We start from the raw sequence: 487,587 nt of genomic DNA on the forward strand, positions 1-487,587 counted from the left end.
GCACCCAGTGGTCTCTGTGCTGGATCTTGTCCCACCTAGATACTGACCAGAAACAGAAGTGGCCAACTGAGAGCTGAGAGACAGAAAAAAGTGTCATGTTTGTAATATAAAAACAAAGAAAAACAAAATGAAAATCAAAACACAACCAAACAAGACAAAACAACACATGAAAAACCTAAACAGCATTCAAGGAATGCTTTGATCTTTTGTCTATCTTTTTTATTACGGCAATTAATGTATATACAAATAATAAATATATATGTATATATATGAGAGAGTAACAAAGTATACTAAAACCAATGTACCTGTCAGCTCCAAAAATTATTGCAAAAGCACCAATCTTTTTTATCAATATTCAAAATTCCTTTCTTCACTTCAAATTATTATACCAAAGATCCCATACCTAATGGCATTTTATTTTGTAAATCTCTAAGTAGGTTTCTTTAAAATATAAGAATTCCTATAAAAATAGCACAATACCAATTTTATCTTTAAAATGTATTCTGTCATTGATAATTCTAAGATACAGTCTCACGTCTTCCAAGGCCCTATATTTTATTTAAAAGTTTGTTTATTTGAATTAGAGTATAAATAAGCTACATACACTATAATTAGTTGATATGCGTCTTCATTTCCTGTATATAAAGTTGCTCCCACACAGATTCCCTCTTTTGGCAATTATTTGGTTGATGAAACTGACAGGCCCATTGTGTAGAGATGACCACAGTGTGAATTATACTGACGGCAATGCCGTGGTATTATCTACCATGTACTTCTGTCCCTTGTATTTCCTGTAAACTGATCAATTGATCTAAAGTCTTAATCAAATTCAGGTTTTTTCTTTTCTTCTTTTTTTTTTTTTTTACTAGACTACTTTAATAGTAGTTTTGTGTAACTCTCACAAGAGGCTCATCGTATCTAGATGTCTCTCTTTCTGTGATGCTAATAGCTATTGACAGTCATCCATTAGTTAATTAGGGGTTTCAGAATGGTGCTATTCTAACTGTATAATTTCTTTTTTCATTATTAGATAGACTACTTCTAAGAAGAGAAACTTTCCAGGGGAACATATTGCATGCACATTTCACCATCATTAACATTATTATAAGCATTAAAGCATTCCTGGTCCGGATTCCCCTCTGAAGCCTGGTCAGTTTGAGTTTTGATAATTTGCATTTTAGTGCACAGGATTCCCATTAATATCTGCCTAATTACTATCTATTTTGAACATCTTCCTCTCTGAAGTTTTTTGTTTTTTCCCATAAAGACATTTCCAATTGTTCCTTTTGGATTTGTTATTTTTCTTCTTTCTTACCACAACAGTAATGACTCTTTCCTCTATTCAACTTACACTCAGCTTTCTTAATAATAGTTAAGGATTACAACTCTATCAACGAAAAGGGAAGTAGAAAAAAGTGTCAGTTGAAATTATATGCAGAAGGGTGAATTATTAAGAGAACATCTGGCATTAGCATTGCTTTTCTTCACCACTGCCCTAGGAAAGAAAATTCAGCATTGTATTTACAAAGGTCTATTTCCCACCCTGGGGAGGAAATCTAGAACCTCTGTATTTTTTTTTTCTTGTTTCAATTATTTATTTTTAATTAACAAGTAAAAATAGCATGTATTTATCATGTACAGCATTGCTGTTTTGAAGTCTTTAGAATCCTTGTGCATGGACAGTATGACATCATGTATGTGATAGTTTAAGCTAAACTGCAGAAGTTATGGCTTTTTTTAATCAGAAATACATACTCCACAGATGGCAAGGAGGGGTTTCGGTTATCTTGAACTCTGGTCAACACCAGATGTTTTGCTAATTAGCATAATTAACATTAGAAATAAGTAGTCAACGGTGAGATTAAGGACTTTATAAATAGCATAATGGACTTTAGAAATAGACGCTCAGTGTAATCAATAGTACTCAAGATAAGTGAACTGGCTAAAATATTTTAGAGACAGTCTCAACATGGCATGGAAAGGACTACAGATCTAGCAGTGCTTTTTCTGTTCAATACCATATGGATTGGCATTAGAGGTATAATATAGTAAATGTCTTGAGTTCACCTTGAACTTTGAGGATTTCATTTGCTGACAATAACTAGGTCTTACTGACTTCTCCTCTAGAATATTGCTGTTTTTCCACAAAAGAATTTTTCATGCAAAGTGCCCTCAGAGTACCTAAAAGAATAGTGAGTTGAGATTTTTTTTCAAGCTATATGACTGTCTTTTTATTTGCTTGATAACAAATGTTTGTTTTCAAAATATCTTATGGAGCAGTCCTTGTATGATTGTACTGGTCACTTGCAGTAGGAATGACCAATTAATAATGCCCCAGCTCCTCGAAGCTCATGATCTGCCAAGAAGACAACACTAATGGGTGCATGAATAATTACATAATTTGTGTCCATGATATGGGAGGGACCCTTCTGAAAGGGGCAGAGCCAGTCCCCTCCTGGCCTGTGGTCCTCACTGGGAGCCACTTCCCTCTGCTCCCTTGTTCCATGGTTCACCCTCTTTATCCTCTAGTTTTGATGGTGGGCTAACACTCTTCAACTCAAGTTCTCCTGGCTTTTCTGCTAGACGCAGCCCCAGCCCCATCTCTCAGAGGGTGCATCTGGCACACAAGAAGAATAGCTTAGCCCAGGAGACATCTTTGGATGTTGTAGGGGGGTGGGGTGGGGTGGGGTGGTATCACCCAGGGAGAAGATGTGGGAGTAGAGGAAAAGAAGCTAGTTGCAGATCCCAGCTATCAGGGGCTGAGGGCTGGACATGGGCTGCCAATATGTAAGGAGCGAGTTGGGGGAAGTGTGCAGGGGTCACAGGGAAAAGCAGAGGGAGGCCCAGGAAGTGAGGGGAGAAAAAGTCTTCCAGAAGGAGAGAGCAGAATAGCCATGCTTCCCTCTCTGTTTTCTGTTCTTGTCCGGTTTCAGTTTTCTCAGCGGACTTTGTAAGACTATTTTTATGGAAGTTTTCTCTTTACCAAGGTGGGCTGCTGCCTTCTTTTAGAGCCAGGGAGGAAAGACACCTAGATTTGAAATGTTCATACACATTACGCTTTTTTCTAGTAATTGATTTCTCATTTTATCCCAATACCTGCATATTCTTTTCTCTTTCTCTGTCAGCCTCATTATATTAATCTCATTCCAGCACAGACATCGATTAGCGAGTGTTCTCTGAAGAGCTCCACATGCTGATGCTTGATGCCAATATCTGGAAATGGAGTAGGTGAGGACTGTGCAGAGAGACCAAAAAACACAGCAGGGATAAGAGGTACCAATTGTCAATAAGAAGGGGGCTTTGCACCACTGAACGTGGCTTATGCTGCTGCCTGGAAAAAGAAGAAAAAAATGTCCATTATTTGTAATGTGGAGCAAGGTTGTGCTTGATACCAACAGCCTGGAATCACTGGCTGAGATGATAGGAAACCCTTTTATTCCATGGGCTGTGTAAACAGGGCTTGGGGTGAGGATTGTTCTGGGTCTTTGAGAGAGAGGATGCTTCAGAGACCGACTCTTCCTCTTAGCTATTTACAAATAATTTCTACCAATTGGAGACGTTTTTGATTTACAAATTATGCTGTCAATTTTTTGTTAATTAATCTTAACCAAACTCTGGAAGGTATTATTGGTGTTTTTCTCCAGTTATTAACAATTAGGCTCAGGCTCATCTCAGCCAAATTTGGCCAGATGGATAATTGTGAAAGGATGCTCAAACAAGGGTTTCTACTTTCTAAGCTGATGTTCCCACCACTGCAACATGGTCTCTTCCTTATAATATCCTAGGTCTTTGCTTTCTTGCTAGGCAATATTGCCTAGTATTATGTGAGGCCAGCCAATATGATAGGTATATTTGATCACTGGCTCAGTAAATAGAGCCAATGCCCTCTTGTGAAAACTTCTTATAATTACATTTGCCTTTAAGATAACAATATGATTATCAAATATTTGACAGGATTATCAAGCCTTAGTGAAAATTATTTACAAATTAAAAACTTTAGGAGGGCTGTCCTGAGTGTCAAGAGAACAGAAGGAGGTATGGGGAGAAGAGTAGCAAGAATAGAGCCTGCTGCATGTGTTCTATACTGTGCTGGGGTTTTATGCACATAATTGTTTTTGCTTCTTTTTTTGTCAATTTCATTAACTGGATAAAATAGGTGATATTTGACCCAACTGATAAATATGAACTATAGAGCAGTTTGATATAGTTGAATAGCTTATGAGTAGCAAAGCTGGATTTCCTTGGTTAATTTTTGTCCTGAGTCTAGCTGTTAGAATTCCCATTCCGGTGATCTATCTGTCTCATATGCAAGGTTGCTTGCCCATTCTCTGGCTGCAGGAAAATATTAAGTAGCTCTTAATTCATCGACCTGAAACTATTCTTCAGACATCAAGGTCTAAGTGTGATGTTACAGATAAAATAAATAGATAAATAAAAGTATGGAAAAGATCAAGATACCGATTTCTGCTTGTTTTGCAGGGATCTGTACACTTCAGCTAACTGTGCAAATCCAGAATTTCCAGCCCTCACCAGTGTACACCCCAGAATCATTACACACATGGCATCAAACAGAGTGGTGCTCAGGGGCTCCATTCAGACCCTGACTGTCTCTTCTCCCCAGTAACTCCGGTGTGCACTCTTTTCCTAGTGGTCCCTTGCTTGATGAATTTAAATGATGATGGATCCATTGATTCATTAATTTCTACTAAACACATTAATTGAGTCCTCGAGCTGTGCCTGGGATTGCTCTAAATGCTTTAGAATACATCATTCTCAGCAAACTATCGCAAGGACAAAAAACCAAACATGGCATATTCTCACTCATAGGTGGGAATTGAACAATGAGAACACATGGACACAGGAAGGGGAACATCACACACCGAGGCCTGTTGTGGGGTGGGGTGAGGGGGGAGGGATAGCATTAGGAGATATACCTAATGCTAAATGACGAGTTAATGGGTGCAGCACACCAACACGGCACATGTATACATATGTAACAAACCTGTGCATTGTGCACATGTACCCTAAAACTTAAAGTATAATTAAAAAAAAAAAAAGAAAAAGAAAACATTGGTGACCACACCATTGGCACTTAAAAAAAAAAAGATCCCATCTTTAAGTGCTTTAAGTCATTGAGAGATTATAAGGTTATGAGTTTAAAGATTGGAATGCCAAAAAGAAAGTGATGAACACCAAAGTATAGACAAAGCGATCTGACATTTAGAGGATGAAGAAGTATATTACAGGTGGGGAAATAATAGTAAGTTTAACACTGATAACCATTAATTTTGCATATATTATATGCTTCTCTGTGGGTTACATTCTTCATGTAAATGGATTCATTGGATATGCCATTATAATTAATATAAGCAGCATTCAGCTGTTCATAGAGCACATATTTATTGCATGTGCTAGGCACTGGGTAATCTTGTCTATGTGTGAAAATACCATGAAGAAAGGAGAGCTTCAAAAACTTTCCCAAGCCTCCACAATAGCCAGAGTTAACTCGTATCTGTTTGACACCAAGTAGATCTCTTTCTCTACAATTGGAAGACACGCAGAAGTCTTTGTGAAAGGGACACCTCATCTGAGCATATAGGATGAATAGCAATTAAAGTTGAATTCAAGAAATAAACGTCCAACAGATGCAAGCAGTGAGCTTCGCTTCTGAAGGCTGACGACTAGGAGGGGGCCGTATATTTGAGATAAATATATGACTATATGCAAAGAATCGGGGAAGCCAGAGTAATACACTATGGGAGAACTTTTTTGTTTTTAAATCACAATCTAATTTAACTGAATGAATAAGGAAAGATTTCTCAGGGATGTTCTTGTTTATGCTTAAAAAGCAAGGAGACAGGGCTGTGCAGGTAGAGGGAACTGAAAGAATTAAGGATTGGAGATAGACAACTTGAGACTGATAAAATGATGTCTCATTGCTTGCAGCATTTATTATGTGAATATGATGAGAATCATTTAAGATTTTATTGGAAGAGAAAGCTCCACAGACCAAAAATGATTAAACATCCTTGAACTAAAAATCAGGTGTTGGCAAGTGTGAGCCTGCAGGTGAAATCCAGCCAACTGTCTGCTTTTGTGAATAAAGTTTTATTGGATTCCAGCCATACTCAATTGTTTATGGATGATTTATGTCCCCTTTCATGCTATAACAGCAGAATAGACTAGTTGCAACAGAAGCCCTAAGGTCCACAAAGCCAAAAATATTTGTTTTCTGGCCCTTTATAGAAAAATTTGGCGAATTCTAGATTGACATTTGATTTTGGAGTTCTGGAAATCTAGCGAAAAGTTTTGATTGCACCTTTATTGTGATAGTCCTCATTTTTGTTTGTTGGGTTTTTGGTTTTATTATTAGGAGGATTGAACATGTAGCAATCTGTGGCTCAGATAGGCAGATGGGGTGAAAACGTCTGGACAGAAAAATTCAACCATCACCGACTGACAGAACTACTATACATTGCTGGGCTCTGACATAGGCAAAGCTGAATAACACATGCTTTTCATGCACAAAGCAATGTCGTGGGAGAGATGATCGTAACACTGATTAATTGGGCTAGCAAAGAAGGACTGCAACACAAGCAAGCATAATACGTGTATGTCTTTAAAAACACGTGGAGTCACATTCAGTTGAGGAGAATCTGAGCCAGCTTCTTGGAGGAAGTAGCATTTGAAAGGAGATAGAAGGAGTGGTAGCGTTTCAGCAAGCACAGATTTGGGGGAAGGCGTTGCTTTGTGGACAGGATTGAACTGGAAGCACACGTTTCTGACTCTTAAGTATTGCTTTCATGTCCTCATGGAAATTTATCAATGCTATAGGAGCTTTCATGCCACTGCCAGTTTCTATTTATACCTTGCCTGATTTCTTTTTGGCCCGGAGCAAATTTCCCCATGTTAATTTTTTACATGTGCAGATATCTTATGACTAATTCTAATAATTAGAGCAGAAGAAAAGAATGATGATGGAACTGTTTTATTCAATCCATTCATCTTGGTTGCCCCATTCAGCAACTTACTGACTAAATTAAATCTCAGATTCATTGGAGATATGTTTGAAGCAGATAGAAAATTGAAAATGTATTTCCACTACATTAAGGAAATGGTCATTTTCAAAATGAATCTCTTTATGAGAAGTAATCAGAATTAGATAAGGATAGAGAGCAAATGTCTGCAATATTTAGATGGTTGCGATATTAAGGGTGATTAATTATCATCTTAAAATATCACAGGCAATGCTTGCCTCATCTGTTTGCCTGAATTGACCTCTTCCGTACCCATTATGTTTCTCCGCAGTTGAAATGAGTTTTTAAATGGGCCTTGCACAGGCTCGTGCGCGCACGTGTGTCTGTGATGAATGGGACGGTGCCGGTGGTGATGAGCCTGGCCTGTTGATTCCTTTCACAACGTAAAAGAAGGATCCGGGGTGCGACAGTCAGGCAGACCTGAATCAAAAATCTGGAAATTTACTTCTCTTTGACTTATTTTTTCTGAATTGTTATTGTAGTTATTTCATTTGGTGTTTATAAGAACTAAATGAGAAAATAAATACATTAGAAAGATAAAAAGAGTGCTGCATCCAACCATGCAGGAACTCAATAAATGTTTGTCTCTACTCCCCTTATTTATTCTAGTTGATTTTATTTTAGAAACAACACCAGAAAAGACTTGTGGCAAAGCGGGGACTGTTTTCTCAAATGTTGAAACTTTGGCATCCCAGGAAGGAACAGACTCCTTATGTTATCCTTTCTTTGAAGATGAGTAAAAGCAATTGGATGAAGCCATAGTAAGCAGAAAGACTGAGGGCCAATTACCAACAATGGTTAATGCTAGAGAGTAGGAGGATATGTTCATTAAACATTTCTCATATGGCAGGAGCCACTCTAAGTGCATAATCCTCACAGCAGCCTTAAGACACAGGTACTCTTTACAGACAAGGAGAAAGAGAAATTGCCTTGATGGGACACCAACACACAGGTACATCTGCCCAAAGAAATCAGGCCAGAAGAAAATAAGTACATCTGTGCACTCTAGGTTGTGTTATACTAATCTGTTGTTAATTCTAAATTAGATATGAGCCAGGATCACACAGGGGATATCTTTTTTATAATGCAGTAAATCATCAGCTAAACAACTGGCTTTATTATGTCTGGGAGGATGTATTTATATGTGTATATCTATATATCCCTGGAGATTTTGATGATCACTGGTTGTCTTTATCTGGGAACCACTAATAAACAAAATCGTTGAAGGAGATTATCAGACTGGACAAGATAAAACAACTTGGAGTGAAGATAGGTGGATGGTGGGCAGCTGACCATGGAAGGTGTTTTCAAACCTATTTAGAATTGTTCTATCTTTTCCTAGAAGAAATAGCTAAGGTCAATAGCTCTAATCTAAATAATGGCAAGTCATACATGAATTTAGGCCGTCTTATGAGCAAATGTACTTCTGTCTGAAACAATAACGTACTTTGGAGCATTCAAGTGAAGACAGAGAAAACACATTCCGGAATTATAGTAGAAAAATTCCTGCATGAGGCATGAAGTATAGAAGTCAAACAGGATGAATGTGGAGGTGACTTCTTGTTGAGCAATTTCATGATGTCCAGGCATTGACACAGAACATCATAGTCTGCATAGTTGTTTCCCAAGCAAGCTGGGTGACTGAAAAACAATTTGAGCACATAGATTATGCTGTGCTTATCCTCCTTTCTTTTCAAAACCAAATTATTCTAACCACAAATATAACATTGTAAGATATAATCATAGCCAAATTGGCCACGTGTTCTCATAATGATGTACCTTTTTAGGATGAAGATGCTGAATTCTCTGGCCCCTCTCAATGACAGAGTCAGTCTATCTGTGTAAGCTTGAGGACACTTTAGGGGCTGCCGTACAACCTGCCTGGGGTAAGCCACTAGCAATGGCCCCCCGACATAGACTAAAACCAATGCGTGGTGGGAACCTTAGCAGCGAATGAACATTTGGTGGAGAGGAGAGCAGCCTGAGGTTCTGAAGATAGGGTGCTATTTCAATAAGAACAGCTTTTGTTGTCTCAGCTCAACTAAGAAATAACCATATCCCTTTTGGACATCTTTGGATGCCAGTGATGCATAACCAATTCTAACTAGCATAGGCTAAAAGGAGAACGTGTTCTCTTCTATCTAGAAGGGAGAGGTTCAGCAGCTGAGTTCAGGAGTGACAGCAAACACCTCCAGGATTCACTTGTTAACTCATCCTCCTTTCCGGTTGTCTTAAGACCTCAGCTTCATTTCCTCCACCCACTTTTCTCCACTGGGATTTCCAGCAGCTCATCTCCAAGAGTTGTCACTAGAAAGGGATTGGCTCTTATCATTTCTAGTACCAACTTCAAATCTTATCAAATACCTCTGACTGGTAGTAGCTTCTCACACGGGGCATGAGAAAAGGATGCAATGGATATGTCCCAGAAGCAATAAGGAGGTACACTAAGAAAGAAATGAAAACCAGAATGCATGCTCAATATTGAGTTAAATGTTTTAGAGGTAAGATGATTCTTCTGAAACAGTGCAATGGTGTTAATAAGGTGATGAGGTGAGACATGAACAGAGGTGGAAAGTGGCTTGACTGAGATTCATTTGAGGATGTTTCTAGGCTTTGTTTTAACCAAGGAGGCTTGAAATTTCCAACCCTTATCACCATTGTTCCCTGTGATTTACCGTTATCTGTACTTGATCTTCTTTCACTACACATTGTTCACAGAGACAAGAGATAGGAAGAACTTGGCTGTGGAACCAGGCAGACTTAGTTTATCAGCCGGGATTCTTTTGCTTTCAAGTAACAGAAATTTAGCTGTTGCAAAAACACCACTACAAACAACAACAAAACATGAAAATTATATGTGTAGGACTGTTTCCAGTTGTAGCTGGACATCACCCAAAAACTCCTGTGAATCTCTTTCTCTACAATTTTAACTTCTTCTGGCCTGGCCATACTCTGTGGAACCCCTTATGGTAATAAAGATGGCTCTAATCTGTGTCATGATCACTAGATGTGTGCTGCTTACAAACTCAGATATAGAGAGTTTTTTGCATGGTGATCCCGACCCGTCTTTCTGAGTCACACCTGCAGAACCTCACATACCCACCTTGGAAGTGGTCAGTGCATCCCTGATGGTAGGGCACATTGTCTTGCCAGACAGGATCTTGTGCCTGCCACTCAACTGCAGGAAGCAGAGTCCCTTATATGAAGAGAAAGAGGCACCTCACATAAGATAGGCCTAATGGGATTTATCTCCTGGGAAATTTGAAATCAAAACAAAACTTGAAAGCCAAAACATGGTCATCCTCTAGCCTAAGAAAGAAACATGTTCAGGCAGATGTTTAGACAAAAACATAGAGGAGAATCTCTTCAGATCATGTGTCTACAGTCCTCCTGTCACTGTGTCCTTGGATTCCAGTTGACACTACCTTATATTTATGAGTTGCCTATCGTTTGCTTAAGCTAACTGGAATAGCTTTCTACTCCTTCCAACAAGGACTCACAAGTAATACCCTTGCACGTCAAATCTGGCCAATTATGTTAACCTCTCTAAGTCCCAAATTTCTTATAAGAAATACACAACTTAGAGAGTGGAAGTGATTTGATAAGAAAATATCTATTCAATTTGAGACACAGTGGCCATTCAAAAACACTTATAAAACCTGTATTATTGAACTCAGTTTAAAACCTGAAAATACAAGAATGAAAAGACATGATTCTTGGTCTATAGAAGATCATTATTACAATTGACACCCTTAGTCTGTGCTGAATAAATACATGAGTGCTCACATATGTGTCAGTATTTGTGGAATGAGTGTACTATATATATCTGGAGAATAAATGCTGTCTCTTTCCCGTAAAGTTTGTTTTGGTTTCAGACACACAATTGTCTCTCCATTAGTACTGGCTCTGTACCATCAGCAATCAGGTAAATTAATGGTTGACTACTTTGATTAGTAGGATTCCATTAGGGTTATTTCCCAAACTTGGTAGAAGTCTGGCTTTGTTATCTTTTAGCACCGACTGTAAATCTTTCTCTCATCTCCTACTCTTTTTTCCTGGGGGCCTAATGATTGCCCCACTCTAATAAAAATAGCATAGACTGGTTTCTCCCTGTTATGAACCGTATTGTTGCTTTTCTCCCATTCCTTCAGGAAGTACTTTGAGATCCATGCATCCTTAAGAACAAATAAGCAGCTCAATTGATTTTTAGAAAGCTGACAAAAAAAGATAATTGATTGATAATATTAGAAAACTTAATGACTATATGGTCTAACAGTTTAAACACTTTATGGTTTATAAATATAGCCTATACATATTGGGTCACTTAAAGAAGTATAGGGAACTTGTTATAACATGGGCTTTGATGTTAGAGAAATCTGAGTTAGAAATGTGACCTCAGGGAAATCATCTGAGCTCTCATCGCCTAAGGTTCCTCAGCAGAAATAAATACATACATGAATAGAATGTATATATATATACTGGCTCTGTGTGTGTGTGTGTGTGTGTGTGTGTGTGTGTGTATATATATACTGGCTCTGTATGTGTGTGTGTATATATATATATACTGGCTCTGTGTGTGTGTGTGTGTGTGTGTGTGTGTGTATATATATATATACACAGAGAGAGAGAGAGAGAGAGGGATAGATATAGATAGATAGATAGATAGATAGATAGATAGATAGATAGATAGATAGTACCAGCTCTATACCATCGGCAATCAGGTAAATAATAGTTGGCTACTTTGATTAGTAGGATTCCATTAGGGTTATTTCCCAAACTTGGTAAAAGTCTGGCTTTGTTATCTTTTAGTGCTGACTGTAAATCTTCCTCTCATCTCCTACTCTTTTTTCTCTCTCTCTGTGTATATATATATTTGCAAGACTCACAAGCAAAAGATGGAAAGTGTCTGCACACTGTTAAGTACTGGATGAGCTGTCATTGGTAGAGACACTCATGAAGTCAGCTCTTCCTTTACTGGAATTTAGGGGAAAATATACACAGGATATTGAGAGGTGGATCCAAGAGAGGGAGCCTCCTTGTTTAAAATAAAGTTAAATACATTTCTTTATGGCATGGATTCTTAGGCTTATTTTCCCTATGTGGTTTTAAGAGCTTTAGCATTATTCTGAATGAGAATTTCTCTTCATTATTTTCGCATCAGGCATCATGAGCCATTTCTATCTAGATGGTCTCTATGAACAAAACTTTCTTTTCTGCATAGAGAATGTTTGTCATTTTTTACAACCATAATGTTTGTTCCTCTTCCTTTCCAGCCAGGAAAGTGCCAGAGTTTGCAGGTTAGGTTTGATCTTCATTATCGACTCAACTATACCTTCCATCTTCATTCCCTTTTCAACTTCTTATCTCTTTTTCAGTTCCTTCTATATGAGATGAATGCACCTTAATTATACCCTAGTTATCACTGATTCCAGGGCATTTTCAAATATTTACTGCCTTTAATATATATCATGATTTCATGTTTTTAAAAATCACTCCAGTTCCAAACATTTCCCATTTATCTCTTCCCATTACCTTCATCTCAAATGCCTCCTTTTCATTCATTTCTTTTTTTTTTTTTTTTTTTCAGATGAAGTCTCTCTCTGTCCCCCAGGCTGCAGTGCAGTGGCACAGTGGTGCAATATTGGCTCACTGCAACCTCTACCTCCCAGATTCAAGGGATTCTCCTGCCTGTAGCTGGGATTACAGGCACGTGCCACCATGCCTGGCTAACTTTTGTATTTTTTTTAGTAGAGACGGGGTTTTGCTGTTAACCAGGCTGGTCTTGAACTCCTGACCTCAAGCAATCTGCCCCCCTTGGCCTCCCAAAGTGTTGGGATTACAGGCGTGAGACACTGCGCCCGGCCCATTCACTTCTTTTATGTACAGTCACATGTCCCATAATGACTCAGTCGATGACAAATTGCATATACCATGGTGGTCCTATACAATTATAATTTTGTATTTTTACTGTACCTTTTCTGTGCTTAGATGTGTTTCGATACACAAATGCTTACCACTGAGTTACAATTGCCAACAGTATTCAGTAGAGTCACATGATGTACAGATTTGCAGCTCAGGAGCAATAGACTATTCAGTATAACCTAGGTGTGTAGTAGGCTCTACCATCTTGGTTTGTGTAAGCACGCTCAGTGATGTTCTCACGATGACAAAATTGCCGGATGACACATTTCTCAGAATGTATCCCCACCATTAAGTAATGCGTGACTGTATACAAGACCCAATATCTTTTTATTTCTATTTTGGTTCTTTTCTTTTTTTTTTGCCTTTTATTTTTATTTTTTTTTTATTATTATACTTTAAGTTCTAGGGTACATGTGCACAAGGTGCAGGTTTGTTACATATGCATACATGTGCCATGTTGGTGTGCTGCACCCATTAACTCGTTATTTACGTTAGGTATATCTCCTAATGCTATCCCTCCTCCCTCCCCCCACCCCACAACAGGCCCTGGTGTGTGATGTCCCCCTTCCTGGAAACCATCATTCTCAGCAAACTATCGCAAGGACAAAAAACCAAACATCGCATGTTTGTTTCTTTTCTATTGAAGAAGTCAAGTAGTTTATTCTTTTTTCTTTGGGTTCTTGTAGAATACAAAATTTTGAAAACCATGTTCTATATCTGAGTTTTTGAATGATATTTCATTTCATCTTGGGCAAAAAAAAAATGGTTAGAATTGAATTTGATAAAAAGGACCATAGATCAAAAAAACTTAAATATATATGTTATAAGTGTATTTCTCTTAAGTGTAAAATTCTGGGAGCAGGCAATATTGGCCTGAATAGTAGTTGTGTTCCAGTGAATCCTCAGGGCCCAGCTCCTTCTGTCATTGCCTCACCAGGCATGGCCTCTGTATTAAGATGATGTAACAAATTGCCACAAACATAAAGTGGCTTAAAACAACATAAATATATTCTCTTACAACTCTGGAGGCCAGAAGTCGAAAATGGGTCAGCAAGGGCAGATTCCCTAATTCTTTCCTTTTCTAGCTTCCAGAGGCAGCCTGGATTCCTCATGGCCTCCTTCTCCATCTTCAAATCATCAGTGGAGCCTCTTCCAATTTTTCTCTTTCTGTTTCTGTCCTCATATTGCTTTTTCTCTGACTCTGAACCTCATCCTTCTCTCTTATAAGAACTCTTGCAATTATATTGGGCCCACCAAAATAATCCAGGATTATAGCCCTCAGTTTTAATTACACCTGTAAAGTACCTTTTTCTATGTAAAGTAACCTAACCTATTCACAGACTTCATGGACTAGGATGTGGACATCTTTGAGGTGTCATTATTCTACCCACCACAACTGTCACTTCATTTTTTTTTTTTTTTTTGAGATGGAGTTTCGCTCTTGTTGCCCAGGCTGCTGGAGTGCAATGGCGCAATCTCTGTTCACTGCAACTTCTGCCTCCTGGGTTCAAGTGATTCTCCTAACTCAGTCTCCCAAGTTGCTGGGATTACAGGCACGTGCCACCACACCCAACTGATTTTTGTATTTTTTTAGTAGAGATGGTGTTTCACCATGTTGGTCAGGCTGGTCTTGAACTCCTGAGCTCAAGTGATCCACCCAGCTTGGCCTCCCAAAGTGCTGGGATTATAGGCGTGAGTCACTGCACCTGGCAACACAGGCTTTATTTCAAACTTCCTGTCCTAGTCCAAGATAACTGCTCCAGCTTTCATCCCCCAGGAAGGCAAGAGTGGTGGTGAAGAATAGTCAAATGCTACATCACTTGGCCTGTGAATGAGATGTCCTGGAAGATGCCCCAAGAGCCTTGGGTTTACATCTCATTCACCATAAGATAGCCTCATGACTACACCCAACTGCAGTGGAGACTGGGAAATGCAGTCTGTATTCTCAGAAACATGAGCCCAGATCTGATGAAAGAGAAGGAGTATATGTGCTCAACTAGAACTCTTGGTTTCAGAGAGCAGTTTTTCTTTGATAACGTTCCTTTGTCTTCTACCATTTTATACTCACTCGTAGAGCTGTGTGTTACAGAACCCATCATGAGGGGCTTTTTTCTTGCCTCAACTTTCTGATGTTCTAAGGCTGAACTGTTGGAGTCTGGGAGAAGCTTTGATCTCCACTGTGTCTAGGACTCTTCTTTCCCTGACCCCTGTTTCTAGGACAGTTAGAGCAATAAGGCATCTCAGGGTATAATGTGTTATGTACAATGCCCTAGGTACCCTTTTTCTGAGCAGCACTAACGGACTCCTTTAATAAATGAAGAAAGTCAAGTGAGGTAGTATTCTGGCCATCTTTACATATAGCCCCTGCGTAGTGAATGGATGACTATCTTTCTTTTTTCTGCCATTACTGCATATATAGCAGTTTAAGCAGTCTGGCTATACAATAGACATTTAATAAATATTAAGTACAAAGAATATTTAATACATATTTGTTTTATAAAATGAATATTTAGGTTGATTCAGTATGTTGTAAGTTTTTATCTTTTGAGGCACATTGGAAATCATTTTATTTGAAAGAAGAGAAGTAAGGATATTAAATTTCTCATTTAGAAAGCATAAAAGCACATTTTGAGTATCTGTGGAAATGTTTAATCTTTTTAAAACATTGCATGTGGACATCTAAACATAAACTTCTTTGTTAGTAGGTCTTGAAACATTCAAAAGAATTCCTCATTCATTTTCGCTTTTGGTCACACAATAGTCTGATCACTGAGTCTAATTCCCTAAATGGGATTTTAAACAACTCCAGTTTCTTCTTTTGCCATTTGGTTAAACGACTTGGCCAGTGTCACAGATAGAGAAGGGCCTACCCAACAGGTGTTCTAACCCTGACTTTCTGTATATAATGCACTCTTTTCTACCAGACAGCATTTATCATCATAGCGAATAAATTCCCTCAAACAAAACTTACAAAACAGAGATGAACTACAAACAAATCTACCGTTGCTTTTTTTAGTACACTAGACCAGATAATTCTATAAACATGAAGGTAGAAATGTGCCACCTTATACTAAACCATGTATCAACTTTGAGGGAAACAACAAAGAAAAATAACATGGAGGTACAATGTTTTCTGTCTTCCATCGGTGTCCTATCCTATTTTACAATTGGGTGATTTTTGAAAAGAACAACAGATAATGAAGAGAGATAGAAAAGTCCAAAGGTCTGGGTCCTTTACCATGTAAAATGAGAATATCATTAAAAAATAAAAGAACATTTTGTATACAATTTGACAATTTATAGCTATAGCTTTAAAACCTCCATATATCCCATATCAGAGACTCTTGATAATGACGAAACATCAGAATAACCTTCACAAGGTTTTTAGTAAAATCTTATGTGTGACCCTGATCAATTGTTTTATAAGCTCATCAGAATTGATTGACTTTCATACTTCTGAAGGAAGTATGAAATACTGCTTCAGTTTTATAGAGTAAACAGACATCTGGTAATTAAATAATCCAAAATGTGTGTGTGTATGTCTAAATAACCCAGAACATGTGTCTGTGCATGTGTGTGCACGCGTGCGGGCAGTCACACATGCGTGTATCTCAGGTTATTATTTATAATAAATAACATAAAAATTAAGCTCTCTTAAAAGGAGTTATTGAATAAAATAATTTTCTATAGCATAATGTGTGGTCATTAAAATATAATCATGTGATTGGAACCTACTTATAAAATTGCAAGACATGATATTTAATGAATCATGAAAATATACAACTCAGTGTAGCATGACAATGAAATTCTTTTTCTTTCTTCTTTATCTAATCGTCTTTAAAACTGATACGTGGGGCTGGGCACGGTGGCTCAAGCCTGTAATCTCAGCACTTTGGGAGGCCAAGGGTGGCGGATCACAAGGTCAAGAGATCGAGACCATCCTGGCTAACACGGTGAAACCCCATCTCTACCAAGAATGCAAAAAAAATTAGCCGGGCATGGTGGTGGGCGCCTGTAGTCCCAACTACTCCGGAGGCTGAGGAAGGAGAATGGCGTGAACCCGGGAGGCGGAGCTTGCAGTGAGCAGAGATCGAGCCACTGCACTCCAGCCTGGGCGACAGAAGGAGACTCCATCTCAAAAAAAAAACAAAAACAAAAACAAAACTGATATATGGATTATTTGACTTCATATGACCTTATGAAGAGTGGGGTAACTTTTTCCATCTTGATTTCTACCTCTAGAGCCAGTGTTGCCTGCTTCCTGTTCCCCTTTCTGGCTTTTAAATGTTGGTGTTTTCAGAAAATTATCTGTGTTCTATGCACATCCTTCTATTTTCTCAAAGATCTCACCCATTTTATGATTTTAAGTGCATCTTTATGCTGATGACTGTAAATGTTTGTCATATCTTTTAAAAAGTGTAACTGTAATATTTGTAGGCCCTTCCTTGAACTTCGACAGACACTAAACATACTGCATTTCAAACACAACATTTATTCCTCTTATGCCACCCTCTCCACCTTCTAGATTCTTTATCTTGGAGGAATCAGCATTCACCAAGTTTTCATATCACCCAGACTACCCTACATCCTGAATGCTATCCTGTTGACTAACCTTCACTAGCCTCTTCTGAACACTGTAAATCTTTTTCTCAAATATTAATTAAATGGCCACAAATCTGTTTTGCACACAGTAACTAGGGGATCCTGTGTAGAATTTGAATTCATCTGATGTTTACAACTCTCCAACAGTGTCCAATACCTTTTGGATAAACAAAACACTAGTTGGCAAGGCATGAAAGATTCTTCCAACCTGGCCTTTCTCTGAAATTTAGAGCAAAGTTGCCTGAGATAATTGCCACAACACAGGACTATTTGTATTTTTCCACAAGTTTTGAGTTCTTCTGACATATATAAAGTGAGTTTTATCAGACATTATATGGTTTAGATTTGTGTCCCTGCCCACATCTCATGTCAAATTGGAGGAAGGGCCTGGTGGAAAGTGATAGGATCATGAGGGCAGATTTTCCCTTGCTGTTCTAGTGACAGTGAGTGACTTCTCATGAGATCTGGCGGTTTAAAAGTATATGGCACCTCCCCCTTCACTCTTTCTCTCTCCTGCTGGCATGTGAAGGAGGTGATTGTTTTCCCTTTGACGTCTGCTATGATTGTGAGTTTCCGGAGGCCTTCCAGTCAGGCTTCCTGTACAGCCTGCAAAACTGTGAGTCAACTCAACTAAACCTCTTTTCTTCATAAATTACCCAGTCTCAGGCAGTTCTTTATAGCAGTGTGAGAATGGAAAATACACGCATGCCGCTTCTTTTCCCTTTTCACCAATTTAACACTCCCATGCCCCTAATAAGTCAGTTCATGAGTTGCTAGGTACACAGAACATGCCTGTTAAATCCCTGATGCATGAATGTATTAGTCTGTTTTCATGCTGCTGATAAAGACATACCCGAGACTGAGAAGAAAAAGAGGTTTAATTGGACTTACAGTTCCACATGGCTGGGGAGGCCTCAGAATCATGGCAGGAGACAAAAGGTACTTCTTACATGTCAGCAGCAAGAGAAAAGTGAGGAAGACGCAAAAGCGGTAAGCTCTGATAAACCCATCAGATCTCTTGAGACTTATCCACTATCACAAGATGAGCACAAGATAGACTGGCCCCCATAACTCAATTACCTCCCCCTCGATCCCTCCCACAACACGTGGGAATTCTCCAAAGTCTTATTTGAGACAAAGCCAGTCCCTTCCGCTTATGAGCCTGCAAAATCAAAAGCAAGCTAGTTACTTCCTAGATACAATGAAGGAACAGGTATTGGGTAAATACAGCCATTCCAAATGGGAGAAATTGGACAAAACAAAGGTGTGAAATTGGCCAAAACAAACAGCCCATGCAAGTCCAAAATCCAGTGGGAGTATTCAAATTTTAAAGCTCCACAGTGATCTCCTTTGACTCCAGGTCTCACATACAGGTCACACTGATGCAAGAGGTGGGTTCCCATGGTCTTGGGCAGCTCCACCCCTGTGGCTTTGCAAGGTACAGCCTCCAACATGGCTGCTTTCATGGGCTGGTATTGAATATCTGTGGCTTTTCCAGGTACATGATGCAAGCTGTCAGTGGATCTACCATTCAGGGGTCTGGAGGACAGTGGCCCTCTTCTCACAGCTCCACTAGGCAGTGCCCCAGTAGGGACTCTGTGCGGGGGCTCTGATCCCACATTTCTCTTCTGTACTACTCTAGCAGAGGTTCTACATGAGGGCCCCACCCCTGCAGCGAACTTTCGCCTGGGCATCCAGGAGTTTCCTTACATCTTCTAAAATCCAGGCGGAGGTTCCCAAACCTGAATTCTTGACTTCTGTGCACCAGCAGGCTCAGCATCACATGGAAGCTGTGAAGGCACGGGGCTTGCACCCTCTGAAGCCACAGCCTGAGCTGTACCTTGGCCCTTTTCAGCCATGGCTGGAGTGGCTGGGACACAGAGCACCAAGCCCCTAGGCTGCACACAGCATGAGGACCCTGGGACTGGCCCACGAAACCACTTTTTCCTCCCGGGTCTCTGGGCCTGTGATGGGAGGGGCTGCTGTGAAAGTCTCTGACATGGTCTGGAGACATCGTCCCCACGGTCTTGGGGATAAACATTAGGCTTCTTGCCACTTAAGCAAATTTCTGCAGCTGGCTTGAATTTCTTCTCAAAAAATGGGTTTTTCTTTTCTACTGCATTGTCAGGCTGCACATTTTCTGAACTTTTATGTACTGTTTCCCTTTTAAAATGGAATGCTGTTAACACCAGTCCAGTCACATTTTGAGAGATTCGCTGCTTAGAAATTTCTTCTGCCAGATACCCTAAATCATCTCTGTCAAGTTCAAAGTCCCACAAATCTCTAGGGCAGAAGCAAAATGCCACCAGTCTCTTTGCTAAAACATAACAAGAGTCACCTTTGTTCCAATTCTCAACAAGTTCCTCATCTCCATCTGAGACGACCTCAGCCTGGACCTTATTGTTCATATCAATATCCATTTTTGCCAAAGCCATTCAACAAGGAGGTTCCAAACTTTCCCACATTTTCTTGTCTTTTTCTGAGCCCTCCAAACTGTTCCCAGCTCTGCCTGTTACCCAGTTCCAAAGTTGCTTCCACATTTTTGGATATCTTTTCAGCAATGCCCCACTCTGCTGGTACCTATTTACTGTAATAATGCGTTTTCACGCTGCTGATAAAGACATACCTGAGACTGGGAAGAAAAAGAGGTTTAACTGGACTTAAAATTCCACATGGCTGGGGAGGCCTCAGAATCATGGTGGGAGGCAAAAGGCACTTCTTACATGGCAGTGGCAAGAGAAAAATGAGGAAGAAGCAAAAGCGGAACCCCCTGATAAACCCATCAGATCTCATGAGACTTATTAGCTATCATGAGAATAGCATGGGAAAGACCAGCCCCCATGATTTAATTACCTCCCCTAGGTTCTTCCCACAACACGTGGGAATTTTGGGAGATACAATTCAAGTTGAGATTTGGGTGCGGACACAGCCAAACCATATCACATGAGTGAATGGACGCAGGTTAGGAATGGAGAAGGTGCTTTCCTAGATATGGAAACTGAGGGTAATAAGAGGAAGATGTTGTGCTTGGCATGGTATGAGAATCTACTACGTGCCAGACCTAAATGCTTTATGGGCATTGAATCATTTCCTTCTTGCTATGATTTGAATGTGGCCCCTTTGAAATTCAGGTGTTGCCAATGTGGTATTAACAGGTGGAACAATTAAGAGGTAATTTAGCCATGAGGGCTCCTGGCTTGTGAGTGGAATTAAGGCCCTTATAAAAGCAGCTCCCATAGCATTCAGAGAGTTCACCCTCCAACCTTCTGCCAGGTGAGGAAGCAGCCATCATCACTCCCCGTGGAGGACGCAGGAGTAAGGCACTGTCCTGGAAGAAGAGAGCAGCCCTCACCAGACGCCAAACCTGCCAGCGCCTTGGTCTTGGACTTCCAGCATCCAGAACTGTAAGAAGTATGTTTCTGCCCTGTATAAATTACACAGTTTGTAGTATTTTGTTATAGGAGCACAAATGGACTAAGACAATCCTCATAATAACCGTCTGTAGCAAGTTTCATTGTTGTCCGCGTTTGAAATGTAAGACAGCTGAGGAGCGGGGAAGTTATTTATCCAGTTGCAAAGACACTCTGCTGTAGAGGCGGGAATCGATGCCAGCCTTCTTAACGCTGGACAGTTGTGTCTTAAATAGACACAACAATATCAGATCAAGAAAAAATGAAATGAAACACAAAATCAGTAACCCACATAGAACTAAAATCATCAAGATTTTACGCCTTTTTTTCTCTTGCATTTCCGCTTGTCTTGCAAATGTATTACGTATTTTTGACAAATTGACAACAACAATGCCACTGGTTTGAATTGCCTTTATTTAAAGTAGCGATGTCACACTTTCTTTTATGTCAACTGCACAGTATTTCTCCTTTTTATCTGATCTATAGACCACTTAGGCTACTATAAGATCCCATGATTACCATCTCTACCCTTTTCCAATTTTGATGAAGGAGGGAAAAATAAAAAACAGTAACTCAGGCTGGGCGTGGTGGCTCATGCCTATAATCCTAGCACTTTGGGAGGCCAAAGCAGGTGAATCACAAGGTCAGGAGTTCAAGACCAGCCTGGCCAACATGGTGAAACCCCATCTCCCTTAAAAATACAAAAATTAGCCCCGTGTGGTGGTGCACACCTGTAATCCCAGCTACTCGGGAGGTTGAGGCAGGAGAATTGCTTGAACCCAGGAGGCGGAGGTTGCAGTAAGCCGAGATCGCATCACTGCACTCCAGCCTGGGAGACGGAGAGAGACTCTGTCTCAAAAAAAAAAAAAAAAGGTAACTCAATAATGACGCAGACATAGGAAAAAAATGAATGGGACAGAGAGCCTTTGTTAAAAAAAAAAACAAAACAGTAATGGTACAAGAAGAAGATGATCAACAAAATTAAACCTAACCATAATCTACCATATGTGTTAATGACTACCAAAATAGCAACAATAAAAATTCTCAAGAAACTCAAGACAGTGCAGATGACGTGCTTCAGAACAAAATTATGAGAATCCCAATTATCTTTGATTATGTATGCACAGTAGGAAGTATGCAATATTACAGACAAAGTGTTGCATGGCAACCATTTTTTTGTTAGAATACTAAATTATAATCTTGAGGAAATTCTAGTTATACAGTAATTTCAGTTTTAAAATATCTAATATTAGTCACTTTTAAAGACAAATTATATAAGGTTGCTAGAAAATTAATCATTAACACATTAGAATATTAGTTTCTGGAATTGTCTGTTGGCTTCCTGTAAAATACATAAACAATGTGTGCATTTTTGAATTTTTTATCAGTGCATAAGAGAATCTAGTATCATGACCCACCAGCGGACATTCACAACATCATTTAAGTCCTAGTGTTAAAATAATCGTTTTAGAAAAACACACACTATATCTCTATCATATTGTTTTTATTTGATCTGACTTCACTTGGGCGGGACCAGAGTTTAGCTGGAATACTATCAGACCCGTTTTGGGATTGAGGGTTGAGCCTCTACCTAATGCCCACATAGTTTCTTATCAATGATGTTCTAAAGTCTCTCATAGCCATGCCTGTTATTTCTTATGCATACTCTCTCCCAGAATAGACTGCAGGTGATTTAATTGAGCTCAGTTCTGTCTCTGTTTATCTGATGATGTGGGTGGAAGAAAGGAGGAACGTAGGCTTCTTCATATCTCATAAACTGGATCTAAATGCTTCAGAGTCCAGAAAACAAGTTACCAGCATGCTATATAAACTCTAACTCTGCAGCCAGACTGTGTTCAAGCCCAAGTTCTAGCCAGGTGTTTTCAGAGCCCCCGGGTAAACTGAGGTTCCAGCAGCAGAGCAGCTAGCAGCCCTGCTAACAGGAGATGAACAGCTAGCTAACAGGAGATGAACAGCTAGCTAACAGGAGATGAAGGCGAGCTGGACGTGGTAGTTACACAGTACCTCCCATGGGATACTTCTTTTACCTGCTGGGCAGCCAAATGCCTAGTTGTCCAACCTATGCACATGTGTTCTTCAGGTGAGAAACCTGCTGATACTGGCAGATGTTCTTGGGGCTCTTGTCTGATCCCTGTCCAGTGTCTGCCTGCCTTACCACAGCTCTGGTGCTGATTGCTCAACCTTGCGTTGTCCCTGGTGTCATGGGGAAAACCCAGCCTGGGGCAGCCCCTAGTTCTTCAGGTGGAAGGTGCACATTTAATCCACAATAGGAAACAAGTTCAAAGACTTTTACTTAAAGATCCTGGCCTAGGAGGGCATAATGAGTTGGGAGGGCGGTCCTTTCATGGAGCAAAATTATCTTGGTTTATTGTGTGAATTTGTAGTTGGTTTCTAAACAGTCATGTTGACATCTCACTTTATTCAACTATTTGTCTCATCAGTCATCATCTTCCCTCCCTCTGTCTCTTCCTCCCTTTCTTCTTTCTTCCTTTCCTTTCTCTCTGCCTTCCTGCCTTCCTTTTTTCTTCCCTTCTTCCCTTCTTTCCTCCCTTTCAGGAATATTTATTGAGCACCTACTTTGTCTCAATACTGTTGTTAGATATCCATCATCATTTAGTGACTCAGTGGTTGTTGAGAATTAATCAGAATACTGCTGGCTATCAATTACACACATAGAAAATATAATATAAATTCAGAAAAAGTTACAAAGTCATTTATCTCCCAGAACATTAATAAAGTAGAAAATACAGAACACTGGTTTGGGGGCAAAGAATGATGATTTTAAAATGCTTTCATTGAAAATGGTAGCAGATAAGAGAAGATGCTCCCGGGGAAATAGTTTGTATTTTGTTGAATTCCATTTTGAAAAGAATGAGTGGTGATATGAAAGTTCCTATGTTTTTACCTTGCTGTATGAGAAAAAAAAATAGTAGGCTAGTATGAAAAGGCAATATCATCACTCTGTTGGTTTTGCACAAAAAACTTTTATTAGCTTTGTTTGGTTTTGTTTTTCTGCCTACAAAGAATATTACATGTAATTTTTAGAAATTTAGGGAAAATCGGAAAAGCGCAAAGAAGGAAACAATTTATTTACACCTAGAGCACAGAAGTAAATACTGATAACGGCCCAGGCTCAATTCTTCTGTCTTGTATCTATGCATATTATGCACGGGAGGACTTTTTTATGTTATGACATTTTAAAGACTTCGTGTCATTTGCTATACTTTGAAATCAGCTGTTTCTATTTAATATTATAACTTAGAAAAAATATTATTTTTTAATGAAATTTTGGGTTGCTACACCCTTTGTTGTAGTGAGCTGGCTTTAGAGGGCTCTGGTCTTCGGTTCTGGCCATTTCTGTCTTGGTCCCAAATCCTCTATTAACCATTTGTATTGCTTTGGGAAAGTCCCTGCCTCTCTTTGGATATCTATCTCATCCACTGTATAAAATAAAAAGATTGGAATTAAATGATGTGACTTACAAGCGCTAGTGCTCTAGAATTTTCTAATTCTTCATCAGTGCAACGTCTCCCCCCAGTGCCATCGGAATCCTGGGAGCCTGTGGAGAGGAGCAGGACCCCGTCCATTCCAGTGATCCCTGAAGGCACTGAGGAGGAGAAACATCAGTCCCTCTGTGGCTTCTCTTTATTCATTACTTTTTCTTTCTGCTCAAAACATCCCCAGATCCTGCTCAGGCCCACAGAAAGGGAGTAAGCCACTGCACCTAGCAACATTTTTAATCTTAGCATATATTATCTGTAGTGCTTCTACAAAAATAAAGTCTTTTAAGACAAAACAAAAACAAAATCTCCATTTGGGACAATAACTGCCTTTTTTCAGGACTTTAAATGTTGCATAGAGAAGGGACATAGCAAAATTGCCCCAATGCAATGACATGTTTTCCATCAATGGCTCTTTGGCTTTGACGAAGTCATCAACCTCCTGAAGGGCAGCATCATCCTAGGAGCACAGAACTAGTCTGGAGTTCAGTGGATGTAGGTGCTGTGTGAGTTTGAGAAATTCGCTGAACATCCCTGAACTAAATCGTAATGTATCACATTGTAATAAAATATGTCTTAAGTACATCATCCTTATTATTTTACTTGGACCTGGAAGGCAGAGGTTGAAATGAGCCAAGATCATGCCACTGCACTCCAGCCTGGGTGACAGAGTGAGACTCCCTCTCAAAATAAATAAATGAATACATAAATACATAAATAGTACAGTGTCGCCAAGTGGGAAGTAATGTGAGAATTTTTTAGGAAGACAGACTGAGGACATTTCATAAATATTAAGCATGGCTTAATATTAGGAGCTAAGTTAGGTGTTAGAGGCACAACAAATACAAGATAAATATGATCCCTGTCTTCACGGAGCTTGCAGTCTAGGGGAGGGTGAGTACTAAGATGACCAACAATAAACAATTAAAAACAACTATAATTACAAATTGAATTTTTTCTATGAAAGAAATAACTAAGACTACGAGTTCAATGGATAGTCAGGAGATGTCTCTAAGGCGATAATATTTGACTCATAATCTCTGAGGAGTCAGCCACAAGAATAACGGGAGAAGCTTCCAAGTAGAAAGATCAGTAGGTGCAAATGTCCTGAGATGGAAAGGAGGTTAAGGAAGTGTTGGTGGTTGGAACTTCATGAGGGAGTGTATGGGGTGCCAAGGCACAAACAGCTAGGAGATAGGTCAAGGAGGGCCAAGATTCCAGGTTTGATTTGATTATAAATATGATAATAATGATATTGATAATGATAATTGTAAAGATAATTAAAATTAACATTTACTGAGTTTTACTCTGTGCCTTAAGCACTTTACATTCTTTAACTTATTTATTTGTCACAACTATCATATGGGACTACTACCATACTCTTTATTTTACAGACATGTAAACCGAGGCACAGAGGCAGGAAATAACTTGCCCTAAATTACATGGATAGCCATGTAAAGTTAGCAAAATGTTTTATACAAGAATAGCCTAATTTGATTTACTTTTAAGAGGATAATTTTGATTGCCATTTGTAAAAATATTAGAGGAGGGTGAACATATAATCCGTAATTTTTAAGAGCATATTACAATAGTCAAAGAGAACAGGATGGCTTATACTAGGATTTTGGTAGAAAAGATAAAAAGAAAAGGGCAGATTTTAAATATATTCTGAAACAAAATTAGCAAAATGTTGTAAAGGATCAAATGTGGGAGATAAAAGGAGAGAAATTAAAGACCATTTGAATATTTCCCACTTGACCAATTAGACGGAAAAAACAACGTGCATTTCTTGAGTTGAAGAGTTCTGGGCTAGAAACAAACAAGGGGCTAAGGCAATCAGAGTGCAGACTTAGACTTATCATTGTCCTGCTGTGGTTTGCAAAAAGGTGGCTCCTTTGTTAACAGAAAGTAGTTGAAGAGAGTGAGCCATCAAGAACATGATTCTAGATTATCTTCCATGTAAAAAACAGGGAGATGCTAAGACAGAGGAGGGATGAATAGATGTATAGCAGGGTATATTAGATACAATGTCTCAAAAGTACAGTAGTCTCAGCCTCTCCCTGCAAGTCTTTCTATTTTTTCTCTCTTTTAAACACATATGCCTACACACATACATATGCAGTAGAAATTATTTACGGTGTGTATCAGCATGTCTGGAAGGGGGCTGTGGGGTTTAGATCAGCTGGGTGAACACAGCGTAAGGCATCTAGGAACTGGCATCCACATTTGTGCAAAAGTCGTATGGAAAACCACAAAACTGGTCCAAGTTCAGTGAGGCCCTAATCAGCAATCTGGGATTTGGGCCAGGGCTCCAGTCCCTCACTTGAGAAACTGGAAACAAGACAGAGGCCAGAATCAAAGCAGCTTGCTCTCCTTTGGAATGTGGCATGTTGAGGTGGAATTCAGCTATGCAGGGACACATTGCTCAGAGGTCTTCCCTGGAGCACTGGAACCTGGATCCAGCTGGATGTCACCAAGGCTCTGGCCTGAACGCAGGAGCTCATCTTGAGTTTTACGAGTCTATTTATCAGAGAGGCCTTCCTTGAAGCGAATTGATGTGTGTCCTCAGAGCTCTCTCCCCACTTTTTTTCTTCCCTGAGAATGGCACTCGTCACATTTTGCTGCAACTACATAAAACCTGGTGAAAGTATAACATTCATCAAAATAGACTTTTCACTGCTATCTCTTCAGTTGATAGCACAGCGTCTGAAACATGCAAAACCTACAAAATGTGGGTCGCTGAGTGGATGTTACTTCTTATCCAAATTCACTGTAAATAAGTGTTGGTATCACATAAACATGAAGACTTCTCCGAGTATCCATTTGAAAATATTCATAATTCCATTAAAATTATATAGCCTGCAAAAAACATTTCCTAAATTATGATGAATGTCCCAAGTTATCTTTATCTGAGTTTCCCAGGATGGCCATAACAAAGCATCACAAACTAAGTGGCTTAGAGAAGAAGGAACATTTTCTCTCACAGTTCAGGAGTCTGCAAGTCTGAAATAAAGATGTTGGCAGGATCGGTTTCTTCTGGAGACTCTGAAGGAAAATCTACTCCATTCTTCATTTATATCCTCTGGTGGTTGCTGGCATTTTTATCATTCCTTCGCTTATAAATGCATCACTCCAGTCTCTGCTTTTATCTTCCCTCTGTGTCTGTGTCTCCTCTGGGTCCAACTATCCTTTTACAAGGGCATTCGTCAATGTATTAGGGTCCATCCTAATCCAGTATGACTGCATTTTAACTTGATTACATCAGCAAAGACCCCTTTTCCAAATGAGATCACAGGAACCAGAGATTAGTACTTCAACATATATGTTGGAAGAACACATTCAACCTACAACATAGTTCTTTCAAATGGCTCTGGGATGGCGTGGAGTGAGAGTTTTTGTGATGAAAGACTACTTTAAGAAGACGCTTATCTTTTTTTCTCCCTTTGCATGAGACTAGCCCCCATGCTGACCTTTTGCATAGTTGGTCTTTATTAAATATCCAGCTCCTTAGAATAGCTGAAGAATTTTATTTATGGGAGGTTCCACTTTGGGTGCCATAGTTTAGAAAGCACCATTCCCTGTTCCCTGCCCTGGAGGAATAGAATGTCCTCCTTTCATGAGGGCTTCTGTATTAGTCAGGGTTCGCTAGAGGACAGCACTAATAGGGTAGATGTATATAAGAAAAGGAGTTTATTAAGGAATATTGACTGACATGATTATAAGGTGAAGTCCCACAATAGACCGTCTGCAAGCTGAAGAATAAGAAAGCCAGTCCAAGTTCCAAAACCTCAAAAGTAGGGAGGCCGACAACGCAGCCTTCAGTCTGTGGCCAAAGGCCCTGGCAAACTACTGGTGAAGGTCCAAGAGTCTAAAAGCTGAAGAACTTGGAGTTCCATGTTCAAGGGCAGGAAGCATACATGCCCTTCCAGGTATCCTTCCTCGTTCCTCTGCCTGCTTTTATCCTAGCTGCACTGACAGCTGATCAGATGGTGCCCACCCAAATTGAGGGTGGGTCTGCCTCCCCCAGTCCACTGACTCAAATGTTAATCTCCTTTGGCAACACCCTCACAGACACACCAGGAACAATACTTTGCATCTTTCAATCCAGTCAAGTTGACACTCAATATTCACCATCACAGTTTTCCAGACCACTGGCTTCTGCAAGTCAGCAGAGGGAAATCCAGCTCTAATCAGCAGGAGAGGGGCTGCGGAAGGGCGCCACACAGTATTTAACCCCATTTCTCTCCTCCGTTATCATTAGGCCAGTGTCTGGTTAACTGGGAGTCTCAAGACAGCATTTTTTAATAGATGCATATTTTATCTCACCCCAACTAGCTCTTTGTTATGCAAATAAGCACTGTGTACTTTGTTTATGTTTCAGCTAAATCAAAGAATCTTTTGGCAGGAACTGCATTCTTCCAGCAGCCATATGCTGTTGATTAATCACACATAATAGGGAGTTATTGTATGGAGTAAAGCAATTTCATACCAATCACTACCCATTATTTAATATCTTTTTGACACATTGTCTCATTTTAGTATATCATACCTTTGAAAGGAGTGGGAACAGAACAGAGAGATAGAGAAAGCGAAGGGGACGGAAAGCGGTTATGAGGAAGGATGAGGGGACTGCAGGGCAGAGAGGGAGAAAGAAAAGCATCCAAAGTTAAAACGGTAGGAAGAAATAAGAAGTATATTACATGGGTTTGAAGGAATTTCATAACTGAACAAGTCGTTCAGCAAATAGCGCCACCCTGTGGATTAGAGTTCTATGACACCTGAAAAAATAAACATCACAGGGAAGGCAGGGCAAGGCACTGGATTACCAATGTTATTCTTAGAAGCATCCAAATTAAAGTGAATCCCCTACCTGAGGATGGAGAGTACAGGGAAAGTTTCCAGCACAGGAGACATTTAAAATACATTTTGCAAGGCAGGTAAGAATCTAGTTCTTTGCAGGCTAAAAAGAGCTCCTCTGTATCCCACATGGACTCTGCATGACACAGGGCACAGGACAGCCATGCATTGTTTAGTTTTGTTTTTTGTTTGTTTGTTTGTTTGTTTTAGAGATGGAGTCTCGCTCTGTCTCCAGGCTGGAGTGCAGCTGTGCAATCTCGGCTCACTGCAACCTCCGCCTCCCGGGTTCAAGTGATTCTCCTGCCTCAGACTCCCGAGTAGTTGGGATTACAGGAACACGTCACCATGCCCAGCTAATTTTTATATTTTTAGTAGAGATGGGGTTTCACCGTGTTGGCCAGGCTGGTCTTGAACTCCTGACCTCAGGTGATCCACCCTCCTTGGGATGGATCAGGCATGAGCCATTGCACCCAGCCGCATTGTTTAGTTTTTGCAGATAATTGTTTAAGGTAGGTATTATTGTTCCCAGATGAGACATGGAGAGTTTAAGTGACTTGTCCAAAGTCACATAGCCTGTAGGTCACAGATCGATGCAGAGCCATCCAAGCCTGGATGCTTTCCAAACTCAGCTTCCTCATCAATGTTCTTTCAAGGGTCCCCTATAGTAGGTTTTTCTTGGAGAAAGCCAGGTAAACAGGCTGGTGCGCCTTCAGCTTGAAGCTGCAGACCCTGGGCACACAGAGCCCTTGCTGAGTAAATGCATATGAAATGGGCTATGGGGATGTGTGGCTTCTAGCACACAGACTTGCCCTTCCGTAGTCTAAACTCAGTCTCATCTTCCCAGTGTCCACCCTTTCTTTACACCAGTGCCAGTTAGTTCTTTGAGAAAATAGTTCAAATCCTATCGATCGTCTTCTCAAAAACATCAAATGGCTTGGAATTAGTGGGTTGGGGCAGTGCTGGTGGAAAGGAACTCCTCAGTGTGCAGTGGAGCCCCTTTATAATGCAGCTTTCATAAACGTGTCTCTTTCACTTTTGCATTCTCACTCCAATCTCTTCACTCTAATTACTCTAAGAGTGCCCTGAGAGTTCCCATTTCTGAGCCGACACCTTCTTTCCCAAAATTATTATTTTTTCTGCTAGTTTCACTTGCTGTTGACATTTGTCTCTTCTTTTGAGCCTCACATCAGATGTCTCTGCCATTTAAAAGCCTTTTTTCTAATCTATCTGGAGTTAGCATGGTGTTCAGGTGTTAAGAAGAGGACAATAAATAGTAAAATGAAGAAGATGGGGAGAAGACTAAGAAGAAAAGACAATGGCTTCATTAATTAGTTTTATTTGGATGCTTTTGCTTGGTTTTATTTTTTTTTTCTCTTATAAGGAATTCTGAGATAGAGAATATAGAATTGGTGCAACAAAACCACGTCGTCCTGGATATTGAAGGATGGAGCCTTCTGTCTAATACACTCATTATGCTCAGTGTGTAGCTTTGGTCTACACAGGAATCCTTTGAACTATGTTAGATCACGTCACTTCTTTGCTGAAAAACCCTCCACAAGCAGATCTTCACTTGCTCAATCACAGGAATCCCCAGTGTTTAATACAGTAAAGTTGGGGTATGTGGGAGCTCTTCTTGGCAGGCAAAGATGTAGAGTCTCACTCGTCGGCAGCCCCTAGCATCCTGCAGTCCCCTGGCCTCCCTCACTCAGCCACTCCAGACACATCTGCCTCCTCAAAGAACCACAACTCTACTAGCAGATATTCTCTCAACTAGCCTAATATCTCATGTTCTTCTCATTTCTCATGGAAGTTCATTCTAATTCCTTATTAGCGTTTTGTTGTGCACCTAGGAAAAACATTAGATGCTTTATGAAAATGGTTTAGGAAGATCCAGAAAACAGCATGTCAATCTTTTGATTGCTCTAAATAATATCATTATTAGCACAGTTGAGGCCATGTTTTCTAATAAAAAATTTAAAGTATGTATCAATGAAAAGCTCAAAGAAGGCTCTGGAATTTTGGCAAGCATTCTGAGTTGCGCTCCTTTTTCTTTACCAACAATGTTTGAACTGAAAATACTTTTTAAATTGTGCAAGCAATTTATTGTTCATATTAATATCTGTTCACATTAATATCTGTTCAATTATTACTTTCATTTTAAATTCTTCATGTTAGAGAAGGATCATTGTTTCATTTATTTTCTCTCCCACTACTCCCCATCTTATAGGTTTAGCCATTCTGACATTAGCTTTTAGAATTCTACTGAACTTGGGAATTTTAAATTGTTCTCTGTAAATATTGGACCATCAGTGCCATGTTACCCTTGTTATGCACCACTAAATATTATTTTTCTTCAAATTATTCAAAGTTCTGGATAAGTGTTCACTTGTCTTGGTTGAGTAATATTACTGGCTTGTGATTTTTTTTTTTTTTTCTGTTCTTGTAATCCCATGGATGTTTTATTGGGTATAAATATTTAAGTGTTGCCAATTATAAAATCTTCATTCATGAAAGTTGATATTAAAGATGTATTGTGAAATATGTAAGAGTAATAACAAAATACTGTGTCTTTAAATTTAGTATATAAAATCCACTTACTTTCTAATCTGAAAGACTTTTCTTGTAAAATTAACAGTAATATGTTTTATATTTAAAAATAGCTAGACAAGAAGATTTGAAATGTTCCTATTACAAAGAAATGATAACTCTTCCAGGTTCCGGAGATCCTAAATACCCTGATTTCCTTATCCCACATCATATGCATGTATCAATATATCACACACACTCCACAAATATATACAATTATTACGTATAAAATAATAAAATTTTATTTTTAATAAAAATTAAAATTAAGATATAATAAATATATGAAAGTATCAGTAGAATCCTAAAAAAATACTACTTTCTCTCATAATCTTCTAATAGAAATTTTTTATTACATACTAACTAATGTCAAAATTAGATTTCTTTTCCTAGAAACCTCCTTATAATCTCACACAGCTGTGATGAACATTTTCCAGAACCATCATTCATCACAATAGCAAAGTTCAAAGTGTTTTTGTCTTTCTTGTTCAATTTAAGTGTAATTTTCTTTATCTTACAATGGAAAGGCCAGCCTTATGAGTAATTCTCTGTAAAGAATGTGTAATATCCTGTAGGCATATAAATTAAATGTAATATCCATTTAATGGAAATCTGCTAATTTTTATTGTTTCAAATTTCCTAAAAATTTAATCAAAACAATCTTAAGAATTCCTATTTAATTTTAACTATTAGTTTTTCTTTTCTTAAAATACTTTTGTGGCCGGGCGCGGTGGCTCACGCCTGTAATCCCAGCACTCTGGGAGGCCGAGACGGGCGGATCACGAAGTCAGGAGATCGCGACCATCCTGGCTAAGAGAGTGAAACCCCGTGTCTACTAAAAATACAAAAAAATTAGCTGGGCGTAGTGGCAGGCACCTGTAGTCCCAGCTACTCTGGAGGGTGAGGCAGGAGAATGGCATGAACCCGGGAGGCAGAGCTTGCAGTGAGCTGAGATTGCGCCCCTGCACTCCAGCCTGGGTGACAGAGCGAGACTCCATCTCAAAAAAAAAAAAAAAAAAAAAAACTTTTGTATCTATTTTTCTCAGTATCCAAACTTTTCTTATTATTACGTATGAATCAAAAATAAAATATAATTATATTAAAATAGTACATATTTGAATATAATCACATTAAAATTTAAATTAAATAGAATAAATCAAAACTTAACATTTAATAATATATTATAATAGACTTACAAAAGATTACTAACATTATAATACAAAGTACAAATTATATCAAATAAAATAAAAATTTATACTTTTAATATATTTTAAAGTTGTGAAGCAATCTAGAACTTACAAAAAACCTGCAAGTACAGTACAAATAATGTTCTTTGGCTTATCTTGATGCTTCATCACTTCAAATCAATTAATGTAATTGCTTACAAAGACTTTCTTCTACATACCCACAATCCAATCATTAAAATCAGGAAATTAACACTGACACATTGCACATTTAATTGACCCCTGTAATCTGCAGACCCTATGTAACTTTTGCCAATCTTGTCAAAAATGTCAAACTTATTAAATGGAATGGTGATTGTGAGGGGATGAGAAAAGTGAGAAACGGGCAGGTGTTCAATGGGTATAAAGTTAGAGGTAGACAAGATGAATAAATTCTAGAGATCTGCTGTGCATCATAGTGCCTATAGTTAACAATATGCTACTGTGAACATAAAATATTGTTAGCAGGGTAGATTTCATGTTAAGTGGCTTTATCTTGTCAATCAATCAATCAGTCAATCAAAGGCTCACTAGGATTCTGACCAATTTGCGTAATTCACATTTGAGGAAAATCAATAAGACCAACCATGTCACTCCCAGCTTTCCACCATCATTGACCAAGATTTCTTTCAATAGTTATTTCTTTGGCTAAGACTATAAATACCAATCTGAAATGAAAATATCTTGTTAATGAAACCACCTGATGGCCAGTCCTAAGTGTCAAGGCAGCAAGCAGGATGCAAAGGCAAAGACCCAGTGAAGAACAATTTTAGAAAATGAAAATGGAGTCCAGGTGCAGTGGCTCATGCCTGTAATCCCAGCATTTGGGAGGCCGAGGCAGGCGGATTACCTGTTGTCAGGAGTTCAAGACTGACCTGACCAATATGGTGAAACCCCGTCTCTCCTAAAAATACAAAAATTAACCAGGCACGGTGGCATGTGCCTGTGATCCCTGCTACTCAGGAGGCTAAGACAGGAGAATCGCTTGAACCCAGGAGCTGGAGGTTGTAGAGAGCTGAAATCGGGCCATTGCACTCCAGCCTGGGCAACAAGAGCGAAACTCTGTCTCAGACAAAAAAAAAAAAAAGAAAGAAAAGAAAGGAAGAAAAAAAAGAAAATAAATGCTTTGGCATGTTTCTGCACAAAGACATGAGATTCAAGGTGTTGAGTGAGTACAGATCCACATTCCTGGGTGTTTTCAGTCTGTACGTGGACAGTAGCCTACTTGCCATATGTAGTCATGGCTAATCCAGCACTAAAAATGACTATTGACGCATTGTGTGTGTTTCTTTCCTCCTTTAGGTAGGTTTATTTCTTCCTTTCCAGATGGGTTTGTAAGTGGAAGTAGGTTAAATTTAGAACCCTGCTCTCATCATCCCACTTCCACTCAACCCTTTTCTGTCGCCCTGTCTTGCCCTCCTTCTTTCATTGTGCTGTCTATTCATTCAAACCCTTTCCGTGCGATCTATGGGGATTCTGAATCACAAAATATAGGAAATACAATGATAATTCTCTTCTATTGTAATACTCCTACATAAAGCCATCTCTGTGCGTGGAGAAATTCATTTCTCGTCCACCAGTAATACTCGTCAGTAAAAGAATGCTGGAGAAATACCCTATTCTGTACCCCAGGCACTGTCACAGATACTGCCCCTCCACAGCCCCTCTCCTGAGCACCACCAAAACCGCAGTATGCAGTCCAGTGCCTGCTACTTCGTAGATTCCAAAAAATATACTTGGTGAATGGATAGTCTGCTGATTGCACACTTCAGTAATATTTATAACCAGTCTTTGAGTCATGATTACTGTCATTCTTTATAGATTTGAGATCAGAAACTCAACAAAGTATAGTAACAAAGACACCAAATTGGAACTCCTGTCTTAGGACTCCAAGTCCAGCACTGTCTCCATTACCCCTTGGTTGCCGCTCTATTGTAGGAAAGTCCTAGTATTTTTTTTAACTCAGTTTAAATAGAGCAAAATGTTTCTATTTTCAAATTTTCCTTCAAATTGGACACTTTAACTTGACAATAGAATGGTTCAAGCTCCCTCTCTCTGAGGGAGGGATCTATAATTTCTCATCAAGGACCTCAGAGATAGATGCCCAGGATGTACCATAAAAATGCACAGGGTGATGGGCAGTATGGATTATCTTGTTGCATCTATGAATGTGAGATTGAAATGTTTGACCTATTAGATTTTCTTCACATTGATGAAATTTTGGATGGCAGCTTCACTTAGAAACTAAATTAACCAAAAACCTCCATCCCGTTCAGGAATAATTTGAACTCTGGATGGACGAGTTGCTTTTCTGCCTAGTCAGACCCCTTTGCCATCAATAAGTGATGGGGGAAGAATCTGCAGCCTCAGCAGTTTTGGAGTCCACGTAAACTAAGCACCAAAGTCTTGTTTTGTTCCTGTGGCAGGGAAAAAATCAGTCATTAATTCGTTACTTTATTTACTAACTTCTTTATTGAACCATCTAATAAATATTAGTGTGATAGAACTCACAGTTTAGAAATGCAGGCACTTACTGCTTCCCAAAATCAACACACATTTCTCAAGAAAGTAGATAGAATGTGGCCTCTAAAAGACTATGTTTAAGGAAGTTTCCACTTCCAAAGAAAACACAATCCAAACTTTCTTTAAATTTGATTATATGGGTGCCATACTCAAAGCTCCAACCTTCTCTCGGTCAAATGTATAGGCATCAAAAGCAAAGTAGAAGCTCCTTAAAAAGTGCCTGCTCATAGGTTTTCCAGCATATGGGGAGATAACTCCACGGCTAAATGTGACTGGGTCACACACCTGAATAGGTACTTCTGTTCCTGCCCCATTGGGAAGCTTCAAGGCTAACCCTACTTTCTGCTTGGGAGGTACCCCCATACTCAAGACAAAGAGGAAAACAATGTGGAGTCCACAGGAAAAGACACATGATTGGATTAATTTGGAATGATATATACTGGGAATTACTCACTTTAATTTTATTTATTATCAAACTATTACATGCTGTAATGAACATGCCAGTTAGAGCTAAAGGCTTATAACACAACAGTTTCAAGACACAGTGCTTTTTCTCTATTTCCACTTCCATCTTGCTCCCAGAGGCAAACTTCTCTACTTTTAGTTTTATTTTGCTTATACTATATTTTTATTTTTATTTCTGCTTCAGTTTATCTCCTACCTCCCACTTTTAGGATCTTAGTTCATTTATACTGCCACTTGCACTTTCCAAATACAATATAAATATGTATCAATGGAGGCAGGGCATGGTGGCTCACACCTGTAATCCCAGCACTTTGGGAGGCCAAGGTGAGCGGATCACCTGAGGTCAGGAGTTCGAGACCAGCCTGGCCAACATGGCGAAACCCCGTCCCTACAAAAATACAAAAAATAGCTGGGTGTGGTGGCAGCACCTGTAATCCCAGCTACTTGAGAAGCTGAGGCAGTAGAATCGCTTGAACCCAGGAGGCGGAGGTTGCAGTGAGCCGAGATTGCACCACTGCACTCCAGCCTGGGCAACAGAGTGAGGAAAAAAATATATCAATGGCCTTATCTACTGTATGCTAATTTCAATATTCTGACTATAAAAATGCCCACTGCTGAGTCAGTGTACAGTTAATAAATTACTCTTGTTCAATTTTGCATTATCCTTGAGAATAATAACTTACTTTTTTGGTTGTATATTTATTTGATATCTGTGTCTTTCTATATCCTTTAAAAATCTTTAAAGTATCTCTCCAATACATTTTCTACACAGTCTAAACTGTCAAATTAAGTTACATTTTTACCTCCAAAGAAACATTTCTAAACCCATGTAAACTATCTAGATGATTGGTCTTGGGATCTGCTTTCCAGTTATGATCTAGGAATTTTTTTCCATATCATGCTGGGACTTAATTTCTTTTGCATCTGTACTGTTGCCTTTCAGTGCCTGTATCTCCATCCCACTGCCACATTCCTTTTTGTTTGTTTATACCATATTTTAAAATCTGCATACTTGATCATATGTTTGGCTTTCAAATTCTAAATTGAGTATATAGTTAGAAGTTTGTCTATGGAAAATGATTAACTAATATGACTGAGAAGAAAGGACAAAAGAGGCAGGAGAAAATATTGAAAGTATCATAGACTAATGAAAATAGTGTTTCACAGCAAAAATGGTGATTATTGCTACCTAGAATTCAATTAAAAGGAGAATTTCAAATTTCTACTAGATTTTGCAAAAACAGATGTCATTGGTACGTCTTAAAAGGAATATTTAACAGAGAGCTAGGATAAAATCTGACTGGGAATGTTCAAGGGGGAAGTGTGCTGTGGTGAGTGGAAATGGGAGTGGAGGATACTCTCTTTGGGAATCTTTGCATAGATGGAGTCGGAGAAAAGAAATAAAAATAGCTAACATGGGGCCAGTAGTTAGAATATATTACAGGCTTGCACATTTGCATGCTGAACTAATAAAGAAGGACAAGAAGAAGAAAAAGAATGATTCAAAAGCGAAGCGATAACTTCAGAAGCCATGCCATTGATCAGATAAGAGGAGATAAAAACCACAGAATAAACAGAGGGTTATCCATAGGTAGAAACAAGACTACATTTTCAGTTTTAAGGTGAGGGCAGTAGAGGTAGATGTGATTTCATATAGGTAGAGGCGAGAGCAAAAACTACTTTAAATAATATCTGACAGTGGGAATTACAAGGAACGGTTTTAAAGCCATCTTAGAAGGAAAGGTCACTTCTCAATCATGATATACTCAGAAAACAGAGGCAGATTCTTTCTAAACCTATTACATATCTTTTATAAAGATGTGTACTAGATGGTGTACTTTTATAAAGATGTGTAATAGCAGAAAAGCTCCTCTTAGCAGAAAGCTAGGAGGCCACTCCTTAAAAGCGTATAACACACAGCAGTTTCAAAAATTATATAAGTTGGGAGCTCAATCACGTAACCAAGAAGAAAAACTTGTGAATCCATCTTCAAATATCTATTAAACACCTACTCTCTCTATGTCCTAATAAATCCTTTCTGAAGTTTATAAAATACAAAAATAAAGTGTTTGCTGGTTTTTTGCTAGGATTGAAGAAAAAGCCTTCCAAAGTAAGCAATGTGAGAATAGCATTTGGGTAATGAGAAGACCACTCAAATAACAGAGGAAAAATCATTCCTGAAACCAGCAAACTGAAAGGCCGTGAGATGAAAATGAGTTTGGAGAATCATAAACTGAAGTCAGGACAGGAAATCAGTTCCTCTTGCATTTTATTTCCAGGTTATTTCATTGGGCCAGGTTCCTGCTGTACTTAACTCCACAGAGGCATTCTTCACATAATCAGAAAGTCCAAGGGGTGTGATATGGTTTCCAAACGTTTAAACAACCATGGCCTGCATTAATAATAGTGTAACTTCCAGACCAAGCACTAGAGCTCCAATGTTATTTTTTATCCTTTGCAAGTCCCATTTATATCATCATCTTATGGCATTAACTAAGAACCCCATGCACAAGGAACAAATTTCCCCTTTCCCCGAGAGGATAATATATGTAGAAAATGACCATGTCACACTTCTCCACACAGCTCTGCTGGACCTCAGCTAGATCCACACTTCTATAAAATTAATAGTCCTTTTTACATTTTCATGATTAGTATTGACCTATCTCTTTATTATTAACCTTTTTTTAAAAAAATATATTCATCTTTATTAATTTTATTCTGCATGCCCAGAGAAGGTATTTTGGATCACAGATGGGTTTCTTACTAAGTACCTTGCAAGAAATAATAAGCACACCATCACCCCTTGCCACCTGGGTCAAGGAGATGAGAAGAAAATGGTGACACCTTCTACAAGCCTGTCTGGACATTCCAAAGGCAGACATGAAGAATAGGTTCTCTCTCTCCTTATATGCAGGAGAGTGACAGCTGACCTCCTGCCTTTCAGCAAGGAAAGCAACAAACTTTTGCTCAACTGAGACATAATAGAAGGGATCCCAGGTTATCACCCTAATGTTTTGGAAGGTAAATCTGTCTCCAACAAGGACCAAGTAAACCCAGGGTTCAGTCTTTTAAATCCTAAAGATGTCTTCTTCGGTCTGCCCTTCACAATGTTTTGAAATGCAAGCAGCTGGAGAGATGGCAGTCTTGTCTTTCTGGGTCTGCAGGGCTTAATTTAGGGGCCTAGTTGGAACTGTAATTTTTTAGCCCTCTGGGATCAGATCAGTTAACTAGGAAAATGACTACAGAGCTTATTCTCATGGGATATGAGGAGTGAAATGCATCAAGGGGAAGTGAAAGCAACATTTTCTATCTTTAACCATAGTCATTTCCATATCTCAGGAGGTTAGGGCTTTTTATAGGAGTACTGAGATATCCAAAGGAGTTTATTTTCGAAGAGGCAACTCAATACCTTCCAAGGCAGTTAGTTTCATGTTTGAAATGCTCTTATGGAAAAATAATGGGAATAGCAGTCATTATAATCAGCATTAGTAATCACTTACTTATGGGAAAGAAATTATACTAAGTTTCATATAGATTTGATTCTCACCACAACCCTATGAGATTGAGACTCCTATTATACAATTTTAGAGAAATATAAACTGTGGTGAAAACTGATTATAAAACTTTCCTGAATATTCACAGCTAGTGTATACTTGTACCCTCTTTACACTGAAGAAATGAAGCTATTCCAAATGGCAACATTCTGTACTCTCTACTAAACTGGTTGTAACACACACCTTCATCCTGCACTGATAACTTTCTTACCATAACTTTCTCTCATCCCCATTTCTAGGACCTCAGTTCTTTAAGACATTTATTCTGTCAAGATTCCCAGATCCTCGATAAACCTTATCACTGTCCTCTAGATGCACTCTTGTTTTTCAAAGTCCTTTTTAAAATGAAGAGCTCTGAATTGGATCCAAGTGCTTTTGTGTTAAGATAAGGAGCTGAATTTTCTTCTTAAAGGTGATTGAGAGGCATTGTAGGGGAGTACAATAAAGCAGATTTGCATTGTTTAAGGTCACATTCACAAGACAATGGAGAATGACCAAGAAGGCATCCAACTAGTGGAAGAAAGGCATGAGTTTGATGGCCATTGAGTCAATGTGGTTTAGAGACGAACTTAAAAGAACATCTTAGCAATGGGAATCTCCTCTTGTATTAAATGAGTTCTGACTTACTTATTCTAATTACTGTAGAACAGTTTTCACCTTTCAATAAATAAAATTAAATTATTGGTACTGTTGATGTCTGGATTTTTCACTGCATTTCAGCAAAGAGGTTTATAATCTCAAACCACAAGAGGGGTTTGTTGAAGGAAATTCCCCAAGACTGTGGGTGATGCCATTTGGGTCTAGAATTTCTAGTATTTTTAAATAACATTCCCTCAACTTATTATTTTTCAGCCCAGATGGTTACCATATTTTATCTGGAAGGGGGAAAAATCTGAAGGCTATAAAAATATTACATTGGGAGAAAAGGGTTTTTCTGGTCTATATAAATTTTGGTCATATTCTTTTTTGAGATATGTTTTGGATACCACATTCTCAACACTGTAGATGTTTCCCAAGCACCTCAATATCCGAGAATATAAAAAAGGGATTCTCATGTTATTTCCTAATGAACATTCATACATACACATTCATGTAGACACATAACATGGAGTAATTTGTATATATAAATTACATGTAAGGAGTCGATGTCTGCTCAGTCTTGCTTCTACATATAAAGACACCAATATATGCCTGTAACATATTGTGGCCTTTATGGAGAATTGGGGGACATCAACCAGGCCTTTCATGTCATCTCCAAAGGAGGAGAGAATTTTAATAGTTACAAGGCAGAGACAAGCCTGGCCACACAGCTTTCAGGTTGAAGAATAAAGCTTAAAGGTTCTTGTTCCATCCAGTTTTGAAAGAATAATCTTTTTGATTTATTAAAATGTTTTATTTCTTTTTAGTTTGGAATCACTGTCTTTTGAAACTGTAAGACTAATGCAATAAGATATTCTTAAGCTAGCCATCACTTTTCAGGAAATTCTGTATACCAAGGTGGAGCGAAGATAGAGTAAGGATGGAGCCAGGTTGGGGCAACTTAAAAGTTTTTTCCACTGTAGGTAGAAGGAGGGCTTCTGCCTCCTATATGGTCCAGCCCCAGCAAAATAGACTATACTTCATGCAATGTCTTTCTTATGTGATAAACGGCATGTTTTGCCTAGCGTGTCCCTCAGGAAGTTTCAGTCACTTGGGATTTGAGGATTTGCCCATCTTCACTTTTCTCCCTTTGCCTATTTTTTTTCTCACACTTCTTATTCGATCAACCAACCTCTTCCCCTGCCTTAGACACAATGCACATACCTCTGATAGGACTCAGGTAATATAGAAGAGCCATTGCCTATAGAATCTGGAACCATGACATTGGTCTAAATTCTCCTTAGTGAAGCAACTAAATCAGGACAACATATTGGACAGTTAGGGCACACATTTGCAAGACCTTTCACAAACTTAAAATATGTGGGAGAAATAGCTAAATCACAGACTAGTAAAATGTTATTATCCTTTTTTTTCTAAAGAAAACACCCCTAGACATTTTCTGTAATACCCACAAACTTAATTACAAAAATGCCTATAAAAGTAGAATTACATTTTGCAGGACTTGACAGGTCTTGAATGAGATACTTAATAATCAAGAAAAAATGAAGTTGTATAAGTAGACTGTCAAGGAAAGCAAGCAATGTAATTCTGACATTCTGGAGAGTTTAAAAGAACAAAAGTTTATAATACAATTGTTTCTTGTTAAGATGTTTGCTTAAAAAAAATACTATGTGATTGCTAAAAAAATAAAATAAAATACATTTGAAGAAAAAATGGTTTGGAAATCCAACTCTGATGAGTATTAGGCTATGACATTGGATAATTCCTCTAAATATACCGATTTCCTTTTAGTAGAATATAGATAATTTTTACTTATATCAGTTACAGCAATGAAACATAATATTCATATATATGCATATAAATTATGTGAAAATATCAACCTGTTATAAATGATTATTAAACGTAAGTGAATTTAAAAGACCAAATTCCCATGTCTCTTTAATGTTAATACAATGATGTTATTTTCTATTTGACAGTAAGCCTCAATAACCTTTAAAGGCAGCTTTGACCATGGTAAAATAACTCCATTATTACCTACAAAATATGTTTGACATGTTGTGAAGTCACTCATAACTTATGACACTCATGTGACTCTATGAAATAAAAGAGGAAGCTTTCATTGTGATTTTGTTGAGGAGCAAAACAAATTTGGACCACGTTTTCATTTTGATATAAGTTTAAATTAATATATAATTTCCCACTTGAGAAATACTGTTATAAACTTATAGAAGGGATTGTGGGTAATATGAACATTATTGGAATACAAATGTTGGTATATTGCTTACTTTCCCTGCCTCATTTCTTTCCCCAGGCCTCAGTAAGAATGTAGCTATTTGGTATTCATAAGAAATTCATAGGGAAATAAGTTTTGAACCATTTAAAAAGATTCTATAAGAAACTACCTTTAAAGGTACTATTTTATTTTTTAAATTGATAGGTGAAATTGTATGTATTTATCGTGTACAACATGAAGTTTTGAAGTATATACACATTATACAATTAATAAATCTAGCAAATTAACATGTCTATTACCTCACATAGTTAACATTTTGTGATGAGAATTGTTACCATTCACTTCTTAGCATTTTTCAAGATTGCAATATATGGTTATTAACTATAGTCACCATGATATATAATAGACTTCTTGAACTTATTTCTCCTATTTAACTGATATTTTGTATCCTTTGACCAACATCTCTTTCAAGTACCCCAGCTCCTAGTAACCACTATTCTGCTTTCTGTTCAAGGAGATTAACGTTTTTACTTTTTTAGATTACATCTATGAATGACATCATGCAGTGTTTTGTCTTTCTGAGCCTAGCTTTTTTCACTTAACGTCCTCCAGATTCATCCAGGTTGTGGGATATTAAAAGATTTTCTTTCTTTCTATGGCTGAATAGTATTGCATTGTGTATACATACCACATTGTCTTTTCTTTGTCCATTTATCTGTTGAGAGACACTTAGGTTGTTTCTATCTCTTGACTATTGTGAATAATGCTGAAATACACAAGCGAATGCAGATATCGCTTTGATATACTGATTTTATTTCTTTTGAGTATCATCTAGTAGTGGAATTGCTGGATCATATGATAGTTCTGTTTTATTTTTGAGGAGCTCTCATGCTGTTTCTCATAATGTCTGTACTAATTTATATTCCCACCAACAACAATGGGCAAGGGTTCCCTTTTTTACACATCCTCGACAACACTTGCTATATTTTGTCTATTTGATAATAACCATTTTAACATGTGTGAGGTGAAATCTCACTTTGGTTTTAATTTGCATTTTCTGATGATTAGTGATGTTGAGCACTTTTTCATATACCTGTTGGCCATTTGTATGTTATTTTTAAGGAAATGTTTATGCAAGTCCTTTGCCAGTTTTTCAATCTGTTTGTTTTCTTGCTTTTCAGTTGCTTGAGTTTCTTATATATTTTGGATATTAATCTCTGATCAGATGTATAATTTGCAAATATTTTCTCTCAGTCTGTAGGTTGTCTCTTCACTTTGTTGACTGTTTTCTTTACTGTACAAAAGCTTTTAGTTTGATAAAATCTCATTTGTCTATTTTTCTTTTGTTGCCTGTGATTTTGGGGTTATAGCCAAAAAATTATTGCCCAGATCAATGTCATGAAGTTTTTTTCCCTATATTTTCTTCTAGTAGCATCATAGTTTTGGGTCTATGAAAGTATTAATCTATTACTATTAAGTATTTAATCAATTTTGAGTTGATTTTTGCATGTGGTGTGAGATAAAGGTCTAATTTTATTCTTCTGCATGGTAATATCTAGTTTTCCCAACACCATTTATTGAATAGACTGTCCTTTTCCCATTGTGTGTTCTTGGCATCTTTGTTGAAAATCAGTTGACTATAAATGTGTGAATTTACTTCTGCACTCCCTTTTCTGTTCCACTGGTCTATGTGTCTGTTTTAATGCTAGTACCATGCTGTTTTGGTTACCATAGATTTGTAAGATATTTTGAAGTCAGGAAATGTGATGCCTCCAGCTTTGTCCTTTTTGCTCCACATTGCTTTGGCTATTCAAAAAATTTTTTGGTAGTTCTGTGTGAATTTTAGGATTGTTTTTCCTACTCCTGTGAAGAATATCATTGGTCTTTTGGTAAGGATTACATTGATTTGCAGATTGCTTTGGGTAGTATGAATAACAATATTAATTTTATTAGTAATATATTAATATGGATTGTAATAATAATATTCATTAATATAGATATTAATATGGTTATTAATAATATCTATACACATGGGAGATTTCTCCATTTATTTGAATCTTATTCAATTTCTTAATCTTTTATAGATTTCAGTGTAGAGATATTTCATCTCCTTGGTTAAATTTATTCCAAAGTATTTTATTTATTGTCGTACTACAAATGGGACTGTTTTATTTCTTTTTTAGATAGTTTGCTCTTTGATATGGTTAGGCTTTGTGTCCCCACTCAAATCTCATCTTGAATTATAATCCCCATAATCCCCACATGTCAAGGCAGAGACCAGGTGGAGGTAACTGACTCATGGGGGTGGTTTCCCAATACTGTTCTCATGATAGCGAGTAACTTCTCACTACATCTGATGGTTTTATAAAGGGCTCTTCCCCCTTTTCCTGGCAGCACTTCTCCTATCTACTGCCTTGTGAAGAAGATGCCTTGCTTCCCCTTCACCTTCTGCCATGATTGTAAGTTTCCTGAGGCCTCCCCAGTCATGCTGAACTGTGAGTCAATTAAACCTCTTTCCTTTATAAATTACCCAGTCTCGGGTATTTCCTTACAGTAATGTGAGAACAAACTAATACACTCTTAGTGATTATATGACTAATATCACTGATATCAGAAATGATAGTGATTTTCATATGTTGATTTTGTACCCTACAACTTTACTGAAATTATTTTTAGTTCTAACGGGATTTTTTTTTTTTTTGGTGACATCTTTAGGGTTTCCTATGTATAAGATCATGTCATCTGAAAATGTTCAATGTAACTTTTTCCTTTCTAATTGTAATGCTTTTCTTTCTCTTGCCCAATTGCTCTGGCTAGAACTTCCAGTACTATGTTGGATTAAAGGGCAAAACTGAGCACCCTTTTCTTGTTTCAGTTTTTACAGGAAAAGCTTTCAACTTTTTTCTGTTGAGTATGATGTTAGCTATAGATTTGTTAAATATGACCTTTCTGTGTCCAGGTACATTTAAACCATGTAATATACTTCCTTAAACCTTGACATCTAGTTATAGCAAACCTTCCTCATTTATCCTCTTTCTTTTTAAATATAATTCAGTATTTTTTAACTTAGACATAAAAAAAGCCTTAAGAAAGTAATGGATCCGCTTTTTAGCTGTTGATTATAATTACACCACTGTAAATGCTATGCAATGCTCTGAATCCATCTGGGTCTGTGTGCATTTCTAGAACAGTGAGGCATCCATCAAAACAGCCTTTTCCTTTGTGTGTTTCTATGGGTTGAGAACATTTAATAAACCCAGTCTCTGTCAACAAGCAGCAACAATTTGAAATTATAGTTTACTCACATAAACAAAAAGCTAATGCAAGAGGACATTGAGGTTTCCAAATAGGTATTCTTAGAGTAGTTTATCTTTTATAAAATTGACTAAAAGTAATCTAATTCTGTCATTTTTTCTAAATTTATTAGATACCATTGAGTTATAAAGCTATTACCTGGCAAGGGAATTTTGTCTCAGACTAAAATATTGTCAAAGTAATACCAAGTTGAAATAGGATTTACATTGAAATTATCCATATGGAGGCTACAAGGTTGGTTTCTAAAGAAATGATTAACAACATACCCTATCGCTTTAGAAATAGACTTAAGAATATACCCTTGTTCCCAACATTTGCAGATGTAATATTCGACACCACCTTTATATGTATAAACTTTAATAAATGTCTGTGATTTATTTCACTCATTCACTTATTTATTAAGTCGTAATTGAAAGTCTTTTTACCAGTGCAATGCTGCTAAGAACATAAAAGTACGACGATACAATTCGGGCCCTCACGGGAGTTGTGGAACATTTGTAAAGACAAATTTTTTAAAGACTGGTATAAGAAAGGGAAATACTGCTATGGTAAATATAAAGTCTTCTTCCTTTCAGCCAACAATTTAAAATAAATTTTAGGTCAATATAAAGGGGACTTTCTCTGAAGGGTCAGGGAAATCTTCTTACGGAAGGTGGTACATGAACTATGCCTTAAAGATAACTGATGAAAGGGAGAGGGCAAAGTCCTTATTTGGATAAGAAATTCCACCTCCTCTACAAGTACTTTAATTTCAGGGAATTAGCACAATAAAGGTTTATATCTTGCCCACTTCACCTCATACACTCCACTTCACCCACAGGTGAGCTGGAGAGGGTGGGACTATGGTTTGGCTTTATGCAGTAACCCAGATGTGGGGCACCTTCCTGCCACTGACTTGCCCCTGGAGTTCTCAGCCTGTTCTTCTGGATCTTGCCTATTGATAAGTGGTTTTAGAGACTGGATCTGGAAGCCGCAGCACTCACGTCTGTTCACATAAAATGCTCCAAACTTCATCCTGTGGCATGTCTAGAAATAGAAGCCTAGGAATTGTAGTTTGGTATTAGGCCAAGGAAAAGTAGGGGTATGAGTTATTGATAAGTAGAGACAGTGCCTCCAGAGTGGATAAGGGGGATTCAAGGAGAGGGAACAGGACTTCTAAAATACAGAGAGGAGAGCAGTGCATGTTGAAAAGGAGTGAGGAAGGGGTGCAGGGAGCCCAGACTCAGAACACCAACCACATTTATGTTGGCTTTGTTGGTAAGCTTAGATTTTATTATGCAGCACTGAGAGCCTACTATCAAATTTTAAATGGAGGAATATGAGATGATATTTGCATTTATTGAAGGGAAATCTGATGATTACATGGAGGGTGGATTGGAAAAGAATAAAAGGAAGTGGCTTGTGATAGGCATAGAGAAATATAAATAAGGAATATGGAATTCTTGCCTCATTGGGTCTCAATGTATATGGAAGACTTGCACTTGTACAGAACTGTGAGTTTTCAAAGCATGACTTCACTGATCACTTTTTATCTTCATGGCAAGAATGTGAGATGAAAAGGGTGTATGTTCTTCTTTTCACTGAGGAATAGGTTCAGTTTAAGTGGAAGTGATAATATTTTGCCTTAAACAACTCATCTAAGAGAGGACAGAAAAGATATTAAACCCAAGCCTTCTTCCTTATAGCCACCAACTTAAAACACATTTTAGAAAAGAAATCTTTCAGGAATCTGACAGCCATTTCATGCTAAGCACAGTCATATCACGTCTGTGCCCCACTAACCTTTGAGGTTTTGGGGAGAAAGTCTGGGAGTCCATCTAAGGGCCCATAAAGCTAATTATTTCTGAGAAAATCAAAGCCTTCTCTAGAACAGCTCAGTGGCATTTTTGTGAGAATTTTCAAATTCTTAATTTTCCATCAGTGTTATCACTTATCAAACAGTGAAACCCAAATTGTCCTTGGGCATGTTGGTCACAAATAAAACATAAAATAAACATAACAGCCACAGTCAGATGCATGTTAATAAATTTTAGATTTTATTGGCCAGAGAAGTAAAATCGTAGATAGATTTAATCAAGTTAACAACATCAAAAAATGCATATCTGAGCCTACTAGAAAAGCATAAGAATATTTTGTTTTCTGTGTTCTTCAAGGCATCTGGACAACAGGATTGTGATAGTTCTATGTGCTTTTAAGTAAACCTCCCTAATTCTTGAGGAGGAGAAAAAGGTGAAATTCCTTGGAGCATATAGGGTACAAACATTGGGAATTTTTGCCAATAATTGTTCTTCTGAGACAAACACAGACAAAATGGTGAATATAAAAACACTGAAAGTGCTTTCTTTAAACAGAAGACTGAGACAAGAAGATAGATACCACCACTATTTATTAATGGACTAGAAAAATTGATTAATGCAATTTGAAAAGGAAAATAGATGAAGGATAGGTAAAGATAATTAGTAAAACTATCACATTTTGAGGGTGATATAATAATATCACTTTAAAACTCGAGAACAAACTAGAAAGCCATTTAAAACAATACAAATATTCAGTAAGATAGTAGAGTATAAAATTAGTTCTGAGAAATCTATAGCCTTCACATGTACACGCTGTAGTAGAAACAATAGAGATTAGAGAAAACACTTCACTTATAATAGTAAAAAAAAAAAAAGATTTAAACAACCCAATGGAAATAATAAATGTTTAAAGAGACCATGGGGGAAACTAGAAAACAGTACGCACGAACACAAAAGAAATCCCGAAGGTATGGGTAGACTTAGCTAAGAATAAATGCCTGAAAGAGTCCTGTGTTCTTTGTGGCAATCATGAGAGTATACACTCAAACTTTCCTTGCAGAAAGATTGTGCCAGTCACCTTCGGGAAGCAGTAAGCTAATATCCTCTAGCTCAGCAAGCTCGGGATCCACTACAGTGTTGGAGCTATCCCACACTCTTCCCAGGCAGTCCACAGATAATGACTGAAGAAGGTGGCAGTGACTGAATTATCTACTACCATGTCATAAATTATCCCCACATGCAGCAGGTCGAAAGAAGAATGAATTATTTTTCCTGTGTGTGTATGAAATTTGAGTGTGGCTTACCTCGGTCGTCTGATTCAGAGTCTCTTCAGGCTGCCGTCAACATGTTGCTCTCGCTGCTATCATCGGGTGGTTGATGAGTCTGGAGGTTCTGCTGCCAGAATGCCTCACCCACTTTGCTGTTGGAAGAAGCTCCAGATCCTGGCAACCTGGAGCTCCGTCGGGACTGCTTGAGTGTTTCACAACATGGCAGCTGGCTTTTCCCTCTGTAGGTCACCTCTGCTCCATAAGCTCCCATTAGGCAGGCTAAGACGCTCGCAGTTGCACCGCAGGCTGAGGCTCTTCTACTCAATTCTCTTTCCATCTCTACTATGGGCTGAAGCTCTCGCTGCCCCCGCTTGCCCAGTCTTTCACAGTCAGAAGTCTCCAAACATTGTCACACATTCTTACTTTATCTTGGATTCTGCTTCCTAGAGGACTAAACACACTCAATAATTTAATTTATAAAAGCCCCATGATCACAATAAAAATCATACATGTTTCCTTTGAAATTCATATATATGTGAAATAAAAAACAGTAATATGAATAAAAATTTGAAATTTATATACATTTATATTTACATACAAGGGTTGTTGGATTTATATAAATACAGAATATAATAATCAGGGAAAGTCTGTTTAAGAACTACAGCAGAAAACCATTCTGAACAGGTCATAAGGCATATTATATTATAATGCTTCAAAACAATTAAAACTAGAAATAATAAGATAAAAAAACAAAACATAAAATCTAGAAATATTTTGAAATCAATATGGAGTTTTAATATATGACAAATGTAACTTCTAAAGTTGAAGTGGGAATGTTAAAAGTTTAAATGTTTAAAATGTTAAAAGTTTTTTAACAATTGGGTTTGAACAACTGAAGAGTTACATTGATGAAACTTAGCAGGATACACCAGTAAAATTTCAAATAGATAAAAATTTCACCGTAAAATATGAAGTCATATAAGCATGAAAATAAAACAAGATTAATTCCCTTATAAACCTGAGGTAAAGAAGATCTTTCTTAAACTAATTCAAAATACAGAAGTTGTTAAATTGATACATTTAATTCTTTTGATATAAAAACAGTAAATACAAATGAAAAAAAAAATCACCGTAAATAATGTCAGATGAAAAGAGAAAAAACTGATACAAAATATTTTCAACTTCAGGATGACCTGAAGTTCAACAACTGAGTTTATCACCTTGATTTCTAAGAACTGGAAAACAATTTTAAAAATCCAAAGCAGGATAAAAACAAACATCTATATACACACTTACGCACAAATTACAAATTGCCAGTACACACACGAATCTATATTCACCTTTCTCTAGAAGAGAGAAAAGCAACTTAAAAATACACTGAGATACCCTTTCTCCATTATCAGATTTTTGGTGGCAACACTGAAGAAGCAAGAACTTTGCCACCTAGTTGGTTAGAATGCAAAACGGTGTAAGCCCATGGAGGGCAGGTTTACAATACCTGTCAAAAATTTATTTTTCATTTGTCCCCACAATCCCATTTCTGTTGCCTTATCCTACATAGTCACCTGTGTGTGTATGTGTACAGGTGTGTTCATTGTAGCATTGCTCATAATCACAAAATATTACCATCCACCCAAATGTCCCTCTACACTCAGTCAATTCTTACTGTGCCTCTGTTATAAACCAACTGTAAATACAATATAAAATCAAAAACAAGGCATTCCTGTATGTACTATTATAGAAAGCATTACAAGAGACTGTCCGGGCATGGTGGCTCAAGCCTGTAATCCCAGCACTTTGGGAGGCCAAGCTAGGTGGATCACCTGAGGCCAGGAGTTCGAGACCAGTCTGGCCAACATGGCGAAACTCCATCTCTACTAAAAATACAAAAAATGAGCTGGGCGTGGTGGTGGGCACATGTAATCCCAGCCACTTTGGAGGCTGAGGCAGGAGAGTCACTTGAACCCGGGAGGTGGAGGCTGCAGTGAGTCAAGGTTGCACCATTGCACTCTAGCCTGGGCAACAAGAGTGAAACTCTGTCTCGAAAGAAAAAAAAAAAAAGAAAGTATTACAAGATACGTCAAGTGAAAGCAGCAAGGTTTAGTACAGTATATATAAATTACTACCTTTGGGGTAAAAATGAAGGGTGATAAGAACATGTACTCATATTTGCTTATGTTTTTATGAAAGGACAATGCAAGAACACACACAGAGAAACAAATAAACATGGGGACTTTCACAGGAGAGGAAAGACACTGCATTGCTAGGGAGAAAAGCAGAAACAGACTATTGATTCTGCCTGTACCTTCCTTACATCGTTTTGGGTCCTTAATCATATAAATGCACTCTTCCTCTAAACAAGCAAGCTAAGTGCAAGAGGGAATTGTTCCTCTTCATCCTGCTTTCAGATCATATCCATATATCTACACACCCATTACACAGATACTTATCATGCTCTTAGCTCCCTACACAGTGCAAGATGCCATAGAATATATCTATGATGAAGACATGCACAGGTGTTATGAAATATCTCTGTTTTGTAAAACTAATGGCGTTTGCCAGTTCTGATACTTGACTTTGATTTACAGCATGCTGAATATTGATATGGGTCTTTAGGCCTTTGCTAGGAGTCTCATCAGACCAAAGGAAGGCAACAAGAGGAATATATGCACCAATCCTGCTTCTATGGTACATTACACTTAGCAACACAAAACTGGAACTTTTCTAAACATGAGAGAGGGAAACCATTCAACAGTGCACCATCAAAGGAGCTAAGGGCACGTGGGTGAAGGAGGGATGTGAAAAGGTGCACAGAGGATGTGATGTCAGAAGGGAGCGTGTCCTTAAAGGGATAGATGCCATTAAACCAGGAAGAAAGGTTACCGGGTGTGTTCTGGGCAGAGACCTGTGTACATAAACATACCCAGGCTTCAAAATTTACCTTAGTTAATGGAGCTCTACAAGATTTTACTGGTTTTAAGCCTGAAAAACATAAAGAGAGGTGATGCCCATTTCTAATGAAGACATTTGCCCAATGAGGTGAAGAAGTTTAGAATTACAGGAACTGGGAAATTGAATGAAAATATTAACCAGGGAAAGAATAGAATTGTATTGGAGTTTTAGAAAGAGATATTGGAAAAGAAAAAAAAAAATAACTCAGACTAAGGAAGGAAATTTAGTAAAAGTTTACCAGCACTCAAATATACGTAGCTTCAAAAATAGGAAACTGAGTGAGCTATTTCTGTGTTCTAAGACAGGAAAACCAGAATGTATAAATGCAGCATTGTCAGCTGGCATTCTTCCAGGAGGCCTTGCTGAGGCTTTGGTCAATCCACAGCGACTGAGTCCTTCATTGACCTTCCCCTGTGCTACCTCGTGGCCATCCTCTAAAAGTCACTTCATTGTCTTCCAACTGCATCTCCCCGGCCTTAATCAGGAGCAAGGCAGCAATTTTAAGAAAATAGAAAACGCTTTCATGTCTAACTTCATGCCTGTGTGAACTTCTTAGAATGCTTTTAGTGGAGAATTCCATTTGACTGAAAGAGAAAAGATGAGAGGCTATGAAATGCGGGGTTAGGATAAGTAAATTGAAGCTATTATATTTCCTATTCCCTTAGTATCATCTTAGCATTAATAGATCCTTGACCTTGAAAATTGGGGGTCTTGTTACTTTTTTTATGCTCATTACTATTGTTGATGCTTCTCCATCAGTCAAATTTATTTGGGAAGGAAACTTGAAAAAGCTTTCTAATCAGCTTTCACAGCAATGTTTTTATATATGTTAATTCATTTTTTCCGTGTCCTTTGTTGCTAAGATTTGTATTTTTGGTTTAAAGTGGAAAATCACCATGCATTGCAGAGCTACTTTTCCTCAATACCAACACTTACCAGCTGTGGTCTAGCATTTTTTTAAAAAACTATTTTCCAGTCTGGCTTATCTACATTTTCTGGAGCCAAATATTTACAGTTTCTCATTGGCATACATATCTTAAAATTTATTTTGTATCTTATCTGTTGACTACTGGATAATATTTTAAAACTTATTTTGTTGTTTTCTAACTGTAAATGTAATTTTAAAAACTAGAGATTCGGAAAATAGTGATTTAGAAATATAATGATGGAAGAAAGAAGGAAAGGAAAGAGGAGATGGAAAGAAGGAGGAAGGGAGAAAAGAAAAAAGAAAAAAAAAGTGCTAACTGAAGAACGATGGGATTCATTAATTTGGAAAGGAGGCTTTTATTTGTCATAAAGGGTTGCATCCTTCAGAGTGGCCATTCTGACAGTCTGGGAAGCACAGCCTCTGGCCAGAAGCCAGAAACAGACATTTTGAAGGAGGGGCAAAAAGAACAGGGATTTATGCTGAGCAGGGTGGCCAAATATACATCTTTAGTAAGCTATAGGAACAGTCATGAATATTTACAACAGGAGAAACATGCATGTGTGCAATTGAGCTTCATGCACTTTAATGAGACCCATGTTTTAAAAAGCCAGTGTTAGCATCAGCATAATCCAAGGATGGAGTTTTCGGTCCTCTGACTTCAACAGATGAAGCAGATGACACAAAAACCCTTAATGCACATTCTTCATAGACTGGCCAGAACCAATCCATGGTCCATGGCATTTTATCAGGTCAAAAAGGAGAAGAAGCATCAGGCCCTTGGTTGATAATTATATCAGTGGTAGAGTCTTTTGGAAGGGCTGGTTTCCATTAAGCCCTCAGGGAAGGAAGGCCAATCATGGTTAAACAGGGAGGAGCTATACAGAGGTGTGTCTGATCCCCCATCCTGTCCTGGCTGAGGACTCAGTTTTAAGGTTATGCTGCTGTCCACTTGGCCAAGACTGGTCTGTTCGGTCAGTTGAAGTGCTTAGAATTTTATTTTTAGGTTACAAAAGGAAGAAAATAAGGAAGAAAAAGAAATAATTAACCTTACTCTCACAGGGATGAAATTACTAGTAACATATTAGTGGACATGCTCACAACATTTGTGAGGCTGTTACCTTAGGTGCACATGGAAGCCCATATAACATATATTTAAATATCTAAGTCATACATCAAACAAACCTACTGACAATAAATGTATATATGCTTTTCTTTCTACCTTAAAAAATATATCTAAACAATGACCACAAGTTCAAGTTCAAATATTGAAATGCCAGGTCCTAGAAGTTTCTCACCTCAGCATAGCAGCATGGAGGGGGCCTTGACCTCCTCTGGTCTCAGCACTGACCTATTCCACAAGGGGCCCCATGGAAGCCTTTGCCCATTCCACTTAATCCAGCCAGCAAATTCAAGTCCTGATCAGAGCTTCCAAAATAGCTACGTCTAGGTCACTTTCTAGTGATGTGATTCACACTTGAAAAGACAAATTTGGGAAAGAGGCTAGAACCCCTGAAGCAGGAACTTCTGGAGTCCTGGGTAACTAAGGCATTATAAAGAAGGGAGGATAAGGGGGGCTCCAGGTAGGTACATCTCCTTGGCCTCACAGACACTTATGGGTACAGAGGTAAGGTTTGAAGAAAGCCCAGGATGGGGTTTCTTTTCCAAGAGTCTGATGCCTGCTAGTATTGCATGCTGGTATACTGTTTCAGGTTTTCTAAGCATACTTTATTACATACTTTTGAGCATATTACGTGTACAACCTGCATGTTGCTTTATTCAAAATCATTTCTGATAGCATTACCTATTACGGTAAGCATTTATATGGCTGCAAGGATGCAAAGACAACCCTGATGTGTAATAATTTAATTCCCCCAAATCATCTTGTAGAAGACTTCAATTATACACATAATTTTTTTCTGGTATACATAGTGCCAATAAAGTATATATAGGATGCAAACTTTTTCCCCCATTAAAAATATGTATTTAACAGATTTCTAGTCATTAACTTCAAGAATGTGTGGAAAGTAGAAAAGTTGAAATTGTGAAGATTTTGACAATTCTGTCAAGAAGCATGGCTACGAGGGAGCAGGAAAGTACTTGGTGTTATTAGGAGAGAAACTTGGGGTAGAAGTAGGCATTTGGGGTATATGTGTGTGTGTGAGAGAGAGAGAGAGAGATTGGTTATATGATAGTAATGAAAAGACACCACTCACCACTAAAGTTGAAACCCCTCTAGGTGTGGGGACCACGGAAGAGGCAATGTGAAGTCACGGAGAAGGTAAAATGTGATCTGATCCAAGAAAGAATAAAATGATAGGGAGGAGAAGCCCTTAATCACTCCACCATTCCAAAAGTGGATGAGGAAATGCAACAGGACCTGAGTTCTGACACATTTGGATATTTGGTCTCAGTTAGTCGAAGCAGAGTCCCAAGCACGGACCCAATTCTCAGTAAGACGTTACATGGTCATTGAACTGTAGTTTTATTTTCTCTGTGAATTGCAGCTGACGTCATCAGCTGAGACTGGGTTGGAGCAGCAGAGAGATGAGAGGTCTGAATATGAGTGAGAATTATTTTCAAATACATTGTAGAGAATAGGATAAAATGCTAGTTAAGGACTTTCTTCTGGGTTATCTGGACAAGATCAGGATTTTATTCCGTGTTGGCCAAGGTTTGGAGTAGCACGGAGGGCAGACAGGTGTGAATTTTTTTCGGTACAACTCAGTATTCTGAAAGTAGCCAGGGATCCTGGAGATAGATGGCATAATACAAGTTGATGTTGTCCCAGTTGGTGAAGAAAAGCAAAACAAAACAACACTGAAATAAGGAGTTTAGAGAATGGCCAAAGGAAGTTACAGTTATGGACCATAAATGCTAAGCTAAAAGCAAGTGAAGACAAAGCATTTTATAAATAGATAAAAAGGATTAGGAATGAGTAAAGAACTGAGGACTTTTAAACAAGCTTTTGTATTGATGCTCTGAAAGAAAAATCTCATCCTAGTCATGTTTCTTTCTCTCATTGCTGGTCTCTCAATATTTTTCAGTCTCATGAGATTCCCTATCTCCCTCCAGACTCTATTGTGTCTATATTATAAAATCCTCTATTTTATAAAATCCTCTTGTGATCACTGTCTAGGCTAAAATTGTGTTCTTTCTCAAAGATTCTGTGTCACCTGCCACCTTAAAAAGTGGATACTAGCCATTCTTCTATTGCCTATAAATCACTTACTCAAGAAAGATGACATGAGATTTTTGTTCTCATACAATAGCAAAGGCCAAGGTGTTTGCTTTACTTGTAATTTTCCACAGACAAAGGCACTATTTAAAGAATAATGTTGGTGCAATTAAAAACCTATACTAGAAATGAGCTGATCCATCTCTATTAACTCCCCATCCCATGAGAATCACATCATCTGGGTAATTATTAAACCATGAATGTGAATTTAGTTAATGTCCTCATCCTCCACATAGTATCTTATATGAAATCACTTCTTGGTCCTTGAAAGTGGTTTTTAAGCAAACTTTGAACCTTGCAGTGTGGGGATGGCTTAAATATCAGTAAATCTCAGGCATGTTTTTATGCATTATTGATTTTCTATTGTCATTTACTACTTCATTATGTTTGGGGAGTTTATTATTTATAATCCCAGCTAAGCAACTCAACAAAGTTGCCACAAATCAAGCCGATGCCTCTCCAACTAGCTGTCACAATTCTTTATGACCAGCCTGGGAATTTACATGATTATATCACCTTCCTAACTTAATTTCAAAGTACACTACAGATAAACTACCCAGTAATGTAAGAGGTGCTTAGCACTTCTCATTGAATATAAGCCTCCAGGCATTACAGTAATGCATTATGAAACTACAGGGTGCCAAGATTCTGTTCTCTAAGTGGTGAGTCCATAAAAGCCTCAGATTGTTTCAAGCTACGTATCTTAGAAGAGGGGACACATTTGTCTTATCTAGAAAAATGTCTTGGCATTGTTCTAAAGCACTCAATTTAGAGTCCAGAAAATTTAAAAGTTCTGGTGAAATTAAACATAAAGAATACATGACCCAGGAAGAAAATAATAAACATTCTAGGATTTATGAAGGTTTAACATTTTAAAAAGTGTATAATTATTATTTTGTATTTCAGAAAAGGCACCAAAACCATTAGATGCAAGTTTCAGAACATGACATTTCTAATCAGCATGAGAAAGGGAGTTTCTAGTTAAATAGAAATGCAAAATTAGTGACCTTTTTTTAAGCAAGTTTTTGGGTTGCTCCAAAAATGCTTATTCTTAGAATAGATCATGAACATTCACCCTTTAATACCTGTAAACTCAGTAGAGAAAGATGTCTAATTTTTGTGCTTGTTGCTGTTTTTGTTGTTATTTCATTTATTAATATTGAATAGAATGGATATGAGAATTGGAAGGAGATACTGAAAACTGAGAGGACTTGTGATTATAAAAATGTGACTAAATAGTAATTAAGAGACTTTTATGACTCTTTATTCTATATAACCTTAGTAACATAGAAGATTAAAAAATGTGTCCATCAGGATTCATCCACAGAAGCAGAACTACTTTATACATTTGTGCATGTGTGTTTGTGTGTGTGCATGAGAGAGAGAGAGGAGGGAAAGAGAGACACCCCACAGTCTGCCCTCTGTGCTGTTCTGAACCTTTGTAAAAATATAACAGATATTACATTTTTACCAATGTCCAGATAAACTGGAAGAGATTCCTTAGCTAGGTTTTCTCCTATTCTCAACTATACATATATATATATATTTTTCCACCATTCTTCACTCCGCTCATCTCTCTCTGTTCCATACCAATCTCAGCTGATGACTTACTCTCCAGTTCACAGGGAAAGTGAAACTATAGTTCAATGACTACATAACTTATCATTGAGAGTTTTGTCAGTGCTGAGGACTCTGTTTTAACTTCCTGAGATTGAATATCAAATGCATCAGGAATCTGCGATAGATATAAAGATAAATTTGTCAAAAGAATTTTGACTTACACAATTGTTGAGTTGCTTGGGCAGTCTCTGTAAGCTGACTTTCTGCAGATGATGCTAGAGCTTGGAGACAACTGGACATATTGTCAGGAAGGGAATGTAGATGTAAAGTGGGAGAGAGCTAAAGCAGGGTGGAATCTGCAGGCATGAGCTGGAAACCCGTGGAGATGGAGTGAAACCCGTGGAGATGGAGTGAAACCCATATCACTTACTTATGCCTCTACCCTGGGTTACACATGTACCCTGCAGGATTGAGACCCCTTCGTTGAACACCTAACACACATACTCTTGACCCAAGAGTTGGAGAAGCAGAAGGAGAAGACAAAAGAAGGTAGAGAAGTTGCTGCTTCATACCAATGAGGTAAATCAGTAGATCAACAACAAAACACACGGCTGAATAGGTTATTGTATACTTTCTGTCCCACAAATCTCCCAAGAATTTTCCTTGTAGACCACATTATGTGAAAACATGCAAGAAATAGGATTCTGAAAAATGTAAGTCAGCCTCACTGTGAAGTGGACATATCACAAAGTCACTGAAAACTCATATTCCATTTCAAATATGAAAAAGGTGTTGTGAAGGATAGTTACAATTATAAGAGTTACACCCTCTCTTAAAATGTGGATAGACCTACACTACTGCATGTATCAAGAGCAAGAAAATTGGAACTTCAAGCGTCTGAACACAAAAACTAGATTTAACCAGAACATTTTATTTGTCCTCTCTTACTTTAGACTAAAAATGCAGGCAGTTGATCTTCAGTTTCTGCTGTGTCCTATATGCAAGGATTAGCTAGTGTAATAGATCTGCTTCAGGTACTTAATCACATAGAAAATATTATCAATCTTGTCAGATAGACCTGCTATGCAAAGCCTCATGTCTTCTTGGGATTTTGAATCTCTGGCTTCATTCTCAGATGCTAAGAATCTACTTAAGTTCTGCATTACATCTTGATCTTGCATTTTCACATTCTCTTCCTTGTTTTTCTCCTTTATCTCTGTATCTCATGGTCTCTTATTTTTGATGCAATCTTAGATTTAAAAAGATACTCTCCCCTCACCAAATTAAAACCCATAGAGACTTCATCAGCTGTATCAGACCTTTGACCACTCAGCTAGAGGAGAAAGAGCAGACATTTGCCTTTCCTCCATATATTACAGTATTCTCTTAGGTTGGTAAAGCTTCTCCTGTTTTTAATTGTCTTTTATGTTTTTTTTTTTTTTACCATGGCTATTTCATAATTTATTTTTTATTCATTGATTTATTTAACAGACACACATTGAGTGTATACCATGCATACACATTGAGGATACTAAAATGAGATGTCCTCAAGAAAACACATTAGATGGGAGGTAGATGAGTAAATGAATGATATAAAACCGGTTACCAAGCTAAATACAGTGCTATTAAAACAGAAATCAGAGTCTGGGCGCGGTAGCTCATGCGTGTAATCCCAGCCCTTTGGGTGGCAGAGGCAGGCGGATCACCTGAGGTCAGGAGTTCTAAACCAACTGGCCAACATGGCAAAACCCTGTCTCTATTAAAAATATGACAATTAGCTGGGCATGGTGGTGCACACCTATAATCCCAACTACTTGGGAGGCTGAGGCAGGAGAATTGCTTGAACCCAGAAAGTGGAGGCGGAAGTTGCAGTGAGCTGAGATTGTACCTCCAGCCTGAGCAACAGAAAAAGACTGCATCTAAGAAAAAGAAAAAGGAAAACAGAAATCAGAGATGAGTTCAGAAAAAAATGATTGTTGGTAGTAGGGATAGAGTTAATGTATCAGAGAAGGCTTCCCAGCATTCGACAACTTAAGCTGAGATTGTCATGGAGGATAAGATTGGCTTCTTGGCAAAAGGAAATATATATGCAAATCTATAAAAATATAAGAAAGGGAGGGACATTCAAGAACATAAAGTTGCACTTAGGAGAAAAGTTAAAAGTAATAATAACACTTACAATCTTTGATAACTTTTATTATAGTCAAGCAATATTCTAAGTTCTTATATGTGTTAACTAATACTAGCCAGAAATATATGCATATGTTCTATTAGTAATTTTCATCATCCTCATATCACAGATGAGAATACTGGGTGACATTAAGTATGAGAAAAGCTTAAAGAGAAAACCCAGGATAGGAACTCTTACTTCTTGACTCTATAACTTGAGCTCTTAACCTTTGTTCTCAACATTGTGTGCCCATGAGTTTAGAGAGAAAGGCAAGCGTGGCTTATAGAAGCTATGAAATCAATAAGCCGTGAGTGTCAACTTTGATAACAAATGTCCAAGTAATTGCAAACTGCAGAAAAGTGTGATCATATTTTTATTTCTACATTTTCTCCTTAAGGCAGAGTGTATTTTAAATGGAAAGGAACTAAAGACAAGAACTCCGGATAGGAAAGTCTGAAAATTTAAGCAAACAGCAATGAATAAGATCCAGGAAAAAAGGGAAAAAAAGCCAGTTACTGTAGTAATGACAATGAAAGAAAAGATTAAGAACTGTTTATGAGAAAGAATGAACGAGGTCATTGGAAGTTAATAAATAAGCAGTAGATGAGATGACATGATTTCTGACTCTGGAGACCAAGTGGTATCACTACTCTATGATATAGGGAAGACAACAAATGTAGACTTTAAAAAAGCATTAATTCAGTTATGGCTGTATTGCCATTGGGTAGTCTGTATTGCAGGTAAAGCCAACTGGAGATATCTTGGATATCATGAAAAAATGACACATCCAAAGTTCAGGAGAAGAAGTTCGATGAAGAAGATGGTTCCAGATTAATCAAAGGTTACAGATAATGAACATATCCTAATGATTGCCAATTGTTGACCTGATTTTCCTTTATGACCTTGGCTTTTGTTCTACAAATGAAAACTTCTGCCTGATTCTGAAGCCGGTTTCTGCCCTGCCTAACCCCATCTCATGCAGAGTAAACCCATGACCCATAACTATAAGCATCAAGCTGTCAAATTAGCAAAAGTAATAAATCCTCCATAGGAATAAAATCTGCTACTTGATCTCTTGAGAAATTCACTGCGAATGGAGAAACACTTAGCTAATAAAGTTATAAACAAAATTATTCATTACTCTTATCATACATAATTCAATCTGATGTCCCAATTCCCCATGCATTATGCTCTGACAACTGGATTGGAATTACTGTTTGTGCAGTTATAAAAATATTTCTCTTCGCTGACTATGTATTTTTTTGTTCTGTAAGCTTCAGGTCATTTTTTTTTTCATCTGTAGTGTCTTAATGAGCAAATCTGTTCTCCTTTTTGATAGGTTTTGGGGTAATTCTGTGTGTTTTTGCCCATTATGAGTTGTCCAAGGAATGAACAGTGCTACTTTATTACCACTCTGAATTATACTTTTGCAAAGATAAAGTAAGATTTGGTTACCTAATTTATGGCTGTGCATTACCGTCCTAGGGAGATGCAAAAAAATATGTATTCCTTGTCTTGTTACCATGCCCTTTTTGGAGCTCCTTAGGTAATCTAATTATAAGGAGAGTTTGGGAAACTATTAGTTTAAAATATATCTTCATATAATGAGAAAAATTACATTTGAAAAAATGAAACAAAATCGTGGTTAGGTCCCTCTCTCCTCCATAAGGCCTGAAGGCACTTGCCCTTCCTCCCACAACACTGAGATTATTCTTCCCGTCGCTTGCACTGACACTACTTCCTCCAGCTTCTCTTTCAGTTGGAGGAATTCTTCATGGTTCTGACCCTTGATACTTCTTTTCTTTGTAATGCCTACTGCTGGTTGAATAGCTACATATGGTCTTGGGATGCCACCGATCTCCTCTAGGCTGACAGTTTGGGAGTTAAAAAATAAAGATGGTACCAAGCATTTATGTACCAGGGCAGAGGTCTTTACTCAATGAAATGGCAAACTCTCCTTCTTCTGAATTCTTCTACCCTTTTATTTCCCTGTAGAAATGGAAAAGTCCATTTTAAAATTCCACATTTCTTTAATCCTAGAACAATTGAAAATCTGTACTTGTTAATTTGTGTTCACAGGGCAGATCACAGGGCAGCATGATGCTTCAAGAATTCATATAAGGTTAACTTAAAGAAAGGCAAATGAAATTATAAGTAATTAATCTGGTGACATAATATTTGAATTCCTCATTCCTAGATCAGATACTGAGACTTCCAGGGTTGGGGCAAGGTTGATTGCCATAAGACTCTGAGGTTTTTTAAAAAAATAATGATAAGATCACTAAAGGACATCTCAAACCAATGATGCATCCACATTGTGGTGAAACCTCTGGATAAGGTCTATATAGTGGGCTTTCCAAAACATAGATCTGAAAATGTCATTCCAGTTAAACGTGAGCACTACAAGGGCAGGGAATTTGCACTAATGTATCCTGTGTACCATGAACAGCACCTGGCACAGAGTAGATCCTTAATAAACATTTGTTGAAAAGTGAATAAATCCCCTGGCTTAAAAATCCCCTTGCAATAGGATAAGCCAACACTGAATAACATTGCATGCAAGATACTTCCAAATTTTTCTCAACTAATTTGGCAGCGTTATCTCCCTGTACATCATTCCATAATCCCAACTAATTTCCAAAGACAATTCACATTTCTCCAAAGTTGCTTTTTTAAAAAAAAATTAAATCTAACACTTTGTGGGAAACCTATTGTGTTGAATTCACTATGTATTTTTTCAAGAAATGAGCTTTACACTCCTTTCTAACTGGGTATATAACCATGAAGATGACATCACCCCTTGCCTTTGAGGTGTTTATAGTCTGTAAGAGGATAGAGACATGTAAAATAGAAATGACTATAAGGAAACACACACACAAATGTGCATGCACACACACATACACGCATACATACACACATATGCACATGCACACACAGACACACCCACAGGAACACACATACATATGCACACACATACAGGACCACACATGCACACATAGGAACACACATACACATGCACACACAGACACACATGTATACACATGCACACACAGACACACATATATACACACACATATATATGTACAGAATACATGTACACACATACACATGCACACACACATACACACATGCACTTACACATACACACACCCGCATGCACACACACAACAGAAAAGGGACCATAAAGAAAGAGCAACAGAATAGGCTGTAATGTCTAAGAAATGCTTCCTTGAGGAAGTCACAAAACCAGAAAAATGCAGAATCTTTTTGTACACAGACACAGAAGTGGGACTAGCTACACAATTTGTGGGATCCAGCCAAATAAAATGCAGGTCCCCTTGTTCAAAAAGCAGAAAAAAAATTCTAATTAAGGTACTAAAATACAAAGCTCTTTTCTGTCTTCCACAGTTTCTTTCTCAACTTGGCTTGTCATAGTATTTTTATTTACTATTTAATGTCCTTCTAGCTAAAGAAAAATTAATATTTTTAATTATTAGCATAAATATATTATTTCATCTTCATATTGTACAAGTTTAACTCTACTATAAGAACATTTAATTCACAAAAATATCATCAAAATTACACAATTTGTATTCTGTCGTTGGTACACGTATGTGTATTTAGTTTTTACCACAACAGTGGAAATACTGTTTAAAGCTAACTCAATGGTTTTTATCTCACTTCTTGAAAAATGCTCATTCTACCAACACTCTCTACCTTCAACTTACTGATGAGTAACAAAGAAAATAAGAGTAAATATGTGTTATTCTATTTTTCCCTTTCCTCAACACCATCATTTCCAGTAAGTTCTGCTTGTAAAGGAAACCAGGGTCTCTCAGGGCTCCTTGCACCCCTGCTCAGTCACAGATGTGCTGCATTTCTACACACTTGGAGTCTTGCTGAATCCCCATGCATCCTGTCCATCAGAACACTGTGCCCATGAAGCATCAGGATGACCCCATATGCCTATGGGGCCTCACAGACATGCATGTTACACATACCTCCTCGGCTCACATGCATGCTCCATTGTTCCTTCGAGTTTCCCTTTCAAAACACAAGCTCAAAGATACAATTATTTAAAATTTCATAATGGGTGACAGTAGAGAATTAAACAAAGGTTGGCTTTCTTCTGAATGTAGGACCCATTGCTAATGCACCGTTGACACCAGCTCTGACAAGAGGCAAAAGAGTAGGGCACATTGGGGAAAGTTACTTCATCTATGATGGTTAGAGCACGCAGTGTAAGAAGAGTTCTGTGAGACGTGAGATGAAAAGTATCTTAAGACGTGCCACCAAGTCACTAATGGTATCTAGGACTCTCTTCAGCCCTAGATACACTTTTTTGTAGAATTTAAAAATTTCTATTGTTTTCCCTTTGAAAGATTTGTTCTAACTTCTATGGGAATATGCTATTCTGCTTTCCCACCTTAACTTCCTAGAAATGTTTGTTGAATCCCAGGCAATCTCAGTTGCTCATTATTTCTATTATGATCAAACCTAGTCAGCTCAGATTTCATGCTAAAGCACCAACAATTTGTCAGACCACCTACTGGACATGTCTCACAAGTATCTCAAATCATCTGTCTCTACCAGACCATCTCCTTCCCAGGGTGCCCTTTCTCAGGATCCAGTTCTTTACTCTTGAAATCTAAGAATCTTTTCTTTTTTTAAAAAAAAAATTTCACTCTATTGAATTGCTGGCACAGTAAAAATAATCTTTAAATGTCTACATCTGTCATCTCAATTTCTACCTCCCCAGTTTAAGTCTAGGTTGTATTGTCTTTTGTTTTTATCTGGAACCTTCTTTCTTCCTTCAATTCATGCTTTACACAGGGGTTAGAGGGTCATTATAAAGCCAAATCTGATCACATCACTCACCTCTTAATATTTCTTTAATGCCTTGCAAGCTCCTAAGATGAAATCCAAATTTCATAAGCTGGTCAAAAGACCAGCATTATCCAGGCTTGAAAAACATTTTCAGTCTCAGTTTTTCTCACCTTGATAGGTTGGGAACTAGGCTCTCCTGCTGAGTTCAGCAAGAGACTCAAATATTTGTATTTTAGCTTCCTCTTCTATAAAATCAAGATAACTTACATAATTTTTCATAGGGTTGTTAAGAGGAGCAAAAGAGCTAATATATGCCAAGCATATAAAATATTAAGCACTATTTCAGTATAAGTTATTGAATTAGTCAGCTATTTCTAGGTAATTATTTCTAGGTAATAAATAAATCTCAATGGCAAACAGCAATAAGCAATTATTCCCCACTCAAAAGTATGAAGGTGGGCAGGTGGTTTGATTTGGCTGTGGAACACCTGCTGTTGGATCCAGACCACAGATCCAGTCCATGCGCTCAGTCTGGAACCCAGACTGTAAATACAGCGTTTACCTAAGCATATTCTTCTCCTAACAAAGGTGGGAAGCTTCTAGGTAGATGAGTGTAAATACAGGATGCTCCTACATATTAGGCTCTGGATTGTCACCGGGTCGTTTCTATTCTTTACATTGAGCAAGGCAAGGCCAGGGCCATAGCATGGGAAGTATAACATAGTATTGAGATTGGGGTAGTGGTTGAGTCAGCAGTTCCTGAAAAACTATCTAATTTGCCACTGTAATTGTTGCACATTCCTATTTCCCAGGGCTTATACTCCAGCCATACTCTATTTATATAATTTATCTAACTTATTAAAATTCCCCATGATGTACTTTGCATAGGAAGCATCCAACATGCTTCCTGGAGAACTGTCTCTACTTTCCCCATTTAGCCAAGTGTCTTGTTGATGGATTTGGATAGATGATTAGATATAGATGCAGGTATTAAGAACAGTGCCTGCCTTGAACAGAGTAGGCTTCCGAGATATATTGGTAGAATAAATAAAAATGAATGATTTCTGGAAATATGCATTTGTGACATTTAAAGACAGATGAGTAACAGAGACTTGGTATAATGTGAAACCAGGCTGTACTGAAATAGTATCTGAGTAACAGACGAGAGACCCCAGTGCAGAAAGTAAGGTAATAGCAGGCACTGTGGAACACTTCAAAGCCACATCACCATGGTTGATATTTAAGATAAATCTCTAATAACATCAGAAGACTCTCCATGTTCTATTATTAAAGCCGATGCACACTGAGATGCAACACAGCCCATAGGGTGCTAACAAAGGAATAAGAGACATTGAAAACCAGGCCATATCAGGATAGATTTTTATTATGGAAAGTTGAACATAAAATACAAATCATAGCTCAAAGGGGCTCAATATAGTCAAGCCCCAAACTAGTGGTGGCAAAAGAATAATAGGAGGGCAAGAAAATAAGATTGAGATCAAAGCAGGTCACAAGAAAGTCAGGGTGTCAATGTGAGTACATCACATAATAGTAAGCGCAAGAACCGTAAGAGAACGCTAGAGGCCAAGTCCCTTCCATCCACAGGGATGTAATATAACTGAATAGCATGGCATCAAGAGAAGGCTTGAGAGCCATAGGAATTAAGTACAGACAGGAAACAATAGGGTAACACCTTCCTAACATTTCTGCCATTTATTGTGAGTCCATGATGTGCCAGGCAATGACAAAAGGACTTTGCATGTATTATCCCACAGTAGCCACATAACAGCCCCCATGAAGTGTGTGTTCTTTGCTCCCACCATGTTACAGATGAGATATACTGGCTCAGAGGGTTTCAGAAATGTTATGGTCCTATTCCTAGGAGTGGTGCAGCTGTGGGTAGATAAGGACATCGGAGTCCTGCTGGTACTGGTGGTAAAATGCCCCAGTAATGCATTCACTTGGCAATGTCTGTGGAAGGGTCCCATAACCTAGTGGGCCTGTGTGTGTCTACGGCCCATCCACAAGCTACCAGTAGGATAACTCTACTTATTTTAACTCATCCTTAGTGAATCTTATATCTATACTTTTATTTTCCACCCGCGCTTTGGGAGGGGTGTCCTGAACTGGCTAACTGAAAATGTTTGGAACCCACAGTTAAAAGATACTTAGGAAAAGTAATTTCTAATTTCTGACATGAGACATCTTTGCTGTTAAGTAAGTTATGTGCTCAACCCCATGAGTGGTAATCAAAGAACTTTTTCTCCCCCAACTGGATGTGATTTCAGTGGAATTTGAAAAAGATACACTGTTGATTTCCATAAGAAATTGTGTGAGTTTGCTGATATGCTCCCTTAAAAAGCTACCAAGAGAAAATAATCTGTTTATTATTCATGTGTATCTTTTCAATTCACTTGAGCCCATTTTACATTACCAGAATCTCAGACATCAGTTAATGACCTAGTAGTATATTCCTAATGTGATCTTTCAGGATAATTAGTCTCTATATTTTTCCTACAACAGTGTTCTAATATGAAAAGTTGATTTTGTTGGGTTTTAAAAATACAAAAGGTTAAAGACATAAACTGTAAATTATCTATAAAAGATAAAAGCCTGAGTGATGCTCTAATTAAAAATAGCCTATTGGGTCTGAATATCTTTTTTCACTTCAGAATCTTTTTTTTTCCTTCTTCAGACAACTCTGTTTTGCCAGTATTAAGTAGTAGTAGTAATGATAATAATAATATTGTTATAATAATAAAGAGAATATCAGCATGTAATTACAAAATACCTGATGCAGACTATCATTTGAAATTAACTGCCCCAGGGGCCTCAAGCAATTAAAGTGAGCTACAGTTGATATTGGAAATTCGACCTTTTTACGAGTGATTGACAACCTGATTCTATAGGGTGTAAAATTTATAGATTCCATTGCAAATTGCATTACCTCAATTCTCCAAGGGACAGGGAAGAAGAAAATAAGGCCTCTGTAGTTTCATGGTACAGTGAAGAATAAGAAATCCCACTTCATATATCCCCCAATCTGAAAGGAAGTAGGTCCTCAAATTCAATGCTCCCATTGCCGTATGCTGTGTCGGTGAGGTGGTTTGTTTATCTTTAGGATTTATCCAAACTTCTAGAGGACATGGGCAGGAAAAAGCTCCCCTTTAAATCTCCAAGTTTGGCAATTCTTGAGAACTTAGCCTAACTTTTCTTTCTTTCTCTCTCTCTCCCTTCCTTCCTTCCTTCCTTCCTTCTTTCCTTCCTTTTTTTTTTTCTGGAAACCTTCCATAATAAGCCAAGTTACACAGTATCCCTGTATTTTCTCAAAACCTTTTGTATTAATTATCTATTCCTCTATGCATCAGTCAGGGCTCAATCAGAGAAGCAGAATCAGTAGGATCTACAAACTGGACTTATTACAAATAATTGGCTCATGCAGTTGTAAGCTACATAGACTCTGGTTTATCTCCGTGCCTGATGTTGGAATATGGGGCCTAAGAGGCAGGAAATTAAGAGGGGAATATTAGGAGCAGGCTGTAACCCAAGAAACATGAGCTGGAATTTCACAAGGACAGACTGAAACCTTTGCCTGTTCTTCTTGTCTCTGACCCTGGTGAATGGGTTTCCTACAAAAACTAGGGCCCTTTGTCACAGAGCTGAACACACACATTTGACTCTGGAACCCTAAAAACTAAAGTAGAGACCAGGGAACATAAAGAAATTGTAGGATCAGAGGCTGCTTCATGTCAACGAGGTGAGTCAGCAGATCGGGAACAACGTGTGTCAGCTGCAAAAGTGCTAATGCCTTTCTTCTGCCCTCCAAATCCTGCAGACATCTTCCTTGTGCTCCATTCTTACAGAAACATACAAGGATGAGAATTCTGTAAAATGTAGGTCAGTCTAGCCAGATTGGCACATTACAAGACCATTCTATTGTGTCAAGAAAGTTCTCCAAAACACAGTGGCTTAAAATTATAAAATAATAGTAGTAACTAACATATATTATCATTTTTCTTGAATTTATGGGTTAGTGGGCAATTCTGGTTTGAGATAGCTTCTCTGGAGCTGGATTATCTATGATGTTCTTACATGCCTTGGGTCTATGCTGAGATGGTGGTCAGATGGGACATAAAAAAATAAACCTGCAAGAATTCTTGAACTTTATGATGAGCTTGCGGTTAATAGTGGTATTTTTGCAGTGAATCTGTAGAATAGAGAAAATGAGTAAATGTACTGATGCTCTTGGAACCAGGTTTCTAACTCTGGGGAAAAAAAAGATAAAAATAAGGGAGGGAAAAATGTGAGGAAGAATGTACTCGTTTAGATTTGATTTGAAACTCTAGGATATCTCTGTAGCAATAGGCCTACTGAGCACCCACATATTGATTTCTAATTATTATTTACCATGAAAATGAATGAGAACATTTTAGATAAATGGGTGATTTCAAATTTGTGGTAGGAAATAATATAACATAAGCCTAGGACGTCTTGTGCCAGAAAGTACAGAAGCTGTTGAAAACTGATAGAAACATGTCAAGTAGATCGAAACTACTTTGAAATTCAAACCCCAGTCTAATATTAAACAATTTAAAAATTAATAATGATAATCATAATGCAGTTATAATTAAAATGTTATACAATATTGAATTTTAAAACCTAGAAATTCATACACATACTTAAGCAATAGGATGAGGTGTTAGGAAAAGGGAATCTCATCTTTACAAAAGAATGACAGCTTGTAAATGAGGAAAGAGTCATAGAATTGGAAAATCATCCCACACTGATCATGTAACAGCACTCTGTGAGGATGTGTGCTCTTTTGTTTCAGAAACTGATTTATCTAAGTAATGCGAGTAGCCGAAATGTATTGGATTTTGAACCAGAAGACTGTTGTACAAGGGGGAGTTTTGCAAATTATTGGCCCTATAAATTTACACTGGTTAGATAATTTCTATGAGCTCAGTTACCATAGCTATATTCAATCACTGGTAATACTCATCTCATCATTGCTACCTGTTTTAAATGAGATGATGAATGTAAAGTTTTATATGATAATAGACAAATGTAACCTATTATTTATAAGGACCACAAGCATCAGAATAAAAGACTATAAATGAAGCATTAGTCCATGAATAAAGCTTCACAATAACCCGAGTACTCAGAAGAGATCAGTAGAGAGTATTCTCCAACGCCCTTTGATTTTCCTTTTTCTTCATTTCCTGATTCACTTTTATAGACAACCCTGAGTTGTATGGCATTATGAAATATACACCATTAGAAAAAATCAGTCTGAGAACACACATAGGCAGTTCTTTCTTTTTCTTTTTCACTATGGCAATTTCTACTTAGGCATAGAGAAATATATTACTGTGGAAGATTCTGCTGTTCTCAGGCTTTCTACACAGGCAAGGTGGCACTCTGGAAATCACTAGTCTCTTGCAGCCACCCAGAAGGTCCTGATTGCCAGCAATGATAAATGAACCCATATCAAAGCTTCCATGCTTGTTTCAAAGAGCCAAGCACTTCTATTTCTCTTTTCTTGGCCAATGTTTGTTTCTGGCAAGGAAATGCAGTGGCAGAGGTTTCTATTTTTTTTTTTCAATGAAGCTTATGCTTAGATTTAACTTTAATTATTATTTTTGTTTTTATCGATACATAATAGATGTATATATTTTGGAGAGGACATGTGATAATATAATACACTCATATAATCAAATCAGGGTAATAGAGATATTCATCACCTTAAATATTTATTTTTCTAAGCTAGGAACATTTGAGTTCTTCTCTTCTAGCTATTTTGAAATGTACAATAGATTTCTGTTCACTATAGTTGCCTTATCTTGCTATGTGCTTTCCCTTGCAATTTATTTATTTCTGACACTTGCTTGTCATTCAGAAACATATATTGTCACTTCAACATCAATATTAGAAATTTTTAGGATCAACAACTTTCCAGCAACTAGAGAGCATGCAATTAGGGCAAAAAGGTGTCTTGTTGTGCCTCAATATTTCAATAATAAAGGAGAGAATAAAATAATTGAGTCCAATCTGTTCCCCTCCAGTGATATAATATAAAATTGTATTTCAGGGGAACACATTATAACCATATACACTGAGTTGTTGAAAATTAATCTTCTTATTGCTGGGACTATTTACAATGAACAAAGAATTTTTAAACGCTGATATGCTATTTGAAAATTTATCTTGATTTTATAAAAATTGATCTATATTGGAGCTCTTATGAAAGATGAATCAAGGAGATATTCATGTCAAATTTGGTGACTTCGATTGGCTTGGAAGGTGACAGAGAGTTCTCTGCCTCAAAGGCATTTTCTACAAATACTCTTAAAAGGCTCATATTTTTAAAAACACTTATTTTATTGTACAATTTAATTCAGATTTCAGCGGGCATTCTTGTCTTCCCATTTCATGCTAAAGTAACCTACTTGTTGCTCAGGCTTAGCTATTGAAATATATCACTAGAGACAACTCCCATTAAGCTAGTCATTGCTGTTTGACTGATATGTCAACTCGGCTTCTATTTATAAACATCCTATTTATGAAGTCTGCTTTACCTATAATAAACCCCAACTTACTATATGTCAAATATTATACTTTAATAATTTTAATGTCTATAATGACTCTACAAAATACCTGCTATTATTACGTTTTGTATACATGAGAAAGCAGGGCTAGCCCCTGGCAAAGCTGGGGTTGAAACCCCAGCTGACTATCCTGTAGGAGTTGCATGGTACCCAACGCAGTGCTCCTTTAGAAAGGTCATCTGCTTTGAGACCAGCCTGGCCAGCATGGTGAAACCCCGTCTCTACTCAAAATACAAAAAAGTAGCCCAGTGTGGTAGCATGCGCCTGTAGTACCAGCTACTCCTGAAACAGGAGAATAGCTTGAACCCGGGAGGCGGAGGTTGCAGTGGACCAAGATCGCGCCACTGCACTCCAGCCTGGGCGACAGAGCCAGACTCTGCCTCCTCTGCCTCAAAAAAAAAAAAAAAGAAAGAAAGAAAGGCCGTCTGCAGAACAAAGAGAATGAAGTAGGAATGAAAATTCTGGCTGTGCATTTTAGGGGCTGCTGATCCAGGATAAGAAGTTACTTTATACAACTAACATGGTTGTCTGTGAAAAGAAAATGATAACAACTTCCTATCTTCTTTAGGGTATGATGTGAGAATCAAATGAGACAACCTATGTGAAAGTGCTTTAAAGAGTTCAAAACCATAGGCTTTAAAATTGCCCTTGTCATTAATATGACTTGTATAATTAGCATTATTACTCCTTATGCCTCTGACAAAATGATTTTACTGAGAATATATAACACTTTTTCATATTGTTATTATTGCACTGTTCATTTATTTCCCTATTATATAATGCATTGATTCATTTAGCATTATGTTTTTTTGAGCTGCCAGCCATGAGATTTTAGATTCTGAATAAATCATAGTCTTTGACTTTGGGTCTGGGAACTGAGAAGGTTGAAGGGGATGGCTATGTTACATAGAAGCAAATAGAGTGCAGCAAACGTGCCAAAAAACATATTCACATTTTGAAAAAAAAGTAGCTCTGTATTGACAAGACTATGACTTATGACTGATGGGACAAGAGACTGGAAAGATAAAACTTGAATTAGACTGTAAAAGGTATTGTATGTCATAATATGGATTTTCAACTTTTACTTGTGAGAAATGTATAATTAAGGAAATCTTTTAAGTAGGTATTGCTGGATACCAGCTTCTCCCTTAAACACATTATTGCACTTCTCTAAGCCTCAAGGTCTTCGTCTTCAAAACGGAAATGGTGATACCTCCTTTTCAGAGTTTCTCCAAGACCTAGAGCTAATGTATCTAATGCTTGTGACAGTACATCGTGCATATACATGCTCAATAAACCCTGGTCACTAATGCCCAGGTAACATAAGACTGTTAATTTCCTTTGAGAAACTCTAAAATAAATTATTTATATAAAGTCAGTCATGTTTGTACTTTTAAAACTTGTGTTCATACTTGAGCTTCTTGGATGGTAGATGAATGAGCTTTCCTTTTATCTTAGCTCCTCAGTACAACTATATATTTTGAAATTATATATAAGACTAACGTAATGAAACCCTATCTCTACTAAAAATCCAAAAAAATTAGCCAGGCATGGTGGTTCAGGCCTGTAGTCCCAGCTTCTTGGGAGGCTGAGGCACTAGAATCGCTTGAACCTGGAGGCGGAGGTTGCAGTGAGCTGAGATAGCGCCATTGAACTCCAGCATGGGTGACAGAGTGAGACCCTGCTAAATAAATAAATAAATAAATAAATAGATAAATAAATAAATAAAATTAGCATAAAGAAGTTCTAAAAGATGAAAAGCAAAAAAACTTAGACTCCAAAAAAGAGCATGGTACTAGCTTCTCTGGGTATTTGTTTTGTTGCATGTATTCCACATTTGAAGCTGAAAAAGTCAGTGACCCAGAAACATCAATAGGTGCAGACACACAAAAAAGGTCCAATAAAAGTCTGTTGTCTGCAGTCAAAGGATGAGGAAAGGGGCAGCTCAGCAAGACAACAAATTTTTTTCACAATAACAACACCACTCCATGCAAACACTACTGAAAATACTGTGGCCCCACCACACTTGTACCAGCAAATGCTGAGTGGAAAGCCTAGGCTTCCACCCTTGTGAATATATAATTCCTAAATCCCACATTGTCTGTCCTGGGTGATGTAACAGAAGGTCAAGTAGGGAGCTCAGGCTTACTTGTATCTCTTCTGGGTAATAGCCACCCTACCACAGTATCAGAGGAGACCATGTTCAGAGCCTGGATTTCCATCATTATCCAGAAGTAGCAAAGCTCCTTTCTCCCTACCTGTTGGGCTGATGTCAGAGGAGGCCTAGCAGAGTCAGGACTTGTTACACCATCCAGTGGTAGTGAGGCACTCATACCCATTGTGTGTCAGTGTAGGCCATTTCAGGAATAGCAAGGAGGCACTCCTCCCTCTCCAAGCCCTGATAGTATCAGTGAAGGATACTGGGGAGCTACAGTTTCAACCCCCATCCAGCATTAAAGGAGAGCTTCTCCTTGACTTTGGAGCCAATAAAGGCCAAGTGGAAAACTTGGACATCTCCCCCATCTGGCAGCACCACCACTTTCCTTATAGAAATGATGTCAGAAGAAGTCAGCTAGAATAAAAGATTTAAATTAAGATGCAGAATCTTCTTAGTAATAAAAATGGTGAGGTTTCAATAAAAAATTACTTGTCATATCAAGAACCAGAAAAATCTTAACTTGAGTGAAAAAAGAAAATCAACAGATGGCAACACCAACATGACAAACATTTGGAATTATGTAACAAGAATATTCTGAAATAATGAAAAGGATAAAGAAAATAATTAGTGAACTTGAAACAATCAAAATTATCCAATCTGAACATCAAAGAGAAAAAAAAGAAAAATATAAACAGAGTCTTAGAGCTTTGTGAGATGATAGCAAATGATCTTACATTCATGTATTCAGAGAACCAGCAGATTGGAAGCGGAGCTTAAAAGATGTTCAAATGAATAACAACTGATTTAATAAAGAATTGCATCATCATATTTGTGAAGCTAGACAAGCCTCAAACATGAAACACTCAAATAAATCCACATCAAGAGACATCATAGACAAACTTCCATAATCTAAACACACAGGGAATATTGTGGAATCAGTGAAACATAAATTACACTTTACCTATAGGGAAAAAAATAAATTATAGAAGATCCTCATCAGAAACAAGATAAGAATGGAAACCTAAATAAAGTGGCAAACATTTTATAAGTGTTGAAAAAAGAGAAATATCAAGTTAGAATCCTACATCTAGCAAAAGTATCCACAAAGAATAAAGGAGAAATTAAGATATGCTTAGGTAAAGGAAAACTAAGATGTCATCATCAGACTTAACTATAAAGGTTGACTAAAGGAAGTTTTCTAAACAGAAAGAAAAAAGATAAATCTTCAAACATCAGGAAGAAAGAAGAAATACAGGAAGCAAAAGCATAAGTAAATATAATAGACTTTTCTTTTCCTCTTAGGTTTTCTAAGTTACTTTGATGGTGTATGGAAAAATGGTAGTACTGTCTGAGGTAGTTATAAACATTATAGAGAAAATATTTTCAATGATTATATTATAAATAGGGGAGAATAGAGGGACGTTAATACAGATAGCTCTGTATTTTAATACCTCACTTGAAATGGTAAAATGTCAACATGAGCATGCTAATACATTGTGCATGTATAATTTAATAGCTAGAATAACCATTAAAAAACTACACACTAAAAAATAAAAACTTTGACATTCTGGTAGATTAAGCATAGCCACAATTCCTTGCAGTTTCTCTCATAAAGAGGTGGAATCCATTTTCCCAATCCTTATATCTGAACTGTCCTTATCTGTGGCATGTTTAATCAATAGAATAAGGTGGAAATCGCATTGTGTGAGCTCAATAGCCAAGGCCTCTAGAGCTTCTATTTTTGCCCTCTTGGAATGCTGCCAAGGGACCACCATGTGGAGAAACCCAGGATGAAAGACCACATGGAGAGAGAGGCCAGCCACCCAGCAGTCCTAGCTGAGCTGAGGCCCCAGCCAATCCACCATCTGATGGCAACTGCTGGAATAAACACAGTGAGGCCAGCAGATAAATCACCCAGTCAGCTCATGGAAGACTGAGAAATAATAAAATGTAGTTGCTTTTAAAAAATACCATACAAAGGGATGTACGCAAAAACACCATCAATAAATCAAAATAAAATTTATTTTTAAAAGTTCAAGTAACCCAAAGGATGACAAAGAAAGGAAAAAAGAAAGCCAGCTAGCCCTGAAAAAGTAACAACAAAAAAAATGAACTAAACCCTAAGATAAAAACATGTATAAAAATGTAAGCAATCTCAATAATTTTATATTAATGAGGTATTGAATGATAATGTTTTGACCATGCATAGTTAAATAAAAGGTAGTATTCACTTAAATATATTAGTAAATATATTTAATTAATATGTAAAAATAATTATATAAAATGACCAAGGGAGTTAAGTCCACAGATGTAAGACTCATTCAATATTTGAAAAGTAATGAAAAGATAACAAGATCATATCAACTGATACAGAAAAAGTATTTGACAACATTCAATATCCATTTCTGAATGTATTTCTCAGAAAAATGGGTTAGCAGTGAACCACCTTAGCCTGATAAAGTACATCTCCATAAAAACGAAAGATAACACGACATTTAATAGTGAAAGAAATAATGTTTTTCCCTAAGATCATGGACCAGGAAAAGACATTTTCTTTTTTCTCTCTTATTCAACATAATACTGAAAGTTCTAGCCAATATAAGACAAGAAAGGAAACTCAAAGGCATGGAGTTGAAAGCAATAAAATTGTTTCTATTTGCAGATGACATGATTGTGCACGTAAAAAATACCAAGCAGTATTGAAAATAACTCGTAGAATTAATAAGGGAATTCAATAATTTAACAGGATATGGGATCAACGTACCAAAACCAAGGTATTTATATACACTAGCAATGAATACCTGGAGATCAAAATTGAAAATACAATGCCATTTAAAATCACTAGAAAAATGAAATACTTAGATAGAAATCTAATAACACATATTTAGAGCTTGTATGTTAAAAACTACAAAATGCAGATAAATAAATAAATATAGATCTAAAGAAATGAAGACACATTGTTTTAATGGCTTGGAAGACATGACATAGTAAAGATTTCAATTTTTCTTCAATTGATATATAGGTTTAACACATTTCCTGTTGAAATGCAAGCAGGACTCTATAAATATGGACAACATTATCTAAAATTTATATGAATGGCAAAGAAATGAGAAGACATAACAATTCTGAAAAAGAACACAGTAGGAGGAAAAATTTACCAGGTTTCAGGATTTATTACATAGCTAGTATTCCAAACTGTTGGTACTGCTAGGAGGATAGACATATAGACCAACTGAACAGAAGACAGAATCCAGAAACAAACCCTTACAAATGTGTCCAGCTGAATTTTGAAAACATGCAAAATTAATTCAATTTAGGAAGAATAGTCTTTTTAACAAATGGTGCTGGACCGCTTGGAAGAAAAAATAGACTTGACTTAACCCTCACAACTTATGCAAACATTAATTCAAAATGGACCAGAGATGTCAACATAAACTATAAAACTATAAAAGTTTCAGAGGAAATAAAATTAAAATCTTCAAGATGGAATACTAGGTAAAAAGTTTTTAAGGTTGGCATGAAAACTTTGACCCATAACATAAAGAATTGCCAAACTAGACCTCATCAAAAGCAAAAACGTTTGCTCTGCAAATGCTCTGCTACTGTTGAGGACAAAAGCATAACTTACAGACAGGTAGAAAATATTTGCAAACCACATACCCTACTAGTATCTAGCATATTAAATATCTGACAACACTTAAAAAATGTAATTTGAAAATAGAAAAAAATGTGACATGAGACTTCACCAAAGAGTATAGATGGCCAATAAACATATGAAGGTGTTCAATCATTAGACATTAGAAAAATACACATTAAAAACATTAGCTATCACTACAAACCTATCAGAATGCCTAACAATTAAAAAAAAATAGCAGCAACACCAGTGATTACATGGACATGGAGAAACTAGGTCACAGATGCATGGATAATGGGGAGATGAAATGGTATAGCTACTCTGGAAAATGGTTTGCCTGTTTCTCGCAATAAATGAACATGAAATTATCATATAACACAGCAATTCCACTCCTGGATGTCTACCAAAGAAAAATGAAAACTTATGTTTACACAAAAACTTGAGCATGAATGTTCACAATAGATTTATTTGTAACAGACTTACACTTGAAATAACCCAGATGTCCGTTGATGGGTGAATGGTTAGTTGTGACACATACACCTCATTGAATATGATTTGTAAATAGTATTCATGAATAAAAATGAATTAACTATTAATACATTCAATAACTTGGATGAATATTCAGACATTTGATTGTAAAACATAAAAACACAATCTCAAAATGTTACACACTGTATGAATCAATTTATGTAACATTATTGAAATGATAAAATTATAGAGATGGAAGAATATTTGTATTTCCTAGGAGTCAAAGATATTGTGGGCTGTGAGTGATGTGGGTATTGCTATAAAACAACAACATGAGGAAATTTTGCGTAGAAGAAAAAAAAATGCTATCTAATTGTATCAATGTTGATATCTTGATTTTGACATTGCACTATAGCTTTGCAGCATTTTCCACTGGGTAAGACTGGATAAGCTGTACTTGGTATCTCTCCGTACTATTTTTCACAACTGCACATGAATTTATAATTATATCTACATTTTTTAAAGTTTAAGTATAAATGGTGCTTATATACTTCATTGTATTTTTAAAAACATTGCCTCAAGCTAGGGAAACAGGATAATTACTGTGGGAGAATTTTGATGGAGGATTTTTTGATTGGATGCCTCTGAATATACGACAAAAGAAAGAGGTTTAAATTCTAGTTTTTACCTTTGCTCATTATGTGTGAATAATCTGTGACCTACAATCTCTTCAATTGTGAAATGGGAATAAAAGGGCATAATGTTAGTATTATTATGGAACTTAAAAGGGATAGCGATATAAGTAAAATTAGCTGGGGCTTAAATGACAGATGAATTTTCTGAAATATAATTGGTAGTTCATGCAACTAAAATGTATTTTTTTAAATGATAGTAACAGATAACATTTATTTGAGTTACTTAGCATTTAATGAGTCCTTACTACAAGGCAGGCTCTGTGCTAGGGAATTTATGTAAATTATCTCACTTAAACTTCCCAATAACCCTAACAGGTAAAACTTTTTAAATTGAATAGTGGTGATAGTTGCTAAAATGTATTAAATAGAAATATGTGCTTTATAATTTTTAACATCAATTAAACATATTATGTGTTAATTGTGTGTCAGGCACTTAAAAGTGCTCTGGGGACTTTTATAGATACTGAGTCATTTAATCTTCAAACAAGATATTATTGTTATTTTCATTCTTTCTTATGAGGAATGTATGTTTAAATAGAGTGAACTAGCACAATCCAAGATCATGCAGCTAACAAATATCATTAACAGGGCTTACGGATTCGTTTTGTTCTGAGATTTTAGTTATTAGAGGATTACATCACACTAATTTTCTTCTACCTTGGGGTGGTATCCAGTAAGTGACTTCTAACATCCCGTGTGAAAGCTGATAAGGGTGTTTTGCAAGTACCCTAACATTTTACATGGACTGCTGGCAAAGGGTGGGTTAGGTGAGATGGAGAAACTTTGTAAGTCCCTGAGATCTGGAGTTCACCAAGAGGCCAATGAGAGTAACTAGCATAGATTTAAATAGCTGATGACAGGAAAAGGTATAGGGAGTGGAATAGTTAGTCCCAAGAGGTAAGCATTGAGTCACATCAGGAAAGCACTTGGTCTTTCAGGTATTGAGCTGGACAGATACAGTGAATGTGTGGTGTCTTAACTTTGCAGGAAGACAGTACATTAAGTAAATATCCATTTGAGATGACATGCAGGGGCCAGAAAGCCATCAGTTGTGTGCAAGGTCAGTGCTTAAAATCAGGTATTCAGTAATAGAGAGGAAAATAGAAAACGGGAAGGAAGTGAATGCCTCATTATGTCATTACTTTAAAAAAAAAAACAGCATTACTGTTCATTTTATTTCACATATTAATGAACCTTTATATAGTAAGCCAGATGCTAAGCACCGTGGCTGTGGTAATAAGCAATACAGACATATTTCTGTATGAAATATCTCCTCATGAAGATTTCACTCTAGTAAGGATAAAGACTATTAAACAGAACAGAAAGTCAGGTACAAATACCTGAGCATTCATTTTAATCAATTGAATTGCGTGTGTTTATTTTATCTTAGGCTCATAACCAGTACACAAATTCTGAACCTGTGGGCAAACCTCCTACAACTCCTTAGAACTCTCCTGCGAAGAAAAGGCAAAAAGGGATCTACGAAGCATTGCACATACAGGCCAATAGCAGTGAGCTCAACAGTGAAAGGTAGAAGACAGGTAAGAACAAGGCTCAGGAATTAGGATATTGTTGCCTTGTCTGCACAACACCTTCTGCTCTTAATTACATATTTCTCACTTTCACTCTCTTCTAGAATTGCAAGTTACTGCTAGAATTCATACTGGGATAAAGATAGCATGGAAAGTGGGGGTCGGGGCAGAGACGTTAACGTAATTTAGAGGATCTTGGTAGCCTAACAGTTTTACAAATGTTTGAAAATAAATTACTCTGACATAAAGGAGTAGTTGGCATTTATATCAAGTCTAGATTTGTATTTTCTAGTGAGTCCAGGTGGAAAACTATGTAAAATGTAAGACTTCATTGAGCAGCCAGATGCTGCATCTGAACTGAGATTTTGTGGGTCAATAAATAACCCAGATCCATAAAGTATGTGGTGGTAATGGGAAATACTATAATTTCTTTTAGCAGATCAGAAAACAGCTGTTTGCTTTTCCCTTTAAGAAAAGAAAAATATTTTGTGTTTTTTTCTTAAAAAGTCAAATATCAACATATTAGCACAGTTGGAAATACTCAGCATATTATTCTTATCAATCAAATGTCAGAACCACAGACCTTTGACTTTCTGGATCATTGGACTAATGAGGGTACAGAGTGAGTTTGTTTCTCTGAGGTGCATTCTGAATCTTTGCAGGGTCTATCTGCCTAGCAGGAATATGAGGTTAATATGAGTGCATTTGAGAGGAATGGCCATCAGAATCTCCCATGATTAGAAAGGTTTTAACTAATGGTTTCATTTTTCTTTTTATGTTCATGATGGAGAGTCAATTCTCTCCATAATTTTCTCTTCTGAAACCCCTGCTTTAATCTCCATAATTCTCTTCCATTACCATCCAGTTTATATGACACTGTCTGGCTATGGCTCTAATATTTGAGTCTAGGTAGGGATAAGAATATTGCAGATAGGAGGACAAATAAGCTCAACAATAGCTAAAATAATAGTGGCAGTAGTAGTAATTTTAACAAAATAGAGGCATCACTATCATCTATAAAGAGCTTTAGATCAAAACTCAGCATTTCTCTTTTTTGTGTAAATTTCAAGGATACAAGTGCAGTTTTTTCTCATGGATATGTTGGTTAGTGGTGAAGCCTGGCGTTTTAGTGTAACTATCACTTGAACAATGTACACGGTACTCACTAAGTAATTTCACATCCCTCACCTACTCCCACCCTCTCACTTCTTCCAACTCTCCAGTGTCTATTATTTCTCAGTTTTCTAGTCTTTGATTATACACTAGTTTCTGTGTGATCTGGAGTCAATCACGTCTCCTACATTTTAAAAATAATATCTGCTTTGTTGGGCAGTACTAATGAAAGCAAGAAGAGTCTCAAAGAGATTTGGTATGACTGGAAGGATGAGAAGGAATTTATTACTACAGACTGGTGAAACAACCCTCATTATGTGAAAGTTGAAATTCAGTGACATTGTTCCCTGTGGTTGTGTGGAAAATAGAAGTTACACCTAATTAGCTGGTAGATCTAGCTAAAAAGGTTTCTGTTTATCTTGATAGTGTGAATGGGTTCTGTCCATTCTTTTGTGTTTTCTGTTTAGTTTTTTATGTTTTTAGCCAGATATGACAAGACATGGATAAAGAGAAATAATTTTTTAAAAAGGAACCATTTTGTTTCAAAGCAAGAAATAGAAAAGAAATATAAAATGATTTGTTATGTTTAGAAAATAAGTCCCATTATTATACGTAGATTCTCTAGATTGCCAAAAACTCAGGATTAAGATAACCTAAAGCAAGTATTGATTAACTCTTTTAAAAATAAAAAGCCAGAGTAAATATTTTGAGCTTTCAGGCCATATTATCTTTGTTGCAAATACTCAACTCTGAAATTTTAATGTGAAAGCATCTATGGCAATGTGACATTGAATTAACATGGGTATATATTTGGCCCTCAGTATCCATGGGTTCCTCATCTTTGTGTTCAACCTATGATAGATTGAAAATATTTGAATACAAAGGGCACCAAAAAATGATAATACAACAATAAAAATACAAATAATAAAACAATATCATAATACAAATGAAAAAATATAACCATTATTTACATAGTATGTACATTGTATTATATATTATAAATAACCTAGAGATGATTTAAAATATACAGGAGGATATGGGCAGGTTATATGTAAATACTATGCCATTTTATAGAAGAGTCCTTAGATTCTGGTGTTTGTGGTGGGTCCTAGAACCAATCCCCATGGATACCAAGGAACAACTGTATTAATAGAATTTTATATCCAAAAACATATGACTGACTGAATTTGGCCTATGGGCTATAGTTTGCCACCCCCAATCTAAAGCCTATAGCTATAAGGTCCTTTATCAAACTTCAGATAGATCTGAAAGTGTGCCACATAGACCCTGTCTACTAGACAGACAGGTTTCTAAGGCTCTTGAAACCATTGTTCCACAGCATACTGAGTTTCAGGTAAGCCATAGAGAGGTCTATCACAAGGAAATCACTGGGCATGGATTTTGTCCAATAGAGTTAATCTCAACAAGATTAAAAGAAAGACTACAGTTTTTTGAATATTGTATTGGTGAAAGCATGATCAGCTTGGACTGAAGGGGACAGAAAAGGTTCACCATTAAACAAAACAAAATACCACAAAATATTCAGAACCTCGGAACTTCTATTGGCAGGATATAATGTGGTAAGTCTACTTAGCTACAGATGTGGGACGTATCTTATGTGAATGGAGGGGTAACACAGAGGGCTGAATCAAGGCCCCAGAGAATGGAGCCAAGATCGCAGAATGAATCCCAAGGAGCAGTACTGGATTTTAATGAAGTGGCTGGCAATATACGCCAACTGAGTTTCATAATTGGTTACGAACTAGTGACTGCTATGTGTTACTTTTTCTCACATTTTGAATAGTACTGTCTATTGCAATTCTCCTACCCTTCGATCACCATATTATATTAGTTGGGTTGGGGGCAGATACGTGTATCTTTAGTTGGTGAGTCTTTAAAATGAAAGGAATTATACTCAATGACTATACTTGAGGATCTGCACTACGGGAGCCTCATCCACATATGGGTGGTATCTGATTTAAATGACAAGGCTCTTACACTTTGGTGGCATAATGGGATGAGAGTTCAGGTAAATTGGAGGGGGGATAAGTGTATTTTTCATGTTGGGGGAAATAAATAATGTGTGACCAGAGGCCAGACTCTGGTAAAATGTAGATGGACACAAAGTTTTTGGTAGACTTCCCATTGATATGTAAGAATTAATTTCCCTCCAATTTATACTAACCTGGACTTAGCGACTTGCCTGATCAAGAGTGTTGAGCAAATAAGGATCTGAGACTTTCAAACCTAGGTGCTAAGAGAGCTTGCTGCTTCTACCAACAATCTTTCTGAGATTCCTGAAATACCATATAAAAAGTCTTACCAAGCTTAGATCACTTATGCAACAGGGACTCATGGAGGTGCTCTGGTTGATCAGATGAAGCCAGTCTTCTAGGAACACTGACAAGGCACCAGACATGTGAAGTAGATGTCTTGAATCCTCTGAACCAGACCATTTGTAAACTGGATACAACTGGATATCAAACTGCATGCAAACCATCATCTATGCAACATATGCAACAGATAGAATAAAATTGTTAACTTTTATTGTTTTAAGCTGCTGAGTTTTGTGGGACTTTGTATTTCAGCAAAACTGGCATGAAGGTTATTTATAGTCTATTTTCCCATTCATTAGGAAAATCTATATATTTTTGACACCTAGATATCCTTATGTTCCATTATAGGGTGATGCTCTGGACTACATTGGGCGAGTTACCTAATATATACTCTATGTTCCATATCATCTTTCTGAATCTTGAAAAGACTTCACTCCAAAACTCATTTGGACCCAGGAGTTTTAGATAAGGAATTTTGGACATGTATTATTTTCATCATGTTGAACTTTAATTTATCCTATGTCTGAAAATAGAAATGGGCTGCTTTGCAGGGCCTATAAAAATTTAAGAATAGAAAAAAAGGGTATATAGTACTCAGAAGTTTCCCTTATCTTCACCAAAGACTCTGTTCAACCAGCTGATTGGGAATCCACTCATTTATGGCTTCCGCCTCCTCAGGTAACTTTATAGCATAGTTTCATCTCATCTATCCAGAACAAGTGCCCTATTTCTTTCTTACACAAACTACGTATTTTTTTTTTCCTCACTGGTAAACCTCCTCAATTCCATCTTCGTATTTCACATGCCACTTAAGAACCCAGCTCCTAAAGGCATAAAGAGGGTTAATGATTTCGATTATTACCGATTGTAACCCAAAATGATTAATTTGGGGTGAGGAATCAAGAAAGCCTGACTTTCCCCTAAATAAAACATTGAAGCTCTCTACAGCTTTGAATCAAATCAGTATGATTTTCTTGGGTCAATTGTTGAAGTCATCTTGGGATTTCACTTCTGGCTCTACTTCAACTTTTCTTCGCATTATAATATCTCTTTGTTTTTCTCACAAATGCAGAAGTTTCTTTTTTATTATCTAATAAAAATAAATACAATAAAAGTGTTCATTAAAGTAAATACACTAATAAGAGAAATAAATACAAATACATTTTCTTATATATTATAATTGTTTGATTTGAATGGATATTGGAAAATACAAAAATTATGCAATTATATACATAATTTTAACCTTATACCAATTCATAGTAATGATTTTAAAAGTAAATATTAGAAAGGGGCATAATATTTTCAACACTTCTTAATGACTATTCATGGTTTATTCATAAAGGGGATTATTTTCATAAACTAAATTGAAACAAATTATCAATTTTCCCAAAGGTTTCTATTAATTTGTGTATGTCAGTTCTCTTTTAAAATAGCTATTGTATGAGAGTCCAAATTGCTAAAGGACCACTTATCTGACCCTCAGAGCCCAGTGGATGAATCTGCAATTTGAACACTTATGAAAATGACTTTCCCTGGCTTTCTAAAACGTGTCTCTCTCTTAGTTATTAAATTGGTCTTAAGATTCAGTGAGTTCCAACTGCCTCAAATTTTATCATGATTAAATTCATCCTGATTATATTTGCTGCCTCTATGTGACATCTACAAAATGTAGCTGATGAGATTTATGATGAAAACATCCACCATGGTTTACTGTCTTTTGGCAGACCATGCTTTCTTAGGGAACATTCAGATTAAGTGAAAGTTCTAGACAGTGGTCTCAAATATATTTTTCTGAATTGTCTACTCACTTTTACTGCACTTAACTTCTTTGACCACAGTGAACAAAATCAATTTTTCTTATAAATGACAACTCTTTGCTTACTTAAGACAGCTTCCACAAATACCCTCTGAGTCATTTCAGGACATTTTTCTCTCTTTTGAACATGTTCCAATATGGCTATCATTATAAGAGTAGGGCTTATCCCTAAGAATTACCATCCACTAAAGGAAGCTGCCTCACCCAAAATGTACACTCTTTCCCCAAGAGAGCCTCCTGCCATGACTACAGATGTAGGCATAGAGGCCACTCCCTGGCCTAAATGGAGAGCATCTCTACAGGGTGGTCTCAGCTCTAGCGTGCCACAGGGGATGGGCTGAGGTCCTGCTGCAAGTGCATCATGGTGCACCTTCTCTCTCTGTTTGTTTCTGCTCCCTTCACTTCTATACAGATACTAACCTAGGGAGCACACCCCAATAAACACTGCTTGCATATCTCCATCTTTGTCCTTGGGGAACACAACCTAACACACCCTTCATCCTGTTCTGTCATAGCAAGGTTCACAGTCCCTAGAAACTTGGGTTCTGACACAGATGGTGGACGTCACTCTCCTCCCATCACTGCACCTGCACTTAGTCACATGATGCAGTTACTCCTACAGCTGAAGACATGGGAATAAAAATACAGGTGACTATAAATGGAACTTTACATACCACCAAAGAGTGTGCGGTTACGTTGAGAGCACACACAAAAAATGCATGTTTCCATAATGTTCTAGAGATTCAGAGAGTCCCTTGAGGCCAGTGTCGTTGGTACTGATACTCATTATAATCCATTAAAAAATGAATGGACATCTTTGGTCCATCCATGTGCAAAAGAGGCCACTCTTCATGGTAGGAGGTTTTAGAAACACCTGAGGTATTTCAAACAAATTTAGCGGTACTTTAAACCAATCAAGCTCACACTCTGTCTCTCTCTCTTTCTCTCTATCTCTCTCTCTCTCTCACACACACACACGCACATGTACGCATGGCACACGGACACAGAGCCCTAAACCTTCACAAGTGTTGTTCCATTCTGCCTCTCCTCCTTTTCCTAACATTCTTTACCATACTAATTAGTACTTCGTTCTTCTGATCCAATTTTGTACATTTCTTTCCCTGGAACCTTTCCTGATACTCCAAGATGGGATTGGATTTTTTTGTCTTTGTGCTCCTGTAGAGCCCCAGATTTATATTTCACTGGGACTAATCATAGCACACAACAACAGCAACAATAACAAACACTAACCTAGCATTTATTATGTGTCAATTACTGCTCTGAGCATTTTACATGTGTCACCTCAAAGGTCCTTCCTCTGTCTATCAGCCTCATCTTACAGGTGTGAAAAGTGAGGCACAGAGTTTCAGTGAATTACTATAGAGATTTACAGAATATTTAGCTATAGCCAGGCATAGCTTGCCACCTAACATCAGGAATGTGATCAGAAAAAAATGTGCCGTTAGACAATTTTTAATTTTGTGAACATCACAGAGTGTACTTACATACACCTATCTGGTATAGCCTATTGCCTATAGGATACAAACCCATACTGCATGTTACCGTACTAAATACTATACTAAATATTTAGTACAGTACTAAATACTATACTAAATATTTAGTACAGTACTAAATACTATACTAAATATTTAGTACAGTACTAAATACTGTACTAAATACAACTGTAACACAATAGTAGATATTTAGTACAGTATTAAATACAACTGTAATACAATAGGAGATATTTGTGAATCTAAAGATATATAAACATAGGAAAGGTACAGTAAAAATACACTATATAAGATTAAAAAAAAGGATGAGTTCATGTCCTTTGTAGGGACATGGATGAAATTGGAAATCATCATTCTCAGTAAACTACCGCAAGGACAAAAAACCAAACACCTCATGTTCTCACTCATAGATGGGAATTGAACAATGAGAACACATGGACACAGGAAGGGGAATATCACACTCTGGGGACTGTTGTGGGGTGGGGGGAGGGGGGAGGGATAGCATTAGGAGATATACCTAATGCTAAATGACGAGTTAATGGGTGCAGCACACCAGCATGGCACATGTATACATATGTAACTAATCTACACATTGTGCACATGTACCCTAAAACTTAAAGTATAATAATAATAAAAAAATTTAAAAAAGAATGAGAAAAAAAGAGTATAGATTAAAAAAGCTAAAAAAAAAAAAAAAAAGATAAAAAAGGTATACCTGGATAGGGTACTTACCATGAATGCGGCTTACAGAACTGGAAGTTGCTCTGGGTGAGTCAGTGAATGGTGAAGTCCTAGGACACTGCTATAGATTACCACAGACTTTATAAACCCTGAACACTTAGGCTACACTACATTTATTCTTTAAATTATTTCCTCAATAGTAAATTAACCTTAGCTACTGTAACTGTTTTTACTTCATAAACTTTTTTTATCTTTTCAACTCGTTCATAATAACATTTCACTCAAAACACAAACACATTGTACAGCTGAACAAAAATATTTTATTTCTTTATATACTTACTATATAAGTTTTTTATTTTACAATATATGTATTTACTAAAAATATTTCTTAGAATCTTAAAATCTAAGACAAACACACTAGCCTAGGTCTATGCAGGGTCAAGATCATACATATCACTGTCTTCCACCTCCACACCTTGTTCCACTGGAAGTCTCTCAGGGTCAGTGACATGAATGGAGCTGCTATCTCCTAGGATAATAATACCTTCTCCTGAAGGACCTGCCTGAGGCTGTTTTACAGTTAACTTTTTTTAATAAGTAGGCGTACACTTTAACTAACAATAAAATTATGGTATAGTAAATACATAAATCAGTAACATAGTTGTTTATTATCATTACTAAGTATTATATATTATATATGATTTTACACACTGAATTTTCTATGACTGGCAGTGCAAGCTTATTTGCATCAGCATCACCACAAACATGTGAGTAATGCTTTGTGTTAGACATTAAGGTAACCACAATGTCACTAGGTGTTAGGAATCTTTCAACCCCATTGTAATCTTATGGGGCCACTGTCCTTTATGTGGTCTGTCATTGACTGGAAAGGTCATTACATGGTGCACAATTGTATTGACATGTGGGCTTCACCTGATTATCTAAATCCCCAGCAGGCAAGATATCTGCCTTAAAGAAGGCCAGTTCCTAGCACAGGGACTGGAATTATATTTGAAAAAAAAAGTTGAATGAGCGATTTAGACAATAGTGGGATTTAAACGCTGGCTCCAACTCTACCTGGCTGCTTGCCCAGGCAATGGGTGATAGATTCCCTGGAGGTTCACTATGGCACCCCTACTGATGAGAGGGCTCTGCCATCACCCTGGGAACTGCAGAGTGTGTTTTCGTGTTTCAGTGAATGGGATATTAAATTGACCTTCCCTCTACCATGGGCACACATCAGACAGTTACCAATGAGTTTTAGAAAAGTTGTCCCATAGAATTATGTCAGGGATACTACTAACAGGTAGCTATCATGTATAGGTTTATGATGCACAGACAAAACCTCTTTGAATCCTCAACACAGTATTTTGAGGTACACAGCATTCATATGATGCATATTTTGCAAATAAGGAAAGCAAAACTTAGAGTAGTAAGATACCCGGCCAAACTAACAACTCTAGGCAGTGATGGGTTTCTGTGAATTATTGGGGTCTTTTCTTCATATATTGTATGAGTTTCCTATGGCCTCTATAGCAAATCATCACAAACTTAATGATTAAAACAACGCAAGTTTATTATCTCACCATTCTTGTGGTCAGGAGTCTGAATTCTGTTCCACTGGGCTAAGGTCAAGGTAGTTGGCAAGTTTTATAGCCTCAATCGTTTCTTCTGTCTTTTGATGCCTCATTCATATCTTTAGTGTATGGATAAATCACTGAAATAAAAGATAGGTGCTTAGTTTTAACACATGGATTGTTTTATCATGAGATTACCCATAGATACACATTTCTCTTTTGTGTCTTCATAATGAATTTCATAGCCACAAAAGAGTACAACATATTGGAAATAAATGCATCCCCAGTATTCACAGAGGTTAATGGATTGTCCCAAGGTCACATTCAGTGACAGGAAATCAACTGCAATGTGATTGATTGGTATCCCAGTGCATTTTTATTTTTCACTTGTACTTTAAAATTCAAATGGAGTATCTTAGCCCTTTCTTGATTAATTACCAGAAAGGCACAGTACACAACCAAACAAAAAAGAACAAATGATAGATATAAAGTTCTTTTTAAGTCTACAGGTCCTCCAGTAAAATGAAATCTTCTTAAATGAAGGCAGTTTGTTTCAATTATTCCACATTCCCAGCACCTAGTACAGGTCCTGGCACATTGGAGGTATTCCATAAACATTTACTAAGAGAATAAACATTTTCTATTTGAGTTCACAGAGCCTGTTTCAAGAAAATGTTAGCATAGACATCTCAAAAGTCTTAAGAATTTACTCAAATGGAGGTGCAAATAAATCAGCAGTTGGATGTAGCTATCATAGAATAAAAGCTATTTTGTGTTCAAACAATAGAAAAAGCACGGGTCTCAAAATGAGATGATCGTTTCACTCTACACTGCATTGTTTGCAGCACAATAAGCCTCTGGTGTTAGAGAGTCAATAAGTATTATTGAGCATTTACTGCACGCAAGGGCATATGCTAAGTCCTGGAAATACATAGGTAAACAATAGAAAACAATCCAAGACCTCATGGTGCATTATGTTAGTGGGAGTTTAAACTTTTATGTCAGAAAATAAGTTGCATAAAATAAAACTGCTTATATAATTGACAAATATATTTTCACTGAAAAGATTCAAATACAACCAAATTATCAACACTATCTACTGATGTAACCCCTTTTAAAAGATAACCTCTCTTCATGGTTTGATATGCAAGTAATTAGTTATTTAAATAAAAGTGTACACATTGCTGTGGAGAAGAAATACCAGGTGATTTGAACATCCAAGCATAATATTTTACCTAAATCATGAGGTTGTATTTGAGGTCATGGGTGGAGTTAGCTGGAAGAAAAGACAGGGAAGACCATTATAAGTAGAGGATAGGATACTGAGACATTTTTAATACATTAAGAAAAAATAATGTCTGAGACATCGTTAAAAAAATTGTTAGATGGTAGCAGAAAGACAAAAGTAGATATTAGACTAAGGTGAGATTAAAAAGAAAATATTTCAGGTCCTGTAGGAATATCATGGCTATTATTTATTCTTCAAGGTACAAATACTCCTGGAGTTTAGTAAACTAGGGCATATTCATATAAGGGCATAAGGGTGTATGAAGGACATATAATAAATCATGTCATATAATGAAGAGGTAAAGACTCCGAGTATGTTCGATCTGAATAAAAAAAGACTAGAAAATTATAATCGATTTCATACTTTGCATTTCTCTAGCTACTTGAGGTTGAGCTTTCTTTCTTATATTTTTACACAATTTACATTTATTTCAGTGTTTTCTCTGTTCACATCCTTTCTCATTTTTATCTTGACTTCTTTGCCTTCTTCATATCAATGTAGCAAGTAATTATTATTAAAATATTATTTTTTTAAATTTTATGTGAGGCAAATATTTTCTACAATCCATAATTTGTGTTTTGACTTTATATTATTTTTAGCTGTGCATTCATAAATGTGGGGATGATGTCTTTGTAATCAAATATATCAGTTTTCTCCCTTATGACTTTTGGGTGCCCTGTCTTATATTGGAAGACATATGTATGTTTCTAAATTTTCTTCTATCTTTTCTCCTATATTCTACATCAAGGGTGTGAGTGTTAACTGGGAGCAAAAGGGTAAGAGAGACCAACCTTCTTTCACTGACCTCAGAGCTTCCATCCCACCCCAAGGAAAATGAAGTCCAACGTCTGTTCTAGTCCCTGAATGTTCAAGTAGAATCTTCTTCTCTGATGAAAATTTCGATCTTAGCCAGTCTTTTGTCCTTAATGTTGTGTTATTGCAAGAGTGTTTTTGGAAGAAAGCTAAAAAAAAGTGCTTACAAATTATCCATAAACACATATTTTATCTTTCGAATATAGCTAATGGTGCACTAAGAGGTATCAATATATGTTCAACTGCAACGAATATTGATGCCTTTTGTTTAAAGGGTGTGTCTATGTAATTTTTGATTTCTTAAATTTTTACCAGAGCCATTTGAACCATTTCTACCATTCATGACACATATTTAATAAATTGGTTTAAGAGGAAAATTATGGAAAAAAAACAGAAAAAAATGTTAATTACTCCTTTCATTTGTTAAGAATAATGTCAGTTCCTTCTAAGAATTTTATAACTTGATACTCCATTGCAGGACATAAATCTGATTCCTCAGAATGAGTTGTTTTTCCTTCCTCAAGCAGAATTTCTTAGGCCCACATCTGGAATTTTAATACAATACCTTACTGTTGCATTATTTTTGTGTTCGTATGAGATGTTAATTTAATGGAGCAGTATCATCATAAATATATAAAGACAAATAAACCACTGCTGTATTATTTATTTGATTATGGTAAGAACACATAATATGAATTCTACCCTACTAACAATTTAAAAAAATTTTAATTGTCATGTAATTATACATATTTATGGGGTATAATTTAACAATTTGATACTTGCATATGTTGTACAATGATCAAATCAGGGTAGTTAGTATATCCATTGCCTCAAGTATTTATCGCTTGTTTGTGGTGAGAGCACTCAAAAGCCTCTCCTCTGGCCATTTTGTAATGCACAATACCTTACTGTTAAGCATAGTCACTGTTCTGTGAAATACAGCCCCAGACCTTATTCCTGTCATCTTATTGCAACTTTGGACCTGTTGACCCACCTCCTCTTTTCCCCCTCCTTTTCCCAGTCTCTGGTGATGACTGTTATACTCTCTATAGACATGATATCAATTTTCTTTATTTTCTAGCTTCCACATATGGTATTTTTCTTTATGTGTTTGGCTTATTTCATGTAACTTTGTGACTTCCAGGTTCATCCATGTTGTTACAAATGACAGGATTTCATACTTTTTATGGCTAAATAGTATTCCATTGTATATGTATGCATCTATATAAACACATAATCCACATTTTATTTAGCCATTCATTATTGGGCACTTAGGTTGAGTCTGTATTTTGGCTTTTGCAAACAGTGCTGAAATAAACATGGGAAGGCACATATGTCTTTGACATAGTTCATTTACTTTAGATATACACCCATTAGTGGGAATTGCTGGATCTTTTTCTGTTTTCAATTTTTTAAGAAACATCTATATTGTCTGTACTAATTTTCAAATCCACCAACAGTATACCAATGTTCCTTTTTCTCCATCCTCACCAAGACTTGCTTTATTGGGTATTTTGGATAATAGCAGTTCTAGTATAAGTGAAGTATCTTATTGTGGTTTTGATTTCCATGTCCATGATAATCAGCAATTTTGAGCATGTTTTTCATATACCTGCTAGCTATTTGTGTGACTTCTTTTGAGAAATGTCTAATAAGCTATTTTGCCCATTTTTAAATCAGATTTCCTGGGGTTTTCTGTTGAGTTGTGTATATTTTTTGATATATTCTGGATATTAACTCCTTTGTTAGGTGTATAGTTTGCAAACATTTTCCCCTATTCTACAGGTTGCCTCTTTCTTCTGTTATCAACGTCCTTCGCTGTGAAAAAGTTCTTTAGTTGGATGTAATCCTATTTGTCTATTTTTTGTCTTGTTGCTTTTGCTTTTGAGGTCCTTATTTTTTTGAAAAAAAATCCTTGCCCAGCTCAATGTTGTGAAGTGTTTTGCCTGTTTTCTTCTAGTAGTTTCATAGTTTTGGGGTCTACACTTAAGTCTTTAATCCCTTTTGAGTTGATTTTTTAATATGGTGAGAGATGGATATCTAATCTCATACTTTTGAATGTGGATATTCAATTTTCCTGGCACCATTTATTGAAGAAACTGTCTTTCCTCAATGTGTATTCTTGGCACCTTTATCATTTACAATATAGTATCGTTACCTATAAGCATGTTGTATAGCAGATCTCTAGGGCTTTTAAATCTTGCTTACCTGGAATGTTATACCTGTTAAATAATAACTTCCGAACTCCTTGCAACTCCTGCCTCATGCTTCCCTTAGCCTCTGGCAACCACTATTCTACTTTTAGCTTCTATAAATTTGACTGGTTTTAATGCCTCATATATGTGGAATCATGCAGTATTTGTTCTTCTATAACTGGCTCATTTGATTTAGCATAATGTCCTCAAGTTTCATCCATAGTGTCAAAAATAGAAAGATTTTCTGGAAGACTTTTAAGTAAAGACTATCCAATGTATATTCTGTCATAAAGTAGAGGAAAAGGGCCAAAGATCACTGCTTTCTTTCCCTGGCATAGAAGGACAAGATATTTCTACATTATCTGTGGTCTTATGATTTGTCAGTTCAGTCAATAACCAGAAGAATAGAGAGACCAGTGAAAAATTACTACCTCTCTGAAACTCAGCTTACTCATCTGAAAAAAAGGAATGATAAGAAAACATCTCCAGGTACTTCTTAGATTTGACCTTGAGTCTCATCAGCTGCTATGAGATGTTAAAACAAGCAAACAAAAAAACTAAAAACGACGACAGGAGGAAAGTAGTGTTTCTGTTTGACATTTGGCAGTCTCCACAGCATCTTGAGCTGAGCTTCACCAGTAACTAAAAATGCTATTTTTTCATGTCTTATTTGGGATCAGGTAAATATTAGCTATGAAAATACTTTATAAATAAAATAAAAGTTCTATCCAGTAGTTGAACTTTTTTTATTGAAAGTAAAAACAAACAGCATTGGCTAAATGCAGTTAAGAAAAGAGAGAAACATGCATTGAAACAAGCAAAAGCAAGGGTGTGTAAAACAAAATAAAATTATTGGCAGGCTCCTGAAAATTTTAAAAAATATTTGACGAATTATATAACCTTGAGAAGGCCATTAGAAGCAAGAATTTCTGTAGTACACTATTGCTAACATGATACAGCAACAAGGCAAGTGATACAATTAAAATTCCACATTCTAAGGAGATAGAATCTGAATGGCCTAACTTGGATCAGGTGTCCTCCCTGGGTCTGTCAGATTTGGCAATTGTAGTGACATGGTGACTTGTCACTAGCACTGGTGGCCTGGATCTGCAAGGAGGCCCCAGTGTCCACAAGGTAAAGTGAAGTGGGACAGCAGCTCTACCTGATACACATAATAAAATTTATTGTTTCTTAGCAAAAACCATTCTGGAAATATATTTTATATATATATATAAAACATTATATATATACATATATTATATATAATTATATATATAACATATATATAATTATATATATAACATATATTATATATAATTATATATATATTATATATATATATATAAATTGAGTAGCTAAATACATGAGAAAAAAAGAGCACTCTTGGACATTTCTGCACTAGTCAGATTACTCTGTTGAAGCCCGAAGATGGCCTTACCCTCAGGTTTTGTATCTAAATATCTCATACAGACTAGGAAAAATCTATTAGATCATCATATATAGTACTTGAAAACAAATAGTATGATAAACATTCAGGTGATATGTAGTAAACAACAACAACACCACAATATCTTTATCCTCTTAGAAATTAAAATTCAATGGAAATTTAAAATCTTGGAAATTAAAATCTAATAAAAAGGCAATGGAAATCCAGTGCAAAAGTCAAAGGCCATGGAGTTGAGATTTTGGTTTATCTATGTCTATACGTGTGTGTGTGTGTGTGTGTGTGTGTGTAGAGAGAGAGAGAGAAAGAGAGACATAGATATATCAAATATACCTACACCTATATATATAATATAGGCAGATTATAATAAAGTTTTCCAAAAATTTTATTAAAATGTTAATCAGTGCACTGAAACATTAATGAGCTAATAATAACCACAAACACCTGATTTAAAAGACTAATTATTTGGAGGATCTAGAGAAGTTTCAGCTTACTTCATGGCAGACGGAATTTTAGTGGTGTACCTGACCAGCAGAACTACAAAAGGAATAAACCTGTGATCCTGGAATTAGAATCCTAGGACCTGTCCACTCTGTCCACTTTTTCACTCCAATGCAAACTCTGCAGCATCCAGAAAAATAAGAAGCTGCTAGTTTTAACATGAGAATTTTATTGTTTCAGAAAAGTTATAAGGCTTCTTCCACTTCTCTCTCCTTGCATTACATATTCTATACCTACATAGATAGCCAAGGATTGCCATTCATTATAATCATACATTGATAGTGCAGCAGGCAGTATTTGTTCCAATCCATGTTTCCTTGTCCTATCTTTGAATGAGCTCACCTGCAGTTCTAGTGGATAGTTATCAGCTAGGTGACCGTGTCTCTGTCTCTCTACTTTGCTTCAATGTTTGCTTTGGCCATACAGGCTTGGTCTGACCTGCAAGTCCAACTCAAAACTGTAAGAGAGCTAAAGCTGCCGGTGTCAATGTTTACCACCAGGAGGATGGGAGTCAATGGATAAATGACCTCAGACTCCCCAGGCTTGGCTAGAAAAGCTTGATTGTTTCTCAGAGAGTCCCTTGTGGTTTTGAGTTCCAGTTGTTTAGAATGGTAAGCCACTCACCAATATACTCTATTGTATTTTCTCTTCTCCTACTTCACTTTCCCACTCCCTATCTGGAATCATCTCTCAAATAACCTACCTGCTTCCAAGTTGTTGTATCATGGTCTCATCTAAGACAGACATACAGATTGTGATGAGAGAGAGAGAGAAATGGAGAGATGAGAATTGTCTGTAAAATGGGGAGAAGTGCCAAGTTCCTATAATATCGTTCTAGATAACATGCAATAGGTAGTGTTTAAGATGAGGTAAACACTATTTGCAAGCTTTCTGAGAAATGCAATTTTTATGTCCTTGGGCTCAGAATGCCATTTATAAGGACAAAATGTTACTCGCACTAGAATTTGGTATACTGAATTGCATAAGGAAAGATCTGAGTATTAGCAGATTAGAGACCCAGAACAGGACCTGTCCCAGAGTAATTATATGATTTATGAAATATGAACACTTAAATAAAAGAATGAGAAGTAAAATGAGATGAATTTTTTTTTTTACTTAAAACAAATGCACTTTTTGATGCTGAGTTTCTTGGATGGGTGGTGCATAATATCCCCATTAGGATTGATGAATGTAGCTGTTTCCATTGATGACAATTATGCGTCTATACATATACTTACTTCTCAGAGAAAAAAGTCTACTCATAGTAATACATTTTTTAAAAATACATTAAAAGTCAGAAAATGGCAAGAGGCAGATGTTCCGAACTCTTGGGACCAAGACTAGCAGGGATAAGAAATTCCTGGATCAACACTGCAATAAATGAAATTCTACATGATGCCACACTCTAGGGAGACATTAACGACCTCTCGCATCTGTTGGATATCAAAGCTATTGATCAGTAGAGACTTGCCTAGAGGGATTTCAACTATGAAAAATACTCTGCAATGAACAAGTGTTTGTAGAAGAGACTCTTAATGGGATTGGAATACAGTATAAATTTCCCATGCATATAGGACCTAGTGATGGCAAAATAATTTATTGATGTTCATTACTATAAACATGTGCACCTTCCCCAAGCTTTGCTAGAATTCTTATACATATCTAATCCAGCTACTTATGGAATTCTAGGATTTGCAAGCATGTAGAAATAGCTAAAATGAGGATAGATGGATGTATAATAATAATCTTAAGAAAATTATAACTTTGGAAACCTCTAATAGTAAATTGAAACAAAATAAAAATAAGCCTCATTGTCGTTGACATATGGACATTCTTTTTTTTTTTTTTTGTCTCAAGAAGGGACGATTTGGATTTCCTTTAAGATTTATACTGCTATTGTTTGATACATTTAATAGATGTCTTTCTATTAGTATAAATATATATTTCTTTCTACTTGACCAAGTAGAAAGGAATAGACTCAGGAAAATATAAGAAAATAATCGTTCCTTGAAAAGTAGAAACTGAACCAAAAATAAAGACAGATTGACACCAGTGATCATACACAGCATGCTGGTAAAAAGATCAGCTGATACTGTGCACCAAAATAATGATTTTAAATGATGGATGAGCCAAAAATCCCATGAGGTGAGATAATTGCTCAGATAGTGTCTTTTATCTTCGAGGACATGAAATCTCTAGATTGTTGTATTAATGAAAGGCATTATAACCAGACACAATTATGTCAGTAATAAATTGAAAGAGAAAATTTTAAGAGCTAAACATAATGGGCTTAGAGGCAGAGAGGGGAAGAAGAAAGAGAAGTATTTTCCCTTATATATTATATCTCAGTACACCATTAAATCTTTGCAAATCTTGGCTTTTTGAGGACTTCTTTACGAAAAAAACACAAGACTCTTCATTAAATAAAAACACTATTTCCTTACTTCTGTTTATTGATAATTAATAGGTCTGGTTTTATTTTTTTTTTATTATACTTTAAGTTTTAGGGTACATGTGCACAACGTGCAGGTTTGTTACATACGTATACATGTGCCATGTTGGTGTGCTGCACCCATTAACTCGTCATTTACATTAGGTATATCTCCTCATGCTATCCCTCCCCCCTCCCCCCACCCCACAACAAGCCCCAGTGTGTGATGTTCCCCTTCCTGTGTCCATGAGTTCTCATTGTTCAATTCCCACCTATGAGTGAGAACATGCGGTGTTTGATTTTTTGTCCTTGGGATAGTTTGCTGAGAATGATGGTTTCCAGCTTCATCTGTCCCTACAAAGGACAAGAACTCATCCTTTTTATGACTGCATAGTATTCCATGGTGTATATGTGCCACATTTTCTTAATCCAGTCTATCATTGATGGACATTTGGGTTGGTTCCAAGTCTTTGCTATTGTGAATAGTGCCGCAATAAACATATGTGTGCATGTGTCTTTATAGCAGCATGTTTTATAATCCTTTGGGTATATACCCAGTAATGGGATGGCTGGGTCAAATGGTATTTCTAGTTCTAGATCCTTGAGGAATCACCACACTGACTTCCACAATGGTTGAACTAGTTTACAGTCCCACCAACAGTGTAAAAGTGTTCCTATTTCTCCACATCCTCTCCAGCACCTGTTGTTTCCTGACTTTTCAATGATTGCCATTCTAACTGGTGTGAGATGGTATCTCATTGTGGTTTTGATTTGCATTTCTCTGATGGCCAGTGATGATGAGCATTTTTTCATGTGTCTTTTGGCTGCATAAATGTCTTCTTTTGAGAAGTGTCTGTTCATATCCTTCGCCCACTTTTTGATGGGGTTGTTTTTTTCTTGTAAATTTGTTTCTGTTCATTGTAGATTCTGGATATTAGCCCTTTGTCAGATGAGTAGATTGCAAAACGGTCTGGTTTTACATGAACAATTTTTACAGTGGGTTGTTTAGCTTAGAGAAAATAAAATTCAGGCAGCTAATTAGAACTATTTACATATTTAAAAGGACTGAACTTTAAAAAATAATTTGATACATTCTTTCTGGCTCCAGGCAGTAGATCATGCAAAGGTTGAGAATTCACTGAAAGATATAAAAATAAGATTAAAAAAAATTAACTCTCCCTGTCTATTTTTGATGTAAGGTAATACTAACCTGATAATATAAATTGGGGAATGCTTCTTTTATTTGTTTTCTGAAAGAATGTTTTTGTCATTGAATGTTAAATATAATTCACTTGTAAAATTGTCTGCTGTGCTAAGATTCTGGTTGCATATTTTATTTAAGTGAGTAATTGAATAATTTACCTAATGGCACCAATTACTTTAATTACCAAAGCATGATTTACACTTTTTTCCCTTTTTTTTTTTAGAATTTTGGTACACTACTTGATTAACTGTATGTCTAATTGTCTAGTTCATTTAAATTTTCAAATTTGTAGGCAGAAAGTTGTTTATTATATTTCTGTATCTTTCTAAATTTCTGTTTATCTGCATCAATACTAGATTTTATATTTCTCATTATGGTTATTGTGGTCTATTCATTTTTCCTTGATGTACCTTAACAGAGATTTTTCTATTCTTTTAATCATTTTGAAAACGTATATTTTGACTTTGTTGTTTTCTCTTTTACATCTTGGGTTTACATGTCATTAATTTAGGTTATTTGCTTCATTATTTTTCCTATTGTGTGCTTCAGTTTCAATTATTCCTTTCTTAATTAATATTTAAGTATTTTCTCATTTTCATTATAAGCATTTAGAGCCATAAATTTGCCTCAACTCTTCAAGTAAGCTGCATCTCACATGTTCTAATATGCAGCATTTTTTCCTACTTAATTATTTAAAAATTTATAAACGGTTATGAATTCACAAATAAGTTATTTGTGAAACATATAAATTATTTTAACAGCTTTTATAGGTATTTTGACAATAAATTGCAAACATTTAAAGTATACAATATAAGTTTTGACATATGTATACAGTCAGAAACCAGTCACCACAAGACAGTGAACATATCCGTCACACCAGAAACCTCCTTGCCTCCCTCTATGTGTCCTTCATTGCCAACCCCAACTCCAGGCAACCGGTGATCTTTCCATCACTATAGATTTGTTAGCATTGTATAGACATTTTTTAAATGGAATCATGCAAGTAGCTACCCTTTGTTGTCTGGTTACTTTTATTCAGAACAATTACTTTGAGATTTGACCTTAGATTGATAAGTAATATCTTATTGTTTGGGCATAACATGATTTGTTTATCCATTCATCTGTTGCCTAACATCTTTTTTTCCAGAATGTTTGCAATATTTTAAATTTCCACCTGCTCTGAATGAAAGTTCCTAAGGTGCGATGTACTTGTCAATACTTGATATGTTCAGTTGTTTTAATTTTACACATTCTAATCAGTGTGCAATGGTATTTGACTACAGATTTAATTTACATTTTCCTAATGACTAATGACGTTAAGCATATTTTAATGTGCTTATTTGTCTTCTAGATTTTTCACCAAGTGTCTATGTACATTTTTGCATATGTTTTCATCAGATTATTTTCTTATTATTGAACTTCAGTGTTCTTTTTAAGTCCTGGATCCCATCTATCATCAGATATACCCTTTGCAAATATTTTCTACCTGTCTGTGGCTTTTCTTTTCATTTTAATGATAGTTTCAAGAGCAGAAATTATTAACTTTCAAAAGGTAGTAGTGACACATATTGCTCGGAGGATGGTGGATGCTGGCTTGCGCCGTGTGGTTCCCAGCCACCTGTGTCCCCTCGTGTTTGGTTTCCTGTGTGACAACCAACTCTTGGAGATGGCCAAGAAGTTCGCCAAAGTGACAGGAACTACACAGCAGGATGCCAATGCCTTTTCCCTCTTGGACATCTACAGCTTCTGGCTCAAGTCCGTCAAAGCCCCAAAGCGAAAGTTACAGGCAAATGGACCAGTGACTAAGAAAGCTAAGAAGAAGACCTCATCCTGTGACAGCAGTGAGGACAGCAGTGAGAGGACGGGGACGCTCAAGGGCCCCCAGCTAAGAAGGCTGCTGTACCTGCCATGGGAGCCAGTCTGCCTCAACATCCTGGAAAGGCTGTGGCGAAAGCGTCAGAGCAGCAGCTGTGAATAATCTAGTGACAGTGAGGAGGAGGAGACACAAGGAAAAAGCCTGTCCAGATGGAGTCAAGCCCCAAGCCAAGGCAGCCAAAGCTCCTCCTAAGAAGGTCAAGAAGTCTGATTCTGATTCTGACTCAAGCTCTGAGGATGAGGCACACCACAGAACCAGAAGGCAAAGACTACATCTGTGGCAGCTAAACTTGGGCCAAAGCCATACCGGGTACTCCAGCTCCAGCAGCACCTAAAGTAGCCAATAGCAAAGCAGCCAGCAGCAGCAGCAGCAGCAGCAGGGGTGACTCAGAGAAGGGGAGGGCAGCAGCCATCCCCAAGAAGACTATACCCAAAAAGCAAGTCATGGCCAAGCTCCCAGTGAAAGCAGCTGCCAATCCTACCTAGTAGAGTTCCAGGAGTGAGGAATTCTCCAATGAGGAAGAAGGGGAGCAGAACCGTTCTAAAAAATACAAGCAAACAAACAAAAAACAAAACAAACAAACAAACAAAAAAACAGATCCCTACAGTTCAGTCCCCCGACCTCCTGCTCCTCAATCAAAGAAGTCTGTGGGAACCCAGACTCCCAAGAAAACTGCGAAGAAGAAACAGCCTGTGGAAAGCAGTGAAGACAGCACTGATGACTCTAACTCAAGTTCTGGGGAAGAGGAGAGACCCTGTCTACGGGAGTCATCTCTAAAGCAACAACCAAACAACCTCCACCAAAAAGAAAGCAGCAGAGATCTCTGCAGACACTTCTGACCCTGACAGCTCTGAGGATAATGGAGCTCCTTCCAAGCCAGCCTCAGAAAGAAGGTAAAGGCCGAGGGCAGCAGCAGTTCTTCCTCTGATGATTCCAGTGAGGATGAGGAAGAGAAGCCCAAGGGCAAGGGCTCTCCAAGTCCACACCCAAGGCCAATGGCAACTATGCACTGACTGCCCAGAATGGAAAAGCAGCTAAGAACAGTAAGGAGGAGGAAGAGAGTGAAAAGACAAGAAAAAGGCAGCGGTGGCAGTTTCCACATCAGGTTCAGAAAAGAAGCAGAAGCAGAATGAGGCTTCCAAGGAGGCAGAGACTCCTCAAGCCAAGAGCATAAAGCTTCAGACCCGTAACAGATTTCCATGAAGGAAGAAAGGAGAAAAAAAGTCATCATCCCCATCCCAAAGGGCCAGGGAGGAGGAGAGGGAGGTGGATTCAGGAGTGGCAGACAACTTGATGCCAAGGGAGGTGCAGATGGAGACTGAGAGAGCGAGCCAATCAGGTTTTGAAGTTCACCAAGGCAAATCCTTCTGGCACAAGAAAACCAAGAAGAAAGCAGGGAGGCTCAACCTCTGTCCAGGTCAATTTGGTTAAGTTTGGCAGAGAGTGACCTGGGGCCAGCTTTGGTGAAGCAGGAGTGATGATCAAACACCACTCACTTTCTCCAGTGGATCAGAGAGCCCTCAGCTCTATAGGTTGGGGGTCTTGATGAAGACGAAAGTTCAGAGTAGGTCCTAAGACATTACAATGGAATATCCCCTCTTGTCCTTTTCTATATTCCCAGTTTTGTACAGATTTTCTTTTGAGTGTAAAGTAGCAGGGACAAAATAAAGGGAATGTTATTTTTGAAGAAAAGTGATTTCTATTGTTGTCCCCTTCTTTCTTTTCTGTGAAAGTCCTCATACTGAGAAATTTGTATATTTTATATTAAATCATTCCCTATTGATTTTTGTTGTGATTTTCAAAGGTAGAGTCCCATGGATAAAAATCTTAGCTATGGGCCAAAATATAGTAAAGGGTCATATGTATGACGTGTTACAGTTAGAAGAAAAATTCTGCCTTTGTGAGTGCACATGTCCACACTGCATCCCTCTCTCCCTCAAAACCTTAGTGAGGGATATTAAAGAATGGTTAATCTATATGCAATGCCTATTAAACATGCACTATGTACTTCATCCTAATTCATTGGATCTGGGGCTGAAGATTGAGGCCAGCGTGGACCTAACTCACTTTTTGGAATAAAATTCACTGTTTTATTACAGGCAAAATTCTGATGTAGTGTGAATGCCTTGGGTCAGTCTGAATATATTTTTCTATAATTTAATCATTATTACATGATGTTTGCAATACGTGCTTTGCTTTTTAATTTGAAAGCAAACTTTTCTACTGCTGAAAGACATTTTTTGTCGACTTGACTATTGCTAATATTGAGTGCGGAGTTGACTGCATTCTCTCATTTTTACATTACAGAGAACAAAATCACATTAATTTGAAAAATACACATCACTTGGTATTTCTGTCTTGTCTCCAGAGGTGACACAGAATTGGTTTCATTAATTCCTACATGGTTGGGATCAAGAAAGTAAAAGAAAAAAAAACCTTTAAAACCTCAATTCTCTGTAGGAAGTAGGTTACATTAGGTGAATTTATAGGTAATCCATATATGTTCTAACAGGTTTAGAAAGAACCTTACAGAGCATATTACCTGATAAACTTGAGTGGAGTGGTTTTGGGAGAATAAACTAACAGGATTATTGTGTCTTGCACTTGGTACATGGGTGCAATTGACGTGCCCCCTTCAGAACCTGAACCGTTAGTAACAGTGGCAGTAACAACACAAAGCAGTGAGCAGAGATAGAGCTCTTAGGCCAAGCTGGACTGACCATATGGCTGTAGGAGGTGACTGACAAGCAGCAGTGCTTAGCCAGAGCAAGACTGGGAGGGAGGAGTCAACAAGCTTTCTGGAGGCTGAGGGGTTCCAGTGGTGGGAAAGTGTGCCCCAAGCTTTTATGGGTGAGTTACGGGTCTTAAGATTAGTCTCCTCTTGTATGGTTTCTGCGCCCACTAAATAACCTGATGATAACCTGGTTTTCCATGTGACTGCCTCTAGGAAGAAAATGTACTGTTCATGCTGACATAGGTATTTCAGTCTGCATGGTAGAAGTTCTACATCTTACTACAAAATAATAAACTGGCTGGTTTATAATGGATCTTAGGAGTTTTATTGTTGTGAGTCTAAACGCATTCTACCTCCTACCCAAACCAGAAAGACCTGGGTGGCAGGTAGAGGGCCGGGGGTCCAGACCTGTGAGTTCCCTGCAGAAGCTTCTTGGAAGCAGCTTACAGGCTTTTGGATACAGCTCGTCTCATCGTGCCTTTTCCAGGCTATCTTCCAGCCTGGGCATAGTCTAAATTGGGGGTTGGCCAAATGACCTATGGGTCAAATCCAGCTCATGGCCTGTTTTTATATTACCTAGGAGCTAAGAATGGTTTCTACATTTGTAAAGGTCTTTAAAAAGGAGACAATATGTGGCAGAGACCTTATCAATGGCCCACGAAGCCTAAAATATTTCGGATGTGGCCCTTTGCAGAAAAAGGGGCTCCTGGTGTAATTAGTGATCTGTAAAACACCAGCTGAGAATTACAATCATCTGGGGAACTTGAAAACACTGATAAGCAGGGGCCCGTTCTGAGATTTGTTGGTGCTCTCTGGTGGGTGCTGGGTGCTAAGATTTTTTAAAGTTCCCAGGTGATCCTAATGAACAGCTGGCGTTGAAAACCACCTATCTAAGATTATTTGAAAAGAAATTATTTGGTATTTCCCCCATTCATGCTTCCATTTTTCAGATGCGCTTGTTATAAATAATAGTATAAAATGAAACTTCGTCTCAGTGCCATTTCCTAAAACCTGTTTCTCCTTCCAGACAGTTCCTAGGTATGCACTATTATATGCATCCTCCCTTCCTTTTTGCTTGCACAAATGGGTTATATGTGCAGTGTTTTGCCACTTTTACAGGTCGTTTTACAGCAGAATACAGCAGCTCATTTTAAACGGCTCCACTGCGTGGTACTCCACTGTGTGGAAATAGCATAAGTTATTTAAACTAATACTTTACGGGCAGATGTGTAGGCTGTTTGAGTGTTTTGCTGTTACAAATAGTGTTACAGTGGATAGTTTTATATGAGAGACTGTCAGTGTGTATTTTTTGTAGGAAATATTTCTAAAAGTGATTCCTGGTTCAAAGGATATGTGCATTTAACATTTTGATCACTATTCCCCTCCAAAATTGTTGCACTAATGTATAATTCCAGCAATATTTTATGAAAGAGCCTCTTTGCTTGTCCTCTTGCCAACACTATTTACCAAATTGATCTTTGCTGCTTGGATACACAAAAATGCTCTCATTTCTATTTGTTTGTTTTTGTTTTAAATGAACCATAAAAAAATAAAGAAAAAGTAATCAACTTTTTTCTTCTGTGAACCATGCAGTTACAGTCATATCTAAGAAATATTTTACTAATACAAGGTTATAAGTATTTTCAACAATTTTTCTTCCAGGAGATTTATATTAATAATTTTGGATATTATATTTAGATATATGATTTATTTTTAATTAATTTCTGAGTATACTTTATAATGAATAGACTCAACTCCTTCATTTAAATAGAAACAACAACGTATGTGTGAGGGAGTTCAGCTTCCAGATTCACTGTGGTTAAACTACAGGACTGGGAGCTAGAATCAATGAATTCAGGCCTATCTTTACTACTTACCCTTTTTATTATTTTAGGACAGGGTCTTGCTCTGTCACCCAGGCTGGAGTGCAGTGGCGTAATCATAGCTCACTGAACTCTGAAGCTTCAACCTGCTAGGCTCAATCCATCCTCAAAATTCGTCCTCCTGAATAGTTGGGACTACAGGCACACACCATCACGGCTGGCTACTTTTTGTACTTTTTTGTAGAGACAGGGTTTCACCGTGTTGCCCAGGCTGGTCCAGCAATTCGCCTGCCTTGGCCTCCCAAAGTGCCGGGATTACAGATGTCCACCGCACCTGGCCTCTAATACTAAATGTAATAAGTGTGATCATCAGCAAGTCACCTGACACTTCTGAGCCTGTTACCTTATATCTAATGTAAGTGGGTGTGATTGAATGACTTCAAAGCTCCTTTTAAGTGCTGAGATTTTCTCTTAACAGTAGTTGATATTTTTACTCATTATTGGTCTCATCCAAAACAGACAGCCATAAGTTTCCCTGATGCTCCCTTTTTACTGTTTTACCTAGGTTAGCTTGGATCATCACTTTAATAGAATTGACCATTAAAATCTAGGCTGCCATATGGGATTATAAACTGGATGTTTTTCTTTTTTTTTTTTCTTTTTTTCTTTTTTGAGACAGAGTTTCACTCTTATTGTCCAGGCTGGAGTGCAATGGCGCAATCTCAGCTCACCACAACCTCTGCCTCCCAGGTTCAAGTGATTCTCTTACCTCAGCCTCCTGAGTAGCTGGGATTACAGGCATGAGCCACCATGCCTGGCTAATTTTGTATTTTTAGTAGAGACGGGGTTTCTCCATGTTGGTCAGGCTGGTCTCGAACTCCCGACCTCAGGTGATCCACCCGCCTCGGCCAACCAAAGTGCTGGGATTACAGGCGTGAGTCACTGCCCCTGGCCCCAGAATATTTTTCTTGATATGATGGTGAGATCTCTAGATTAAAAAATGCTTTATATTAAAAAATTTACATCCTGATAAAGTGCACCTTTCATTTATTTCCCAACTTAAATATTTCAAAGGAATTTGTGCTGTATCAGAAAAGGTTGCACAAAACAAAAGACTTGCAACAATTCAGTTGTTTAACCTTATGACAGGTTCAAAGAAGTGCTCACACAGCTGTGATGGGGTCCCACAGACAACATAGTCATGGCTGTACTACTACTCCTTTTCTTATCAATGAGGAAAATAGAGTAAGGGCTTGTAGAAAACAGCTTAAAGAAGATATTTGACTTTTCTGGATTGCAACATAAGGTCCTCATTTTGGTAGCTATATATATATTGTACATTTCCCCTAGTTTTAGGAAAGGAAGCTGCTTGTCTAAAATAGTGACAACTCGACCATATGTTGACAATTCCCATGGCCAGTGGAAAGTCACGGACTTCCTTTGTGTGATAGCAAGCTAGTGCTCATTAGATTCAAACTCAAGTGACAAATAGAAGCTGAAACTCAAAACACACACTTGGCTGTGAATCCAAGAACATGCATTTTCCACCGAGCCCTGCAATCATGGCAGCGAGAGCTTGGGGGTGTGCACAGTGGAAATACTAAGAGTTGAGAGCCCAGCAATCTGAACTGTGGTCCTAGGACCTACCATTGTGCATCCTAAGGCAATTCATGACAAGTGTTTGGCTCATAGTTTCTCCATTTGTAAGGAAAAAAAAGACTAAATAATATCTGAGAATATTAGAAATGATTTTGTAAAGCCAGTGGCAGAAAATTGATGCTTAAAAAAATTGCATCTATTGATTTATCAATGCTTTAGAGTAGCCAAAATTAATTTCAAAGGTGGAGCTTGACTCTGCCTTCAGATATGCTCTTGGCTCAAGTTTGTATGAGTGTCAGAACCTTCTGCTTCTTTTTTTTTTTTTTCCAAAGAAAATCTTGAATAGAGCTCTCTAATTCCCCAGTGCATGTAAACAATTCGCCTTACTCAAATGTTGTGGAGACAGATGAGTGCTATGTTAATCACGCTAAATAACCACTTACTATATTTTTACTAAGGGATACAACTTTTATCTCATGGCATCTCAGTTTCCACAGTTCAGATGAAACATAATGGTTATGCATGAATATTGCTGAGGGCTCCCACACACATATCTTATTCCAAATAGTCCAAAGTGTAAAACTTCCTGCCAAAACAAGTCAGATCAGCAGAGGATTAGAAAGTTGACTCATGTAGTTTTCCCCTTGTGTTGTATAATGCAAAACTATATTTGGTTTTTGTCACCTCCTTGACTCCAGGCACAGAGGTCCTAAAACTTTGGGGATTTCTGAGTGATAAGTATGTCTCTTGTTATTTGTACTGGATCCCTGTTTATTACACATGAGCTTATGCTAATGAGGTGACATAAAATGGGGCTTTATGGTCTTAGGGTGAGGCTGGTCAACAGAGAGATGAAGTGATTCTGGGTTGGAACATTCAGCCCCACCCACTAACCTCTTGGAAGATGAGTGGGGGGCTAGAGATTGAGATCTAAAACATTCTTAAAAAATTATATTTGGAGAGGCTCAGAATTGGCAAATACATCCATGTTCTGGGAGGGTGGTGCCCCCAGCTCCACAGGAGCAAAGCTCCTGAGCTCAGGCTCTCACCAAGCCTTGCCCAATGTACCTCCTCAACTGGCAGTGCATTTGTATCTTATACTAACCTGGTAACTGTAAGCAGAGTGCCATCCTGAATTATGTGAGCTGTGCTAACAAATCAGCCAAACTGAGGAGGGGGTTGCGAGAATTCCCAATTTATAGCTGGTCCGTGAGAAATATGGGTAGCTTCAGGGTTTGCGTTTGGCATCTAAAGTGGGGGCAGTCTTGTGGAACTGAGCCCTTAAAGCTGTGGAGCCTGATGCATACTCCAGGTAGCAGAATTGAATTAAATTGCTGGACACCCAGTAGGCATTTGGAGAATTGGTCATTGGTGTCAGAAAACAGCCCAACTTCCTATCCCCCTTTTCCATCAATATTGTTTATAAATGAACTGTACATTACGATCAAGTCATCATCTTTATGAAGGGGCCCAGGTCCTATGAGGGGCAGTCAAAAGAAGTGGGAATGTTTAGTATGAAGACTCAAAGACTAGGGTCTGAGTGGACGCTTGGCAACTACCTTCTAATAATGTAATGCTATTGTACAATATAGAGAATGATAATTTTTAAATGAGACTTACACAAAAATAGAAGATAAGACAGAATATGACAACTGAATAAGGAGTTTTCTATTGATTTAAAATGCCCAGAAATGGAATTATTTTCTCACTATAAATTTACTCATCTAAGTAATAACTCTTAAATGCTAAAAAGATTATACGCGTTGTCTTAATTCTTTTTTTTTTTTTTTTTTTTTTTGCTGTAAAGAAATGCTGTGTAATTATTACTATTTAAAAAACATTATTTGGCTCACCATTCTGGATGTCTGAATAGTGAAAGATTGGGCATCTGTTTCTGGTGAGGGCCTCAGGCTGCTTCCACTCCTGGCAGAAGACAAAGGGGACCAGGTGTGTGTAGATCATATAGCAGGAGAGGAGAAGAAAGGGAAAGAAAGAGAGAGAGAGATGAGGTGCCAGGATCTTTTTAATAACCTGCTATCTCTCTGGAATTAATAGAGTGAGAGCTTGTTCATCCCATGGTGTGGAGGAGAGGGGCATTAAGGGGCATTAATCTATTCATGGGGGATCCACCCACTGACCCAAATGCCTTCCATTGGGCCCCACATTTAACATTGGGAGCAGATTACACCATGAAGTTTGGAGAGGACCAATATCTAAAGCACAGCACATTACATTCAGAACTAAGTTCTCAATCAGCCTATAATCCTATAATTAGCATTAACAACAGTTGTTTTGCTTATTATTGGTTGTTTACGAAATACTTTCACATTATCCTTTCTTGCAGGATTCATAAAACTTGGTTGTTTTTGTGGCTTGTAGTGTAAAAATTCATTCCAGTGATTAAGTGAATTTTCCAAAGTAACAAAACTAGTCAGCAGTTAGTACAAATTCCCAAACCAACTTTTTGATGGAAAAATCTGGGTTATGTCAACTATATAAAATCTTTATCTGGTGGCTGAATTCACATGAGTTTTACAACTAATTCCACTATGATCACTTCTACAAAAGATGAAAATTACTAACTTCTCTACTACTAATAATAATTTTTAACAATATAACAATATGTACCATCTCTATCTATTATGACAGTCAACACTCATTCCATATTGCAAAGAGTTACTATGAGTGTGACTCAAAAGTAGTGCTTCAACTTCCCATGGACACTGAAAGCCTAAGGTGTTGAGCCCTATTGAGAACGTTCTAATCTCTGAAGAGTAGGACTGGAGAGCTTTGCTGTTTGTAGCCAACACTTTGTAGTTATGGAAACACGTGCTCCCTATAATTATCACAAATAACCTGCTATGGAAACATATATGATTCATTCTTTCTTGCTATATTGAAAAAACTCAAAGGAAGTGCTACATCCCCCAACTTGACCACCATGTTAAAGAGAGAAGGTTAAGAAGAAGAAAAATCAAACACCTTTCTGCAACTCCAAATGGAACCGTCCGTTTATTGGAGGCAAAGTCCAAGTTTAAAACATCTCAAATACAGATTACAGAAAAAAACAAGATATGGTCTATTTTAGATAGAAAACACATTTGTTGCCAAAGAATTATTAGAGAAAAGTGTATTTTGCCTTCAAGGATTATTTATTATACATGGTCACCCTGGTAGAGATTTGGGGAGAAAGGGAATCTTCACAAGTCTATAAAAATCTGCTTTGTTGGGTTTAGAATTTAGAGATAATTTTTACCCAAACCCTTGAGGATATGGACTACAGACATTTTATTTTGAGAACAATCCATGTATTGGCTGAATAAAATGCCTTCAAGTAATATCTTCCATGTTAAAAGAATATGATTGATTCAGAAAGGTGAAAAACCAAGTGGCAGGCCAACCTTTCAGTTTTCAACAGTTTCTGGCATTCTGTGAATGTTTTATAAAATGTTGTCAAGTCAATAAAAACAAATAGTAAATAAATTCAGTCATACAAGTTTTATCTTCATGGCACTCCAAGTGATTACACTAAGACATTAAGAGGCAAGAAGTACACTATTCCATAGTAAAGGGAATTTGCTTACAGAAAATAGAATGAGATGCAAAACATTCTATTAGTGATCACATGATTTCCTTAGATGTGATTTATCTGTTCATGTATTATGAAAGCCCAAGAGCAATATTTCATATTACTATGAATTATTTTTTAATTGAGCTATCATTGGCACACAACACAATAAACATATTTAAAGTGTGGAATTTGGTAGGCTTTGATATGCGATGATTTCCTGTGAAACCATTATCACCACCAAGATTATAAATGTAACTATCACCCCAAAAATGCTTCTTGTGCTCCACTGAAATCTCTCCCACAACTAGAGACCCCTGTCCAAAGTTTGATTTGCTTTCTGTCAGTATAGACAATTTTTAAATTTTCCAGAATTTTTAATAAATGGAATAATATAATATGATTTGTCTGGTTTATTTCACTTGACATTTTAAGATACAACCATGTTGAAGCAAGTATGAATAGTTCATTTATTTTAATTTCTGAGTAATATTTCATCATATAGACACATTACAGTTTGCTTATTTATTCTATTGTTGGATATTTGGGTCATTTTAGTTATTGCTGTACCAAATATAACTTCTTTGAATATGTATGTAAAATATCTTTACAATATACACATTAATTTCCACTGGGTAAATTCTTAGAAGTGAAATGGATGGATCATATATTAGTTATATGATGAAGTCTTTAAAAAACTGTCAAACTGTTCTTTAAGGTGGCTATGCAGTCATTCCATATCCTTGCCAATACCTCACATGGTTAGTTTTTGTTTTGTTTTGTATTATGTTATTTTGTTTTCAATTTTATACCTACTAATTGTTGTGTAGTGGTAAATCAATGCGACTTGTTTGCATTTTGCTAGTGACTGATGATGCGGATTCTCTTTCCATGTGCTTATTTGACATATGTACATCTTTTGTCACATATCAGTTCAAACTTTTCCCATTTTTATTGAGATGTTCTCTAATTACTGAGTTTTGAGATGAATTTATTATATATTCTTTATACACGTTCCTTATCAGATATATTTCCTACAAAAATGTTACCCTAATCTGTGGCTTGCTTTTCAATATCTTTAGAAGATCAGAAGTTCTTAATTTTGATAAAGTCCAAATTGTCATTTTTTTCTTGTATAAATTGTGCTTTTGCTGTTACACCAAAGAAATATTTGCATAACTCAAAGTCACACACATTTTCTCCTATGTTTTCTTCAAGAACTTTTATATTTTCAGATTTTACATTCATCACTATGAATCGGTATTTGTTAATTTTTGCATATGATGTGAAGCATAGATGAACAGTTTTTTATATGAATATTTAATTATTCTAGCACTATATTTTGAAAAGATTACCTTTTCTTATTGAATTGCTCTTGCACTTTTGAGGAAAATCAGTTGACCATACATGTATGGATCTATTTCTGGATTATCTATTTCGTCTTACTTGTTCATTTATCTTTTTAAAATTCCAATATCACAAAATCATCTTTATTTTAATTTTATGATGTCTTAAAATCAGATAGTGTAAGCCCTTCACCTATGTTCTTATTTTTAAAGTTTTGTGCCCATTATACACACTTTTTATATACATGTTAATTTTATAAATTATATCAACTATAGATCTATTTGGAAAGAACTGAGATCATAACAACAGTGAAGATGAACTTCTAGTCTATGAGCAAGGTATCTCTCTTAATATATTGAAGCCTTTTTTTTTAATGTATCTTCATGACATTTTGTAGTTTTCAGCACACATGTCTTGCCAATCTCTCATCAGGTTTATCACTGTTTACTATTTTCATGCTATTGTAAATGTTAGTGTTTTTAAGTTTAAATATTTCCAGTTGTTAATTGCTAGTATATAGAAATACAAATGATTTTTTTTAAATGTTGATTGTGGTAGGCAAAACATCTGAACAGACACCTCAACAAAGCTGTACAGATGATAATAAACATGAAGAAATGCTCAACATTATGTCATCAGGACATACAAATTAAAACAACACTGAGGTACCATTATCAGAATGGTACCTGTTAGAATGGCCAAAATCCAAAACATTGACAGGAGATGCTGGTGATTAGTGGATCAACAAGGACTTTCATTCCTTGCTGATAGAAATGCATAATCAAGCAGACGTTTGGAAGATGGCTTGAGGGTTTCTTACAAAATTAAACATATTCAACATATCATCCAGCAATCTTATTCCTTGTTATTTACCCAGATGAACTGAAAACATGTCCATACAAAGACCTGCACTTGGAGGTTTGTGACAGCTTTATTCATAATAGCCAAAACTTGGAAGCAGCCCATATATCCTTCAGTAGATGAATGGATAAATATACTGCAGTGCACCCAGACAATGGGATATTGTTTAGCACGGAAAAGAAATGAATTACCAAACCATCAAAAGACATGAAGCAACCTTAAGTGCATACTGCCAAGTGAAAGAAGCCAGTCTGAAAACACTACACACTCTGTGATTCTAATTATATGATGTTCTGGAAAAGGCAAGACTATAGTGACAGGAAAAGATCAGCGATTGCCGGGAGCTGGCAGTGGGGAAGGGATGAGTGATAATAAAACTATTCTGTAAGATACCATAATGTTGGATAGGTTGTTATACATTTGGTAAACACCATACATCTGTGCAATACAAAGAGTGAACCCTAATGTAAACTATGAACTTGATAACGTATCAATATCATTTTTTGTAAAAAATGCATTGCATCATTTAACACAAGATATTAATAGTCAGGAATATTGGGGGTCAGTAAATAAGGAGTATTATGGAAACTCTATACATTCCGTTCAGTTTTTCTGTAAACCTAAAACTGCAATAAGAGAAAATGCCTACTAATTAAAAAAAACTCATCAAACATTTATTAAATATTGATTACATATTATGAAGTCTTAACAAAGTAAGCTTTTTTAGTGAGGTAGTGTGTTTGTTTGTTTCTTGATATTCAAAAGGATTTTTGCATAAACTATAGTATAATATGTAAAAAAAACCCATAACTTTAATTTTTCCTCTTTAATCTGTATGCCTATTATTTATTTTTTCTTTCCTAATTGCACTAACTAGTGCTTCCAATAAAATGCTAAACAGACATGCCTAGGACAGATATCTTTGTCTTATTCTTGACCTCAGTGGAGACGACATTGTATATGTCACTTTTAAATAGTTTTTTTCATTGTTACTGTTCATCATGTTGAGGAAGTTCAATTCTAGTCATAGCTTGTTATGCTGTTTTGTCAGTAATGGATACTGAAATTCACCATATCCTTTCTGTGCCTATTCAAATGATCCTACATTTTTTATTCTTAAGTATTTTAATATCGTGAATTGTCTTGATTGATTTTTGAATGTTAAAGAATATCACAGTCTAGAGATAAATTCCACATGTTATGACTTTTCATACTTTGTATATATTGTTGAATTCTATTTGTTAGCATCTTAACCCTTTTCCCATTTGCCCCAACAATACTCGCTGGCAGTGCTTGCAGCTGCAGCATTTACCCCGAGATAACTTTGCCACAAAATAGCTCGCGTTTATTATCATTTTCACCTTGTTCTAGTACAGTGATTGGGAAACAAAAGACATCATTCTATTTATAGCATTCCGTTTTTAGTAGTAGTATTTCCATTTACAAAACATGGTAATTCTTGATCGCTCAAAATGTCAAATCCTAGAAAATGTAGCATTCCTACATATGATGTTAACATCATTCTCCAACAGTGGTTGGCTGAAGATTCATTTGATAAATCTGATTTTCTGAAATAGATGATTCTGATGTTAGTTCTGTTTAGAAATAACTCCAAGAACATTTTTTATTTTTTATTTTCAGATTGAAAATCTGTCAGATTTTCTTCAGCCTCAAAGAGCATGTTTATGTAAAATTAAAGGAGTGCTGGCAGCAAGCTGTGCTTTTTTTTTTCTAAATGGGAAAAGGGGCTTAATAAAATTCTTTGCATCTATTTCATGAGGGATATCAGATCTTCTAGTATATTTGTCTGGTAATTCATCTTCCATTTTAAGAAAATATTTGTATAGAATTGTTATAATTTCTTCACTAAATGGTAGAATTTACCAAAGAAATCATCTTAGTTTGGAATTTTCTCTATGAAAAAATGTAATTGAAATTAAATACATTTATTAGATGTAGGGCTATTCAGATTATCTATTTTTATCTTGATTTAGCTTTGATGGTTTCCATCTTTCAAGAAATTTGTTCATTTATTATACATTTTAAAGTTTATTAGTATAATGTTCATAATATTTTATAATTATCAGAGGTGTAGGATCTGTAGAGATGCTACCTCTTTCAGTTCTGATCTTGAGAATATATGACTTTTATTCTGATATGTTAGGCTAAAGTTTTGTGAATTTTATTATTGTCAAATAATGTAGTTTGTACGATCTGGATTATCTAAAATTTGTCGACATTCGCTTGTGGCTTTGGATATAGTCTATTCTGGCAAATGTTTCCTGCGCACTTGAAAAGAAAGTGCATCCTTCTGTCAATTTAAATATTGATTAGGATTATATTGGTTGGCATTGCTGTTCATGTTTTTAGTACAGCATGACTGCTTTTTTTGTCTAGTTGTAACTTCAATTATTGAGAGGCATTAAAATAATCAGCTATTCTTATGCATTATTTTAGTTTACCTTGCAAGTCTATGACTTATTGCTTAACATATTTTAAATCTGTTTATTAGGTACATAAATCATTTATGATTTTTATGGTTCCTTCATTATTGTATGCCTCCCTTTATTACTGAATCTGAAACATACACTGCCTGTTATTCATATAGCTACTCCAAATTTCTTTTGTTTAATGTTAGCGTAGTATAGCTTTTTACATAATTTTCTTTAAATTTACATGTCTTCATATATTAAATGAGTTTGTTGTAGTATAATGAAAATATATACCGTATATAGTTGATTTCTCTTTTTTATACAGTGTGACAGTCTCCACTTTTTATTGTGGTTTTGGAACATTTGTAATTAATTTGATTTTGCACAGTTGATGTACTATTGTTATGTAACAAAATATCCCAAACTTACCAGCTTAAAACAACAAACTTTTATGAGCTCGCACTTTTTCTGAGGTTCAGAAACCTGGGAGGAGTATAGCTGGGCACTTCCTGCTCAGAGTCTCCATGATGTTTCATTTAAGCTGTCAGCTGGGGCTGCAGTCATAGCAGATTTGACCGAGGCTGCCCACATTACTTCCAAGATCACGCGTATGTCTTTTGAAAAGATGCTTAGTTCCTATGTAAATGAGTCTCTCCTTACTGTTGTTCATGAGCTGGCTTTATCCACAGTGAGTGATGAGCGAGAAAGAGAGAGGATGGAGAGGAGACGTCTTTTATAAGTCAGTGTCAGAGTTACACACTGTCTCTTCTTCCTTATTCTACCTGTTAGTAGTGAGTAAATAAGTCTTACCCACAATTAAGAGGAGAGAATTACAGAAGGATATGAATATCAGAAATACAGAGATTATTGAGGAATATCTTAGAGGCTGGCTACCACAGTGGTGTTTAAATCTACTACTTTGCTATTTATCCCATCTTTTTTCATTTCTTTGTGGGTGTGTTTTCCTGTCTTCTAGTAGGTCTCCAAATGCATTAATATTCATTTTTGCAATATCCATAATGTTTCATCTTCTGTTAATCCCATCCAGTGTATTTTTCAACTGAGAAATTATATTTTTTATCTCCAGTTGATCTGATTGATGTATTTAATGTATTTTTCATGTTTTCATTTCACATGCTCAGTCTTTTCTCTACCTTGTTGAACATGTCAGATCCATTTGTAATAACTCTTTCAGTGTCTTTGTCCACTAATTCTATCATTTGTGCCATTTCTGGAGTGATTTCAATTCACTGATATGTCTTTTCATTCTGCCTCATATTTTCTAGCTTCTTTTTATGAATAATAGTTTTTATTAAATATCAGGTATGAATTTTATCCTTTTGCAGGCTGGCTATTTTTGTATACCAATACATGTCCTTGAACTTTTTTCTAGATCTCAGCTAACTTACTTGTAATTACTTGTATCCTTTTGATTTTTTCAAGCTTTGTTATGTAAGACAAGAGCATTAGTGAGTCTAGGACTTGTATTCTGCCACAATGGAGGTAAAACTCTACTATGGAACGGAAGCCATCCCCAGGCCCATTTAAGCCTAAGAATTGTACCCTTAATTCTTTGGGTGTTTATTTCACTGCCCTCTGATATTTTACTTACATACATAGGTCTGTCAGTCCTCAGCTGAAGACTCAAAGAAGACTGTCTACAGGTATCTAGAATTCTCTCTCTCTCTCTCTGTTTTGCTGTCTCCTCTCATCTGTGATACTCTAGGCCATTCCTTCAAACCATGGACCATCAGGGTCCTTCTGGGTCCCCCTTACCTGTTCTGTGGTCTGGAAACACTTCACACAGTTAGCTGAGGCAACGATAGGGTTTGCCTCATTTGTTTCCCATCCTAAAGGGATTACTGTCCTTATTGACTGATGCCCAATATTTTTAAAGATGCAATTGTATGTATTTGTGCACTTTAAAGTTGTTTGTTTTTCTTTTGGATGGGAGGGTAAATCTGTTTCCTGTTATGCTATCTTGGATAGAAGACAAAATGCGAGGTTATTTCTTGAAAGAGATCTAAATGGCATTATTTCATGACAGATAGAATCAGCCATATAGGGATAGGATAAAATATTATGATTAATGTGTAACCTGGGCACTGAGAGAAGAGCATAATACATTCAAGATACAAGTTTCTGGCAGGAACAATAGCGAATGGTGGTCTCAGATTCTTTTGATCCCCTCTCTAACCACTAACAAGCAAACCTTAGTGCCTGTGATGGTTAATACTGGCTGTCAACTTGATTGGATTGAAGGATACAAAGTATTGACCCTGGGTGTGTCTGTGAGGGTGTTGCCAAAAGAGATTAACATTTGAGTCAGTGGGCTGAGAAAGGCAGACCCACCCTTCATCTGGTGGGCACAATCTAATCAGCTGCCAGCACAACTAGAATATAAGCAGGCAGGAAAATGTGAAAAGAGAGACTGACCTAGCCTCCCAGCCTACATCTTTCTCTTGTGCTGGATGCTTCCTGCCCTTGACCACTGGACTCCAGGTCTTCAGTTTTGGAACTCGGACTGGCTTTCCTTGCTCCTCAGCCTGCAGAGGGCCTATTGTGGGACCTTGTGATAGTGTGAGTTAATATTTAATAAACATTTAATAAAATCATATATATATATATATATTCCATTAGTTCTGTTCCACTAGAGAACCCTGACTAATACAGTACCTTTATTCAAAGTTGATTTTTTTAATTTTAGATATTAGTATGTATGTGTATATATATACACAAATGAAATATATATATATAAATGGAATATATGTATATATATTCCATTAGTTCTTTTTCTCTAGATAACCCTGACTAATAAAGTGCCTTTATTCAGAGTTGATGTTTTTTCAATTTTACATAAAAATTGAAAAAAATTATTACTGGAAAATTTAGGATTTTTTATCTACATCTAACTAGCAATATAAGTAGAGATACCATCTGCACTTAAGCACAGCTTCAGTACAAGTCTCCCTACACCCTTAACACAGACTTGGTCACTTACACAAAAGTGTTGCCTTTAACTCCACTCATAAGAAATCTTGAAGCTACTCTACTGTGCTGGTGTCTCTGAGCACGTCGGTATAGCATCAGGCTTCATCAATATTCACTCAGAGCTGGGGAGACTGAATCAGGCGAATAAATGAGGGGAGATGAATGGACTGGCAAGGGCAGCAACTAACACTGCAGAAAGATATATTCACCTTCTGCTTGATGCAAAAAGGAAAGCCTACGTGGTATATTATGAACTAAATAGAGTTGAACAATTTATCCTAAGATTTCAGAAGAAAGATCTTCAGCATTGAGAATGGAGAACCCAGAAAGATTATGCTAAATATGTGAGAAATGTTAGAAGACATGTTTTCTTTCCTGAATTTACATAAAAGAAAAGTAGATGTAGGTCATTCAACATCAAAATTTTCAGCCACTGCTGGAGAATGGACCCCAGTAACAATGACTGCACATCAATAAATGGACCTTTTATTTTTATTATCAAATTATGCGACCTAAATTATACATTCCTACTCAGCTAGCATTACACTTCAAAAGACAGATTTTTATAGCTGTTAAGAAAGCATACAAAAGAAGCCAAATGTGAAATAGTTTTGCTTGCCTTTACTTTTTAAGCAGGACAAAAGAAATAACAGATTCAGTAATTGATTGGAATAATGGATTCTGGTATTTATTTAACTATTAAGGAAGGAAAAATGCTTACATGTAAAATAAGAAATGTTAAACTTCTTGATTTTTAGTTGGAAAGATTAGAGAGTCATCAACTTGTTATGTGTTATTACTTTCTAATATTTTACATTTCCGAAAACTATGGAGCAATTTTGAGCTTATGTTTCCTCTAAATAACATGAGATGAGATAGGGTCAAAAAATAGAATATGTTTTAAATTTATATTCAATGCTGTCCAAAGATTAAATTGGCTATTAAAATTAGTAGTGAGGCCCTCATTCATGGATATGTAAAAGTAGAGTCTGTGTAAAAATTCTTCACTTAATGCGTTATTCAAGATTCCCCAGATAAACAGAAACAATAGGATATATATGTAAATATGTGTGTATACATATATGTATGTGTGTATATATGTATATGTGTATATATATGTATAGGTATGTGTATATATGTGTAGGTATGTGTATATATATTTATATATATCCTATTGTATATAAAATACATACACATATAAGAGGAAATTTATTATGGTAATGGTTCACACAATTATGGAGACTGAGAAGTCACATGATGTGCCACTTGCAAGCTGGAAATCCAGAAAATCCTCTGGTTTAATTCTGCTAGATCCTGAAGGCCCAATAACCAGAAGAGTCAGTCCAAAGCTAAAGGCTTAGAACTAAGGTGGAGAAGGGGAGGAATTTTTCCTTTTTCCACTTTTTTATTTAATTTGAGCCTTCTATTGATTGGATAATGCCCGTTCACAGTGGTGAGGAGAAATCTCTCTCTCTCTTTTTAAATTTAGCCTACTAATTCAAATACTAATCCCTTCTGAAAACACCCTCTCAGACACCCCTAGAAATAATGTCGAATTCACTATCTGGGCCTTCTGTAACCCAATTTGATGGGTAAAATAAACCATCACTTTTATGCTTACTATACTATTAGTGAGAGAGAAGGAGGAGAAAGAAAGAGGAAGGAAGGATAAAGAGTAATAAAGTGAAGGGGAGAAAAAGTGAAAGAAGGAGGTGAAGAACCAATTTAGGAAATGGCGCATTTGGGGAAGTGCAAAAGACAATATGCCCTTTCAATTATAAATGTGCTAAGCTGACAAAGCTGCAGACATTGACAATAAGGCTAAAACGTGGCACACTCAGGGAAAAAATAAAGCCTCTGTATTTTTTAAGAATTTTGTAGTATGTACTTTTGAAATTGAAAAGCCAAAAGCCATAAACACTATCTATGCATTTGAAAACCCACCTCATACACTTTGAAATGGATAATAGATTATAAATATCATGTCCAATAGAAATATTTTAATTTAAATTGTAATATTTTATGATCAGCTGTTAATTAAAAATTGTTTCAAAATCAATAGAGAATGAGGAGGAATTACTGAATGCAGGAGAGAGAATGAGGAAAGCCTGTAGATAAATATTGGATATGTAGGAGAAAAAATATCAATATAGTATCCTTTTCTGATTTTATCTCTCTCTGCTTATACCACTTACATATTCTATGTAAAGGCAAAATAGTCCATATAATCAAAGTATGCAATTGTAGTCAAGGAGTTACTGTCTTACATGCCTAAGAAAATCAACTGGTGTACACAGAGGTCATCACACTGGAAATTAAATTTAATCTTTTAAAATTAAATCTCTATTTTTAGTGGCGTTGCAATGTTTGTATCTCAGGAAGAAAACATCCCATCCAGTCCACAAATAGCTATCACATTGAAACAAGCCAAAGAGTCATCGTGATCATAGCTATCAAAAGAAGTATTAAAAGGATAGTATGGAATTCAACCCAGCATGACCACAGAAGTGGGACGCTCAGTCAGCCACGCCTGTATTGTGTTCAACCACGTGAGCTAAGAGCTCTAACTACTACGGCCATAGTTTCAAATCACCTGTCATGATGAGGTGCCAGATTTCTTTACTTTCTGGTTGATTCAGAGACAGAAAGTATTTTCATTAAAGATCTTGGATAAATATGTCAAATCACTAATAATATCAAACACTGAAGACTTCAATAAGTGAGCCAGTGTGTGCGTGCATGTGTGTGTGTGTGTGTGTGTGTGTGTAAGTAAAATATTTATTAGGGTGAAAAAGCAGCATTCACTGTTTGAATTCTTATTGTTAAGGATGTTTCTATCTTCACAAACATAGAAATGGACACAAGAAATGGCTCTTATTATTTGGGGGTGTCATAGAGGAATGTTGAATTTTATCAAAAGCTTTTTCCATGTCTATTGAGATAATCATACGTTTTTTGTTTTAAATTTTGTTTATGTGGCGAATCCCAATTATTGATTTGTGTATATTGAATCAACCTTGCATCCCAGGAATGGAGTCTACTTGATCATGGTGAATTAACTTTATGATGTGCTGTTAGATTCACTTTGCTAGTATTTTGTTGAAGATGTTCATATCTAAGTTCACTAGGGATATTGGCCTGTAGTTTTCTTCTTTTTTTTTTTTTTTTTTTTTTTTTTTTGGCATATCTTTGCCAGGGTTCAGGATCAGGGTAATGTTGTCCTTTTAGAATGAGTTAGGGAGGCATCTCTCCTCCTCGATATTTTGGAATAGTTTCACTAGAATTGGTACCATGTTTTCTTTGTACATCTGGAAGAATTCAGCTATGAATCTATCTGGTCTAGAGTTTTTTTTTTTTTTTTTTTTTTTATTACAGATTCAAATTTGGAACTCAATATTAGTCTGTTCAGGGTTTCAATTTTTCCTTGTTGTTTTTGATTTGCTTATTTGGATCATCTCCTTTCCTCTGTTAATCTAGTTAGAAGTCAATTGATTTTGTTTATCCTTTCAAAAAACCAAGTTTTAGTTTATTTGTTTCTCTGTATTGATTTGGATGTCTCAAATTCATTCATTCTCCTCTAATTTTAGTTATTTATTTTCTTTTACTAGTTTTGGAGTTAGTTTGTTCTTGTTTTTCTAGTTATTTTAGGTTTGCTGAATACCTAGGAAATATCATTCTCAACATTAACCTGGGGTAAGAATTTATAACTAAATCCTCAAAAGCAACTGCAAAAAAAGTTAAAATTGACAAGTGGAGCCTAATTAAATTAAAGAGTTTTTGCACAGCAAAACAAACAAATGAAAGAAAACAAAACAAAAAAACATATTAATGGAGTAAACAAATAACCTATAGAATGGGAGAAAATATTTGCAAAGTATACATTTGACAAAGGTCTCATATCCACAACCCATAAAGAACATTAACAACTCAACAAGCAAAAAACAACCCCATTAACACGTGGGCAAAAGACATGAACAGACACTTCTCCAAAAAAGACATAAAAGTAGCCAACAAACATAGGAAAAAATGCTCAACATCACTAATCATCAAAGAAATGCAAATTGAAACTAAAATGAGTGACCATCTCACGCCAGTCAACGTGGCTATTACTAAAAAGTCAAAAAATAACAGATGCTAGTTAGGTTGTGGAGAAAATGTAATTAATATTTTTGGTGGGAATGTAAAATTAGTTCAGCCACTGTGGAAAGCAGTTTGGAGATTTCTCAAAGAACTTAAAACAGAACCACCACCCAACTCAGCAATCCCATTACTGAGTGTTGTGTACATACCTAAAGAAGAATAAATCCTTCTACATAAAAAACACGTAAACTTGTAGGTTCATCACAGCACTATTCACAATAGTAAAGACATGGAATCAACCTAGATGCCCATCAGTGGTAAATGGGATAAAGAAAATGTGATACATATGCACCATGGAATACTACATAGCCATAAAAAATAATAAAATTATGTCCTTTGCAGCAACATGGATGGAGCAGAAGGTCATTATCCTAAGCAAATTAATACTGGAATAGAAAATCAAAATATCACATGCTCTTACTTATCAGCAGGAGCTAGGCACTGGATACACATGGACATAGTTAGAAACAACATACAAAGGGATCTATGAGACTGAGGAGAGTAGGAAGAGGATAAAGTCTGAAAAACTACCTATTGGGTACTCTGCTCACTACTTAGGAGATGGTATCATTTGTACCCCCAACATCAGTGTCACACAATATACCCATATAAAAAACCTGCACATCAACCCCCTGAATCTAAAATAAAAATTGAAAAATAATTAAAAAGAAACAGCAACAACAGAGTGATTTTAAACACAATAAGACCCTGATCTTAAGATTTCACCTTGAACGCAAACATCCATTTGATCATGTTTCCTTTGAAATACTATGAGATTGGCATAAGTGGTAAAAGGGTGTGTTTTCGTGCATGTATGTGTGTGTGTGTATGTGAGTGTGTGTGTGTGTTGCTTGATTTGAATTCTGGGTCCCTGGCCGTTAAGGAGAATCAAAATTCCAGTCATACATTCATTTATGAATTTGTCCATTATTCCCCAAATATATTTTCACTGGCCATTCTATGGTCCACATTGAACTAGAATTGAAGATAAAATGGTAAATAAGAGAGAAATTCTACCGACAATGAAAAAAAAAATCATAATGTGGAAGGTTCTATGGGTGTAGTCAAAGAGAGGTACACCTAGTAAAGGCAATCATCCACACTCAGTCTTGGTTTAGGAGCGTGACTGAGTTAGATGAAGGGGCGTGAGCAGCACAGGAGGGGAGCATTGCGGAAAGAGTTTGCAACCTGGCCTAACACCTAACTGCAGAAGTGAGAGAGTGGCCATCCAGTTTACATATGCTGAAGCATTAAGTGTATGTGTGTGTGTCTTTTATTAGTTGGTGGCTGTGATAAGGGATGAGGTGGTGAAACTCATGTTGAACTTTTTCTCTGTGCTTCATGTTATGATATATACCCAAAACAAATGAAAAACAGTCTGACAGGAGACTGTGACAAAAAAATGATGTGTATCTAGGACAAGCCAGAAACATTTCTAGGCACATTCCCTAACATTGTTGTCCATGCTTAACACGTCTAGAACTTTATGCAATTTGCTTTATTTAAACTTTCTAGAGAAATAGATCAATAGCCAATCATATTTTACAGATAAAGGGAAAAAAGCTTCTAAAAATTTAAGTTAAGAAAAGCTTACAGTGTTACAAAGTAGAAGAAGATTCAAAATCAGATATGGGACAGATTGAAGCTGTATTTACAAGGCAATTGCAAATGTGATCACTCTGTTTAGATGCCTAATCTCCTACAATCTATTCTCAATACAATAGATATATGTAGTTTTTTAAAATGAGAATCACATTAGACATGTACACACACACACACACACACACACACCCCTATGGAAATACAACCCCTCCCCACTCCTTAAAGCATGCTACTGACTTTCCATGGCATGTGGAGCATACTCTCACTCCTAACATCAGCATTTTACCTTATCTGGCCTATTTCTTGAAGCTCTGAGTTCTTTATTCCATTACTTAATATATTCCAACTGCCTATTCTCTGTGGTTTAGCCTCCCAGGCATTATGTTTGTTCTAATCTTTGCACTCATATTCCCTCTGCCAAGAAAGCTCTTTGGTTCCATAGATGGCTTTATCCAACGTTCAAGTATTGCCTCAAGTATTACCTCCTAGAGTCAATTTCCCACAGTCTAATAAAAAACGAGCACACTCATCTCTTGGTATAAGCACCAGTATGCCATCACGATCTCTTACATTTTTCAGTTTATTTAGTGCGTAATAATACACAACACTATATGATGCTTTTCCTTGCTTATTTGTACTAGTTCTTTCATTATTATCTATAATCTCCTGGACAGTGTGGTACATTTAATTGTAATTCATTGCAATGAAAATTTTCGTGTTCTACTATATAGTGAATTTTATGTTTCATATATGCTAAAATCAATCTAGATTTCTTTTCATGAATGCATGTTTCCGTATTTCTATCACTCTATAGCTTTTTATGCAATTAAATCTTTCACATCCTTGGTTAATGTTCTGGTTTTCTTACTCTACCTGTCAAATATTTGATGATTTTCAATATAATTGTGAATTTTTATGTTTTTCCTTTGACTCTACCATTTTTTTTCTTATATTCTTTAGACCAAATCATCAGGTCAAAAAGTTTCAAATATTTCACGTCTGCTTAGTGGAAACTTCTAATCAGCATTGAAATTTTACTTCCTTTTTGTTGTTTTACATGTTGTTTTCTTTTAATTATATAAGCATTTTTATATCACCTTTCGTCTGTTATATTTTCTTGGTTTATCTTTTTTTTACTCTTTATTTCTTACCTTCTTTTGGTTATATTCATGATCTATTTATTTCTTCATTGGAAAGATTAATTTTCCACTTCAAAAAATTTATTTAGCCTAACAATTCATTATTTTTAGATAGTGAAATGATCACACCCTTACAGAAAAGTTGATGATATAGTACAAGATACGTATTTTTCTGACCCAGTTTTGAATAAGAAAGCAACCATATCTCCATTGCCCTGGCATACATTAGTGTATATTTAATATAAGCAATGACATTATTTTACATTGCCAAATATAACCTTAAAAATCAGGATACTGACATTTGCATATTGCTAAAAGAAGTTAAATGTTTGGATATTCTCCTTTAAGCCAAGTATCTAGTCCTTAAAATATATGCCCCACATTCCGTAATCATTTCTGATAATCTTTTCATTCATGGCCATGTTTCTGTCGGCATTACATATTTAGATGTCTCTTTACACACTACAGATGTAAAGGAAAAAAAAGTAAGGCTCGTTCATAGGGGAAAAAACAATTGACACCAACTGGCCCTAAGGAAGCCGAGAAATTGGACTTCCTAGACAAAGATCTAAAATCATTTATTTTACATGTATTTAAGGATCTAAAGAAAACCACATTTAAAGAAAAAAATAACATATGAGAATGTCTCACAAAATATATATCAATTAAGATATATAAATTATACAAAGGAAACAGAAATTCTAGTTTTGAAAAGTACAATAACTAAGACAAAAATTCATTAAAGGAGCTCAGAAGCAGGTTTGAACAGGCGGAAAGAAGACCAGCAATTTCCTAGGGGTATGGAAGAAGGAAGGAAGAGAAGGTGGAGCAAAGAGGGTTTTTAGGGCAGTGAAACTATTCAGTGTAATACTATAATGGTGGATACATATTATTAGACATTCATTCAAAGCCATAGAATGCACAACAACAGGAGCAAACTCTGATATAAACTATGGACTTTGGATAATAATGATGTGTCTGTGTAAGTTCACTCATCATAATGAATGTACCAGTCTGGTAAGGGATGTTCATAATGGGGTATTCTGTGCATGTGTGTGGGCAGAGGGCATATGGCAAATATTTGTGCCTTCCTCTCAGTTTTGCTGTGAACCTAAAACTGCTTTAAATAAGACATTCATATAGTCATACAAATACATGTATTTGTGTATATGTGTATACATACATATATTTTCATATATTTTATAATTCCCTGATATATGTGTGTGTGCATGTGTATGTATGTGAGTGTGTGTGTGTGTGTGTGTGTGTGTGTATATATATATATATATGGGAGTATGTGATATATGTGTATATATATATATCAGGGAATTATATGAAAATGATTAAAATAGCGTAATAGAAAATATTTATTTAAAACAAAATAAGGAAATAATGGATATCTCAGGGAAAAAAGATGTAAGACATGTGGAAAATAAATAGCAAAATGACACATATCAATTATACCTTATCAGTAATGAAATTAAGTGTAAATAATATTTAACTCTCCAAATAAAAGTCAGATAGCTTCAGAATCAGCTTTATAAAGTGATTCAACTATATATTGTGTACAAGAGACTGACTTGAGATTCAAAGACACAAATAGCTTGAAAGTAATACAATGAAAAAATATGTGCCATACAGGAGAGCTGAAGTAACTATACTAATACCATATAAATAAAACTGTAAGGTAAAAAATATTCCTAGAGTGAGAGGAAAACATTCCATAATGATAAAAAGCTTAATCTATCATACAGATAAAATATCAAATGTATATACACCTAACCACAGCCTCAAAATACTTTGTGCGAAAACAGAGACTTGGATAGATAATCTGTCTAGATTTGCAGACTTCAATATGCCACTTCCACTAATGACTATACCAACTAGATTAAAAAATAGCAACAAAAAGAAAGAATCTACTAACCAACTAGACCTAAAATATAGAACTCACCACACAACAAGAGCAAAATATACATTATTTTCAACGTACATAAAATATACTTCAGAAAAGAACAAATATTAGGCCATTAAACAAGTTTAAATAATTTTTTTAAAACTTTTATTTTAAGTTCAGAGGTACATATGCAGATTAGTTATATAGGTAAACTCATATCATGGGGGCCTGTTGTGCAGATTATTTCTAAGCCTAGTACCCAATAGTTGTTATTTCTGCTCCTCTTTCTCCTCCCACCCTCTGTCCTCAAGTAAGCCCCAGTCTGTTGTTCCCCTTTTTGTGTCCATGAGTTCTCATCATTCAGCTCCTACTTGTAAATGAGAACATGTGGTATTTGGTTTTCTGTTCCTCTTTTAGTTTGCTAAGAACAATGGCCTCCAGCTCCATCCATGTTCCTGTAAAAAACATGATCTTGTTCTTTTTTATGGCTGCATAGTATTCTATGGTGTAACTATATTTAGATGCATTGAAATAATACAAAGTATATTATCCAACCACAAAGGATTGAGATTAGAAATAAACGAATGAAAAAAGTCACAGATACACAGACACTAAATTTCATGTTCCTAAACAGCCAATAGATCAAAGAAGAAATGACGAACGAATTTAGAAAATAATTTGAGATGAGTAAAATGAAAACACAAATTGATAAAACTTATAGAATTCAGAGAAAACAAGACTCAGAGGAAAATTATTAACTATAAATTCTTATGGTAAAAAATAAGAAAGCTGTCGTATCAGTGAGCCAACACTCCATTTTAAGAAACTACAAAAACGAAAGCAGTTAAACTCAATGCAAGTAGAAAAAAAATAAATATTTGTGTGATTTTAGATAAAACAAAATATAAAATACAAAATAACAGTAGAAAAAATCAACAAAACCAAAATTGGTTCTTTGAGATCAACAAAATTGGCAAGCTTTAAGTTGAGCAATTAAAAAAAATGAAAAAAACACTTCACTTACTATAATCTGGAATAAAAGAGGAGACACTACTACCCAACTTACATAAATACAAAATATTATAAAGAAGAAATGTGAAGAATGTTATGTTAAAAAACTCAATAGCTCAGATATAATTGAAAAACTCAAGAAAAAAATCATATCATGAATCTAGGTAGAATTATAACAAACTTCCAATAAATGAAAGCTCAAGCATGGATGCTTTCAGTAAAGTAGTGAATTCCACCAAATGTTTAAAGAATCACCTTAACATAGAGCTAACTTCAAAATTCTTCTCAAAACAGAAAATAAAGAACACATCTTAATTCATTATATCAGGCCAGTATCACATTAAACCCAAAAGCAGACAAGACTTCACAAAAAAGTATAGACCAATATTCATTATGATATGTACACAAAAAATCCTCAACAAAATTCTAGCAAACTAAATATAGAAAAAAGGATCATATACCATGACCAAGTGAGATTTACTCCAGAAATGCAGAAATGCAAAAATGGTTCAATATGTCAAAATCAACCAATGTAATACACCATATAAATAGACTAAGAAAGCAAAACAAGACAAGAACATGTTCATCTCAATAAATATAGTAAATCCACTTTCCAAAGTCCAGCACCCTTTTAGTAAAAACATTCAGCAAACTAGGAATAGCATAAAAATATTCTCATGCTAATAAAAGCATCTATGAAAAGTCCACAGCTAACACCATACTTAGTGTCAAAAGAAGCAAAACTTTCGCTCTAAGATCAGGAACAAGACAAAGATGTAAGCGTAAAATAGTGCATCCACTTTGGAAAACAATTTGGTTGCTGAGTAAGTTAAACACAAGTTGCCATATGATCCAGCAATGCCACTCCTCGGTATACACCCAAGAGAACTGTAAGCGTTATGTTCACACAAACACTTATACTTGAATATTCACAGCGTTGTTATTTCTAATAGTCCCAAAATGGACACAAACCTAATATCTATCAACAGATAAATAGGTAAAAAAAAGGTGACATAAAATACAATGAAATATTATTCAACCATAAAAAGGAATGCAGTGGTGACGCATGCTACAACATGGATGAGCCTTCAAAACATTCTGGTAGATGAAGGAAGCCAGGCATAAAGACCATATATTATATGATTCAATTTATATGAAACACCCAGAATAAACAAGTCCATAGAGGAACACAGATCACATGTCAGGGTTTGTGGGCAGAAAGGGAATAGAGCCTCAAACCTGTATTTTTGGTGTATGGTGATGAAAATATTCTGGAATTAATGGTGATGATTATACCTATAAATATACCAAAAACTGCTAAATCATAAACTTCAGATTGGTTAACTTTATATTATGTGAATTATATCTCAATTTAAAAAACAAAAAATAAAATAAACACATAGTAGATGCTCAATATATTAAGCACTTTATGGAAAAGAGTATCTAGGATGAATATTCATCCAGTATCAGTATCACCGTATACATAATGTGTAGAGAAACAAAATATCAAAAAAAGAGAGAAAATGCATATGTGAAATAATGTGAAAATAACTAAATGTATAATAAGGAATAAATTAAATAAGATGTTATTAAATGTTGGCAAACATCTACAGTGGCCAACTAATATAATTACTGTTTAAAACTAACAATGGTTGTTAGGACTATTTCTGGTCCTCATCTCAGCCCTATCAGTACATCTCACTAAAGTATTCGAATCTGTCTGAGAAAACGTCCTCATAATCCCAAAGCAGGAAGTTCAGGTGGCATGAATTCAAATAATCTTGAAAACATTTAGTTCAGTTTATATGCTTTTGGGAAAAACAAAACAAAACAAAACACGCACATTGGAAGAACATTCTCATAGCAGTATTTCCCCCATTACACACCATGAATTATTTATGAACTGAGTACTTTACCATGAATGTAGATGTTTGTCAGGATTAAAAATAGCAGCTCTGTCAAAAGTTACTCCCTGCTGCCACCTAGCTTCAACCCCTGCAAATACTGATTGCTTTAGAACAAACACAGAAGAATCAGTAATTCACATAAGCAGGTAAGACTTGGGATTTTTTGAAGCACCATATTTTATTCTTGATTTTTTATGTCAGTGACCCCTTTTTGCTATGCCTTGAAAATTTCCATTTTAGGAGACATTCAAAACAGCAACTCAGCTGGTGCTCTAAAAATGGGATTTGACTCATCTGATATAAAATTCAGTTCATACAGATGCAGTTTCAGAAGTGGCCATAAAATCAGGTTTTCTTTGTCTCTCATTGGCTCCTTCCCACTCTGTCTTTGATATCAAGGAAGTCATTCTATTATATTTTATTATTCCAATTTTTTCAGCCTGCCACATTTTATAGTAATAATTATAATTCAACTAGAGATTTATATACTACACATCTCTCTCTCTGCAAGACATTTTCTATCCTCATTCGAATATGCATGTTGATAAAATTAACATGATTACCAGCAAATTAATTCTTCCGTCTGTCATGGTTCAGTTTACCCTTCACGGGTTATTAAAATAGTTTCCAACTTTATAAAAAGAATGCAAATAGTTTGATTTAAATATATCAGTGCCTATTGTTTTAAATCATTTTGATGAAATGAAAGGAAAAGATCTTGCTTCAATTTGAATCTGGTAAGTTTTATATATGTTAGCAGTTTCAACAAAGGGAAATAAAACAATTTTCCAGAATTTGATCTAAAATTTTCACCATGTCATCTAAATTATAGAGTAAGCACTGTATTGACACTGGTGACATGGGGCAAGTGCATTTCTCCTGTTCCTATGTTGTCCTGGAATTGTCAAGGAGCTGGCTTAGGTTAGCATAAAAGACACTGAACCTGGAATAGAAAATCCCAGTTACTGATTTCGAATGAGGCATTTGCTGTCTGCATCACTTAGAGAATTACAGCTAAGTATCCCGAATCTCAGGTCCAATGAAAGGAATGAAGATATGTTTCTGTTTGATATCACATGAAAGGAAAGGAAAGGAGAGGAGAGGAGAGGAGGGGAGGGGAGGGGAGGGAAGGAGAGGGGAGGGGAGAGGAGAGGAGAAGGGGAAGGGGAACCGGAAGGGGAAGAGGGCAAAGAGGGAGGGAAGGAAGGAGAGGGAAGGAAGGAAGGAAGGAAGGAAGGAAGGAAGGAAGGAAGGAAGGAAGGAAGGAAGGGCAAAGGAAAAAGAAACCATTGCAAACTCGGAGGCTCCTTTGCTGGCATGGCTCTCTTTGTGGACCACTGTGATAGATAAAACATTTAGGGCAGCAGCTGCAGTTGAGGTCTTTCTTCAAAGAAAGGCAAAGCTCTAAGGAGAAATTCATGGGGAGGAAATGGGCACTGCTGGATCCAACAGTCTAGCTATTAGACTATGAGCTATTCTGGAGCAGTCCAGGGCAAGATACTCCAAGAAGCAGCTCTGCAGGGGAACGGTTTGATACAAAAGCCTAATGGGGTCACTGGCAGAGCACTGTAAGTCAGCATGTGACCACATCATAAAGGGTGTCTGTCATATTAGGGGACCCATCCTCCCTTCCTCAGTGTTGGTGTCTGCCCTTTCCGCCCACAGGCCTAAGAGACAGTTTAGCACAGCAGTTAGTAGCTTGGTTTCTGGAGTTAGATGGCTTGGATTCAAACTCAAGCTCTGCCATTTACTAATGCTGGAATCTTGTGAGTCTTAACCTCTCTGTGTCTTCAGGTTTCTTATGTGTAAAATGGAGTTTTTATGAGTGTTAAAAGGAACACCTCATATAAAGTGAGTATTGGAGTAGATGGTCTTCATATGTTGACATATCAGTGTTATTGGTTTTGATTAGGAAAGTGCATAGAAGAAAGTCTTTTTTTTTTTTTTTTTTTTTGAAAAGGAGTCTTGCTCTGTCGCCAGGCCGGAGTGCAGTGGCACAGTCTCCTCAGTGCAACCTCCACCTCCCAGGTTCAAGCAATGCCCCTGCCTCAGCCTCCCGAGTAGCTGGGAGTACAGGTGCTGCCACCACGCCAGACTAATTTTTTTTGGCTGTTTTTTGTATTTTAGTAGAGATGGGGTTTCACCATGTTGTCCAGGATGGTCTCGATCTCCTGACCTTGTGATCCACCTGCCTCGGCCTCCCAAAGTACTAGGATTATAGGTGTGAGCCAGCGCGCTCAGCCAGAAGAAAGTCTAAGAGACCCCGTGTCCAAAGTTGTCAGCCCTCTGAATCCACTGAGCCGCTGTGTGACTGTGGGATCCTGGTTCACCCTCCTTTCATGTTTCTCTGTTTACTCATCTGTAAATGGTAATAAAATACCTTCCTCACAAGTTTCTCACTAGCATTAAATGAGATAACAGAGTAGGGACAGGCATGCAGTGAATATCCACTAAATATCAGATGCCGCTCCAGCGATTCCAGAGCAGCAAGGCAGGCCACTTTGAGGTCTGGTTGCAGACATTCTCAGTCTAGGTCTTCTCTTTCTAGTTGTGTCACTGCCAGTGAATTAGTCTCCTTGTTAGTACCCCAGGTTTTTCATCTGGGAGATGATAGAAACTACCTCACAGGGCTGTGTGGAATTAAATGAGTTAAACGTGAAGCTTTTGGATTATTGCCTGACGCAAAAATTTGAAAAGAATGGTAGCCCTTATTATCAGTGCTCTTATAATGATGAGGATGGTGAGGAGGAGGAGCATTTGAGTGAAAGCAACAACATAGAGGTGCTTCTGGTTCTTACATGGCAAGTGGTTTGGACACCCCACAGGGAAAGCTCCCCTACATCATCCCAGGACATCTATAAGCCCACAGCCATTCATGGAGGAGAGCGGGAGGGGAAGCTCTCACGCTTGTATTGTGAAGCCCACATGGGACAGAGACAAGAGACTCTTTTCACATTAGTAAAATCAATTACAACAAATTATGATTAAAACCTCTATCTAATCTCCCTAGTAGATTTTTGTGTACATTGAAATTAAAGGCATCACATCTTTCTTTTCTCCCCTCAGTGGGGAGCTATATAGAAAATGCCTAGAATATGGTAATAAAATATTTGACTCTGGGAAGGCATCATATTTACATCTCAACAACTACAGAGCAGCAGCTTTAGACATTCTCTCTTCTAATATTTACCTGTTGAGCATCTGGTATGTGCCTGGATCGGCTAGGCTCTGAAGAAACAATTGTGAGCAAGTTAGATACAGTCTCTTTCAGGAAGTTTAAAATTTGGTGGAAGTTATAAGAAAAAGAAAACATTAAAACCTCTACTTCTCTTAATTATTTTACAAGTGTTTTTTATTCTTTGAGGACACATATGCCCTAAGTACAGTCAGGACACCTGTAAATAAGAAGATGGGGCCACTTTCCCCAGAGCAGGTCTCAGAATCTATAATACTATTAAGAACTCTTCCTAAGCAAAAAGAATCCTATAAAAGCATAGAAATAGAATATACCCAACTAGTTTATATTTTTGATAGTCATTTATAGTAGAAATGCAAAATATCTGGTAGTCCACAGTTTGTCTGTGAATTCTGAATTCTATGAAAATAACGAACAACAGGAAGTTACCAGGAAATTGAACATTTTAAAGGTCATTCTAAGAGATGATAGCACAAAGAGAGCAAAATAAGCAAGACTATAAATGCTAAATTAATAAAGTCTGAAGAGGAACCATGTGAATTTATCCTTTACATTATCCAGGAGATAAGAGAAAATAGAAAGCCTTTCCCAGGAAATAATACTAATTGATGATAGCTTGAAAGTAGCTAATTTATTGAACTCATATTTTTAACTCATTTTTAAAGAGTAAATATTCTTAAAATACAAAACATATTTTTCTTAAAAAAATAGGCATTTAAATTAGAAAAAGGGTAATGTCAGGAAAAACTCATGTTAATGAAAAGCTCTAGTAAATATCTTTGAAACAGAGAACAAGCATGTAGGTAAAGTTTAGAAAAAATAGAGTTGGAGAGACCCTGTATTGGAGACTTCTTATTCTATGCATGTGGAAATCGAGAGTCAGAATGATGACTTAGTGACTCCAAGGTCCTATGGCAAGAGAGGTGCAAACCTGAGGTAGAGGCCAGACTGCTATGTTCCCCAACAGAATCCTTAGCTTTTGTGCTGGACCCGTAGGTGCCAATCTTCAGTCCTAAAGGAAACACCATTCTAGTTTTGCTGAAAATGAGACACAGTGGTCCTTAGGTATGGGGATGATGCAGCACGGAACACCAGTGAAAACTGGGTTTGGAACTGTCTAGATATCAGCTGCTTACTGTTGAACAGACTTACTGAACAGCCCAGTAGTATTGTTGGGCTTATCAACATATACCCAATGGCCTCATCTATGCAACAACCCAGCCTCTTCAATTCTTGTGACATGAGGTGTTCCCTGCTCCCTTGGCTATTGTAGTAGCTTGAGAAATGGGCGTTGGGCTTCAGCTGGATTAATCAGTGCTTCCACTTCTTAGTCACGGTGATTGTCTTGAGGGATAGACATGCAACCAAGCTTGGTTACTCTCAGTTATTCTCCAGAATCATAATAATTATACCTAGGTTATATGGTTTGGATGCTTGTCCCCCTCAAATGTTGTGTTGAAACATGATTCCCAGTGTTGGAGGTGGGGCCTGGTGGGTGGTGATTAGACCATGTGGACAAATTCTTCATGAATGATTTAGCACCCTTGGTGTTAAGGGCATTCTCACTGGCTTAGTTCCCATGAGCTCTGGTTGTTGAAAGAGTCTGGGACCTCCTCCTTCTCCCTCTCTTGTTCCTGCTCTAGCCATTTGGTGCTCCTGCTCCCCCTTCACCTTCTGCCATGAGTGAAAGCTTCCTGAGGCTTCACCAGAAGCAGACATGGGTACCAAGCTTCCTATACAACCTGCAGAACTGTGAGCTGAAAAACCTCTTTTTAAAGTAAACTACCCGGCCTCAGGTATTTCTTTATATAAATGCAAGAACAGACTAATACTCTAGGTATAAGAAGATTTATTTCTTTCTAGCTGTGAAATTTAAATGCTAGGAGTTGGAGGTGGCCAAATCCCCACCAAGTGAAGGAAACAGAAGTTAAAGCCAGTGAATGGTATGATGCAAAGATGAAAGATGGCGAAATTATTACGGTAATAGGGAGTCACTTAATAAAATTGTTTGTATCTATATTATTTCCCCTTCACATTTCCATGAGCTAATACATTTTTATTGTACCTAAGAAATTTTGAGATGTGTTTTTTAATCAACCTTAGACAATGTGTCCTGTTAAATATTTTTGCTAAACAAATAACTTCCATGGCTACAACATTAAGAATACATGGATAGTGCTAAAATTTTCTATACTATTTACCTAATAATTATACCATAATCAGTTGCTATTCATTCAGCGCCTCTATCATTCAAGTTATTTTCTGTTATCCACTTTATTTCTCACAAAAACATCTTCAAATGGGGCATAATTTTCTTTAGTATTTAGATTATGGAACTAAAGATTACAGAAAACAAGGGACCTGTTTATTGCACTCATGGCTCTTGAAAAGATCTGTACACAGAGTGGCCCCCTAATTTTCCACACTGTATGTACATGCAATAGTAATGTCTGTGCTGCCCCCTCCGAAATTCACGTTGAAATTTAGTCCCCAGCACAGCAGCAAAACCTTTAGGAGGTCATTAGAGTGCTCATGGATGGGATTAATGCCTTAAAGGGCTGATGGGAAGTAGTCAGCTAGGCTCCTGCTTTTCCCCTTCTGCCCTTTTGCTGAGTGAGAACATCGAGGCACTTGCCTCTGGAGGATGTAGCAACAAGGCACCATTTTCAACGTAGAGACTCAGCCCTCACCAGACACTGAACCTGCCTGCACCTTGATTATGAACTTCCCAGCCTCCGGATCAGTGAGAAATACATTTCTATTATTTATAAATTATCTAGTCCCAGATGTTTTATGATAGCAGCACAAACAAACTAAGACAGTAACTGGGACTGAGAAGTAGGGTGTTACTATAACAAATACCTGAAAATGCAGAATTGGCTTTGAAACTGGGTAATGAGTCAAGGGTGAATGAGTTTTGAGATACCTGCTAGAAAAGGATTGAAAAAGTACTCATTGGATAGGACACTATGCTTATTTCCTGGGTGATGATATAGCATATACACCAAACCCCTGTGACATTCAATTTATCTGTAGAACCAACCTGCACATGTAACCCTGAAACTAAAATAAGAGTTAAAAAAAAAAGAAAAAAAGAAAAAGCTTATATTGCCATGAATGGAGCATTAAAGGCAATTCTGGTGAAGGTTCAAAAGAAGAGAGCTGTAGAGAAGACTAAATCTTCTTAGAGATTATCTAAGTGTTTGTGATGAGAATGTTGGTAGAAGTATAGGCAGCAATGGCCATTCTGATGACATCTTAGACAGAAATAAAGAATGTCTTACTGGGAACTGGAGAAAAGGCCATCCTTGTTACAAAGTGGCAACAAACTTGGCTGAATTGTATCCATTCCCTGGGGCTTTGTGGAAGGCAGAATTTAACAGCAATAAACTAGGATATTTGGGAGAAGAAATATATAAGCAAAGGGTTGAGGGTGTGGCATGAGGTGGTTTAACTGGTTGTAGTAAAATGTGGGAAGAGAGAAGCTAAGTAAAGGGAACATTTATAATCAAAAGGGAAGCAGAACCTAAGGAGCTGGAAAGTTCTCAGCTTGCAAAAAATGAGAAATTATATTCAGGTGAAAACACCAATGAATGGGAATAAACCAAGTGCTGTTCATCAGGTCAATGGGAAAATGACCCTGATGGCTCTTCAGAGATGATCAGCATTGCCCCTCCCATTACAAGCCCAGAGTGCTAAGGCCTGGACAACAGAACGATGTCATAAAAGGGGCTTCAGGTGCCCTTGGAACCTGAGCACTCACTGCCGTCTCCTGCTTCAAGACTGCTCCCAGCATTAAGGTGCAGTGCTCATTTTTTTCCCTCTGTGTGGCTTGAGTGGTCCCTGGTGCAGCTTGGGACACACCTCCAAAAGAAACAAGCCATAAACCTTTGTGGTGTCTCTGCCTGGCCAACTCTCGGTATACAGAGTGAATTACCTATGGAGACATGCTTACCTCCAAGTAGATGTCAAAGGATGTCTCAGAGAGCCTCAGGGCCCAGGCAGAGGACTGGGGGAGGGGCATGGCCCACATAGAGCATCCTCACGAGGGCTCTGAGGGGATCATGGGGCTCTAGTGGGATCCTGGGGCAGGGCTACTCTCAAGATGCCAGAGCTATAGAGCTGCCAGTGTGCAACTACAGCCTGGGAAAGCCACAGGCATGTGACTCCAACCCTGGAGAGCTGTCATGTGAACTGCACCCAGCAAAGGGGTGGGAGTGGGGCTGCCAGGAGCTTTGAGAGCCAATCCCTACCCCAGTGTGTTCAGAAGGTGGTTCATGGAGGGAAAGAATATTTTTCTGAAGAGTTAAGATTTAGTGCTTGCCTTGCTAGGTTCTGGATTTGGATGGAACCTATTACCCCTTTCTTCCTTTCTGTTTCTCCCTTTTGGAATGGGAATGTCTATCCTATGCCTGACTCACTATTGTATTTTAGAAGAATATAACTTGTTTGATTTCTCAGGCTTACAGCTGAGATAAATTTGCCTCAGGATGAATCACACTTTAAGTCTCACCCATATCAGAATTAGATAATATTTAAATGAAAATTTGGACTTAGACTTTAAAGTTGATGCTAGAGGGAATTAAAACTTTGGAGGTTATGGAATGGATTGAGTGAGTTTTGTTTATGAGAAGGACATACATTTTGGGAGATTTGGGGCAGGATGCTATGGTTTGAAGATTTGCGTCCCTCCCTAAATTTATGTTGCAGCTTTATCCGCAATGCAACAGTACTAAGGGGCAGAGCCTTTAGTAGTAGGTGATAAGGCCATGAGAGCTCTGATGCTAGGGGATGGGATTAGAGCGCTTATAAAATGTTTGAAGGGGTGAGGTCATCCTTTTTAACCTCCATCTGTTTTGGCCGTGGGAGGATTATAGTAAAAAGTCACCAACTTCAAAAAAGAGCAGGCATCACTAGACACCAAACCTCCCTGCATCTTGATCTTGGACCTTCTATCCCCAGCACTGTGAGAAATAAATGTCTATTACTTACAGATTACCCAGTCTTAGGTATTTTGTTACTGTAGCACAAATAGACTAAGTTACTATATACATGCCAAGTAAGGAATTTAGTCTGTATGCTAAAAGTTAAGGAGATATATTAAATGCATTTTTGACAAAACATGGACACAATACAATTTGAGTTCAGTCTAGGGGATGAAGCAAATATCATATGTTAATTAGTATCATAACTTTCTCATTACATGATCATAACTTTAAGAGTGTCTCAAACAATACATAGTCCAAGACTTTCAGCTGGTAGATGAGAGATCCAGGACCCAGAAACACACAGTGTTTTTCAGGTTAAGTTTTTATAAATTGTTAACATAAAAGAATCTAATTTGGTCTCCTGGTTGAGTCATCCATTTACTCCATGGACACGTAAGTTCTATTTCTGGTGGCAAATCAGGACACTTCTTTGCATTACTTAATTGAAACTTCTTGGCCTAATAATCTTTGGTCAATTTATTTTCAATCTTAACATATATTTTTGTAGATCCCTTATGTCTTCTGTAAGACTTTTTGAATTAAGAAAGTTATATCACTTTCATTAATTTTCATTAGCAAATGTTTGATTAAGCTACAACTTTAGAGAAACTTGACTCTGCTGGAATCTGCCGTGGTGAGACTTAATGTTCTTTGACAAAGCAAATAGCTAACAGAACAGTTTTCACTATTTAAGAAAATCTTCAAAACAGGCACTGTTTCATTTTAATGTTTGTGAATGGCAGTTTGTCATGGAATTTTAATGGTTCGATTATAACAACCATTTCTAAAATGAATCACAGTTATTATCCTTTAAGGTATGGCATAAATTGTTGATTGCAATTGCTTACAGACTTTCCTAAAACAATAATATGTCTACATCATATCTGGAGCATGCTGTTGACTTAATAAACTGGGGAAGGGTTATCACAAAACTAAAACAAAAGATGGAATGACAGAGAAAGACTGCTGTAGGAATAAAGATTTACTATTTCCTCAAAGTAAAAATTAAACTGAAATTAAAGCAGCAAAAAAGGTAATTTTCACCTTCAAACTTAAAATCTTTATTGCATCTTCCTTTACTAGGGTCTGTGAGAATTTTATGTAGAAAGAATGCTTGAAACTGTTTCAGCTAATGGATTTTTTAATTTTTTTTTTTTTTTTTTGAGACGGAGTCTCACTCTGTCACCCAGACTGGAGTGCAGTGGCACAATCTCGGCTCACTGCAAGCTCCGCCTCCCGGGTTCAAGCCATTCTCCTGCCTCAGCCTCCGGAGTAGCTGGGACTACAGGCGCCCGCCACCACGCCCCGCTAATATTTTGTATTTTTAGTAGAGACGGGGTTTCATCGTGTTACCCAGGTTGGTCTCGATCTCCTGACCTCATGATCCACCCACCTCGGCCTCCCAAGGATTTTTAATGTTTTTAGCTGTGGACCTCTCATTAAGAAATTACCTGTAGTCTCAATAGGAAAAATAGATTAAAGATGGATTTTTTATACATTTGAATCAAGAGCAAAGGTTTCTGGACATTTTTACCTCAATCTGATCCCCCATTCCCTATCTCCTATTCAATTTGGTATGCCCAAGTCACCAATGAAGGGTATAAACTCTGCAGCACTATTCTACTCATCCAACTATTTGACTGAAAATATTAAAACCAGAAAATAGACATGAATTTGCCAATACTTCAAACCTTATTAGTACAAACTCTGGACTAGGAAGTCAGGTTTCTTGGAGGTAACAGGGAGAATATTCCATTGTGTTGGCTATTGTCCAAGAATCTTAGGATTTCTCCTACATTCACAATATTCTTCTGGAACTTGCAGCCCCTTGATTTCTTATTAAATGCTCGAAAGCCCAGTTATCCTTTGGCTAAAGAAATGAATTGTAGTTATGTGTAGAATCTGCCTGAAAAGGTGGCTATAATTCAAAAATAATTTGGAAAAATATGAATATCTATTTTTATTTTTACCAAAACCAAAGAAGTCAAGGGAACGGAACATCTAAAATAGAAATGGTAAAATTTGAAGAGTTGGAATATTACTTTGTGAGCCAATATTCTAAAGGTAAGTTAATAATCTTCACTTAATCAATTCAAATTATAACCCTGAGTATCTTTGCCAGAGACAGAGCCTTGTTTTTTGAAGTCAGACTTATCAAATTAATTTATCATCTGCTGAATTGATAAATCAGATTCCTGCTATATATAATACTGCCTTACACATAATCCCACAAATCTTAGTGGCCTACAATAGCAAATATTTGCAGGTCAGTTGCAGTAGGTTTCTTTCAGGCTGTTGGTTGGTATATTCACCTGTTTCCCAGGTAGGACAACACTATTGTACATACTGAACATTGCAGGCACCCACACAAACACAAACACACACTTAATGTATTAAGACAAATCCCCTAAAGAACGAATCATTGAATCAAATATTATGTACTCTAAAATAATGTCAATGGATTATCTTTGAATTGCTTCTCTAATGACTTGGGATTCACCTAGTATTTTCCTTTTAAATTCTAATATTCCTTACTGACTAATAAATTTGTAACATCAGTCCAACCAATCAATGGCCTTTGGTACATGAAGAGCAAGTAAGGATCCTATATTCCTATATATTCAATACAATTTTTTCACTATTATTATTGAGCCATTTCCACCAATAAGCAACTTTTTCTACTCATAGTTTCTAGTTCTCATATGTAGCATGCTGGCGTGGGGAGTCATTCATATGTGCCTATCTGCAGAGGTGTGGAGTTTTCTTTCAAGTTTTATGTTTGTTCTCTCTCTCTCTCTCTCTCTCTCCATATTTCTTTTTCTTTTTCTCTTTCCACTATCAAAAGCCCATCAAATAGTGAAAAGGAAACTTAAAAATCAAATTGTCAAAAATTGTATTTATCAGCCTTCAGTTTCCTTATTTGTTTGATTCTTTTAAGAACAAGAGAAGTGAGTATCCAAAGATTTTCCAGCCCATAGGCTTTTACAAATGCCATTGTCTTTAAAACAAAAAGATGGGGAAAATCTAACAGTGCAACAACAAATAAACTAATGTAACACTCCATTTTTGTTTAAGGGCCTTTACTCATTCCTCAACACAGGCTAGGATAATTTTAGAACACAGAGATAAAATGCAAAAACAGCAATCATATAGTTTTTGAAACTAACTCTGGGATTAAAGAAGAAGTATGTTAACAACTAAAAATGTTTTGTTGAGTTAATAGGAGCATCATGAACTGACTAAAGACAAAGGTGTTCCCAACCTCCTTGGACCCTCTCTGGTGCCCAGATGTCTGAGATCATCAGTCACCTCCTGATCCCAACCCGCTCTTTTCCCCCTGTCCTTAACAGAAAAAGAGCCTGAAATTTGTACCAACTTGAGATGCTAGTCCACCATATTCTCAGTTTGTTGCCTCTGCGACTAAACCTGCTTTTCCTCCCACCAACCCTCATGTCTCAAGTTTTGGCTTTTGAGAGGAGAGCAGCTGGATTGCTGTTGATCCATGTCATGTAATTGTTACCAAACCCCAGGGGTTTGGTCCAAATCCCATTGCTTACCACACAGAAAACCAGTCACCGAAACAATGAGCATCACCAGGAAAGAAAAAAAGAAAACACTTTATTTTATGAGTAACATCTGCCAGAGAGATTGGAGCCAAATCTCAAATCCGTTTCTCCTCTCTGACAAAAGTTAGGGGTTTACACAACGGAGAAGGAAGAAAGAGAGGCAGGGAAGTGGAGTTGGTTAACAAGCAGCAGGTGGTCAGATAAGGACTCTAGTATTTCACTGTAACCACAGGCAGAAAAATAGAAACTAGAGAGAGATAAGGTAAGGAAGGGGAATTGGTCAATAGGCAGCAGATGTGTCTTATTGCCCAGGTGTGGGGATCCCAGTAGCCTCATCTCCCTAATATCATCTGGGAGGCCTGAAAGTCGATTTTCTAAGAAAGGATGTAAGTTTAAAATTGGGCCAGTTTCATCCTGGTTTCTGATCTTCAGTTCTCCAAGCAAAGAATTATCTTATTTGGAAAGTTGATTTTGTACCCTAGGTAAGTCCCTTTAGTTTGGGCGCTCAGAGGCTTTCAATATGCTTTTCTCTGTGATGTGGTTATCTGATCCTGACCCAGAGACCTGTTGTTTTAAATTTTTTCATTTGTATACTTTAAAAATTTTTCATTTTTAATTTTTGGTGTACATGGTAGATATGTGCATTTATGGGGTACATGACATATTTTGAACGGGAATACAGTGCATAATAATCACATAATGAAAAACAGGGTATCCATCACCTCAAACACTTACCATTTCTTTGTCTTACGAACACTGCAATTATACTTTCAGTTATTTTTAAATGTACAATAAATTATTATTGACTGTAAGCACCCCATTGTACCAGACCTTATTCATTCTATGTATTTTTTTTAACCTATTAACCATCCCCATTCCCATACCAACTACCATTCCCAGACCTTGGTAATCATCATTCTTTTTTCTTATTATTATACTTTAAGTCCTGGGATATATGTGCAGAACATGCAGGTTTGTTACATAGGTATACACGTGCCATGGTGCTCTGCTGCACCCATCAACCTGTCATCTACATTAGATATTTCTGGTAATGCTATCCCTCCCCTAGTCCACCACCCCCCGACAGGCCCTAGTGTGTGATGTTCCCCTCCCTGTGTCCATGTGTTCTCATTGTTCAACTTCCACTGCTGAGTGAGAACATGTGGTGTTTGGTTTTCTTTGCCTGTGTCAGTTTGCTGAGAATGATGGTTTCCAGCTTCATCCATGTCCCAGCAAAGGACATGAACTTATCCTTTTTTTATGGCTGTATAGTATTCCATGGTATATATGTGCCACATTTTCTTTATCCAGCCTATCATTGATGGGCATTTGAGTTGGTTCCAAGTCTTTGCTGTCATTAATAGTGCTGCAATAAACATGCGTGTGCCTGTGTCTTTATAGTAGAATGGTTTATAATCCTTTGGGTATATACCCAGTAATGAGATTGCTGGGTCAAATGGTATTTCTGGTTCTAGATCCTTGAGGAATTGCCACACTGTTTCCACAATGATTGAACTAATTTACACTCCCACCAACAGTGTAAAAGTGTTCCTATTTCTCCACATCATCTCCAACATCTGTTGTTTTCTTTTTAAATGATCGCCATTCTAACTGGCATGAGATGATATCTCCTTGGGTTTTTATTTGCATTTCTCTAATTATCGGTGATGATGAGCTTTTTTTCATGTTTGTTAGCCACATAAATGTCTTCTTTAGAGAAGTGTCTGTTCATATCCTTCGCCCACTTTTTGATGGGGTTGTTTTTTCTTGTAAATTTGTTTAAGTCCCTTGTAGATTCTGGATATTAGCCCTTTGTCAAATGGATAGATTGCAAACATTTTCTCCCATTTTGTAGGTTGCTTGTTCACTCTGATGATAGTTTCTTTTGCTGTGCAGAAGCTCTTTAGTTTAATTAGATCCCTTTTGTCAATTTTGGCTTTTGTTGCCATTTCTTTTGGTGTTTTAGTCATGAAGTGTTTGCCCATGCCTATGTCCTGAATGGTACTGCCTAGGTTTTCTTCTAGGGTTTTTATAGTTTTAGGTCTTATGTTTAAGTTTTTAATCCATCTTGAGTTAAACTTTGTATAAGGTGTAAGGAAGGGGTCCAGTTTCAGTTTTCTGCATATGGCTAGTCAGTTTTCCCAACATCATTTTTTAAATAGGGAAGCCTTTCCCCATTGTTTGTTTTTGTCAGGTTTGTCAAAGATCAGATGGTTGCAGATGTATGGCATTATTTCTGAGGCCTCTGTTCTATTCCATTGGTCTGTAGATCTGTTTTGGTACCAATACCATGCTGTTTTGGTATCAGTACCATGCTGTTTTGGTTACTGTAGACTTGTAGTATAGTTTGAAGTCAGGTAGTGTGATTCCTCCAGCTTTGTTCTTTTTGCTTAGGATTGTCTTGGCTATACGGGCACTTTTTTGGTTCCATATGAAATTTAAAGTATTTTTTTCTAATTCTGTGAAGAAAGTCATAATGGTAGCTTGATGGGGATAGCATTGAATCTATAAATTACTTTGGGCAGTATGACCATTTTCATGATATTGATTCTTCTTATCCATGAGCATGGAATTTTTTTCCATTTGTTTGTGCCCTTTCTTATTTCCCTGAGCAATGGTTTGTAATTCTCCTTGAAGAGGTCCTTCACATCCCTTATAAGTTGTATTCCTAGGTATTTTATTCTCTTTGTAGCAATTGTGAATGGGAGTTCATCCATGATTTGGCTGTTTGTCTGTTATTGGTGTGCAGGAATGCTTGTGATTTTTGCACATTGATTTTGTATCCTGAGACTGAAGTTGCTTATCAGCTTAAGGAGATTTTGGGCTGAGACTATGGTATTTCTAAATATACAATCAAGTCATCTGCAAACAGAGACGATTTTGAGAGGTGAAGCTGGCTGGGCTTCTGGGTCGGGTGGGGACTTGGAGAACTTTTCTGTCTAGCTAAAGGATTGTAAATAAACCAATCAGCGCTCTGCGTCTAGCTAAAGGTTTGTAAACACACCAATCAGCACTCTGTGTCTAGCTAATTGGGTGGGGACCTGGAGAACTTTTCGAACTAAAGGGTTGTAAATGCACCAATCAGTGCTCTGTATCTAGCTAAAGATTTGTAAACGCACCAATCAGCACTCTGTAAAATGGACGAATCAGCACTCTGTAAAATGGACCAATCAGCAGGATGTGGGCGGGGCCAAATAAGGGAATAAACGCTGTTGGAAGAGCCAGCAGCAGCAACCGGCTTGGGTCCCCTTTCACACTGTGGAAGCTTTGTTCTTTCGCTCTTCGCAGTAAATCTTGCTGCTGCTCACTCTTTGGGTCTGCACTGGCTTTATGAGCTTAACACTCACCACGAAGGTCTGCAGCTTCACTCCTGAAGCCAGCAAGACCACAAATCCACCGGGAGGAATGAACAATTCCAGATGCACCACCTTTAAGAGCTGTAACACTCACTGTGAAGGTCTGCAGCTTTGCTCCTGAAGCCAGCGAGACCACAAACCCACTGGAAGGAATGAACAACTCCAGGCGCGCCGCCTTTAAGAGCTGTAACCCTCACTGCAAAGGTCTGCAGCTTCACTCCTGAAGTTGGTGAGACCACAAACCCACCAGAAGGAATAAACTCCGGACACATCTGAACATCTGAAGGAACAAACTCTGGACACACCATCTTTAAGAACTGTAACACTCACTGCGAGGGTCCGCAGTTTCATTCTTGAAGTCAGCAAGACCAAGAACCCACCGGAAGGAACCAATTCTGGACACAATTTTACTTCCTCTCTTCCTATTTGAATACCCTTTATTTCTTTCTTTTGCCTGATTGCCCTGGCCAGAACCTCCAATACTATGTTGAATAGAAGTGATGAGAGAGGGCATCCTTGTCTTGTGCCAGTTTTCAAAGGGAATGCTTCCAGCTTTTACCCATTCAATATGATACTGGCTGTGGATTTGTCATAAATAGCTCTTATTATTTTGAGATACGTTCCATCGATACCTAGTTTATTGAGAGTTTTTAGCATGAAGGAGTGTTGAATTTTATTGAAGGCCTTTTCTGTATCTATTGAGGTAATCATGTGGTTTTTGTCATTGGTTCTGTTTATGTGATGGATTACGTTTATTGATTTATATATGTTGAACCACCCTTGCATCCCAGGAATGAAGCCAACTTGATCGTAGTGTGTAAGTTTTTTGATGTGCTGCTGGATTAGGTTTGCCAGTATTTTATTGAGGATTTTTGCATTGATGTTCATTGGGGATACTGGCCTGAAATTTTCTTCTTATTGTTGTGTTTCTGCCAGGTTTTGGTATCAGGATGATGCTGGCTGCATAAAATGAGTTAGGGAGAAGTCCCTCTTTTTCCATTGTTTGGAATAATTTCAGAAGGAATCGTACCAGCTCCTCTTTGTACCTCTGGTAGAATTTGGCTGTGAAATCATCTGTTCCTGGGCTGTTTTTCTTTGGTAGGCTATTAATTACTGCCTCAATTTCATAACTTATGATTGGTCTATTCAGGGATTTGACTTCTTCCTGGGAGGGTGTATGTGTTCAGGAATTTATCCATTTCTTCTAGATTGTCTAGTTTATTTGCATAGAGGTTTTTCTAGTATTCTCTGATGTTTGTATTTCTGTGGGATCAGTGGTGGGATCATTTTTTATTGTCTATTTGAATCTTCTCTCTTTTTTATTTGTCTGGCTAGCAGTCTATTTTGTTAACCTTTTTAAAATACCAGCTCCTGGATTCATTAATTTTTTGAAGGGTTTTTTTTTTGTGTCTCTATCTCCTTCAGTTCTGCTCTGATCTTAGTTATTTCTTGTCTTCTGCTACCTTTTGAATTTGTTTGCTCTTGCTTCTCTAGTTCTTTTAATTGTGATGTTAGGGTGTTGATTTTAGATCTTTCCCACTTTCTCTTGTGGGTATTTAGTGCTATAAATTTTCCTCTAAACACTGCTTTAGCTGTGTCCCAGAGATTCTGATATGTTGTGTCTTTGTTCTCATTGGTTTCAAAGAACTTATTTATTTCTGCCTTAATTTCATCATTTACCCAGTAGTCATTCAGGAGCAGGTTGTTCAGTTTCCAAGCAAAAGCAAAAGAATGGAAATCATAACAGTTTCTCAGACCACTGTGCAATCAAATTAGAACTCTGGAATAAGGAGTCATTATTCTATACTCTATATCTATGAGTTCAATAGTTTTAATTTTTAGCTCCTACAAATGAGTGAGAACGTGTGAATTTTGTCTTTCTGTGCCTGGCTTGTTTCACTTAATTCCCTCTAGTTCCATCCATGTTGATGCTTTAAATAGCAGGATCTCATTTTTAATGGCTGAATAGTATTCCATTGTGTATATGTATCACAGTTTATTCATTCATTTGTAGATAGACATTAGGCTGCTTCCAAATCTCAGCTATTATGAATAGTGCTGCAATAAACATGCGGGTGCAGCTATGTCTTCTATATACTGATTTACTTTCTTCTGGGTATATACATAGAAGTGGGATTATTGGATTATATGATAGCTGTATTTTTAGTTTTTTAAGGAACCTACATACTGTTCTACATAGTAGCTGTACTAATTTACATTCCCAGCAACAGTGTATGAGTTTTTCCTTTTCTCCATATTCCCACCAGCATTTGTTATTGCCTGTCTTTTGAATAAAAGCCATTTTAACTAGGGTGAGATGATATTTCATCATAGCCTTGACTTGCATTTCTCTGATAATTAGTACCTTTCATATACCTGTTTGCCAGCTGTATGTCTTTTTTTGAGAAATGTCTATTCAGATCTTTTGCCCATTTTTGAATCAGATTATTACATTTTTTCCTCTAGAGTTGTTTGAGCTCTTTATATATTCTGGTTATTAATTATTTGTCAGATAGATTGTTTGCAAATACTTTCTCCCATTCTCTGGGTTGTCTCTTCACTTTGGCGATTATTTCCTTTGCTGTGCAGAAGCTTTTTAACTTGATGTGATCCCATTTGTCCATTTTTGCTTTGTTTGCCTGTGCTTGTGGGGTATTACTCAAGAAATTTTTGCTCAGATCAATGTCCAGGAGAGTTTCTCCAAAGTCTTCATTTGAGGTCTTAGATTTAAGTTTTTTATCCATTTTATTTCATTTTTATATATGGTAACAAATAGGAGTCTAGTTTTATTCTTTTGCATGTGGTTATCCAGATTTTCCAACACCATTGATTGAAGAGACTCTCCTTTCCCCAATGTATGTTCTTGGCACATTTGTTGAAAATGAGTTCACTGTAGATTTATGGATTTATTTCTGTGTTCTCTATTTTGTTCCATTGGTACATGTATCTGTTTTTATGCCAGTACCATGGTGTTTTGGTTACTACAGCTCTGTAGTATAATTTGAAGTCAGGTAATGTGATTCCTCCAGTATTGTTATTTTTGCTTAGGGTAGCTTTGGCTATTCTGGGTGCTTTGTGGTTCCATATAAATTTTAGGATTTTTTTCTACTTCTGTGAAGAATGCCATTAGTATTTTGATAGGGATTGCATTGAACCTGTAGATTGTTTTAGTTAGTATGGACATTGAGGAAAGATTAATTATTCAAATTCATGAAGATAAAATATCTTTCTGTTTTTGGGTCTTTTTCAACTTATTGCATCAATCTTTTATAGTATTCATTGTAGAAATCTTTCGCTATTGGTTAAGTTTATTCCCAGACATTTTATTTTATTTTTGGCTTTTGCAAATAGGATTATTTCTTGATTTCTTTTTCAGATTGTTCACTGTTGGCATATAAAAATGCTACTGCTTTTTGTATGTTGATTTTGTTTCCTGTAAATTTACTCAATTTTATTTATCAGTTCCAATAGTTTGTGTGTGTGTGTGTGTGTGTGTGTGTGTGTGTGTGTGTGGAGTCATTAGGTTTTTCTGAATAAGATCACATCATCTGCAAACAAGTATAATTTCAATTCTTCTCTTTAAATTTAGATGCTCTTTATTTCTTTCTCTTTTCTAATTATTCTAGCTAGGACTTCCAGTACTATGTTGAATAACAGTGGTGAAAGTAGACATCCTTGTCTTTTTTAAGATGTTAGAGAAAAGGCCTCCTGTTTTTCTCCATTTATTATGATACTAGCTGTGGGTCTGTTGTATACGGATTTTATTGTGTTGAGGTATGTTCCTTCTATACCCATTTTATGAGAGCTCTTTTTTGGTTATAAATTTTATCAAATTTTTCTGGATCAATTTAAATGATCATATCGTCTTTGTCCTTTGTTCTATTGTTATGATGCATCACATTGATTAATTTGCATACATTGAAACATCCATGCATCTCTGGGATAAGTCCAACGTGGTCTTGATGAATGATCTTTTTAATGTGTTGTTGAATTTGGTTCACTAGTGTTTTGTTGAGTTTTGAAACAATATTTAAGAATAGTATTGGCCTGTAGTTTTTTTTCTTTTTTTTTTTAATGTGTCTTTCTCTGGTTTCGGTATCAGGGTAATACTGGCCTCATAGAATGAGTTTGGAAGCACTCCTTCCTCCACTATTTTTGGAAATAGTTTGAGTAGGATTGGTATCAATTCCTCTTTAAATGTTTCACAGAATTCAGAAGTGAAGACATCAGGTACCAGGCTTTTCTTTGTTAGGGGCCTTTTTATTACAGCTTCAATCTTGTTACTTGTTATTGGTCTGCTCAGGTTGTGGATTTCTTCATGATTCTATCTTGGTAAGCTGTATCTGTTTCTTCTAGATTTTCCAATTTATTGGCATATAGTTGCTGGTAGTAGCCACTAATGATCTTTTGAATTTATGTGGTACCAGTTGTGATGTCTCCTTTTTCATCTCTGATTTTGTTTATTTGAGTCTTCTCTTTTTCTATGGCTAAAAGTTTGTCGATTTTGTTTATCTTTTCAAAAAACTCACTTTTTGTTTCATTGATCTTTTGTACTGTTTTCTTTATTTCTGCTCTGATCTTTATTATTTCCTTTCTTCTACTGATTTTTGGTTTGGTTTTCTCTTGCTTTTCTAGTTCTTTAAGACACATCGTTAGATTGTTTATTTGAATTTTTTCCTCTCTTTTGAGTAGGCACTTATAGCTATAAATTTTTCTCTCAGTTCTGCTTTTGTGGTATCCCACGGGTTTTTGTATGTTGTGTTTCCATTATCATTTGTTTCAATTTTTTTCTTATTTCTTTATTGTTCCACCAGTCATTCAGGAGCATATTCCTTAATTTTCATGGGTTTGTACAGTTTCCAAAGTTTATCTTGTTATTGATTTCTAGTTTTATTTCATTGTGGTCAGATAAATACTTGGTATGATGTTAATTTTTTTGAATGTTTTAAGACTTGTTTTATGACCTAACATATGGTCTATCCTTGACAATGATCCATGTACTGAGGAGAAAAATGCATACTTTGTAGCTGTTGGATGAAATGTTCTGTAAATATCTATTAGGTTCATGTAGTTTATACTACAGATTAAGTCCAGTATTTCTTTGTTGACTTTCTATCTGGGTGATCAGATCAATGCTGAAACTGGGATATTGAAATCTATTATACTGGGGTCTTTTTATTTGTATAAATTTAAGGGGTACAAAATCATAAATTAGCCCTTCCAAATCTCTTCTTTCCTTTTTTTTTTTCCACTGTTGAAGTTGTGTTTGTTTGTTTTTTAAAGGTATTTTTTAAAGGTTTTTTTTTTTTTTTTGGTATTCCATGAGGGAAATCTGGAGTGATTATTTTTACCCTAGAACTTCTACAGATTAATTTACATAATTATTTTCTCAGTATGTTACAGTAAAGATTTTGGGCAAAAAAGGATTAAGAATGATGAAATAAATAACTGGAGTCAAGATTTCTGTTGGCTAAAATTGGAAATTTGATGAGTGTTCCTCCTGGTCCTTTACATAAATCTGACCCTCAGTCACAACACTCTCTAGAAAGTTCATGAAAGCAACCATGGTACCAGCCTATATCTCTGGATTTTCCCAGATGTTCCTTTTTTTTTTTTGAGGCGGAATATCACTGTGTCACCCATGCTGGAGTGCAGTGGCGCGATCTCAGCTCACTGCAAACTCCGCCTCCCAGGTTCATGCCATTCTCCTGCCTCAGCCTCCCAAGTAGCTGGAACTGCAGGCGCCCACCACCATGCAAGGCTAATTTTTTGTATTTTCAGTAGAGACAGGGTTTCACCGTGTTAGCCAGGATGGTCTCAATCTCCTGACCTCGTGATCTTCCCGCCTCGGCCTCCCAAAGTGCTGGGATTACAGGCGTGAGCCACCGCGCCCGGCCCCAGATGTTCTTTTTTACTAGCCCATTTGACAAACTGTTCTCTGCACCTCTCTTCCTAGCCTATCATCTAGCTTTATATATCTCATCTTCATATTTGTCTGAGATCCTTTTTCCTGCAAGCACCCTCTATCCACATTGTCAGGTAAAAGTGGGAGAGCTAAGGTTCTTAAGCTGTCACCATCTGAGATGTTGGGTCTGTTGCCCTGGGAGCAGTAGTGACAGACGGCGACACCCCTCACTGTATCTAGGCCGTACAAAGCAGCTTTGTGAAGACAACCCAAGTTTGCGCCTACAGGTAACAGCCCTAAAATGTCAACTGTCAGAGACAAGAAAGGACTGGCCTCTTCCAGGCACCACCGACCCCATGATACCTATAGATGCTGTCCATGTCCAAAGAGTTTCATGGGGAAATTCGCCACATTTCTAGTTTTATAATGTAAACAGGGAAACTTAAGTGAGTAGAATGTTCTTGTAACTGATAATTTCAAGAGATTGAGTGGCCAAGCATTATCCTCTTTTTGCCACTAAATGCTGTTCAAACCAGTTTCTTGAGCTCATCTGTCAAAGTGCAGCGAATAAAATAATTTTTGACTTAGAAATGATTTGATTTGGCTGGGCACAGTGACTCACCCCTGTAATCCCAGCTCTTTAGGAGGCCGAGGCAGGCGGATCACAAGGTCAGAAGATTGAGACCATCCTGGCCAACACAGTGAAACTCCGTCTCTACTAAAATACAAAAATTAGGCGGGTGTGGTGGCGCATGCCTGTAATCCAAGCTCTGTAATCCCAGCTACTCAGGAGAATCCCTTGAACCAGGGATTCGGAGGTTGCAGTGAGGCGAGATCACACCACAGCACTCCAGCCTGGTGACAGAGCGAGACTCTGTCTAAAAAAAAAAAAAAAAAGAAATGATTTGAATCATCGTCATTCTCAGTAACATGCATCATCTGACAAAGAAAACTTGTCAAGGGGACGGTGGGACCTAAACCCAGCAGATCCTAGGGGAAATGCTCTGCAGATCTCACCTTCACAAGCCTGCATGTTGTGTTCTTGCCTCAGACTACAATATTCTGAAACCATTTATTGCAAACTGGCTTTTAACATCCCAGTCTCATCTTGTCAGTCATCCTTCAAAGAGGTCTTCTCTGACTACCCAAATTATAACAACTTTCTTTTTTTCTGATTTTAATATTCTACCCCTTTCATATGCTTGATTAGACTTCATGAGTCTTTTAATTATTTTATGTATTTTCTTTCCAGCTTGTTTATCACCTTTATCCTTTGAAGGAATGCAAGCCTAATAAGGACTGAAATTATGTCTGTATGTCTACCTTACTTGCTATTTTATCCCCAGGGTACAGATTTTTACACATGGTAAATTATAGGCAATATATCAGGTATCCTGACTGAATGCCACTAAACCACTTCTATTCTCTTTCCTGAAACTCCTGCATTTTGGCAACAAGTTCTGATACAACTTTCTTTTTACCTCATGCCTTTCCTGTCTGGGCTACTGTTTTCCAAATTCTCTACCTATGGTTCCTTTATGTGGCTTACAAACCCAGCGGTTCATGCCCAGTGTCCTTCTTTGCCTTCTCCTGGTCTGGGCATGAAGTCTTCTATTCTGAAAGCTGACATTCTACATGTTTAAAATGCAATTACTTTCTACTTACAGACTCTAGCATCATCCAGCTCTATTGGTTCTTTATAGCTTCCTCTGTTTCTATGGAGATGGATGGATTTAGCTACTACTGTGTACGGCCAAAGATTATAGAAACAGAAAAGATGGGATTAACTTGGACACTCTTTGTGTAATTAGCATCTAATGGATCTATCCTCAAAATAGATCAGTTACAACCCCATTAGTCTAGAATCATAGCTGCTCAGACTTCATGTTATAAGAGGTCGAATGATGATTCACAGCAGGGACTCTAAAAAGCACTTCTGGGGGAAAATGTTTACTGAATAAACAGTCTGATCACCAGAGAGAGAATGACTCATTTTTGTTTCCTGCCTTAATGTGTGAAAATGCTTTTCCTATAGAAATGGACTGCATTAAGAAGCTTGGAGGCATTTTGCCAGACTCATTTGTGCAGTGGATTAGGATGTAAATATCATTATTGAATTGTATGTCTTAGAGAAGAAAGAGAAGCATGTATGGTGTGTACAATTTCTCTTCACTTTCAAAACCATGCTACAAGATTTTTTTTTTTTTTAACTCTGGTAGGAAAGAGTCTATAAAAGTCTTCCCTTTCACAAAATAGAAAAATTAGGCTGAGAAGACAAGGGGTTAGAACAATGTCAAAGACCTAACAAGTCACACAGTGAGCCTAAATCCTGGGTGTTCTGATTCCTGATACTTCTCAAGGCAGAACACTTTCTCTCAATTACTTGGCAGCCTCTCACACTTACAAAATTTTAAGTCATATATCATGATAGAAGATGGAAGCTTCTTGACTAAAGATAAAAGGAAAATTACAAAACCATACAGCAGAAAGTAGAAATTATGATGGAGCTCATGGCCAGGAAGTAATTTCAAATCAGACTACCCTCTGTCCTCACTTAACAAAAAGCATTACCCCCATTTTTCAAGGTGTCTCTGCTGTTGTCCTAAATTGTGATCTAAGCTGAAGTCTCATGGATTAGCATATGTTGCTTATTCCATTAAATCACACTGCTTTCGGACGAACTTGAATGGCCCTAAAGGTGTGTGGTAGAAATATTTGCTATCCTGTCTCACAGTGTCGTGGTCCTCCTTTTTGATCCAGTAATTGTGGTATCAACCACCTGTATGTAAGTGTAGTCTCATGGCTCTTGGTGTCAGCTATACCATGCCTAACTTGCTCCGATCTGCAGTCTCTTTGTTCTCTTTGTGGCAACAGCATGCAACATCAGGAAAAATAAAGGGATTAATACCACAGGGGAGATATTGACAAATAGGGCACGGACTTCAATGGACAAGTGTCCACTTCCCTATGCCTCATGTAGATTACACTGAAGAATACTCTCTGGGGTTTCTCACAGGGTGCTAGTGAAAGTTAGAATTCATTGCCCTGTGCAGCAAGCAGCTCAATTATTCTCCCTTGCTATTTATTTTCCTGAAACCTTCAATGTTTCGCAGTCCACCCACTTTTTTCCCACAGGGTTACATTCTAAAATAAATTGTCTGTGTACATATGCTTGCTTACGGTCTGTTCAGGGAGAAAAGCTGCACAGGACTATTTCTTGTGTACTTAGTAGATGCATTAGCCATACTTCTCCAAAGAAACAGAACCAATAGAATCCATCTGTCAATTGATTTATTACAAAGAATAAACTCATGGAATTATGGAGACTAAAAAGTCTTAAGATCTGCAGCTGGCAAGTGGGAGACCCAGAATAGCTGATGGTACAGTTCCAGTTCACATCCGAAGCCCTAAGAAGCAGGAGAGCTGATTGTGCAAATTACAGTCCTAGTCTGAGTTCAAAGGCAGGAGATAAGAAAAGTCCCAGCTCAAAGACAGGCAGAGTTCCCTCTTATGTAGCCTTTTTGCTCAAGTTAGGTTTTTAATTAATGGGATGAGACCCACCCACATTGGGGAAAGCAATCTGCTTTTCTTTTTTCTTTTTTTTTTTTATTATACTTTAAGTTTTAGGGTACATGTGCACATTGTGCAGGTTAGTTACATATGTATACATGTGCCATGCTGGTGAGCAATCTGCTTTTCTACATCTACTTATTCAAACGTTAATCTAATTCAAAAACACTCTCACAGTCACATCCCAAATAGTGTTTAACCAAATGTCTGTTATCACATAGCCCAGTCAAGCTGACATATAAAATTAATCACAGTGGGGTAGAGTATTGCATTCATCAAAATTAATAAAAAAGCTGTATGTTCTAAAATTTATATATGTTATGTTATAAATCCTTTTGAAAATCCACATATCAGATAGATAGTCATTTTTAATTTTAACTTACAGAGACAAAAAACTAAGGAACAGCCGGGCACGGTGGCTCATGCCTGTAATCCCAGCATTTTGGGAGGCTGAGGTGGGCAGATCACCTGAGGTCGTGAATTCAAGACCAGCCTGACCAACATGGAGAAACCCCATCTCTACTAAAAATACAAAATTAGCCAGCCAAGTTTGGTGGCACATGCCTGTAATCCCAGCTACTCAGGAGGCTGAGGCAGGAGAATTGCTTGAACCTGGGAGGTGGAGGTTGCCGTGAGCCGAGATTGCACCACTGCACTCCAGCCTGGGCAGGAAGGGTGAAACTCCGCCTCAAAAACAAATAAACAAAAAAACTAAGGAATGATGGGTTAAATAAATTAGTCAAATTCACACATATACTTACTAACAGTAAAGGATCACTATAACACAAAAGTATACAATTTTTCTAAAATCAAATACTACCTTTCTAAGGAGGTCAAAGTCATGTCCCAGGCACACCAAAATAATGTGATTATTATTTTTTTATTCAAAATCTAAGCTTCTTAGTATGTTACCCAAATCCATTATGATGATTACAGTGTTATCTATTCATGCTTATTTATTTTCGACAACCCAATCCTTATTGGTTTGTTTTATGACAATTAAATGAGATAATTTGTAAAAAGTACCAATAAGTACTAGTTATTGCTGTCCTTTGACTTCCACTTTATTAAGAAATAGAGACATAGGTATGAATAAATATAAATACATGGACACAGAAATGGAAATCAAATAAGTGTATTCATAGCTTCATTTGAGAATGTCTGTTTTAATGTTCTTACATTACTTGTTTCAACAATGTTCTCATGGAAATTGTATTAGTCCGTTATCACACTGCTATGAAGAAATACCCGAGACTGCGTAATTTATAAAGAAAAGAGGACTACTTGACTCGCAGTTCCACATGGCTGGGGAGGACTCAGGAAAACTTACAATCATGGCAGAAGTCACCTCTTCACAGGATGACAGGAGAGAGAATGAGTGCAAGCACGGGAAATGCCAGATGCTTATAAAATCATCAGATCCCTTCAGTCATCAGAGACTCACTCATTTTCATAAGATTAGCATAGGGGAAACCATCCCCATGATTCATTTACCTCCACCTGGTCTCACCCTTGATATGTGGGGATATGGGGATTACAGTTCAAGGTGAGATTTGGATGGGGCCACAGAGCCAAACCATATCAGAAATCCTCACATATTTAACCATCACTTTAATAACATTTATTTCTAATTTCTAAAGTGACACAAAAATGAATAAAATAATGCATGTGTTATAAAAAATTTGTAAAGTACCATAATCTATATTTTTAAAAAAAACATATCTTCTCTACCACCTTGAGAATAACTATTAATATTTAATGATAATGTATTTGTGTGAATGTACATTTCTATCTTTATGTTTGTTTCTATATACCCATCCATATGTTCACCTATATCCACTACAGCAGTTTAGCTAACATATAAAAATATAGATGTGATGATTAATTTTAGGGGTCAACTTCATTGAATAAAACATAGCCAAATAGATGGCAAAGCATTATTTCTAGCTGTGTCTGTGAGGGTGTTTCTGGAAGGCACTGGCATTTGAATCAGTGAACTGAAAAAGGAAGATTCACTGTCATCCAGTATGGGTGGGCACAATCCAGTCAGCTGAAGGTCCACATATATATTTAAAAAAAAGCTTTTCTAGCTTCCTAGATTGCAGACAGTGTGTCATTTTCAGCCTCCCTTATCATATGAGCCGATTCCCCTAATGAAGCCCCTCTCATATATCTCTTTTATCTAACAATCAGTTATCTATCTATCCTATTGGTTCTGTCTCTTTGGAGAACCCTTGCCTAATAAATAGGAAAATGATGATATATGTATTTTCTTTCAGATGTTTCAGTTTGGAGTGAGGTGATGTCTTTTGAAGGCTGCTTCAGTTTCAGTGAAAGCAGATGATGTAGGGAAATAAAAACATTCATAACAAGTTTTGCAGGGTGGGATGGTGGCATTTCAAAGTGAGTTTGGTAACTGAGAAGAGACCTTGATTGACAGGATTTTCCAGATTAGTCCGTCACTCACAACAGATACCAATTATCAATATTAGGAAGATAGGAAAGTGATTATTAACATAGACAATGTGGAGATGATCCCAGGAGTTTCTCATCTCTTATAAGGCACCAGAGGAAGGTGTATGAAATCAGAGGAAAGCTGTCTGTCTCAGCTCTCTTTTACTATTGGTGTAGGCTTGCATATATGCTGTGATCTGAATGTTTGTGTGCCCTACAGATTCATATATTAAAATTATATCTCCCCGGGTGATAGCATTAGGAGGTTAGGTTATTGAAAAGTGATTAGGTGATGAAGGCAAATTCCCTTCTGACTGGAATTAGTTTTCTTATAAAATAAGCCAAGGAAGTCTAGCTAGCTCCTTTTACTGTGTGAGAACATGGCAAGAAAATGCCATTTATGAATCAGAAAATGGGCCTCTACCAGATATCAATTCTTTTAGCAATTTGTTTCTGGTCTTCCAAGCCCCCAGAACTGTGAGAAATCCATTTCTGTTGTTTCTAAAGCACCCAGTTTTTGGTATTTTTTCATAGCAGTTTGAACAGGTTAAGAATATATTTAGCTTAGTATATTTATTAAACTTTACTTTTATTCTCCATAAAATGAGAATCAGTAGTCACCCTATTAAGTCTTAGTGTATTATTATCTATTCAACAAATATGTTGAATAAATAAATGAATGAACAAATATAAAAATGCCTTACCAACCGTTTGCTTTATAAAAAAATATAAGCAGCAGAGGAGGCCAAGCAAGATGGTGGAATGGAGGGCTCCACCAATTGTCCCCCCATTCAAAGGCACCAATTTAACAATTATTTACACAGAAAACAAACAAACAAAAAAAGCACCTTCATAAGAACAAAAATTAAGTTAACACTCACAATACCAGGTTTTAACTTCATATCACTGAAAGCAGCACCGAAGAGGTATGAAAAAGAGTCTTGAATCACTGATGCCATGCCTCCTCCAACCCCCGGCAGCAGCAGTCTGGAGAGCGTTTCTGTGCATTGGAGAGGAGAACTCAGCAGTTGTAAGGCATTGAACTCAGTGCTGCCTTGTTAAAGCAGAAATAATAAGCAGACCAAACTCAGCTGACACCTGTCCCTGGAGAGAGCATTTAAACCAGCTCACGCCACAGGGGAATTGCTGGTCCCAGTGTGTCTGGAATTGGTGGGTTCTTGGTCTCACTGACTTCAAGAATGAAGCCGCAGACCCTCGCGGTGAGTGTTACAGTTCTTAAAGGCGGTGTGTCGGGAGTTTGTTCCTCCTGATGTTCAGATGTGTTCGGAGTTTCTTCCTTCTGGTGGGTTCGTGGTCTCGCTGGCTCAGGAGTGAAGCTGCAGACCTTCGCGGTGAGTGTTACAGCTCTTAAGGCGGCACGTCTGGAGTTGTTCTTTCCTCCCGGTGGGTTCGTGGTCTCGCTGGCTTCACAAGTGAAGCTGTAGACCTTCGCGGTGAGTGTTACAGCTCATAAAAGCAGTGTGGACCCAAAGAGTGAGCAGTAGCAAGATTTATTGCAAAGAGCGAAAGAACAAAGCCTCCACAGTGTGAAAGGGGACCCAAACGGGTTGCCACTGCTGGCTCTGGCAGCCTGCTTTTATTCTCTGGCCCCACCCACATCCTGCTGATTGGTAGAGCCGAGTGGTCTCTTTTGGCAGGGCACTGATTGATGCGTTTACAATCCCTGAGCTAGACACAAAGGTTCTCCACGTCCCCACCAGATTAGCTAGATACAGAGTGTGGACACAAAGGTTCTCCAAGGCCCCACCAGAGTAGCTAGATACAGAGTGTCGATTGGTGCATTCACAAACCCTGAGCTAGACACAGGGTGCTGATTGGGGTATTTACAAACCTTGAGCTAGATACAGAGTGCCGATTGGTGTATTTACAATCCCTGAGCTAGACAAAGGTTCTCCACGTCCCCACCAGACTCAGGAGCCCAGCTGGCTTCACCCAGTGGATCCCACACCAGGGCTGCAGGTAGAGCTGCCTGCCAGTCCCGGTGCCGTGCGCCCGCACTCCTCAGCCCTTGGGTGGTCGATGGGACTGGGTGCCGTGGAGCAGGGGGTGGTGCTCGTCTGGGAGGCTCAGGCCACACAGGAGCCCATGGAGGGGGTGGGAGGCTCAGGCATGGTGAGCTGCAGGTCCCGAGCCCTGCCCTGCGGGAAGGCAGCTAAGGCCCGGTGAGAAATCGAGTGCAGTGCCAGTGGGCTGGCACTGCTGGGGGACCCAGTATACCCTCCACAGCCGCTGGCCCGGGTGCTAAGCCCCTCATTGCCCGGGGCTGGCAGGGCCGGCCGGCTGCTCCCAGTGCGGGGCCTGCCAAGCCCACGCCCACCCGGAACTCCAGCTGGCCCGCAAGCACCATGCACAGCCTGGGTTCCCGCTCACGCCTCTCCATCCACACCTCCCTGCAAGCTGAGGGAGCGGGCTCTGGCCTTGGCCAGCCCAGAAAGGGGCTCTCACAGTGCAGCGGTGGGCTGAAGGGCTCAAGTGCTGCCAAAGTGGGAGCCCAGTCAGAGGAGGCGCCGAGCGCGAGTGAGGGCTGTGAGGACTGCCAGCACACTGTCACCTCTCAATCCCCCCTCTAAACAGGACACCCCAACTGCTGTTGGGAATTTGGCCGATGACCGCTCTAGCTACTTCCTGCTGGATAGGGGTGAAGAAGGGGCCCTGCAGTTGTAGTGTCCTTCAGAGGGGAACTCTCTAGGCCAGGGGAGGTGCCAGCAGGTTGGTCCAGGGGTCTTCGGTAGAAGTTGTTAGTTGAACTCATTTGGGGTTCCGTTTGTAAGACTATCTGTAGCTTGATGGCCTCGATTCCAGAGGAAACAAATTTGACAAGAAGGTTAAAAATACAGGGCCCCAAGGCGAGTAACAGCAAGATGGCTGCCACAGGACCTAGAAAGGGGAGAAGCCATGTTGCCCAACTCCAGAGATTGGTATAAGAATTTGAAAGGCGTTGTCTGATTTCAGAAGCCTTTTCCTGTAAACGCCGGGTGGCGTCTCGTACTATCCCTGACTGGTTAGTGTAAAAACAACATTCTTCCCCTAAGAAGGTGCAGAGTCCTTTCTTAGCAGTGAGGAGGTCTAGGCCTCGGCGGTTTTTGGAGAGTCACTGCTGCCAAACAGTCTATTTGGGATTGTAAAGTAAGGATAGATTTCATTATTTCTTGCAAACTGTTTGAGAGGCAGATATGGGTTGAAGATCCACATAAGTAGAATATGCCTTGGCTGGGTAGATAGACATTTACCCTGGCTTTTAAAGCAATAGGGTACACTGTTTTTTCACCAGCAGTCAGAACCTCTCACCAGCAGTCAGAACATGAGTTCCTCCAAGTCTCGCCACTGTGGGCTAAAGGGCTCTAGGGTCTTAAATAAACTTTAAAGGCAGTGTAGGCCACACAGACTGCAACCCCTGGGCAAATCCTAGTTCTGAACTGGGCCCAGAGCCAGAGGAGTGCAGGGGCACAAGACCTACTGAGACACCAGCTGGGGCAGCTAAGGGAGTGCTGGCGTCATTCCTCCCTTAAGCCTAGGCTGCAGAGCTCGGGGCTCTAAAAGGGACCCCTTCTTCTACTTGAGGAGAGGAGAGAGAACAGTAGTGAAGACTTTGTCTTGCATCTTGAATACCAGCTTAGGCATAGCAGGATAAGGTACCAAAGACATGAGGCTCCCTTTCTAGACGCTACCTCCTGTACCACATCTCTAAACACACACGGGTCAGAAGGGAACCTGCTGCCTTAAAGGAAAGGATCCAGTTCTGGCAGGCTTCATAACCTGTTAACTGTAGAGCCCTTGGGCCCAGAATAACAAGTAGTGATTCCCAGAGGGCTTGGGTGAAATGAAACTACATAGAGGGCTTGGGTGAAATATTGAGACTTGCTGGCTTCAGGTGAGACAGCACATCCCCACCTGTGGTGGCTATGGGGCGAGACTTCTGCTTGAGAAAAGCAGAGGGAAAAGTAAAGGGGATGTTTTCTTGCATGTTAGGTACCAGTTTAGTCAGAGGGTAGACCAAGTGAGCTGTTGGGGTCCCTGATTCCAAGCCTTGGCTCTTGGATGGAATTTCTGGACCTGCCTTGGGCCAGAAGGATGCCCATTTTCACCATTATTCAGTATAATATTAGAAGTCCTAGCTAGAGCAGTCAGGCATAAGAAAGAAATACAGGTAATGCAAATTGGAATGGAAAAGTTCAAATTATTTTGGTTGGCAACTGGTATAATCTTATATTTGGAAAAACCTAGAGATGCATAAAAATACTATTAGAACTAAAAGTATAGTGAGGCAACATGGAGGAATGGAAAAACAAAATGTACTGAGAGGCAGTTGGTCTAGGTTTACAGTGCAGCTGCTTATGTTTCCCTTAAGCAACTCGATCAGTTTTGCTCCACTTTCTCCATCTCTATGAGGGCTTCATCTTTTAATAAAGGACTGATGACTAAATGTTAAGAGCTCATTCCATGCCAGGGACATGTCTAAACATGTAGAGCTCAGTGGCATGTCTCTCCTACAGCCATTGTCCTCCTGTGTTATAAGAATGTCCTTCATTTTCTCCAGTAAAACATCCTTTTCCAAATTCAACCTCATTGTGTAGGAGGAATTGACATGGCCCTACACCACAGATCACTTCATTCTTGACTTGCTAAGTAAATTAGCACATTGTCCTCCACTGGCTGCAGGGATTGATTCAGGGTGAAAATTTACTTCCAAATCAAGCCAATGAGAATTAAGGCAATGCTTGCTGGGATTTCTGGGAATGAAAGATTCTTCCACTTCATCTAGACATTGTGTGAGAAGATCAGCAATTTATTAGCCCAATCTGAAAATGAAGAATGTGCTCGAAAGTAGTAAGGCTAAAATATGGATACTGGGAATCACATGTGCAGCTTGTATCTTTGTAATTTATATTTATGTAAACCAATATGTGCATGTAAATTTATTCAAATGAAGTATTTTCTGTTTAAACCCAAATCACTTTAAGATGGACTTTCTATCAACTGACAAACATGTGAAGACTTCTGTCTAATATCATATGATTATCTCTTAAAATAGCCCTCTGGCATTATATAGATACTGTCATTCTCATTCTCATTTTATGGATCTTAAAGTTGAGAAAGTGAGAATTTTAATAAATTCTGAAAATCGTACAATTAATAAGAAACAAAACCAATTTATACCTGATTGTAAGCTTAGTGTCTGGATTTTTAAGCATTCTGCAATACTGACTCTGCAGATTTAGACCCAATTCCATTTTACACATTGTGTTGTACGCCAACAACTGTGATGTAGTGCAAGGATGCTATAATAGTTCTTTATATGAACAGAAATGAGACCAAAGAGGAAGCAGTCATTAACCATTTGCTTTATGTTACCCTATAGGTATTGGAATACTGATAGATCTGTCTTTCTCACAGAGTAATTTTAAGGAAACAGTAGCATAAGCAAGATTAAGTTTAAAAGTCCACTAAATGCTATATAGTGAAGCAGAAAATCTTTCACCTCAGTCAGGAGACATGAATTTGAGCTCTTAATTTATTCTAAACATATCTACACGTTTCTGGTCCCTGTTTTTCTTATTCATAGGAAAGGAACTTCAACTAGTTTTTCTCCCAGATCTAACTTTGGAACTCTGTGGCTCTTTGGCACGTTTCTATCAGCTAGAGCTCTGCTCCCTGCACTTGTGAGTGTGTGGTGGTGAGAGGCCTGATGGTGATCACACTTGCAGCCTTTCTTATCCCTGTGCCTTCAAACTGACCTGTGGTTTGATCACTGGTGTGCAAAATGTTGCAGAATTTCACCCCCAAAACAGTTGCATTTCAGAGGGCAACCCTATAATAGCAGGTGAGAAATAGATGAAATGGTGAAATAGCATAGTTATCAAATGCTGTGACCAGAGAAAAAGCAGAACAGCTTAAAAAATCAGCCAATCAACCGTTGCTGCTAATTCCAAGTTTTCCATAAATGATTAAGAGGTAGGTTATTGCTCTGCCTGCCATCACAAATTCCTTAATTATATTATGTTCCTTGGCAGTGCCTGGCACAGGCTTGGGAGTTTTCAAAATTCTCATTTAAATAATTCATAACTATCAACAATTCAAGATGTATCAGTAAGAGGAAACAAACAAAAATCTCACACGAGCAAGTATTCACACGGTAGATGAAAGGCTAAAACATGGAATACCCATGAGAGATCTTCTTATATTATTTAAACTATGAGCTCAATAATCTACTTGGCTTAGGGAGGACATGTCTCTATGATACCTAATTCCATAAACATGTGGAGATTCGCTGTGACAGAGGAGAGTGAAAAAGATACATCTCCGTGTGTGTGTGTGTGTGTGTGTGTGTGTGTATACACATGTGTGTACTCATTCAGTTGTCAGAATGGCAATTTATTAAAATAATCCACCCACTATTGGTGATAATATAGTGAGACAACCTCTTTCTCCATCCTGAATATTACTGGTGAGTGTAGAAATGACTGTTGAATGAGTAAAATATTAAATTAGTGAACTCAGATTCGACAATTTAAACTCTAGAATTTATCCTATACAAAAAGAACTCATGTACAAATATATAATTTTAAGGTTTATCACAGCAAGTTTTATAAAAGATAAAATCACAAATAACTAAGTTATTAAAAAGGGGATTATGGAAATGAAACAAAAAACATATTAATACAACAAACTGCTATGTAATAATTAAAACAATGACTGGTAATGATTTACATCCACTGTCATGCAATTCTTACTCATAATATATTGTGTGTGATATGGCTTAAAAACGCTAACCCATGAACTCCTACTCTATATATGTTCACAGAAAATATTAGGTGAAATGAAATACGGTGTAATGAATGGCTACCTCAAGACAATTACTACTTACTTTACTGCCTACTATATTTTACATTTCCCAAATATTATTATCAACACTTCAAAGAACATATGTTAAACCACGATAGGTAATTTAAGTTGCACTTTCCTTTGTATGTTTCTAGTTCTTTCACTGATCCTGGAGGAGGAAGAGGAAAAAATGGTGCTGAAGAAAGTATTTGAATTTATTTTTAAGTTTATTTTCATTAACTCTTATCTTTTCTCTTTCGCCACTTAAAGCAACTCCTCATCCACTTCAGGCCCCAAATAGCCATCTCCCTGTACCAGGAATTTAGGGAAGAAAGAACTTTCAATTCAATCCCAATAATGTCCTCAGGAAGTTCACCGTTTTGTCGTGTAAAATAAGAAAAGTTCATACAATATTAATTGAAAGGTAGAACGTAAAAAATAGGCTTGTTCAAAGGAGAGAGGCATTGTTTCTAGCTGAGGTAAACCAGGGAAGTCTTGAGAGCTGAAGAGTCATTCAGTAGACCAGAAAGATAGAATAGAAATTAGATCTTAAATGATTAAAGGAGAATATTCAAGGCAAAATGATAAATAAAGGCCATTCTGCATGGGCGATGACTGAGTCATAGTGAATAAATAGGAATTGTGGGATGAATATCTGAATAAACATATTGGATCAGATTGAAAAGTTCTAGAGGTCATTTAAAAATATTTAGGGCCTTATTCTACCATCAATATGGGTTTTTTGAAGGCTTTTAATGGAGAAGGGTGTATTATTGTCAAATTCACAATTTATAAGTTTTCATAGTTTGGTGTAGTGATTTTAAATCAAACTTAATCTTTTTATCATTATTAGTTCCTCTATCCATCTACTCATGTCCTGAGCATTTGAGCTCCTTCCATATGCAAGGCAAGATGCTCTGAGGTCAAATAATACCACTAGGATATTTGTGGTGTCACCAGAGATGAAAGTATCACACAGAAGGTCAGACATCAGCCAGCTTCGTGGACAGACATCACAGTCTCCGAATAGCGTGGTGAAAGACATGAGCTTTGGGGTAAACCAGGCCAAAGGATGAGTCCCAGAAGGAGCAGGTCCCTCCATATCCTGAACTTTAGTTTCCTTTTTTATTGAACCAAGGTTCGTATACATGCCATAAACTCACAAGAAGGTTACAATGAGATACTGCAAAACCAGGTGCTTCACACATGTTAAATCTCTCTCCGCCTTCACTTTTCTCACCTTTTAGTTTATATCTAAGTAATGGAGAAAAAAAGCAATGTTGCTTTAGTGCTGCTAATTGGATACACACAATAGATGATTTTTTCTCTATATTTAATATGTTTCCAAACTCTAGAGTCAAGTATACAACTGTCTAACAGAATGTCTATCTCGCTATTTCTTAACATACTCAAACTAAGTATGTCCCAGACTGCCAAAGTGTACCACCAGTCTCTGTCCATAACTGTCCATACCCAGACACGTGAGTAAAAAACTTTAGTCTCATCTTCAAAATTCTTCTTCCTCTCAAATGTGATGCTCATTCCTAGGTCTTTAATTTGCACTTTTATTGTCTCTCTGGATGACAAGATTGTAATTTCAATTATCTCCAACTTCCTGCACAGTATCTGGCATAAAAGGTACATTCAAGTTTGTTCATTTGAATAAACTTTTGGTTTTCAAAGCTCAGTATAGGAAATACTTGTAGACTAATCACAAAGAAAATAAATTATGGTTTGTTGCTTGTCTCCAAAGAGAGAAAGTCAGACTGATGGAGATATATTCAGAGAAAGAGGCTAAAGAAACGATTTATTTCACTCAAGGGTGATGTTTACAACAAGTCATAAAATAGGTAATGTTCCTTTACATCTCCAATGAATGATTTGAAGAGAGCTAACTACATAGACAGTGTGGTTTTTCTCCCAATAGGGATTACATAGAGATTATAATGAATTATTTAATTCCAGTAATTCAACCTTAAAGCAGATCCAGTCACTTTTCCCTTAACAGTGTAATTAATGCTCCAGGAAGTATATTTCCCTGGATGTTACTAAAGATTTTACTGTACTAAAACTGGAGAATAGAAATGAGCAATTTGGAATGCTCTAGAATGTCAAAGGACTTTTTGGGTACATTTTAGATAGATCAGCCCTAAAAATGTCTCTCTCTGTTTCCATAGTGACTACAGAGGACAGAAATAAGGTTTTGTTGAACTGGTCTACATAGCTCGGCTCTAGTACCTATGGTTTTAGTCTTTCTTCAGGATTCTATACATTAAAAGAGGAGGCAGAACATTGGAGGACTATTAAGTTGGGCATTATCATGAGAGTTTATTGATCCTTTCTTCCAACTGTTACCAGATGAGATTCTGTGATATAACACACAGGGTGAAAATTACTGGAAATGCACACAAGGAAGCAGTTGAATTACAGGAGAGCAGGGCAAGAATCCCAAACCCAGACTTGAAACCATGGGGGTGTGAGAAAGGAGCTGAAGATGAGAAGATACTGTACATCAATGAGATTTTGTTCATACTGACCTTTCCCCAGAGCTGAGCTCTCAGTGCCCTTATTTTCCTGTACTCTCTTTTTTGGTGACCTCACTCTTTCTCATGTTTTTAAACACATGCTTATGTTCACAATTCTGATGTTTATATCTCCAGTTGAAACCTTTCACTGAATTTCAAAATCTCATGCCCAGGTTTCTGCCCAATTCCTCTGCTTAGACATATCTCACCAGCATATTAAACTTAATTTCAACACTGATCTCCTAAGAGAGTCTTGTCTTAAAGCGTCATCTTCCCTTAATAACTGCTCTTCCCGTCTTATTTAAAACAAGAAAATAGTACCATGTTTGGTCCATGTCGTCAAGCTATAAAACTGATAATCATCATTAACATCCTTCCTTTTGCAGCCCCATATCCAAACTTTACTTCCCTTTGTTGATTCTACCTCCAAAATGTCCTGAATCTTCCCACTTATCTCTACAACAACTGCCCCTCACTTACTCCAACTTGTCATTAGCTCTAACCTTGATCACTCCAATATCTCACTTTTTTCTATATTATCACTTTCATCCTCTTATAATCAATACTACGCACAGCAACATAAATAATATTGTAAAGAATCAATCCTTTTATACCAAGCCCAAGCTTAAGTTTGTTCAAGGGTTAAATAAACATGTTTTCACTTAAGCTAAATTCCAAAATCCCTATGTGACCCTTATGGCCCATATAGCCTGTCTTTTGCCTACTTTTCCAATTACACATTATTCAGCTCTCCCAGTATAATTCAGCAAAAGCGCCTTTATTTTTCACCAATCTCTTTCTCATTTTAATGGCTCTGGTGTTTTCTTTACCTAATATTCTCCTCTCCAATTATCTGTAAATCTGGCTCCTTTTCATACATTGCATCTCACCTTATACATCATCTACTGCAAGAAGTTGGCCATGACCACCATGAGTAGGCAGGCATTCAGCATTAGGAATTATCTCTCCCATGTGTTTCCTTCATCACGTTTATCACAAGGTACATGATTACTTCATTTTTCTTTATTGTCCCTCATCCCCAGTAAACTGCAAGCTCCATAACGGAAGATGTGTGGATATATATACAGTATACATTTACCGAGGTGAATAACTTGCAGAGACTCTGTCACATAGTAGGCACTGAGCACATATGTGAACAACAACTCATGGACATAATGAATGAATGAATGAATGAATGAATGAATGTCTTGCATTGATCTAGAAAGCTAGCTGCTCTTAAAAATATAAAGCCTTTATTCAATCAAATTTTACTGTATGCTTGTATTTAGGCCAGTGTGGGTGTTCCAGGTCATGAACTGCTGCTAGGATACTTTTCTTCACCAAGGACTAAGTCTCTTCTATCTCACGCCTTCCCCAATTTTAGATTCCCAGAATTGTCTCCATTCAACCTCTGGATGGAAACAGAGAGATCAATGTGAGAGATCACTATAGGGCAGACCTGGAAATGCATCCTGACTGCTCACCTTCCTCTGGACATGCCTGTCACATGACCCACCTCGTGACCCTACCTAACTGCATGTGGGGCTGGGAGATGTAGTCAAGCTCTGTATCTGGAAGGTAAAGAGAAGAGTTGGGTCAAAAATCTGACCATCTTCGACATAAAAATTTTAATTTCAGGGTGTGAAACCCTATGCTGCACCTTGATGTTTTTCTACAATTTCAAATCTATAGTTCATCAATCTCATGTGAACTCATGGTGTAAGCTAAAACTATTAGTCAATTATTTGGACATGTTTTCTACATATTTTCCAACATTGATCTTATTTTAAAATGTGTGTGCATAAGGGAGTGATTAAGTATCCAAAGTTGAGGTGGAAGAATGAATACTTTCTATTTATCCTTTAAGTTATATGCTTCAAGGCACGTAGTAAATGAGGAGAATTCCACAGCTCCCAACTTTGATTTGGGGAAGTCACTGGCTGCCTATTATGTAAGCCCCTAAGTGCAAAGTTCTCCCACATGCAAACATTTCTGATAATAACTTCAGATAATATCCTATGATAAAAAAAACCCTGACATCTGAGGAGGCAGTAGACAAGTGATTCTTTTTTTTTGTTCTTCTGGCAAGGACAACTCTGAGCACTATAATTATAATTGAGACTTCCCCTTAACAAAATCCACAAGCAATGAGAGTAATGAAAAGACACTAGGGAAGGAAAGATAATGAAAGAGCCCACACACAAAGCTCAGAGAATGTCCTTGGCAAAAGAATGTGAGTAGGAGATTAAGAAGTGCTTGAGAACAAAATAAAAAGGTAATACAATTAATTCTATGCTGGGGCAGCTGTTTTTGCTATTAAGAAAATTGAAGAAGATGTACTTAGCCCTTGGAATAGCACTTCAAATGTATGAGAGGAAAGACCCTGAGGGAGCTGAAGGCTCCATGCACTCAATTTTCAATACATGAGTGAGCACATGAATGAAGCAAGAGCCAGGGATGAGGCAGGCATGCTGTGCCAGCTAGTTCTTCAGGGTCCTTTAATGTTTCAGGATGCTCTGGAATATGGTCAACATAGTGGTGAGAACAGGGTGCAGACACTGTAAGTATGGGAGGATCAAAGGATCGATATCCTCAAAAAGGCCCCCTCAGTGAAGTCATATAGCAATGTTCTATTTTCACCTGGAGTGGTGTTAAGCCCAAGACTGAGATAAGGGTGATGGCACTAAAGCAGGACCTAGAATGTGGTTACCAGATGAAATAAAGGACACAATTTAAATGTGAATTTCAGATAAACAATATTTTTTACTGTCTCCAACATTTTATGAATCATCCTAGTACTAAAAATATCTATGTATGCATATATGTGTGTGGGGGTGTGTGTGTGTGTGTATATACACGCATATATATACACTTTACAAATATATATATAAAGTATACATATACTTTATATATATACATATATATACACTTTACAAATATATATATTTTACAAAATAAATACAAAGTATACATATATACTTTGTATTTATATGTATTTATTCTTGCTTACACAAATTTTCAATTTGGGGGGCAGCTGGTATTTATATTTGCTAAATCTGGAAACACTAAACTAGAAGATCTAAAGATTAGACCATGTCTTTGAAAAGACCTTTGAGTTTAAAACCAAAGCTCAGTATTGACATTTTTTCATAGGCTCTTACACCTGAGAAATAAGAGGCATCTCATGACTTACACTCAGGCACACAGTCACCTGAAGCATGTGTAGTTGTTTAGGTCAAGGTCTTTGCTCCATAATGCAGCATCCTCCCTTTTTGGAGCTCTGAACTGTGAGCATAGCTGGCACTGCAGGAGTTAGTAGGTGATATGATTTGGCTCTGTGTCCCCACCCAAATCTCCTCTCAAATTGTAATCCCCATGTATTGGAGGAGGGGCCTGGTGGGAGATGATTGGATCATGGGGGTGGATTTCTACCTTGCTCTTCTTGTGATAGGTGAATTTTCACAAGAGCTGATGGTTTTAAAGTCTGGCACTACCGCACCCCACCCTCCACTTCTCTCTCTCTCTCTGTCTCTCCTCTCTCTCTCTCCTGCTGCCATGTGAAGAAAGTTCTTGCTTCCCCTTTTGCTTTCTGCCATAATTGCAAGTTTCCTGAGCCGCATGGAACCATGAATCAATTAAACCTTTTTTCTTCATAAAATAGCCAGCTTCAGGTGCTTCTTTATAACAGTGTGAAGCCAGACCAATATAGAAAATTGGTACCAGGAGTTGAGACACTGCTATAAAGATATCCTGAAAATGTGGAAGTAACTTTGGAACTAAATGATTGCCAGAGGTTGAAACAGTTTGAAGGGCTCAGAAGAAGACAAGAAGATGTGGGAAAGTTTGGAACTTCCTATAGACTTGTTGAATGGTTTTGACTAAAATGCTGATAGTGATATGGACAATGAAGTCCAGGCTGAGGTGGTTTCAGATAGAGATGAGGAATTTATTGGGAACTGGAGAAAAGGTCACTCTTCCTATGCCTTAGCAAGGAGACTGGTGGCATTTTGCCCCTGCCCTAAAGATCTTTGGAACTTAAAACTTGAGAGAGATGATTTCGGGAAACTGGCAGGATAAATTTATAAGCAGCAAAGCATTCAAGACATGACCTGGATTTTTCTAAAAGCATACAGTCATGTGTATTCACAAAAAGATAGTCTGAAATTGGAATTTATGTTTAAAAGGCAAGCAAAGTGTAAAAGTTTGGAAAATGTACATCCTGACCATGTGGTAGAAAAGAAAAACCCATTTCCTCGGGAAAAATTCAAGCTGTCTGCTGCAGAAATTTGCATAAGTAAAGAGAAACTGAATGTTAATAGCCAAGACAATGGGGAAAATGTCTCCAGAGCATTTCAGAGATCTACATGGCAGCCCATCCCATCATAGGCCCAGAGGACTAGGAGGGAAAAATGGTTTCATGGACTGGGCCCAGGGCCCTGCTGCTCTCTGTAGCTTTGGGACATGGCACCCTGCGTCCCAGAGGCTCCAGCTGCAGCCATGGCTGAAAGGGCCAAGGTACAGCTTGGGCTACTGCTTTAGTGGAAGCTTCCACTGCCAAGGCTTGGGGCTTGCACCCTCTGAAGCAGTGCTCCTTTCAACACCCCTTGGTGTCAAGCTTGTAGGTGTGCAGAAGACAAGAGTTGAGCTTTGAGAGCATCCATCTAGATTTTAGAGGATGTATGGAAATGCCTGGATGTCCAGGCAGTAGTCTGCTACAGGGATCGAGCCCTTGTGGGTAACCTCTACTGTGGCAGTGCAGAAGGGAAATATGGGGTTGGATCCCCTACCACAGAGTCCCCACTGGGGCACTGCCTAGTGGAGCTGCAAGAAGAGAGCCACCATCCTCCAGACCCCAGTAAGGTAAATCCACTGACAGCTTGCACCATGCACCTGGAAAGGCTACAGACACTTAATGACAGCCCATGAAAGCAGCCAAAGGGGGCTGTACCCTGCAGAGCCATGGCAGTGGAGCTGCCCAAGGCCTTGGGAGCCCACCCTTTGCATCAGCTTGCCTTGGATGTGAGACATTGAGTCAAATAAGATTATTTCAGAGCTTTAAGATTTAATGACTCTCCCACTGGGTTTCAGACTTGCATGGGGTCTGTAGCCCCTTTGTTTTTGCCAATTTCTCCCATTTGGAACAGGAACATTTATGAACATTTACCCAATGCTGGCACTTCCATTGTATCTTGGGAGTAACTAACTCATTTTTTATTTTACAGGCTCATAGGCAGAAGAGACTTATCTTGGCTCAGATGAGATTTTGGACTTGGACTTTTGACTTAATACTGGAATGAGTTAAGACTTTGAGGGACTTTTGGGAAGGGATGATTGGTTTTGAAATGTGAAAAGTGCATGAGACCTGGGAGAGGCCAAGGGCAGAATGGTATGCTTTGGCTCTGCATCCCTACCCAAATCTCATCTTGAATTGAAATCCCCACAAGTCAGAAGAGGGGCCAGGTGAGAGATGTCTGGATCATGGGGGCAGATTTCTCACTAGCTGTTCTTGTGATAGTGACTGAGTTCTCACAAGATCTGATGGTTTTAAGGTGACACTTCTGCCCTCACTCTGTCTCTCTCTCCTGCTGAAGAAGGTCCTTGCTTCCCCTTCACCTTCTGTCAGGATTATAAGTATCCTGCCACCTCCACGGCCATGCAGAACTCTGAGTCAATTAAATCTTTTTTTTTTTTCCTCATAAATTACCCAGTCTCAAGTAGTTTTCTTAATAGCAGTGTAAAAACAGACTAATACACTGGGCATGGTTGCAGCCCTTTCCAACCAGTAAAAAAACCATAAAATCTCCTGAGAGGAGTAACCAAGGAGTAAAAATGCATAGAATCCTAAAAGAAGGAACCAATTTTATTTGGTATTGTACTGTTTGTTGTTTCTTAGAGGAAATAAAAGTTACCCCTTGAAATTGAAAGTATCTCTCTTATAAAACTATCTTGGTAGCTCTATAGTGTTCGTGACCCAGTGGAGCTCCAAGCACATCTGTGGAAGGTAATTCTTCACAGACACTGTGGGATTTCATTGCTGCTTTTGGGTTGTGCCTCAGCTCCTTCGGTAAATATAGCCCATTACATACTTTCTCCAAGAGCTGAATTATAGTAATTCAATTTTTAAACTCACAAAACATTTTGTCACAGAAATTAACCCAAAGGCTTTAAATTATATCATTTCTTGATAGATCACTTATATTTCTATTTTCTTGATTTCTTACTGGATTTTAAAAATAGTCCCCTTTGGTCTTTCACATGATCTTATTTAAGCCCCTTTCCCCTAGTGTGACTTTCTTTACAATAAAGTTATTGGGAAAAACTCATTAATTCATTGACAGAAGGTATTGAACTCCTGGGTGTTTGAACAGATATACAACAGTTGAGTTGAAGAGAAAAAATTGGAGGGAGAATAAGTGGTTCTTTGTTTGCAGAGATACAGTAGGACAACTGCATAGCTCATCTCTGTTGGTCATGAAACTAATCACGAAGAGGATAATGAGAACTAGAGTCTAAAGGGAGAGATTTGGAGACAGATGAAAGAGTAGGGCTTCTCATCCAATTAGCTGTGGTCAGACTAAAAGTGGTACAGAGACAAACTAACATTACAAACACCTTGACTTCATTTAGATATGGTTCCAACAATGTATCAATATACTGTACAAAAAGCAAAATCTATTCACATTTCTACATATTGATTTACATATTGTGGCAGCTGCTGTTAATGGCCAAGAAAAATCCCTTCAGCAAATATCACCCTATAACTTCTGATTGTGTCCTAGTATAACCACTTACAACTTTCTACTTGCATGCTTTCTTTTACCCTGGACCAGGCAGTCAGGCCATGCTAGGGAGTAAAACTCCTGAGACAGTCTTCAGCTGGTACTAACAAGTTAAGATAATTTTGAAGTATCTTTTATAAGGTCTCCCACAGGTTCCAACAGGACCAAGTGTCTGTTCCCTACAGCAAAAGTCTGCTCAAGAAAATAGTGCCTGCATGGGCTTTCTCCTCTACTTAGTATCACTGTTAGTTTGATGGAGGTTTCTTTGTAGGTGAGAAGACATTTTTATCTTGCTGGTTTTAGAATTCTCTGTTTATCTTTGAGTTTAGACACTTTGAATATAATGCACCATATAGAAAACCGTTTTGTATTAATCTCGTTGCTGGTGTCGGAGTATCCTTTATTTTAATATTTAAATTTCTTGCTAGACTTGGGAAGTTTTCATTTATTGTTTGATTATTATTTTTTTACTCTTTCATTATTTCTTTGGCCTCTGAGACCCCAATCAATTAAATAATTATTCACTCTATAGTGTCCCATATGTCATATATGCTTTGTTCATTTTTTAAAAATACTTTTTCTCTATATTATTATCTGGCTGGTTTATTTAAACAGACCTGTCTTGAAGTTCTGAGATTCTTTCTTCTGTTTAGTCTAGTGTATTGTTGAATCTTTGGGATGCATTTTGTATTTTATTCAATGAATTCTTTAGTTCTATAAATTCAGTTTGGTTCTTTTCTTATGATAGCTATCACTTTGGTGATTTTCTCATTCACATTTGGAATTATTTTTTCTGATTTATTTGTTGTATTTTTCGGAATTCTGTTGTATTTCTCTGAGCTTATTCAGAATCAAAAATTTGAATCATTTTTCTAGAATTTTGTAATTATTTTTATTAAGATCTGTTGCTGGAGAATTATTGTGTTCCTTTGGAGGTGTCATATTTCCTGGCTTTTCCATGTTTCCTGTTTCCTTAGCTGATATCTGCACGTCTGGTATAACAGTTACTTCTTCAAGTTTTTAGAATTTATTTTTGTAGGAGAGGACTTTTTCCTGAGGATGTATCTATTACGTTTTTTGGGCAGGGCAATTTGGCTTTGATTCTGAGTGTGTGCAAGAGTGTAGTCTCTGTGTGATTTATTTACCTATAGACATTTGTGTTATTTGCAATTTCCTTAGTGGCTTAGGATACAGTTATAAGTGGAAGTTGTGGTAAAGTTGAGTAGAGATTAACATACCAGGTAGACCAGACTTTGATCTCTAATGGTGGCAGTAGTGAGCTGAGCATGCCTATCTTTAGGGTGGTGTATGCTGGCACCTGTGTTAATAGGTACAGTCAGGATGATTCTTGACCCTCCAGGTGACTTACTTAGATGTTGGTAGTAGCATAGTAGCATCAGTGAGCTCGGTGGGTAGATGGGCTCTCAGGCTCTGAGAAGCTGGCAATCGCAGTGGCAAGATAACCTTCTGGTTCTTAAGTGGTATGCACTGGTGTTGGCAATGGCTGTGATGGACTGCATGGACCAGTCTCTAGTTCCACATGTGGCATAAGCAGGTAGGTGCCAGCTAAGATGGCAGTGGCTGTGTGGTTAGGCCCAACGTCAGGCCCCTTGGTAAAAGTTTAGAAGCCAACACTGGTTGACAGGACTGTGTGATCCCTTGGTTCCTGGACTGTGTGCTTTGGTCTGGGGGTTAGGGGTAAAGGCAGCCCAGAAGGCCTTGTCCTCAGGCCTCCTGATGATGTGTGCAACTGCCAGCAAGGACAAGGTAATCCCCAGGCTACCTGTGGAATTCATGGCCATGCTGCTGTTCTGCCACCGTAAAGAGCAGAGGTACTGGCCGGTAGAGGATGCACACACCACTCACGCCTCAGCTTTGGTGAGTGGCACACTTTAGGCCTGATGTAGTAGCTGGTGCCTTGGAAGTGTCTTAGCTCTGAAAGTTGTAGCACATGATCATTCATATCTCAGCCCTGAAGGTAATAGTCCATGCTTCTCTTGTGCCTCAACCTCAGAGTCAGTGGGCTCTAGGAGATTACACATCTGTTGGGGTGGGGCTTTAAAATGGTGCCTTGCTGCAGCTGCTTATGTCTCAGGGAGTGTGGGGGACCTGCAAATCCTGTCTCTTGGAGCAGTCCCCTCACGCAATTGTTTGGAAGTTCCCTATGTTAGGGAGCTATCCAATACTCGGGAAATACTCACACTTAATTTAATTAATTTTAGGGCCAATGAGGGTCAAAGAACTCTCCTGTTGCTAGAATTGCAGCTGTCCATGGGGAGAATGTGGACCACTGGGGTCTCTCACTCACTTTTTCCTTGTATTAGGGAGTCTCTCAAGGCTTCCAGCCAATCGCAGGTGAGCAGGCAGCCTCTCTTCCTTCTCCTTATTTGCTTTGGGTATTGCCTTCGACTTTATGTTAAATTTCAGGGTTCTCTCTTAGATGATCTATCTGAAGTGGAATTATCTACCCTCTATTTTGGTTCCTTTTAGTGGACAAGGTTTTCATCACCCAAATAGTCTTACTCACAACCTCCTTAGACGTGTTAATTAATTATAGCATAATCTACCTCTTTTCCTATTGTGGAAACTGTAATGTCATCTGCCTTGTTTGGTTAAGGCTGTCACGTGAGGAAATCATCATTCCCTATCAGCTGCTTTTTTTCAATTCAATCCCCAGACAGTAGGTAAATTTAATATACCCTACTGTATTACATGTTAGGGTTTTGGCTTCAGCTTCAGTAAGCACTTCTACACTGCTGAGATGGATGGAGTCACACTTTAGCCCCCTAGTGAATAACAACTATGAAATCCTATCTTCCAAGCCTCCTTGTCTACATTCTACTTACTTTCTTTGTGGTGTTTTAAGGAATAAGGCAAAAATTGCCTCTTTCCAAGCCAGAGAGGGTCTCAGGTCCATCTGACTGCAGTTGTCCTACAGAAAAAAAAAATAATAATAATTCAAGTTTGTTCAGAAGTAAGTGATTACCATTACAGACAGCCAATGGTAAAGCAATATTTATAAACACACACACACACACACACACACACATACATACACACATACATACACATATATACACATACATACACATATATACATACATACACATATATATACATATATATGTGTATGTATGTGTGTGTGTGTTTTACATCTGAAATATATTTCTGAGTATGAACCAACTAGGCATGTCAGCTACTTCACTATAATCTTTAGGACTAACGAAATTTCTTCTCCTTAGCCTTGGAAGGAAGTGAGAATGGGGAGGGTAAAGCAGTTCCTTGTCTTTCCTAGAGATTGATGTGGTAATGAGTTCTTTTTGTTTTAATCTCATCATTACAGCCAAAGTCACCAAAACATGAATGTCAAAACATTGTCTTTAAAGACAGTGAGTAAGGTTTGTTCATCACCCTATCACATAGGCAGCTATTAGAGAAAAGAAGAATGAGTAAATAATTGCTTAAATAACTGTGCTCAGTTCTAATTGCCATTGGACATCTGGACCATCTCCAGAGGAAATCAGGCAGCTACTGAATGGTCTAGAAACAGAGCCAGATGATAGACCTAAGGATATTTAGCTTGGGAAAGACAAGGCACAGGGGAGACACAAGAGCTATCATCAGATACTTTAAAGACTGTTGTGTATAAAAAGAATTAGCCTTATCTTGAGAACAAGAGTCAATATGAGACAGCTAATATGAGAGAAGGCAGATTATAACATTATTTATAACTTCAGCAAATAATTATTTTTAACTGTCACATAGGCATGCATGCATGAAGTTGTCAATATTAATAAGATGAGATATTTGCCATTGTAGACCCTTTAACATAAAGTTGAAGATAGACAAATAAGTCAAAAAAATTAATAATTAAAAAGTATAGAATCTTTGAAGTTTATTCCAGACTATTATTAAGTTGGTAAAAATGCAAACACATATATCTTTCACTTATTCCAAGCACACATTCTTGAGTATCTTGATATATTGAGTCCCTTTTATTGAGTAATGCCCAGTACTATTCCTATGATGATATAAAGATATAACTTTACAGTCCTTCCCTTTAAAGATGAACACAGCCAGGAAGGTAAGACATATGTGCCTTAAATGGGAAGTCTCATATGCAAGTGATATATTTATCAGAAATATATTTAGGATTACATATAAAATGTTTGTGGTCCTAAGTGTCCAAAAAAACGAGAGACTCACTATGGTCAAAAAATTCAGAGACGCTTCACGGAGGAGCTGGGAGTCAGGCTTGACTTCAGGGTAGAGTGAGGTTTATTAGATGGAGAGAAAAGAGAAGCTGCTGTAACTAGCAGAATCCCAACAGGACCATAATGCCATGAAACAATCTGTGGTTCGTGGCAATAATCAGACACAATGAATGCTGCCCCTGGAAGAACTGGCATGCCAGGCCATTAAACCCTATTGACTACTTAGCACAATTTCTGTGCCCGCTTTGTGAGGCCTCAAGCAACAGAGAATGGTGGTTAAGATTGTTATGAGTACAGAAGGGAGAGTAGGCACACAAGCCACCATCCACGGTAAAAAAAAATGTGTGTGTGAGTGTGTGTGTGTGCAGCTGTATACAATTTTGTAAATGCATATACACATATGTGTACATATGCATCATATAATAAAAATACAAATATATATGATAATGATAGATATATGATTTAGATATATTTATGTATGGAATAATATACTGATATAACACTCTCTTATTATAGTTCTAGCTATAGGTTATAAGAAGTTGTTCATCTAGATGTAATCAAGAGAACTGAAATTGCTAAAGAAAAGAATTTTGGAGAGGAATATTGACTATCACCTATAGCATTTTATACTGGGAAGGTGTTCTGTCACAACACATGCCAGATTATGTCTGCTTCTTGAGTAAATGGTAATTTTGTTATCTTTTTGCTTATTTCTATTTTCTATCATTCTACAATAAACATTGTTATTAATGAAATAAATAAGAAAATATGTATTTATAAGAAATACATTGCATAATGTTGTATAGTGTGTAAAAAATTTCAATACATTCTCATTTATTTAACTTGTACGACATTCACAGCATTTGTCCAAGGGGAAATTTGGTATTGGTTATCTCGCTGACCTGCCATGCACAGACCTAGTAGGCATCAGACTAAAAAGGCAACTACCCACAGCCTGTAAAAGAACTGGCCCACCTCTATTGTGCCATTTTCAATGAATAGAGAATCAGCTCTGCCAGCCAGACTGTCAGAGTGGAGTGGGGTGGATTTTCCTCTCTGGGTGACTCCACGGCTGCCCTTGCTGTGACGATCTGATAACCTTCTTTCTCTTCAAGTGCAGAGAGTAGCAGAAACATGTAGGATCAGATAGGAGAAAATGGATTTTGACAAGGCATTTTCAGGTTTTCAAAAGGCAGGTCTTCATTCTGGCCTGATGTTTCATCTGGATTTGTAATCTCCCCATTATGAGAAAATCAAAAGAGGTCATTTGGAGAGGTTTTATCTTCTTCTTCTGTAAAGTCCTTACGAAACATTTATGAGTTTTCTGATGATATCAAACCAAGCTTTCTTTGCCATTCTTCCTTCCAAAGCTATGCCCTTCAGAGGTTCCTGGTTTATTCCAGTTGATAGTGAATATGACCTACACTGTCTTTTGAGATTAACTCATTAATGATGAAGGTTTCCCCTTCTGCAAATCTCTCAATCTCTACTATTCCTAACTTTCTGAAATAACTAGTGCTGAATTTATCAAGTGCAGCTGCTTAATTTTAGAGGTTAATTCTCTACAGCAATTGTTTACTTTGCAATTAACCCTAAATATGAGATAGCGTGCAAACACTGAAATAAAAACTGGGGTTTTTATGAGATTAAAATTAGATTTTCTCTCTCTTACTAGTTGCACGTTCTTGAACATGATTCAACATTTCTTAGTCTCAGTTTCTTCATCTGCATACTCTAGGTAGAATTAAAGCTCACAGACTTCTGCTGTAGGAAAGAACATTTTTGCAAGTATTTTGTTAATATGTATGAGCTACTTAAATATGAAAAAAATATCAATATTAGTAACTTAATTTTTCAAATATTTATTATCTACCACATGCCCGAGCCCTTGCATCTGTAGTGTGATCATTCCATAGATGAATATGGTTACAAATACTTAAGATCTCTGAAAGAAAACACAAGAACAAACTATTAAATTCAAATAAGTCAGAAGTATAAACACCAGTAGAAAACTGTTGATAAATCAATATAATAAGAAAGAAAAATAATTTAAAAATTAATTGAACATCTACTATGCACAAAAATTTAAAATATTGTTTCAATTCTTTCTTATAATCATTCAGTTTGGCAGATAGCATTATTTTACTGTTACTAATGGAAAAAGGAAGTGATGTTAGGGAATATTAACCTGTCCAAGGTGTAGGAATAGAATTTTAGTAAGTTATATCCAACTCCAAACATATTTTTTCTATTTTTTCCTACCACACTATAGTCTTTATGTTGTTCATCTGTTTTGTGTAATATGACACCATAAAAAAATCTTTCTCTTTCTCTCTCAAACACACACACATAATACATATATTTTATATATTATAAATATATATACACACAATATCATATAACATTATATTCATAAAGGCTCTGTGTGTGTATACACACATACTTATATTAAGACACAATATAATTAATATAAATAAAATATACATAAAAGACATAAGTAAAGATTCACAAAATAAAACTGAAAACAAATTGTGCTCAATTAAATTTAAATTCAACTCCATAATAAATTAAATTTTTTTTTGAGACAGAGTCTAGCTCTGTCTCCCAGACTGATAAATTAAATAAATTCTTAACATACTACAATAGCTTCCTTCAAAATTAACTAACTTTTAATTTCAAAACACCGTGTATTTTGCTTAACAGTTTTCTGTTTTGTCTGTGTGTGTGTGTTAACTATTCACATTCATATTAAAATTTGAGATTCCCATGAGAAACAAAAAGCAGAAAGTTATATGCTTGCTGTTTTCATAAGAAGAGAAATGTATAAAATTGAAGCTAAGTTTTGAACAGTGTATTAAGTTTACCGTAAACAATCATGAAGACTTAATGTAAGAAGAACTATAAGAAAACAGTAATTTAATAGTGCTAAGTTTTGAAGTACTAATTAAATCTTAGCTAAACCCTGTTGTAAAGAAGCTTCTGTAGTAAATGTCTTTTCACAAACTTTTCATTACCCAGTCTCCAGATTCCAGAAGTCTATATCTTCTTCTTTCAAACCCGGACGGACTCTCATGACTGACTTGGCCAAAGCAGTATGAAAGATATCCAACTCTAGGTCAAAATATTCTGTGCGCTTCTCCCTAGGTATTTTTCTTTAGGCGGGGGCGGGGGGGTGCCAGAGAAGATGGGAGAGTGACTGACTCCTAAAACACTAGCCACCATGTTGTGAGAAATCTCCAGACGTCTTTAGAGGAGCTGACATGGAAAAGAAACAATACACAAGCCACATTCTCAGCTGGGCTTCTGGGCAATAACCAGCACCAACTTGCTCAGCCTTGCAAGGTCACCATCTTGAAAGTGGATCCTTTACCCTCCAGTTAAGTGCCCAGGCTGATGCTGTGTGGAGGAGCGACAAGTTTTCCCCATCACACCCCACCTACATTGCAGATGGATTTATAGGCAAACTAAGTAGTCATTCGTGCTTTAAGCCACTAAATTTTGAGATGGATTGTTACATAATAGTAGGTGACTTATTCACTTTCTAAGAGAAATGCTCTACAGAGACTCAAAGTCCGTAGACCAAAGTCTACAGCGACTATAGCATGATCAATTTTCATTTATTTACTAATTTTTGTATTAATGGTGCTTTCTAAACCAAGGTTTTCAAAACAGGGATTAAGTGTGTTCTTGTTTTATCCCCTGGTTACAGCACTGTACATTGGAATTTTTTTTCAGTACGTATGTTCAAAGACTGACATATGCTCACCCTTGCCAAATTATGTACTGGGAAACATGAGTTCAGAAAAAAAGATGATGAGTTCTTCAGGAACAAAGGTTCAATTCTCTACGAGATTTAGGAAAGATATGGAGAATCAAAACACTTATTTTATATAGGTAACCTATGAGAAGTCTTATAGGATAGGACTTTTAAATTTTGTTTAATACTTAAGCAAATATTTTGATCAACAAATTTTACTTTTATTACTCACTCTTACAAATGATATTATTACATAATTGCTTTACAACAAACTACACATATTTGAGTTTTACAATTTGGTAAGTTTTATCATATTCATGCACCTGTGTGACTACAATCACCATCAGTATAATGAACATATCTATCACCCCCAAAGCTTTCTCCTGTATAATCCTGTATAATCAATCCCTTTTGTAATTAAAATTCCTCTCTCCCACCTGTTACCAGCCCCTATCTAGGCAACCACTGCTCTGCTTCTTTCACTATTGTAAAAATGAAACCAACTGATGAAGTGAGTGTCTGGGCATGATGCACTGAGAAGGACATATACATTCTCTCTGTTGTATTATTGACAAAAATATTTAACTGAATATAATTATGAGAAAAAATTAGATAAAATTTAGAAGATGGGTAGTTCTACAAAATAGACATCCTGGACTTTCCAAAAATAGTAGTATATTGAAAGACCAAAAAAGATGAGAACACTATTTTAAAACTATTTTAAAGAAGATTAAAGTTATATGGTAACCAGCTACCAAACAGGATAGTTGTTTGAATTTTGAAATAAAAAATATAAATAACAAATTTGAACAGTTAGTAACATTTGAATATGAGTTATCTTCTAGGCAGTATTATTGCTTCAGTGTAAAATTTCTTAGTATATGAGTGATTATGTGGAGAATATCCTTGCATCCAAGAGATGAGCTCTGAAATATTCAGGAATGAATGTCATGACATCAGAAAGTTTTTTTTCAAATCAAGAGGCAAATACAGTAAAATGTTAAAATTGACCGATACAGATAAATTTTGGGGGGATATTTGTTGTATTATTAAATTGTCTATACATGGAGATATTTTAAAACAAAAAGTAATTAAAAAGCTGTTATTTATCAGTAGTCTTAGTTGAAAGCAACTGAGACCTAATCTAGCTAATTAAAACAGAAAATAATGTATTAGAAGTTATTGGGTAGTTCACAGAAGCTCTGAGAAGGCCAGATAGTTAGGTGTGGAACTTCACCACCAGAAACAATGCCAATGAGCTCATTTCATGAAGATAGCGTCACTGATTATCCTGGGAATAGACAGTGCTGCTGACACCACATCTGAGCAAGGACAGAGCTGCTCAATCCACCACCCCTGTGCCCACGGGAAGAAGCTGCTCTTTTTTTTGCCAGAAAGGATTATGCAGAGTTTCCAGGTTCTGAGACAATGTCCAACTTACATCCAAATGATTAGCTAAGCTTTATCATAGGTTCCCAGGAGCCCAAGAAAGCAGAAATATGACTTCTTGCACAGTTAGAGGTGGTTTTTGCCTTGTGCTAAAACTCACAAAGTAAGGCGGTCAATTAAGCAAGAAAGGGAGTTGGCATGCTGGAGGGATGTCAAATGACAAAGGCCCAAATGACAATAACCTTCACCAGTAACTTCAGCGTGACCCTCAGGTAACAGGAATCTGACTTATGGTATGATTTTTGGAAAGTAAACAATTAAACTGCTCTTTGAGGTTTCTACATGGTATAGGACAGCTAATCAGGACAAGAAGCAAAATAGGAATTGGGACCTGGGAGCTTTTCAATGAATAGCGATTGATCTGCTTATTGGCCTGGAGACTGCCTCAGCCATGGATGATGAAAATAGACCTCAAATACCAAATAAAACTACAATACGCTATTGTACTAGGATTAGTGTTGGGATTGAGAACACTCTCCTGATTCTGGTTGTATCTTCTCTTGATAGATGAGATGGACATTTTAGGACCAGGCTAATCTTCCAGGGTCTTTTATAGCTTCTTTGTGTTTACCATAGAATAAACTCCCTTACCTCCTCTCACTCAACAAGGAGCCATCAGCACCTCCTGGAGTATCTGTCAGTCTCATGAGGTCAGAGGCCATGTCTGTTTAAGGGTTCACCTTCACACAAAGCCTCATTGGCCTGGCAGCTACCATGGCTGAAGGAAGCGATTGCTCACCTGAAAGGGGTCAACATGGTGAAGCTTTTCCCACCCACTGCAGTGAGACTGGGCTTTTCCCTACAGGCTTTCCCCTTTCATGGTTTTGCAAATATCTCCTCTAATCCTGGTCTTTTAGGTATGTTTTCTATTATAATTGTAAGCTTTTTAATAAAGCAGGGTATTATGTCTTTTTCCTTTGCATCTCATGTTCCTCTACCATAGGAGGCACACAATAAACGTTTGTTGACAAAACACCACCAAGAAAAACAAAACCACACTGAAACAAAATGTTATCTTTAACATGATTTTTCCATTCTTATTTAGAGTATAAAATGAATACAAAATTTCCAGAGATTTCACCCAAAATTCTAGAGGTTGCATAATTCTAATAGATTGCTACTCTCATAAAGTCAGTTCAGCAAACTTTCTTGTTCAGCCCATTATGAACAAAGCTGTTGTTGTAAGTTGTATGTGCTTTATTTTATGTGTGAAAAACAATAAAGACTTATCTTTCAAGATTATAAACTTATTTGGAAAAATATACTTGTCAAATACCATATTTATACTCAGCTTTTAATTAATGTCAGAAACTGTTTTAATACATAGTACCACGCATTCATGTGACCCTCATAACAACCATATGAGTTGATACTTTTATATTAATACCTCAATTTACTGATGAGAAAAATGAAACACACAGACATACACAGCTAGTAATCTAAGAATTCTAGCATTAGAAGCCAGGCAGTCTGACATCAAACTGGAACAGGAAAAGAATATTAGAGAAAACTAAAGAAATCTGAGCAAAATATACATTTTAGTTGATAATAATGCATTGACATTGGTTCATTAGTTGTGCTAAATGTACCATGTGAGATGTTAGCAATTGGGGAAACTGGGTGTGGGGTATGTGAGAATTCTCCACGCTATCTTTACAACTTTTCTGCAAATCTAAACTCTGCTTAAGTAAAAAGTTTGCTCAAATAAAAAAAAAGGAGAAAGCAATGAAAATAATAAACTTTCCAATAAAATTTATACAGGAAACATTATTTGAACCTGCATTATATAAATGCATTGAAAAATCCTTAAAGTATACGTAGCTAAGAGTTTACCAGTGTTTAAGGAGGGGCTCCATATATTTCTATATAATCTAACCATTTTATAATAAGAATTTTTTTTGTATTTCACATTTACTTTGGGCAATGCTTATAAGATGATAAAGGAGTTTCGAAATGCGTCATATTTAAAATTTATAGAGAGGAGTAAGAGAAAAACATTCTGGACAGCAACAACATTATAAGCAACAGGTCAAATTTACAATGTGACTTACTCAATATCTGGAAAACATGTAGCTATGAATTCTCTTTTTTATGCCTATAATTTGGTCATGTTCTACTAATGAATTTCCACTCCCATCAACTTTTACCATAAATTCAAGCTGCCTCATATGAGGTCTATGTAATCGAAAATGCACCTGCTGTACTGAAATCCTGGGCAGGGTGGGGGACACGGCCATGGATATAATCAAGAAGCATCAGTCACCTTGGCCAATGGCAAGCAGCCTTGGATATGGAGTAAGTGTAAAAGCCCCTTCTGACAGATGTGTTTTTCAGATTCTTCATTTATATCTGGGAAGTCGCTGTAAAATTGGCATTTGAGCAATAACAAGACTTTGCAATTCTCTCTTTGGGATTGGAGATTCATGAATTATGCATGTCTATGCAGATTTTTCACCTGTGACAGCTGTAGTATGGGCAATTTCTCTAATATATTAAGAAAACCAGCCATGATACCAGTAACGGATGTAAATGAAATATTCCCATCAGTTAAGTCAGTTTATTTAACTATTTCACAACAGCATGTGTGGTGAGAGAATGCCGAGCATGGAAATCCGTTATTGATGAGAATCTTACAAATAGCAGCCCCTGATCATGAGATTCTCAGTTAAAAGATGGACAGGTTGTTGCTTGCTTACTGCTTCATTTATGTATTGTTTTCTGCTGAACCATACCACCTGAGCTGTGGCACATCCCATGTGAGAAACCAGCTGGTTAGCTCTGCAGAGCATTTCTCTGAGAGATCAGACAGATGTCAAAAAGGGATAAAAAAATTATCTGTAACCAGCACCCCCTCTGAATGCATTGGCAGGCAAGGGGTTATAACTTGATGTGTTTTGGATTTCAGGCATTTGGGTCTCCTAATTCCTCGTATTGAGGCTCCTCATTCTCTGTCATCACTTTTATCTGGCAAAGTCCTAAGTAAATTACATTTAGGGAAATTAGATATTGCTTTTGGTACCCTAGTGAACTATGCATGCTAAAGATTAAGAAAAAATTTTCACAGTAAGAGAACTCTGGACTGGGAAAATAGGAATCTCATTTCTTGCCATGACTGTGGAATTGACCAGCCACATGCCTCCCGAGGGAAGTCACTTGACTTTGCTGTGTCCCACTTGCCTTATCTAAATGTAAAGCAATAGGACTTAGTTATATTCCAATAATGAAATGCGCCAAGCCTTTCCTCTGACTATTTACCAAAGAAATGTTGACTTCCAAGACTGAAACAATTTGAAATGCACTCTGCTTAAATGTTTGCTGCTCTTCATTTCAAATAGCTATACTCTGCAGTCCACAGGGATGATAACAATGCCTCATCTTTATAGTCTGTTTCTCTTCCCTCAGGTTGTCCCCTTATTATTCCATGTGCTGTATCAGATCACACCACCAACAGACCTGAAGACATAGCCAGTGTCCTCATCATTTTTCACACAAAAAAAGAAATCCAAATACAGAAGGAACCACATCATGTGCTGCATTGCGGCTTCTTCTCCCTGCTCTCTCCTTCTCTCTACTTGGTATACGTCAGTGTGATTGCCCTTAGTGTCTTTTTGTCCTAAACCAAGAGGGCACCATCTGACTCTCCCATTGTGCAGTGGGCGTATCCTTAATGTCTGCTTGTCCTAACCCAAGCGTGCACCATTTGACCTTCCTGCTGTGCAGTGTGCATGTCCTTCATGCCTGATTGTCCTAACCCAAGAGGGCACCATCTGACCCTCCCACTGTGGACTGTGCTTATCCTTCATGTCTGCTTGTCCTAACCCAAGAGTGAACCATCTGACCCTCCCACTGTGCAGTGTGGTCTGTCTGTCCCACCCCTCTACCACATCTCTCATGGGTAGAGAAGCATCTTGCCTTTCTATCCCTTCTGTAATGGTTAGGCAAAGCAGCAACGGCAACAACAACAGTGACAAACAACAACGAAGGTCCTCTGTCTTGGTTCAGTAGGGATGACTGTGTAGAAATGGCCAGTTATTTATCTTGCTTATGCATATATTAAAAAACAAAGTGAATCCATGTGAGTTTTTTAAAAAAAAATTAGGCTGGGCGCAGTGGCTCATGCCTGTAATCCCAGCCCTTTGGGAGGCCAAGGTGGGTGGATCACCTGAGGTCAGGAGTTTGAGACCAGCCTGACCAATATGGTGAAACCTTGTCTCTACTAAAATTACAAAAATTAGCTGAGCATGGTGGCGTGCACCTGTAGTCCCAGCTACTTGGGAGGCTGAGGCAGGAGAATTACTTGAACCTGGGAGGCGGAGGTTGCACCGAGCCGAGATCGCACCACTGTACTCCAGCCTGGGTAACAGAGCGAGACTCTTCAAAATAAATAAATAAATAAATAAATAAATAAATAAATAAATAAATAAATAAAATGTGAAAAGTATCAGGATGTGCTTTTTAGTATGCAGGGTGAGAAATAAAATCTTACTTTTCTTTAAATAAACATGAAGGCAAAATGCAGAACATGATGATATTTGCCATGAATCTTTGAGGAGAAACCAGGGTAAGGTTAATGAGAATCTCCAACTAATTTATGCACTTCTTAAGAGCAGGAATCATGTTTTTATTTTAATTATCTCTCCACTGCCATAGGCAGTTCCTGAAACAAAGTTGAAAGTGCACATAGACAAAAACATGTTTGTTTAATGAGTGACACAGATTATCGGACCCCCCCATAAGACCCTGTGAGGGAGAAAGGGCAGATGCCCCTCTTTCATAGTTGAGAAAACGAAAGTACAGAGGGTAGAGTGACTTGCCCACTGTCATGCACTGACATTTGGCAGAGACGTGTTGCTTTGTTACCATCTAAGACCCCAGTTGGCGTCTCTCATGTATGGTGGATTGAGTTGACTATCTTACATTGCCTAGATAGAACTCCCTTTATAGATAATGAGCCTTTCTTTCAGTCTTGGAAAAACCACAACTGAGGGCCACCTGCTATGAGTGTCATAGACAAACTTCAGAAGCCACTTGTTGTGGTTATAAGGGAAATTGAAACATGTAACTAATGTGGGTGTGGCAAATGATTTCAAAGTGAGAATTAATAAACTGGATTGAGAAACTTGGCTATTGACCACGCAGAAGCTGCTATCTAGTGGAGTACTCACCAGCCATGCTGCTTGTGATAAAATGCAGTTTTTCTACATGCTCCTGTGACAGTATATTAAAGAGGCCTGAGATACCATTATTAACATGTAAAAGGATACCAGATATTTCCCTAAGAACCTGCACTGATATCCTAGCATGGACCCTTAATAGCCCTTTGATCTGCTCAAGTCATAGGACCTTTCCCAGGACAAGCTCCTCACCTGTGATTTAAGGAAAGTGAGAAATGGCATTTGATAAGAGGCTAGGTACATAGAAGATAAGTTTACAGTCCACTCTCAGATGAGATAAAATAAAACACATATATAGCATTTGTTTGATATTTGCCATGAATCTTTGTTTAATACCAGCTACCATTTGTTTAATACCTGGTACCCTTGTCAATGCTTAATGAATATGAACTCACCTAATTCGCTAAACTCATTAGAGAATGAAATAATTCCCATTGTAGTCATGTGGGATATGAGAAACAGAAAGTAATTTGTCCAAAGTTCCATGGCTGTAAGTGGCAAAGCCAGGATATAATCCCAAATCAAATAGAGATGACTCTAAAACAAAGAAATTTAAAAAAAAAACAGGCTTTGTACTGCATTTCTACTTTTCTGAAATTGGATGAAAGAAATAGACGAGGTCCTAGTAGTGTGCTGGATTCTGACTTATTCTGTGAGAGAGCTACCTTGGGTGCAACTAAATCTCTATGACCTGTGGTTTTGGTGATGAGAAGAAGGTGAGCCCATAGGCCTGACTTGTTTCCACTTGGCATCTCTCATGTATGGTGGATTGAGTTGACTCTTACATTCCCTGGATAGAACACACCCCACCCTTGATAGAACACTCCGGCACAGAGAGCAGTGTAGCATAGCAGCTAAGAGCAGAGGCTCCAGTTGGGTTCCACTACTCCCAACTCTTCTGTTTCTAGGAGTGTAACTTTGTGCAAACCAATTAACTTCACTCCAACTCAGCTTCCTCATATTCAAATGGCTGTGAAAATGTGCAACCCTTCCGGCCCATTGTGAAGATTAAATTACATACATATATATGTATGCATACATGTACATGTATATATATAATAAATTCTAAAATATACTCTAAAACATAATTTAAAACTATATTATGTGTGTGTGTGTGTGTGTGTGTGTGTGTGTGTGTGTGTGTGTGTTTGGGGCTTAGTAAATGATATATATATATAAGTACTAGCTATTATCATTATATTTTTGCTTAAATATAGCAGAATTCATTCTGAATATAAGTAAAAACTAATACATGGAAATAGGTTTAGATTTTTAATAAACATAATGAAAACTTAGAGTCCAATAACTTGGTTTTGTAATTATGCTTGCCAGTTTATTATATGTAAGACTATGGATAAGTTACTTAAACTTTCTGAGTCCTGATTTCCTTCATTGTAAAATATAGATAATTATATGTACCTTTAAGATTTTCTATAAGGAAATCCTTTTCTGGCACAGTCTAGATGATCAAGGAAATTGAGATCTTTCTCCTTCTGCAGAAACATAGGCAGGACACTCCTCCCCACTCTTCTGTAGATTGCTGGTTTGTAAAAGGCATATGATGATCAAATATATCCCTATGATATTGACAGGTAAGTTCAATTAAGGAACAAGCAGAGGATTTGAAAAATAGCTATCCCATAGAATCTGTTAGAGTACACTCCACTGGATATTAGTCACTGCCAGTTTCTCCAAATGACTATTACACTTGCAGAATATGGGCTCTTAATCATCAAAAACAATATATATCTGCTAATTTACACTCCACGTCTTAAAATGCTTAGACTCCACAACTACTGTGGCAGGCAGAAAAGGTTCATAACAATAAAAAGAATTCCTAAAGATGTGCAATTAGTATTCACATGATACTGAAATAAAACCCTCGATTGATGACTATAAAAACAAACAAAAACAAACAAACAAACAAACAAAAAATACATCAACGTCCTACAAGTTATGACACCCACCTGAGTAAATTCCATGAAATCATGCACCACCTTTTAGGTTCACTTGTAAGACTGTCAGTCTCCTTTCAAGCCTGAACCATGTTGCATAATTGCCATTCCTTCAGCTTTGGTCATTCCTGAGTTAACTGCCTTGAGATACATAAATTGTACTTCATTCTTCTTTCCTACATAATATCAGCCTCCCTTGTCATGGGCAAATTACTCTGGAGCCAGATGGATCTTTTTAAAATGTAAATCTCACCATGCCACATCATTACCTTGTTTATGACTTCTCTGCCTTTAGAATAAAGTTTGAAAAATACTCTATTAGGTGTGTTTGTCCTGCCAGGATCTAGCCCCTGAGTCCCATAATTTTAAATTACTAGGTTTGAGTTCCTCTACATCCCCTCACTCCCAAAACTTTCCACACCCCACACTTCTGTTCATCCTTCCAGTTAAAATTCAATATTCTTCGGTTCTTTGGTCAGGAAGGCCTTAATCTGATTATTCACATTTGATGTTAAGTCCCCTTATGTAACATTCACCCCACTTCAATTTTCCTTTTTTATTGTTTCTTCTTGAAACTTAGCCCACTGTCTTTATTTGTGTGAATGTCCATTAAGACCATAAACTGCATGAGGTTGAAAACGAATATTCTCGTTCACTGCAATAGTCTTTGCATGTAAGGTAGAGTCTAGTACTTAGCATGTTCAATCAAATATATGTTGAATTATATTAAAATATGAATATACCCCTTAGCTCATTAATCATGCTCTGTGATTATTATTATCATTATTTTTATTAGTAGTGGTTCTAATATTAAACTTTCTTTTTTAGCCGTATGACACGTATTAACACTGGATACTGAAAGAGGGACTTTCTTCCTTTTCATTTCATCTCATGTTTACCTAAGTTCCCTGTATCTGAAGTCCTTTCTAAAGTACTGTGACTTTCATCTTGATGGAATAATGCATTATTTCCCTGTACTCAAGGACGCGTGGATGCATTTTCTTCCCACTCTAGTCTAACTTGTTTTAACAACTCCTATTAAACACTTCTTATAAGGAAAATGCATCCCTATAAAAATTATTTTAAGGCTTTTTGTTGTTGTTTTTCAGGGTTTATTTCCATGTGGTATGCAAATAATGCAGCTGTGGTTCTGAAATACTTTCCATAAAGGAAAAAAAAAAGAAAATCTATTAAAATAGAATGGAGATAACACCAAATACCAATTTTATACTTTTTTTTTTTTACAAGTTACATTGAGTATCACTAAAATCATATGAAATGAACAAATTACATTGAGTATCACCAAAATCATATGAAATGAAACTTTCCCATATGGGTTAGTTTGTTTCCAGCTAAATGCTACAATTAAAAGTGGCTGCCTTGCCACTGGATGTTCATGTGGCCAAACCACAAAGCTACCTCTCAAGAAGGAATCATTGTTGGTGAGCAGAAGTGTCCTATCCACTGTCCTCTTCTCTATGACAGCCTCAGAACCAGAAGCCCTTTCCCCATGTCAAGGACATGCCCTGGTTTTTGCTCCCCCTTTTTCTTTTCTCATAAACTTGGGATTGGTAAAAGAAGATAAATCTCTTTCAGAAGATGACAATAAGAGTTCTTCTACCTTCTTATTTTCTTTCTTCTTCTGTAAAAGAAGTGTTGGAGAAGAATAATCCACATACATTTTTAGCTGGAAGGATCCCCATTACAAAAGACAGGTTAACAAGAAAAAATCAAACAAAAGTTCACTAACATGTACATTTCACATATACATGGAGGACACCCAGAGAATGAGTAGTCCTCAAAGAGGTAACTTTGAATTCAAGTTTATATGGCATCGTTAACAAAGAACAATATATTTTTAGAGAAGTGACAAGATAAAGGAAAAGAACTTTGAGTCTCTAGGGGCAACAAATTGAGAGAAGGCAGATAACTGGCAGATAAAGGCTGGTTAGTGAAGCTTGTTAACATAGATACCTCTGGTCCCATTGCCAGGTGTATGAGGGTTCAAAGTTGTCTTCAGTAGTTATCTTTGTTTCCCCTGACAGAGGAGGGGTGGATCTCTTTTGTCTTTGTAAATCTAAGTTCTGCTTTTAGGCAAATAGAGGGAGGGCAGAGAGCTTTCTTGTGTCTTCTTAATTGTCCTCAGCTCATCAACACTTCATATTTTGGGAAGGCATATTCTGGTCTCTCCAAGAAGATAAACATGATTTTCCTTAGATCTTTCCATGGCCCCTCCTTTCTCAACTTTCAGGTTCCAGCTTGATCAATGTCATTTCCTCTAAATGAAACTTCCTTGACCAACCTACTTTACTCTGATTTAGTGTCTTCATGGACTTATGTCTGGTTCCCTCACTATGTGAACTATGAATATATGAACTACGGGGACACTTAATCCAACTTTTTCAATGCCAAATTTTTATCTATGACAGTGGCAGGCACACAATGACAGTCAGAAACATATTTGTGGAAGACAAAGGAAGGAAGGAAGGAAGGAATAGGGGAGGGAAAGAAGGAACATTTAACTAGCAAAATTTTAACCTGGGGATGACTTAAACTAGGATAACATCTAAAGAGCTAAAAATATGCTGGGGAAGGGGTGAGGGAAGGTTCTCTTACGGCTAGTTTTTAATCTAGGCTCATAAAGGGATGACAAACGGAATCTTTTAAGTTCCCTATTTAGTCTTGTTCTCCAGAAGAGAAACATGAACTTCAGAGAAGGCTTAATCCCCGGGAATACAGTGTAGTTATTTGGCTGGAGTGATCATGTGCTGGCTTTGAAATGTGGGTTTGATTTACTTTCCAACACAGCGTGCAAAACTCGCTAATAGACAAGACCACCACCAACAAATGATACTCCCTTGCAAGAAAGAGACTAGAAAAAGGTCTAGGAGAAAGAAAAGGGAAGCCGTGGGCTTAGGGCTCTGTTAACCTTTAAAGGAAAGGCCTTAAAAGGTTATCATAGTTTCTGCATAATGGAGTTTTCAACAATTTAGGAACATAAAAAGAAATTCAGGGCAAAATCTTCAGGCTGCTAAGTGTTACAGATGCAGGTACAACTCAGGCAAATATACTTTTAATAAATAAATAAATGCTAAAATATGCTCTAAAAACATAAGTTAAACAACAGTAATCAAATTTATATATAGTCACATAGTAATTATCTCCCTAAAGCATTCTCACAGGAGCATTCCTTTCTTTGAAGCCATTGTCTTGCTTAAGAGTTACTATTCCTCCTGCTGGTGAAAAGATTTAATTCCTCAAGGATCCTGCCACACCAAATGTTTGATTGTATGAGAACAATTTCTAAAGAGCATAATCCTGCTTGACAACAACAAACTTTGTGGAAAGCAGACAAGCTCTGGGAATCCCCGGGGTGTTTCCTCAGTGCACAATGTATTTTAGTCAACTCAAACCAGGTGTATACACTCTTCCTTCCTGCTCACATACCAGGCATCTGTTATTCTGCTAGTTCCTATCAAGGATAATAGAAACAACTTCTTTCTCCTAACATCAGTGAGAGGTCAATGCTTTTTTTTTTTTTTTTGAAGTGCTAGATGTCTGGAGGCTAACATCCTCCAGTCCTTGCAGAGGGGATACATCAGTCAGGAGAGGTAGGCTGTTACAAAATAGCACAGGGCACCAACCTAATAGTCTAACGCAACTATATTAGTCTGTTTTCATGCTGCTAATAAAGACATACCTGAGACTGGGTAATTTATAAAAGAAAGAGGTTTAATTGACTCAGAGTTTCACGTGGCTGGGGAGGCCTCACAATCACTGCGGAAGGCAAACGAGGAGCAAAGTAACTAACGTCTTGCATGGCAGCAAGGAAGAGAGTGCGTGCAGGGGAACTCCCTTTTACAAAACAATCGGATCTCATGAAACTTATTCAGTTTCGTGAGAACAGCATGGGCAAGACCTGCCCCCATGATTCAATTAGCTCCCATGGGGTCCCTCCCATGACATGTGGGAATTATGGGAAGTACAATTCAAGGTGAGATTTGGATGGGGACACAGCCAAACCATATCAACAACAAAAGCTTATTTATTGTGCTAACAATGTCTGCAGCATGTTCTGTCAACTTGCAATCAAGCTTCCTGATTATCCTGGCTCTGTGAGAGTGGATGCTTCAAACTTGTGGCTTTTCAATCCCAACCATCCTTTCATAATTGCTGTATCACGAAAAAGAAACATGAAGAATTGAGCACCAGCTTTTCAATGTTTCAGCTTGGAAATGGCACCCATTACTTCCTGATATCATCAATTGCTGGGAACTGTTTACATGGAACCCCGTTAAGGAAAGGGGATGAGAAAGGTAGTCTTCCATGCATCTTGGAAATATTAGACACACCAAGATTGTCTACCACAGATTGCTAATAGGACTTTTAGTCCTTTTCTCAATCTTTCAGCAGATTTTTTGTCTTACAATTCAATACTTTCTTCTGCACTCCAACTCTGTATAACTGCACCCATCATATGGAGTGATGGTGGTTGGAAGTAGAAGGTGGAGACAAGAAAATTGAAAGAAGAAGGAAAGTTCAATAAGCTAAATCATAATGTCAGGAAAAGAACAATTTAGATATATCGTCCTGTGAAATTGGTAAGTAAGAGTATCTATCATATACACAAAAAGCATTCATAAAATTAGTTACAATGACTAGGGAGGATTAGATGCCAGAGCCTCTGCTATGCATTTTATGTAAGTTGACTCCACCTTCCATCACTCCCCTCCATGTAATCCCTAAAGTCATAGAGTTAGAGCACAGGAGGGTTTGATTGTAGCTCTGACTGGCTTCAAACCACATCCTCTTTCTACCACACACTATTAAGCAGTGACTATTTAATTAATGTTCGCTCGTCTGAACTGCAGAGAGATGAATAAATGCAAAGAAAGCCCTGGGTGAATTGAGGGAGAAAGTTCTGAAATCTGAGAGGATGTAGGTGGTTGCTTGCAAGCACTTCTTTAGGTGTTTCAATGTCAAAAATTCAATGAGAAATAATTATATTCATTTCCTAAAGACCATTGAATGCTTATGATAAAAAGATAAGGGGTTTAACAAATGTTAGTGGAGCTCCCTGAGACATTCAAAGAAGTTTAAAATGTAGTTCCCTCTTTCATTTTCATGGCCAGAAATGTTAAGTACTTTATTAGCATTTTACTTAATTAGTAACTCTGAAATAAAAGGGAAGATCAAGTATGAAACTATCTAAAAACAGAAACACTATCTCCAGCCTACTCACTCCAATATCTTCTGGGAAATAACCAAAGATTGCAGAGAGCTCATTGTTGATATTTTAGCACTAGCCATCTTTCACATTTAAAAGGTGATTTCACTACTATTTAATTTTAGATATTTGAAAAGTTATGCTGGCCTTGCAATGAACTTAAATCCATCCACATCACCTCAGGGGAAGATAAATTTCATTGCTTAAGTATTCATAATAAAATAATTATAAGGGAAAATGAGAGCTGTATCTCAATGTTATGCTCCACTACTTGATCTGCAAGAAGATACAGATAATAGCTACTGGGTTTTGATTCACTACTTTTGTTAGTCTCTGTTCAAGGTTTTGCATGTGTTTATGAACTTATTCCTCATCATATTAAACATCACAGCTGGATGAGGTATTATAAACACCTTCAGTTTACAAATATGGGACCTAAGACACATGCTAGAGGCTTGGTTAATATTTGTTAACATTTACTAAGTATTCATGAAGTGACAGATTCTATTAAATGCTTTCTGAATTTAATGGTAAAATCCTCACATCAGTCCTATGATATGGACACTGACACTAACCCTCTTTTACAGATGAGATCACTGAGGTTCATAGAAATTAAATAACTTGAGCAGGGTCATCATGCAAGCCATGGGTGACAAAGCAAGGATCTGGCTTTCACACATTGTCCTGGTAGACCTTAGATCAAAAAGTTAGCTTGCCTAGTTCCAAATTTATGAATGTTTTCTTCCTTTCTAGTGGCTCTGTAATTAAAACAGGGATGTAATTTTTTAGTTTATTTTATGGTTCCAAAATATGCTTCATTAATCCATAGTGAGTAAGTCTTCTTTAAAAAGCTCAACCACTCCTAGAATGTCTGTAAGTTTCTCCTGGAGTCCTAAAAAAGAGAAATTGTGATATCTAATCATTAAAATTAACTGCATCGAAACATGCTGGAAACTCAAGCTCCCAAGTTCTGCTTTCTTGGTCATAACCTGTGGTGGCTCTTATCCAAAATACAACTGAAGCTGTCTATGGCATTTGATGCCACTCACTTCTTTTTTCTCTTCTCGCATTATCTCTTCTGCTCTGGATAACTTGATATGATGGTTTGACTTTGGTAGAGTTTGGGGATTTGGTGACCCATTAATTTTATTTATTCTACATTTAATTTGACTCCTTCCTTGGCATGAAATCAGATCTTAACCTTACCATTCAAATATTCAGGCATAATGTGTATCTGTTGTTGAAAAAGTTCATGAATAGATGAAGGCATATATGTTCTGTGTCTTTGGGGGATTGCAATCTAAATCCCTCTCATATTCCTTGAGTATTACAAATCTATTGCTTCTTCCCTCTTTCGCGTTCTTAAACCTTCTACTTCTGAGGGAATGGAGACAATAACATTATTCATAGCTAATGTTAGTGCCAGAAACTGTTTCAAATATTTAAAATATACTAGCCCATCTAATTATCCCAATGGTAACATGAGTCAGGAGCTTCTGCTACACTATCAACCTAGAAAACTGGCACACAACATGCTTCAGCCAATTAAAGTGCTCAGTTGGAGAAAATTTCTGAGAGCACTGGAGGTTGGCATACTTCGGTCATTTCCCTCTTCCCTTGCTAACAAAACTTTGACTTTCCTGCCCACTGCCATATGGCCAGTCATTAGCAGTCCAAGCCTTTATTGTACTAAGGTAGTCGTGTGACCCAGATACGAAGGGCAGTATGCAGGGGTTACAGGAACCCTTCAGAGAGAGTTTGTTTTCTTTATAAAAGCATGGAATCTTACAAGGAGAAAATCTTTTTGCCTCTGATTCTTCTTTCCTGTTTTGTTGTCTGCACAACGGTTATAAAGAATAACAGAGACCTTTTTTTTTTTCATAATGCAAGAAGCACACAGGCAGCAAATGTAATGCCTGGACGTAGTAAAGAATAAAGAGGGAGCGCATCTATTCTCTGATTGCATTACTGAGCTGCTGAGCCAGCACTATGGCCACCTACCCTCAGAAAGCCTTTGACTTCAGATGGCTAATACCTTGACTACTTAAACATTATAAATTGATATTCTGTTACTTGCAGCAAAAAGTAATTTTAGCTGAAACGGAATTTCACACTCAAAGTGACTGGGGCACTGCAAGTTACAGACCCAAGGATAAGGATTTGACTAATTAGCAAATATAGTTATAGCAGGAGATAAGAATCCAACACTTGCAGGCATGTTAGACAGGATTCCCGCTTGACCCCCAAGGTTCCTGCCTCTTGGTGTACTCATACCCACTCTGTTATTCAGTCCATCACTAACCGAGGTACCGCTGTGAAGAGGTTTTGCAGACATAATGAAGTTCCCTAATCAAATGACCTAAAATTAGAAAGACTATCTAAATGGGTCTAACTTAGTTACGTGAACCTTTTAAAAGCAGAGAGTTTTCTCTGGATGGCTAAAGAAGAGAAAGTCAGAGAGATGTGTCTAGAAGTTAAAAAAATAAAAAAATTTTAAAAAGCATGTTTGGAACTACTATGGGAGCCACATCATTAGGCAGCTTTATTGATATGAGAGACAGTCCCTGGCCAACAGCCACCAGGAAAATGCAACCTCAGTCAATAGCTGCAACGAAATTAATGTTTCCAACAATTGGTGAGCTTGGAAAAGACCTTGAGTCTCAAATAAGAACCACATGCTCTGCCAGCATCTCAATTTCACCTCTGTGAGACCCTAAGCAGAGAACCCAGCCATGCCATCCTGTTCTCCGAATCCATGGAAACCGTGAGATATATTTTAAGCTGCTAGATTGCGATAATTTGTTATGAAGCAACAGAAAACTAATGCAGTGGGCTAAAAGTAGTTGACCCTGGTTATAGAGGAGGAAGCATTTAATTAAAATATCTGCGACTGCACATTGAGACTAACACCACATCCCATCTGAGGCTGTAATATTAGGGGAAAGGAAAAAAAAAGCATAATAATGGATATTTAAGTTTCTTATAGTTGTCAGCAATGCTGTACAACAGAGATATCAGATTAGGTATGTGGTGAGAGAGCTAGACACAGAGAGAAAAAAATATATAGCCTTCTAAGATGGGCCTTTTTCGCCAGTAGCCTGCAACCTTAGTTTACTAAGAATTTCATAACTTGGAACCATTTTGTATTATAGAAGTCAACTTTTGTAACTCAAACTAATGTAAGTAGTGCAACCAAAACAGTGGATTCAGCAGGAGAGAAGTTTGACAAGAGGTCCATGAATTTCTCAAACCCTTTCCATTCAGCAGTTTTAAATGAAGCAATTCATGTATGCCAGCAAAGTAATATTGAAGTTGATTCTGTGCCCAGGACAATTGACTCAAGAAGCCATAGGTCAGACACAAGGAAACTACAAGTTAGAGGAACACACGAGGTAGCTTTGATAATTAAAGGGCCTATTACAATGTCATTGGGAGGAAGACGGTATCTCCAGCGCTCACTTGAAGAAATGACCTCTGAGTTCGCTTAGTTCTCCACACCATACCCTTGGTGACAGAAACAGTCTGGATGGGTCACAATTCCCCAGGAATTGTTATACCACACCTAAGTTGCACCCCTACTTAATTTTAACATGTGTCTTATATATACTGCCAACTAGTTTCTCAGCTATTCTGCATGACAGAAATAGTTCAGAATTTTAAGCTGGACACGCCTGTGTTTGCCCCCAACTCTATCACTTATTAGATGAACTGTGGCCACCTGACTCACCATGTTTGTTAAATTATTCTAAATAAGTAGTTGATGCATAGGTTAATGATCAACCTCTACTTCTATACAGGACTAAAACATATATTGATGAAGTGGGGCTGTCATTTCAAATATACTGACTGCCAGCATTCCCCTCAATGCTTAAAACAGCAGTTCCATTCTCAGAAATGTTTCTGTTTCTTGTGCTCCATGTTAATGTGCAGGGAATGGCTGAAAGGACTATTTTTGAGTCCCACATATGTTATTCACTAGCTGCATGATTTTGGTAAAATTATTTCCCAAGGCTTGGTAAAGTACCTGACACAAAGTCAGAATACATAAGATGTTCAGCACCCTCCCCCACGTTCCTTCCAAGGTTTTAGTCCCTGTATCTCTAAGGGGATTCATTACTTAATGGGTACAGTGTATACTATTTGCATGATGGATATCCTAAGACTCCTGATTTCACCAGGATACAACCTATGCATGTAATAAAATTACACTTGTCTACCATACATTTACACAAATAAATAAGATATTTTTCCATTTGGAAGTCTATTATTTTACAATGTGAAGCATTTTTTTTCTGTAGGGTACAAGGAGACGATGGGGTTTTGCAGAAAAAGAAAAAATGTTCATTGTATGAAAATAAACAGTGGGAGAAAATCACGTCATGCCTAAGACTGACTTGATAATCCATATGGCTCAGCATTGTTGTTAGGCAGCTGGCTCCCTTTTGTTCATACTAAAATGGCCCACAAAAGCATTCCATAGATTGACCTCAAGATTCCCTGCTTACAAGGTTTTGTGATTAGTTTTCAATAATTATATTTGTTTGACCTCCCCAACTCCCATACCTTTGAAACATAGTGAATTATTGTTAGGTGATTAAACCTCATACATGTTATTTTTAAAATCACATTTTAATGAATTGATCCTTCTATGATTCTCAGAGACCTTTCAATTCAAGCGTCATTTGGTTCTAATCACTATCCTACCTATAAAGTATGTGAATTTGTCAGAATAGATTAATTCAGGAATGGCCACAACTAATGCCTGGACTTTGAGTAGTTTGGCATAGCACATGTGCCTTTCTTGCTGACGTCAAGGTCTGCTGTGCTCAAGCACTCTCTGAGGGAACTGTGCTGTAATATTGACAAAAGAATCTGACCTCCTTACATCCACGAATGTTGTCATCTTAAGGTGACGTGTTTTCAGCAGCAAAGACATGAGAGAGAGAATGACAGAGTTTGCGGGGACATTTTAGGGCTTGTTCTGAAATTAAAGAGCATCATTTCCAACCACATCCCATAGGACAAAAAGTCAGTTGCACGGTCCTGGGCTCACTGCAAGGGGTTTGGAAATATTGACTCCACCTATACGCACCTCCACAGGTGTGGATAAACAGACAGACAGATAGATAAATAGATGGATAGATGGTGGGTTAGATAGATAGATAGATAGATAGATAGATAGGTGATAGATCTTTTAAACTCTGGCAAAACTTGGGTTCTAAATCAGTTTCTGCCATTTATGAATTCTTTGGTAGAATGTTGTGTAATTATATTGAGCCTATTTCCTTAGCTATAAAATAGTACATTTGTTTTTAATCAACTTTTTGTTTTCACAACTAAGAATTACTATATGTCAGGCACCCTACTGGATATTTAGGAAACAAATATGAACAGAGTAGATACCCCCTTTTTCCATGAAAGTGACATGGTACCAAAAAAGGCAGCTGCTAATGAAATAATTAATAATCAGTAAGCCAGGCGCGGTGGCTCACGCCTGTAATCCCAGCACTTTGGGAGGCCGAGACGGGCGGATCACGAGGTCAGGAGATCGAGACCATCCTGGCTAACACGGTGAAACCCCGTCTCTACTAAAAATACAAAAATTAGCCGGGCATGGTGGCGCGCGCCTGTAGTCCCAGCTACACGGGAGGCTGAGGCAGGAGAATGGCGTGAACCCGGGAGGCGGAGCTTGCAGTGAGTCGAGATCGCGCCACTGCACTCCAGCCTGGGCGACAGAGCGAAACTCTGTCTCAAAAAAAAAAAAAAAATCAGTAATCTAAATGGAACACTATATTAGTTATGAATGTTAATAAGAGGGTGTGCAGGATGTTATTAGAAGATATTTTGCGGTATTTGTCATAAGAAGCTATGGAAGGTTTTTTTGTCATAACTATAATTGATGTGAGCTTTGAAACAGAAAATAAGTAGACTAAAAAATAATGATGTGGGGACATTTTCAAAGGGATTAAGTGGGATATATTGAGATTAGAAAAATAAATTTATGTTTTCCATACATCAATAGATGCAATGAAGAAGGTAAAAGTTATTATTTCTTATACTGTGTGTAAGAAAAGATATTACTCCACAATCCACCCCAAACACAAAAGCAAAACAAGCAAAACAACAACAAAGGAAAAACCTCTCTTCCCCAAAAGGAAATAAACACTTCTTTAATAAACGTACCCTGTTTTAGAGATGACTATTACTTAGTTCTCCTCCGTTCTTCGTTTTAGCAGTTACAGGTCATCTTACACTGGATTGCAGACTCAAGCCTAAAAAATCTGTGATGTCTGAGCTTTCTGCTATGTGTCCTTTTGAAACAATTCATCATTTGTGCCTGAGATATGGATCACACCTGAACTGTTCTTTGTACTAAAGGAATGGCACAGCGCCTGGTATACAGTCAGTGTGTAATGCATTAGCTAGTTTTTACCCTTGGTCTCCACAGCCCTAGGGGTGGAGACAGGTAGAGATAGAGCTGCCATCATCATGGCTACATTAACCCAGAGAAGACTTTAATTAGGTTGTCTTTAATATGTTTCTTAGAATCTAGAGATCATGTCTCCCTTGGTGAGAATTTTCTCTGCATGTTTCAGAACATTACGTCTCATTGAGCTTTATTGACATTATCACTGACTCCCAGTCACCAACTAAAATCTGCTGGATTTTGTCTTGAAGTTTCATAGTGCCCTATTTTTAAAAATCCTAAGTCCCATAAACAGATATGTGGTTATTAGAAATCATGCAAATTGATGATATATAATAACTTAAGCATAGATGAAACACATCTGATACTTAAAAGAATAGGCTTCTTCTCCTCAATATTCTATTCTTTTTCAAATTCCAGGCAATAATTATAAATTAAGATTGAGTGTGCCTTTTCATATTAGCTGAAATTTCTATTCCATAAAATAGACACCAATACAAGGTTCTGGGTGAGCAAACACCTGCAGTCTAGATTCGATTTTGCCATTTTTCATGAAAGAACATTGGATTCAAAGAGCAGTAGGTGCAAATGTTGGTTTTACTACTTACTTAATTGGTATTAGGTTTAAAGGACACAGCAATCTGGGCTCAGCAGAGGAATTCCGTGATGAATTAGTGATGTCTGTCAGGAGCATGGGGAGGAGATATGATGAAGGGGGTATGTGGCAGCCCAAGATTTACTTATTTGTCATTCCTGTAAAAAGCAATTACTGTGACTTCCCATATTCCATAATGTCCCTTGGGAGCAGTGGCCTCATAAGTCTAATGGGTATAATCACATCTACTGTAAAACCAGAGAAAATTACCGAGGCAAGTTTCAATCAATTTAGAGGTTAATTTTGCAAAGGTGGAGAACATGACTGGGAAAAAGGAACAAAAAATTGCAGGAACACCTGTGATCAGTGCTTTCTTCAAAGAGGGTTTGAGGACTTGAGTATTTAAAGGGGAAAGAATGGACAGTAGGGAAAAGAGGAAAGAACAAGTTGGGGTGGGTTGGTAAAAGAGACAAGTGGTTGTATTATTTTGAGGCTTTGATCCGCATTCACCGAATTCACATTTTACATGTGAATGGGGGAAGAAGAACAGTCAACTATGAATTAGCCTTGCACTCAGTGAATCTGTATTTTTCATACAAGGTGAAATAAACAGAGTAGAGGAAGCAGTCACATACGCAATTGTTTCAGATGAGTGGAGGGATGACTTCTAGTCCTGTCTTTGTCCTGTACCTTTTTTTAGATTGTGCTTCATGGTATTTTTTTTTTTCTTTTTGAGACGGAGTCTCGCTCTTGTCGCCCAGGCTGGAGTGGAGAGGCACAATCTCGGCTCAGTGCAAACTCTGCCTCCCGGGTTCAAGCTATTCTCCTGCCTCAGCCTCCTGAGTAGCTGGGATTACAGGAGCCTGCCACCATGCCTGGCTAATTTTTGTACTTTTAGTAGAGACAGGGTTTTGCCATGTTGGCCAGGCTGGTCTCGAACTCCTGAAGTCAGGTGATCTGACTGCCTGCCTCAGTCTCCCAAAGTGTTGGGATTATAGGTGTGAGCCACTGTACCCAGCCATCATTGTATTTTTTAAAAACATTTTTCTAGCTTTTATTTCAGGTCCAGGGGTACATGTGCAGGTTTATTTTAGGTTCAGGGGTACATGTGCAGGTTTGCTATATAGGTAAATTGTTGTGTTGTGGTGGTTTGGTGTATAGCTTATTTTATCAACCAGGTAATAAGCAAAGTATTCAGTAGGTATGTTTTTGATCCTCACCCTCCTCCCACACTCCACCCTTAAATAGGCCCTGGTGTCCCTTCGTTGTGTCATATGAACTCGATGTTTAGCTCCCACTTGCAAGTGAGAACATAAGGTATTTCATTTTCTGTTCCTGCATTAGTTCACTTAGGATGATGGCGTCCATCTCGAACCATGTTGCTGCAAAGGACATAATCTCATTCTTTTAATGGCTGTGTGGTAATCCGTGGTGTATATGTACATTTTCTTTATCCAGTCTACCATTGATGGGCATTTATGTTGATTCCATGTCCCTTTGCTATTGTGAATACTGCTGACATGAACATATGCACACATGTGTGTTTATTGTTTTGTACCTTTGAAGATAAGCTGTTTATTTACATTGGCAGGATAAAATTCAACAGAACTTTGTTTTAGGGTAAAGATAAGAGGGACCACAGGGATTTCCTTGTGAGCAAATGCTGAGGAAGTTCCTCTGGGTGGGTACATGACCTTCTATCTTTGCAGCTATCTACGAAGGAACAAAATGGGAGGCAGTTTTGCAGGACTCAGTTTCCAGGCTTAACTTTTCCCTTTGGCATAGTGAATTCCAGGCCCTAAGATTTTCTTTTCTTTTCACAATACCATACATCCATTCCAGGATAACAAGAACTTCAATTGAGTCAATGCCTGTAAAAATTCTTCAAAAAGCAAGGAATTGAAAAATAATAGGTTTGAGTAATGATGATTGCATTGTTGAGTCATTTAGAGATCATAGTTAAGGTAGCTTGAAACACCTTATAATTTTATTGCCTCATAACCTTCAGGAGAGTAACGCAAAATTAGAACTGATATTCTTGAGAATTAAATGAGTGCATTGATTTTGACATGAAGCACAATCTCACCCTGAGTGAGATATGTTTGCTTTGAAAAAGTAAGAGTGCTGCACGGTTTGAACCTTTGTGGATACTGGTGTTCAGCAACTCTAAAATCAGAAAGCTTGCACTTCGTTATTTGCTAGCTCTGTTATCTTGCACAACTGTATCTCTTAATGTCTTGGTTCCCTCATCAATAAAGTTGTAATATTAAGAGTACTTAACACATGGAGTTGTTGAAAAAATTAAATAAGTTATATATGAATTAGAATTACTCCTGACATAATGGTTCCTAGCTATTATTAATCAAATGGCACTCAAAGGCAGAGGATTCTGGAACCAGTAAGCCACACAAGCACTTTAGGAAAAGGAGACGTCTAAAATTTTATGGGGTGAGGACTGAGAAAACAAAGTGGCTGGGAACCCCAAGCCTGGCCGGGGGAGTTCACTTAGTACTGTGCAGTTGTCAGATGCAGTACTAATCTTTATGAGATAGAACTTGATCATGACCAGCACCCTCAAATCACTGATGAGCCAAATACTACAGTAGATTTTCCTAAGGAAGATAGCATACTTGCCATTTTAATTATAATCTCTGTATTTAGTAATAAAAGGCATTGGACCTAATTTTCAGTTCAGTGGAAACTGAACCTGGTAAGCCATATAGCTCTACATAAGCAGACATAAATTCTACGTGGACATATAAAGACCACACAAGAGTATTAGGTGCACAGTAAGCCTGCACTGCAGAATCGTATCTCCTTGACCCCATTCTAATCATGTTGTAACAGAAACTCAAGTTCAGTTGTTCACCACTTGCAGTCCATTAATAAGGGCAAGGCCTAGTATAAAGAAAGCAACTTTTTATTCCAAAGCCAGCTAAGGAGAAGAAGTGCAGGCTCCCCGCCTTAAGGGTGCCACTTTGCTAATGGAGCAGAAAGCAGGTGCTTTTAAAAAGCATGAACGGCACATGGTTGTGGGAAAACACGGGGGGGAGTCAATGTAACTCACTTTGCTGCCTTATCTACCAGGCAGCTGAGCTGGTGACCACTGATGCCTTTGTGGAAAGAACTGAGTTGTTAAAGTGACTGAAATTCTCCAGGTGGGGGAGAGTTTCGTAACAGGCATACTTTGGGTTGTAGATTGACTGTTGTCTCTCAAGGCAGTCTCCTGGTGGGAGAAAGTTCTGCTTTGGAGCTTCTAAGCACAAAGTTAGATGGACTTGCCCTGTGGGGAGTGTCTGGTGAAGGAGAGGTAAAAGGTTATAACTGCACTTCTAGAGAGCAAAGTAGGAAGTAGGAAAAAGGAGAAAAGAAGGAGAAAAATAATTAAAACATCTCTTTGAAAAATGGGGGTACTGGGTTAAAATGTCCCTTTGGATATTGCTAATTAGAAAAAATTAGCCGATAGGTAGTTAGAAAAAAAAAATATTTGCCTAATAACTATAATGGAAGTAGTCTGATTACCCCCATTTCTTTCTAAAAAGGGGACATTCCTGCATACTGGGGGAAGGGGCACATGGACAGTTTATATTTTCAAGTCAATTTTGGTGAGAACCTAAAACTGATTAAAAAAATAGAAAATATAAAAGAATATATATTCCTTCAAAAGGATGAAATCAAAAAAGAAACAGGGAGAAAGAGTACTCAAAGAGATTGTCTCCCTGAAAGTATGAGCTTTGAACCTTTTTTTAAAATGAGAGTGACTAGAGCTTCTTGTCTTGTTCCTGGTTTGACTTGTCTCTATTAGGATTGCTTTTCTACCTGGTAGAGTCAGATAAATAAATGCAAGGCAGAGGCATCTCAGTTAAAGTTGGGACGTGGTTCAAAACACTACTATTAGTGATTCTAGCATTTTGAGGCTACTTAATGATGAAGCTCAATGAAGAAGAAATAAGTCCACAATGCAGAAATAAAAAAGTGATTTGGAGAGTACAGCTGATTTCAAGAGACCAGAGGGAAGATTCTATTCTCATTGCTTTTAATCAAGGGTAGCCAGGGTGCAGAGCTGTCTTAATGTGTTCGGGCTGCCATAACAAAAAAAAAAAAACAACTGTAGACTGGGTGGCTTAAGCAACAAACATTTATTTCTCACAGCTCTGGAGGTGCGAAGCCTCAAGGTGACAGCAGATTAGGTTCCTGATGAGGGCCTGTTTCTTGGCTTGTAGTTGGCCACCTTCTTACTGTGTCATCACATGGAGGAAAGAGAGGAAACTCTGGTGTCTCCTCGTCTTCTTACAAGGGCATTAATTCCACCATGTGGGCTTCATCCTCGCAATCTCCTCTGAAACTAATTATGGTCATGTGTTGCTTAATAAGGGGGATACATTCTGAGCCATGTGTCCTTAAGGTGATTTTACCAGTTTGTGAACATCATAGAAAGTATTTCCACAAACCTAGCTGGTAGAGCGCACTACACACCTGGACTATGTGGTCTAGCCTATTATTCCTGAGCTACAAATTTGTACAGCACATTACTGTACCAAATACTGTAGGCAATTGTAACACAATGGTGTTTGTGTATCTAAACACAGAAAAGGTACAGAAAAAAATACTATATAAGAGCTAACCAATTTAATTTATATTTAAACATAGCTGGAAGAAAAGATTTGGAATATTCCTAATGAAAAGAAATGGTAAATGTTGGAGGCGATGGATATCCTAATTTCCTTGATTTGATGATTATACATTGCATGTGTATATCAAAATACCACATGCACCCCATAAATATGTATTATTATTTTGTATCAATAAAAACATAGATCCGTAGATAAATAATAGATGAAAAATGGTCCACCTATGCACCTATACACGGCACTTACCATGAAGGGAGCTTGCAGGACTGGAAGTTGCTCTGGGTTAGTGAATGAGTGGTGAGTGAGTGTGAAGGCCGAGGATATTGCTATACACCACTGCAGACTTCACAGACACTGCACACATAGGCAGCACCAAATGTATTAAAAACATTATTTTTCTAATAATAAATTAAACAGTATACTGTAACTCCTTACTTTATAAACTTTTCTTTTTTTTTTTTTTTTTTTGAGACAGAGTCTTGCTCTGTTGCCCAGGCTGGAGTGCAGTGGCACAATCTCGGCTCACTGCAAGCTCTGCCTCCCGGGTTCATGCCATTCTCCTGCCTCAGCCTCCCGAGTAGCTGGGACTACAGGTGGCCGTCACCACGCCCGGCTAATTTTTTGTATTTTTAGTAGAGACAGGGTTTCACCATGTTAGCCAGGATGGTCTCGATCTCCTGACCTCGTGATCTGCCCGCCTCAGCCTCCCAAAGTGCTGGGATTACAGGCCTGAGCCACCATGCCCGACCTTTATAAACTTTTCAATTGTTTTTATCTTTTTATCTTTTTTGTCAGAACAGTTTAAAACACAAACACATTGTACATCTGTGCAAAAAAAATTATTTCATTATATCCTTATTCTATATGTGTTTTTCTATTTTTAATTTTTGTATATTAAACATTTTTATTAAAACTAAGACAAACACACACTAGCCTCGGCCTGCGCAAATTCAGGATCATCATAGGAAGCCAGATATAGCCTTCTGACTCAGAAGACCACCATAGTCCTTATGAGAGGACAAATATTTCAAAGTAGAGGTATAACCCCAGGGGGATGATGACTAACTGTAGAGCAGCCAGGCAGACTCTAGAAGGGGAGAAAAGGTAGATTCCCTGGCCTAACATCCTCTTACTGATCTTATTCTTGATTTCTTTCCTGACTTACTCCTCTTTGTTCACCACACTGAAGTCTTCAGGGTCATTTAAAATACAAAATGATTTCTTCAATGTATTCCCACTGAACAGAGAATAAAATACCATTCATTTCCATGCTTTAGAATATAGAAGATAGACCAGGCACAGCGGCTCACGCCTGTAATCCCAGCACTTTGAGAGGCTGAGGTGGGCGGATCACCTGAGGTCAGGAGTTCGAGACCAGCCTGGTCAACATGGTGAAACCCCATCTCTACTAAAAAATACAAAAATTAGCTGGGCGTGGTGGTGGGTGCCTGTGATCCCAGCTACTCGGGAGGTTGAGGCAGGAGAATTGCTTGAACCCAGGAGGTGGAAGTTGCAGTGAGCTGAGATCATGCCACTGGACTCCTGCCTGGCAATAGAGTGAGACTCCATCTCCATAAAAAGGAAAACAAAAAAAAAGGAATCTAGAAGATAATTCACAAAATGGCACTCCCTGCCTCACTTTCCAGTATTGGCTCCCGTATACCATGCAATAACCTCCTTGGAATTCTTTCAGTTTGTGGAAGTATTTCTCACTTACACACTGGCATTGAACTTTCTCTCTATCTCAGGTCTTCACTTGGCTGGATCCCTTTCATTTTATTTTATCCTATTAAATGTCACTCACTCAAATGATCCTATCTAAATAAACAACTTATGCTGTTCTTTTTTATTTTATTTTTAGAAACAGTATCTCATTCTGTCACCCAGACTGAAGTACAGTGGTGCAATCATAGCTCACTATCCTCAAACTCCTGGGCTCAAGGGATCCTCCTGACTCAGCCTCCCAAGTGGCTGGGATTAAGGGCCTGAGCCACCATGCCCAGCCTGCTATTCTCTGTTATGCCCCACTATCTGTTTTCTTTCTATCATTTATGACAACCTATTCATTACTTTCTTCATATTTTATTGACTGTTACCCTTACTAGGCTGGAAACTTAAATGGAAACAAAGACCATGTTTTCAATCTTCTTGATACAGTTATCTAAAATAGAACCTTGCCTAAGTCATGACTGAATGTACCTAATGGGACTTAGTAAAATCTACTGAAGGAAAGGAGGAAGGAAGGAAAAAAGCAAGGAAGGAAGGAAGGAAGGAGGAGGGAGAGAGGGACCGAGGGAGGGAGGGAGGGAGGAAGGAAGGAAGGAAGGGGGAAGGGAGGAACAGAAGGAAGAATGGAGGGAGGAAGGAAGGGAAGGGAGGGAAAAGAGGAATGGAAAGAGGAAGAGGGAAGATGCACCCACTCACTATGTCAGGGAGAGCTGTGAATCCATTGAGATGTAGGAGTCATCATCACTAATGCCTACTCTCATTCTTCAACATCAAGTTCAAAAGGCATCCCTATGAAACCATCCTTGATGACCAGGAATAGGATTGGGTGCTACCTTCTTCCTACTCTCATCACATTCATTCTGTATCTTCAGAAAGAATAAGCAAACCAAGAGTTACAATCTTTTTTTTTTTTTTTTTTTTTTTTTTTTTTTTTTTGAGATAAGAGTCTCGCTCTGTCGCCCAGGCCAGACTGCGGACTGCAGTGGCGCAATCTCGGCTTACTGCAAGCTCCGCTTCCTGGGTTCACGCCATTCTCCTGCCTCAGCCTCCCGAGTAGCTGGGACTACAGGTGCCCGCCACCACGCCCGGCTAATTTTTTGTATTTTTAGTAGAGATGGGGTTTCACCTTGTTAGCCAGGATGGTCTCGATCTCCGGACCTCATGATCCACCCGCCTCGGCCTCCCAAAGTGCTGGGATTACAGGCGTGAGCCACCGCGCCCGGCCAAGAGTTACAATCTTATCTGATGCCACACCACCACAAATGCCTTGTTGACTGAGAGGAGGTCTGATTAATCTCTACATTCCTAGCACACTCTGTCGGGATGGAACATAATAATCAACCAATAAAATTAACTGTGATTGTTTCCGTTAACACTATTGGTCTTAGTGGTATTATCATAAATTCAGTACTTTAAAGTAAAGTAAATCAAATTAAGCCTTGATATTTTTAGCTTTGTGTCAGTTGGTAGTCTGGTCCATTCCTGAGCACATGAGCCTGGTTAGGCTGAATCTGCTGTTGTGCTCACCGCCCCTATACATCAGCAGCATCTGTGGAGTGGAAGTCTTCCCAGATAATGCATGTCAGTTTATAGCAACATACCTGGTGGTCTTGTTAGAGTGCAAATCCTAGTTCAGTGTAACCGTGGTGGGGCCCAATGTTCTCCATTTCTAACAAGCTCACAGGAGATGGTGATGGCTGTAATTCACACAACACTGAATAGCAAAGTTGTAGAGCACAAGTGAATCAAGAGAGTCAACGTAACAGCCCTTTATCAACATTAGGAGGAATTTTGTTTTCTGTTGGCAGAAACTCCTCAGTTAACTTGAAGCCATAATTCAGTGTCAAAACTAATTTCAGGTAAATGGAAAGTTAATGACAAGCCCATAAACCACTGGTTATGAATTGGCCAAGCATAACACGAGATTAGTGTTATGTAGCAGTGACTGAAGACTCTTGAGTCAAACTGTCTGTGTTCTTACTTATTATGCCACTGGCTTGCTTTGGGACCCTGGTAAGTTATATACCAGGTTTATATCTCTAAAACCTCAACTTTCCTTATCTATAACAGAATGTATTAGATTGAGTACATTCATATTACATATATGAAGGAAGGAAGGGAGGGAGGAAAGAAGGAAAGAAAGGGAAGGAGGGAGGGAGGGAAGGAAGGAATAATAGCTCTGTATTAGAATCTGGGCAAGAAATAAAAAGTGACACATATTACTTTTAGCACAATGCTGGCACAATATAAATATAGAATATATTTTAGCTATTGTTTATAATTGGCACTAGTTTTCACCTTCTGGGAAGCCATTTCCAATTTTCTCCAGGGAGAATTAACCACTATTAGCTCAGTGCTGCCATAAGAGGCACAGTTAACAATGACCTGCTCTGGTTTGTGTGAACAAGATGTCTACATGTCCTTATTACTGGTAGACTCCAACTTTCTGGAGGACAAGAGGGCCTTGTACATCTCAGGTGAGTCAGTGCATTCTGATTTTGATTACTTGTCTTTTTGGATAATTCAAAGTAGCACTTCCACCTCTTATCTTTGGTATTTGACATTTTGTAAAGTTCTCTATTCATTAAAATCTTTTATTCTTTGAAGTGTATCCCCATTGTTAAGGCCCAGCTAAGCTGACTTCTCTAGGGAAGTGATCTCTGATACTCCAGCAGAGTGCCCACTCTCTGTTGTCAGCACAGTGATACATGAGGTGAATCTCCTCATGGGAGAGTTGAAGTGATTCCCTTGACAGACTAATTTCTATGTCAATGTTTATATGTTGTTTTCTTTTTCCTTTATTCCAAGGTGAACTTGGTTTACATTTAAAAGATACTATCTTGAATAAAGGATGTGTTCATAGTCCAATAGTCCCTCTCTCTATTGAAAGAATCATGGCAAGACAACTGAATTCCATTTTAGACATCAGACTTAAGAAGCCATACAGACCCACAGACAAACATACAGACCCAAACAGGAAGAGTCCTGGAAGGATTCAAAATCATGTTATACAGTAAACAGCAGAATGAACAGGCATGTGAGAAATCAGGTTGGGTTTGCATAATAACGGAACATATCCCTGTGAAAGAAGAGGCAGACCTCTTGCAATGCCCCAAAGAAAACTGTAAGGTTAAACAAAGCTTGAGATGTCAAATTCCAGGCTGAAAAGCTACTAGATGAGGTCTTCGGGTTTGCTACTCAAGGATTCAATGAGAGTTGAACTAGATACCTTTTAATTCTGTCTCTAATTTTGAGAGTCTATGATGTTTTCTGAAAGCTACATGTAAGTGGAGACAATATTTTCAATTATCAAGAAAGAGCCCAGCACTTAGTGTCATATACTTAGTGAGTACATGTTGAATGGGTGGATTAGACTTCTGTTTTATTCTAGACTACAGGGAACTAGCACATCTTGGGGTATCCCAAACTTCTCTGTCCACTAATGAGTATCAAAATAAGGCTTTAGGAGACTTCAGGGTATTTAATTAGCTTAAAGAGCCAGAATCGTTTGAGCTAAATTTCGTATCTTAAATTTCTCATTCTAATTGTGAAGACACAGGCAATAAATGTAATCACCTTGTATTCACATTCATGTCATAACTATTTCTTACCCAGTGCCTGTAACTATCTCAATTATCTGAAATGGTTCAACACCACAGTCAAAAATAGGCTAGAGTTGGCAATAACAATAAAGCTAAAAAGGGTCCTGACTACTTTATGACTCTGTGGAACCATTATACTCCTCAGTATCCAAGTGAGGCTGATAACAAGAGGACATTAAAATGTTAGCATCCTCAAACAACAGTGTGGTTATTGCTTATTAATTATACCAAAGGAGCACAACTAATTAGTTTTAATAGGTAGCATTATGTATGCCAGCGACAGATCAGAGAAAGTCTGTGGGTCGTATAAAATTCTTTAGAGGAACAACTGACACCATCTATTTTTCTTTTCTTTTCTTTCTTTTTTTTTTTCTTTTTTTTTTTTTTTTTTAAGACAGAGTCTCACTGCGACACCCAGGCTGGAGTGCAGTGGTGCTGCAGTCTCAGCTCACTGCAACTTCTGCTCCCTGGGTTCAAGTGATTCTCCTCCCTCAGCCTCCAGAGCAGCTGGGATTACAGGTGCCCGCCACTATACCTGGCTAATTTTTGTATTTTTAGTAGAGATGGGGTTTCACCATATTGGCCAGGCTGGTCTTGGACTCCTGACCTTAAGTGATCTGTGCTGGGATTATAGGCGTGAGCCACCATGCCCAGCCGACACCATCTATTGACAGTTGTTCTGCACACCTAAGACACATGGAAATAAACATACAGGACTGGGAGAGCTTGATCCACAGCCTTCCGTTTTGAGTGTGGATTACAATTTGTGCAGCATAGTAATTGTTTTCATAGGGATTTTTCCCTTTCAAATAAAATTGGAAACATTTTCCCATCTTCTTTCCTTAGCTTGTCTCTTCTCCCAGTGAGAACACAGAGGATAAGACAGGAAGGTAGGAGAGAAATATCTAATTGATTGTCAAATGTATCTATTATGAAAATGAATTTATAAATTTAAAGGTGAGCATATTTTGGATTTAAAAATGATGATATATTCCTTTTTATAAGTACTTCTGAAATTTGTATTCCTATCTTCGTGTATTAGTGAACATCTTTCCCCCCCAAAATATGATCATTTTAATTTTTTAAATTTATTTTAAAACCTCTCATCTTGTAGATTAAAAATTGAATCTAACTGCTTCTTTAATTTATATAGCCTTCATTTCTAGTGCATTTGTATTTTGTCAAATGTCTCCCATGTATGCTTTTACAAATTACCTGGTCTTATCATTAGCAATTGTCTTATTAAGTTGTTTTTTCCCTTAATGTAGAAACTATTAATATATTCTGGGTATAGTCAATAAAATCCTACCCAAATGTCCCAGATTTGGGGCTGATCGAGCAAGAAGTTAAAAATCCTGATAAGGAAAATTCTGAAGGCTATAAAGTTAAATGTGGTCATGTATAAGCAAATGAGAAATCTCAGAACAAATGGGAATTAGCAAAACAACATTTTGTTTCCAAATTTTGGCTACCCTCTGAGAGCTGGAATATGACACAGTTAAAATCAGGACAGAGCAATTTCGTGAAACATAAAACAGTTACAAAAAATGAAGAAAAGCAGCTGCATCTTAGGAGGGAAGTCACTTATTTGCTAAGAAAACTTAAAGCCACACAATTTTTCTGCCCACACCCTCCCTGAAAATGTATTATATTAAATCTTAAAGTTTATTGCAGAACTCACTTTATTTGCCATATGATTATGTTTCGAGAGGAATCCAGGGAAAAAAACATGTGGACACTAGATATCTGAATGTGAGAAGATATCCGAAGTGGAACATACAAATAGCATATAAACATACATAGATATGGTATACACAGGTGTAGTATCTGTATCCCCATCTACGTATCTATCTATCATCTATATATATACACATCTATGTATCTATATATATCTATAGTCACTGATTGGGGGAAATCGCACATCAAATGAGAATTCTTAGCATGGTTACTTGTTGTATATGTATCCTTGAGCAAGTCACTTCCTTTTCTTGATCTCAGTCCCTTCATTTCTAAAGTGAGGAAATTAATAACAGGATCCAACTGAGTTGCTCTGATAAGTGAGCTGTATGCAAAAGTTCCTATAAACTCTGAAATCATCTATGAATGTTAATATTTTCTTGTTGAACAATTTTACAGAAAGATGGAAGAAAATTATGTTTTTGTTTAAATAAAACTCAGGTGATTACTTTAGGGCTCAGTTTTAGTAGTACTGGTATTAGTGTTGTTTTCATTTAGCTAAAATGTCTGAGTGCTTATCACATGCTGAGCAATGATCCACACACTATATAATCTCACTTAAACCACATCAGATCTTTTCAAATGAATGGTAATGGAATTTTAATTTGACAGAAAAGTGAAGTCAAGAGTAATCAATTAATTTTTCCAATGCAATGAGGATATGATGAATAGTGGCACCAAAGGATAAAACCATGCCCTTGGGTATCACAGTACACTGGTTTTCCAGCAGAGGATTAAGAAGGGTCAACTTGGAAAGTGAGTTTTCATTACGTAGAACTACCTCCTTCCCTTAATGTAGGCGTACTATATCTGCTATAGTGGCCTCCACCTGACATGACTGGTGGGGGTGGAGGAGTTGCCATGCAGGACACAGGATGTCTAAAATCCAGAATTCTCAGTCCCCACACAAACTTCATATAACTCATAAACTCTGCCCCAACCCTTGCTTTGTTGGCTTCGCAATTCTTCTTCAACCACATTCTGCAACCATAGCATCCAGCACAGCCTATCTATTTAACATGTTACCTGTACACATACAGTGCCCCACTACTAGATTTCTGGGAATGGAGAGGAAGAGGTTGGCCTTGTATATATATGCTATTGATGTGTTGCCCCCATACTGAGCCCTGCACATAACTTCTGGAATGTTCCACATGATGTTATCACTTTTTCCTTTTTTACCCTTATTAATATTAGCTCAGATTTCTATTTATTTTTAAAAAATCTATATTTTCCTCTTTTGCCCAGCACATCTCTTCCCTTTCCTTCTAATACAAAATATTAACCACATTAACTGGTCCTTGATATCAGAAATCCCCTGTTATTAGTAAGAACATGTTGAGTTTAACACATTTTTAAAATCCCTATATTAATTCTCTAACATATTGGGCCTAACATGTTTTGAAAACCAACCAAGCTCATTAATTTAACTGTTTTATTGTTGTTTACTTTTTTATGCATCACATAATGGGAGTAAAACCCAGTGTGAAATCCATTCTAATATATATGTGTGTATATATATATAATTTATATATATAATATATATTTATGTATTATATATTATATATTTTAGAATTACTATATATAGTAATTTTTTAACAATTTAGAATGACAATTACAGTATGTATATCTGAAGAAATGTGTACAGTGTCTTTTTATATATTCACTATGATTCAATATGATGAGGTGTTTGCTTTTTATTGAAATGCTCTTGCCAGTTAGTGGACAGTTTCAGATGTTAGAAGGTTCAATGTCTCACCGACCTAACAACTATTCCTCAGTTATGTTTTTCCTGTTTCCTTTCCTGTACTCTGGAACTTCAAAAACAACAAGAAAATAATTATTTGTAAAAATCACCTTACATGCCTACAGCACATTTCATTTCACAAATCACAAAATAGGCATTTTGATCATCACCTGAAACAGAGATACAGGTATTATCAGTAGCTCCCACATACAGAGACCCAGAGAGATTATGTGGCTTAGCCAAGGTCACATTTTAGAATAAAAACAAAGCTATTATTTGAATATATTTTTTGCAAACTTCTAGTTTAAAATTTTCTCTAATTCTCTATGGCAGCTCTTCCACCATTTGAAAATAATTAATATTCCAACTATCTTTGTTCCAAACTAAAATCCCTTGGCTGATGTTTGGAGGTAATCTGATGAATGTACCTATTGTCTCAAACAAATAGCTGGTCATTACTCTCCTTCATTTGCCTTCTCCCTTGGATGTGAAGTTTAGTTTGGGATGCCTTGCTAAGTTGAAATCTAAGAGAGTGGTGTTTGTCGTTTTGAGCATGGGGACTATTTATAAAGAGTCATGTGAAAGTCTGAAGGTCTATCATCTATAAGAGAAGAAATGGCATTTACCTTCAAGAATTTAAATAATTTTAGAAAATCGTATGTATTTTGTGTAGCTCTAGATAGTTGATTAGAGCAACAAATGCATGTTAGAGGGAAATTAATTTCAGTCCACTCTACCTCTTCTAGATTAAGTTGAATATTCCATTGTACCCTGACTCTTTTAAACGAGCAAATAAATTAATAAGGGAGATCTTTCAAAGTTACAACTTTGCAAACTGTTCACCTTCCTCTCAAACCCTTATATTGATCAGTTTTTCATGGCCCATGTATTTATTCATTCCTTTGCAACCCTGATGCCAATTCTCTCTTATTTTCTCCCTTTAAAAATTTTATTTTTAGTTGACCAATAAAAATTGTCTATAGTGTGCAACATGTTGTTTTGAAATATTTATATAGTGTGAAATGGCTAAATCAAGCTAACTAATATATGTTTACTTCACATACTTATTTTGTTGTGTGGTGAGAACACTTAAAATCCACTCTCAGCAATTTATATATCTCTCTCTCTATATATATTTTTAAATCATACTTTAAGTTCTGGGATACATGTGCAGAATGTGTAGGTCTGTTACATGGGTATACATGAGCCATGGTGGTTTGCTGCACCCATCAACCCGTCATCTACATTAGGTATTTCTCCTAATGCTATCCCTCTCGTAGCCTCCCACGCTCTGATAGGCCCCGGTGTGTAATATTCCCCTCCCTGTGTCCATGTGTTCTCATTGTTCAACTCCCAATCATGAGTGAGAACATACGGTGTTTGCTTTTCTGTTCCTCTGTTAGTTTGCTGAGAATGATGGTTTCCAGCTTCATCCATGTTCCTGCAAAGGATATAAATAATATAATACATTGTTAGCAACTATAGCCAAAGTGTTATATAATAACTCACATGAACTTATTCCTCCTAAGTTAAATTGTGTATCCTTTGACTAACATCTCCCCACTCCAACTCCCATTTTATATTTTAAACTTCTTCTACTTTCCTACTGGATCTCTGCAATATTTCACTGAGAAATGCTTTCAACTGCAATGTAACAGAATATTTAACTAGAAGTGCATGTTGTGGAATTTTGAAGTCTACTCAAAAAGTCAGTGCACAAAATCTAAGACTAGGAACACTGTTGGCATAACATAGTGAACTTGCTGTCACTGATAGAAATCAAGTTACTAGACTTCAAGAAAAATGATATACAGAGGGTTCTCACAGTAAGCAGGATGTTGGTCTAAATCAACATTTCTGGAAATTTTGTCTGATGACCATCTATCCCTGAGTCATTTAGGAAGCTTAAGATAAAGTGGATTTTTAAGCCCCAGAGTAGGATTACTGAAACAGAAGTTCTGGAGTGAGGTCATGGAATATGCATTTTTCAGAAGATTCCCAAATGATTGTCATTCAAAGTTTTGAGAATCCTTTGTCCATGTAGTCATTAAAATTTCTTTCAATTATTTCATTCCAAAGACTAGTGATTTGTCATCTAAAAATGGGACACTAGACAGGAACGAGGCTGACTCCAGAATGTTGAACGACATGTGCCAGACACTCCCTTAGACAGGAACTGCTGAATAGGTGGGAACGTGTGTAACTCTGATCAGCCCCTAGTCCTTAACAGTCCCTGTGCATTTTACCAACATAAATTTACTTAACATATATTTAGGATAGTTAGCTCTTCTTGTTGAATTGATCCCTTTACCATTATGTAATGGCCTTCTTTGTCTCTTTTGATCTTTGTTGGTTTAAAGTCTGTTTTATCAGAGACTAGGATTGCAACCCCTGCCTTTTTTTGTTTTCCATTTTATTGATAGATCTTCCTCCGTCCCTTTATTTTGAGCCTATGTATGTTTCTGCACGTGAGATGGGTTTCCTGAATACAGCACACCGATGGGTCTTGACTCTTTATCCAATTTGCCAGTCTGTGTCTTTTAATTGGAGCATTTAGCCCATTTACATTTAAAGTTAAGATTGTTATGTGTGAATTTGATCCTGTCATTATGATGTTAGCTGGTTATTTTGCTCATTAGTTGATGCAGTTTCTTCCTAGCCTTGATGGCCTTTACAATTTGGCATGTTTTTGCAGTGGCTGGCACTGGTTGTTCCTTTCCATGTTTAGTGCTTCCTTCAGGAGCTGTTGTAGGGCAGGCCTGTTGGTGACAAAATCTCTCAGCATTTGCTTGTCTGTAAAGTATTTTATTTCTCCTTCACTTATGAAGCTTAGTTTGGCTGGATATGAAATTGTTGGTTGAAAATTCTTTTCTTTAGTAATGTTGAATAGTGGTCCCCATTCTCTTCTGGCTTGTAGAGTTTCTGCCCAGAGATCAGCTGTTAGTCTGATGGGCTTCCTTTGTGGGTAACCCGACCTTTCTCTCTGGCTGCCCTTAACATTTTTTCCTTCATTTCAACTTTGATGAATCTGACAATTATGTGTCTTGGAGTTGCTCTTCTCGAGGAGTATCTTTGTGGCATTCTCTGTATTTCCTGAATTTGAATGTTGGCCTGCCTTGCTAGATTGGGGAAGTTCTCCTGGATAATATCCTGCAGTTGGATATCCAATATCCAACTTGGTTCCATTCTCCCCGTCACTTTCAGGTACACCAATCAGATGTAGATTTGGTCTTTTCACATAGTCCCATATTTCTTAGAGGCTTTGTTTGTTTGTTTTTATTCTTTATTCTCCAAACTTCTCTTCTCTCTTCATTTCATTCATTTCGTCTTTCATCACTGATACCCTTTCTTCCAGTTGATCACATCGGCTACTGAGGCTTCTGCATTTGTCACGTAGCTCTCGTGCCTTGGTTTTCAGCTCCATCAGGTCCTTTAAGGACTTCTCTGCATTGGTTATTCTAGTTATCCATTCATCTAATTTTTTTTCAAAGCTTTTAACTTCTCTGCCATTGGTTTGAAATTCCTCCTGTAGCTCAGAGTAGTTTGATCCAGATTCATAAAGCAAGTCCTTAGTGACATACAAAGAGACTTAGACTCCCACACAATAATAATGGGAGACTTTAACACCCCACTGTCAACATTAGACAGATCAATGACACAGAAAGTTAACAAGGATACCCAGGAATTGAACTCAGCTCTGCACCAAGCGGACCTAATAGACATCTACAGAACTCTCCACCCCAAATCAACGGAATATACATTGTTTTCAGCACCACACCTACTCCAAAACTGACCACATAGTTGGAAGTAAAGCACTCCTCAGCAAATGTAAAAGAACAGAAATTATAACAAACTGTCTCTCAGACCACAGTGCAATTAAACTAGAACTCAGGATTAAGAAACTCACTCAAAACCACTCAACTACATGGAAACTGAACAACCTGCTCCTGAATGACTACTGGGTACATAATGAAATGAAGGCAGAAATAAAGATGTTCTTTGAAACCAGCGAGAACAAAGACAAAACATACCAGAATCTCTGGGACACATTCAAAGCAGTGCATAGAGGGAAATTTATAGCACTAAATGCCCACAAGAGAAAGCAGGAAAGATCTAAAATTGACACCCTAACATCACAATTAAAAGAACTAGAGAAGCAAGAGCAAACACATTCAAAAGCTAGCAGAAGGCAAGAAATAACTAAGATCAGAGCAGAACTGAAGGAAACAGACACACAAAAAACCCTACAAAAAATTAATGAATCCAGTAGCTGGTTTTTTGAAAAGATCAACAAAATTGATAGACCGCTAGCAAGACTAATAAAGAAGAAAAGAGAGAAGAATCAAATAGACGCAATGAAAAATGATAAAGGGGCTACCACTACCGATCCCACAGAAATACAAACTACCATCAGAGAATACTATAAACACCTCTACGCAAATAAACTAGAAAATCTAGAAGAAATGGATAAATTCCTCGACACATACATCCTCCCAAGACTAAACCAGGAAGAAGTTGAATCTCTGAATAGACCAATAACAGGCTCTGAAATTGAGGCAATAATCAATAGCTTACCAACCAAAAAAAGTCCAGGACCAGATGGATTCACAGCCGAAATCTACCAGAGGTACAAAGAGAAGCTGTTACCATTCTTTCTGAAACTATTCCAATCAATAGAAAAAGAGGGAATCCTCCCTAACTCATTTTATGAGGCCAGCATCATCCTGATAGCAAAGCCTGGCAGAGACACAACGAAAAAAGAGAATTTTAGACCAATATCCTTGATGAACATCAATGCAAAAATCCTCAATAAAATACTGGCAAACCAAATCTAGCAGCACATGAAAAAGCTTATCCACCATGATCAAGTGGGCTTCATCCCTGGGATGCAAGGCTGGTTCAACATATGCAAATCAATAAATGTAATCCAGAATATAAACAGAACCAAAGACAAAAAACACATGATTATCTCAATAGATGCAGAAAATGCCTTTGACAAAATTCAACAACGCTTCACGCTAAAAACTCTCAATAAATTAGGTATTGATGGGACGAATCTCAAAATAATAAGAGCTATCCATGACAAACCCACAGCCAATATCGTACCGAATGGGCAAAAACTGGAAGCATTCCCTTTGAAAACGGGCACAAGACAGGGATGCACTCTCTCACCACTCCTACTCAACATAGTGTTGGAAGTTCTGGCCAGGGCAATCATGCAGGAGAAGGACATAAAGGGTATTCAATTAGGAAAAGAGGAAGTCAAATTGTCCCTGTTTGCAGATGACATGATTGTATAGCTAGAAAATCCCATCGTCTCAGCCCAAAATCTCCTCAAGCTGATAAGCAACTTCAGCAAAGTCTCAGGATACAAAATCAATGTACAAAAATCACAAGCATTCTTATACACCAATAACAGACAAACAGAGAGCCAAATCATGAGTGAACTCCCATTCACAATTGCTTCAAAGAGAATAAAATACTTAGGAATCCAACTTACAAGGGACATGAAGGACCTCTTCAAGGAGAACTACAAACCACTGCTCAATGAAATAAAAGAGGACACAAACAAATGGAAGAACATTCCATGCTCATGGGTAAGAAGAATCAATATCGTGAAAATGGCCATACTGCCCAAGGTAATTTATAGATTCAATACCATCCCCATCAAGCTACCAATGACTTTCTTCACAGAATTGGAAAAAACTACTTTAAAGTTCATATGGAACCAAAAAAGAGCCCACATTGCCAAGTCAATCCTAAGCCAAAAGAACAAAGCTGGAGGCAACACGCTACCTGACTTCAAACTAAACTACAAGGCTACAGTAACCAAAACAGCATGGTACTGGTACCAAAACAGAGATATAGATCAATGGAACAGAATAGAGCCCTCAGAAATAATGCTGCATATCTACAACTATCTGATCTTTGACAAACATGACAAAAACAAGCAATGGGGAAAGGATTCCCTATTTAATAAATGGTGCTGGGAAAACTGACTAGCCATATGTAGAAAGCTGAAACTGGATCCCTTCCTTACACCTTACACAAAAATTAATTCAAGATGGAGTAAAGACTTACATGATAGACCTAAAACCATAAAAACCCTAAAAGAAAACCTAGGCAATACCATTCAGGACATAGGCATGGGCAAGGACTTCATGTCTAAAACACCAAGAGCAATGGCAACAAAAGCCGAAATTGACAAATGGGATCTAATTAAACTAAAGAGCTTCTGCACAGCAAAAGAAACTACCATCAGAGTGAACAGGCAACCTACAGAATGGGAGAAAATTTTTGCAACCTACTCATCTGACAAAGGGCCAATATCCAGAATCTACAATGAACTCAAACAAATTTACAAGAAAAAAACTAACAACCCCATCAAAAAGTGGGCAAAGGATATGAAGAGACACTTCTCAAAAGAAGACATTTATGCAGCCAAAAGACACATGAAAAAATGCTCATCATCACTGGCCATCAGAGAAATGCAAATCAAAACAACAATGAGATACCATCTCACACCAGTTAGAATGGCGATCATTAGAAAGTCAGGAAACAACAGATGCTGGAGAGGATGTGGAGAAATAGGAACACTTTTATACTGTTGGTGGGACTGTAAACTAGTTCAACCATTGTGGAAGTCAGTGTGGCAATTCCTCAGGGATCTAGAACTAGAAATACCATTTGACCCAGCCATCACATTACTGAGTATATACCCAAAGGATTATAAATCATGCTGCTATAAAGACACATGCATGTGTATGTTTATAGCGGCACTATTCACAATAGCAAAGACTTGGAACCAACCTAAATGTCCAACAACGATAGACTGGATTAAGAAAATGTGGCACATATGCACCATGGAATACTATGCAGCCATAGAAAATGATGAGTTCATGTCCTTTGTAGGGACATGGATGAAACTGGAAACCATCATTCTCAGCAAACTATCACAAGGACAAAAAACCAAACACCTCATGTTCTCACTCACAGGTGGGAATTGAACAATGAGAACACATGGACACAGGAAGGGGAACATCACACACTGGGGCCTGTTGTGGGGTGGGGGGAGGGGGGAGGGATAGCATTAGGGGATATACCTAATGCTAAATGACGAGTTAATGGGTGCAGCACACCAACATGGCACATGTATACATATGTAACAAACCTGCACGTTGTGCACATGTACCCTAAAACTTAAAGTATAATAATAAAATTTTTAAAAAAGTTAATATGAATAAAGACATAGCCAAGTTAACTGACAAAAAAAAATTTACTTAATAAAGGTCTGAACCTAGGACCCATTCATTCTCTCATTTCTCTTTTCAAACATTTTATTCTTGAATTCAAGAACCTTATTTGAACAATATTCTAATGCTAGACAGTGATCCATGCACTGAGCCACAAACTAAATGCAATCATTTTCATACCAGAGGAACTTATGTTTAAGTGGAAGAAAACAATGCGGAGATATATAAAGTAATAGTTTATTTGAATATGGGATATTACAACAAAGGCATACAAATTGTTGCCATTTAACACTGTAGGATACTTTTTTTTTAACTTCTATTTTAGGTTTGGAGGTATATGTGCAGGTTTGTTTTATAGGTAAACTTGTGTAACAGGGGTTTGTTGTACAGATTTTTTCATCACCCAGGTACTAAGCCTAGGACCCAATAGTTATTTTTTCTGCTCTTCTCCCTTCTCTCACCCTCCACCCTCTAGTAGGCCTCAGTGTCTGCTGTTCCTTTTTTGTGTGTCCATGAGTTCTCATCATTTAGTTCCTACTTGTAAGTGAGAACATGTGGTATTTGATTTTCCGTTCCTGTGTCAGTTTGCTAAGAATGATGCCCTCCATGTTGCCACAAAAAAAAAAACCATTATTTCAATCTTTTTTAATGGCTGCATAGTATTCCACAGGGCATATGTACCATATTTTCTTTGTCCAACCTCTCATTGATGGACATTTAGGTTGATTTCAGTCTTTGCTATTATGAATAGTGCTGCAATGAACATTTGCAGGCATGTGCCTTTATGGTAGAATGACTTATATTCCTCTGGGTATATACCCAGTAATGGAATTGCTGGGTCAAAAGGTAGTTCTGTTTTTAGCTTTGAGGAATTCCCATACAGCTTTCTATAATGGTTGAACTAATTTATATTTCCACCAACAGTATATAAGTGTTCCCTTTTCTCCACAACTTTGTCAGCATGTGTTATTTTTTGACTTTTTATTAATACTCATTCTGACTGATGCGAGATAGTATCTCATTGTGGTTTTGATTTGCATGTCTCTAATGATCAGTGATATTGACCTTTTTTCATCTCCTTGTTGGCAACATGTATGTCTTCTTCAGAAAGGTGACTGTTCACGTCTTTGCTCACTTTTTAAATGGGTTTTTTTGTTCTATTCTTGCTCAGAGAAATCAGAGATGACATCAAGAAAAAAATGTAAAAACATCCCAGACTTATGGACAGGAGGAATCAATATCATTAAAATGGCCCTACTACCCAAAGAAATTTACAGATTCAATGATATTCCTACCAAACTACCAAGAACATTCTGCGCAGAACTAGAAAGAACTATTTTAAAATCCATATGGAACCAAAAAGAGCCTGAATAGCCAAGGCAATCCTAAGCAAAAAGAACAAAGCTAGCGGCATCATGTTATCTGACTTCAGAAAACTACACTACAGGGCTACAGTAACCAAAACAGCATGGTACTGGTACAAAAAGAGACACGTACTCCAATGGAACAAAATAGCCCAGAAATAAGGCTGCACACCTACAACCATCTCATGTTCAACTAGGTTGACAAAAACAAATAATGGGGAAAGCATTTTCTGTTCAATAAATGGTGCTGTAATAACTGGCTAGCCATGTGCAGAACATTGAAACTGGAACCCTTCCTTACAGCATATTCAAAAATCAACTCAAGATTGATTAAAGAGTAAATGTAAATCCCAAAATTATAAAAGTTCTGGAAGACAACCTAGGCAAGACCATTCTAGACATAAAAATGAGCAAAGATTTCATGACAAAGATGCCAAAAGCAATCACGACACAAGCAAAAATTGACAAGTGGGATCTAATTAAACTTAAGAGCTTCTGTGCAGCAAAACAAACTACCAGCAGAATAAAGAGACAACCTAAAAAATGGGAGAAAATATTTGCAAAGTATGCATCTGACAAAGGTCTAATATCCAGCATCTATAAGGAACTTAAACCAATTTACAAGAAAAATAAATCATACTAAGGTATTTTAATAGTCACTGAAATAGGGGAGCTTACTATCATGAATAAAGATGTTAAAGGGAGTCTTCTTTGTTATGGATATTCTATTTGCCTCTCCACAAGCACTCTGTCACCCCTTCTTACACATATTCGCATATAAGAGGCCAACAGTTGAGTTGCTTCTGACTACCACTTGGCTCCAATTATTGAGCAATAACAGCAGGTGATCAGCAGATCAGAGGGGAAAAAGAATGAGACCAGGATGATCAACCTCAAAGCCACACCCTCCTTGCTGAAATTTGTTAGTTGCTTCTCCCCTGTGTAAACCACTATTTTCCCAATTGATCCATCCCCAAAGCTAAAGGTATTGCTAAGTTCTGATAACTTGTTTCTTCTCTTGCTGTTTCAGAGTTAAGGATAGTAATGAGCTTTCCCACTTGCCATTCCAGGTATATTCACTGACCCTTCTTAGTTTTAATGAAGCCGTACCTTTGTAAGTATCCTATTCATTACTCTTTTTTTTCAGTTATCCTTTTTTAGAATACCAAGTCTTTCTTTCCTGGGAACTCATCACCTGAATTTGAGAAGAAGCCCTCCCAAGGCTTTTCTCAATAAAGAATACATTTGGTAGCTCTGGGGAACTTTAGGATGGCTCATGTGGCTGGAAGGGAGTTTAGGAGTGATTAAAGAGATCGGACAGAAGGCAGCAGACAATTATTCTGCCTTTCTTAAGGAGTCCAGATTTTGTTTTAAATTTTAATGGGGAGCCAATGCTGGACTTTAAGCGGTGATATAATCATATTCAGGATAAGTAAACAGGCTATAGAATCAGACTGCCTGAGTTTAAACCCTGGCTCTGATAATTATTTGCTTAGTAACCTTGGTCAGGTTACTTAACCCCTGCAATGGTTACTTTTATGTGTCAAACTGACTGGGCCTTGGGGTGCCTGGAATAAATGTTATTTCTGGATGTGTCTATAAAGGTGTATTGGATGAGATTAGCATGTGAATTGGTGGACTCAGTAAAAGAACATGGCTCTCCCAGTGTGGGTGGGCATCATCCAATCCATTGAAGGCCTAAATAGAAAAAAAGTACAAGAGGGAGGATTTGTTCCGTTCCTGCCTGCCTGTTTGAGCTGGGACACTGGTCTTCTCCCGCCCTTTGACTAGGGTTTACACCATAGGCTCCCCTGGTTTTCAGGACTTCAGAGAAGAATTGAGGTTACACCTGCCAATCAAGAAAAATGACTGCACAAGCCTCAATCATTTTAGGAGGCTTATTTGCCAAAGTTAAGGACGTGCACCTGGGAGACAGGTCTATGCCTTTCTCCAAAGATGATTTTGAGGGCTCCAATTTTAAAGGGGAAAGGGAGGGATATTGAGAATTATACAATTTTCATGTAAGAGGTGGGTAGAGAAAAATCGTCATTCATGCCTTTGTCTGGCTCGGTGAACCCTCGTTTTTTACATAAGATGACATAGACAAATGAAGCAGAGGAAAAATGCAGGGTATCTGCATTTTATATGAGACAACATAGACAAAATGGACAGGGGAACAATCAGATATGTATTTGTGTCTAGTAGACCGGTCGGGGGGGCAGGGGTGTGACTGCATCTGTTAAAATAAGCTATCAATTTACATTGCTATGGTAAAATTTTAACACTAAAAAACACCTTAAAAGGTCTTGCAGCTCACTAGGAATTTCCTTGTGGGCAAAATATAGGGTAAGCATGTAGCTTTTCATCTTGTAGCCATCTTATTTAGGAACCAAAAGAATGTGGCAGGTTTGCGTGACCTAGTTCCCAGCTTGACTTTTCCCTTTGGCTTCATGAGTTTGGGATCCCAATATTTAATTTCCTTTCAGATGCCACTGGTTTTCCTGGATCTCCAGCTTACAGATGACAGATTGTGGGGCTTCTTAGCCTCCATAGTCATGTGAGGCTCATCATCATTCTTCACTATGTGTAACCTGTTGGTTTTGCTTCTCAGGAGAACCTTCACTAATGCAAACATTTCGTGCCTCACCTTCCGTATATGTGAGTAGGAGATAGTAACAGCACCTGCACTTAAAGTAGATGTAAAACTAAGAGTTAACACATAAAAGTACTTAAAACAGAGCTTAGCACATTGTAAGCAATTTACAAAATTAGCTATCATGATTATGTTTTAAAAGGATCACCCTGGTTGTTCTACCAGGAACACACATAGCTGAAGGACAAAAGCAAAAGCAGACAGATGCCTGCAAATACTTTCCATGGTGCAGGTGAGAGATGAGAGTTTGCAGAAAGTGGAGACATCAAAATGTCATTGGACAGACATCCACATCCTAGCATTCTTGAGACCTATACTCAAGTCACCCAACATTAACTCAGTCTCAGTCTCGCCTTTGAAGAGAAACTTACTGTGGCCTACTTTTTCTGGGTGTTGGGAAGATAAACCATCTGTTTGTGAAGTTCTTTAAGAGTATATGGTATAATTTGCATTTATTTTTTTCTTAAGTTCTTCTCCAGCTCCAATAGTGAGAGCAAGTTATTAGTAGTCTGTACATAACCTCCAAAATGACCACTAACCACCGGATACCGTAGTAACCTGCAATAAATTTTAGAAACATGTCAGCCATTTAGGTAAATCTTCTATAATTTTAATTTAATTCTATTGATGAATGTTGAGGATAATCTCTTGAAATTGATTCCTATTGATTTGTGTCTAATGAAATTCAATTAAACCCTAGTGATTTGCATTGAACAAATTAAATTGCACAGACTAATTGGATTGAAGGCATTTTCACTGAGGTGGAGAGCATTCATGGGGATGAACCCACTGTGATATGGCTTTAATATGGGCTCCTGGAGTGATAGTTATTGGAAAATTATTAAAACTCAGCACATGTGTCGATTATTAAGAGCACGTTTTTTTAAAGAAAGATGAACTGCATAGGTCTTGTAATTATATTAACTCTTTGGCTCCATCACCTGTAACTAGTTGAGGATTGGGTGTAAGGGCTGCTCTTCTAATGATTTTAACTTTAATTGTAAAGAATGAGGAATGCAATACATCTGAAGAGAAAAGGCAAGGTAGAGAAGGAGGCAAACATTCACTAAGCATTGGATGATTCTTTTGTGCCTTTGTTTTTTAAAAATAAACATGCAGAATAAATCTGCATATAGCTGCCTGCCTTGAATACATCTTGTGTAATATTTCAGATCCTCTCAGACTTTCCTGTCCCTTATTTTAGCCACAATTGCAACAATCCCTATTTTAAGATGCATTGCATCCTGCTAGTGCCCCACCTCAGATCCTTGCCAGTCGTGTCATCTGGGACTTCACTGTTGACACTGCTGCAAAGGACATCACAGGAATCCACTGGGGGTTCATCTCTACATGCAACCTAGAAATGCAGGGGAGTTAGCAGCCCCAAGAGTTAAGCTTTGAGTAACAATGAACAGCTTTGGGAGGCTGAGGAGGGCTGATCACTTGAGGTCAGGGGTTCCAGACCAGCCTGGCCAACATGGCAAAACCCCATCTCTACTAAAAATACAACAAAAAATTAGCCGATCATGGTGGCGCATGCCTGTAATCTCAGCTACTTGGAGGCTGAGGCAGGAGAATTGCTTGAACCCAGGAGGCAGAGGTTGCAGTAAGCCAAAATCGCATCACTGCACTCCAGCCTGAGAGCCTGGATAACAGAGTGAGACTCTGTCTCAAAACAAAACAAAACAAACAAAAACAAACAATAAATGGGAGTTCATGAACTGAATGTCCTCCCAAATTTGTGTGTTGAAGCCCTAACCTCCAATGTGATGGTATTTGAAGGCAGAGTCCTTGGAGGTAATTATGTTTAGATGAAGCCGTGAGGGCAGGGCACTCATGAGCCCTCTTTATTTCTCTTTCTGCCATGTGAGGATACTTTCACTCGCGTCCCTGTGAAGAGACCACCAAACAGGCTTTGTGTGAGCAATAAAGCTGTTTATTTCACCTGGGTGCAGGGGGGCTGAGTCCGAAAAGAGAGTCAGCAAAGGGAGATCGGGTGGGGCCGTTTTATAGGATTTGGGTAGTTAAAGGAAAAAGGGGGGTTGTTCTCTGGTGGGCAGGAGTAGGGGTCACAAGGTGCTCCATAGGGGAGCTTTTGAGCCAGGATGAGCCAGGAGAAGGAACTTCACAAGATAATGTCATCAGTTAAGGCAGGAACAGGCCATTTTCCCTTCTTTTGTGGTGGAATGTCATCAATTAAGGCAGAAACCGGCCATCTGGATGTGTACCTGCAGGTCACAGGGGATATGATGGCTTAGCTTGGGCTCAGAGGCCTGACATTCCTGTATTCTTATATTAATAAGAAAAATAAAACGAAATAGTGGTAAAGTGTTGGGACAGCGAAATTTTTGGGGGGGATGGTATGGAGAGATAATGGGCGATGTTTCTCAGGGCTGCTTTGAGGGGGATTAGGGGCAGCGTGGCAACCTAGAGTGGGAGAGATTAAGCTGAAGGAAGATTTTGTGGTAAGGGGTGATACTGTGGGGTTGTTAGAAGAAACATTTGTCATTTAGAATGATTGGTGATGGCCTGGATACAGTTTTGTATGAATTGAAAAACTAAATGGAATAAGAGAAGGAGAAAAACAGGTATTAAAGGACTAAGAATTGGGAGGACCTAGGACATCTAATTAGAGAGTGCCTAAGGAGGTTCAGCATAGCCTTGCCAGCAAAGATTATTTATTTACTTCAAGAGTTCAGAGTGGCAGTTTGGGGATAGCACCAGGAGATACCAGCTGTGATGGCTTGGAGAAACAGTGTAAACCGGCAGTGTAAACAAGAGCAGGGCATGTATGAGTAGTTGAGAACGGTGAATAGGAGTATGACTAGACAGAAGATAGTAGGGATGACAAGTTTTTTGGGGCACAGTCCAAGTTGGTCTGGTGTCTGGAATGAGACTGGGGCCTAATAAAAAGGAGCGTCTATACAGGAGCTCAAATGGGCTGTCCCTTGTAGCATTCCCAGGACAGGCCTGAATTCTGAGAAGGAAAAGTGGTAAAAGTATTGTCCAGTCCTTTTTAAGTTGGTGGCTGAGCTTGGTGAGGTGTGTTTTTAAAAGACCATTAGTCTGTTCTACTTTTCCTGAAGACTGAGGACTGTAAGGGATATAAAGGTTTCACTGAATATAAGAGCCTGAAAAACTGCTTGGCTGATTTGACTAATAAAGGCCGGTCTGCTATCAGACTGTATAGAGGTGGGAAGGCCAAACTGAGGAATTATGTCTGACAGAAGGGAAGAAATGACCGTGGTGGCCTTCTTAGACCCTGTGGGAAAGGCCTCTACCTATCCAGTGAAAGTGTCTACCTAGACCAAGAGGTATTTTAGTTTCCTGACTCGGGGCATGTTGAGTAAAGCTAATTTGCCAGTCCTGGGCGGGGGCAAATCCCTGAGCTTGATGTGTAGGGAAGGAAGGGGGCCTGAATAATCCCTGAGGAGTAGTAGAATAGCAGACGGAACACTGAGAAGTTATTTCCCTGAGGATAGATTTCCACGATGGAAAGGAAATGAGAGGTTCTGGGAGGCGGGCTAGTGGCTTGTGCTATAGCATAGCCTGCCTTTGCTGGTGTGTGGCGATTAGGCCTGGTGGAACTGTCATCAATAAACCAAGTGTGATCAGGGTGAGAAACAGGGAAGAAGGAAATGTGGGGAAATGGGGTGAATGTCAGGTGGATCAGAGAGATGCAGTCATGAGGGTCAGGTGTGGTATCAGGAATAATGTGGGAGGCCGGATTGACGTCCGGGCCAGGAACAATGGTAATTGTGGGAGACTCAACAAAGAGTGAGTACAGCTGAAGGAGCCAGGGAGCAGAAAGTATATGCGTCAGGTGTGAGGAAGAAAACAGATTTTGGAAATTATGAGAGCTGTAGAGAGTCAGTTGTGCATAGTTTTTTATTTTAAGGGCCTCTAAAAGTATTAGGGCAGTAGCAGCTGCTGCACGGAGACATGATGGCCAGCCTAAAACAGTAAGGTCAAGTTGTTTGGACAAAAAGCCTGCAGGACACAATCCCGGTCCTTGTGTAAGAATTCCGACTTCACAGCCCTGCACTTCGGCTGTGTGTAATGAAAAGGGTTGGGATGAGTCAGGGAGAGCCAGGGTCGGGGCAGTCTCTAAAGCTGTCTTCAAGGAATGGAAAGAGGAGTGGGGAAAGGATTTAGGATCTATGGGGTCAGCTAGGTTTCCTTTTGTGAGTTTATATAATGGTTTTGTTAGGATGGCAAAACCAGGTATCCAAAGGTGAAAGTGTCCAACCATGCCCAGGAAGGAAAGGAGTTGTTGTTTTGTAGAAGGTGCTGGGGTTTGAGAGATTAGTCAGACACGATCAGCAGGAAGAGCACGTGTATTTTATGAGAATTATGCTGAGATAGATAGGTAACAGATAAGGAAGAAATTTGGGCTTGACTGAAGTAATGGAGGCTGTCCGTGAAGCTTTGCAGCAGTACAGCCCAGGTAATTTGCTGAGCCTGATGGGTGTCTGGGTCAGTCCAAGTAAAAGCGAAGAGAGGCTGAGATGAAGGGTGCAAAGGAATAGTAAAGAAAGCATGTTTGAGATCCAGAACCGAATAATGGATTGTGGAGGGAGGTATTGAGGATAGGAGAGTATATGTGTTTGGCATCATGGGGTGGATAGGCAAAACAATTCGGTTGATAAGGCATAGATCCTGAACTAACTTTTAAGGCTTGTCTGGTTTTAAGACAGGTAAAATGGGTGAATTGTAAGGAGAGTTTATAGGCTTTAAAAGGCCATGCTGTAGCAGGCAAGTGATAACAGGCTTTAATCCTTTCAAAGCATGCTGTGGGATGGGATATTGGCATTGAGTGGGGTAAGGGTGATTAGGTTTTAATCAGATGGTAAGGGGTGCATGATCGGTCGCCAAGGAGGGAGTAGCGGTATCTTATACTTGTGGGTTAAGGTGGGGGGGATACAAGAGGAGGACGAAAAGGAGGCTTTGGATTGGGAAGAAGGGCGGCAATGAGATGTAGCTGTAATCCAGGAATAGTCAGGGAAGCAGATAATTTAGTTAAAGTGTCTCGGCCTAATAAGGGAACTGGGCAGGTGGGGATAACTAAAAAGGAGTGCTTAAAAGAGTATTGTCTAAGTTGGCACCAGAGTTGGGGAGTTTTAAGAGGTTTAGAAGCCTGGCTGTCAATACCTACAACAGTTATGGAGGCAAGGGAAACAGGCCCTTGAAAAGAAGGTAATATGGAGTGGGTAGACTCTGTATTTATTAAGAAGGGGAAGGACTTACCCTCCACTGTGAGAGCTACCTAAAGCTCGGTGTCTGTGATGGTCTACAGGGCTTCCGAGGCAATTGGGCAGCATCAGTCTTCAGCCGCTAAGCCGAGAAGATCTGGGAAGGAGTCAGAGAGCCTTGGGCCAGAGTTCCAGGGGCTCTGGGAGTGGCTGCCAGGTGAGTTGAACAATCCAATTTCCAGTGGGGTCCCACACAGTTGGGACACAGCTTAGGAGGACTGCTGGGCATTCCTTGGCCTGGTGGCCAGATTTCTGGCACTTGTAGCAAGCTCCTGGGGGAAGTGGTTCTGGAGGAACGCCTGGCCACTGCAGTTTAGGCGTGTTTGGAAGTTCTTGTGTGCTGGAGGTGTGGCTGGGGTTTGTCTCACAGTGGAGGCAAGGAATTGCAACTCAGAAATATGTTGCTACTTGGCTGCCTCTACTCTATTATTGTACACCTTGAAGGCAAGGTTAATTAAGTCCTGTTGTGGGGTTTGAGAGCCACAATTTAATTTTTGGAGTTTTATTTAATGTTGGGAGCAGATTGGGTAATAAAATGTATATTGAGAATAAGACGGCCTTTTGACCTTTTGGGGTCTAGGGCTGAAAAGTGTCTCAGGGTTGCTGCCAAACGAGCCATGAACTGGGCTGGATTTTTATATTTGATGAAAAAGAGCCTAAACACTATCTGATTTGGGAATAAAGGAAAAGGAGCATTAACCTTGACTATGCCTTTAGTTCCAGCCACCATTTTAAGAGTAAATTGCTAGGCAGGTGGGGGAGGGCTAGCCATGGAACAAAACTGTAAGCCTGACCAGGTGTGAGGAGGGGAGGTGATAAAAGGATTATAGGGTGGAGGAGCAGAGGTTGAGGAAGAATTGGGACCTAGCTCGGCCTGGCGGGGAGGTGAGAGGTCAGATGGGTCTGTAGAAAAGGAAGATTAAAAAGACTCAGCAATGCTTGGGGTTTGGGCTGAGGGGACAGGAGGGAGAGAAAGAAGGAAGATTTGGGATGAGTTGCATTGGGAACAGAGACTAGGGAAGGACTGATGTGTAAAAGAATGCCTGGACGTCAGGCATCTCAGACCATTTGCCTATTTTACAACAAGAATTATTTAGATCTTGTAGGATGGAAAAATTAAAGTGCCGTTTTCCAGCTATTTGGAACTACTGTCGAGTTTGTACTGGGGTCAAGCAGCATCTCAGAAGAAAATAAGACACTTAGATTTTAGGTCAGGTGAGAGTTGAAGAGGTTTTAAGTTCTTAAGAACACAGGCTAAGGGAGAAGAAGGAGGAATGGAAGGTAGAAGCTTGCCTATAGTGAAGGAGGCAAGCCCAGAGAAAAGAGAGTAGAGACATGGAGAAGGGGTGAGGGGTTCTTGCCCTCCAGAAAAGCAGAGAAGGGGTCAGGGCACAGAAATAAGGGGTCGGGTCACAGAGATAAGAGGTCGGGGCACGGAAATAAGGGATCGGGGCACAGAGATAAGAGGTCGGGGCTCCTGCCCCTCCCCCAGAAAAACAGGACTTGCTGCTAAGGGTGAAGGAGAAGGAGTTGAGGGGTTCTTGCCCCTCCCCCAGAAAAGCGGGACTTGCCACTAAGGGTGAAGGAGACAGGGTTGAGGGGTTCTTGCCCCTCCCCCAGAAAAGCAGAAAAGGGGTAGAGACATGGAGAGAAGGGGTTGGGGTTCTTGCCCCTCCCCCAGAAAAGCGGGACTTGCCACTAAGGGTGAAGGACCAAGGCAGGCATCCCTGCATGGTCTGACACCTCTGAAACCTGGGTGAATAATCAGAGAGGCATCCCTGCAATGATTAAACACCAAGGGAAGGCTGCCTTCCCTAGTCCGTGACTGGCGCCGGAGTTTTGGGTCCACGGATAAAATGTGTCTCCTTTGTCTCTACCAGAAAATGAAAGCAATTGAAATTAAGAGAAGGGAGAGATTGAAGTGTGGCACCAAGATTGAAAGGAGAAAGAGGTTGAGGGATAGTGAGGGAGGTTGGAGAAGAGAGTAAAAAGAGGCCACTTACCAGATTTGAAATTGGTGAGATGTTTCTTGGGCTGGTCGTTCTGAGGACCTGAGGTCGTAGGTGAATCTTTCTCACGGAGCAAAGAGCAGGAGGACAGTGGATTGATCTCCCAAGGGGGGTCCCCCGATCCGAGTCACGGCACCAAATTTCACTTGCGTCCATGTAAAGAGACCACCAAACAGGCTTTGTGTGAGCAATAAAGCTGTTTATTTCACCTGGGTGCAGGTGGGCTGAGTCCGAAAACAGAGTCAGTGAAGGGAGATGGGGGTGGGGCCATTTTATAGGATTTGGGTAGGTAAAGGAAAAAGGGGGTTTGTTCTCTGTGGGCAGGACTAGGGGGTCACAAGATGCTCAGAAGGGGAGCTTTTGAGCCAGGATGAGCCAGGAGAAGCAATTTCACAAGATAATGTCATCAGTTAAGGCAGGAACCGGCCCTCTGGATGTGTATGTGCAGGTCACAGGGGATATGATGGCTTAGCTTGGGCTCAGAGGCCTGACAGACAGACACAACAAAAAGAAACAAAAAGACTACCACCTGCAAGCCAGGAAAAGGACCCTCACCAGAAATCAAATTGGCCAGCACTTTGATCTTGAACTTCTTAGCCTCCAGAACCATAAGAAATAAACACCTGTTGTTTAAGCCACTCAGTCTATGGTATTTTGTTATCACAACCTGCCTTACTCCATTCTTGCTGGTACAACAAAATACCTCAGACCAGGCAATTTATACACTACGAAAACGTATTGCTCACAGTTCTGGAGGACAGAACATTCAAGAACAAGGCATCAGTAGATTTGGTGTCTAGTGACAGCCTATTCCTCATAGATGGTGCCTTCTGTGTGTCCTCACATGGCAGGAAGAGCAGTTTTCTTCAAGCCTCTTTTGCAAGGGCACTGATCTCATTCAGGAAGGTGGAACCCTTATGACTTAACTGCATTCCAAAGGCCCCACCTCTTCATACCGTCACCTTAGGGGTTAAGATCTCCATAAATGGCTTTGGGGAAACATAAATCTTCAGATCATACCACAGCCTGAGCAGAATCATAGGTTAATCAATGCATCAATGCTTCCCCATTTATTTTCTTGAATTGGAGGTCCTGATATGCTCAAGGAACCAGTGACTTGACTCCACTTGTATCTTGGCATTGGCTTTTTCTCCCCTACATCTTGGCTCCTGTACTGACTCCTGATTTCAAAAGATAGATAATGCTATAATTGAGCCTTTCTTTGAGGTTCTGCTTTCTGAGAAACCCAGGCTAAGCCAATTCATTTGCCCTCAATTCACCAATAAAATATATAAAGCTTAATATAGAGATTATTTAGCAAATATTTCACAACACACCATTTGTTAAGCCAGGATTCAGATCAAGGTCTACTTTACCACAGTGCCTCATGAGAGGAAGAGCCAATTGCTCATCCACAAGCCAGAGATCACATGGTTCGTGGTCTCTGATCTAATCCTTGGAGCTCCAGCATCGTCCCCTAGCTTCGCTCTCCAGCTTCCTAGAACTGGACTGACTGACATTCATTTACCTGAGCAGATTTCTAATCCAATCAGCAGTATTCAAGAGATGCTTCAGAAGTTTCTAAGAATTACTCTCTGGTGCTCAACACTCCAAATGATTCACATATAAGGAATATGACCTTTTTACTGCCACATGTCCTGACCTCCATTTTGTTGACCTGGGGTTCTTCCTAGATTTTTCCACTGAGCACTGGTGGCTAACTGACTGGAGGACTGCTGCAGGCCCCTGGCCCTTGTTACTGAGGTCCCCACATACCTGTGCTCCAGCAGGTCCTGGTTATCCTTGGGACAATTTTCTAACATGGATCCATGCCTGATGCACTGTAGGCCCCTAATAGCTGTGAGCAGAAAGGGAAAGGGCTGGAGATGGAGACAAATCCACGAATCCAGGTAATAGAGAAAGCTAAGGTAATTCATTCAATGATTACAAAATGCTACATGCTTTCCCATCCCTGTAGAAGAGTTTGCTTTAAAGCCAGCAGGTACCTTCCTGGGATCTTCCCTAGAAAATTTGCAATTGAGAGCTGCTAAAGAGGATAAGGATCTATTCACTCTGAAGCTCCTGTCATGCTCATCTGTCATTACCCATGGACATAGGCTCAATGTCTTCAGGTGTTTTTTCTGATGCTCACAGTCTGGATGTATTCCTTGATAATTTTAATGCTTTAAGAACAAAGGGCCTCACATTTTTATTTTGAACTGGACCCGGCAAACTATTGGAAAGATAATAAAACTTAAACTCTAACTCATCTTGTTGGCAAGTACACATTCCAGGGCCTTGGAAGGGCCTTAGCAATGTGATCAAATGTTTCATTTGTGCTGAGAAAATTTGCAAAATTGATTGATAGCATAACAATTGATAAAGCTATGTCTCTCATCACATATTTATAAAACACTTCCATACACAAGGTCTTGTCTAATTCACATGGAATTCATGAGAGATTCCTGGGGCAAACTTTATAACCCTCAAACTTGAAACTGGGCCATTTGGAATTCCCATAGAACCATGTTTACCTTTCTCTTAACACTTAACAGACTCTAACCTGTTGGTGATACTTTCATAGCAGGTCATAAGCTGCTAGAGAATAGAACCCATGTTTTATTATCCTTTGTAACCCCAGCATCCTATCCTGGGGCTGGTCAGCAAGCAGGCAATCCTAAATGTTTTTAAATCTGAACTTAATACTTTTGAAAGACTTTCCACATAATACTACTTATGGCAGAATTCCTCTGTAACAAGTGCTTGTGTCAGGGGGTAATTTTCTTTTTTTCCCTCTATTTTTACCCTGCCCCCACCAAATACTAAAAGGCACAAGAATCAAATGAGAGACAAAGCAAAATATTTTGAAAAGCTTTTAAGAAATTGTGATCCAAATAGTTTTCCTAATGAAGACCTGAGACATCTGTGAAATCCTGGGTAATGAGCTCATTCTGCCTGGTAACTAAGGAGGCAGTGCATACTCCAGCAGGTCAGAAATACATCCATATGTTCACATTTCTCAGTAGCATCTGGGCATTCCTATGCTGAAACCTAGAATAGCAGAGTCAGGAAGGAATTGGAGAGCATGTGTTCCAGAGCCCATTTCACGCTCAGGCGATGGGGATTCAATGAGGATGCCTGGGGAATATGTTCAGGATCACAAGTCAGAGCCAGACCAAAGATGAGAAGTCCTCACCCTTAGGGGTCACGGGGAAATATTTCCAGTTTTACGCTTTCACTTCTGGTTCATGTTTCTTTCACCCTCTCTTACTTAAAAACAAACAACAAACAAATAAAACATAAAATAACTAAAAGAAGCAACATATTATTTCTGATGTTTCTACCTGGATGTGAGTCTGAAATAAATCAGATAAATTCTACTTCAAATTGTGAGGACCTAGCTGTCTCCAAACTTACTATTCAAGTCAGACAACAACAAGGTAACAAGGCTACCAGAAATATGATTGGAATTTTGAAGTTCCCATCAAAAAGGCAGGACTGGGACCGAATCTCCAGACATTACTTGTCCTGCTTCTTGTAACACTATTAATTTCAGTTTGGTTTTGTTGAGCCCCTTACAGTAGAGGCTGTCTTACCCTCCCCATTTCTAAAAATCCCTAGGGAGGTGACTGAAGTCACATATCCATCCCTGGCCCCATGGAGACATGCCTATGGGTGGAAAGAATATTTTGATGGGCTTCAAAAGCTTTGTCCTCGATAAACTCTGCTCCACGACTGTCTCACCTTTGTCTGCTCTCCTTACATGGCTTCTCATTCCCTCCTACTAATGTTTCCTTCACGCATGCCCTGGGGACCTGTACCATGCACTATACTCTGTAGCATGCACTATTCTTCCTCTACCTCATCACATTGATCTTTCGTTTAGCCTGGTGGTCTTAGACTCACCTCACTGTAACTGACCTCTGATGAGGATCCTTTTGTCACAAATGCTTCAGACACAATGAGAAGGTTGCAGCTCTCCACATGAGCAAACCTCCTCCTCATATCTAGGACTGTGCACATGGAATGAGATGTGCCCCCCAATCAACACAGCACCATCTCCTGAAACTCATCCTCATTCTACAGTCTCAGCTTCGATGGAACTTTCTCCCTGAAATATTCCTGGGCTTCCTAAAGTTGAATCATCTTTTCTGTGTTCCCATACATATCATTGTTCCCTCTCCTTTGGCTGTAATTAATACACTGGATTAAACCAGCCCATTTATATGTGTGTGTCTCCAAATTTAACCCTAAAGTACTTGAGGTAAGTAACTGAGTATTTTTTCAAGGTATTTCCAGCACCTCTTAAAGTATCCATGTCATTAATGAATATTAAATAGCCAAATGACACAGTTGGAATTCATTCCAAGGTCTTCAATTTGATAGCTGAGCATTTATTAAATAAATATTTTAATGCTTATTTTGTACCAGGTAGAGGTTCCTTCCTGGGGAAAAAGCACAGAGAAAAGCAGATGAGAAACCTCTCTTGGGGATTCTATTGCAGAACGAGGGAGGCATGAGACAGATAAGAAACAAGGAAAGAAAAAACAAATAACTCATGGAGAAAAATAAAGAAAAGGATGAGTTGTATTAATGCTGTAAAAGAGAATAGCATGACAGACTGGTGAGCTGAGGCAGAAAATGCCACTTCAGACAGGATGTTCCGTGAAAGCTATGTGAAAACCTGGCGTAGCCCATATAGCAATCTGGGAGAAGCGTCCCTCCAGGCCAGGAGGTGAACAAACAAGGGCCCTTGGGCTGAAACATCATGAGTCAACTTTTTCAAAGAATAGAAATTAAGCCAGAGTGGTGGAGCACAGGAAGCTCCACTTCCAAACAGCTTCCATGTTTGGAAGGACCAAGGACAGTGAGATGGATCATTGATTGGGCAATGGACTTCTTGGCCATGACCAGGAATTTGGAGTTATTATAAGTAAAATTCAAGCTCTTGATAGCTTTTCATCACTGCTGTGATACAACCTAAACCATGGTCTGAATCATCCCCCTGGTTTCTGGTGAAATGTGGGATATAGGTAGCTCAGAGGGAAGCAGGACATTCAGTAATGTTACAGTTATCCAGGCAAGAGATGATGTTGACCTAAGCCAGTGGGTTAACAGTGGCAGTGCAAATAAATAGACACATAAGACTTGCTGGCAGATTTGTATTTTGGAGTGAAACAAAATAATCAAGAAAACCTGTTGTTTTGTGTTTGGATAACTGGGTGTGTGGTAAGCAGTTTACTGAGGAAGAAATGGAAAAGAGTTTTATCAACAAAAATCAGTAATTCTATTTTTGGCCTTTAAAGTTTAATGTAAGTTCATACGTGATGTTCACCTGTCATACAGGAGATTTTCTAAATGAGTCTGGACTTGAGGAGACTGGTCAGCACTGAAGAGAGAAATCTGGAGTCTTGAGTAGATACGATTCTACTTTAAGATATAAGACTGGATGAGAGAGAATGTAATAGAGAAAAGATATTCAGAACTGAGCTCTGGGCACATCAAAATAGAATTTCAGAGGAAACAGCACCAACGAGTAAAAGGAAAGTAAAGGGCTGACGAAGAAGTCGTGGAAACAAACTATTTCAACAAGGTGGGCATGATAGGAACAAGTCATGGGAAAAAATGGCAGCTACCATTTATAAGCATTCCCTCACTGGCCATTAGTGATTGTGAGAGATGCTATATCCTACTCAGACTGCAGGAGTTGATCTCTGCATTTGCCAAAAATGGAGAGTACTGGTCCTCTTCCTACCTCAATAGCGGCCTTTTCCTCATTTTCCTGCTATCTAAACCCTGGAATGCCCAAAGCTCATAGCTCTGGCTTTTTGCTCAGTCTATTTCCAGAATTTTAATGCCCTCTAGAAGATGAGAACTTTCTCATTGAAATCTATTAACCCTGATTCCAATAAAGAGCTATCAGGGAACAGCTCTATTTTGATATTTCACAGTAACTCAAGCTCAAAATACCCAAATCTGAAATGGTAGTTTCAGAAGATCTAGCATGGAGCTAATGAAGCTGAAGCTTCAAGACCATCACTTGCACTGATTCCTTATAACTTCCAGTAGCTAATTGAGAGTTTTTGTTATTGTTGTTGTTGTTTTTTAAGAGAGCTGCCAAATTCTGCCTTTATGTCCCACAGGATCTGGATTCACTACTGCTTGTTTTCTCCTCCCTAACTCCACTCACTATCCCAATTAGTGGTAACTCCATCCTCCTAGATGGTAAACCAAAAAATCTTGAAATAACTCAGTATTTCTTTACTTCTCCCACATTTCATGTATTATCCAATCCACTAGTAAAGTCTACCCACTCCATCTTCAAATTGTCCTCAGAATCTTGTCTTCATGGCTGTCACCCTAGTTTCAACCACTGTCTATCACCTGAGAAATTTAAAAGCTTCCTCACGGGGCTACCTGCTTCCTCTTTTGCTCTGCATTGTTCTATTTTGAACAGCATCTGGAACATTCCTTCTTTATTTAAGGTCATGTCATAGCATGTCTATGCTCAAGATTACTAATGATGTTCTCATCTCAGAGTAAACATTGAAGTCATCATTATGGGCTCAAGGCCTACATATGGTCAGCTCTAGGCCACCCTCCCCATGTCTTTCCCTACAACTGTCTCCTGTTCTCACTCCACTCCAGCAACACTAACCCCCTTTCTTGCTGTTCCTTGTTTCTGTCATAGGACTCCCCAAACTTACTCCCTAGTCCTGCAATCCTAGGACCCCCAACCTTACTCCCTAGCCCTGCAATCCTAGGACCCCCAACCTTACTCCCTAGCCCTGCAATCCCTCTCCCTTCCCCCAACACAGACACTCATGCATGGATCATTCTCTCTGTCTGCTCAAATGTCACCTTATCAGAAAGCTTCTGTAGCTGCCCTCTCAAAGGAGTACACACAGCTCCTCTTTTCTGCAGGACACTCTATCTGCCTCTTCTGCTCTACCTCTTTGTCAATATATTTTTACCCTGTGACTACATAGAATGCAATTATTTGTCTACGTTCTGTCATCCCTCAACTAGAATATTACTATGAATACAGGGACTTGTCTTTATTTTTAACAGTACTGTATTCTTCATACTATGTCCTTGAAAAGCATTTGATAAAGGTAGAATAGGTTGTAAGCAATTTCAATAAATTAAGTACAATGTGTGCCAATGTGCCATGTAAGCTCTTAAGCCCTTTGTACGTGAAAGTGTCCATTTCCAGAAATGAATCCAGCCTGTATCTTATAATCTCCAGAGAAGCCATTTCTCTCCAGGTTCTGTGTTCTGTCCTTTTCTCTTCCCAGGGCTCTCTCCGTGTTACGAATCTCAAGCTTTTAAGCTTTCTGCTTTTCTCCCATAACATCCAGCTCTGAGAAATTAATATGATAATCACTTATTCACCCCTTGGTGTGCGTTTATGTCAGTGAGGTACCTGCCTCTCACAGAGATAAATGCATTATACACCTCAAGTTTAGTGTGAAATAAAATGCTCTGTCTTCTGATAAAAGATTTTTTTTTCTCTTTTAAAGCAGCAGCAGCAGCAGTTTGGAGAGGTTTATTTAAAACAAGGCAGAATTCCCTACTGCCCTAAAAGCCTCAACTTGGAAAACAGCACGGTGAATGGAAGAAAACCAGGCCTGGGGACTGAGGGGCTGCTGTGGCTCTCATCTTGATAAGAAGAAAGGATGAGCACCAACTTACCCCAGCTTCTGTCCATCTGTAACACATTTGCTGCTACAGATTGTGTCTGTATAGAGAAGAGAGAAGACGCAAAGCTCTTCTTCCAGTCCTTGAAGTCTGCAGCCTGGGTGTCTGCAGAGGACAATGCCTTGTTCTTTAAGATACCCAGCATGGCACTGCAGTACATCTATAAAAAATGCAAGTGAGATAAAATATAAAAATAAGAATTAAAAATTAAATACAAGATAATAGAAGGAAAATAACACAATTATGCAATGTGAAAAAAATGTAAGAATGTAAAAAAACGAAGTATTTTAATTAGAAAAATAAAGTTAAATAATGTATAAATGTAGAAAAATTAAGAAAAGAATCAACAAACTAGAGAAAAATGGAAGTACATAAATCTTAGATAAAATTAAAAATCATAGGCTAATCTATGAAAAGCAAAAGGAAAGAAAGTGCTGACAGAAAATAACCCAAAAGAGAAAGTAAAGAAAAAATAAGGGAGAAAGAAAGTCAAGAACAGAAAATGTAAAGAAACAGAAATAATGTTAAGAAAAAGAAAAAAAAAATTAGAGGGGGATGTGGATGAATGCAGGCAAAAAAAAAAAAGGGAAAGAACAGAGAAAGTGAAAATTAAGGAGAGAGGGAGGGAAAGGAAATCATTAAAATCAAAAGAAAAAATAATTATTAAGGAAAACAAATTAGAAAATAAAAATGATAAAAATGTAGTTAAGGAAGAAAGAAAAGTAAGAAAGGAATATAAACAATGAGAAAACAGAAATGCAAGTGATCAAAAGTCATAAGACACAAAAGTAAAAGAAAAAATAAAACTAAGAAAGTAATAGAAATACCAAAAGCAAAATAGAACGTGAAAATAATACAGACAGTAAATAAAATCATGATTAAGTAAAAACTAGAAAATAAGGTAAAAAAAAATAAAGCAAAGAAATCAAGTGAAGAAAGAAAAGGAAGTATGGATGCACAGACTCTCTCTGGACGGGAGAAGGAGGCACCCCTTCTTTACTGTGACAACACGAGTGCTCCACCTTGAAATGAGGCTGTTGGGCAGAAATGGAGAAAACATTGGGTTTTGATGAGTGAATGCAGTTCCCCAAAAGCCTTTCTTCCAGTTACACTTTCAGACTGGCGAGGGTGAGCTATTGATAATATTATTTAATCCCCAAATTACAGGTGCATCATATCTTGAACAAGATCAGGGACATAGGAGTTTACTGTGGAAGACGATGATGAGAGAGAAGAGGATAAAGAACTAAAAGTTAAGAATCAGACCGGGCATGGTGGCTCACACCTGTAATCCTAGCACTTTGGGAAGCCAATGTGGGTAGGTCACTTGAGGTTGGGAGTTCGAGACCAGCCTGGCCAACATGGTGAAATCCCGTCTCTACCAAAAAATACAAAAATTAGCCAGGCGCACCTGTAGTCCCAGCTACTCAGGAGGCTGAGGCAAGAGAATCGCTTGAAATCAGGAGGCGGAGGTTCCAGTGAGCTGAGATCACACCACTGCACTCCAGCCTGGGGAACAAAATGAGGCCCTGTCTCAAAAAAAAAAAAAAAAAAGAAAAGAAAAAAAAGTAGTTAAGAATCATAAATTTAAAGCTAATGAACATAACAATGGCAAATAAAAGATAATAAAGCCATATGCTAAAAATACAAAATAACTAAAAATGAATGAATTTGTGAAGAAGAAAAATAGGTAGACAGAAAGACAGGGTGGAAAGAAGAAAGGAAAGGAGGAAAAATATTATACCAAGGAAAAGAGAGCAAATTTTAAAGAAAACAGAACAATAAAAAAGAAAAACTAGTTAGTTGTACTTGAAATCTGGCTATTTCATTGAAACACATTTGCTATTGTGTATGAAGAATCAATAACATGGACAGGGAAGAAAGAAGTTATAATTATCTTTCAAAAGCTCTTATTTCTCCAGTCTTCGTTAAGGTATGAAGCATCTGCAAAAAGTCCTGCAAAAGTGTCAAGATAGAATTACCTTTCTGAATCATTATTTCTTTTGCAGCAATTATCCCCCTGAATAATAAAGTTATGGAAATGAATGATAGAACCAACCTGAGGAAATTAATCAGCAAGCCTGGGAATACAATTTGGGTCTCCTTAACAATATTCCAACTTAATTGAAAACAAGGACAGTTAGGTTGGTTTTTGGTCGTTTTATGTCTTTAATATGTAATTTTCATAAACGAAAGCTTCATATTGCACTTTGGGGATGATGGTTACAGAGTACTTGATAAGTTTTACTGCAAGGACATGTAGTAATGTATATGCCAGCCTCTTATATGACAACTATTGAATTTACACTTTCAACTCTTTTAAAATATAAACGTGTGGATTGCATACTCCTGTGTTTTGCATTGCTTGTGAAATGTTGAGAAGGCATTGTGTTGACAAATGCAGCATGACATTAATCCAAGTGCATGATCCCCCTTCTGCTTGCCCCTAACTTCCCATTGCAGCCTGATGGTACATATGTGTGAGTTTATTCTTTGTGATTTCTGCAGAACATCATCTAACAACACAGGGACACTATCAGAAGAAGACCACGAAAGGTTATGCCCTTTGGAGTCAATATTGAGGTTCTCTATCACACTGGAAAGAAACAGACCTCAGACAACGGATTACTAACCACACTTCACTGAAAGCACCATCAGAGAAACATGTGACAAAGACATGGAGATCAATGTGCTACTCTGGAATATCTCTGCATTTCCCCAAGACTGTCCTGAAAGACCAGCAATGGAGAATAGTTGTACCAGGAGTGGAGTGGTCAGATGTGTCTGTCTTTGTCATACATTGCTAGCAATTTTGGTTGTTTCTCAATAAACATTTTTAAAATTTATTTTCCCTAAATTGTTCACTGTTCACATTCATCCATTTATCCACTTACTCAATAATTATTTTTTGAGTATCTATTCTGCGGTGAAATTAAAGACCAAAGTAGGGGATAGAGAAGTAAAGTTGAGATCACTGGGCTTTATTACTTTTTAAAGCCAGGGGATAGCAATGACGTCAGCTTGAGAATGAGTTACAATAGCAACCAGTAAAGGATAGCACTGGCTTTAAACAAAAATAAACCACCAGAATATATTTTCTGATTTATCTGTGTTTCTGATGAGGACATCCGTTTATCTATTTTAAATGAAGTGTTGCTAGATACCCACCAGTTTTCAAGAATCTAACCACTGGGTAAATAAAAGGAAAAAATGGGAAATTCTGACACAAGAGTGAAATATGAATGAGTGAACATAGAGAGCTATGAGGTTCTCATACTGTAGATGGTGTTTCTGTTGATCTTGGTTGCATTAGAACACATCTGCTGAAGTCCAGGGTCACCTTTGCTGAAGGTCAGTTACAGCCCATTATGAGTAAAGATATGTGGATGGAGAAATCTAGAAGAGCAGAGATAAATAGTATCTAGGTGTTTTAGGAGGCTTGAAGCATGGCATAGGAATCTGGTCACGGTGCTTTTTAAATAATGAACCATCTATCAAAAAAGCAAATGAGCTGTGGCTCCCACCTGTCATCCCATCTACTTGGGAGGCTGAGGTGGAAAGATCACTAGAGCCCAGGAGTTACAGTTCCAGACCAATTTAGACAACATAGCGAGACCACGTTTCTAAAAGAAAAGAGAGAAAGAGAGACAGAGAGAGAGAATGCCACTTGAGAAGATGAACGTCGAACACATCATATGGTTTTCAATTGATATGTGATGGTATTGAAATTAAAAATAATTGAGGAGCATATGGTCATATCAAGAATTACAAAATGTTTGTGAAAATGAGTCCCTCCAATTAATTCTTGATTCCAAAAATTGATTCCCAAAATGTAGTCACAGTAGATAAGAGATTAATAAAACATTTAGGATTCTTCACATTAAATGATCATTATTTTCTTCTCTCTCTCTCTCTCTTTTAAGAGACAGAGCCTTGCTCTGTTGCCCAGGCTGGAGTACAGTGGCATCATCATAGCTCACTGCAGTCTCAAACTCCTTGGCTCAAGGGAGCCTTCTGCCTCAGCCTCCCAAATAGCTAGAGCTATAGGTATGTGGCACCACCACACAACTACATTTTTAAACAAAATTCTTTGTAAAGACAGAGTCCTACCATCTTGTCCAGGGTGGTCTTGAACTCCTGGGCTCAAGGGATCCTCCCACCTTGGTCTCCTAAAGTGTTGGGATTACAAACATGACCCACCACATGCAGCCACAAAAGATCACTATTTTCTAAATTAGTCCAGGTTTCTAATGCTGATATTGATAGCTTCCCTTATTGAGCCCCATCAATAGTTTTTGCTTTGGCTCCTAGTACTCTAATATTTTCTTAAATCACTAGAATCCTCAGCCTCTTTATAAGTAAACTCTGTATTGTATTTAAAACACCATACTTTCTGATGCCAAAACCTTAAAGAAAGGGAAGGGGCAGGAACAGCAGAAGCAATGCATTAAGATTTCTTGATAAAGTTCCCTTCCTTACATTAAGGAAACAACTTAAGACACACGGAGAGTGGATTAATATAATTGAAACCCAGTCCATAAATTCTCTTTCACATCTTACTTTCAATGTTTAAAAGCTGTTTCTTCTCTTGAATTTAACAAGGGTTTATAACAGATGTGCATTCTAAAGAAGAGTGAGGGTTTGGATTCTCCCGGGAGTACACTTCAAATCAAGGATGCAAATGCAAGTTGTTATTTGGAAGCTGTAGAGAGCCAGGACAGGGCAGGGTGAACAGGAGGAGACAGTGAAGGATGAGTTAGCAAGTCGCTCTGGACAACTGGTGCTTAGTCCCGTGGAGAAACTATTTCATCTGAGGGCCAAGCAACTCTAAATTCATTTTTCTTCTTTTGTTCTTCCAAATGTATCCATTTTTTAATTTTACAGGTAAAATTTTAAGTATCATGTACAACATGATGTTTTGAAGTCTATATTACATTGTGGACTGGTTAAATCTTACTAATTCACATGTGCATTAACTTGCACAGCCATCATTTTTGTGGTGAGAACACTTAACATCCCTCTCTTAGCATTTTTCAAGAAATATGTCTTTATATAAAAACTCAAACCATCCCTTGCTTGAGGGCGGCTGTGGGGCCTGCCATTCTACTGGGCCTGCAGCTCTGTAGAAATCCCTGTCAAAGCAATTAAGGTGCTGGTAGTTGGAAGTCAGTCAATAAGAGTACACTGAAGTGATAAGGTCTGGGGAATAAGGGCAGGACAAGCATAACCTCTGCAACAAAATCATCTCATAAAAACACCACCACCAACGCCAACGCATCATCTGCTTGGAGCATATCCTTGATAGGATTTTTCCTGCATAACCTCTAGGCTTCCGAAGCACCCTTTGAGCAAGAAATGTTTTTCTCATTTACAGATAAGAAAGTTGTCGTAGAGGGATGAGATGTCAGTTCCAGAGGCAACAGCTGTCATGTGACAGGATTAAGTCAAAATCAAAGTTTCTATCACTGGATTCCTTAAGCTTTACATAGATAAGAAAGTGTGATAACGAAGATTATCTGTGGAGAGGATATGAGAAGAAAAAGCTGAAGCCATCACCAGAGACAATGCTGTGGCCAGTGGGTCTGTCCTGCTGAGGCACGGGTGGCTAATCTGGAGCCCTCCCCCAGGTCAGGGCCATCACGGCAAGCCAGAACCTGAAGTAGAGCACGGCCCTCTAGCGCCCTCTAGCGCCCTCCTCGACCTCTGCCTCCAGCTGGGCACTTCCCTGAAACTTCCCTAGGCCTCCTTCCAAAATACACAGGTCTCCTGTGTTTTCAAGACTTTACTGCTTTTTCAATGAGAAAGCAGTCAACAAAAACTAAAAAGCATGAGGAAGTTACAAACTTTACATAGGTTTTATAGTTGCTGTCTTTGGTTTACAATATACTAGTATTCATTGAATATAGTAAGATATTCAATTATAGGATGTGTTAGTAGTATTCAAAGTAAAAATATTTAAAGATCATGGTCTATTTGGGACAAAAAATTCCTAGGCACTTTTCTTCAATCAGCCTACAGTTCTCTCATCAGCTTTTTACAATGGTGAAGCAGGACCTGTTAGCAGAACCATGCCCTCCAATTTAGATCCTAATTTTGCCCCACTCCATGCCAAAGCCTGTGGGAAAGTAGATCACACCCTTTAGAAATAAGTGGCAGAAAGTTACCCTGTATCATTTCATACCAACAGAATACTTCATTTTTGAAATTTTATTTTACCCTACTTACAAAGAGCTCACCTGTTACCATTTCCTGAAGGTTGACCTAAGACATAAGACGTCTGGTGGAACTCAAAGGACCTTATTACTCATCGTAAAGCAAGCAACATTGTCATCAGCATATTAGCCTTGGTTTCCACTGTTCCCAATCCCAAGGGAGAGGGAAGCATAATATGGCCCAGATAAATGCCTCACATCGGTGGGTTTGCGTCACAGCTGAACAGCACTGGGTTTGGGGAATATACCAGTTTTTTAGCAAACGGTAAACTGGGCTATTTGTCTAGGAGGAGCGAGACTACTAGCTGCGCAAACAACACTGAGATACGGCCTGGGTAGGAAGCTCTCAGAGCCCTGTGGTCTTGGTACAACCAGAATCACGCAGTGGAACACAACAACCCGAACTTACTTTTTCCAAACGAATTCTCCCAATACAGAGATTCTATCATATGTAACTTGGAGAATTCTTTCTTTATACCACAAAATACAATTTATGCTGTGTACAGAGTAACTAAAGGACAAAAATGTTCACTTACATTGATAATGAACAAAATAACATTTCATGCAATATATTCAATACAATATATCATAATTTAATAAAATAAAGGTTGAATAACTGCTGATTGTTGTTGGCTTTTTTGGCAGAACTTTATATAGATGGTGCAGGATAGTCCTCTATAATCTAAATATATAATCTAAAGGGTGCTGTCTGTGTTGCCAGGGCATATTAACAGAGGGTTTGTCTTTCTGAGATAATAGGAAAGTCACAGGCAATCCCCTTAAAAAAAGGGGTAAAAAATATTAAAAAGCTCAAAGAAAGGTATTTTTTAAAGTGATTTTCACAAAGTCAAAGAATCTTAACGTAGGTGCTCAATTCCTTTAGGTTTTACTTTCATTCATCCATCCATCCAACAAAAACGTATCAAGAACTCGGACTGTACCTTGCATAAAAAGAGTGCAAGTCATTCTACTTGGGGCAGGGGCACTTACTCAGCATGGCTTCACATAAAATCAACCCTTGCATTAGCAAATTGAACCACTAGAAGCATGACTGTTTTCAGAGTAAGTATGACAGACAAAGGTCTGTCTCCAAGATACCAAGCATCTAGAATAGAATCTAAATGACAAATCAGATTGTATTTCACAGACTTCTCAATATGACATGTAGCAAAGGACAATGAGAAGCTTGAGGATTCGTGGAAGAACTGTGTGCGTCACATTCCATGCCAACATGCAGACTCACACATACCCCATAACTTCCTACGTTTATCTATGACATTAACTACCTCTTCCACACTTCACATTTATTGTAAAAATACAGTCAAGTGGAAGGAAGAATCCCAATAGATATTTCACCAACGATAGAAAGGGCTTCCTTGTATTTGGATAAGGGAAAGAGGTCATGCAAGAGGGTAGAAAACACATCTGAAATTTAGTTGCTTTCTTATTCCTGGCAATAGCAACAGTAAATATCTACATAGAGCATCTCCATTTGCACATCCATCTCATCTGAATTTTAGAGTAACCCTGTGAGACAGGTATTAACATATGACCCATAGTATAGATCAGAGAACTGTGACATTGTCCCAAAACCACTCGGGAAGTGATGGGAGCACAAATAAGACTCAGATGTTCTGCTTCGTGAGTCTGGTCTCATTCATTGAATTGAAGGACTTGGATGCAGGTTGAAAAAACTTGGACTAAGGTTGAGGCTGATGTTCACCTGTTTGGGAAGTCAGGATTGTCCATCTGATAAGAGGAGTAACTGACAACAAATAACCATCGCCTTTTCTGCCTGTACAATATATAGTGAGTTGCTAAGACACTGTCTCATTCACTCAATTACTTGACACTTGCTATCACTCAGCAGGGCAAAGAGAACTTGCACATATCACCTCACTTGACAAAAAATTTAACTGAGAGCCAGGCATGGTGGCTCATGCCTATAATCCCAGCACTTTGGGAGGCCAAGGTGGGTGGATCACCTGAGGTCAGGAGTTCCAGACCAGCCTGACTAACATGGTGAAACCCCGTCTCCACTGAAAATACAAAAATTAGCCAGGTGTAGTGGCAAGGGCCTATAATCCCAGCTGCTTGGGAGGCTGAGGTAGGAGAATTGCTTGAACTCAGGAGGCGGAGGTTGCAGTGAGCCGAGATTGTGCCATTGCACTCCAGCCTGAGCGACAGAGTGACTCCGTCTCAAAAATAAATAAGTAATTAATTAATTGAGAACCAAAGAGGTCAAATTGGCAAAAGGTCACCCTGCTGGGAAATGTTATGAGGTGGACGGCTTTAGAATGTAAGGCAAATCCTCTCCTTTACCTAGGAGGGAAAAATCCCTCCCACCATCCCGTTCTATATTTTCCTCCCCTCTCCTCTTCTTCCCTCCTTTTCTTCCCCTTCTGTCCCCTCCTTCCCTCTTCCTCCTCCCCCTTTCCTCCTTCTACTATTTCTTTTCCTTTTCCTCCTCCCACACATATGCAACACACAGACACATCTCATAAGGCATGAAAGAGCGATGACTGGCACATTTTTTAGGCAATTATTCTAATATATTATTAACTTCAAGAGGGCTCATCCCAGCACTTTGAATTCTGGAATAGCTCCCTTCCTTCCAGACTTCACCCTCTTCAGCATTTCTTAATTTCACGGATAGCTCCTGCTCTTGATTGAAAATGACAGTTTTTGAGGGCCAGAGGCTGTCTTTGCAATGATTTGATCTGTCTATATATATATATATATACAAGTCTCCATGTAAGCTGGAGGCCGGGCTCTGTCCAGAGGTGTAGCCACAGAACACTTTGCCTTGCAGTTACTTCTGTGTATCGAGTTCGTGTCTAATTTTCTGCAGCGAGTCTGAGGACTGAGAGAAGTACTTGTGTCTCCCTGAATAAATATGTTAGAATCGTCGCCTGCCTTCAGATACAGAATTGCATGACTTCAAACAGCACAGACGCTGGAACTACATTTTGAAGATGAGAAGAAAAAAAAAAAATAGGAGACACAGATGTGGGCACTTATTTCAAAGAATCGAATAGTGAGATGTTTAAGCACCAAAATCAAAGACCATGGGGGGGAAGCATCCAAACTCTGGGCTTCTGCTAGAAGATCCTTTTTCTTCCACAACAGAAAAAAGACAAAAAAAAATAGTTGAAGACAGCATCACTCACTTTAAACTCATTTTGACTTATTTTGTAAGAAATTATGAAACTACTAGGAACACAGCTGAGGGCGGGCACAGCCTGCAGAAGGCACATTCTCTGTCCTCTAGCTCCCCAGTGTGGTGGGGAGAGTGTCATGCACAGACTTCCTGGCAGTGCTCAGAAAGCTGAAGTCAATGCCTTAAGTCCCTGGAAGCAGTAGAGGAGGGAGGGAACCATTCGAACTTGAAGTAGGAAAAATCAAGGGAATTTTCCAGAGAGAATTCTGCATTCCAAACATTTCTCAAATACATCCCTTCCTTCTCCCTACTACACTGAACTGCTTCGAGTACTGGGAGTCTTTGGCCCGGACCCCTGCAGTAACTTGTCTCCTTGACAACCTACTCCTCTCCTTGTAGTCTGTTATTCAAACAGGCAAATCTTACTAAAAGAGAAAATGTGATCACGGAATGTCCTGCTTAAAAATCCTTCAAGATATAGGTTCCTTTTGAAAGCTTTTCTGAACTCCACACCCAGCGCTCAAGGATGCAATAGTTATGCTGTGTAACAGACTATCCCCCTACAGCAGTGTTTTACAAAGCAGTGATTTTATTTAGCTTAAGATGGTGTGGGCCATCCAGATGATTCTTCTGGCCTGGGCTTCCTGATTCCTCTCCGCATGAAGAATTAAATACAAAATAATTTAAGATGTGTTATAAAAGTATAGTACAAACCACCTGGCCCATGGTAAGTCAGAGAAAAGAGAAAGAACCAGCAATTTTTTCACATTGAAGAACTTGTGGAGAAACAAAAAGGACTTCCATTGGTCCTTATTAGTCAGGTTCAGGGAACTGAGAATTACTTTGTCCCTCACACTCTGCTGAGAGCTTTACAGGAGCTGACTTAATACACTTTCCTTTAAATCTCCCAAGATAGGCACCACTTACCTTGTTTTACAGATGAAAAACTGAGTCCAAAAAGCTACGAATTTTGCCTAAAATTACATACCAAAAAAAAAAATAGAACAAGCATTTGCAATTAGGTCCCTTTGACACTAAAACTCATGAACTCTCCACTGCTTGATCTTTAGAAAACAAACAGATGTTTGATTTATGGTAATATATTTAATTTAAATCTCTAAAAATCACTGTACTTGTATTTGCTGTATATTGAGCATATGCTTCCTAAGGTCATTTCTACCATAAGCAGCACAGACTGGCTTGCTCTTAAAGAGAAGGATAGGCCGGGCGCGATGGCTCACGCCTGTAATCCCAGCACTTTGGGAGGCCGAGACGGGCGGATCACGAGGTCAGGAGATCGAGACCATCCTGGCTAAAACGGTGAAACCCCGTCTCTACTAAAAATACAAAAAATTAGCCGGGCGTAGTGGCGGGCGCCTGTAGTCCCAGCTACTCGGGAGGCTGAGGCAGGAGAATGGCGTGAACCCGGGAGGCAGAGCTTGCAGTGAGCCGAGATCAGGCCACTGCACTCCAGCCTGGGCGACAGAGCGAGACTCCGTCTCAAAAAAAAAAAAAAAAAAAAAAAAAAAAAAAAAGAGAAGGATATTGGGGCCGGGCGTGGTGGCTCTGGCTCACGCCTGTAGTCCCAGCACTTTGGGAGGCTGAGGCGCGGGGGTCACTTGAGGTCAGGAGTTCGAGACCAGCCTAGCCAACATGGTGAAACCCTGTCTCTACTAAAAATACAAAAATTAGCCGGGCATGGTGGTGGGCATCTGTAATCCCAGCTACTTGAGGGGCTGAGGCAGGAGAATCGCTTGAATCCAGGAGGTCGAGGTTGCGGTGAGCCAAGATCGCACCACAGCACTCCAGCCTGTGCGAAAGAGCAGGACTCTGTCAAAAAAAAAAAGGAGAGAGGGAGAGAGAGGGCCATCGGGGTGAGGCAACATCTCTCGCAGATCTTCAGCTGTGACTCTTCAGGACAAATGGCCATGGGGAAGTCACCTAACGTTTCAGGGCCTCAAATTCTTACTTTCTGTGTGTGCGTACATTTCAATTTATTAAAACAGTGATACAATTGCCTACAGGGTTGCCTCAGAGATTAAACAAGATAAATGTGTGCAAAGAATCTAAAATGCTGCCTGAACATATACTGGCTACTCATAAAATGACACGTATTTTTATTATCGTGATGTCAAATAGAAGATATTAGAAAAGGGTAACATTCTCAAAAGAGGACATACCCATTTGGGAAAATGATAAACATGAGTGATGGTAGGAAAAAAAGACATAGGTTGGAAAACTCTACGTACAATTAACAGTAACGATTCATTATGAACTGTAAAATGGGACCATCATTTGCAACAAGAGAAACTAATTTTGTAATAGAGACAATTCCCCAAGCAGCCATTTCTGATGTTTTGAGTGGGATGAGTCACTTCAAAAATCATAGTGGAAAGTATTTTGGTCTTTGGGAAATGTATTCTATCCCATTTACAAAGCACTGAAATTTTAGCTACAAGCTTCAGCTCACCTTGGCAAATAGAAGGCGCTCAAAACTGGCTGTTGAGTTGGACTCTAATGTCTGCATCTCCTAATTGCTTATGAAATATGTGTTGAACAAATTAAACAACATTTATATTACAACAAAGGAAATTAGCTCTAACCACATATCATCTACTTCCTATAACAGAGCTAAGTGTTTAATTGTTTCTTCTATTTTTACTCCACAGATGTCTTTCATTTGGAAAAAAAAAGGAATGTAAGAATGTAAGGTGTCACCAATGATTAGGCATTGGTGACTAGAATTGTATTTAGTGTATATATGAGCTATTGTGATATGAAAAGTTTAAATACCTGGTTTTAGTCAGAAGAGAGGATACCAAATCAGAATTCTCTACTGATAAGATACATTCTCTCAATTAATGCTTCAATATCTGGAGAGTGTGGGCCAAAAACCCAAATTCAGGAAGGAATTTCTTTCTTAAGATAATAGGTGGCAAATAGGCAGCTTAGAACATTTAATTGAAGATTTGCTGCACGTAAGACACAGTATATACAGGACATTGAGACGAGGCCTAAGCCATCCTCCTCATTGGAGCACACCATGATGGCTTGAAAATACAGGGTCTGGAGTCAGATGCTCTCACATCAAATCATGACTCTAAACTTAGTATTTCTGAGATTATGAACAACCTGTCTTCTTTCTCTGTGCCTTTATTTCATCAACTGTAAAATGGGGAAAATATTAGAATCAAATTCATGGAGTTTTGTTGTAAGGGAGAAATGAAATACATGCTAAGTTCAGCACAATACTAGGCACATAAACAATTCTAATAGCTCTTAGCTATAAATATTAGTAGTACTCCCTATAGACTTTCAAAGGAATGTTGAGTTATAGTAATAGAAATATTTATAATTCCATAAGCATGCCTCCTTAGATTAAATCTTATTATTTTCATTACCCTTATCATTAACATTATTATTATCATTATGGTAAGTCATTGGTCTTATGAACTGAGGAGTGAAGTTTGTGCTGACATCAGCCATATAAAAGAGACAATACTAATAAGCTACAACTCTCTTTTTATTGGTTCCTAGAAAAAGAGGAAGTAGGGAAATAATAAGTGTCAAATATGTCAAATACTGCTCTAGGTAGTTTATATTAATATTCATTCATGGATTCTCATAATCACCCCTCAACTTGAGTATTAAAAACCCTACTTTGCAGATGAAATTGGAAAGGAAACTAAATTTTTGCTTAAGCTAGTATTTGCCTAAGTAAGTTATGAATAGATCTGAGCTTGAACTCAGGTTTCACTAACTTTAAAGTCCTGATTGTTTTCACTATGCTAGCTCCTTTTTAAAATCAGTACATTTTAGGTAATGGGTTCTAGTTTCCTTGAGTTTCTAGTTAATTAATATACACTGTGTTGTAAGAAGATGAGCAATGGGCTTAGTGTCAGTAGACTTCCCTTGAGGCCTGGGTCTTTCTACTTCTTAAGAATGAACCTGTGCAGGGCTATTTGCACTCTTTGAAACTCAATTTCCTTATGTGCAAAATGGGCATAAGTAGTCTTTTACTCACAAGTGATTTGCAGGCATACAACAGAATAAATATGAGAGTGCTATGTCTATTGTAAAAACCTTAGGAAAAATAGTGAATAAGTCACAGAGTGCCAGTAAATTTATAATTGTCTCAATAGCAGAAGTATCAGGCAGTGTCATATCCTGGTCCTCTCATACCTTAGTCATCTTGTTTAACACCATCCTCAATTTCTCCTTTTTACACCCAGCCTAGCCACCATTCACCACATCAGAAGCCATGTGGGCTCTGTTTAATAATAAACTCCAAAAGTGTCACTTTTTTCCATGATCACTGCTAACACCCTAGTCCAAGCCACTGATAACCAGATGACTGCATCAGCCTTGATAACACATTGCCCTGCTGTCACAGACACCCCTCTAGAGTCCACATGCCACAGGGGCCAGCGTCATCTTATAAAACCTAGATCCCAACACTCATCGCTTTAAAATCAGCTCTGCTCTCTATTACGCTAACAATGAAAATCCAGACTCCTTGTGGTAGCCCTCAATGGACAAGGAGACCCAGCTCTTACCTACCACTGCGTTTCAGGTCCAACACTCCAGCCTTGCAGGCACACAGAGCTTCTTCCGGCTCTTCCATCACAGCCAGTCTCTCTGAGCCCTAGAGCCCAGGCACTCTGCCTGGAGTACCCCAACCTCAACTCTCCATGAGATGTTCCCTTCTTAGCATTCAGGTCTCAGCTCAAAAGGCCCCTCTTCATCAGGACCTGCCTATCTCCTGGATCTAAATAAGAGACCCACACACACTTCACTCACACCTATAATACCTACTGACTGCATGGCATTTTTGCTACCTGGAAGTCTTTCTTGTTTATTCACCTCTTTATTCTTGTTTATTCACCTCTTGCTTGTCTGTTGCCCTGGCAAAATTTAGACTCCATGAAAGAAGGCACCTATGTGTCCTTTTCAACACTAGCAAGCAGAACAAATCATAGGTTTGCAAAGAATATATGTTGGATACATTTTTAAAAGTGAATTTCTCTTATACTACTGCAGCCGCAACCATACAATCTTCTGCCTCTGTCTGTTGGCTTTCAAATCCCCCTGCACTGCCCCATTCAAGGTTCTACAGTGCACCACAAAAATCAAGAAAACGAAGACAAATCTCTTGCTCTGGAATCCAGTACTCCCCAGATCCCAGCCTGCATCTGCCTCTGAAGCCTCCTTCCTCACTCTCTCCTGCTCACAATCTTTCCTCCAGCCACACAGCTGCAAGCTTCTTAGGCTGCTCCTTTAGCCCGAACTAGCCCCTCCGTTTACACAATAATTTCTGTCCTACTCATGCCTTGCTTTGCCCAGGTAAGATGCTATGTATTTTATTTTTTATTTCTATTTTTTATTTTATTTTTATTTTTATTTTTATTATTTTATAAATCATATATTTATGTATATTTACATATTTACATATTTTAAATATTTATATATTTATAAACTTATATATTTATATATTTATAATTAAATTATATATTTATTATAATATAATAACATTATCTTAAATAATATGTATTTTATTATTTTATTTTTATTTTTTATTTTATTTTATGATGCTATTTATTTTCTATGTGAAACTTTCCCTGATCATTCCAGGAAAAAAACTCAGTCCTTCCTCACTGCTCTCACAGGTTTCCCTCGATTGAACACTGAGCTGTGTTTGGTTCTGTTTTGAAGCAGTGAAGGTGTCTCTTTACAGTCTATTTCTTTGATAGTGAGAGGAAGGGGTTGAAAATGATATTTAATATGTTGACTGTTCACCACTCATGTTTATACACATTACCTGCTTGAAATTCTGCTTCAGTACTTCAAGGATCATTTTTCCCATTTCACAGATGGAGACATTGAAGTTGAGTGAGATTATATAAGTTAGGGTTGCACCACTTACATATGGCTAAGTTGAGAATAAATCCAGGTCTGACATCAAAGCCAGTGTCTACTGCTTCCTTCTGTTTCCCCACATCAGGTCTACTTTGGAACAACACTGAATTTAATATAAGGGATTGAGCTGAAGTGAATTGCATGGAATTGGATGAAAAAGCCGGCTGTACTGAAGGCCAAGTTTGTCTGTTTCTCAATTGGATCTGGGAGTCCTTATGCCTGTCTTTATTTACTTGGTCGGATTCCCTCCCATGCCTAAACATTCTCACAAAGTGAAGAGGGGAGTCCCAGGCCCCGGGGAGCAGTGCCCCTCCGGACGGTGCCAACAGTTGCCTATATTACTGAGCTGCTAAGCTCATTTTTCTTTGGCATTTGTTTTAATGGTCAGAGCGAATGAATTGTGGCTGTTGGATGAGACTGAAAATTAGGTGTATTTGGTGATGAATTCATCTCAAATTGCTGAAACTGTCAACTCAGGTGGCAAATATTCAGTTCATTCTTGAAAAAAAAGGAGAAAACTACAACATCTTTCCCCCAGTGATCTCTATAAGAAAACTTGAAAAGCCACCAAATTAGAATTGCATTGTTTTCTCTGGCATTCATCCAGATTCTCGCAATATTCAAAGCAGTCATTTTATTTCAACGGCTCAGGAAAAACATGTTTGACATAGCTTAAAAAGATAGATTAAAACTTCATATTTGAAATAATGTCAGGATGAGCCAAATTCACTAAGGCAACCTGTCTGGGAAAGGTTTCCACCCGGACACACTGAGGCACATGCCAGAGCCTGAGCAAGGTGGGCCTGTCAAGGGTCTTGGGCAAGGAATGGGGAATAGGATTCAGGACCCTGTGTTCTAGTCCCAACTCTGGTCCCTGTTTACTGACAGAACTTGAGTAAGTTGCTTAATTTCACTGATACACCCATTGTCTATGCTGCAGCATTGAGCACCTGTTACATGTTTCAGAAAGTTGAGAAACAGAATGTTGCCTGAAAATGAAATGAAGCATCTCCAAGACCCGTCACTTTTACTGAGGGACCTTGTTCAAGCTTAATGTCTCTGAATCTCAGTTTCTTGACTGATAAAATGAAACAAACAAAACAAAACAAAACACCAGAACAAGTCCTTTTTCACAGGGCTATTGGTGAGAATTAAATGAGATGATGTATGCGAAAGTACCAAGATGCTGGTGAAGGGCTGAAAAGGTGCCACGACGCCCAGCTACATGGCTGATAACAACGAATTAGAATTTACCGGTCAGCAAACTATAGCCTGCAGACCAGCTGCCTGTTTTTGTAAATAAAATGTAATTGGAGTGGACTCATACCCGTTCACTTACATATTGTCCACAGAAGCCACAGCACTGTGCAGTTGCTTTAGAACCAAAGATATTCACTATCTGGTCTTTTTTTTTTTTTTTTTTTTTTTTTTTTTTTTTTTTTTTTTTCTGAGACAGAGTCTCGCTCTGTCACCCAGGCTGGAGTGCAGTGGTGCGATCTCGGCTCACTGCAAGCTCCGCCTCCCAGGTTCACGCCATTCTCCTGCCTCAGCCTCCCGAGTAGCTGGGACTACGGGTGCCTGCCACCGCGCCCAGCTAATTTTTTGTATTTTTAGTAGAGACGGGGTTTCACCGTGTTCGCCAGGATGGTCTCGATCTCCTGGCCTCGTGATCTGCCCTCCTCGGCCTCCCAAAGTGCTGGGATTACAGGCTTGAGCCACCACGACCAGCCCACTATCTGGTCTTTTACAGAAAAGTTTGCCAACATTGGATTGGTAAGGACTTTGCCAGCTCTCGCATAGGTGAGAATTCTTCCCTATCTCTTCTTTTTGTTTTGTTCCCGTCTTTACAATCCCCCCTCCTCCCTCCTGCCCTCGGTTTTTTTTTTTTTTTTATCCTTTCCTTTCTTCCCTCTTCTTTTTTCTTTTCTCCGCAATAAACAAAAGCCTAGATAAATACACTGAGCCACTTACAAAATAAAAAGAGATGAGCCTTCCTCCTGGGAGATGTAACTGGTGCCAAGACCCATGCATGATATGGCCTGGGCTGCAGGGGCTGCACTGTATCCCACAGTTACCCATGGGCTGGGATTCTGAACCAGGAAACAAACTAGATGAGCAGTCAAATATTACTTAGACACCACAAGGCTCTGTAACATGGTGCTGCACTTATCCTAGTTTTTGAAATCATTTTGTTTGTATCTTTCCCACTAGATTGTGAACTTTCTGAGAATAGAAGCTTGCCTTATTTATTTTAGGGATCATGTATGTGAATCACAGTGTCTGGACTTTAGGCTCCATAACTGCTTGTTAAAGTGAATAATTATCTTCAGAATCATGTTTCTCATTAATTTTATTATGTTAATTAGAACAATTAATATTGTGTTACTACTATTACGTTATTTATTCTAATAAATTCTACCATATGGTTTAGACTTTTAGAAAATATTTTAAATTGTGTGCTTAAAAGGAAATCATTTATTGAAAGCAGAAACTGACACTTTATATCATTTATAAGGAGATGAAAAATAAATAAAAGACCAACTAAGAACATGTCTTTTATAATTTGTATGATTTGAGCAGTTTTTACCCTTATATTAGGAAATAATAAACACCCTTCCCTCCAGACTCTCCATCCTGAGATAATATGTCATTAGGAAAAAGCTGGGGCACAGCTGGGTCATAGACTAACCTCTACTCTTTACCCAAGTGTGACCGAATCCACCTGTGAGACATAAGAAACATTTCCATGATGAGCTCATCAGTTCAAAGTGGGTCTAATTAAAGCCTCATTTGCAGGAACTAATCATAGTTAGCTGCAAATTGGAGGAAATGCTACTCCAATCAAATGCATAATTCCCCTTCCCCTATGAGTTAAGTTTCCTGGAGTTATGTGACATTTAGCCGTTGGCATCAACCTCAAAATTATCCCTTTTGGGAAAGAATTATTGCATTAGGAATACAATTCTAACTCATGCTTAGTTTTAATAAAAACTTACTTGTTTTCTGCCCAGCGTCTCCCAATCTTACTTTATAATATTGGCAAACTTTGATGTCAATTCAACCATTTTCTGTCTGATTATTGTATCCTGTGAACATGGATAGCAGTGGCTTCCATTTTTTATTTAAAATACGGACTTGACATATCCTTTCCAAAGGCTTTACTCATATTATCACATTTAATTCTCAAAGTAATCCCAGGAGTTATTTTTTTTTTTTGATGGTACCACATTTACAATTAAAAATAGCAATAACAACAACAAAGCAGAAGTTTAGGATGAGTCCGTAAATGGTTCACATTTGCATAATTAGTAAGTAGTAAAGCTGGCTGGCATTAGTGGCTCTGTTTAGTTGCTCAGTCTGTACTGGTAATTAGTAAGATCTGCTGATTTTCAGGCCAATCAAGAGTGGAACATGGAGCAGGGCAGGAGCGGTCATTACATCAATACTTAGCATTTCTGCAAGAACGGCCTCTTACAATCTGGATGCTTCAACAATTTTAAGAACTGGAGAGGTTTGGTCAGATTACTACCCTCTCTTAGCCATTCCAAACATAAGAGATCCTTTAGGAAAGGGGCCGGCAAATTATGATTATTAACATTTTAAGTGGTTGAGAAACAAAAGAATAATATTTTATGATACATGAAAACTATATGAAATTCCTCTATCAGTATGCATAAACAAAGTTTTACTGGGACACAGCCACACATTTATTTTTGTGTTGTCTGTAGCCACATCAGAAGAACTGTGCTACATTAGAAGCACAGAACAACTGAGTGCTACATCAGAAGAACTGAGTAGTTGCAACAGAGACCATGTGGATCACAAAGTTCTAAAATATTTCTTATCTATCTCTTTAGTTTGTTTCCTGTTTTGAGGTGCAGCCTAGTTGCTATCTCCTGCATGAAGCCTTGTTTAATATTTCTTGCTTTGTTTCTTTTCCCTCCTCTGAATATAAATAGTATAGCACCTACACTATCTAAACTATTATCTACCATTTTATTTATACTGCTAGGACTGAAAGGCTTTAATTTCATCTCTTCCAGTTGTGCTTGATGCTTGAAACCCTCTGTAACAACCCTGAACAGTAGAACTTTCTACTGGATGATGTAAGTATCCTATAGCTGTGTTGCCAAATATGGTACACATGGTGATACGCAGCTACTGAGCCATTGACATGTGGCCAGTGTGATTGAGGAATTCAATTTTGAAATTTATGCTAATTTAAATTTAAATTTAAATTTGAACTCCTAGCCAGGCATGGTAGCTCACAGGAGGATCACTTGAGCCCAGGAGTTTGAGGCTGCAGTGAGCTTTGATCTCGCACCACTCCACTCCAGCCTGGTGACAGAGCAAGACTTTGTCTAAAATAAAATAAAATAAACAAAATAAAATATAAATTTGAGCCCCTACATTGGAGAGTGAAGGTCAAAAAGTTCCCTGCTGAGCAATTTCCTAGTCTCAGCTGGAATGATTCAGTGCTAAGAAACTCAAGCCCTCCCCAGCGTTCCATTACATCTTTGGGCAGCTCTTGCTATTTGAACATCTTCATGGAGAAATGTTTTCATTGAGACATGTTTTATTGAGAAACATTTTCCAATAACTTGCATATGATTTTTAAAATTCTACTATTTATGGCCACACAGAATAAACCTAATCTCCCTGATAGTGTCAATCTCTCATGTAAGAAGAGTGTGTACCAATCCACACAGGTATCTGCTTTGTTCTCTGAGACTGAACTGGAAAAATAAAGGGGATATAACTGAACCAGGTAGAATGGAGGCTATTTTATTGTTCCCTGTTAAATATTTTATGCTCAGCATGGAAACTCTTTACTTTATTAGGGTCTGAGTCCTAGTGGGTGGCAGGGATTCCACCACAAAAGACCAGATGTTTCTTCTCTCTCTCTGCCGGAAGCTATGGCTCAGATACATGACCAAGGTTCTCTCTCTACCTTGAATTTGTAAAGAATGAGACAAATAGAACAGAGAGTAAGAGATAATTCATGGCACAGTGGGAAAGTTCGTCGACAGCAATGTTCTAACTAGACCATCCCTGGCTTTGAACCCTGGCTATGTTCTCAGTTTCCTAAACACTGAAAGGTCTAGTCCTTCATACAAGCCTGGTTCTTGACGTTGCTTCTGTTGACTCCACGACACACTTCCAGAAATTCTGTATTAGACCGTTCTTGCATTGCTATAAAAAAATACCTAAGACTGGGTAATTTATAAGAAAAGAGGTTTAATCATTTCACGGTTCTGCAGGCTGTACCAGAAGCATAGCAGTATCTGCTTCTGCGGAGGCCTCAGGGAGCTTACAGTCATGGCTGAGGTCAGCGTGGAAGCAGGCACGTCACATGGTAAAAGCAAAAGCAAGAGAGAGAGAGAGGGAAGAGTGCCACACACTTTTAAACAATCAGATCTTGCAATAACTCACTATTGCAGGGACAGAAACAAGGAGATGGTACTAAACCATTCACAAGAAATCCATCCCCACGATCCAATCATCTCCTACCAGGCTTCTCTTTTCCACCTTGGCTTTCAGAAAGGGAAGAGATTTAGAGAACAGGTTGGGTTTCTGTGTGTAGATGTTGTTCCTGGGCCACAGACCTGAAATGCAGGGCTCTGGGATTTTTAGGAAGGAAAAGGAGCTGCAGGTATGTAAAGAATCATCTTCTATTCGAAGGCCACAGTTAAGGCAAGAGCTGTCCCTGCCACTTTGAATTACCAATCAAATCAATAGATATTGAAAACCCAGAAGGAATTACCTGAAATAAGATTGTTCTTAACTGAGAAGTCTGGTTCTTCCAGGTGTTGTCTTGAATCTGTTGTCAGATAGATCCTAGTTCAAGGACATGTACTATGTGACCTTGGGCAAGTCATTGACTCTCTTTGGAGCCTCATTGTCTACATAACAGAAACAATAAGACTTGGTTTACAGAACGTTACTGTGGGTACTAGCAATGTAATACCAGCCAAACCATACAGGAATTCCCCAAAGTGCCTTACAAAAGCTTGTGTTAGAGATGTTGTTCTTTCTCCATCCTGAAAGCCCAAGCTCTGCACAATTCTATTTCTTCTCTGTGACCCTGACATCAGACTATGTTTCAAGAATAGATCACAGTGTTTTTATCACAAGAGTGTTTAAGAGGTCCAAGAAATTGAATGATTCATTCCAAAGCAGAATGATATTCTCCTTTGGGGGCAGGTATCTCTCAAGCAAGAAGTTTCTGAGGGTCTTGCAGCTCCATTGACAGTTCTTGCTCATTTTTTTTTTTTTTTTGCCAGACCAGCAAAGAAATGAATGAAGGGCTCCTTAAAGTCTAAGGTTGCACTCTATGAACTGCTCTGATAAGAGAAGGAAATCACAAATTATTATTGGAAGTGGGACATGTGCCCTCAGGGGACTCACAGGCAATGGGCTAGATATAGACATAGGGAACATGACTAATTGCAGTGGATGCTCTCCAAAACAGATGTGTCCAAGACGTCCAGTGGGACACACAGCCAGAGGTGGTTTATTCTGCCAGGAAGCATCAGATGCAACTGGCATTTAAGTTGGATCTTAGGAGATTAAATCATTCTACAAGCAGAAAAGAGAAAATTCCAGAATGGTTAATGTGGTTTATGAAGGCATATGTGAGGATGCAAATGGCAGGAGTAAAGGCCTAGGGCAGAACCAGGTCACACAGGTCACGAAAATCCTGCCACTCATTTCTGTATGCAGAACATACTGCTGAGTGTCTGACCATCTGAGAGCTCTGCACAAGTCCTTGTAAAGTGAAACAGCGATGTGTTCAAAATGAGGCAACGCCATGCATTCTAGTGAGGGGGCTCCTACTCTGAGTGGGAGGTGGTATTTGATGGCCCAGTGGGTCCTTAGTGACTCTCACTCTACAAATGGGAAAAGGAAAGAGGAGAAAAGGAGGAGGAGCAGGAGGAGGGGTAAAACTAGGAGGCAGCTCTGGGAAATGCAGCAGGTTACCTATTCCAAGGAGGAGAAAAATGGAGGAAGGTGCTCTCAAATAGAAGGAAGTTAAGGGGTAACTAGAGGAGAAAAAATGGAATAAACTTGTATTTGACATTTAGCTATTTTGAGAAGCATGCAGCTAATTTGTGGTGATTGCTTCCAAAAAGATATGGAGGCTTGATTGTTTCAATGACTGGTCTACAAACATAATGAACATCAATTATGTGCAAGATGTATGGCCAGGTCCGATACAGTGACAAGAAAGAAAGCAGCATTTTTTGAGTGCCTTTTATGTGCCCAACACATTATCACATTGAACCCTTACAAAATCTTGTCAGGGAGATATGATTGTCAGCACTCTGTGAGGGTACAAAAACATGCAAAAAGGATATGAGTTACAAGATACATCAACTGCTATGCCGGCTGACTGCATATATCAAATAAATACTTCTACAGGCCAGCTGAACCTCAGGCAAAGGGTCTGTTGTGGGTGTGGAGGGGATGCTGCCATGATCTATATGTAGGTGCTAGCTCCCAAAGGGGCCTGTGATTTGTGCCCTAAGTAATCCAGTCTTAATCTGCAAGCAATGAAATGTCATTAAAAGTTTTAAACCTGGGAATGCAGTCATGCTTTTTTAAAATTCTGGAGGATCAATCTAGCAACAACTTACAGGATGCATTAGAATGGCGTAAGACAGGAGGCAGAAAAAACAGCCAGGAAGCAGCAGCAGGAATCTAGGCAGGAAATGGTGGAAGGTGATGAGAGAGCAGTGGAGATTAAGAGCAGGTGCTCAGTTCAAGAGCTGGAAACGTGACAGAACCAGCAGGATAAAGCGATGGTTGGAGACAAGGTGCTGGAGGAAGGGAGGAGAGTTGGTTGGCTTTGAGTGTGAGTTTGCATTTCAGAATGGATGACTGTCAAGCACACACAAAAGACAAGGTAAGGGCAAGGAGAGCACCCACCTGGAATGGGCAGTGAAAACACATCTAGGCACTCAAAGACTGGATTATTTATGACCTACATAGTGAAAGGAAATCCAAGCAAAAGTGCCAGCTCCCCACCATCCTTGACCTACACAAGGATGTTGCCACAATAGGGGCAACCTGACTGCAGTCCAAGTTATGGGATGCCTAGTGTAGTAGGTGGAATAGTATCCCCCAAAAGTCATGTCTATCTAGAATCTGAAAACTGTGGCCTTACTCAGAAGTGGATTTTTGCTGATGTAATAATCAAAAAGAACCTTGAAGTGATATCATTATAGATTTCAGGCAGTCCCTAATTCCAATGATCAGTGTTTTTATAAAAAGAGAAAGCCTGGGCACAGTGGCTCAGGCTTATAATACTAGCACTTTGGAAGGCTGAGGTGGGCAGATCACTTGAGGTCAGAAGTCTGAGACCATCGTGGCCAACATGGTAAAATGCCATCTCCATTAAAAATACAGAAATTAGCTGAGTGTTATGGCTCGCACGTGTAGTCCCAGCTACTTGGGAGGCTGAGGCAAAAGAATCGCTTGAACCCAGGAAGCAGAGGTTGCAGTGACCCGAGATCACGCCACTGCACTCCAGCCTGGGTGACAGAGCAAGACTTCGTCTCAAAAAAAAAAAAAAAGAAAAGAAAACAAAGACAGAAAGGCAACGTGAAGACAGAGACAGAAAGTGGAATGATGCTTGCACCAGCCAAAAAATACCAGGATCCAACAATGCTGTAAGAGACAAGAGAGAGCCTTCTCAAGAACCTTCACAGTGATGGTAGCCATGCCAACGAATTTAAGGAAAATTATACTAATTTTCCTTAGGGTTGGTAAATTTCATACCAGCTACCAATGTCATTCAATTAACCCAAATTAATAAAACCTGGTGTAAAGTGTGTTTAAGATTCTTACTTCAATAAAGCTAAGCTTTAGCTAAACTGTAAAAAGCTGCAGCTAAAATAAAAATAAGCTATGAGAGTGACTTTAATGACTTTAATATTCTGAGAAACAATGCTGAGACCAAAACTGGGATTACACTCTCACTATGCTGAGCCATAGCCCAGGTGATGTTAGGGCAAGGTGTAGCTTATGAATGGAAAGAAATGGCTACATTAAATTCCATCCATTTACTTTAGGAATGTTGGCCTCCACAACTTCAAAAGAATAAATTTATCTTGTCTCAAGCCACCAAATGCATAGTAACTTGTATAGCAGCACTAGGAAGCTAGTGCACCCCATTTCTAAGGAGCCAATTCTGAGCTGTGGCTGCAGCTCTATTCTTCTATCCTGTACTTCACAAGGATCCAGGGGGCGATGAGAAAGGTTCATGGTAGCCTCTTGGGGAGAGAGGGAGGGGAGTGGGAGATAGCTCGTGGCCTCGTTACAAGCCTCCTGCCTTCTCTCGTCCTGGGGGCACATGGTGCTCTTCAAGAATTATATTCACTGCAATTCAAGCTTTTGCCCATGTGAGTTTGTGCAATGTTTCCAAGGCACTGTGGTGGAGCCATTCTCCTGGTGATGATGTGCTCTGGAGCTGGAATCACTACAAGAGGCACGGCCTGGTACTTAGTTACAGAAGGGCCTGACCTCGCTTCTGAGATGGTCTTGGAATTCTCTAACCTAAAGTCACAGTCACAATTCTCTGATGCTGAGAATGCCTGAACCACAGATGCCGGGTCACATACACCCACTTAAGTCTCTTCAGCTGACAAGAACCTGGTTTAATGCACAATGATAACTGAACACACTTCCAATGCCTCTGCCACCTTGCTTATGGGCACAGCCTACCTGTGGCCTAGGTTTGCTTTGATCACCATCAATATTGCTTGAACCAATCCCCTGCTAAGGACTTCTTTGCTGACTCAACCACCCCACAGTGACTAGGGATGTGCCAGCTCCCCTCCACCAGGTGGGGCTCTGATTTTTCCCCTCTCCCCACCAAGTGGGATGCTGATCCCTTCCCTCTCCCCCCGCAGGTGGGGCTCTGATCCCTTTCTTCTTCCGCCCTAGGTGGGCCTCTGATCCCTTCCCTCTCCCACCCAAGTGGGCCTCTGATCCTTTCCCCCTCCCCCCACCAGGAGGGCTCTGATTTTTTTCCCTCTGCCCCTCCAGGTGGGGCTCTGATCCCTTCCTTCTCCACTCCCCAGCTGGGTCTCTGATTCCTTTATATAACCCACCCACCCCCCACGGTGGGACTCTGATCTCTTCCATCTCCCAGTAAATGAGGCTTTGATGCCTTCCTTCTCAGTGTATCAGTGAGGTTTACTCTCATATTGGGCAGATTCTTCCAGTGCCTAATGGCCTTTGATGTCTTCAAATTGCACAGCTTCATATTGGAGTCATTCCTCATCTCCCTCATTTCCTGGGCTGCCCATGGATTAAAATGTCATGGTACTGGTAACATCTGAACCATGCTGGTAGTTATTCCCTTTGGTTCCTGTTTTAACCTGTCCAGTTGCCTTTACCAGCATGAGGCTCAGTGACAAGCTCCTGTAATCTAAGGCCTCTTCAAACTCAACGGCTTAACTGTCCTGGTCATCTTACCATTTCCATGCACGTATTTTTGAAGTTTGTGGTATAATGGGAGAGTTGATCATAAGAACTTGAGGCCACAGTGTCCAGATTTGACGTCTGTGTTTGCTGCCCACTAGCTCTGTCTTCTTAGATAAATTATTGAACATCTCTGGACCATGGTTTACATACAGGGATAATATAAGAACTGAATGAGTTAATATAAATCATCTAAAACATTGTCTGCCGCATAGTGGAATCCGGAACTCTAGGAATATTAGCAAGGAAGAAGATGACACTGATGGCACTGATGAGATGAACCCTGACAATGTCAATCCTGCCCACGTTTCCCCCATGCCTGTAACTTTGCATTATCCTCTAGGAAGGCACTTACTATCTTGTAAGTATTAAAACTGTCTATTTTTTTCTGGACCTGCATATTATGAATTCCCTGAGGGCCACAGTCTTGTTTTATTTATCCTTACATTCCTGGCACTAGGTATAGTACCTGCTAGAGAGAGCTTTAGCAAAATTATTGTCCTCACTCCCCTCTTCACCTTATTAATTCTTTAATAGGATGTGCAAATGGGCCAGATCAATGTGAAAGAAAAATGAGTGCTTCAAGAATTTAAATAATTAGGTGGTATAAGTATAAAATATTTCTAAACCTAAACACTGAGTTATAGATTGGATAGCAATTATATGAGCAGTTTGAAAATATAAAGCCCATATTGTACATTTTTCTATTGCCAGAAATATATTGAGTAGAATTGTACAGTGTTTTTTTCCCTCTTTAGAGGTTATTTAACTCTATCAATCTTATTTTCAGTTTAATTGTGAAACCAACATGCCAAACATACCATACATCCAAAAACAAATTTAGCCTTCTGAATATTAATTAACATTGTTTCAAAGAGACAGCCGCTGTTTATCATTGATTTAAATTAAATATTGAGAAGGAAATTAAAGAGATTTTTATTTCATTTATTCAGCAGCAACATTACAGTTTATACAAATGAAGGCATAATTAAACAGCCTGCCATTAAATTACAATCTGCATCTCATGTAAGCAAACATATTAAAATTGAAAATGCTTGTCATGAATATAAAACCAGCTTGCTTGAATAAGAATTACTCTGAATGTATGATGCACATTTAAGCAATTGTTTTGTTTAATTTCCAAAAAGCACTGTGGCACTTTTGATGTGACTAGACTGACAGGTTGCATTAATTCTGAGACATATTTGATAATAATGACTGTAAGATTACTAATAATAGTTAATGATGTGGTAATCCCTAGTAAGCACTTAATTCACACCAAGTAATTTAATTCATGAGGTGGATATCGTTACTATCTCTTCTAGAAAGTGTCTTTTTTGTTTGTTTGTTTGTTTGTTTGATTGATTAGTTTGAGAGAGGAAGAAATTAAAGTCATTAGGGAGCAGCGACGGGACAAGGGGAGGGCACCCACTCGCTGTAAGCCCTGATGAGTATAATGTGCAAAAGAAGCGAACAGAGTCCCCTTGAGATGCTGTGGCAGAGAATCCAATGCTGAGAGTCAGGTTGCAGTGGGAGCAAGAAGATACACAGGCCGTTCAGCAAAGTGAAGCTTCTAAAAAGAGACTAGTTCTGGGAATCACTTCACAGATGGTGTGTATTCACTTAAAGAACTAGTCCAGAATACATGGATAGAGTTAAATAGGATTATTTTCCAAAATTATTATTTCCAACAGAATTTCTTTACATTAGATGGATGACCTTGAATAGGTTACTTAACTCTGAGTTTTCACTTGCTTATCTACCAAGGGAAGATGATATTTACAACTCACCCCAAAAACCACGGTGAATAGCACATGATAATAAATGGTGTCTGGTATCTAGTGGGGGCTCAAAGAGGACACTTATTCAATGCTTAAAAATTTAGACTAAAATTTAAAACAGCTTGCAAGAGAGATGTGCCCTCACAACTATGAATCAAGAAATAGTTCTGAGTGGACAGCATGGGGTCTCAGGGAATTGATCATCAGTTACCCTATCCGTGTCTTCCTTCCCTAGTCCCTACCTCCTTGATATCTGGTGGGTATGTTTTACATTCAGAATGTATAATGTATAATCCTTTTAAGGATTATCCAATAATGTATAATCCTTTTAAGGATGCACGATCCAGGAATGCTGAGCAGGGTTAAAAACACACAAAGTGGTAAAAATAAATTTTAAAAATAAATAAATAAATGAGCAGGCAGCTTACCCACAGCCATCCTAGTAATCACCAGATGGTAATTGCGGACAATGGATGTGGTGTAAAATGCATTGATCTGACAAAGCAAAATTGGACTCAGAGAAAATGCATTTAAACAAAGGAATTTAATGGTGAGGATGTGTCTTGGGGAGGGAAATGAATCTTGTTCCCAGATGGGTCTTCCAATATGACAAATAAAAATTAAACTTTTATAGCTGGCATCAGGTTGGGTGCTGATTCACGCTTCAGGCATCCAAAGTTCCTCTGCTTCTTTAGTAGAGCAATTGGTGGGCTTCATGATGAGTCAAGGTATATGGCATTCGGCAATGGCTGCTACACATTTAGCCCCAATGAAGCTCTCTTCTCTATAAATAAAATAATGCTTTATCTTTCAAGGATTTTCCTTTTCAAAGCAGTCTCAGCTATCTCCACTTTCTAATAATTCATGTATTCATGCCACATATCTTCCGTAGGCCCCAAATAGTCCCACTGGAGCTTTGTTGAGTGCTGGGAAGGCAGCAGTGGACACACAGCTACTCCCCTCAGTGTTCACAATTCACTCTTCCAGAGTCAACTAGGTTTTCTCTTCAAATATTATCGGTTATGCCTTGTGTCAATTTTTTTTTTTTGAGACGGAGTTTAGCTCTTGTTGCCCAAGTTGGAGTGCAATGGCGTAATCTCAGCTCACCGCAACCTCCGCCTCCCAGGTTCAAGTGATTCTCCTGCCTCAGCCTCCCTAGTAGCTGGGATTACAGGCATGTGCCACCATGCTTGGCTAATTTTGTATTTTTAGTAGAGATGGGTTTCTCCATGTTGGTCAGGCTGTTTTCAAACTCCCGACCTCAGATGATTTGCCTGCCTCAGCCTCCCAAAGTGCTGGGATTACAGGCATCAGCCACTGCGCCCCACCTGTGTCAATTTTTAAATGACTTTATTGAGGTGTGATTGACATACAAAAAGCTGTACCTATTGAATGCAGAGCATGATGAATTTGTGGATAAGTAGACACCCATGAGACTATCATCACAGTCATTGACATGAATTATCCATCACCTCTAGAAGTTTACCCCTCCTCTTTTTTTTGTGTGTGTGAGTGATATAATACTTAATGTAAGATTTACCTTCTTACCAAAGTTTTAAGTGTACTCTACAGTTGAGGTGGTTTGGCTGTGTCCCCACCCAAATCTCATCTTGAATTCCCACATGTTGTGGGAGGGACCAGGTGGGTGGTAATTCAATCATGGGGGCAAGTTTTTCCCGTTCTGTTCTCATTATAGTTAATAAGTCTCACAAGAGCTGATGGTTTCAAAAAAAGGAGTTCACCTGCACAATCTATCTCTCTCTTTGCCTGCTGCCATCCATGTAAGATGAGAGTTGCTCCTCCTTGCCTTCTGCCATGATTCTGAGGCTTCCCCAGCCACAGTGGTCTCAGATGGAGATGAGTAACTTGTTGGGAAATGCAGCAAAGGTGACTTTTCTTATGGTTTAGCAAAGAGACTGGTGTCATTTTGCTCCTGCCCTAGAGATTTGTGGAACTTTCAACTTGAGAGAGATGATTTAGGGTATCTGAGGGAAGAAATTTCTAAGCAAGAAAGGATTCAAGAGGTGACTTGGGTGCTGTTAAAGCCATTCAGTTTTATAAGGGAAGCAGAGCATAAAAGTTCAGAAAATTTGCACTCTGACAATGCAATAGAAAAGAAAATCCCATTTTCTGAGGAGAAATTCAAGCTGGCTATAGCAATTTGTATAAGAAATGAAAAGCCAAATGTTTATCCCTAAGATAATGGGGAAAATGTCTTAAGGGCATGTCAGAAGTCTTCGCGGCAGCCCTTCCCATCACAGGCCCAGAGGCCTAGGAGGAAAACATGGTTTAATGGGCAGGGCCCAGTGTCTCTGTGTTGTGTGTAGCCTGGGGACTTGATGCCCTGCATCCCAGTCACTCCAGCCGTGACCGCAAGGGGCCAATGCAGAGCTCAGGCCATGGCTTCAGAGGGTGCAAGCACCAAGCCTTGGCAGCTTCCACATGGTGTTGAGCCTGTGGTTGCACAGAAGTCAAGAATTGAGGTTTGGGAACCTCCACCTAGATTTCAGAAGATGTATGGAAATGCCTGGATGTCCAGGCAGAAGTTTACTGCAAGGGTGGGGCTCTCATGGGGAACTCTGCTAGGGCAATGTGGAAGGAAAATGTGGGGTGAAAGCCCCCACACAGAGTCATTGCTGGGGCACTGCTTAGTGGAGCTGTGAGAAGAAGGCCACTGTCCTCCAGACCCCAGAAGAGTAGATCCACTGACAGCTTGCACCATGCCCCTGGAAAAGCCACAAACACTCAACAACAACCCGTGAAATTAGCCAGGAGTGGGGGCTATACCTTGCAAATCCACAGGGGCAGAACTGCCCAAGACCATGGGAACCCACCTCTTGTATCAGCGTTACCTGGATGTGCGACATGGAGTCAAAGGAGATCATTTTGGAGCTTTAAGATTTGACTGCCCCACTGGATTTTGGACTTGCAGGGGGCCTGTAGCCCCTTTGTTTTGGCCAATTTCTCCCATTTGAGATAGCTGTATTTACCCAATTCCTGTACCCTCATTGTATCTAGGAAGTAACTAACCTGCTTTTGATTTATACGCTCATAGGCAGAAGGGAATTGCCTTGTCTTGGATGAGACTTTGGACTTTGGACTGTGGACTTTTGAGTTAATGCTGAAATGAGTTAAGACTTTGGGGAACTGTTGGGAAGGCATGATTGGTTTTGAAATGTGAGGACATGAGATTTGAGAGGGGCCATGGGTGAAATTATATGGTTTTCCCCCACCCAAATCTCATCTTGAATTCCCACATGTTGTATGAGGGACCTGGTGGGAGGTAACTGAATCATGGGGGCAGGTCTTTCCTGTGCTGTTCTCATTATACTGATAGTAAATAAGTCTCATGAGAGCTGATGGTTTTAAAGAGGAGAGTTTCCCTGCACAAGCACTCTCTCTTTTCTGTCACCATGTGAGATGTGCCTTCCACCTTCCACCATGATTGTGAGGCCTCCCCAGCCACATGGAACTGTAAGTGCATTCAATTTTTTTCTTTCGTAAATTGCCCAGTCTCTGGTATGTCTTTATCAGCAGTGTGGAAACAGACTAATACAACAGTATTTTTAACTATAAGCATCGTGCTGGACTTAAGATCTCTAGGACTTACCTTACATAACTGAAACTTTGTACCCTTTGACTAATACCTACTTTTCTGGATTGCCAAGCCCCTCTTCCAGTGTTATTGACTCTTTGCAGTGAACACCAATTGTTCTATAGGGCTGCCCCACAACCCATAGCCCCTTAGTGCTCACTCTCTGAGCACTAAGTCCATGTGGTTACAGTGGAAAAAGCCATGGAAAAACATGCCATGACCTTGCCTTCTCTCCATGCCCTGCAGCTGATGAACCAGGAACAGGATCCTAATCCAACCAATCAGAAATTGGGACTAAAAGACTTCAGATAGTCTGACGGCACTATTGAGTGAATATTGGTAGTTGATGACTTACTGATAGCTACTTCCTGCCATACTGACTGGAAAACAGTGGCAGTTGATATGCTGATCTGAGAGAGGACTCCCTGGTAGAGTGGACCGGTTCTCTATTGTAGTCTGTGCTCAAGGGTCAGCTGTAGCCCTACCCTTGGAAGCTGTGATTCCATTTTCAACAATGGAATCAATTCTTATTTTTCTTAAACAAAGTGAAATAGGTTTTTAAGGCCTGTGTCCAACAAATATTAACTTAAAACCTCACCAAATACAACTTAAAGCATTTTTTTTTCTTTTTTCTATTTCTTGGTTACCACAAACCTTAATTTAAAATTCTGTTGATCAGACTGGGTCCAAATAAACAAATGGTTTTTTGAATCATTTTTATCCATTATCGAGTGTGATTTATTGACTTAAATCCTCAAATTATCCTCTGCAACACCATCTTGAGAAACAGTTGTGAAATTTCTGATTGTAAAGCTTTTTCCCAGGGGCTAGCATTTGGTCAAAAAAAAAGGTTTGAAAACACAACTTAAACCTAAAATTATTTTAGGTCTATAAGTTAAAAAAATTTTAGGTCTATAAGTTTAAAAAAATAAAGGGTGGGGCCAGGTGCAGTGGCTCACGCCTGTAATCCCAGCACTTTGAGAGGCTGAGGTGAGCAGATCTCCTGAGGTCAGGAGTTCGAGACCAGCCTGGCCAACATGGTTAAACCCAGTTTCTACTAAAAATAACAAAAATTAGCCAGGCGTGGTAGGGCAGGTGCCTGCAATCCCAGCTACTGTGGAGGCTGAGGCAGGAGGATTGCTTGAACCTGGGAGGCAGAGGTTGCAGTGAGCTGAGATTGTGCCATTGCACTACAGCCTGGGTGATAAGAGCAAGGCTTCATCTCAAAAAAAATAAAAAAATAAAATAAATAAAGGGTGTAACTTGAATGAGAGAAAGAAAAATAATTTGTCATTAACTAGACAGAATTTTTTAAAAATATTTTTCCCTGTTAGAGAGTATTTCCCTATCTTCTAGAACAGTGGAACACACAAGTGATTTTCAGTAGAAGACCCAACATTGAGTCTGAGAAATCATGGTCCAAGAATTTAACCTCCCTTCTGTGAGCTCTTGGCCTTGGCTTTGTCTCAGCTATCAATACATGAAGACGTGGAGATTTTCAATTAGAAATAGTTTGGTGGCTGGGCGCGGTGGCTCACGCCTGTAATCCCAGCACTTTGGGAGGCGGAGGTGGGTGGATCATGAGGTCAGGAGTTCAAGACCAGCCTGGCCAAGATGGTGAAACTCCATCTCTACTAAAAATACAAAAATTAGCCAGGGGTGATGGTGGGTGCCTGTAATCCCAGCTACTTGGGAGGCTGAGGCAGGGAATTGCTTGAACCCGCAAAGTGGAGGTTGCAGTGAGCCAAGATTGCACCACTGCACTCCAACCTGGGGGACAGAATGAGACTCCATCTCAAAAAAAAAAAAAAAGAAAATAGTTTGGTTACCATTTATTTACCTCTGTAACTCAACTAAAAGATAAACTTCAGGCCTTTCAGGAGCTTCTGGAAGCTCGCATTCTTATACAAAATTATGACTCCATTATAATAGACTACTAGGACACCCAGAATGGGCACTACCTACTCCATTCACATCTCCACTCTCTCTTTTCCAACAGAGATTCAGTTTCGTACTATTGTATTCTGCCTTAACCCTCTTTATCGACTCCGCTCTACGTTTTCTGGGGCCCATCATCACTTCTGCCAATTTTTCTCTTTCATTTTTTTTCAAAATTTATTTTTTTCTCTTCTCTCATTCAAGCTGCACCCCCCACCTTTTTTTTTTTTTTAACTTACAGAAATTCCTTCAGTTGGCCAACTCAAAATTACTCCTAGCAAGAAACAGAGTGTACAAGGACTCAGGTATTTTCCCTCATGGTCCAGTGAGTCTTCCTTGTGTTCCATGGCATCATATACCTGCCTGGTCATCTATCATCATTGCTTTTCCTTCTCAGATTCTAAAGCCATTTGGTAGTCTTCCATGCCCTACATTGACAGAGACTGGAGGAAAATCATTTTCTTCAGTAGAAAACATTTAGTTGCATGTAAATCTGGCTGCAAAAAAAGGCAAATATAGTGGGTCTTGCTAAATGATGGTTAAAATTGGATTGTTTCCATAGGCATTAGGTGGAATCAGTAATTACCTCTCAAGAGCCGTATCCTGGAACGTTGTTTTTTTTATTATTTCCTTTCATTTCTTTCCATACTAACAGTGACTGCAAATGCCTCTAGATCTGGCTGTGACTCCTCCTAATATAACCAGTTGTTACAAAGCAAAATCATTAGCATGATGAAAAATTAATTAGAAAAGTCTGTTGCAATTTATAAATATGCATTTGTGGTTAAATAAATCCGAAGTTTTGAATTTGGCTTGGTGCCCTTAGGGTGGATATTTTGCATGCTTGTAGTGTACCGAACAAGAAACCTAATCAGATTGGTTCTGCCATAAATGGAAGCCATTTATTTGGCCCTAATTGGGATCTGAAAAGTTATTAAAGCATATTTTTGGAGTTTGTTCAAATTAATTACTGTGAAGCCAATGGATTTATAGGCAAGCTATTTTCTCAAAACATTTTTTTCTGAACCAGCTGTACCTTGTTCTAACAAATGAAAATTATAGGAATAGAGCAAATATAATGAGCTATCACAGATGGAAAGAGAAGTGGAGTGACCTAGGTTTAAGGCAGAGGTTTGGGAGGCTGTAAAATAAAACAGGTGTTTTTGTATTCATGCTCTCAGGGCCCAATTCAGTAATCTTTCTACTGTATTTCCACTAGAAGAAACAAAACACATTTACTGCAAAGAGGAGGGAGCACCTTGCTATTCAGTTGATTTTGAAGAAACATAGCTTTATGTTCTAAATCTAGAGTTGTCCTTACTATATAATAGCAGGCAAGTAAAAGTAGCTTTAATTTCTTAAGCCTCTGATTTATATGGCTGGGTGAGCTAGGATACTCTACATCCAGGTTAAGAGATTCAGGATAGAATTAACTTGTAGAAAACTAGAGTTTGATTAAGTGATGATTTATAATTTTTAGTGAGAGAGGAGTCTATGTATTTATAGTCCTTATTCTTTCTCTAAATTCTGTATATTATCTATCTGGGTTGGAATTACAATTTGTAACAAATGACATTCATGATTATCTTAATAATTTTTCTATTTTAATTGAAGGCACCTATTAGCATATGACATTGAGGTCATCTTTAATCCAGGTGATGACCACTATAGAACTCCTGGCTCCCTAAACTCAGTGACTACAGCCTTGATGCTACCGGTGGCAATTGCTTGATTCATAGAATCATATTAGGAGTCAATATCAAATGATCAATTCTTCTTTCGTGGGAATGGTGGACTTCTAAGGAGATGTAAGCATTATCATATCCATTAGCTCTATACACATTGGCATTGTAGATGATATTCTGCATCTAGTAGTCTAAGAAGTAACAAGATGTGTGCACTTTATACATGTTTCCCAGAATTCATCCAAATAAATTTTGTGAAATAGATGAATTTTCAGAGTTATTTTTGTACAAGGATCAGCAAACGTTTCTCATCATCTTCTGATTTCTGTTGTCCTCCTCCATTCTCTCTCCCTGGTATTGTTCCCCTTACAATGTAAGTTTCTCTCTGGGGTGATTTCAATAGCTGTCAGCCTTTTCTTACGCACAACCAATCATGTTTCCAATTATGCCCTCTCCAACTTATTGAAATAAAAAGGAAATAAAATTAGACAAGAAAGCATCTGTATTATAATACAAATACCACATTACAAGCTTCAAAAGTCAGGAATGATTTTTATAAAAATACAATTTGCTTCAACTTGAAAGAGTATTTGTGAGTGATATGTAACTCAACCAATAATTACTCAATTAAGGAATAAATAAGTAGGTGTAAACCCACTTTACTGAAGTATGTTGCACTCTACTGTTTGAGAAAGCCTTGAGAGCACATCTCAGACATTTTGTCTTTGAAGAGTGAGGTCTGAAGGTACAGGCGGTTTCCTAAAAACAGGAAAAAAAGAAAAAAAGATGGCGATGTCCCAGCTGAAGTCCATTTCCCTAAACAGAAGCTATTATTGGTGCCTTACCCCTAATTTCACTTCCAACAAAGGATATGAAATATCCAAAGGAAAATGTGGGTGATGGGAGAATGAGAAAACACTCTGCTAAGAGTTATTTTTGAAGCTTCAAACAGAAGGCCACAGTCAGGAGCAAACTCATACAATAATTCACCAAGTACTCCAACCTTGCATTGCATAAGAAAGGCTGGACCTCTGAGAATCTGGAATAAACAGATACTTGACTGGAATTCCGCTTGGAGCCTGCAATAGAAGAGAGCATTGAGGCTGACTGTGGCATTTCCTGCAGACTCATGGATGAGATTAAAGTGATTTTAATAAGCTCCCAGAAAGTAGGTCCTGGTAAAAGCAAATGTAAATTCTGTCTGGAAAAAAATGTCCCAAATGCAGCCCCTTGGAACTTCTACAGATTAAATTTTTAAAAGTATGATTTTATAAACAAAAATTACAAAATATGCAAGAAAATTGTTAGCAGAAACAAAAGCAATATAAAAACACTCTACCCACTGCACCCACTCAATGATTTCAGATACTGGAAATAAGAGATGCAGAATGCAAAATAACTTATGAGATCTTTGAAGAAATAAATGACTATTAAAAACTAGCAAGGAGCAAGTCACTATCTGTTATAGGCTGACTGTATTCCTCCTCAGAAAATTTCATATTCAGGAGTCCTAATCCCCAGTACATCAGCATGTGACCTTCTTTGGAAATAGGGTTGCAGGTGTAATTAGTTAAGATGAGGTAATACTGGAATAATGTGAGGCTGTGATGGTTAATTTTATGTGTCAATTTGACCGGGCCACAGGGTGCCCAGATATTTAATTAAACATTATCCTGCATGTGTCTGTGAGGGTGTTCCCAGATGAGATTAACTTTTGAATTAGGAGACTAAGCAAAACAGATTGCCCTACCCAATGAAGGTGGGCCTTATCCAATCTGTTGAAGACTTGAATAGAATTAGGAAGAATATGCTCCCTTTGCATGGCTGTCTTTGAGCTGGGACACTGGTCTACTTCTGCCTTAGGACTCAGAGTAGAATCTTACACTATCAGCTCTCCTGTTCTAAGGTCTTCTATCTAGGACTAGAACTGTATTGTTAGCTCTGTGGGGTCTCCTGCTTGCCAACTGCAGATCTTGGGGAGTCTCAGCCTCATATCCATCTGAGACAATTACACACACACACATAAACACATGCACATATGCACACACACACACATAAACACATGCACATATGCACATACACACACACACATGTTCTATTGGTTCTGATTCTCTGGAGAACCTAGACTAATATGCAGCAATTAATCCAATTTGACTGCTGTTGTTATAAAAAGTGGGAATTTAGAAATAGACATACGTGCACAAAAAACACTGTGTGAACATGAAGGCAGAGACTGGGGTGATGCATACGCAGGTGAAGAGATCCCAAAGATGACCAGAAAACCACTAGAAGGTAGGAAAAGAGGCATAAAGCAAATGTTCCCCCAGGGCCTCAGAAGGGACCAAACCTGCCAAAATCTAGAACTTGCCATCCTCCCCTCAACCACTGTGAGGCAATAAATTTCTATTTGGTGACACTGTTACAGCATCATGAGCACAGGAATCCACTATCCAAGCAACAGGAAATTTATTTTAAAATAAATAAATGTAACTTTGGGGAATAGTAATGGAATTGTTCAGATTTAAAACACAGCAAATAGAGTATCAGCCAGGGTTATGTGCATGAGTTAGAAACCAACACTTTTAGGAGCAGACAGGAAGGATTTAATTCGAGAGAATCGGTTGATTGTTGAATCATTTTTGTTTCCTGAAATGGCTCCCAAACCACTCCGCACTGAGCGACCACCATTAGTGCTAAGCCAGAATCAATACATTACTTCCATGGCCACCACGATACACGCTGCTCATTTTCAGAACGCCAGAGAATGAAGAAAGCTCTGATGTAAGGATGAAGGTGGCAGATCAGGAAGACAGATCCACTATTACTACCATTGCCATTGAGTGTCAGGACGGAGGGAGCTGGAGAGGGGACAATGCCATGTCACAGGTGATCCTTGCATTCCTGGGACCCTACTAGCCTGCAGCAATAACCAGGTCCCCACCTCAATTCTACATTTCAAATCTCATGCAAAAACATCTAGGACCCTAGTTTTAATAGAGTCTTTAAAATATAGTCATTTCCTATTTTAAGGTTCCTACCCAGAAAATAGCTTGAATGTGAAATGAGTGAGTCAACCCAGCGTACGCAGCGGAGGGAGGCTGAGGAATGGGTTAAGCACAGGAGAAGGCAGAACTAGTGTGCAGAACAGAACACAGACTGAAGAAGAGCTCAGAATGCTTATTGATTTGAGGAGATGGGAAATATAAACAGATTTAAGGATGTTGAGAGGAGAATATGAGTATCTAAGTTTATATCTATTTGCATGCTAGAAGCAGGGAGAACAGAAAATGTGTATTATTTAAAGTTATAATTTCTGATAATTGTTAAATCCTGTGAGAAACATGAATCACAAATATAAGAAACACAGGCATGCAAAGCAGGATAAATAAAAAGAAATTCAACCCCGGACACATTGTCTTGAAATAGCTGAATACCAAAAACATAATGACAACCTTACAAGCAGCCAGAGAGAAAAGTCGTACCATTTATTAAAGGATGATAATTAGACAAGAGTAATGTCCCAAAAACAAAAACAAAAAAAATCATGAAACAATATTGTCAAAGAACTAAGATAAAATAACTACCAGTGAAGAATTGGGTATTCACAAAACTCAGTCTCAAGAATAAACACGCTTTCAAATACACAAACAAAAATCAGAATGTATAACCTTAATAGAGTTATTTATTTCAGGAAATAGTAGAGTATTTATTTCAGATTTATTTGTTTATTTCGATTTTATAATAGAGCATTTCTTTTGGAAAAATAAAACAACTACAGAAGGAAGATCTTAAAACAATAAGGATAAACAATCCGAAAAGTGTATAAACATGAGTAAATACAAACAGACAGTGCCTGAAGAAAATAATCATAATAATAATCATAATATTGTCAAATCTGTGGTTTATAAAATAAGTCAAAACAAAAACTTTGAAAACAATCATTTGTAAATCATAAGAGTAATAAAATCCTATCTTGTTAGGAAGAGTGAGTAAGCAAGATAAATTACCCAGTGTAAAAATCCAATGGCAACAATTGAAAGAATATAAATGAAGAGTATAAAATAAAGTCCAGTAGAATAAAGTGAGATAAACAAAATTTAAAAAAATAGAGTAAAAGTAATTAGTTCAAAAGAAGGAAAGTAAAGGTAGGGGACAATGAAGCTTAACAAAAAGTGGAAGATTATAATAAATTAAAAATTCCTAAAATAAGTCCAATATTCTAAGTAATATAAATAGACCAAACTATTTATTTAAAATACATTAAAATGAGATTTTTAAACGACAGCTATGTTCTTTTTGTAAGAGATCTAACACAGACATATTGAAATTAAAAATATGGAAAAAGGTGGCCAGGCATTGGTGGCTCGTGCCTATAACCCCAGCACTTTGGGAGGCCAAGGTGGGTGGATCACCTGAGGTCAGGAGTTTGAGACGAGCCTGGCCAACATGGCAAAACCCTGTCTCTACTAAAAAATACAAAAATTAGCCAGGCATGGTGGCACACACCTGTAGTCCCAGCTACTCGGCAGCCTGAGGCAGGAGAATTGCTCAAACCCAGAAGGCAGAGGTTGTAGTGAGCCGAGATTGTGCCACTGCACTCCAGCCTGGGTGACACAGCCAGACTCTGTCTCAAAAATAATAAAAAATAATAGAAATATGGAAAAAGATATACCAGAAAAATAATAACCAAAATGTGGCTGGCTTAGCTTTTAAATGTCATGTAAATTAGTCTTTAAGAGCAAAAGAACTGTTTACAGATGGTTAAATACTTTCCATACTTTACAGATGGTTAAATACAGATGGTTAAATACTTTCATACCTAAAGCTTCTATGAAAATAGCTTCAAAGTATATAGAGAATAGAAATTGACAAAATTAAGAAATCTCCATCATTGTGGGAAATTTTAACATATCTTTCTTTTTTTAATTTTATTTAAAAACCCACAGAGGCTGGGCACAGTGGCTCATGCCTGTAATCCCAGCACTTTGGGAGGCTGAGGCAGGTGGATCACGAGGTCAGGAGTTCGAGACCATCCTGGCTAACATGGTGAAACCCCGTCTCTACTAAAAAATACAAAAATTAGCTGGGTGTGGTGGCATGCGCCTGTAGTCCCAGCTACTTGGGAGGCTGTGGCAGTAGAATCACCAGAACCTGGGAGGTAGAGGTTGCAGTGAGCTGAGATCGCGCCACTGCACTCCAGCCTGGGCGACAGAGTGAGACTCCATCAAAAAAAAAAAAAAAAAAAAAAAACCCGCAGGATATATGGGTTTGTTATATAGGTAAAGGTATGCCATGGTGGTTTGCTGCACCTATCAACCCATCACCTAGGTATTAAGCCCAGCATGCATTAGCTATTTTTCCTAATGCTCTCTCACCCCACCCCACACCCTGACAGGCCCCAGTGTGTGCTGTTCCCCTCCCTGTGTCCAGGTGTTCTCATTGCTCAGCTCCCACTTATAAGTAAGAACATGTAGTGATTGGTTTTCTGTTCCTGCGTTGGTTTGCTGAGGATAATGGCTTCCAGCTTCATCCATGTCTTTGCAAAGGACATCATCTCATTCCTTATCTTGGCTACACAGAATTTCATGGTGTATATGTCCCACATTTTCTTTATCCAGTCTATCCTTGATAGACCTTTGGGTTGATTCGATTTTTTTTCTATTGTGACTACTGCTGCAATGAACATACATGCACATACATGTGCATGTATCTTTGTAATAGAATGACTTATATTTCTTTGAGTATATATCCAGTAACGGGATTGCTGGGTCAAATGGTATTTCTGTTTCAAGATCTTTGAGGAATCGCTACACCGTCTTCCACAATGTTTGAATTAATTTACGTTCCTACCAACAGTGTAAAAGTGTTCCTATTTCTCTGCAACCTCACCAGCATCTGTTGTTTCTTGACTTTGTAATAATTGCCATTCTGATTGGCATGAGATGATATCTCTCAATTATTTACTGTGTCAAGCAAACAAATAAGTTAATGAAGATTGATAAAATTTGAATCATACACTAACAAAGGCTAATCACAGAACCCTGACCTAACCATTTGAGATTTAAAAAAATTATTCTCAGGTACATATGAAATTTAAAACAAAACAAAACAAAATCTTACCACATTCTAAACAAAGCAAGTTTCAACAAACTTTAAGTAATCGGTGTGTACAAAGTTTTTGGGACATGATGCATTTATATGAAAAACCATATGGTTTCAAAAACATCGTTAAGTGCTCATACCTCTTTGTGCTCGTGCCCTTTGATAGCACCTACTGCACTGACTTTGGACTTGGTCTCATGACTTACAGCAAACTTGAAAACGTGATTGTGCATGTCTACTTCCTCTCACGCTTCCTGTCTTGTGGACCCAAAACACTGATTGAGAACAAGCCTAGGGTAGCATGCAGGGGGCCTGTGGAAGGTGACAGGAATAATCAAAATTATCATAGACTAGCTTATAGTCAGCAGGTGTACAAGTATATGATCCCACCCAGCCAGAATTAGCAAAGGTGCATATTTAACCCACACAAAGCACACACACGAGTCACACCAGACAACATTGGACAAACTGCTTATACTATCCATGGACATGTAAGCAATAATAAATTGTTATAATAAACCATTTGGCTTGGAGGGTCCTTAGTGTCTGATATTATAAATAATGTGGGTATATTATATTCCTAGATGTAAAATTTTAGAATAAAACATTAAATATATTCAAAACTAGGTATTATCAAGTCACTTTACATCTCCAACAGGTTATAAGAGAAACATTTACCTTACAATCTCAATCTTGTGAATACAAGAAAGTGATGTTATATCTCATGTTGTTATCCTTCTCATTTAAAGTACAATCATTTAATTATATATAGAATGTATCCTAAAGGAGCTAAAAATTAGTAAATAGAAAATAAAAATTTTAATTGTGTAATATATTATCACTGATGTGTCTATCAATAGCCTTAGCAGTTAATCCAGTGGTGTCTGGTGTCACTCATGTGTCTGTGCTTTGTGTGTGTTACATAAGCATCTTTACTGATTCTGGCTGGGTGAAATCATATATTTGGACACCCACTGGTTCTCTATATATACACCTGATATTTATGGATATTTACAAAATACCAGCCACGTGCCACACCCCTGGACACAAGCTCGTTCATTGAGCTCAGGGGTTCCACACGGATGGTAGAGCTGATGAAAGCAGGCCTGTCTTTGGGGTTTCAGAGAGATTAAGTGCCAGCCTCTATGCAGCTTGAGTAATTTACTTAATAGATGCACCTGCTTCTGCCAGCTGTAAAACATTTGGTAAGATGACCTGAGGCTCATTCCACCTGCTTCATGTCACATGAATGACATGTAGGGAGGGAGAAAGTCAGATGTTGGAGGGGGACATTCTGGCACATTTTAAGTGTCAGTAACCACTATGGAAACCCTCTGGATGGTACACTGAGGAAAGTCTATCTTCCGAGAGTTCAAAGGATAAGCTTCTGTGATAGTGGTTTATTCCAGGAGGGACTTGACAGTGACACAAGTCTCTCAAAATGCATGTGGCAAATCTTTTTTTTTTCTTGTTTCTTGAGATTGAGCCTCACTCTACTGCCTAGGCTGCAGTGCAGTGGTACATTCTCGGCTCACCGCAACCTCCGCCTCCTGGGTTCAACCGATTCTCCTGCCTCAGCCTCCCAAGTAGCTGGGATTATAGGTGCCCACCAACATGCCTGGCTAATTTTTGTATTTTTAGTAGATATGGGGCTTCCCCATGTTGGCCAGGCTGGTCTCAAACTCCTGACCTCAAGTGATTCACCCGCGTCAGCCTCCCAAAATGCTATGATTACAGGCGTGAGCCATCACGCCTGGCCCCCACATAGCAAATCTTAATAATGGAAGGGTGCCACCATGTATGACCCTCTCACAAGGGAGACAGCTCAACACAATGCTCTAAAGCAAACCCAAAAATGCACAAAGCAAAAATTAGGTTTACATCTGGGTGCAAAAATGCAGTTCCATTGAATTTATAGTGAATCAACACAAATTATAGAATATTTACTTTATACCAGGTTCTAGGCCCAGAACTGGGGATCCAAGGGTAAATATGAAAGAACACCTGCCTTTGAAGAGACAACAGGATAAAGTCCTCATGAAAATGAAGAGAGAGAAGCTTCATGATGTGGGCTATCTAAGGATTTATGAAAGCAGCAGGAAGATAGGGAAAAACTAACCCAGTATGTGAAGTGAGAGTGGGTAGAAGGGAAAGTGGGGTACCTTTCAAAGAAGACTTTCTTGAAGCAGGATAATATAGCAACAATAATGTAACTGCAGCCTTAAGCTGTCTGGGCTTTAGTCTCATGTATATACATTAGAGACTCTGGGATGCAAATTTATTTCAAATAAGGATGTTATAAAAATTAAATGAGATACCCGCTGTCTGGCATTTAGTAACTGCTCAATGTATATTATTTTTTACCATTTTTCTAGTCATAGCCAGCATTCATTGAGAACTTAATGTGAGTTAGGCAATTAGTCACGTAATTTATTTTACTAAAAACAAACAAGCCTCCTTGATGAATTGTCACCATAACCCCTCTACCCTATGAGAACTGTAATTATTACCATTTTATGTTGGAGGAAATTATGACACAGTGTGGCTAGGTAGGGCCAAGTTCTTGAAGCTCATAAGTAGCAGACAGAACCAGTCTGACTGCTAAGTTTCATTCTTAACAAATATACTCTACAGCCATGATAATAAAAAGAAGAACAAGAACAACAGAGGACAGTTGCATCTTGCTTAGTGTGTGGCAAACACTGTTCTATCTTCTAACTTATATCTCACTTAATTTTCCTAATAATCTGGTGAAGTCAGTGTTATTATCTCCATTTAGTAGATGAGGAAAATGAGACATCCAGAGTTACATAGCTTGCTCAAAGTCTGGTAGATAGTAGATGGCAGAGCCAAATGTGGACTCACACAGGCTGGGTCTAGATTCCGTAAGCTTAACCAAACTTCTAGGTCAGTGACATGCTTTGGCTCTGTGTCCACACCCAAATCTCATCTTGTAGCTCCCATAATTCCCACGCATTGTGGGAGGGACCTAGTGGACAATGACTGAATTATGGGGGTGGGTCTTGTTCTCCTGATAGTGAATGGGGCTCACAAGATCTGATGGTTTTAAAGTGGGAGTTGCCCTGCACAAACTTTTTTTGTGCCTGCTGCCATCCATGTAAGATGTGACTTACTCCTCCTTGCCTTCTGCCATGATTGTGAGGCCTCCCAGCCGTGTGGAATTATAAGTCCATTAACCCTCTTTTTCTTCCCAGTCTAGGTTATGTCTTTATCAGCAACATGAAAACAGGCTAATACAGTAAGTTGGTACTGGGAGTGGGGCACTGCTGTAGATACCTGAAAATATAGAAGAGACTTTGGAACTGGGTAACATGAAGGGGTTGCAACAGTTTGGAGAGCTCAGAAGAAAACAGGAAAATGTGGGAAAGTTTGGAACTTCCTAGAGACTTGTTGAATGGCTTTGCTCAAAGTGCTGATAGAGATGTAAACAATAAAGTCCCAGCTGAGGTGGTCTCAGAGTGAAATGAGGAAATTTTTAGGAACTGGGGCAAAGTGACTGTTGTTATGTTTTAGCAGAGACTGGTGGCATTTTACCCCTGCAGTAGAAATCTGTGAAACTTTGAAGTAAAGAGAGATGATTTAGAGTATCTGGTAGAAGAAATTTCTAAGCAGCAAAGCCTTCACAGTATGACTTGGATGCTGTTACAGGCATTCAGTTTTATAAGGGAAGCGGAGTATAAAAGTTTAGAAAATGTACAGCCTGACAATGCCATAGAAAAGAAAATCCCATTTTCTCAGGAGAAACACAAGCTGGCTGCAGAAATTTGCATAAGTAATGAGGAGCTGAATGTTAATCACCAAGACAATGAGGAAAATGACTCCAGGGCATGTCAGAGACCTTTGCAGCAGCCCCTCCCATCACAGGCCCAGAGGCTTAGGAGGAAAAACTGGTTTCGTGGGCTGGGCCCAGGGTGTCCATGCTGTGTGCAGCCTACGGATGTGGTGCCCTGCGTCCCAGCCACTCCAGCTGTGGCTGCAAGGGGCCAACATAGAGCTTGGGCCGTGGCTTCAGAGAGTACAAGCCTCTAGCCTTGGCAGTTTCCATGTGGTGTTGAGCCTGTGAGTGCACAGAAGTATTGAGATTTGGGAACCTCTGCCTAGATTTCAGAAGATGTATGGAAATGCCTGGATGCCCAAGCAGAAGTTTGCTGTAGGGTTGGGGTCCTCATGGAGAACCTCTGCTAGGGCAATGCAGAAAGGAAATGTGGGGTGGGAGCTCCACCATCCTCCAGATCCCAGAATGATACACCCACTGACAGCTTGCACTGTGCACAGACACTCAATGCCAGACTGTGAAGGCAGCTGCGAGGAAGGCTGTACCCTGAAAAGCCACAGGGTCGAAGCTGCCCAAGACTATAGTAACCTACCTCTTGTATCAGTGTGACCTGGATGTGAGACATGGAGTCAAAGGAGATCATTTTGGAGCTTTAAGATTTGACTGCCCTGCTGGATTTCAGACTTCCATGGGGCCAGTAGCCCCTTTGATTTGACCAGTTTATCCCACTTGGAATGGCTGTATTTACCCAATGCCTGTACTCCCATTGTATATAGGAAGTAACTAACTAACTTGCTTTTGATTTTATGGGCTCACAAATGGAAGGACTTGCCCTGTCTTAAATGAGACTTTAGACTGTGGACTTCTGAGTTAATGCTGAAATAATTTGAGACTTTTGGGCAGTGTTGGGAAGACATGATTGGTTTTGCAATGGGAAGACATGAGATTTGGGAGGGGCCCAGGGTGGAAAAATATGGCTTGGCTCTGTGTCCACACTCAAATCTCATCACTCAAATCTCATCTTGTAGCTCCCATAATTCCCACTTGTTGTGGGAGGGACCTGGTGGAAGATCATTGAATTATGGGGCTGAGTCTTTCCTGTGATGTTCTTGCGATAGTGAATGGGTCTCACAAGATCTGATAGTTTTAGAAACGGGAGTTGCCCTGCACCAGCTCTCTTTTTTTTTTGCCTGCCACTACCCATGTAAGAAGTGACTTGCTCCTCCTTGCCTTCTGCCATGATTGTGAGGCCTCCCCAGCCATGTGGAACTGTGAGTCCCATTAAACCTCTTTTTCTTCCCAGTCTAAGGTATGTCTTTATCAGCAGTGTGAAAATGCACTAATACAGTCGGAGTTCTCTGAGACGGAGAGTAGTGAGCAGGTGGTAAACTGGGAAGTGTTTTCAGGATCAACACCTGCAAAGGAATGAAGAAAACAGGATCCAGCAAAAGGGAAGTTTGAACTGAAACCCGGTCACAGACCTCAGCACATCCCACCAAGAAGCTCTGGAAATGGGATCAAACTTCAAAGTTGTCGCAAGAAGAAAAGAAGATTCTGGGGTTTATTCTGTTGCATGGACTGATCAATCATTTAATATTGTATAAGCAGTCTCTAAGGACTATATAGCTGACTAAGACAGCACGTTCAGCTGAGGGCAATCCCCAGGGAAAGATTCAGCTGTAAGTGTCAACAGCCAGCACTCTCAGCACCTGGTCCTGCATCAAAGTTTGATGACTCTCTCTGCCCAACCCTGCTCCTTCTCCTTTTCCTTCAGTTATTCCACACATACACATGCACACGCACACACACACAAAAACACACAAAACCCTGTGACACTCTCAAATCTGTCTGAGCATTTGCTTCCCAGAGACTACAGCCAGCACACTCTTGCAAAGTGGAAGAGTGTCAGTGGCATCAACTTGTAACCAAGAGGCTAGTTGGTGTCCTCAGAGGATGGTACCAGGCTGGAGTTTCAACAGTGATCTCTCCTGTGGCAGTTTTGACATCTGTTCATCCTCTTTCCCAGGGCCCTTGCAGTCTGAGAATTCTGTACCGCAGAGAATGTCTTTATATAGCCAGATCCTCCCCTATCAAACCTTATCTTCTTCCCCACCTCAGTCCAGCAGCCTCAGGGTGAAGTCTCATATGTACTCTCCCAGTTCCTGTCAGCACATGTTGGATCTGTCTTGTGACTCCTCTGAAGTTTAGTCTCCTTTCCCCTCAAGAGGCCCAGCAATTTCTCAGATGAGCTATGCTATGACTCCACCATTGCTTTTGAACCTCCAGAAAGAGAGGTTCAGCTACATCCTGAGGGAGGCCCATACTGTCATCAAGATAAGGCTTTTGCATTGCTGTCAATCAAGAAGGGAGAACTAGCTGTTCCACAGAAAGGAAGGGGTGGGCCGTGTCTACAAGAGTGTTCATTGAAATCTATGTGTTAAATGTTTCAACGTGTTTATCTAAGTGTCAGCACCCTCAATTTCAGAGTCCTTCTTCCAATTAGGACCCTCACTTTGACCTAGTGGACTTGCTGAAATTGAGATTTAAACTGCCTTTGAAGGGCAATTACCCTTAAAATACTGTCCTAGGCATCCTCACCTTTTTTTCTCTTTGCCTTGGAGTACAGTTTATTATCCCCAGTGAGAAAATCCTAAATCTAAAATGCTCTAAAACCCCAAAATTTTAGAGCACTGACATGATACCACATGGGTGGCTGAGATAGTGACAGTTTTGCATTTTGATGGTTCAGTACACACAAACTTTGTTTTATGCACATATTTATTAAAAATCCTGTATAAATTACCTTCAGGCTATGTGTATAAGTTAGCTATGAAATATAAATACATTTTGAGTTTAGACTTTGTCCCTATCCCCAAGAGATCTCATCACGTATATGCAAATATTCCAAAATCTGAAAAAAAAAATCCAAAACCTGAAACACTCCTGGTCTTATTTTGGATAAGGGATATCCAACCTGTGTATGAAATTATCTGTATATGTTTCCAAGGAGGACTTCTGACTTTCAAACTTAACTTTCAATTAGTGGTTAATCACTCTCAGTCTTTTATTGTCTTTTGCCTTGAGCTATAGACATTTAATTATTCAATTCCATCACTCTTATAATCACCACATCTCCTAAATCTCTCTGAAGCCTGAGGTATTGCACCTGCTAGTACATTCCCATTCAGTACTGTATTTCCCTGCCTCAGCTCACTATGGATGGATGCTGTCAGAAGTGTACTGAATCCCTCGGGCTCCCATGCTTCCCCTATCACCTGCGACGGGATCTGCAGTGCCAGCCCCATAAGATGATTCAACTCCAAAGTTTCATTTTCCAGTCTGCTTTCTTCGACCACTTCTGCAAATTCCCTAAGTAGCTGTGTTTTCATGAAGAAAATGTACTTAGAAATGTTTTCTATAATACGGACTTGGAAGGAGGAAAGCAAGAATGGACTTGTGAGGTGGTGGCTGCAAAAACCAAGGTTGATGCCATTGGCATTCTGCAGTGGGAGTGATCCTTTGGAGTTGTACAAAATTGAAGACAAAGGGCTTTTGTACATACACAACAATCTTTCCTTGGCCATGGGTTGCCTCTGGAAAACGAATATCATATTGGGAGAAGCAGCTCCCCTATGCCAAGAGGACTCAGTTGTGTGCTGTGGGTAGATGACGCTTTCTAAAGCTGGGAGAATGAGTGCTGTGGTGATATACCTTACAATCTGTGTGTTTTAGTCCTCAAGAGGTTACAGTAGAATCTATATCTGAAACAGTGAATGGGCATTAGTTGGATGAGAGGTGTGGGAGGTGGGGGCAGAGGAGAACTGAGCGCCCCAGGGTGAGAAAAGGCTGGATGCATAATGCATTCACATTGAGCTTCACTGTGGGGTGTCATGTCGTATAATGTAACACCAGTCACCCTCATTTCCTTTTAACAAAGGTTTTTCATTTGTGTGAAGTTGATGGCCTAGAAGAGTTGAGAGAAATCCCTTGCAATCTTGCCAGTGGCAGAAAAAGGGAGGAGTAGAAACACCAGAAAAGGGAAAAGGAATTCTAGTGTCAAGGACCTACTATGCTCCTGTGTCTTTGCAGCCTCTGAGAGAGAGTTAAATAAGAAAAATTCATGCTGCTGCAGACCAAGAGGAAATTGGATAATGCAACAGAGAAAGTGTCAAGGGGTCGATACCATTTGCACAATGAGGAGTCTTTTTCAGTTGAACCCAACTTGTTATCTACTCTCTTCCTGCCCCAAATCCTTATGAATCAAAACACCCCCATTTGTCATCCCATAGGAGAGAGAAACAATGCTGATCAGAGAGGCCAAGCTACCCACTGGGGGACAAGCAGGAAAGAGGTGCCAGGTCTGAGAATAAAAGCCATAGCCAGCACTGCACAGTGACAACTATGGAGACAGGGTCTCCTAATGCCACATGAAGTTGCCAACTCAGATTGCTGAAAGTGTAGAAACTCAATTCTTTCAGTACTGAAATTGTACACCTTGACCAGCTGCCCAGAGAGAATTCAAAGTCCTCTGTTGTTGATAAAATAGCCCTGACATGACCCTCACGTTGAATGCACAGGGGGCACCTCCTATGTGCCTGGCTCTGTTCCGGCTGCTTTTTACACATACCAAGTCACGAGATCTGGCATGCTGTGAAGTGAGCACTGCTAGCACCCCACTATACAGATGAAGCCAATGAGACACAGAGAGCTGAAGGGATTTTTCCAAGATGATACAGCATGTTAATGGAAGAGCCTGGGTTAAATTCAGGCATCTAGGGATACATACTCAAGCTGAAAAATATTAAAGTAAGAATGTGATTAATCAGCTGGGCGTGGTGGCTCACGCCTGTAATCCCAGCACTTTGGGAGGCCGAGGTGGGAAGATCACAACGTCAAGAGATCAAGACCATTCTGGCCAACATGGAAACCCTGTCTCTACTAAAAATACAAAAATAAGCTGGGTGTGGTGCTGCATGCCTGTACTGTAATCCCAGCTATCTGGGAGGCTGAGGCAGAGGAATCGCTTGAAACCGGGAGGCGGAAATTGCAGTGAGCCAAGATCGTGCCACTGCACTCCAGTTTGGTGACAGAACGAGACTCAGTCTCAAAAAAAAAAAATGTGATTATCATAAAAGTTAGGTTAGGACAGGGTTGAGGAGGGTACTAAGAAAAGGTTTTGATTGGAAAGAGGAACGTGGGCTGTTACAAAGTTCAGAAGATCCCACTTCTTGATGGGGTGATGCTTACATCAGGGCTTCTCACCTTCAGCACTGTTGACTCTTTGGCCTGGATAATTCTTGGTTGTGAGATCTGTCTTCTGCAGCTAGGATGTTGACCAGCATTCATGGCCTCCTCTAACTGGGTACCAGAAATACTCTCTCATGCAGTTGTGAAAACAAAAATGTATCTAGACTGACAAATGTCACTTAGGGTGCAAATTCCCCCACTAGTTGATAACCACTGGTTAGCTATGAAGTTTACACAACCAGAATTGGTGATGCATACATTTATGCTATGCACATTTCTGCACATTTGCTATATTTCTCATTAAAGTAAGTTCAAACAAAAAATATCTAGTGTAGTACTTTGTATGGACTAGGTGTTAAAACTGTGATTTTCCATTCCTCTTCCAGATCCAATATTTTGTATTTCTGAACATATCTAGGAGGACTTCTATGCCATTTCTCTGCCTGATCCCAGCTCCACATCTTCAAACCCTGCTTTAATCCAAGCTGATATTGTTATGTATCACTTCACTTACATCATTCTATTTTCATTGTTTTGTGAGTTCTTTTCTAAAAACTAATTTTGGAAAACAGTTAAACACACAAGAGAGTAAATATCTAATACTACAATTAATACCCTTGCACTCCTGTCAGATGAATGAATTTTAAGATGCTATCTCATTTGCTTCAGAGATTTTCACTAAAAAAAATAAATACTACAGGTGTCCTTTCCTTTGTACCCTTCCTCACACCATTTCCCTTCCTTTAACCTCAGAGGAAATAGTCACTATAAAATTGCTATGTTTTATTTTTTCTATAATTCTGCCATATATGTGTGTATGTCAAAAAACAATAAAACAATGTTAACACAATTATTGTAGCTAATATTCCTTGAGCATTTCCTATATCAAAGTCAGCCCAATGCTTCATTAACATTATCTTGTTTAATATTCAAAACAAACCTTTGAGATAGTGATATGGTTTGGCTGTGTCCCCACCCAAAACTCAACTTGAATTGTATCTCCCAGAATTCCCCCTTATTGTGGGAGGAACTCAGAGGGAGGTAATTGAATCATGGGGGCCAGCCTTTCCCATGCTATTCTTATGATAGTGAATAAGTTTCACGAGATCTAATGGGTTTATCAGAGGGTTCAGCTTTTGCTTCTTCCTCATTTTTCTCTTCCCGACACCATGTAAGAAGTGCCTTTCACCTCCTACCACGATTCTGAGGGGTCCCCAGCCGTGTGGAACTGTAAGTCTAATTCAAACTCTTTTTCTTCCCAGTCTTGAGTATGTCTTTATCAGCAGCATGATAACGGACTAATACAGATGGCCACTATTATTTTTCTAATTCTTCAGTTAAGCAAACTGACACATGAAGATGCTAAATAAGTTTCCCAAGCTTACATAATTAAATTTTACATAAATGTTAAATTTTGCAGAAATGTTATCAAGCGGACTTTATAATTTTCTATTTACTCATCTGTTTTTCTGGTAAACTTTGAACTCTTAAAGACACTGTATTCCTTTGTTTCAGTGTCCATGGGGGCTGCAGCAAAGAACACTGGATACATGAACACACAAATGTGTAAGAAAATACATGAATCAATAAATCAATAGACCGATGCAATTTCTCTCATGCCATATCCTGTTTTCCATCCAGCTGCAGGGTGCCCTTCTCCATTCACCTTTCTTCTTGTTTCTCCCATGAACGTGTCCTCCCTGTGCCCAGCACAGCAGACCAACTGTGCTCCCCGCTTAAAATTCTCTTTGCAGTCAGTGCATCAGAGGCTGCTTTGAAGAGCAGGTGCAGGGTGGAAGTGAGTCAGGGGACATCACATGCAAGTCTGAAGTGGCACCAAAGAGGCCTAGGGGTATTATTAAAAATGTGCCCTGGCCTTATCTAAGGCAGACATTGTGGGACAGCAAGGAGCCCTTAACAAAACGCCTGGGAATATCAGTCTGGCCACTTGGAGGGCCATTACCTGGACAGACTGGGTGAACCTGAAAACACACCGAAGCACAAAAATATGTTTTCCTATTAAGGAGGCATTTTGTATCGATGCTAACTTTTATGTTTAGTATGTTTAGATGAGAGATCAAACTTGCCTGAAAATGAGGATAACAGTACCCACTTGGTAAAGTCAGGAAGCACATTTAATGAGCTAATGTGCATAGTGCACCCAGCGTGGGGCCTGAGGACATGTCAGTCCAGTGAATGTGAGAACAACTGCTGGTTCTCCCAGGGCAGGGTTTCAGCCACTCCTCACCAGATCGCAGCCTCTGCTCACAGCCCCACAGACACACGCAGCTTCCACGCAGCTCCCTGCCACCTCCTTGAGATGCTCCCCCTTCAGATCCCACACCTCCAACCCGACTTCATTTTCTAGATAGCAAATTCCTACTCCCTTGTTTCAAGGTTGAGCTCAGTCTCTGTCTTCATCACCCATCTACCTGCATACTGTCCTGTTTGGGAACAATTCTACATCTACTTTGTGATTTTAGGGTAACAGGGAAGTCCACATGTATTGCTATACCCATTCTGTTGATTATAATTGATTATGTGAATAACCTTCTATAATTTTAATTACAGTGATAATAACAATAGTGATTTTCCTTGTCTTCTGCCTGGCTTGGCTTTACTGTCTGTCCATAGCACATAGCACTGTCCAACAATTTACACACTTACTTGCACTCACTTATTGTCCTCCCTTCACCTAGAATATAATTACTCTCTGGGAAGGGCCTCTGGCTGGCTTGGTCTCTGCTGTATTATCTCAGCCTGTGTCCAACATACAATAAATGGCTGCAGATTAAAGGCAGACACTGAGCTCCGACCTTGAGTTGAAGAGTGTGGTAAGGGCTCCAACACTCCTACGGCATAAAGCCTTCAGAAATCTTATAGCAGCCATTGTTATTGCCTTTGATCAGAGTGAACGCAGGTGGGATGGCAGGAAGTGTGAGGAGCCAGGGCTGTTCAGGAGTTTCAAGCATTTAAAGGTCATTCTGCTGAGTGAGTGGTGAGAGTCAAGGTTGGACACAGCTGGGTCTTGGGCCTCTGCATGTGTCTTTTCCGCTAAGTCATCTTCCTCTGCCACTAGACTCACAGGGACTCAAGAGAAAAGACCCAGTCAAATGTGTTTTGTAGACCCAATGCCCATAACAGTGCCAGAACCTACAAGAAAGTACATGATGAATGAATGAATGAGCTGATGAACAAATAAAACTGGATAAGCCCCTTGGCAAATGGACTGAAAGGAGATAGAAACAAGGAATCCTGGATTTGCAGACGGGATCAAACAAGTAATTCCTTCAGCCTGATGCTGTCCAGAAGCCCGGAGGACCTCAGAAGCGTGGGGATGAAGATTCAGTGACTGGCCCTTAGCATGACTATGAAGATTCTAGGATCGGCCCTGCCAGGCTGCTGGGCTCAGGAACACGGCGCGCTGCTGCCCCCCTGTGGCTCAGGTCGTCCAAACATCGAGTCCTACATCTGTGTGCAATCTGCACTTGGGCTTGTCAACAGTAAACAGAAAACTTCTGTCTTTTCACCCACAGGTTAAAGTAACGTAGGGACTTCAGACACCATTTCTTGTAAAGTGAGGAGACACTAATTTAGCTTGGGGGAGTGTTGGAAAGCCTTTGTATGGCAGATGCACCTGACATTAATAGCTTAACTGAAGAGCATGGCCGTGAGAATGACCCTATGGCCTAAAAAGAATGTGTGCTCAGAGTTCTGAGCTAAGGAATCTGAAGTGGCCAACTTGGAGATTCATTCAGTGTCTACAAGGCACATCTGAGCCCCTGGCCCATCCCATGGAACCTGGGCCATACAGGAGATCAAGGCCTTTTGTACTGGGTTAAATGACGATTGCTAGGTGGTGGTTCTTATGGGAAGTATGAAAGTCATCTCAATAAACCCTATGTCTCATTCACTGGCTCTGGCTCTCTTCATCAGTCTCTGGAACATGGTGCTATCCCCACTGAAGGCAATGGAGGTCCAGCACAGCAACCCCTCACACATAGAACTTGATCCAAATAAGCTAATGCAGGTCCTTTAGCAAGTAGATGTACAGGTAATAAGAGTCGCTTTGTCTGAGATTAATCAAGGAAGAACTACCAAATGAAAGGATTCCTATATCCTTTGTTCTATTGTTTTTCAGAACTTGAATTTTGCAATGCTGAGAATTTTATGTATAGTAGACTTAGGAATTCAGTGTTCTGATCTTAGGGTGATAAGCACTTGAAAATGTAGAGCTGCTACTGATGGGCAGATGGAATGGTCCACATAGAGACAGAAGGTCCCATTTCTAAGTTGTGCTGAATTGTCATACAGGATTAAGCGAAACTTTTCTTACCATAAACAAATCCTATTTATAATAAAAAACACTGCAATCTTCAATATATCACACAACTATGAATTTCTTTTGTTTTACAAAGTAATTTTTTTGTTTCAGTGTTTATTTGTCCTTGAATATGACATTTTCCATAATCCTAAATGTGCCTCAGAGGGCATATTTGAAAACTTTATTAAGTAACCTATCAAAGGTGATATTGACTACACAGCTGAATCAGAATCATGTGTCATTACATGTTGAAAAGAAGTCAGAGAACTCTATTCCAATGTTTTATTTCTGAAATGGCAGAATTGTCACTTGACCACAAGCAGAAAGTAGGTACTAAAAGAGAAATTTGAATAATTTCGGGTTCTTCCAATGCCACACTGTTGTATTTCAACTTAGAACTGAATAGAAAAGAAAGGACATTTATTAATTGTTTTCTCTGTATCAAGTACAGTATTGAGCAAGGCATTTTGCATCCATTAACCCAGTAAACATCACTGTGATGCAAAGGAAAAGAGTGTTTGGTTATCTATTGCTTTGTGACTGATTGTTCCAAAGCATACTGGCTTTAACAACAATTATTTTCCTCATGATTTCATAAGCTCACTGGGCTCAGGTGGACAGCCTTCACTTGGATTCTTTCAAGTGGTTGCAGCAAGTCAGGGGTTGCATAAGGAGCCCTCTGAAGGCTTAAAATGGGCTGGTATCCAAGATAGCTCATTCACATGACTGGCGTTTGATGTTGGTTACTGTGGATCTCAGATGGAGCCATCAAACAGAGACCCTGTGCATGGCCTTTCCTTGTGGCTTGGGCGTCTTGCAGCATGGTGTCTGGGTTTAGAAAGAGGGTGTCTCAAGAGTGAACATTCCATGAGGAAGAAAGGTGAAGGTCCTGGGTTTAGAAAGAAGGTGTCTCAAGGGTGAACATTCCATGAGGAAGAAAGGTGAAGGTCCTGGGCCAATTAATGGACATGGCTAGAACTGGCGAGACATGATTTCCACTGAATTATATCAGCCAAAACAGTTACAGAGCTAGCGCAGATTCAGTGGAGTGAAGAATGAATTTCACTTCTTGACAGAGGACTGATAAGGTCATATAGCAGAGGATTATGTGGGATGGGAGATATTTCTGGGGTTATATTTAGAAAATATAATCTACAGTTCACATGTATCCCACATGCACTTATGGGGAACCCACACTTGGGCTTACTACTCCCCCAAGGAGTGTTTATGATGAAATAGTAAAAATAATAAATACATATTTTATAAACATTATCTGTTTGTAGTAAATTTTATTGAAGTTGATTCTCTTAGAAAGAAGACACAGAAAGAACTCTTTTTGAGATAGTCCTCTCCCTGGCTTGGCCTTAGAATGAGGGTGCTATGGAAAAATACCCTTAAGTTTCTCCATCGTCTCAACTCATCCTATTACAATATCAGTTCAAACCATAGGGTCTCACTAGCCCGACCAGATCCACATGTGGGTGGTCCTCCTGGCTGGGTGGGTGAGGAGGATTCCAAGTAGAATTTCTAACAATTTGAGGAACTATGAACTAAAGACACAAGTCATTCACTCTACACACATCAAACCTACAATAGGGGAGAGAATGCCTTCAATAGACATTTCTACTAAGAGGATAAAAATCAGAACGTGCATTGTAATTACTGGTCCATAGCAATTCTGAAATTTGGTTGGAAAGTTGTTGCCAGTCTTAGGAATAGAGACCAGTCCTGCTTCCCATGTCATTCACAGTGGCTCTTGACTCCACCCTCTGAGTCATCCATTCATTTTCCACAAGAAACAGCCTGCACAGGCAGTTGAGTGTCTTCTTTATTCTGCTCTTCTGTCCATATGATGCCTGAGGTCCAGAAACTTCTTTCCATTTTGGACTATCTCTGTCAATGTTTGTCTAAGGAGACAGTGTTTGTGATGGAATAGTAAAAATAATAAACAGATATCTTATAAACATTATGTGTTTGTAATAAATCTTACTGAAGTTGGTTCTGTTAGAAAGAAGACACACAAAGAACTCTTTTTGAGATCGTCTTTTCTCTGGCTTGGTGTTAGAATGAGGGTTCTATGGAAAAATACCCTTAACTTTCTCAGAAGCCTCTGTTTTATGGTTGAAGCAGACTATGAGTAATATCCTTCTTAAATCTGAAATCTTAACAACAGTTTTACAACTCTTGTTCTCTACCCTGTGACCATGTCTTTCTTTGTGGTGTTTTGCTGTCTGGAAAGACTAGTTATGAGAACCAGTTTTAGCTTTGAACCCCATATGTCCTGGATTTTTTATACTCCTCTAAGTCCTGCTTGAAAATTGAACAGTTACTTTTTCAGCTTCACTTTCTCTATCTGTACCTTATATGTGGCTCAAAGAAATAATTTGGCATTTCCATCATTTTGTCTTCTAAAGTTTTTAACTAAACACATCAGTTTATTATTTGTATACAGTACATTTCATGTTACTATTAGCAATATTTTCTTTCAACTTTTTATTAGCATATATTGTGTTTCTCAAGGTTCCTATAATAGTTTTATCGCTGTTTTTCCAGCTCTCCCCAGGTGTTTATTTAGAACCTTCATCCCAGTCCTAAATCCAGTGCCAACTCTTTTAAGCAGGATTTCACTTCATTTCTGGTACCAGTTTCTGTTCTGATTACTTATGGTGTAACAAAACACTCCAAAACATGTGACTTAAAATCATAATTTATTTCTCTTTTCTCATAAGTATGAAGGTTGTCTAGGCTCCGGTGAATTTTGTTCACTTGAGGCCTGTCATGCTGTTTCACTCAGATGGTGGCTGGAGGCTCAGGTGGCTGAACTTAAACTTGATTTATTACACGCTGGGAGTTGATGATAGCTGTTGGCTTACAGATAAGCTGGGGCTATTGTATGGTGTGTCTAGACCTTGAGCTTCTCAAAACATGGGGTCTTGGTTCTGAGCTGGAACTTCCCAAGAACAAGTTTTCTAACAGGCAGTCAATGGTCATTGCCAGTCTAATTAAGTGCTATGCCTACAATGTACACAGTGTAACTTCTGCTGCATGTTGTTGGTCAAAGCAAATGCTAAATCCACAATGATGGGCTTCATCTCTTGGTAGGTTATTACACAATTACATTGCAGAAAAGCTTGGGGAATAGGAGATAGAATTGTGGCCAACTTTGGAATATACGATATGCCATAGACGCACTGCTCTATTTTATACATTAAAAAACAGAAAAGTGCTCACCCTGTTACTCAAAGAAAGTGCTCAGCAATTGTAGTTCTCATCAATATTTTCCCATCTAATGCAATATTTCCATCACCTAAAAGCATAAAATAATTTCTTCTATCTTAAAGTAAAAACTTTCAACTCTATCTTAATCTTCAACCAGCACCCTATCTTCTTCTCTTTATATCAAACTATCTCTTTTCATTCTTTCTTAAATCTACTCTGATCAGGTTCTTCTTCCCTCTCTACCAAACTGTTCTTGGCAACAACATCAGTAATTTTCACTTTGTTAAACTCAGTGGTGAATGGTTCAGTCCTCATGTTATTTGACCTATCTGCAACTTCTGAAAGGGTTGACTGTTACCCTTTAAGGCACTTTAATTAGCTTCCCCCAATATTATTCTCACATGACTTACCTTCAATCTCTTTGGCCACTCTTTCTACTTTTGCATTCTTAGCTTCCATTTATTTCATAAGTTGAGAGTATTGGAGACCAGAAGTCTCAGCACTTCATTTTGTTCGTTTGTATTTAAAAAGTATATTTTTACTTTTAGTAATATCATCAAACATCATGGATCTGAATACTCCGTATGTGCTTATGTCATTTAAAATTATATCCTCAGATCTTGCTCTGGATTCCAGACTATATTTCCAACTGGCTACTCAACATATCCAATCATGTCTAATAGACATCATATACTTAAAATATGCTCAAAACTGAACACTTTCATTATCCCCCAAAGACACCTATTATTTAGATTCCTACCTCATTTGATGGAAATTCCATTATTCTATGAGATTATACCAAAAAAACGGACAATTATGAATTTATCTCTTACTCTCAAACCCGATGTAATCCATCAACAAATCCTCTCTATCTTCAAAATACATCTAGTATATGAACATTTCTTATCATTTCCACTACTAATATCCCAGTCCAAATTTTTGTCAAAATCATTTCAATAGCCTCTTTGACATTTTCCTTTATTCGAACTTATTCTCTATAATCTATACTCAACAAATCCGCAAGATTCATCCTTGCAAATCAAGTCAGATTATTACACTTCTCTGCTCAAACCCTCCAAAGGCTTTCTATCTTAGTCAGTGTAAAACTCTTCCCAATTACCTATAAGGCCAATATAATCAGCTTGCTAACAAGTAGCTCATTGGCATCTCCTCATAACTCTACCATGTATTGAGATCAGCACTTTTGTCTCATGCTGACAGATAAAGAATTTAGCAGCAGGTGTAGCTAGATCAGCCATAGGAAGAGGAAACCCATGCTTCTAAGCCCATGCATAGTATGTAATCCTGACACCATGGCTACTCTGTTCACAGGCCCCTACATAACAACAGGGGTTGCCAAACACAAAGGGGGTCAACATCCAGTGGGATGTGCACCTGTCCTACAGGTGTTTCAGTTCCTCATCTGTGGCACATTCTCTCTGGTTGGCATCAATGCAAAACACAAAGACCCACACACTCTGTGCCCACACCAAAACACCCTTCCACACTTTTGTTCCACAGACCACTTTATCTCTTACTTCTTAGATGACTTGTATTTACAAAGAAATAAACAAACAAACCCTGAAAGCTTACAGAAGTCTATTATTTCATAGCCTACAATCACCTTGTTCAATTGCTTACAAACTAAGATAATAAATATTTATTGATAGAGTGAATAAGTGAGCCAGGTTCTGTGCTACAAGGACTCATTCGTCTTACGTATCTGCTCACCAGCTCTTTTTTTTTTTTTTTTTTTTTTTGAGACGGAGTCTCGCTCTGTCGCCCAGGCCGGACTGCGGACTGCAGTGGCGCAATCTCGGCTCACTGCAAGCTCCGCTTCCCGGGTTCACGCCATTCTCCTGCCTCAGCCTCCCGAGTAGCTGGGACTACAGGCGCCCGCCACCACGCCCGGCTAATTTTTTGTATTTTTAGTAGAGACGGGGTACCAGCTCTTGACGTATATATGATTATCCCCAGTTTATTGCATCTCTCAAAGGGAAAGTAATGGCAGAGCTGTTAACTGGCAGGGCTAAGACGGGAATCTAAGTAGGTATGATGCAAACCCTCCTTGATTGAATAGCATGGAGCTCAGCACGTGGTGGGTCTCATTAAAATCATTTTATGTCCCTTTACAACACAAAGGATGATACTCACAAGCATGACAAAGATCTGATAATGAGGTTTATGTGGGAGGGATTTATGAAATATAAAATGCTATATAAATGGCCAGGTCCATAGTAAATCACATTGAACCCTACTTCTCAAATGTACCTGCTATTTTATGACATGAAAGTCATGAAATTATAATGTTAGTGACTACAAATTGAGATCTCAGAGATGAAAGTGTGGAATACTTTCATTTTGCAGATGAAGGAATTAGAATGCAGGAAGATGAAGTCAGTTGCTTAAAATCAGCTCAGAGAACCAGGACCCAGGTTTAGTTCAATTCTCTTTCCACTATAACATGCACCTTTATTTTTATTTATTTATTTATTTATTTATTTATTTATTTGAGACAGAGTTTTGCTTTTGTTGCCCAGGCTGGAGTGCAATGGCTCGATCTCGGCTCACTGCAACCTCTGCCTCCTGGGTTCAAGCGAGTCTCCTGCCTCAGCCTCCCGGGTAGCTGGGATTACAAGCATGGGCCACCATGCCTGGCTGATTTTTTTGTATTTTTAGTAGAGACAGGGTTTTATCACATTGGCCAGGCTGGTCTCGAACTCCTGACCTCAGGTGATCCGCCCGCCTCGGCCTACCAAAGTGCTGGGATTACAGGCGTGAGCCACCACGCCCGGCAACATGCACCTTTAAATGAATATTTCGTTTTATTAATTTATTTCAATAAGTTGAGTTCCATCTCCCAACTTTATTTGAACAGAATTAACCAAACTGGTTAAAACTTAAGAGAGTTAACAAAGCACGAATGATTTTCTTCCGCACTGCACACCCCATTCAGACCCACTGTACCCACTAGGACAGGATAGTGCCAGGTGAGCTCAATTTCCTTACCTGGGTTTCCAATACAAAATGTGGGTTTGTTCAGGTCTTTAAACTCTTGGCTAGCTCCTCAAATCTGCAGTTCTCCTGGATTGGTACCTCACTTATTTTCTACTCCTAGTTTCTATGTTTCATGGTTGTTTAAATTGCAGAAGTAAGGAAAGGGAGAGTAACATTTATTAATCAATTTCTATGTGCCAGTTTACTTAGCTTTTAAACAGGATTCTGTTTTGTTTGTGTGTTGGTTTGTTTGTTGTGATGGAGTCTTGCTCTGTCATCCAGGCTGGAGTGCAGTGGCACAATCTCGGCTCACTGCAACCTCTGCCTCCCGGAATCAAGTGATTCTCCTGCCTCAGCCTCCTGAGCAGCTGGGACTACAGGTGTCTGCCACCACACCCAGCTAATTTTTGTATATTTAGTAGAGACAGGGTTTCACCATATTGGCCAGGCTGGTCTTGAACTCCTGACCTCGTGATCCACCTGCCTTGGCCTCCCAAAGTGCTGGGATTACAGGCATGAGCCACCACACCCGGCCTAAACAGGATTCTTTAGTTGCCAACCATAGAGACCAGCTCTGACAAATATAAAGGAAAAACTATACATGGAGATTATTGAGGGGAGAAGGGTTAGTTCAAAAGTTGAAGGCAGGTCTCACAAAGGAACACATGACGTAAGAAGGAAATGAATTAGTATATACAAAGCTTTTAAAACAGAATTGGCAAGGGTTATGGACATATTGGTAAATAAATGAATAAAATAAAGGGCTGATGCCCAGGCAGTTCTTGGGCTTGGCATAGCAGAGACTAAATAAGTTTCTTTTGATGTCACCACATTTTTAAAAACTGAGATTAAGATTATGAAACTTTCCCAGAGTCCCATGGTTAATGAAGAAAAGCTAACGCTGATTGCCTATAGTGTATGAGGCCTGCTCTATGCACCCATTGTTTTAGGGATTCACAGAGCAAGTGTCCCAGCTTGGTTCATAATCCCACCCCCTGGTCATGGTAAGATGGGGCACCTTGACTGAGTGTCCTACCAATATTGCATGTCAAGACAACAGAGGCAGCTCCTCAATGGAACACTGCTGGCATGGAACATAGTGGACATGAAGCCTGGGCAGCCCAAAGGGGTGCTTGCTACTCTCCATGTTCTTTCTAGTGTACAAGTCATACAAACATATTATGGCTTGATATTAGGCTTTAAATGACCACTCCCGAAGATGAGGACTCACACAGCTGTGAGATTTGTGATAAATCCTGTTACTTCCTTGTGCTCTAGCTTCTTGTTTATAAAATGGATAAAAACCAGTAGCCACCGTAGAGGGCTAGAAGAGGATCCTTGAAAAATGGATTCATAGAGCAGGCCTCACACATTTTAGGCACTCAATTAGTGTTAGCTTTTCCTCATTAGCCATAGGACCCTGAGAAAGTTACATAATCTTAGTAAACCTCAGCATTTCTCTCTTTATCTCTTTAAAATGTAGTCAATCTTATCAGCTCTGCAAAATTTTAAGTAGGATATTAGACGTGCTAGGAAAAAAAACCACAGCTTGGAACAAAGTAGGTGTTCAGTAAATTATAGAAACATGCATTATTGTCATCCTAATTATTGCCACATTATCATTGAGGGAAAAAAGGATCTAAATAACTGTGCTCATGGAAGAATGGCTTTTTTTTTTTTTTAACTAAATAGATAGCTACAAAAAAGTGGGTTATAAGTCAACCCAGGCATAGATGGGGTCCCCATTTGCTCATTGCACAAACTCTTAATATTTTCTTTAAACTTCTTCTACCATAATAAATGGGAAAGCTGGCCATAATAGTGGAGAGCTCAGCAGCCTTCCAGGACACAGGACAATGAGATGTGTTTCCACATGCCGTTGTCAAATCTTGGCAAGGACTGAATTTCTAGATTTTTAGATTCTTGTAATGAAGGACACAGTGAAATAGTCATAGCTTCCCCACAGGTAAATGATGCTCTTGAAATTCCACCAGTGGGGAATCAGTAAAACTTGAGGACCTGAGGGAATTTGCAGCAGGTGTGGAAATTCAGACAGCTATAAATTATCACTAAATTTGGCACCAAACAGAGCAGTATTTCTGAATAATTCTTTTATGCTTATCATAAGAATTTGGCATGCAATTCTGTGCTGCAATGCATGTCATAAATACAATAATTTATGGTTTGTTTCTACCCAGTAATGCGCAATGTCTTACTAAATTTGGGAACAGGCACAATTAGAACTATAATGAGTTGTGACATTTTTTGAAATGTTTTTAATTTTTTTTTGCTACAGACTGACATTAATAGCTTTTTTGAGATGAGAAATCATAATAATTACTCCAGAGAAAATGACAAAGATAAATGATTATTCACATAAGAAGGCAAAATTCATCAAGAGATTGATTGGTGGTTGGCTATAAGACAAAAGTTCTGCTCTTTAGTTTGATCCATTTATTAGTATCATCTAAAGAACAAACAAGAAGTGGTCAGAATTAGTCTCCAAGTTCCTCTCCTCTCTTTTGCACCCTACATCTCTTGGTTGCAGCTGTCTTTCCTCTGAAGAGCGGGAAGAGGGTAGACTTTGGAGTCAGTCATATCTGAGGAGGAATCCTTGGGTCATCAACTTCTTCCTAACAATGTGACTTTGAGCAGAAGTTTACAACCTTGTCTATGAGGGTTGGGTGCAGTGGCCCATGCCTGTAATTCTAGCACTTTAAGAGGTCGAGGTGGGGGGATCACTAGAGGCCAGGCATTCGAGACAAGCCTTGCCAACATGGCAAAACCCCGTCTCTACTAAAAATACAAAAAAAAATAAAATAAAATGTCTGCTTTTTTCAGAGATGTTTAGAAAATCTGTTGACATAATATAAGTAGACAGTAAAGAATCAGGATTTTTTTAATGGGTTTTAGAATCAAAATAACTAGATTTGAATTTTCACTGCTTGCCAGCTGTGCCAACTTAGACTAGTTAAAAATAATAGCTGAAATAAAAACAAACTGTATAGCACATGCTCTGTACCAGGAACTCTTAATGTATATTAGCCAATTATTTAGGCTTCCTTATTTGAATAGCAAATAATAATACTAGGTCCTACCTTTTTTTTTTTTTTTTTTTTTTGAGACGGAGTCTTGCTCTGTCGCTCAGGCTGGAGCGCAGTGGCGCAATCTCCGCTCACTGCAAGCTCCACCTCGTGGGTTCAGCCATTCTTCTGCCTCAGCCTCCAGAGTAGCTGGGACTACAGGCGCCCACCACCATGGCTGGCTAAATTTTTTTGTTGTATTTTTAGTAGAGACGGGTTTTCACCATGTTAGCCAGGATGGTCTCGATCTCCTGACCTCGTGATCTGCCGGCCTCGGCCTCCCAAAATGCTGGGATTACAGGCATGAGCCACCATGCCCGGCCTAGGGCCCACCTTTTATGCTGTTGCTATGTGTAGACAAATCTTGCAAAGTGTTCATCATACTGTTTTTCTGGTAGGTAGCAAGAATTGGAGAAGAGTTAGATGCCATCAGCACTGTGACTGTGCATAGATGAATAGTAAACAGTATCCCTTAATCTCTGCCACACACGTAGCCTAAGAACATAGCCTAAGAACACGTATGGTACAATGACCACCTGGGCTTCTTCACTAACTCTCCCCGTCTCCTAAATAATGTGATTAGTTCATCAGACCTACCTACCACAAGCTCTGAGACTGATCCTGTGAGTAGATTTTTGAAGAGTTCTAATATCTAGGCTAAGTCATCACCTATAGGACTAAGTCCTGACCTATAAATTATAATTTTTTTTTTAAATCAAGCATTTTTGGTAGAGTCATCAGTGCTTTAGGAGGGCATGGGAAATACATTAGTCAAAACCATTTGGTTGCAGGAAACAGAAATCATTTTGCGTGTTTTTAAAGCAAAAAAGAATTTTATAAGTGTAGCTGGATAATGAAACAAACAGGACCTTGATCTCTGCCTTGGTGAGGACCTGTGCCAGGGAAGCTGCCACGTCTCTAGGGTTTGCAGGTCCACCTGGACTTGTCTTTCTCTCTTGCTCAGCAGTTTGTTGACTTCCTTCTGTCATTTTTAAACCTCTTTCTAAGTTAGTACAAAGGCAAAGGTGGGCTTTGGGGAGAGGGCTAAGGAGAATGGGATATTTCTTACTCGAATTGTGCCATCATATGCTGGCTTTCTTTCTCCAGGACTGGCAGGCTATTTAACACTGAATCTTTCTCTCATTATGTGCAATTGTGGGCTCTTTGGAATTATTCTCTCTACCACCATAGCTGATGGTCTCTTAACTGAAGTTTCTTGACCTGGGACAAATATATTTCATTTTGATAGTGATTGATTACCTCCTCCTCAACCTCTAAAAACCTTGGGGTTAAACTCCAGCTCCTCCTCTGCTGACCTTTCTTCTCTACCCTATTGGGTAGGGTCATGTAAGAAACCCCCACGTTGCCTCTCTTACTTTAGTGGCCTAAAGCTTCTCTGCCTGAGCAAATTCCTAAAGTGAAATTGGATCCCAGTACAGCAGCAGCTCTCCTGTGCACCTTCATCAATATAGCCAGCCAGCCTGCTCTTTTCTTTTATATTTACCAGGCAAGGGTCACAGAGTGGTTCACCCCATCCCTCCAACTATAGGGCACACATTTTAGGCTTTTCAGTGATCTATTAAAACCTCTCTCAGTTGGCTTGAGATGAGGAGGACCAAACACGCTGGCTGTTGAGGAGGAGAGGGAGAGAAAATGGCTTGCAAAGTAAAACTCCTTAAAAATTTTCTTCCCATCCCTAATGCCTCAACCTATTATTTATAATTTTACTAACTAGTTTGAGGCTAAATCACACTTTATTAATCCTCAAGGGTAGACTGCTCACCGTTTTACTTGGTATCTAATATGTGGTGCCTTCATGCTTTGGGGTCAATATGAGAGAAGAAACCTTTCGTTTTGGCATCCAGTTAGCTAAAGATAAGGGTTTCCTCTTAAGGAGAGGTTTCTTCTCTAGAAACTGGACAGCCATCATCAGCCTTCTCTTTTCTTCATCTCTGCTTTATTCATTTCTCTCTGAAGAACAGCCGATCTCTAATCCTCACCCTTTGTGGCAAACTACAGCCACCTCAGTCCTCTAGTGTTCATATGCTTTCGTTCCAACTCCACTCCAAGACTGACTTGACTTTCTCTGGTCCCCACAAATCAATTCTTCAGAAAAAGAATCCAAAGGATACAGCTCTGGCAAGGTACCCAAACGTGGTTCTTTATCTATGATGGCTAAAACCTGTCCTATAAATTAGGGCAATACGGAGATTTACCAAAGAGAAAGATGTTCCTGGTGTGTGGGCTAAATGTATAGCCCCAAAGTTTCCCACTAGAGGTGTGTTAAGAGACATCTTCATGTAAGGGGTTTCAACTGAGGAATGACGAGGTTTACAAATTTGGAAAGGAGAGCTTTATTTGTCATAAAAGGTTGCAGCCCGCAGATTGGCCATCTGATAGGCTGGGAAGCATCACTTCCAGACAGAAGCCAGAAACAGACACTTTGAAGGAGGGGAAAGGGGGACAGGAATTTATGCTGAGTAGCATGGCCCAATATACATATTCAATGAGCTATAGGAGGAGTCATAAATATTTATGAAAGGAGACAATTATGCACGGGCAATTGAGCTCCATGTCACTCCATGGGACTTGTGTTAAAAAAATGGCAGCATTAGCATGATCTAAGGATGCAGTTTTGGGTCCTCCGATGTCAAAATATGAAGCAGAGAACCCCAAAACCCTTACTGCACATCCTCCATAGACTGGCCACAACTGCTCCATGGTTGGTGGTTTCTTATCAGGAAGAAACGTCTGTTAGTTGTTTTGTTAAAACTGCAAAAGAGGGGGCAGTCATGTGAATAGTTGATATCAGCAATGGAGTCTCTTGAAAGGGCTGATTTCTGTTTAGCCCTTAGAGAAGAAAGCCTAGTGGCAGTTTAAGAGGGTGTATCTGACCTCCCATTCAGTCGAGGCAGAGAAACAAGTTTTCAAGGGTACCCTGCAGTCCCTTTGGCCAAGAGGGAGTCTATTCAGTTGTTGGGGGAGCTGAGGATTTCATTTTCATTTCTCAGTAGTCACACTGGAATTTAACCTTGAAATATGAGAAATATATGTATGAGAGATACAAGATATGGTATAAGTCTTTCTAGAGGGGTCTTTCTAGAGAGGAGAGGCTGGAGCACAGACTTTAATAGAAATGACAGCAAAATTAATTAGGCATTTTCTGTGCCTTAAAAAAAGTATATATCACAGTTTTTAGGTGCGGAACAACCCACTGAGTGATAAAATGTTAATTCATTTGCTATTGTTGGAAGAGTTTCTCTTTCCAAGAAAACAACACCACTTATTTAATAAAGACCTCTGAGCAATTACTAGGTCCCAGGCACTCTTTCAGGTACTGGAGAAACACTGAAGTGTGCAAACATTTTGCTTTATGAAGTGGGGTAGACGGAGGATGAACAATAATGTGTTGCCACTTAAGGAGATGCAGTGTGATGAGCGGTGAAGAGAAAGACTTTTCAAAAGTGATAACCTTTGAGTAGCAAAGTAATTCTGTAAAAACAACAACATAAAAAAAAAAAAACTCATGCCTGTAATCCCAGCACTTTGGGAGGCTGAGGTGGGTGGATCACGAGGTCAGGAGATCGAGACCATCCTGGCTAACATGGTGACACCCCGTCTCTACTAAAAATACAAGTTAGCTGGGCATGGTGGCAGGCACCTGTAGTCCCAGATACTCTGGAGGCTGAGGCAGGAGAATGGGGTGAACCCGGGAGGCAGAGCTTGCAGTGAGCTGAGATTGCGCCACTACACTCCAGCCTGGACAACACAGCAAGACTCTATCTCGGGGAAAAAAAAAAAAAAAAAGAAAAGAAAAGAAAAAAAAAGGAGGAATAGGCAGAGGAGACTGCAAATGCAAAGGCTAAATTTGTAAGAAAGAAGAACTAGTTTGAATGCAAATCTAACTAGATTCATGCAGAGGAAATAACCCATGAAAAGACAACACAGAGAGGACAGAGCAAAGAGGATTACACAAGAAGGACAGAATTTCAGGGAAGGGGTTGTGTGCGTCATGATTCTTACCGTACTCAATAATGCCAGTAAGAACAGGGGCTTCAACAGTGCATGGCCCAGGCCTTTGGAATGGAGTGATGAGGGCTACAGAAGGAGTATACAATTAATACCAAAAGAGCCTCAGCCTCCAAATGAAGTAAAGCCTGTTTCTAGGCATTTAATCTCTATTAATGGTTCCATAGAGCCTTATTGATTTTTCTGTTTAGAGAAATGAGGACAAAAACATGAACTTAATTAGGGCTCACTCTCCTCATCTCAACTCTTAAGTGCTGGCTTTTACTTTTCCAATGCATCTGCCCTGAACTGGAATTTGGGCTCTGGGATCTGGGAATGCCTCTGTCGGAGAGGTGAGGCTTTGGGAAATAAACTCAAAAAAAAAAAAAAAAAAAAAGAAAAGAAAGAAAGAAAAAGCAGCAGAGAGCAGGCTGATGGGAATGCTAGACAGAAGGGCAAGGCCAGTAATGCCCACTCCTATACAAATAGCTGCATGTGCCTGTCTGTCAGGAGTGACATCCTGCTCAGAGACAAATGAGACCTGCTGGGTCTGGAGAGTCGGTGTGATCTTGACCTGAAACGGGTCATTCTGTCAAATATGCTCCCTCCCTCTGAGGAAGGAGTGCTTGGCTGTAATAAATCTCTAGCCTAGCCAGGGAGGGGCATCCACCCACTGGGCAACCCATCCATTGGCTTGAAACAACCACAGAAAGTAACAGAAAGCTCTTGTTTTTCCATTTCTAAAAAAGAAAAGGGAACTGATACACCTTGAGGATAGCAGAGAAACAAAAACAAAGACAGGGCTTATATTCAACATAGTCCACAACCAGTTGCATATGAGCCCAGGCCACACAGAGACTCCGGCCTTAGATCAGGAGGAGACCTGCAGCTGGTCCCAACTTAGTACTTGTAGAGAGATCATGGGAAGGAACAAGGATTCTGGGAGGAGTCAGGGGAATCAGTTGAGGGGCTGCAGGCCGTTCAGAAATATTTCCGCATTTTAACAACAGGTGACCCACCAGTGTGCACTCTCTGGATACTACCCTCTATATCAAGCCCAAGTCTAAATAGCTATTTCCTTTAAAAAATAAATCAATGAAACAAAACAACCACAAAGCCCAGAGGCTGGGAAGCATGGGGGCATTTAAAAGAATTTGATTAATGGGTACAAATATACAGCCTGATAGAAGAAATAAGACCTAGTATTAGCTAGATAAGTAGGGTGACTATATTTACAATAATCTATTGTATTTCAAAATGGTAGAGAAGAATTTGTATGGTTTTAGCATTAAAAAGATAGATATTTAAGACAATAGATATCCCAAGCACACTGATTTGATCTTTATAAATTATATGAATGTATTTAATTAGCACATGTGCCCTGAAACTATGTACATAGCTTCAGGAGAGCTATGGCATTTGACACATAGATTGATTAGTATGTGCTTCCATTCCAAGAATAGCAAGCTTTCATTTGGCATACTCTGGGAATATAAAGTGGTAACATGGATTTAAGCCCCAAAAAATGTCTACTCACTGCTTTCTCTTTATTCCCCCATGAGATGAAACATATCAATGAGACAGCTCTGCTCTCAGTGATCTCACACTACAGTGTGTGGAAGAGACACAGGTGTCAAAACTCACAGGGCAGCGAGCTCAGAGCTAAGAATCAGGAGTATGGGGAAACATCTAATCACATCTGTGAGAAGATTAGCCAGAAAGAACACTCCAGAACCATGGTGTAACATCGTGCTAAGCCTAAAAGTAGGTTAAAGATACGTAGAGAGTGGGAGAACATTCTAGGCTTATGGAAGAGAGACCTGAGTAAGCATTCAGGGAGAGTATTGTGTGGGAACATGTCACAGATTCAAGAACCACCTACTTTTAATAATGATAGTTACGATCGTAACCATCTGTATTAAGTTCCTAGGGCTTAAAAAGTACCAGGTATTAAGAAGTACCAGGTGACAGAGAACAATGTAAATATCTAATCTCACAGTTCTGGAGGCTAGCCGTCTGAAATCATGGTCTTAGCAATGCCAGGCTTCCTCTGAAGGTGCTAGTGAGGAATATGTTCCAGGCCCTTCTCTTGCTTGCAGGAGCTCCAAGAGCACCTTGGCTTGTAATTGCATCACTTCCATCCTAACTCCATCACCACGTGGTCCTCTTCGCCTTGTCTCCGCATATGGTCTTCCCTCTGTAATGTTTGTCTCTGTGTTCCAATTCTCCCATTTTATGAGAACAACAGGCAGTGGAATAAGGTAGGCCTTCATGACCTTATTTTAACTTGACACCTCTGTAAAGACCTTATCTTCAAATAAGGTCACATTCTGAGGTACTGGAGATTAGGACCAACATATATTTCTTTCAGGGACACCAGTCAATCCATAAAACCTTCCCTGACACAGGAATTGAACTATCTAGCTAACAAAGCTCCTCCAAATTGATAGAATTCTATGCCATCTTTGCAATATACCTGCGGGATATAGATGTGTTTCCCTATCTTAGAGGTAGTTTGGTTGAGGTGTCATAATTAGTAAAGGCAAAAATTAAAACTAAAATGATAGTCTTGTTTTTGTTTTTGTTTTTGTTTTTGAGGGCTTACTCCACAGGTCATGGGCTTTACATGTAAAATTTCATTTGTCTCCATTTTAAACATGAAGAAACTAGGGCATTAAAGCACTTGAGTAGTATTCTAAAATCACAGGCAGTGGTGGAGCTAGGATTTAAACCATAGCATGTTAATTGCAAAGCACATAACCATAACCAATGGGTCTCATTTAACTCTTTTTTCACACAGTGAATAATCACATGCTGATTATAAACAGCATTTATCAACATTTAATATTAATTGGCCTTTCACATACTTTATAAACATCCTGACAACAATACACAGTATTATTTGTCCCTGGTATCCAAAAGTGTAGATGGAGATTTTGAAACATAAAGTAATTTGCACATGACTCAAAGGTAGGAAGTAAGAAAATTGCTGCATTTAACTTTGAAATCCAGAAAAAACGCTAAGTTGGAGAGATCTGGTAGAGGCAAGAGGTCTCAACATGAAGCAATAAAAATGGAATGCAGTCTTATATTCAAGATGACAGACAGAATTCATAATCCTCTTCCCTGCATTTCAATGCAACATTCTGTCATTGTTTTTCTCTTTAAAGACATGTAGTACTTCTCTGTTGGGAGCAGGCCCCCAAAATCTGGCCATAAACTGGCCCCAAAACTGGCCATAGAATCTCTGCAGCACTGTGACATGTTCATGATGGCCATAACGCCCACGCTGGAAGATTGTGGGTTTACAGGAATGAGGGCAAGGAACACCTGGCCTGCCCCGGGTGGAAAACCGCTTGAAGGCATTCTTAAGCCACAAACAATAGCATGAGCGATCTGTGCCTTAAGGACATGCTATTGCTGCTGTTAACTAGCCCAACCTATTCCTTTAATTCAGCCCATCCCTTCGTTTCCCATAAGGGATACTTTCAGTTAACTTAATATCTATAGAAACAATGCTAATGACTGGTTTGCTGTTAATAAATATGTGGGTAAATCTCTGTTCGGGGCTCTCAGCTCTGAAGTCTGTGAGACCCCTGATTTCCCACTTCACACCTCTATATTTCTGTGTGTGTGTTTTCTTTAATTCCTCTAGCGCTGCTGGGTTAGGGTCTCCCCAACCGAGGTGGTCTCGGCACTTCTCAAAAACAAGAAGAAAAATGTGTGCAGGTTAACAGTAGAGGAAACTCCTGGGATTGAGTGTTGATGGACAGTGAAGCCCTGTAGCTCTCAGAAAGGAGAGGCTGGATACTCACTGTGGGGAAGGACCCCAGGAGTCTGTGAAGAAAAAAAAGCCAAACAGGATATTCCCATCAGTGAACTTGACCTGAAATCATTTCACCCAACAGCTTGAATGACACTTTTTTGTGTATCTTATTGAGTAATTAAAAGCAACCCTATAAACAGTAACTTCGTTTGAATTGTTCCTGGATAGCATATTGACAACAGCAACTCCCAAGGTACACCAAAGACACAAACCCTCTGATGTAAAAGGTAGAATTGTGCAATGCAGCAGGTCAAGCTGTGGAACTGCAACACCATGAGAAAGAGAAAGCATGGCAAACGAGGAGAACCCCCATTCCAGCTCCAAAAAGTACAGACACACACACACATAAGAGCAACTGGAATGTGTATGTGTGTGTGAATTTAAAGTGTACTTTAAAATAAGTACACTTAGGCCGGGCGTGGTGGCTCACGCCTGTAATTCCAGCACTTTGGGAGACTGAGGTGGGCAGATCACGAGGTCAGAAGTTTGAGACCAGCCTGACCAACATGGTGAAACCCCGTCTCTACTTATTTCATTAAGTCTCGCTTACCTGGCTCTCCAAGTTATTATTTGTATAAATTTGTCTTTCTTAGCTCAAAAAAAATGTTTTCTTGATTGACTTTTTTAATCAAAATATCTTATAGAAAAAAAAATCTGGATTTGTTGGCTTCCACTGAAATGTTGTAGGAAATCTGGGAACATGAGCCAACATTTCCATTTAAACATGTTGGGAGGTTGTTTATTCATCAGCTGCCTTCTTAAGATAAGCTATGTACCCCTCGCTCACCACAGCACATTCCACTCATCATGGTACCACTACTGTTGATACTTCATGTCAAGTGAACTTACCATTGAATTACACAGTTATGTCTTCAATCACTAAAGAAGTAAATCCATCTAATTTCAGTCATGTATATAACCTACTCATTCCCTTTAGGACACACATTGGAAATCCCTAGTATTGTCAACTGATGAATCTTCACTTTTCATACCGTGAATATTTAGTCCCCTTAACAATTGATGTATACAAAAGTGACAATATCAACCTCTCTTTTTTCCTCAAAGTAATTTATCATTTTTAACACAAACAAGTATTCTATGTCTGTAACAATATATATAATAGTTGATCAAACTTAAGAAATCACGGGCTTCTTTTAAAGTAGAAAATATTGTGACTTTTTGTATTTTAATTATTTTCAAACAAAACATTTAAATACATTCTTTATGCTTCGAGCTATTTTGCATTCCTGCAGCCAAAACAGATTTATCAATTAGATATAAACAAAAGTATAAACTGATACAACACTAAGAAATAACACAAAGCAATGGGATAGGTGATGCTGTTTTGTTGAAGAAAACCTCTTCTTTGTCATGTGAATATATTTTTGAGAAACAAGCTCTTGTGAGTCTGCCCTGCCTGTACTCTGCAGGGTGAACAAGTTTCCCACCACTTTAAAAACATGTATTTATATATTGTGTCATATTCTCCTTAAGTCACATATATATTTAATCTCATTAGACAATGGCAATTAAAACAATTCTCCTTGGTTGCATCACTCTCATAAGCTGAATGGTTTCTCAAATAATATGGCAGTCCTTCCATCAAAAGTGGTCATCTCAATGGTAGAAAAATTCTTTGTATCAAGCTTATCAATAAAAATAGAATAAAATAATTACAAATATTTATATAGGACTTAGGAATTCATGGCTTGATAACCTAAGGTTGAGGAACATTGCTTTAAGTTTCATCTGTGGCAAGGCGTCAGCAATTGTTCCATGGATTTGCTGTCCTCATTGCTATAAAAATATCCAAAGAATTTGGTCTTTCTGGACAAGGATAAGGCCATGAAAGAGAACCACCAACAAACTCCATATCGATGAGTTGTGTTTAGATTCTAGCTCTTCAAACTGAAGCCTCCACAAAATCATTTTCAGCCTAATTATGAGCCTTGATGAACCTGACTGGCCATTGAAAGAGACCACTATTCCTCAAAAAGTTAAATAGAGTTATCACATGACTGAGAAAGTCTATTCCTATTTTCCCAGAAGAATTAAAAATATATTTCTACATAAAAACGTATACAGGAATATTCATAGCACCATTATTCATAAAAGCCTGAAACTGGAAACAATCCAAGTATCTATCAGTTAATAAACTGATAAGCAAAATATGGTAAATCTAAGCAATATAATATTATTTACCCATAAATATGAATAAAGTACTGACACAATATAGATGAACCTTGAAAACATTATGCTAAGTGAAAGAAGGTAGACACACAGGTCATATTTGTTTTATTCCATTTCTATAAAATGTTCAGAATAGAAAAATTCATAGGGACTGAAGGAAGATTGTTAATTTCCAGAGGAGGGAATTGAAAATGACTGCTAAGGAGTAAAGGGCGTGTGTGTGTGTGTGTGTGTGTGTGTGTGTGTGTGTGTGTGTGTGTTTGAGAAGATAAAAATATTCTGAAGTTAGATAGTGGTGATGGTTGCACAAGTTTGAGAATATGCTAAAATCCACTTGATTTTTCACCCTAAAATAATAAATTTATGGTATGTGATTCATATCTTCTTAAACAAAAAATGTATATATTTTAAAAATAATCTCTAACAAGACTTTCACAAAGTATTCCAAAAACATGAGCAGAAATTTCCCAGACAAAATATTTGTAGACCACCTAGACGCAGTAAAAAAGAATTAGCATGTCTTGATGGCAGGTTTTATGTGAAGAAGAGCTGTATACAAAGTAAAAATAAAATCCAACTGGCAGCAGATTATTAATCTCTCTTTCACCATGCTAAGGAGCTGGGTCCATGTATTAGTCCATTTTCACGCTGCTGATAAAAACATACCCGAGACTGGGCAATTTACAAAAGAAAGAGGTTTAATAGACTTACAGTTCCATCTGGCTGCAGGTGCCTCACAATCATGGCAAAAAGCAAGGAGGAACAAGTATTGTCTTACATGGATGGCAAGAGGCAAAGAGAGACAACTTGTGCAGGGAAACTCTCACTTTTTAAAATCATCAGATCTCATAAGACTTATTCACTATCAGGAGAACAACATGAAAAAGAACCACCCCCATGATTCAATTATCTCCCACTGGGTCCCTTCCACAACACATGGGAATTATGGGAGCTAAAAGATGAGATTTCGGGGGGGACACAGCCAAACCATATCATTCTGCCCCTGGCCCCTCCCAAATCTCATGTATTCACATTTCAAAGCCAATCATGCCTTTCCAATAGTCCCCCAAAGTCTTAACTCATTTCAGCATTAACTCAAAAGTCCACGATCCAAACTCTCATCTGAGACAAGTCCCCTCTGCCTATGAGCCTGTAAAATCAAAAGCAAGTGAGTTACTTCCTAAATACCATGGGAGTACAGGCATTGGGTAAATACAGCTATTCCAAATGGGAAAAATTGGCCTAAACAAAGGGGCTAGAGGCCCCATGCAAATCCAAAATCCAGTGGGGAAGTCGAATCTTAAAACTCCAAAATGATCTCCTTTGACTCCATGTCTCACATAGAGGTCACACTGATGCAAGAGGTGGGTTCCCATGATTTTGGGCAGCTTCACCCCTGTGGTTTAGCAGAGTATAGCCCCCTCCTGGATGTTTGCATGTCTGCGGCTTTTCCAGGCACATGGTGCAAGTTGTCAGTGGATCTACCATTCTGGGGTCTGGAGGATGGTGGCCCTTTTCTCACAGCTCCACTAGCCAGTGCCCCAGTAGGGACTCTGTGTGGGGGCTCTGACCCCACTCCTTTCTTCACTGCCCTAACAGAGGCTCTCCATGAGGACCCCACCCCTGCAGCACACTTCTGCCTGGACATCCAGGCATTTCCATACATTCTCTGAAATCTAGGCGGAGAATCCCAAACCTCAGTTCTTGACTTCTGTGCACCCACAGGCTCAACACCATGTGGAAGCTTCCGAGGCTTCGTGGGCTTCCTCCCTCTGAAGCAACAGCCCAAGCTGTACCTCGTCCCCTTTCAACCACAGCTAGAGTGGCTGGGATGCAGGGCACCAAATCCCTAGGCTGCACACAGCACAGGGACCCTGGGTCTGGCCCATGAAACCATGTTTTCCTCCTAGGCCTCCAAGCCTGTGATGGGAGGTGCTGCCGTGAAGACTTCTGACATGCCTGAAGACATTTTCCCCATTGTCTTGGGGATTAACATTTAGCTCCTCATTATTTATGCAAATTTCTACAGCCTGCTTCAATTTCTCCTCAGAAAATGGTATTTTCTTTTCTATCATATTGTCAGGGTGCAAATTTTCAGAACTTTTATGCTGTGCTTCACTTATAAACTGGATTGCCTTTAACACCACCCAAGTCACATCTTGAATTCTTTGCTGCTTAGAAATTTCTTCTGCCGGATACCCTAAATCATCTCTCTCAAGTTTAAAGTTCCATAAATCTCTAGGGCAGGGGAGAAATGCAGCCAGTTTCTTTGCTCAAACATAACAAGAGTTACTTTTGTTCCCAACAAGTTCCTCATTTCCATCCAAAACTACCTCAGCCAGGATTTCATTGTTTATATCATTATCAGCATTTTGGTCAAAGTCATTCAACAAATCTCTAGGAAGTTCCAAACTTTCCCACATTTTCCTGTCTTGTTCTAAGCCCTCCAAACCATTCCAATGTCTGCCTGTTACCCAGTTCCAAAGTTGCTTCCACATTTTTGGGTATCTTTTCAACAGCACCCCACTCTATTGATAACAATTTACTATATTAGTCCATTTTCACACCGCTGATAAAAGCATACCTGAGACTGGGTAATTTACAAAAGAAAGAGATTGAATAAACTTATAGTTCCATGTGGCTGCGGAGGCCTCACAATCATGGCAGAAGCCAAGGAGGAACAAGTCACGTCTTACATGGATAGCAGCAGGCAAAAAGAGAGAACTTGTGCAGGGAAACTCTCATTTTTAAAATCATCAAATCTCATGAGACTTATTCACTATCACCAGAAGAGCATAGGAAAGACCCACCCCCATGATTCAATTATCTCACACCAGGTCCCTTCCACAACACATGGGAATTATGAAAGCCACAAGATGAGATGTGTGTGGTGACACAGAGCCAAACCATATCAGTCCAGATGGAAGGAAGCCATTTGAACAGGCATGATGACTAATTATCACAATAATTCTTCCAAGAGCAAGAGTAGGCTTATTTGTTTTTTTGTTGATTTGTCTCTTCGTTTATTTTTCCTGAGACTTACCTAGTACGTCATTACTGCTTCCTATTTCTGATACACCAAAATGAAAAATAAAAGCAAAAGAAATATGCAAAAACTTGAGGTAAGGGTGAAGGAATGTAGAAGCTTCATAAGATTTTTTTAAAAAAACAGAAATCTCACTGCCAAACAAAGCAAGGAAAACTATTTTAAAACAAAACTATATCAGGCAAAACATTTGTGGTTCCTTTGATGATTATCCAAGGAGAATATCTTATTCTTTCTTGTTTGTGTGGTTTAGGCTCTTTTAATGAACTGATGGTTTTGACTGAATGGAAAATTCAATTAAGCAAGTGATTCATCTTTCCTTTACAAAAAATCCTGACTGCCCATTGTATTCATCAGGGTTCATCAGAGAAATAGATAGAAAGATAGATTGATAGATCAATAGATAGATAGATATCTAATAGATCTATCTATCTATCTATCTATCTATCTATCTATCTATAGATCTTGTTAGTATTCTCTGCCTAGATAGATAGATCTATCTATCTATCTATCTATCTATCTATCTATCTATCTATCTATTCATCTATCTATCTATCTATCTATCTACCCATTGATATGGTAAGGGACAGAAAGAAAGACAGACAGATTATGTGGATTGGCTGATGTGATTATATGGAGGCTTGAGAAGTACCACAATCTACTGTCTGTAAACTGGAAAGCCAGGAAAGTTGGCGGTATCATTTAGTCCACATCTTTTCAAAAGCCCTGGAAACCAGGGAATCTAAAGGTATAAATCCAAGTCTGATGACAGGAGAAGATGACATGAGATGTCTCAACTCAAGCAGCCAGGTAGGAAGCAAAAATGGGTTGAAATTTCCCTTCCACTGCCTTTCATTCCATTCAGTCCCTCAACAAATTAGATGCCCGCCACACTGAAAAAGTCAATCTACTTTATTGATTTCACTGATTTGAATGTTCATCTAATCTTGAAACACCCTCACAGGCACACTCAGAAGTAATGCTTAATCTGGGCACTCCATGGCCAGCCAAGTTGACACCTAAAATTAACCATCAAATTAACAGCTAAGCTGTTTGCTTATGTTCACCAAAACTGATAGCCTATTTCGTGATTGTGTACGCTAAGAGTTGCTTGTAAGAATTCCACTGCAGAATTATTACTTATGGTCATCATTTCTGAATGGGTGAAGCTGAAAGACTTGCATTATTATCCTGAACAGACAAGAAATGGTATGTGACATAGACAAAATAGCTGGCTTTTCTAGGTCTCTGTTAATGAAATAGAAATAAGATCAGTTCTTCTTTTTTCTGGCTCCATGTTTATCTCTTGCAACCAGCAACTAGCCCTTTTAGATAAGGAGGTTTTCGTTTCAGCATTTACTGAGGCCAGTAAGTGACTCTGTCCTGACATGGATGTTAGGCTTTGTCTGTCCATGGCTAGAAAACTTAGCAGGTCCATGGTAGAGAAAATAGAATGTGTCCAAGTCAATCTGATGCAGTCTAATTTCTTCTAGCTTCTTTAAGAAACTCTATGTCATGATTAACCCTTGGAAAAATATGCAAAGGTATGAATTCACTGAGAGAAATAAGCATTGAACTACTATGAAAGAAAATCTGTGACCATGTCAGCTTCCTTACTGTGTGAGAATCACTCTCTTCTTCCCTGTTGGAAATACTGTTCATTACTATTACAGAAATGGATGATTAAAAATACGGTTTTATTCTTTCTACAGCCCTAGTATTGCATACAGTACCTGGCACAGAGTATGTCCCAGTAAACATGGTTGTTGAACAATGGTTGACATTGTAAACACTTAGCAATAGAGCTTGTGAAATTAATTATATGTCCGGAAATATCTAAAGAGAACAGAAGGTGGGAAGGGTCAAAATTATAACCTGAGTCAAGAAGGAGGGTTGATTTCTCACTGGGGTGAAGGAATGCCAGTGATCTCTGCAGATTACCTAAGAACAACAACAAGAACAACGATGAGAACATCTCATATTTGGAATTGTCCTTGTTGGAAATTTAGTAGGTATGAGGAATAACTGGGACTGCTATTTATTGTGGCCTTGCTAGATGCTGCTGTTGTGCTGTTGCATGGAAATACACATAAGACTGGTGTTTGCAGGTGGCTATTGGAATAAGCTGAACTATGGCAGTCAAGTCATAGGTGGAGAGAAGCTGTGACCTCCTCTCTAATCTGCTCTTCTCTTGTGGCTGTGACTCCATTCTGATGAAACAGATGTCCTTGTAAAAGGGTCACATTTCATCTTCTCCTGTCTATCTAAGTCTTTGCTTATATCCTAAATATCAGTGTGATCTTCCATGTTTGTGGTTTGGTCATCCATTTGGTTTCTGATCCAACCATATTTTTGCTCATTTTTAGAGCATTCTATTTAGGACATTTTACATCCATGGCCCACACCAATAGGCCAACTGTCATACAGCACACCATGGTTGAGCACAGTTGCCAAAGTAGCACTGACCCAGAGGTCCTAAGACCTGCCCATGTTCTGTAGAAATAAAGATTTACTCCCCAACCCATCTCTTCTCCCTCCACTTTCATGAAAACACACACACACACACACACACACACACACACATGCCATAGCCATAATTCATGACCTCAAGAATGTGTGTTTTTGTCGGGACTCCCAAATCCCTCAAAAACACCAGACTCTAGAAACATCATTTAATTTTGGCCTCTGACTATCAGCCCTACTTGTTTCTCCACAGGAAAAGATATCCCCAAGCTCACTATTTAAATTATTGCACCTCATTTCTGGAAGTAATATGGCAATATCTGCAGTCCCTAGTGTTGTTCACGGTCTTTGTTTTACTTTGTTTCCAAAGCAGACACTTACTATAACAACAATAATAATTAACCAATATTAGCTGGTGCTTTGATGTTTGCTGTCTGTGAAAAATCAGTGTTTCCATTGAAGTAATTATGTTCTCTTAAAACAATTTCATTTCACAACTAGAAAATCATAGATGCAGAGAGGTGAGGCAATTTGTACAAAATCATATGGTCATTCAGTAACAAAATCCACCCTCAGACAAAAATCATCTGCCTCCAAAATTATATTTTTATTATCACAGAGCATCCTGTCTGCTGGCAGGAACTTCAGCAGAAATCAATTGACCAGCCTCAAATCATGTCAATTATAATTTCAGTGTTTATTTCTGCACTTAGTAATAAAAGGCTGTGAAGCAAGAGTGGGTATCTCTGTGCAGACCATGTAGAATAAAAAGCAACATCAAACTCACCAAAGAATCCAGACCAGACCACGACTGGACACTTTGTTTAATGACTATCACTGACTATCATCAGTTTCTTACTCAGATGGGATGCACAGATGTGACAGATTGCAATGTGTGTCCTTCAAAATGTTACAAAGAAGTTTGTGGACTAGATAGTGTATAGTTTTTGACACTCTTCCCTTTTATTGCTGGCTTGTAAACTTATATTTCCACTAAGATGAAACATCCATTTCTCTATGACTCTGCCTCTTCACCAACCCTTCCCATGTGAAGATACAGTTAACCAAGCCCTTCTTTTTGTTTCTACTCTCCTTTCCATAGATCTGTCTCTAATTAGTGTTTGCCACGCGATGCTGAAGGCATTTATTTAATCTCTGATTTCTCTTGAAACCATACTTTTTGAAGGTACGATCCATTCTGATTTAGCCTTCTACTTTTTGACATAAAGTGTCGATAAACTTGCAGATGTTTGGTATTGATAATTGGGAGGCTAAATTATTCAGACAAGCAAAAACTTTACAATCTGTTCCTCATCCACTATGTCAGCAGAAGTTTCCCTAAATAAAAAAGTCAGAGCGTTTAGTTATTTGCAGAATTGCCTTCCCTTTTGTTTTACTCTGCCTCAGGCAAATGTTTTAAATAAACACAAATACTCAAGCATCTCCCTATAAGTCAGTCCCTCTGATAAATGAATATTTAAATAAATTTCTATGACAGGCTGAATAAGGGCCCCCAATGATGTCTATGTCCTAATTTCTGGAACCTGAGAATGTGTCAGCATATATGGTTAAAAAAAAAAAAAGAAAAAAAAAAAGACTTTGCAGACGTGACTAAGTTAAGGATCTTGAGAGCAGATATAATCCTGATTGTCCTAGTGACCACAGTGTAATCATAAGCGTCCTTCGAAGACAGAGGCAGGAGGGTCAGCGTAAGAGTAAGAGGCCTAAGAATGGGAGTAATTCAGAGTGACTCAAGGACGGAGCTACAATACAGGGAGTCTCCAGAAGGTGAAAAAGCCGAGGAAACAGATTCTTCACTAAGAGCCTCTAGAACAAACCAGCCCTGTAAACACCTTGACTTTAGCACACTGATAGGGTTTGGCTTTGTGTCCCCACCCAAATCTTATCTCAAACTGTAACCCCCACGTGTCAACAGAGGGATCTTGTGGGAGGTGACTGGATCATGGGGGCAGTTTTCCCATGCTGTTCTCTTGATAATGAGTTCTCAGGAGATCTGACAGTTTAAAAGTGGCACTTTCCCCTTCTCCTTCTCTCTCTCCTGCTGCCCTGTAAGACATTCCTTGCTTCCTGGTATGGTTTGGCTGTGGCCCCACCCAAATCTAATCTTGAATTATAGTTCCCACTGGGTGTGGTGGCTCACACCTGTAATCCCAGCACTTTGGGAGGCTGAAGTGGGTGGATCACCTGAGGTCAGGAGTTTGAGAACAGCCTGGCAATCATGGTGGAACACCATCTCTACTAAAAATACAAAAATTAGCTGGGCATGGTGGTGCATACCTGTAATCCCAGCTACTCGGGAGGCTAGGGCAGAAGAATCGCTTGAACCTGGGAGGTGGAGGTTGCAGTGAGCCAAGATAGTGCCACTGCACTACAACCGGGGCAACAGAGTGGGACTCCTTCTTAAAAAAAAAAAATTGTAGTTCCCATAATCCCCATGTGTGGTGGGAGGGACCCTGTGGGAGGTAATTGAATCATGGGGCGGTTTTCCCCATGCTATTCTCCCAATAGCGAGTAAGTTCTCACGAGATGTAATGGTCATATAAGGGGCTTTCTCCTTTGCTGGGAATTCATTCTCTCTCCTGCCACCCTGTGAAGAGGTGCCTTCTTCCATGATTATAAGTTTCCTGAGGCCTCCCAAGCCATGCAGAACTGTGAGTCAATTAAATCTCTTTTCTTTATAAATTATGCAGTCTTGGATATTTCTTCATAGCAGCATGAAAGTGGACTAAAACACTTCCCCTTTGCCTTCCGCCATGACTGTAAATTTTCTGAGGCCTCCCCAACCATTCAGGACTGTGAGTCAATTAAACCTCTTTTCTTTACAAATTACCCAGTCTCAGGTATTCTTTATAGCACTGTGAAAATGGTTTAATATACCCACTCAGGCTGATTTTGGATACCCAGAATTTTAAGGTGATACATTTTTGCCATGTTCAGCCACTAAGTCTGTAGTAATTTGTTCTGCTGTAGTAGTCATAGGAAGTTAATGCACTCCCTTTTCAAAGCACAGTGTTGTCCCTAATAACATAGTTGAAAAACATGGGATATTGAGAAAAACGAAATGACTCCCTATCTAACATATTAATAGATCCCAGCTCCCTTTCCTTATGTGGACACCCTCATTGTGTAAAGGAATGGGGTGGAATTGGGAGGCACCTATGATATTTTATCTTTTAAATATCATGAACTTCTTTCTAACTCAGGTTTGGATGAAGGCAATGCCTATTTTCTATGATAAAGGGAATAACACGGGTCAACAAGATTTTCACATGTGCACTGGCTAATGTTCTATGTAGTTTTTAAATAGATGGCTATTTTTGGTCATCCACAGTACTGATTTTTAAAAGGTAGGGGGCTGCGTGCAGTAGCTCACATCTGTAATCCCAGCACTTTGGGAGGCTGAGGTGGGCAGATTACCCGAGAGGTCAAGAGTTCAAGACCAGCTTGGCCAAGATGGTGAAACCCTGTCTCTACTAAAAAATACAAAAATTAGCTGGGCGTGGTGGTGGGTGCCTGTAATTCCAGCTACTAAGGAGGCTGAGGCAGGGAGAATAAGTGCTTGAACCCTGGAGTCAAAGGTTGCAGTGAGCCGAGATGGTGCCACTGTACTCCAGCCTAGGTCACAGAGAGACAGAGTGAGACTCCATCTATAAAAAAAAAAAAGATAGGGGGCACCACGTCCTAGTAGCCTTAACATTACCCATCCCAGCTTTCCCAGCACTATCCTTTTCTTTTATTCCACTTCCTTTCCTTTTCCTCGGATTGGATCTCCAGGAGGGGAAGTTGTCAGGGCTCTGTTCACACACTCCACTTGTTTCAGCGTAGAGAACAAAAGGGCATTGGCAAATTCCACAGACTGTTGGGGAAAAGGACTTTCCTCAGTTCACTCCCGCCCTCGCGATGGTGGTGAGAACTATTCCCTGCCAAGCAATTAACATTTCAGACTCATTTTCTCAACTTCATAAAACCTTTCATTTCTGATCTTTTATTTGGGCCATGTTTTACTTTTCATAATACATTTTTCATAATTTATCATTCATTTACATTTCAATTAAAGATGCTGGCTGTTTGTAAAAGCTACCCTGATGAAAGAGTGTGAACTAAATTATTGAAGTTGCTATAATCTGCAGTTCCATTACCACCTCATTTACCCTAATGACACTAGAAAGATTGTTGCCTTCAGAACAGCTCATCCCAGTAGTAGAAATTCCCTCTGGAGCTCAACACACTGAGGCTACAGATATTTGCATGTGCTGTTGGATACATTAATGAGGCAGTTGCTGGCTGGACCTCACCCTAGGAATCTTCATCCATGAGAGTCTCAAATGGATATAAAACTGTTTTCAGAGCCTCCCAAGAAGATGTCCACAGGCTTGAATAATGGACATTTAACAAGAAAGCCATTGGATTTCCATCACCATAGTATTAATTCCCTGGCCTTCTTTGGCACCCATTTTACACATATTATTTTGCTTTAAGCTGGGGAGAGAGGATGGGCAGAAAGGCGCTAAAGTATTCTCAGTACCTACTGTGAAATAGTGTTCTTCAGGCTTCTGGATTTCATCCCCCAGGAGTTCTTAAGCTACTGGGAAAAACTGTCATGTAAGCAAATAAGTATAATGTAAATTAGAAAAGGGAAGAATGGAAGGAAGAAATATTTATTGAGTTTCTAATATGTTTGATGCAATTTACAAACGTATTTTCTTTCTAATATTTCCCGCCTAACCTTATCCTTTGCACTTTATTAACAACAGATAAAAATATTAGCTAATAATTATTGCAAATGTGTTAAGCATTCATATAGCAGATGCTGCTGGTGCCCTGCTCATGCCCTTTCATCATGACCTTTTCAGTGTACAAGGACCCTACTTCCAAGGAACAGCATCTGCATTTCTTTGCCTAAGGGATTTCTTTAGTTGTCAGAGCCCACTTTGCCAACCTTAGTGATAAGCCAAAAGTGCTACCAAATTAATATACAGCTTTCTCATCCAAAGACTAATGGAATGTGGAATGTAAATACTCCATTTTCCTCACCTCTCAGCAGGACTCACCCTGCATGTCCTGTACACATGGGGTTTAGCTCCCATTACACAGTGTTAGTTGTCTGATAAGTCACCTTGTATCGACTTCCTTCCTATACCTGCCTTACCACTCACCTTTAGGTGTTTTGTAGTGTCACCTGTTCAATAAACTATTTGCACTCAAGTCCCAATTCCTGGTCTAGTACTGTGGCCCAGATATGCTCTTCTGAAATCCTTCATAAGAGGCTCAATCCTGCCCCTAAATGCTAACTGGGAATCTGGATTCATGGTGCCTGGATACATTCAGACAGACTACCTAAGTATTACCTGATTGTATTTCTACTTATTTTACTTTCAAACCTTGTTTATTTTTTACACTTTTAGAATGTGGTAATGAATTGCATTGTGGCCCCTAAAAGGTATATCTATGCAGAACCTCAGGATTTGACCTTATTTGAAATAAGCGCCTTTGCAGATATAACTTAGGATCTCAATAAGCGATTACCTTGTATTAGGGCAATAAAATCTAAATTCAGTGATGAATATCCCTGTAAGATGCAGAAAATGGAAGGAAGATCATGTGAAAACAAAGATGGAGATTAGAGTTATGCTGCCGCATGCCAAAGAACGTGAGTGGCCAGCAGCCAGCAAAATCTAAAGAGATGTGGAACAGATTCTTCCTTAAAGCCTGCAAAAGGCACCAACTCTGTTGACACCTTGATGTCAGAATTCTGGCATTCAGAATTGTCAAAGAGTAAATTGCTGCTGTTGTTAGCCACAGTTTCTGGTGATGCATTGTGGAAGTCCTACAAAACTAATACAGATGTCACCTGTATTTTTCAGGACTCTACAGAGAAACAATCAATAGTATACATATGTGTGTATACTACTGGACATATATATATCTTCAAATTATTTATTTACTTATTATAGGAATTGGCTTATGTGATCATGGAGGCTGAGTTGTCTCATGATCTGCCATGTGCAAGCTGAAGACTGCCATGTACAGCCAGTGGTGTAATTCAGTCTGAGCCTGAAGGCCAAAGAACCAGGAGTGCTGATGTTCACAGGCAGGAGAAGTTGGGGGGGCCAGCTCAGAGCTAGTTAATGCACCCATTCCTGACCCTTTTGTTCTACGCAGACCCTCAACATATTGACTGCTGCCCACACATTGACTGCTGCCCACACACCACAGTGTGGTACAGCTTCCTTACTAAGTCTACTGATTTAACTGCTAATGTCATTCAAAAACCACCTCACAAACACACCCAGAAATAATGTTTTACCAGCCATCTAAGCACTCCTTTGCCCAGGCAAGTAGACACAAAAAAATTAACCATCAAATCCAGTGACTTCCTATTGGACTGCCTTTTCCCCACTCCTCTACTGTTCCCACGCTGCTATAAAAACATACCTGAGACTGGGCAATTTCTGGAAAAAAAAAAAAAAAGAGGTTTAATGGACTCACAGTTCCACATGGCTGGGAAGGCCTCACAGTAATGGCGGAAGGTGAAGAAGGAGCAAAGGCACATCTTACATGGTGGCAGGCAAGAGAGTGTGTGCAGGGGAACTGCTCTTTATAAAACCATCAGATCTTGTGAGGCTTATTCACTATCATGAGAACAGCATGGGTAAAACCTGCTCTGATGATTCAATTACCTCCCAGCGGGTCCCTTCCACAACATGTGGGGATTATGGGAGCTACAATTCAAGATGAGATTTGGGTGGGGACACTGGCAAACCATATCACCCACTATCCATTTCCATATCAGATCTGTGAGTACACCCCAGTCTCAAATGCCTATGTATACAAACTAAAATCATCTCAAGGTAAGGAAGTCCCTGTCCTGGACCACCCTCCACGGACTAAGCTTATTCCATTTTAAAATAATTCCCTGTAGCTTCTTACCCCAAGCTTTAATGTTTATGCAGACAGTTACGTTAAGACTTTGGATTTCTGTTTCTTAGTGAGCACTCTCGTTCTCACCTTCTTTCATGGACCTTGGCTTACATTCATTCAGTTAGTCTTGCCATAACTCCCATCCTTATATTCATTGTCCATTCAAGGCCAAATCCTAGTCCTAGCCTTCCCATTGACAGGGGCCACAAGGTTTAGAGACCTCCTGCCCATCTTAGTGAAACTTCCTCTTCATTGTCTGTAAGTTGTGTATTACCCAAAATGACTTCCCTCTTTCTATTCTCCACCAGCCTAATCCAATGGAAAGTGGAATAGCCAAAATACTCAGTATGTCCTGGTATTTAATAAGGTGATTACACAGTATGAAGGCATCGTTGATTAAATACCTGCTGAATGAAGAAAGTAATAGGTAGCAAGAGAGAGCAAGTTTTTAAAGATAGAATTTAAAAATATCTATGTCGAAAACTAAATCACCAATGTAATGGAATTGGGTAGGGCTTCTAGGAAGTGATTAGCTCACAAGGGTGAACCTCTCATGAATGGAATTAGTGCCCTTATAAAATTGGTCTTAGAGGGCTGCTTTGCCTCTCTCTGCCCTGTGAGGTTACAGTGAAAAGACAGCCCTCACCAGACATTGAAACTATGGTGCCTCAATCTTGGACATCCCAGCCTCCAGAACTGTGAGAAAAAAAATTTCATTATTTATAAGCCAACCAGTTTAGTATATTTTGTTATAACATCTTGAACACTACAACAAGTACTTTCTAGCTTGGCCATGTGCATTCTCTTACCCACAATGATGAAGTGGATATTCCTTACTCAGTCTACTGATTTTTTTGCTTTTTTTTTTTTTTGAGACGGAGTCTTGCACTCTAGCCTAGGCTGGAGTGCAGTGGTGCTATCTCGGCTCACTTCAAGCTCCGCCTCCCAGGTTCAAGCCATTCTCCTGCCTCAGCCTCCCGAGTAGCTGGGACTACAGGCACCCGCCACCATGCCTGGCTAATTTTTTTGTATGTTTAGTAGAGATGAGGTTTCACCGTGTTAGCCAGGATGGTCTTGATCTCCTGACCTCCTGATCCATCTGCCTTGGCCTCCCAAAGTGCCGGGATTACAGGTGTGAGCCACCACGCCCTGCCTACTCAGTCTACTGATTTAACTGCTGATGTCATCCAAAAACTGCCTACAAACACACCTAGAAATAATATTTTAGCCTAACAAGGCTAAAGCTATTATAGTCATTGAAATATGTCCAAAGTAAAATTGAGATAAAAACATATTTACACAAATATAATTAATGAATATGAGAAGACTGATGCCAAATGTTGTTTATTGTTAACATACGGTTATGTTGTATTGTTTGATTTTTATCAGAAAACATATAGCAGAAGATTAATCTTATTGGTGTCTAGAGTGTGTATTCAACACATGTTTATTTTGAGCTCATCTGCCCAGTACAGTGGGTTGTAATTTGTTGATTATTTTTATGTTACAAAGTTACTAATACCAGTTGTTCATTTTTCTGGATGATCTCAAACACAAAACATGTTATTAATAAAAACAAAAATGTTTTACAATTACATATCCCCTATTCAATAAATTTTAGATTCCTTTAAAAATCACATCACTGTAGTATTTCCCAGGGAGGGAAATTAGTTACTGTTTGTCTTATTGAAAAAGCAAACTAAATTCAGATTTTGAACATTGAATATATTATCAGATTGAATAAAAATTCATATACATTGCAATACGGTGAAAACGTCATAGAAGAGTGAAATCAGAATGCATTTAGAATAAGTTTCATATAATTTGCTCATGTTCAAGGTAACATAATTTAAGTTCAAAGATATAACAGCTTGGGACCAATCAGGAGACAGACACCATGTAGTGGCTTAAATAAGGGAAGATGAAATAAATAATTAGAAAGCTATGATAAAGGAGTAACTATAAGAATAAAAAATAAGTCCATAATATGGTGCTCTCCAGTTGAGGGAGAGCACCAAGGGGAAAATAATTTGGGGAGGACCCTCTCCAATGCTGGGCTACAGGCCTCATTGCAGCAGGTGCAGTTACATCCCACTGGATGACTAAGAAAGACCTTCGTTGCCCAGACCAGTGCATGTTCATGGTTACTGGACAAGGAGCTAGTGGGCAGGTATGGAGAGGAAGAGGGAGCCACAGTGGACAGAAAACCTAGGGTACTTGTTGTGAGTATTAGCTGAGCTACAGAAGGCAAACTAGTGGGATGGGTGAGCCAAGGGAATTGGGGTATGAGTAGGGATGAAAGGCCTGAAAGGTATAGTTGCTGAGTTGAGAGGTCCATGGTTAGGTGAATATCAGGCCAGTCTGGGGCTGGGAGGTCACCAAAGGACTGTGTATTAGGGCACAGGACTGCTACAGAGTGCTATCAGATGCTCTCATACTCACCACTGACCACCCGCAAGAGAAGCCCCTCTGTCCCTCAATGTCTGTCAGACACTCTCCACTGCAAAAGTTTAGCATCGCACTGGCAGTAAAGGAGAAATTTTTAAAGGAACGTACCCATTGTCTCTGAGAACATATTAGAGAGTGAATTTGAAACTGAGAGACAATAAATTGAAAACAGGCAAAGAAAGTAGGTATGGCTTGCCCACAATCACGCAGTGCCTTAGTGGCATAGTCAGGATGAGAGTGAGGGCTCTTGTCCCTTACCCCAGAGCTTTTTGTCACTATTATTAGCTTCACTCTAGCTCAGTCAAGTATATCTAGGAAGTATAAAAGAATATGAAAGGGCAGAGGTATTTGTTAAATGCCTACATCGTCCCAGTGGCTTCACATTAATTATGGCATTTAATCGTTGCAACAGCACTAAGCAAATAGGGATTTTATGTCCATTTTAAAGGTGGACTTGGATAAGTTAACTAGAATCTGCAAGACTGACAGTTGATCCCAAAGCTATGTTATATAGGCCTTGGCAGAAATGCCCAGAGGAACCAGATTAAGAAATGAAAAAGGGAACTGGGATTCTTAAAGGAGTCTTTCTCCTGTAGGTTTCCTCATTGGCCTGAGACTTTTGTCTTGGGATGACCCATTGCCATCCAGTAGAAAACCTTAACTGCTGCAGCCTCATTGCTCAAGCCTGATGTTCCTGACTTTGATCATTCTGGATTATTATTAAATCGATGATAAAGACCACTCTGAATACCAGCTGAAGCCAAATGTTTCCTGTACCTTAACTAAAATTTTTAATTTAATATAGCAATGCTATTAATACCATCAACATCATTTAGTATTCTTTTGATTTGGAGAAAGATTGACGGACAGAAGTTCAAATAGAGGCAACGAACCTTAGTGGAAAAATTATTTGCAACAGAGACAAAAGGCCTGGATTTAGACCAAGCTCTAAAATTTGCCAGTCTTGGGCCCTCAAGCAAATTATGTCATTTCATACAGTCTCCGTTCACCCATCTGTATACTGAAAATGTAGTGAACTGTAATGTTATTTGAATTAATAATTGCCCTTCTCTGTGGATAACCATATAGCCTCAGATACCAGATTTAACCAGCGACTTTGTTTTGGCCAAAGAAATGTAAGGAGAAGTCACGTGATATTTTTGTGTAGAAACGTCAGGAGTCATTCTGTGATTCCATCAGTTTCTATTTTCTCTCTGCTGTTGCAACTGGCAGGCAGAGGCTGCTCCTTCAGCCCCAGGAACCAGTATAACTACGATAGGGAACAGAACCACGGTGAAACCATGATAGACAAGTAGCAAGAGTGAGAAAATCATCTTTGTTGTTGAAATGTCCTGAGCTGTGGAAAGTATTTGTTATTGCAGCATGGCTGAGTCTAAGCTGAATTCCACAGGTGAAATTAACCTACACATATAGAGCTCCTTACAGCATATTCTTATTTTTTGCTAAAATGTCATATTTATTGGGCACTGATGATACAGTAAGGAATACGACAGACATACTGCTTGATTCTTTGGACCTCACGTTACACAAGGAGAAGAAAGACAACAAAGAAATAAACCACAACAAAAAACAACATGATCATTTGCAATTTTCTCAGATAATTAGTCTTACTGAATATTTCAACATTTCTACAATACGTCAGACAATTTCAGGACTGAGAATTTGCATGATAATTGTGTTTTGCCAATAGGTTTCATTCTACCCATTTTACTGATTTATCCTCAACATTGATCTCTGCAAAAAAAAAAATCTCCTGACTCCACTGGACAATTAACTTGCCCGTTCTTTAAGTTCTAACATGCCAAGTGTTAGTCAATTTTGTATCCCCAGATCTAGCAAAGGACCTTGAAAATTCTTAAGGCATTTGAAAATATTTTTATTAAATAAAAACATTGCCTAAATTATAAGCTTATTGTGTGGATGTCATGAAACCATTTATGTCTCAAAATGGGTTTTCTGTAAATCATGTTTTAAGAATTTAAAAATAATAATGTAAAGAATATTCAATATAAAAAATGTGATCACTAAAAGATCAGAAAATAGACTACAAAATTATATGTATAGTGCAATACAGTCTAAAACATATATTTAGATATAGGTATGGATGTAGGCATAAATAGAATTATAGATTCTTACATCTATTTGGTGAGATTTGGGGTGACATTTGTTACTTATTTTTTTCTATAATTTCCAAATTTATTATCAGTAGATAGCAATTTAGTTGTTATAAAAATAAGAACTGTGCTTGTGAAGTCAATTCTTGAGATTTCTGGGATCCATGATCACAATATGCTTAGGGGTAAGAATAATACGTGCTTTATATTTGTTGGAAAAGCTTAGTTGTTACGTGTTTAACAAAAGCAGATAATGCTTCCTATGGCCTGTTCACCATTTGAAGGATTATATAAAGATTACCTCATTTACCTTCATTTTTCTATAAAATAAATATTATGTTCTCAATTTTACAGATAAAGTGTTAGAAGCACTGATTTGTTAAGAAAATTTCCAGAGTCACACAGCTATAACTGGCAAAGCTGTACTTCAAACTTGGAAAGTCGACTTCTAGAATCCAGAAGTTTAAGCCCTAGACCAGCGTTTTTCAAAGTGTGGTTCCCAGACCAGCAGCGGCGGTGTCACCTGGAACTTATCACAAAGACAAGCTTCCGAGCCAACTTCAGACCTACTCATTGGAAGCTCAAGGTGGGGTTATGATGGGATCAGATACCTGAGTGATAACAAGCTTTTCAGATGAGTTTATGCAGGCTTGAGCTTGAGGATCATTGATCTATACTGTGTTACCTTCCCAAATAACAAGAACACTCAAAAGCCTGTGTTTAAGTATTGCACATACCACTGAGTTATGCTGTGATCTCATTTGCCTGTTTGGAAAATGAATTTAATAAACTGTCCCATTGAACTCAAATTGAGTGTCAAGGGAGATGCAGAAGGTAGGCCCCTCTAGAAGCACAACCACAAAAATGAAACAAATCGGTAGAAATGTTCTATTTCAAAGGCATAAGACATTGAGGTTTTGTCAGAGTGTGACCTTCACAGACACCTGACCATTTATCAGGGAAGACACTATTTAAGTTTGGTTCTCAAAATAAGGTAGAAGAGATTCAATGAGACAAAGTGTGAGAAGGCCCCTGAAGAGAGACTGGGCAAATCCGAGGTGTGTAAGACTAGGGAGTCTGGGTATGGTGGCCAGGGCACAGTGCATGTGGGCAGAGCCTTGCCATGCGTTCAGACATAAACAGGGCCTCTGTGTCACACAGAGAACTTGGGAGGCTTTCGAAGGATCTAATAGGATTATATGCCAAATTGAGATATCAAAATATTTTCAGTTTAATTTACACATATCGACCAGAAAAATCTAACGGCAATTTTTCTAAAATGCCCAATAGTTCCCCTAAAAATCAAATTCTTCCTTCATGCTAATGCAAGTATTTACCTGTCATTACTAAAATCACATAGAATTGCAAAATCTCTTTAATATCCAAGTGGCAATTTTTATTACCCCAAAGACAAAACGATTTGAGAAATTCTCAATGATGTGTGCTCTTATTGCCTCTGCTAAGAAACTGAGCCATGCTCATAATAATTAAATGACAAATTGTCCTACCTGTTTGGCTCATTGCAGCTCTTTGAAACTGCTCTTCAGAAATCCCCTCCCTGTCTTCAGAGCTAATACTTATCCTGGGCGCCATAGAGAGCAGTCACAGTGGCACAAATGCACCATTTAAGGCTTGGCCTATCCTTAATTCCACTGGTTTCCAATATTCTAACATACTTACCTGTTTATACCCTTTCTCCATCCTTTATATGTATTGTACGTAACTCTTTTCCTAACTAAAGTGTGAATCCTGGGTACCACTCCTCCTGACTCACCAAACCCCAGTACTCCCCCAAATCAGCTCTGAGATCATGTCCCTAATACAAACCTTCATTCTGTTTTCTGCTCTGAGCATTAGTTATCAATCATAATTCCTTCCTGCATTCAGGCATTGGTTTTACATTTTACCCTGTGCCCATTCATTATTTCATTCAACAAATAATTTGGATCACAACTTACAGATGCTTCCACATTTCAGATAATCCTTAAAGACCATACCATCTCTAACACTCTATAGTAATATGGACCTGGTAGACAGAAATTCTGTTCTATTTCTCACTCTGACAATTACTAGTTGTAGGACTGAGCAATGCATTGCTTCTCTGTAGGTCTCATCCTTTATACACATAACTTTGGCTCTTCCATAATGAAAGTTCAACTCTGTGAATTGACTGCATTCATGAAGCATTGCTGCCAAGGCTAAGAATTCCACTTCTATACATCAGATCCACAGGTTGACAAGCTATCTGCAATTCACATTAGAGGAAAACATTGCGCACTTTGCCTGTGATTTGCACTTGTGACATTTCCGGTGCTGTTCACTCACTCTCCATCCAAACAGCAGCGTTGCCTCATTCACATTAAATAAATCAGAGGTAAAAGAAGAAAACAAGGGAATTGTTCGGCAGATGGCTCAGATTCTTCATCTGTATCACTGCTGATCCAGGAGATGAACATTTTTGCACCACAAGATAAGTATCATATTATATGCAAATGGGACTTCAGAGAACATAAACCACAGTAGGTTCTAAGACATCAAGTGAATTGTTTTTCTTTTCTATTCTATCTGATGTATGGAGTTGACAGTAAACATTTGACATGCTTTACAAATAATAATCTGTTTAATCAGTGCAAGCACCAAAATCCAGATAGCTCATTCAGACATAACTTTCAGGTAAAAAGTCAAGGCTGTTGTCTGAGTTGCCAGAGAAGAGGAAAAATACCTGACTAGGAGAGCTAGAACTAGAAATTGGGTTTTAGTATGTAATGCAATTATTAATTCATACAAGAAGTTTTAACAAGTACCATGGCAACACTTGAACGGTTGATGCATCTGAGAAACGGAGCTAGCAAGCCTTTCCTACACACAAGGGTGCTAGGGAGGACAAAATGAATTGATTAATGGGAATATGCAAGAATTCTTGTTTTCCATAAAGTATCAAAGTGAATCCAGAGAAAATGGCCCAGTGCAGCTCATAAAAAAAACCCATGGGTAGCATACTGCTCCATCTCAGAATGTCTCAACTTTGGTACTGTTGACATTTTAGACCAGAAGATTCTTTGTTGAGTGTGGGGGTGAGAGGCTGCCCTGTGCATTGCAGGGTGTTTAGCATCCTCCCTGGGCTCAACTCCCTAGATGCTGGTAACAACCTCCCCAACACAGGCATTGCCAAATGTTGCTGGGAGACCTCTCTTTCAAGACGACTGCTGCTAGATCCTACTGATTCCATGTTTCACCCTTGGCTTTTTGGGTATTGAATCCCAAATTTGAGAAACATGCACAGGTGATCATTCTCAAGGGGACTGACTCACAGTGACTGAGCTTATATGGGGCAGAGGAATAAATCCAATGCCAATACAATAGTTTCAACTAAAAAATAATAAATGGTAGCTGCCTCCACTGGAGTGTCCTGGCAGGCTGATCAGTGCATCCTCTTCTGTCCAGTGATGTACACAAGAAACCAGGTTCTTAACATAAGATTGCTTGGTAAGAAGCCTGGGTTCAGAGCAAAGGGAGTGAGTTGCTTGATTCCAGGAGTTTTCTCCATGGATCCAGGGGACACTGGGCCATTTCTCAGATGCCTCAACCATGGAAGAGATGCCATGATACTCAGTTTTCCTCTGGAGACTTCATAGGTTACCTGGTTAGAGTAACAAGCCCCTGTAAGGTGCTGGAGCCACAATGACACATTATTCTTCTTTGGTGTTTTGCAATTTTTGAGTCTGTGAGCTCCCTGCTTCCTTTCCCTTACACATGTGTTTATGTGGAGAAGGCGGGGGGTTGGGTAAAACCTCACTGATGAAGAAACAGCTTTCTTGATTACAATTATATTCATAATGTGGGTTTTCTTTTCTTCTTTTTCTTTATTTTCTTTCTTTTTTTTTTTTTTTGAGGTGGAGTCTCGCTCTGTCACCCAGGCTGGAGTGCAGTGGCGCGATCTCGGCTCACTGCAAGCTACTCCTCCTGGGTTCACACCATTCTCCTGTCTCAGCCTCTGGAGTAGCTGGAACTACAGGTGCTCGCCACCACGCCAGGCTGAATTTTTGTATTTTTAGTAGAGATGGGGTTTCACTGTGTTGGCCAGGATGGTCTCGATCTCTGGACCTCATGATCTGCCTGCCTCGGCCTCCCAAAGTGCTGGGATTACAGGTGTGAGCCACCACGTCCAGCCCATAATGTGGGTTTTCTACAGTTCATTTATTTAAATTGTGAAAAACATTTGTTCCGTGTTGTGAGAATTTTTGCTATGCAAAAGCTGAACAATGAGCAGCTTTGTTTACCTATCCTGACGTATTTGTGTTTTTATTTCTGAAGATTCTGAAAAGGGAGCGGCTGGATCAAGGGAAGTGTGTGTTTTTAATTACAGGTGCCAATAACAACGATAAGAATGCTGATGGTCATGCTAATTGTGATGATGATAAATAAGAAACACACCACCATTGTTTACAATGAGTTCATAGAAAGCATCAGTTTGTTGTGCTCCAGTAAACAAAGCCTCTCACACTTGCATGAACAGGGATCAGGTGGGATTGCAGGAGCCCCTGGCACTTAGTAAAGCTCCCACTCTCTCTCCTCCACCAAAACACCCGAGTTCACCACCACTGTCTGCCCTGAGGTCATCAAGGTTAATTTCAAGTGTCCTTTACCGTACTTACTTTGGTCCCTCCAAGAGTCCTGGGACTCTCGGGTCATCCTTTATCTCCTGAATTCTAATCTCCATGTGGCTCCTTGGTCAGTGAGACAGGATCACCCTGACTGAAGCATTCCCCCTCACCTTATTTTCTTGCTTTATTTTTCTTCTTAGGAACTATCAACACCACATATTATATCTTGTGCTTATTTATCTGATGACCTTCCCCTATTGTAATATCAAGTATTTTCTCTAAGGTCCAAGAGGGCAAATAGTTTCTGTGTTGTTCTTCGCTTCATCCTAGCACCTAGAACAATGCCTAGCATACAAATGAAGTTTAATAAATAGAGTAGAACAAATGAGTGAATAAGCGCTAATAGATACATGAAGATGAGTAAGACAGAAGATAATTGCTTTTGAAATTTGGAGAACAGAGAGGTAAGAGGAATGTGCTTTGGGGAACATCACGGGAGGCTTCATGAAGAAGGTAGGAATGAGACAGAGTGGTGCCAGCCCCATCTCAGGACATTTAAACACTACTGACCTCTTCATCCAACTGCACACTCCCCACTCCACGGACCACACAGATAAGGTATTTAACCTCTCTATGCCTCAGATTTCCCATCTGTAAAATGGGGGTAATAATAGTGCCCACTGCATAAGGTCATTGTAAGACTATTAGTTAATATGTGTGCAGTACATACAGGAAATGCTATGTAAGGGTTACCACCATTGTTATCTCCAGTATAACAACTATCTTATTCTTCTGGATTTGCACCTAACATATGGTAGGTGTGACATAATATATTTTGAAGGTCTGTCTGGACTTCAGTAGTGAGAAGGTACACAGCAAAACACAAGCTGCACAGACAATAGTATGCATGACACATTGGAAACAATGAGAAAAAATTTAAACTGTTTAATCTTGAAGATTCATCCTCTTAACTCCTATAAAGAATTAAAGGTTCCACTTTTTGATCTTTCGGGAAAGAGAACTTAAGTATTTAAAAATAATAAACTTTAAAATCAGGAAACAAAAATATGACTTGCTTAATTGTACTTTTTTCTCTTAATTACAATCAAATGAAGGATTCAAATGTATGAAGTTTATGCTGCCATTCATTTCAAAAGGTCATATGGTTTCGGGAGACAGGGCACAGGAGAGGGCTTGGATAATATGAGGTCACTACCTAGACCACAGTTCATTGGCAGTGAGCTCGTGGCCAATCCGTGAATGCATAGTCTCTGAGCCCACCTTTCTTCATGCATTAATTTTGGAAATAACTTTTGTACTGCAAATTACTCCGGGTTCTTCAAAGAATGAGATGAGTTAATGGATGCAGCTCCACTGTGCAAAATAAAAAGATTATGCAAATTTGAGGAGTCATTATGAGAGGAAAATTGGAGTAAGGTCAAGGGAATTTTTCCTTCACTGTTTGTGGTCGAAAAAGTATGTGTCAGGGTTTTTAAATGATGCAGAAGTGATCCGTGGACATGAGAACTTTCCCCATTTCTGACATTTTCTATTTTCGTTTCTGCTTTTTCTGAACTTAAATAAGACACTGTGTTCTGCTGACAAGAAAAAAAAATACTAAACCCCTTCATTTCTCTGAATACACAGATAGATGGTTAGAACCTGAGAATGACCCAGCCCCTGGCAAGATCATTTCATACTGTTCAGAATCCACTCTGCCCCCTGCAGGGCAAAGTTAAAAAAAATAGCTCTTTCTGTTTTTCCCTCAAGGTGAGAAATCATAAAATGAAGATAGAGACAGAATAACACAACCAGAAAAACACAGGCAAGACCTCAAGCATTCTCGGGCTGCCAATTTGGCTGGAGAAATGAAACATGGGAAGGATGCTGAGTGTCTGGGCTGGCCAGAGAAGATGAGGAAGTGAATGTATGGCCATTGCCTGAGTGGGTGGGAAGAAAAGCCAGAGCTGGGCCACGGCCCCCTACTCTGCCTCACTGAAGCTGTGTTGCCATAGCCACATCCCTATAAATGAGCATAGGATTTTTGACCATGAGATTAATCAATGGTTTTGACTATGAGATTAATCAGGATAGGAGGAGCCTGGTAGGAAATAGGAACATATTTAGAGGGATGGTACAGTGAAAAGCACGATGGCCTTGAAGACAGGGGCCCTGGGTGTGCTATCTATGTTATGCATTCAGAAAACTTTTATTGAGTGTTTACAATGCGTCAGGCATGTGATAGTGCTGGGAATGTAAAAAATTGGCATGATTAGGTCCATGATGTGAAAAAAAAGTTAGTCTCTTAGAAAGAAATTCTGAAACAGACTACTGAAATACATCATGTGAGGTATGACAGTTTAGGTGGGTCAGAGGTAGTAGAGTAGAATGGAAGGGACATGATTTAGCCTGGGGGCTGTGGAGAATGTGGGGTATCAGAGAAGCCTTTCTGGAAGGTTGAATCTAGAAGAGCCAGTGCTGTTTATTAAGAGCAGACATGACATGGGGACCCCAACCTTCTCCCTAAATACATTCTTCACTACTCAGAGAATTATATCACTAGCTCAGAGAATTATATCACCATTCACCTAGCTTCTTGAGCTGTCACAAACCTGAATGTCAACCTGGATGCTTTTCTTCCCTTCATCTGACATATCAGGTCTTCTAGGAGAATCCACATATGGGCCACAATGTGGAGGTGGGAGTGGCCATGCTGCGCACAGGGGCTGACTCAGAGCCTAGAGGATGAAGCTGGATCAGGAATGTGGTAAAACGCTACTCAAAGGTGTGAATTTTCTCTTATGTGTACTCATTGGTGGCTTTTTCCCTTCAGCCAGCTTGGCTAGATATAAATAATTTTCAAAAAATACATAAGCTAAATTCAAGGCACTCAAGGGTCTCCCAAACACAAAAGCAAACAAACAACAAGACAATAACATCCATGAAGCAAGTGTGAAGGAAACTGAAGAAAACGAGAAGAGGACCCACATCCTTGTGCAAAGGATTTTAAATGTTTCAACGTAGACCTCTCAGCAGCCCTGGGAGACAGGTGGTACTGACATCTCCATGTCACGAATCCATGTGCCTGGGGATTATAGGTCCCTGACCGCCGAGTAAATATACAACCAGGAAGTCAGACCTATCTGCCGCCCATTGTATCTTGTAGACTATAATGTAGCATTGGCACTATTACCTATGGGGGAGGACAGTACATCCCATTCTTTGCCATTTATCAAAAGCATTTGGAAAACTTGAGTTTTGCCATATAAAAAACCCAGTGTCCTAAGGTGATGCTTTTTTTTTTTTTTTTTTTTTTTTTATTAAGGCACAGCAGGAGCAAAGCCACAGTGTTGAGAAACAGCATGTTTCACAGGGAGAATCACAGCACATGACTGCAGACAGGGAAGCAGAAGCAGTGGAAACTTACAAACATGAATCTACTTTTGCCCTCTGTTTAATGGCAAATGTATAATAAATTGTATGGGTTTAAACAATGAAGGATTAAGGATGCCCCTAGGGACAGCGTGATAGTAAGACCACCCCCATGCAGTAGTTGCCTTGTTACAAGGGATGAATGTATCTCAACAGTTATCATTCCAGCTGAATTTTGACCCTCCAACAGGTCCAGATGGAAAAGGATGCTTGGAGAAAGAGAAAATTTGTTTTTAATTTCTCTACTTCCTAGCTCTGGACTCAAACAAACTTTCTAATTTTCTTAAATCTTCATTTCCCTGAATGTGAGAAGTTTGAGAAAGCCCCTTTCCTAGAATTGCTCTCAGGATCAGACGAAATGATGTTAATTATGGGAACAAATGTTGCAGATTAGAGAGGCAATGAAATAGGACACTGGCTTCTAATCTCACCCCTGTCAAAGCTTTCCTGAATAATCTGTGTGCAATCATCTGATCTTTGTGAATCTCAGTCCCTTTTATGTAAGAGGAGAACAGTAGTATAAATCTTATAAAGTAGTTGTGAAAAGATGAGATTTCATATACGAACAGCTTGGCGTGGTGTTTTCTACCAGTAGAGGCTCTAAAATGGTAGTTGTTTTTGCAATCAGTTCAGAAGTACTTTGTACACTGAACAGAGCCTCACAAAGATTAACTCTTGTTATTGTTACTGTCAAGACACAGAAAGATTAATTGTCATAGCAATGTCATTTAGTTGGCCAATTAGAAAATATTAACTTCTCAACTCATAAGTCAAAAGATGTTGGGGCACCAACTGTGCAACTCACCTTTTCCGGTTGAATATGTAAGGTAATTAAAGGAAAAGACATTGGGTCAACCTAGAATGGCACTTCCTCATCCCACTTGACTCCAGAGAACACAATTATGTCATACGAATTACAATTAATAACTGAAATATAGTTCTGTAGCTTAGGTGGCTCTTTCAAATCTATTTTCTTGCTTGATCCTCATAAGAACAATGTAAAGTGAAGAATGTGACAATGTCTGTCATCACAGAACTAAAGATCATTCATATCCAAGTCCAGAGAATTATGTTTAAAGTTCATAGAAGCAGACCTTAGATTATCTGACTTGAAGTCATATATACCCTTTATGAACACATCATCCTACCTCCCCAGGTATGCCAGCTACAAGAAGACACAGTAAATCCAAAGTGGAAATGGGAGCGGGATTTCCCGGCTGACCACAGTTCATCCATTAGAATGAGGTGTCTAGGAGAGGCTGCAGAGTGATCGACAGGCGTGTTGTTAAAGGAATCTCAGCATCGGGCTCTGAAGGAAAGAATTCTACATTCATTCATTCAGGACATCTTTGTTGAATGTATTCTATATGCCAGACACTGGGATAAAGACATGAGTAAGATAAAACTGCCTGCCTTCGTGGAGTACTATTCTTCTAGAGGAGGCAGAGGCATTAGATAATAATCAGGCAACATAGAAAATGGGATGGCTCAGGTCTGAAAGAGCTTTCCAACAGTAGTGAAGACAGTGAGTTGACCCTGTCCGAGTCTAAAAGGATGATTAAGATTTGATCAGTTGAACATGACCCAAAGACATTCCAGAAGGAGGGCACAGCATGAGTTAAGCCATGGTAGTGAGAAACAGCCAACGCACAGGAGAATCACAGCGGACTCCCGATGTTGGAAAGCACAGGACGTGGCAGAAAGATTCAAGCAAGAAGGTCGGGGACATAGGCAGAAATCTTGAATGCTGCATTACATTACATTTCAGATTTTTGCTTAGAGTTTCCCTTGAATGTTGATATCCCTTGCCCTCAAAAATGTGCATTCTTACTGGAGAAACGAGGAGGGCAAGGAGAAAGGACATAAGATGCTCCTTCCAATCTACTATAGTTATTTAACTGCCTGGTGCACACACAGAAACAGAGAACTTAAAATTATTAGAGACAATAATTTCAGCCTAGCTTTGTTATACAAGTTTCTGACCATCCCCACTGAGTCTACACTCTTAGAATGAAAAAATTAACACCTGTAACACAGTCCCTATTTTCTCTCTAGATCACACACTTTTGTTATACACGGTTAGCTATTAAGTATCTCTTTTACTGTAATCAGCTTAGAAATTATAAAATATGTTGAGTGAAGTAAAGACAGTTGCTCTCCATTTTTAGTTTCAGTTTCCTTATATTAAATGATTATTGCAAAACTAGAAAGTGTGGCCAGGAAATAAGCAGATAAACAGATGCACGGGTGGAGGGGACAGTCAAACTGGTGGCAATTGCAAAGTTTTGATTAGAAGGATTTGGGAAAAGCGCAATTCCAGACATCTGTGATTGCACCATGAAGATTTGAGAAAGGAATGACCCTTATTTACATATTGCTCTTCTTTTCTAGCTGCAAACTTTGCTTCACAGTCTATTCTAACTTGAGAAAAAGGTGTTTTGATTTTCCTCTTCCTTCCAGTCCTTCGTTTCTCAGAATCGACCCTCCACATTCATAACTATTGTGTTCATTTGTTGCCTCAACATTTGAAAAATATCAGGGATATCAGGGAATATCTATTTCTTGTTTTACACATGAGGTTGTTTATGGCAACCAGCCTTGCTATTTCTTGGAACTTGGTTAGGATTCACTCTATTGAAACTTAACCAGCAGAAGTACTGTGAAGTACTGTGCATACAAAGAAGTCAGGGTTCAGGGCCTTTTGGAAACATGGACTCGTTATTACACCATTTCATTTCACCATAGTGATGATGTTCAACCAGACTCAGGGTTCTTTGGGGTGGGGAGCCTTTTGTCTTTGTCTTATTAATCCCCTTATTTTTTTCCATCTAGCTCAGATTTGGACTGCTATGCACTTAACAAATATCAATCGAGTGAAATATTTACATATTATTTACCAGATATTCAGAGTAATCCATCTGATGGATGAGAAGCCTAAATAAGCAGAGATTACATGATTATCTAAGTACTAGGTCTGAAGCATTAGAACTGGGAGTGAGCAAGGGAATCTGAGCCTGGGTGAATCATGTTTGGTTTACTGCGGACAAGTGGGGAGTTTGCCTAAAGTTTCAGGATAAAGGAAGATCCGGAAATGAAGGCTAAAGTTGTGCAGTCAGTGGAATGGAAAGGAGAATAGAAAGCAAGTGTGGAAGAGGAAGGAGAGGTTTCCACTGTCATGCAGGGCACAAAGCTAACTAAACACCTGCTATGACGCCGGCTCTGATGGAGCTTACAGTGTAGGGAGAGCCGGGGCAAATGCAAGGATAGGACTAGAGTACCCAGGTGTTGTTTCTTGGGATTTCTCATTTCTTGGATGGATTTATCAGACTAAAATAAGTAGAAATTATGTGTAAAACAACTCACATTTTCTGCTCAGTAGGTTGCATTTCTTCCTTTTCCCAAAATGAGGCCTATAATATTTAAAGAAAACTAGCTGGTCAAGTGGAAGAAAGAAAATGATCTGGTTGTAAATTTGATTCTCATTTATTATGAATCAAAATCACCATGACCATTTTATAGCCGAATCATTTCTCCATGTGGAGAAACATTCCAAGACAACCTGAGGAATCATGATTTGCATTTTGAATGTATGTTACATGGCCTGACCCCCTCTGATGCTGATTAGCCCTTGCTCTTATCACAGCATTTGTGTTTTGCTCATATCTATGTCTAGAGTCACAACCAGCCTCCTTAGGGCAAGAGAGTTCGGACATAAAAAGCACCACATGTAGAATCCAAGGAACATTGAATAAATTATTGTTAAACATCATGAATGCGTTTGCAGGTAAAGGGTTTCAATAACATCAGCAACATAGAGATTTTTTTTCCCCATGAAGAATCTAAAAAATTAAGAATATCTTAAAAAACAGAGCTTGTCAAAAACATATTGCATCTGAAAAGCATTACTTAAAATAGTATTAATGTACTGGGAACTCTATAACCTAAAGTTGTGTGACTGATGCTGTGAGAATAAAACCATGTATTGTGGATTTAAGAAGTAAACTCATTTCCCCAGGAGTCATTGAAAGTGAGCATATTTAGGGATTAGCTGTTTACCTCAGTATCTTGTCATCACCCATGGTTCGTCTCAAGGTGACAACTTTCTCTTTGATGGTGGAAGCATACTCTTCAGGCAGAAACTCATGCCTTACAAACCTTCGGTAAGGCAGAAGCCATGGCCCGAGCAAAGGGAAGAGGGTTTGCCTCTCGCCTATTGAGTTCCCACTACTTATTCTCACGTCCTCTTTGTTTCCATGGGCCCATGATAAAAGTGCATGTGTATAATTTCTGCAGGAGAAAATAAATATTCTAATCACCTATTGAAGATGCATTATTTTGTGTAACCAGGGTGCTTAGGAGCCATTGAAAGTTCTGAAAGGACGGGAGAATGAGAATCTGTTCTTAAGAGACGACCACTCTGAGTAACTCGGCTGAATGCATCCTATCCATTTATCAATAACTCTAGTTCGCTTCCTTGGAATGGAGAAGTGTCAGCAGTGTTGATTAACCAGGATCACAGACCCATTTTAATAACATGACAAAAAGTGCAGACCTTTTACTCACCAGAAAAATGTACCCACAACCAAATTTTGAACATAATGTATTAAGGTTTATGCATCCTGTGAAGTCCATCTATGACCAAAGACTGGTGTTAAAATCTGTAAAGTATAATATACAATAACGGAAGAGTAAGAAAAAAATAGTTTTGGAAAATTAGATCCTGTGTGAGTCACAAGATATGTATAAGTGACAAAATGTGTGGGGAAGTGAAGAGATGCTTGAGAAACAGTTTGGAATTTGAAACCGAACTCCGCTGCCTATTCAATGTATTGGCTTAACTAAGACATCTTAACACTCTGAGCCACATTTGGTGCAGAAAGAATGATAATGTCATTTGCAGCATAAAGGGAATGCCTATAGAAAGCCCAGCACAAGGTCTGCCAGATAGGACTTAGTGCATTTGTTTAATGGAAATTAAATCAGCAATTATTTTCTGAATATATTTTATGTGCCTAGCTATATGATAGTCATAAAAAGAGGCTTGCACCAAATACCAGATGTGGTAAGCATTGAATGTGTCATTGAACTGATCTCAGCCAAACATATACATCATTGTTCTTGCTTTAAAAATGCTTGAGAAGATAGAATAAAAGCATGGCAGTGCTTAAAGAGACAATAGTACTTTCCTCCATTTATACTGGAGTTTCAGAGCTGGAGCTGGGATGACAACAGGGGTATCCAGGCCCTCTGTATTCTTTCCATTCCAGTATTTTATGAAGAAGCTAAAAATTCAATGTGTTTCCATTGGATGAGATAAAAATAAAAGCCTCAGGGAACACAACTGCGATCCTGGACCAGGAGAGATTCTGCAACATACTGCTGTAAGAGAAGCCTGGAGACAAGAGCTGCCATTTCCAACCAAGCCATAAACCTCTCCTCAGAGGTAAAGAGAAAATAGCAATGGGACTTATGAGTAGTCCGCTGTGGAGTCCAGATGCTTGCTTGTTTTTAAATCGATGTTCCCAGCTTTGTCATGAAACATTACCTGTGTTAACCTTTGCAACTTTTCAAAAAAGTTGTATGTTATTATTGGTTAAAGAAACAATGATAACTCTTTTACCTACTCACAAGGCCATAGTGGGGAGTAAATGAGACTCCCAGATAAAATATGTTTTATGGAGTGACTGGCATATAATAGGGTCTCAAAAATACATTAGTGTCATCCCTCTCCCAGGTGCTCCTGTCTCCAGCTCCTGGTGTGGCATCCTCCAATCCACATCCCTGGATGGAACACATGCTAGATACTCTCAGTCCCTCATAACTGGAAAACGAACCATTGTCAATCAAGTGGGTGCTCCCCTGTCCTGCAGGAATCTTCATCAACATGCAAACCCACTATCTCCAGAAACACTTTAGCAGTATGAATTATTGCAAAGTGCCACAGCTGGTTACCTGATAACATTGGGTCTGGGAACAGGGCAGATTATTCATGGGAAAGAAACAGATGTGAAAAGAGAGGGAGTTCACATCTTCCTCAGGAACTGGAGGCATAGAAGTCTCCTTATGTACTCTAAGGAAATGAATAGAGTCTACCCAGCTTTGAGCTAAAGATGTTCCTTTTGTGAGAATAAATGTGAAATTAGACTATGTTGTCTACAATTTAAGATACATAAACATTAATCCATAAGATGCATAACAAACTTCAGGTCTTTGACGGTCTTTATAGTAATTTTTAATATGCACTAACAAGTCTCATTGCTTTAAATGATATAATTTTGTCATTTGTTAAATTAAAAACCTGGAGTAACCCTGATTAATGAGATACAATTTGTGCAGTTCTGATAACATTTTTAAAATGTAGTATTCATGGTATATAATTTTCAAGCTGCTTTCATTGAATTCTTTGAATTGTTTGGCCAAACCACTAGAGGGGAAAAAAATGGGTATATTATCAACCCTAGCATCAAAGAGAGAATGTGCTAGGGTAGAAAAATCATGGGAATAGGAGGTAGAGCAGCTATATTTTCTTCAAGTTCAGATTTTGCCTTTATTAATTCCTTGAAGAACCCTGTCTTATTGTTCTTTGCACATCTAGCATTTGGTTAATATTTTATGATTCTGTGAGTTACTGAAAGAATAAATCAATGACTTACTTTTCTATTTCTGAGTGTCATTAGTCTGTTAAAAGGTGTCATGCTTTACCTACCTCACAGAGTGGATTCAAGAGATAAACGATAGTTTGTGCAGGGAAAGGGGAGAGTCGTAAGAAAGAGAAAGGAAAATCAGCATTTATTGAGTGTCTATCTTGTGTCTGACCCTGAGCTGGGCATTGAAATATGCTACATAATGCAATATTCACAATAAAATTATTAAGATGCTAGTTCCATTGTCATTTTATAGAAAAGGGAAATTAACATATTTGCTTCCAGAGAAGGTAAATTATTTGCCCAAAGTCACAGAATGAATAAAACCACAATTTGCATCTAAGTCTCTTTCCACCACCCAAATTTAAAAGAGGTCAGATTCGTGTTGTTGAGATATGTTAATAATGAATTAATTTATTTACATAAGGGAAAGAAAGGCTGTGTAGACACTTGGAAGCTCTGCCCTGCTCTCTTATTCTGTGAGCAGCATTCCCCTTTGCGGCCAAGAAAAGCTGCTGCTTATTTCAATCAGGTAGTCTAGTTAGGGCTGCCTGTGATGGTCTTTCAGGAGTCTCTCCACCCATGGCTCAAGCGATGGTCCAGGAAGCCAGCAGAGAAATAAGGAGATGGGGGTGCAGAAGAGGATGCACATATAATCAAAGCAGGCCACCCCGAATCTTTCCCAGAACTGTTTTTGAATGGAGCTGAGGCAGTACATTCAGTCTTTCCCTGGAGGTAGAATTGTGAGCTGGGATTTGCAGAGGAGGCCAAATGCCATCTTTCTAGCTCCATGGAAGAAGCCCCACATGAGAGGCCACTGGACAGCAGGAGATGAGAGAGGCCAACAGAGGCGGTGGTGGCACTTGTGCTCTGGTTCCAGCTGTCTGGCCCCCTAATGAATCCCTGTTTCTCTGAGTGGTTTGGTGAGGCTTCCTTTAAATTCCTGTTTCAAACAAATGAGTGGAGTTGAGCTTCTGGCATTTAACATGGCCTGTTTTATTTACAAGTGTCCTAAGTCCATTTAGGATAGATGAAGGCAAAGTTGAAACAAAAACCCAATGCCACAGCGGGGCAGGCACTTGGCTACAAAGAGTAATGCAGACAAAGGCGGAGGTGCCATAGCCACTAGGACACAGAGACAGTCATTGACCAAACTCTATCTCTGCCACTTAGACTTGTTTACCATTCAGATTAGGAAGACAACATTACTGTTGGTGGAAGGAAATGTGTAGGATAGGCTCCAGGCTCCAGGGCCCTTGGGCTCCAAGATCTTTGGCAAAGTCTGTTTATTCCCCCAATCCCCTACCAATCCATTGCCTTTTTGATAATCATTCATGCTTTCTAATTTATTGACTACTACCAATATGGCATTCTGATAGGCTCCAAAAGATTGGGAAGACAGAAGGTGTTTCCCTTGAAGAATTTTCAATCTGGTAGAAATGATGTTTAAGCACAATGAACTACAGTAGCATGTAACCAAATTAAGAAGCCTATACCTCTTCACTCAGAGATTTTGGTCTAGAAATCCATTCTACGGAAACCCTTGAAAGTCTCCCCAGAGCTGAGCATTCAGTATATGCCTCTTTACCAGTGCAACAAAAACTCTTATGTGGTCATCAATTAATTAAAATAAATTAAAGAGATAAATCTTAGGTTTTTATTTTATCTTAAATTAGGAGCATGTAAGTGCATATAATTTGTAATTGTTTTTTTACAAAGCATCAAGGCCATGTCTTTGAGAAAGGGTCTATCACTTGGCATTCAGAGTTGTCTTCCTACATAAACTGACTGTATAATGAACCCTCTGTAATTGCCATATCCACTTTCATTAAACGGAAGTAATTCTTGGCAGTTTTATAATCTTCTATCACAAATGAAGGCACTATATCTCTCAAGCCATAAGCAATATTTATATGAGCACACCAGGAGGGTAGGAAAGCCACTCTGACCACTGGCTCTAAATTTCATTATTTATCAAATTCTACATAACCTTGGCTGTAGGGTTTGAGATGGCAATAAACTTCTCAGTCTTTAATCAGCAGAGAATTATTGAACATCAATTTTAAGCTAAGCAGTATGTTGAGCTCTGTGAGGAGGTGAGCAAAACAGATCTCACCCTTACCTTCAAGGAAATGGCATTGCTGTGGGAGAGAATCATTATGAAAACTGTGAGAAAGAAATGTAATGGAAAAGTTAGAGGTGCTATGAGAAAAAACATGTCAGTGACAACTGCTTCTTTAGAACATAACTGCATTGAGGCCAGCATGTCCACTCTGCAACCTCACACTTGGCCTTCCAGTCCATACATAAACTCTTGCTGAGTGAATTGTATCCAAGAAGAAGACTCCCGAACTCAAGCAAAGAGGAATCTTTAAAATTGTTAAAACTGATTTGCTGGACAAAACAAAACAAAATAAAGCTTTTGAGACATTTATAGGCTAATGACATTTCTTAAGTTTCAATTATTAGTAAGTAGCAGATCTAAGATTTGAACCCAGGTAGATCTGAACCCAAGGCCAGGATCTACCCAGATGCTGTCCAGGATGCCTCCCTACTCTCTATCAACTGCCAGGGACTCTTGGATAAGTTATGCCCTTTCTTTGCAAGGATGGTTTGTATATGACAGCTGGATCATAGGAAAGGCTGCATCATTGTCAGACGCCATGTGTTCATTTTCACTGTGCTGCTCAGCTTTACTGGCTCCAATTCCATCACAGGCCTGTTGGAAATATCTACACCAAAGATGTCCATCTGCTACAAAAGCCCTCCCATTGTTTCGTAGCTATGGTAAATAACACTTACAGTGTCTCCATTTGACTGTATTTGAATAAGCAGGCAGCATTATGGTGTGAAAAAAAAGAATGAGACATGAAATCTCACCAAACTCTTCATCAGACATCAGATGTGTCATTTCACCTCATTGAACTTCAATGTTGAAAGAGTGGTCATCCATCATTACTTCATTCACTCAGTCATTCAACAAGTGTTCATTGGTACCTATGTGTGTCAGGCCATTTTCTGAGATTGTATACACTTATTTATCTTTTCAATACTCCCGAGAGAATAACATAATAGGCATTCTGCAAAAGTTTGCTGCATAAATAGACAAATAAAATAAATTAAAAATGAATATTCTTGAAAAAGTTAATGATTTTGCATGAGTGAGATATTTTATAAAATGTTCAATTATTTTTTATTATAAAAAGTAACATTACCAAAAAAGTGAAAAATAAAAAATCCACTGTACTACGATCTTAATATAACCACAATCTTTAGCAATGTGTAATATTTATTTTGTTTGCTTTTTCATTCATATATAACCAATATACCAATATAACATGTACTTTGCATTTGTTAAATGCAAACAAAGGAAAGAAATGTGGTGAGCATGTGCTATGGCACAGTGAAGAGGGCCAGAGATAGAAAAATAAGTAAGTTTCTACCATCAGTGAGCTAAAATTCCAATACTAGAGAAAGGTCAAAAGTACAATTCAATGCGATGAGTATCTTCTTAATGGAAGTACATATATAATGTTCTTCTTGAACATGGTGCATCATTTTCTTAAGGCATTTGAAAAAAAACCTTTGAGCTGGGACTTGCAGAATGACTTGCAAATAAGCAGGGACAGGACTTAGAGGTCAAAAGAATAGAATGGAGAAGCATGAAGATGCCAAAGTGCCCAGTGTTTCACAGATAATGAGCCCAGCACAGGGGGGAGAAGAGGAGGAGATGTGTCTGACTGGGGATAATGACAACAGCTGAAAGACCCAGAGTGTCAGCCACCATTCCAAACATGGGCAGTGATTAGCTGATTTTATTTTACTACTCTCATTCTCAGTTTCTGTGCACAAAGAAACTGAGGGACAAAAAAAATTCGGAAACTTGACTAAGGTGCAAAGGTAGGAAGTGTGGAGGGCAGGATCTGGAGTGACAACATGTCTGAGAAACTCAACCTCCAATCAGAAAGTGTTTTGGAGTAAAGTAACCATCATAAAACGTACACTGCATCTATCTTTCCCCTGTGGATTGTGCAGGATTTGAGAGAGCGCTCACACGTAGTAAAATATTTGCATGCCCCCTGGAAAACCCCTAACTCAATTTTCTTTCTGGCAAGCATATTCTCTTTCAGCTGGGCTTTACTCAAAGTCTCATAAGGAGCCGCCGGAACTGGCAGCAGGTAGGCGTTTTAGGCACTGACACCTCATTAACAGGACCCATGTCTCTTCTTGGCATCTTTGTCCTTTCTTCTCTCCCAATATCACCTTTGCTGGCACACCCTGGCTATAATGAGCCACCTCCATCTGAAGAATCTAGCAGCTTTGCATACAGGGCAGGCAGGGCAGGGTAGCTCAGTGCCAGCTCTGCACTGGCTAACAACACTCTAGTTTGAAATAAACACAGGAAGCTGCGACACAAAAATGTATTGACTAATGTCATCTCCCACCCCTGCAGTAATCTTACATCTGTTTTCTTGGGAATCGAAGATTTTTTTTTTTTTTTGTGAATGCTGGATAACTATGTCATTCTAGAGAATTTACCAGGTATATATATATATATATATATATATATATATATATATATATATATATAATCACTTTATTTGTCATCATTTTCTACCAGTTCACTGTCCTATCCTTTTATTCTTAACATCTTGCTTAATTTGAAGTATGGCACTAAAAAATTAGTGGGAACAACTACTCACTCTATTATGACATGGAAGGTATAGGATGAAATGGTGACCAGGGTATTGAGAAAAAGATCTATGTAGAATAATCGGTTCAGCCATCTTATTCTTTGGAAGAAAACAAAAATGAGTCTCCTCCTGTCCATTCCTGGGCTGTCCAGGAATGTCCCTGGGCTGTCCCTGCTCTAAAACACTCAGGAGGCTTGCCTTGCATTTCACTTTCCGGAAGTCTCTTTAATTACCTTCTCTTCTACCAGGCTATCAGTGCTTCTACATTATAAACAGTCTTGTTTTCCTATACCCAGTCAGCAGCCAACAGAACTAGGCACATAATAAAATTAAAAGCTACATTTATGCAGTACCACATGCCATCAATGACTCTAGGGGCTTTAAGTGGATTCTCTAATTTATCCTTCATATTTCCCTCCACAGTGGATGATATGATATCCCCACTGCACAGATGGGGAGCAAGTATAGCTCAGAAGCATCAAAGCCAGTGTTGCAAACCAGGGTGTCTGGCTCAGGAGCCCATTCTCTTAATCACTAGTTTCTACTGAGCTCAAGAAACATATACTTGGGGACTTAAAGGCAGGGGAAGAAGGTTAGCCTAAAAATAAAATATTTTTCAGGCACATTCTAGCTAGAGGGAGCTACATCTAAAGGATGGCTGTGTGAAGAATTGAAAAGTCTTGTTCTAGTAAACTCAAAAAAAAGTTAAAATAAAACAAAGGCAACTGGTTCTTGAGATGCAGATTTTGGCTCAAAATAAGGGAGAACTTTCTAAAAGTCAGAACTATCAAAGCAAGGGATCAACTGAAGAGTGTCAGATTCTATGGTGCTGGGGATTTCACACATTGTAGAAGAAAGTTTGTCAGAGATCCTGTGGAAAACTTTTGCATACTGGCCAGAGATTGGAGGACCTCTAAGGTTTCGTGCAACTCATTTCAACATGCATGGAATGCACGTGCCTAGCAATAATTAGTTGATTCCTAGTAAACATTTGTTAAATAAATGGAGGAACTATGTTTGCCCTGACAAGAGAGGAGGATGCAGAATGCACCCCATGGAATTATAAATTCTGGAGTCAATCCATATTAGGTGTCCAGTACTTCCCAAACTCTGCTACTTGGTAGTTCCTATAAAATCATTTATCGATATTCTTCTCAAGGCTCAGTGAACAGAAATGTCTCCTAACAGCAGCCATTGCTAACATGAATTAAGTGCTCCCTAGTGGTAGGTCCTGGATATTTGCATATATCATCTCATTTTACTGTTGAATGACAGAATGAGGTTGATATCATTTATTGGCCCCATTTTACAGACAAAGAAACTGAGGTTAAGTAACCCACCCAAAGCCACAGAGCTAGTAAATGAAGTCAGAATCTGCATTCGAGCCCCAGAGCCTGTACTCCTATCCACTGCATTAGAGTAATCACCATCATGATTCTTAGGCAACTACTCTGTATAGGAAGTGCATGAGGTGCTTTATGCACCGCAACATCTAATCACCACACCAAATACATAAGACGAATACCACACCTCTGATTTTAAAGTCAGAGAGTTCAAATGATTAACCAAAGTTACACAGCAATTAAAGGGCATGGTCAGGACACAGCTTAGTTTTGCCTACGCTATGATCCTAGTGGAACTGAATATTTTGGAATGCAGTGCTGGAGATTGGGAGCATTTTTCCCACTCTACATTTTGTCAATGCTTTAGCTTATTTGGTCCTGCCTACCCTTTAAAACCCAGTAAATATGTCACTACAATTGAGCACTTTCCCCTTTTTTCTCCTGCCCTAGAAATACACAATTAACTTCTCCTGGTTTGTTGGAATATCTACAGTACTGACAAATAGACATTTTTTTATGGTGGTCGTTTGCTTCTAGAAGATATATATATATTTTACTGTATGGATGTCTAAGTCCATTTGGGCTCCTATAACAAAGTGTCATAGGCTGAGTGACTCGTAAACAACAGAAATGTATTTCTCATAGTTCTGGAGACTGGAAGTCCAAAATAAAGTTGCCAGCAGATTCAGTGTCTGCTGAAGGTCCAGGTTCATAGACAGTCATTTTCTCACTATAGCCTCACATAGCAGAAAGAGCAAGGGAACTCTCCAGGGTCTCTTTAGTAAGGACACTAATCCCCTTCATGAGGGCTCTGCCTTCATGATCTAAAAGCCCCACCTCCTAATGCCAATATAGTGGAGGTTAGGATTTAGCATATACATTTTTGGAGAAGACATAAACATTTGATTTATAGCAAATAAGATCACATTCCACTTACTGACTTATAATTTTTCTTTTATCACTTAACAATATAAGATCAACATTTTCTGACACCATTATTTATTTATTTTTATTTTTATTTATTATTATTATTTTTTGAGAAGAGTCTCACTCTGTCACCCAGGCTGCTGCACCAGGAGTGCAGCAGCGTGATCTCGGCTCACTGCAACCTCCACCTCCTGGGTTCAAGTGATTCTCCTGCCTCAGCTTCCCAAGTAGGTGGGATTACAATCATGCACCACCATGTCCGGCTAATTTTTTTTTTTTTTTTTAGTAGGGACAGGACTTCACCATGCTGGTCAGGCTGGTCTGAACTCCTGACCTCAAGCAATCCACCTACCTTGACCTCCCAAAGTGCTGGGATTACAGGCATGAGCCATCGCGCCTGGCCACCATTATTTTTCTATTACATCATTTGTAATAGCAACATAATACACCATCTGAATTTGTACTATAATTTAGTAATAAATGCCTATTATTGGGTATGTATTTTTCTCTTTTTAATATAAAAATTGCTGGAATAAAGTCCTTTCTGAACAAATAGTTACACACATCTCTCTGTGTGTGTGTATGTACACATATGGTATAGACTCTTAGGAGAGGAATTGCTAGGGTCAAAGTAAATGAACGTTTGAATCTCATGATTTGTGTTACCAATCGCCCTCTGAATTCTGCCCATTTCCAATCCCAACAGCAGGGTATGAGAAAAATCATAGTCCAGACTCTGAGCAACAGAGTTTTAAAACTAGTAACCCTTTTTTTTTTTTTCTTTTTTTTGGTCAAATTGATAGATGACTTCTTTCTTTCTTCTGCCCTAGTATGTATTTACACTTCTTTAAGACATTCCTTCCAATGCTTTAGAGCTATTAGATTCTTGTGCCTCCACTGCTAGCGTACAAGTTCCTTAAGGGCAGGAATCACATAACTCACTCATTCTGTAATCCAACACCCAGCACGCAACCTGCTTCGTAGTAGATGGGCAGCAATGTCTACAAATAAAACCAAACTTTGCCAGTAGTTACTGGGAGTAATCAGCAAACAATCTCTGGAGAATTTAACCCTTTTTGTTAAGGTGGGATATGTGTGTCTGCAATGATGTGATGCTAGGGCTAACTTAGTCTCACTGCTCCAAGGTCCAGATTTTCAGCCAAACTTTCCCTGGAGAACAGTGCTCTAACTGAGCCGTCACCTTATGTCTGCTCATTGAACACCTGCAGCCTGCCTCTTCATATCATGTAAACATATCACCTCTTTTCTGAGAGAGGGACCCAGAAATTTACAAAATGTACAGACAAGTTGCCTTCAGTGTTTCAACTTCAAAAACTTTTATTCTTTAACACTACAACTTCAGAAAAGAAGCTTAACTTCTTTTGAGACATTTTTGTCACCAGAGTGAAGATAATAATAGTACTACTATACTAGGGGTGACTTATACCTCCCCATATGGAATGAAGCCACTCTCCAGGTGCAGGTTTAGGGGCTAATGTATATTTCCAGTATCACTGAGACCTCTTTAACAATCACTGCTAAGATATCGCGCATCCCTACTAGGCAATTTACCCTAAGGGTATTTAGATGTACTTCATTTCACTCACCTCAATTACTCAAATTTGTCTCAAAATATTCTACAGCATGGACATTTTGCTACATGTTTCCACCCTTTGCCAGAATTATTAATTCATCAATTCACTCATTTGTTTTAAAAATAGCTAACATTTATGGAATATTTACCATCTGCCATGCATTGTGCTAAATGCCTTACATATGGTATATTATTTAATCCCCACAAGAGTGCTATTAGGTAGCTACTATTATTATCTTCACTCTGATGAAAAAATTGTCACCAGAAGTTAAAGATCTTTCCTGAGGTTGTAGTGTTAAAGGATAAAAGAACTAGCTCCAATCAGGGACATTGGATTCCAGTGCCCATGCTCTTAAACATTATACTAGCCAACAAATATGTAATGAAATGTACAACGTGCAAACCTCTCTGCTAAATGCCATCATTGTTTACACAGTTATTCCTACTTGATCTCTCTTGTGTGAGATATTATATTTCAGTGACCTTATGTGAGGACTGACTGCTTTCTGCTCACAGTTGCAATATTCATGTGACATTTATTTCAGAATGTGTTTTGCATCTCGTTTGAAAAAAATTAAATTTTTCCATGTGTTAGATATTGGTCTCATGCACTAAACACCCTGCTTTAGGTACTCATTATTGTTCATCTAATTATTGGAAGCCTCATAATCAGTCCCCAGTTTCTATCGTCTTTTTTTTTTTTTTGAGACAGTTTTGCTCTTGTTGCCCAGGCTGAAGTGCAGTGACGTGATCTCGGCTCACTGCAACCTCCGCCTCTCGGGTTCAAGCGATTCTCCTGCCTTAGCCTCCTGAGTAGCTGGAATTACAGGCATGCACCACCACACCTGGCTAATTTTGTATTTTTTAGTAGAGACAGGGTTTCTCCATGTTGGTCAGACTGGTCTCGAACTCCCAACCTCAGGTGATCCACCCACCTCGGCCTCCCAAAGTGCTGGGATTACAGGCGTGAGCCACTGAGCCCGGCCTCTGTCTTCTTAATTCTATTCCTCAGACTATTACCTAAGGTCTTTTTCTAAAATGTAAACCCAACCATATCACTTTCCATCCTAAAATCTTCCCATGACTCCTAAAATCCTCCGGTGTCTTTTCCTTTCCTTCAGGACAAGTTTCCCTTAGAAAAATACATTTGGGACAGGGGCAACACTGTCATGCAGAATGATCTTCAGCTTAAAAGTCACTTCATTTCATACACTCTGTCCTTGCTCTCTTCTCCTGTACGGCACCAGATCCTGTTTTTGGCTTCATTAACTCCTACTCATATTTTAAAGCTTAATAAACAGCTCTCCTAAACTCGAAGACATCCACCTACTTCCTTGGGTTGAGTAAATCACCTCCACTTTGTGCCCCCTCTTCTCTAGTTCTCTAATGCTGCTCTTTCTAGTACAGCTTTTATCATAATATACGTAATGCTCAATCAATGACACAACTTTTTTGACTTGTCTCTCATAAAGTCTGTGAGCTCTTGGGAGAAGGGGAGGGAAAATAATCTCATGTCTCTGTAACCACTTGGACCCACAGTAATGACTGACATTCCATAGGCACCCAGTAAACCATCCCATCCATGTTCCTTTGCCATTTAATGCAGGCGGACAGGGATGCTTCATCACTTATGGACCTCTTCCATGGCTGTGACAGCCAATCCACATTTCGCCATGGATATTTTTCCTTCTTTGTTTTTTTCTTATTTCTGTATCTGTAACTTTCTCTTGTGTTCTTTTACTCTGTTCTTTTTTACTCCATATACTTTTTCTCTTATATTAACTATTCTTCCATCATTTTCTCCATCTTTCCTCTCACCCTTTCTAAATGCATGCCTGAATATCTCAAATATTATTTGGCCCCTATAGTGTGCCAAACTCTTTACCAAATGCTGGAGATGGCTGTAGGTGCATAAGAAGTGTTGTCTGTCTCCTCAGATATTTTCATGCAATGAAGGGGAAAGTCAAGTGAGTAGGCATTTGTGATGCCATTTTATAGTAAAAATGATGGTAAGAAGGCTGCCCTCAAGGGCAGAGGTGGGCTCCTGATACAGGCCAGAAAGCAGGAGTCAGAAAAGGCTTCTTTGAGGGGATTTACTTTGCTGAGCCATGAACAAAAGGTAGCAGTTACAATGCAACTAGAAGAGGCATCCCAGGCAAAGGAGAGAGCATGAGGGAATGTGGAGAAATGAGTAATAGCCAAATTGGGTGCAAACATTGCCAAGAAATAAAGCTGGGAAGGGGAACAGAGCCATATCATGAAGGACCTGTATAGAGACAGTGAAAATGTTTCCATGTAATGATACATCATTCATACTAGCATTCCTGAAGTGTCATGTACCTTATAAGTGATTTGTGTCACTTACCTAATTTAATCTTCCCCTCAACACTTTGTGATAAGAACTATTATTTACTCCAGTTCAAGAATGGAGGAGGGCTATTAAGACAACAAGGTACCACTACACTCCTGTTAGATTTGCCCAAGTCCCCAAAACAGTAACAATACCCAATCTTGGAAAGGATGTGGAGCAACAGAACTCTCATATGAAAAATGATACAGTTGCTTTGAAAGACAGTTTGACAGTTTCTTACAAAACTAAACATACTCTTACCATATAATCCAATAATTGTACTTGTATTAGTTCATTCTCACACTGCAAATAAAGACATACCCAAGACTGGGCAATTTGCAAAGGAAAGAGGTTTAATTGGCTCACAGCTCCACAGGGCTGGGGAGGCTTCAGGAAACTTACATTCATGGCAGAAGGGGAAGCAAACATGTCTTTCTTCACATGGCAGCAGCACGGAGAAGTGAAGAGTGAAGGCGGGGGAAGCCCCTTATAAAAGCATCAGATCTCATGAGAACTCACTATCACGAGAACAGCATGGAGGTAACTGCCCCCATGATTCAATTACCTCCCACTGGGTCCCTCCAATGACATGTGGGGATTATGGGAACTACGGTTCAGGATGAGATTTGGGTGGGGACACAGCCAAACCCTATCAGTACTCCTTGGTATTTACCCAGTGCAGTTGAAAACGTATGTCTACATAAAAACCTGCATGCAGAAGTTAATAACAGCTTGATTTTAATTGCCACAATTTGGAAGTAACCAACATGTCTTCAATGGGTGATTAGCGAGATTAACTATGGTACACATGTCATTGGATTTAGGGCATACTCTAATCTAATATGATCTCATGTTAACTAACTATATCTGCAAAGACCCTGATTCCAAATAAGATCACATTCTGAGGTTCTGCTATAACATGAATTTTTCAAGGACACTAGTCAACCTACTATAGTTCACCATCAAAATTTATGTCCATCCCATGTGCAAAATACATTTACTTCAACCCAGTGTTGCCCAAACTCAACACATGCATTCCAGCATTAACACTAAATCCAAAATCTCATCCAAATATCAACTCAAAAGGTTTCAAATCTTACCATCTAAACCATCTAAAGAAGGCATGGGTGAGACTCTAGTTTTAATATATCCATTGGCAAAATTCCTTCCCATCTGTAGACCTGTAGAATTAGAAAGCAAGTTATCGTCTTTCAAAATACAATCGTGGCATGGGCATAGGAGAGAATTCCAGTTCCGAAAGGTAGAAAATGGAAGAAGTAAATGGGTTACTGATTTAAAAAAATTTCACACCTAATAAGGTGAGAACAACTTGATATCATTCATAGGAAACCCACAAAACTTTTAAAAGCGTTCAATAGGTGAAAACCCTGGCAGCTTGGATGAAGGGAATGAACATAGTTCAAACTGGATTCTGGATTGCCAGTTCTTTACAGGCAGCTATGAAATGAGATTTTATTATGGAAAAGAAAGAAGAAATATCAAAGGGAAGAGCCAATTTCCCAGAAGGTAGAACTCAAGAGTCCAGAGAGTGGAGCCAAGTGCTGAGAATAGCAATGTACCCAAAAACCACTCAGGGGAGCAGAGATGGAGCCTATTTAAAAGTACTTCCTTGTCCTCAGCATATATGGCTGTTACAATATGGACCCATCTAGACTGCAGATTTGCTGTGGACCTGTGATTACAATGTACCTCCTGTCCCTATTTTAATCAGAGTGCCTGTATTTTATTGCTTCTAACCATTGTGTTTTGGTGGTGGGCAATTTATTTGTATTTTACTTAATAGGTATCTGGATCACAAAAGGGATCACCACAGCAAGCCTCATCCTTATTCACATATGATGCAGATCATGAGATTCTGGATTTCAAGCCAACTCATCTAAGAGGGATGAGAGTTTTGAAGGTCCTGCGATTTAGATAAACTTAACTTGAATGGGGGAAAATGTGAATAATTCGTAATGATAAGAAAGACTCTGATAGATTTAAAAAATTACTACAAATTCCTCAGTATGTCTTTCTCTTTGCAATGTGACATTGTGGCTTCTCCAATCATAGAGTGGAGTCTATTTCTTCATTCACTTGAACAGTCTTGTGATTTGATTTAATAGAAGGTTGGCAGACGTGACATGGTGGGTATTCTGAGCCTAGGTCTCAAGAGGCCTGATAAGTTCTGTGCTAGCTCCTCTACTGCCCTGAGACTTTCATGTGAACAAGTCTGATCTAACCTGCTGGAGAGGCCATGCAGAAAATGGCCCAGCCAACAGCCTGTACCAACCACCAGACACTGAAATGAGGCCATGCTGGACAATACTGTCCCAATGTAGTCATCAGGTGGCCACAGGCAAATGAGCACTCACAAGCTAGACTAGTAAGCAATCAGCCCAGCTGCACCCAGCCCAAATTGCTGAAGTGATTTTGAGCAAATTAAATGCTTGTTATTTTAAGATAAGAAGTTTTGGGGTGGCTCATTTTATAGCATTGGACATTAAAATACATTTTCTAATGCAAAGGAAATAATTAGAAAAAAACTAAGGGAGTTTGATATTTATAGAAATTTAGGCTATTCCTTATATGACTTTTATATAGATAAATTTTATGTAGAAAGTTAGTATCAATTTCCAGTACTTTTCTGATTTATTTCATATATGGACAAAGTATACAAGCAATATATACCTGCATATCAGAACTTCTACAATTGTTTTTACACTACACTTTGTTCTTACACTCTTTCAAGAGCACAATTACAGGGAGAAGTTTGCATTCTGGGTACATTATATGTACCATAGTTAATCTAGCTAATCACCCATTGAAGACATGTTGGTTACTTCCAAATTTTTTCTTTTTCTTTTTCTTTCTTTTCCTTCTCCTTCTTCTTCTTCCTTTTTTTTTTTTTTTTTCTGCTGGTCTGGCTTATGATCTTTAATGCAGTTTAATGCAGTTGTAGTCACATGGTAGGACCTGAAATTATCTGGAGGCTACCCAGACTAGACATCCAAGATGTTTTCTTTCCTCACTAGTATCTAACATCTTAGGGATTCTTGGTCTCATTCTCTCAGTCCACATGGTGTCTTATCCTTCATGAACTATCAATAAGATGAGCTTCTCATGGCATATTTGTCTCAGGGACACTTCTTACATAGTGAGTGGTTTCCACGAGGCAAGGAGTGAAACTTACCAGGCCAGTCAGCAACTACACCTAGAACTGACACAGCATCACTCCCATCTCATTCCACTGGCCAGAGCAGATGCTAAGTGGTAGATACAGAAACTCCCACTTTTGAGAGGCAAGGCAACGATTCAGAAGAACAGGCAAGATGATTAAACCATTTAAAAATATATAATCTTGTACAATTCCACAAATTAAATGTTTTTGTGTTTTCCTTTTGTTTAGTCTGTTATTAAAAACTAGATAGTATCTAATAATCACTCTTGTAGGTAGAGTAGGGAGTCTCGTGAAGTGAGACCCCACCCTTTCTTTGCAATTAAAAAGTTGATAATATCATTGGTGAATTTTTGTTCAAAAAGGATAAAGAAGTCAAATTAACTGAGCATCATCAATGTCTAGCAGATTTCTGGAATGTGGTAGAGGCATAACAAATATTTGTTGTAATATATTTGACAAAATGAAAACAATACAAACTGGTTATGTAAGCAGAGACAAGTCATTGAACTTCCCTGGGTTTCTATTTAGTAATCTGTAAGACGAAAAAGTTCCAAGAATCACAGATAATAAGAAAAATAAAACTGGCAATGGGCAATATTGCTAATATTTGTAGATTACAAAGACCAGTCATATTTATGTAGACATGAGTTGTTTGTCTCTCTGGAACGAATTCTAACTTCCCCATTTCTCAAAGGCCACTGATTTCCATTTTGGGATTCATATAGTTTTGAGGAAATTGACTTTATCTCAGGCTCCTGGAATACAGCCTGTCACAGAGGTTGGCCAATCAGTGTTTCTAGTCACATTGGACACATTGACTCATGGCGACCAAGTTTATCTAATAAGAGTTGATGTTGGGACTTATGCAGCCATATAGGTACATAAAGGAACCCAGTCTTAAGGTGGTAGCTCTCAGGAATATGCGCTTCCTCAGTCTTTTCCAACAGGAAATAGAAAACATTTCCTACATAGAAAACATACAACATATGTATCACTTTGATTGTTTCAGCTCATTGTCATAAGTCACTCAAACTTTTAATAATTTCCTGGCCTGCCTTAAGCCAGCTAGGAGTCATTTGAAATCAAAAGAGCCCACTGTGTTGCACACTAATACTCCATTCATGAGAACCTCTCCACCTTGTTGGGTGGTTTCTGACTCACTAGAAGAATCCTACAAAATTATAAGTCAAGTTTTCTCATACTGAAGAAGATTTAAGGGCCTTAGAGTAAAGGAGATCTAAGGTCCATTTCAAGGTCACCACTACTAAGTAGCAGAAAGTGAAACTACAGTTTTGTCTCTTTTTCTTTTTTTTTCCAACAAGAAAGACTGTTAGCCAAATGCAAGTTGGGAAAAGTCCAAGCTTTACCGCTGACAAGTCATGTGTGCTTCCTCTAGAATTTAGCAGATGGGGAGTCTGTCTTAGGTATTGCTATATTGCTGGCTTCAAGGGTATTGTAAGCCTTCAGTAAATAAAGAAATACTATTAGACAAAAGCTTTATTTTAGGCACATCACTTTTGTTTTTCCTTCTGAATGTTAGTATCCTCAACTTTAGTGTAGAGATAATGACTGCTAACTAACAGATATATAATAACTAAAGTAGTTTATACACAGTATTCTATATAGTACCTAAATAAAAAACAATGGTTATGTAATAGAGGTTAGTTCACTGTATGTCAGTCCACTAAGATTCCACACCATCTGCCTCTATGCAACTTTCTATCTACATAGAATTTTCATTGAGAACTTCTTGTTTGACTTTGAATTGGGGCCAGTTGGATTTTCTGTCACCAATTTTTCCACCTTGGTCTCATTCATTATTAACAGCAGTGACCCCTGGCATCTCAAAGAGTGAACATTAATGGCAATGGGTTTTAGTTACAAAAGCCAAGGTTACAGTTGTTAGAGCTCAGGGTAATTTTCATTCCTAAGTTCATTAAATTCTTAAAAGTGGAAAGGTCAATAGTGATTTATTCCACTGCCAACCATCTCAATGGCAATTCTTTACAAACAATTTTTCTGTCTTGACATATGGCGAGACTAATAGCCAATGAAGCTAATTGCATAAGGCAGTGAGTTGACTACTTGGATTCATTTTTAAAAGTAAAATCTGATATTATATACAAAAAAAAAAAGATGTTCCCAAGGCCCTCCACCTGAACGATGAGGACAAAAAGTGAGAACAAGGTGAGATCCTGCTGCCTTGGTAGTTATGGCTAATTTTATGTGTCAACTTAACTGGGCTAAGGGAAACCCAGATAGCTGGTAAAATACTAATTCTGAGTGTGTCTGTCAGGGAGTTTCAGGCATAAATTAGCATTTGAATTGGTAGACTGAGTAAAAAAGATTAGTCTTCACCAACATGCATGGGCTTTACCCAATCCATTGAGGGCCCAGGTAGAACAAAATGACTGAGGAGGGGTGAACTTGCTCTCTCTGTCTGAGCTGAAACATCCATCTTCTCCTGTTCTTGGACATTGGAGCTCCTAGTTCTCAGGATTTCGGACTTAGGCTCAGAGTTACACCCCCAGCTCCCCTGGTTCACAGGCTTTTGAATTTGGACTGAACTATCGCAGAAGCTTTCATGATTTGCCAGCTTGCAGAAAGCAGATGGTGAGCCTTCTCAACTTTCATAATTGTGTGAGCCAATTCCCATATCTCTCTTTCTCTCTGTCTCTCCCCCCGCCCCTCCTGTAATGCACTTGGCCATCTTGTATCTCAGCATCAAGAACACTGTAGGGCTTATGTGCTAACTGCATGAACACGTAAAGCTAAGATTTTAGTCATGGCTTTGCCTCATGTTGACTAAAATAGGAATAAAAAACAGCATGTAGATAATTCTTGGGAGCATATGCAGATGGGAGAAAATTCACAAGATGTTTTACAAGTACAACCTTAGGAGGGAGAAGGGTGCTAAGACAAAGTATATGCAGAGCTTAGCATTAACCTCATCGGCCAATGATGTGAGAATGATGGGTGCCATAAGAAAGCATACACACTTGGAGCCAGGCTTGACTCCTCTCACCTTGTTGTGTGTTGCAGATCACGGAGATTATGGGCAGGGGGAGAAGTGGTGAGATTAACCAAGCTTCAAACTGAGATACTCCCATGCTGTTGCGAGAGCTAAGTAGGCAAATAGGTTATCTAAAGACTCCCTGTCTCAAACATACAACTCATTCTACCCGAACCACGAACGGAGTAAAAATCATTCATCTTTTATCTGGTCTGGAAATAAGTCATTCAATTTTCCCTTCTCCAAGCATCTTCATCTACAAGATGGAGGTTTTCTTCCCTCTTTCCTCTCTCCCACTCCCTCTTCCTTCTCTTCTTCCTCTTTCTCCTCCTGTTCTTTATCCTCCTCCTCCTCCCTCTGTTTCTTCTTCTGCTTCTTTTTTTCTTCCTTTCTCTCTCTCTTCCACTTCTCATGCTCTCTTATTCATTCAGAAAATGAACATAAAATTCTACTTGTGCTAGGCACAAAAAATATACAAGTGAATAAAAAACAATGTTTTTCCTATTACTTCAGACTTTCACTTTCTAGTAGGGTAAGAAATTAAATCGCATAAGCAAATACATAATATAGAAGGATTATAATAAGAAAACACAAAAGGAGATTCAGATAGAGAAATCAGAGTGAAAGTCACTTCAAATTGAGTAGTCTAGGAAGATCTCTGTCTGGAAGTAACATGTGAGGTGAGATTTTAAAAAGATGGCAACGATTATTTTCCTAAAGTGAGAAAGATAAAATGCTGAGTTAAATTAAAATAAACAGTTTCAAAGCAACATAGGCAGGGGAGGTAATGGAACAAATGATGATTAACAAATAGACTGGGGACAATCATGTAGAAATGTATAGTTTCTTAGGCCAGAGGGAAAAAACACTTTAAAAAAATAGCACAACAGGAAGACATAAGAGTGTTGAAGGAGTGGCCATGAATAGCTTGCATTTTGGAGCCTTGGTTACTGCTGCTGAGTGTAATGGATCCTATGTTGGCTAAAATGGAAACAGGGAGATTAGGAGGATGTTACAGTATTCCAGTAGGAGAAGAAGGGTGGTTTAGAAAAAGTGGCCATTGCAGATAAAGATAAATGGAAGGATTCAAGAACTTACTGATTGATTGGATGAGGAGGCAGGAGAGAAAGTAATACCAAGAATAGTTCACTTTATTCACTGTGACCAGGCGATCGCTGCTCATTTCCAGAGAAGTGTCCCAAGTAATTGTTAAGAATCTTTACGGAAAACAGGAGCCTATACAAACACATATCACTGAAGACTCAGATAAGATTTAAGATATTCCTTTGCTTGGCCTCAATATCCAGAATTGCATTATTTTGTTCAGCAGCCATTGAAGTGTAAACACAATAAATATGTTTTGCTACTGACCTATGTTTGGAATTTTGTGGGCCAGTAAAGACAGAAAGAGATTGATGCTAAGGAAGTGAAGAGAGAATTAATGAGAAAGGACACAGCTCAGATGAACTGGCCAAGGCTTCGGATTAGGGAGGAAGGAAAAAGAGTACGAAGCATTACCCAGAGGGAGAAACATGAGAAATAATGGGACTAATGTCTCATTGCCCATGGTACATATAAAGGAGGGAGATGACTGGAAAGGCAGATTACGCTCAGAGAGGGAGACATTTGCTTGACATTTTAGTTGTTAGCAGTTCTAGATAAGAGATTTTAAGATGTGGTGGGGAGAATGTAATGAAAATACAAATGGAAGTGCAGTTGGTTGGGGCTGAGGAAGTGGAGGAAGCAAAAGGCCAGAATGAGAGCTTCAGGATGCACTTGGGCACTGCTGTCTCCTGCGATGAAGACTTGCAGGAGCATCTTCAGTCAGTGGATGAGGTTTCTGGAAAGCCAGGGGAAGCAACACAGTCATAATGTCTGGCAGTATACCAGTATAGTATGCTATAAAAAATGGGGGGCTCATTCCCCTAGCAGTTTACAAATAGGGGCTTAGTGACTACTTACTGAGTAAATGAATGTATAAATTTATCATCTTACAAACACCTATTTTTGCTTCTATATGTAAATTATGACTTACTAAGTAGGACTTTGGCAGTAACCCTGATTACTCTTTCTTCTCCTCTCTTTTAACCTGGTTGGATTCTGTTAATAAACCATATTTAGCTGAACCCTTTGTCCAGTATGTTAGTTTTTAAAGGTTGCTGATATGGTTTAGCTATGTCCCCACCCAAATCTCATCTTGAATTGTAGTTCCCATAATCCCCAGGTGTCATGGGAGGGACCAAGTGGGAAGTAATTGAATCATGGGGGTGGTTTCTTCCATGCTATTCTCATGATAGTAAGTTTTCGTGAGAGCTGATGGTTTTATAGGGGTTCTGGGTTCTCATTCTTCTCTCTTCTGCTGCCATGTAAAGAAGGGCATGTTTGCCTTCCTTTCCGCCATGATTGTAAGTTTCCTGAGGCCTCCCCAACTATGCTGAACTGTGAGTCAATTCAACCTCTTTCCTTTATAAATTACACAGTCTCCGGTATTTCTTTATAGCAGCATGAAAATGGACTAATACAGCTGCTATAACAAAGGAGCACAGATTGGATGGCTTCAATAAGACACATTTATTTTCTTCAAATACAATCACATGGCAGTTTAGGGCTTCAACCATTGAATTTTGGAGGGACACAATTCAGTCCATAACTCCCAAGATAATGATCTTATCAGAAATTCTTTGCCTTGCTTGTTACTCATTTAATCCAAGAAAGAAATGATTAATTAAGCACTTAATTTGTACAAAACCCTGAGCATGGTCATCCAGGCATGCACTAAAAGGTGAGTAAAGTGTAATCTCACTCTTCATGTAGAGAATGAAAATATAATAGATGTTGTAATAGGTATGCCAGGTAGACTTTCCAAACAGATCCAACTTTCATTTTAACTTGGTTGGAAACACACATGCTCTAGAGGGGGCAGCCCTTGATGCCACGAAGCTCGAATCCAGCTATGCTCACTGGACTAAAGGTGGATACAACACCCACCCCAAACTGGGTCAATTAAAGATTTATTGGGGATTTCATGTGGGGTCCAAAGGTTATCACAGATAATTGGAGTTGTCCACATGGCAGGCACGACATGGTGTGAAAGGAAAAGGTGTCCTAAAATGTATATTTTATTTTACCTATTTTATACATAAGGAAAATGAGCCTCAGAAAAATGGAATAAGTTATTCAAGATCACTACAGATTTATATAAATACATATATTTAAATGATTTTTATAATATAGTATATATTATAATAATATAACATATAATTATGTATGTTATTAATATATTATAATGCTTATTTTGTATATATACACATATATACACATGTGTATATTTTAATTTTTCAATGCCTTGGAGCTCAAAAGTGACTTAAATTTAGATACCTCTAAGATGTATATATATGCTTTTCTCTGAGCACTTGCTTTTAATATGCTATTACAGCCAGAGTATTTTGAGGGCATTTTAAAAGATTTTGAAAATGCCTCATAGAATCTAATGGAATATAAATATTATCCATTGCTTACAAGCCTGAACTACAGTAATATGTTCAAGTATTACTTCCTCACCTCATTACCACTTAATTGAATTAAAGCTAAATTTGTATTTATGCTGTGTAATTAGGAATTACAGGTAAGGGACAGGAACATTCTTATTAGTAGCCATCTGTTTGTAAAGAAGTGGCAATAACAGAATTACTAGGAATTCAATAGTGAACGTACACACAAAGAAAATCAGTACTGGTGGCTCATGCCTGTAATCCAGCACTTTGGGAGGCTGAGGAGGGCAGATCATGAGGTCAGGAGATCGAGACCATCCTGGCCAACTTGGTGAAACCCCATCTCTACTAAAATACAAAAAAACCCACAAAAAATTAGCTGGGCGTGGTGGCACACACCTGTAGTCCCAGCTACTCAGGAGGCTGAGGTAGGGTAATCACTTGAACCTGGGAGGGGGAGGTTGCAGTGAGCTGAGATCATGCCACTGCACTCCAGCCTGGTGACAGGGCAAGACTCCATCTCAAAAAAAAAAAGAAAGAAAGAAAAGAAAATCAGTACTGAAATGATGGTACATTGATTGTTTCGGTGAAGATGAAGAGATGGTGGCATAGAGGCTAAGAAGTCATGGAGCTACTTAGCAGTACACCTGGGCTAGAACCCCATTTTATCAGCCACCTGGCTTGAAATTTATTTTTCTTTCTAAAACACTTTCCTCCCAAATGCCCAAAAGACCTATGTCCACTGGGCCCATTCAATAAATGGTTGAAAGTTGAGTGAGCTGTCAGATTCACAAGCAAGTCAACCAAGGATTAAGGAGATCAGCCTCATCACAAAGACTTTTCAGAGAGCAGCTTGATTAGAATTGATCAACAGTCCTTCTGCTCTGAGAATAAATGACACTCCTCTTCAAAGAACATTAATAACTGATTTCTCTCTCTCATTTTCCTCTCTTAATATTTTTCTAGCAGTTTTTATGTCACTGGCATAGCATTATCATTGGCATCCAGCATCTCTTAGTTAAGCTTAGGGGTAATGCCCATCTTAATAATTAGCAAAATGGAGACATAAAGGACTCAAGTGACTTGCCCAAGTTAATACAGAGTTGAAACCCAACCCAGAGATACGGCCATCCGGATCACTCACTCGTCAACAAGAACAAATATCTAGGCAGTGATAAAAACATTAAATGACAAGATAATTAATGATGAGCTATACCACGCCAGAAATGAATAAAGATTTCATGCACATCCTCATTTACGCTTACATCAACTATCATTCATTTCATAACAGTTTCATCAACATCCACCACGTGCAAGCCACTGTGCTGGGTTTGAAACGGTCTACGGTGCAATGTTGTGTTGTACCTTAGGCTCAAATCCTTGCCCTGCTCTTCACTAGCTGTGTGACCTTGGGTAAAAACTTTAATATCTGCAAATTTTCTTATCTGGAAAACAACAACAACAATAACACTTACCTCTTAGCATCACAATGATAAGTACAACATCCAAAATGATCTGTAAATTCACTGACATGGCAAATATCTGAATGAAGACTCAAAAGAAGTCACCATGATGGGCAAATGGATAAAGGAAGGCTGATATCATTATCGGAACTATACAGAATAAAAGGCAAGATTCTTGTTCTCAAGAAATTTTGTCTTAAGGAGTTAAGTAGTGATGATCACTCATACAAGGAGTAGTTGACAAGAGCCTTCTTGTGACTGAGACAAAATAGTGTGGGAACATGGAGAGATTTTTTTTGGTTTGTGCCTTTCTAGAGGACTTCAAAAAGACTGTAGTCTCAAGCAAGACCTTGAAGGATAAGTATAATTTGACAAACGTGGGGAAGATGGGCACAGTGAGTAAAAGGAATAAAATAAATGATGGTATAGGAATGAAAAAAAAAGGTAACTGGCAAATATTAATTAATTGGCCAAGCTTATTGGAACAGAATACGTATCTAGTTGAGGCTGATGTTAAGACTAAATAGGAAAGTCAGGGACAACACAGAGATTCTCCAAGGCAGATTAGGGAAAAGACCTGTCCAACAGGCCTTGCGCAAAGGAAAAGGCACCATTCACATGCTTCATCTCTACCTTCACTCCTTCCTCCCGTGATGGCAGCTGGCTAGAGGTAAATTGTGTTCAGAGCCCTGTGTCTCGTTTTTATGATTTATTATTTCAGTTTTTCAGCAGGGTGAGAATATAGAGTTTGCTGGATGGCACATACTCAGGGAATTTATGTTGCATAGCTAAACATCATGTCTGTCTATCTCTTCCCAGTAATCTCCGATAATACCCAAATGGGCTTTTTATTTTAAACATCTGGACAGCCTTATGGTGGTTGAGAATTAAGGTGCTGAGTGAAGAAAACAGTGCAGTTATAAAGTCTGTCGGATAAACAAAGCTTTCTCTGGAACATTAACTCCTTTCCTGAGAAATCTTCTCTGTTCCTCAAAATGCACTTAGTAACTTTACATCTTCATCTCCAGGTACCACTTTTCTTTTGCAAATACTCTCATGGCATTTAATGGGGCCATTAAGGTAGGAAACTATGGGATATTAGCATAAAAAGAACATTGCCAGAAAAAAAAAAATTGCAAAATGCTTTCTCTCACACACACTCTCACCACCCCCACGCCTTTGAAGTTTGCTTTTGTTTTATAACAGCAGAAATTCCCATTGTGGGTGGTAATTTTTGCTAGATAATAACTCTGTTGACACTGCCACACACTGGCAAAAGTTGTGTAACTCAGGAAAAGGTGAGAGACTGAAATGGAATATAATCAGATAGTTTTATTTGTTTTTAATACACACAGCCATTCAATAAATAAAGGCTGTTGGGTTTTATCTTCCTTCTTAGAGATCTCTATGGCTTCTTCTCACTCTAGAATGGTGGAGAAGTATGAGCAGTCTTTGACACCTCTGAGCCTTTGCAAATGCGTGCCATCTGCTGGGTGCCCTCCTTGTCCTCAGTTTCCAGTAAACACTCCCTCACTCTCCAAGATTCAGTTCACATGTTTTCTTTAGTATGAGACTGTCTAGACCCCACAAGGGAGAGATGGAAGCTCCCTGCTTCAAGTTATCATAAAACCATACCAACACTTCTCACATGTCCTGTCATTGCATTTATAGGCATATGGCCCCAACCAGGCTAAGAGCAACAACTAGGGCTGGGGGTCGGGAGTGTGGATTACTTCATTCTTTATCACTATTTTCTGGTTACTTATACAGTGCCTACCACAGAGTTAGGCATTCAACATATATTTGTGTATTAGTTTTCCACTGATGCATAACAAGGTACCATAAACTTTGCACCTTAAAGTAACACATATTATCTTAGAGCTTTAATAGGTCAAAGGCCCAGGCAGGGCTGGTTGAGTGCCCCACTTTGGCTCTCACAATATGATAATCAAGGTATCATACAGGACTGAGTTCTCACGAGAGCCTCAACTCTGGGGAAGAATCTGCTTCAGGCTCACTAAGGTTATTGACAGAATTCAATTCTTGTAGCTGTAGGACTCATGTCAGCTTTCCTCTTCACAGCTAGCAAGAACAAGATAGCAGAGACAGTCCACTAACAAGGCAGAGTTTTCTATGGGATGATCACAAGAGCCTTGCCTCATCTTTGCACATTCTGTTGATGAGAAGAGAACCACAAGTCTCCCTTCATGGAAAGGGAGTATACAAAGGCATGAATAGCAGGAAGTGGGATCACACAGGCCCCCTTTATTGTCTGTCCATCACAGAATGTGTTTAACAAATCTCTAATCCAAATGAACTGCTTTGTTTTTTTCTAATCATAGCATGATTAAACCTAGTGTTGCTTCATGCCATGTCTTTTAGGTATTCAATGTCCTTTGCTTACTATCTGCCTCGGAATGCACAGGTTCTTACAGGGCAGAGTTCGTGTGTATCCTGTTAGGACTAAACTCTGACCTTTTTCTTCCCTTCTCCAAATTCCTATCTAAAAGGCCTGGGTAGTCACGCCTGTAAACCAAAAATAAAATCCAAAGGCCCCCACCCAACCATCTAAATGAACTCCCTCCTTGGCCAGGGCACTCCAAATTTAACCTGAAAGGCTGGTTCAGGCCATGACATGAGAGGGTGAGGGTGGGCATGCCTCATTATGCCCTCCTTGCTTTTGGAATTCAGGAAAAGCTGATCAGCATTTAACATCAACACAGACCTTAAGTCTGATAAGGAACATTGACAATCTATTCTCTCTGAAGCCTGCTACCTGCAGGCTTCATCTGCATGATAAAACGCTGGTCTCCACAACCCCTTATTGTAACCCAAACATTCCTTTCTATGGACAATAACTGTTTTAACAATTGCCAGTCATCAAGTTTTGAAATCTGTCTATAATCTGGAAGCCTCGCTGCTTCGAGTTGTCTCAGCTTACCAAACAGAACCAATGTATGTCTTAAATGCATTTGATTGATGTCTCAGGTCTTCCTAAAATGGATAAAAGCAAGCTGTGCCCCAACCACCTTGCGCACATGTTCTCAGGGTCTACTGAGGGCTGTGTCCCAGGCATGGTCCCTCATATTTGGCTCAGAATAAATTTCTTCAAATATTTTACAGACTTTGTCTCTTTTGGTTGGCATGCCCTACAAACATAAAGTCTCATCAGAGGGGTTTTATTCAACCCAGGATAATGTGGCTCACTTTGCAATGTAACTCTGGCATAGCCTCACATGAAAGGTCATGAAGGAAATCAAAATATTTTAACCCCAAATATGTTTCTTTGCCATATCTTGAAATAGCTCTGCAAAGCTGTCACTTGCAGGGAAAAACTACATTCTGTAGAGAATCCCCTTCCCTTTCCGGGGCTTTTTCCTCAATAAAAAACCTTAGCAAGGGCTTAGCATATGCTAGGTACTCAATACTAGGTGTCAAATAAATGATGTATTGAAGTAATGAAGAGAGCATGAGAGAGTGCTCAATCTTTGGTATGATTTAGGGGATAATTAGGCACTTTAAAAAAAAACAATCATAATCTATACTCTCTGAAGCCTGCTACATCTTCATCTGCAGGCTTCATCTGCAAAATGGAAACCTTGAGCTCCACAACCCCTTATCCTAATTCAGACACTCTCTTCTATTGATTCTAGGTCTTCAGACGATAACTTTACTCTTTCAACCAATTGCCAATTAGAAAATCCTTGAATCCTTCTACAACCTGGAAGCCCCCACTTTGAGTTGTCCCACCTTTATGGACCAAACCAATGTACATCTTACATGTATTGATTGATGTATTATGCCTCCCTAAATTGTATGAATTCAAGCTGTAGCCCAACCACCTTATACACATGTTCTTAGGATCTCTTGAGACTGTGACTCGGGTCATTAGTCACTCATAATTGGCTCAGACTAAATCTCTTCAAATATTTTACAAAGGTTGACTCTTCATTGACACCTGTTTGAGTACGTAGCCTATGTTAAGCCCTTGCTAAGCACTATGAATATATTGTTAAACAGGTGTGTCAAATGAATGAGTCAAATGTGTCAAATGAATGAGTTATTAATCAATGAAAGAGTATGAAAGTGTGCTCAATCCTTGGTACGAGTCATACAAATGTGAAACTTACCCTTCTTGAAGAAATATTTCCTTTCATATTCTTTAAGTATTGGCTTGGGGTGAATAAGATGCCAACTGCTACATCCTATGCCAGTAACTCAATTCTTTCTTTCTAAGGGCCTCTTCTTTAAAGCACCGCTGCATGGACAAGTCCCATAACAGGGGCTTTTGCCTCAGGCCAGAAAGACTGAAGTTATTCAAAGTATGAAATAGCCAGAAATAAAAGATAACTGAAAGAGAACTCTCAACTCTCCTGCAAAGTTTCTTCTAGGTCCTTGGATTTGCACCCTCTCTTCTTCCATGCCTTATACGCTCCAGCTTTGATTCCATTCTGCCTATCTTGTACACATTTATGAGTTTTCCCTGAGCCCTGGTTCATCCTTTCTTGTCTTGATTCTCTTGGACCAACTACCTTGTATAGCCCTAAAACCCCAATTCTCTAATCTTAGTCAATTTGTACTTCATTTTGACTTCCAGAAGTGCCCATAGGTGAGCAGTTACTTGGGTCAGGAATAACTGTGTCTGCTCTACTGCCAGCCTCCTAGGAGTGGCCTGATTCAACCTGGATAGGTCTTGTAGTTCCAAATCTGATGGCTCATCTAGAATCTCATCGCCTTCAAAGACTAAAGAAAACATTTTGAAAGGGGAAAGATGTGAACACTAACTATTTAGGTTTCTGTTCTTATCAGTGTCCTTTGATCCAAAGCTCTTTCAGACAAGGAAGGAATACGGTTAACATGCTACATATATAGACATCAATTTCAAACTTACAGAGTTAATATACTTCATAGATATACATCAATTTCAAACTTTCCTGATGTTTGCAAAAGAATGCAGATTATCATTTCCTTTCTTCTTTCATTTCCTCCTTCTTCATTCACCCATTATTCCACAAACAATAATGAATCGTTAGAAGAAAAATGAGTAAAAACAGATGGTAGAGGGAGGTTAAGCTCACAAAATACTGGTGCATTCCTCTACATTTCCCTGTCTTCCATGCAGTTATATTGGGTCCACATAATTTTATCCTGAAAAGGGATGTGTATTATTTGTATGTCATCTCTATTTCTAGAGCCAAGGCGCACCCTGTCCATTCCTTTCCTAATCTTCAGCAGTGACCTTGGAGAATGTATTTTGAGATGGTATAGTTGCAGGGTGAAAGAGCCTAAATTCCTAAGTTATTGCGAGGCCAAGCACAGCTCTGCAGAGCTGTCTAAACACCATAGGTCTTTGGGTGAACAAGAAAAGCTTTGATTGTACTTAGTGAAGGATATTACTGCAGCATAGATAAATGGCATACAAGAAAGAATTTCATACATATAGGAGAATTTCAAAGGTCAACAGTTTGACATCTGTATTGTCCTGAGCCAGAAATGAACTGAAAATGATCTCTCTCTCTGTCGCTCAACTATTTACCTATCTACCTCCAAACTATATACTATATATAACTATATATGTATATATCACCATCAACTATATATATATATATATATCACCATCAACTATATATATATATATATATATATGTATATTTTCCCTGAGCACATCTTGCTTGTTAATTATGCTTTTATATGCATTATTATGGGGATGATAGTCTATATGTTATATTTAGTCTAATGAAATAATTCTGTGAATAATGAGGTTTTAGAATGTATTTAACAAGTATTCAAATAATGCTTATGGTCTTTCATCTGGTCAACAACAGTAACCCCTCAACTATAGACATTTCTGTACATTATTAAAAACAGTGAATTCTGACAATTAAGAGTTAGGCATCATTCTCAGCAAACTAACACAGAAACAGAAAACCAAACACCACATGTTCTCACCCATAAGTGGGAGTTTAACAATGAGAACACATGGACACAGGGAGGGGAACATCACACACCAGGGCCTGTCAAGGGGTTGGGGGCAAGGAGAGGGATAGCATTAGTGGAAATACCTAATGTAGATGATGGGTTAATGGGTGCAGCAAACCACCATGGCACATGTATACCTATGTAACAAACCTGCACGTTCTGCACATGTATCCCAGAACTTAAAGTATAATAATAAAAATAAGAGTTAGGCACTATTGTGTCTATTACGCAGATAAGACAGAGGCACAGAGAAGATTTCATATAAGTGGTTAGTGGCAGACTTGGGATTTGGATCAGTCAACCTGGTTTCAGAGTCTGTGTAGTTAATTACTATTGTATGCTAGGCATCATAGCAGCAACTGTTCAGATTTACCCCAGAGTAAATATACCAGTTCATTTCATTTCATGTGAATGTATGCAGCTGCGTCAATATATTTGTCTGGTGGACACTGAGGAGACAGTGTGAACTAGAGAAACTAACTATGGTGCCTCTTGTCCCCCCATGTGAGTAGTAGGATGGCTCATATTCTGCTTTCCGAGCTGTCTCCTCCTCTGCCATCCTGTTCCCACTTCAGTCCTATGATATATGCCAACCTAATACTATCTGCATCTCCTGTGGTTTTTTAAATAGCCATATCACAGTAGCTATCCAAGGTCCAAATATCAAATCAGATGACTGTTTTCCTGGTCTCAGACTGGACCCTTCTGTTGGATTTGACACACAACACTCTCTCCTTGAGGAAATGCCTTTATAGTGTCTTCCTTTTGCATTATTCTAGTCTCTTTGTTGATATGTCTTCGAAGAGGTCTTGAGTTCTTCTCTAAACTTTTCATTACTCACTAGACTTGGATAACCTCTCTTCTCCAAAGGTCTTTTCTATCTGTAAACTTCTATACCTCTTCTCTAATTGAATCTGATTTTTCTTAATGAACTTGACCACTTTTATCCAATCACTTACATGATTCCTTCTCTTTTTTTGTGTGATGCCAAGTTCTCCTGATTCTCATGTGACCTCCCTAACAATTTCCCCAGCGTTCCTTTGATTGGTTTTTCCCCTTCCTCTCCTGCTTGACCTTTAATTACCAGCAAATCTTAGGTCTCTATCTTAAGTCCTCTTCTCTCCTTGGTCTACATATTTTGAGTTGTCCCTCCTTTATGGACCAAACCAATGTACATCTTACATGTATTGATTGATGTATTATCCCTAAATTGTATTAATTCAAGCTGTAGCCCAACCACCTTAGACACATGTTCTTAGGATCTCTTGAGGCTGTGACTTGGGCCATTGGTCACTCATATTTGGCTCAGACTAAATCTCTTCAAATATTTTACAGAGGTTGACTCTCCCTTAACACCTGTTTAACAATATATTCATAGTGTTTAGCAAGGGCTTAACATATGCTATGTACTCAATGGGTAAGTTCATTCCATTTCATAATAGTAAACTCCACCTATGAGCGTCTATGGCACAAATCTTTATCTCTAGATCTTTCCTGAACTCTGTAATGCCTATTTGAATCCCCTCTTATAAGTCTAGTTGATATCTCAAACTTCAATTTTCTAAAGCAGAATTCTTGAATAACCCTTCACAATTATTATTCCCTAATTTTTTCTTCTCTCCAATAAATTGTTCACATCCCTATTTAAGGCATTATCCTTCCTTACTGCTTCTCTCATACCTACATCCAATCCATCACCAAGTCTAGCCAATCTTGCCAACAAAACATATTCTGTTCTGATGAACTTCTCTCAATGACATTACTATTCCCCTAGTGCAAATTTCCATTATGTCTCACCAAGTGTATGAGAGCCTCTCAACTATATTCTCTGAGTCTTTTCCAGCTGCCTTAAATCATATTCTCACCAAAACAGCCAGCATAATCTTGTAAAAATATAACCCAACACATATCACAATCTCCTGATGACTTCTTATTACAAGTGATGGTTTGCCTTGGCTTATAAAGCCACAGTGGCTTATGACTTGGTCTTCAGAATCATTTGTGAAACTTTTTTTGATGATCAGATGCCTCTGTCCCACAAAGTATTGTGCAGTAATCTCATATTAGTCTTTTCCTTCGCCTTTAACATAATTACTCAATTCTACTGATTAAGTTACAAGATGAATGAAAGGGCTGAAGAGAACCTTAGCAGGAAAAACTGGAAAAGAAGCTGTTTCATGCTGAATGTTCTCTACCATCTTTTCTTGATGCACTCTTGTATTAACTATGCTTTGCCCAACACCTTGAGGGTTACCAGGTTCTGTGTGAACGTTGCAGCCTGAAGTCTAACTAACTCCACAGGACATCATTTATATGGAGTAAGTTACACAGAGCTCTTTCCCTACACCTCCAGCATGAGTGAATCCTCAGCTTCTGCCTGTAAGGACTGAGGAACCTTGATTTTATTAGACATGCTAACATTTGGGTCCCACTTCCATCACAAAATTAGGACTGAAATTGTATAATCAACTAGGAAATAAATAAAAGCAGTCTAAGACACTGTGAAAAAAATGTTTAAATATCTCCACTTAACATATAAACAAATGCAAGCTGGAAGGTCATGCATAGGTCAATGTTACATATAGGAAAAGTGCAAGCACTTTTGGGGGAGGTTTCTAGTAACTCTGCTAAGAATAAAAGATCAGAACTGGGATGTGAGGTGGCTCAAGAGCCATGATGTGCAGTTTGACACCAACAAAATTAATTTTCTACTAAAACAAAAACAATGCCACAGTTGCAAGAAATATCATTGAATTCAGAGACTTTACAACATAACATACACAATGATGAGGCTACAAACCCAAAGTGCATGAGATTGGCATATAAATAACCAAGAAAACGTGACCAAGACACAAAAGAAATGAAAACCAGCTGAGAAAAATCTCAGTATGACATGCTGAAATTAACATCATATATGGACTTGAAAGTGGCTGTGTTACTATGTTCAATGAAGTAAAAAATATATTTCCTTTAATAAATGAAAAGATAGAAACTCCACATCACATAAGGACTTCATGAGGCAGCTCCCAGCCCTCTCATTGTTCCTCACTTGCTGCTTTGCAATGCACCCTCCAACAGCCCTGCTCAGATTGCCAATCACTGCACTCAAGACCCTTACTTGCCTGAATGCCTTTGCCCATACTTCTCCCTTCTTCTGGGAATCCCCTGCCTCTTTACCTGAATAACCCAAGCTCTTTCTTTGCATCTTAATTTCTACGCAAATCTTACCTAATCTTCCCAGGCTGCATTAGGTTTTTTATGTTTCCTTCATGCCTTGTGCATTTTTCCACCTGTGCTATTATAAAATTATAATAAAGTAAACTGCATGTGTGCATAGATTATCCTTTAACTTGTGAGCTCTCTGAGGGCAAGAACTCTGTTTAATTATGTTTAATTCATCTTATATAGTACCTATCTTCTAACAAAATGTTTGTTGAATAAATGGAGGAATAATAGGAACAATAAAGGTAATAATGCATAATATCCACTGACATGTGGTCTTTTCTTTACATTTATTGCTATTATTTAATTTTTAATTAAATAATGTTTTATTACTATCCCTATGAAGTAGATATATTTATTAAACTGTTTTACAATTTTATGAACTTAACTTTTTTGTAGTTAAAAAAATTTCTGAGTCTTTTCTAAAGTACCAGAACAATGTGTTGTTGAACATCAAATTTTGTGCATCTACATACTTACTAGACCATACCAACATTTTCTGAAATACTATGTGATTTAAGAAAGTCTTTTACCTTTGTGCATCACAGATTCCTCCTCCAAAATTAAGGAAATGTAATGCATAACTGGTTCTCAAACTGGGATTTTTGAAGTGAGATCAAAGTTTATTATGCCTATCAAAAAGAAATGCCAACAGTACCTGTAATAAACCTTCACGGACAAATTAGAATAGCCAGTCATTGTCTTTAGTTTGACATTTTGCCAACCTGACATGGTAAGATTGGCAATCTTTTGCTGATAAGAAACTTAGACGCTTCATCAATAGAATATGAAGGAGGAAGAGGAGGAGGAGGAGGAGGAGTTTCCTTCAAACTGAGTAGAGTTTATAGAAAGAAAAATAAAAATGCTTTCAGAAAATGGTTTCCAATGAGGGAGGAAGATAATAAAGTAGATCAATGTTGGTGGAAAAATAAGAAAATGTGGAACATAATCTCTCTGGTCTCTTGCAGCATAAAAACACAATGCTAAAAACCTTCCCTTCAGCCCTGTAAGGTGACACCACAGAAAGCTCTGAGAAGGAAGAAAGATGAAGAAAGTAGAGAAGATTTTTATTTGTACATTGTGAGCTTTTATGTGTAAGATTTTGCCTGAAGCATGGCTCAGATCCTTCTGAAACTGCCCTGAAGACAATAACTATAAACTGATTAATACACACACATGCAATGATCTTAGGAGACTTCAGAGTAAACAATATCAGGCAGTTTTTATACAAGAGTTGAAACTCTGAAGAAGGGAATGGCAAGCATGAGTTACCCATTTTTGTGGCTTTTAGCCTGAGGGCAAGCCAAAGTTAGGGCCAAGCAGGACAACTATGGTTGCTGCATTTCTTTTTTTAGCTGTGTAAGCAGAGAACAGATTTTGTGGTTACTAAAGTTACTGGGAAGTAAAGGAGAATTATCCTGAAAGGAATAGTCAGAGAGAAGATGCACCCAATTTTGTGTATAAACTCTACCCAAATTGCTGGCTGTTCTCTGAATTGTGCATGTGTTGGGAAGGCTGCTAGCAACTTTGCTAAAAATAAAAGATCAGAACTGGGATTTGAGGTGGCCCAAGAGCCATGATGTGCAGTTTGACACCAACAAAATTAATTTTTTACAAAAACAAAAAAACAACAACCCGGTTCTCAGGAATACAATTGAATTCAGAGACTTCACAACGTAACATACACAATGATGAGGCTGCAATCCCAAAGTGCATGGCTTATAAATAACCAAGAAAACATGACCAAAATGCAAAAGAAATGATAATCAACCGAGAACAATCTCAGCACATGTGGAAATTCATATCACATATGGACTTTAAAGCAGCTGTATATCTATGTTCAATGACATAAAAAATTATCTTAATTAATGAAAAGATAGAAAATCTCAGCAGTGACATGGAAACTATAATAAAAGGATCAAGTGGAAATTCTAAGAACTCAAAAACACAGTATCAGAAAAAACAGAAAGAGAGAAAGGAAGGAAGGAAGGAAGGAAGGAAGATTATTAGGTAGAATAGAAATGCTAGAGTAATAGTCAGTGACCTAACAGTTATATTAATAGAAATTCTCCAAAGTGAAAAAGAGAATAAATTAAAAAGAAGATGGAAGAAGAAGAGGAAGGGAGACATAGAAGCCTACAAGATAATAATAAAAATTCTAAGATATGCATGCTTACAGTCTCATCAGAGAGAAATGAGGCAGATACAGTATATGTTTGAAGACACAATGACTGAAAACTCCCCAAATATGTTGAAAGACTTAAAGTTTGTAGAATCCTGAAGTTAAATGAACCCCAAGCAAAATAAATACAAAAAAAACAAAAAAAATCTTAGGCATATTAGAGTAAACTGCTAAAACCAAAGAGAAAGAGAAAATCTTGGAAGTCATCAGAGAAAAATAACACATTTTTAGAGGAAAGTAATGGTTTCAATTAGCACTGACATCTCTATGAGAAACTATAGAGGTCAGGAGACAAAATAATATCTTCAAAGTGATGAAGTTTTTTGTTTGTTTTTTGTTTTTGAGATGGAGTCTCGCTCTGTCACCAGGCTGGAGTGCAGTGGCATGATCTCGGCTCACTGCAACCTCCACCTCCTGGGTTCAAGCAAATCTCCTGCCTCAGCCTCCTGAGTAGCTGGGACTACAGGCACATGCCACCATGCCCAACTAATTTTTGTATTTTTAGTAGAGATGGGATTTCACCATGTTGGTCAGGATGGTCTCAATCTCTTGACCTCGTGATCTACCTGCCTTGGCCTCCTAAAGTCCTGGGATTACAGATGTGAGCCACTGCGCTTGGCCTAAAGTGTTGAATTTTTTCAAAAGCCCTGTCAAACCAGAATAGCTGATTTAGAAAAAAAATAACACTCAGGAATAAAGATGAAGTAAAGGCATTTTCAGACCAAAGGAAGCTGAGATCATTCATCTGTAGCATACTTACAGCAGAGGGAATGCTGAAGAAGATGTTTCAGTCTATAGAAAAATTGATACCACATGAAAACTCAGAGCTTCAGGATGAAACACAAAGCTTCAGAAAGGCTGAATATCCAGGGAAAAAATACAAACAATTATTTTTAAACAAGAGGAAAATTTTTTTTCTCTTAATTTCTTTGTAATACATGGTGCTACTGAAAGCAAAAATTATACTCTTGTCTTGGTGATATATAATAATCTGGAAGTAAGATAAATGAGAAGTCTAGTATAAAGAATGAAGGGGAATAGGCAGAACACAGGGGATTTTCAGGGCAGTGAAATAGTCTGTATGATGCTATAATGATGGGTACATTTATTATACATTTGTCCAGATCCATTGAATGTACACCAAGAGTGACCCCTAATGTAAGTGATGGATGCTGGGTGATAACGATGTGCCAGTGTAGGTTTATCAGTTATTACAAATGCACCACTCTGGTGGAGGATGTTGATTATGGGGGAAGCATGCATGTGGGGTGGGGAAGAGAGTCTATGGAACATCTCTATACCTTCTGCTCAATATTGCTGTAACCTAAAATTGCTCTAAAAATGGGTTTATTTTAAAAATGGAGAAAAAGGCAAACGGATATGTGCCCTTGCAAAGCTTCTACGTGTTATGTGAAGTGATGTTAATGTTAAGAAGAAATGAAGATTTTTTTTTTAAAATACATATTGTCATCCCTAAAGCAACCACTTAAAATGATGCAAAAATACATATTAAAAAGCCAACAGATAAATTAAAATAAAATTCTAAAAAACATGGTAAAATTACCTAAAATAAGAAGGAAAATGGAACAGAGGAGCAAAAATGGGGGAATGACAAAAATGAAATAAATAGTAAAATGATAGACTTAATTCAACCATATCCATAATTATGTTCCATGTAAATAAACTAAACTCTTCAACTAAAGGCAGATACTATCAGAATAAATCAAAAGTCTAAGCCTAATTATACAATGTCACCATTGATGTACTTCATATATAAACATACAGGTTCTAAGTCAATGGATGGAAAATATATACCACTGAAATGGTAAGCATAAGAAGTCTGAAGTAGCATGTTACTATCAGATAAAACATATTCTAAAATCAGAAGCATTAAGAGAAATTAAAAATAAAAGCTCTGTGAGACAGGCAGGAGATGCTATTATTGCCATATCAATGTAACAGGTGGCTCATGCCTGTAATCCCAGCACTTTTGGGGGCCGAGGCTGGCAGATCACGAGGTCAGGAGATCGAGACCATCCTAGCCAACATGATGAAACCCCATCTCTACTAAAATACGCAAAATTAGCCAGGCGTGGTGGTGTGTGCCTGTAGTCCGAGCTCCTCGGGAGGCTCAGGAGGCTGAGGCAGGGGAATCGCTTGAACCCGGGAGGTGGAGATTGCAGTGAGCCGAGATGGCGCTACTGCATTCTAGCCTGGGGACAGAGCAAGACTGTCTCAACAAATAAAAGAAAAACGAGATTTTGAAAGGTGAGCCTTGTTGAAGAATGTTTGGCTTAAAACACTTTTTTTCCTGCTGTTTTATTTGTTTAATTAATTTTAATTTTTAATTTATTTTTAATTTTTGTGGGCACATAGTAGGTGTATAGATTTATGGGGTACATGAGATCCTTTGATACAGGTATACAATGTGTAATAATCACATCGGGAAAATGGGGTATCCATCACCTAAAGCATTTATACTTTCTTTGTGTGACAAACAATACAATTATACTCTTCTGGTAATTTTTTTTTTTTTTTTTTTTTTGAGGCAGAGTCTCACTCTGTCACCCAGGCTGGAGTGCAATGGCGCTATCTCGGCTCACTGCAAGCTCCGCCTCCCGGGTTCACGCCATTCTCCTGCCTCAGCCTCCTGAGTAGCTGGGACTACAGGTGCCCGCCACCATGCCTGGCTAACTTTTTCTATTTTTAGTAGAGTCGGGGTTTCACCGTGTTAGCCAGGATGGTCTTGATCTCCTGACCTCGTGATCTGCCCGCCTCGGCCTCCCAAAGTGCTGGGATTACAGGCGTGAGCCACCGCGCCCGGCCCTGGTTATTTTCAAATGTACAATAAATTAGTGTTGACTGTAGTCACCCTGTTGTGCAATCAAAGACTAGATTTTTTTTTTCTTTTTCTTTTTTTTTTTTTTTTTTTTAGACAGTCTCACTCTGTCACCCAGGCTGGACTGCAGTGGTACAATCTCGGCTCACTGCAACCTCTGCCTCCTGGGTTCTAGTGATTCTCCCACTAAAACACTTTTCACACGAGAGTACAAGTCTTCTTATCCTCGGTAGCCAACAATGCTCAGCATGAGGAAGCTACTCCACCAGTGACTGCTGAAAGAACAATCTGCTACCGGTCATCAGGGCACAGTAACCCACTGACTCACTACCGGCACTGCCATTCACAGCATAGTATGCACAGCGTTCTGACATACAGTAGTCACTCTAGTGAACAGCCACTGTCTCATCGTTCCGGGATCTTGGAATTACCCCCGCACCATCAACCACATGGTTACTGTAGAGGCTTCTAGATTATTGCAGTGTGACCCAACCCTGGCCACTCTTGATATCCAAGAATGTGTGTATGGCATAACAAGATCCTCTGTTTTTGTGTTCTTCATAATTTTGAAATGAAAACTGAGTAGGCTTCATTAATTGGGTACCTGAAGTTGTAATGTATTTAATGTGGGTAGTTTGTGGCCATGACTATCTGAAACAGATTTGAAACTTGGAGGGAGCTGTTCAGAAGAGAGACAACAAAGAATATGAAAAAAGAGAAAAAGAGGCCGGGCGTGGTGGCTCACGCCTGTAATCCCAGCACTTTGGGAGGCTGAGGCGGGCAGATCACGAGGTCAGGAGATCGAGACAATCCTGACCAACATGGTGAAACTCACCTCTACTAAAAACACAAAAAATAGCCAGGCATGGTGGCGCGTGCCTGTAATCCCAACTGCTCAGGAGGCTGAGGCAGGAGAATCACTTGAACCAGGGAGGCGGAGGTTGCAGTCAGCCAAGATCGTGCCACTGCATTCCAGCCTGGTGACAGAGGAAGACTCCATCTCAAAAAAAAAAAAAAAAAAAAGAGAGAGAGAAAGAAAGAGAGACTAGTGGAAGTAAAAGAAAGTGTTGGAAAAAGTTCAACTCTTTTATTTCAGCTGGTTCCCATTCTTGGGTCCTTTGAAAACTATGAATACTTTTCAAATGATTCTCCTTTTGGCTTCTGTGTATTTTTGTTGTATTGTATCTGTCTCATGCTAAAAAAAGAAACATAAAAAACAGTTGAAAAATATACTCATTTACTCCTTAGAGTTACTGAGAATCAGGAGTACCTCTCCCATTCATAATGTTTTTATTTTTAAATGTAAAATTGAAAGATTATAAGAAAAAAATGCATTTCAAGCAACATCAGTAAGCTGGTGATGGACATCTTTTGGGAGAAGGGAAAGGACTTTTCAGTATCCCTAAATTTTCATTATATTGCCAGCTGCCTATTCTCCTTCCACAGCAGGCAGGTTCAGCATGGTGCATTGCTGGGCCTGCAGCAATAATCCACAGCAGCAAGAACAGTGCATCATCCAATTATATGGTCTATTGTTTCATTATTCACCCTACACCAGCTGCACCTGTCACCAACCCCACTCTCCTTCATTTTCTACTTGCAAGCTTACCCTCCCCCTGCACACACAGCAATCATAGCCTGTTCTGAGTAACTTCAGTATCCCATTAGTTTCAGTAAGCAATATACTTCACTTCAATTATAAATTTAGAAATAGCATTCTCTACTATTACCACCCATTTTGGCCCCTACTTTGCCATGAATGAAGTATAGTGAGAGCGAATTATGAAACAGAAATTTTGGAACACAAAATCAAAGTAGCTTCTATCCCCTGCTCTTTGATGCACACCTCAATGTAAATAAAGTCACACACATGACAGACACACCCCGTACACCAGGCACACACACATACCACATACACACAACACTTACATGCACACATACACACACATAGGCACAGGCGTGCACACCAGGAGAGCAAGGCATTGGGTCAGGTAGTTCACTAACGTAACACATTTTTTGAGCCATGCTACATTTTCCTTTTGTTAAATCAATCGAATAACATTTGAGCAACACTGTGAGATATAAAATGGAAATGGAAATTTTGCATTTGCCTTAAAGGAAACTACATTGCAGCAGGTGAAGAAGATATATCCATGAAGACTATTTCCCAACAATTAGTAAGAAAGTATCAAAATGAGATTCAGGATATCTGCGTCCTGTTCCCAGCTAAAACAACCAGCGGTCAGGCAAACAAACAAGAAAAAGCATTAACAATTTTCACAGAAATTATTTTATAAAAGGAATTTGTTAGATAATTGTTAAAAGACTGGATAAGCAAAGATGAATACTGAAATAACAGTGGCAATTACTATAAAAATTAGCTATCCTCTCCAGGACTGGGAAAAAATGGAAATCACGCAGGTTACTGCCGTAAGCTTTTAAAACTAAACACTATGCATGACCCCTTAGTGTCTCTGGCTTAAGGTAGGGTAAACTCCTTGGCCTCTGACCCCATTACTTTCAGTCTAATAACAACCCTCTAGCTCTAACTACTCCAATTAGAGGAAAGGGGCATAGAATAAAGAGGGTGAGGAAAGGACAGTAAAAATAATATTGCCTCATGTGTACAGCAAAACCCATGTAATCAGCACAAAAGGAAGTCTTCACGTGATGTACACACTTTCTACTTGGTTGACCTTCCGCTCTAGGTCATCAGAAGGAGAGCACTGTAGCCATTTGCTGATGTGAGAACACAAGAGGGACAGATCTGGAAGGAAATCTCAGGACATCAGTTGGATATGTCTGTTATTTCTATTAGATATCTACATGTTGAACTAGGCAGCTGAAGACGCAAGTCTGGAATTCAGGTGTGAGGTCCTTCTTGGAGATAGTGATTTTGAATTTATCAGATTCTAGTTAGTATTTAAAGTCACGACATCCTATGAAATCATCAAAGGAGTGAGTATGGATAGAAGAAAGGAAGAAACTGAGATGTGAGTCCTGAGCCATACTGAGGGTTAGTGGATGGGAGGAAAGAAAGATCCAGCAAAAAAAAAAAAAGAAAAAAAGAAAGAAAAGAATAAGACAAAATGGATAACAGAGCAGACCTGCGGTGCCCCAGGACAGCCAGCTTGCAAAGACTTCCAGGCAGAGGAACGGATCATCTTGGCCAGTGCTTATATCATTCAGGTTCAAGTGATAAGATAGAAAGCCCACCAGATATTTAAACAGAGAAAATGTGATGCATATCATCATTAACTAGGTGTTTAAGAACTGAAAACAAAAAATAATAAGATATCAGAGGTCAGAGGAAGCTGCTATCACCAAGGGCCTGGGGAAGCAAAACAAAGTGATTGGAATTTATAAATTGAGAAGTTTGGAGAAAAGGAGCTGAAACAGGCATTCCAGGAGAGGGTATTGCTGAGTTGGTGTGTGTATCTAAGCTCAGAAAAGGGGCCCCAGACATTCAAAAAAGTGAGACCATCTGGTGCTGGTGTCTCTAAGGAGACATGATAAAGCTGGTAGCTGGACCAGCATGTGTTGGAAACAATTGCAATTTTTCATGGATAAAATTGTATATATTTATTGTAGACAACATGATGTTTTGATACACGTATCCATTGTAGAATAGTGTCAGTCTAATGAACATATTCATTACTTCATATACTTATTTTGTGTGTGTGTGGTGAGAACATTTAAAATCTAATTTCTTAGCCAAATTCAAGTATACATTTTTGTTAGTTATAATTGCCATATTGTACAATAGATCTCCTGAACTTATTCCTCCCGTCTTACAGAAATTTTGTATCCTTTGACCAACCTCTCCACAATCACCAACCCCAACAGCAGTCCTTGGTAATCACCACTTTATTCTCTGCTTGTATGAGTTTAACTTTTGCAATCAAACGCTGCTAAGAGAAGGAGGTGCTGCCTGCTGGGATTATGTTGTCAGCAATGACAAGCAAAAGCAGAAACAGGAAGTAAGTAGGATGGACAGTGTCTTTTTTTTTTTTTTTTTTCTCCTGAAGACTTCCAGTCTGTTGAGCTCAATGATGTGACTGGTTGACTGGGTGAGGTAAAGCACTAGGTCTTTGTAAGAGACCAGTAAGTGACTAAGAGAACAGGATACCAGAGGAGCCACCCACCTGGGTATGAAATACACCAAGAGAATATGGTAGAGACGGTGAGACAGGCACTATTCTTTAAGAAATAAGGGAGAGCCATGGTGGGGGTTGACAGTAGGGAAGAATCATCTACGGCAACAAGAAAGAAAGTTTCAAACAAAATTTACTGAGCACTAAACCTTTGTGAACCATATCGTTTGGGTACCTTGAAAGGCAGAATTATAATTGGCCTTTCAACCAAGGGTTGGCATTTTTTTTTTCTGTAAAGCATCAGCTCGTCCATGTTTTAGGCATGTGAGGCACGTGGTCTCAGTCACAACTACTCCACTCCACTTCTGCTGGAAAGCAGCTCTGGACGTTGTGCAAAGGAAGAAATGTGTCTGTTTTAATAAAACTCTATTTCTTGACAATGAAATTTGAATTTGATATAATGTTTAAATGTCATAAAATATCACTCTTCTTTTGATTTTTTTTAACCATTAAAAAAATGTAAATATCATTCTTAGCTCATGGGCCAGAAAAACACATTTGCTGTTATAGGGTGTAGCTTGCCAATCCTGTGTTTCAACTGAGGCTCTGCCATCAAAGAGCATGAAAACTCACAGATAGCAAGACATAGGCACAGAAATATATGGTTAAAGGTAGAAAATATCAATAAGATTTTGGAGGGATATATTAAAATTCCCATGCAAGTTCAGGAATCAAGGAAAACTGTGGAAGAAGTAGAATACAAGAAATTGTAATGCCTTAGAAACTGCTGACCTAGACATGGATGAATCACTAGCTCTCAATTTGCAGGGCAGGCAGAGCAGATGTGCGTGTTTGGGTAGACCCTCACTTTACTCCTTGTGGCCCTTACAGAGCCCAGTATTAGTCCTGCTTGCTCTGTTTGGCTACTTTCCATAAATCAGCAAAAGCAGCAGGTTGGAAATTATTATTTTCTTAGAATAAACATTTTCTAATCTGATCTGTCTTAAAGGATCGAAGTAACACTGGACATTACAGAAATCTGAGATGACAGAAAGGAAATGCCCAGCCTATCACAGACTAAATATAACTTACCTTTGCATGAATGATTTTCCAAGGAACACCAGCAGGACTTAGAGAGGAGATGGAAAAGAAAAGTGAACTGTCTGGAAGAAATTAGCTTCTGCCAAATTGCACCCCTCCTGCTTCCTGAATGACTTGCTTTGGAAATTATGCTTATAAAAATCACATTCTCCTTCACTGCAATTTTACAGAGGCTACTATAATATCACTCTTCATCTCCCCCTTTTCTCTCTGCCCACACCACTATTCCCAGATCAGGTAAATTAAGAGGAAACTGGACATCAGAAAGCAAAAAGGACAAATCATTAAAGGTATGTGAGCACTCGAGCCAAAATCTGAGAGTTCCAACCCTGTTTCTCCACTTCATGTTGTTAAACTTCAGACATGGTAGATGATTTAATTACTTTGTACATAAGTTTCTTTATAAAGAAATAAAGATAATAATGGCATCTATCCCTTAGAATTGTTATGAAGATTAATTGGGTTAATTTATGCAGATTGCTTAAAAATAGTCCCTGGTGCAGAATGAGCATTAACAATTATTATTGACTCTAAAGTCTTGTATCAAAGCTTTTACTGACTTCCTGTGACTTACAGCAGGGGTCCCGAAACCCCAGGCCACAGACTGGTAATGGTCCGTGGCCTGTTAGGAACCGGGCCACACAGCACGAGGTGAGCAGCGGGTAAGTGAGCAAAGCTTCATCTGTTTACAGTCACTCCCTATCACTTGCATTACTGCCTGAGCTACACCTCCTGTCAGATCAGTGGTGACATCAGATTCTCATAGGAGCACGAACTCTATTGGGAACTGCACATGCGAGGGATCTAGGTTGCCCACTCCTTATGAGAATCTAATACCTAATGATCTGTCACTGTCTCCCGTCACCCCGAGATGGGACCATCTAGTTGCAGGAAAAGCAGCCCAGGGCTCCCACTGATTCTACATTATGATGAGTTGTATAATTATTTCATTATATATTACAATGTAATAATAATAGAAATAAAGCCCATAATAAATGTACTGCACTTGAATCATCCCGAAAGCACCCCCAACCTCCAGTCCGTGGAAAAATTGCCTTCCACAAAACCAGTCCTCAGTGCCAAAAAGGTTGGGGACTCCTGACTTAGAGGATCCACTACAAGCTCCCAACATTCTGCAACACCCTGAGCCCATTGCTGTCTTACACTCTTCTACTCACTGTTGTGACAGCCCATTTCTATCTTACAATCTTGTACTCACTGTTTTCTCTAGCTGGCAAAATATTTCTATTCCTATTCTTAAAAATCCTAGTCATACATTAAGATCCAGCACTAAAATTGGCTTGATTTTGTGCATTTTCTCTGCCTCCACCAAGCATTTAATTCCTTTGTTATGAGCTTTTGTCAGTACAGCTTTTCTTAACTTGCATGGTGTCTAAGTTAAAATGGCTGTGCAGGAACTCTAGCTCTCTGGTACTTCCAATATAAACCATATGAAAGGGCTGTGCCCTATTGTTCACGCCTGTAATCCCAGCACTTTGGGAGGCCAAGGCAGGTGGATCACCTGAGGTTAGGAGTTCAAGACCAGCCTGACCAACATGACGAAACCCCATCTCTACTAAAAATACAAAAATTAGCTGGATGTGGTGGCAGGCACCTGTAATCCCAGCTACTCAGGAGGCTGAGGCAGGAGAATCGCTTGAACTGGGGGGTGGAGGTTGCGGTGAGTCGAGATCACGCCATTGCACTCCAGTCTGGGCGACAAGAGGGAAACTCCATCCCAAAAGAAACAACAAAAAAATGCAGTGGCTCAAGCCCGTAATCCCAGCATTTTGGGAGGCCAAGGTGGGCGGATCACGAGGTCAGGAGATCGAGACCACCCTGGCTAACACTGTGAAACCCCGTCTCTACTAAAAATACAAAAGAAATTAGCTGGGTGTGGTGGTGGGCACCTGTAGTTCCAGCTACTTGGGAGGCTGAGGCAGGAGAATCACTTGAACCCGGGAGGTGGAGCTTGCAGTGAGCCGAGATTGTGCCACTGCACTCCAGCCTGGGCAACAGAGCAAGACTCCGTCTCAAAAAAAAAAAAAAACAAAACAAAGATAAGAAAGATTGTTTATTACTCTGGGGCAGAGGATAGATTTTCCTACCTCTGTTCAATATTTGTTAGCCTCTGCTTCATACACAAAATAGAGTTGCTGGGTTTTATTTTTCTTTGATAGAGAATGTTCTCAGTACGTTGGCTCATAAGAAATTTTCTTTCTTTGGTTCTTCTTGGTATAGCTAAAAGAGACTTTAAAAAGTAATAAATATATGAAAACCTAAAGGGAAATAAGCAAAGGACACACAGGCAGAAATCACAGAAAGCTCCAGTTCTTGTTATGGATTAGAGGTTTCAAGTCCTGCCTGAAAACTGAGCTCACAGACAGGAGAATGCAGCAGAATGAGGTTGTGAACTGAGCTCAGAAATGTGTTGTTCAAATCTTGGTCCCAAGACCTGACAGTATTGTGAACTTGGGCAGGTCTATTTGTCCATGAGAATGGAGTTCTTCATAAATACATAGAGCCGTAAATGGCTAGCACTGCAAAATGGTACTACAATGATTGAGTACACATTAGTGACAACTTTTGGCACTGGACCTAACCCAATACGGGCAGCTTTGGCTATGTGGGGGTGGAAGGGGTATTATTTGTGTGTTCCATATCCTTAGGAAATTAACACTCCAGTTCTAAAGGGATGCTACAACCAGCTTCCCAGCCTGCTTCCTGCTCTCTATAACCCAAGCGATAATTCTAATGACAGACTTCAAAGATCTGAAAGCCTTGACAGATTTTAAAGCACAGCCCAAGGGTGCACATGGATCCTGGGGCCCACCCACTTCTAGTCTCAGATCTAACTGCCAGTGGCCCCACGAGAGGCTGGCCTTGGTATTGACATCAATATCTTACCCTCCAAAAATTCCCCATCAAAAATACAAATAGATGTCTGCTTTAATCCGACAGCAACCACAACGTCCAATACAGTAGGAATTGCAATGGTATGTGAGAGAATTGCTGGCGTCCTTCAACAAGACTAGGGCTAGAACCAGTCAGACTTATTCTCAGCTTGGAGAAAAGGGGGAAAAAAACTAAAAGGGAAGGAGAAGGAAGAGAAAGAGTTGAGGGGAGAAAATAGCTAAGATTTTTTTTTTTCTAGAATCCGGAAGATTTTAGAAACATGGGTTAAACAAGAGCCCAGAGTTAAAATTAGAATGAAAGTGAACAGGTTCATATTGCCTGGGGTAGAACACAGAACGATAATTGAATGCAAAGGTTACATGAAAGAACTTTTTGAGGGGATGGGAGTGTTCTAAAACTTGATAGTAGGGTGATTGCATTTACTAAAACTCATCTAATGGTAGTATTAATTATCTAAGAGTACACTTAAAATGGGGGAATTTTATCACATGTAAACTATACACCACAATAAAGTTGTGACCCACCCCAGACAGAGCAATCTGGGCTCCAGCCAATGAGGCACTGCCAGGTGGATGGAGCGTGTGCCATCCTCCTGAGATGTGTGGAGCACCTGAGCGAGTTGCTTTGTTTTGTTTTCCCTAGCTGGAGAGTTAACACTGTGCATGCTCCTTAGGGGCCAGCACTGCAGCTGTAAAGCCCTCTCTGGGCACCTCCTTTAGACTTGAAAGAAGATGGCAACACCTCTGGTTTTGGGAACCAGACTCCAGGAAGGCATTTTAGGGCTGCATAGGAAGCTGAGTTGGCGCAGTACCTCAGCAGCTGTCCCTGAGCGAGGGGACAGCTGCGGATGGAAGTCTTTACTGTGAGCCGTCACCCAGGTGAGTATACGACCTATGTCAGACTCCACTGTGGAGTGGAAGAACTTGGTAGTGACTCCCCATAGGAAGGTCCCAGTTTTTCAGACTTAAAAATGTAGTATGGTGCATAAAGGAATACAGAAACTGTGTCGGAACATTGGCTTGATATTTCAGTCCCTGGGGAGCTTCAGTGGCTCCGTCATTGCAATCTTTATGCCAGTAGCTGCCTTAAAGGGATGTGTGCAGATTAAAGGAGAAGAACCTAGGTGCCAGCATGACCAACTGTCCCAGATTCCTTGGGACATTGAGGGTTGCCTGGACTGGGGATTTTCAGGTGCTATAAACAAGGAACTCCAGGCAAACATAGATCCCTCTCTCATCCCTTCCTTAAAGCTTTAGGTGCTCAAATTTGTATCTTCCAAAGATAACTATGGCCACTGTGTGGGAGAAGGGTTATGGAGGCGTAGGGGAAGGGCTAAAATGAGTATGTGGTTTCTGGAAGACAATGATAATAATCTGAACTAGAATATCAAAATTTGAAAAATTAAATTAAAAGAAAATATGGTGGATTTAACCCTGGAAGTGTGGGCGGAGTAGGAGTGGGAATCTAAATCATTAGCAGACATGTAAACATCCATTAACGGTTTCAAACCTACTCTACGGTACAATAGAATCAAATATTTGTAAACAGTGCTTGGGAATAGAGGATAATTTTTTATTTTGATTAAATTGTTGTCTTGAACCATCTGCTTTTGGCTCACTTGTATTTAACCAATCTGATTTCATCAAATTACCTATAGCTATTGAGACGAGGGGCCAGCTAGGCTTCCTGGGTCGAGAAGGGGCTCAGAAAGCTGTGAAACTCACTCACTTCCTGCATCAGGACTTACTTCAGTCCTGGATGAATAATATTGAAGATTATGCTTAAAATATTCCTAACACCAGGATTTGTGCATACGTTTTCTTCCCCAAGAAAGCTATAAACAGCAAAAATTTTGCTGTAAGTTTCCCTCTGTCCTCTCTCCCTTTCTCCCTTCCCCCTCTCCCAAAACTAAAGTAAAAGGAATGTTAACTGCCCCTTTTTCTGTGACCAGAAGACCTTATCTATACTCCCAAAACCAATTCCTCGAAAACATACTTTGTAAAGTCCTGTAAGATCCTGTTTCCTTTGCCATACCGCTGCAAGGTCATAAAGTAGATAAAATCTAAGTTGCAATTCCAGTTTTCCTCAAAATCTAAGACATGTCACAAAATAATTTATTGCCTTTGTTTCTCACTCTGGTGACATCTTCCCACCACATGTATTTTCGACCTTAAAAAGTTTAAAAGGGAATCATATAATCTAACTCTGGCAACCCGTTTGGAACCCCTTCCACACTGTGGAAGCTTTGTACTCTTGCTCTGCTCAATAAAACCTTCTACTCACTCTCTCTCGGTCTGAGTCTATATCACTCACTGCAGTCAGCCGCCACACCAATTCTTTGGTGTGGCTAGGCTAAGAAACTTAGGTGTTATATCTTGGTGAGCCAATCAGGAGTCTCCAGGAAAGGCATCTAGATCATCAAGTGGTGAGTACGATCAGACCTCTTTCGCTTGCTATTCTGTCCTGTCCTTCCTTAGAATTCGGAGGCTAAACACCAGGCACCTGTTGGCCAGTTAAAAGTGATTAGCGGGTGCCAGGCTGTCTGGGAAGGGGCTCTCTAACAACCCCCAGCCCTTCGGAGTTGGGAGCATTGGTTTGCCTGGAACCAGTTCTAACTCTTTCACTTTCCGTGGTGGTACCAAAGTACACCTGGGAGTGCTCAGCAGATGTCTTGGTCTCCCAGATATCCTGGTTGAGACCATGGACCCGTCAGAGGCTCCCCCTGCATGGGTTACTGAGCACTAAGCATGAGACAGCCACATTTTCTGACTCCTGCCTCCTGGGTGCTAATGTCCACTGTTTAGACTTCTTTCCTCATCCCGTAAGCATGGTTATTCCCACTAGGCAGGATCAAGATTCCCTATTTAGAAGTCTTAAATTCTTGGGGTGGTGCCCAGAAGATCCCTGTTCATGGTGTCCTCCAGTGTTTAGGCAGGTGTCGCCATTTGATGGCTATTTCAAAGGGCCAGTTCCCCACCATAGTGTATTGTCCCCCACATCAGGACAATTTAAAGACAGGTCTGTAATTTTCATGTGGATAGTAGAAGTCTCAGGGCATTTCCTCCACTGCTCCCCAGATAGACTTTCCCCTTCCTTGGGCCCTCTCAAGTACAATCTGTGGTGCATAGGCACATTCTTAGAGCCATTGAATCATTGTTTCAACCATTCAATAATTGGTATTGGATGGAAGAAAATATAGTCAGTTGGGACACGGGATGCCGGTACCACCTTGAGAGAGGGGCTTACTCCCTTGATGGCAAGTGGGGACAGAAGGCTAAAGTACAGCAGCTGTTCTCTCAGCCCTGGCCTAGAGGACATCCACAACCCCCTTTGAGCTTACTAAGCCTCCTGTTGCTAATTCAGAGATTTCTCCTTGAAGGACAGTTTTATGGCCAGGCCCACGTAAACTGGGCCTTAGCATGCAAGCATCAGTGGTGCCCCCAACCCAGGCCTTGCCACCCTGGAATAGGTAGGATGCATTGGCAGAAGGACCACAATAAATCCAGCAGTCCTTATGCCCCATTTAGTGGTCAATGGGCACACGGCAGGGGCAAGGGAAGTTTCCATCCTGCTGGTAAGCATGGTTAAATCCAGTAGATGGAGAGCTCCGGAAAAGCGGCCATGAGCTTTGAGCACAATTGGACCTGACCCTTAGGGGATGCCTAGGGGAAGATGAGTCACAGGACTAACCAGGGGTGCGGGCATCCCTGTGTTTAAAATTCCAGATGGGCACCACACCTTCAAAACTGGACACTCCCTTAAGATGCATCCTGAATAACTAAGACAGATTCGACCCTGAGAACTTAAAAAAGAAACAGCTGATTTTTTTCTGTACCAACGCCTGGTCACAGTACTCCTTATAAAATGAAGAAACTTGGCCCCCTGAGGGAAGTATTAATTATAACACCATTCTACAACTAGATCTTTTCTGTAAACAGGAAGGTAAATGGAGTAAAGTCCCTTATGTACAGGCTTTCTTTGCCCTTTGTGACAATACTGCCCTGTGCCAAGCCTGCAAGCTTTGCCCAAATGACATAGACCCACAGTTGCCTCCATACTCAGGGCCTCCTCCCTCAGCCCCACTCTCCTTCCCCACTGACTCTCCTCCATCTGGCCCCACTGAAGTGTTAAAGGCACACTGCAAAGAGAACATAAACTCCGTAAGCCAAGCACCCAAACTATGTCCCTTACAAGCAGTAGGAGGGGAATTTATGCCCACCTGTGTACATGTCACTTTCACACTCTCAGATATAAAACAACTAAAGGCAGATTTAGGGAAATTCTCAGATGATCCTGATAACGATATAGATGTCCTGCAAAGATTAGGGCAGTCCTTTGACCTAACATGGAGAGATATCATGTTACTTCTTGATCAAACCTTAAGTCCTACTGAAAAGGAAGCAGCTTTAGCAGCAGCCTGGTAATTTAGGGATCTCTAGTACCTTAGCCAGGTAAACAGTCAAATGGCCCTGGAGGAGAGGGAAAACTTCCCCACAGGGCAACAGGCAACCCCCACTGTAGACCCTCATTAGGATACTGACTCAGATCATGGAAATTAGAGCTGCAGGCATTTGCTAACTTGCATTTTAAGAGGGTTGAGGAAGACTAGGAAAAAGCCTATGAACTACTCAATGCTATCCACAATTATGCAGAGAAAAGAGGAAAACCCCTCCGCTTTTCTAGAAAGGCTAAGGGAGGCCCTAAAAAAGCACACCTCCCTAACTCAAAATTTCACAGAAGGTCAACTTATTTTAAAAGATAAATTTATCACCCAATCAGCGGCTGACATTAGGAGAAAACTCCAAAAGACAAGTGAAAGTTTTGATTGCTAAACTATTATGGTGAAAATTAAAGTTGTCATTAAGTCTTCATAAGCACCTACATGTTAAACTTCTTCTTTTTTTTTTTCTTTTCTTTTTTTTTTTTTTTGAGACAGAGTCTTGCTCTGTCGCCCAGGCTGGAGTACAGTGGCATGATCTTGGCTCACTGCAAACTCCACCTCCCGGGTTCACACCATTCTCCTGCCTCAGCCTCCCAAGTAGCTGGGACTACAGGCACCCACCACCAGGCACGCCCGGCTAATTTTTTGTATTTTTAGTAGAGATGGGGTTTCACTGTGTTGGCCAGGATAATCTTGATCTCCTGACCTCGTGATCTGCCCACCTCGGCCTCCCAAAGTGCTGGGATTACAGGCGTGAGCCACCACACCCGGCCTAAACTTCTTGTTTTAAATCCACTTAATGTGTACAATTCCTTTTCTGCACAGTGTCTTCGTTTTTTTAAATTTTAATTCAGGGGTCCATGTCCAGGTTTTTTATATAGGTTAATTGTGTTTTGTGGGGGTTAGGAGTATACATTATTTCATTACCTCAGTGATAAGCATAGTACCCAACAGGTAGTTTTTCAATCCTCACTCCCATTCCACCCTCCATGCTCAAGTGGGCCCGGTGGCTTGTGGTTCCCTTCTTTATGTCCATGTGTACTCAAAGTTTAGCTCTCACTTATAAGTGAGAGCATGGGTATTTGTTTTCTTTTCCTGTGTTAGTTTTCCTAGTATAATGGCCTACCATCCATGTTGCTGCAAAGGGCAGGTTCTTATTATTTTTTATGGCTGTGTACTATTCCATGATATATACGTACCCTATTTTCTTTATCCAGTCTACTGTTAATGGGCATTTAGATGGATTTCACATCTTTGCCATTGTGAATAGTGCTGTGATGAACATCAGTGTGCGTGTATCTTTATGGTAGAATGATTTATATTCCTTTGAGTATATACCCAATAATGGGATTACCAGGTCAAATGGTAGTTCTTCTTTAAGTATTTTGAGAAATTGTCATACTCCTTTCCACAATGGTTGAACTAATTTACATTCCCACCAGCAGTGTATAAGCATTCCCTTTTCTCCACAGCCTCACCAGCATCTGTTATTTTGTTACTCTCATTAATAACTATTCTGACTGGTGTAAGATGGTATCTCAATATGGTTTTAATTTGCCCTTCTCTGATGATTAGTGATGTGTAGCATTTTGTCATATACTTGTTGGCCATGTGTATGTCTTCTTTTGAAAAGTGTCTTTTCATGTCCTTTGCCCACTTTTTAATGGCATTGTTTGTTTTTTGCTTATTAAGTTGTTTAAGCTCCTTATAGATTTTTGATATTAGAATTTTGTTGGATGCATAGTTTGCAAATATCTTGTCCCATTCTGTGGATTGTCTGTTTACTCTGTTGTTAGTTTATTTTGCTGTGCTGGAGCTCCTTAATTAGCTCCCACTTGTCAATTTTTGTTTTTCTTGCATTTGCCTATGCTTTTACTTAGTCATAAATTCTTTCTCAAAGTTGATTACCAGAATGATGTTTTCTAGATTTTCTTTTATAATTCTTATACTTTGAGGACTTACATTTAAATGTGGCATTAATTTTTATATATGATGACATATAGAGGTCAAGTTTTATTCTTCTGCATATAGCTAGCTAGCTGTTGCAGCATCATTTATTGAACAGGGAGTCTTTTCTTCATTGATTATTTTTGTTGACATTGTTGAAGATCAGATGGCTGTATGTGTGCAGCTTTATTTCCAGGTTCTCTATTCTGGACCGTTAATCTATGTGTCCGTTTATGTACTAGTACCATGCTGTTTGGGTTATGGTAGCCTTCTAGTGCAGTTTGAAGTTGAGTAATTTGGTACCCCCAGCTTTGCTCTTTTTACTTAGGATCACTTTAGCTATTTGGACTCTTGTTTGCTTCCATATGAATTTTAGAACTTTTTCTCTAATTCAGTGAACAATGTCATTGATAGTTTGATAAGAATAGCATTTAATTTGTACATTGCTTAGGGCAATATGGCCATTTTAACAGTATTGATTCTTCTTATTTATGAGCATGAAATGTTTTTCCATTTGTTTGCGTCATGTCTGATTTTATTCAGAAGTATTTTGTAATTCTCATTTGAGGGGTCTTTCACCTCCTTGGTTAGCTGTACTTCTAAGTTTGTATGTGGTGTGTGTGTGGTTATTGTGAACAGGACTGTGTTGTTCTTGATTTGGCTCTCAGGTTGGGCATTGTTGGTGTATAGAAACGCTACTGATATTTGTACATTGATTTTGTATTCTTAAACTTTGCTGAAGTTGTTTATCGTATCTAGGGGCTTTGGGGCAGATATTATGGGGTTTTCAAGGTACAAAATCATATTGTCTGCAAAGAGAGATAGTTTGACTTTCTCTCTAATTGGATGCTTTTTATTTCTTTCTCTTGCTTGATTATTCTGATTCAGACATCCAGTAATATGTTGAATTGGAGTGGTGAGAAAGTGCATCCTTGTCTTGTTCTGCCTCTCAATGGGAATGCTTCCAGTTTTTGCCCATTCAATATGATATTGCCTTTGGGTTTGTCAAAGATGACTCATTATTTTGAGGTATCTTCTTCCAACATCTGATTTTTTAAGGTTTTTAACATTAAGGGATACTGAATTTTATGCAAAGCCTCTTCATCTATTAAGATGATCATGTGGTTTTCATTTTTAGTTTTGTGATGAGTCACATTTATCGATTTGCATATGTTGAACAAACTTTGCATCCCAGGGTTAAAGCCTACTTGGTCATGGTAGATTAGTTTTTGATGTGCTGCTGTGATATGGTTTGGCTGTGTCCCCACCCAAATCTCACCTTGAATTGTAATAATTCCCACATGCCAAGGGTGGGGCCAGGTGAAGATAACTGAATCATGGGGGCAGTTTCCCCCATACTGTTCTCATTGTATTGAATAAGTCTCATGAGATCTGGTGATTATATAAATGGGAGTTCCCATGCACAAGCTCTCTTTGCCTGCCACCATGTAAAATGTGTCTTTGCTTCTTCTTTGCCTTCTGCCATGATTGTGGGGCCTCCCTGGTCATATGGAATTGTGAATCCATTAAACCTCTTTCCTTTATAAATTACCCACTCTTGGGTATGTCTTTATTATCAGTGTGAGAAAAGATTAATACACGCTGTATTCATTTTGCTTGTATTTTTTTGAGGATTTTTGCATCTATGTTCATCAAGAAAATTAGCCTTAATTTTCATTTGTAGTTGTGTCTCTGCCAAGTTTTGGTATCAGAATGATGCTGGCCTCATAGAATGAATTAATGAGAAGTACCTCTTGCTCAATTGTTTGGAATAGTTTCAGTAGGAATGGTATCAGCTCTTCTTTATATGTCCAGCAGAATTTGGCTGTGAATCTATCTGGTCCAGGGTTTTTCCTCGTTGGTAGGCTTTTATTACTGATTCAATTTCAGAACCTGTTATTGGTCTGTTAAGGGTTTCAATCTCTTCCTGATTCAATCTTGAGAGGTTATATGTTTCCAGAAATATATCCATTTCTTATAGGTTTTCAAGTATGTGTGCATAGTGTTGTTTATAATAGTCTCTGAAGGATTTTTGTATTTTTGTGAGGTTGGTAGTAATGTCTGCTTTGTCATTTCTTATGGTGTTCATTTGTATCTTCTCTCTTATTGTCTTTATCAGTCTTATTTCCTCTTTCAAAGAGCCAACTTCTGGTTTCATTGATCTTTTGTATGGTTTTTGGTGTATCAGTTTCATCCAGTTCATCTCTGATTTTGGTAATTTCTTGTCTTCTTCTGATTTGGGGGCTCATTTTTTCTTGTTTTTCTAGTTCCTCTAGATGCAGTAACAGACTGTTAATAAGAGATATTTCTAACTTTTTAATGTGGACATTTAATGGTATGAACTTCCCTCTTAACACTGCTTTAGCTGTGTCCCAGAGATTCTGAAATGGTGTATCTTCGTTTTCATTAGTTTCAAATAATTGCTTGATTTCTACCTTAATTTTATGGTTTACCCAAAAGTCATTTAGGAGCAGGTTGTTTAATTTCCATGTAATTTGTGCATTTTTGACTGATTTTCTTTGTATTCATTTCTATTTTTATTGTGCTGTGGTTGCAGAGTGCAGTTGGTATGATTTTTTTTTTAATTTGCTGAGAATTGTTTTATGGCCTATTGTGTGGTCGATTTTAGAATATGTGCCATGTGCAGAGAGAAGAATGTATATACTGTTGTTTTGGCATAAAGAGTTCTGTAGCTATCTGTTAGGTACATTTGGTCAAGTGTCAAGTTCGGGTCTCAAAAAATTTTTGTGAGTTTCCTGCCTTCATGCTCTAATACTCTCAGTGGGGTATTTAAGTCTCCATATTATTGTGTGGTTATTTAAGTCTCTTAATAAGCTTCTAATAATTTTTTTATGAATCTAGATGCTCCTGTGTTGGATGAATATATATTTAGGATAGTTAAGTCTTCTTGTTGTATTGAATTCTTTCCCTTTATGTAATGCCCTTCTTCGTCTTTTTTGATAATTGTTGGTTTAAAATCTCTTTTGGCTGAAATTAGAATAGCAATCCCTGCTTTTTTTTGTTTTCTGTTTGCTTAGTAGATTTTTCTCCATCCTTTTACTTCAAACCTATGGATGTCATTGGATGTAAAATGAGTCCCTTGAAGATAGCATACTGTAAAGTCTTGTTTCTTTACACAACTTGCCACTTTGTGCATTTAAGTGGGGCAGTTAGCCCATTTACATTCAAAGTTAATATTGATATGTGTGGATTTTGTCCTGTCATCATGATGCTAGCTGGTTATCATGCAGACTTGATTTTGTAATTGCTTTATAGCAGGGGTCAACAACCCCTGGGCCACAGACCAGTACTGGTCCATGGCCTGTTAGGAATCAAGCCACACAGCAGGAGGTGAGAACTGGGTGAGTGAGCAAAGCTGAGGTTTGACTCCTGTTAGATCAGATGTGGCATTCAATTCTCATATTTAAAGACAATGAACCCTACTGTGAAATGCACATGCAAGGGATCTAGGCTCCACACTCCTTATGAGAACCTAATGCCTGATGATCTGTCACTTTCTCCCATCACTCCCAGATGGGACTCTCTAGTTGCAGGATAGCAAGCTCAGGGGTCCCACTAATTCTACATTATGGTGAGTATGTAATAATAATAGAAATAAAGTTCACAATAAATATAATGATCTTGAATTATCCTGACAACCACCCCAACCCTAATCCATAGAAAAATTGTCTTCCATGAAATCGGTCCCTGGTGCCAAAAACGTTGGGTACCACTGCTTTATAGTGTCAATGGTCTATGTACTTAAGTGTGCTTTTATAGTTGCCGGTTATGGTTTCATTTCCATATTTTGTGCTCTCTTAAGGACCTCTTATAAGGCAGTTCTTGTGGTAATAAATTCCCTTCTCATTTGCTTGTTTGAAAAGGTCCACCTAGAATTACATTCTCATTAAAATTAGTTTTTAGTCATAGGCATAAAAAGAATAGATATAAAAAATTAAAGAACTCCAAACCACCAGACTTTCCCTATTAGAAGTCTTTCAGATGGAAGGAAAATAATAGCAGATAGAAATATGGCATTTCAGAAAGGAATGAAGAGCATTGAAAATAGTAACTATTTAGCTAAATATGTAAAATCTCTTCCTATTATGCAAAATACCTTTAAGAGATATTTTACTGCTTAAACAAATAATAACAATATAGTATGGGTTTTATTGCATATGTAAAGTTGGAATGTATAACAAAAATAGCAACAATAGCCAAAGGATTGGTAGGAGAGAAATAAAAATATAATATTTAAAGAGTATTTTACTTTGCACAAAGTGGCACATTACCTAAATACAGACTATAAGTTAAAGACATGTATTGTAAAGCAAGCACTTGAATAACAAAAAAAAGAATGATAGCTAATAGTCCAACAAATGAGATAACTGAAATCATTAAAAAATTCCATGTTCCCCAAAAGGTAGCAAAAACCAAATAAATAAAAAGATCAATTCAGACAAATAGAAAATAAGTAGCAAAATTATAGATTTAAACTGAACGATTTTAATAATAACAATAAATTTAAAAGTCTAAATGCCTTAGTAAGATACAGAGATTGTCAGATTGAATTTTAAAAATAAGGCATAAGTATATGCTCTTTTTAAATATACAGACACAAATAAGTTACAGGTAAAATGATTGAAAAGACATTCAACTGATAACACTAATATAGAGAGAGCTACAATATCTGTGTTAGTTAAAAACAATGAGCTTTACTTACAAAGAAAATGACCACAAAGAAAATCATTTTATAATAATAAAGGAATCAATTTATCAAGAGAACACGAAAGTCTTAAACATTTATGTAACTAATGAGAGAGCTTCAAAATACATGAAGTAAAAACAGATGACACTGCAAGGAGAAACAGAAAAATTCAGAATTATACAAAGAGATTTCAGTACTCTCCTCTCAAAAATTGGTAGAGCAAATACATTGAAAGTGTATGAAATTATACAAAATAAAAGAGTTGATATATTTGACATTTGTGGAAAACTATACTCCAAAACAGCAAAAAAAAAAAAAAAAAAAAAGAGAAAAAGAAAGAAAAGAAAAAAAAAACTCCTTTCAAGTAAACATGGAACATTATTCAAAATAGAGCATATTTGAGGACACAAAATAATCCTCGGGCCGGGCAAGGTGGCTCACACCTGTAATCCCGCCACTTTGGGAGGCCCAGGAGGGCAGATCACAAGGTCAGGAGTTCGAGACCAGCCTGACCAATATGGTGAAACCCTGTCTCTACTAAAAATACAAAAATTAGTTGGGTACAATGGCGCACACCTGTTATCCCAGCTACTCTGGAGGCTGAGGCAGGAGAATTGCTTGAACCTGGGAGGCAGAGGTTGCAGTGAGCCCAGATCGCGCCACTGCACTCCAGCCTGGTGACAGAGTGAGACTCTTTCTCAAATAATAATAATAATAATCCTCAATGAACTTAAAAAAATAGAAAGTATATTTCTTGACTCTAATATAGTAAAATTAGAAATCAGTAACAGAGAGATCTCTGGAAAATCCCTAAAGATTTTTTAACATATGATACATATCTAAATAATAACTCAAAGAAAAAATCAAAACGAAAATTAGGAAGTATTTTTTACTAAGTAAAATTAAGACAGTATATAATAAAATTTTGTGCTGCTAAAGCACCAATTTTGCAAGGGGATGATTTATGGTATCAAAACACCTATATTAGAAAAAAATGAATTATGTCAAATCAGTGACCACACCTTCTCTCTCAAAAATGAAGGGGAGGAGGAAACAAGCTTCCCAAATTTTAGTAGAAGAAAAGAAGTACTAAAGATAAGAGTAAAGATTTTAACAAAATAGAAAACAGAATTTTTTTTTTAATTATTGAAACCAAATGCTCATTTTTTGAAAATATCAATATAATCAATAAACTTCTAGTCATTTTGATTGATAAGAAAAAAAGAAAATACACCAATATCAGGAATAAAAGGAGATATAACTACAGATTCTACAAATATTAAAAGAATAATAATGAAATATTGTTGAAAACGTAAGCCAATAAATCTAACAATTTAGATAAAATGAGCACACTCTTGAACCACAGAAACAATCAACCCTTCTGCAAAAGAAACATAAACCAAAAATAAAAGAGTTCTGTATCTATTAATAAAATTAAATTTGTAGTTACAATCCTTCTCACAAAGAACCTTCTAGACCCCATTGACTTCATTTGGTTTCACATCTACCAAACAATTACAAAAGAAATAATACCCAGCTTTTTGACATATTCTTGTTGGCCGCATGTATGTCTTCTTTTGAGAAGCATCTATTCGTGTCCTTTGCCCACTTTTTAGTGGGGTTGTTTTCTTCTTGTAAATTCATTTAAATTCCACACAGGTGCTGGATATTAGACCTTTGCCAGATGCATAGTTTGCAAAAATTTTCTCCATTCTCTGGGTTGTCTGTTTACTCTACTGATAGTTTATTTTGCTGTGCAGAAGCCCTTTAGTTTAATTAGATCCCATTTGTCAACGTTTGCTTTTCTGCAATTGCTTTCAGCATCTTTGTCATGAAATATTTGCCCATGCCTATGTCCTGAATGGTATTGCCTAGGTTGTCTTCCAGGGTTTTTATAGTTTCGGATTTTACATTTAAGTCTTTAATTCACCTTGAGTTAATTTTTGTATATGGTGTAAGGAAGGGGTCCAGTTTCAATATTCTGCATATGGCTAGCCAGTTATCCCAGCAACATGTATTGAATATGGAATCCTTTCCCCATTGCTTGTTTTTGTCAGCTTTGTTGAAAATCAGATGGTTGTAGGTGTGTGGGCTTACTTCTGGGTTCTCTCTTCTGTCCTATTGGTCTATGTCTCTGCTCTTGTACCAGTACCATGCTGTTTGGGCTACTGTAGCCCTGTAGCATAATTTGAAGTTGGGTAGCTTGATCCTTCCAGCTTTGTTTTTTGCTTAGGATTACCTTGGATATGCAGGTTCTTTTTTTGGTTCCATATGAATTTTAAAATAGTTTTTTCCTAGTTCTGTGAAAAAATGTCAATGGTAGTTTAATGGGAATAGCACTGAATCTTTAAATTGCTTTGAGGAGTATGACCATTTTAACAATATTGATTCTTCCCATCCATGAGCATGGAATGCTTTCCATTTGTTTGTGGCATCTCTGATTTATTTGAGCAGTGGTTTGCAGTTCTCCTTGTGGAGAATTTTCACTTCCCTTGCTAGTTGTATATCTAGGTATTTTATACTTTTTGTGGCAATTATGAAAGGGAGTTCATTCATCATGATTTAGCTCTTGGCTTGACTGTTGTTGGTGTATAAGAATGCTAGCTGATCATTAGAGAAATGCAAATCAAAACCACAATGAGCTACCATCTCACTCCAGTCAGAATGGCTATTATTAAAATGTCAAAAAATAACAGATGCAGGTGAAGTTGTGGAGAAAAAGGCATGCTTATATACTGTTGGTGGGAGTGTAAATTAGTTCAATCATTGCGGAAGATTGTGTGTCGATTCCTCAAAGACCTAATGACAGAAATACCATTCAACCCAACAATCCCACATCCCCAAAGGAATATAAATAATTCTATTATAAAGACACATGCACACATATGTTCATTGCCACACTATTTACAAAAGCAAAGACATGCAATTAACCCAAATGCCCACCATTGACAGACTGGATAAAGAAAATGTGGTACATATACACCATGGAATACTATCCAGCCATTAAAAAAAACAAGATCCTGTCTTTTGCAGGGACATTGATAGAGCCGGAGGCCGTTACCCTTAACAAACTAATACAGGAACAGAAAACCAAGGACTGCATGTTCACACTCATAAGTGGGAGATAAATGAAGAGAACACATGGACACATAGAGGGAAACAACACACACTGGGGCCTACCAGAAGGTGTAGGGATGGAGAAGGGAGCGGACCAGAAAAAACAACTAATGGATACTAAGCTTAAGAACTGGGTGATTAAATAATCTGTACAATAAACCCCCATGACACGTTTACGTACATAACAAACCTACACAACCTGCACCCATACCCTTGAACTTAAAATAAAAGTTAGAAAAAAAGAAAGACATAATACCAATTCTACATAAACTCTTCCAGAAATTTAAAGAAAAAGGAACATTTCTCAACTAATTTTGTGAAGCTATTATTACTCTTATTCTAAATAAGACAGACATTAAAAGAAATTCATAGACCAATACATCTCATTAGCATAGATATAAAAGTTCTAACCACAATGTCAGCAAATCATGTCCAACATATGTGAGACTGAAGAAATACCATGACCAAATGGGGTTTATCCAAAAAATGCAAGACTGGTTTAACATTTGAAAAACAAACAGTGTAATTAGCAAACTAAAAGAGTGAAAATAAATAATCATCTCAAAAAATAGCGAAAACACATTTGACAAAATCTACTTTTATAAGAACACTTAGTAGAAGAAAATTTCCTTATGATAAAGATTGCTAATAAAACCTGCAGCTAACATCATACTTAATAGTGAAAGATTGAATGTTTTCCTTCTAAAATTGGGAATACAGCAAAGGTTGTTCATTCTCACCACTTCTATTCAACATTGTATTAGATGTTCTAGTACTACAATAAGGAAACAAAAAGAAATAGAAGGCATCCAGATAGAAAAGAAAAATATGAAACTCCTTTATCTTATAGAGGACATGATGATGCATATAAAATCTGGTGGGATGTACAATAAAGCTATTTGACCTAACAAATATATCTATTACGTTTGCAAGATACAATAACAATACAGGGAAATTAATTGTACTTCTATATGCTACCAATAAACAATTGAAAATTGATACCATAATATTCACAATTGCATTAAAAATATGAAATGTTTGGGGATAAAACTGATAAAGATGCGAAAAACTTCTGCACTGACAGGAATAAAGCATTGCTGAGGAAAAATTACAGAAGACCTAAGTAAATTAAAAGTCATACTGTGTACTTGAATTTGAATGTTCCATGTTATTAAGATATCTATTATTTCCAAATTGATCTATAGATTAAATGTAATCTCTATCAAAATATATTTTTAAAAATTTATTTGGAAAGTTAAATGATATAGAATATTGAAAGCAACTTTGAAAAGAAGAACAATATTTAAGAGCTAGCATATCAAGACTTACTTTATTAATCAAGGGAGTGTGATATTAGTATAAAGATTGACATATGGAACATTGGAGCAGAAAAAAATAATAATTCAGGAAAAGACCCAGATATCTATGCAAAACTAATTTTCAAGAAAAATTCCAGGCTATTTAGTAGACAAAGATCAGTCTTTTCAACATACAGTGTGAGAAAAAATTGATATCCATGTTCAAGAAAGCAAATACATATCTCAAATCACACACAAAAACTAACTTAAAATGGATCATAGACAAAATTGCAAAGCAACACTATAAAACTGTAGTAACACAGGAGACAATCTTTTTGACCTTGAATTAGTCAAATATTTCTGGGATATGATACCAAAAACAAAGTTTATTTAAAAAGTTGGACTTTATAATGTTTTAAAAAATTTCTATGAAATTTACTCTTAAGAAAATGAAAAAAAAAAAAAAAACAACAAGCCAGAGACTGGAAGAAAATATTTGTAAATCATAAGTCTAATGAAATACTTTTATCTGGAATATAAAAAGGACTCAAACTTAATAATAAGAACCCTCTCCCCACACACACAAGGGGTGAAAGATTTGAATAACTACCTCAGAGAAATGTAAACTTAAGCTGGCTCTGGGTCCCCACCCAGATATCATGGAAACTGGTGGGAGGTGATTGGATCATGGGGGTAGATTTCCCTTTTGCTGTTCTCGTTACAGTGAGTGAGTTCTCAGGAAACCTTGTTGTTTAAAAGCATGTATTTCCCCTTCCACTTTCTGCTGCTCCACCACGTGAAGATTGTGACTCTTTTCCCTTCAACTTCTGCTATGATTGTAAGTTTCCTGAGGCCTCCCCAGCCATGCCCTCTGTACAGCCTGTGGAACTGTGAGTCAATTAAACTTCTTTTCTCCATAAATTACCCAGTCTCAGGTATTTCCTTATTTGTGAGAACAGACAAATACATTTACCTATCAGAATAGCTAAAATTGAAAAGAAAAATCATTCAACTGTTAGGAGCAACTGGAACTTTCATACACTTCTAATAGACATTTAACGTGATACAGTCGCTTTGGAAAAGAATTTGGCAATTTTGTTTGTTTGTTTTAAACTTAAACATATACCGACTATATAATTCAACCATTCAACTCCTAGAGGTTACCCAAAAGAAATTAAAGTATACTTACCTATAAAGACTTATACATGAATGTTCATAGTAGCTTTATTTGTATTAGTCAAAATGGGAAACAACCCAAATTTCCTTCACCAGCTGAATAGTTAAACAAACCGTAGCATATGCATACAATGGAATGAATGCTATTCATCAATAAAAAGAAATGGGTTATTGGTACATGCTACAAAAGGTATGACATTCAAAATACTTATGCTTAGTTAAAGAAGATGTCTTAGTCTGTGTTCACGCTGCTGATAAAGACATACCTGAGACTGGGCAATTTACAAAAGAAAGAGGTTTAATAACTTACAGTTCCACATGGCTGGGGAGGCCTCACAATCATGGTGGAAGACAAGGAGAAGCAAGTCACATCTTACATGCTATGATGGTGGCAGGCAAAAAAACAGAGATTGGGCAGGAAATTTCCCCTTATAATAATCCTGTGAGACTTATTCACTATCATGGGAACAGCACAGGAAAGACCTGCCTCCATTATTAAATTACCTCTCATCGGGTCCCTCCCATAACACAGGGGAATTCAAGATGAGACTTGGGTGGAGACACAGCCAAACCAAATCAGAATCCGTACCTCCTACTCCTCAAAAAAGAGCTGATTCTGCATTATTTCGTTTATATAAAATTTAGGAAAATCAAACATATATAGTGACATAAAGCAGATCAATCGTATGTTGAAAGAAGCTGAGAGGAGAAATTGGAGATAAGAATTAGAGAGGAGCATATGTAAACTTTTGTGAGTGGTGGATATATTAACTTTCTTCATTTTAGTTATGATTTTACAGTTGTATACATATACCAAAGTGTATCAAATTCTACACTTTACATATGTGCAGCTTATCATATTCCAATTATACCTCAACAAAGCTGTTCAATGAAGAATACTTTTAAAGCAGTAATGGGGAAGAGGAGCCTAGACTTAGTGGTATACTTAACAGATGTTTTCCCTCCAAAATTGGAAACAAGATTATTTTCTCAAAGTGTAGAGAAAAGGTAGATGGATTTCAGAAGTTCAAAGTAAGCTAAGAAGGTTTAAAACAGTTGTTCTGAAGAGGAGAAGACTAATTGACCAGAAAAACAAAACAGAACAACATCAAAAATTGCCAATTAATGAAATCTTAATTATTCTGGGACACAAAAAATGAATAAAATATAGTCCTAAACTCTCAGAAACATCACAACTCATGGTACACAGGCAGTACTTTCTTCTGTTTAGAAGACTGAACAATTCTGTAATGCCTTTTACAGTGTTCATTTATTTTCAAAGCAATGAGCTTCAAAATACTTTATTAACAAACAGATATAAATGCTACCTTTTTTCCATACTGTATATGAACATTGTGCCATGTCGTGAAATATTCTTTTAATCCAGTCAATTATTTGTGAAGTATACTCACCTAAGGCCCACATATGGGCACTGGAGTTCATTTGGACAGGAGGAAAGAGTTTCTTTGTTGTTGGTGTACTTAATGATTGAGAGGGATTTTCTCAGTGATCAGGGAGCACCTGGTCCATTTGCAGCTTAACAATGTATCAATCCCAGGAGCAGAGGTGGAGCTGTGCTGCTCTCCACCTGGATGTATCCATTGGTTCCCCTCGGCATGGTCACTTCACATTAACCCTGCCATCAAACATAGCTCTGTACTGCTGGGCACACAAAGCCCACTGCCAGGACCACCTGGGATCCTGCAAGACAGATGGATTTGGCAAGTAACCTTGAAAGAAAATATTTCCAGATGACTAACATGTAACATCCCAGGGTGCTTCAGAAATTATGTGCAGATAGGATAATAAGAAATTTTATTCTCCATGTTGGAAGAAGGTTCACAGTCCTATGTCCATAATCCTGTAGTCATCTCTTATTTAAATTTAAGTAACCCCCAAAAGTGCTGATCCAAAGATGACTTAAATATTTCTAATGTCTTCATGAGACCTGAAGTAACAGTTCTGACATGGTTTGGCTGTGTCCCCATCCAAATCTCATATTGAATTGTAGCTCCCATAATCCCATGTGTCATGGGAGGGACCCAGTGGAATACAATTGCGTCATGGGGGCGATTACCCCCATGCTGTTCTCCTGATAGTGAGTTCTCACAAGATCTGATGGTTATATAAGGGGCTCTTCCCCATTTGCTCGGCACTTCTCCTTACTTCCACCATGTGAAGAAGGACATGTTTGCTTCCCCTTCTGCCATGATTGTAAGTTTCCTTAGGGTTCCCCAGCCCTGTGGAACTGTGAGTCAGTTGAACCTTTTTGCTTTATAAATTACCCAGTTTCAGGCAGTTCTTTAGATCAGCAGGAAAATGGACTAATACAGTACATTGATATTGCAGACAGTGGGGTGCTGCTGTAAAGATACACAAAAATCTGAAAGCAACTTTGGAAGTGGATAACAGGCAGAGATGGGAACAGTTAGGAAGACTCAGAAGAAGACAGAAAAATGTGGGAAAGTTTGAAACTTCCCAGAGACTTGTTGAATGACTTTGACCAAAATGCTGATAGTGATATGGACAATGAAGTCCCAGTTGAGGCAGTCTCAGATGGAGATGAGGAACCTTTGGGGAAATGGAGGAAATATCACTCTTGTTATTCTTTAGCAAAGAGACTGGCAGCATTTTATCCCTGCCAGGGGCAAAGATCTGTAGAACTTTGAACCTGAGAGCGATGATTTAGGGTATCTGGCAGATGACATTTCTAAGCAGCAAGAAGTTCAAGAGAAAGCAGAGCATAAAAGTTTGGAAAATTTGCAGCCTGATGATGCTAGAGAAAAGAAAATCCTATTTTCTGTAGAAAAATTCAAGCTTGCTGTAGAAATTTGCATAAGTAACAAGGAGCCCAATGTTAAACACAAATACAAAAGGGAAAATGTCTCCAGGGCATATCAGAGACCTTTGTGGAAGCCCCTCCCATCACAGACCTGAGTCCTAGGAGGAAAAAATGGTTACATGGGCCAGGCCCAGGGCCTTGCTGCTTTGTGTATTCTCAGGACTTGATGCCCTGCATCCCAGCTGCGGCTAAAAGGGGTCAATATACAGCTCAGCTCATTGCTTTAGAGTGTGCAAGCCCCAACCCTTGGTGGCTTACATGTGGTACTGGGCCTGCAGGTGCACAGAAGTCAAGAATTGAGGTTTAGGAGCCTCTGCCTAGATTTCAGAGGATGCATAGAAATGCCTGGATGTCCAGGAAGAAGTTTGCTGCAGGGGCAAAGTCCTCATGGAGAATCTCTACTAGGGCAGTGAGGTTGGGAAGTGTGGAATTGAAGCCCCCACACAGAGTCCCCACTGGAGCACTGCTTAGTGGAGCTGTGAGAAGAGTGCCAGCATTCTCCAGTCCCCAGAATGGAAGATCCACCAACAGTTTGCACCATGCACCTGAAAAGACACTCAACACCAGCCCATGAAAGCAGCTGGGAATGTGGCTGTATCCTGCAAAGCCACAGAGGCATAGCTGCCAAAGGCTGTGGAAGCCCACTTCTTGAATTAGTGTGATTTGGATGTGAGACATGGAGTCAAAGGAGATCATTTTGGAACTTTAAGGTTTAATGACTGCCCTGTTGGACTCTGAACTTGCATGGGGCCTATAACTGCTTGGTTTTGGCCAATTTCTCCCATTTGGAATGGGTGTATTTACCCAGTGTCTGTACTCCCACTGTATCTAGGAAGTAAGTAACTGGCTTTTGTTTTTGCAGGCTTATAGGTGGAAGGAACTTGCCTGGTCTCAGATGAGACTTTGGACTTGAGATTTTGAGTTAAGATTTTGGGGGAGTGTTGGAAAGGCATAATTTTGCTTTAAAATGTGAGGACATGAGATTTGGGAGGTGCCTGAGGTGGAATGATATGGAGTAGCTCTGTTCTCACCCAAATCTCATCTTGAATTGTAGTTCCCATAATCCCCAAGTGTCGTGGAAGGGACCCAGTGGGAGATAATTGAATCATGGGGGCAGTTACCCTCATGCTATTCTTGTGATAGTGACTAAGTTCTCATGAGATCTGATGGTTTTATAAAGGTCATTTTCCACCTTGCTCAGCACTTCTCCTTCCTGCCGCCATGTGAAGAAGAATGTGTTTGCTTCCCCTTCTGCCATAATTGTAAGTTTCTTGAGGCCTCCCCAGCCCTATGGAATTGTGAGTCAGTTAAACTCCTTTACTTTGTAAATTACCCAGTCTTGAGCAGTTTTTTATAGTAGCATGAGAACTGACTAATACATGTTTCATTGAGGAAACTCATAATGTATCAGCATTTCTTCTTAGGAATCTACCTTCCTGAAGAGAGCAGGGGCACTATCTTTGGTATCTGTTCAGTCTTTTTTCAGTGCCCTATTCTCTGGAGTCCATTCTTCCTCCTCAGGCCCTGAGTGCTTTCAATCTGCTGCAGGTCCCCAGCATAGCACTGTAAATTCTACTCTCCATTTCTTACATCATCTTCATTTTTTGAAATGGAGTTTGACATGGCAAAAGAGAAGCTTTCCCCTCTCCTTCAGATAGCAAAACAGGAGTGGTGGCTCATGTCTGTAATCCCAGCATTTTGGGAGGCCAAGGTGGGTGGATCACCTGAGGTCAGGAGCTCGAGACCAGCCTGTTCAACATGGCAAAAACCTATCTCTAGCAAAAATACAAAAATTAGCCAGGCATGGTGGTGGGCACCTGTAATCCCAGCTACTCAGGAGGCTGAGGCATGAGAATTGCTTGAACCCAGGAGGTGGAGGTTGCAGTGAGCTGACATCTTGCCACTGCACTCCAGCCTGGGGGATAGAGCAAGCCTCTGTCAAAACAACAACAACAACAACACCAACAAAAAAAAAAAAAAAAAAAAAAAAAAGCAGGCAATCAGGGCTCTGCTTAAAATTTTCCACTAATTCCCCCTTTAAATACAGCGTTAGTCCAAGGTCCTGAACATGGCACTTAAGACCTCCCTCTGCCTGACCACAACCAACCTCATCAACCTACTGTCCCAACAATCTACACAAAAACAACTGCTACTAGTCCCCAAAGGCTCTACAAACATTTTTTTTTTAAAGGAATCAGGTATTCTATATGTGAATCATTTATAATATCATATCTAATTTTAGTGCCTACAAACCAGTCATCCAATAATCTAATGTTAATCGAGGTTTCCTTTACAATAAATCTTGTTCATTATGTAGTAATAACTTTGAGCCCTGGTGCCCCATATTCCAATACTAGGTAGGGAAAATCTTGCTTTTTGTTTTTAATGAGATTTTCACTTCTTTCTTTTTAATGTTTTATATTTTAATCACATAATCTATTTTAAGAAAAGCAATTATAAATATATGCCTTAGAGTAGGAGTAGTTTACATTTCTCATGTATTGTCTTATTTCACTCTTTTAAAACTTTGCAGCTCTTACCATTCCCATTTTACAGATTAAAAACAAAATCCCCAACAGACATTATTAATTGTGAACTGTATATCAGGAACTATATAAGACACAGAGAATATCAAGATGATTCAATACATTTATGTAAATCAATTTACTTCATAGCAGATTCAGGAATAAACTCTGAATACTCTGATGGTAATTATTATTTAACATACAATATACTAGTAGCTTACACATACTTATAAATATGTATGTCTACTCATGTATTAATAACTAAGCATCACAGACGATTATGCAAGGTTTTATACATAGGATATGCTCTATGTTTGTTTATTATTCTTTTACTAAAATAGAGTGAAGTTATCCTTAATAGAGCTACATCTATTCAGTATCAGATTTAAATTGGGGAAACTACAAAAAAGTCTGAGAAGTTCACTTAAGAATTTAATATTATCTGAGAATTCTTATGAGCTTCAGAACACTCATTTTTAGAGAACAAGAGCAGGAAAGGGAATGCTAGAAATAAAGATTAGTGGTGCCATCATCAGACACCCATAGCTGAACAACAGATTTAAGACTCTCATGGCAGGAAGTCATCAAACCATTTTGGAAATTAATCTCCCTTTTCTCATCATTATTGTGGGCCTACATGAGAAACATTGAGTGGTATCCCAGCTCCCCTGAGAAGGTATATGCAGGAAGCCTTGGGGGCGTAATAATATCAGGACTTGGAGTCAGGAGCCGCCAGCTTGTAACTGAAGCTCTCCAAACCTCACTTACCAAACTTGCAAAGTGGAGATAAATTTTAGCTAATTTTCAAGGCAATGGTGAAAATCAAAAGACAAAAGTAAAAGTATAATGCACTGTAGAGTTATTCAGTAAAATCATTTTTTCTTCCTGCTTTGGACACAAAATTTTTAAAAGACTGCTAAAAATTATATTTCTGTAGCTTAAATAGTAATACATTAACTAACTCAATGAATAGTAATCAAGTATTTTCCGATATCTGAAGGAGTTGTTCATGGAACTTTTGAGCAATCCTTGGTTTTTGACGTCTGGGGCAGAAAAGAGAGTTCTATATATGTATGAGACTGTTAGTGTTGCCATAACAAAATAAAACAGACTGCGTGGCTTAAACAACAGACATTTATTCCTCACTGTCCTAGAGGCTAGAAGTCCAAGATCAAGGTCCAGCAGATTGGGTTAGGGTGAGGGCTGTCCTCCTGTCTTAGAGACAGCCACGTATTTGCTGTGTCCTCCACAAAGCCTTTCTTCTGTGTGTATGCAGTTAGAGCTCTAGCGTTCTTCCTCTTCTTGTAAGGACACCAATCCTATTGAACTGGAATCTCACCCTTATTACTTCATCCAACTTTAATTACCTCTTTAAAAAGTCCCTATCTCTAAATATAGTCACATTGGTAGTTCGGGCTTCAGCATATGGAATTTGGGGCACACAATTCAGTCCATAGCTATATGTATCAAAAGGAGAGAGAGAAAAGGTATCTCACAAGAAACTCTAAGACTTGGGATTTGCACAGACCAAAATCTCAATTCCTCTGTTCTTATTTACTCTCAGTGAGACTTGAAAAATCAGTTAGTGTCCCTGAACCTCAGTTTCCACAATTGCAAAACTGGCATTGTGAGAACTATTTTAGAATTTTGTTGTCAAAATTAATAATATGCCACACACAAATTATTTTGCAAGTAATAGGTGCTCAATGACTATAAATTATCTTCTGGAGCACAATTTTATAGGGCATAATCACCTTTTAAAATGTCCATTTCTATGTCATGTGCATTATATTTCACATTTCAGTACTTGATTTTATTCTCAAAGTAGAATAAGGAGGAGTTGAGTTTCTTAATTACAATAAGATGTCTGAGCACATGTCTGGAGCCATAAACTACATTTAAAAGATAAGTTCTATCAGCAAAGGGCAGAAAATTTTACTCTTTGGGTATGTACTCAAAAAAATTATGTTCATTACAACCTAAGATGTTAATTGTGTTCTTCATGGCACAACACTGGTATTTTTGCCAAGTAGCAGATAGCAGAGATGACTTCTATTAACTTGGATGGAGTATTATAGACTTCTTTCCTGTGTTCTTGTCACATCATTTTTTGTTCATTCCCATGGCCATGAAATTGACTAAAATTCTCATGGTCAAGACTGAGTTGTTAATTTTAAAGAACAAAGAGCAGTTGAAATGACTACCCTTCTAAATCCAAAGCTGACATATAGCCTTAAAGTTAACCTTTCATTAATGATTTGAAAGAAAATCTACAAATAGTACAAGGAAAGATAAGCAGGATAGGTGGTGGTAGTAGAAGGGGGCCCCGTGGCTTAAGTAAAGTTAAAAGTGAAAGGCAAAGATGTGGGACATAAAAAAGAAATGATAAAGGTCTTAAATGGTAACCCTCTGTACTTTAGATTATTGAAAGCATTTGTGGTTTTATCTGCAGGCTCACTCCCGCCCTACCTCATTTCAAGATCATCATATAGTTGTTCTGAGTCTATTCGGACAGGTTTATTGTTGTGTTTATTCTGTTCGATCGAAATCATAATAAAATTGACAGCTGTGCTATTACCCTGTCAGTCCACCAGTCAATGTGCAGATCACAGTGAATGCAGATGGACAGAGACAGTTCCTCCCACGGAGAGGGTTGTGGTCCACCCTCCTCCATTAGCCACATTCTAGACCAACACTGCTGTGATTATGGGGTCAGTCCAGGAGTGTATATTAACTCTTCTTGCTTTTATTTTTGCACAATCTCCCCCATTCTTTTCTCTACAAAGAACAGAATAGTCTTTTAAAAACATTGTATTCAATTTTCCAGTAAACACGTTATTTAATGTTGTAACAACTCTAAAATGCACCTTACAGTCAGTATCAAATATACACAACTTTTTGGCTTAAATTTCTATTTATTTAGAATAAAAGCCAAACTTTGGGATCAGAAAGCACCCAATGGTTCTCCTCTTAGCCTCATCACGCACTACCCTCCCTTTTGCTGTCCTGGCCTTAGCCACACTGGGTGTCTCCCTTTCCTCCCTAATGACTCTGCACTGAAAATTCCATGTTTAGAAAGGTCTTTCCCCAAATCTTCCAATGATTTGATTCTTCTAATCATTCCCATCTTAGCTGAAATGCTACCCCTTCAGACAGGCCTTCCCTAACCTCAAGCATTAGGAAAAAAAAACCACACGTGATTGCTACCAAACAAGCGGTGATTTGTTTTGTAGCAATCACAGCACGTGTGTATTTTTTCTACTAATTGAGGTACAGTTCACATACCATAACATTAACCATGTTATGGTACAAAATTCAGCAGTATTTAGTAAATTCACAATGTTCTATAATCACCACCTCTATCAAGTGCCAAAATATTTCCACTGCTCCAAAAGAAAATTCCATTACCAATTAAGCAGTCACTCCCCATTCTCTGCTGTACCAGCCCCTAGCAACCAGAACTCTGCTTTCTGCCTTTATAAATTGATCTGTTCTCAATATTTCATAAAAATTTAATCACACAATATATAAAGTTTTGCCTCTGCCTGCTTTCACTGAGCATAATGTTTCAAGATTCATTCATGCTGTAGCATTTATCAATATTGCATTCTTCTTATGTCCAGATGATATTTAATTATATGGATATAACACATTGTATTTACCCATTCATCTCATGGGCATTTGGTAATGTCTACACTTTTGGATATTGTTAACAGCGTTGCCATGAATATTCATGTACAAGTATTTGTTTGAGTACCTGCTTTGCGTTCTTCATGAACATATTGGAAGAGTGAAATTGTTGGACATAGTGCGCTCTTTTAATTTTTTTTTCTTATTAGAATGTAAGCTTCTAGGCATAGGGGACTTGGCTTTTACTTTCACTATCTGTCACACATAATAGGCATGGACTCAATTAATATTTGTAGAATGAATTAATTAACTTAAAAATTGTTGGTCAGGCATGGTTGCTTATGCCTTTAATCCCAGCACTTTGGGAGGTCAAGGCAGGAGGACGGCTTGAGCCCAGGAGTTCGAGACCAGCCTAGGCAACATGGCAAAACCACATCTCTACAAAAAATACAAAAACATAGCCGGGCACCGTGGCACATGCGTTTAGTCCCAGATACTCAGGAGGCTGAGGTGGGAGGATTACTTGAGCCTGGGAGGTCGAGGTTGCAGTGAGCTGTGATTGCATCACTACACTCCCATCTGGGTGACAGAATGAGACCTTGTCTCAAAAAGGAAAAAAGAAATTCTCTAAAATTGTTCATAGAGCAATTTTCTTGACAAGAGTGACAGTTCTTACTTCCCCTTTAAATTCAGCTATCCCTTCTGATTAAGAAAATCAACTAAGCTGACCAAAGAGCAAGGGACCTCTTTAGGAAGGAACAGGATTAAGTTGCTCTGGAATCATGGAACTAAACTATTATCTTCAATAGTAAAGATGTTCACTTTGCAGCCTTTAACAGAGGTGCATATTCACAGGATATTTTAATTAAAATGACACTTTCCTTAGTCTACATTTAGATTGTACTTTGGTTTTACACTCTTATTTTTTTCTTTTTCTTAAGTAGTTGTTCACAAGTGATTGACAGTGGGAACCCTGCAGACAGCAAGAGAGAAAAGTGGACCTGATCTTTACTCAACATGGAAAAGTGGCTGTGAAAAACAAAAGGAAGCTATATTGTCGAAAGAAAAGAAAGGAAATAGATTGCTTCTGAACTAAATGTGATCTCATTCTATATTCAATAACCTAAACTCTAATCATGATACCAGTGGACAGATCACTGCAATGGGATACAGCTTTCTTATTAAGGGTCTAGGGCCAGCGCCCAGGCTTCTAAGGGCTGAAAATGGAATTCCCTGAAGAGAGCTGCATTGTCACTCTCAATTATTCGGAGAAAAATGCAGATCTGGAAGAAAATGGAGTGCAGTTGCCCTTTAGATATAGCAGTAGGTGAGTGGGGGCCTGATTAATCTTTCCAGACTTTAGGAATATTTGGATTGACTTCTAGGTGACAGAAGCATACTTAAGAGGATTCCTACCTTGCGGATATGAGCTGGCTCGTCTGCTTTGGAGCAGGGGCCAGATTGGGAGACTGACTTTGGCAAAAGTAAAACAGCAGCAATCAGGGCAAAGATGTCCATGAAGGAGCTTGGGCTTGTGGACTTGAGAACAGCTATATTTAGTTCACTCTCTACTTTGGGTTAACATCCATTTTGGTTATATCCAAGTAAGTACTCAGAGTGTGAGTTTGTGTCCTGTTCTTAAATAAAACTGGAAAAATAAGTCAAGTACCTGTGCCCATGCTGATGTGTGCAGCAGAGAACAGGCGCAACCTGAGTGGAGTTACAGAGCAAGCTCTGTAAGCAGCGAATTGTCCCAGCTGGATCCAAGATCTGTAACTTTATGTCGAACTACTGACCAGGGCAATGAGGAGCAGTCAGGATAGCTGTTTGGAATATACAAGCACTGTGAGGGCTCAGTAACACTTGGAAATATTGATAAAAGAACTGCACTGCTGCCTTCAAGCAATTGAAACTCAAACAGAAAAGGAAATACAATCTTATTTTGCAGTCTCTGGTAATTGAAATCTGCAAATTCAGATAATTCAGGAAGAGACAGGCTAGTGGAACTAACCACATCCTCACATTCAGGAACCAATGGATCTTCTAATATGCCTAAGTGGAATAAATGGGTGTGGATTTGAATACCAATACTAAGAATGGTTTCAAATTGTGGCTAAGTCTTTCATTAGCTAGAAGTTGGTGGATAGAATTTCCTCAACCACTAAAAGGAATAATAATGCCTACCTGAAGCAGTTGAGAAAACAAAATAATATAATATATGTTGAGTATTGGGCACATTATATCTTCAATCAATTTCTCTACTCTTGTTCTCTGTACCTCATTTGTCTGTAAAATCTAACCCCTTCATTTTCCCAGCTGGAGAGGGCACAGAAATGAAGCCAGCATAGATGAAAACGAGGAAAGGCAGCAAAAAGGGCATAATGTCTTGCAAATAATCATCTTGTTACCCAAATATTTTATTTCCAGTGACTTCTTACCATTTATTAAGTTTTTTGAAAGCAATTATTTTACACTAAAATCTGCAAGATTCAGTGTTCTTTGTGCCCATATGCATACAAAACTGTGCTAGACCATTGGAATATAATAATCTGTTAAAATAAATCGGCTGTCTTTTCCTCCTACTTAAATCGTACGAAACAAATTAAAACTTTCTAGTGTGTTTTTTTAATGTTTTCCTATGTGCTTGAAAAAATAAGGTACCCGGTTTTCTTATTACATTAGTGTTTAAATAGCAAATATGTATAGAGCTTTTTGTAATTAAATTAAAACAAACCAAAGTCTCCTATGTGAGAATAACTAGTCATACAAGTAATTGATGGACCAGAAAGCAATCTGACTATGCAACTATCAAAACCTAACTGATAGCCTTAAGCCATTTGCATTATTATATACATCTGCAAGGTTGACTGCATTCAGATACCAACTTAGACATCTTGAACAAATATCCACCCTTCTCCATTCTTTGGTATTTTAGCATTGAATTACAAAAGAAAATCCCTTTTATGATAAAGCTGCAATATGGTTTGGCTGTGTCCCCACCCAAATCTCATCTTGAATTGTAGTTCCCATAATCCCCAGATGTCTTGGGAGGGACTTGGTGGAAGGTAACTGAATCATGGAGGCAGTTACACCCATGCTGCTTTTCTCGTGATAGTGAGTGAGTTCTCACGAGATTTGATGGTTTTATTAGGGGCTTTTCCCCCTTTGCTTGGCACTTCTCTTTCCTTCTGCCATGTAAAGAAGGGCATGATTGCTTCCCCTCCCACCATGATTGTAAGTTTCCCAAGGCCTTCCCAGCCATGTGGAATTATGAATCAATTAAACCTCTTTTCTTTAGAAGTTATCCAGTCTCAGGTATGTCCTTATAGCAGCATGAGAATGTACTAATACAGTAAATTGGTACCAAGGGAGTGGGGCACTGCTGTAAGGTTACTCAAACATGTGGAAGTGACTTTGGAACTGGGTAACAAGCAGAAATTGGAACAGTTTGGAGGGCTCAGAAGAAAACAAGAAAATGTGGAAAAGTTTGGAACTTCCTAGGGACTTATTGAATGACTTTGACCAAAGTGCTGATATTGATATGGATAATAAAGTCTAGGCTAAAGTGGTCTCAGATGGAGATGAGGAACTTCTTGGGAACTGGAGCAAAGGTCACTCTTGCTATTCAGAGACTAGTGGCATTTTGCTCCTGCCCTGAGATCTGTGGAACTTTGAACTTGACAGAGATGATTTAGGATAACTGGTAGAATAAATTCTCAGTGGCAAAGTGTTCAAGAGGAAACAGAGCATAAAAGTTTGAAAAGTTTGTAGCCTGGCAATGTGATAGAAAAGAAAAACCCATTTTCTGGGGAGAAATTGAAGCCTACTGCAGAAATTTGCATAAGTAACAAAGAGCCTAATGTTAATCACCAAGACAATGGGGAAAATGTCTCCAGGGCATGTCAGAGACCTTCTGAGCAGTCCCTCGCACCACAGGCCCAGAGGGCTAGGAGGGAAAAATGGTTTCCTGGGCAGGCCCAAGGGCCCCCTTCTGTATGTACCCTAGGGACTTGGTGCCCTGCATCCCAGCCACTCCAGCCATGGTTAAAAGGGGCCAAGGTACAGCTCAGTCTGTGGCTTCAGAGGGTTCAAGCCCCAAGCCTTGGCAGCTTCCATGTGGTGTTCAGCCTGTGGTTGCAGAGAAGTCAAGAATTGAGGTTTCAGAATCTCCGCCTACATTTCAGAGGATATGGAAATGCCTGGGTGTTCAGGCAGAAGTTTGTGGCAGGGACAAAGCCTTCATGGAGAGCCTCTGCTAAGGCAGTGTGGCAGGGAAATGTGGGGTCAGAGCCCACACACAGAGTTCCCACTGGGGCACTACCTAGTGGACCTGTAAATGGAGGGCCACTATCCTTCAGACCCCAGAATGGGAGATCCACTGACAACTTGCACTGTGCACCTAAAGAAGCCATAGGCACTTAATGCCAGCCCACGAAAGCAGCTAGGAGGGGGGCTGTACCCTGCAAAGCCACAGAGACAGAGCTTCCCAATGCCTTGGGAGCCCACCTCTTACATCAGCATTACCTGGATGTGAGACATGGAGTCAAAGGAGAACATTTTGGACCTTTAAAATTTAATGACTGCCCTGTTAAATTTCAGACTTGCATGGGCCCTGTAATCCCTTTGTTTTGGCCAATTTCTCCCATTTGGAATGGGTGAATTTACCCAATGCCTGTACCCCCGTGGTATCTAGGAAGTAACTAACTTTCTTTTGATTTTACAGGCTCATAGGTGAAAGAGACTTGCCTTGTCTCAGATGAGGCCTTGGACTGGACTTTTGGATTAAAGCTGGAATGAGTTAAGACTTTGGGGGACTGTTGGAAAGCCATTATTGTGTTTTGAAAGGTGAGTACACGAGATTTGGGAGGGGAAAAGCGTGGAATGATCTGGTTTGGCTGCATCCCCACCCAAATCTCATCTTGAATCGTAGTTCCCATGATCCCTACTTGTCCAGCAAGGGATCTGGTAGGAAGTAATTGAATTATGGGGGTGCTTACCCCCACGCTCCTGTTTTCATGATCGTGTGTGACTTCTCACAAGATCTCCTGGTTTTATAAGGGGCTTTTCCTCCTTTCCTTGGCACTTCTCTCTCCTGCTACCATGTGAAGAAAGAAGTGTTTGTTTCCATTTCTGCCACAACTGTAAACCCCTTCATGAGGCCTTCCCAGCCATGCAGAACTATGAGTCAATTAAATTTTTTTCATTATAAGTTACCCAGTCTCACTTATGTCCTCACAGTAATGTAAGAAGGGACTGATACAAGCTGTTAAATAAGAAATAAGGAAATAATAATGAAACGAGAAGCCTTAGTAAATCACTTCTATGACAAAACATGGCATAAAAACTTTTCCCCTTCTTTGAATTGAGATAAGATTAACTTGGAGAAAATTTGCATCTTTAGGATATTGAGTCTTCTTTATTATTTGCATTAATGGATGTGAGTTATTTTTGCATTTATTTAGATCAGTGTTTCTCAATAGAGTCAAGATATTGCAGTTTGAGTGGGGTGATAACTTTTTGTTAGGGATCCTCCTGAAAATTGTAGGAGTTGTGTCATCTCTTTTCCTGGCATTAAATTAGTGGCAGTTAATATGACAACTTAATTACCTTCTCTATCCCAGTACTTAATGCCCTTCAAATAACTTTGGAACATTTTTTCATAGATGTTTTTAGTATATTTTGGTAGGTTGATTTCTGTGTGCATTATAATTCTTGTTGCTATCACAAGTAGAAGTTTGCTGTCCTTTCTTTTGTTCTTTTTTTTCCCTTTTAAATTTTCAATTTTTATGTTTTCTATTTGGGTTTTACTGGCCTATTGAATATTTGATATATAAATTTTATATCTAGAAATCTTATTGAATGTTGTTTTTAATTGTAATTGTTTCTAGATTATTTTGTTTTCTCCAGAGGCAATTAATGTCATCCTTAAGTAAAAGAGTTTTTAATCTATTTCTTTTCCATTTTTTGTTAAGTTTACTTTTCTTATTTCATTGGCTTGGGCTTCTCAATGGTATTGACTAGAAATGGTAATAGGGAGCCTTGGTATTTTGGACTGCAAATAAAATTCTTCTAACTTTTCAACACTTATTACTTAAACCATAGATGAGAATTTTATTTTCTCAAATTATTTTTATACATCCGTTAAAATGAATATATAATTTAAAATGTGATATAGTGAATTATGTCAGTGCATTTTTATAATGTTAAACTATTATTGCATTGCTGGAATATACCTTATTTGGTCATAGTGTGTATATGTTATGTGTCTGTATACCTAAGGCATAACTGGATTTGTTTTTCTGATCATTTATCAATTTCTGTGGCCACCATTTCTTACGTACAACTCCCCTTCTATGTTAAATTCTGGAAATGTTTTAGCCATGATCTCTTCAATTCTTGTTTCTCTTCTATTCTCTGCTGACAGTATTTGATGCCCATTTCAGCCTCTGAAACTATCTTTCCATATCATTTAAGTGGTATTTTAAATTTCTCTCTGTTTGCCTCTCTGCTAGGTTTTGAATGACTTCATCAGTGACATCTATCAATTCACCACTTTTCTCTCCAACTGTGTTTTGGAAGTCTACTGCTTTCCTCTCTATCGTGTATTTTATTTCACTGGCTTTTTCCCCTTGAATTATGTTTTCCTATCCTTGCTTTTGTATTTAATTTTTGCCTGATTTTGTGTCCTTTTTAAAAATGGAAGTTATAACCTATATTTTTGAACACCTCAAACATATTTTATCTGACTAAAATATATTTGTAATCAAATTACTGACTATGTCAGCCTGCTTTAACATTGGATTTTGTGTGTTTTGTAATATTATTCTGCAAACTAGTTTTGAATGGGAATTTGGGGTTTTGTGGGGGGTTTTGTTTAGCTTTTTTTTTTCCTCTCTCTTTCTTCATCATCTCTCTATGTTCATCCCCCCCCCCTATATTTTGGTTTTGTAATCATTTCTATCCATTGTTTAAGTCAGCTGACCCAATATGAATCTGTGTATTGGTGTGTGGATGGATTTCTGGAGATAATGCTCCAAATATCTTAGCCCTGGTGCCAGAGCCCGTTGATTTTCTGGCTCAACAACTGATCCCAAGGCTGTATTATTTTCCTCATACCTCCCTAGGTAATTGGCCCTCAGGAGCTATAGACTTGGGTAATTTGTGTGGAAGTTTTTTTTTTCTCTCAGCATTTTTGAATGAATAGTGAGTAACTCTTGACCACCACAATCTTAATTAGTAGTATAGGCAATAATTATCTATACATTCATCATTGCAATTATTTACCAGAAAGAGAAAGAACAACAACAAAAAGACCCCAAACCAAATGGTGTTACCAATTGTTCAAATAGCTTGTTTTACTTATTGACTATAATATCCATCTGAGCTAATATTATTCCTATTTCCTAAGAATAATAGATTGGAAGGAGAAGAAGGAAAAAGTTAAATATCTTTTCCAAGTGGTCATGACCAAGAAGGGAAAAAGAGTTTGGAACTGGATTTTCTGATTCTTAGGAGGAAATTGAAATAAATAGTTGTAGTGTAAGCTGTTTGTTTGTACTATTGTTTCTTCAGGTTACGTGTCCTTTTTCAGCTGCAGATATGGGAGGCTGTATGATATAGTTTGGCTGTTTCCCCATTCAAATCTCAACCTGAACTGTATCTCCCAGAATTCTCATGTGTTATGGGAGGGATCCAGGAGGAGTTAATTAAATTATGGGGGCTAGTCTTTCTCATACTGCTCTCGTGATAGTGAATAAGTCTCACAAGATCTGATGGGGTTATTAGAGGTTTCTGCTTTTGCTTCCTCCTCATTTTTTCTTGCCACCACCATGTAAGAAGTGCCTTTTGCCTCCCGCCATGATTCTGAGACCTCTCCAGCCATGTGGAACTGTAAGTCCAATTAAATCTCTTTTCTTCCCAGTCTCGGTTATGCCTTTATCAGCAGCATGAAAATGGACTAATACAGTAGATTGGTACCAGTAGAGTGGGGTATTGCTGAAAAGATACCTGAAAATGTGGAAGCGACTTTGGAACTCAGTAACAGGCAGAGTTGGAACAGTTTGGAGGGATCAGAAGAAAACAGGAAAATGTGGGAAAGGTTGGAACCTCCTAGAGATTTGTTGAGTGGCTTTGACAAAAATGCTGATAGTGATAGGAACAATAAGCTCCAGGCTGAGGTGGTCTCAGATGGTGATGAGGAACTTGTTGGAAACTAGAGCAAAGGTGACTCTTGTTATGTTTTAGCAAAGAGACTGATGGAATTTTGCCCCTGCCCTAGAGATTTGTGGAAATTTGAACTTGAGAGAGATGATTTAGGGTATCTGGTGGAAGAAATTTCTTAGCAGGAAAGCATTCAAAATGTGACTTGGGTGCTGTTAAAAAGCGTTTTATTTTAAAAGGGAAACAAAGTGTAAAGGTTCAGAAAATTTGCAGCTTGACAATGCAGTAGAAAAGAAAAACCCATTTTCTGCAAAGAAATTCAAGCTGGCTGAAGAATTTTGCTTAAGCAGCAAGGAGCCTAATGTTAATCCCCAAGACCCTGGGGAAAATGTATCCAGGCCATGTCAGAGACCTTTATGGCAGCCCCCTCCCATCATAGGCCCAGAGGCCCAGGAGGAAAAAGTGGTTTTGTGGGCTGGGCCCAGGGTCCCTGTGTTGTGTTCAGCCAGGGACTTGGTGCCATGTGTCCCAGCCACTCCAGACTTGGCTGAAAGGGGCCAACATATACTTTGGGCTGTGGCTTCAGAGGGTAGAATCCCCAAGCTTTGGCAGCTTCCATCAGGCGTTGAGCCTGTAGATGTGCAGAAGTCAAGAATTAAGATTTGGGAACCTCTGCTTAGATTTCGGAAGATGTATGGAAATGCCTGGAAGCCCAGGCAAAAGTTTGCTGCAGGGGCTGGGTCCTCATTGAGAACATCTGCTAGGGCAGTGCTGAAGGGGAATGTGGGATTGGAGCCCCCACACAGAGTCCCTACTGGGGCACTGCCTAGTGGAGCTGTGACAAGAGGGCCATCATCCTCCAGACCCCAGAGTAGTAGATCCACCGACAGTTTGCACCGTGAGCCTGGAAAAGCCACAGACACTCAATGCCAGCCCATGAAAGCAGCCAGGAGGGAGGTTGAACCCTGCAACGCCACAGGGGTAGAGCTGCCCAAGACCATGGGAACCCACCTTTTGCATTAGCATGACCTGGATATGAGATCTGGAGTCAAAGGAGATCATTTTGGAGCTTTAAAATTTGACTGCCCTGCTGGATTTCAGACTTGTATGGGCCCTGTAACCCCTTCATTTTGGCTAATTTCTCCCATTGGGAATAGCTGTATTTACCCAATACCTGTACCCCCATTGTATCTAGGAAGTAATTAGCTCGCTTTTGATTTTACCGGCTCATAGGTGGAAGGGACTTGCCTTGTCTCAGATAAGACTTTGGACTGTGGACTTTTGGGTTAATGCTGAAATGAGTTAAGACTTTGGGGGACTGTTGGGAAGGCATGATTGGTTTTGAAATGTGAGGACATGAGATTTGGAGGAGCCAAGGGCAGAATGATTAGGTTTGGCTGTGTCCCCATTCAAATCTCAACTTGAATTATATCTCCCAGTAACCCCATGCGTTGTGGGAGGAACCCAAGGGGAGGTAATTAAATAATGGAGGCCAATCTTTCCCTGTGCTATTCTTGTGATAGTGAATAAGTCTCACAAGATCTAATGGGTTTGTCAGGGGTTTCAGCTTTTGCTTCCTCATTTTCTCTTGTCACCGCCATGTAAGAAGTGCCTTCAACCTCCACCATGATTCTGAGGCCTCCCCAACCATGTAGAACTGTAAGTCCAATTAAACCTCTTTTTCTTCCCAGTCACAAGTGTGTCTTTACCAGCAGTGTGAAAACTGATGAATATATTAGTAGTCCATTTTCGTGCTGCTGATAAAGACATACCCGAGCCTGGGCAATTTACAAAAGAAAGAGGTTTAATGGGACTTACAGTTCCATGCGGCTGGCAAAGCCTCACAATCACAGCAGAAGGCAAGGAGGAGCAAGTCCTGTCTTACATGGATGACAGCAGACAAAAAGAAAATGAGGAAGATGCAAAAGCAGAAACCTCTGATAAAACCATCAGATCTTGTGAGACTTATCCACTATCACGAAAACTATATGGGAGAAACTACCCCCATGATTCAGTTATCTCCCACCAAGTCCCTCCCACAACACATGGGAATTATGGGAGTACAGTGCAAGATGAGATTTGGGTGGGGACACAGAGCCAAACCATATAAGAGGTCTAAGTAATTTAGGATCATTTGGGCTGTACAGCTGGCCTTCCCTGTCGGTGGGTTCCTTGTTGTGAATTCAACCAGCCACAGATCAAAAATATTTGAAAAAAAAATGGATGGTTACATCTGTACTGAACATGTACAGATTTTTTTATTGTCATTATTCCTTAAACAATACAATATAGGTACTATTTAAATAGCATTTACATTATATCAGGTATTAAAAGCAATCTAGAGATGCATTAAAGTGTAGCAGAAGATGTGCTTGGATCATATGCAAATATTATTCCGTCTTATATCCATGACTTGAGCATCCATGGATCTTGGTATCTATGGGGGTCCTGGGTCCAATCCCCATGGATACTGAGGAATGACTACAATTAGTTTGTTTAGGGAAAGTTCTTAGATGCTGGGCATGGTGGCTCATGACTGTAATTCCAGCACTTTGGAAGGCCAAGGCTAGCAGATCACTTGAGGCCAGGAGTTCGAGACCAGCCTGGCCAACATGGCAAAACCCCATCTCTACCAAAAATACAAAAATTATCTAGGCGTGGTGGTGCACTCTTATAATCCCAGCTACTTGGGAGGCTGAGGAGGGAGGATCGCTTGAACCCAGGAGGCGAAGGTTTCAGTGAGCTGAGATTGCACCATTGTACTCCAGCCTGGGCAACAAAGCAAGACTCCATCTCAAAAAATAAAAATATAAAAATAAAACATTCTTAAACAATGATGTTTCCCACATCCGATGCCATGGAATGGGCTCAGGGCTTTGAGCCATGGCACTGATATTTAGAATTTTGTACCATTCTGTCTCCTCAGCAAATACACCACTCCTTAGATATCCACAGCATCAAGTTTAACCCAACTCAAACATAGCCTTCTTCTTGTCCAGCAAGAATGAAGGACACTTAGGACTAAGGCCACAGGCAGAGAGGTCACTGTCAGGTGAGGGGATGAGGGCCCTTTCTCCCCTCCATTTCTTCCATTCTTTCTGTTTGATCGCATTACTGTTGAGAAATACTGGTGAGGTGATGCAGGTGAAATCCTAGATCAACTGAATGTCAGGGCCAGGGGACAAACCCTGAGAGACACTGCACACAGTAACTCTGCTATGTGTGGTGCTGTGTGAATAAACCTCCAAGGCTCTCAGAGGATCCACCCTCATCCAAAATTATTTTCTCTAATGACTTCCTCAACATGTATCAGTGCAGACTGCAGAGGCTGGCCTCTGGTTAATTTCCAGAAAATCAGCACATTGGAGAAAAGAAAACCAACTCACTGTTCCCAGAGTGCCTGTGTGTTTTTTTCCTTCCTTCCTCTTCCATTTCAAAGCCCTTTTGCTTTATTCCATGACAGCAGTATGACTTTCTCTCTTGCCTAATAGAGTAAACTTGCATGCCATGAGTGATGCTGAGCCACTCTGATGTTGTTTATGACTTAACTGGTTCATGTCCCCACCCTCCTTCAGGCTACCTCCTTCTAAGAGACACCATCTCCTATTGCTGACCTGCTCAGTTTTCCTGAAGAGACCCAGAGTGCACTGTGGCACAGCATGTCAAAATTAGCTTCTTTTCAGGTCTTTAATCCAACTGCAAGGTTTACAGAATGCAGAATACCCTATGCCCCAACTCCTCAGCTGTAGAGTTGAGAACTTAATGGCAACTCCTCTGCCAAGGGCTGTTTCCACTCAGCATCCAGGTCTGCCCCTGAGACATGGACTTAGGTTTGCCATTTCTGCTGCTTTTACAAAATCCCCCTGACTGAATGAAAGTCTAGCTCAATATATCCCCCTACTTTAGGGTATTTTAAGATAATTCTTGCAGACCTCAGGAAACTGCCTCTGATGAGGGGATTTCAATCATCTATGCAAGAAATTGGTGGAAATGTTTTGAGATAGAGGGATTGCAGCTATATGGTACTTACATTAATTTACATCTTGTTAATAACCTCCTCTAGGTCCACATGTGATAAGGCCATGCATAAACAAGGAGACCGATGAAATGAAGTGTTGATCACACTGCTTAGTCCCTCGCATGAAGCCATGAGCAGCACACAGAAAGTCAGCAAACTATAATCAAGCACTGTCTGTGGCTCTCAAAAGTTACTTGATCCCCACTTTAACTTATTCAGTTGTTAGAATAACTATGAAATACATATTAGCTCCACTGTACAGATGAGAAGATGTGCAGAGTTCTTTAGCAACTTGCAGAAAATCTCAGAGTTATTAACGGTGATGATGTAATGTGAACCCAGATTTTTGAAGGCAGATTCTATACCTGATGTTCTTTTAACTACAGTGCATGTCTCAAAAGGAGGAACTTTAAAGTCAAAAGGTCCTTAGAAGCAATGTGCCTTACACTGATGAAACTGACGATTAGAGGTATGTAATAGTTTTGTTTTCACCCTGAGGTCACATATACAAAGAGCAGCAAGGTCAGGATCAGAGTCCTCATCTCCTCTCATGCCACCTCCAATGCTGCTGCCACTGCCACTGTGTTCCCCTCACTGTGGGGGATGAGACCCTCCTTTAGAGCCACCATTGCCACTTTCAACTTAAACTCCCCCACAGGCTCCTTGCAGCACTCAGGTTACCAACTCCTCTCTGATCTCTGGAACCCAAGAACCACAAAAGCAACTAATCTGAAGTAATGTCTCCGCCTTCTTTTGAAGGGACCAATTTAAGAGGAGCAGCTTGAAGCAAAGAGGTCAGAAGACGGACTACAAGGAACATGCTTTATTGACACATCAAACAGACTGCAGAACCAGGCAGCCTTCTCAGCAAAGAGACAAAGAGAATATTTCTACTAGGAATAGGGATGAGGCAGGGGCCAGCTACACCTGGAAGGCTTTCACCACAGAATACTGCTGCCTGAAGATGTTATAATATACCCTACAAGTGAAGAAGGCCTAGCAGCTGGGTACTCTCCATCTAATCCACGGGAGGCAGGTACCCAGCGTGGACTTTCTGACAGTGACTGTCACCATTATCTCAGGTGGTTTCTGCACTCAGATGAAGGGCTGCCTTTTCAGGTCTTGATTTCCATTGACTCCACTCTGCTTATGCCAGCGGCTCCCATGATCACAATCTAAACTTTCCTCTGAACTCACTAATTAGAACAAACATTTCGTATTCTCAAACTTTTTAATCATCTTCTTCCACCCCACTCAATACCCATGTACATACTCTTAACTATGGCATATTATGTCACCGTTAGGTTCATGAGATCAATAGTATGTCTCATATGGTACTACCTTCAATGTGTGCCAAGAATCCAACAACTCAAATTGTTGAGCTTGAATTTCTGCTGTTCAAACTGACTGGAATTTAACCTGTTTTCTTAGCTTCTTTTTTTGAGAATGAAGATGTTTTTTCTACTGCCTTTCATGAACAGTTCCTCCCCATGCCTGGGTCCTTGCTCCTCTCCCTGAATCCACTCCTCCAGTGTTCTCATCACACTAAATGAAGCCACCAGGTATCCAAGTAGCTCAAAGCAGAATTTTACAGATGCTCTTGAAGTCACCCCCTTCCCTGCACCCCTCCAAATGCAATCTATTATCAAATACTGCAAATCAATTCTGGAAAGCGAGAGAGGCTTGGCCTCCCTTGTCAGACCTAGATCCTGGAAATCTATAGACTTAAGAATAAATGTCTTCCTGCTGGTGGGATATTAAGATGATATAAAATGTGAATGAGCCCTGGGAAGGGAGCCTCTGTATCCCAGAGTCTCATGTGCTGAATCGGAAAGTTAAGCACAGACCAAGTTATCCTCAATAGGCTAAATTTTCTAGGACCTTGGAATATTCTGTATTTATTTCCCCCTTCTTTACATCTGAGCCATTTCTTAAAGGAGTGTTTATTCACTGTTACCTGATCTCTGGTTGGCTTTGAGGCACATTAAGCATAAACATCATGTCTGTCCTTAATAACTGTGGCACATGTGTTGAGCATTTATCATCCAAGGCAGCATGCTACGTGTTTTCCATGTACTAATTCATTCAATCCTCTCACTAAATCTACAAAATTGGCACAATTGGTACTGTCAGTACTCCCATTTTATACATGAAGCAACTGAGACTCACAGAAGTTAAATAACGTGCTCCAAGTCAGAGCTAATAAGTGACATTTCACAGATGAGAACACTGAGCCCAAAGAGGTTAAGTTCAGATGCATGTGGTAAACAGGTGGTCAAATTGATATACTACCTATATCTGTTTGGATCAGATGCCTTTGGAAGGTTAACAAAATTCAGCAAGTCCTGGGTATATTGTGTTCATCTGAGTTGAAATAAATTTTGTCCAGTTCCTCAACAAGAAAACCAGCGTTCTAGCAGAGGAGATAGAATGCATGTGAAGAGAAATACTCTCAAAGCAAGAGCACGTTCTTGACTGGGACAAAAAGCCAAAAATTAGGAACCAAAAAAGTCATTGAAAAAGAGAAGTTAAAATAGGGAGCTCTAGAAAATGCTCATAAACAGAGTGGGGTGCTGACTGCCTCAGTAGAGAAAAGGCTGATAACTGTATCAGGCTAGCCAAACAGGAGAACATTAGGATAGAGCATTGTCACCAAGGATAATTTAGAAAGTATAAGACAAATCAAGCCAGTGGCGTTATCCCAACATTATAAAGGCAAAGTCCATTTTAGAAGCAGCCTAATTCCTGAAACTTACACTTCTTTCCTGAAAGCTGTCACTGTCTTGTTCGTCATGACAAAGAACAATAGAAATCTTTTGTCTTTTAGCCAGATATCAACAGTTTTATTCCATTTCTGTGGACCGTTGCAAAACACCAAGGATGGAGTTCACTGTGGGACAGTGCATGGGATGAACAAAAGAGAATTGAGTGGTTTTATTAGGATGTCAGCAAGCAAGGCAGAAGGGGTGCAAGGCTAGTACAATGGGCGTTGTGTCACTAAGCACAGATGCTCAAGGGTTGGGCCGATCATCATAACTGATTTGGAGCTCACACTATGAGGTGAGAAAGAAATACATTTTTCCCCCTTAGAAATAAGAAGGAATGTGAAAAGAAAACCCATTCTTTGTCCTGTAAGAGATGCGGAAGGAGAGAACAGCAGCATAAATGTGTGCATGAGTAAGAGGGATTCTCACGCTTGGGTGAGAAAAAGCAAATAAAGCCCACGCTTTGATGTTATAAGTAATTTTATCAAGGTCTTATGGTGTGGCTTGCAGCATTTGAAGAATGAGGAGGAAAGGAAAGGCATGTGTCTTGATTGAAGCTTAAAAACTGCCAAAAATTAACTTCGAGAATTCCTGCCCTACTTGATGATGCCTCCGTATTGCAGTTAGCAAAACTATACATGAATTCCACAAGGAGTCTATGGATTGTCATTAAGACATCAGAAATATTTTAATTGTATTCAAAATTATGTGTTTGTGTGAATGCACACATTTTGATAGAGGAGAGAAGTTTGCAGAGATTTCATAAATTTCTTGAAGGAGACTAAGTTCCCAAATATTGAAGAAACACTGTCAGACAGTATTGATTTTTCCTACGTTCCCCTATGTACCTGATTTGGGTTTTCATCACATAGCTCAGGTATCTTTGAAACTGACATTTCTTTCTTTTCTTTTTCTTTCTTTCTTTTTTTTTTTTTTTTTTTTTTTTTTTTTTTTTTTTTTTTTTGAGATGGAGTCTTGCTCTGTCGCCCAGGCTGGAGTGCAATGGCTGGATCTCAGCTCACTGCAACCTTTGCCTCCTGGGTTCAAGCGATTCTCCTGCCTCAGCCTCCCAAGTAGCTGGGACTACAGGTGCATGCCACCATGCCCAGCTAATTTTTTGTATTTTTAGTAGAGATGGGGTTTCACCATGTTAACTAGGATGGTCTCTATCTCCTGACCTCATGATCTGCCCACCTCGGCCTCCCAAAGTGCTGGGATTACAGGTGTGAGCCACTGCACCCGGTCTGAAACTGACATTTCTATTGCAGTGATACATTGGTTACCCTGCAGCTTAAAACTCTTTGGACCAGCAGCACTGGTATAATTTGGGGGCTTGCAGAATAGGGGTACCACCCATGACCGATTGGATGTATTTGAATTGTCTCTCTGACTTCTAATGCTTGCCTGAACCCTCTTTCTCTAGCTGCATCAAATCCTTTGCCTTTAAATAAAGGCCTCACATGAGTGTGCTCTGTGGATTCTGGTGAATTCTTTCAACTATTTGAACTGGGGGAACCTTTGCAGGGTAAAATTCCTGACCCGTGAACTAGAGCAAGTAACTAGCTTTGGCCAATGGGATGTTAGTGGATGTGATTATAGCCAAGTCAAAGGTGCTTGAACTACAGGGATTGACCATTTCAGGATCACTCTCATTGCATAAGGACATGCTAGGAGTCGCCTGATGAAGGATGAGTAATATGACAAGCAAAGTCAGGCCAGATGCCTCAGCAAAGGGCAGCCTAGCTCTGTGGACAGTCAGCCAACCCTGAACATCTAAGTAAGCCCAGTCCAAATCAACAGAGCCTCCTGACCAAACTCAGCTGATCCCAGAAAACTGAGAAAACAATGTCCATTGTTGTATGCCCCTGAGGTTCTAAAGTTGCTTGTTATACAGCATTACTATGGCAATAGACAGAAGGTATAGACAAGTTCTCCACCAGCCAACTAAGGTGTAGGAGAATGTATCAGAGTGTGGCTGCCAATCAAATAAGTACACCAATATTGCTAGAGTACTCTGTAAAATGCCAAATAATTTGAAACCAGCAGTGAGGCTTTTTGCAGACCTCATACATGGGAAACCCAAGGGACACACTTGAGGAAGGTTACTGACATACTTGCACTGTAGTAGCCACATTCATGTACAGTAGCCACTTTCCATCACAATAATGTTTATCAATTTAGTACGTATATATACAGCAATGCATCATTTAATAACAGGCATACATTCTGACAGATGTGTCCTTAGGTGATTTTTGTCACTGATATGGTTTGGATATTTGTCCCACCCAAATCTCATGTTGAGATATAATCCTCAGTGTTGGAGATGGGGCCTGGTGGGAGGTGTGTGGGTCATGTGGGCGAATCCCTCATGGCTTCGTGCTGCCCTCACCATAAGTGAATTCTTGTGAGATCTGATTGTTTAAAAGTGTGTGGCACCTCCCCATTTCTCTCGCTCTTGCTCATACCATGTGACGCACCTGCTTCCCCTTCACCTTCCACCACGACTGTAAGGTTCCTGAACCCCTCTCCAGAAGCCAGGCACATGTTGGTGCTATGCTAGTACAGCCTGCAGGACCATGAGCCAATTAAACCTCTTCTCTTTATAAATTATCCAGTCTCAGGTATTTATTTATAGCAATGCAAGAAAGGCCAAACACAGTCATTGTGTGAACATCATATACTTCCACAGACCTAGATGGTGTAGACTACTACAAACCTGGAATGTAGGGTATAGACTATTGCTCCTAGACTACAAACCTGTACAGAACATTAATATGCTGAATATAGTAGGCGATTGTAACACAATGGCACATTTTGTGTATCTAAACACTTCTTTTTTTTTTGAGATGGAATCTCGCTCTGTCACCCAGGCTGGAGTGCAGTGGCACCATCTCAGCTCACTGCAAGCTCTGCCTCCCAGGTTCACACCATTCTCCTGCCTCAGCCTCCCAAGCAGCTGAAACTACAGGTGCCCGCCACCACATCCGGCTATTTTTTTTTGTATTTTTTAGTAGATACGGGGTTGCACCGTGTTAGCCAGGATGGTCTCAATCTCCTGACCTTGTGATCCGCCCGCCTCGGACTCCCAGAGTGCTGGGATTACAGGCATAAGCCGCCGCACCCAGCCAACACTTCTAAACATAGAAAAGGTACAGTAGAAATATGGTGTCATAATCTTAGGTGACCACCATCTTATATGTGGTCTGTCATTAATTTAAACATTGTTATGGGACAAATGACTGTGTATGTATACATATACATATATATATACACACACACACATACACACAATAGATAATAGATAATAGTACATATACAAAAAAATCTGAATTCAATACTAAAAATAAAATGTAAATTTTCTTCCCACCTAGAATATATGTTTATTTCTTTTGAGGCAGTTCAATATTGCCAGTGTCATGTACATTGCTCTACTGAGGAGCTAGCAGTGCAATTGGCTTCAATTCTAAATGTAACCACACAACTCTTCTACAAACACATTATATACATATGTAAAATTGCCAACAAACCTGCAATGTTAGCCACCATTTGCAGTAAGGCCATCATTGAAAATTCGATCCCCTAGGCAAGACTGATTAAGTGACTTTCTCAAAAAGTCATACAAGTTGAGAGAGAAACTTGGTCTCTAAGTGCCCTATTTGCAAATCCCCATGGCTGAAACAGGCTCCAGGGGGAAGCAAAGCCATTTGTATATTTTCTTCTTTATCTTTTGTAACAGGCATAATGCCATGTCACATTCAAAAAATAAAAATGCCACACTACTGAGAGTTAAAAGTACTCTCTAGTGCCTCTTTGAAGAAAAACCCAGTGGGCAGTCCATGTAAACTCTTTGAAGGAGCCTCTCTCACTGCTGGAGAAAATGCGTCCTTGCTCTTGGCAGGGTAATAACGAGATATCCATCTTGCTGAAAGCCATGCTGGCTTTACATGTATGATTATGTTTAAATGGTCACATATGCATTATCCCCATTCATATAGACACATTTTAAACTATTTGATTCATGTCAAAAAAGACCAGGTTAATTTATCAGGATTGCAATGGTGTGATGTAGTATAAAGGGCACAGGATTTGGACCCAGGTATCACAAGGTTTCTACTCTGACTCAATTACTGGCTTTACGATTTTGGTCAAGATGCTCAATTTTTCTGAGTCTCAGTTTCCTCATCAATAAAGTGGAAAGCATGATATCTATTTGACAAATATTTATTGAGAAGTCATAGTGCTTGTCACCAAGAATATAATGGCTATAAATATAAACACCAACCCTTCCCTCACAGAATCAGCAAGGAAGACAATAGTGTTAGTTACGACTTCTTCCTCAACCCTATATTTAGAATTTAAAATACAGATTCTGAGTGTATCAGTCTGTTTTCACACTGCTATAAAGAACTGCCCAAGACAGGGTAATTTATCAAGGAAAGAGGTTTAATTGACTCCCAGTTTAGCATTGCTGGGGAGGCCTCAGGAAACTTACAATTATGATGGAAGGGGAAGGGGAAGTAAGGCATCTTCTTTACAAGGCAGCACAACGAGAAGTACTGAACAAAGGGGGAAGAGCCAAACTGCCCCCATGATTCAGTTTCCTCTACCTGGTCTCTCCCTTGACACATGGGGATTATGGGGATTATAATTCAAGATGAGATTTGGGTGTGGACACAAAGCCTAACCACATCACCAAGGAAAGAGAAGTCAGTCCCAACAATCAAGGATCTTACTTATAAATCCCTTAAAAAATGAAGACTTCTCTATTTAGTCTCTGGTCTGTAGTGGCCGGAAACTGTGCCTGAATTGCAGGGACCCATGTGACTCATCTAGCTCTCCTTCTAGCTGCCCTCCGAAACCCACCAATTCACAAAGCTTAATGTTCTGCAATGGAAGAATACTCATCGAGAACGGTATGCTCAAACTGGCAGCCAGCTACATGTAGTGGACTATTTCATATTCCCCAGCAACATTCTGATTTCCTTTGTAAGTCCACCACCACCACCACATTTTTGTTTTCTGTCTCTACCTGCCTCCTGGCTATACAAATCAATTTCAGTTTTGTGTTTAAAATGGGAATGAGAACTGAGGACTTTGTAAAAATAGCTTTTTAATATATAGGTGTCCTCAGAGGTTCCTGAGCACATTTCAAAGTAGAAACTTATCAATGATGATAACAACTGACAGAAGCTTTACATTCAGTGGAGGAACTGAGTCTCCCTTGATCTTGCACTGGCCCCCAGTCCAGCGTGAAACAAATGAGGACAGTCACTGAAAGAGTCTACTGAAATTTGTAGATAATATTTCTATCTCTGATGAGAGGTAAACTGTTTAAGTCACTATGTGGGAATATTTGTTTTAAAAACAATTCCCTCTTATTACGAGCACCCTTAGAAAATTCCCAAATGCAACCGGGTATAACCAACATATGATATTTTTTCTTTTTCACCAGAATAGATGAGATTTAATGCCTAGACCAGTGTGCTTACGTAAGGTGGGCCATAGCCCTCATGTCCCTTTTGTAAAAGTAGAGTGTGTATTATTTCTATTAATAAATGCTCTGATAAAGTTATCAGTCACCTCTCTATAACAACTGTGCACATTTTTTTGCCTTCAATAATTAAATTCTGTCTGTTTACCTTTTTTGAGATATATGTCCCATGGATAGATTAGAGATATATTAGAGACAAATCACAAACAAGGTGCAGAGGAAATCTAAGTGGATGTCAGGCACAGGCCACAATTCCTAACCCAATAAAGCAATGGAAAAGAATCAGAACCACCCTTTGCCTGTTGAAACAGGCACCAGCTGGGACCCATGGGGAGTCTGACATCAAATTTCAGGTATAACGTTCTCTCATTCAATCAGCAGTCTCTGAGAAAGTAGTGTCTCTGAAACCCAGGGGTGTTTGCATGACTGGAGAATCAAAGTTTTGGCAGGAAGCTAGGGTAGATGTTGTCAAGGTAGGAGAGGAGAGGATGCCTACCCACTGAAGGGCATTGCATTTTCCAGATGAAAAACTGTGACCAGTTTTTGTCCCTGGGAGTTCTGAAATGTTCATCTCATTCTAATAAAAATAAAAGCATGGTCTAGCTGCCAGGAAAGATGACAGTGTTAATTTGGGGAGAGTTTAAAGTCACTCTCATATTTTTTTTCTGGGGTAGGTAGAGATGAATTTGCCCTTTGCTTAAGTTCCAAAGGAAGAAAGATATTTCATAATTCCAGCTCATTGATATTTCCCCCTCTGCTCTCTGGTCTGAAAAGGAAATTCAATTTGTCATTTCCCTTTCTTGACATACCCATACAAACAGACTGTTACTGTGCGCATTATGCACCTTTCAATAATGAAATAAACTATGACCTCAAACATGAAATAGCACAAGCAGTGAAAACTTAGAATGGAAAGTTTCTGCTAGTGAGAAAATCTGGACCTCATCATCTCTAGAGCAGGCTGTGTTTTTTAAAGTCTAATTTTGAAGCTGAAGTCTGTCATTTATGTTAAAATGCAAAGTGTTAGGGAAGGTGGGGGGCTCCGAATTTATCGTATGTGGGAAGACCACCCTGTTGTTCATTTCCCTGCCGTATGGGAAGGCTATTACAGGCTCTTCTGTGAGGCATTTGAAACCTCTTCAATAGTCTTTCTGAAAGTTCCAAAATTTGTCCCGATTAAATTTTCAGGGCTGGGCGCGGTGGCTCACGCCTGTAATCCCAGCACTTTGGGAGGCCGAGGTGGGTGGATCACGAGGTCAGGAGATCGAGAGCATCCTGGTTAACACAGTGAAACCCCATCTCCACTAAAAGCACAAAAAAATTAGCCAGGCGTGGTGGCAGGCACCTGTATTCCCAGCTACTTGGGAGGCTGAGGCTGGAGAATCGCTTGAACCCAGGAGTCAGAGGTTGTAGTGAGCTGAGATTGCGCCACTGCTCGCCAGTCTGGGCAACATAGCAAGACTCCGTCTCAAAAAAAAAAAAAATATTTCAGATGGGGATGCATACCTGGCAGATGTTTTCTAGGGGACGAGCCTTCACTTCAGCAACCTAGCTTTGGGCATCTTCATGTGCTGCGGCTCTGGGAAGTGGAGATAAGCCAAGGTGAGAGAGGATGCTGTCTTGCCCTCAGGTTTTATAGTCTGGAGAGATGCATTATCAGCTAATGCTTCATTCTTCATCCCATATCAGAAGACAGACAATAAATATCAATAGAGTTCTCATCAAGCTCCTTATGGAGGGTGTTGCAGTAAGGCAAGGGCTCAAGTCTTCCTTGGTTTAGCCACCAAATCCATATGTGGCCATCCGGCATGTAAACTGAAGAAAAGAATGGTCCCTTTCCCAGAGGGCTGTTGTGAGAATTTCATGAGGTAATTCTCATCAAACCCTGGCAGCCTCCCTGCACCACTGCAAGCTTCATCGCATTAGAAAGACACGGCAGCCCTGGTTTATGCCCCTTGATGCCTAGTTTGCTGGTGGCCAAGTTGTGAAGCAGGTGACAGTCTGTCCTGGAGTGACTTGAGTCTCTGACTATGGACCCTAGTCTCCCCACAGATGTGTTCCAAAGTCTAGGCTCACTAAGGGCCATAGAAGGTCTTGTTATAAACTTGAATACAAACTTATTATTCATAAATATGTTACTTTCTTTCTATTTTGATCTAACCCCTCAAGTCCACAACCGTTAAGACTCATGAGATGGAAGGATGGAGATAAAACCATTGAATACCATCAAACCTCCAACATACGTATATAAGAAATAGGGTTTAGGTAAGACAACTAATCAGTCCAAAGAGATTGCCTTAGCTTAACCATTCCATAATGCAGTGAGTCATTCTTTCTTTACTCCTCCATAAAAGGCTCCCATTTTCAGCCTTTTTACAGCGAAATAGAATTTTCTTTCATCAGTTGTTTATTTTGCTCCAACCATGAAGCTACCACAATAGATATAAAGATGAATATGATACGTTCTCTTTCATCAGAAAACATCCTATAAGTGAAGGAAACAAAGATGTAAACAATACAGTGTATCCTAATAATTGGAATTATAATGTGAAATGTCCTAGTTACAACTCTTACCAGCACTGCAGCCTTGGACAAATTAATCTCTTTGGAATTCCATTTTATCACCTGATAAATTAATATAATATATCCCTTTTATGATAAGGTTAGAAATAATAGATATTGTTAAATAGCAACAATAATAATGACACTGTCTGGTGGAATTTAAGAGCTTTCTAAGGAGGTACCTGGGTTGCCAGTCCACGTATCATTTGACCAGCATGTACATAGAACCAGGCACAAGATTATACATAGGTTTTGGTTTTCTGATTTTTTTAAGAAATAAGGTATCTGATTCTTAAAATTACTTAATAAAAATTCCTAACATAAAAGTGCCTGCAAGGAAAGGAATTTTGGTCAGGAATAGATACAAATAAATAGGTTTTGAATATTTTGAAAAAGTAGCTGTCATTTATCATGGAAAAAAATGTCAAGAGTAGAGAAGGCATAGATGTTGAAAATCTCTATTGTTGGGGTATAAGACCTAAAATCAAGACTCAATATGACACGCTGCCTTGATATCTCATGAGATGACCTTACCACAAGTTTTTCTCCTCCCTTTGTTCCCAAGAATAAGATTCCTCCACCAAATAACCTTCTCATTCAAAGGGACTAGGCACACTTTCTGCTTATAACCGAGTAGTTGGTTTCTGTTCCCTGCCAGCCTGTAGAATGATTCAAACAAGCCAATCACATCCTCCCATAGAAAAAAGGGCCACCCCACTCTCTTGATACTACAAGATGTGTCTCTCACAACCCCTGCTTACTCACTGCATTCTCTTTTTTTTTCTTTTATTATTATACTTTAAGTTTTAGGGTACATGTGCACATTGTGCAGGTTAGTTACATATGTATACATGTGCCACGCTGGTGCGCTGCACCCACTAACTCGTCATCTAGCATTAGGTATATCTCCCAATAGGTGCTGGAGAGGATGTGGAGAAATAGGAACACTTTTACACTGTTGGTGGGACTGTAAACTAGTTCAACCATTGTGGAAGTCAGTGTGGCGATTCCTCAGGGATCTAGAACTAGAAATACCATTTGACCCAGCCATCCCACTACTGGGTATATACCCAAAGGACTATAAATCATGCTGCTATAAAGACACATGCACACATATGTTTATTGCGGCACTATTCACAATAGCAAAGACTTGGAACCAACCCAAATGTCCAACAATGATAGACTGGATTAAGAAAATGTGGCACATATACACCATGGAATACTATGCAGCCATAAAAAATGATGAGTTCATGTCCTTTGTAGGGACATGGATGAAATTGGAAATCATCATTCTCAGTAAACTATCGCAAGAACAAAAAACCAAACACCACATATTCTCACTCATAAGTGGGAATTGAACAATGAGATCACATGGACACAGGAAGGGGAACATCACACTCTGGGGACTGTTGTGGGGTGGGGGGAGGGGGGAGGGATAGCATTGGGAGATATACCTAATGCTAGATGACGAGTTAGTGGGTGCATTCTCAATTGTAACCTCCACATGGTCCTCCTCCCTGGGGCCATGGGTAGATGTGACTAATAAACTGCTGTGAGCTTCTCTGTCCAGTGCTGGGTGTCGTGTGTTTGTCCATCTCCATGACTCTTGGGTGGAAATCCTTCCTTATCAACAGGGTGCATGGGAAACAGTTAACACAATTGTTCTCTGATGGCTTTATGTGTGTGCATTTCATATCATTACCTGTCTTCAAAAAGTATTTTTTAATTCATTGTGTGCTTGATTAAAAAGAATACCTTAACATTATTTGGAATAAGTCAGACAAATTGAGAAGTAGAAACCGAGACTTCAAAAATGAACACATGAATGTCCTTTACTGAAATTAAACCTGTTTGACTAAGTGAATCCAAATAAATGCATTTTCAAATATCAGATATATTAATGTGTTGCCAAAAAAAACACTTTTTTCATTAAAATGTTTGAAAATGTTTTCAAATGCCTGGATCAATTACAACTAAAAGAAAATAACATATTTTCAAATTATAAATTATTTCACATAGTATCATGCAAAATTCAGTTTCCGGTTGCTAACTGATCACTCTAAGGAAACAAAAATCTACATTTCTAGACCTGAAGCTTGAGGGTTTTCTTTCCCAAACATAAAGTGGTGGTGGATATATCCTTCTTAGCTTAGCATTCTACTGATCACCAATATCTGATCTAAATGAATGGTTAATCTGAAATTTTCAAGTACAGGTGACTGTGATTATGTTAAGACAATGTCTGTAATATGAAGTGGGGTTCACCTTATAGGTGCTGTTCCTAAACACCTTGTCATTCCTTTAGGTAATCTTTGCTTCAAAGATAATGCCAGATAGAGTCCAGGAGGTGCTAAACCAACCAATTTGACAAAAACAAAGCTAGGAATGAAAATAGAATCTGAAAGTAAGGGGAGTAACACAGCTCTGACTTCATCCCTGACAGTGGCCCTCTATATTGGTAGGAAGGCACCTATCTGACTACATGCAATCATCATATTATGATGACTCTAGGAGAGGCGTACCTCCATTTTGTGCTTAAAATCATTAGAGAAATGCAAATCAAAACCACAGTGAGATAACATCTCACACCAGTCAGAATGGCAATTATTAAAAAGTCAAGAAACAAGAGATGCTGGTGAGGTTGTGGAGAACTAGGAACACTTTTACACTGTTGGTGGGAGTGTAAATTAGTTCAACCATTGTGGAAGACAATGTGACGATTCCTCAAAGACCTAGAACCAGAAATACCATTTGACCCAGCAATCCCATTACTGGGTATACACCCAAAGGAATATAAATCATTCTATTACAAAGATACATGCACATGTATGTTCTTGTAGCACTGTTCACAATAGCAAATACATGGAATCAACCAAAATGCCCATCAATGATAGACTAGATAAAATGTGGTACATATACACCATGGAATACTATGCAGCCATAAAAAGGAATGAGATCACGTCCTTTGCAAGGACATGGATGGAGCTGGAAGCCATTATCTTCAGCAAACTAACGCAGGAACAGAAAACCAAACACCACATGTTCTCACTTATAAGTGGGAGCTGAACAATGAGAGCATGTGGTCACAGAGAGGGGAACAATACACAGTGGGGCCTATCAGGGGGTGGGGGGCAGTGAGAGAGCATTAGGAAAAATAGCTAGTGCATTCTGGCCTTAATACCTAGGTAATGGGTTGAGAGGTGCAGCAAACCACCACAGCACACATTTACCTATGCAACAAACCTGCACACCCTGCATATGTACCCTGGAACTTAAAAATAAAAATTTTTAAAAGTTAAGAATTAGTGGTGGCCGTTACACATTTAACATGGTTTGAGTCAAGCAAAATTGTAGGGGTAAATAGCTTGGGCATCTTCACCAGCTTCTGGTGCAAAACCACGTAATATTTCCTTTCTTTCTTTATTTTAAAAGATCCAAGTCTCAATCCCACCGATTGTCAGAAGACACAGTTTTTCTCTTTAGTTCTCCTCTTCCGATATGTCCAAGGCATCAGTGGGTGTTTTTTCCACTCAAAGAAGGAATCTATACTTAACATTGTCATCACTCCTCTTCCCACTGTTCTGGACAATTCATAGAACCACCTCAAGGGAAGATGGTCTCTAATTGTCATGGTTCATTATCAGAAACATGTTATTCTGACCTTAGATGCTGAGACATTCTAACCTCTGCTGGGAAGCTGTGCTTGCTGCCCTGACGTTTCTCTCTTCTTTTTCTGGAAGTGGGTGGACAAAATTCCTCCCACCTCACTACTATGCCCCAGCAGGGAATGACTTATGACAGAAATAATAAAATTGCCCCCACGATCCACTTGTTGTGGAAGATTATCTTTCGTCAGTGGTGGAGAGGCAATTTGTCTTTATGGGACATGAGACCTTTCTTGAGAATGTCCCTGAAATCTCAGGTTTGTTCATTCCTAATTCAAACACTGGTAGCCCCTTATCTGGAGAATAACTGTCTCATTGGGGCACAGCATTTACACCTGGACTTCGGGTGTTCTAGATGAGAATGTACATAGAGCAGGTCTTTTAATAACACTGTTTTGTTCAACATCACTTCATTATGAAGTCGATGAGAAAAAAATATAGATTCCCCATCTAGGTGGGGCTTGAATGTTCTTCCCATGTCTACATGGGTTTCTACAGGTACTTTTGTTTCCTCCCACACCCCAAAGCTGTGCACCTTAGGTTAATTGGTGTGCTACACTGTCCCAGTCTGAGTGAGTGTGGCTGTGTGTGAGCGTACCTTGCAATGGGATGGCCTCCTGTCCCAGGCTGGTTCATGCCTTTCATCCTGAGTTGCTGGGACAGGCTCCAGCCGCCTGTGACCCTGAAATGAATAATCGTGTAAATAATTATGTTACTTATGTTTATTATTTTTTAAAATGTATATTAGCTTACATTTATTTCAGTGTTTTGAGTCTTTATTTAGAAGTTAAATGATTGATGTTTTGTGGTCAGAAATATACTGTAGAAATTTAACTCTTATTTATATTAATTAGCATAAGCTACAATTGGTTTTGTTACATGTTCTTTCAATTAATATCACAGTTTCTAAGAACCTATTGATGATGTTAAGTGAGGACTTATTGTGCCTCAGAAGGTGGCAGAGTTCTTTCCCTTCCCAGTGAAATCATGAACCAATAAACAAATTCTCATAGGACCTTAGACATGGAAATCAGTTGGCTTCAATTTGAAAGCCCTGACTGTCTAAAACAAGGGGATACTTAATTCAACTTCATGTCTATAAGGGAGGGACATTCATTCTTTAGTGCTCTGCTCATGCCCTCATGCCCAGCTCTCAGTGACAACATCCCAAGTTTATGCAGCCTGCATTGGAGCACCCAAGAAATCTGTCAGCATCTGGAAAGGTCCCCAGAGGAAGCATGGGATGAACTGCTAGAGAAGATGACTGTCCCCAGCAGGACTCAGCACCAGCATCTCTTAATTCCCATATTCCTAAAAGCCATTGACTCAATTCAGAAAGAATGGTCCTCCTCCAATGCTACCTGTCATTTTATCATGAAAACCCACAATCAACTCTTATTCACTTATAGAAATTTGCTAGAACCTTTTAATTCTGTCAACTAAAAACATAACAGTCTTTTAAATATGTTTCACATACAGAAAATGCATTCCAATAAAAGGTATCTTCTTTGCACTCTCTCTACTTTTTGGCTCCAATTAGATTATACACTATTGAAGTCCAGAAAGCCCAACCTTTCATTTTCAGTCTTCTTCTCTGTGGAACCTACTATATTAACTGCATTAACCTGACTGACCTTTGTTAAATATTGATTGAATCAAATTAAGTTGAAGAACAGCCTCTCTCCGTGTGAGATTTTAGAATTAAAAACACAGTGTTTACATGGTGAACTTGGGGGCATATTTCTAGGGACTCAAGCTTCGGTTTGAGAATAGTGAATTTTATTCCCAATGAGATAAGCTACTGAATAGCTTTACTCATTCAGTGCAAGTGAAGGGATGTGAAACACAGGACAGCAATCATCCAATGCTGATCTCTGGGTCAACCAGGTTCCAAAGGTATTGTCACTGCAAACCTTATTCCATTAAGGCTTCGAGATTATTGGGGACCAGGACATCTCCTTGCATAGAGACTATGGCCATATCTTCCTCAGCACGTACAAGACTTAACCTATTATCTATGCCCCCAAATCCATACCCACTCTCCTTTGCCCCACATTATCTCACTCTTGACTGATATTTACTCTAGACTGTCCCCACTCCTCGTCCATCCTACTGTTTCCCTCCATGCTCACATCTCAATACGGGACAACAGTTCAGGGTCTTCCCATTGTCAACAAAATGGTCAGTGTCATGACTTGTAGATCCCCTCCCATAATCAAGGATCATCTACCTTCTCAGTCTCATTTCCATTTTCTTGCCTACATATAAGTCAAATGCAGCTACAGGTCATTCCTGTAATGCAGCAGGTCCCTCACACTGCTCTACATTTCCCTGTGCTGATTCACTGGATAGGATGCCTGCACCTGATTATCCACCAATCACCTGCTTATCTTTACAACCACACAGAAATCACCTTCAAGGGGGCCCCTGTCCTATACTTCCCAGGCAGAAGAGGCACTCGGTTCACAGATTCCCCTCTAGACTCCTCTGCCAGCATGCTTATAGCATGGCCTTACACCTTCAGCAGATATTGCATTTATTGCTTCTCTTTTCCATTTTAGGGAACGGCAAGCTTTCTAAAGTCATCTTCTTAGATGCCCCCAGATTTTCTCTTCAGCTTTAATTCTATCAGTGGCTGCTTGTTGTTTAGATCATATATGCTTTACCAGCCAATGTTCTCCTAATATTGATCTCTGTCATCTATTGATTAGGGAGGGTGAGTCATGGAACCTCTTTGAATTCTGGTTTCTTCACTTCTAAAATGAACTTAATATTATCACTTAAAATATTAGAGTGAAAATAGAAAAAAATAACTTTAATAAGTTGTCTACCACAATTTTTTTATTATTATTATACTTCAAGTGTTAGGGTACATGTGCACAATGTGCAGGTTAGTTACATATGTATACATGTGCCATGTTGGTGTGCTGCACCCATCAACTCATCATTTAGCATTAGGTATATCTCCTAATGCTATCCCTCCCCCCTCCCCCCACCCCACACCAGTCCCCAGAGTGTGATGTTCCCCTTCCTGTGTCCATGTGATCTCATTGTTCAATTCCCACCTATGAGTGAGAATATGTGGTGTTTGGTTTTTTGTTCTTGCGATAGTTTACTGAGAATGATGATATCCAATTTCATCCGTGTCCCTACAAAGGACATGAACTCATCATTTTTTATGGCTGCATAGTATTCCATGGTGTATATGTGCCACATTTTCTTAATCCAGTCTATCATTGTTGGACATTTAGGTTGGTTCCAAGTCTTTGCTATTGTGAATAGTGCCGCAATAAACATACGTGTGCATGTGTCTTTATAGCAGCATGATTTATAGTCCTTTGGGTATATACCCAGTAGTGGGATGGCTGGGTCAAATGGTATTTCTAGTTCTAGATCCCTGAGGAATCGCCACACTGACTTCCACAATGGTTGAACTAGTTTACAGTCCCACCAACAGTGTAAAAGTGTTCCTATTTCTCCACATCCTCTCCAGCACCTGTTGTTTCCTGACTTTTTAATGATTGCCATTCTAACTGGTGTGAGATGGTATCTCATTGTGGTTTTGATTTGCATTTCTTTGATGGCCAGTGCTGGTGAGCATTTTTTCATGTGTTTTTTGGCTGCATAAACGTCTTCTTTTGAGAAGTGTCTGTTCATGTCCTTTGCCCATTTTTTGATGGGGTTGTTTGCTTTTTTCTTGTAAATTTGTTTGAGTTCATTGTAGATTCTGGATATTAGCCCTTTGTCAGATGAGTAGGTTGAGAAAATTTTCTCCCATTTTGTAGGTTGCCTGTTCACTCTGATGGTAGTTTCTTTTGCTGTGCAGAAGCTCTTTAGTTTAATTAGATCCCATTTGTCAATTTTGGCTTTTATTGCCATTGCTTTTGGTGTTTTAGACATGAAGTCCTTGCCCATGCCTATGTCCTGAATGGTAATGCCTAGGTTTTCTTCTAGGGTTTTTATGGTTTTAGGTCTAACGTTTAAGTCTTTAATGCATCTTGAATTGATTTTTGTATAAGGTGTAAGGAAGGGATCCAGTTTCAGCTTTCTACATATAGCTAGCCAGTTTTCCCAGCACCATTTATTAAATAGGGAATCCTTTCCCCAATGCTGGTTTTTCTCAGGTTTGTCAAAGGTCAGATAGTTGTAGATATGCAGCATTATTTCTGAGGGCTCTGTTCTGTTCCATTGATCTATATCTCTGTTTTGGTACCAGTACCATGCTGTTTTGGTTACTGTAGCCTTGTAGTATAGTTTGAAGTCAGGTAGTGTGATGCCTACAGCTTTGTTCTTTTGGCTTAGGATTGACTTGGCGATGCGGGCTCTTTTTTGGTTCCATATGAACTTTAAAGTAGTTTTTTCCAATTATATGAAGAAAGGCATTGGTAGCTTGATGGGGATGGCATTGAATCTGTAAATTACCTTGGGCAGTATGGCCATTTTCACGATATTGATTCTTCCTACACATGAGCATGGAATGTTCTTCCATTTGTTTGTATCCTCTTTCATTTCCTTGAGCAGTGGTTTGTAGTTCTCCTTGAAGAGGTCCTTCACATCCCTTGTAAGTTGGATTCCTAGGTATTTTATTCTCTTTGAAGCAATTGTGAATGGGAGTTCACTCATGATTTGGCTGTTTGTTGTTGGTGTATAAGAATGCTTGTGAGTTTTGTACATTGATTTTGTATCCTGAGACTTTGCTGAAGTTGCTTATCAGCTTCAGGAGATTTTGGGCTGAGACAAATGGGGTTTTCTAGATATACAATCATGTCGTCTGCAAACAGGGACAATTTGACTTCCTCTTTTCCTAATTGAATACCTTTTATTTCCTTCTCCTGCCTAATTGCCCTGGCCAGAACTTCCAACACTATGTTGAATAGGAGTGGTGAGAGAGGGCATCCCTGTCTTGTGCCAGTTTTCAAAGGGAATGCTTCCAGTTGTTGCCCATTCAGTATGATATTAGCTGTGAGTTTGTTGTAGATAGCTCTTATTATTTTGAAATACGTCCCATCAATACCTAATTTATTGAGAGTTTTTAGCATGAAGCATTGTTGAATTTCATCAAAGGCCTTTTCTGCATCTATTGAGATAATCATGTGGTTTTTGTCTTTGGCTCTGTTTCTATGCTGGATTACATTTATTGATTTGCATATATTGAACCAGCCTTGCATCCCAGGGATGAAGCCCACTTGATCATGGTGGATAAGCTTTCTGATGTGCTGCTGGATTTGGTTTGCCAGTATTTTATTGAGGATTTTTGCATCAATGTTCATCAAGGATATTGGTCTAAAATTCTCTTTTTTGGTTGTGTCTCTGCCTGGCTTTGGTATCAGGATGATGCTGGCCTCATAAAATGAGTTAGGGAGGATTCCCTCTTTTTCTATTGATTGGGATAGTTTCAGAAGGAATGGTACCAGTTCCTCCTTGTACCTCTGGTAGGATTCGGCTGTGAATCCATCTGGTCCTGGACTCTTTTTGGTTGGTAAGCTATTGATTATTGCCACAATTTCAGATCCTGTTATTGGTCTATTCAGAGATTCAACTTCTTCCTGGTTTAGTCTTGGGAGAGTGTATGTGTCAAGGAATTTATCCATTTCTTCTAGATTTTCTAGTTTATTTGCGTAGAGGTGTTTGTAGTATTCTCTGATGGTAGTTTGTATTTCTGTGGGATCGGTGGTGATATCCCCTTTATCATTTTTTATTGCGTCTATTGGATTCTTCTCTCTTTTTTTCTTCTTTATTAGTCTTGCTAGCGGTCTATCAATTTTGTTGATCCTTTCAAAAAACCAGCTCCTGGATTCATTAATTTTTTGAAGGGTTTTTTGTGTCTCGATTTCCTTTAGTTCTGCTCTGATTTTAGTTATTTCTTGCCTTCTGCTAGCTTTTGAATGTGTTTGCTCTTGCTTTTCTAGTTCTTTTAATTGTGATGTTAGGGTGTCAATTTTAGATCTTTCCTGCTTTCTCTTGTGGGCATTTAGTGCTATAAATTTCCCTCTACACACTGCTTTGAATGCGTCCCAGAGATTCTGGTATGTTGTGTCTTTGTTCTCATTGGTTTCAAAGAACATCTTTATTTCTGCCTTCATTTCGTTATGTACCCAGTAGTCATTCAGGAGCAGGTTGTTCATTTTCCATGTAGTTGAGCGGTTTTGAGTGAGTTTCTTAATCCTGAGTTCTAGTTTGATTGCACTGTGGTCTGAGAGATAGTTTGTTATAATTTCTGTTCTTTTACATTTGCTGAGGAGAGCTTTACTTCCAAGTATGTGGTCAATTTTGGAATAGCTGTGGTGTGGTGCTGAAAAAAATGTATATTCTGTTGATTTGGGGTGGAGAGTTCTGTAGATGCCTATTAGGTCCACTTGGTGCAGAGCTGAGTTCAATTCCTGGGTATCCTTGTTGACTTTCTGTCTCGTTGATCTGTCTAATGTTGACAGTGGGGTGTTAAAGTCTCCCATTATTAATGTGTGGGAGTCTAAGTCTCTTTGTAGGTCACTCAGGACTTGCTTTATGAATCTGGGTGCTCCTGTATTGGATGCATATCTATTTAGGATAGTTAGCTCTTCTTGTTGAATTGATCCCTTTACCATTATGTAATGGCCTTGTCTCTTTTGATCTTTGTTGGTTTAAAGTCTGTTTTATCAGAGACTAGGATTGCAACCCCTGCCTTTTCTTGTTTTCCATTTGCTTGGTAGATCTTCCTCCATCCTTTTATTTTGAGCCTATGTGTGTCTCTGCACATGAGATGGATTTCCTGAATACAGCACACTGATGGGTCTTGACTCTTTATCCAATTTGCCAGTCTGTGTCTTTTAATTGGAGCATTTAGTCCATTTACATTTAAAGTTAATATTGTTATGTGTGAATTTGATCCTGTCATTATGATGTTAGCTGTTTATTTTGCTCATTAGTTGATGCAGTTTCTTCCTAGTCTTGATGGTCTTTACATTTTGGCATGATTTTGCAGCAGCTGGTACCACTTGTTCCTTTCCATGTTTAGCGCTTCCTTCAGGAGCTCTTTTAGGGCAGGCCTGGTGGTGACAAAATCTCTCAGCATTTGCTTGTCTGTAAAGGATTTTATTTCTCCTTCACTTATGAAGCTTAGTTTGGCTGGATATGAAATTCTGGGTTGAAAATTCTTTTCTTTAAGAATGTTGAATATTGGCCCCCACTTTCTTCTGGCTTGTAGAGTTTCTGCTGAGAGATCCACTGTTAGTCTGATGGGCTTCCCTTTGAGGGTAACCCGACCTTTCTCTCTGGCTGCCCTTAACATTTTTTCCTTCATTTCAACTTTGGTGAATCTGACAATTATGTGTCTTGGAGTTGCTGTTCTCGAGGAGTATCTTTGTGGCATTCTCTGTATTTCCTGAATCTGAATGTTGGCCTGCCTTGTTAGATTAGGGCAGTTCTCCTGGATAATATCCTGAAGAGTGTTTTCCAACTTGGTTCCATTCTGCTCGTCACTTTCAGGTACACGAATCAGAGGTAGATTTGGTCTTTTCACATAGTCCCATATTTCTTGGAGGCTTTGCTCATTTCTTTGTATTCTTTTTTCTCTAAACTTCCCTTCTCGCTTCATTTCATTCATTTCATCTTCCATCGCTGATACCCTTTCTTCCAGTTGATCGCATCGGCTCCTGAGGCTTCTGCATTCTTCACGTAGTTCTCGAGCCTTGGTTTTCAGCTCCATCAGCTCCTTTAAGCACTTCTCTGTATTGGTTATTCTAGTTATACATTCTTCTAAATTTTTTTCAACTTCTTTGCCTTTGGTTTGAATGTCCTCCTGTAGCTCGGAGTAATTTGATTGTCTGAAGCCTTCTTCTCTCAGCTCGTCAAAGTCATTCTCCATCCAGCTTTGTTCTGTTGCTGGTGAGGAACTGCGTTCCTTTGGAGGAGGAGAGGCGCTCTGCTTTTTAGAGTTTCCAGTTTTTCTGCTCTGTTTTTTCCCCATCTTTGTGGTTTTATCTACTTTTGGTCTTTGATGATGGTGATGTACAGATGGGTTTTTGGTGTGGATGTCCTTTCTTTTTGTTAGTTTTCCCTCTAACAGACAGGACCCTCAGCTGCAGGTCTGTTGGAGTACCCGGCTGTGTGAGGTGTCAGTCTGCCCCTGCTAGGGGGTGCCTCCCAGTTAGGCTGCTCGGAAGTCAGGGACCCACTTGAGGAGGCAGTCTGCCCGTTCTCAGATCTCCAGCTCCATGCTGGGAGAACCACTGGTCTCTTCAAAGCTGTCAGACAGGGACATTTAAGTTTGCAGAGGTTACTGCTGTCTTTTTGTTTGTCTGTGCCCTGCCCCCCAGAGGTGGAGCCTACAGAGGCAGGAAGGCCTCCTTGAGCTGTGGTGGGCTCCACCCAGTTGGAGCTTCCCGGCTGCTTTGTTTACCTAAGCAAGCCTGGGCAATGGCAGGCGCCCTTCCCCCAGCCTCGCTGCCGCCTTGCAGTTTGATCTCAGACTGCTGCGCTAGCAACCAGTGAGACTCCGTGGGCGTAGGACCCTCCGAGCCAGGTGCGGGATATAATCTCCTGGTGCGCCGTTTTTTAAGCCCGTTGGAAAAGCGCAGTATTCTGGTGGTAGTGACCCGATTTTCCAGGTGCCGTCTGTCACCCCTTTGTTTGACTAGGAAAGGGACCTCCCTGACCCCTTGCACTTTCCGAGTGAGGCAATGCCTCGCCCTGCTTTGGCTTGCACACGGTGCGCGCACCCACTGACCTGTGCCCACTGTCTGGCGCTCCCTAGTGAGATGAACCTGGTACCTCAGATGGAAATGCAGAAATCACCCGTCTTCTGCGTCACTCACACTGGGAGCTGTAGACCGGAGCTGTTCCTGTTCGGCCATCTTGGCTCCTCGGAACTCATCATTTTTTATGGCTGCATGGTATTCCATGGTGTATATGTGCCACATTTTCTTAATCCAGTCTATCACTGTTGGACATTTGGGTTGGTTCCAAGTCTTTGCTATTGTGAATAGTGCCACGATAAACATATGTGTGCATGTGTCTTTATAGCAGCATGGTGGACAAAGGATATGAACAGACACTTCTCAAAAGAAGACATTTATACAGCCAAAAAACACATGAAAAAATGCTCATCATCACTGGCCATCAGAGAAATGCAAATCCAAACCACAATGAGATACCATCTCACACCAGTTAGAATGGAGATCATTAAAAAGTCAGGAAACAACAGGTGCTGGAGAGGATGTGGAAAAATAGGAACACTTTTACACAGTTGGTGGGACTGTAAACTAGTTCAACCATTGTGGAAGTCAGTGTGGCGATTCCTCAGGGATCTAGATCTAGAAATACCATTTGACCCAGCCATCCCATTACTGGGTATATACCACAATGTTTTGTGATTGTAAACGCTCAACATACCATTAGGTTATTTAACAAATATTCAGTTTAGGCCAAGCAATGCAAAATATTAAGAAAAATCAGACCCAACCTGTGACCTCATTGAGTGTACAACTAACTGGAAGAGATAGACAATAGTTACATTATTACAGCTGCACACACACACACACACACACACACACACACACAATTGTAAGAGAAATACCATCTTTCTTAGAAGAGGAACTTTGTGTTACAGAAATTATAATAAGGGTCATCCCTGACCCTAGTGTAGGGTCAGGAAAGGCTTCCTCAGGAAACTGATGGCTGAAGGATAAATAAAACACAGCTGAAACGAATAGAACATTCTCCTTTTTTTCTGTTCTGATTCCCACTTCTTAGGAAGCCAAAGAGGCACACTTGTGCACACACACATACACAGGCGCACACACACACACACAGACACTCCTTATGCCCAGTCCTCTACACCAGCTTTGTCTGATAGAACTTCCTGTAGTGACAGAAATGTTCTATATCTGCACTGACCAACACAGTAACCACTAACTCTTTGTGGCTACTGTGTTCTTAAAATGCAGCTGATGAGACTTCAGAACTGAAATTTTTATTTTATTTATTTTAGTTAAGTGTAAACATAAAGAGCCACACGCATCTGTAGGCTACCACACTGGACAGTGAAGTTCTAGACTATTTCCTTTCCAAATCTCAGACACTGCTTGATTCATGATGGGTACTAACACACACTAACTCCAGGCGGTTTTGCGGAAACAGGATGTTAGAAAGTCATCTTGGCACCTTTTATTCAGAGTGAAAGTGACATACACTGACTCAAATCAACTCTAACTGATTCATTTGTCTGGGACAAGTTGCCACACCAGAGCACGAACTCACCCTCAAGACTTCTCACAAAGAATAACAAATATGCCATCATGTTTTCCATTAAATGAGCACTAAAAACTAACTAGTTCTTCCCTTTTCCTCCTATGTCACTATACACAGGAATTCACTCAGTTAACATTCGATGATGATTTCCCATGTACAAGGCTCTAGGGTAGACATTGATAAAGAAAATGAAGAAGATGTCTCTGTCCTCAAAGAGCTTTAACATTTGGAGGTACAAGGATGAGCAATTAAATCAGAGCTTGGGTGGGGCCAGTTGGGAGGACTCACTGGGGATGGCTACACGAAATGAGATACAGAAGACGAAATAGCCCCTTCCAGTCACTGACAGGGATTGCGGTGTAGGCCCCCATTAGTTTTGAGGGTTTGCCTATGGGATTGGGCCCCACCTCTTGTGGTGGTCTCTGGTCCCATTATGCACCATGGGTTGCCTTCCTGCATTTTCCTCCCTCCACCACTCTTACAAAAGTACTTCATGGCTCACCTTCCAAATACACCACTGACCTGCAAACCTGTGTCTTAGGACATGCTTCTAAGGGAACCTAATAAAGAGTAAAGAAATGGTAATCACTAAACATGCAATTTCATGGGCTGACAAATTTTCAAGCAGTAGCAACATATGATTGTTTTTATTTCTTTTTTCTCTCATTTACCATGTTAGGACATTTAAAGAACAGCAAAGTATCATCAATAAACAAAAGGATTTCTTTGAAGGACATATAATTGTTCAGCCTTCCAAAATGCACAAAAAAGGAAAAGATGAAAATTACACACTATTAGTAGAGGAGAAAATAATTTTCAAGAGGACAGTTATCTGTTTTTGCCCTTGTCTTTCCCATCTCACTGTGGAACAATAAGAACTCTGTCACAGATGGGCATATGTCCCTTGGACTGTGCTTAGGAAGTATTGAAATAGAAAAACAAAGAGGGATAGAATGCAATGGAGGAAATAATGAAAATAATAGGGCAGCCTATGGAGGTCTTTTGACTTGAAAGGAAATGAGTGCTCAAAGGGCTATCAGCTTTGATGATTACAGGGTGAGACGTGTGCTGGGTGTGCAGTATATATTCTCTCTTTGGTGTATCAGAAGAAGGCCTGGATTGGGGTGGTGGTGATAGAACTCGAGAGAAGAGGGTAAGTCCAAGAGATGTTTCAGAAGCAAAAGGCTGATCTACTGCAGAGAGAAAAGCAGAAGGATGAGTCCAGGATGATTCCCAAGTCTCTGTTTTGGGTGAGGGATGGATAATAGTGTTGTTGTACAGAATCTATTATACAAGAGAAGAAAGTTTAGAAGAGAAGATAAGGAATGTCTGGGGAACAATCAGATTGAAATATTTTGTTCTGTAGGAAACTTGTGTGTGTGGCGGGGAGTTGGGGGGTGTGTTTTTGCAGAGAGAAAGAGACAGATTGGAGCCTTCTCTAGAACATTGGTCCTCAGTTCTTATCCAGAAGCCATTTTGCCCCTCTAGGGACATTTGGGAATATGTGGAGATGTTTCCATTGGAGAGGGTGCTACTGGTATCTAGTAGGACATGGGTAGAAGCCAAGAATGCGTAACAAATAATTCTACAGTGTCAAATGTCAACAGTGCAGAGAGTGAGAAAGTTTGTTCTACCATTAACATGAGACAAATGAAAGAACACCAATTGTGAGATAAGACAGACCTGGATTGGAATCTCAGCTCTACCACTTACTTGTGGTGTGACCTGGAGAGTGAGATTTGTTTTCCTGGAGACCCAGTTTCTATATATGGGAAAATGATGATGACACCATTGCTGCAAATGCTACATGAAATCATGAACAAGAAATTTATAGATGCATATAGGTGCTTATAAAATGCTTCATTTCTTTTCCTTATATTTAAAACCCATAAATGAGCAATAAAGTAGGTCCTAGACGTATTAACAGCTTCTATTTCCCATAATGTGACATGGTTATTTCTTTATCTATGTGTAAGTTTTTCCAGCAGAGAAAAACTATAGTAAAGCTGAGGTGGAATTCCTCCGAATCCCCATGCCTTCCCTTGAATACGTTTCCCTCTCATGGTGTCAACTGTCAATGCATTCATTGCATTATACGTTTATTTCCCAAAGTCTAGACAATAAGCTCCTGGAGGCTAGAGACTATATTGTATTCAACTTGTATCTTCATCGCTTTTCCTAATGCCTGGGATGTGGTAGATATCCAGTAAACATTTATTAATGAATAATTAGCTATGAATAGTTTAATTTCCTGTAAATAATTACCAAAAGCACTCCACCTTGTTCTCTCCTTGAACCCATCCCATTTTATCATCTTAATTTCATACCTCAATTTTATACCTTATAAATTAACTAGTGTTTTGTGTTTTATTTGATATTTCAAATTTATCAAACTTGGCTTTATTTGCTTTCTCCACTAAGCTTGTTTCCTAAGTGAATTATCAGTTTATACTCATGAAAGGGCCTCTTCCCCATCATTTAGAGTTTCTTCTTTTTTTTTTTTTTTTGAGATGGGAGTCCTGCTCTATTGCCCAGGCTGGAGTGCAGTGGCTGTGGCATGATCTCAGCTTACTGCAGCCTCCACCTCCCAGGTTCAAGCAATTCTCCTGCCTCAGCCTCCCGAGTAGCTTGGATTACAGGTGCCCACCACCATGCCTGGCTAAATTTGTAATTTTTTTTTTTAGTAGAGACAGGGTTCCATCACGTTGGCCAAGCTGGTCTCGAACTCCTGACCTCAGGTGATATGTCCACTTTGGCCTCCCAAAGTTCTGGGAATACAAGCATGACCCACTGCGCCCAGCCTCCTATCATTTATATTTGAAACTTTATAGTAATCTTTGACTCCTTCCTTTTGATGGCAGCTGTATCTAAACAGCCACTGAGGTCCATGAGGAAACTGTTCATGCAGTCTCATCAAGGTAAACAATGCCCCTTCCATTCTCACTGGCTTCACTACAGCACATGAGCTTAAACATGAGCTCCAGCACAACGGTACTAGTCTCTATAAAAGATGATGCCTATGTCCTGAACGGTAATGCCTAGGTTTTCTTATAGGGTTGTTATGGTTTTAGGTCTAACATTTAAGTCTTTAATCCATCTTGAATTAATTTTTGTATAAGGTGTAAGGAAGGGATCCAGTTTCAGCTTTCTACATATGGCTAGCCAGTTTTCCCAGCACCATTTATTAAATATTTATTAAATATTAAATATTATTATTTAATAAATGCTTTCCCCATTGCTTGTTTTTTCCGGTTTGTCAAAGATCAGATAGTTGTAGATACGCAGCATCATTTCTGAGGGCTCTGTTCTGTTCCATTGGTCTATATTTCTCTTTTGGTACCAGTACCATGCTGTTTTGGTTACTGTAGCCTTGTAGTATAGTTTGAAGTCAGGTAGCATGATGCCTCCCACTTTGTTATTTTGGCTTAGGATTGACTTGGTGATGCGAGCTCTTTTTTGTTCCATATGAACTTGAAAGTAGTTTTTTCCAACTCTGTGAAGAAAGTCATTGGTAGCTTGATGGGGATGGCATTGAATCTATAAATTACCTTGGGCAGTATGGCCATTTTCACGATATTGATTATTTCTACCCATGAACATGAAGTGTTCTTCCATTTGTTTGTATCCTATTTTATTTCCTTGAGCAGTGGTTTGTAGTTCTCCTTGAAGAGGTCCTTCACGTCTCTTGTAAGTTGGATTCCTAGGTATTTTATTCTCTTTGAAGCAATGATTTGGCTCTCTGTTTGTCTGTTGTTGGCGTATAAGAATGCTTGTGATTTTTGTACATTGATTTTGTATCCTGAGATTCTGCTGAAGTTGCCTACCAGCTTAAGGAGATTTTGGGCTGAGATGATGGGGTTTTCTAGATATACAATCATGTCATCTGCAAACAGGGACAATTTGACTTCCTCTTTTCCTAATTGAATACCCTTTATTTCCTTCTCCTGCCTGATTGCCCTGGCCAGAACTTCCAACACTATGTTGAATAGGAGTGGTGAGAGAGGGCATCCCTGTCTTGTGCCAGTTTTCAAAGGGAATGTTTCCAGTTTTTGCCCATTCAGTATGATATTGGCTGTGGGTCTGTCATAGATAGCTCTTATTATTTTGAGATACATCCCATCAATACCTAATTTATTGAGAGTTTTAACATGAAGCATTGTTGAATTTTGTCAAAGGCCTTTTCTGCATCTATTGAGATAATCATGTGGTTTTTGTCATTGGTTCTGTTTATATGCATAGGCATGGGCAAGGACTTCATGTCTAAAACACCAAAAGCAATGGCAACAAAAGCCAAAATTGACAAATGGGATCTAATTAAACTAAAGAGCTTCTGCACAGCAAAAGAAACTACCATCAGAGTGAACAGGCAACCTACAGAATGGGAGAAAATTTTTGCAATCTACTCATCTGACAAAGGGCTAATACCCAGAATCTACAATGAACTCAAACAAATTTACAAGAAAAAATCAAACAATCCCATCAAAAAGTGGGCGAAGGATATGAACAGACACTTCTCAAAAGAAGACATTTATGCAGCCAAGACACATGAAAAAATGCTCATCATCACTGACCATCAGAGAAATGCAAATCAAAACCACAAAGAGATACCATCTCACACCAGTTAGAATGGCGATCATTAAAATATCAGGAAACAACAGGTGCTGGAGAGGATGTGGAGAAATAGGAACACTTTTACACTGTTGGTGGGACGGTAAACTCGTTCAACCATTGTGTAAGTCAGTGTGGCGATTCCTCAGGGATCTAGAACTAGAAATACCATTTGACCCAACCATCCCATTACTGGGTTTATACCCAAAGGATTATAAAACATGCTGCTATAAAGACACATGCACACATGTTTATCGCAGCACTATTCACAATAGCAAAGACTTGGAACCAACCCAAATGTCCAACAGTGATAGACTGGATTAAGAAAATGTGGCACATATACACCATGGAATACTATGCAGCCATAAAAATGATGAGTTCATGTCCTTTGTAGGGACATGGATGAAGCTGGAAACCATTATTCTCAGCAAACTATCGCAAGGACTAAAAACCAAACACCGCATGTTCTCACTCATAGGTGGGAACTGAACAGTGAGAACACATGGACACAGGAAGGGGAACATCACACACTGGGGCCTGTTGTGGGGTGGGGGGAGGGGGGAGGGATAGCATTAGGAGATATACCTAATGTTAAATAACGAGTTAATGGGTGCAGCACACCAACATGGCACATGTATACATATGTAACAAACCTGCACATTGTACACATGTACCCTAAAACTTAAAGTATAATTAGAAAAAAAAAAAAAGAGATGATGACTTCTGGGAAAAGTTTGGTCTCAGCATCCTGCCCAAGACCCTTCATGATCTGTCTGTCCCCATCTTAACATTTTCAACCCCCAATGTGCAAACAATCTGCTCTCCAAACAATCTGGTCTGCAAACAATCTGGTCACTCTCACATTTACTATCCTTTGATTCTGTTTCTCTGTATCTACACTTGGAGAATGATGGTCTGGTCAACAATTACCAGTGATGACCATCCCTATATGGTTATGTTACTTGACCCTTAAGCAGCATTTGAAAGACTGACCATTTCTTCCTATTTGAAACATTTTTCTTGATGATAGACACTCTTGCTTTTTTCCTTTACTTCATTCGCTGAAGGTTCTCAGTCTCCACTGGCAGTGTAGCCTCCTCCTTTCAGCTTCTACAAGGCGGTGGGCACAGAGTTCAGTCCAGTCCCCCAGCCCCTTTTATTACTAACTCTCTTGAGATTACTTCATTCACTCCCTTGGGTTTAGGGGTTATCTATTTGTGAGAGTCAGTGTGGTAGAAACTGCTGATTATCTACTCAGTAGCCAATCCCTCTTTTATTTATATCAGAATCCTGATTTTATTAAGGATGGCAATATATCCAGATTTTTCTGTTTCACAGCATCCCTTACAGATAGGCACAACCTATAGGACATAAAATAATAAAAAGTAGAAGTTGTTGGATTGAGTCTCTAGGGAAGCCTTTTATCATTTCTTACACTTCTTCCTGGGCGTAACTCCTACCTGAAACACAGGTAAGAGGGCTAGAGCTCCAGAAATCATCTTTGACCACGAAGCCAGCTTCAGTGACGAAACCACTTAATATGATTTATAGAGAAGAAAGATAAAATGAGCTTTAGTCCTTGGTAATACTGAACCCCTAAGTCAGCTCAAGACTCCCTACCTTTGGGTATTAATGTGAGATAACAGTAAACTTCCCTTTTGTTTAAATGATTGTTATTTTCATCTCTGTTGCTATCAGCCCATGACAATTTCTAAGTGATACACACACCCAGTTTTAGATCTACATTTCTAAACTCCATCTAGAATTATCAACTTTTACATAAAAGTCCTAATAAATGTCCAATATACCTCTCAGAAAAAAATATAGATAAAATGAAACTCATGTTTTCTTCTGGAAGACATGCTCCATCTGCAGTCTTCCCCATATGGGTAAATTATTCCATCTACCCTACCTATCTGGATAACTGCTCCAGGGTTATTCTTGATTCTTTGTTTTTGTTCATCTTCTTCAAATCATTTCTACCCACAAGCCATCACAATCATTCCTTGTCCAAGCTCATCCCAATATGTATTGATTTCTCTTTGTTGTCACTTGCACAGTCTAGTCCAAGTCATCATTCTCTTTTCCTGACTGCCATGACAGCCTCTTCACTGATGTCCTTGTTTCCACCTCCCCTTGTTGAACATCCAATCTCTATGCAGCAGCTAGAGCAATTTTAACACAGACATGCTTTTATACAATCCCTTTGCTGAAAACCCTTCAGGGACCTTCTACTGTAGTCAGAACCACACAGCCCGAACTGAGATGCCTCCTGCTAGTATATACCTTAAACCTCATCCCAAACCACTCGCCCTCTGCTATGCCTCCACTCCACTGCCTTTATTGTGAAAGCTAGGGCGCTAACATTCTTTCTCAGCATGTGTCATTTATTGGCGCTAGCCATGCCCCCTTCCAGGAATGCTTCTTCCCCAATCTGTGTGTGCACCCAGCTCCTACTTTATAATCAGAACTAAGCTGGAAAGTTATCTTCTCCATGAAGCCTCCCTGATCACTTATTCAAAACCGCCGCCAATCACTTCCTATCTCATCACCTTATTGTAATTCTCTGCACACCATTCATTATTTTATATCGTTTTTCCTTTTTATTTATTTTAGCTTATTTAATATCTTTCTTTCCCACATTAAATGTAAGCTCCCTCAGAGCAGGGACTTTGTCTCTCCCATTTGCTTGTGTATCCCTAGCTCCTAGAACAGGGATAGCAAACTAATGGTACCACACAAAATGTTTTTTGAGTAAAGGAATGAGAAAATGTATCTCTGATTACTTCAGCCCTTCTACCTTTAAAATCCCTCACTCTCCTTTCTGTATCAGTAAATGGGCTCATCTCTCAAGTCCTATCTCTCCAGCTAGATTTCAGGCCTTTTGAGGAGAATATCCTGCACTTATTTGTACCACCAAGTATCTCATGCAGTATCAAAAGTCAGCACCCAAGTCAGCAATGCAGGGGAACAGACCTCACCATTGTCCAGAACCCAACCTGCCTCATTTTCTCCTGTTTCTCTGATCTTCATGTGCTGGTCGGTGTGCCTAGACTGACCTCTCTTATTCCACATAAAATCCTCCTGCTTGTACTTCAAAACTCATTTTAAATATCAGCAAAACCTCTCCTCACCACTTCAGCAAAGCAATCACTGACTTTTTGATTCAAATGGCATTTTCACATTCCCATAATATTGCACATATCACAGTGTTTGCAGGGCTGCCTTTTTAATATGTCTGCTTACTTCTCTAATGAGGGGCAGTCCACGTCTCACCCACTTCTAGAACCCCAATTTTTGGAACAATTTCTGTTACATATTCTCCATACATTTTTGTTGTTGAATGTTGTTGAACGCTTATGTTCTGCTTTATGTTCCTTTTATAGGTTTTCATTGAAATAGTGATATTTTTTCTAGACTTAACATATTTTCAATGATTCTCTTAAGAGTCCCTCATTTCTCCAAGGCTATTTTTCTGATATCCATTTTCCTGAAAACTTATGTTTGGACCATTGCATAAGAAGCTCCATTTATAGGTTAAGGGTGGTGAGTAAGAAGAAGGAAACACAGGTACTCTTTATTTATTTTTTTTTTTTTTGCTTTAGCCATAAAACTCAGAATGAATTATGGTATGAGTCTATGAGGTACAGAACAGAAAATGAACCATGTTTTCTGCGGGCACTGACTTCATCACTTCCAGCAGGTAGACGCTGAGCTGGGGCTTGCTATCTCTGGCTGAAAGGATGTCTGTGCCTCCAGGGAGAGATACACTTGCCAAGCCACTCTGCCACATCTCAGAGCCTAAAAACCCCCACATTTAGGACTAGAAGAAGACATCAAAGTCAACTTTCTAACCATCTCACAAACAGCTCCAGAAGGGAGAGAGGATGACGCTAAAGTCAATTCAAACTAAAGGGGTTTTTTTTGTTTTTGTTTTGTTTTGTTTTGAGACACAGTCTTGCTCTGTCACCCAGGCTGGAGTGCAGTGGCGTGATCTCGGCTCACTGCAACCTCTGCCTCCCGGATTCAAGTGATTCTCCTATCTCAGGCTCCAGAGTAGCTGGGATTACAGGCATGAGACACCACGCCCAGCTAATTTTTGTATTTTTAGTAGAGACAGGGTTTTACCACGTTGGGCAGGCTGGTCTCGAACTCCTGACCTCAGGTGATCTGTCAACCTTGGACTCCCAAAGTGCTGGGATTACAAGTGCGAGCCACCACTCCCAGCCCACACTAAAGTTATTGAGTACGATTAACCTATGGAGCTGATGAGTGAGGCAATCTGAAGCAGAACTCACCACACCATGTCCTCCAGTGCCTGTCCTGCTGCACCATGCTACCTACTCAGGGAAAAAGAAAAGTTTGCCACCTTCCACCCAGGACTTTCTGATAACCATGAGTCACATGATTCTCTGCACTCCCCTTATCAAAAACCTAATTGAGTTTCTTTTTTTGCAGTGTATTATTACTCCTTCAATTCTCTTTCTTCTACGCTAGACTGCAAGTTCCTAAGAATAGAAACCATATGTGTTATTTTCTCTATTTCTAGCTCCTAACACACTGTCTGCTTCATGCAGATACTCAATAACTATTTGTTGAATTAAGGTAGGAAGGGTATATAAGCTTTTTGTTCTCTCTCACTCTTACTCTTTCTCACTTTTCCTCTCTTTAATAGAGAACTCAAACATCCTACTTAAATACCTACCTAGAAAAATGTGTGACAGCCTGTGCATCCTAAGGACGGTCCAAATCTCACCAGTTAGAACCTTATATTTAACTAGGACCAAATCTCACCAGTTAGAACCTTATATTTAACTAGAACCAAATCTCACCAGCTAGAACCTTATATTTAACTAGGACCAAATCTCACCAGTTAGAACCTTATATTTAACTAAGACCAAATCTCACCAGCTAGAACCTTATATTTAACTAGAACCAAATCTCACCAGCTAGAACCTTATATTTAACTAGGAGCAAATCTCACCAGCTAGAACCTTATATTTAACTAGGACCAAATCTCACCAGCTAGAACCTTATATTTAACTAGGACCAAATCTCACCAGCTAGAACCTTATATTTAACTGGGACCAAATCTCACCAGCTAGAACCTTATATTTAACTAGGACCAAATCTCACCAGTTAGTATCTTATATTTAACTAGGACCTCCACTATTATTACCTATTTACAGTTTGCCTGAGGACCTAGGAACACAGAGATACTGTTTGAAAATCAGAAGTTATCTGAGAACTTATCTAACCTTTGTGGTAACTTTTCTTCAAATGTGCCCAAAGCCCCTGGCTCCTGCCACATGATTTTTCTTTTCTCCTTTTTATGGGAAAAAAGGATATTATTAAATCAAGATCACTATTCTTAAGCAGAGTAAGTTCATAGTGCCCTTTCTCATAAAATATCTGCATATCTGAATTAAGGAAAAATGAATATCGCTCTAATTCTTTAGTGAGTTCATTTGTTTGATACACATATTTCTATATTGTTTCAGGAGAAACATGTCTCTTTGTTTTATAAATAAGCAAAAAGAAATAACTGAACATGAATTTTTCATGACCTGACAATTCCTACCCTGAGATGATATGGGAGGTAGAATTATTACCCCTAAAGCTTTCTATGTCCTAATCCCTAGAATCTGTGGATAATATTACCTTACAAGGCAAAAAGGGTTTTGTACATGTGATTAACGTTAAGAGATTTGAGATGGAGAGAATATACTGGATTCTTCAGGTCGGCATAATCCAATCACATGAATCTTTAAAAGCTAAGACCCTTTCCTGGATGTGGTCAGAGGAAGATGTAACTAAGGATAATGGTCAGAGAAATGCAATGCTGCTGACTTTAAAGATGGAGAAAAGGTCATGAACCAGGGAATGTAGGTGGCTTCCAGAAGCTGGAAAAGCAAAACAATGTATTTTCCCTGAAAGCCTCCAGAAAGGCATATAGTCCTGCTGACACCGGGATTTTAGCCCAGTGAGATTTATATCAGAGTGGGAGATACCTAAAGAACTATTAGGTAATATACTTGTTTCATTTTAAACTATTAAGTTCGTGGTAATTTGTTACAGCAGTAAATAGAAAACAAGAGAGTAATGAAAAGAGCCAACAGAGCTCTTGTCGGTGCAGGGAGGTTAGGGCAGCCTGATTCAGTGTGTAGCTCCTTGGCTGTTAGGCCAGGGATAAGCCCTCTGTTCAGCCCCTGATCACCAAGCTTGGGCCAAGAACCACTATAGTGTGTCAAGATGCTCATCTCCAGACAAAAGGCTGAATGTGGGGGGTGTGGGGGGATCTGATTAAGTATAATATCATGGAACAGGGAGTCCCCTTACCTCTCTGTCTCTACTACCTAGTTTAGTGCCAGTAGCCATAGAGAAATGCTTCAGTGAATGAGAGCTATGTGAACACTATAGTTGACCTGTAATAAGTGGAATATAAAACTCTTGGACTGATCTTTTTGGGGTGATGTATTCAAAAATTGTGTTTTTTAAAAAATAAGAAAAGTATTAAAAAAAAAAGTCCTTCGCACTAGTTTAACTTATTTTAGAAGTCAATGAATTGAAACTTCGAGAAGTTAGGAGATTTGCTTGGGGCCATCTAGCAAACTGGGGAACAAATGTCACAATACAATCCCCTGAGCCCTTGACCACTGCTGCCTGTATTGTATCAACCCGCAGTAAAACTGCCAAATCCATTAAAGAGGTAGACCAACTTTTATAGCCTGGAAAATATTTAGAACATAAGCTAGTAATTTCAACACAACAGTCTATGTAATAAACACTGTATGTGATGTTGGCTTGCAAACATTTTAGACACATTCATGGGTGGGCAATCCATGCTGTGTCATCCCATTGTCCACTCCCCATAAGAACAGGGTCCTTTTGTAGGGAGGGGACAACTATAACCATACATGAGTAGCAAACCCATACACAATCACAACATAATATCTTGGAAAAGTAGGGTACTGAAATTCAGTTGATATTATATGGATGTTATAAAGAACAAAGGCTTGAAATTTGGAAGAAGCAACATTGCAATCTAGACATGGGAACATTAAGAGAGTCATAGCCCGGAACTTGGCCTCTTGGACCCTGAGTTTGCTCATTACAATACAGGGATAATAGTGCATGCTTTGCAAAGTGGTCAATTAGAAGGATGTATTCATTCATTAAATCATCAAATAATATTAGATAAATGCACAGAATGTCATACAATCAGGGGTCAATTTTTTAAAAATGTTTCTCGCCTTTCCCCAGCTCTTTATAAATTTTTCCCTAACATATGAAATGAAAGCTTGATAATAAAAAAAAAAAGCTTGTTGTATGAAAAATGGTTTGTATATGATCTGTGTAAATTGCAATGATCAGTTGCCCCAACTCCAAGGAGATGGGCTGGATGGAGGCTTGCACAAGGTCTTAGCCAGCTCCAAACATTCTGTCTCACCTGCAACGTTTTCCAGGGCTGGTTTACTGGGGGCTTCACTTCCTTTCCTGAAAAAAAAAAAAAAAAATCCTGTTCCTCATGATTGTGGACTCACAGCTCCATCTCATGGATATCCTTGGACTTCCTTTCTAATTTCTTTTCCATACTAGAAAGTTCAACATATTAAATACTATCTCTCAGCACAGAGGATACAAAAACCACAAACTTCCTTTCTGACTTTAAGAAGAAAATGCCTCGTTGGAGAAATGTACACATCCAAAACTAACTGAAATCTAAGGAAAATCCTAGCGTATCTGCCTGACAAGCTTCCAGGAAAGTGCTTCCAGTCAAGGCGGAGGGCATGGCCGGAAGAAGGCCTCATGGAGGAGGTGGCAGATCATGATAATAACAGGCATTATGCATTGAGCACTGCTCTGGGCTGGCCTTCTAGATGCTTTTGTGCATTTACTCTCATAATCCTCATAAAAACACTGTGAGCATGTAGGGAAAGCCGACCTTCGAATCTAGGTGGCCTTGCTCCCAAATTCACTCTGTTACGAATGCTGGTTACTACTAGCTGAATAATAGTTTGCATTTCAAATTAAAGATTAAAAGTGCCAGAGACAGGCTAAAATCCAAATTCCTTAACTACAAATTCTCTGATTCCTATAAAGGAAACAACTTTCACTCAACAGAACCTTGTCCAATGAACAGGATTTTTAAGGCAGCAGCCTTTGAATGAGCGGGGCAGTTGGTGTCTGCATGGGTGGGTTTTCCAGGGAAGGAAGTGATGTGGGCTAAGTACAGCTGTGGGAGAAAGGGCGACTGAGAGAAAGGGGAACTGTCGGGAAAAGGGTGGTTGTGCCTCCAGATCTCATGGAGAGACAAGCAAAGGGGAGTGGGTGGCATGTTTTGCAGAAGGGTGAATCTCAAACTACACAGGGAATGAAAGAATGCTGGACACTGGAGAGAGGGGTGGAAGAGTGGCTCTACATTTACTGAGTTCTGTGACCTAAGACAAGTCACAGGTTTTTTGTTTGTTTGTTTATTTTTGAGATGGAGTCTCATCCTTTCACCCAAGCTGGAGTGCAGTGGCATGATCTCGGCTCACTGCAACCTCTGTCTCCTGGATTCAAGTGATTCTCCTGCCTCAGCCTCCCCAGTAGCTGGGACTACAGGTGCGTGCCACCACGCTAGCTAATTTTTGTATTTTTTTTTTTAGTAGAGATGGGGTTTCACCATGTTGGCCGGGCTGGTTTCTAACTCCCGACCTCAGGTGATCACCTGCCTCGGCCTCCCAAAGTGCTGGGATTACAGGCGTGAGCCACCGCGCCCGGCCCTAGGACAAGTCACATTTTTGAACTGGGCATTGTGCCGCCAATCTCAGATGACAACTTTTTGATGTAGGGACTATTTTGGCGTGTCCCACACACAGCATCAAGGGAGGGGGGTACAAGAAGAAGCAGAGTGAGACCAGAGTGGAGTGGGAGCCAAAACAGGTGGGCGTCTGTGCAGAAAGGTAAGAGTTTTAATCTGAATGTCATAAAAAGCCAGGGTAGGGTTTGGGGCAGGGGAGTGACATGGTAGGATGAATGTTTTCTAAAGGATTTCACATAGGTCAATGGGCAGGAATGTCACAAATACCGTGAAGTGGGGGGAAAACCAGCTACTAAAGATCTCACACTGCATTCCATTTATACAAAGTAGAAAAGTGGGCAAAACTCTCCTGTGCTGTGAGAGGTCAGGCAATGGTTGATGTTAAGAGGGGCTGTGTCTGGCGGGGAGTAGGAGGAAGCCTGAGGATGGTGGGACAGGGTCTGATTCTTCATCTGGAGCTGGTTACTGGGGGTGCTCAAGTTGTAAAAGTTTATCAAGCCGTATGCTTATTGTATGCACACTTCTCTGCATGCATGCTTTATGCTAGTAAAAATTTTCAAGGGAAATATTCCAGTAGATCCTGTGTGGGTAAGGGACAGCAGAGGAATGAGACCAGTTAAGAGGAAAACTCAGCCATCCCGGTGAGAGACAATGGGGGCTGGGACTAGGATAACCGAGTGAAGGTGGCAAGAAGTTGTCAAATTCATTCTCCATATCTGTGTCATCATCATCTACTCAAAGCCACTATTATCTCTCCTCCCAGCCTGTCCTTCAACCTCCATGCCTTCCCCCTCCATAACCCAGCCCCTTCTGCAGCCACTGACCCTCTGAGTAGAGAATGCTCTATGCTCTTACCCATATAAGCAGGGCCAGTAGCTCCAGGCTCTCCTTACTCTCCTTCCCTCTGTTGCTGCAGCCACCCTGGATTTCGTGAGAATAAGTTTATAAAGAAGTTACAATAAACTAAGGTTAATGTACTATTGAAGGAAGAAACAAAACTATAAATTTAGTGTGGCCTAAGTGTACAGTGTTTCTAGAGTCTACAGTAGTGTACAAGCATGTCCTAGGCCTTTGCATTCACTTGCTTCACACCCAGAGCAATTCCAAGTCCTGCCAGCTCCAGACACGGTAGATGCCTGTAGGCTACATCATATAGCCTAGGTGTGTAGTAGGTTATACTCTCTAGGTTTGCATAAGTATACTGACACTATAATGTTCTTACAACAAAATCACTTAAGGACACGTTTTGCTGAGCATATTCTCATTGTTAAGTGATGTATGACTGTATAGGTAACAATATTTAACCTTCCCAGCTGGGAGTGCTTTGATATCTTTTATTCTCATTTTAATCCACTCCTTTTGGTGCCATGACATCCTAGTCTGTTGCATTAAAAGCAGTGTTTTCAAACTCACTAAAACATATTAGACACTGATGTCTTTCTGCTCATAATTTGAAACATCCGGCTGAACTCAATGCCCATATGCTTTATGAACCTACCCATCAGCAGGAGAGATTGAAAACAGCCTGCCAAGTGCTCCCTCGCTACCCCACTCCCACTTTCAGAATAAATTGCTTCAGCCATTCAGAGTTTTGACATATTTATAAGGTAGCGGAGAAACACTCAATGTTATCCAGCCTCTATTCTATTTAAGCATATTTTTTTCTCCAACAATGACTTTTCACTAATTTTAACATGAATACAACGAGGAGAAACATTGCATAAGCACTGATTCTACAGGACTCTATGCATGTACTGGGGCAGTTTCTTTTCTTCTTTTTTTTAAATAATTCAACAGTAAATTTTCAAGACATATAATTATTAGGTCTTCATTATATGATTTATCTGTCAGCATATCTCAAAATATATTCTGTGAGGTACTAGATTTGCAATACATATACATACATCATAAGAAATACAAGCCTCCAGGTCAAATTGCTTTGGGAAACTATGGGCTAAATAATGTTAAAGAAGTTTTTTGGCTGCACAATTTCTTAGAGCTTTGAATAAACTACATATAAGTTCAAATATATGATATCTTCCCTACATTTGAATCTATTTCTAACTTGATATCTCTATGGAATATTTAATAAACAGCTCGAGCCTAACATGTGCAAACGTGCTTTTTGGTTCTTTTTTCTCAGATTCTTGATCCTCTTGTTGACTTCTTCCTAACTGGAAACATTTTCCAGTTGTGGAGGCCAAAATCTTTGTTTTACCCTCGATTCACCTTGTTTTGAAATATAAACAGAAATAATCCTCAGATTCTGCCTTTTCAGGCATTCTAAATAAATCCGCAATCTCTGCTCACCCCAACTAAACTGGTCCAAATCACCATGATTTCTAACTCGCATTATTATAACTTCTAAATAGTCCCCCTGCTTCTAGTCTTGATCCAATTCTAGAGGTTCTCTATTATGCGACTTAGAGTGGATCTTTTAAAAGTGTAAGTCAGACTGTAACCTTTCTTATCTGATCAAAATCTTCCACTGGCTTCTTTTTGTATTTGGAAGAAAATTACAAATCCTTACCATCGGCTTCAAGGAATAATATCACATGGCTCTTGGCTACCTCTCCCACTTTCTTTCCACCTGCCCCTCATCCCCACCTCAGCTATTCTTCTTTTCTCTCACTCATGTATGCCAACTACTCGTCTACCCCCATGGACTTTTGTATCTGCTTTAACCTATGCCTGCCATGTTCTTTTCCTTGATATATATATATATACACACATATATATATACACACACACATATATATATATTCCTTGATATATATATATATTCCTTGATATATATATATTCCTTGATATGTATGTGTATATATATATTCCTTGATATATATATTCCTTGATATATATATTCCTTGATATATATATATAGTCCTTGATATATATATTCCTTGATATATATATTCCTTGATATATATATATTCCTTGATATATATATTCCTTGATATATATATATTCCTTGATATATATTCCTTGATATATATATATTCCTTGATATATATATATATTCCTTGATATATATATATATATATATTCCTTGATATATATATATATATTCCTTGATATATATATATATATTCCTTGATATATATATATATATATATATATATATATATTTTTTTTTTTAAATGGAGTCTCGCTCTGTTGCCCAGGCTGGAGTACAATGGTGCAATCTTGGCTCACTGCAACCTCTGCCTCCCGGGTTCAATCAATTCTCCTGCCTCAGCCTCCTGAGTAGCTGGGACTACAGGTGCGCACCACCATGCCCAGCTAATTTTAGTATTTTTAGTAGAGATGGGGTTTCACCATGTTGGCCAGGATCATCTTGATCTCCTGATTTTGTGATCTGCCCACCTCAGCCTCCCAAAGTGCTGAGATTACAGGCATGAGCCACCGCACCTGGCAGCCTCCTTTCTTAAGAAATACTTTAGATTACCAGGGTATTTTCACTGTGAGATAAGTCATCTGGAAATAAGTCCATGCTGACCGTTGACCGTTCTGTCCTCTCTCAGACTGTGGGCATAGTCAGAATAAGCCTTTGACAGCATCAGAGGCTGGAGGGTGGAAGGATTGGAGAAGCAGAAGCAGAAGGGAAAGGAAAGGAAGCAGAAAGGAGGAAGGAGGAAGAAAAAAAGAAAAGAAGAAGAAGATATTTGGATTTTAGTTGTCTCAAAAGTAGAGCTTTTTAAGGCTAAATGATATTCCATTAGGTGTGTGTGTACCTCACATTTTTCTTTATCTATTCACCTACTGCAGACACTAAGATTGTGCATAATGCGAGCATGAAAGCACAGATACCTCTTTGAGGCACTGATTTTATTTCCTTTGGTTATATACCCAGAAGTGGGATTGCTGGATCCTATGGTAGTTCCATTTCTAACTTTTTGGGGAGAATCTCCATAATATTTTCTATAATGAATCTATTGATTTACATTCCCACCAACAATATACAAGGGTTCCCTTTTCTCCACTTCCTCGCTAACACATGTCATTTTTCACTTTTTTGGTAATAGCCACTGTAACAGGTGTGAGGTGATATCTTATAAGTAGAACGGTGGTTACCAGGGTGGTGGGAGAAATGAAGAGATATTGATTGAAGGGCACAAAGTTGCAGTTACATATAATGGAAAGTTCTAGAGATACAGTTGTAGAGCATGATGACTATAGTTAATAATAGTCACATGTTACATAATGACAGGGATATGTTCTGAGAAATGCATCCTTAGACAGTTCTGTCATTGTGCAAACATAGAGTAAATTTACACAAACCTGGATGGTATAACCTACCATATATCTAAGCAACAAACCTATACAGCATGTCACTATACTGAATGAATACTGTAGGCAATTATACCAAAATAGTATGCATTTATGTCTCTAAACATAGAAAACATACAGTAAAAATGTGGTAGAAAAGATTTAAAATGATGTACCTGTACAAGGTGTTAACCATGAATGGAGCTTGCAGGACTGGAAGTTGCTCTGGGTGAGTCACTGAGTGAGTGGTGAGTGATTGTGCAGGCCTAGGACATTACTGTGCACCACCGCAGACTTCAGAAACATGGTACACTTAGGCTACACTCAATGTATTAACAAACAGTTTTCATTTTGCATACTAAATTAACCTTAGCTTACTGTAATTTTTTTCTTTATAAATTTGTTTTAAATTTTTTTACTCTTTTGTAGCAGCATTTAGCTGACAACGCAAACATTGTACAGCTGTACAAAAATATTTTGTTGATTTCCTCATTCTGTATGCTTTCTTTCGTTTTCATTTCTTCAAGTTTTTTTTTTTTGTTTTTTTTTTTTACTTTTTAAACTCTTTTGTTAAAAACTAAGACACAAACACACACTAACCTAGGCCCACAGTCTCAGAACCATCCACATCACTGTTCTCCGCCTTCACATCTTGTCCCATTGGAAGTTCCTCAGGGGCAATAGCATGCATGGAGCTGTCATCTGTTAGATAACAATGTCCTCCTCTGGATACTTCCTGAAGGACCCATCTGTGGCTGTTTTACAGTTACCTTTTTCTCTTTAAGAAGTAGAAAGAGTATACTCTAAAATAATGACAAGTATAATAAACACACAAACTAGCAACATAGTTGTTTATTGTCATTATCAAGTATTACGTACTGTACACACTTGTATGGGCTATACTTTTATAAGACTTTTATACTTTTATAAAACAAACCTGCTGCACCAGGTTTGGTTATACCAGCATCACCACAAACATATGAGTAATGTGTCATGCTACAACTTAAGATGGCTATGATGTCACTAGCTGATGGGAATTTTTAGCTCCATGACAATCTTATGGGACCAGAGTCATATACACAGCCCATCATTGCCCAAAATATGATGCAGCACAGGACTGTGCTATATTGTATATTGGAAACGCCCTGAAAGTGTAGATTTCAGGAGCTCTCAACACACCCAAACATGCACAAACATGGTAGCTTTGTGAGGAGATGAATATGTCAATTAACTTGCCTGTAGTAATTGTTTTTTTTTGTTTTTTTTTTTTTTTTACTTTATTTATTTATTTATTTTTGTCTGTCGCCCAGGCTGGAGGGCAGTGGTGCAATCTCGGCTCACTGCAAGCTCCGCCTCCCGTGTTCACGCCATTCTCCTGCCTCAGCCTCCCGAGTAGCTGGGTCTACAGGTGCCCGCCACCAAGCCCGGCTAATTTTTTGTATTTTTTAGTAGAGACGGGGGTTTCACCTTGTTAGCCAGAATGTTGTCAATCTCCTGACCTCGTGATCCACCCGTCTCGGCCTCCCAAAGTGCTGGGATTACAGGCGTGAGCCACCGCACCCGGGCCAGCCTGTAGTAATTGTTTTGCTGTGTATACCTATAACAAAACATCAGCTTGTACGCCTTAAATGGATACAGTTTTTATTTACAATAAATAAGCAAATATTTTAAAATTTCTTTATCACTATTTTCATTGCTGCATAATAGACGTACACACTTTCAGGATACATGTGATATTTTGATACCTTCATATAATGTGTAAAGATCAAATCTGGGTAATTTGGATATCCATCAACTTCAATATTTATCTTTTCTTTATGCTAGGAACATTCAAGTGATTCTCTTCTAGCTATTTTAAAATGTAAATTTTTAAAAACTACAACGGGGAAGCAAGAAAGGGTGGGAGAACAAGGGAAACAGAGGAGGAAGACGGGAGAAGTTTTGGAGGGAATGTGGGCGGTGATGGTAAAATAAAAGTACACGAGATGAGACAAGGGCGCAGGAGGAGTAAGTTACAAAGGAAGAGGACATGAAAGGACAGAAGATGGAGGAGACGGAGGGATGCAAACAGTTCTACGACTCACTACAATCTTCATCCATGAAAAGAAAAATTGATAAATTATACCTCATCAAAATGAGGTAAAAAAATGAAAATTGGGGTAAATATTTGCAAGCCACTTTTTCACCAAGTGACCGGTATCTACAATGTAGAAAAAAGATCTCAAAACTTTAAAACAGTAAAATGAATAAATATATAACTTTTATTCAATATATTACTGGGAATTCCAGTCAACAAAATAAGAAAAGAGAAATAAATAAGAAAAGGCAGATTGAAAAGGCAAAAATAAAAAAAAATGTTCCAATTTGCAGATGGGTTCAACAAGGTTGCAGGATTCAAGATCAATGCATAAAAATCAATTTTATGTCTATATATGAATAATACAAACATAGAGACTGATGTTTCTATGTTAAAAGATAAAATAACATTTACAATTTCTCCAAAGAAAATAAAATACTTAGGTATACACTTAACAAAAAAGTATGTATGTTGAAAATTACAAATTGTTGATTAAAGACTTTTTTAAAAGATCTAAGTAAATAGGGAGCTATATATCAAATATAGATTAGGAGAGTAAATAGAAATTCATGAAGTGGAAGTGTTAAACTAGTAAAGATTATTTAAAAATTGATGTATAAATTTAATGCAATTCTTATCAAAACCTCAGCAAGATTTTATTACAGACCTAAAAAGCTTAATATAAAACTTGTGTGGAAAGGAGTGAGCCCTAAAATAGCTAGAACAGTCTGACAAAGAATGTAGGAGTAATCACTTATCTGATACTAAGGTTTACTATTTACATGCAGTAATTGAGACAGCGGAGTGTTGGTAGAGGCATGGATGGATAGCCTAATGGAACAGAATAGAGAACCCAGAAATAGACCCAAATAAATAAACTCAACAGGTTTTTTTACAAAGGTGCAAAAGCAAGTCAATAAGAAATGTTTAACCAATAGATCTGGGGCAGTTGATCATCCATTCAATCCAAGCAAGAAAGTGAACCCTGACCTTAAACCTCTCACCTCACACAAGCACTAACTTAAAACCAATCATGTTCTCCAAAGTGAGACATAGAAATATAGTAAATATTATGCTATATAAAATATAATAAATATTATATCATATAAATATATAATAAATCATAGAAGAGAATTTTTAGGTTCTTAGGCTAGGCAAACAGTTCTTAGACTTGATACTATAAGCTTGACCCACAAAAGGAAAAATTGATAAATTACACCTCATCAAAATGAGGGTAAAAAAAAACCCCTGAAAACTGGGGGTAATTACTTGCAAACCATTTTTCCAACTAAAGACTAGTATCTACAATGCGGAAAAGAGATCTCAAAACTTAAAAAAAAATAAAATAAAATGAATAAACAAACATTCCAATTAGAAAATGGGCAAAGGACAATAACAGGCATTTTCCTGAGAGGATAAACAGAGGGCAAATAAGTGCATATAAAGAATTTCAACACCATTAGCTACGAGAGAAATACAAATTAAAATCATGATGAGCTATCACTACAGACCTATCTGAATGGCTAAAATTATTGTTTTAAGTAAAAATACCAAATGCTGGCAAGGATGCAGAGAAACTGAATCACTCATGCCTTGCTGATGAAAATGCAAAATGGCTAGAATACAGCTTGGCAATTTTCTATAGAACAAAACACAATTTCCATCCCACTCAATCAACTGTGCTCTTCTAGAAAACGAAAGCATATGTTCACACAGAAACCTAGACATGATTGCTCATAGCTGCTTTATTATTAATAATCAAAACCAAGAAACAGCCCGTGTCCTTCAGCGGGTGAATGATTAAACAAACCATGGTACATACATACCTTGAAATTCTAGTTCTCTCTATAAAAAAAAAAACAACTATTGATACATGCAAAAACTTGGATAAAACTTCAGGAATTTACGTTTAGTGAAAAAAAATCAATACATCCCAAACTGAATGATTTTGTTTATGTAATTTTTTACATAAATGAAAATATTAGTGGTGGCCAGGATTTAGGGATGAGTGAACAGGTGGGTAGAGGAAAACAGGTGTGGTCATCAAGGGAAAACGAAGAATTCTTGTGATAACTGAGCAGTTCTGTATTTTTACTGTGGTGGTGAATACATGCTCCTACACAGGTGGCACAACTCTATGGTACTACACACACACATGCACACACATAGACCTATAAATAAATAGTACAAGTAAAATGGGTGATATCTGAATAAGATTAATGGACTGTATCAGCGTCATGGCTATGACGGTGTACTTTTGTTTTAAAAGATGTTACCACTGGAGGGAGCTGAATCATGGCTATGATATGGCACTATAGTTTTACAAGATGTTACCATTGACGGAAGCCGAATAAAGGGTAGATAGGGTATCTTTGCATTATTTCTTAAAACTACATAGGAGTCCACATTGATAAAAAATTTAATGAAAAAATGGAAATTTCCTAAACCAACCTGTTCTGAAACTCCTATTCGAAAATGTATATGAAATGGAACCTAATTAAACTAAAGAGCACAGCAAATGAAACTATCCACAAAATAAACAACCTACAGAATGGCAGAAAATATTTGCAAACTATAAATCTGACAAAAGTCTAATATCCACATTCTATAAGGAATGTAAATAATTGAAGATGCAAAAAATGACCCCATTCAAAAATTAGCAAAAGACATGGACAGACTCTTCTCAATAGAAGACATATAAGCAGCCAACACACAAATGAAAAAAGGTTCAACATTGCTAGCATCAAATAAATGCAAATCAAAACCCCAATAAGAAACCATCTCACACCACTCAGAATGGCTATTACTAAAAAGTCAGAAAACAACAGACACTGGTGAGGCTGCAGAAAAAATGGGAATGCTTATCCTGTTGATAGGAATGTAAATTAGTTCAGCCACTGTGGAAAGCAGTTTGGAGATTTCTCAAAGAATTGAAAAGAGAACTACCATTAAACTTAGCAATCTCATTACTGGGTACATATCCAAGATAAAATGAATCATTCTATCAAAAAGACACATGCACTTGTGTGTTCATCACAGCACTATTAACAATAGCAAAGCCATAGAACAAACCTAGGTGCCTATGAATGGTGGATTGGATAAAGAAAATGTAGCACATATACACCATGCAATACCACCTACCCATAAAAAAAGAATAAAATCATGTTTTTTTGCAGCAACATGGATGCAGCTGGAGGCCATTATCTTAAGTGAATTAACGAAGGAACGGAAAACCAAGAAAGGCATGTTCTCACTTATAAGTGGGAGCTAAGCATTGAGTACTCAAGGACATAAAGATGGCAAAAGTACACCCTGGGGACTACTAGAGAGGGGAGGGAGTGAGGGGGGCAAGGGTTGAAAAACTAATTGTTGGGCACTACACTCACCACCTGGGTAATGGGATCATTTGTATCTCAAACCTCTGCATCACGAAATATACCCATGTAGCAAACCTGTGCATGTACTCCCTGAATCTAAAATAAAAGCTGAAATTATAAAATAAAAATAGAACAATCGATAAAAAAAGAAAAAACTATATGAATCCATTTTGTATGCTTCAAAATATTTTTGGAGTATAAGAAACCATTGCTGTTGCTTTCATTGAGACTCAAGCTCTAGTGTGCTTACTCCCTTTTAATTTGATTAAACAATCCGGCTTTGTGTGTTCTTGGATAAATTGCCCTGCCTCTCCCTACAACGACAGAGAATAATCAAAATAGATAACCCTTCCAGTTTCCTTGTACAGGTATAGCCAAGAAAACCTTTGGAGCCTGAAGGGAGCTTAGGCTGGGTTGGGTCTCAAATGATTTTTAAGCCTGAGATGAATAATTTTCTACCACCCAGATCCTGCCTTTTGAATGACTGGATGGAAGGCGGTTTTATCTCAGAAATCACCACTAAAGAACATATTCATGTACCCAAACACCACCTGCTCCCTAAAAACCTATTGAAATAAAAAATAAATCTTTAACAAATGTAGAAATGTATTATAGGGACTACAAGAGAATTAAATATCATCCTGGACTGAATGGGGCTCCTTATCAGAATCCTGGCCTTAAAGAATCTTGCTTTCTTCAGTTTCTGAGAAAGGAGAGGTCGGGAAAGTCTAGGTCCTGGTACAAAAAGGTGCCTTTGGAGGAAATGCAAATCTCATACCAGCCATGCCAAGAATACTACTTGCTCACACATTTCAAACACGGTTTTTGGACCACCCAGAGAAAGTATTGAAAAATTTTTATAAAGAGCATGAGAAGTCTCTCACATTCTCTCCTTTCTCAAAAAAGAATGATGCTAATTTCTAACGTGTAACTGCAAACGTCTTTGTGAGACTACATTAAAGAGATCAAATGTGAGCGTGAGCACGAAGACTAAAAGAGAGAGAACACATTGCTTTCCTCACAGCATTGAACAGTTCACACACTGTCTTCTTTTCCCCTTTCAAGCTTTTAAAATCTCAACTTCTCTGTTCTATTTCTACCACTGCACATAGTAGCTGGTCCATGAAGCTCCCATTTGACGTCCTACATTTGTGCTATAGAAATGGCATGCATTTTTCAAAACAATAATGACTTTGTAAGAAACATTTAGTAATCAAAGGGAAAAGTCTTTATAGAAGATCCCTTATTTTAAGAATTACCCCTTTAGGGGTTTAACCAAATGTTAGAATATTCTATCTTGAATTCCTGCATATATATTCAGAAGGCAGTTGAAAGGTGTTCTTCTAGGTTTGAAAACCAGCAAGTGAGAATGCTGGCAGAGACAAAGAGTAATTCTTAACTGATATTTATAGCCTTCACTTATAGAGATTTACAAAGAACTTTCAACTACACATTCATATTTGCTATCATAGTATCTCTGTGAGAAATAAGCTGTTATTATGACTTTAATAAATAAGGACTCCAGTGGTACAGCGAGATAGGTTTGTCCAAGTCCGTTAACTACTACAGGGTAAGCCACTGAACTGAACTCACTTCTGACTCAAAGTTCCTTCATGTATGCACTTAAATTTGATTAGCATTTGTTATTTATTATTATTTACTGGATGCTCTAGGACTCAGTCCTGGAAATAAAAATAGCACATACTAGCTGGTGGTTTTGATTGCTCTCCAAGAACCAGACATTCTGTTAAGTGTCTTGCACACGTTATCTCATTCTGGATTGAGTTATGAGACATGATTTTACCCATTTTTATTAATGAAGCAGCCATGGTGAGAATTTAAAACTGTGGACAAAGTAGTGTTTAAAACTGGCTAAGCCTGGATGTTAATTTGCTTCGGCCCAGTTTTGAAATGCATGCTTCTGCCACTGTGACATAGCCCCTGCCTGAAGAAGCCCTTCAGTGGGAGAGAGAGCTGCATAGATACAGAATTAGAGAATTGTGTGCTAGGGGCTATCAGAATGATGACCAATAGGCTTTGGAGTAAGTCTCTATCTATGCCCGGGATTTTGATCTGCATATGTATTTTTTAAAAAATAGAACAAAGAACTTAGAACTTGAATCCAGACTCTCTGCTTCTCTCATGAGTCTTTAAAGAAAGGAGTCAAACATTCTTTGTGTTGTGGTTTCTTGCCCATAGACTACCCATGTGATTTTTAACATGGTGTCTGCTTTTAAAAGCTGTTTTCTTTCTAAGCATCTGAGCACAATGAATTGCTTATAAGAAAGGCTGGTTGACAGCCTCTCCCTCGAGAAGCTTTCACCATGCCACTTGGGAACCATGTGGAGCCTCATCCACAGGTCCCACAGTCATATGGAGAGCCTCCCATCACCCCCATGACTTTATTTATTTATTTTTTGAGACAGAGTCTCACTCTGTCGCCCAGGCTGAAGTGCAGTGGCGCCATCTCAGCTCACTGCAACCTCTGCCTCCCAGGTTCAAGCAATTCTCCTGCATCAGCCTCCTGAGTAGCTGGAATTACAAGCGCATGCCACCACAGCAGCTAATTTTTTTGTATTTTTAGTAAAGACGGGTTTTGCCATGTTGGCCAGGCTGGTCTCAAACTCCTGATCTCAGGTGATCTGCCCGCCTCAGCCTCCCAGAGTGCTGGGATTACAGGCGTGAGCCACCACGCTCTGCCTTCCTCGTGACTTTATAATACTCACCTTGCCTTTTCCCTTCCTTTCTAAAGACAAAACATAAACTTTATTTCCTTGATCTGCTAAATAGTCCAGACAGCCTTTTTTCCACTTTCTGCCTGGCCTAATTTAAAGCGGATGAGGAGACATTTGCTCCAAGAGATGAACAGAAGCCCAAGAATCTCTTAGAGGAAAAACAGCAGGGACATAATACACTTTTTAGAAAGTTTGAGGACTTCATTTATACAAATTTTAGTAGGAGTCAACAGAGTTTTGTGACTGCACACACTCCAAGTGAAGGGAGGGTTTCGGCAGCACTGAGAAGATGATGATGTCTGGACAGAAGCTGTGATGTTGATAATGTCAGTCTTCTCCTACTTGGAATATTACATTTTGTTTTAAATTCTTTTTTTTTTTCCTATTTTTAAGCATATTCATTGAATAATATTTCAATTAAGGTTAATTTTCAGAGAATGGAATTGTCTCCTGCTAGTTGAAGGGACTTATTAGAGTACTAAGCAGATCACTGAATTGTTGGAATGGCTGAAGAAACAGACTACTAAAGCGAGCTTCCAGGAAGGGGCCCCAAAGCTCAGTGCAAAACTAGCTCGCCAGGTGCTGCTGCTCCTTGGGGATGAGGAGGCTTTAGTATCAGAACATTGCCTGCCAATCGGGGAAGCCACCTGCAAACCACCAGTTCCACAATCAGGCCACAATCAGCATCAAATAAATAGATGCCTTTCACCTTATCCTAGTTCTGAATTCAAAGAAATGCGTAATTGGAATGCTCTAAATCACATCTAGAAACCTAGTAGCAAGTACAGTTGAGAAAACCTAGCAAATAACTTAAGTTTCTGACCCCTGTGAGACAAGAATACATACAGGGAGTTTGGAATGAACATCAATGAATTCAGTCTATAGTATTCACAATAAACAACTTTTGTTTTTTCCTCTGATAGCATCCAAAACTTTTTTTAAAAAGCTGAGAACACATTATTTACTTTTTTCTCTATTTACCCATTAAAATTTTACTATGCAACACCTAAAACATATAATAATGTATAAATAATAAAGAAACAAAGTTCATCTATCTAACAAGGGACTTATTCATGCTAATCTTGAAAAGGGTCAACAGCATTCTGTGCTGCACATACATTCACCCCAAGTGTGAAAAAGTAATAGCCACAGTGAGATACTAGAGAAGTTCTACGAAAGAAAATGCAAAGGCTGCCCCCTCCTCCACTCTCCCCGTATGGATCTGAGGGCAGCACATTCCAGGCTTTTCTCAGACACCTGTTGAGAAGGAAAAGGCAGGCTGGTGTTTGGAAACAGATGTTCTCCAGCATTCAGAGCTCCCACCTCAGGTTCAGCAGGCTCCAAGATGGTCATTATGCAAGATTTTTCATTATAATTTAGAAAGTAGAAAATCATAGAACTTCTTTCATATTTCACATGTTTTTATTTTTCAGAAATGTACCAGCAGCATCTAGTCCTTCAACTGGCTTTTCCCTCCTGTTGATGAGATGGTGAGCTTCTTACCAATACACACGTTTCCCCGTGTCTAACGTGCTAAGTGGGCTCACACAAATGTCAGGTCTGGACTTTTCTGGGCATCTCCATGATATCCTCATTCAGAGATTGAGACAATTCAGAGGTACAGAAAAGTATTGAAGAAAGTAATTGTTCTAGAGGAGTATTTAGAAAAGGCCACCACAAGCTAAGATGATTGTGAACTTGGTGTTGAGGCACCAGCTAGACTAGTAGATGTGCAGGTTATGAAAAAAGAAAATCAACTCGTGTACAGCTTGGTTATATCTTTCTCTATGGTCCTTCTTGTTAGGGGGGAAACCTTTGTTCCAGCTTATGATTCCATGTAGAGGGCCTACTTAGTAAAACATCCCCTCTTCCCATGCCCCACTCACCCCTCCTAGAGTGAGTGCAAAATGGTGATTCCAGTGACTAAGGTAAGGAAAACCTCTACCCTTAGCCCAGGATTCAAGGTTCAAGAGAAAGACGCACACCATGGTTAAGCAGGTACTCAGGGCTCATTCAGCATACAATTGATTTGGAGTTTAATGCAATAGGAATATTTCAAGACTCCCTGGCTGATAGCCCAAAGTGTTTAATGTACCCTGAGCCTTGATTCCTGACAAGGAAAAACTGGCTTAGAATCAGGGTTGGTGTACCCACTACAAGGCTAGACAGGGCAGGAGAGACAAAGGGAGTGTGAGCCAGACCCAGTGTTTGAACATCAGATATTGGACTGTTGTGCGTCACTTATTCTCACTCTTATGCCAGAGTGGCAGTGGGATTTGCATTGTCTGGGAGTAAGGAGGATCCTTTGCTAGTTCAGAACCTGAGCTTTTTTTACCTTGTGGCTTTGGACAAGTCACTACACATTCCTAAGCTTCATCTTTTCCAGAAGAAATGATCAGCACAGGCAGGCCGTGTATATGCAGGACCTTCCTTACCATTGAAAGGTCCTTGGAAATAATTAGAATTCTTTGTATTGGAAGTAGAAAAAAAGAAGTCTGATGTGACATAAGCAAGAAGGTGTGTTGGCTCATGGAACTGGAAAACCCAAGTGATGAATTTGACTGCAGAGACCATTTGAGTGTTAATCTGAGGCAGCTTTTGGATCTGCTTCCTCTGATTGGCTTCATTCTCAGGCTCTGCCTCATAGTCCCTAGCATGGTAGACTCTGCATTGTCAAGTAGAAGTTGTACAGGTTAGACTATGTTGCCATTGTCATCACATCCTGTCTGATGGATGAGATTGAATCAAGGCTCACTCCTGAAGCAATCGCCAGTGTAATGTGCTGCGCTTACTCATATATTCTACCATTAGGACTAGAGCCACTCCACAAATAAAAATTAGAGCTGTTGCCTGAAGGAGACAACTGTGTAGGAGAAGAAAGAGAAGAAGGAGAAAGACTGTGTAGAGTAGCACTCTCCAAAGGAGAGTAAGGTGAGCCACATACGTAATTTTAAACTTTCTGATAGACACATTTTTAAAAGTAAAAATGAACAAGTAAAATTAATTTCAACAATATATTCTATTTAACTTTTCCTTTTCATTTCCACAGATATTATGGTGGATTATGTTTAACTTAATATGTCTAAAATGTGATTTTTAACATGTGATCAATATAAACATTATTCGCAGGATAGTACATTTTTTCACACTATGTCTCTGAAATTCAGTGTGTGTTTTACACTTACAGAATATCTCAATTTCAACATATTTTAAGGGTTCCATAAACACATGTTGCTACCATATTAGGTAGTACCAGATTAGGACAAAAAATAACCACTGCTCTATTTCTTCATACCTACTACCACATTGGATGCTTACAACCGAGTAGTTAGGGTGAACCAGTGTTTCACAAGTTGAATGACTAGCTTAAGAAACAGAGGGATCAAAACTCAACACTAGATATCTTGAATTCAAATATAAGTTTTAAGGCCAATGAGGTATACGCTATATGTTCTACAAAAAGAGGTTGGAGTAGACTTTTTAGATTTTTATTGAAGTAACAGAAGCTCCTTGCATCAGGCCAAGTAGCCAGCTTGTAACCCAAACCCTGCTCATTCCACCCAACTTATACCAGAAGATCTCTCATTAGTTCCTGTAGGACCCAGTCTCAGGGCCCCTTGGCTACCCCGTCCTGAATTTGTACTCCAGCTTTAATAAGTGAACTCTCTATGGCAGAGACTCTACCTCAACCCCAGTTAGGGTCTTTACAGTCTCTTGTTTTTTGTGCAAATCTCTGTCTGGGTAATTGGTAATCTGTCTAATAAACATCTCCTTCTAGAACTCATTCTTCAATTTCTTCTCTTGCTTACCCTTTTTCTCGCCCCTGGAATTCTGTTTTTGTAACATGGGCCCTCCCACTTACAAGGAGACTGTACAGATTTTTTCTGCCTTAAGGGAACAATCTCACCCTTCATGGATCTCCCATCAAAAGAATTCTACATTCCTATTATCGGTTAGGTAATGGGTTACTTGTGTGGGATTTTCTTGCTAAACATGACCAGAGATTGTGCCTACTCCTCTGGTCATGACTGGGCACCTCAACTGATATTGCCCTTCACCCACCCTGGCAATGAATGGGGGTAATTTCTGTCCCATTAATCACAAATATATATGATACTAAATGTATTACTATCAGCCATATTCTTTAGAGATGATATTCTGAATTTAAGGGACTCTTGGATTTTAGAAACTCTGGATTTAGGAAAAGAAATGAGTGTACGAGGATGACCATTTATTAGCACTTACTATTTGTCAAGATAAATACTCTACATTTATGATTTAATGCAATAGTCGCTAAGCTCCTGAAATTGCAATAATTATCCATATTTTAAAGATGAAGAAACCGTGTATCCAAAAGTTCAATAAAATTGCCAGAAATCTCAGTCTAATAAGTAATAGATGGGAGATCAAAACCCAGGCCGGTGCAGACTGCCCCCTTCTCCCTCCCTCTGTTTGCTCTGTGTTTGCCTCTTGACCACACAGTCCCTTTAAAAGAGCCAATTAAAACAAAACAAAGTAACACTGAGGACTAAGAATCCAAGGCATTTGTGCTGCCCAAGTTCCATCGTTCAATATTCTTTTGGGATGGAGAAGAAATAAAACCAAATAAAGAATTATGTGCCTTTCAAAAAATTCAATTGGCAAACTTTGAGTTTCATCTAAACAATTCATTTGGTGTTTATTGAGAATTATACTTCTCCTATCTATTTAATCATTCATGACCACAATGCTATAATACTTGATGGCCCCAAGCAGGATTCCTCTCCTTGGTTTTTATACTTCACATGAAATTCAAGCTCCCTTTTCACGTAGCAAAATAACAGAGAGTATCTGAACAAAAGTGCTGTAGGAACCAGGAATCCAAAGTTTTTTTCACTTTGAGACTCATTGTGTTCCTGCACAGACTCACACACAATAGAATTCCAGATACTTTTAATAAATAGAATACTCCATTCTTTTGAAGAGCAATGATGTCTGTCTTGTGATCACCTCATCCTGCTATGGCATTCAACAAAACCAAATCATCTTCGTGAGGAAAGAGTTGGCTTCTAATCTCCAGCATCATTATGATTCATGAATATGAGGGACACTATAAAGTCATCTGTAAATGTTTCTAGCACATGGCATGTACTGGATAAATGTTAGGCTGCCTCCTTCCTATTAACACTCTTAAGGCCACATACAATTGTCCATTTAGGTAGAAAATGACCTCCAAGTTTTGCTCACACATTCTCTAATGTCTATATTAATTACAACATCTTGAAGATATTTGTTTCTGTTTCTAAAGTGCATTAACATTCAGCATCCCATTCTGACAAACATCCCTGAGAGTCAGGCAGTACCGAAATAACATCTATCTTTACACAAAAAGACAAAGGTGAAGAGAGGCCAACAGATTTGTCAAAAGTAGATTTGTTCATCTGAATACAGAAGCTCAGTGAATTGGCTCACTTAATGCCCATCCCATGGCTCACCTGGTTTACAAAGGAAAGAAAGCTAAAAACTACATTTCCCGGAGGTGCTGGTTAGAGACATTAACACTTACGGGAAGTTTTGTTTGGAATTTACCCCTGGGGAGAGTGGTAGGGTATAAAAGGCACCCATTCGACCTGCGAGGATTGTAACAAAAGCAGCATAATCCTGAATCTTGCTAATAGGGTTGGGCTTTTTAATTCACAGTTTCCTGACCTTGGTAAAAGCAGAAACTCCCTGGATAGTTCATTCTGCCTTGTGACTTTGGAAGTCATTCCAGGAAGCTCAGAGCCTGCTGTGCAGCCCTGTCAGTGTTTAGAGGTATCCTTGCATTTAATACAATTTCTTTCTGCTTAATCATCTGAAGGGAGTTCTGCTAGTTGCAACTGAGAACACTGACTGGAGCTTATGGTTAAACCAATGATCAAAATCAGATTTTATTGACTCCATGAAAAAATAAAATATTTTATATAATGGCAAAACTTAAAGAGGTAGGATAGTATAAATGGAAGGAAAAAAATAGGCCTTCGAGTTACTTATACCTGGACTCAAACCTCAACTCTGCTACTTGTGGACATGGATAAGGGTTACCAACATGGCCAGTAAGTGAAAGTTTACTGGAAGTTTTTGTGAAAAATGAGTCATGAGGTTGATGCCAGGCAAGTTTTCAGGTCAAAGAGAAGATGTGGTTATTGACATCAGGTAAGTGCAGGGTCTTAGTAGAAATAAAACTACACAAGTAACTTTCCATATGTCCTAGAAAATGCTTGTATAAAAATCAGTATAAAAGTAGGGGCCAAGCACTGTGGCTCACACCTGTAATACCAGCACTTTGGGAGGCCAAGGCAGGCGGATCACCTGAGCTCAGGAGTTTGAGACCAGCCTGGCCAACATAGTGAAATCCCATGTTTTTAGCTCTACTAAAGCTACAAAAATTAGTTAGGTGTGGTAGTGGGCGCTTGTAATCCCAGCTACTCTTGAGGCTGAGGCAGAAGAATGGCTTGAACCCGGGAGACGGGGAGGTTGCAGTGAGCCAAGATCATGCCATTGCACTCCAGCCTGCGTGACAAGAGTGAGACTCTGTCTCAAAAAAAAAAAAAAAGTAGGAAAAGCTATGATGTTAATGTAATGCCCACCCTTGTTTTTACTAACCCTGTTTTTAGACTCTCCCTTTTCCTTTAATCACCTAGCCTTGTTTCCACCTGAACTGACTCTCCCTTGGCTAAGAGAGCCAGACAGACTCCATCTTGCCTCTTTCACTGGCAGCCCCTTCCTCAAGGACTTAATTTGTGCAAGCTGACTCCCAGCACATCCAAGAATGCAGTTAACTGATGAGATACTGTGGCCAGCAATATCCGTAATTCCCAGGAATTCGTCCAATTGATAACACCCAAAGCCCCGCGTCTATCACCTTGTAATAGTCTTAAAGCCCCTGCACCTGGAACTGTTTACTTTCCTGTAACCGTTTATCCTTTTAACTTTTTTGCCTACTTTATTTCTGTAAAATTGTTTTAACTAGACCCCCCTTCCCTTCTCTAAACTAAAGTATAAAAGAAAATCTAGCCCCTTCTTCGGGGCCGAGAGAACTTTGAGCGTTAGCCGTCTCTTGGCCGCCGGCTAAATAAACGGACTCTTAATTCGTCTCAAAGTGTGGCATTTTCTCTAACTCGCTCAGGTACAACATTATGAATATCACAGAAAAAAATAGGACTTCTGGGGCCTGAAAATATGACTGAGAGGCACTGTACCTTGTCTTCATGCAAGTTGCCGACTTGTTGGAATTCAGTCCAATTTTCAGGAGAGGGACTGTTGCTCTTATAAACAGAGGTAGTAAAGTGCAGCAGGGAGCAGTTCCAGGCGCAGCTGCAGAGAAAAAAGTTCAAAGAGAACTCGGTAGCCTCTTGGAGGTTTCTATGCTGTTTATCTTTTTTCAAGCAAAGGGAAGTAAAAAGCAATAGGAGAACTTTCTTTAGGCCACTGTTTCCATGAGATCGCATTCCTCCACACGAGGGCTCTTCAAAAAATTGAAGATGGTCTATTTTACAATTAAAAATTAACTTATTAGGTTAAGTGTTTATAATTCCTTTAAGAATTTCCTTGGAGTAAGCAGATTGAGAAACTTCCCCACTTTTCAACTCAGGTGTTTTCCACTCATAATTTTCTTTCAAAATGGATTCCGTGAATTTTCTTAGGCCAAATTGTCACCTCCTTTTTAATGATACCAGGCAGAAAGAATTGTAGCCCTGTTTCAAGAAATGTACTCTCGAGCTTGCAGTGAGCCGAGATCGCGCCACTGCACTCCAGCCTGGGCGACAAAGCGAGACTCCATCTCAAAAAAAAAAAAAGAAATGTACTCTCAAGCAAGGCCTGCCTGGTTTTATTCTTCACACTCCTTCCCCAGGGCTTCCAGGATTCTGAAAATTTTTCCGTCTTCAGTTCCAAGGGCATATTTATCTCTCAAGACAAGTAACCATTTGGCTCATCTGAGTTCTGAAACTTAGTCCCCATTTGCATGATAACATTTTTTGCAGGGCTGTTGGAGGAGAAAGTGGGATAATACATCGGCAGTAGTTAAAGCCCACTTAATATGTGAGATAATTCTGGCTCTTCACTGAAAACCATTTCCTCTTATAGTTAGGTATCACTGAGAGGTGACAGCGTGCTGGCAGTCCTCAAAGCCGTCGGTCGCTCTCGGCGCCTCCTCTGCCTGGGCTTCCACTTTGGCGGCACTTGAGGAGCCCTTCAGCCCACCGCTGCACTGTAGAAGCCCCTTTCTGGGCTGGCCAAGGCCGGAGCCCGCTCCCTCAGCTTGCAGGGAGGTGTGGATGGAGAGGCGC

General features: G+C 38.8%; 2 long non-coding RNA genes and 1 pseudogene across 2 annotated transcripts, besides 4 other annotated features; 2 read left to right on the forward strand and 1 right to left on the reverse strand.

Moving 5' to 3' along the window:
• Positions 39,907–40,464: an enhancer, noted in NCBI's record as "NANOG hESC enhancer chr8:138648708-138649265 (GRCh37/hg19 assembly coordinates)". NCBI's record gives its function as "activates a minimal SCP1, AML or CMV promoter by ChIP-STARR-seq in naive H9 embryonic stem cells {active_cell/tissue: H9 hESC(naive)}" and the evidence as "EXISTENCE:reporter gene assay evidence [ECO:0000049][PMID:30033119]".
• Positions 100,144–102,106, forward strand: LOC100129367 (nucleolar and coiled-body phosphoprotein 1 pseudogene; annotated as a pseudogene).
• Positions 140,929–141,430: an enhancer, noted in NCBI's record as "NANOG hESC enhancer chr8:138749730-138750231 (GRCh37/hg19 assembly coordinates)". NCBI's record gives its function as "activates a minimal SCP1, AML or CMV promoter by ChIP-STARR-seq in naive H9 embryonic stem cells {active_cell/tissue: H9 hESC(naive)}" and the evidence as "EXISTENCE:reporter gene assay evidence [ECO:0000049][PMID:30033119]".
• LOC105375776 (uncharacterized) lies at positions 167,322–185,554 on the forward strand. Its single transcript, XR_928695.1, has 3 exons — positions 167,322–167,491; positions 177,423–177,592; positions 185,515–185,554. It is a non-coding gene; the product is annotated as an uncharacterized LOC105375776 (long non-coding RNA).
• A 27,561-nt stretch (positions 185,555–213,115) lies between these two features.
• LOC401478 (uncharacterized) lies at positions 213,116–486,987 on the reverse strand. Its single transcript, NR_161374.1, has 8 exons — positions 486,499–486,987; positions 443,781–443,864; positions 241,162–241,327; positions 235,243–235,324; positions 233,461–233,611; positions 227,465–227,562; positions 226,577–226,763; positions 213,116–216,376 (listed from the first exon to the last, which is right to left on the reverse strand). It is a non-coding gene; the product is annotated as an uncharacterized LOC401478 (long non-coding RNA).
• Positions 371,015–371,579: an enhancer, noted in NCBI's record as "OCT4-NANOG hESC enhancer chr8:138979816-138980380 (GRCh37/hg19 assembly coordinates)". NCBI's record gives its function as "activates a minimal SCP1, AML or CMV promoter by ChIP-STARR-seq in primed H9 embryonic stem cells {active_cell/tissue: H9 hESC(primed)}" and the evidence as "EXISTENCE:reporter gene assay evidence [ECO:0000049][PMID:30033119]".
• Positions 484,552–485,199: an enhancer, noted in NCBI's record as "OCT4-NANOG hESC enhancer chr8:139093353-139094000 (GRCh37/hg19 assembly coordinates)". NCBI's record gives its function as "activates a minimal SCP1, AML or CMV promoter by ChIP-STARR-seq in primed H9 embryonic stem cells {active_cell/tissue: H9 hESC(primed)}" and the evidence as "EXISTENCE:reporter gene assay evidence [ECO:0000049][PMID:30033119]".
• Positions 486,988–487,587: the final 600 nt, after the last annotated feature.

The sequence above is a fragment of the Homo sapiens genome, chromosome 8 (genome assembly GCF_000001405.40).
Source record: "Homo sapiens chromosome 8, GRCh38.p14 Primary Assembly".
Classification (NCBI taxonomy): domain Eukaryota; kingdom Metazoa; phylum Chordata; class Mammalia; order Primates; family Hominidae; genus Homo; species Homo sapiens.